The sequence below is a fragment of the Gadus macrocephalus genome, chromosome 6, assembly GCF_031168955.1.
Source record: "Gadus macrocephalus chromosome 6, ASM3116895v1".
NCBI lineage: Eukaryota > Metazoa > Chordata > Actinopteri > Gadiformes > Gadidae > Gadus > Gadus macrocephalus.
The window spans coordinates 4,124,810-4,701,525 of NC_082387.1; the positions used below are offsets into that span (position 1 = coordinate 4,124,810).

Here is a 576,716-nt window from a genome sequence, read left to right on the forward strand (position 1 = left end):
TAGAATCACTTTTTGACCAACAAGGTGTTTGTGACCAATGACCATACATTGTTTATTTTGCTCAAAACTATTGTATTCCACTTCCAAATAGTGGAGCATGGCCCTATAACCCTTTGGTGAGCTTAGTAACACGTTTGCATTGAAATTGACAGAGATATTGACATTTTTTGTTTGTACGCATGCAAAATGCTTTTCAGAGCGCGAGAATCACTTATTGACCAACAATGTGTTTTTGACCTTACATTGTTGATTTTGCTCAAAACTATTTTATTCTACTTCCAAATGGTGGAGTATGGCCCTATAACCCTTTGGTAAGCTTAGTAACACGTTTGCATTGAAATTGACAGATATATCAATTTTCTTTGTTTTTACGCATGCAAAATGCTTTTCAGAGCGCGAGAATCACTTTTTGACCAACAATGTTTTTTTGACCTTACATTGTTGATTTTACTCAAAACAAATGTATTCTACTTACAAATGGTGGAGTATGGCCCTATAACCCTTTGGTAAGCTTAGTAACACGTTTGCATTGAAATTGACAGAGATATCAATTTTCTTTGTTTTTACGCATGCAAAATGCTTTTCAGAGCGCTAGAATCACTTTTTGAGCAACAATGTGTTTTCGACTTGTTTTCTGAAATGAACAGAAAAATCAACATTTCTTGTTTTTATGCGTGCCAAATGCTTTTCAGAGCTCTAGAATCACTTCTTGACCAACAATGTGTTTTTGACCTTACATTGTTGATTTTGCTCGAAACTATTTTATTCTACTTCCAAATGGTGGAGTATGGCCCTATAACCCTTTGGTAAGCTTAGTAACACGTTTTCATTGAAATTGACAGATATATCAATTTTCTTTGTTTTTACGCATGCAAAATGCTTTTCAGAGCGCGAGAATCACTTATTGACCAACAATGTTTTTTTGACCTTAAATTGTTGATTTTACTCAAAACAAATGTATTCTACTTACAAATGGTGGAGTATGTCATAATAACCCTTTGGTAAGCTTAGTAACACGTTTGCATTGAAATTGACAGAGATATCGACATTTTTTGTTTTTACGCATGCAAAATGCTTTTCAGAGCGCTAGAATCACTTTTTGACTAACAATGTGTTTTCGACTTGTTTTCTGAAATGAACAGAAAAATCAACATTCCTTGATTTTATGGGTGCCAAATGCTTTCCAGAGCTCTAGAATCACTTTTTGACCAACAATGTGTTTGTGACCAATGACCATACATTGTTTATTTTGCTCAAAACTATTGTATTCCACTTCCAAATAGTGGAGCATGGCCCTATAACCCTTTGGTGAGCTTAGTAACACGTTTGCATTGAAATTGACAGAGATATTGACATTTTTTGTTTGTACGCATGCAAAATGCTTTTCAGAGCGCGAGAATCACTTATTGACCAACAATGTGTTTTTGACCTTACATTGTTGATTTTGCTCAAAACTATTTTATTCTACTTCCAAATGGTGGAGTATGGCCCTATAACCCTTTGGTAAGCTTAGTAACACGTTTGCATTGAAATTGACAGATATATCAATTTTCTTTGTTTTTACGCATGCAAAATGCTTTTCAGAGCGCGAGAATCACTTTTTGACCAACAATGTTTTTTTGACCTTACATTGTTGATTTTACTCAAAACAAATGTATTCTACTTACAAATGGTGGAGTATGTCATAATAACCCTTTGGTAAGCTTAGTAACACGTTTGCATGGAAATTGACAGAGATATCGAGATTTTTTGTTTTTACGCATGCAAAATGCTTTTCAGAGCGCTAGAATCACTTTTTGACCAACAATGTGTTTTTGACCTTACATTGTTGATTTTGCTCGAAACTATTTTATTCTACTTCCAAATGGTGGAGTATGGCCCTATAACCCTTTGGTAAGCTTAGTAACACGTTTGCATTGAAATTGACAGATATATCAATTTTCTTTGTTTTTACGCATGCAAAATGCTTTTCAGAGCGCGAGAATCACTTTTTGACCAACAATGTTTTTTTGACCTTACATTGTTGATTTTACTCAAAACAAATGTATTCTACTTACAAATGGTGGAGTATGGCATAATAACCCTTTCGTAAGCTTAGTAACACGTTTGCATTGAAATTGACAGAGATTTCGACATTTTTTGTTTTTACGCATGCAAAATGCTTTTCAGAGCGCTAGAATCACTTTCTGACTAACAATGTGTTTTCGACTTGTTTTCTGAAATGAACAGAAAAATCAACATTCCTTGATTTTATGGGTGCCAAATGCTTTTCAGAGCTCTAGAATCACTTTTTGACCAACAATGTGTTTGTGACCATACATTGTTTATTTTGCTCAAAACTATTGTATTAAACTTCCAAATAGTGGAGCATGGCCCTATAACCCTTTGGTGAGCTTAGTAACACGTTTGCATTGAAATTGACAGATATATCAATTTTCTTTGTTTTTACGCATGCAAAATGCTTTTCAGAGCGCGAGAATCACTTTTTGACCAACAATGTTTTTTTGACCTTACATTGTTGATTTTACTCAAAAAAAATGTATTCTACTTACAAATGGTGGAGTATGTCATAATAACCCTTTGGTAAGCTTAGCAACACGTTTGCATGGAAATTGACAGAGATATCGAGATTTTTTGTTTTTACGCATGCAAAATGCTTTTCAGAGCGCTAGAATCACTTTTTGACCAACAATGTGTTTTTGACCTTACATTGTTGATTTTGCTCGAAACTATTTTATTCTACTTCCAAATGGTGGAGTATGGCCCTATAACCCTTTGGTAAGCATAGTAACACGTTTGCATTGAAATTGACAGAGATTTTGACATTTTTTGTTTGCACGCATGCAAAATGCTTTTCAGAGCGCGAGAATCACTTATTGACCAACAATGTGTTTTTGACCTTACATTGTTGATTTTGCTCAAAACTATTTTATTCTACTTCCAAATGGTGGAGTATGGCCCTATAACCCTTTGGTAAGCTTAGTAACACGTTTGCATTGAAATTGACAGATATATCAATTTTCTTTGTTTTTACGCATGCAAAATGCTTTTCAGAGCGCGAGAATCACTTTTTGACCAACAATGTTTTTTTGACCTTACATTGTTGATTTTACTCAAAACAAATGTATTCTACTTACAAATGGTGGAGTATGTCATAATAACCCTTTGGTAAGCTTAGTAACACGTTTGCATTGAAATTGACAGAGATATCGACATTTTTTGTTTTTACGCTTGCAAAATGCTTTTCAGAGCGCTAGAATCACTTTTTGACCAACAATGTGTTTTTGACCTTACATTGTTGATTTTGCTCAAAACTATTTTATTCTACTTCCAAATGGTGGAGTATGGCCCTATAACCCTTTGGTAAGCTTAGTAACACGTTTGCATTGAAATTGACAGATATATCAATTTTCTTTGTTTTTACGCATGCAAAATGCTTTTCAGAGCGCGAGAATAACTTTTTGACCAACAATGTTTTTTTGACCTTACATTGTTGATTTTACTCAAAACAAATGTATTCTACTTACAAATGGTGGAGTATGTCATAATAACCCTTTGGTAAGCTTAGTAACACGTTTGCATTGAAATTGACAGAGATATCGAAATTTTTTGTTTTTACGCTTGCAAAATGCTTTTCAGAGCGCTAGAATCACTTTTTGACCAACAATGTGTTTTTGACCTTACATTGTTGATTTTGCTCAAAACTATTTTATTCTACTTCCAAATGGTGGAGTATGGCCCTATAACCCTTTGGTAAGCTTAGTAACACGTTTGCATTGAAATTGACAGATATATCAATTTTCTTTGTTTTTACGCATGCAAAATGCTTTTCAGAGCGCGAGAATCACTTTTTGACCAACAATGTTTTTTTGACCTTACATTGTTGATTTTACTCAAAACAAATGTATTCTACTTACAAATGGTGGAGTATGTCATAATAACCCTTTGGTAAGCTTAGTAACACGTTTGCATTGAAATTGACAGAGATATCGACATTTTTTGTTTTTACGCATGCAAAATGCTTTTCAGAGCGCTAGAATCACTTTTTGACCAACAATGTGTTTTTGACCTTACATTGTTGATTTTGCTCGAAACTATTTTATTCTACTTCCAAATGGTGGAGTATGGCCCTATAACCCTTTGGTAAGCATAGTAACACGTTTGCATTGAAATTGACAGAGATTTTGACATTTTTTGTTTGCACGCATGCAAAATGCTTTTCAGAGCGCGAGAATCACTTATTGACCAACAATGTGTTTTTGACCTTACATTGTTGATTTTGCTCAAAACTATTTTATTCTACTTCCAAATGGTGGAGTATGGCCCTATAACCCTTTGGTAAGCTTAGTAACACGTTTGCATTGAAATTGACAGATATATCAATTTTCTTTGTTTTTACGCATGCAAAATGCTTTTCAGAGCGCGAGAATCACTTTTTGACCAACAATGTTTTTTTGACCTTACATTGTTGATTTTACTCAAAACAAATGTATTCTACTTACAAATGGTGGAGTATGTCATAATAACCCTTTGGTAAGCTTAGTAACACGTTTGCATTGAAATTGACAGAGATATCGACATTTTTTGTTTTTACGCTTGCAAAATGCTTTTCAGAGCGCTAGAATCACTTTTTGACCAACAATGTGTTTTTGACCTTACATTGTTGATTTTGCTCAAAACTATTTTATTCTACTTCCAAATGGTGGAGTATGGCCCTATAACCCTTTGGTAAGCTTAGTAACACGTTTGCATTGAAATTGACAGATATATCAATTTTCTTTGTTTTTACGCATGCAAAATGCTTTTCAGAGCGCGAGAATAACTTTTTGACCAACAATGTTTTTTTGACCTTACATTGTTGATTTTACTCAAAACAAATGTATTCTACTTACAAATGGTGGAGTATGTCATAATAACCCTTTGGTAAGCTTAGTAACACGTTTGCATTGAAATTGACAGAGATATCGAAATTTTTTGTTTTTACGCTTGCAAAATGCTTTTCAGAGCGCTAGAATCACTTTTTGACCAACAATGTGTTTTTGACCTTACATTGTTGATTTTGCTCAAAACTATTTTATTCTACTTCCAAATGGTGGAGTATGGCCCTATAACCCTTTGGTAAGCTTAGTAACACGTTTGCATTGAAATTGACAGATATATCAATTTTCTTTGTTTTTACGCATGCAAAATGCTTTTCAGAGCGCGAGAATCACTTTTTGACCAACAATGTTTTTTTGACCTTACATTGTTGATTTTACTCAAAACAAATGTATTCTACTTACAAATGGTGGAGTATGTCATAATAACCCTTTGGTAAGCTTAGTAACACGTTTGCATTGAAATTGACAGAGATATCGACATTTTTTGTTTTTACGCATGCAAAATGCTTTTCAGAGCGCTAGAATCACTTTTTGACCAACAATGTGTTTTTGACCTTACATTGTTGATTTTGCTCAAAACTATTTTATTCTACTTCCAAATGGTGGAGTATGGCCCTATAACCCTTTGGTAAGCTTAGTAACACGTTTGCATTGAAATTGACAGATATATCAATTTTCTTTGTTTTTACGCATGCAAAATGCTTTTCAGAGCGCGAGAATCACTTTTTGACCAACAATGTTTTTTTGACCTTACATTGTTGATTTTACTCAAAACAAATGTATTCTACTTACAAATGGTGGAGTATGTCATAATAACCCTTTGGTAAGCTTAGTAACACGTTTGCATTGAAATTGACAGAGATATCGACATTTTTTTTTTTTACGCATGCAAAATGCATTTCAGAGCGCTAGAATCACTTTTTGACCAACAATGTGTTTTTGACCTTACATTGTTGATTTTGCTCAAAACTATTTTATTCTACTTCCAAATGGTGGAGTATGGCCCTATAACCCTTTGGTAAGCTTAGTAACACGTTTGCATTGAAATTGACAGAGATATCAATTTTCTTTGTTTTTACGCATGCAAAATGCTTTTCAGAGCGCTAGAATCACTTTTTGAGCAACAATGTGTTTTCGACTTGTTTTCTGAAATGAACAGAAAAATCAACATTTCTTGTTTTTATGCGTGCCAAATGCTTTTCAGAGCTCTAGAATCACTTCTTGACCAACAATGTGTTTTTGACCTTCCATTGTTTATTTTGCTCAAAACTATTGTATTCCACTTCCAAATAGTGGAGCATGGCCCTATAACCCTTTGGTGAGCTTAGTAACACGTTTGCATTGAAATTGACAGAGATATATATAAAAAAAATGTTTTTACGCATGCAAAATACTTTCAGAGCGCTAGAATCACTTATTGACCAACAATGTGTTTTTGACCTTACATTGTTGATTTTGCTCGAAGCTATTTTATTCTACTTCCAAATGGTGGAGTATGGCCCTATAACCCTTTGGTAAGCTTAGTAACACGTTTGCATTGAAATTGACAGATATTTCAATTTTCTTTGTTTTTACGCATGCAAAATGCTTTTCAGAGCGCGAGAATCACTTTTTGACCAACAATGTTTTTTAGACCTTACATTGTTGATTTTACTCAAAACAAATGTATTCTACTTACAAATGGTGGAGTATGGCATAATAACCCTTTGGTAAGCTTAGTAACACGTTTGCATTGAAATTGACAGAGATATCGAAATTTTTTGTTTTTACGCATGCAAAATGCTTTTCAGAGCGCTAGAATCACTTTTTGACCAACAATGTGTTTTTGACCTTACATTGTTGATTTTGCTCAAAACTATTTTATTCTACTTCCAAATGGTGGAGTATGGCCCTATAACCATTTGGTAAGCTTAGTAACACGTTTGCATTGAAATTGACAGAGATATCAATTTTCTTTGTTTTTACGCATGCAAAATGCTTTTCAGAGCGCTAGAATCACTTTTTGACTAACAATGTGTTTTCGACTTGTTTTCTGAAATGAACAGAAAAATCAACATTTCTTTTTTTTATGCGTGCCAAATGCTTTTCAGAGCTCTAGAATCACTTCTTGACCAACAATGTGTTTTTGACCTTACATTGTTTATTTTGCTCAAAACTATTGTATTCCACTTCCAAATAGCGGAGCATGGCCCTATAACCCTTTGGTGAGCTTAGTAACACGTTTGCATTGAAATTGACAGAGATATCGACATTTTTTGTTTTTACGCATGCAAAATGCTTTTCAGAGCGCTAGAATCACTTTTTGACCAACAATGTGTTTTTGACCTTACATTGTTGATTTTGCTCAAAAATATTTTATTCTACTTCCAAATGGTGGAGTATGGCCCTATAACCCTTTGGTAAGCTTAGTAACACGTTTGCATTGAAATTGACAGATATATCAATTTTCTTTGTTTTTACGCATGCAAAATGCTTTTCAGAGCGCGAGAATCACTTTTTGACCAACAATGTTTTTTTGACCTTACATTGTTGATTTTACTCAAAACAAATGTATTCTACTTACAAATGGTGGAGTATGTCATAATAACCCTTTGGTAAGCTTAGTAACACGTTTGCATGGAAATTGACAGAGATATCGAGATTTTTTGTTTTTACGCATGCAAAATGCTTTTCAGAGCGCCAGAATCACTTCTTGACCAACAATGTGTTTTTGACCTTACATTGTTGATTTTGCTCGAAACTATTTTATTCTACTTCCAAATGGTGGAGTATGGCCCTATAACCCTTTGGTAAGCTTAGTAACACGTTTTCATTGAAATTGACAGATATATCAATTTTCTTTGTTTTTACGCATGCAAAATGCTTTTCAGAGCGCGAGAATCACTTATTGACCAACAATGTTTTTTTGACCTTAAATTGTTGATTTTACTCAAAACAAATGTATTCTACTTACAAATGGTGGAGTATGTCATAATAACCCTTTGGTAAGCTTAGTAACACGTTTGCATTGAAATTGACAGAGATATCGACATTTTTTGTTTTTACGCATGCAAAATGCTTTTCAGAGCGCTAGAATCACTTTTTGACTAACAATGTGTTTTCGACTTGTTTTCTGAAATGAACAGAAAAATCAACATTCCTTGATTTTATGGATGCCAAATGCTTTTCAGAGCTCTAGAATCACTTTTTGACCAACAATGTGTTTGTGACCAATGACCATACATTGTTTATTTTGCTCAAAACTATTGTATTCCACTTCCAAATAGTGGAGCATGGCCCTATAACCCTTTGGTGAGCTTAGTAACACGTTTGCATTGAAATTGACAGAGATATTGACATTTTTTGTTTGTACGCATGCAAAATGCTTTTCAGAGCGCGAGAATCACTTATTGACCAACAATGTGTTTTTGACCTTACATTGTTGATTTTGCTCAAAACTATTTTATTCTACTTCCAAATGGTGGAGTATGGCCCTATAACCCTTTGGTAAGCTTAGTAACACGTTTGCATTGAAATTGACAGATATATCAATTTTCTTTGTTTTTACGCATGCAAAATGCTTTTCAGAGCGCGAGAATCACTTTTTGACCAACAATGTTTTTTTGACCTTACATTGTTGATTTTACTCAAAACAAATGTATTCTACTTACAAATGGTGGAGTATGGCCCTATAACCCTTTGGTAAGCTTAGTAACACGTTTGCATTGAAATTGACAGAGATATCAATTTTCTTTGTTTTTACGCATGCAAAATGCTTTTCAGAGCGCTAGAATCACTTTTTGAGCAACAATGTGTTTTCGACTTGTTTTCTGAAATGAACAGAAAAATCAACATTTCTTGTTTTTTTGCGTGCCAAATGCTTTTCAGAGCTCTAGAATCACTTCTTGACCAACAATGTGTTTTTGACCTTACATTGTTGATTTTGCTCGAAACTATTTTATTCTACTTCCAAATGGTGGAGTATGGCCCTATAACCCTTTGGTAAGCTTAGTAACACGTTTTCATTGAAATTGACAGATATATCAATTTTCTTTGTTTTTACGCATGCAAAATGCTTTTCAGAGCGCGAGAATCACTTATTGACCAACAATGTTTTTTTGACCTTAAATTGTTGATTTTACTCAAAACAAATGTATTCTACTTACAAATGGTGGAGTATGTCATAATAACCCTTTGGTAAGCTTAGTAACACGTTTGCATTGAAATTGACAGAGATATCGACATTTTTTGTTTTTACGCATGCAAAATGCTTTTCAGAGCGCTAGAATCACTTTTTGACTAACAATGTGTTTTCGACTTGTTTTCTGAAATGAACAGAAAAATCAACATTCCTTGATTTTATGGGTGCCAAATGCTTTCCAGAGCTCTAGAATCACTTTTTGACCAACAATGTGTTTGTGACCAATGACCATACATTGTTTATTTTGCTCAAAACTATTGTATTCCACTTCCAAATAGTGGAGCATGGCCCTATAACCCTTTGGTGAGCTTAGTAACACGTTTGCATTGAAATTGACAGAGATATTGACATTTTTTGTTTGTACGCATGCAAAATGCTTTTCAGAGCGCGAGAATCACTTATTGACCAACAATGTGTTTTTGACCTTACATTGTTGATTTTGCTCAAAACTATTTTATTCTACTTCCAAATGGTGGAGTATGGCCCTATAACCCTTTGGTAAGCTTAGTAACACGTTTGCATTGAAATTGACAGATATATCAATTTTCTTTGTTTTTACGCATGCAAAATGCTTTTCAGAGCGCGAGAATCACTTTTTGACCAACAATGTTTTTTTGACCTTACATTGTTGATTTTACTCAAAACAAATGTATTCTACTTACAAATGGTGGAGTATGTCATAATAACCCTTTGGTAAGCTTAGTAACACGTTTGCATGGAAATTGACAGAGATATCGAGATTTTTTGTTTTTACGCATGCAAAATGCTTTTCAGAGCGCTAGAATCACTTTTTGACCAACAATGTGTTTTTGACCTTACATTGTTGATTTTGCTCGAAACTATTTTATTCTACTTCCAAATGGTGGAGTATGGCCCTATAACCCTTTGGTAAGCTTAGTAACACGTTTGCATTGAAATTGACAGATATATCAATTTTCTTTGTTTTTACGCATGCAAAATGCTTTTCAGAGCGCGAGAATCACTTTTTGACCAACAATGTTTTTTTGACCTTACATTGTTGATTTTACTCAAAACAAATGTATTCTACTTACAAATGGTGGAGTATGGCATAATAACCCTTTCGTAAGCTTAGTAACACGTTTGCATTGAAATTCACAGAGATATCGACATTTTTTGTTTTTACGCATGCAAAATGCTTTTCAGAGCGCTAGAATCACTTTCTGACTAACAATGTGTTTTCGACTTGTTTTCTGAAATGAACAGAAAAATCAACATTCCTTGATTTTATGGGTGCCAAATGCTTTTCAGAGCTCTAGAATCACTTTTTGACCAACAATGTGTTTGTGACCATACATTGTTTATTTTGCTCAAAACTATTGTATCAAACTTCCAAATAGTGGAGCATGGCCCTATAACCCTTTGGTGAGCTTAGTAACACGTTTGCATTGAAATTGACAGAGATATTGACATTTTTTGTTTGTACGCATGCAAAATGCTTTTCAGAGCGCGAGAATCACTTATTGACCAACAATGTGTTTTTGACCTTACATTGTTGATTTTGCTCAAAACTATTTTATTCTACTTCCAAATGGTGGAGTATGGCCCTATAACCCTTTGGTAAGCTTAGTAACACGTTTGCATTGAAATTGACAGATATATCAATTTTCTTTGTTTTTACGCATGCAAAATGCTTTTCAGAGCGCGAGAATCACTTTTTGACCAACAATGTTTTTTTGACCTTACATTGTTGATTTTACTCAAAACAAATGTATTCTACTTACAAATGGTGGAGTATGTCATAATAACCCTTTGGTAAGCTTAGCAACACGTTTGCATGGAAATTGACAGAGATATCGACATTTTTTGTTTTTACGCATGCAAAATGCTTTTCAGAGCGCTAGAATCACTTTTTGACTAGCAATGTGTTTTCGACTTGTTTTCTGAAATGAACAGAAAAATCAACATTCCTTGATTTTATGGATGCAAAATGCTTTTCAGAGCGCTAGAATCACTTTTTGACCAACAATGTGTTTTTGACCTTACATTGTTGATTTTGCTCAAAAATATTTTATTCTACTTCCAAATGGTGGAGTATGGCCCTATAACCCTTTGGTAAGCTTAGTAACACGTTTGCATTGAAATTGACAGATATATCAATTTTCTTTGTTTTTACGCATGCAAAATGCTTTTCAGAGCGCGAGAATCACTTTTTGACCAACAATGTTTTTTTGACCTTACATTGTTGATTTTACTCAAAACAAATGTATTCTACTTACAAATGGTGGAGTATGTCATAATAACCCTTTGGTAAGCTTAGTAACACGTTTGCATGGAAATTGACAGAGATATCGAGATTTTTTGTTTTTACGCATGCAAAATGCTTTTCAGAGCGCCAGAATCACTTCTTGACCAACAATGTGTTTTTGACCTTACATTGTTGATTTTGCTCGAAACTATTTTATTCTACTTCCAAATGGTGGAGTATGGCCCTATAACCCTTTGGTAAGCTTAGTAACACGTTTTCATTGAAATTGACAGATATATCAATTTTCTTTGTTTTTACGCATGCAAAATGCTTTTCAGAGCGCGAGAATCACTTATTGACCAACAATGTTTTTTTGACCTTAAATTGTTGATTTTACTCAAAACAAATGTATTCTACTTACAAATGGTGGAGTATGTCATAATAACCCTTTGGTAAGCTTAGTAACACGTTTGCATTGAAATTGACAGAGATATCGACATTTTTTGTTTTTACGCATGCAAAATGCTTTTCAGAGCGCTAGAATCACTTTTTGACTAACAATGTGTTTTCGACTTGTTTTCTGAAATGAACAGAAAAATCAACATTCCTTGATTTTATGGATGCCAAATGCTTTTCAGAGCTCTAGAATCACTTTTTGACCAACAATGTGTTTGTGACCAATGACCATACATTGTTTATTTTGCTCAAAACTATTGTATTCCACTTCCAAATAGTGGAGCATGGCCCTATAACCCTTTGGTGAGCTTAGTAACACGTTTGCATTGAAATTGACAGAGATATTGACATTTTTTGTTTGTACGCATGCAAAATGCTTTTCAGAGCGCGAGAATCACTTATTGACCAACAATGTGTTTTTGACCTTACATTGTTGATTTTGCTCAAAACTATTTTATTCTACTTCCAAATGGTGGAGTATGGCCCTATAACCCTTTGGTAAGCTTAGTAACACGTTTGCATTGAAATTGACAGATATATCAATTTTCTTTGTTTTTACGCATGCAAAATGCTTTTCAGAGCGCGAGAATCACTTTTTGACCAACAATGTTTTTTTGACCTTACATTGTTGATTTTACTCAAAACAAATGTATTCTACTTACAAATGGTGGAGTATGGCCCTATAACCCTTTGGTAAGCTTAGTAACACGTTTGCATTGAAATTGACAGAGATATCAATTTTCTTTGTTTTTACGCATGCAAAATGCTTTTCAGAGCGCTAGAATCACTTTTTGAGCAACAATGTGTTTTCGACTTGTTTTCTGAAATGAACAGAAAAATCAACATTTCTTGTTTTTATGCGTGCCAAATGCTTTTCAGAGCTCTAGAATCACTTCTTGACCAACAATGTGTTTTTGACCTTACATTGTTGATTTTGCTCGAAACTATTTTATTCTACTTCCAAATGGTGGAGTATGGCCCTATAACCCTTTGGTAAGCTTAGTAACACGTTTTCATTGAAATTGACAGATATATCAATTTTCTTTGTTTTTACGCATGCAAAATGCTTTTCAGAGCGCGAGAATCACTTATTGACCAACAATGTTTTTTTGACCTTAAATTGTTGATTTTACTCAAAACAAATGTATTCTACTTACAAATGGTGGAGTATGTCATAATAACCCTTTGGTAAGCTTAGTAACACGTTTGCATTGAAATTGACAGAGATATCGACATTTTTTGTTTTTACGCATGCAAAATGCTTTTCAGAGCGCTAGAATCACTTTTTGACTAACAATGTGTTTTCGACTTGTTTTCTGAAATGAACAGAAAAATCAACATTCCTTGATTTTATGGGTGCCAAATGCTTTCCAGAGCTCTAGAATCACTTTTTGACCAACAATGTGTTTGTGACCAATGACCATACATTGTTTATTTTGCTCAAAACTATTGTATTCCACTTCCAAATAGTGGAGCATGGCCCTATAACCCTTTGGTGAGCTTAGTAACACGTTTGCATTGAAATTGACAGAGATATTGACATTTTTTGTTTGTACGCATGCAAAATGCTTTTCAGAGCGCGAGAATCACTTATTGACCAACAATGTGTTTTTGACCTTACATTGTTGATTTTGCTCAAAACTATTTTATTCTACTTCCAAATGGTGGAGTATGGCCCTATAACCCTTTGGTAAGCTTAGTAACACGTTTGCATTGAAATTGACAGATATATCAATTTTCTTTGTTTTTACGCATGCAAAATGCTTTTCAGAGCGCGAGAATCACTTTTTGACCAACAATGTTTTTTTGACCTTACATTGTTGATTTTACTCAAAACAAATGTATTCTACTTACAAATGGTGGAGTATGTCATAATAACCCTTTGGTAAGCTTAGTAACACGTTTGCATGGAAATTGACAGAGATATCGAGATTTTTTGTTTTTACGCATGCAAAATGCTTTTCAGAGCGCTAGAATCACTTTTTGACCAACAATGTGTTTTTGACCTTACATTGTTGATTTTGCTCGAAACTATTTTATTCTACTTCCAAATGGTGGAGTATGGCCCTATAACCCTTTGGTAAGCTTAGTAACACGTTTGCATTGAAATTGACAGATATATCAATTTTCTTTGTTTTTACGCATGCAAAATGCTTTTCAGAGCGCGAGAATCACTTTTTGACCAACAATGTTTTTTTGACCTTACATTGTTGATTTTACTCAAAACAAATGTATTCTACTTACAAATGGTGGAGTATGGCATAATAACCCTTTCGTAAGCTTAGTAACACGTTTGCATTGAAATTGACAGAGATTTCGACATTTTTTGTTTTTACGCATGCAAAATGCTTTTCAGAGCGCTAGAATCACTTTCTGACTAACAATGTGTTTTCGACTTGTTTTCTGAAATGAACAGAAAAATCAACATTCCTTGATTTTATGGGTGCCAAATGCTTTTCAGAGCTCTAGAATCACTTTTTGACCAACAATGTGTTTGTGACCATACATTGTTTATTTTGCTCAAAACTATTGTATTAAACTTCCAAATAGTGGAGCATGGCCCTATAACCCTTTGGTGAGCTTAGTAACACGTTTGCATTGAAATTGACAGATATATCAATTTTCTTTGTTTTTACGCATGCAAAATGCTTTTCAGAGCGCGAGAATCACTTTTTGACCAACAATGTTTTTTTGACCTTACATTGTTGATTTTACTCAAAAAAAATGTATTCTACTTACAAATGGTGGAGTATGTCATAATAACCCTTTGGTAAGCTTAGCAACACGTTTGCATGGAAATTGACAGAGATATCGAGATTTTTTGTTTTTACGCATGCAAAATGCTTTTCAGAGCGCTAGAATCACTTTTTGACCAACAATGTGTTTTTGACCTTACATTGTTGATTTTGCTCGAAACTATTTTATTCTACTTCCAAATGGTGGAGTATGGCCCTATAACCCTTTGGTAAGCATAGTAACACGTTTGCATTGAAATTGACAGAGATTTTGACATTTTTTGTTTGCACGCATGCAAAATGCTTTTCAGAGCGCGAGAATCACTTATTGACCAACAATGTGTTTTTGACCTTACATTGTTGATTTTGCTCAAAACTATTTTATTCTACTTCCAAATGGTGGAGTATGGCCCTATAACCCTTTGGTAAGCTTAGTAACACGTTTGCATTGAAATTGACAGATATATCAATTTTCTTTGTTTTTACGCATGCAAAATGCTTTTCAGAGCGCGAGAATCACTTTTTGACCAACAATGTTTTTTTGACCTTACATTGTTGATTTTACTCAAAACAAATGTATTCTACTTACAAATGGTGGAGTATGTCATAATAACCCTTTGGTAAGCTTAGTAACACGTTTGCATTGAAATTGACAGAGATATCGACATTTTTTGTTTTTACGCTTGCAAAATGCTTTTCAGAGCGCTAGAATCACTTTTTGACCAACAATGTGTTTTTGACCTTACATTGTTGATTTTGCTCAAAACTATTTTATTCTACTTCCAAATGGTGGAGTATGGCCCTATAACCCTTTGGTAAGCTTAGTAACACGTTTGCATTGAAATTGACAGATATATCAATTTTCTTTGTTTTTACGCATGCAAAATGCTTTTCAGAGCGCGAGAATAACTTTTTGACCAACAATGTTTTTTTGACCTTACATTGTTGATTTTACTCAAAACAAATGTATTCTACTTACAAATGGTGGAGTATGTCATAATAACCCTTTGGTAAGCTTAGTAACACGTTTGCATTGAAATTGACAGAGATATCGAAATTTTTTGTTTTTACGCTTGCAAAATGCTTTTCAGAGCGCTAGAATCACTTTTTGACCAACAATGTGTTTTTGACCTTACATTGTTGATTTTGCTCAAAACTATTTTATTCTACTTCCAAATGGTGGAGTATGGCCCTATAACCCTTTGGTAAGCTTAGTAACACGTTTGCATTGAAATTGACAGATATATCAATTTTCTTTGTTTTTACGCATGCAAAATGCTTTTCAGAGCGCGAGAATCACTTTTTGACCAACAATGTTTTTTTGACCTTACATTGTTGATTTTACTCAAAACAAATGTATTCTACTTACAAATGGTGGAGTATGTCATAATAACCCTTTGGTAAGCTTAGTAACACGTTTGCATTGAAATTGACAGAGATATCGACATTTTTTGTTTTTACGCATGCAAAATGCTTTTCAGAGCGCTAGAATCACTTTTTGACCAACAATGTGTTTTTGACCTTACATTGTTGATTTTGCTCAAAACTATTTTATTCTACTTCCAAATGGTGGAGTATGGCCCTATAACCCTTTGGTAAGCTTAGTAACACGTTTGCATTGAAATTGACAGATATATCAATTTTCTTTGTTTTTACGCATGCAAAATGCTTTTCAGAGCGCGAGAATCACTTTTTGACCAACAATGTTTTTTTGACCTTACATTGTTGATTTTACTCAAAACAAATGTATTCTACTTACAAATGGTGGAGTATGTCATAATAACCCTTTGGTAAGCTTAGTAACACGTTTGCATTGAAATTGACAGAGATATCGACATTTTTTTTTTTTACGCATGCAAAATGCATTTCAGAGCGCTAGAATCACTTTTTGACCAACAATGTGTTTTTGACCTTACATTGTTGATTTTGCTCAAAACTATTTTATTCTACTTCCAAATGGTGGAGTATGGCCCTATAACCCTTTGGTAAGCTTAGTAACACGTTTGCATTGAAATTGACAGAGATATCAATTTTCTTTGTTTTTACGCATGCAAAATGCTTTTCAGAGCGCTAGAATCACTTTTTGAGCAACAATGTGTTTTCGACTTGTTTTCTGAAATGAACAGAAAAATCAACATTTCTTGTTTTTATGCGTGCCAAATGCTTTTCAGAGCTCTAGAATCACTTCTTGACCAACAATGTGTTTTTGACCTTCCATTGTTTATTTTGCTCAAAACTATTGTATTCCACTTCCAAATAGTGGAGCATGGCCCTATAACCCTTTGGTGAGCTTAGTAACACGTTTGCATTGAAATTGACAGAGATATATATAAAAAAAATGTTTTTACGCATGCAAAATACTTTCAGAGCGCTAGAATCACTTATTGACCAACAATGTGTTTTTGACCTTACATTGTTGATTTTGCTCGAAGCTATTTTATTCTACTTCCAAATGGTGGAGTATGGCCCTATAACCCTTTGGTAAGCTTAGTAACACGTTTGCATTGAAATTGACAGATATTTCAATTTTCTTTGTTTTTACGCATGCAAAATGCTTTTCAGAGCGCGAGAATCACTTTTTGACCAACAATGTTTTTTAGACCTTACATTGTTGATTTTACTCAAAACAAATGTATTCTACTTACAAATGGTGGAGTATGGCATAATAACCCTTTGGTAAGCTTAGTAACACGTTTGCATTGAAATTGACAGAGATATCGAAATTTTTTGTTTTTACGCATGCAAAATGCTTTTCAGAGCGCTAGAATCACTTTTTGACCAACAATGTGTTTTTGACCTTACATTGTTGATTTTGCTCAAAACTATTTTATTCTACTTCCAAATGGTGGAGTATGGCCCTATAACCATTTGGTAAGCTTAGTAACACGTTTGCATTGAAATTGACAGAGATATCAATTTTCTTTGTTTTTACGCATGCAAAATGCTTTTCAGAGCGCTAGAATCACTTTTTGACTAACAATGTGTTTTCGACTTGTTTTCTGAAATGAACAGAAAAATCAACATTTCTTTTTTTTATGCGTGCCAAATGCTTTTCAGAGCTCTAGAATCACTTCTTGACCAACAATGTGTTTTTGACCTTACATTGTTTATTTTGCTCAAAACTATTGTATTCCACTTCCAAATAGCGGAGCATGGCCCTATAACCCTTTGGTGAGCTTAGTAACACGTTTGCATTGAAATTGACAGAGATATCGACATTTTTTGTTTTTACGCATGCAAAATGCTTTTCAGAGCGCTAGAATCACTTTTTGACCAACAATGTGTTTTTGACCTTACATTGTTGATTTTGCTCAAAAATATTTTATTCTACTTCCAAATGGTGGAGTATGGCCCTATAACCCTTTGGTAAGCTTAGTAACACGTTTGCATTGAAATTGACAGATATATCAATTTTCTTTGTTTTTACGCATGCAAAATGCTTTTCAGAGCGCGAGAATCACTTTTTGACCAACAATGTTTTTTTGACCTTACATTGTTGATTTTACTCAAAACAAATGTATTCTACTTACAAATGGTGGAGTATGTCATAATAACCCTTTGGTAAGCTTAGTAACACGTTTGCATGGAAATTGACAGAGATATCGAGATTTTTTGTTTTTACGCATGCAAAATGCTTTTCAGAGCGCCAGAATCACTTCTTGACCAACAATGTGTTTTTGACCTTACATTGTTGATTTTGCTCGAAACTATTTTATTCTACTTCCAAATGGTGGAGTATGGCCCTATAACCCTTTGGTAAGCTTAGTAACACGTTTTCATTGAAATTGACAGATATATCAATTTTCTTTGTTTTTACGCATGCAAAATGCTTTTCAGAGCGCGAGAATCACTTATTGACCAACAATGTTTTTTTGACCTTAAATTGTTGATTTTACTCAAAACAAATGTATTCTACTTACAAATGGTGGAGTATGTCATAATAACCCTTTGGTAAGCTTAGTAACACGTTTGCATTGAAATTGACAGAGATATCGACATTTTTTGTTTTTACGCATGCAAAATGCTTTTCAGAGCGCTAGAATCACTTTTTGACTAACAATGTGTTTTCGACTTGTTTTCTGAAATGAACAGAAAAATCAACATTCCTTGATTTTATGGATGCCAAATGCTTTTCAGAGCTCTAGAATCACTTTTTGACCAACAATGTGTTTGTGACCAATGACCATACATTGTTTATTTTGCTCAAAACTATTGTATTCCACTTCCAAATAGTGGAGCATGGCCTTATAACCCTTTGGTGAGCTTAGTAACACGTTTGCATTGAAATTGACAGAGATATTGACATTTTTTGTTTGTACGCATGCAAAATGCTTTTCAGAGCGCGAGAATCACTTATTGACCAACAATGTGTTTTTGACCTTACATTGTTGATTTTGCTCAAAACTATTTTATTCTACTTCCAAATGGTGGAGTATGGCCCTATAACCCTTTGGTAAGCTTAGTAACACGTTTGCATTGAAATTGACAGATATATCAATTTTCTTTGTTTTTACGCATGCAAAATGCTTTTCAGAGCGCGAGAATCACTTTTTGACCAACAATGTTTTTTTGACCTTACATTGTTGATTTTACTCAAAACAAATGTATTCTACTTACAAATGGTGGAGTATGGCCCTATAACCCTTTGGTAAGCTTAGTAACACGTTTGCATTGAAATTGACAGAGATATCAATTTTCTTTGTTTTTACGCATGCAAAATGCTTTTCAGAGCGCTAGAATCACTTTTTGAGCAACAATGTGTTTTCGACTTGTTTTCTGAAATGAACAGAAAAATCAACATTTCTTGTTTTTTTGCGTGCCAAATGCTTTTCAGAGCTCTAGAATCACTTCTTGACCAACAATGTGTTTTTGACCTTACATTGTTGATTTTGCTCGAAACTATTTTATTCTACTTCCAAATGGTGGAGTATGGCCCTATAACCCTTTGGTAAGCTTAGTAACACGTTTTCATTGAAATTGACAGATATATCAATTTTCTTTGTTTTTACGCATGCAAAATGCTTTTCAGAGCGCGAGAATCACTTATTGACCAACAATGTTTTTTTGACCTTAAATTGTTGATTTTACTCAAAACAAATGTATTCTACTTACAAATGGTGGAGTATGTCATAATAACCCTTTGGTAAGCTTAGTAACACGTTTGCATTGAAATTGACAGAGATATCGACATTTTTTGTTTTTACGCATGCAAAATGCTTTTCAGAGCGCTAGAATCACTTTTTGACTAACAATGTGTTTTCGACTTGTTTTCTGAAATGAACAGAAAAATCAACATTCCTTGATTTTATGGGTGCCAAATGCTTTCCAGAGCTCTAGAATCACTTTTTGACCAACAATGTGTTTGTGACCAATGACCATACATTGTTTATTTTGCTCAAAACTATTGTATTCCACTTCCAAATAGTGGAGCATGGCCCTATAACCCTTTGGTGAGCTTAGTAACACGTTTGCATTGAAATTGACAGAGATATTGACATTTTTTGTTTGTACGCATGCAAAATGCTTTTCAGAGCGCGAGAATCACTTATTGACCAACAATGTGTTTTTGACCTTACATTGTTGATTTTGCTCAAAACTATTTTATTCTACTTCCAAATGGTGGAGTATGGCCCTATAACCCTTTGGTAAGCTTAGTAACACGTTTGCATTGAAATTGACAGATATATCAATTTTCTTTGTTTTTACGCATGCAAAATGCTTTTCAGAGCGCGAGAATCACTTTTTGACCAACAATGTTTTTTTGACCTTACATTGTTGATTTTACTCAAAACAAATGTATTCTACTTACAAATGGTGGAGTATGTCATAATAACCCTTTGGTAAGCTTAGTAACACGTTTGCATGGAAATTGACAGAGATATCGAGATTTTTTGTTTTTACGCATGCAAAATGCTTTTCAGAGCGCTAGAATCACTTTTTGACCAACAATGTGTTTTTGACCTTACATTGTTGATTTTGCTCAAAACTATTTTATTCTACTTCCAAATGGTGGAGTATGGCCCTATAACCCTTTGGTAAGCTTAGTAACACGTTTGCATTGAAATTGACAGATATATCAATTTTCTTTGTTTTTACGCATGCAAAATGCTTTTCAGAGCGCGAGAATCACTTTTTGACCAACAATGTTTTTTTGACCTTACATTGTTGATTTTACTCAAAACAAATGTATTCTACTTACAAATGGTGGAGTATGGCATAATAACCCTTTCGTAAGCTTAGTAACACGTTTGCATTGAAATTCACAGAGATATCGACATTTTTTGTTTTTACGCATGCAAAATGCTTTTCAGAGCGCTAGAATCACTTTCTGACTAACAATGTGTTTTCGACTTGTTTTCTGAAATGAACAGAAAAATCAACATTCCTTGATTTTATGGGTGCCAAATGCTTTTCAGAGCTCTAGAATCACTTTTTGACCAACAATGTGTTTGTGACCATACATTGTTTATTTTGCTCAAAACTATTGTATCAAACTTCCAAATAGTGGAGCATGGCCCTATAACCCTTTGGTGAGCTTAGTAACACGTTTGCATTGAAATTGACAGAGATATTGACATTTTTTGTTTGTACGCATGCAAAATGCTTTTCAGAGCGCGAGAATCACTTATTGACCAACAATGTGTTTTTGACCTTACATTGTTGATTTTGCTCAAAACTATTTTATTCTACTTCCAAATGGTGGAGTATGGCCCTATAACCCTTTGGTAAGCTTAGTAACACGTTTGCATTGAAATTGACAGATATATCAATTTTCTTTGTTTTTACGCATGCAAAATGCTTTTCAGAGCGCGAGAATCACTTTTTGACCAACAATGTTTTTTTGACCTTACATTGTTGATTTTACTCAAAACAAATGTATTCTACTTACAAATGGTGGAGTATGTCATAATAACCCTTTGGTAAGCTTAGCAACACGTTTGCATGGAAATTGACAGAGATATCGACATTTTTTGTTTTTACGCATGCAAAATGCTTTTCAGAGCGCTAGAATCACTTTTTGACTAGCAATGTGTTTTCGACTTGTTTTCTGAAATGAACAGAAAAATCAACATTCCTTGATTTTATGGATGCAAAATGCTTTTCAGAGCGCTAGAATCACTTTTTGACCAACAATGTGTTTTTGACCTTACATTGTTGATTTTGCTCAAAAATATTTTATTCTACTTCCAAATGGTGGAGTATGGCCCTATAACCCTTTGGTAAGCTTAGTAACACGTTTGCATTGAAATTGACAGATATATCAATTTTCTTTGTTTTTACGCATGCAAAATGCTTTTCAGAGCGCGAGAATCACTTTTTGACCAACAATGTTTTTTTGACCTTACATTGTTGATTTTACTCAAAACAAATGTATTCTACTTACAAATGGTGGAGTATGTCATAATAACCCTTTGGTAAGCTTAGTAACACGTTTGCATGGAAATTGACAGAGATATCGAGATTTTTTGTTTTTACGCATGCAAAATGCTTTTCAGAGCGCCAGAATCACTTCTTGACCAACAATGTGTTTTTGACCTTACATTGTTGATTTTGCTCGAAACTATTTTATTCTACTTCCAAATGGTGGAGTATGGCCCTATAACCCTTTGGTAAGCTTAGTAACACGTTTTCATTGAAATTGACAGATATATCAATTTTCTTTGTTTTTACGCATGCAAAATGCTTTTCAGAGCGCGAGAATCACTTATTGACCAACAATGTTTTTTTGACCTTAAATTGTTGATTTTACTCAAAACAAATGTATTCTACTTACAAATGGTGGAGTATGTCATAATAACCCTTTGGTAAGCTTAGTAACACGTTTGCATTGAAATTGACAGAGATATCGACATTTTTTGTTTTTACGCATGCAAAATGCTTTTCAGAGCGCTAGAATCACTTTTTGACTAACAATGTGTTTTCGACTTGTTTTCTGAAATGAACAGAAAAATCAACATTCCTTGATTTTATGGATGCCAAATGCTTTTCAGAGCTCTAGAATCACTTTTTGACCAACAATGTGTTTGTGACCAATGACCATACATTGTTTATTTTGCTCAAAACTATTGTATTCCACTTCCAAATAGTGGAGCATGGCCCTATAACCCTTTGGTGAGCTTAGTAACACGTTTGCATTGAAATTGACAGAGATATTGACATTTTTTGTTTGTACGCATGCAAAATGCTTTTCAGAGCGCGAGAATCACTTATTGACCAACAATGTGTTTTTGACCTTACATTGTTGATTTTGCTCAAAACTATTTTATTCTACTTCCAAATGGTGGAGTATGGCCCTATAACCCTTTGGTAAGCTTAGTAACACGTTTGCATTGAAATTGACAGATATATCAATTTTCTTTGTTTTTACGCATGCAAAATGCTTTTCAGAGCGCGAGAATCACTTTTTGACCAACAATGTTTTTTTGACCTTACATTGTTGATTTTACTCAAAACAAATGTATTCTACTTACAAATGGTGGAGTATGGCCCTATAACCCTTTGGTAAGCTTAGTAACACGTTTGCATTGAAATTGACAGAGATATCAATTTTCTTTGTTTTTACGCATGCAAAATGCTTTTCAGAGCGCTAGAATCACTTTTTGAGCAACAATGTGTTTTCGACTTGTTTTCTGAAATGAACAGAAAAATCAACATTTCTTGTTTTTATGCGTGCCAAATGCTTTTCAGAGCTCTAGAATCACTTCTTGACCAACAATGTGTTTTTGACCTTACATTGTTGATTTTGCTCGAAACTATTTTATTCTACTTCCAAATGGTGGAGTATGGCCCTATAACCCTTTGGTAAGCTTAGTAACACGTTTTCATTGAAATTGACAGATATATCAATTTTCTTTGTTTTTACGCATGCAAAATGCTTTTCAGAGCGCGAGAATCACTTATTGACCAACAATGTTTTTTTGACCTTAAATTGTTGATTTTACTCAAAACAAATGTATTCTACTTACAAATGGTGGAGTATGTCATAATAACCCTTTGGTAAGCTTAGTAACACGTTTGCATTGAAATTGACAGAGATATCGACATTTTTTGTTTTTACGCATGCAAAATGCTTTTCAGAGCGCTAGAATCACTTTTTGACTAACAATGTGTTTTCGACTTGTTTTCTGAAATGAACAGAAAAATCAACATTCCTTGATTTTATGGGTGCCAAATGCTTTCCAGAGCTCTAGAATCACTTTTTGACCAACAATGTGTTTGTGACCAATGACCATACATTGTTTATTTTGCTCAAAACTATTGTATTCCACTTCCAAATAGTGGAGCATGGCCCTATAACCCTTTGGTGAGCTTAGTAACACGTTTGCATTGAAATTGACAGAGATATTGACATTTTTTGTTTGTACGCATGCAAAATGCTTTTCAGAGCGCGAGAATCACTTATTGACCAACAATGTGTTTTTGACCTTACATTGTTGATTTTGCTCAAAACTATTTTATTCTACTTCCAAATGGTGGAGTATGGCCCTATAACCCTTTGGTAAGCTTAGTAACACGTTTGCATTGAAATTGACAGATATATCAATTTTCTTTGTTTTTACGCATGCAAAATGCTTTTCAGAGCGCGAGAATCACTTTTTGACCAACAATGTTTTTTTGACCTTACATTGTTGATTTTACTCAAAACAAATGTATTCTACTTACAAATGGTGGAGTATGTCATAATAACCCTTTGGTAAGCTTAGTAACACGTTTGCATGGAAATTGACAGAGATATCGAGATTTTTTGTTTTTACGCATGCAAAATGCTTTTCAGAGCGCTAGAATCACTTTTTGACCAACAATGTTTTTTTGACCTTACATTGTTGATTTTGCTCGAAACTATTTTATTCTACTTCCAAATGGTGGAGTATGGCCCTATAACCCTTTGGTAAGCTTAGTAACACGTTTGCATTGAAATTGACAGATATATCAATTTTCTTTGTTTTTACGCATGCAAAATGCTTTTCAGAGCGCGAGAATCACTTTTTGACCAACAATGTTTTTTTGACCTTACATTGTTGATTTTACTCAAAACAAATGTATTCTACTTACAAATGGTGGAGTATGGCATAATAACCCTTTCGTAAGCTTAGTAACACGTTTGCATTGAAATTGACAGAGATATCGACATTTTTTGTTTTTACGCATGCAAAATGCTTTTCAGAGCGCTAGAATCACTTTCTGACTAACAATGTGTTTTCGACTTGTTTTCTGAAATGAACAGAAAAATCAACATTCCTTGATTTTATGGGTGCCAAATGCTTTTCAGAGCTCTAGAATCACTTTTTGACCAACAATGTGTTTGTGACCATACATTGTTTATTTTGCTCAAAACTATTGTATTAAACTTCCAAATAGTGGAGCATGGCCCTATAACCCTTTGGTGAGCTTAGTAACACGTTTGCATTGAAATTGACAGAGATATTGACATTTTTTGTTTGTACGCATGCAAAATGCTTTTCAGAGCGCGAGAATCACTTATTGACCAACAATGTGTTTTTGACCTTACATTGTTGATTTTGCTCAAAACTATTTTATTCTACTTCCAAATGGTGGAGTATGGCCCTATAACCCTTTGGTAAGCTTAGTAACACGTTTGCATTGAAATTGACAGATATATCAATTTTCTTTGTTTTTACGCATGCAAAATGCTTTTCAGAGCGCGAGAATCACTTTTTGACCAACAATGTTTTTTTGACCTTACATTGTTGATTTTACTCAAAACAAATGTATTCCACTTACAAATGGTGGAGTATGTCATAATAACCCTTTGGTAAGCTTAGCAACACGTTTGCATGGAAATTGACAGAGATATCGAGATTTTTTGTTTTTACGCATGCAAAATGCTTTTCAGAGCGCTAGAATCACTTTTTGACCAACAATGTGTTTTTGACCTTACATTGTTGATTTTGCTCGAAACTATTTTATTCTACTTCCAAATGGTGGAGTATGGCCCTATAACCCTTTGGTAAGCATAGTAACACGTTTGCATTGAAATTGACAGAGATTTTGACATTTTTTGTTTGCACGCATGCAAAATGCTTTTCAGAGCGCGAGAATCACTTATTGACCAACAATGTGTTTTTGACCTTACATTGTTGATTTTGCTCAAAACTATTTTATTCTACTTCCAAATGGTGGAGTATGGCCCTATAACCCTTTGGTAAGCTTAGTAACACGTTTGCATTGAAATTGACAGATATATCAATTTTCTTTGTTTTTACGCATGCAAAATGCTTTTCAGAGCGCGAGAATCACTTTTTGACCAACAATGTTTTTTTGACCTTACATTGTTGATTTTACTCAAAACAAATGTATTCTACTTACAAATGGTGGAGTATGTCATAATAACCCTTTGGTAAGCTTAGTAACACGTTTGCATGGAAATTGACAGAGATATCGAGATTTTTTGTTTTTACGCATGCAAAATGCTTTTCAGAGCGCTAGAATCACTTTTTGACCAACAATGTTTTTTTGACCTTACATTGTTGATTTTGCTCGAAACTATTTTATTCTACTTCCAAATGGTGGAGTATGGCCCTATAACCCTTTGGTAAGCTTAGTAACACGTTTGCATTGAAATTGACAGATATATCAATTTTCTTTGTTTTTACGCATGCAAAATGCTTTTCAGAGCGCGAGAATCACTTTTTGACCAACAATGTTTTTTTGACCTTACATTGTTGATTTTACTCAAAACAAATGTATTCTACTTACAAATGGTGGAGTATGGCATAATAACCCTTTCGTAAGCTTAGTAACACGTTTGCATTGAAATTGACAGAGATATCGACATTTTTTGTTTTTACGCATGCAAAATGCTTTTCAGAGCGCTAGAATCACTTTCTGACTAACAATGTGTTTTCGACTTGTTTTCTGAAATGAACAGAAAAATCAACATTCCTTGATTTTATGGGTGCCAAATGCTTTTCAGAGCTCTAGAATCACTTTTTGACCAACAATGTGTTTGTGACCATACATTGTTTATTTTGCTCAAAACTATTGTATTAAACTTCCAAATAGTGGAGCATGGCCCTATAACCCTTTGGTGAGCTTAGTAACACGTTTGCATTGAAATTGACAGAGATATTGACATTTTTTGTTTGTACGCATGCAAAATGCTTTTCAGAGCGCGAGAATCACTTATTGACCAACAATGTGTTTTTGACCTTACATTGTTGATTTTGCTCAAAACTATTTTATTCTACTTCCAAATGGTGGAGTATGGCCCTATAACCCTTTGGTAAGCTTAGTAACACGTTTGCATTGAAATTGACAGATATATCAATTTTCTTTGTTTTTACGCATGCAAAATGCTTTTCAGAGCGCGAGAATCACTTTTTGACCAACAATGTTTTTTTGACCTTACATTGTTGATTTTACTCAAAACAAATGTATTCCACTTACAAATGGTGGAGTATGTCATAATAACCCTTTGGTAAGCTTAGCAACACGTTTGCATGGAAATTGACAGAGATATCGAGATTTTTTGTTTTTACGCATGCAAAATGCTTTTCAGAGCGCTAGAATCACTTTTTGACCAACAATGTGTTTTTGACCTTACATTGTTGATTTTGCTCGAAACTATTTTATTCTACTTCCAAATGGTGGAGTATGGCCCTATAACCCTTTGGTAAGCATAGTAACACGTTTGCATTGAAATTGACAGAGATTTTGACATTTTTTGTTTGCACGCATGCAAAATGCTTTTCAGAGCGCGAGAATCACTTATTGACCAACAATGTGTTTTTGACCTTACATTGTTGATTTTGCTCAAAACTATTTTATTCTACTTCCAAATGGTGGAGTATGGCCCTATAACCCTTTGGTAAGCTTAGTAACACGTTTGCATTGAAATTGACAGATATATCAATTTTCTTTGTTTTTACGCATGCAAAATGCTTTTCAGAGCGCGAGAATCACTTTTTGACCAACAATGTTTTTTTGACCTTACATTGTTGATTTTACTCAAAACAAATGTATTCTACTTACAAATGGTGGAGTATGTCATAATAACCCTTTGGTAAGCTTAGTAACACGTTTGCATTGAAATTGACAGAGATATCGACATTTTTTGTTTTTACGCTTGCAAAATGCTTTTCAGAGCGCTAGAATCACTTTTTGACCAACAATGTGTTTTTGACCTTACATTGTTGATTTTGCTCAAAACTATTTTATTCTACTTCCAAATGGTGGAGTATGGCCCTATAACCCTTTGGTAAGCTTAGTAACACGTTTGCATTGAAATTGACAGATATATCAATTTTCTTTGTTTTTACGCATGCAAAATGCTTTTCAGAGCGCGAGAATAACTTTTTGACCAACAATGTTTTTTTGACCTTACATTGTTGATTTTACTCAAAACAAATGTATTCTACTTACAAATGGTGGAGTATGTCATAATAACCCTTTGGTAAGCTTAGTAACACGTTTGCATTGAAATTGACAGAGATATCGAAATTTTTTGTTTTTACGCTTGCAAAATGCTTTTCAGAGCGCTAGAATCACTTTTTGACCAACAATGTGTTTTTGACCTTACATTGTTGATTTTGCTCAAAACTATTTTATTCTACTTCCAAATGGTGGAGTATGGCCCTATAACCCTTTGGTAAGCTTAGTAACACGTTTGCATTGAAATTGACAGATATATCAATTTTCTTTGTTTTTACGCATGCAAAATGCTTTTCAGAGCGCGAGAATCACTTTTTGACCAACAATGTTTTTTTGACCTTACATTGTTGATTTTACTCAAAACAAATGTATTCTACTTACAAATGGTGGAGTATGTCATAATAACCCTTTGGTAAGCTTAGTAACACGTTTGCATGGAAAATGACAGAGATATCGAGATTTTTTGTTTTTACGCATGCAAAATGCTTTTCGGAGCGCTAGAATCACTTTTTGACCAACAATGTGTTTTTGACCTTACATTGTTGATTTTGCTCGAAACTATTTTATTCTACTTCCAAATGGTGGAGTATGGCCCTATAACCCTTTGGTAAGCTTAGTAACACGTTTTCATTGAAATTGACAGATATATCAATTTTCTTTGTTTTTACGCATGCAAAATGCTTTTCAGAGCGCGAGAATCACTTTTTGACCAACAATGTTTTTTTGACCTTACATTGTTGATTTTATTCAAAACAAATGTATTCTACTTACAAATGGTGGAGTATGGCATAATAACCCTTTCGTAAGCTTAGTAACACGTTTGCATTGAAATTGACAGAGATATCGACATTTTTTGTTTTTACGCATGCAAAATGCTTTTCAGAGCGCTAGAATCACTTTTTGAGCAACAATGTGTTTTCGACTTGTTTTCTGAAATGAACAGAAAAATCAACATTTCTTGTTTTTATGCGTGCCAAATGCTTTTCAGAGCTCTAGAATCACTTCTTGACCAACAATGTGTTTTTGACCTTCCATTGTTTATTTTGCTCAAAACTATTGTATTCCACTTCCAAATAGTGGAGCATGGCCCTATAACCCTTTGGTGAGCTTAGTAACACGTTTGCATTGAAATTGACAGAGATATATATAAAAAAAATGTTTTTACGCATGCAAAATACTTTCAGAGCGCTAGAATCACTTATTGACCAACAATGTGTTTTTGACCTTACATTGTTGATTTTGCTCGAAGCTATTTTATTCTACTTCCAAATGGTGGAGCATGGCCCTATAACCCTTTGGTAAGCTTAGTAACACGTTTGCATTGAAATTGACAGATATATAAATTTTCTTTGTTTTTACGCATGCAAAATGCTTTTCAGAGCGCGAGAATCACTTTTTGACCAACAATGTTTTTTTGACCTTACATTGTTGATTTTACTCAAAACAAATGTATTCTACTTACAAATGGTGGAGTATGGCATAATAACCCTTTGGTAAGCTTAGTAACACGTTTGCATTGAAATTGACAGAGATATCGAATTTTTTTGTTTTTACGCATGCAAAATGCTTTTCAGAGCGCTAGAATCACTTTTTGACCAACAATGTGTTTTTGACCTAACATTGTTGATTTTGCTCAAAACTATTTTATTCTACTTCCAAATGGTGGAGTATGGCCCTATAACCATTTGGTAAGCTTAGTAACACGTTTGCATTGAAATTGACAGAGATATCAATTTTCTTTGTTTTTACGCATGCAAAATGCTTTTCAGAGCGCTAGAATCACTTTTTGACTAACAATGTGTTTTCGACTTGTTTTCTGAAATGAACAGAAAAATCAACATTTCTTGTTTTTATGCGTGCCAAATGCTTTTCAGAGCTCTAAAATCACTTCTTGACCAACAATGTGTTTTTGACCTTACATTGTTTATTTTGCTCAAAACTATTGTATTCCACTTCCAAATAGTGGAGCATGGCCCTATAACCCTTTGGTGAGCTTAGTAACACGTTTGCATTGAAATTGACAGAGATATATAAAAAAAAAATGTTTTTACGCATGCAAAATACTTTCAGAGCGCTAGAATCACTTATTGACCAACAATGTGTTTTCTACTTGTTTTCTGAAATGAAAAGAAAAATCGACATTTCTTGTTTTTACGCATGCAAAATGCTTTTCAGAGCGCGAGAATCACTTTTTGACCAACAATGTTTTTTTGACCTTACATTGTTGATTTTACTCAAAACAAATGTATTCTACTTACAAATGGTGGAGTATGTCATAATAACCCTTTGGTAAGCTTAGTAACACGTTTGCATTGAAATTGACAGAGATATCGAAATTTTTGGTTTTAACGCATGCAAAATGCTTTTCAGAGCGCTAGAATCACTTTTTGACTAACAATGTGTTTTCGACTTGTTTTCTGAAATGAACAGAAAAATCAACATTCCTTGATTTTATGGGTGCCAAATGCTTTTCAGAGCTCTAGAATCACTTTTTGACCAACAATGTGTTTTTGACCTTACATTGTTGATTTTGCTCGAAGCTATTTTATTCTACTTCCAAATGGTGGAGTATGGCCCTATAACCCTTTTGTAAGCTTAGTAACACGTTTGCATTGAAATTGACAGATATATCAATTTTCTTTGTTTTTACGCATGCAAAATGCTTTTCAGAGCGCGAGAATCACTTTTTGACCAACAATGTTTTTTTGACCTTACATTGTTGATTTTACTCAAAACAAATGTATTCTACTTACAAATGGTGGAGTATGGCATAATAACCCTTTGGTAAGCTTAGTAACACGTTTGCATTGAAATTGACAGAGATATCGATTTTTTTTGTTTTTACGCATGCAAAATGCTTTTCAGAGCGCTAGAATCACTTTTTGATCAACAATGTGTTTTTGACCTTACATTGTTGATTTTGCTCAAAACTATTTTATTCTACTTCCAAATGGTGGAGTATGGCCCTATAACCATTTGGTAAGCTTAGTAACACGTTTGCATTGAAATTGACAGAGATATCAATTTTCTTTGTTTTTACGCATGCAAAATGCTTTTCAGAGCGCTAGAATCACTTTTTGACTAACAATGTTTTTTCGACTTGTTTTCTGAAATGAACAGAAAAATCAACATTTCTTGTTTTTATGCGTGCCAAATGCTTTTCAGAGCTCTAGAATCACTTCTTGACCAACAATGTGTTTTTGACCTTACATTGTTTATTTTGCTCAAAACTATTGTATTCCACTTCCAAATAGTGGAGCATGGCCCTATAACCCTTTGGTGAGCTGAGTAACACGTTTGCATTGAAATTGACAGAGATATCAAAAAAAATAGTTTTTACATATGCAAAATGCTTTTCAGAGTGCTAGAATCACTTATTGACCAACAATGTGTTTTCTACTTGTTTTCTGAAATGAAAAGAAAAATCGACATTTCTTGTTTTTACGCATGCAAAATGCTTTTCAGAGCGCGAGAATCACTTTTTGACCAACAATGTTTTTTTGACCTTACATTGTTGATTTTACTCAAAACAAATGTATTCTACTTACAAATGGTGGAGTATGTCATAATAACCCTTTGGTATGCTTAGTAACACGTTTGCATTGAAATTGACAGAGATATCGAAATTTTTGGTTTTTACGCATGCAAAATGCTTTTCAGAGCGCTAGAATCACTTTTTGACTAACAATGTGTTTTCGACTTGTTTTCTGAAATGAACAGAAAAATCAACATTCCTTGATTTTATGGGTGCCAAATGCTTTTCAGAGCTCTAGAATCAATTTTTGACCAACAATGTGTTTTTGACCTTACATTGTTGATTTTGCTCGAAGCTATTTTATTCTACTTCCAAATGGTGGAGTATGGCCCTATAACCCTTTTGTAAGCTTAGTAACACGTTTGCATTGAAATTGACAGATATATCAATTTTCTTTGTTTTTACGCATGCAAAATGCTTTTCAGAGCGCGAGAATCACTTTTTGACCAACAATGTTTTTTTGACCTTACATTGTTGATTTTACTCAAAACAAATGTATTCTACTTACAAATGGTGGAGTATGTCATAATAACCCTTTGGTAAGCTTAGTAACACGTTTGCATTGAAATTGACAGAGATATCGATTTTTTTTGTTTTTACGCATGCAAAATGCTTTTCAGAGCGCTAGAATCACTTTTTGATCAACAATGTGTTTTTGACCTTACATTGTTGATTTTGCTCAAAACTATTTTATTCTACTTCCAAATGGTGGAGTATGGCCCTATAACCATTTGGTAAGCTTAGTAACACGTTTGCATTGAAATTGACAGAGATATCAATTTTCTTTGTTTTTACGCATGCAAAATGCTTTTCAGAGCGCTAGAATCACTTTTTGACTAACAATGTGTTTTCGACTTGTTTTCTGAAATGAACAGAAAAATCAACATTTCTTGTTTTTATGCGTGCCAAATGCTTTTCAGAGCTCTAGAATCACTTCTTGACCAACAATGTGTTTTTGACCTTACATTGTTTATTTTGCTCAAAACTATTGTATTCCACTTCCAAATAGTGGAGCATGGCCCTATAACCCTTTGGTGAGCTGAGTAACACGTTTGCATTGAAATTGACAGAGATATCAAAAAAAATAGTTTTTACATATGCAAAATGCTTTTCAGAGCGCTAGAATCACTTTTTGACCAACAATGTGTTTTCTACTTGTTTTCTGAAATGAAAAGAAAAATCGACATTTCTTGTTTTTACTCATGCAAAATGCTTTTCAGAGCGCGAGAATCACTTTTTGACCAACAATGTGTTTTTGACCTTACATTGTTGATTTTGCTCAAAACTATTGTATTACACTTCCAAATAGTGGAGCATGGCCCTATAACCCTTTGGTAAGCTTAGTAACACGTTTGCATTGAAATTGACAGGCATCAACATTTCTTGTTTTTATGCGTGCAAAATGCTTTTCAGAGCGCTAGAATTACTTTTTGACCAACAATGTGTTTTTGACTTGTGTTCTGAAATGAACAGAAAAATCAACATTACTTGTTTTTATGCGTGCCAAATGCTTTTCAGAGCGCTAGAATCACTTTTTGACCAACAATGTGTTTTTGACCTTGCATTGTTTATTTTGCTCAAAACTAATGTAGTCCACTTCCAAATGGTGGAGAATGGCACAAATAACCCTTTGGTAAGCTTAGTAACACGTTTGCATGGAAATTGACAGCCATCAACATTTCTTGTTTTTATGCATGCAAAATGCTTTTCAGAGCGAGAGATTCACTTTTTGACAGACAATGTTTTTTTGACCTTACATTGTTGATTTTACTCAAAACAAATGTATTCTACTTACAAATGGTGGAGTATGGCATAATAACCCTTTGGTAAGCTTAGTAACACGTTTGCATTGAAATTGACAGAGATATCAATTTTCTTTGCTTTTACGAATGCAAAATGCTTTTCAGAGCGCGAGAATCACTTTTTGACTAACAATGTGTTTTTCGACTTGTTTTCTGAAATGAACAGAAAAATCAACATTTCTTGATTTTATGTGTGCCAAATGCTTTTCAGAGCTCTAGAATCACTTTTTGACCAACAATGTGTTTTTGACCTTACATCGTTTATTTTGCTCAAAACTATTGTATTCCACTTCCAAATAGTGGAGCATGGCCCTATAAACCATTGGTAAGCTTAGTATCACATTTGCATTGAAATTGACAGAGATATCAACATTTCTTGTTTTTACGCATGCAAAATGCTTTTCAGAGCGCTAGAATCACTCTTTGACCAACAATGTGTTTTTGACCTTACATTGTTGATTTTGCTCAAAACTATTGTATTCCACTTCCAAATAGTGGAGCATGGCCCTATAACCCTTTGGTAAGCTAAGTAACAAGTTTGCATTGAAATTGACAGAGATATTGACATTTTTTGTTTGTACGCAATCAAAATGCTTTTCAGAGCGAGAGAATCACTTATTGACCAACAATGTGTTTTTGACCTTACATTGTTGATTTTGCTCAAAACTATTTTATTCTACTTCCAAATGGTGGAGTATGGCCCTATAACCCTTTGGTAAGCTTAGTAACACGTTTGCATTGAAATTGACAGATATATCAATTTTCTTTGTTAATACGCATGCAAAATGCTTTTCAGAGCGCGAGAATCACTTTTTGACCAACAATGTTTTTTTGACCTTACATTGTTGATTTTACTCAAAACAAATGTATTCTACTTACAAATGGTGGAGTATGTCATAATAACCCTTTTGTATGCTTAGTAACACGTTTGCATTGAAATTGACAGAGATATCGACATTTTTAGTTTTTACGCATGCAAAATGCTTTTCAGAGCGCTAGAATCACTTTTTGACTAACAATGTGTTTTCGACTTGTTTTCTGAAATGAACAATAAAATCAACATTCCTGGATTTTATGGGTGCCAAATGCTTTTCAGAGCTCTAGAATCACTTTTTGACCAACAATGTGTTTGTGACCATACATTGTTTATTTTGCTCAAAACTATTGTATTCCACTTCCAAATAGTGGAGCATGGCCCTATAACCCTTTGGTGAGCTTAGTAACACGTTTGCATTGAAATTGACAGAGATATATATAAAAAAAATGTTTTTACGCATGCAAAATACTTTCAGAGCGCTAGAATCACTTATTGACCAACAATGTGTTTTTGACCTTACATTGTTGATTTTGCTCGAAGCTATTTTATTCTACTTCCAAATGGTGGAGTATGGCCCTATAACCCTTTGGTAAGCTTAGTAACACGTTTGCATTGAAATTGACAGATATATAAATTTTCTTTGTTAATACGCATGCAAAATGCTTTTCAGAGCGCGAGAATCACTTTTTGACCAACAATGTTTTTTTGACCTTACATTGTTGATTTTACTCAAAACAAATGTATTCTACTTACAAATGGTGGAGTATGTCATAATAACCCTTTTGTAAGCTTAGTAACACGTTTGCATTGAAATTGACAGAGATATCGACATTTTTAGTTTTTACGCATGCAAAATGCTTTTCAGAGCGCTAGAATCACTTTTTGACTAACAATGTGTTTTCGACTTGTTTTCTGAAATGAACAATAAAATCAACATTCCTTGATTTTATGGGTGCCAAATGCTTTTCAGAGCTCTAGAATCACTTTTTGACCAACAATGTGTTTGTGACCATACATTGTTTATTTTGCTCAAAACTATTGTATTCCATTTCCAAATAGTGGAGCATGGCCCTATAACCCTTTGGTGAGCTTAGTAACACGTTTGCATTGAAATTGACAGAGATATATATAAAAAAAATGTTTTTACGCATGCGAAATACTTTCAGAGCGCTAGAATCACTTATTGACCAACAATGTGTTTTTGACCTTACATTGTTGATTTTGCTCGAAGCTATTTTATTCTACTTCCAAATGGTGGAGTATGGCCCTATAACCCTTTGGTAAGCTTAGTAACACGTTTGCATTGAAATTGACAGATATATCAATTTTCTTTGTTTTTACGCATGCAAAATGCTTTTCAGAGCGCGAGAATCACTTTTTGACCAACAATGTTTTTTTGACCTTACATTGTTGATTTTACTCAAAACAAATGTATTCTACTTACAAATGGTGGAGTATGGCCCTATAACCATTTGGTAAGCTTAGTAACACGTTTGCATTGAAATTGACAGAGATATCAATTTTCTTTGTTTTTACGCATGCAAAATGCTTTTCAGAGCGCTAGAATCACTTTTTGACTAACAATGTGTTTTCGACTTGTTTTCTGAAATGAACAGAAAAATCAACATTTCTTGTTTTTATGCGTGCCAAATGCTTTTCAGAGCTCTAGAATCACTTCTTGACCAACAATGTGTTTTTGACCTTACATTGTTTATTTTGCTCAAAACTATTGTATTCCACTTCCAAATAGTGGAGCATGGCCCTATAACCCTTTGGTGAGCTTAGTAACACGTTTGCATTGAAATTGACAGAGATATCGAAATTTTTTGTTTGTACGCATGCAAAATGCTTTTCAGAGCGCGAGAATCACTTATTGACCAACAATGTGTTTTTGACCTTACATTGTTGATTTTGCTCAAAACTATTTTATTCTACTTCCAAATGGTGGAGTATGGCCCTATAACCCTTTGGTAAGCTTAGTAACACGTTTGCATTGAAATTGACAGATATATCAATTTTCTTTGTTTTTACGCATGCAAAATGCTTTTCAGAGCGCGAGAATAACTTTTTGACCAACAATGTTTTTTTGACCTTACATTGTTGATTTTACTCAAAACAAATGTATTCTACTTACAAATGGTGGAGTATGTCATAATAACCCTTTGGTAAGCTTAGTAACACGTTTGCATTGAAATTGACAGAGATATCGAAATTTTTTGTTTTTACGCATGCAAAATGCTTTTCAGAGCGCTAGAATCACTTTTTGACTAACAATGTGTTTTCGACTTGTTTTCTGAAATGAACAGAAAAATCAACATTCCTTGATTTTATGGGTGCCAAATGCTTTTCACTCTCTAGAATCACTTTTTGACCAACAATGCGTTTGTGACCATACATTGTTTATTTTGCTCAGAAATATTGTATTCCACTTCCAAATAGTGGAGCATGGCCCTATAACCCTTTGGTGAGCTTAGTAACACGTTTGCATTGAAATTGACTGAGATATTGACATTTTTTGTTTGTACACATGCAAAATGCTTTTCAGAGCGCGAGAATCACTTATTGACCAACAATGTGTTTTTGACCTTACATTGTTGATTTTGCTCAAAACTATTTTATTCTACTTCCAAATGGTGGAGTATGGCCCTATAACCCTTTGGTAAGCTTAGTAACACGTTTGCATTGAAATTGACAGATATATCAATTTTCTTTGTTTTTACGCATGCAAAATGCTTTTCAGAGCGCGAGAATAACTTTTTGACCAACAATGTTTTTTTGACCTTACATTGTTGATTTTACTCAAAACAAATGTATTCTACTTACAAATGGTGGAGTATGTCATAATAACCCTTTGGTAAGCTTAGTAACACGTTTGCATTGAAATTGACAGAGATATCGAAATTTTTGGTTTTTACGCATGCAAAATGCTTTTCAGAGCGCTAGAATCACTTTTTGACTAACAATGTGTTTTCGACTTGTTTTCTGAAATGAACAGAAAAATCAACATTCCTTGATTTTATGGGTGCCAAATGCTTTTCAGAGCTCTAGAATCACTTTTTGACCAACAATGTGTTTGTGACCATACATTGTTTATTTTGCTCAAAACTATTGTATTCCACTTCCAAATAGTGGAGCATGGCCCTATAACCCTTTGGTGAGCTTAGTAACACGTTTGCATTGAAATTGACAGAGATATTGACATTTTTTGTTTGTACGCATGCAAAATGCTTTTCAGAGCGCGAGAATCACTTATTGACCAACAATGTGTTTTTGACCTTACATTGTTGATTTTGCTCAAAACTATTTTATTCTACTTCCAAATGGTGGAGTATGGCCCTATAACCCTTTGGTAAGCTTAGTAACACGTTTGCATTGAAATTGACAGATATATCAATTTTCTTTGTTTTTACGCATGCAAAATGCTTTTCAGAGCGCGAGAATCACTTTTTGACCAACAATGTTTTTTTGACCTTACATTGTTGATTTTACTCAAAACAAATGTATTCTACTTACAAATGGTGGAGTATGTCATAATAACCCTTTGGTAAGCTTAGTAACACGTTTGCATTGAAATTGACAGAGATATCGACATTTTTTGTTTTTACGCTTGCAAAATGCTTTTCAGAGCGCTAGAATCACTTTTTGACCAACAATGTGTTTTTGACCTTACATTGTTGATTTTGCTCAAAACTATTTTATTCTACTTCCAAATGGTGGAGTATGGCCCTATAACCCTTTGGTAAGCTTAGTAACACGTTTGCATTGAAATTGACAGAGATATCAATTTTCTTTGTTTTTACGCATGCAAAATGCTTTTCAGTGCGCTAGAATCACTTTTTGACTAACAATGTGTTTTCGACTTGTTTTCTGAAATGAACAGAAAAATCAACATTTCTTGTTTTTATGCGTGCCAAATGCTTTTCAGAGCTCTAGAATCACTTCTTGACCAACAATGTGTTTTTGACCTTACATTGTTTATTTTGCTCAAAACTATTGTATTCCACTTCCAAATAGTGGAGCATGGCCCTATAACCCTTTGGTGAGCTGAGTAACACGTTTGCATTGAAATTGACAGAGATATAAAAAAAAGGTTTTTACGCATGCAAAATACTTTCAGAGCGCTAGAATCACTTATTGACCAACAATGTGTTTTTGACCTTACATTGTTGATTTTGCTCGAAGCTATTTTATTCTACTTCCAAATGGTGGAGTATGGCCCTATAACCCTTTGGTAAGCTTAGTAACACGTTTGCATTGAAATTGACAGATATATCAATTTTCTTTGTTAATACGCATGCAAAATGCTTTTCAGAGCGCGAGAATCACTTTTTGACCAACAATGTTTTTTTGACCTTACATTGTTGATTTTACTCAAAACAAATGTATTCTACTTACAAATGGTGGAGTATGTCATAATAACCCTTTTGTAAGCTTAGTAACACGTTTGCATTGAAATTGACAGAGATATCGACATTTTTAGTTTTTACGCATGCAAAATGCTTTTCAGAGCGCTAGAATCACTTTTTGACTAACAATGTGTTTTCGACTTGTTTTCTGAAATGAACAATAAAATCAACATTCCTTGATTTTATGGGTGCCAAATGCTTTTCAGAGCTCTAGAATCACTTTTTGACCAACAATGTGTTTGTGACCATACATTGTTTATTTTGCTCAAAACTATTGTATTCCATTTCCAAATAGTGGAGCATGGCCCTATAACCCTTTGGTGAGCTTAGTAACACGTTTGCATTGAAATTGACAGAGATATATATAAAAAAAATGTTTTTACGCATGCGAAATACTTTCAGAGCGCTAGAATCACTTATTGACCAACAATGTGTTTTTGACCTTACATTGTTGATTTTGCTCGAAGCTATTTTATTCTACTTCCAAATGGTGGAGTATGGCCCTATAACCCTTTGGTAAGCTTAGTAACACGTTTGCATTGAAATTGACAGATATATCAATTTTCTTTGTTTTTACGCATGCAAAATGCTTTTCAGAGCGCGAGAATCACTTTTTGACCAACAATGTTTTTTTGACCTTACATTGTTGATTTTACTCAAAACAAATGTATTCTACTTACAAATGGTGGAGTATGGCCCTATAACCATTTGGTAAGCTTAGTAACACGTTTGCATTGAAATTGACAGAGATATCAATTTTCTTTGTTTTTACGCATGCAAAATGCTTTTCAGAGCGCTAGAATCACTTTTTGACTAACAATGTGTTTTCGACTTGTTTTCTGAAATGAACAGAAAAATCAACATTTCTTGTTTTTATGCGTGCCAAATGCTTTTCAGAGCTCTAGAATCACTTCTTGACCAACAATGTGTTTTTGACCTTACATTGTTTATTTTGCTCAAAACTATTGTATTCCACTTCCAAATAGTGGAGCATGGCCCTATAACCCTTTGGTGAGCTTAGTAACACGTTTGCATTGAAATTGACAGAGATATCGAAATTTTTTGTTTGTACGCATGCAAAATGCTTTTCAGAGCGCGAGAATCACTTATTGACCAACAATGTGTTTTTGACCTTACATTGTTGATTTTGCTCAAAACTATTTTATTCTACTTCCAAATGGTGGAGTATGGCCCTATAACCCTTTGGTAAGCTTAGTAACACGTTTGCATTGAAATTGACAGATATATCAATTTTCTTTGTTTTTACGCATGCAAAATGCTTTTCAGAGCGCGAGAATAACTTTTTGACCAACAATGTTTTTTTGACCTTACATTGTTGATTTTACTCAAAACAAATGTATTCTACTTACAAATGGTGGAGTATGTCATAATAACCCTTTGGTAAGCTTAGTAACACGTTTGCATTGAAATTGACAGAGATATCGAAATTTTTTGTTTTTACGCATGCAAAATGCTTTTCAGAGCGCTAGAATCACTTTTTGACTAACAATGTGTTTTCGACTTGTTTTCTGAAATGAACAGAAAAATCAACATTCCTTGATTTTATGGGTGCCAAATGCTTTTCACTCTCTAGAATCACTTTTTGACCAACAATGCGTTTGTGACCATACATTGTTTATTTTGCTCAGAAATATTGTATTCCACTTCCAAATAGTGGAGCATGGCCCTATAACCCTTTGGTGAGCTTAGTAACACGTTTGCATTGAAATTGACTGAGATATTGACATTTTTTGTTTGTACACATGCAAAATGCTTTTCAGAGCGCGAGAATCACTTATTGACCAACAATGTGTTTTTGACCTTACATTGTTGATTTTGCTCAAAACTATTTTATTCTACTTCCAAATGGTGGAGTATGGCCCTATAACCCTTTGGTAAGCTTAGTAACACGTTTGCATTGAAATTGACAGATATATCAATTTTCTTTGTTTTTACGCATGCAAAATGCTTTTCAGAGCGCGAGAATAACTTTTTGACCAACAATGTTTTTTTGACCTTACATTGTTGATTTTACTCAAAACAAATGTATTCTACTTACAAATGGTGGAGTATGTCATAATAACCCTTTGGTAAGCTTAGTAACACGTTTGCATTGAAATTGACAGAGATATCGAAATTTTTGGTTTTTACGCATGCAAAATGCTTTTCAGAGCGCTAGAATCACTTTTTGACTAACAATGTGTTTTCGACTTGTTTTCTGAAATGAACAGAAAAATCAACATTCCTTGATTTTATGGGTGCCAAATGCTTTTCAGAGCTCTAGAATCACTTTTTGACCAACAATGTGTTTGTGACCATACATTGTTTATTTTGCTCAAAACTATTGTATTCCACTTCCAAATAGTGGAGCATGGCCCTATAACCCTTTGGTGAGCTTAGTAACACGTTTGCATTGAAATTGACAGAGATATTGACATTTTTTGTTTGTACGCATGCAAAATGCTTTTCAGAGCGCGAGAATCACTTATTGACCAACAATGTGTTTTTGACCTTACATTGTTGATTTTGCTCAAAACTATTTTATTCTACTTCCAAATGGTGGAGTATGGCCCTATAACCCTTTGGTAAGCTTAGTAACACGTTTGCATTGAAATTGACAGATATATCAATTTTCTTTGTTTTTACGCATGCAAAATGCTTTTCAGAGCGCGAGAATCACTTTTTGACCAACAATGTTTTTTTGACCTTACATTGTTGATTTTACTCAAAACAAATGTATTCTACTTACAAATGGTGGAGTATGTCATAATAACCCTTTGGTAAGCTTAGTAACACGTTTGCATTGAAATTGACAGAGATATCGACATTTTTTGTTTTTACGCTTGCAAAATGCTTTTCAGAGCGCTAGAATCACTTTTTGACCAACAATGTGTTTTTGACCTTACATTGTTGATTTTGCTCAAAACTATTTTATTCTACTTCCAAATGGTGGAGTATGGCCCTATAACCCTTTGGTAAGCTTAGTAACACGTTTGCATTGAAATTGACAGAGATATCAATTTTCTTTGTTTTTACGCATGCAAAATGCTTTTCAGTGCGCTAGAATCACTTTTTGACTAACAATGTGTTTTCGACTTGTTTTCTGAAATGAACAGAAAAATCAACATTTCTTGTTTTTATGCGTGCCAAATGCTTTTCAGAGCTCTAGAATCACTTCTTGACCAACAATGTGTTTTTGACCTTACATTGTTTATTTTGCTCAAAACTATTGTATTCCACTTCCAAATAGTGGAGCATGGCCCTATAACCCTTTGGTGAGCTGAGTAACACGTTTGCATTGAAATTGACAGAGATATAAAAAAAAGGTTTTTACATATGCAAAATGCTTTTCAGAGCGCGAGAATCACTTTTTGACCAACAATGTTTTTTTGACCTTACATTGTTGATTTTACTCAAAACAAATGTATTCTACTTACAAATGGTGGAGTATGGCATAATAACCCTTTGGTAAGCTTAGTAACACGTTTGCATTGAAATTGACAGAGATATCGACATTTTTTGTTTTTACGCATGCAAAATGCTTTTCAGAGCGCTAGAATCACTTTTTGACTAACAATGTGTTTTCGACTTGTTTTCTGAAATGAACAGAAAAATCAACATTCCTTGATTTTATGGGTGCCAAATGCTTTTCAGAGCTCTAGAATCACTTTTTGACCAACAATGTGTTTGTGACCATACATTGTTTATTTTGCTCAAAACTATTGTATTCCACTTCCAAATAGTGGAGCATGGCCCTATAACCCTTTGGTGAGCTTAGTAACACGTTTGCATTGAAATTGACAGAGATATTGACATTTTTTGTTTGTACGCATGCAAAATGCTTTTCAGAGCGCGAGAATCACTTATTGACCAACAATGTGTTTTTGACCTTACATTGTTGATTTTGCTCAAAACTATTTTATTCTACTTCCAAATGGTGGAGTATGGCCCTATAACCCTTTGGTAAGCTTAGTAACACGTTTGCATTGAAATTGACAGATATATCAATTTTCTTTGTTTTTACTCATGCAAAATGCTTTTCAGAGCGCGAGAATCACTTTTTGACTAACAATGTGTTTTCGACTTGTTTTCTGAAATGAACAGAAAAATCAACATTCCTTGTTTTTATGCGTGCCAAATGCTTTTCAGAGCTCTAGAATCACTTTTTGACCAACAATGTGTTTTTGACCTTGCATCGTTTATTTTGCTCAAAACTATTGTATTCCACTTCCAAATAGTGGAGCATGGCCCTATAATCCTTTGGTGAGGTTAGTAACACGTTTGCATTGAAATTGACAGAGATATCAACATTTTTTGTTTTTACGCATGCAAAATGCTTTTCAGAGCGCTAGAATCACTTTTTGACCAACAATGTTTTTTTGACCTTACATTGTTGATTTTACTCAAAACAAATGTATTCTACTTACAAATGGTGGAGTATGGCATAATAACCCTTTGGTAAGCTTAGTAACACGTTTGCATTGAAATTGACAGAGATATCAATTTTTTTTGTTTTTACGCATGCAAAATGCTTTTCAGAGCGCTAGAATCACTTTCTGACTAACAATGTGTTTTCGACTTGTTTTCTGAAATGAACAGAAAAATCAACATTCCTTGTTTTTATGCGTGCCAAATGCTTTTCAGAGCTCTAGAATAACTTTTTGACCAACAATGTTTTTTTGACCTTACATTGTTGATTTTACTCAAAACAAATGTATTCTACTTACAAATGGTGGAGTATGGCATAATAACCCTTTGGTAAGCTTAGTAACACGTTTGCATTGAAATTGACAGAGATATCGATTTTTTTTGTTTTTACGCATGCAAAATGCTTTTCAGAGCGCTAGAATCACTTTTTGACCAACAATTTGTTTTTGACCTTACATTGTTGATTTTGCTCAAAACTATTTTATTCTACTTCCAAATGGTGGAGTATGGCCCTATAACCCTTTGGTAAGCTTAGTAACACGTTTGCATTGAAATTGACAGATATATCAATTTTCTTTGTTTTTACGCATGCAAAATGCTTTTCAGAGCGCGAGAATCACTTTTTGACTAACAATGTGTTTTCGACTTGTTTTCTGGAATGAACAGAAAAATCAACATTCCTTGTTTTTATGCGTGCCAAATGCTTTTCAGAGCTCTAGAATCACTTTTTGACCAACAATGTGTTTTTGACCTTGCATCGTTTATTTTGCTCAAAACTATTGTATTCCACTTCCAAATAGTGGAGCATGGCCCTATAATCCTTTGGTGAGCTTAGTAACACGTTTGCATTGAAATTGACAGAGATATAATTTTTTTTTGTTTTTACGCATAAAAAATGCTTTTCAGAGCGCTAGAATCACTTTTTGACCAACAATGTTTTTTTGACCTTACATTGTTGATTTTACTCAAAACAAATGTATTCTACTTACAAATGGTGGAGTATGGCATAATAACCCTTTGGTAAGCTTAGTAACACGTTTGCATTGAAATTGACAGAGATATCATTTTTTTTTGTTTTTACGCATGCAAAATGCTTTTCAGAGCGCTAGAATCACTTTCTGACTAACAATGTGTTTTCGACTTGTTTTCTGAAATGAACAGAAAAATCAACATTCCTTGTTTTTATGCGTGCCAAATGCTTTTCAGAGCTCTAGAATAACTTTTTGACCAACAATGTGTTTTTGACCTTACATTGTTTATTTTGCTCAAAACTAATGTAGTCCACTTCCAAATGGTGGAGAATGGCACAAATAACCCATTGGTAAGCTTAGTAACACGTTTGCATGGAAATTGACAGACATCAACATTTCTTGTTTTTATGCGTGCAAAATGCTTTTCAGAGCGAGAGATTCACGTTTTGACCGACAATGTTTTTTTGACCTTACATTGTTGATTTTACTCAAAACAAATGTATTCTACTTACAAATGGTGGAGTATGGCATAATAACCCTCCGGTAAGCTTAGTAACACGTTTGCTTTGAAATTGACAGACATATTTGTTATATAGGTTACCATGGTCACTGCTCATGCGGTTGACCGGTCGGCACGTAGAGCAGCTTTTTTCCTTGTTTTTTGTCTTTTACCCTACTTTTTGTCTCTTACCCTACTTCACGCATTGTGTAAAGAAATACTGGACGATTTTTTTCCATTTGCCTGTACGGTGCGTACTTTGTATCACTGAAAACATCATTGTAAACATCATTGTAAACAGTGATACTTTGTATCACTGTTTGTTTGTTTTTAAATCGCTACCTGGCCGAGGATAAGCTCCCTGGAGGACTAACTGTTTTTCTAACTGTTTTTTCCGGCTTGGATATCCGCGCATTCATATGGACTATTCTTTTGAAGAACTTGACTATTCTTCAAATGTGACTATTCTTCAAGTGTGGATTATCTGTGAGTCTGTTTCTGCAAATCGGAACAATATTCCCGACGGCAAAATCACCTACACAAGAGACTTTTTGCTGCAGCTCAGACTCTCATCTCATCTCACCTGCACCACGGATACTTTTCCCGATGAAATAATCCGCACAAATTCATCCAGCGTACACAATCAAAAAAAGGTAACTAGAAGGGGCAAGAAAAAAGGAGGAATTAAAGCTAGGCTTAAACGGGAGAAATTTAAACAACGGCCACTTCCGTCTATCATCTTGGCCAATGTGCGCTCCCTCCGCAACAAAATGGATGAGTTACAAGCCAACGTTAACCACATGCATGAATACAGAAGTGCCTCTATTCTTGCTTTCACCGAAACGTGGTTAAATAAGAACGATGAAGAAAGCACGACGCATATTGATGGCTTCGCACCCCCTCTCAGACTCGACCGGGACAGTGAGCGCACCGGTAAACAACATGGTGGCGGTGTGTGTCTCTATGTTAACACCCGCTGGTGCTCCACAGTTGTAGTGAGAGAGAAACTGTGCACCCCTGACATCGAGCTCCTGGCTGTCTCCCTACGACCCTTTTACCTCCCCAGAGAGTTTCCTCAACTTTTTATCATCCTGGCTTACATACACCCCAGAGCAAACGCAGTTACTGCCACTGAGCACATCAAAAACTCATTAAATAGACTAGAACAAATCTCACCAGACTCCCCAAAATTCATCCTGGGTGATTTTAACCACTGCTCTCCTGATAAATCACTCAAAGGCTTTCAACAATATGTAACTTGCACCACTCGCCGTGGGAGGACACTGGATAAATGCTATGGCTCTGTACCAGATGCTTTCAGGTCCATAGCCCTCCCCCCTCTTGGCACTGCCGACCACGACACCATCCTGCTTGCTCCATCTTACATACCTGTCATAAGGAGGGCAAAGAAGGTTATTAAAAACATCAAGCAGTGGACTAGCGACAGCATCGAAGCGCTGCAAGGATGCTTTGAATCCACTGACTGGAATAACCTCCTAACCCCTTCAAACGACATGGAGGAGCAAGTGGACACCGTCTCATCTTACATCAACTTCTGTGTGGACAACATCATCCCCTCCAAAACGGTCACCATCTTCCCAAACAATAAGCCCTGGATTACAAAAGAACTGAAGGAAATTCTTAACAAGAAAAAAAGGTTTTTCTTCACTGGCTCAGAGTCTGAAAAGAAGGAGGTCAACAGGGAAGTTAAGCGCGCCATAAAAACTGCTAAGCTGAAGTACAAGAACAAGGTTGAGGAAAAATTCATCCAGGGGAACCTCCGCTCAGCCTGGCAGGGCCTCAAAACCATGGCTGCTGTTAACACCGTTGCTACCAACCACAAAACCATCCAGGTGGCGGGTAGTAGCTCTACATCTCTCCCTAACGACCTCAACTCCTTTTTCACCTGGTTTGAGACTGACAACTCCACCCAACTGGCAGATACATTAACAACACTGAAACCTGGTGACTCCACACTCACCTTTAAAACAGAGGAGGTGGTCAGAGCCCTCAGGAAGACCAGGGAGAACAGCTCTCCTGGCCCAGACAACATCAGTGGCCGCGTCCTGAGGTTCTGTGCTGAGCAGCTGGGGGGAGTGTTCCAAACCCTGTTTCAGAGATCCATTGACACTAGCACAGTCCCCCAGCTGTGGAAACACTCTATAGTCATCCCCATCCCGAAGAAAACCACCATCAACACTCTGAACGACCTCAGGCCTGTGGCCCTCACTTCCCTGGTGATGAAGGCCATGGAGAGGGTTGTTAAAAAACACATCCTCACTGTAACCGACACCCTGATGGACTCACTACAGTATGCTTACCGCGCAGGCAGAGGTGTGGACGACGCAAAAGCATTCATCATTGACACTGTACACAAACATCTGGAGCGGCCCAACACATCAGCCAGACTCTAGTTTATAGACTTCTCCTCTGCATTCAATACACTACAGCCCCACATCCTGGCGAACAAACTCACCTCCTACTTCCATCTAGACGACCAGCTCATCCGGTGGATAATGGACTTTCTAACCGACAGGTCACAGAGAGTCCGGGTCAACAACACCTTCTCCGACCTCCGACACACCTCGACGGGCTCCCCTCAGGGCTGTGTGCTCTCACCTCTGCTCTTCATCCTCTATACAGATGACTGCAGATCCACACAGCCTCAGTGTCACCTGGTGAAGTACGCAGACGACACAGTTCTCCTGTCCCTGCTCTCAGGTCCTTCACAGCAGCATGGATCAGCTCTCCAGGAGTTTGTGGAGTGGTGCGACAGCTCATGCCTTGAGATGAACGTGAGTAAAACCAAAGAGATGGTGGTGACCTTTTCTAAGAGGCAGAGAGAGCTGGCCGCAGCATCCATCATCTCAATCCACGGGAGGCCGGTGGAGCTGGTGGAGGAATATAAATACCTGGGCACCATCTTCGACAGCCAGTTGAAATTCTCCTCCAACACTGAAGAGATCCTTAGGAAGTGTCATCAGCGGAAGTATCTCTTAAGGAAACTAAATTCCTTTGGAGTCAGCAAAAACATACTGCTTACTTTCTATTACTCCTTCATTGAAAGCATCTGTACATTTTCTATAACTTGCTGGTTCCACTCCATCACCCTCCAGAACAGAAACCGCCTGGAGAGTACGGCCAGAGTTTGCTCTAAAATAATTGGACTTTCAATAAGAACTCTCTCCTCCTTCCACGACCAGCAAACACTCCGGTTAGCCAAAAGAATTATGCAGGACCCCTCACACGCTCTACACCCCGCCTTTGAGTGGCTCCCCTCAGGGCGCCGACTACGCTGCCTCGGCTGTAGGACACAGAGGAGAAAAGCAACCTTTGTTCCCAAGGCTGTTCACCTCCTCAACTCCTCCTAAACCCCCCACCCGGGCTTGTGCCCTCCCCACATGGACTGGTGAAGCTGTGTTTGTTTTTGTTTGTTTGTTTTTGTTTGTTTTTGTTTGGACATGGCCCTGTCCTTTGTAATGCTGCTGCTATGTGCCCTCAATTGCCCCCTGGGGACAAATAAAGTTTTTTTTAATTTGAATTTGAATATCAACTTTTCTTGTTTTTATGCGTGCCAAATGCTTTTCAGGGCGCTAGAATCACTTTTTGACCAACAATTTGTTCTTGACCTTACATTGTTAATTTTGCTCAAAACTATTGTATTCCACTTCCAAATAGTGGAGCATGGCCCTATAACCCTTTGGTAAGCTTAGTAACACGTTTGCATTGAAATTGACAGAGATATCAAATTTTTTTGTTTTTATGCGTGCAAAATGCTTTTCAGAGCGCTAGAATTACTTTTTGACCAACAATGTGTTTTTGACTTGTGTTCTGAAATGAACAGAAAAATCAACATTTCTTGATTTTATGCGTGCCAAATTATTTTCAGAGCTCTAGAATCACTTTTTGACCAACAATGTGTTTTTGACCTTACATTGTTGATTTTGCTCAAAACTATTGTATTACACTTCCAAATAGTGGAGCATGGCCCTATAACCCTTTGGTAAGCTTAGTAACACGTTTGCATTGAAATTGACAGGCATCAACATTTCTTGTTTTTATGCGTGCAAAATGCTTTTCAGAGCGCTAGAATTACTTTTTGACCAACAATGTGTTTTTGACTTGTGTTCTGAAATGAACAGAAAAATCAACATTACTTGTTTTTATGCGTGCCAAATGCTTTTCAGAGCGCTAGAATCACTTTTTGACCAACAATGTGTTTTTGACCTTGCATTGTTTATTTTGCTCAAAACTAATGTAGTCCACTTCCAAATGGTGGAGAATGGCACAAATAACCCTTTGGTAAGCTTAGTAACACGTTTGCATGGAAATTGACAGCCATCAACATTTCTTGTTTTTATGCATGCAAAATGCTTTTCAGAGCGAGAGATTCACTTTTTGACAGACAATGTTTTTTTGACCTTACATTGTTGATTTTACTCAAAACAAATGTATTCTACTTACAAATGGTGGAGTATGGCATAATAACCCTTTGGTAAGCTTAGTAACACGTTTGCATTGAAATTGACAGAGATATCAATTTTCTTTGTTTTTACGCGTGCAAAATGCTTTTCAGAGCGCTAGAATCACTTTTTGACCAACAATTAGTTTTTCGACATGTTTTCTGAAATGAACAGAAAAATCAACATTTCTTGATTTTATGCGTGCCAAATGCTTTTCAGAGCTCTAAAATCACTTTTTGACCAACAATGTGTTTTTGACCTTACATTGTTGATTTTGCTCAAAACTATTGTATTCCACTTCCAAATAGTGGAGCATGGCCCTATAACCCTTTGGTAAGCTTAGTAACACGTTTGCATTGAAATTGACAGGTATCAACATTTTTTGTTTTTATGCGTGCAAAATGCTTTTCAGAGCGCTAGAATCGCTTTTTGACTAACAATGTGTTTTCGACTTGTTTTCTGAAATGAACAGAAAAATCAACATTCCTTGTTTTTATGCGTGCCAAATGCTTTTCAGAGCTCTAGAATCAATTTTTGACCAACAATGTGTTTTTGACCTTACATTGTTTATTTTGCTCAAAACTATTGTATTCCACTTCCAAATAGTGGAGCATGGCCCTATAACCCTTTGGTGAGCTTAGTAACACGTTTGCATTGAAATTGACAGAGATATAAAAAAAAAATGTTTTTACATCTGCAAAATGCTTTTCAGAGCGCTAGAATCACTTTTTGACCAACAATGTGTTTTTGACCTTACATTGTTGATTTTGCTCAAAACTAATGTATTCCACTTCCAAATGGTGGATTATGGCCCTGTAACCCTTTGGTAAGCTTAGTAACACGTTTGCATTGAAATAGACGGATATCAACATTTCTTGTTTTTACGCATGCTTTTCAGAGCGCTAGAATCACTTTTTGACCAACAATGTGTTTTCTACTTGTTTTCTGAAATGAACAGAAAAATCAACATTTCTTGTTTTTATGCGTGCCAAATGCTTTTCAGAGCGCTAGAATCACTTTTCGACCAACAATGTGTTTTTGACCTGACATTGTTGATTTTGCTCAAAACTATTTTATTCTACTTCCAAATAGTGGAGTATGGCCCTATAACCCTTTGGTAAGCTTAGTAACACGTTTGCATTGAAATTGACAGAGATATCAATTTTCTTTGTTTTTACGCATGCAAAATGCTTTTCAGAGCGCTAGAATTACCCTTTTGACCAGCAATGTGTTTTTGACCTTACATTGTTGATTTTACTCAAATCAAATGTATTCTACTTACAAATGGTGGAGTATGGCATAATAACCCTCCGGTAAGCTTAGTAACACGTTTGCTTTGAAATTGACAGACATATCAACATTTCTTGTTTTTATGCGGGCCAAATGCTTTTCAGGGCAGTAGTAGTTGATATTACATGCTCTTTGGGGCCATTCCTATCAGAACTCACTTCCGGTTGGGGAGGGGGTGGGGGTGGAGGGGGGGATCCCTATTCACAGAGGCACTTCCTGTTTATGTTTTATGACAGGTCATAAAAGCATAGCCCTTTGTGTTGGGATGACCCTTGTAATGACAGTGGTGATCCTGTAGGGGTCGCTGGGATGCGGGATCTGTATAGACAGAGGTGTGTATGTAGATGAGGGTGTGTGTGTGCGTGTGTGCGTGTGTGTGTGTGTGTGTGTGTGTGTGTGTGTGTGTGTGTGTGTGTGTGTGTGTGTGTGTGTGTGTGTGTGTGTGTGTGGGTGTGTGGGTGTGTGGGTACTAGGGGGATGCAATGCAATAGTGTGTGTTCTGTAGGGGTGATTGTTGTGTGGGCACAGGGGCGGTGGGAGGACAGCCAGTCGTCTATGCGGATTGTGTCGTGAGGCCCTTGATGGAGGAAGGGGGGCATGTAGACACGGTCATAGAGCGTGTGAGATGGGACACTGTCGAAAGGTGGATCGACATGAGCTGTTTGATGTACCCTTGTCACTATAGGCAGATTGATCTTGAAGGGAGTGTGTGTGTGTGTGTGTGTGTGTGTGTATGTGTGTGTGTGTGTGTGTGTGTGTGTGTGTGTGTGTGTGTGTGTGTGTGTGTGTGTGTGTGCGTGAGTGTGTCAACAGATGTTTCAGGAAAACAAGTGCTGTTTGAAGTCTCTCCCGATACTGTATGCAGAGTGATTTGATTCTATTAGCATTATATGGACAGCAGCAGCAGCAGCATTATATGATACAATTCTTATAACAAATGTGTTTTGTAAGTAGTGACATGCAAGGCCTTTGAACACTGAGGGGATGTATAATTCGGTGCCTTAATGGCTGGAGGAGATGCGATGCGTCGATTGCCACACATATGCATGACGACCACACCACCCTCTATGTTGATTACGGGACAGAGTCGTTGGTACTGGAAAACAAGTGCTGTTTGATGTACCCTCGTCACTATAGTCAGATTGATTTGATGTGTGTGTGTGTGTGTGTGTGTGTGTGTGTGTGTGTGTGTGTGTGTGTGTGTGTGTGTGTGACGTAATAATGTGCTTTTATAATCTACCCCACTATTTTACGAAACCGGCAGATACATTTATATATAGTGATGGGGATGCCGATAACAGGGCCGTAATCATCTGTATAGGGATATAGATATATATGTATATATAAATATTTTAGATATATTTATAGTTGGGCTAAAAAGTAATGGGTTCCACCGATGGTAGAACTATCATAGTGAAGATACGGACGGTGGTTCACATTGACAATATATTAGGTGATATCATGATACTATTAAGATAGTTTAGTATTTCTCATCTAATATAGTGTATTTGGATTAACTTTATTTTATCAATATGAGATTCTGTATAAGGTCGGGCGAGTGGGCGTATGTCATAGGTAGCTACATGGTCGTGGGTCCAGTGCCTATTGGACAGGAGTCTATGACGGCGAGGGGGTAGGTGCGAATGGGGTGGGACCAGTGCCTATTGGCCAGGAGTCTATGACGTTGGGGGGCCTAGGTGCGAATGTTTGCAGATGGGCGTTTATCAGGCATAAATATGCGGAGGTAATGAATCAGCAGAGTACAACCTCTGACCCAAACGTTAGTAAACGCATCGTTGCAGCGGGAAGAAAAAAAAAACATCGAGCCGTCCTGCGTCACTATGCCGACTGACTGTAAGTATTCACATGAGTGTATTATGATTATATTATGACTGTCTATGTGAATCAGCTGTTTATATCTGACTGAATCAGTGATTACTCCACAGCGATTTGCGGCCCCGCAGCGATTTGCGGGCTCCGTCGGTGAGAGCGCGAAACATCAGCTGGGGCCACATGGAAGTATGTTTGTTTTTATTGTTTTTATAGTAGCGTATAATATTTAGTTACATACAATCGCTCTATCATTATTATTATTAGTTGTTATGGTATATTCATGTAGAACAACGATTAAATGTGTGTTTTCTCCATGTGTAACAGGTTCGAATGATATATGGCTCAACATTCAACGAACGATTCTAGCCGACCAGACAAATGTGTTGACAAGCGGTAGTTTTGGTAAGTTGTTAATACGCCCCCGCTAATAGTATATCTATAGGTGTATTACCAAAATAAATTATCTATTTATTTAACATCTAAAACAACCAAACCTAACCCATGATTACTTTTGTATTTTGTTTTTTTTTTATCCATGTTTAGCACCTATCGCGGCCACCGTGAATCAGCGATCCCCCGGACCGAGCCGACTATCCAAGAAAAGGCCGGCGGGGATAGATGCGGCTATAGCCGGCTCATCGCTGACCATAGAGCAGCCGCAAATTCCTTATAAAAAGACTCGCAAGGGCGCCGCACATAGTGCTATAGCTCCGGAGAATTTTAACCATGTTATACAGGCCGTCATAAACCCACAAATCGCGCAACATGGAGCTGTATGGTCCGATGCCAAACGCCAGGTGATCGGTGCCGTGGAGGTCCATGTGCCTGCATCCCCTACAGAGATCGTCACAGTGCAACCGGATGGGACTATACAATACGGTAGGAAATTAAATGAAAAATGTATATATATATATATATTCTATAGAGTGTAATGATTATGATGGGACTGATACCGATTTTTTTTCTTTTTTCTATTACAAACAGCCCATGGAGATCCCCAGTGTGCGCCACTACCAGTGCTGACCGCCGATGATTTGGAGGGTCTTGACGACCTCTCGTCCTGGACTTCATCGTTTCTGGAGCATAGCGACTTCACTCCAGCACAGTGGATCGACTCTCCTGCTACATCCTTAGGGGCTACCAGTGCAGAGTCTGTGCAACACCAGCAGCCTGCAGATCCTGCATCTGGATCCCTACACGCCCTTCAAGACCCTAGCGGCGACCCTCAGTGCATCGTGAGTCTCAGCACTCAAGAGGTAGCGGTGCCGCTGCTACTGTGGTAGAAATTAAGGAGTATATTCTGTGGTGAACCATGATTGTGATGAGATCTGTGTGTCTAATAGTGGAGAAACACACGGGGCCTGGGTGTCTGGGTTCAGAACAGATGGTGCCCCTAAAAAGGAGCAGGACGCTACGGGGATAAGGCATGCTGACCTCAGCCTTGTGTTTTGGGCTATCTTTGTTGACCATTTGTTGTCTATTTGCTGACCATTCAGGTTAAGATGGATTTATGACTGAGTGGAGGCAGACACCTCAAGGAGAAGCTGCTCTGTTTGTGTGTATAAAAAGACGCCGCAGTTTGTGAACGACAGTGACTTTGCAAACCCACTCAGGCTGTCGTCGTTGTTGTTTTTCTGCACGATAAAGTCTTTTGTCAATTCTTGCTCCGGACCCCTCGATTTCATTTCTCTCTCTCTCTCTTGAATTAGTCTAAGTGTTTTAAATCTCGATTAATCCACGACATAATTTGGCGTCACGAACAGGATGAAATAGGGACTCGTCAGCTGCCGGGCCAGAGGACGGGACGCGAACGGATCATACGACCAGAGCTCAAGGGTAAGTTGTCTTGCCATATATAGGATAGAGTCGTTTGATCTGTTCTTGCCCCGTCTGAACGCCGAGCAGCAGGTAAAGTGTCTCTTTGATCAAACGAACTAAAATTATAGATAAACGAGCGAGTGAGAGAGACGGGAGCTCCGGAAGAGATTGACGTGTGCGCGCACATATGCCCTAGGCGCTGTGGATCTAAATGACCAAGACGCATTATGGTTCCCTATTTTGAAACAAGTAAACGAGTTGTTGTTATTTGGTGTTTTGATATTTTGGTCAAATAGACCTATTATAAAGTCCTGTGGCTGTTTTCTAGAGGATCGAATTAGTGGGAAAGTTCCAATAGGACAGTAACAGGTCCGCAGGTCGATTGAAGTGCCTGTTGGATGTTTGAGAGAATCTCAGAGAGCTGAGTTGGAATTCATTGCCGTTGATGAATTCCTTTTTATTTTAGAGGTCTGTTTGGGATGTCAACTAGTTCCGGTGTTGGCATTTTTGAGAAAGCAGATTCTCGCACTTTTGAATAGATAAGTTTCTTGTCTATTGGAATTCATTGCCGTTGATGAATTCATTTTTATTTTAGAGGTCTGTTTGGGATGTCGACTCCGGTGTTGGCATTTTTGAGAAAGCAGATTCTCGCACTTTTGTCTTGTCTGTTTGAATTCATTGCCGTTGATGAATTCATTTTTATTTTAGAGGTCTGTTTGGGATGTCGACTCCGGTGTTGGCATTTTTGAGAAAGCAGATTCTCGCACTTTTGTCTTGTCTGTTGGAATTCATTGCCGTTGATGAATTCATTTTTATTTTAGAGGTCTGTTTGGGATGTCAACTAGTTCCGGTGTTGGCATTTTTGAGAAAGCAGATTCTCGCACTTTTGAATAGATAAGTTTCTTGTCTGTTGGAATTCATTACCGTTGATGAATTCATTTTTATTTTAGAGGTCTGCTTGGGATGTCGACTAGTTCCGGTGTTGGCATTTTTGAGAAAGCAGATTCTCGCACTTTTGAATAGATAAGGTTCTTGATTGGAGTACCGTTTGAGTTGGTATTTTGAAGAGTCTCTTGTTTGTTCGTAATCTGGTCGAGTGTGTATGTGATTAGCCATTATTTTGAAGGAATAGACTGGTTGTGCGAAACATCGATTGAGTGAGTTTCTTTTATTTTGGGCCAATTGAACAGTCTTCTGATCTTGGATCGATTTAGTGAACTCTCTCTCTTTTATTTTGGGCCGATTGAACAGTTTCCTGATCTTGGATCAACTGAGTGAATTTTCTCTTATTTTGGGCCGATTGAACAGCTTTCTGATCTCGGATCGATTGAGTGAATTTTAATTCTGATGTTGGCATTATGAGGGAAAAGGGATTTTATTTTAAGTTCAGGTTGAGTAGCTCAGATTTGGAGTACTTGACTGTTCATGTTTTAATCAAAAGGCCAGTTTCTACGCTCGGTCAACCTTGTATTTGTAATTGATTACAAACAATTCGGACATTTTTCAATATAAGATAAAGAAATTGTATGAACCGGCTTATTGTCTGTATTTAAGTCGTGTTAGGATTAAGTCCTCGGAGGTTTTTACGACCCGGTTCATTTTTTGTTGTTGTTGATTCTGTCATAAATAAATTAGGTGGACAGAGAATAGTTAATTTGTTTAAATTAGTTGATAATCATAAATAAATTAGACGGATAGAGAATAGTTAATTTGTTGAAGTACTGAATAAATGTGTAAATCCTCTTTGACATCACCGCGCTGACTAACTGCACGTGCACGAGCAAACACACAGGGGTCGAGCAGGAGCCTGCAAGGCAGAGTTGGTAATTGGTAGCAGTAAAGTGTTGGGGCCACATTCCAATCTTCAGGAGGGAGACGAGCGCTTGGGGGGAGTTCACGTTTGTAGCTTAGAGATAGTAAAGTATTTAAACTAACTAGTAGAACAAACTCAAATAAATTGTATTAATAAATAGTGTAATTCAGAAAAAATAAATAAGGTAATAAAGTAATAATTAAAAATGGCACCAACAGCGGTAGAAGTTTTGAGCAGAGATAATCCACTCCTCAGAAATGAGATCAAACGAATTTCTGAGAAGTGGGAGAAGCGGACAGTTAAATCAGGTACAATTTGGCCCGCGGGAGGGACTTTTGATCCAATAATGTATCGAGACATGGAGGTAGTAATAAGGAATTACATAGATAACAGAAGTGGAAAAACGGCCTTAGCGAAGAAAGACAGGGAAAGGTTAGTGCTAGCTTTGTTCTTAGAGGAAGGAGAGAGATGGCAAACATTACAGAGAGTGGCGGGAGAAATAATAGCTAATAACAACAAGGCTCAACCATTGCCTCTGAAGGTTGAGCCACCGCTGCACAAATTAGTATCATTGCACCCATTGCTAAAAGGCAACGTAGAATCGAAAGGGGAAGTCACACTAGATGAAGGAGATAATAAATGTAACACACAAGGGAGGGTCAGCTTGTAGCAATCACAAAACAAGCTGATGAGGAACCAGTACTGCAGGTTCTGATAAATTATAGAGGCACGCCAATGATGGCCCACACTGGAGCCACTTACACATGCGTAGGTCCAAATTATGCCTCTCACCTCACCCTGGCAGGTAAACTCACCAAAACTTTAGGATTCTCGGAACACACGCAGTTAATGCCTATGACAGCTCCAAGGATGAGAATCTGTGAATTCCTATTTTAAGTTGTATGAGTGAGTGAGTGAGTGAGTGAGTGAGTGAGTGAGTGAGTGAGTGAGTGAGTGAGTGAGAGTTAGCATTGAGTTAAGTTAGAGGGGACAGATGAAGTGATTTGTGAAGAGTGAGACAGAGAAGAGGAAGAGTGTGTAGATTGGCAACGAGAAGTGACGATGGGATTGGAGAAGGCTTTCCGGTTAAAATTTTCTTTGGGGAGATTCATATCTTTCGATGGCCTATTTAAGATTAATAAATCTAGTTTTGGAGAGTGTCCAAAAAACGAATAAACCAGAAAGGAAAGGAAAGGATTACTGAAAGTGAAAATGGTTATGGAGATTTGTGAAAGCAAAGGAAGTAGATAAAGAGAAGTAAAGAAAGTTAGAGAGAAGGAACGTAAGTAATGAAAAAACCCGCAGGTGGGGGCTGGACAGAGAGACAACAGAGAGAAAGAGATTGAATTTGCATTGTGCCTAATACATGATTTATGCGTTTGGATGTACTCTGTAATTGGTTCCTGTATGTAACCCATGTCCACTGTTTTAGAAAAAACCTAGAACCACCGCTGGGATTGGTGATTCTGTGGCTCTTGGAGACTCTCCATCGCGTCGGAATATCATGTGGTATATATCATTACATCTTGGTACACAGAGCACTGGTGAGACAACAGGTTGGATCAGAGGGAGAAGGTGTTTGGAGAAGGGAGTGGAATGTATAGAAAGCAAAAAGGGCGGATGAGGACCGACCCGGAGGTAATAAATCAGCGGAGAGGTGGCTGGGGTCGTTTAGCTCAGGAGGTAGAGCAGTTGGCTAGTAACCAAAGGGTTGCTGGTTCGATCCCCATCTCTCCTAGCTGAGTGTTGATGTGTCCCTGAGCAAGTCAAATGGTGATTACAGGATTTAGGAATAATTATTTAGACTCCAAAAACATGAGCAATTAGCGTTAAAAAATTGTCTGCACACCACACTCCACAGGAGTCAATGGGTTCAATGGCGCCAGGGTAAAATGACTCAACAAAAGAGGAGCAGACCCAACCCATGGACTCTGCGTGGATAGGTGGATGTTATTTTGGTGCTTGGACCTGACGAGGTCTAGGTGCCAAGATAACAACACAAATAAAATATTTCCCTCGAGATTATGATAAGTAATAGACAATATATTAAAAGTGATCTTATAATTTAGAAAAAACAATCGGCAATACTTAAAAATTAGACCGAATAAGTATGATAAAACGTTATCCAAATTTCTAATTTAGGTTATCCACAATGACATGTCATTCAAAATAAATAGGTAGAATAAAAGGTTTAATTAGGTCGTTCAATTTAAATAGATAGTGAAGGGCAATCGGGTAGGATTATGAAGAGAATTATGATTTTGAGTAATGGTTAAGACAAAAGTGAGTCGCGCAATATTGAAAATGCAAGTTTTAATATTGTGATTTTTGTTTTCTTTCACATCTCCCTAGTAAAGGACAGTAGGTGGGTTGACGCCACATCTGCTGGGAAGGAGTCATACGTGCTATGTTGTCAAATTGGATTCGGAAGTAGTGGGTTTACCTTCAAATGCCACTAATACTGCTGCAACACTTTAATAATTTTAACTCTGATAAATTATCTTTTGTTTTATAGTCGCCCTGATTTGTATTCATTACGCACACATATGGTTGCATAAGGCAGATGCGGCTGATGACTCTGTCTCCATCCCTCCACTTTGCGATCTATACCACCATATAGGTGGGGATTGATCGTATCCCAGGTACGGCATCCTGCAATAAGCCAGTATGGAAGGCTGGTTAGCCAACGACGGGTAAGATCCCACCTTGAAGCCCGGGACAACCTAATTCAGGCACAGTCACGATTACTTGGCAGAGTCACTGTGAGCACTGGCTCACTTGATCATGGAGTGACGGACTGCAACCATCATAGGAAAAGCCGGCTGATGAAAGGTGGAGGGGGAACAGGAGTCAGATATGTCAGCTCTGGCAGCAGAGGTCGTCTTGAAACGGGGCATGTCGCGTTTTATTTCATTTTATTTTATCTTTGTGGTATAGAAGGCCACTAATGCATGTACGTTTTTTCGGTTTAGTGCATGACTTTGGAACAGCGTGGTTTCAGGCGGCTGATGGTAAACCCACCCATATTGGGCTTTGGATTTGAACATACAGGTTTCGATTTCCCTTCCCAAAAGATTGGTTTCAGTTTGCTGATGCTTAAGGTTACACGTTTCGACGTTGGTTGCACCAACGGCGTTATTAGATTTGCTTATCATTTACTGCGCATGGCTTTGACCATTGCGCAAGGGGGGAGGTATTGAGGAGAATTAGAAAAAATTTGAAAACAAGGTTTTTCTTCACCATACTTGCAAACAATGATTAACATCCAGCTAAATGAGTGTGAAATATTTCAAAAAACAGTGTTCAACAGATGGGTAGAAGCAGTCCCATCAGAAGACCAAAGTGCGGTTACGGTAATCAAGTTTCTGACTAGAGAAGTCATGCCAAGGTTTGGAATTCCGTCACAAATTAGCTCAGGCAATAGGGCAGCGTTTATTCAGAAAACACTCAAATAAGTGATTTAACATCTGCATGTCAAACAAAGATTAGGCTGTGTCTACATTCCTCAAACCACAAGGTATGGTGGAGAGAGGAATCGGACGCTTAAGACAAAGATTAACAAAATTAAATTTGTGTACTAACTTAAAGGACTAATGCACTACGACTGACACTAATGAGTTATCGCATGAAAACTAACAGAACGACGCATCTAACCCCGCATGAAATGTTTACGGGTCGACCCATGCCTTCATCTGTCATTCGAGGGCCTCACAAAGGTCCTCCATTGGAACAATTGAAAACTGAATTAAGACGCTATTTGGGACAACTAACTGGCATACACAGGCTTATTTACTAACAGGAGAAAGACAGAGTTCCAGAGTTGGAGAAGGAGCCACCAAGGGGGGTGGAGCCAGGTGACCAAGTGTATCTCAGGATGTTCAGGAGAAAGTGGAACTAGCCCAGGAGAGAAGGACCATACAAAGTCACCAACGCAACACCAACAGCCATCCAAGTGGAAGGAAGTGCCACGTGGTATCATCTCAACCACTGCACAAAAACCGCTCAACCCAAGTCCAGGGATGAGTGTGAGGAGGAGGAGCCAGACGCAGACACACCTGGGGCTGACCAGCTGCCCCAGGACCAGATCCAGTCGAGCCAAGAGATACAGCAGCATGGTAATGCTGAAAACGGGGGGCCTGTTTCTGATTCTTTACGAGTTGTGCCAGATTCCGCTGGCACAAGCACAGACCCCGAGGAAGGATGAAACCATTGGGGCAACACAAACCTGGAAGGGCCAGGAATTAGGGGGTAGTAGGCCAACTGAAGAGAGCCAGAGAGGAACACAGGATAATCCGGCCCAAAATCATTCAGGACTGGTTGACAACAAAGGGAAAATAGTCTTGTATGCTCAGATACCACCGCAAAACCAAATCAATGACTTTGTGTATACTGTTATGTCGGATGATGAACACCTATGTGCATTAACCCTCCGCCAGAATTATGAACATGCACATAGGAAAGATCGGTGTAAATTACATATCCAATTTGATTCAATGAAATGGTGTCTAAAAGTAACGTCAGGAAGAACATGGGACTACAACGGAAATTATCAATTGAACGTGAGAGAATTCATATTTTTTAAAGCAGTGTCAGACAGAACGTTTAATTTCACATTAGAAGCAGAAGATCCTTGTGTAATCAAAAATAAACTATGGCGACAAGGATCTTTACATCAACATCCATGTCTCTTGAAGAGACTCTTGTAGAACGAACAACTGTTAAGCATTGGTCGCCGCTCTACAGCGTTTGAATTTTGCTTAGAAGAACGGACACAGCAGGAGTATGATATAGAGGTCAATTTAAATAGAACACGAACAGAAGGTATTCCATATCAGAAAAAGTATGTTATATGTTCAATGAAATGTTTTCTGCTGTTAGGATCGAGTCAACATAACAAATATCTTGAAGATAAATATGACGGAATGCCATGGAATGTAATCATGAAAAGATGCCGAGAATTTGATATAACTCTATCACAAGAAATAGGCGAAGTAACACGACCAACACAAACCAATTTTCAAATTGAAGAAGGATTAGAATGCTTTCAAAATGACGAAGGAAACGGAAATGCCAGCAATGTAGGTAGTATAACAGAGGAACAATGTAACATAATTTGGAATGTCACGCTATTCGATATAGACGGGAAACTAATGTTATGTCAGCCACCTGCGATTAAAAATGTTCAGCTTTTACTAGGCTCTCAGCAGAAGTCTAGAGAGAACTACATGTCAATACTGTGGAGTGATGGAGCATTCGTGAGCCAGGACAGAGTGGCTTGGCAGAACAGACAGGCGTTAGATTGGCTTCTAGCAGAAAAGGGGGGAGTTTGTGCTCTTATAGGTGAAATGGGTTGTACCTTCATTCCAAATAACACTGCCCCAGATGGATCATTCACACTTGCGATGAACAACCTAGAGGAGTCGGGTGACTGGGAGAGGATGCTCTATGGGGAGATAGATTGGAGTGAATCTAGAGAGGAGACCGAACTGTGAGAATCTGACATCAGAAGGAGGTCCTATTTTCTTAACTGGCGACCTCTCCATGTGAACCACAACCATTTCAGACAGTTTGAACAAATGGACATTGGACTAATGGGTTTCAGGGCTGGTGGCTGCAAACAGAAGCAACAACCACGATGCCCAAACCCCCCACGTTTATATAGTATACCGGTACATGACGATAATCAGAGCTATCCAAGTCTATGCAAGCTTGTTGACAATCTTAGTTTTTTAATTTCTATTATTTACTCATTTTTTGAAATGTTATTTTTCTGAGTTTCAAATTTTTTGTCATATATTCTGAAATGCTAATTTTCAATGCATGCTGAAAATACTATGTTATGTGTGAATTCTAGTTAAACATTTGATAGATCTTTTTGCCTTAAACAGGTTTAAAATCCTGAGAATTATACAGGTTGAGATTCCTGAACATGCTTAAAGGTTTTTAATGATGATCAAATGTAGTGCAAAATATGGCCTAAACGACTGTTATGTTTTTGTTGTGATCTTATCTTACAAAAAAGGGGGGATGTGTGGTAGAAATTAAGGAGTATATTCTGTGGTGAACCATGATTGTGATGAGATCTGTGTGTCTAATAGTGGAGAAACACACGGGGCCTGGGTGTCTGGGTTCAGAACAGATGGTGCCCCTAAAAAGGAGCAGGACGCTACGGGGATAAGGCATGCTGACCTCAGCCTTGTGTTTTGGGCTATCTTTGTTGACCATTTGTTGTCTATTTGCTGACCATTCAGGTTAAGATGGATTTATGACTGAGTGGAGGCAGACACCTCAAGGAGAAGCTGCTCTGTTTGTGTGTATAAAAAGACGCCGCAGTTTGTGAACGACAGTGACTTTGCAAACCCACTCAGGCTGTCGTCGTTGTTGTTTTTCTGCACGATAAAGTCTTTTGTCAATTCTTGCTCCGGACCCCTCGATTTCATTTCTCTCTCTCTCTCTTGAATTATGTCGTGGATTAATCGAGATTTAAAACACTTAGACTAATTCAAGAGAGAGAGAGAGAAATGAAATCGAGGGGTCCGGAGCAAGAATTGACAAAAGACTTTATCGTGCAGAAAAACAACAACGACGACAGCCTGAGTGGGTTTGCAAAGTCACTGTCGTTCACAAACTGCGGCGTCTTTTTATACACACAAACAGAGCAGCTTCTCCTTGAGGTGTCTGCCTCCACTCAGTCATAAATCCATCTTAACCTGAATGGTCAGCAAATAGACAACAAATGGTCAACAAAGATAGCCCAAAACACAAGGCTGAGGTCAGCATGCCTTATCCCCGTAGCGTCCTGCTCCTTTTTAGGGGCACCATCTGTTCTGAACCCAGACACCCAGGCCCCGTGTGTTTCTCCACTATTAGACACACAGATCTCATCACAATCATGGTTCACCACAGAATATACTCCTTAATTTCTACCACACTACCAGCTGGCCCCGTAATTGCTGTTGATGAACACCATGCAGGGGTGCGATGTGCTATCTGGCGTAAAGAATTTGCTGATAAATTAGCATTGTTAACTGCATCGGTGGATGTAAACTCCTTAACCATTGCTCGTCAGAGTAAACTGAGTGTGGCGGCTGCTAAACGTGTTGACAGTAGATATCAGGCTCTCGAAAAGCAGACTAAGCAGTCCTTCATTGCCATCAGGGCCGAGATTGCGAGTGATCGTATGACTGCTGAATCCCCAAACACTGAGACGCGTAATGGTCGCGCTATCGTTGCTCTTCAGCGTAAGCATTTGGAGGCCGAGGCAACTGTGCGTGTCAACAAACAGGGCATAGAGAGAATTAATGCGCGAGAGGTTAAGAGCTGCTAAAACCGCTAGAAAATTCTGGTTAATTCAATCTGCTAGCGAGGCTAACGTCAGTGCCTATCGGGCAATGAGTACCGAGATGTCTGTGATGAATGACACACTAGCAACGCTTACGATGAATACTATTTGATTTGTGTTTTTTTTTTTTTTTTTTTTTTTTTAAATGTTTTATTTTTTTCTTTTATTTCGTGGAGAGGGTATTTTTGTTTTAAACTGCATGTAATAAAACTTTTTTTCTTTTAATACCTGACTAATTAACGTTTTTTTATTATTATTATTATTATTTATATATATATATATATATATATATATATTTCTTTTTTCTATCTATTGCCATAAAAAAAAACTATAGCTGTACACTATGGATAACGCCATTAGCCCTAGAAAAAGGAAATTCAAATCTATAGACGGTAATCCCAAGAGACGGCGTAGATCTGATAGTGGGGGTAGCATTATGGATTTAGAACTTGAAGAGCTGGCAATGAGGTATGACGCAACCGACGATACGTCTCATTTGTCGGCCGTAGGACATGTGGGGGGCGGGCGCATGCATGCAGAAGGTTGTTTAGACATACGGGAAATATGTGTTGCCATAGATAGAACTAGGCGTGTGTTAATGGCAGCTGAGGCATGGGGCCATAGCATGGCTAATGCTCTATATCAGGCAGCACAGATAAATGTTTCGAACGAGCCAGGTCTAGATGACATGGAGGGGCTAGAGGAGCCAGGAGATTTAGACACAAGGGGTGTGTTGTATGCGGGGACAAACACCCGAGATGTACTTAACGCCGTCGGTGGGTGGTTGGATAGTGCACAAGAGAGTCTATACATATCAGCGCAGATCGATGTATTGCAGGTGTCGCAGCGTGATGAAGGGGTTGGCGGGGGTTTTCAGGACCCCCCGGCGGTGGTAGGGGTCCCTATAGAGTCGAATATACAGGTCGGTGGTGGTGGGGGCGTGGGGGGTGGTGGCGGTGGTGGTGGTGGTGATGGTGTGGGGGGTGGAGGTGTTGGCGGGGTGGGGGGTGGCGGTGATGGTGATGATGTCGAGGGTGATGGCCGTGGTGACGTTGACGATAGCGCTGTTGATGATGATGGCGGTGGTGACGGTGATGTTGACGGTGGCGCTGCTGGTGGTGGTACGCCTGTGCCTGCTGTAACGGGGGGAGATAATGACGAGTTGCATACTAGATTATTCCCCCGGTTTAACGGCTTTGAGGTTAGACAGTCCATTGATCTGAGAAGTATATCCCTTGCAAATTTACAGGAGGTCCCTGATTTGATCAGGGAGAGGCTGTCGGGTGTCATAACAAGCTGCTCGCAAAGTGCAGCCGATGGTAGTGTCTTAAACGTGGTGCTGAGAGGCCCTTCATTGGCCTCTGATGTACAGGCTGTGCTCGTAACGGGTGACGATTACAATGCGGATTTGTTTATGGAGCATATTAGCCAAGTCATACAGAGCAACGACACAGGTCTGACGGATGATGTGCTAGAGTTGGTGGTCACAGGGGTCCACAACAAACGGGGTGGGGCACGTTTGAAGTTAAAAAACATTCCCTATGATGAAATCATACACAAGAAGAAGCTAAGTCTCTACACACCGAGTAATACTCACGACAATTTGTGTTTCTCACTATGCATGACACATTTTCTGCATGAGGGGGTAACCGGGGGCGACACAGCGGCCAAAGAGACTAATTTGGAGGCGGCTCGTAAATTACACAGTGATCTGGGGTTTGGCCCAGATCACTCTGTGGGTTTCTCGGATGTTTCCAAATTTGAGAGACATCTAGATGTTAAAATCCTGATATTTCATCATAATGATGCATTCAGGAAGCTGGAGATGTTCCAGACACATACGACCCAGCATCCAAAAACAGTATGGCTGTACCTCCATGATAACCATTATCACTGCATAGAGAACAGAACGGCATTCTTTGGTACGGGATATGTGTGTGAATATTGTTACAAGGCCCATGAGGGAATTCTATTACACAAATGCCCGATCCATTGCAATGTGTGTCTGACAGTGTGCGATAGACTATCAGGTCGCACGATAAAGTGCAAGGACTGTAGTCGTATATGCCGCTCGCAGGTCTGCTACAACACACACAAGAAGCATTCTGCCAAACATGACATGATACCTTGTGAAAAGCTCAAATACTGCGATCGTTGTTGTAGACAGTATATCATATCGAAAAAGAAGAAGAAGAAGGGGGTGGGGGAGGAGGAGGAGGAGGAGGAGGAGGAGGAGGATAATGGTCACGTATGCAGCGTGGCAAAGTGTCATAACTGTGGTGAGCCGAGGCCCGATGATGGAATACATGATTGCTATATCCAGCCGTACAAAAAGAAAAAGAAAAAGAAACGCAGGGGTGGTCGCGGGGGTCCATCGGATGACTCTGATGATGACGACGCTCCGCCTGATAAATACATATACTATGATTTCGAAACGCGCATGCATGATGGTCGTCACGAAGCAAACTGTGTGGCTGCTATAACGTCTGAAGGCATAGAATGGTATGCTACCGGTCTAAATTGTGTAAGAGAGTTTGTGAAACGCTACAGAAGAGGGGAGTATTCGTTGTATACATTTGTAGCACACAACGCGTCGGGCTTTGATAACTATTTTGTCCTGGACTACATGACCAAGCAGGGTATTAAACCCACTATAGTCATGAAGGGTAGCAGAGTCATTCTGATGCGTGATGACGCCTACCATCAGAGATGGGTCGACTCATTTAGCTTCTTGCCCATGCGATTGGCTAATGCACCGGCGGCGTTGGATTTTGATGATATGGCAAAAGGTAATTTTCCGCATAAATTCAACACACGGGCCAACGAGTCTTATGTCGGTGCCTACCCTGAGATCTCATATTATGGGTATGATTCCATGACTAGCGATCAAAAGACAGATTTCGCTATTTGGTACAGATCTGTACGACACAAAAAATTTGACTTTCAGAAACAGCTGCGTCTCTACTGCGTCAATGATGTGATGATCCTATACACAGCGTGTAGGATCTACAGGGAAAATTTCATATAGACCCCTTGTCCTACGCCACTCTGGCTTCGGCGTGCATGGCCACCTTCAAAAAGTCATTCTTGAAGAAAAACGTCCTGGCATTGACCTACGAGGGGGTCTATCAGAAAAAACAAAAGTCGTTCTCATGTGCATCCATCCAGTGGCTTGAATATCTATCCCGCTCCAATAACATGGAGATTCGGCATGCTCTCAACCATGGAGAGGCTAAATATGGACCATTCTTCCTAGACGGACATGCACCGTCTATAAACACAGCCTATGAATTTGCAGGATGCTTTTATCATGGGTGTGAACAGTGCTACAATGCAGGACATCAGAACCCCGTCCTCAAGAAGACCTATGGCGAATTGTGGGTGCAGTTTCACCTCAAAGTCAAGGCTCTCAAAAAAGATCATGGTTTAAGAGTCGTGGTCATGTGGGAGTGTGAGTGGCACCGTCTGAAAAAGACAGATGCTGCAGTGCAGGCATTCTTGGCTACTCTGAAGATACAACCCAGGATTGATCCTCGAGACTCTCTCTATGGGGGTCGCACCAATGCCATCAAAATGTATCACAAGGCCGAGCCCGGTGAGAAAATACGCTACTATGACTTTACCTCTCTCTACCCCACAGTACAGGCTCGCTGTCCTTATCCTGTAGGGCACCCCCAGATCATTTTCAGGAATTTTGGTCCTTTGGATGGGTATTTCGGCATCATCAAATGCACCGTGTTGCCCCCCAGAGGTCTTTACCATCCTGTGCTCCCCTACAGGTGTCATGGGAAGCTGATGTTCCCCCTCTGTGGTACATGCGCCACTGAGCTCAATCAGACAGCCGCGTGTCATCACTGCAACGATGAACGGGCTCTGACAGGCACCTGGGTGACTTTTGAGCTACAAAAAGCAGTTGAAATGGGCTACGTGCTAATCCAAATGCATGAGGTGTGGCACTACCCCAAACTGTCAAAGACTCTGTTTAAAGGGTATGTCAAAACATTTCTCAAGCGTAAACAGGAGGCTTCAGGATACCCCAGCACAGTGGATACTGCAGCGAAACAGCGGGCGTATGTGCAAAACTACCTGGAAAAGGAAGGTATACAGTTGGATCACGACAACATGTGTGCGAACAAGGCCATGCGTAATTGCAACAAGTTGATTCTAAACAGTCTGTGGGGTCGCTTTTCACTACGACCAGACCTACCCACTTGTGAGCTCATTTCTGAGCCTGAAAGGTTCACTCAGCTCATGTTTAGCGATAGCTATCACATTAGTCACTTTTGCTTTATCTCTGATGAAGTTGCCCTTGTACAATGGAAACATGTAGATGCACGTCTCACCAGGGATGTCAACGTGATTGTGGGGGCTGTGACTACCGCCCATGCCAGGCTCATGCTCTACGATCTTCTAGACAAACTACAGGAACGTGTCCTCTATTGCGACACAGACAGCATCATTTTTGTTTCTAAGGAGGGTGATTGGGTACCCCCTTTAGGCCCTTATCTGGGCGACTTGACCGATGAGATAAATGATGGTGATCTGTATGGTACCGAACAGGAGGATTACATTAGCGAATATGTCTCAACAGGTCCTAAAAGCTATGCCTACCACACCCGTCACCACAAGTCTGTCGTCAAAAGCAAAGGGGTGACTTTAAATGCAGCAAATTCTAAAGTGGTCACCCAGCAGACACTGAAATGTCTATTGGATGATTTTGTCAACCATCGGCCTCAAACCCTCGACGTCACCACCACTGTAGATACCATCCAGCGGGATAAGACTAGGTTTCTGCTTAAAAACGCTACTGTAGTTAAACGGCTTAGGGTGGTTTACAACAAGCGCAGGGTCTTCCCCGACTACACCACGCTTCCTTACGGCTATTAACCATATTGTTTATTGTTTTTTCACTTTTTCACATGATCCATGTTTTTATTCTTTTTATATTTTTGAGGGGGTATGCATAGTGTGTTAAGAATTGTTTCATGTTCATGTTATTAACTATTTTGTTTATTATTGTTTTCAAATGATCCATGTTCTCTTCTTTCATCTTTTTTATTTTGATCATTTCTGTATTTTGGAGGGTATTCATATTGTGCTAAAATAAATTCAAATCACATGTTAAATGTATATGTATCATAATGTATCTGAATATACTTTTTATGCATCATGTATTAATGATGAATGACTGTGCTAATAGTCATGTCGGTGTTAATAAAGAATGTTAACCGTCAAATGTTTCATGTTCTATGGTCACAATACACCCGTCCATCAGAGGGGATGCACACAGACCGCTGAGATGGCTGTTGTACACTCTACGTTCGACCCTAGACTTCAACACCCGTTCAGCATGGTAGTATCGGGACCTTCAAACAGCGGCAAAACCTACTTTGTCAAAACAGTCATTGAAAATATGGATCGGTTATTCTCAGAAAAGATTGAAAATATAGTATATGTTTATTCATGCTGGCAGCCCATATATGATGATTTGCTTAAAATAAGGAACATTCACTTTGTAGAAGGGATCCCCAAATCTCTATGTGATGATGCAATCTTACCAGGCCATACTAGAAATCTGCTCATTATTGACGACTTGATGAACGATGCATGCAATAATATAGAGGTTCAATACGTTTTTACCAAATATGTACACCATCGTAATCTCAGTTGTATGTATCTGGTCCAGAATTTATTTATGCAGGGTAAAACCAGCCGTACGATTAGTCTAAATACCAATTACATGGTTTTGTTTAAGAACCCTTGTGACAAATATCAGATTATGTTGATAGCCAAACAGATGTTTCTATGCAAGACAAAATATTTTCTAGAAGCCTTTAACGATGCTACCGACATGCCTTACGGCTATCTGCTTGTAGACTTTAAAGCCATGACCCCAGACAACATGAGACTTAGAACAGCTATATTGTCAGACCGGCATGTTGTATACACTCAGAGAGCCAAAGTGATTAGCCCAAAAGACCATGTCCGCACGTATAAGTAGAAATCGTGAGCGTCTTAAGCAACTATATAGCGCCCCTCCGGCCCATCGTAAAGTTATCCTCAGGACAGCCAACGCCGACTTTATCAACTCGCTGTGTGAAATAGCCTTGAACATTTTACAAGGCAAAATACCTCTGACTCCACGCCAGCATACGAAATTGCGTAGACGAAAGAAGGACCTCAGAATACTCGCCAATAAAAATGTACTAATATCTAGAAAGAAAAGACTAATCAATCAGACCGGTGGATTTCTCCTACCCCTGCTGTCTGTGGCCATACCGTTGTTTACAAGCCTGTTCTCAAGAGGAGGGTGATTATAATGGATCATACGCACAAGATGTATCTAGTTCCTCAACATCAACTCGATGCCTTAAAACATACCCAACCCAGGGATTCTGTTAGACAGACTGCTGAAAATGAGCTGGATAAGGCAATTGCGATGGTGTTGAACACTCCCGATACAGACCTATATGAAAAAGCTGCTAGGTACGGAGCGGTCCTGCAGCGCTATCTATCCATGGTAAAGCAAGGGCAGCGCGAGCATGGAGAATTAACTCTGTCACTTGCTGAGGGGGACCCAGTTCATACGCCTATGGCGGCACCGCATGGTGTTGATGGCGATGATGGCACCGGCGATCATATTTATAAGGATATAATGAAACATATACCCGTCAGAAGCAAGAGCAATACCAGACATATCCTGGACTCTTTAAAGAAATCTAAAAATGTTTCATGGACGGACAAGGGGGAGATCATATTACATGGCGAAACTATTAAGGGGTCCCATATGTTTGATCTGTTAAAGAATGTTACCGCCCCTTATCATGTTGTCGAATCTGTCAGACCACAGGGATGGAATGTATTTCTGAAATCTTTAGCCAGTAATAATATACCACTATCGGCTATCCCTAATAAACAGCTCAGACAAACTGTAGACATGTATAAGCATAGCCCCGTCACTACGGACGACAATGCGACGGCATCTATGCCTGTCTCGTCTGTTAAAAGGAGGAAGCGCAAGCAGCCATTGTCATCTATTACTTCCCCTGGAATGCATATGGCCGAGTGGATACCATTTTAAATTATGTATCTAAATGTATGTGTTATCCGTAAAAATAAAAGAAAACAGTACGACTAAACTGTAATCAAATTATTGTATTTTTATTATCAATACAGAAAACAACCATAACAACAACAACAACACATGCTACATGTTACATCCGCATACACATGACTGCACACACATCATATCATGTTCATTACAGACATTAGGTTGTACACGGTTAACAAAGTCATAAACCTTTTCATCATTACGGGGTAAATTATCTCCATACATTTTCAAAAACTTTTGATAGGATACCCCTTTTTGCATATTAAACAAGAAAAAAACACAATGCTGCCCGCATGCGGTACTTGACGGATCCTGGACCTGTTGTGTAGAATGAACAACGTCTATACAGTGCTGATCGAGAAAACGCTGTATGGTCTCAGGAAACTCAGAGTATGAGGGAGGGTTGCCGTAGGAGTCGAAAAAGAAGCCCTGGCTCTCAGCCGTAATATATACAGCCAGCCAATGTGCCCCGGACATGTGTGAAGGTTCGGTGTTGACCACCACCATTGCAGGCCTCTGATGAATTTCCCGGGGTAGGTGATTACACGGTAACGCACCAAGAAAATATGCCTGGTGTGCCATTTTCTGACACACAGCTGTTAGCTCTATAGTATTCATATCGCACCACCTTTTTCAGTAATAGTCCAATAGCACCTGCCGTCTATTTGATATTTCTATAACAGAATCATAAACTGCATAGCATATCAAATTGACCGTTGTAGCCAATGCTGCTCTGAATCGTGCCTCTAGCCTCACATTCCCTGTTCTGACTAGCGATACATGTTGTCCACAGCCCTCATCTGCCTCAAGGTTGAAACAAAATAATGCATACCCGTCCCCGAATTCCTTATGATTAATGGCTATTTCTCTATCTTTGAGCTGTCGACCTGTAGCCTGAATGAGCTGGAAATATTCTCGTGTATAGAGGCCATTTCTAAAGTCAGGCTGAAAGGGTTTAGAGGGGTATGCTTGACCGTCGCAATATAGGGATAAGAACTCCATGCCGAAATGCTGGAAGCTGAAAGGATTCCTGGCATAGCTCCCTGTGAATGCTTCGTTATTCACAAAACCTATAATAACCATCTTGGGTATTTGTCCTAGAAATAGATTATCCTGTGTGCATATACGGCTGCCCGCAGCGATGGATACATTCTTTAGACATACCCTATCAACAGGGTATTTAACGTTGGCTTGGTTTAACGCACGGGCATGTGCCAGCTTGACGCCTGGTGCTACCGATACCTTTTTAATGAAAACATTTGCAGACACTATAGAGACACGGTATTCCACAGCACCATCGGACATGAGACAGAAATTATTTTTTGCTCTAATGAATCTCATGCGGAGATCAACTCCGTTAATCAACAGTTTCTCCTGAAAAAACATATCGACGTGTATAGGGGATATCAGCTCCACTATACGACTTTGCCCCGTATATACACTCCTTGTCGTTAAGCCTAGATTGAGGCCTCCGGGAAGAATCTCGTCCATATGTCCGTGTGTGTCTTTCTGGAATAGACCACAGCCAAATTGGGTGTCTAATGTTCCGTTTCCATAGTTTAGCAGACATTCTATTATGCCTCTGTACGGATAGGTGTTTGACGACTGGGTGATAAGCCTATCACCCAGTGTAATATCTACTTGGGAGAATAATGTGCATCCTGGATAGTTAATCAGTCCCACGGGTGCTGCCAGAGCCAAGTCTGTTCCATCAGCATTAGTAATCTTGATCCTCAGGTGTAAATACGTATTGTTTAGATCAATATAGTCTTCGCTACTGGCCGATACAAAGAACTCTATGGGTCCACCATCTGTTAGCGCCGATAGTGGGGGTATTTCAATATATGTACTTTTTTCTATCGAAGTCTGCGTCATCGGCAGGGAGAAGAGGTCCAGTTCACTCTTAATGCATTCGTCTGACATGTTATGTAGCAGCGCCATTGTTATACTAGATGAATATATCGTTAGCTGCCCCTCTAAAACGACGGGTTGCCGCCTTCCTGACCCTTTTAGGTTTGGGTCTCTTTTTGATAGATGCCAATCTTTTATTCTGTTTACGGCGTCGTGCCGGTGCACGGGTACGCCCACAACCTATAGGAGGATACTTTGTTGCTCTTCTGGCATATACCCTCATGCCTGACCCCTGCTGTTTGGGCGTAGATGCAGCATGGGCTATGTTGGTCATAACGTCGCCTATAATATGTTTAGCAGCAGTCTTCAGATGAGGCTTTGCTATGCTAACCCCACGCCTAAATAGCGGTATAGCCATTCTAAAGAGGCTACGGAACATCCCTCCGATACCGGCTCCATATTGTGTGCTGCTGCCCTCATAGCCAGGTAGCCCACTCCCTGCTTGATTTAAATAATACTGAACATATTTGTTCTCGTCGTAAGGCGGTCTATACCCCCTCATCCCTATAGATGGTGCTATGAATTCTACTGTTTTACAGGTCTAAAATGCAGCTTGAGTATCACTTTACCATATGTGAATTTTATATTTGTATTCTGGTCAGACTTTAGATCGATTTCAATATCTCCAAGAGGGTCTCGGGCTACGTGTACGTAATGCGGCTTGTCGAACATGTGAATGCAGTGTCTCCTGCGGGTGTCGGTTATATTAATACTCCTGAGCAGGGGGACATAACTATCTCCGACCAGCTGATGGTCGACAATGTCGCTATATATGAACATGTTGTAACACCCGCCGTGAATATCGGTGGGATGGGGGGCATATGCTGCATACGTTTTATGAGCTGCATGCTTGACCCCTGCATCGAAACCCAGCATAGCAGCCAGTTTTCCTCTAAAGACGATAGATATGTGGTCGTCTCCTTCTACATAAACGCGGTTTCTAATACCTTCATGATGTAGTATGGCTCTACAGTCAGGATCATGTTTGGCCCAAGTCTTGTTGATTTGTAGTAACAACGATCCGATACTCTCATAAAGCCCACCAACTAATAGACATGATGTCCTATGACCCGTTTTACTATCGTGAACGGTCATCGTAGCGTCCTCGGTAGGAAAACTATGCCAGCTGCATGGGTACTGAGCTTCAATTAGGCCTACTTCATAGGGCTGCTTGGTGTGTATAGCTTTTGCTAATTTAGTTCTAAAATTCCATATCTTATTTTGTGGGTAGATCCCTGCCGATGCATTACTCGCCAGAGTCACATAGAAACCCCCAGACACCTCCTTATCCATCGTACACTCTGGTTATAATGGATTGTATGTCTCTTTATGCATCGACTAGTGTCTTTTCAGCTATCCATGAATTGAATGCCTCCGGCCACCCCAGCCATTTGACATATATCAGATTCTTAGACCCCTCCCTTTTTCTATCTATAATCTTTTCTATTTTATACACCTTGTTTTTAGACACTATAACTTTTTGTAGCTCTTTCCCATAAAATGTTCCATGGACAGGGACACCTGCATAGTCTTGCAGCTTATAGACTGGAGGACACCTTGCTATGCGCTGCGATATTACAAAATATTCATCTGTAAATGTCTGCTCATACCCCTTTCGAAATGTAGCTCTGACTTTTGAAATTCTAACCGTGTCACCAACATCGTATCTAAACACCACCATCGGCTCGTGAGTGGTTTTGTATAGCGTGTTAAACACTGTTTTCTCATTATCTTTATCAACGCTGACCGGGGTCATTTTTATCGATCTATGGTATGAATGGTTATAAGCATGGACCATATCCTGTAGATTATCCACATATCGTTTGGAGTTGGCAGCTGTTAAATATCTCCACATGCGGGTTTTCAGAGTCCTGTTGAAGCGTTCCACTATACTGGCCTTGGTCTCATTATATGTAGAGAAATGTTTGACATTGTACCGCTCCATCAAACGCTGAAAGATCTTGTTATAAAATTCTTTGCCAGCGTCAGTCTGCAGTTTATCGGGGGTACGCCCTTCACCAAGAATATCATCAAAAGCTTTAGCGACGTCGATAGCCCTCTTGGATGGTAACGGACGAACCCATGCATGTTTTGAGAATACATCGATGCATGTCAACAGAAAATGCACACCATCATTTTCGGATGCATACTCTGACATATCCACTAAATCAGCCTGGAACTGTCTATCTATCCCACTAACCAATACTCTATTTCTGCGGAAATGTATCGGTGCAGGTACATGCAGGGTGTAGGGATCCTGCTTCAGCAGCCATTTCTTGATATATTTTAGTGGAGGCGCTGCACCCTCACTATGCTCGAGGGCCGTTCTTAGTTTATTGATGCCGCCGTAACCCCCTGGTCCGGAGGGATCATAATAAGTCTTATGCAGCTGTTTATCCATGTCGTATGCCTGTGACAAAAAACGAATACTGAAACAATGCTCAGAGTTATCCATCCTTTTATTTAAAATGTCTGTCCGCTCAAAACAAATCTCAAATAAAGCTTACAGACAGTTTTATTTTTCTGCACCATTTTACAAGCCATCATTCTAGCAGTTCTAATACCCTCGGCGTTTGAGACATTATTCAACTTCAAGACATCCGATACAAATGCACATATACACATGACATGTCCGACGTTAAAACAGTCACCATCGGGGAAATGGGTAAATATTTCAGCTAACATTTGATCAGTAGGTTTATCACACAAGAATTTCATGACCAGATCATTCCAACCCTTATACGTGCATTTGATATAAGCATTATGTTGGACATACGTATCATTTTCTATGGCAGCATGCATCAAAACAGCTAGTCTATCTGATACAGACTTGCTATCCGCATCATACGCATAAGAAAACAAAATCCCCATTATAAACGTCACCCGTCAGCAGGTTTTGGTTTGCCTAGTGACAATGTAGGACGCCACATTTGTATGGCCTCATATATCAGAAGCAGATGTTCATCGGACACACCTTCGGTGGTCATTAAATCCAGTTTTTCGGTATCATAGGTATTGCATATTAAATCACACAGAAAAGATTCGACCACACCATAGATTTTTCCTGGGGACACAGTCAACCCTGTAGTCTTCTTTAAAACAGTTTCTAAAAGTAACAGGAAGGGGCGTCTGTCCAGGATAACACAAATGTCATGGTAGTGGGATTCGTAGTGATGATGTGTCGCTCCCTGCATGCATGAATGGCGTCGTTGACTTGGGCAATCACATTGGCATCCCCAGCAGGCCGCTTGCTTCTGATGGCTGATGATGGCGACCACACAGAGCCCCGTGGTAAATCGCAGAACAGCCAACGATGCAGGGTTTAAACGGTTCTGTATTGATACAGGCCATCCGTCATCTCCCATAGAAGTGTCCACCTCCAGCTCACTGTCCTCTCCGATGTGTAGGAAGGTCAGATTCAATCCGGTCAGGTAGATGGCATACTCTTGAAGCCAGTGGGGTCCGGGTTGTACAGCCTTTAAATCAGCAGTCTCCATAGCCACACCCCCACTTTGCACATGTTCACCATTGACCTGTGCTGCATAGCGTATCAAAAATATACCATTAGAATATGAAAATAAAAAACACACACCACACACACATATTAATATAAGGTATAGCCTATCAAAAACACATTTAAAAAGGAAAATAAAACACACTTAATGCTACTAGCATGTACCCCCACCTTCTTATACATTGCTGACATTTTCTAATGCTAGCATAACCCTAAACATACTCAAACACACCATGTACCCCCTCATCAAACACAGACGACTCAAACAGGCACATTCGGCATTCATCATCAGTTGTGCTCCATGGTGCTTCATTCGTCTTAGCCAGAGAATCAATCTCTGCAAAAATTCCACGTAGTGTAGACAGATCAGCCCACTGCATGAAAAAGACATTATCAAAATAATCAGCAGCTTCTAAAACACTGGTGCGTAGAGAGCTACACTGGTGCGTAGAGAGCTACCGATGCAATGCATATCATAGCACTGTGGTAGCTCGTCTGTATCAACACAGCGTCTGAAAAAAATGAAATCCTGTGGTCTCTTCGTATGATAGTTTGCATCCATGCGATGAATCCTCGATTCATACTGAAAGGTCCATTGGAATACATGGGTTCCCGCATGCCATGTACCCCGGACACCGTCTAGCATGGGGCATAAATTCTCCAAGAAAAAATTCCATTCGTGAACGTTCAACCGCCACTCTGTAGCACAATCTTTAACATTCAAAATAACCCAGCCATCGATCCATGATATTACATACTCCAAGCCGTATTCGCCAACGTGGGTGAATGAATCCCCGGCACTCCGGTCTCTCAAGCCTAAAACAGGCCTCGTTCTTTTGAGTGGAGCATTAAGCAGTACCGCATCTCCACAACTATTGACATAGTTAGACACAGGCGTACTAAAGTCGGACATACCATCAGGCATCTGGTTTTCAATGTCCTCATTGCTTGACACAGAGTCGTCCATGGCGGGAGAAGCCAGTGGTGACTGGGTACGAGGGGCCCTATACAACCAAATAGCACTATCTGATCGGTGGGTTTCTTCTGATGAGCAGTCCATGTTGAATGAAAAGAACACTGCAGACAACGTGATGAATGCGGGGACCCTACAGCAACCGTCGCCCCCCTTTTTAAACTATGTTTATGACCCGTCATAAAACATAAACAGGAAGTGCCCCTGTGAATAGGGATCCCCCACTAAACCCCCTCCCCAACAGGAAGTGCCTCTGTGAATAGGGATCCCCCCCTCCACCCCCACCCCCTCCCCAACCGGAAGTGCCTCTGTGAATAGGGATCCCCCCTCCACCCCCACCCCCTCCCCAACCGGAAGTGAGTTCTGATAGGAATGGCCCCAAAGGGCACTTAATATCAACTACTCAGGGCGCTAGAATAACTTTTTGACCAACAATGTGTTTTTGACCTTACATTGTTGATTTTGCTCAAAATTATTTTATTCCACTTCCAAATAGTGGAGCATGGCCCTGTAACCCTTTGGTAAGCTTAGTAACACGTTTGCATTGAAATTGACAGATATATAAAAAAAAATTGTTTTTACGCATGCAAAATGCTTTTCAGAGCGCTAGAATCACTTTTTGACTAACAATGTGTTTTCGACTTGTTTTCTGAAATGAACAGAAAAATCAACATTCCTTGTTCTTATGCGTGCCAAATGCTTTTCAGAGCTCTAGAATCACTTTTTGACCAACAATGTGTTTTTGACCTTGCATTGTTGATTTTGCTCAAAACTATTGTATTCCACTTCCAAATAGTGGAGCATGGCCCTATAACCCTTTGGTAAGCTTAGTAACACGTTTGCATGGAAATTGACCGAGATATCAACATTACTTGTATTTATGTGTGCAAAATGCATTTCAGAGCACGAGAATCACTTTTTGACCAACAATGTGTTTTTGACCTTACATTCGTGATTTTGCTCAAAACTTATGTATTCCACTTCCAAATGGTGGAGTATGGCCCTATGACCCTTTGGTAAGCTTAGTAACACGTTTGCATTTAAATTGACAGAGATATCAACATTTCTGGTTTTTATGCGTGGAAAATGCTCTTCAGAGCGCTAGAATCACTCTTTGACCAACAATGTGTTTTTGACCTTACATTGTTGATTTTGCTCAAAACTATTGTATTCCACTTCCAAATAGTGGAGCATGGCCCTATAACCCTTTGGTCAGCTTAGTAACAAGTTTGCATTGAAATTGACAGAGATATCAAAATTTCTTGTTTTTTTGCGTGCAAAATGCTTTTCAGAGCGCGAGAATCACTTTTTGACCAACAATGTGTTTTTGACCTTGCATTGTTGATTTTGCTCAAAACTATTGTATTCCACTTCCAAATAGTGGAGTATTGCCCTATAACCCTTTGGTAAGCTTAGTAACACGTATGCATTGAAATTGACCGAGATATCAACATTACTTGTATTTATGTGTGCAAAATGCATTTCAGAGCACGAGAATCACTTTTTGACCAACAATGTGTTTTTGACCTTACATTCGTGATTTTGCTCAAAACTTATGTATTCCACTTCCAAATGGTGGAGTATGGCCCGATGACCCTTTGGTAAGCTTAGTAACACGTTTGCATTTAAATTGACAGAGATATCAACATTTCTGGTTTTTATGCGTGGAAAATGCTCTTCAGAGCGCTAGAATCACTCTTTGACCAACAATGTGTTTTTGACCTTACATTGTTGATTTTGCTCAAAACTATTGTATTCCACTTCCAAATAGTGGAGCATGGCCCTATAACCCTTTGGTCAGCTTAGTAACAAGTTTGCATTGAAATTGACAGAGATATCAAAATTTCTTGTTTTTTTGCGTGCAAAATGCTTTTCAGAGCGCGAGAATCACTTTTTGACCAACAATGTGTTTTTGACCTTGCATTGTTGATTTTGCTCAAAACTATTGTATTCCACTTCCAAATAGTGGAGTATTGCCCTATAACCCTTTGGTAAGCTTAGTAACACGTATGCATTGAAATTGACCGAGATATCAACATTACTTGTATTTATGTGGGCAAAATGCATTTCAGAGCACGAGAATCACTTTTTGACCAACAATGTGTTTTTGACCTTACATTCGTGATTTTGCTCAAAACGTATGTATTCCACTTCCAAATGGTGGAGCATGGCCCTATGACCCTTTGGTAAGCTTAGTAACACGTTTGCATTTAAATTGACAGAGATATCAACATTTCTGGTTTTTATGCGTGGAAAATGCTCTTCAGAGCGCTAGAATCACTCTTTGACCAACAATGTGTTTTTGACCTTACATTGTTGATTTTGCTCAAAATTATTGTATTCCACTTCCAAATAGTGGAGCATGGCCCTATAACCCTTTGGTCAGCTTAGTAACAAGTTTGCATTGAAATTGACAGAGATATCAAAATTTCTTGTTTTTTTGCGTGCAAAATGCTTTTCAGAGCGCGAGAATCACTTTTTGACCAACAATGTGTTTTTGACCTTGCATTGTTGATTTTGCTCAAAACTATTGTATTCCACTTCCAAATAGTGGAGTATTGCCCTATAACCCTTTGGTAAGCTTAGTAACACGTATGCATTGAAATTGACCGAGATATCAACATTACTTGTATTTATGTGTGCAAAATGCATTTCAGAGCACGAGAATCACTTTTTGACCAACAATGTGTTTTTGACCTTACATTCGTGATTTTGCTCAAAACTTATGTATTCCACTTCCAAATGGTGGAGTATGGCCCTATGACCCTTTGGTAAGCTTAGTAACACGTTTGCATTTAAATTGACAGAGATATCAACATTTCTGGTTTTTATGCGTGGAAAATGCTCTTCAGAGCGCTAGAATCACTCTTTGACCAACAATGTGTTTTTGACCTTAGATTGTTGATTTTGCTCAAAACTATTGTATTCCACTTCCAAATAGTGGAGCATGGCCCTATAACCCTTTGGTCAGCTTAGTAACAAGTTTGCATTGAAATTGACAGAGATATCAAAATTTCTTGTTTTTTTGCGTGCAAAATGCTTTTCAGAGCGCGAGAATCACTTTTTGACCAACAATGTGTTTTTGACCTTGCATTGTTGATTTTGCTCAAAACTATTGTATTCCACTTCCAAATAGTGGAGTATTGCCCTATAACCCTTTGGTAAGCTTAGTAACACGTATGCATTGAAATTGACCGAGATATCAACATTACTTGTATTTATGTGGGCAAAATGCATTTCAGAGCACGAGAATCACTTTTTGACCAACAATGTGTTTTTGACCTTACATTCGTGATTTTGCTCAAAACGTATGTATTCCACTTCCAAATGGTGGAGCATGGCCCTATGACCCTTTGGTAAGCTTAGTAACACGTTTGCATTTAAATTGACAGAGATATCAACATTTCTGGTTTTTATGCGTGGAAAATGCTCTTCAGAGCGCTAGAATCACTCTTTGACCAACAATGTGTTTTTGACCTTACATTGTTGATTTTGCTCAAAACTATTGTATTCCACTTCCAAATAGTGGAGCATGGCCCTATAACCCTTTGGTCAGCTTAGTAACAAGTTTGCATTGAAATTGACAGAGATATCAAAATTTCTTGTTTTTTTGCGTGCAAAATGCTTTTCAGAGCGCGAGAATCACTTTTTGACCAACAATGTGTTTTTGACCTTGCATTGTTGATTTTGCTCAAAACTATTGTATTCCACTTCCAAATAGTGGAGTATTGCCCTATAACCCTTTGGTAAGCTTAGTAACACGTATGCATTGAAATTGACCGAGATATCAACATTACTTGTATTTATGTGGGCAAAATGCATTTCAGAGCACGAGAATCACTTTTTGACCAACAATGTGTTTTTGACCTTACATTCGTGATTTTGCTCAAAACGTATGTATTCCACTTCCAAATGGTGGAGCATGGCCCTATGACCCTTTGGTAAGCTTAGTAACACGTTTGCATTTAAATTGACAGAGATATCAACATTTCTGGTTTTTATGCGTGGAAAATGCTCTTCAGAGCGCTAGAATCACTCTTTGACCAACAATGTGTTTTTGACCTTACATTGTTGATTTTGCTCAAAACTATTGTATTCCACTTCCAAATAGTGGAGCATGGCCCTATAACCCTTTGGTCAGCTTAGTAACAAGTTTGCATTGAAATTGACAGAGATATCAAAATTTCTTGTTTTTTTGCGTGCAAAATGCTTTTCAGAGCGCGAGAATCACTTTTTGATCAACAATGTGTTTTTGACCTTACATTGTTGATTTTGCTCAAAACTAATGTATTCCACTTCCAAATTGTGGAGTATGGCCCTATAACCCTTTGGTAAGCTTAGTAACACGTTTGCATTGAAATTGACAGAGATATCAACATTACTTGTATTTATGTGTGCAAAATGCATTTCAGAGCACGAGAATCACTTTTTGACCAACAATGTGTTTTTGACCTTACATTGGTGATTTTGCTCAAAACTAATGTATTCCACTACCAAATGGTGGAGTATGGCCCTATAACCCTTTGGTAAGCTTTGTAACACGTTTGCATTTAAATTGACAGAGATATCAACATTTCTGGTTTTTATGCGTGCAAAATGCTCTTCAGAGCGCTAGAATCACTTTTTGACCAACAATGTGTTTTTGACCTTATATTGTTGATTTTTGCTCAAAACTAATGTATTCCACTTCCAAATGATGGAGTATGGCCCTATAACCCTTTGGTAAGCTTAGTAACACATTTGCATTGAAATTGACAGAGATATCAACATTTCTTGTATTTATGTGTGCAAAAGCATTTCAGTGTGATAGAATCACTTTTTGACCAACAATTAGTTTTTGACTTGTTTTTCTGAAATGAACAGAAATATCAACATTTCTGGTTTTTATGCGTGCAAAATGCTTTTCAGAGCACTAGAATCACTTTTTGACCAACAATGTGTTTTTGACCTTACATTGTTGCTTAAAACTAATGGGTAACACTTTAGTTTGATAGTCCACTGTTGACACTCAACAAGCCAACAGTAGATACTCAGTTGCATGTCAACAGTTAATTGAGTTGACAATCAACTGAACTATATCAACAGATAAGTAACATGTATTCAACTAACTGTAAGTTAACTATAAGTTGCACTATTAGTAGATGGTTAGTTGATATTTGACAGAGCTTGTTCAACAGATAAGAAACATGGATTCAACTAACTGTCTGTTAACTATAAGTTGCACTATTAGTAGATGTTGTTTTGTACACGTAGCATGCATTCAAATAACTCTCAGTTAACTATTAGTTGCATTATTAGTAGATGGTTAGTTGATAATCAACAAAGCTTTCAACAGATAAGAAACAAGCATTCAACTAACTAACTAAAGTTAACTACACGTTGCACTATTAGCTGGTGTTTAGTTGATATTCAACAGTGAGTTAGTTGATACTCTACAGAGCTTGTCAACAAATATGTAACATGCATTCAACTAAGTGTTAGCTAACTATAGGATATTTTTATTTTGTTAATTTATTTTTACAAAAACAGTCTGCAACAGACATTGTGCTTTTTACTACATGTTCTTTACAAATATTCAACTATCAGTTGAGTGTCAACTTCTAGTAAGTTGACTATCAACTGCTGTTATTAACCAATTCTCAACTTACGTTTCATATGGATCAACTTTCCTCCACTCACAAGGAACACATCTAATGAATGAACATTCAACCCTCTGTTGATCATATATGTTCATTGTAAAATAAAGATGAGAATATTTTATCAATCAATAGGCACCCTGTGTAGGTGACAACCTGTTCATTGTCATATGACTGTCGACAAACTATCAGTCAATATTCAACTAAGCATTAGTAGAGAGGTCTTAGGACTGTCAAATTAAAGTGAAAACAGTTTAGTGTCTACACACTATTAACAGAGCAAAACAGAGAAAATAGTTGACTATCAGTTGATTCTCAACAAACTATCAGTCGATATTCAATTAAGCATTAGTAGACAGGTCTTAGGACTGTCAAATTAAAGTGAAAACTGTTTAGTGTGTGCAAACTATTAACAGAGCAAAACAGAGAAAATAGTTGATTCTCAACAAACTATCAGTCGATATTCAACCAAGTATTAGTAGAGAGGTCTTAGGACTGTCAAATTAAAGTGAAAACAGTTGAGAACAGTAGACAAACTACAAACTAGTAACTGTACAAAATAGAGACAAGTTTTGCTCAACTGATCAGTAACACTGGATGACCGCAAAGTGAAATAAACAACACATAAGCAGCGTATCAGAGAAGAAAGCAACTTTATTATTCCAAAAAAAACCTAAACTTTAACGGAACTCTTTTTACAAAGGAAGAGTTCGGAGAGTCAAAAGAACCAAGAATACTATAAACCGATTGAACAAATACAACAAAAACTTTTCTTGTAAAAATAAATTAAAACACTCTCCCCTTTCTCCTGTCCATTTCAGCCTATTTTTATCAATGCCAAGCTCTGCTTCCTATGTCTGATAGGAACGCCTTATGTCCTTGACAAGCCTGCCAAGGACACCTTCTGAATTTTCCCTCGCTAACCACTCAATAAAGCAGAGCTGCTCTTTCAAGGCCTTCTCCGACCGATTCCCCCGCATTCTTCAAATTTCCTTTTTATAGGTCTGCCACGCTCTCTCGAGGTTCTGAGTATGGAGTCCTGTCTGAGGGTGAACATAATGTTGGCTGTGGTTCACCCTGACATGCCTGTAGCCCTCTGTGGCGAGACCGGCATACGCTCTCCACTCATCACTTACGACGAGACTGTGACGCTTCACATGCTTTTTGATGATAGGAACAAGGGTCTCCTTATTTCGTCTCTGCACAAGGCGAAGAATAGGACGCCTGTCAGACTGTTTGATTTGGAGCATTCCAAAGACCCATGTCCTTTTTCTCCTCCAGCTGTTCCCGAAGCGCCCTCTTCCGTACTGCCAAAACACAATATAAATGTTATAAAATAAATAATACCCCACAGTCAAATATATACATAATCAAGAAAACCACTCAATGTTATATTACAGCCAGTGAGAAGTAGGATGATTATGCTAATTTCCAAATGATATAAATAATGGAGTAATATAAAAACTTTTGTTTTTTTAAGTTTGGAATGCATATTATTATTAGTATGTGTTGTTGCATGTCAACAGCGAATGAGTTGATAACTCTTTCATGCATTGAACTACCTGACAGTTACCTAGAAGTTGCATTATTACCTTGATATGATATAGCCTACGGTCTAATTTTATTTCTTATTTCAACTTGCTCTACCTGAAAAAACTATAATGTAGCCAATGTTTTCTTAAGGTATAGATTGGTTATAGCAAATCGTATCAAAACACTCCGAGGCGTCTTCCATACTTCTTGAAAGATGCATTCAGCACACAAGTCATGACCTTGTAACTTTTCATCGGCCCCTCCAATATGCCGATTTGCATGTGAATACAGTACATAGTGCTATTTATTTGATTGCATTAACATCATCAAGTACTTAAATTAATATTTTTTTTCAAGTGTGGTTAAAACCATTCCAGGGAAAATATTTTGAATGGTGAGGCTTTACTGTAAATACAAATTCAGAAAATTCAGATATTATGTTCATAGAGCCAAACTTCCACAATAATTAATCTAAAAGTAAAGCTTAAAGATTTCTCTTGAAGACAATTGATATTTCAACATTAAGTTTATAATAAAATCCAAAACAAGAACTGAGGAAAGTCTGTGATTCGAAATTGAATGACCCCATATTTAGTGAATTATATTACAAATATACCTTGCGCTTATGGCAGAACTTGCTCTCATCAATGTGGACGATAGCGTTGACTCCACCGATTTTCTGGCCTTTTTCTTTCCTGTGCCTTTTAAGGCTTTTTAGGCAAATTCTTCGCAGTTTTTTAGACATCATTGAGAGTGTAGCAGTGCTTTTAGTGATGCCATCCTGAAGCATGTCTACCTGCCGTAGCTGCAAACCCTGTGCAAATCTACAAAGATTTAATCAGAACTGTTTACAATGTAAATAACCCTTATTGATGATCATGTCATAAATTATAACTTGATCAAATAGATATCTTAAAACTTAAACTAGCTTGATACTACATATCAAGCTACATGCTTCCGGCTATTCACTGTGTACAAGCTTATTCATCATTTCAATCATGCATTACAAAGGGGTAGGATTAAGTGTATAGTTCTTCCTACTTGTTTCAGGCATATCAATTAAATATATCTAATTTTTTGTTTATTTTTATTTTTTGTGAATTGATTTGAACATTATTTTTGTCTATTGTATTTTCATGCTTTTCGTTTTGTTTTGTTTTTTTGATATGTCTGAAATAATAACATTGAATCAATCAAACCATTCATTAGCATTTGATTCATTAGTTACATATATTACATTCAAATGGGAATTGTTAATAAGGGCTACCATACAAATATTTCAATATTAGCATTTGTTTTTTTGGGGCGGTGTCACGTTAAAATTGTACCGGGGGCGAAAATTGTACCGGCCTACATCATCACAACAGATTACGTAAGGGGTTGTCCATTGCCAGGCAGGTTTGAATTGCGCTCATGTTGCCGAAGACGAAATAATATAATACAGATAACGGATCGTGCTAGATAACACTTGTTTTTACTTTATATTTGTATTGCATTTAATTGTTAAATCGAATTTAGCTAGTAAACTGAGTGTTTAATGTGTTCATAGTCTAGCTAGCTTGTGTTAATTTAATTTCCTTAATTAAATTTAGAGAATAGATTATAGGTAATAGATAGATAGATAGATAGATAGATAGATAGATAGATAGATAGATAGATAGATAGATAGATAGATAGATAGATAGATAGATAGATAGATAGATAGATAGATCTACGTTATCCCCATAACATTTAGCTATTACTGTGTAGGGAAATAGATAAATACAATGCAATACAATACAAATATAAAGTTAGGAACGCTAATAAATGTAATTTGTAAAATAAGTGTTATCTGTCTTGTCGCGCTCAATGAACGAGTTCGCGAATATTCAAGAACCTTCCACGTCATTCGACGTGATCGCCCGTTGCCAGGCAACGGGCGACGCGATCGTCTGTTGCCAGGCAGGTTTGGAATGAATTACTATGGATGACGTTGGCCGGTACAATTTTCGCCCCTGTTACAATTTTTAACGTGAAAGCACCAAATCCTATGGCCCCAAAATCCGTGTATCTTCCGTTCAATCCATATCCGTTTGGAAATCAAAACACGAAAAACGAAAAGTGACCTTTTTTTTAAAATAAAATCATCCTCGTTGGGATAGCTTGACCAGAAATTCATCACATGTATTTCTCTTTTAAAACATGTATACCGGTGTAATAGTCTCTGTATGAGCTTTTACCAATAATAAAGTCGAGAGAACAGTTTGGGAAAGCTGAGCGGTAGGGCAACCGCCTCCCCTCTGCCGCCTTCCCTCATTGAAATGAAGGGAGGCGACGAGCTGCTGCGCGGTGGAGGCGCAGAAACTCGCAACAATATCATATTCCAACCTAAATGGTTGTGCCGATTGCCAAACAAAACAACTGATGGGTCCATGAGTTAACAGTAATTAATAACATTAGCACACTTACCAGATGTGGAGGTCTGTGGACTGTGTATAGTAGACCATCTTCACTTTGTGTCTGCAGTTTTTGCATTTCACTTTTCTTTGCAGCAACCTTTTCTTTTGCAACCATGTTATCAACTTGAATGATGTTTTTTTTGTCTCCATGACATTCACTTTTCTCAAAAGTGTTCCTGCAAGCGAAGCCATAGCACCGGTGGGCAGAGGAAATAACTGATGTTACTGGCCAAAAAGTCCCTGATTTGAAAATCTGGCGCACTTTTCTGTTATTGGTTCAATATGTGGAGGTACGCTTGATTTTTACATCTAAACACCTCCCACCGCAAAGGTTGGGCTGATTCCCTGGATGATGCCTGACTCAATCATAATAATCAAGCGCTTCTACCGTCCGATTGGCTAAGCCGCACCGCCAACTCGGTGCCGTTGAAAGAAGCTATTAGTCCGCGCAAAATAAATTGGATCTTGTCGCTATGGTAAGTATCAACCCTCTCTCAACAGTTATTGTTTTATTTTGAAAGCAGGCGCCATTACTTGTATGTGTGAACCACTTATGTTAGGCCTATCTCTTGTTTCAGTACCAGCATATGATTTTTCATCAGTTAAGATCGGCCTCGCCTGGAAATATGAATAGGCCTATGGTGGAAAGGCCTGAGCGCTCTACCCGGGCAAAAGGACAGCTGGGGAATGAAGGAGAAAGCTCCGATATGCCTACTGCTGGTAAGTTGGGTTGACACATTTGTAAAGTTAGTGTAATACTCAGAACTGTTTCTGGCCGGGCTCAGCAAGAGCTAGTAACGTTAGTTTTGCTTAGCTAGGGTGTGACAACGTTAATAGTTGCTTGGCGACATCGTAGACTTTTCTTCCCGTCTCGATATTCACATACTTTGGCGCATGTAGCAGTGGTGCGGGTGGTCATTGTCAACTGAATAATAGAGGATCGTCTGGATATCAACCAAAGGCTCATAATTAGCTTTAGACCATGAACCATAAAATTGTGGGACTTTTTATTAACGCCACCACAAGCGTTTAATTGCGAGACGGTGGCGGGACTACTTTTCAAAGTAATAATTCAGCTGTAAATAAGCAACTGTATTTCACCAAAAACAGAAGCCCCTTACCAGTGATATTTATCTACATAATTTTTGCAGGTTTTTGTCTCGTGTGACCTGTGCGCCTATGAGCGCCTATCAAGGCGCATTTTAGTGTCATAAGATGGTATTACTCATGCATTTAGATGTTTAGTGGTGTGACTTAAGGTGTATTCACACATGGAAAGTCCGTTGGTTCACTTGCTTTGGTCCAGACCAAATAGAATTTAGATTTTTTTTGTTTGGTGTGGTCCACTTTCATATTGCCCCTTTTGCAAGTGAACCAGCATTACGAAGCAAAACCACACGTGATCTGAGATCATTCATTCATTGGACAGACATTCTGGGGTGGAGAGAAGCAGGAAGAACGAAATAAAAACTGCGAAATATATCATTGATATAATATGGGGTTAAAAATAATAAAAATGCCTACATCTAGCCTATAAATAAAGAAGAAAAACATCAAATTATTGTTCTTTCATTATAATATGTAGCCCTATGTCAATGCCACGTTATGTGGTTTGTAGCCTACGATGTGAAAGATAATGTATAGCCTACTGTATTTTTGCTGCTGGACGCGCGGCTCGCGAGAAGTATAGGCTCAAACTGAAACACAGTTGATTTAGCTGTGTATCAGCTGGCAGTTCGGCGCAGTTCAGCTCCAAACTGACACTGGGACAGTATTGACGGTCCCGTTGGGAAGAAAAATAAAAACACACACACTTCATGCAAAGCGCAGCGTGAACCTGTTGGCACTGTAGGCTACGGGAGACGCTCCTCTCCATCTGATCGCTGAACATATCAGCATGTATATTATGGCAAAAATCATAATCATAATCACGATTATTTTGATTGACAGTGTAATCACGATTATTAAAGACAATATCCACAGATATTCAGGTGCCTAAAACAGGCGTACTCTGGAACCACGCAACACATCCAGAGAGAGGAGGATTGTGCAGAAAAACACACCAACACATATTATGGTGGGGCAGAATTGATCCTTGTGTGGGATTATTTTTGTTGGACTCCGAGTTGCCTGACAGTGGCAGGTGCAGATTCATGTGCTTCATGAGGAGATTTGAATTTCTTTTATGCTTGTCAGCGTGTCCAGTCGAGACTTCAGTAGTATGTTTTATAGATCAAATATTATTATGCATATAAAAAAACATTGTACTTTTCCTACAAGGTTTGCCTCATATACTCTACTAACATGATTTTTTTATCTATCATGTCATATGTTGCAGTTGTTAATATGGAAAATATTCTATTTCAACCAGGCAAAGTCCAATGGAAGAAGAAGTCAGAAGAGCTGCAGACCCGGATAGAGTTGCTGGAGGAGGAGAACGCTTTACTGAAGCAGCAGCTTGAGCAAAGGCCTTCAGCAGAGCAAGGTTTGTAAAGCTAGAGTATAGTTTTACCTGAGGATTTCAATACAGTTTTTTATGATCGCTTAACCACAGTGGGCACAACTGGAGCGACACGTGCAAAACTCAGCATGCAGTTCCTGTGGACCAACCACTAGCTCATTTTTCATTGCTTAAACACAATTTGCAGAACTCTACACACTTATCTCATGGCTTACATCACAACCTGCACAACACTGTGGAATTTCAGCACTTTGTTCAAATGCTAACACACTGCTGTCACAACTGTAAACCACACATTCAAAACAGAATGGACTTCATCCTGGTGCATTTTAAACACTGTGGATTGCAATTTCAACTGAAACACAAGGTGTCTTGTTTTAGACTTGTGAGTGAACATATGTACAGTATATAGGGAAAGTACAAAAATACTTTCTTTTGGAAATGGACCAAGGAAGAAAGGTTGGTGGAGGGAGAAGAGTGGCAGTGAGAGTGTGGATGTGTGGAAGACCTAGGGCCTCTCCGAATAGTCTTTTTTGCATAGGAAATTTCCTTTCCTATCGAGATGACCAGGAAATACTCGGCGGATAGGTGATTCGAATTCTCAAAATACTTAGGAAAGGCATGGGAAAGGAACCTTGATTCATCCTTTAACCCTCCTTTAGCATAGGTTACTCCGGACCAACCTATGCGAAAGGAAAGGAGATAGTGGTATCCCATAATCCTTTACGGCGGCAAGACTTAAAGCAACAGGCCACCGCCGGAGTTTACCGACTCTACACAAATTCATACGAACAAGAGGTAAAACAGAAGAGAGGAGAGGAGAAGAGAGGAAGATTTAACTTGGCTAAAACAAAATACCCCCCACCCCCCCTCCCCCATAAAGATAATAAAGAACTCATAAAAGACCAACATCATAATAGTTATTTTCGTAGCACATAATTGACACCATAAGAAAATAAAATACCAACTTCACATTTAATGAAGTTACTGGGGCAGTTAATTTCAACATCAACATGTGTAGCCTCTTTTTATTCCACATGTGAATTGGGATATATCGGAGGGATTCTCACTCTGTTGGCGAAAACCGGATTAAAATCAATATGAAAAGAACGCATGGATCAAAATAGGCTAGTGTTGTAAAACTAGGAAAAGTGGAGTCTAATTCATTTGAAACATTGCTGTTGTCACGGTTGCTCTATGATTTGGTCCCCAGGCATTGGTTCTTAGAAAGGTGCGGGGCTTGGCCAGCGGAGCTGGGCACCGCAACGTAGCACACCTGGACATCTGGATCAACTAATTACACACCTTCTTCAGCCTGGCGGGGACTTCTCGTCGGCGCCAGATTATTCCGTCTCATTCGGTATTTTGGCTGACGTGTGTACATTGACCTTCGATTCCCTAACCTAATTCTGTGATTCCTAGTCTTCGTGTTATCCTTTCGCCAGTTCCCCGCCAGTGGATTACCCCCGGACTGCAACACTCTCCGGTGCCTCTGCCAGCTACGCCCACCCGCTCCTGTCTTCGCCTTGCCCGCTGGTTATCTTTTGAGTTCTCCTTTACTGACAATAAATCGTGGATTGTCCGTACTGTCTCTGTCTCTGCATCCTGGGTCTCTGTCTCTGTCTCTAACTAGGGTTGGGTATCGTTTGGGTTTTATCCGATACCGGTGCCTACTCTGTACTTTTCAAACGGTTCCGGTGCTAAAACGGTTCTCAAACCGGTACTTAAAAAAACGAAATGGCGCACACTTGCATTAAGCAGAAAGTCAGCGGACACTGAGTTGAATGGCAACGGTGTTTGCTAGCCTACTTGATATGCAAGACTTACGGTTGGCATTCAATTACTCGACTTACCCGAAGAGGCTGCTGTGAGTGCTGTGACTGATACATATCTTTTTAAAATTACAAATAATTTTAATTACTCACAGAAAGCATGCAGGCACGCATCATGGCGCAACATTACTGCCAAAGTCATATCAAGTAGGAGGAGACGCCAACATTGTTTTCAACCGCTCGGTACCGCGCTGTATTAATTCCCAAGTTTTGAAAAGAAAAAGTATTTGAAGCGAATAACGACTCTGTTTTTGATTTGTTTATTTGGTTTTTGAACAGCAAGTTTTGGATGCATGTATCGGCTCTGAGTTTGTTTGTTTGTTACTTTAAAATTACATTTGCTCGCAACAAACACACACACACACACACGCACACGTTCATTCACGTTCACCCACTACAACCTGCCGATCTCCAATCAAAACAACATCAAGTAAGCGATCCCACAGCGCGTTGACAAGTCCGTCCCGAGTCTCGAGGCGCCCATAGGCTTTATGGTTTATATGTTTGAAAGCCGTGACACACTCTTTTATCATTTGGCCTGAAATACCACGCCTCGCAGTCATGGACCTATAAAGAAAGTCGTAGTCGTACCATGCTTGTTTACCGCAACATTGAGAAGGGTCCCGTCTGAAACAGAGTCGCGCAGCGCTGCGTTCCGAACGTTGTGTAATCAAATACACCGGTATGGCGAGGCTACATAAAAAAATCATATCCTAACGAAAATACACACCGTTATTCAGTGAGAACCGGTATAGCGCCCAGCACCAACGCAAGTTGACGCCGCAACACCATGGGGGCGGGGCAGGGGGCGTTAAAAAACGTCAGGCACCGTTATGAGGAACCGAAATGTGCGTTCTTATTCGATCTCGTTACAACCGTTTAAGGCGGAACCGGTTCCCTACTGGAACCGAGTTTCGGTGCTCAACCCTAGTCCTAACCAATCTTTTCGCCACCATAATAGAATAATCTGGCCAACATGGACCCCGCGGAGTCAGACAAGGTTCGGCAGGCGCTATCCTCGCAGGGCACGAGGATCGGTCAACACGACGCCGAATTACAGGAGTTTTCCGAGGTTCTTCAAGGTTTTTCCATCGGCATGACGGAGCTGGGAGCCCGTATGGAGCAGATTGGTTCCCAGGTCTCCTCCTTAGCCGCTCCCGTCTCGATCCATGGACCGGCAGTCTCCTCCGCGTCGGACTTCCCTGCTGCGGCGTCCGTTTCCTCACCCAGCCAGCTCCGCAAACCGTTTATTCCTACTCCGGTCAGGTATGCGGGGGAGTTAGGCCGTTGTAGGCAATTTCTACACCAGTGCACCCTAGTTTTCGAACAGCAGCCGTTGTCTTACGCCAGCGACAGGACTAAGACTGCTTTTATGATGAGTCTGTTATCAGACCAGGCCGCCGACTGGGCGGTAGCGAACTCTATTAATAGACCCTCTCTCGCGCTTTCCTATGCCGATTTTGTTTACGAAATGCGGAGGGTATTTGACCACCCGGTTCGGGGTAAGGAAGCCAGCAGCCGACTTCTCTCCCTGCGTCAGGGCTCGGACTCTGTCGCTCAGTTTGCATTAAGTTTCCGTATTCTCGCGGCAGTGAGTGGGTGGGATGAGACGGCTTTACAGAGAGTTTTTTTGAGGGGACTAACCGACCGTATTAGAGACGAGCTCGCGGTTAGGGACGAGACCAACTCGTTAGACGAACTCATTGCATTAGCCTCCCGCTTGGACAATCGATTAAGAGAGAGACAGAGGGAGAGACGCAATCATCCCGACACTCCGCCCGCCGCTGTTGGTTCTGGATCTACCGGTTGGCCGGTCGCCCGGTCTAACCCCATGTCTCGTTCTGCTCCCAACGCTTCTTCCGCCGATGTAGGACTCGGGCCCGAGCCCATGCAGGTGGGGAGAATGCGGTTGCCCTCTGCAGAACGTCGCCGTCGTACTCTGAACAATCTCTGTCTTTACTGTGGGGAGGGGGGTCATTCTCTTGACTCATGCCCACAGACAGTAAAAGGGCAGGCTCACCAGCTACCAGGGGGCCGCTGGTGAGCCGAGTAGGTCCTCCGGGCTCCCCCACGCGGATCCTAGTTCCGGGTCAGTTACCTGGTCTTCAACATTTCAAGTCTTTTTTTGTTTTTATTGACTCGGGTTCTGATGAGAATTTTATTGACTTTGACTTTTGTTCTCAGGCCCAGCTGAGACTGGACTTACTCCCTGAGCCCAAGGAGGTCTTTGCCTTGGATGGCCGCCTCTTGGCTCGGGTCACTCACCGGACCACTCCTGTTTCACTCCTGCTCTCGGGCAACCATCAGGAATTAATTTGTTTTTTTGTTATTCCCTCCCCCACGTCCCCCGTTGTGCTCGGCCTTCCCTGGCTGATATTGCATAACCCCCACATTGACTGGTCCACCTCATCCTTAGTCAGCTGGAGCACTTTTTGTCATTCTCACTGCCTTCGGTCGGCCATGCCCCCTAGTAAGTGTGCCGTTCCTCCTCACTCACCTGACCCCATAGACCTCTCTGGAGTTCCCTCCTTTTACCATGACCTCAAGGAGGTATTTAGTAGAGATAGGGCCCAGTCCCTGCCCCCTCACCGTCCCTATGACTGCTCTATTGACTTGTTGCCCGGTGCCCCCCTGCCTTCCAGCAAACTGTTCAACTTGTCTAAGCCGGAGAGAGAGTCCATGGAGAACTATATATCCGAGTCACTGGTGAATGGCCTCATTCGTCCTTCTTCCTCTCCCGTGGGAGCAGGGTTCTTCTTTGTGGAGAAGGACAAATCCCTGCGCCCCTGTGTGGACTACAGGGGAATAAACAACATCACAGTCAAGAACAAGTACCCTCTTCCGCTTCTTGACTCTGCCTTTGCTCCTCTTCACCAGGCCACCATCTTCACTAAGCTGGATCTCCGGAACGCCTACCATCTTGTTCGCGTCCGGGAGGGGGACGAATGGAAGACAGCATTCAACACTCAACTTGGTCACTTCGAATATCTCGTTATGCCTTTCGGGCTCACTAATGCACCAGCCGTTTTCCAGGCTCTAATCAATGACGTTCTCCGGGATATGTTACACCGATTTGTGGTAGTCTATCTCGATGACATTTTGATTTTTTCTAGGGACCTCGCTGAACACAAGCAGCAGGTTCGGTTGGTGTTACGGCGGTTATGGGAGAACAAGCTGTTCGTCAAGGCGGAGAAGTGTTCCTTCCACACAGACTCGGTCAGTTTCCTGGGCTTCGTGGTTCAGAGGGGTCAACTGCAGGCGGATCCTGAGAAGGTGAGGGCGGTTTCAGAGTGGCCAGTTCCTACCACTCGGAAACAGCTACAGAGGTTCCTGGGATTTGCCAACTTTTATAGGAGGTTCATAAGGGATTATAGTCGGGTGGCTGCTCCCCTAACCCAATTAACCTCCACGAAGGTTCCTTTCGGTTGGTCGCAGACGGCTCAGTCCGCGTTTCTGCGGCTTAAGAAGTTGTTCTCCTCGGCTCCAGTACTGTGTCATCCCGATCCGGCTATCCAGTTCGTGGTGGAGGTGGATGCCTCCAACTCTGGGGTGGGAGCAGTGTTGTCCCAGCGCTCGGCGCTGGACAACAAATTACCCCCCTGTTCCTTTTTCTCCCGTCGTCTTAGCTCGGCTGAGACTAACTATGACGTTGGTAACAGGGAGCTGCTAGCAGTGGTGCTGGCATTGCAGGAGTGGAGGCACTGGTTGGAGGGAGCGGCGCATCCATTTATCGTGTGGACGGACCATCGGAACCTGGCCTACATCCAGACCGCCCGTAGGCTGAACTCCCGCCAGGCACGTTGGGCTCTCTTCCTGGGTCGGTTTCGTTTTACCCTCACCTACCGTCCTGGTTCCAAGAACGGCAAGGCCGACGCTCTCTCTCGCCAGTACGACTCCCCGGTGTTGCAGTCGGTGGAGGAAAGGATTCTCTCTCCCGCCTGTGTCATCGGGGCAGCCCGATGGGAGATTGAGCGGGTGGTGCTGGATGCCCAGCAAGGACTACCTACCCCCGAGGGTTGCCCTCCGGGTCGGATGTTTGTTCCCCCGGCGGCCCGCACGGCCGTTCTCCAGTGGGGGCACGAGTCCAGAGTTGCCTGCCATCCAGGGTTTCTCCGCTGTCTCTCTCTCCTCCGACAGCGGTTTTGGTGGTCCTCCATGGCTGCCGACACCAAGGGTTTCATGGCTGCCTGTTCCATCTGTGCCCGCGGCAAATCATCACACCGTGCTCCGGCTGGTCTTCTGCGCCCTCTACCTGTTCCACACCGGCCGTGGTCGCACATAGCTGTGGACTTCGTGACTGGTCTCCCGCCCTCAGACGGTAATACGGTCGTACTGACTATTGTCGATCGTTTTTCCAAGGCTGTGCATTTTGTTCCGCTTTCAAAACTCCCCTCAGCTCTGGAGACGGCGAACCTGCTGGTCCTGCACGTGTTCCGGCTCCACGGTATCCCCCAGGATATTGTGTCGGACCGGGGACCGCAGTTCTCCTCACGAGTTTGGAAGGCGTTTTGTCAGGCGTTAGGGGCGTCGGCCAGCCTCTCCTCCGGCTACCACCCACAGACTAACGGTCAGACAGAGCGAGCTAACCAGGACCTCGGGTCGGCATTACGTTGCGTCGCCGCCGAACACCCTGTCTCTTGCATTCACACACCCAGACTCATTCATTGCTTTGCTTGATTGACACATGCTACCGCTCACTCTCCTCGCTCGTCCATGCACTCACTGAAATCCCTCAAACAACAACACACTGCCATTCTCGCTCACTCACTTAGGCTACTCTGTCTCATAACACTACTATCAAGATTAGGGCCCGACCGATTCATCGGCCTGCCGATTTAATCGGCCGATTATAGCCTTTTTGAAAATAATCAACATCTGCCAAAAAGACGCCGATTACAACTGTTTTTTTTTTTTTTTTAATGTTATTGCGCTTAGTATCCTGCAGATTGCACTCCTACTCGCCTGGCTAACTAACAACTTTAGCTGGAGTAAAAAAGAGGAGATTGAATTTTACCGTACAACATGAAAGCACGCTCGCTCAAGCATCTGCGCGCTCACCTCACCAATGTACACAAGACGCGTTGTTTGAGCATGTTGTGCCTGTTTTTCTTTAGGTCCCAGGCCATGTTAATTTGTTATACTGTAGACTCTAACGGTGAGACCATACTGCTCAGCACGCACGTGTTAGTCACTGCTCACGAGCGCAGCACATTGGGAGTTAGTTATTTATTTTACATTTTACATTACACTCATTTTTGACTGTAAATGTATTCTAAAACACTCAAAGGTTCTGCATTCAATTCACATATTCGTCACAAGTGTTTAAAGTATATTTAAGGTATCAAAAACGACGTTTTATATGCTTTTTTTTGTTTTGTTTTTAATCGGCCGATTAAATCGTAATCGTAATTTTTCTATGAAAATAATCGGCATCGGCACTCAAAAATCAATATCGGTCGGGCCCTAATCAAGATACATCATCTACTTCAGAATTGCCCTCCAACAATTTAAAATTAGAAAAATCCTCCACCTCAAACAACACATCTGTGTGACATATGAGCTCACATCGTGTAGCGATAGTGCCCTTAGACTCTCTGTCACTCTGCTTTTCAAGGAAGTTATATCATTTAGATCTTCTTGAGTGACAGCTAGATTAACCCAGCGTCCTTTACAGCCACCTTCTTCCTAACTGAGCCTTCAGAACCTTGGTCAGAACGCATTTTTCAAAATTGTGCAGTGTGACAAGTTATGCTGAGACTGGGGGTAAAGTTACCCTTAAAAGTTGTTTTAAGTGCTTTTTTCTGCTTTTCGTCATTTCCCAGGTGACACAGTGGACAACACTGACACCGAACCAGAGTCAAACACTGACGCAAGTAGCAGCTCCAGCACAGACTCAGATTCCAGCAGCAGCAGCTCTTCCTCCTCTGATGGCCGAAAGAAAAAGAGAAAGCACAAGAAGAAAGCAAAAAAAAGGAGCAAAAAGTCAAAGAAGTCGAAGAAGTCAAAGGCCAAAGGATATCGTGGTAAAGTAAATTATATAATTGTGCTGTATTTCTTTAGGTTCAGACATTACATATACAGTGCTGCTTGAAAGTCTGTGAACCCCTTGACCATTTTGGAATTTTATTGTGTTTAACCATTATTAATTCATTTTTTATCAATACCAGTATTTTTTTTTTAGAAATAACAGAATTGTTTATCAATTCAACATTTTTCTTTTCCAGAAATCAATTGTTAAAACAGATCAAACAAATGATGTGCCAACTGTTGTATGTGCAAAAGTTTGTGAACCCTGAGCTGCATTGCCTAAAATCGAGCAGGTAAACACAATCAGGTGGGCCAAATTGAGTGATGAAATGGATTTTTTTTCCATTTTCAGTGACAACAATATCGGATGTGGTGAAGCGGTACTGCCAGGTCCTTCGAATAATTAAAAGGGGACACACGATGTCAAGGGCATTCCTAAAGGCAGGCGTCTCAAGAAATGCCGTGAAGGACACCGCCGCAATCGCAGAACTGTATATAGCTGACAGAAGTGTCCTGGAGGAGATAAAGGGCAAAAAGACGCTCCTCCATTTAGCAAAGGTCTGCGAATCAAAAATAGTTGGAGAGCTTACTTTGAAGATTGAAGAACTTAAAAAGAAAAAAAAACTGATACCATTCACCAAAAGAGGCTGAGGCTGAAATGGACAGAGGAGAAAGGGAAGAGTGTTTTCATTTATTTTTTAAAAAAAATGTTTTTGTTGTATTTGTTCAAACGGAAACGGTCTCTTTGAAATTTTCCTTTGTAAAAAAAGTTCTGTTCAAGTTTAGTTTTTTTTAAATAATAAAGTTGCTTTCTTCTCTGATATGCTGCTTAGGTGTTGTTTATTTCACTTTGCGGTCATCCAGTTTTACTGATCAGTTGAGCAAAACTTGTCTATTTTGTACTGTTACTAGTTTGTAGAGTGTCTACTGTACTCTGTTTTCACTTTAATTTGACAGTCCTAAGACCTCTCTACTAATGCTTAGTTGAACATCGACTGATAGTTTGTTGAGAATCAACTGATAGTCAACTATTTTCTCTGTTTTGCTCTGTGAATAGTTTGTAGACACTAAACTGTTTTCACTTTAATTTGACAGTCCTAAGACCTCTCTACTAATGCTTAGTTGAATATTGACTGATAGTTTGTCGACAGTCATATGACAATCAACAGGTTGTCACCTACACAGGGTGCCTATTGATTGATAAAATATTCTCATCTTTATTTTACAATGAACATATATGATCAACAGAGGGTTGAATGTTCATTCATTAGATGTGTTCCTTGTGAGTGGGGGAAAGTTGATCCATATGAAACGTAAGTTGAGAATTGGTTAATAACAGCTGTTGATAGTCAACTTACTAGAAGTTGACACTCAACTGATAGTTGAATATTTGTAAAGAACATGTAGTAAAAAGCACAATGGCTGTTGCAGACTGTTTTTGTAAACAAAATAAAAAATATCCTATAGTTAACTAACACTTAGTTGAATGCATGTTACATATTTTTTGACAAGCTCTGTAGAGTATCAACTAACTCACTGTTGAATATCAACTAAACATCAGCTAATAGTGCAACGTGTAGTTAACTTAGTTAGTTGAATGCTTGTTTCTTATCTGTTGAAAGCTTTGTTGAATATCAACTAACCATCTACTAATAATGAAACTAATAGTTAACTGACAGTTTTACTAAAGATTTCCGTGGAGAGGAGTAATATGAGTTTCATATTGTGTGCACGCTTGTGTGCATCTATGTGTATCTGTATGGTGTACAGATACGCAAGTGTTGATGCATAGATTTGTTATCATGAAAATGAGAAATGAGTCTGAAGGAAACAGGTAGTTTTGAGTTTGAGTTTTGATTTGGATTTCTGACCTGTTAATATTGTTTAAAGAAGTGGGGTGGGATTGAACAAGTTTTTACTTCTTCCCACCCCTTTTCAAATATGTTGTAGCATCTTTTTATATAGAGTGCTTGGCGGCATTATCAGTGCAGGAGTCACTAGGGCTGACTCCTGTTGATGCATTATTATTGTTGTTTTGTTGCATATTTGAAATAAATCATTCATTCATTATGGATCTAATCATTGTTTCTGTACAAGTCCCGTCTCTGGCCACGGCAGCGCTCTCACTCCTGACGTCCTCCTCCTGTATAAAAGCTAATATGGTACTGACTAAAATTGCTTACGGCCATACCACCCTGAGCACGCCCGATCTCGTCTGATCTCGGAAGCTAAGCAGGGTCCGGCCTGGTTAGTACTTGGATGGGTGACCGCCTGGGATTACCAGGTGCTGTAAGCATTATACTTTTTCAACTCGAGCTCATTGGCTGCAATGGCCTGCCGTGCGCTGATCTTTAGCGCCCACTGTTTTGGAGAATGTAAGTGTGGCGGGGCTCAGTGTAACAGTCAATATTAACGAGGGGAGGGGGAAATAACTAAAGAGGGACCGACAACGCCACCTGGGGAATTACACCCCAGGAAATATAGAACAAAGAAAGTTAAACTATGATATTACAGAAATAATAAGGACACAGGTTCAAGAACTAAAGAGGCAGAGACAATAACTATATTAACCGTTTCTTTTATTACAATAACTAAAAGAAAACAGGAGCAAAACCAAACCAAACCAAACTGCAAAACAGGGGTTAAGTAACCCAGCAAACCAAAGGTCAAACAATGAAACAGAAAAGGGAAAATAACAAAATAGCAAACGGAACCAAAACAAAACAAAACAGCTAACCAGAACAACTAAAACCATACAAAACAGCTAACCAGAACAACTAAAACCATACAAAACAGCAGCAGGGGATCCTAAAAACAAGAGACACTAATTAATAAAAGTTCAAATGGGAACTCACAACTATTAGAAAGCGGGGACCCTACTCACCACCCTAGGAGGCAACCAACAGAGGCTGAATTCAGCCATCTTGGCCCTTTTATCTGCACCTGGGTGCAGGGGGAGGAGCTTAGATGGGGTTGCATTCGCAACCCCTACTGAGGTTCACCACAATCTACCCCCTGGGTTTTTAATCGTCGGCCCGACGATTTACATTTACTGCCATGGCCTAAACACCACACAGCCACTAAGCACGGGCATCAGAGAGTTAGCAGCCCCAATAGCACTACTCCCAGCAACCTGAGGAAGATGGTGAAGGTTTGGGTGTCTGCCTGCGGTTGGACGGGTAGTTCTTCTCAGGGAGGCCTCACTGGTGCTTGGAATTTCAGTTGAATACGCTGGGCCTTCGCTTGGCTGAGATGTAGCAACAGCACGAGTTTGGTTTGGTGAGAGGGTGCTGATGACAGGCCGCGCTGGTAGGTGGTTTCTTGGGACAGCCATGGGTTCAGAGGTCACTACAACCCAGTCGCTATCGAACGATGACTCATCTGCTGAGATGGATCCCATCTGTTCAGGTGGTTCACTGGGGGGACAATCCACAGCACAATCCACTTTGCCTTTTATGAGAGAACGATGAACATGCTTTACCTGCTGGGGGTTATGCACCGGAGCCACAGTATACACAGACCCTCCCATGCCAGGGGCCTTCAGTACTTTATACACTGTTGAGCTCCAGATGTCTTGAATTTTGTGACGGCCCCTTACACTGGTGTCTTTGAGGAAGACCAGCTGACCTTCTTGCAGTGGGACATCACGAACATGCCTGTCATAGTGTTCCTTCCGCCAGGCAGCTGCAGCTTCCAGATGCCTGGTTGTACTCTCAAAAGCATGACGTAGCCGTGTCTGGTGTTCCACGATCCAATCATGGGGGTGGCCAGGTACAGGTTCAGGTACTCTGCCCAACAGAAAATCAACAGGTAATTGTGGGTCTTGGCCAAACATTAGGAAAAACGGAGACTCACCAGTCGACTGATGTGCTGTTGTATTGTATGCAAAGGTCACTTGGGGCAGGTAGCTGGACCAGTCTCTCTTTCTGGTGATGGGCAGAGTGCGGAGAAGGTTGTGTAAGGTGCGGTTGAACCTCTCACATTGACCATTTCCAGCTGGATGGTAGGGTGTGGTGCGGCTCTTCTCAATGCCGTACATCTGGCAGAGCTGCTGGATGAGGTTGCTTTCAAAGTTCCTGCCCTGGTCAGAGTGGAGGCGACCAGGCACACCGAACCTGCAGAACCACTCATTAACCAATACTCTGGCCACTGTGGATGCTCGCTGGTCATGGGTTGGGATGGCTTGTGTATACTTCGAAAAGACATCGGTCATGACCAGGATGTTCTCTGCCCCATTCTTCGAAGGCTCCAGGATGGTGAAATCGATGGCCAGGATCTGATTTGGACGTGAAGCTAGCAAGTGACCCATATAAGCACAGGCAGTAGGTTGAGTGTGTTTGGATACCTGGCAGCGTTCACATTCCCGACACCATTGCTTGATGTCGTGGTGCATCCCCGGCCAATAGCACCGCAGACGGACCAGCTCTGTTGTTCGCTCAACACCTTGGTGCCCATGTTCATTGTGCAACTGCTGAAGTACCTGTGTCTTGAGCGATGTAGGGAGTACTAACTGGAGCACTTCATCTCCTCTAGGGATGGTGACGCGGCGGTAGAGCACCCCTCCTTGCTCCACCAGCCGGTCCCACTGTTTGATCAGCACCAGGACTTCTTTGGAGGCCTGCCGTCGCTCAGCTGCATCCGGGGCCCTCTTTCTGGTCCAAAACGTCAGGAACTCTCGGATTACTGGATCAGCTTCCTGCAAGCCATGCAAGTCAGGGGGGGAGTAGCAAGGGAAAGCTGAAACAGAAGCCTGGGTCACTCGATTCTCCACAACAACCTGTTGTAGCAATTCTGGGACTGATGTGCCTGAAGCTACATACTCCGATGCTTGAATGCTTGGTGGATGTTGCCTGGAAAGTGCATCTGCATTCTTGTTGCTTTTACCGGGCCTGTATTTGATGGAAAAGTCAAAGGAAGCCAACTGTGCAGCCCAACGGTGCTCGGTAGCACCAAGCTTGGCTGTGGACAGGTGGCTGAGGGGATTATTGTCTGTATACACCACACACTTCTGTCCCAATAGATAGTCCCGGAATTTTTCAGTCATAGCCCATTTAAGGGCGAGAAATTCCAATTTCATGGAGCTGTAGTTTGTCATGTTGCGTTCTGTTGGCTTAAGACCACGGCTTGCGTAGGCAATAGGTCTGACCTTTCCCTGCTGTTCTTGGGACAGTACAGCACCCAGTCCGTTGTAGCTGGCATCAACCTCTAAGATGAAGGATGATGAAAAGTTAGCATAGGCCAGGACTGGAGTTGACACCAACCTTTTCTTCAGCCCCTCAAAGCTCTGCTCACACTCCTCTGTCCATGCAGCATGAAGGCTTCTACCTAATGGTTTCCGGGCTTTGGTGCCAGTGAGTTGAGCTACTAGGCGATGTAAAGGGGCTGCCAGCTTTGCAAACCCCTCCACAAAACGTCTGTAGTAGCTGGCAAATCCTAGAAAAGAGCGCAGCTCTGACACATGGTTAGGTCTTGGCCACCCTGCAACAGCCTCGATTTTGCCAGGATCAGTGGCTACACCTTCTCTAGAAATGATGTGACCCAGGTAGTTCACCTCTCGTCTGAAGAAGAAGCACTTCTCCAACTTGGCTTTCAGTCCTTCTTGCTGTAGGCGACCCAACACGGCATCCATGCGTTGAATATGTTCTGTCACAGTGGCAGAAAAAACAACAACATCATCCAAATACAACAACAATGACTGACCATGTTGGTCCCCAAAGATCCTCTCCATCAATCTTTGGAAAGTGCTTGGGGCGTTGCACAAACCAAAAGGCATCCGGTTCCACTCGAACAACCCAAAAGGGGTACAGAATGCCGTCTTTGCCTTGTCCCCCTCTGTGACAGGTACTTGATGGTACCCAGCAGCCAGGTCCAATGTGGAGAACCAGTGGGCCCCTGATAATGCATCAAGGGATTCTTCAATACGGGGCAAGGGGAACGCATCCTTGCGAGTCTTGCTGTTCAAAAGCCGGTAGTCCACACACAACCGAAGGCTGCCGTCTTTCTTTTTCACCAGCACAATGGGAGAGGCAAAGGGGCTGCTACTTTCTCTGATGACCTGTGCATCCAGAAGTTGGCGAATGTGGGCTTTTGCCGACTCATACTCTGAAGGTGGGATACGCCGATATCGCTGGCGCACTGGCACGTCATCTAGTAGTGGAACATCGTGAGAAATTAGGTTAGTACAACCTAAATCTCCCTCATAGGCTGAAAAGATACCACTGTATTTCTGCAGTAGCAGCCTAACTTGACACTGCTCGTCCTGAGTGAGTGCTGTTAAATCAACTGCAGCGACCTTATCCTGCACTGAACTGGTAGTCTGTGAAGAGACTGTAACTTCTACCCCCTCCTCCACAAGGTTATCAGGTTAATTGGCAAAGTGAGCTTCACTAACAGTACCTAGAATGGTATTGGGGTATAGTACAACACCCTGGGTCCCCACATTGACAATGGGAATATATACAGTACCTTTAACCATGTGAACCAGGGCAGGAGAAGCTAATAGCCCTGCAGGCAAGCCACTGCTGCTGGGCTCAAACAAAATCTGATCGGCCAAATGTTGGGGACCTGTGGCTGCCACCATTTTCATAGTACCCCCTGGGACTCTGCAAACCCTTCCCCTTTTTACCCTTACACAACCTGAACGTTCAGGAGGGGCTTTCGTTTGGACCCAATGACACTGCTGAAGAGCCTGCTGAATGGGTGTGGGGGCCTGTAACACAGAAGGCAAGTCAAAGAGGGCAGGCCCATGTTGCACAAACAACTCCCCGTAACATTCTTTGATGATGTTCATTCCCAGTACACCAGGGACTAAGGCTACACTATGTGGAGTGTTTCTGACAACCAACACCCCCCGTCTTTTAACAGTTTTTCCACAAAGCTGTACGTCTAATTCTAGATAACCCACATATGGAATTGCTAACCCATTTGCAGCACTTAAATCTGAGCCAATTACAAGACTGGAGTTTTTCTAGGCCCCAGGGCTCAAAATGCTGCAAAAAGAAACTCAGTTATCGTTGACACCATTGATCCGGTGTCCACTAAGCAAGGAACCTGCACCCCTCCCATAAGTACAGCAATATTTGGACATGCAGAAACCAATCTTTCATGACTAGCAGCAACATTGGAGCCAGATGAGCCCCCACCTGAACTTTGGCTCAATGGTTCAGGGGGTGGAAGTTTCCCTGATTTCTGGGGTGGGACATGGGTTGTGTGGCAGCAGGAGCTTGCTGGGGCTGTATAGCTGCATAATCCTCTCTACACTCCCTAGCAAAGTGACCTGGTTTTTGACATCTCATACAGATCACCGTTCTCTTACCATGCCCTGACTGAGTTCTAGGGCCTTCCTTAAGGGCTGTAAGACCCTTCGTGAGGTGGATCAGTTGCTCTTGCTGGTTACGGAGGATTTCCTTCAGTTCACTCAACTCAGAACTGAAGGACGAGTTACCTGCCCCCTGGTGCTTGGACTGATTACCTTGTACAGTTTGCTGGTAACCAAATGCACTGGGAAGAGAATAGCTTCTGCCCCTTGCACCCCCAGGCATCCCTTCTTGTTCCCATCTAATAGCTTCAGCACGGACCTCTATCAAGGTGGCGGTAGGGTGGCCCCGGACAAACTGCTTTAGTTCTCTGCGAAGGGAACAATCAAACACATGTTCAACAAATTGATCTCTCAACAACACCTCCATATTTAGTGAACCATGAGGGGATTTTTGTACCACCTTCTCCATCAAACACATTAATGCATGCGAGAACTCTTGTAACGTTTCATCATCTTGTTGCTTCTTGGAAAATAAGTCTTCCTGCAGGGACACATATGATTTTGTACACCCAAAGAGTTCTTTTAATATAAGCAGAACCTTATCTGGATCTGCCCTTTCTTCTGGGGACCGATATTTAATTTCTTCTCTTGCTTCTCCCTCCAGGTGATCATAGATGAAGAGCGCTTTGGTCCGCTGGAGACAGGTGACGAGCTCGTACGCAGGCGTGGACCTCTTCAATCCACTCCCCAATGATTAGTCCTGTCCTGCCCCGAAAGAGTGGGCATTTCCGGTCTCTGGGGAAATGAATCAGTCTCTCAGTTACTGTAGGAGCTGAAGAGAGTCCAGGAGCTGAGGGAATTGCTGAGGAGGTGTTGGGCCAAGGCAGGTGAGCCTCTCGCTCTTGACGCATGTGTTGATTCTCCGCTTGCAGCTGAGTGACCAAGTCCCTTAATTGGGCGACCTCCTCCGCCATGAGGAAACTGTCCGTGCCAGGAACTGCCCGGCACCTGCTGCTGTTTTGTAGAAATAATAAGGACACAGGTTCAAGAACTAAAGAGGCAGAGACAATAACTATATTAACCGTTCCTTTTATTACAATAACTAAATAAAGAAAACAGGAGCAAAACCAAACCAAACCAAACTTCAAAACAGGGGTTAAGTAACCCAGCAAACCAAAGGTCAAACAATGAAACAGAAAAGGGAAAATAACAAAATAGCAAACGGAACCAAAACAAAACAAAACAGCTAACCAGAACAACTAAAACCATACAAAACAGCTAACCAGAACAACTAAAACCATACAAAACAGCAGCAGGGGATCCTAAAAACAAGAGACACTAATTAATAAAAGTTCAAATGGGAACTCACAACTATTAGAAAGCGGGGACCCTACTCACCACCCTAGGAGGCAACCAACAGAGGCTGAATTCAGCCATCTTGGCCCTTTTATCTGCACCTGGGTGCAGGGGGAGGAGCTTAGATGGGGTTGCATTCGCAACCCCTACTGAGGTTCACCACATAAGCAACATAAAGACATTGACAACGTCTCTCCAAACTATTTGTGAAAAATGTGGACAGTGCAGTGACGCTGCCAGCAGGGAGCAGCAGAGAGCTGCAATGACGGCGGTCCACCTCAGTCCATCCCAGGTTTTGCAACGCTACGTTTCTTCAAAAGATCACGCAAACGATGACGCCCAAGCAGTGTAATGCATTGCGTTCAAATATGTAACTCTGAGTCTGGAATAACCTATTCATTCATTCATTATGGATCTAATCATTGTTTCTGTCCAAGTCCCGTCTCTGGCCACGGCAGCGCTCTCACTCCTTACGTCCTTCTCCTGTATAAAAGCTAATATGGTCCAAACAATAATTGCTTACGGCCATACCACCCTGAGCACGCCCGATCTCGTCTGATCTCGGAAGCTAAGCAGGGTCGGGCCTGGTTAGTACTTTGATGGGTGACTGCCTGGGAATACCTGGTGCTGTAAGCATTATACTTTTTCAACTCGAGCACCGGTGGTCAGGGAAGCCGTCCGATTGAAGAAGGAGGCCTTCCGGGATATGATATCCTGGAGGACTCCTGACTCGGTTGCAGGGTACCGACAGGCCCGAAGGGCTGCAGCTGCTGCCGCGTCGGAGGCTAAGCAGCGGGTGTGGGAGAAGTTCGGAGAGGCCATGGAGAAGGACTTTCGGTCGGCACCAAAGTGTTTCTGGAAGACTATCCGGCACCTCAGGAGGGGGAAACGGGGAACCATCCAAGCTGTGTACAGTAAGGATGGGACTCTGTTGACCTCAACTGAGGAGGTCGTCGGACGTTGGAAGGAACACTTTGAGGAACTCCTGAATCCGAATAACACGCCCTCTATGTTGGAGGCAGAGCTCGAGGTTGATGGTGTTTCGTCGTCAATTTCCCTGGTGGAGGTCACTGAGGTAGTCAAACATCTCCGCAGTGGCAAAGCCCCAGGGATTGATGAGATCCAGCCAGAAATGCTAAAGGCTCTGGGTGTTGAGGGGCTGTCATGGTTGACACGCCTATTCAACATCGCGTGGGAGTCGGGTACAGTGCCAAAGGAGTGGCAAACCGGGGTGGTGGTTCCCCTGTTCAAAAAGGGGGACCAGAGAGTGTGTGCCAATTACCGGGGTATCACACTTCTCAGCCTCCCTGGTAAAGTCTACTCCAAGGTGCTGGAAAGGAGGGTTCGGCCGATCGTCGAACCTCAGATTGAAGAGGAACAATGCGGTTTTCGCCCCGGACGTGGAACTACGGACCAGCTATTCACTCTCGCAAGGATCCTGGAGGGGGCCTGGGAGTATGCCCATCCGGTCTACATGTGTTTTGTGGATCTGGAGAAGGCGTATGACCGGGTCCCCCGGGAGAAACTGTGGGAGGTGCTGCGGGAGTATGGGGTAAGGGGGTCTATCCTCAGGGCCATCCAATCTCTGTACTCCCAAAGCGAGAGCTGTGTTCGCGTCCTCGGCAGCCAGTCAGTTTCGTTCTCAGTGGGTGCTGGTCTCCGCCAGGGCTGCGCCTTGTCACCAATCCTGTTTGTGATATACATGGACAGGATATCGAGGCGTAGTCGTGGTGGGGAGGGGTTGCAGTTCGGTGGTCTGAGGATCTCATCACTGCTTTTTGCAGATGATGTGGTCCTCATTGGATCATCGGCCTGTGACCTTCAGCACTCACTGAATCGGCTGGCGGCCGAGTGTGAAGCGGCTGGGATGAGGATCAGCACCGCTAAATCTGAGGCCATGACTCTTAGCAGGAAACCGATGGATTGCTTACTCCGGGTAGGAAATGAGTCCTTAGCCCAAGTGAAGGAGTTCAAGTACCTCGGGGTCTTGTTCGCGAGTGAGGGTACTATGGAGCGTGAGATTGGCCGGAGAATCGGAGCAGCGGGGGCGGTATTGCGTTCGCTTTACCGCACCGTTGTAACGAAAAGAGAGCTGAGCCGCAAGGCAAAGCTCTCGATCTACCGGTCGATCTTCGTTCCTATCCTCACCTATGGTCATGAGGGCTGGGTGATGACCGAAAGGACGAGATCGCGGGTACAAGCGGCCGAGATGAGTTTTCTCAGAAGGGTGGCTGGCGTCTCCCTTAGGGATAGGGTGAGAAGCTCAGCCATCCGTGAGGAACTCGGATTAGAGCCGCTGCTCCTTTACTTAGAAAGGAGTCAGCTGAGGTGGTTCGGGCATCTGGTAAGGATGCCCACTGGGCGCCATCCTTGGGAGGTGTTTCAGGCACGTCCAGTGGGGAGGAGACCTCGGGGAAGACCCAGGACTAGGTGGAGAGATTATATCTCAACACTGGCCTGGGAACGCCTCGGGATCCCCCCGTCAGAGCTGGTCAATGTGGCCCAGGAAAGGGAAGTCTGGGGCCCCCTGCTTGAGCTGCTCCCCCCGCGACCCGACCCCGGATAAGCGGACGAAAATGAGATGAGATGATGAGATGAACTCGAGCTCATTGGCTGCAATGGCCTGCCGTGCGCTGATCTTTAGCGCCCACTGTTTTGGTGAATGTAAGCAACATAAAGACATTGACAACGTCTCTCCAAACTCTATTTGTGAAAAATGTGGACAGTGCAGTGACGCTGCCAGCAGGGAGCAGCAGAGAGCTGCAATGACGGCGGTCCACCTTAGTCCATCCCAGGTTTTGCAACGCTACGTTTCTTCTAAAGATCACGCAAACGATGACGCCCAAGCAGTGTATATCACCACTTGGTTGTATTTATCCCGAGGGATAAAAAAAAAGTATGTATATATATGCAAAAGAGTATACCAGAGAGGGATAAAAAGGCTTAATAGAAGGTCCTGCAGTTATTGAGATTGTTGATGCAGTAGATGAATAATTGCAAAATATAAAATAAATAAGAAATGACAGTAAATAAAACGATAAAGTGCCCTACAAACTAAGTTGATCTGATGCTTGAAAACATACTTTCACTGCGCAGATTATACATCTTTCAAATTATTCAGCCAAAAATATGGAAAATAAATAAACTAGGCTACAATAGGCTACTCACCCATTGCGTTCCGTCTCTTTGCTGCGGTTGATTGATAGGTGACTTCCTGATTTTATACTGCAGCGCGGCCGTCGCGCCGCCTCCTGTTGGTGCTTGGGGCGTGCTTTTGACGCGCGTAAAATGCGCGCCGCGCCGCGTCAAAAACTCTGCCCCCATTAAGGCCTCCACACACCGGCGCCGCAGCGGCGCGCATTTTATGTGCGTCAAAAGCACGCCCCTAGCACCAACAGGAGGCGGCGCGACAGCCGCGCTGCAGTATAAAATCAGGAAGTCACCTGTCAATCAACCGCAGCATAGAGACGAAACGCAATGGGTGAGTAGCCTATTGTAGCCTAGTTTATTTATTTTCCATCTTTTTGGCTGAATAATTTGAAAAATGTATAATCTGCGAAGTGAAAGTATGTTTTCAAGCATCAGATCAACTTAGTTTGTAGGGCACTTTATCGTTTTATTTACTGTCATTTCTTATTTATTTTATATTTTGCCATTATTCATCTATTGCATCAACAATCTCAATAACTGCAGGACCTTCTATTAAGCCTTTTTGGTATATAGTGCAGTCACCTTTTAAAGGGACTCTCACCTTTGTTGCATTTTTACACTTTTTTTGGATAAGGTTAAATTGGTATTAATAAGGTAATAACACTCTAATATGCAAGACAGACCCACCAGGAGTAAAAACAAACAATTATTTTACACTCATAATATTTAGTGAAAACTTCAACCAATAAAATTCTTCGGACCGAATGACCTTATTGGCCGACAGACCTGTCTGTTTGCTGCATGGATATATAAGGTTTTCCGTCTGCTTCTTGTGGCGCATTCGGGCCCGCGTCATCAAGGCGCGTCCTCAACTAGAGGGTTTGTTTTGATTCCACGGCAGACAGTAGCGAGTAGCGACTGACGATGGCAGACCAAAGTGGTCCACGGCGGGACGGCGCCCGATTACGGGACCCATTTCGGACTCAGACGCGACGTTGTCCCGCTACTACCATGGTAGTTTCCATGGCTACCAGAGAGGACGCTGGCGTTGTTTTGTTCGCCGCTTCTCTGCCCACAATCTTTTTTTAAATTTTGTGACTGTTAAGTTAGTTTTTCCTGTGATTTTACACTTTTATTATTTATATTTTTTTAACAAGCTTTTTTTACGAGCCCTTCCCATTTTACGGGACATTGATCCTAAGACTCATCGGCGTTGTCAGCGGGGAAGCTAGGCACCTAGCTGCTTCCAACTGTCAATCTTTGCCCCACCGGGAAAGAGCCCTCTGGTTCCAACCATCTACATCGCCTTGCCGGACAACTTTCCTCCCTTCCAGTACCTGGAGTTATCGCTTGTCTGGGCAGCAGCATCCCTCCTTGCGTCTGCACCTGGTTGTGACTTTTCCAGACTGACACCGGCTGCCATTCTCCAATGAATTCGCCGTAACCTGGTCGAAGACTCTGGGTAACTACTGTCTACTTTCTCGGCTAATTTACCTGTCTACCTAGATCTTCCTCGAACAACCACGGTGGTGCTAGGCTACTGCTCCAGAGCCCCCCTCAGTGTTCTGTGCAGTGCGTTAGCTTGGACACCTACCGGCCAGTGTCGAAGGACTTCGTAATAATATCCACCTGTACCGGTGCGGATGCTTCGGCCCTCTGCCGTGGCCAAGACCGTTACCTTCCCATCAAACAAATCCTTCTCCCATCCAGTGGACATCTTCCATCGCAGCTCAGCTGAGGGTAGAGATCCGGGGCAGGTGTCCACCTGTCCTCAGCCTCAGCCATGGCACTTCGCTACTCATCCTTGCAGCTCCGCCAGCTCATTCCCCAAATTCCTCCTTCCACCGAACTCATCACCACTCTTAAAAATTCTCGACTTCTCCTCCGTCCCCGTTACATTCATCGAGGGTCCCGCCGCAAGTTGATGTACAGTTCCACTGCTAAAAACTTCATCCCAGCGCTGTGGTCTGACCGCAGCTCACCCACCGGCTCCCGCGCTTCCTCTCCGCGTCATCACAACAACACAGGTCATCGGAACGCAACCAGAGTGAACACCTTCAACCTCCGTCCAATTCATACTTCCGCCCCATCAATTTCAAAACAAAAGCACCTAAAAGTCGCCCTCCTCAACACAAGATCCCTCAACAATAAAAGTCTCATTCTCAATGAATTCATCATCGACCAACAACTTGACCTCCTGTGCCTTAATGAAACATGGCAAAAACCCCTGGATTATTTTTTACTAAACCAAACCACCTCTGCTGGATATTCCTACCTGGACAACCCACGCTCTGAGGGCAGAGGAGGGGGCATTGCTGCCATCTACCAACAAGACCTCCAACCTCGCCCTCTCACCATCCCTGCTGCTCCATCTTTTGAACACCTGGCTTTTAAATTACCCGGCCCAAAACCTCTCATCATTGCAATCATCTACCGCCCCCCCAAACCCAATCCATCATTTCTACCAGAACTCTCTGAATTCATCACCGCACTCTCCTCAATCTCACCATCTGTTTTACTTCTCGTGATTTCAACCTACACATTGACTCCCCGGACTGTAAAAATGCCATGGACTTTCTGGACCTTATCAACTGCCTCGGCTTCACACAACACATCAACTTTCCCACCCACAACCGTGGACACATCTTGGACCTGGTTTGCTCCATTGGCCTCCACATCCACAATATCTCCAGCACTGACCTCTCCATATCTGACCACCTGGCCATCACACTTGTCGTTGACATTCCCGCCCCCCAACTCAAACCGGTCCGCACAATAACTAACTTTTTTTTTCAACATTAAATCCATCTGCCCAGTCTCTCTCTCCACCTGCATATCAAACACTCTTTCAAGCCTCACCTTTCCTGCAAGTCCAACCCCCATGGACCTCGTCAACATCTACAACAGCACACTGTCTTCATCCCTCAACAAACTGGCCCCCCTAAAAACCAAAACTGTCACCTTTACTCACTCGGCTCCCTGGTTCACCCCGGAACTTCACAAATTAAAAACAACAACTGCGACAACTAGAACGACTCCACAAGAAAACCGGTCTCACAGTACACGCCGTCGCATACAAAGAGCACACAAACCTCTACAAATCAGCACTAAACAAAGCCCGTTCAGTATACTACTCTGGCATCATTCACTCTGGATCCTCCAACCCACGAACCCTGTTTTCCACCATAAATAAACTCCTCAAGCCCCCCGACAACATTTCATCCTCATTCACCCCGGAGAAATGCAACAATCTCATTTAATTTTTCAACTCCAAAATAGAAAACATCCACAACCAGCTTGCAACCTCCTCTGCCTCCACCCCGGTCCCCGAACCCACACCTCCTTCATCCTCAGACCACCGGCTCTCTACCTTCTCACCGATAACCACTGCTGACCTCTCCAAAATACTCTCCACCATGAAATCATCCACCTCCCCCCTGGACCCCATGCCCTCTCAACTCGTCAAAGCCTGTTTTACCTCTCTCGCCCCACTGATCACTGACATCATCAACTCCTCCCTTACTTCTGGCACTGTCCCCCCACCTCTTAAACTTGCTGCCATCACCCCTCTCCTTAAAAAACCTGGTCTTGACTCTGACGACCCCAACAATTTCAGACCCATCTCCAACCTCACATTCATCTCAAAATTACTGGAAAGAGCCATCGCAACTCAACTCAAGACTTACCTCCTCTCCAATAACCTATATGAAACATTCCAATCCGGCTTTAGAACCCACCACAGCACTGAAACAGCACTAATCAAAGTCACAAACGATCTCCTACTCTCCTCTGATTCCGGCTCCCTCACCATTCTCCTCCTCCTGGACCTCAGTGCTGCCTTCGACACCGTCAACCACTCCATCCTCCTCAGCCGCCTGAAATCCTTAGGCATCACCGACTCCGCCCTCTCCTGGTTCAACTCATACCTGTCAGAAAGATTTCACTATATCGCCATAAACAACCACAAATCCCACACCACCCCTGTCTCACACGGAGTCCCCCAAGGCTCAGTGCTTGGCCCCATCCTCTTCATCCTCTATATGCTCCCACTTGGCCACATCATCCGCCGCCATGGACTTCAGTTTCACTGCTATGCCGATGACACTCAACTCTTCATCACCACCAAAACCATCACTCCAGCTATTCTCTCCACCCTCACCAACTGCCTCACCGACATAAAAACCTGGATGAACCACAACTTCCTCAAACTCAACAGCAATAAAACTGAAATTATAATCTTTGGCCCAAAATCCACACTCCCCACCTCCCAGAACTACTCACTCTGCATTGATGGTCACTCTGTCACTCCCTCCGCCCTGGTCAGAAACCTTGGCATCTACATGGACCCTGCACTCTCCTTCAAGTCACACATAAACCACGTCACTAAAATATCCTTCTTCCACCTCCGGAACATAGCACGCCTTCGACCCACTCTCTCCTTCTCAGCTGCTGAAACACTAATTCATGCCTTCATCACCTCCAGACTCGACTACTGCAATAGCATCCTGTATGGTCTCCCCTCCACTGTTCTTCAAAAACTGCAATATGTTCAAAACTCCGCTGCTAGACTGCTCACCCACACTCCCTCCAGAGAACACATCACGCCCGTCCTACGTCAACTTCATTGGCTTCCAGTAAAACAACGCATACATTTCAAGATCCTCCTCACCACCTACAAAGCCCTAAACAACCTTGCCCCCTCATACCTGACGGATCTCCTCCAACGCCCCATTCACCCACACCGAACACGCTCCACTGTTGCCAACACCCTCATCCCCATCACCAGGACCAAATACCGCACCATAGGGGACAGAGCCTTTGCCATCGCCGCCCCTACCCTCTGGAACTCCATCCCCCTGGCCATCCGTAACTCTGATTCACTGCAGTCTTTCAAAAGTCAACTCAAAACACATCTCTTCAACATCACTTACAACACCTGACAAATTTTTTTCACTCTCTCTCTTTCTCATTGTCCTATCTTTCTCTGTATTGTTGTTTTGGGAGTATTTGTATGCATGCATGTATGTACTGTTCATTTGTATCCTTTTTGTTTTGTGTTTTTTGTAAAGCGTCTTTGGGTACCGAGAAAAGCGCTATATAAAACCAATGTATTATTATTATTATTACTCTGGAGCTCCAGGAAGACCTCCAGACCGTTGGCACCCAACCGCACCACTCAGTCCGATTACGGGACCCATTTCAGACTCAGACGCGCCGTTGCCCCGCTACTCTGGAGCTCCAGGAAGACCTCCAGACCGTTGGCACCCAACCGCACCACTCAGTCCGATTACGGGACCCATTTCGGACTAACACGCGACGTTGTCCCGCTACTCTGGAGCTCCAGGAAGACCTCCAGACCGTTGGCAACCAACCGCCACACTCAGTACGATTACGGGACCCATTTCGGACTCAGACGCGACGTTGTCCCGCTACTCTGGAGCTCCAGGAAGACCTCCAGACCGTTGGCAACCAACCGCCACACTCAGTCCGATTACGGGACCCATTTCGGGCTCAGACGCGACGTTGTCCCGCTAATCTGGAGCTCCAGGATGGTAGATATTATGACCTCTGGGAGTCTAAACATAACCCATGGGAGTCTAAACATAACCCATGGGAGTCTAGAACTTTTGTACTGTAGCGACCCTGGGACAGTTAAATACTTTGTGTGTTATGTGTTACATTATATTTCGTTGTCCGTTATGCCAGTTGTTCTATGTGCATGTATTGTAATGTTCTTCTTGTCAATCAGCGTGGGGGCGAATCATTAGGTCAGCTGGGGGAGGGCCTTGGAAGAACAGGAGGGTGGGGGCCTGCACGCGAGTGAGACCGTGTTGGGGGTTGCCGGGGTAACCGGGGTTTGTTTTGTGTCGGTTTTCTGCCGTTGGTTACAATGTTACGGGTTTCAGTGACCTGAGGTGCGTTCAAGTTCAGCGAACATAGGCGAACGTTCGCAACGAACACGTTGACATTAAACAATTAATTTTGAACGATTTCTGAACACCGTTCTAAACAAACTGTAAACGAAAAAAATGGATACGAAGGCCATGGTATTAGCGGCAGCCTCCATGTTAATGGAAGAGTTTACAGAAGAGGGTTTGCAAGTGGTCGACCTCGTTGAAAGCCTACTGCAGATAACCAGTACGGAAAATTCAAGAATAGAGGGCTACGTCACCGAAGTTGTACCCACTTACTGCGATATAACGTTCAAATCGCATTTTAGAATGCAAAAGACAACAGTTGAAGTAAGGGTGTAGATAGGCTATATGAAACGTTTTATCTATTGCCAGGGGCTCAGCACCCCTAAAACTTGGGAGTAAGAAATGTTGTTATTCTAAAAAAATGTGAAGAAAGATTGTCTTTGAAATTGTTAAATAATGTCCAAAACATACTCTGTAGTGTAGTTTGTGGTTTAAAAGGAATATGTTAAGGACGAAAATGAAAACATCCCCGCTTAGCAATTGGTATCATCCTCTTCTCACCCACTCCTTCTCTTCTGTACCTGCAACGCTCCGCAGCCCGACCGTCGTCCAGCGCCACTCACGCAGAGTGAGATCCGTTTAGTTGTAGTGTTGTGAATCAACTAAGTAAGTTGCTCCAAAGCTGTGTCTCACACTTCTTTCCTTTTACCTAGAGTTGTTCCGATTCTGATACCATATATCGGTGAGTGCTGGAGTCCAGGCACCGTTTACCAGTTAGCTCGGTAGCCCGGTTAGCACCAATAGCACGGCTACCGTCGAACTGGAGCGGTCCATTTATTAAGCAAAAACAGCAGCGCCACAAGTACCTGTGTAGTGCGTACGTGTGTCTCTGTTGTTAAAGTTTATCGTTACTTTGAGACTCATTTTAACAATCGGAAGTCATGTCAACATGACGTCAGGCGTGTCTTTTCTGGTGTGTGTGTGTGCGTCGTCATGGAAACATGAAGCCCTGCCGGTGGTGCGGCGTTTGGACCCGAGTGAAAACATACGTGTGTACAGCTGAAAAACGAAACGACATAGCACTGTATACCACCAGTATGTGTGAAAACACTCACTCTGGCTTTTTTAATAAATTGTTATTTATTCATAGATTTATATCAGTTATTTTTCAGTTGTGTCTGACTATCAAACTAGACAATAATTGAAGTTAAATGTTTTTCTTTTGCTGTATTCATTCATGTTTTACAGAGGATTTAACCTGAACCAGGCTTTGCAACAATAATAATCACATAACATTCATGCAGGCGTAGTAGTATATGCTAACTCCTAGCGTTACACTCTGTGTGTGTGTGTGTGTGTGTGTGTGTGTGTGTGTGTGTGTGTGTGTGTGTGTGTGTGTGTGTGTGTGTGTGTGTGTGTGTGTGTGTGTGTGTGTGTGTGTGTGTGTGTGTGTGTGTGTGTGTGTGGCCTGCCAGTGAGCAATGGACATACGACAATTCTTTAAAAGAAAAAAGACGGATTCAGGTGAGAGACTAGGGATCTTTTTCTTTTTTTTCTGAAAAGTGTTAAGCTAAAGTAACATAATATAAACCAGCTATCTCTATGTTTTATCAAATTACTTATGTAGGCAAGGGTCCCCTGCTTTCTTTCTTTTTTCAAACCCGCAATGGAGAACAGCTTCTCTTGTGAAAGGAATTTGTGATTAAAACATTATTGTGTTTCTAAGCCCAATAATAATAATAATAATAATAATAATAATAAAGATATTTAAAATGACACGCCTCTGTGTGCCTTTGATCATATTCTTAGAATCTGTAAATGGTCTCCATAAAAAAAATTTCACATGACAAACTGACCTCAACTCTCCTGCAATATATTTGTGTATTATTGTCAGTGTAAAGGGAAAGAGAGAAAGATGGAGAAGGAGAAAGCGCAAGAGTGAGGCAGGTACAGTTCAGGACATGCTAGCAGTGTACAAACTCCTAGATCCTGAAATGTTCCCTTCACTGAAAGCTGTTATGCAGGTTGCCTTGACAATACCAGTTAGCAGCTGTACATGTGAGCGGTCTTTTAGTGCCTTGCGTCGGCTCCATACATGGCTCAGGAGGACCACAGGCCAAAGCAGACTCCAGCACCTAGCTGTGATGTCCATTGAGTAGGAGTTGCTTGAAAGAATTGAACACCAAAGGGTCATTGACAGGTTTGCCACCCTCAAAGTTCGGCGACATAGATTAACTCTCCCAAAGTAGAGTGTATTACCTGCATACATGGAAGAGCCAGATGGGGATTCAGGGGAAGTACTATCAAAGATTTCCCTCTCTTTCTTTTTGTATGTATTCAATTTCTAAGTATTTTCAAGTCCTGGGTAAAGTATTTTTTACTTTTTGGGTTTACCTTCTTTTTCTTGCTCTAGATGTGAAGCTTGTTTTATGAAAGTTCAGACAGGTGTGCAACCAAGTAGATTAGAGATGGCCATTTGTAAATAATTTGCAGAAGATGACTTGCATTTTGTTGTCCAAGTACCTGTTACTTTGTTCAATGACAATAAAATTGAATCTTATCTAATCTAATCTAATCTAATGACTGTTGATACAAAAGGAGGCACATGGAGTTAACGGTCAGTAAAACCAGCTGAGTGAAGAGGGTTTTGTGTTTGTCACAGGGGGCTGTGTGAACTGTCACAATAAAGATGGTGCTCTGGAAAGGGCTCCAAAAAAAGAAAAAAAAACGTTTGAGTTAGTTGAACCAATGTTAAAATGATAAAGTTATTTTTCAATAGACATATTTTTTGTTTTTATGTGAAAAAAGGGTGGGTGGTGTGGCAGTGGCGCTCATTGAGTGCTCAGCTCCCCTAAAGCTCTGACCCTAGAATCGCCCCTGGTGTTTCCAATGTTCATCGGGCAACGGAAGAGGTTTGTTAATTAAATTAATTAGGCTAAATGATCAATTAAATGTAAAATTTTTGTTATCCAGCTTAAAACATTTCACATATATGCTATTGTTTGCATTGCGTTAAAGTTATTTTATTCCGAATAAGGTGAAGAAAAAATGGTCCGACATGAAGCTCAGCACCAAAAAACGTGTTGCGGCTGTGAAGCGGGCCAAGCAAGAAACGGGAGGAGGCCGGGTGGACCCAAGCCTTGAACTGACGGCATTTGAGGAGCGAGTGGCTGGTCTCATCGGGTCTCCCTCCATTTCGGGCATAAGTGGCGGAGGAGACACCGATGCACTCCAGACCAGTCATGGAAGTGGTAAAAAGGCCTTTGCAATTATTTAAAAAATATATATCTACAGCTTCCGTGTTACGAAGTAATGGCACAAATAATCTCATGATTGGCCTATACATCGCTCCACTGTGCGCGTGTGAGCGCTGTTGAAGTTGCGCTCCTGATCCGTGTTCAGATGAGCCAGAGGAGTTATTAGGTAGGTCGTTCAGGGCATAGCCTTTGTCACCTAGATGAATCACATCAAACTTTTAGTGCGATGTTTTAGACGTTTTTCAAGAGAAAAAAAAGTGTGACTGCAGCGTAACTCACCGAGGAGATGACTCTGACCATGTAGTGCGCCCTGATGTAGACGATGCACAACGTTGCTATTTTGGAAAATAAAATAATCGTGCGTGCCCCCAGGCCATCGGGCTACCATGTTCAGGATTGACATTCTGGCATCGCAAATAATCTGAACATTAACTGAATGGTAGCTTTTGCGGTTGATGTACGCGTAATCATTAATAGATGGTGGCTTCATACGCACATGGGTATACCAATCAACCACACCAATCACATTTGGAAACCTAGCAATAGCATAAAAATCCAGTTTGATTCCAGTTCTCTGATCGTTATTATATGGGAATTTAATATAACGTTCGGAGAGGGACATTATAGCTGCCAAAACTGCTGGCATGGTTCGGCTAATACTTGGCTGGGAAATACCAGACCTGTCCCCGATCTCCCGCTGAAAGGTCCCGGTGGCCAAAAACTCCAAGGTAGAACACCCCTGCACTGGCACAGGTATTGCGTTTGATCGCCTAGTTTCTCGCCTTAACTGTGGCTCCAAAAGCATTGCATAGCTCCATCGGGAGATGCCTTGGGAGACGAAAACGACTCAAGAGCCATTCATCGCTCTCCATAAAAAAATCTGCGCTGTCTCGAAAAACTCTCTCTCGTCTTAGACGTGCGTTGAGGTCCTCTAACAGAGCCAGATCTGCCATCGCTGAGACTCGACCACCTATTTGGCAAAGCTCCTGTTTATATAGACAGCTGAATAAACATTTCACCCGTCACATTCTAATTATTTTCATAGCAATACTGTTTTTAATTAGGCCTGACTTGATTGTAATTGTTTGAACGGCTGGGCTAATTCAAATTTATTTAGTAATTAATACAGATGTGCAACATGCAGCTACTACTACTACTGGGTGCCCGGTCATCCAGCTGTTCAGCACCCAGGCTCTGGAACTCCCTCCCCCCACACATAAAACAGTCAGACACCATTACAACCTTCAAGTCACAACTCAAAACTCACCTGTTCAAACTCGCACACAACGTCTAACTGATCACTGTTTTGATTGTTTTTTTTGTTTTGTTTTGTCTTGTTTTTGTTTTATTTATTTCTTATTGCTTATGTTTATTTATTTATTTATTTATTTATTTATTTATTTATCTGTTTCCACAATGTCTTGTTTTTGTTTTTTTAAAAAATTGTATGATGACTATATGCTCTGTAAGGTGACCTTGGGTGTTTTGAAAGGCGCCTCTAAATTAAATGTATTATTATTATTATTATTACTTGTGCTGCACTATTCATCAGTGAAATACCCGTATGTTGCGCCAAAAAAACTTGCGTACACGAGCTCAGACCTGACGTGAGATTTCATCGCAGCCTGCGCTCACGTTCAAATTGATAAATGCCAAGCACAACGTTGAAATGAGCGTACGTCCATTTTACGTTTTCTGTCGTAGGCCTACGCTCGTTTGATAAATGAGGGCCACTGCCACTACAACTGGCACCGCCTCGTTTCGAGTCTGAATTGTAGCGCCTTCAAAGCATAAAAACTTTAATGCACAACATTGCGTTTGGTTCGTAGTAGCCTATCTCATACTGTGACAGTCATTACGTTCGCATTGATTTATCATCATTGTGGAAGCATCTAGGAAGTGAGGTCGTTCTGACATGTGGAAACACTTTATTCTGTTCAGTGGTAGGCCTACATGACCGATCCACCGCTGGAAATATCCGAGGAGCCACTGGTGAACTAGATCAATCACAAAATGTGTACCCTCATCTCTTCATACTGGCACAACAATGTTTATGTACAACGGCCTCATCTGTTCCTTCTGAACAAGTGTTCTCGTGGATGTTGTGGAGAAATTGCAAGCAAAAAAAGAAACATGCTCGGTCCAAAAAGTGTTGAAAAAATAATGAGTATTCCCTGTCCCACATACCCCCTGGTTACACAAGCACACCCAACTTCTGCCATATTTTCCCAGCACATTCTTATTTTCCCCAAGCAAGCACTCTCCCCAATAGCACAATACATACATTCATTAATCTTAAACTGTAAAAAAATAATGATATCACAATCTTTGTATAAGTGTGGGTGTGCGTGTGTGTGTGTGTGTGTGTGTGTGTGTGTGTGTGTGTGTGTGTGTGTGTGTGTGTGTGTGTGTGTGTGTGTGTGTGTGTGTGTGTGTGTGTGTGTGTGTGTGTGTGTGTGTGATTTTGTGCGTGCGCACTCGATCTATGTCACTGTCTTAAAGCCTCCTGGCCACTATCTAGCCAGGCTAATTTAGTTGCAGCCTTGGCACTTCACCAGGAGAGGTCACTGTTACTGAAGCTTCAAGTAATGAAGGGGTAGGGTTAAGCGGCTGGCAGCATTGCCCAGCGGGGACATGGACCTATAAAGAAAGCGGGGCGCATCAGGGCGGATCCGCACCCACGCTTCCGTCTTCGCTGTGGGCGGGGACAGTGTGGCTCTTTCAGCGTGAGAACCTTTGTCTCAATGATCTGTTGCTGAAAGTCTAAGTTCAGTCGTGAGTGTCCTACGAAAGATCGCATCGACTGAAGAAGGAACACGTAAGTGTCTAAATAGGAATTGTATTTCAAGTAAAAATCGTTTTTTTGCGAATAGGCGTAGGCTACTTAAAATATAGACATTGACACAGCGACAATATATGAACAACATAAGCTGCATGGTTGTGGTAAAGTAGCAGAACAGTGTTTCGCAATTGTTTTGGATTCCGCTTCGTGATCATCATGTTTATTGTGAAACAGACCCAAGACAAATGTACATAGCCCCCCCCAGATAATGAGCACTCCTTCAACAGAGACATGAAGGTAAAATAAAGTCAAATAAACTGTTGTTTCAGGATTTCCTCACCTACCTCAAAGATGTTTGCCACCGCTACAAAAAACTTTGTAGAGGAGGTAGATAAGGATGGCGTCCTTATTCCAGTGTCCAGTTTAAATGACTCCATTAAAATATTGTCATTGGTTATCAAGCGGAGGCGATGCTGGTTCTGGCAGTAACCCAAATATCTTGCCACAGATTTTTGTTTCAATGACATCTTAAAGGGTGACCAGCCGATACTGCCAGGTAAACCTTATTCCACCATGTTCTCATTTGAAGTTTACATGTTTTATTGTTGTTTTGCATATAACATCATGTTTGGATGTATGCTGTGCAATTTCCACAGTTCTCACAGAGACAGACTTTATCAAGTATAATGGAAGATTCAGTGACAACATGCAGGGTAATATAGAGGCTAATCTACACCCTGAAGCGGTGAATCTGAGCGTGGAGGGGAAAGATTCCTCAAAGCTCCGGTCGGCCTTTGGCAGTTTAAAGAAAGAAGAGCTCGATTTGCAGAAACTACTTCGAGATTCCAAAGACAGGTTAGAAGATGTCTCATAACCAACTTTTATTCTTTACCTATAATTATTGACAGGGATGTTTATTATGGAAGACCTCATAACTTAATGCAAAACAAAAAAAGAATTGTCGAATCTATTCTGAATAAATCTTTATTTTCTCATCTTCTTCTGGTTAGGGTCCTGGACATGTCTCACAGTCTAATACAGCAGACTAAAGAGAAACGCAGGGAGGTGTTTGGGGTGGTGAAGGAGAGGATTGTGACGACCCAACCCTCCTCAGTCATTGAGGAGGTCCAACAGACTGGAGCTCTAGGAGGACTGCTGAGCCTCTGTGGGCCCAAGGCCCTTAAGGTACTTGGGAATATGTAAGAGGCAAATGCTATGGCCGTATTCATTTGCAAAAGTCAATATGGCACTTTTGCTATTTGGCATTTGGTTTTAATAATTGGATTGCAAAAATATCTCATAAACAAATAATTATTATATTCTTCAGTATTTACAGCCCTGATATCTTTCGGCATATTGAAAGACAAAAAAGTTAACTTTTCATTTGATATCTAGGTGTCCTTTAAAGAGAACGCCAACTTAGCTAAAGACAGCAATGTGACCATGGAGTTACCCCCACATACAACCATCGCTTATGGGCTCAGTGAACTGGAAGTGAAGCCCAATGGACACTATGGTGAGCGACTCTGTTCCTTATATTAATACAGTCAGAGCACACACCAAAGCCTATTGCTCCATATTTTTATGTTGTATTTTAAGAGACTGCTATGATATTTCTGCCCCCCCCCCCCCCTCCCCCCCAGAGCTGTGTCTCATGTCGGGCACTCATGGGGGATTTGAGGTGGATGGATCTTCAGAGGAACAATTGGTTGGTGCCATTGATGGACACAAGAATACAGCTAACAGTAACTGGCTCAAACAAGGTAGGGAGAACAGCTGGGCTGTCTTTCTAGCCCCATTCCTCTCCAGCTCAGTCCTTTCTGCTCCATTCACATACTATATATGTGTGTAGGCTATAGCGCTGGATGCTGCCTGCATTGACCTGTTGCAAAATATTTAAAATATGATGTTTACATGTAGTTAAGTCATAACCTTTGTCCTTGCTGCCTTATGATCACATGAATGTGTACTTTGATCTGTACTGTGTACAAGCTATCTGGGCTATTACATCCTACTTTATTGCTGATTCACGTGTTGCCACAATATAATTATTGGTGTTCATAAATGTGCATCCTCATTCGTTCAAAGCACAAAAATGTAGTAATTTAAAGTAGCTGTTTATAAGGCCTCAGAAAACAACTTGTTGAGAAGGAAAGTGGTAGCAAGACTAGGCCATGTAACTGATTTGAAATCAAGGTTTATAACATAAGCTTCAGGGTTTTTTTCCACTTTTTTTTTTAATTCAAGATGGAGTGAGTTCGACGCATTTTCTGTGTACATGATTCCTTTGAGGTTGTGCTTTCTATTAATGTTGATCGGCAGAACTGGACAAGTTGGGCAGTCACTTCCAACTGCTGTCAGGTCTCAAGGCCTCTACCAGATCCTCACTGTTCCAGTACTTCTGCTCAGTCCTGAAGGAGAGAGAGGCGGTCAGTCTACTGGAGAGTGTGGTAAGATCTCCGAAGTCCCCCCAACACTAATCATTTATATTTTTAATTTCAATAATTTCCTAATAATCTATTTTCGATGTCTGTATTTGTGCTCTCATTGTCTCTTAGCTCAACCAGATGCGACATTGTGAGCGGCCCCCTCTGGACAGTGGTCAGGCTGACTCTCAGACACAGACTGTCCAGGCCTTACTTGAGGTCTTGGTGCTATCTGGTGAGGAGAAGAGTGTGGAGACAGAGGACTTCAGCTGCACTCTGCTTGCTCTGCACCTCGTTATCAGCGCCTTAGATGGTAAATCAAGTTTATTTATGATGAATAAAGTTTAATCTAATCTAATGTCAGTGAAAACTGCTGCAGTATCTCTTAACTCACAGGACGAGAATGTTCCCGCTAACTCCCTCTGCTTTATGTGAGACTAACCGCCGGCTCCGCCACTTTAATGAAAGATGAGCGAGAGCCATTTTCTAATTAATTATGTCTCTAAACAGTGTATCCAAAGCGTAATGTGGCCAAACGACTGCAGACATTGTACTTTCATGTCAAAATAGTTCCCAAAGGACAAAAGCTTTCTTGAACCCTAGATTTGGATAACAGCGCTGGAGCGGGACCCCGGCCTGATCTCCTTAATGGAAACAGACTTCACAAAGAGTTGATGCGCCAAAACACGTTCTTGCATATGAAGCCTTTATTAATCTATGAAAAATTATAGATAATTAATCTATCTAAATGTATTCCTTGAATTAAATGTTGTATTGCTAATTGATGGACCCAAGTGGGAGTGTATACAAATGAAACGGCAGGGGACCAAGCCTTGACCCCTGAGGTAATATGTATGGAATGGAATAGGAACATTGAAAGATCTTCCATTGAGATAACGAGAACGCCAGTTAAAGCTGCAATACATTAAGCCCCTCCCACGCTGGGACTCTTAAGTGCTTCATCTTCACTATGTACCAGCTGAGGTTACTGTGTCCCTGTCAGTATTCTCACACTTGGTGGTGGGCCACTGTTGCAGAAATGAGCGATGACTGCCGTGCTGTCCTGGGGTCCTGCTGTACCCCCCAAGTGTTGAAGTCCCTGGACCTGCTGGTATGTATTCCATCAACATTGTATAATACAATATATCGTTCTGCCATTTTGTGGACATTCTTATCCAAAGCATTTCTAAAATACCATGAGCGCATACATTATTCACATGGTGGGCCATGGTGGCAACCCATACAGTGTTAATAAAGCTCTACCAGTTGAACCCCTGACCTGTACAGTGTTAATAAAGCTCTACCAGTTGAACCCCTGTTGATAAAGTACAGTGTTAATATAGCTCTACCAGTTGAACCCCGGACCCGTACAGTGTTAATAAAGCTCTACCAGTTGAGCCCCTGACCCGTACAGTGTTAATAAAGCTCTACAAGTTGAACCCCTGTTCATAACATACAGTGTTAATAAGGCTCTACCAGTTGAACCCCTGACCAGTACAGTGTTAATAAAGCTCTACCAGTTGAGCCCCTGTTAATAAAGTACAGTGTTAAAGGTGCCATGACATGCTATTTTATGGATGCTTTAATATAGGCATTAGTGGGCCACTAACACAGTATTCAAAGACGTTCCCGAAATTCAGCCGTGGTGCAGAATTACAGCCACTCCGAGCCAGTCGCACATTTAGCTTCCCCCAAATGCGCTGTTTTGGTGTCTGTAGCTATAATCCAAATGAGGAGGAGCGAGGCGGGTCAAGGAGGAGGGTGGGGGTGTGGCCCTGAGCAGCTTGCAGCCATGGTACCATGCGCTCTGTTTACAGTGGATGTGTCGCAATGGCGAGGCGCACACAGCCTTTAGCCGTGTTCTGTAAATATTCTAGAAAACACGGGAGTCCTGGAGCTCTATATCTAAATAATATCATATAGCCTACATAGATATCTATATCGTATAATATATATTATCACGGCCAAAAGCTGTGTGAGCCGATATTATGAATCTCAAACGACCGCGTTGGGTTCTCCGACGTTCCTGGTTCTTCCACTTCCACATCAATGTGAAGTAGACTGAACCGCGACAAGGAGGAGAAAGGGATCGTTGCCGGGCAGCGCTTAGGCCCCTCCGCCTCCTGCAGCGCCGAGGCGGTGGTCCCTCGGCAGCGGGAAGCGGGGCTCAAGAGGGAGACATTCGCCGCCAACAATCCCTTTCTCCTCCATGTCGTGGTTCATGTTCTTTAGGGAGTCAAAGCCAAAGTTCCTTTGCCCCAATTCATTCTCAACCATGGCTGAGATAACCCCCACTACGAGTCTCGTTGTAGAAATACCAGAGACGAGAGTCCGAGGTGTTATGCGCCATAACACCAAAAGCAGAACGGTTATCCAAATAACAAGGAAGTGTACAACACTTGCGTTACAGTCCTGGAGCTCTATATCTAAATAATATCATATAATACATAGATATCTATATCATATAATACATATTATCACAGCCAAAAGCTGTGTGCGCCTCCAGACGATATTATGAATCACAAACGACTTCGTCGGGTTCTGCGACGTCTCTGGTTCTTCTACTTTCACATCAATCTGAAGTAGACTGAACCGCACGCTGCCTGCTGCCGACTGCCGGGCGGTGGTGCTTCGCGGCGCTGGTGCCTCGCGGCATTCGCAGTTCATATACTTCAGGGAGTCAAAGCCAAAGTTCCTTTCCCCCAATTCCTTCTCAACCATGGCTGAGATAACCCCCACTACAGTCTTGTTGTGGAAATACAAGAGACGTCAAAGAACCGACAAGAAACACTTGCGTTACAGTGTGTGTATTCACTCACACACACACATGTGGCGCTCGCACGGTCGTGTCTCATTGGCGGGCCAAGTCTCTGGGCGGGCCAGGCAGAGTAAGGGGAGGAGCTTACTGCAGTGTGACGACATAGGAAACCACATTCCAAATCAGCGCGCTTGAGCCTCCGTTTTTTTCAAAGGCGAGCAGAACACCTAGTTCTCGTTTTACACCGAACGCAAGTTTTAGCCACTTGGGGACCATAGGCAAGCTAGGGGAACTCGTATTTATTTGTTAGAAAACCTCATAAAGTGAGATTTTCATGCCATGGCACCTTTAATAAAGCTCTACCAGTTGAGCCCCTGTTGATAAAGTACAGTGTTAATAAAGCTCTACCAGTTGAACCCCGGACCCGTACAGTGTTAATAAAGCTCTACCATTTGAACCATCTTACCCATACAGTGTTAATAAAGCTCTACCAGTTGAACCCCTGTTCATAAAGTACAGTGTTAATAAAGCTCTACCAGTTGAACCCCTGTTGATAAAGTACACTGTTAATAAGTCTCTACCAGTTGAACCCCTGACCCGTACAGTTTTAATAAAGCTCTACCAGTTGATAAAGTACAGTGTACCAATTAAACTAGACGGGACCATTGATTGCAGCAAAGCTTGTCTTAAACCATTTCAGAGTACATTTCAAATCTCAGACGATTCCTTTCCACTCACGCGTTTCAGGTGCAGTGTGTCACCGAGGCTGGTGAGATGTCTCTGAGCAGTGGGGACCTGGCTCCCCTCACTGGGGACACCTACCAGAGAACAGAGCTGCTGTTTGCCTCCTGCGGGGTGTCGCTGAAGAGGGATGGAGAGCTGCTGCGGACAGAGGTCAGCCGCCAGCAGACGGACCCTACTCTTATACTGTGTATTGTTGTGAAAGGCCTCGCTGCAATATCTCACAGTGTTCAATGCCACTTGTAATCATTTTAGTTACATGTATTTTGTTGATTTTTACAATGGTGGATGTCAATGTTTTCTATGCAAAACATGTTGCCCTGTTCAATCTCATTGAAATGTTTAATCATTGTACAGCCCTAACAGCCCTAAATCTGGGTAAGAACGATGTTGTTTGGTGTCACCTGGCCCACATTATGCAACATCAACTAATTTAAAAAAGCCAAGAATCAAGAGGGGAGATTTTTTAATAAAATTTGTTGCCGCCTCTAACTAGGCACAGACTTGAATTTTTTTTTTTTTTAATAATCTCCCGGTGCGCTAACTAGGTTGTTGATGCTTTGTTTTATGTGTTGGGACTCTAATCATGCTAGTGCAGAGATTTGGTGCTATTTTGAGCAATATTAGTGGTTAGAAAATGCAGATTTGGAAGCGTTCACTCTGCCCCTAGCCAATAACATGGAAGCAATTTGGGCAGTTACATTGCTCAGAACAACTTTGGGCAAGCTCTATACTCGATTATCAACAAAGTAATTTTATGGGTTAAATGGTGAAAAAGACCCTGGGTTAAATTTTCGCCAGAATTACACTTTTGAAGAAAAGTGAAACAGACTGCTCACCCTCACACTGGTCTGCCATTGGACTTTCACTAAACAAGTTGTGAAATTCGTTAACTAGTTAGGTCGAATTCACACCCCCAGTGGCTACCAGTCTTCAGCACCGTTAATCCTGCTGGCATCGACATTCTGCTCAATATTAATGCACCAATTTGTACCTATTCTGCATCAATTTACCAATTGGTTCAAGCTAATGTCGCAGCCAATTCCACCACCAATCATTTGTTCATACACAAAAGAAACTGCAGAGATTGGTTTCTTTGAGATTTTCTTGATTTAGAAACAAACTAAACACAAACCCTGAACCCCTAACAGGGGAACCACTGCAGTGAACCCCTAACAGGGGGCCCACTGCAGTGTTAAAGCAGGGAGACATCCTTGAGGCTCAGCTGCAGTCGACCACTCCTGTCGACCATCTCAGGATGTAGCTCATGGTATTACTGCGTCTGAGTCAGGACTCTCAGTTCCCCGCAAGGGCGATGAGCACGGTACAAACAGATAATAACTAAGGTCTTAGTTATTATCTGAGTGCACCCTAAGGGTGCACTCACACTAGGCCATGTGGCCGTTGGCCGTTTTCACACCTAACAGTGCTCAAATGGCCCCATTGTTCTCTGGCCTGCACTCACACTAGGCCATCTGGCCGTGGCCATTGGGCGTCGCAACTGTGGCCTGGCCACGGTAGGCTCTTGTACATACATCATCATGTCGTAAGTTACACGTCATCACCAAGTGTCCGCTGCATGGACCATAATAAAGTCTGCCGCCAGTCAGAGTTCTAACAACAATGTACAACAACACACAGAACACAGTTCGCACTTTGCTGAGTCTGTTGCTTATTTGGATATATGTTTACCGTTTAATGGGAAAGAAGGCTCGTCGCCTTTATTATGTCCGTGGTCGTCGCATGGACTATACGTCATCCAGCTCAGGTTGCGTAGCCGTGCGTGTGCGCGCGTCGGCTCATTAGCATCTGTACCGTAGCGGCCCGTAGCAGCACACCTCTCCCAAGTGGCCAAATTGGCCCGGCCTGGCCATACTGGCCACACTCACACTGGCAGATTTGAGCATGGTTAGGTGCTAAAACGGCCACGGCCAGATGGCCTAGTGTGAGTGCACCCTTAGTGTCTTGCAGAAAACATTTCTTATGGAAATTTCCATTACAAGGCCCTGCTATTTTGTAATTCAACTATTGTTTAAGGTAAGAAAGTATGCTTTAATTGTAAAAGGGATATTTTTTTATCATGGAATAAAACAAACTCATGGTAAGCTGTTTCTATGCTTCTTTATGTGTGGACAGTCTTCTGTGCTTGATGCCCATATATCTGTCTCAGCCTTGGTTGAGCAGCTATAGTTTTTTTGTTCCTGTTGCCATGGTAATGATGGCTTTTGACTTAGTAGTGGGGTCAACTCTATGAAGCATTGTAAATGTAGGATAAGCCCTGGTCTAGATAGCCCTGGGGCCGTATTCACAAAGCATTTTATCTTACCACTTGGAGTGCTCCTAACTCGCGCTAAAACATTTTACGTAGGAGTTTTTTCTTAAAAGTTATTCACAAAGCCGCTGAGACCTACTCTTACTAAGGATGAATCACTAAGAATGAACTAAGAGTGACGCGCCGTTGCTATGGATTACGTCAATTCTCGTGCACGAGTTTAGAAGCGGTCAGTTCGGTGATTGGTTGTTCAGACGAGCCCACTAAATCACCGAAAAACAAGGAAATAGCCTATGCTAGAAATGAATTCCTATTAAGTAGTTATAGTGCAGTTAGCAGAATACACGCATGATGACAATTTTGTGCAGACCACGATAATGACGTTGTAGCCAGCACGTTCAAGAGAGATACGTAAAATTGATAATAAAATAAACGTTATGAACTACACAAGTTTTGATTGATTTGTGCCAAGGTGTTTACCTAAAATGTATTTTCAAAGTGATCCCTAAATGCCAGTCCACTCGGTTCCACACGGCCAAATTCATTGTCATGTTGATCGCCATCATCATAATCATCATCGTCTGGCTGAGGAATGTTCCTCCGCTTGCAGAGGTTGTGTAGAATGGCACATACAGTGATTACTGTGCTTGGCCTCTCTGGGGTGAGGCGTATTTCGCCGTGGAGGACATGAAACCGACGTTTCATCTGCCCAATTCCTCTCTCCACAACATTTCGTGTATGTTTGTGTGCTCTAGCATATATGGAGGAAATCAGTAAACAAAAATAAATATGGATTCAACAAATAAAAGGCGTCAACTAAAGAGCCAATACGATATGTTTTACGCATAGGACTAAGCGTAATCTGCGTAATCACTTGCATGTTTTACTTTAACTGTGCTCCCGGTTGTGGATTGAGGTAGGGTGTCTAGAGCCACGTCTTGCATGGATAGTCACTGTCACCCAGCAAGTGACACCCAATTGGTACATCTCAAAAAGCTGCCTCAGACCGCTCACCATTAAAATGCGCGAATCATGGGTAGCTGAAGCTCCAGGCCACTTTGCATCAACATCCAGTAGGCTATGTTAAAATTTGCATCAAAAACAACCTGCGTGTTGATGGAATGCACTTTCTTCCTATTGACGAACACGTCCTCGTCTTTTGATGGCGCAATTATTTTTATGTGTGTCCCGTCAATAGCACCGACCACACCGGGCATACCTGCAATTGCCATGAAGTTGGCTTTGATCCTGTGTAATTGTTGAATGTCCAAAGGAAAGTTTATGGCACGGCTGACTGATGGTTGCGATATTTTTAAATCGTCGGCATTGCAAAGTTGCATTTCCCCTGTTGCTAAATAACGTAGTGTGGCCAAACATTTTATTTCGGGACTAATCTGATTATTCCTGTTAGTAGGGGATGTTAATGCATCGCGCACTAACTCCACAACAAGTTTAATACCCTAACATTTTGTCTCGCAGGCATTTTACGATTCTTTGTGAATAGGTCTTACTGAGTTAGGAGTCCTCTTGAGGACTTTTAAGCTCTCCTAGACTTAGGTGCTACTTTTAGGCCTAAAATACTCTGTGAATTGCTCTTAGTGAAAAAAGTTAGGAGTCCTACATTTAAGTGTGACACGCCCATTATTTTTAAGAGTTACTCCTAAATTCGCCAGTTAGGACCTACTTTTAGCCCTAAGATCCTTTGTGAATACGGCCCCTGGTAGCTGTATGGTTATCTGTGCAGAACTGGTTCCTAATTCAAACTATATATTTATGGGTTATTTATTATTTCACTCAGCAGCAGAGCGTGCCACCTATAGTCAAAATACTATAGGCCAGTAGAACTCTGACTGGCGGCAGACTTTATTATGGTCCATGCAGCGGACACTTGGTGATGACGTGTAACTTACTATAGGCCAGACCAAGGCTGATTTAAAGACAACTATTTGAAAAAACCCAGTGCCTCCTTGACCTGGGGCCTTGTTCAAACATGAATTTTAACAGCTTAAGGACAACAAGATACATGCCAAGTAGATGATCTTGATGGATGTTGGACTTCCTCTTCAATAGGATCCAGAGGCTGTTGGTGAAGGGAGCTTGAGGGGTGCTCTCTTCATCAACAGGCTAACCGCAGTGGGGTGTTCTCTCCACAAAAAGTCGCCACAGCGACCTGATAGCTTTTGTAGGCTGCTATCTTAGGCCTGTTTTGTTATTTTCTTTGGCATGACTCAAATTCCAAGACCTGGTTGCATGTCATGTGGTGTCGTAGTTTATAAACAGTTTTTTACGTTCACTTGTTCACTGATCCCTCAGTAAACCAATTTCCATCATCATCTGTTGTTTCGGGTCCATTATTATTCATCAACAACATGCTCATCTACTATCCATAACCCTATGGAAAGCCAAGAAGGCCACCAACTGGCCCTAGAATATGGAAAGCCAAGAAGGCCACTAACTGGCCCTAGAATGGCGAGGTAAAAGTGCAAAACCGCACGGATTCCGTGCGGAAAAACATGCGGAAAAACATACGTATGTGGAAACGAGTGCTTCCGTAAATTTACGGAAGGAGTCGCTAGTGTTTTACGTACGGACATGAATTTATTTATGGACAAAATATGGAGGAGCGTATGATAATGGCCGTTTTTAGGAGACCGGTACTTTGGAACATGAGGATCGACATATACAGAGATAAAAACAAAACCAACCAGGCTTGGAAAGAGATCGGCGAGGAGTTTGGCCTGCCAGGTAGGCCTACTTACATGTTTTGTGAAAAACATAAAAACTTTCATACGGTATCTCCGTAAAACAACGGCGAAAGTTACATTTTTTAACGTATATTACGGACATACCGGACAGAAATTTTACGGAGGGGAGGAGTCTCGGAGGAAAAACGGACATTACGGAGAATCACATAGGAATGAATGGACTTTCGGTCGGAGACGGTTGGATCGCATACGAGAATGTACGTATGTGGAAACGAGGCGTAATAGCCGCGGCTATTAGTTATTCACTCCGGCTATTAGGTATGCAGAATGAGCCCCTCCCTCTTCTTTGCTTGACCACTAAGTTTGAAGGCTCATCATCTCATCTCATCGTCATCCGCTTACCCGGGGTCGGGTCGCGGGGGGAGCAGCTCAAGCAGGGGGCCCCAGACTTCCCTTTCCCGGGCCACATTGACCATCTCTGACGGGGGGATCCCGAGGCGTTCCCAGGCCAGTGTTGAGGCCATCCGGAGGCGCACAGAGCTTTTGGACAAATCCCACCGCGTGCCAGCCATGGAGCTATAAAGATCGCAGCATACTCTTTGCGCGGGATACGTTTCTTTCTGGAGAAGTGAAGAGGGCGTCCTACTGAACGGAGGTGTGAATCCTACATTATGTTAAATGAAATGACTTAGATTAAGTGAATTCCCCCCAAAGTATTTCAATAACATGCCGCAAATGTATTTTAATGGTCGCCATAACATAAGTTCAGAAATGTTAATGCAATACTTTGGGGGGAATTCACTTGAACTAAGTAATTTCATTTAACATAATGTAGGATACCTGCAAGAGTATACTGCGATAGCTCCATGGCTGGCACGCGGTGGGTCCCAGTGTAATTTGAGAAATGCATCCCTGCCGGCGATTTTCATTGGATTAGGAAATTATGGGCAGAACTATTTTGTCCCGCCCACGGACGCTCTGGCATCTACGGATACGAATACGAATCCCACAGCTGAGACTTGCAGGAGCAGATAAAATGGATTTGGGCTCGCTCATTAAAATGCAAAATTAACATAGCGTTCTTTATCATTTTATTTGTAAGGAAATTTTTCACAGATGTGCAACTTCTGATGCATTAGTTCAAATTTGGGTTTACGAATGCACACCTTTTGGGCATGTTCTCAGATTATGAAACACGGGTGTGCAAATGTGTTTTGCATCAACTGCGCTGCAATAATTGTAGCAAAAGGATTTGTGCACCTGTAACACAGATTTGCGTACTCGTAGACCCTATTTTTTGTTTACAATGGTATAAAAAATATTTACGACTACAAATGTACTGTTAGACACTTGTGACTTTAGAGTACACATGCAAAATAAATATATACGATTTCAAATTTACTGTGACTTTAGTGTACGCATTCAAATTCTGCAGTTACAGGTGCTAAAGACTTTTGCTTTACTGTGACTTTAGTGTACGCATTCAAATTCTGCAGTTACAGGTGCTAAAGACTTTTATTTTTATGAATTATTATTACAGTTTTTCTCAGTTGCTTTGGTACATTTCTCAGATCAGAATTTAAATTTGCAAACCAGTAAGTGCATTTCTCAAAACAATGTGTTCAAATAGCAAAACACCATGGATTACCTGCAAAAGCCAGTCTCTTGCTCAAAATCCTTAGTTCATCTCTCAAAAGTAAATATCTGTTTCAATGAACATGTCAGTGCCATCAGAATGACAAGTCCTTGTGTCATTGTCTACGGATAAGACAGTCAAATTGCTTAGTCATGTTGTCAATATAACAGTGTACTCTGGAGGGATGTTCTGATGTAAACTATGGCTAAAGTTTTGAAGACAATTATTGTAAATTGTAAGTTACACCTTAGTGTATGTGGGAGATTGATTGCAAGAGACTGGACAAGATTCACATTTACGCTTTGACTGTTTGTACTGTAATTTGTTGACAGAACACGTCATTGCTAGAAATGTGAACATCTCCTTAGGGTAAAACTGTACATGCATTGCTGTAGGAATTACAGTGCAGTCATCCTACAACTCCTGACGTTCCTGTCTGTTGGGTCACAAATTCTCAGACAATGTAACATTGTGTTGTGCTCCAGCTATATATATACTTGCCAGTTCATGGTTCAGGAGATGCACCTTTGAGCTATTCCAGTACTGGTTGATCGTTGGTTGATCTAACACTTCACACATTTCCCTTCTTTAGAGAAAGTCAAAATTCACCTGGTAGCAATTGACCAATTCAGGACAGATTTAGAAAAAAAAACAAAAAAAAGAGTCTAACGCCAGTGTATAGAAATGTATAGAAATATGCTTGACATATTACGACAACTTGTTCAACCATTTTGCATGTAAAGACTTATGCAATGAACTAATACCTAAATGTTGTGGGGGTGAGACTATTCCATAGAGACCATTACAATACATTTTGATCAACATGACATAAGCAATTGATAATGTAGGAAAGAGCAGAGAATTGTACATAATCATGTGCATGGATGTACCAAAGCATTTGCAACGTGTTCAAATAAATGAGAAACTGTTTTTTTCATGTGCACAAGTGACACACTGATGTGAAGATTGAACAGGTAGTTTTGAGAATTTCAATTCTGATCTGAGAAATGAACCAAAGCGACTGAGAAAAACTGTAATAGGCATGATACATTTACACTTATTACACCAGATAGGCCTTCAGTACAATACAGGCTACAATATAGGAGTTCCTTAAAGTGGCCAACTAAAACTCTACAAAGAACAGATAATTTGTGTGTAAAAAAATAAATGAACGCACAGAGGATACCATTCAACGAAACATAAAAAGGTCAATGCTTAACTAAAATGGTTATTAATGACAAGTTCAATCAATGATTGATGTAGGTGAGGGCAGATTCCAGACGCACACAACATCGTTTTCAAAAAAGTTGTTGTTTACATCAAAACGCATAAATACGCCGTTGAGCGCCATTATAACTATGCCAAACCTATGGGCGGCAGTGTAGGGAGAAGGATAAAGCCATGCAAGCCAATCAGAATCCTCAGAATCAACAAAAACGAATAACACGAGCGTCTGCCTGTAACAAACAAACTGTAAACATAGGGGCGCTCATATGACGTTAAGCATTTCCTGGCGCATAATGTAACGCTTCAGAACCTAAAACCCTGTTTCTCCCCGTTGACACGACAACACATAACCGGCGTTTTCAGAAATCTCCACTTTGGCCGGAGTTTTTAGAAATTATCGTTTTCTGTGATAAAAACTGCGTTTTCGTGTAAATGAGAGGCCGAACCGTGTGGAAATATCTGCGTTTTTCCTTGGTGTAAACGGGGCCTTAGTGGCTGGTTTTGTCAACACATCGTCAATCATTTGCTCAGTAGGGCAGTATTCAAAAGTTATCCTTCCATTATTTACAGTTTCCCTGATGAAGTGGTACTTAATATCTATTTGCTTGCACCTTTGCCTGCTTACTGGGTTTCTGGCTAGTGCAATAGTACCCTGGTTGTCTTCGTACACCTTTGTTTGTGTACATTTGTATTTGTCCATGCCTTCTAGTAGCTGTTCTAAGTAGATACATTCCTGTAAGGCTGATGCTAAAGACATGTACTCGGCCTCGCATGTAGATAACGCTACTGTTGGTTGTTTTCTGCTTTTCCATGAGATGAGAGAGCTTCCCTCACTCAAACCGGCACAATATCCTGTCATACTATGCCTATCTGTTACGTCTGAGGCCCAGTCAGCATCACAGTATATTCTAAGACCTAGTCTCTTTGTGTCGCTTCCTTAGAAGCATAACTTCTGTTCTTTTGTACCTTTGAGGTATCTGAACACTTGTTTTACTGTGTTCCAATGTTCTTCAGTTGGTTCAGCAAAATGCTGAGATAATTTACTGACCACAAAGCTTAGATCTGGTCGAGTGCATGTGGACAAGTATATAAAACTTCCCACTGCCTCCCTGTACTTCTTTGGCTCATTCGATTTTGTCAGCATCCTCTCAGTACTCAAGCTTTGGCTCACATGGAGTCTCTCTTGGCCTGCAATCCTGCATTTCAAACCTCTCTTGTATCTTGGTTGCATATCTCTGCTGTGACATTGTAACCTGACCCTCTGTTTGTTTAAAGTCTATCCCCAGAAAATGGTTCAACCTCTCTAGATCCTTCATCTTGAACCTCTCTGCGAGCATTCTCTTCACACTGTTCAGTACATCCTCATCACTAGCGGCTACAATTAGATCATCAACCCATATGATCAAAATAACCTTTTTGTGCTGTTTTTCTCTTGTGTACACACAGTTGACTGCAGGATTCTGTTCAAAACCAATCACAGTAAGATATGTATGTAACATTACATTCCAATTTCGCCCTGACTGGTTTAGACCATATAAAGACTTCTGTAATTTTCACACCATTTTTCCACCAGTTTCAGACTCTTTCTCAAAACCTTGTGGTTGCTCCATATATATTTCACAGTCAATCGGTGCATGCAAATAGGCCGTCTTAACGTCCATCTGGTGCAAAATAAGATTCTCCTGTGCTGCCTTTTGCATGACCACCCTCACACTTGACATATCTGCTGTAGGAGAGAATGTCTCTTCATAGTCAATCCCTTGTTTTTGACTGTAGCCTTCGCTACAAACCTCGCCTTGTACTTGTCTGATCCGTTGATATCACTCTTGAGTGCATAGACCCACCCACCCCCCACTGCCTGTTTACCCGGTGGCAACTGAGTGAGGATGTAAGTCTTGTTCTCCCCCAGTGATCGCATCTCCTCATCCATTACGTTTTTTACACTGCTTTGACTTTGTTGATGCTATGGCGTCCTGGTAGGTTTGCGGAATGTCGCATACGGCTCTGTAACAGAAGTCAGTAGATGTTTGCAGTTTGTCAACCTTGTCCTCGGTCTCAAACTCCTGCAGGTGAGATGGTCTCCTCCTGTTTGTCTGTGGGTTCCTTCTGTTTACAATCTGTTCAGGTAAAACCTCAGAAGCACCACTTTGAACACCCTGACCTGGTACATTTTTCACACATTAATCAACATTTTCTTCCATATTGACCTTGGGATGTACCTCTCTATCACTACATTCTATGTGTGACTCAGGCGTTTGTGTTTCTCTCTCTGTGGCTGCCTTGGTTGGGAATTTTACCAACCTGTGTTTCTGAACCCTCTCTGTGTCATGATAGTATACCAGGTAAGCTGGGCTGTTTTTGTCATAGCCTACAAACACACCCTGCTCACACCTAGAGTCTGGCTTGCCCTCTTCTTGCTTGTAGGCAAAACACACTGATCCACATTTTTGCAGTTTAGATACATTTGGTACCCTGCCATTTAACAGCTCGTATGACGATTTCTTTGTGCGTCTGCTGTAACACCTGTTTCTCACGTAAGCTGCTGTCTGGATAGCATAGTTCCATAGCTTGGTAGTTTACTTTCTATCAGAAAACATCTGGCCATATCATACAGTGTTCGCCAACCTCTGCTGTGCCGTTTTGGTGGGGCGAATAGGGCGCAGACGTCTCGTGCCTGATTTTATTCTTCCTTAACAGTGTTTGGAAGTCTCCACATGCATCTCAGTGCCATTATCTGAACGGATACACTTGACTTCTCCATAAGTCTGCCAAGAACCGTTCTGTGGCCTGTACTGCATCACTTTTGGACCTTAGAAAATACACCAATATGGTACCTGAGTAGTCGTCTGTAAAAGACTGTGTATATTTGTGTCCATCTATGCTCGGTGTTCGCATGGGACCTGCTAAGTCAATGTGCACAAGTTCCAAAGGTTTCTTAGCCTTACTGTCTCGCTCCCTATTCCTTGTTTGGGTGAATTTTCCCTGTGTACACACTTCACAAAATGCTGGCCTTACTGCACCTCCCTCTATCTCCATGCCTTCCACTATACCCTGTAACTTCTGTCCATCTTCATAGTTACAATGACCCAAAATCTCATGCCAGGTTTGTACATCATGACACACACATTGTTTACATTGATCAACATTAATGCCAACAGTTGGCAAGCAAAACAAATTTCGACTTTCATGGATATCAAACCTGCTGCCATTGTTGGTAACCATGCGACTGTCCTCTTTCTGAAAGGTGATTGTCGCTCCTCCGTTTACTGCTCTTGCAACTGAAAAGATGTCGTGCGGGTATGAAGGTATGTACAGCGCGTCTCGAAGTGGCGTCCGGCGTTGTCTAGTATGTAGATCGCTGCACTTGGTTCCGTCGGCCAACTCCACTGAATGGGACTCGGGCCGGAATGAGTCATCGAAGCTCTTGATCTTTCCAATGTCATTGACAATGTGGGATGTCCACCATGATGTCCTTCATGCTCACATTGTCCGGTGGTTTCTTTCTTTTGGTGTGGTTGACCTTGAAGAGTTGATCCTGGTTGCTATTCGGTTCCTCTGCGACTCTTCTGGCTCCATCTTGAGTCCTCTTTTTCCTGCATATAGATTCTTGGTGTGTGTTGGTCTTGCAGTAACCGCACCACACTTTTATGGAGCATGCTCTTGACTTGTGTCCTTTTAGTCCACATCTGTAGCATGTTACGTCGGTGTCTTCACTTTTTCTGCTGCTGCTGGCGTGCGTTTTGGCGGGGCCTCAGCTTGGCCTCACACTTGTCTTCATCACGTTGTCTGCCGATTCTACTGTTTATTTTCTCTGACTCTTCATAAATCCGTAGCCTTCTCTTGAAGTCTGTGAATGTAACATTATCTTCATTCGGTATTACGTGGACAGCTCGTGTCTTGAAGGAGTCTTGTAGTCCGTTTAATACCATGGCTATGGTCAGTCCATCACTCATGGTCTCCCCTGCATCGCTCAAAGCAGTAATGACATTCTCCGCTCTTATCATATAGTCAGTAGCACTCTCATTCTCTGTCATGCTTAACTTGGTCAAAAACGTGTAATAGTTAATTATTCTAGGCTTGCTTTTTCCCGAATAATGTTCCCTCAATATTCCCAGGGCTTTCCTGCCGTCATCGGCTGCATCGTGCCTGATCAGCTATAGGCTCTTATCGTCTATCAGTCTTACCAGTTCAGCATAACAATCAGCATTCTTCGCGCCATCTTTGGCTAGCTGTCCTGCGTTGGCGCCGGCAGGCTCAATCAATATTGTCCCTTTTAGCTTATGAATGTGCAAGTGGCCTAGGAATCTTGTTTCCCACAGTTCATATTTGTCTTCTGATCCATCGAATATGAGCTTTGTTTTAATGATTCCTGCCGTTGTGCTTGCCATTTTTGCTTTCGCGCCAATTCGTGCGAGATGCTTGTTATACTTTCATTGTGTCCAAGCGCTTCCTGGGCCCATAACTCCTCTTCTCTGGTGTGGTGAAGAATAAGCAGATCGACATGTTTTCTTTAGCCTTTGGCGTATTTATTCTCTAGAATACATGACTGAATACTGTCCAGTCAGTTCCAACAACAACAAAAGAACAACGGGACAGTTGACCCGCGCGTTGCTTCACAAGAACGTAGTAACGTCATCACGTTGTCCCTTCAAAGTAAGGGCGTAATCATATATTAACACTTGACACATATATTAACACTTAACACAGTCAGTCGCCAGTGACGTTTATTGGAACCAGGAAAACTTGAGAAACGTCACTAGAACATTTGAGCCTGGGGGCATGCAGGACAGCTGTACAAATGATCTCTGTCGGGTCTCCCAACACAACCCTCGTGGTACCACCTTCCACAGGTGACACACTAGATCTGAAACACAACAATTCCCCTAAGGATTAATAAAGTAAAACTTATTCATGTTATCTTAAACCGAGGTCATATTAAATGGGACAAAAGTTCAGTGTAAATATCTATGTCAAATGTGTGTCTTCTCCTGTACCAGACAGGTTGGGATAAAGAGCAGAATAAAGACATTGTTGATTTATACCATGGTTTATTATTTTTTTGTTCATTTAATGCATTTATCTATTTAATATATACTAAGACTGTTTTAACATACACAGACATGCAAAGACACAGGCAAGGTATGTATATATGTCAATAAGACCTGGTTTAAGACATAGTTATATTGACATCCATGTTACATTAAGCTGCTGTTTAACATTCAGACCCTAATTCACATGAATTTAGGCAGATCTCGCTGGTACTTGTTTACATCATGCCTTCTGCCAACAACCTGAGCCAAGAACGATGGCTGATCTAAATCAGTAAAAAAATAGAAAACTGTGGTGTTATAACAATAACTTACCCAGTCAGTGGCGTCAGGTCTGTCTTGAGACCCTCCTCCTCGCGCTTCTTCTCCCTCTCCACAGCAGTGGCACAGCTCACTGAGATCATCTGGTTAAGATATGTTATTGATTGCACATAATATTTTCTTCTTATTTCCATGGGGAAATATACCATGAGTGATACATGATACATCATTTCAATTATGATATTTGAAAACCTCATGGGTTAATAGAAGTTTGAAAAGGGTTAACATACCAGCCTCATTGAGAAGTGTTACAGAATTTTCCCCATCTGTAGTTAACCACTGCCGCTTCAGAGTTTGGGAAAGTAGGAGACTCCTCTGCCAGGACTTTCTCAGCATACTAAGAACATGTTAGAATAAATGAATATTCAAAACATACTGGCCCAGTTTAACTTAATCAATATTCATCAACTGTATGTCTCTCTAGGAGTTTATGTTTCCATAAAGAAATATGCAATTCAATAACTTACTTTGATGGCAAATATTCCACATGAAGTGAAATCCTGCTGTAAGCTATGTGGCACAGTGTTTGCTTCCCACCTGGACACCATTCAGCTCCTTGCTCTCATGAATGCTCTGAGAAGTAGACAAAAAGCAGCAAATTATTATGCAATCCTGAATCATCCAGTCCAGCACAATGGAAAGCACCACAGATCCCAGTCACCAGAGCACGAGCTGCACTCATGCACCACCATGGACAGTACCACAGCTCTCACACACCTGCACAGCATCCTCCCATCAGTCAAGGTCATTCCCTTCACCTGTTTCACCCATACTCCAATGGTTAAATTAAATAACAGCATTCCGCCTGCCGGGGTCAGGCCATAGAACACAACTGTTACCTTGTGGTCTGTAGACATCTTTTTATCTTGGAGCCGTCGTTGCCGAGTGGATCCAGCACAAGGCTCCTCTGTTCTGAGGGGAAGATGACCTAGAGAAATTTGGATAAGCACATTGTGCATGTTTCACATTCACAAATCCTAATAAAATCATGGATGTGCCTTGGAAATTAAAATATGAATATATAGGGTAAGATATAGTTTAACTTACTGTGAGTATCCAATATTTTGGGTCATTCACTATCCCCAGAATGACTCCATACAATGATGGATTACATTTCTAAAATAAAACACAATTCACTGTTAAAGGAACAACCACAATATACAGTAAATCCTCAATCAGTAAAAAAAACACCTGAGCCTACCCTTAGAATTGCAGTCTTCCTGTTCCATATTTTTGTCATTGTGTATGTATCAATGGCAAGTGCCTTTTTGCCCCCTTGGCTATTATGCTTTGGGACCATTCTAAGGAGCGTGGCATTAATCACCTGGGGAAAGCAAATCCATTTGAAAATGAAGTCAGTTAACTTATGGTGTACTAGCCTTTGGAGATTTCCTTGTTGTATGAGTTAACTAAAGGAGACAAAAATACTGAAGCTTACCTCACTCTCGAATTCCTGACCCGGAGTTGTCCTACAGATGTCCAAATAAAACAGCTTGTAAGGACCAATTCTGGACAGCAAAACATGATTTTTTTTGCCGTCCCAAGCCTCTGCAACATCTTACATGAAAAAAAAGAAAATGTTATAATTATTCAATCGATTCAATATTTTCCCTCCAGCTGTTTTGTTTGTTACCTGAACTTTTACGGTTGAACATTTACATTAAAATGTACAATATCAGAGTGAGCTTCATAGCGTTACAAACATTTCTCTGAAGTGGAGGTGGCGGCAGGTGGAGCTGAGCCGGCAGGTGGAGTGGAGGTGGCAGGTGGAGTGGAGGTGGCAGCAATTCATCTTACTGAGCCGACCTGAAACCATCACATTTGACACTGTTTGCGACTTTTTTTTTAAGCTAACTAGCTCTATATCCTGCCGATTTTAACATGTATTTAAAAACTGGATTACTATTTTTAACTGACGGGACTTTCTACACCGTCCGGTTGAGTGATTACTACCGCTGCTTTGAAAGACAGTTGATGCACGAGGTGCCGACTCCGAGCCTGTCTGCACACCGTCTGCAGCAGCAGCTGACAGAGTTTTCGGTTGGACGGATACTGAGTTGAAGGAGTTTTTTTTAACCCAAAGACAGTGAAGGTACAACACTTTATAAAGGCCTACAGTCCAGTGTTAAGATATGACCAAAATACAAGCTGTGGTCGCTCACACTAATAGCCGCGGCTATTAGGTATGCAAAAAATGTACGGAATCCATGTGGATTCCGTATGGAATTCCTGCCAAACCGCACGGATTCCGTACGGTTTCCGTGCGGTTTAGCACTTTTCCTGCGCCATTCTATGGCCAGTTTGTGGCCTTCTTGGCTTTCCATACTTCCTATATGCCCCATTGTACCGATCATGGTTGTAGTTCCATTAGACATCCACTGGCGGTGATCGCGGGCGAGTCCAGATTGAAAGGAAGTCTATGGGGCTAGACGGCTAAATATATCTCTTCCTTGCTTGTCTTTGAAATATCGCAAATTGTATTGTAGATTCCGCAAGTTCAATATAGATTATAGCTCAAAAGCCAAATGAATGAGTACTTATGTCCTTTCGATTTGTTACAGTTTGGGCCGTTGTTGGCCGTACACGCTAGCATTCTGCTAATGAATGCTGATTGGTCAGGGACGGACTTGCGACTGATTACGACCAGCGACCCCTCTTGATGACATCTGAAGCTGAAGCACAATCGGAGGACTTTCCGTCGAAGTTAATTTTTGCGTACTGTATTTATATTTTCCTGCAGGCACTTTTATTTTTTATAGTTATGTATGGTAAAGTACATGGGTACAAATGGAATTTCTTCCATTTCTTGTGTTCAATGTTCAATGTGTTATATACATGAGGTATGACAACCTTAAATAATACAGTCAATGTCCCGCTCAATATCATTTCATTCGTCATTGTCTATTTTTTCGAAAATAAAGATAGTTTAAAAAGAAAAAAGCCTTGTAAATGTGCAATGATAAACTGCTCCATCAGTGGAAACGGATCGTCCTTTGTTTCGTTTCCCAAGGACAGAATAAGGTAACGTTGTTGCTTGCTCCTGTATGAATGGTCCTAGGCTACCTGAGGCTGCACCTGGTAAGGAAAGTTGCGCTGGAGCCCGGGTAAAATCTCACATGGCTTATTCAAGTTGCGCGCTAGACATTCTCTAAAGTGTCGAGGCTCAAGCACTTAACTTACCTTAACCGATTGTTCCATACAAATTGTTTGTTAACGATTTAACAACTTCAACATCTTCTATTACTGTAGTTTTTTTTTGTAGGACTTACTAGGTCATGGGCTAATGACCTTGCACAGAGGGAAAACCATCTGCACCACTTGTCATTGATTTCTATGCATTCACTGATCTTTACAGATGGGTTTATTTTAAGCCATTGAATTTAATTTCTCTGCCCTGCAACACATTATAAGCTACACATGTTGGTTTGTTAAATGAGCAGTATGGTCTAGGTCACATTGTGTTACGACCCACCCCGTTGGTGCCCAGGGGGAAGGGGGGGGGGCAACAATTAATATAAAACCGGGTGTTTAAAGAACAGAAGAGAGTAGCAGGATTTCAACCAATATACCATTTATTGCATAACTGAGTCCTATATTAACACAGAAAGAACCAATAACACTATCCCTCCACTGAGGGAGCAATGCCACGACGAAGAGCCCACGTAGCTCTGACTCGCGACCGACAGCGACCCCAACTCTGTTCGCCTATCTGGCCCACTGGCCATGTCGGCTTTCATCCCTGCAGCTTTATAGCAATCCACGTGATTGCTGAGGGGCTGCAGGTGTGTCTGATCAGTCGGATGGGGAGGGTGGTACCTGGAACAGCACACAAAACAGCAGAGGAAAAACACGCACGTAACACATTGAAACAATAATTATACAAACATTATACCAACATAGCAACAGGCAAGTTTATTCAAACATCACACTAACAAGAACAGTAACTAATAGTAAATAAACAAAAAAATTAGAAATTATTCAACAACACTGAACATACTGAACAGAGGCAGGGGAAAAGGACAGAGGAAGAAGACTTGTCCGTTGTCACAGCATCAAGGTCCAACTGTAGAGATCAAGAAAGGAAGAAGCATGAGGAGGAGAACAGAACACTGTGCTCTCTAGGAGATTGTTTACTGATGTAAACTAAGTTTATGCAGTCTTAAGTTACAATTATGATTCAAATCCAGGTTTCTATTTCAGGAGAAAGATAGATAATCAGCCGACAGCCAGCTGATAGCAGCTAGCACTAGATAGAAATCAATAGCGATGTCGTTACTAAAAAATAAGCTTTATCATCGGCACTAGTGAGGATTAAAAAAAAACACTCTGTAAGTAACATACATATGTAAAACATTCGCGCCTTTCTTTTTTTTTTTCATTAGCTCACTAAAACTCTGTAACGGGTGTATTACGCAAAAAAAGCCTTACCTCCAACAGCTTGTTATCATTGCGGATGCCACGAGAAAAGGGAATGATGCGGAAGTGCCGAAGTGATTCAGACACTGCCGTAAAGCAGTATCTCTGACAGTATGACAATGTGTGACGTCATCGCATTTTTTAAACACCTTTTTAGAACAGATACATGACCTTAAAAAATGCAATATTCAGCTGAGTTTATTATCTTAGCCTCACCTTTTGAACGCAACTTTTCAAATTACAAAATTACTAATTACATTGTGAGAAAAGGGGATTCTGAGGGTAAAACCCCATAGGCTCCCATTCATTCTGGACTCGCCTGCGAGCGCCCCGCGTGGACAGATATTATTACTGCAACCAGTCCAGAAAACCGGAACTAACCAGCGAGTGCTTATTCTCCTCATATTAGACACTCCCTGGTGGTACCTACACCGGTTCCGTCATTGTTGGTCTGTAGTGCCATAAAGCAATTCGGTGCTTCGCGAGACCCGAGACTCCTGCGAGAGTGGGCGGCGGGTCGCTGGGAGAAACTTGCATATTCCCTTTTTCCGCCAAGAAGCCCAAGGGGGAGTCGAAACAGGGACCAATCGACTCATAAAGTGTTCTAGAACCATCACAATGACTCTTAACCTGTTATATTAAGGTAAATTAAGCCAAAAAAGTTGCATAGTTCCCCTTTAAATCATTGAACAACCTCAACATTGCAACCACTAGCTTGTTTAATGCTTTAAATTGTATACATGTAAAACAAGTATGAAAGTCATGTAGAAGGTAAATTTACCTTCATGTCCTTGACAAAAAAAAACACAATAGATCCTTTAGAACAGTGGTTTTCAAACTGTGGGGGGCGCCAGAGTTCTTCAGGGGGGGCGCGACGTGAGAAAAAAATAAACCCGAAAAAAACACTGAAAGTCGATGATTAAAATCATCAGTCGTACTTCAACTGAAGTACGAAGTAACATAATAACTAAATCAATTTTCAACCGTTTATCTTTGTGCAAACCATTTAACAAATCTACACACTTGTATCTTCAGTAATATCTAAACAGAATTTCGATATCATTTAAAATTTCTTCAGAATCACAGTTTTTGTTTCATACCGCTTCGTTTACAGCTGTTTTCATTGAAGACGTCAGCCCATTCTGATACACCTACTTCTAGACATCGTAACTCATTCATTTTTCAACCGTTTACGATCGTTCAAACCATTAAACAAATCTACACACTTGTATCTTCAAAACTATCTAAACGTATCTATCTAAATCTACTTTTTTCAGAATCACAGTTTTAGTTTCAAACCGGCATTGTTTTCAGTTGCTTAGAATAATTTAGGTCACCATAGCAACGCCGGTAAACAAACCACGCCGAATAGTCGAATCTCTGGACTGAAAAGGCAGATCTGATTCGACTCAGAAAATTCAGAGTCGGGGACCCTGAATGAATCTGTGTAAACTGGCAGTTTACACAGATTAAGATGCTCAAATGTATTTAAAAAAGGTTAAGCTAAAACCTGCTTAGATAAAGTTGTTAAATTGTGTTAAGAAATGTGTTTAAAAACGCACAAAGATGTTGTAATGTTTCAAAAATATGTTTAAAAAATACGTTTCAAAGATATGTTTCAAATGTTTTAAAATTATGATCAGAGATGTTTAAAATAATTACGATAGCTTTCAAAACACAGGTATTTAGAACATTATTTTTTTTGGGTGGGGGGGGGGGGCTCAGCTGAAATTTTTTCTCTGAGGGGGGGCTCACTCTCGCACTTTGAAAACCCCTGCTTTAGAAAACACTTATTTAAACATCTGAAAATACATCTTCCTGAATTATTGTAAAATAGTAAGTAAATATGGCCTTTATTTTAGAAAATGGTTAAAATTTCAGCATTGTAAATCTCACATAAATCCGCTGAGTCGCAATACCCTGTTTCTAGGGGCCCTATTGTAGGTGCTCATTAACCTGTTTCTAGGGGCCCTATTGTAGGTGCTCATTACCCTGTTTCTAGGCGCCTTATTGTAGGTGTTCATTACCCTATTTCTAGGGGCCCTATTGAAAGTTATCATTACCCTGTTTCTAGGGGCCCTATTGAAGGTGTTCATGACCTTGTTTCTAGGGGCCCTATTGAAGGTGTTCATGACTCTGTTTCTAGGGGCCCTATTGAAAGTGTTCATCTAGTACCCTGTTTCTAGGAGCCCTATTGAAGGTCCATTTACCAGAGCAGCACCAGAATAGACCAATAGTCCTCGAAAATGTACCTTACAACGGAAACCAGCGTAATAAGGTCACCTTCAAACGCAATAAGCCATTTTTTAATCCACATTTAAATGAAAAAGACTGGCAACAAGCTCACAGAGGTAACTTATTATTACTGTAGCCTACCGTGTGACTTACAGCTTTGACCCACTTTGAGGTAAAAACAAAGCAGAAAACGTCTGGCGTTCTGCTAGAAGGGTAGGACCATGTCTCTCTTGACCTAAGAGGACACTGTACTACATGTATCACCGTAAACATTAACGCTGAGGTAACCTTTTCAATAAATACACACATATACCTCCTATATACTGGCCTGGTCTTACAGGAAGTACTACCATCAATGGCAGGAAGGTACAACACAATAAAAAAATAAGTACACTTGCTATTTGTTGTTAGAAGGGTTGCATAGTTCTGCGCACAATGAAACAGACACCCACATTTAGACGGAGCCACCACACTGTTTGTTTGTGTGTGTGTGTGTGTGTGTGTGTGTGTGTGTGTGTGTGTGTGTGTGTGTGTGTGTGTGTGTCCCATCTCCTATGGTGACCTCTCCTTCTCCGAGAGCCTAGCAGCAGAGGCAGTGGTGCCAGTCCAAAAAAGGGCGGTCCTCAGAAGACCCAGGAGACCGGGACCCACTGGGGCTGGAGACACAAGTGCTCCACCTCCTCCTGCAGCTGGTCGAAGGCCTTGTCCAGATGGTCGTTGACGATGGTCAGGTCAAAGTAGTGGCTGTACGCCCGGCGGATCCTAGCGCTCTCATCCACTGTCTTCTTCAGATCGTTCTCCTGTTGGATGAAGAGCGTTGCGTGAGGAAGCGCTCGCCACTACTATAGACCACTGAAGAGTATGTCCCGCCTCCGAGTTACCTGGTTCCATCAGTCAAATGTCTATGGGAAATAACATGGGTTTTTTGAATGATCGTACACAACAAACTCTGTAGATGGCGAAGAAGTTAAAGCTGCTCACGTTTTAACACACTTTTTCCATCTAGATTCCACTAGAGTTTTGGATTGTCGGTGTTGTTACTATTATTAATGCTAACCAGGAGCTAGTTCTGATCTGCGCAGACTTCATACGTCATACTTGTTAGGGAGGAGGGATATGCTCGTAACCACTCACCACCTAACGTGATGGTCATTTCACGCTTGATTTCAGTGGTCTATAAAACTTAATCGATGGCGACGTTCAGCCTCTTTTTTTTTAATTATAGAGGAATCAGAGACGAGTCAATGTCTCATGTGTTCTCTTTAGTTTTATTTTGCATGACCTTGATCAGAACTGGAACGTCTTCAGAATTTCTTAAAAACCTATCAAACATGACGATTTCACACATGAACGAGCAGCGTTGGTGCCACCTACGTAGGCGGGCTCTGGTGCTGTCATGCCAAATTTGTACCGGCTGCCAAATTTGTACCGGGCGCGTCATCAATACGTAATCCATTCCAAACCTGCCTGGCAACAGATGATCGCGTTGTCCGTTGCCTGGCAACGGACGATCGCGTCGAATGACGTGAAAGGTTCCCGAACATTCGCGAACCTTCAAGCTCGTTCATTCGCACTAGTCCGTTATCTGTATTTTGCTATTTCGTCATTGACCTGCTTTAAACACTCAGATTACTTGCTAAATTTGATTAAACAATTAAATACAATACAAATATAAAGTAAAAACAAGTGTTATCTAGCGATCCGTTTTCTGTATTATGTTATTTCGTCTTTGGCAACAGGAGCGCAAATGTTTTTTGAAACCCGCTTTAAACACTCAGTTTACTAGCTAAATTTGATTAAACAATTCAATACAATACAAATATAAAGTAAAAACAAGCGTTATTTAGCCATCCGTTATCTGTATTATGTTATTTCGTCTTTGGCAACATGAGCGCGAATGTTTTTTTGAAACCTGCCCGGCAACGGACAACCCTTACGTAATCCGTGCCCGGTACAAATTTGGCAGCCGGTACAAATTTGGCATGACAGTGCCACTGAATTCCATTTCAAACTATGAAGCATTACCGTTGCTATGCAACCTTGACTGGGAGAATCGTGACGTCCTAAGTCTGAGCAGATCCGCGTTAGCATAATGCTTCTTCATAATAGTTAACTACTTTAACGGCATCGACAATCCATAACCCAAGTGGAATCTAGATTAAAAAGGTGTGTAGTTCAAAACGTGAGCAGCTTTTACTGCTTCGCCACCTACAGAGTTTGTTATATACGATCATGCAAAAAAACACGTTATTTCCCGTAGACATTTGACCGATGGAACCAGGAGCCCCGGGGCGGGACTTATTCTTCGGAGGTCTATTTAGTATTTATTGACACTACTCCAAAGCAAATTTGTGTATTTCATAAATGTCATTTGAAGGGCAGGTAGGGGTTTGGAATGTTTCTCAGGGATGCCTTGTTCACAAAAAAAATAAAGTTAAGGTGCAACATATGGAAAGGATTCAACGTTGGGGTTCGAACCAACAACCTTTTGGCTGGGCATTGAACACCCTAACCAGCCTCTTGCTCAGCGACCCAGGCTAAAGATCCAGAGGGAATTTTGATCAAGTATCTGGTTTTCTCACCGTGAGCAGTTTGGTGGTGAGTCCAGCATCCACCACTGCTTTGTGCATAGCTCGTAACGTATCAAGCTCTGGGGCAGCGATGAACACCACAAAGGGCATGAACTCTGCAGTCTTCAACACCTTCAGGGCCTGCAGCCCCAAACACATAACCATGCACCAAAGTTTGAGCGATGCTGGAAGTTATATTGTGGCTGTATTGGTGCCGTTGGGGTGCTCTTATTGGAAACAAAAGGTAAGTAGGACATTTTGCAAAGGTTCATGAATTGCACTGGAGCACTAGCGGTGTTCAACAGCATGTGAAGAAAAGCACAAGCAATAAAAAAAATAAAGGAATCCATTACCAGATTCTGGCCTTCAGTTATCATAAATAGCAAAAACCTTTTGATATATTTTGTTTTTGTTTAAACCTTGTCATACGGTGGTCCTTATCTGAAGCAAAGGCATCCAGTATAGTCATACATTTTTTTTAATGTGGTGCAGTTTCCCTGCGGTCAGCAAATCCTAGTGTCATACTGTGATATATACCGTAACAGTGATCATTTTCATTTATACTGTGATATAATTCGATAAGCTATATTCCCCGGTTTTACTCAGTATTCCCAAAAATTGCGTAGTACAACTACATATCCTGATTAAATGTTATCCCATATTTCCCAATTGTTATATAAAACATAGTTCAAATCTATACATCTTATTCTTATCAAAATATATTTATGTAAATGACCTTCAGCGCCCCAGAAGGCGCCCCCCGTCCCCCCCTCCCTGAAATCCACCTGGGGGTTAACGTCCAGGATGCAGGTGCGTCTGGTGTCCACCACCTCATGGATGGAGTCCATCTTGGTGCCGTAGAGGTTGCCGTCGTACTCGCCGTGCTCAAGATAGCGGCTGTCCTTGATGTCCCGTTCCATGTCCGCCCGCGTCACGAAGCGGTATGCCTGGCCGTCCAGCTCCTCCTCCCGGGGGCGCCTGGAGGTGACTGAGGGGGAAAGACACAGGTCACCCTGCTGCTCGTTGGAGGCCCTTGTTGAACCTGCTCCTGCCTGTCACTCACAGGGGACGGTGGTCCCGTACTTCAGCGGGTTGATGACGATGAGCCGGTTCTTGAGGCTGCGTCGGCCCACCCCCTGGGCCCCGATCAGCACCAGGGTCTTCCTCTGGAACGGGGGCATGCGGGCCACCTCCTCATAGGTCTGCAGCTCATACCGGTCAAACTCTGACCGGTAGTGGGTAGGGGAACAGCGTTTTGGATCGTTAGTAGGACTTTCTGTACACTGCTTATTAGGGCTGTAACGATATGCGTATCAAAACCGAAATCGCTACACTCAAAGCCACAAACCTGTCTCGCGTGTGAGAAGGCCGAAGCGCGACCCTTTCTAACTCCCATTATCCTTCCAGTAACGTGATATGAGCCGTTAGTACCAGGGTTTCCGTTATCCGGGGTGTTTCCCAATGTCAAGGAAGCATGCTCAACGGCCTTTTAAGGACACTACGTCATAGAACGCCGACAAGCACTGTTCCAATGTTGAGGACACTCGAAAGCCGCGCCATTTTCGCGTCCTTTGTTTTTGAGAATTCCGAGATTTTTCAAGGATGCATCCATGGATGCATCGCTGCATCCTAGACGAGCCAAAACTACCCACAATCCTCTGCGTTCACACGCTGCACGGGATATTAAAAATGGGGGAAAGCAGTGCACGTTCAAATGTAAGTGAAGTTATACTAAAGTTTTCAGAAATATTTTGTGCCGTATCGGTTTTTATAGATTCATCATGTGTGTGCCAATGCCACCTGTGCCAATTTTCAAACGTTTTTGCAACTTAAAGGCACCCAGTGCAACTTTCGAGGCTTAAAAATAAACATTCAATTTCTAGTCTTTTTTACACGTAGTAAGTTTCAATAACTCCATACCATTACATACCGACATTTAAGCAGCAAAGATGAGACGTCGTTGTGTGGTGAGAACTGATACAAAATCGATAACAACAACAATGCCGACATTTTCTTTATTTTTTGTAACCTACAATAAATAAAGCAGGCTTCCAGTCAATGGAAAAATGGCTTCTCCCCACCGGCGATTGTTGTTGTTTACGATTTTCTATCAGTTCTCACCACACAACGACGTCTCATCTTTGCTCCTTGAATGTCGATATGTAATGGTATGGAGTTATTGAAACTTACCACGTGTAAAAAAGACTAGAAATTGAATGTTTATTTTTCATTGAATGATTACATAAAGTTGCACTGGGTGCCTTTAATGATACTCGTTGCTATATTTTGCATGGACGTAGCTGGTGTTAAACACCACTGTCACCAATGTCAATTTACTCACTCACAAGATTACATTATTTATGTGGTAATGGTAACCCTTCCTTTTACAGTCCCCTAATAACTAGGTATTTACCCGGTACATACATGGTAAATCATAGTGTATTACTGGGTACAATTACCACTGGTAATAAGAAGGTAAATACAGGTAGTTACCCGGCAAATACATGGTAAATCATATTGTATTACAGGGTAATTACCACTGGTAATAAGAAGGTAAATACAGAGGAATTATCCGGTAAATTATATTGTAAATTTCTGTGTAATTACCACTGGTAATAAGAAGGTAAATACAGAGGAATTACAGCTGAAGTACTAAGTAAAACCTCCACTATTACCCATCAACTGAACTAAGTAGCGTGTAGTTGTAACTGTTTTAGGTTGGTAATAACTCCGATATTGTGTACTTCCTAGGAAATTAGGCAACCAATTCTTAGAAACACCTATTATCCAAGGTTTATGTTGTTAACAGCCCAAGGTTAATGATGTACTATCTAGAAATTAGCATAGTACTTTCCAATAAAATACTTTTTCTTAGTTATTATTCGTAGCTACACCCATTTAGAAAGGGTTTATTCGATTTACCACTATGGAATTACTTACCCTCTGCAGGAACAGTTTTCCTCTAGTGTTATGGTACATCTTCTTAAATACTGGGTACAAAGCCGTTTGTTTCCATGGTATTACCAGGTTCTTACCATATAATTTATAATAGATACATTCCATTATCCATGTAGTCAACACAAACTTGTACCATGTACGTTCTGCGACGTTACCAAGTAAAACACACCAATTTACCCAGTAATTAAGCTGAAACTGTACTGTAAAAGGAAGCCTTGTTTATTTCCATGGTATTACCAGGTTCTTACCATATAATTTGTAATACATTATTCCCTTTTCCATGCAGTCAACACAAACTTGTACCATGTACGTTCTGCGACGTTACCAAGTAAAACATGACAATTTACCCAGTAATTAAGCTGAAACTGTACTGTAAAAGGAAGCCTAGTTTGTTTCCATGGTATTACCAGGTTCTTACCATATAATTCGTAATACATTATTCCCTTTTCCATGCAGTCAACACAAACTTGTACCATGTACGTTCTGCGACGTTACCAAGTAAAACACGACAATTTACCCACTAAGTAAGCTGAAACTGTACTGTAAAAGGAAGCCTTGTTTGTTTCCATGGTATTACCAGGCTCTTACCATATAAGTTGTAACTGGTTATTCCCTTTTCCATGCAATCAACACAAACCATATATGTTCTGCAACATCGTTCACCAGTAGTTAAGCACTTTAATTGTTGTTATAAAACCCCAAACCACTGTTGATGAAAGGCATATTAAAATTAAACAAAATCAAAGGCTTATCTTTCAAACAATGCATATCTCACAAACAGGCACTGAAGAAATCGGACAAAAAAAAGAGCCGTCCACATCAACTCAATTTAAATGTTACTGATGGTGTTTTCATAAAACACATGACAGTGTTATGGCAAGTGACCACAAGGAAGACTGCTTCAACCTCTTCAATTTGAATGAGTGGTGAATGCCATGCAGCAATCTGCCTATGGGAGCATCTTTGTGGTCATTCGCAAACCAATGAGTCCACTCGATGAATGATAGATGACTCTTTAGTGTCTTCTCTGTGAGGTATCCCTGCAGTCTCCACATCTGGGATTTGAAGGCTGACCAAGACCTGACCAGGTACCTCCAAATCTCCCCTTCCATACTGTAATTAAGAATCAGAAGACAAGAAAATAAACATTAGGACTGTCAATTAATGAACATTTCTAGAACATGTAGAACTCAAAGATTATTTTGTTTATCATTTAAGAAAGGATGCTGGTCCTCTGGCCATTGTGTTTGGTCATATTGAAAAGAGAAAAAGGCATAGCCATAAATCACCCAAGTGGGTGCTACATATTGGTGGTGGTTAGTGAGGTCCCCCCTTCACTTTAGGCGTCTTTGAGTGTTATTAATTATTATTATTATTCATGTTTAACCTGTTTTCCTTTTATTCCTAGTCTGTTTTACATAGTTTTGAATGATGACTATATGCTCTGTAAGGTGACCTTGGGTGTCTTGAAAGGCGCCTCTAAATTAAATGTATTATTATTTATTATTATAAATACAGTTAATAGGACGGGAGGGGACAGGCTGTTAGCTCCGGTTAGCCCTTTAGCATCGAGCTAGCGGAGCTTCTGTCATTCAAATAACTCGGACATGTTGTTTAAAACCTATAACACCCAATTTATTAAAATATCCGGATTTAATCGGGCTCTCTCCCATAAGTACAGTTAATAGGACGGGAAGAGACAGGCTCTGTTAGCCCCGGTTAGCGCGATGCTAAAGAGCAGCTCTACCGGAGCATGCCACCTCAACAGGTGCAAGTTAGCCTCCGGTTTGATATTCGCCGGATATTCGGTTTACCACCCAATCGGATTCATCAACATAAGTGCAATACATTACGGGCTTAGTATGTTGAGGACGGTTTAGGACACCGTATCGCGAAAAATCACAAACACATGTTGGCGCCATCAATGTCTGTGCAACAACGTCATTTACGTTGTTAGGTAGCAGGCTGCTAGCCTGCTACCTGTTTTAGGAACCGTCAACAAATTACACTCACCGACTGGTGGCAGAGACGTTACCATGGAATTGTTTCAGGAAATTAATCACACAAATATATTGCAATATAGTTAATCATAATGCAGTTAATAGTTTAATATTCGACAATAATCGACTAAACTATATTTGAAATTATTAATTGCATCCCATTTAACAATAATGCAATATATTAGCAAAGTTACCTGTCGTAAGTAGCAGCCCACCATTGGAAACTACTACTACAATCAGGTGACAACATTTATTTTTTTGTGATTTTTATGTTATTTTATATGATTTATTTCCAGAAACCATGGTAACGTCTCTGCCACCAGTCGGTGAGTGTAACTTGTTGACGGTCCCTAAAACAGGTAGCAGCCAGAACGTAAATGACGTTGTTGCACAGACAATCGATGGCGACAACATGTGTTTGTGATTTTCGCGATACGGTGTCCTAAACCGTCTTCAACATACTAAGCCCGTAATGTATTGCACTTATGTTGATGAATCCGATTGGGTGGTAAACCGAATATCCGGCGAATATCAAACCGGAGGCTAACTTGCACCTGTTGAGGAGGCATGCTCCGGTAGAGCTGCTCTTTAGCATCGCGCTAACCGGGGCTAACAGAGCCTGTCTCTTCCCGTCCTATTAACTGTACTTATGGGAGAGAGCCCGATTAAATCCGGATATTTTAATAAATGGGTGTTATAGGTTTTAAACAACATGTCCGAGTTATTTGAATGACAGAAGCTCCGCTAGCTCGATGCTAACCGGAGCTAACAGCCTGTCCCCTCCCGTCCTATTAACTGTATTTATGGCTATGCCTTTTTCTCTTTTCAATATGACCAAACACAATGGCCAGAGGACCAGCATCCTTTCTTAACTGATGAACAAAATAATCTTTGAGTTCTACATGTTCTAGAAATGTTCATTAATTGACAGTCCTAATGTTTATTTTCTTGTCTTCTGATTCTTTATTACAGTATGGAAGGGGAGATTTGGAGGTACCTGGTCAGGTCTTGGTCAGCCTTCAAATCCCAGATGTGGAGACTGCAGGGATACCTCACAGAGAAGACACTAAAGAGTCATCTATCATTCATCGAGTGGACTCATTGGTTTGCAAATGACCACAAAGATGCTCCCATAGGCAGATTGCTGCATGTCATTCACCACTCATTCAAATTGTAGAGGTTGAAGCAGTCTTCCTTGTGGTCACTTGCCATAACACTGTCATGTGTTTTATGAAAACACCATCAGTAACATTTAAATTGAGTTGATGTGGACGGCTCTTTTTTTTGTCCGATTTCTTCAGTGCCTGTTTGTGAGATATGCATTGTTTGAAAGATAAGCCTTTGATTTTGTTTAATTTTAATATGCCTTTCATCAACAGTGGTTTGGGGTTTTATAACAACAATTAAAGTGCTTAACTACTGGTGAACGATGTTGCAGAACATATATGGTTTGTGTTGATTGCATGGAAAAGGGAATAACCAGTTACAACTTATATGGTAAGAGCCTGGTAATACCATGGAAACAAACGAGGCTTCCTTTTACAGTACAGTTTCAGCTTAATTACTGGGTAAATAGTCGTGTTTTACTTGGTAACGTCGCAGAACGTACATGGTACAAGTTTGTGTTGACTACATGGATAATGGAATGTATCTATTATAAATTATATGGTAAGAACCTGGTAATACCATGGAAACAAACGGCTTTGTACCCAGTATTTAAGAAGATGTACCATAACACTAGAGGAAAACCGTTCCTGCAGAGGTTGTTACCAGGTAAGTAATTCCATAGTGGTAAATCGAATAAACCCTTTCTAAATGGGTGTAGCTACGAATAATAACTAAGAAAAAGTATTTTATTGGAAAGTACTATGCTCATTTCTAGATAGTACATCATTAACCTTGGGCTGTTAACAACATAAACCTTGGATAATAGGTGTTTCCAAGAATTGGTTGCCTAATTTCCTAGGAAGTACACAATATCGGAGTTATTACCAACCTAAAACAGTTACAACTACACGCTACTAAGTTGAGTTGATGGGTAATAGTGTACCCATCAACTCAAGTAATAGTACTTCAGCTGTAATTCCTCTGTATTTACCTTCTTATTACCAGTGGTAATTACACAGTAATACACTATAATTTACCGGATAATTCCTCTGTATTTACCTTCTTATTACCAGTGGTAATTACCAAGTAATACACTATGATTTACCATGTATGTACCGGGTAAATACCTAGTTATTAGGGGACTGTAAAAGGAAGGGTTACTATTTATGTATACCTATTTATGTTTGTGTTTAATCTTTTTTTTTTAGGGTCAGCCCAGCAAACGCGGCATAATAGTAATCAACCATACTGTAAATGTGATGCATGCATTAAGTTCTCAGACAATTTCACTTAGTTTTATAAAAATTGAATGGATTTTTTTTTTTTAATAGACATCCGATCAACCGCAACAAAGCTTTTGTGACTTCCTCAAAGAGGCTCAATGCGAAGGAGACATGACCGCATTCATAACAGACAAAAGTCAAATAAATGTCGATCAGCTTGATTGCTGCCATGTTTAATTCATAGGCGCACATGTGTTTACAAGCGGAAACGCAGTATTAAAAAGCGGAAGCGTATGGAGATAGAATCATACCAAAACCCTGCACGCACGCAAAACGTGTTTTGCTCACGCATAACGATTCACACGCACACAAAACGTGTTTTACTCACGCACAATGATTCACACACACGCTCAGTGTGGTTTGCAAATACCACACTGAAAAAACCTTTTCTAAGCTATAAAAATGGTTACTAACGTGTCGAAATATTTTTTTTATTTCTTTGTTATGTTAATTCAAGCTATAAATACGTTTATTTGTCTATAGAAAATAATCGGAGGTAACTTCCGTCCAGCCACAGTACTTCCGTCACACCTGGGTGTTCTGTCACGCCAGGGTGTTGTTCTCCGGGGCTGCAGCTGGACCCTACTCCGCTCGTCCACTCACTCGCTGACGACACACACACACACACACACACACACACACACACACACACACACACACACACACACACACACACACACACACACACACACACACACACACACACACACACACACACACACACACACACACACACACACACACACACACACACACACTACTCGTAACACTATGCCTCGTTATTGCGAATCAGACGTTCATGTTTTTCCCAATCTATTTGAAAGTTAAGCTATTAAACATGTTGCATTCTATACGGCCTGATTATGTCATTATTTAAGCTACATAGCCTTATAAGAAGCGATAATAGGATAATTTTACCGAAAACAAAACCTATGCAGGTCGTTTAGACCGGTGTTCTGCCAATTTCTGCTACCCATCAGTTTCTGCTACCTTTTAGGCTGATGGTGAGTATTTTCTTTAAAACATGTTTTTAACTGCGCAATTATCTTACTAATATGATTAACATGCGCCTTTTGACCTGTAAGCACCTAAATATGTCCACAATTCTGATGAATGTAGAAATAACTAAGGCTCTCAAGTCTCACGCATTCGGCGTGAGACACACGCAATTCAACCCATGTACACGCTCACACGCCACACTTCATATTTCTCACGCAGAAAAATTACCAGTATAGCGCCCACCAATTTGCGCCGCTATTTAACAGTGGAACAGGTAGGAATCAAATGGGTTCCCCGTACGTAGGGTAACCAGACGTCCTCTTTTGCCCGGACAAGCCCTCTTTTTGAGACATTTAAAAAAAAAAAGTGTCCGGGAGGAATTTCAAAATCGTACTGGATTTCATTACAAAGCCTCATGCATGTTCACATTGAATTTGCGTTGCGTTTCTCTGGGTCGTTCACAAACTAGTGAGGTTACACCCTCCCCTACTCAGTTCTGTTCACTTTGCATTGGTGGAAGTGAGTATGGGGAGTGGTTAAGTAGAGCCTTCAGATTGGACGGTTTGACTTTAGAGTTACCGTCATGTTTTGTATTTCTTTTTTTTTTTACCATTATTGTTTCATAGGGACAAACATTAACAAATTTCTCCTACAGGGGATTGATGAAGTTCTATCTATTGAACAGAAAGAAACACTTGTTTACTTCTTTACACACTTTACCACAGCATTGGCCTCCTGAATGCGACAGATATATTTTAAGCATTGGACTGAATGCCACATAAATATAAATGTCTGTTTTTGCACGTTTGCAATGTTTAAAATTCAGGGAAAATGATATGCCTCTACTGGTGTTGCTAAGACCAATAGCCTTTTGAGGCAGTGTTGTTTCTGAATATTAGTGTTAAGGGCCAATTATGCTTACTATCATACATTAGTCAGCTTGTATGCAGTCACATGTTAATACCCCCCCCCCCAGAGGGGGGGGGGGGGGGGTATTAACTCCCCGGTGGTGGAGGGGGAGGGGGACGACGACATCTTGTCTTACAGAGAAGACACTAAAGAGTCATCTATCATTCATCGAGTGGACTCATTGAGATTATCACAAGATATTTATCGTGTTACATAAATTCTAAATACTTGTGTTTCTAAAGCTATGGAGGAAAGATGGAAAGAATCGTTTGACCTCCTGTCTCTTGGAACATTCCCAGATGGCTTTGATTAGTCCAAGAAAATAAACCTTAGGAGGTACGCTTCAAAATTCAAGTTAAAGGGTGAGTATCTGAAATAATTGCTTGTTTATAACGTCTTTATTTAAGATAGCAGTGGTAAAGTAGCCTATGTAGATAGACCAATTGCCTCTATCAAATAATGCTCCAACTGCAGAATCACATTATTTTAAACCACTACTCACCCTATGTACACTGTAAGAATATGGGAAGCATATTTTGATGCCTGTTTATAACGTCTTTATTTAAGATAGCAGGGGTAAAGTATGTGGATAGACCAATTGCCTCCATCAAATAATGCTCCCACTGCATTATCACATTATTTTAAACCCCTACACACACCCTATGTAGACTAATATGGGGGGCATATTTTGATGCTTGTGGGTTCCCGCGGGGTCTTAAAAGCATTGAATTTATGAATTTGGAAATAATACCTTAAAAAGACTTGAAAAAGTCTTGAATTTTGATATCTGGGTCTTAAAAAATCGGCAGTATAACTTCTCCGTAGCGCATTCTCCTCAAAAGTCAAAACACCGGAACCAATAATGAATGCAACGCTTCCGCGGGTCCCATTTATATTTCCATGGTTCCCGCTTCCCACACGTCACTTTGCTACAGTACACCAACAACAAGCCAAGCAGAAGTGCGCACATTTTTTTTTGAACGTTGGTTTAGGTTATCTAGGGACCCATTTTATGCTGGGGTTATGGGGAAATGTAAGTTTAATGACGCGTGGCGAGATAAACAGGCATTTTGCCACTGGTTGAAACCGGTGGACAAAAATATTTTCGCGGCTTTTTGCACCGTATGCAAAAAGATTATTCAGCTTGGTACGATGGGCTTGAAGGCTTTAGAGTCCCATGCCAAGTCGTCCAAGCACATTTCTTCTATAAAAGGGAAATATCAAACTCCTTCCATCGCCGGAGTGTTTTCTGCTAGCGTTGGCCAGCCAGCTGTTGTGCCTGAATCAGAAGCAGAAGCAGATAACCAGCCAACTGCTAGCACTAGCAGTGATACAGCAGCCCCTCCAGTTACGACGACTAGAGTGGATCTGCGCACATCTTTTGGGTCCACACCCACTATGAAGGCAGAGGTGTTGTGGACTCTTAATACCATCTCCAAACACCAGTCTTACAATGGTAATGACAGTATTTCAGAGCTGTTCAAATGCATGTTCCCAGATTCCGACATCGCTACCACATTTACTTGTGGTCCTGACAAAACGGCGTACATAGCCAAGTTTGGTTTAGCTGTCTATATAAAAGAGGAACTGGTGTCCCAAGTCAACAAATCGCCGTTCGTTCTGATGTTCGACGAGAGTCTCAACGAGACTACGAAAAACAAACAGCTGGATGTGCATGTCCGCTTCTGGAACGAGGGACAGGTTCAGTCCAGATATCTGGGCTCCCAGTTTATGGGACATTCCACTGCACAAGACCTGCTGTCACATCTCAAAGTAAGCATAACCCTTTTTACTCTACTTTCCTTAACAATGTTTGTTTATGTGTTTATGTACTTGGCAGACGCTTTTGTCCAAAGCAAATACCGTATTTTCCGCACTGTAAGGCGCACCGGAGTATAAACCGCAGCAGCAAAATTGAATGATGTGTACATATATAAGACGCACTGGACTATTAAGCCGCAGGTGTTTGAATGTTTAATTACCATTAGGGCTGGCCCGAATGCCATTTTTCAGGCTTCGGATACTCGTTGGTTTTTCCGAGCGATTAATCGAATACTCGTTCCAGAAAAAAACACCACCAAAAACAACATTAATAATCCCTATATACTCCCTGGAACCGATTATGACAGTATCTGCATATTTTGTTGAAGATTTAATAGCTTTTTACCGTTAATTAGTAGGCCTAAGTAGGTTGAAGTTCCTTAGTTTTTCCCTGTGGAAGCGAACAGCTGTTGTTCCGTTCCGAATCAAGTGTGTGTGTGTGTGTGTGTGTGTGTGTGTGTGTGTGTGTGTGTGTGTGTGTGTGTGTGTGTGTGTGTGTGTGTGTGTGTGTGTGTGTGTGTGTGTGTGTGTGTGTGTCTAACAATATGTGATGCTCACCTAGTCCTCTTATTTTGAGTAATGAAATGCAGCCCTTTTTTCAGGAATGTATGGACAAACTGAACCTCAGGAACTTGGTGTCTATTTCAATGGATGGGCCCAATGTGAATTGGAAACTCTTCGACCTTTTCCAGAAAGATCAAGCTGAGCAGTACGGAGGTGAGGAGTTTATAATGCTATTACTGTGTGTGTGGGTGAGTGTGTTTCTGATCCATTAGTAATTATAAAAATGTATTTTATTTGTAGTGCACTTAACATTGAATAAACACTTTCAAAGTTCTAATTTGGTTTCTAATATCAAGTTTGCATTGAAACCTTTAGGTCTTCAGCTCGTTTGTGTGGGGAGCTGTGGCCTACACACGCTACACAACTCCTTCAAGTGTGGGTTCACTGTATGGCAGCTGGACAAATTGCTGAGAGCAATGCACACATTGTTTCACAATACGCCTGCCAGGAGAGAGGATTACATCACCGTAACCAAGTCCAGTGTGTTCCCTCTATCTTTCTGTGCCCATCGTTGGGTAGAAAACCTTCCGGTTGTGGAGAGAGCCCTGGCAGTCTGGCCATCACTTCTCCTGTACATGGAAGCTGTGAAAACAAAGAGACTCCCGAACCCTGGAACAGGTAGGCCCTTCTTAAATGATGTGAATAGGTCTGTGACTAACCCTGGTGGTGGTGTGGCCTTGTCATAGTTGAAATGTCTGACTGTCTGTATGTCTTTTTCTCAGCATCATATGACACACTTGCAGCAGCCATAAAGGATCCACTCGACTTGGCCAAATTGCAGTTCTACGCAGCAATTGCCAGGACCTTCAATCCCTTCCTGAAAAAATATCAGACGGATGAGCCTGTGCTCCCATTCCTCCCCAAGGACCTGACCGAGTTGATGATGGTAACAATTTACTTAACGTTATAACCCCTGATTGGGCTCAATTGATCCATTATGACAAAATGGGGTTTGTGGTTAGGATGTGTAAAAAATAGTGGCTACATTGTGCATCATCATAAGATAATTTGATGTTGGTGATTAATGTTCCGCACCAGACATTTTTGTGTTTGTCTGTTGACAGAGTCTACTCAGACGCTTCATAAAAAGAGAAGTACTACACAATATCACTGCCCTGCAGCTGACCAAACTGGATGTCACAGACAAGACCATCTGGCTCAGCCCACAAGACATCAGCATTGGTCTAGGTGCAGAGTCAGTCCTTAAGGTAGTGTGATGTTTTCAAAAGATAATTTTACAAATGGTTAGGGTGAACCAGGTCATTGAAGACATGTTCTATATTCATGGCTAATTTCTCTCTCTAGAGAATCAAAGGTGCAGAGCTCAGGGTGCTCGAGTTCAAGAGAGAGTGCATGCAGGGACTGAGTAACATGATCAAGAAAGTGCAGGACAAGAGCCCCCTCAAGTATCTGACTGTTAGGCAGATGGTGTGCCTGGATCCGTCAGTAATGTATAGAGAACCAGATAGATGCAGGAATCACATGAAAGGGCTGGTTCAAAGGTTTCTCCAAGACAAACAGCTTACTGATACTTCTTCGGGTAAGAATAAGGCAAATTATAGGCTACACATGAATTTATCCTCAATCTAATTAGATGGTAATGCCCAATGATTTATCAATGTTTTTCTCTATTTTCTCATTTGTTTTGTCGTAGGGGATGTCATACTGCAGCAGTTTGACAGTCTCCTGTCCTTGGAGAGCCGGAGTGAGGACTTCCTCTCCTTTCAACCCATGCAGAAGAGGCTGGACATCTTCCTGAGCAGCGCCATGGAGCCTTATCCCGAGCTGTGGGCCTTCTGCAAGAAGCTGCTCATCCTCTCCCACGGTCAAGCTACAGTTGAGCGTGGATTCTCAATCAATAAAGAGGTGGAGTCTGATAACTTGGAGGAGGATACTGTGGTCACACGGAGACTGGTGTGTGACTTCATCATACAACATGGAGGTGTTACCAAGGTAAGATGACTCCTGTCTGGACTAGTAATATGCTGTTGACTTAAAAGTTGATAGAATCAACATAGTTGGTCTCTTGAGTTTGTCACTGAATCTGGTTCTCTTTCCCCAACCCGATACCCAGGTTCCACTCAGTAAACCGCTACTGGAAAGTGTAGCAAGGGCAAGGACAAGGTATCGTACCCATCTGGAGACCAAAAGAAGGAACAGGGAGGCAAAAGAGCAGACTCTCAAGAGGAGGGAAGCAGAGGACTGTCTTGAGGAGCTGAAGGTTAAGAGGAGACGTGTACAGGAGGTATCTGAGGGTCTGGCTAGGGATGCGGACAGGATGGCTGAGGAGGCTGAAGCGAAGGCAGGGAGCAAGATGGCTGGCCTGATCACCAGGTCAAACATCCTGCGGAGAGGCCATAAGGAGAAGTTGGCAGAACTGGCTCTCCTTGATAAAGAGATCGCTGCTAAGAGTGCAGAGCTTAGGAGTTGACTGTGATCATAATTTTATTTATTGTTGAGTTGATTTTCATTGTTTATTGTTCAGGAGTCTGTGCTGTTGGCGTAAGTACTCACCACTATGCTGTAATGTTCCATCATTCCATAATGCTTTACAGTCCACATTTTCACATTTGTTGAAATAAATTAACAAATTTTGAACAAACGTTGTCGGTAGGTCTGTGAAATAGGCCGTGAAATAGGTATTAATTTTTTATATAAGTGGTCTTAAAAGGGACTTAAAAAGACTTGAATTTGACTTGAACAAACCTGTAGGAACCCTGGGTTAATAACGTCTTTATTTAAGATAGCAGGGGTAAAGTAGCCTATGTGGATAGACCAATTGCCTCCATCAAATAATGCTCCCACTGCAGAATCACATTATTCTAAACCACTACTCACCCTATGTACACTGTAAGAATATGGGGAGCATATTTTGATTCTTGTTTATAACATCTTCATTGAAAATTTCAGGGGTACAGTATGTAGATAGACCAATACATACAATAAAATGTGTGGATTGTGTCTTGGTAAGATAGCCTTTTAATGATGAAAGTCCTTTAATGAATGTTCACTGCAGAAGGAGAGCTCTACATTGGGAGCAGAAGAGCCATTAAATCCAAAGAGGAGGCAAGACAACTCTTTATAGAGTTTCACTCCTCTCCAATGGGGGGGACATACAGGCTTCCTGAAAACCTGCAGAGCAATATCCTCCAGATTTTACTGGCTTGGCATGTCAGTGGACATTAACAACTGGGTAGGCCATTTGTTTGAGTTATTGTTGTTTTGTGTTTTTGTGTTTTATTAACAGCTACTTTCTTAAAGGTCTTGGAATGTGATAAAGGCCCGATGGTTGGAAAACCTTTGATTGCTGCCCAGCCATTGCAGTGTATACAGGTACATGTGCAGTGGTATCTTATCCAACAGCTATTAATAAAGAAGTATTGAGTGTAAAAAATAATTATAATAGTATTATAATAGTGTCTGCTATCTGGGAGCTAATTGGTATTGACCTGACCGGACCGCTCCCAAAAACTGTGGATGGCTTCCAGTACATTTTAACAGCCACAGATTATTTCTCCAAACGTTTTTTTTTTTACTGTAACTGATTTTATTTCAGCTCAACACCAGCCTTTGCAGTATTTTGGCTATTCAAAGAAGTGTGACAGCTGCCTATCATCCCCAAACCAATGGTCTGGATGAGAGCACATTGTTAAACATAACTATTTATTACACTTTTATTTTAGACGTCATTTGTTCAGTGCTAGAGAAAACATAATGCTTTTAGTGTCTTTATAGCATAAACAATAGGGAGGTATTTGTGACACATGTATATATTTAAGTATACTATGTGTGGGAATTCTTTTTTGAAATGTTTTTTCTTTTTTATTCACAAATTATACATTTGTAGTGTACCATGATTTATTTACTCACAGAATGATTTGAGTTTTAAAAGCTTATGAAAAACATTGTTTCTAGGGAATGCAGAGTACTTCTGTGTGGTGTGCTCCTTTGCCGAAGAAAATGCAGATGAGAACATGATTGAAAAGGTAAAGTATAACGTAAAATATGTGCTTTGTATTATTAACTGACTCAAAAATGTGTGTACATAATACCATACAATGTATCTCATTGTAAATTGTAATTCTCTTTTAATTGTTTTATTTGGTAGGTGCAGTGTGGATTGTGCAGTCGGTGGGCAAATTTTGAGTGTGCCCAATGTGCCCATGAAAATAAGGCTGCATATATTTGCAAGAAATGCCTTAAAATAAAATAAAGATTTGAGATCTTTTGGCTGTTATTATTATTATTTTATGGATCTTTTGAATAATTATTATCTATTAAATATATCAACACACACAGAATCCCATTCACAAATATATACAAGTTTTAACAATACTTTGCTACACTTTTCTTGTTGGAAGTTATTTACTTAGTTTAATTGATTATTGATGTTTTTTTTTGTGTTTATTTTTTTTTACATTACGTACATTGCACATACTGTACCGCTGAAATCTTCAATATACGTTATAAAACAGCATCAACAGTGTACATAGGGTGAGTAGTGGTGTAAAATAACGTGATTCTGCAGTGGGAGCATTATTTGATAGAGGCGATTGGTCTATCCACATACGGTACTCCTGAAATCTTCGATAAAGACGTTATAAACAAGCATCAAAATATGCTCCCCATATTCATACTGTGTACATAGGGGGAGGAGTGGTTTAAAATAATGTGATTCTGCAGTGGGAGCAGTTTTTGATAGAGGCAATTGGTCTATCCACATAGGCTACTTTATCCCTGCTATCTTAAATAAAGACGTTATAAACAAGCATCAAAATATGCTCCCCATATTCTTACAGTGTACATAGGGTGAGTTGTGGTTTAAAATAATGTGATTATGCAGTGGGAGCATTATTTGATAGAGGCGATTGTTCGACAGATCACACATGCCTTACGTCGCGCTTGTGACGTAAGGTAGCCTTTTCTGATGGGTAGCATGATTTGATAGACTCCGCTATATGGTACTATAGCGCTACGGTAGCAAAATCTGACAAGGGAGCAGAAATTGGCAGAACACCGGCACCGTTTTTTCTAGCGGGAACGCTGGTTAGTGCTACCAAACTATTCAAATTACTATAATTTATTTGATATTAATATTTTCAAATACGTAAGCCTAATCCACAAAACTAGTTGAGGGTTTTTGCCTACCTGCAAGCATCCTCCAACTGCAATCTTTGGTTATTTCATTTATAGGCCTACTTTAACAGTATTCTTTCTGTTCAAATCTGTTCAGTGTTCCAAATTATTTGTTATTAAAAGTTACATTAAGTTGATGGTTATATAAGTGTTGTTTAAAGAAAATGCTTTTTAAATTTAAAAAAATCGTGGGATGAATCGAACCATGGGTCAAAAATCGTGATATAAACCGAATCGTGAGTTGGTATATCGTTACAGCCCTACTGCTTATCCATAAAAAGGTAACTCTAAAATATTGTGTTTCCAAATAGTAAAAAGCATTGATGGCACACCTGCATTCTTTGAGGTAAGATACATCATTTTTTTCTTCTTTTTCTTTCCCGTCATTGTTCCACAGAGCATGCCTAGCAGGAAAAAAAACTGAATCAACCAAGTGAATCAGGCTCCAGACACACCTTTTATCTGACCTGTTAATGGACCGGTCAGTCATATCACCCTTCTCTTTACCATTACCAATATCTGTGACACAGTCAACTATTGGTGTAGTAATCATTGGATAATGATGTTAATGTTCACTAGGTAATAGTGTTTATTTATACAATATTTAATAATCCTTACCCCCACCCTGACCCCAATACCTATGCTAATGCTATATAATAGTGCATATAAATGCATTAACTAATGTTAATTTATGGTTAGGTAATGTACCCTTATTGTAAGTGTTACCCCAATATCATATGACATTATCAATATCATATAGTACAGTCTAGTATACTTTGTACGTACGGAGACTGAGGAACAGTTAATCATATTGCAAGGACTCTTATCACCAAGACCAAAGTGCTATAGTTTACATTGTAGGCAGGATCACCCATGCCAATTGGCAGAATTACTAATTATATATTTGTAAAAGCAGTTCCCCTATTTAACACATAAGGCTTCTTTGATGCAGTGGGAAAGAGCTTTTAAATAATTTCGTGCAACTTTCCAACATCATCTGTGTAATTAGATTGAGTTTACAATAAGTATGACAATAACTACTGTTTTGCATTACTCTGCTACGTTGTCGGTTGGCAGAAGGGGAAAGTATTTTGGCTACATGTTGTTTCCAGAAAATGCCATTTCCTTTGGACAAGTCTCTAGACCTGAGCAGCCCAGGCCCTGAAGCAAACTAACAGCGAACTGAAAAGAGAGCCACCATGCTGTGGGAGCCCAGTGCTCCTTGTATGTATTGAGACTCACCTCACCAAGTTACCTGCTAGTTTGCTGTTGGTTGGGGCCATCTGCAAATGGTGCTGGTGTTTTTTCTAAATTATACGAACTACATAAATCACAGATTATATTGGAATGCTGCATATTATTAAAAAATTCTTTCCACCCCAACGGGTGACTTAATGTGTTAAATGGTTGAACTGCCCATTCAAGGCCCTGATATACATCCAACTAATTTTTAATTTACTTGGTTGCAAAGGCTGTGGAACATCTGCCGAACACTACAGTTTAAACAGGGAACAACAAAGTCATTGTGATATGTATGGATCTGCCTACCAGCATCACATCATGTACATTACACGATACCCATAATCTCAGAAAGTCTTGCTTGGAAAGGAACAGTGGGACGTAATAGTCCATATTCTAAAGATAACAATTATTTACACATAGCAAATATTGACATTTTTCACATGGTGTTGTTGACCAATTGCATGCTGAGGGTTTGTGTGAAAAATTATAAATATTTAGACAGAGCACTGTGCAGTGTTAGAAGCACAATACAGAACTTTGTTTTGGTCACACACCGGCTGTTTTGTCTGTGTGAAAACACCATTCTTGATTGAAGTATATCAGGACCTTTACACAATGAAGCATGAGCAGTCGATTTGGCATGTGTAAAAGACGGCAGGAAGGCTGGTATAAAGCAGCACCCACCGGAGCTGTCCCAGTCTCTCCTCACAAACGCCTTCCTCTTCTCCTCCAGGAACTGACTAGGGATCAGACCAGTATCTCCAACCACCAGGTTGGTTGCCTGTGAGGAGAGAGGTTATTATAGAGATGGAAGAGATTAGAGCTGGAAATATATCCTATGGTTGAACATTTCACACCCATCACCTAAATGTCAAGTATGGTTTAAGAATATTCATGGGATAATCTACCATGTCACATTCGTCTCAATGACAAAACTACTGCATTAAGCACAACGTTATGCAGGGGGTTTTGACATTAACAGAATTTGGTTGCTTACCAAGTTTGACACATCACACATCACAATAGCAGCTTATCCTGTTCATAGAAAGGCTTCCAAGCCAAGCTGACGGGCAGCAGCAACCTCTCTATAGAGCCATCGTTTGCTCAATATTACAACAAAATAGGCCTACGTCACGTTTGCAATTTTCCCCAGTGAATCTTCATCCTCATCCTTATCTTCTACAGCTTATCTTGGGTCGGGTCGCGGGGGCGGCAGCTCTAGCAGGGGACCCCAGACTTCCCTTTCCCAGGGCCACATTGACCAGCTCTGACGGGGGGATCCCGAGGTGTTCCCAGGCCTGTGTAGAGATATAATCTCTCCACCTATTCCTGGGTCTTCCGCGATGTCTCCACCCCACTGGTAGTGCCTGGAACACCTCCCTAGGGAGCCGCCCATTTGGCACCCTTACCAGATAAACCACCTCAACTGACTCCTTTCTATGCAGAGGAGCAGCGGTTCTAATCCAAGTTCCTCACGACTGGCTGAGCTTCTCACCCTATCCCTAAGGGAGACGCCAGACACCCTCCTGAGAAAACCCATTACGGCTGCTTGTTCCCGCAATCTTGTTTTTTCAATCCTCCCATCCTTCATGACCATAGGTGATGATAGGAACAAACATCGACCGTTAGATCGAGAGCTTTGCCTTCAAGCTCAGCTCCCTTTTCGTCACAATGATGCACTAAAGTGAGCAAAATACAGCCCCCGCTGCTACGATTCTCTGGCCAATCTCACGCACCATCGTCCCCTCACCCGCGAACAAGACCCTGAGGTACTTGAACTTGTAATTTGTGCATCCCTATTCTCAACCAGCAGCATGTCTGTAGGGTGATTACACTATGTTATAAAGACATTAGCTCCACACAGGCAGGCTTTTCAGATTTTTTTCTTAGACTGAGGAACCCTTAATTAAAACTTAAGATATTCAGAATCGATAATGGCTTTGGTAAAATGTTGACATTGCCCATTCCTATGTAACACATGACTGCTTCTCAAGAGTATAACACTTGCAGACCATGTGATCTTTAAGTTTCCATTTGCATTAGCTTTTGCTCGACTGTGAGAAGAGAAATCCACTACGAGAAGAGAAATACTAGTTCAAGCGAGCAGTAGTAAGTGGCAGCCAGTCGGTGAGTGTCATATTACAGGATCAGTTGCATATTCACTCTCTAACATACATGGATATGGTTAAAGAATGAACTGCTTAAACAGTTAAGGAGAGAAAGCTCATATCTTGCTTGGAAGGACAGTTTAAGACACAGTATAAATAAGATAGATAGAGCAACACATGGTCTTCTGCCTGCTCACCTGCCACCAGTTGGGGTCTTCCTTGTTGACCACGTGAAGAACGTCCCCCCTGGAGAATGCCAGCCCCACTTCCCTGCAGGGGATGAGGTTGTCCGTGGCCGGGTTATATTTGAAGTGTGGCTTCAGAAACACCTGAAGTGTGATGGCACAGTTAACATTGAAAAAGTTACAATGAATTCCTGAATGTAAAAACTTGGAATTTAATGTAGACCTTTTTAAACAGGACAGCGAGGGATGTGTGTGTGTGTGTGTGTGTGTGTGTGTGTGTGTGTGTGTGTGTGTATATATCTATATCTATCTATATCTATATCTATATCTATATCTATATCTATATATATACATATATACACACACACACACACACACACACACACACATATATACATACGAACAAACGCCCCTCTTCAATTTGTTGGCCAAACATATACACACACACACGTATGTATGGATGTATGTATATGTATGTAAACCACCCCCCTCCCCACACTGCTCCTGCCCCTGCTCCACCATGCCCCAGATGGCCTGTGAGGCGTTATTAATAGGCCCTCTGCTGGGCTCAGTTACAGTCACTGGACGTCTGAATAAGCACCACCACCACTCCACCACCCAGCACCCTGACAGGTAGGACCCCATTGGCACACGCAGGGGCTCACTCTTGATGCCGGCATGTTATGGCAGCGAGTCAACTCCCAAACAGAAGGCCATGTTTATAAACAGGAGCACATTGGGGAGAGGAAAGTCACAAGGTGTCCATTTAGAGTGAATCACTGCAGGGTGAAGAGCCCCTCTGACACATTAGAGTTCAACAGGGACCTGTGGGGGGGCAGGGGGCTCCCGGTAGCTGGGCAGCACTTTGAGGGTCACGGTGCCGCTGCAGTCCTTCAGCAGCTCCTGCAGCTCCTTGGGGTCTCCGCCCATCGCGTGGCCATCAACCTCCAGGATGACGTCGCCCACATGCAGAAGGCCCTGCCTGGCGATGGCACTGCCGTGCAGGATCCGCCTGATCACCGCCGCGCCCCCCTCCACGCGGAACGTCACACCCTAGGAGGGGGAGGGGTCATAATCGTTTAACTTCTGCACTTCATTAATCACCTCCAGTGGATGTCTGTTTCATGAGGTGGAAATGGGGCAAACCATTATTCACATTTTCCTCCTTAACAAGGCCCAGCCACACATAGAATGTGCATTTACAGGTTAATGGAAGTCTCTAATGCATGGTCCCACACATTACATAGCTGTGGTTTTGCTGGCAGACTGACCAGTGGTTCCCCAGCCCTCTTCTGGATACCGATCATCCTGACGGAGTCGGGGGGCACCAGCGAGCTGCTCAGGGAGACTCTGCTGCTGCCCGGGGTTGGAGACATCTCGTAGGACTTAGCAGCCACGTTGTCATGAGTCTCGATTAAACACTGGCACAGATTACTCAAAAGGGTTAGAGACCATGGAGAATGAGAATCAATAGCAATTAGGAACAAAAACATGACTGCTGCTCATCTCTCGAATTAACGCCATAAGGAAGACCACTGAAGAATGATTATATTTCTGACCCCTTCAATAAAATCACATTGTTCTAACCAACATAACATTTCAATGAAATAACAATAATAATTCCTGAACACAAATATATTTATGTATCATTAAATGCATAATTGCCTCCGCACAAATATACAATAAATCTTTGAGCATGTCTAACAATGATGTGTCATAAATATACAGAAGGATCGGTGTTCTTACCTCAGGAGCAGAGCACAGAATTAGTCTGACATTGCAAAATGCATCACACAATCTAAGCATTTACGGAAACACTAGATGACCTTCCCCTCCCCATCTTCACTAAATTTACCCACACGGTTCAGAGCCTGCTATTGGGTCAAAATGAAGCTCCTCCCACTTCCAGACCCACCCCCTCCTCCCACACACCAGCCTCTTATTGCTTGACAGGGCAAGTTGTAGAGGGAAAGACAAAGTGAGGACAGCTAAACGTCCCAATGGCCCAGTCCAGCCTGATCCGACCCACAGATCTGTTTATTAGTTAATCTAAAGCACTTCTTATGCTGCCCTTCAAGGCAGGACGGTGCGCCTTTATTTGTGCGTTCTGTGTAAATGCGGAATGGGGGGGATCATTTAAGATCCGCTGACAAGCCGGCAGAAAAGGAAGTCACAGAACCAAATCTGCATCTAATGTGGGGAAGCGGCCGGACGGATCAGGGACGGGACGCTTTGACGTGCTATGTGTCCCAAAAACGTGGGTAAAAGTAGAGACCCTCAGATACTGGGTTTAAAAAGGAGAGCCCCACGTATACTGGATTAAAAAAAAGGAGAGCCCCACAGATACTGCCTGGTTTGAAATGCAGAGCCCCACAAACACTGGGTTTAAAAAGGAGAGCCCCACAGATACTGGGTTTAAAAAGGAGAGCCCCACAGATACTGGGTTTAAAAAAGGAGAGTCCCACCGATACTGGGTTTAAAAAAGGAGAGCCCCACATATACTGGGTTTAAAATGGGGAGCCCCACAGATACTGGGTTAAAAAGAGGAGAGTCACACAGATACTGGGTTTTAAGGGGTTATGGCCAATACCGATATTAGTGAGTTAATAAATACCAATAGATATATCCGCCGGTCGTCCAAAAAAGATTGATATATTGGCCGTTATTCAATATATATGGTATCTTGGGGCTGGAACAGCTCCTGGTGATTTACTGCTCGCTCTGCAGCAATGCTTCGGGGCCACAGCAACATCACAGTAAAACCATGAACTAAAGGGACTAATGACCTGTAGTATGGGGAGCAGCACTAACCTTCCCACAGAACATAATTTAAAACTGTTAGTGTTGGGAGTGTTTATGTGGATGTGTGCACATAAAATCATTTATTTTAGAGGTTCAACCAGCATAATAGACAATTTTTAAAGAGGTTGTTGCAATTATAAATCGACACAATTTCTAAAGTTTTCATATTGGCAAATACAGTGTTGTGCCTGAACGCGTTCATTGAACGATAGTTCATGAACTCGTTCATATTTTCGGCAAACGTGAACTGAACGTACTGTATTACTGCCTGATGAACGTTACTGTGAACTCGTTCATTCTGGTGTCTGTGAACGGCACGCTCACTCGGTTTAACTTTGTTCAATAGGGGGATTATTTGTTTATCAACACGGCGGATGCGTGCGCAGAATGATCGCCAAAAGAAAATTTGTTTGACCGGTTGCCATGGTTATCTCTGTGTGGTTCATTTGCAGTTGCGGTGTTGTCAGCTTACTGTTACATTAAACTGTAATCAGAAAACGTGGTTATATGCTATAGACCCTATAGTATCTGTGGTATAAAGGCTGGGACGAATTTCAAATTATAAATATGTACACTTTATGTTGAAAGTAAAGACCGTCGCGATTCCCATTTAAACGAATGGCGCGGTGATTATTCTTCAAAACGAGAGCTTGTAAATTGTGAAAAATGAATTAAACTGTAATCAGACAGAGCGGTTATATGCTATAGACCCTAGAGTATATGTGGTATAAAGGCTGGGACGAATTTTAAATTATAAATATGTACAATCCATAACGTTAGCTCTCTGACTCGATCAGCGGACAAGAATACCTCCTAGAATCATTGCTTGTTGGCCGGAAACGGAAAGGGGGGCTGTTTACGTTTGGTTGTAGTCTTTTCCCCTGGTTCTCCGTCCCAACAGTAGGCCTAGAACCGAGCGAAAAGACTACAACCAAACGTGAACACCCCCCTCTTTCGTTTCCGGCCAACGAGCAATTAGTCTTCCGACAGAAATCAATGGGATTTACAAAATGTGCTAAATGTGCAATAAAACACGATAGAAACTGTATTTTGCTACGATACTTGATTCAACCACTCTATTTCATCCTAGACAAACCAGAAAGGGGGTTCAATGTTCAAAATACCGGAAATAAAATAATAGCTCACAGCAACATATTAAAAAAAAGAACTATGAACTAGTTCATTTATTAGTTCAAAATATTGAATTATGAACGTTTAACTGAACTAGTTCATTTAAAAATTTGTGAACTGAACTTTGAACTAGGGATCGACCGATACCGATTTCTTAGGGCCGATACGATACCGATATTTTTTCATCAGCCTTAGCCGATACGCCGATACCGATTTTCTTGAGCCGATGTTTTTTTTTTATTTTTTATTTTTATTTTTTTTAAAGGAACATTTATTGAACTTCAATATAAAAAAAAATATTTAACAAATAGTAAAAACAGGTGAAGTAGAACAAGTAAGAACAAGTAGATGAACAATATTTAACAAATATTAAAAACAGGTGAGGTAGAACAAGTAAAAAAAAAAAAAAAAAAAAAAGAAGAAAAAAAAAAATCGGCGAAAATCAGCCGCGTATCGGCCGATACCGATACACGTAAAAACTGCAAATATCGGCCGATAATATCGGCCGACCGATATATCGGTCGATCCCTACTTTGAACTAGTTCACGTTGAAAGTGAACTTTCCCAACACTGAACATAAGCCGATACGATGAGGGCCCATGAGAAAAGAAAAAGAAAATGAAGAATATAAATGAAGGTCCCAATAGGGTTTAGAGCTCAATGCATAACAGGGTTTGCTAAGCTGTTCTACCTGGAAGTGGGGCTCCTCCAGGATTCTGGTGAGCTCAGCGGCTGCCACGTCGCCCCCCTCTGCGCTGTGGAGGGACTCCAGGATGTCCGTCACCAACTCCATGTTGTTCTCCCCCACCGCAGTCAGCTGTATTACCTCAAGACGCTCATGGGCCTTAACACAGACACAAATTGTTCACACCTTGACCTGAAGAACTATTTTTTTGAAAACCAAGAAAGCAAAAGCCGACTAAAATTAAAAAAGATATACATTCATTACGATCCAGTGCAGTTTCATAATAAAAACAGTACTGTAGTGTGTAGGTCTCTTCTGACCTAGAACTGCCGGTGACAATTACAGCTATTTCCAAGGATCCTATTAGTTGTGAGTCAAATGATAATAATAATAATAATAATAATAATAATAATAATAAATGAAATTTATATAGCGCTTAGTATGGTACTCTAAGACGCCTTACATATTGCCCTATCAAAACTATGTAAGACAGACTAGGAATAAAAGAAAAACAGAGGTAAAACATGAAGAATAAGGTGGGAGTTAGGTGGGGAAGGCTAGTGCAAAAAGGTATGAATGAAATGTTGCGTATGGAGGTTAAATGGGAGAGCCAGTGTGGTACATATCAACCACCTTGGCCAGAGAGCGGACGATGGGGCTCTCCATGATCCCCGTGAGGAAGATGAGGTCCATATCCTGCGCTGCAGTGCCCGAGGGCAGCCCTTTGAGGTTCTCCATCACCTGCTGCATGGCAGGAGGAGAACACACAAACACATCTGGACATGAGACAACAACAACAACTATATTCTGTATCAGACAATGGCAGCTGAAACAGGGCATTTAATTCTGTGAAAGCAGAAAACTGCATCAGTGCAGGAATTTCTCATCATGCTACAAATAACTAGTCTGGCTATTGCCAGACCAAGTTCAATCGTAGATTGCACGTTGGTCTCGGCTAGCTCCCGTAATTTCCTACAGCACAAGAGGCGTGATCAACGGGCCTAGTTTATCTAAATCTGTACGCGATTGGCTGCTTGCCGCCGCTTCCCTGTGGTCATTGTGTTAAACCAGCCAATAGCGCGCCCAGGGGAAAAGCCAGCTTGGTGACAACTCAACCACCAAACCACAATGAATGGGTATGAACATTACATTTCATACCCATTTCATACCATTCAGGTTTTTGTTCCTTCCACCAATCATCTGGCTACAAGAATCTGCAAACATTTTCAGAAACTGTTTTGAGATATGTGATTATTTGAAGCGTGACACAAACAAGATGGGCTACAACGATCTTACCTGAGCCCTACACGCTATTTGCCAGCATCATAATGTCTACTACTTGGGTCAGAACAAACACCTCCACAACACAGTGAAATATCCAGTCTGCTACCAACTGACTGAATGCTAGTTTGCATAAATCTGCAGACCTAAGGTCAGCCGATGTCCCTTATAGACGGATTCTGACTAACGCCACCTGCTGGTATGGAGTTATTTTATCTCACAGGAAGCAGAACATGTTGCTGCCAGAGAATGTCTAAAAGGAAGAGAACCGGCAAACTCTGGTAACTTCCTGTTTCTGTACTGGTTGCGGTAACACATCCAAGCGAGGGCGCTCGAATGTGAGTGCAGCATAAATGGGAGTCGACGGGGTTCCACCCTCAAATTCCACTTTTCTGTTAATTTTTGGTCAAGTAATTTGATAATTGCATTCAAAAGGGGGGCTAATATTCAGCTGAAAATTGAATATTTTAAGTTCACTTATCTGTTCAATTCAATTCGATTTTATTTGTATAGCCCTTAATCACCATTACAGTCTCAAAGGGCTTAACAGGCCAAATATTCATGACACCCCCCTTTACCCAAGCCCCCACACGGGCAAGAATGTTAATGTTCTAAAAATCTGTTCAAAAAGATGATGACCTCACTGCCAAGGGTCCTGATTAGCACGTCCGCATATATAATATATTACATTATATATATAACAAATAACTTTGACGGAAAGTCCTGCTTAAAGGAGGAATCCGGCCCCAGTTTCCCGATAGCGATGGATCTCGTACGATCATTCTCACGATCGTTAATTTCTTTGGAGCTGTTACGTGTGTGTTTTTCCTCTGCTGTCTTGTTTGCTGTTCCAGGTACCACCCTCCCCATCGGACTGGTCAGACACACCTGCAGCCCCTCAGCAATCAGGTGGATTGCTATAAAGCTGCAGGGATGAAAGCAGACGGGGCCAGTGGGCCAGATAGGCGAACAGAGTTGGGGTCGCTGTCGGTCGCGAGTCAGAGCTACGTGGTGCTCTTCGTCGTGGCATTGCCTCTCAGTGGAGGGATAGTGTTATTGTTTGTTTCCGTCTGAACATAGGACTCATTTATGGTCAATAAATGGTATAATGGTTTAAAACCTGCTACTCTCTTCCGTTCTTTAAACACCCGGTTTAATATTAATTGTTGCCCCCCCCTCTTCCCCCTGGACACCACAGGAGGGGTCGTAACAGGAGCGTTTCCCGAAACTCCTCTTAACATGAACGCGCATTCGCTGCACTCACGACGTTCGTAGGATTGTATCTGTCCACTGACATGGTGCTGAAACGGGCTATGACGCAGGGGGAGACGCAGGAATGTCGCAGGAAAATGGGGTTAAAAAGGGTTAAAATATCTCCCCATCAAGGCCAACAGCAGTGTAGCCGACGAAAGAATAGATTGCAATAGTAAGAATGCTAAGATATTAAAACACAATTGATTAGGCCTAGGCCGACATACAGTATCAGTCCTAATTCTGAACGCACTGTGCATACATTTATTCACGGCAAGCCGCATTTCCCCCCCTGAAATAATCTACATTTATCTTAATGTGCTGATTTTTTAAACATAGGCTATAGGTTTGTGCAGCAAGAGAGACGAATTTATCTGATTCCGCATAAGGTTGCATTGATTGGCTCTCTAGTATAGAAGATTTGTAGACATTAAAAATGCAACGTTCCATTCATACATTATCATTCGAACGCGGCTATTGCTGACCCGATTAGGAGAGCTTGGCCTAGATCCAGCCCATATTGTTGGGCAGGATGAAGTAGGCTATAGGCAGGGTTCGAGTTATGATTCCATCTCTGTGGGGGTCTCTTAAAGTTGTTGACGGTGGTGGGAGACCGTACCGGCCTTGCGCTGAATTTTGACGGGGACGGGGACGGGGACGGGGGATACAGGACGTAAATATGGGCTATTATGACACGGCTCTCCTCAATGCCGTGGATTGCATGGGCCCTTCACAAAAACGCCAGCTTTTTCGGTTGCTAAGCGACGTCAACGTCTTTGGCTAACTATTTCTCTGCTGATCAACGCTACGTATGGTAAGTTGGTAAGAAATAAATTGTAAAAAAAAAAAAAACACCTTGTGAAGTTATTTTTTCGTTTGGCAAGTAGCCGCTCATTAGGTCGAAGCACCTCCGTTTCGCGTCGTCGTCCGGTTCGCCCTTTCTGGGCTTATTTTCCCGATAATGACCGGCGTTCTCTTATCCCACTTAACGTCAATATAACTCTGCATGTGGAAGGGAAAATAGCTTTATTTGTAATTACAATATTATGATGCTGTATATCAGAGACCCCCAGAGTTATTTGAGTTTGCTGCTTTCATGGGAGCCAGACCTCTCTCAATAGGAGCTCAGCTCCCACTGGCTCCCACTGGCTCCCACCGAACTCGAACCCTGGCTATAGGTCTTTCTACACTGCCGAGCCGGTTCGTTCGCAGCTTGGTACGCCCGGCGATTTCACCTTCTTATCACAAGTTTCCTGTGTAAAACCGAGGGGGTCAAATCCCCCGTTCGACCTCTTTAGAATAATTTGTATTATTGCATACTCCCGAATGTTTTCATTTTTTATGAATGAAGACACCCGCATGCAAAAATGAGTTCACTCTATAGTTGGGTAACGATGCTCTTAGCGTTCTATGAGTACCCTGGAGCACTCGTTAGCTACGATCGTTTTCACGACGTTCGTTACCAACGATGCGAAAACTGTACGATGCTCGTACGACGCACTTCACGATCCACTTAGGCTAACGATGCTTTCGGGAAACTGGGCCCAGGGATATGTTTGGTATGATAACGAGTTGGAATGTTCGTTTGGGAGCAAAAAAGCACATTCTTAAGTTGAGGCTAAATTCTACCAAAACGCTATAAACTTGGAACGATAGGGGCATGTCTCATGGTAAAAACTAAAACGCTATTTAAAATCACTTACAAGGCTAGAAGTAGCCCGACAATTCTTTGGTAGTATAATAAGGGTCTTAAAGGTTGTATCAGCGATTCTGATTGAAACATACAAGTATCACATTCATCTGCTTTTTCCTCACGATCCGCTAGCTGCCCGTCCCATTAGCAGCCTGTAAAAAACGCATCTCCCTAGGCAGCCTAGACAGCGCACGCATAAACAAATGGTACTACCAACACTGTCATGGTCTGTGTCGTGTTTTGGTGTGTTTCCCTGTGTTTCCCTCCTGTGTTGATTACTGCTCCCTCCCCTAATGTGTCTCAGCTGTTCCTCGTTGCGTGTCTTGTTTGTTACTTAAGCCCTTGTCTTTCCTTTGTTCCTCGTGCTGTCATTGTGGTTTGTTGGTCCTGCGTGTTCTCTGTAGTTACCTGTGTTCCCTTGCTCCTTGCCTTAGCCTTTTGGCGGAAATAAAGTGCAGTTTTCCCCTAACCGTCTGCATCTGGGTCTTCACCTGCCTGCCTGCACCCTCAACCCTGACAAACACCTCAAAATCAAAATAAACAGTGTTTCAACCAATAACAGACAAGGGGTGGGTGTTGTGGTGTTTCGCCCTCGTGCACGCGAAGTGGTTGCTACAAATTCCTGTTGCATTTTCATGCACGTTCATGAAAATGCACGTCCATGATCATTTTCGAAACACGGGAGGGAGGGGCTAGCTGGCTCTGTTTGTTTGGAATCTCCCAACGGAAGTCGTGGCAACCAGAATCGCTGATACAACCTTTAATGCAACGAGGCATTGATAACTTGTAAGTGTACAGATTGTTTATTAAAAATGACGTTTTGTGCATCAGTAGTACACCCGTCAACACCACCTTGGTCTTTAAGACTGACTCGATAGGTAGATTGGCGGACGGCGAACACAGAGTGAACAACACGCATGCGCTCGCCAATCTACTTGTCTTAAAAACAAGATGGCGTCGAATAAATGAATCCCCCCAGAATCCCTTGCGCATCTGAATGAGTGTTCACACCTGTGGTCGCCACACATCCCCCACCTTTAGCGGCAACTCCATCCCACTTCTGACACCAATGTGGCAAGCAGCACGGGAAGGATGAGACGGGAGCCCAGGTTCAACCAATTATGCAGTTCCGTGCCCCATACACCACACGACTACAGACTTTTGCCCAAAAATCATATTCGAAGTTCGTTTGTTTATTAATATTAATATTTGAATATATTCGAATATTTATTAATAATATTTTGACCAATAAATGCCTTCAGTAAGACCTGAGCTGAATCCGAATACTTAGTACATACTATTTCTGTTCAGTGTCTACTACTTGACCGTACTACACTTGACAGTGTGGTACGGTCTACAGCAGGGATGGGCAACTGGCGGCCCACATCCTCACTCAGTGCGGCCCGCATCCTCACTCAGTCAGGCCCGCACATAATAAAAAAAATAAAATAAAAAAAATAAATAAAAAAAGAATAATAATAATTGATCGAGTTACAGAAAACTCGGTCAAGAAAGATGAGAAGAATTCATAGAATTCGAAGGCAAACCCATGCGTCTAGTTTGCTTAGAAGCAATCTTTAATCAGTCATTAAAGATTTCCACTTAAGTCGCCACTACAACTACTACAACTGCTTGTTGGGTTTGAGTTCATTGAGTTGTTGCACTTAATGTTGGGCCACTGTTTTTCAGTTTTTTGACTTCATTGATTGATGATGTATGTGAGCCCTTTGCACTGATAAAAATACTGACCATTCATGTGGCTGTTTGAGCATGGAAAACATGAAATGAATGTATGATGGTTCAATTAACATACCGTACATAGGTTATGATTCTGGATGATTTTTTAGTGGTAGTGGCCATCCCCAAAATGCACCAGAATACAGGAAATCATATCTACCAAATTCAAAATTGTGTAGCTTCTCTCAGCTCACGTTTAGTTGAAGTGTGCAGTCATGTGGCCCTCCGATGGTTATGATGAAAAATGTGGCCCTCTTTATCATGAAAGTTGCCCATCCCTGGTCTACAGCTATGCGTAGAACGCCTCTGAACGCTTCCCAAAACCGCCGAAACTCCACCGGATGTTTGGAGATGACGTATCTCCCCTAAGAATAGATTAGATTAGATTCGATTTCTTTATCGTCCTTGTTCAACAGAGTTAATCAACGAAATTAAGTTTAGAGCATCACCACTGGCAAATGGCAGATGCCGGCAAAATTACCTTGATAAGTTACCTGTTTTCCGTCTTGTCATCATTGCTATTAAATTGAAAATGTCTCTTTTTACTTAATTACTTACTTTACCTTTTTACTCTTTTTAATGTCTCTTTTCAATGTCTCTTTTCTTCGCCGCTTCGCTTTCTACGACGTCTTTCTAAGCCGCTGTTGGTAGTGTCGGTCGGGTCTCTCTTCTTCGTTCGTTACCAGACTCCGGTTGCATTGTGTGGGATAGCGTAGTGACCTACCGTTGTATACTGTGGCGGTAGTATGCATTCGGAAACGTTTTCCGTACTACACAATGCGTACTGAGCATTCGGACGCGCTATATTTGTGGCGTACTACAAAATGCATACTATAAGTATGAGTATTCGGATTCAGCCCTGGATTGGGTTTTGCAAGGTTTGTTTACTGGCGTTGCTATGGTTACTGGTCTTGCGTGTTCCAACGGTTTATTAGGTTTCTAATAAATCGCTGTCTAATCAATACTTCATTCACTGCCTATTCCGTGGTCCTTACAATATTATGAGTAGACTGCGTCGGGTTCTCCGACGTCTCTTCCTCTTGGCCTGCCCATAACAGGTTCGGATATTAATGGCTGCCTAATATTCGGTCGAATTTTGATTTATTTTTTGATATTCGAATCACGAAGTTCGGAGTCAAAGCCCTACTACAGACTGCGTTTATTCACGACCCACATCAAACATGGAAAACAGCGCACCCAATAAACAAACACGTCACTGTCGGTGACGCTGGTGGCAACGAAACATGCCAACATTAAACAACACACATCTACACACAACCAATAAAGACCCCAAACCCTTTAACCCCACTTATCCAAACAACTACCAAAAGGACGACAAAGCCCCTTTGGTCAACAGGCAACCCGGATACCCAGAATCCCCTGCGCGACCCCATAGGAGTCGCCACAATATTATATTGTAATGTCCGGCAGTGTCTAGTCCTGGGTTTATTCAACCATCATTCAATTCCGAACGGTAGGAATAGTAACAATAAATCCAAACGGTAGGTAGGTACTGGTAGGCTATAGGGGGATTATTCGTTTATCAACGCGGCGGATGCGCGTGTGGAATGATGGCAAAAGGAAAATTTGTTTGACCGGTTACCATGGTTATCTCTGTGCGGTTAATTTGCAGTTGCGATTTTGTCAGCTTACTGTTACATTAAACTGTAATTAGAAAACGCAGTTATATGCTATAGACCCTATAGCAGGCCTATTCAACTAGCGGCCCGCGGGCCGAATACGGCCCATCTTACTTTTTATCTGGCCCGCAAGATGTTGCCTGTACATTTTTTTTTTTATAAAAAATAAATAAATATGAATCATATTACACCGTGTATTACACACGCGGGCCGTGACTTTTACCACGAGGCCCTAGTCCCCATTAGCGTCAACAGCGAGGGTATTCTCTCAGGATTTTGAAGAGAATCTTTTTTTTTTTTTTTTTCAGAGACAGCGCAGGGAAATTATCTGATTGGATAAGGGCTCTAATACATATATTGTTGTGCTGGAGGCAACGCAACTGAAGGAAAAACAAATAAATACGTATTTAGACTTATGTGAACACACTTATTAAAATAGATAGAATGAATGAAAAATATATATATATTAAAAGGTATAAATTATATATTTAATAGAAATAATGTATTGTTCTGAAAGAATTATATAAAGAATTATACGGCAACAGGATTACATCCGCTCTGTCTGCACCTGCCAACGGCTCAGTCAAGGTCACATTGCATTTTATGCTTGCAGACCACGGAGAAACTCACTGTAGCTAGGCTAAGGAAGGTTGATGGTGAAAATCGCCAATTCAAAAGCGAATTGACTGAAAAATATTTATTTACTTTGCCATCCGCCGCAAGTAGTAAACCGTTGTGTTTAGTGTGCAACGAAGCCATTTCCGTGATTAAGGAATACAATGTGAAGAGGCACTACCACTCAAATCACGGCTCGTTTGCTTCCAGTTATCCTGCGGGCTCGGAGGAACGGAGAAAGAAATTACAGGTGCTGCAAGCATCGTTTGAACGGAGTCAAATGGCTCTTGGTCAGTTTTGCACGGAACAACAGAGAGCCATGATAGCATCCCTGCGTGTAGCCTGGACTCTTACCAGACAGAAGAGGCCCTTTACCGACGCGGACACCGTTAAAGACTGCATGCTTGCTGTCATTGATGAAGTGGTTATTGACCAAAAAGTAAAAGAGAGCGTCACTTCAGCCATTAAAAGAGTGCCTCTTTCAGACACATCAATTCTCCGCAGAGTGGAATTACTGGCAAAAGATGTGTCGGGGAAGCTTTTTGAAAATGTTCGAAAAGCGGAATATATATCGATTGCTGTGGACGAATCAACGGATTGTACCGACATGGCGCAGCTTTGCATTTACGTGAGGTTTTTCGATGGAGTGAGATTTCGGGAAGAACTTCTTGGGCTTATTCCGCTGGAGGGACACACTACAGGTGAAGTGATTTTTCAAAAGATAGTGTCATTTTTTAATGAACATGAACTGGATTTACAAAAGGTGTGCCTGTTGGTTACTGATGGCGCTCCGGCTATGATCGGCAGAGTTCAGGGGCTGGTGGCGCGGCTATCAGCCATAGCCCCGCATATGCAGTATTTGCACTGCATTATTCATCAATCGGTGCTGTGTGCTAAACTCAGTGGTGATTTGAAAAACACCATGGACACCGTCATGAGCATTGTGAATTTCATCCGCTCAACCTCCAGCCTACAACATCGCCTGTTTCGTCAGCTGCTTGCGGACACGTTCGCCGATCACACTGACTTGCTCGTACATAACGACGTGAGATGGCTGAGCAAGGGAAAAGTTTTGGATCGTTTCTGTGAGCTCCGCCAGAAGATTGTGCATTTCCTTCGCACATGTAAACACAAACGAGCAGCAAACCTATTGGAGGGCATGTTGGATGAACGGTTTATGGCAGAAGTCTACTTTCTGTGTGACATTTTTGGACACATGAACACTTTGAATCTCGAACTGCAGGGGCGGGGAAAGTCGATCGCTGATCTGGTTGAGAGACTTTGTGCCTTCAAGACCAAGCTATCGATCTTCAAAACAGACCTGATCAAAAAAAACTGCTGCACTTCCCACAACTTCGTGCATTCATGAGCACATCGCCACGGGGAGAAATAACGCCTGTCATGACAGACTGCATGACAAAATTGACAGAGAACTTCACTGAGAGATTCCAAGGCTTCAGCATTCCCATTGAGGTATTGCAGTTTGCTCGTGACCCATTTTCCATCAAGCCTGATGCAGACTTCTGTATAAAAGTAAAGAGGTATTATCCTGTACAGGGCTCCAGACTAACTTTTTCCTTGGGTGCACTGGTGCGCCCACACCCACAAATGGTGACGCCATTATCGGAGGAGGGGCTAGGAAGCTGCGCACGCCGATATAAGTAGCCGATCTCCGGGTAGACTCGCTGAAAAGCTGCTCCCGACCAGGTTTGGTTGCGAGCGTAAGTCACCATGGTGATACAGCGACGCTTAAAGAGATCGACTTTCATGGTACAGCTAACCCAGGCTTTCAGCTCAACATACCTCGCTAACACTCTAATCGAGCTTCGTAGTACAGGCCCCTGGATTGGGCTTCGCGGGTTTGTATCCCGGCGTTTCTATTGTTACCGGTCTTGCGTGTTCCAACGGTTTATTAGGTGTCTAATAAATCGCTGTCTAATCAATACTTCATTCACTGCCTCTTCCGTGGTTATTACAATATTATGAATAGACTGCTCTGTAAAAAAATAAATAATAATCATACCAGATACATTTTCAGTCATACCGGTGCGCCCAAATAAAATATTTGGTCGCACTACCCCGAATTCTAGGCGCATGTGCGCCCAAATTAGGCGCACTCTGGAGCCCTGCTGTATTGATGAAGGCACATTTCAGATGGAACTGGTTGATGTGCAGTCTTGCTTTGCTTTAAAACAGCACTTGCAGTCTGAGGGTGTAGCTGACTTTTGGTGTAACCATGTTAGCCAGTATCAGTACCCCACAATCAGGAAAGTAGCATCACTTATTCTGACAATGTTTGGCTCAACCTATACTTGTGAGTCTAGCTTTTCACACATGAATGCCATCAAAACAAGGGCACGTTGCTCCATGAGCAATGAGTAGTTGCATGAGTGTCTCGGGATTGGTCTTGCAACGTATGAACCAAACTATGCTGAAATAGCAAAATCAAGGCAGTGCAATTTCTCTCACTGAATATAACAGGCTCAAAATGTGTCATATGTACAGTAGTTCTGTTTTGTGATAATTCCAACAACATTGTTGAATCATAAAAATGTGTCAAAAATATTGTTATTATATTGTTATTATAAATGTGTCAAAAAATATGTTTGAATCATAAAAATGTGTCCAAAATATTGTTATTGTTATTATATTGCTATTATAAATGTGTCAAAAAATATGTTTGAATAAAAATTGCTATTAAAAATATGTGTCCAAAATATGTAAGATCAAGAATTGTTATAAAGATGCAATTAAAAGTGAAAAAGAAAGGAATGCGTCTTACAAGTTTATTCCATTTAGCACTATATCTATTAAGTTAACACTGCTTTAAGTACGATTTATTTGTAGCGATTAATTGACATAAGTTTTGTATGTGTGGCCCATGAACCACCAGCGGTTTTCCTTTTTGGCCCACTTGTTAAGGAGGTTGAATAGCCCTGCCCTATAGTATCTGTGGTAGGGCCCGACCGATTCATCGGCCTGCCGATTTAATCGGCCGATTATAGCCTTTTTGAAAATAATCGACATCTGCCAAAAAGACGCCGATTACAACCGATTTTTTTTTATTTATTTTTTTAGAAATGTTATTGCGCTTAGTATCCTGCAGATTGCGCTCCTACTCGCCTTGCTAACTAACAACTTTAGCTGGAGTAAAAAAGAGGAGATTGAATTTTACCGTACAACATGAAAGCATGCTCGCTCAGGCAGCTGCGCGCTCACCTCACCAATGTACACAAGACGCGTTGTTTGAGCATGTTGTGCCTGTTTTTCTTTAGGTCCCAGGCCATGTTAATTTGTTATACTGTAGACTCTAACGGTGAGACCATACTGCTCAGCACGCACGTGTTAGTCACTGCTCACGAGCGCAGCACATTGGGAGTTTATTTATTTATTTTACATTTTACATTACTCATTTTTGACTGTAAATGTATTCTAAAACACTCAAAGGTTCTGCATTCAATTCACATATTCGTCAAAAGTGTTTAAAGTATATTTAAGGTATCAAAAACTACGTTTTATAGGCTTTTTTTTTTTTTTTTTTTTTTTCGGGCGATTAAATCGTAATCGTAATTTTTCTCTGAAAATAATCGGCATCGGTACTCAAAAATCAATATCGGTCGGGCCCTAATCTGTGGTATAAAGGTCGGACGAATTTCAAATTATAAATATGTACACTTTATGTTGAAAGCATAGCGTCGCGATTCCCATTGAAACGAATGGCGCGGTGATTATTCTTCAAAACGAGAGCTGGTCAATTGTGAAAAATTTATTAATCTGTAATCAGACGACGCGGTTATATGATAGACCCTAGAGCAGGGCTATTCGGACCCGGCCCGCGGAGGAATATTTACTGGCCCTTTTAGTGAAAAAAAATAAATAAAAAATTTAAACTGCAAAAAAAAAAAAGATACATATTTTTTTAAACTGCTGGCCTTATGTGAGCCGATATGAGCTGCCCTCTCTCATCTCCGCGCAGCACAGCGTAGACTTGCTCCGCAAGGCGTGCGGCCACAACAATCCTCCCCGCACGCTCCCACTCTTCTTCGTGAGCTTTTGCATTGCTCCTCTCAACTGCTTGGCGCGCTCCGCTTCGAAGTTCGCGCCTAATGTTGTTTTGATGATCGTTCTGCCTGGTTGAATCAACACAATGTCGCTTTCTACTCGGAAAAAGCGAAAAGTATACTCAGAAAACCGACAATTCAATAGCGAATGGACACAGAAGTATTTGTTTGGATTTGCCACTGGGAAGCCTGTGTGTTTACTCTGCAGCGAGTGTATATTGGTGTGTAAAGAACTGAGAAGGCATTTTAAGATAAATCATGCTAATTTCGACACCACTTTCCCACTGGGCTCTGATGCTCGCCGCCAGAAGATTTTGGGGCTAACTCCATGCTATGAATAGAGACGCAGAACCCTAACCCTTGTTCAGAACAAGAGAGAGCAACATCAGCATCACTACGAGTCGCCTGGACATTAGGCCAAAAGAAAAGGCCGTTTACAGATTCTGAGACCGTCAAATGCCGACCGTATGCATTTGAATGAGACCTTATGCTTGCATCGATCGAGGAGGTTACAGATGAGAAAACCTGAAACAGCGTGATTGATTCAATCAAGAAAATTCCCATCTCTGACACGTCAACATCAAGGCGAGTAGAGACCCTTGCATCGGATGTTTTTGAGACTCTTTTGGACAAACTCATAAAAGCGGAGGTGATGTCGCTAGATGTTGATGAATCAGCCGACAGCAGCGATGTAGCACAGCTGTGCCTCTATGTTCGATTTTTTGATGGCGAGTGCTTTTGTGAGGGTCTACTTGGATTAATTCCACTGGATGGACACATGACGGGTGAGATACTTTTCGAAAAAGTAATTTCATTCTTCAGAGAGAACCAGTTGGGGTTGGAGCGTATCAATATGCTGGTTACGGACGGTGCGCCGGCGATGTCGGGCAGGACACGGGGACTGTCCGCTAGGTTGGCAGATGTGGCGCCACAGCAGAGATCGCTGCTTTGTCTTATCCACCAAAGCCTCCTGTGTGCAAAACTAAATGGTGAGTTAAAAGAGACCATGGACTGTCATGGCAATTATTACCTTCATTCGTTCTACGTCTAGCTTACAGCACCGCCTTTCCGCCAGGGAATGCGTTGAAATGATTTTGCAAACTTAAGGAAGAGATCCTGATGTTTCCCCGTAATTCAAAGCAGAAAAAAAGCTCACACTTTTCTGTGTCTAATGGAAAATGCAGAGTTTCACGCAGCCGTTTGATTTTTGAGCGACGTCTTTCACCACCTGAACCTACTCAATACGGAGCTGCAGGGCAGAGATAAAACAGTCGCGCAACTTGTGGAGGGACTCCAGACTTTTCAAAAAAAGGTTGGCACTTTTTTCTGCTGATCTATGTTCTGGAAAAATGCTTATTTTCCCAGCATTGTGCACTGCAGGTCTACAAACCACTGAGGCAATGACAGGATTGATAAATGCATTGAAAACCAACTTTGCAACGAGGAGTGAAAATTTAAGTATCCCAAGCCCACTGAAGTGATGAGATTTGTGAACGACCCCTTCTGTGTGGACGTTGTGGGGGAGTTTGCAGTGAAAGCACAGGAGCTGGTTGTGTCATTAAACGAGACGGGTTTACAACTGGAACTCATTGACATTCAGTCACCAGCTGACCTGCGACAGTCATTACAGCTGGCAGGTTCAGAAAAGTTCTGGACTTGTGAAGTCAGCCACCAGAAATTCCCTAATTCAAGGCGTCTTGCACTTTTTGTCCTCACTATGTTTGGATCAACTTACAAGTACGAATCTGCATTCTCTAGTAATCGTGCATCCCTCACTGTCGAGCACCTGCACCACTGTATGCATATTGCCATGACGTCATATACTCCCGATTTCACTGCTCTTGCTAAATCAAACAAATGCCATTTCTCTCATTATCATCATGTTTTTGATAAGCTGTTGGTCTCTATTTTGATAAAATAAAGAAAATATATGCACTCCTATGTCGTTGTAGTGTTTTACAGTATCTGTAGCTATCGATGTGATGCTCATCAATTTTAGGCATTTTTTTCTGGCCCCTCATTCTGGATAATTTCCAGCAACCGGCCCCCATTCAAAACTAATTGAATAGCCCTGCCCTAGAGTATCTGTGGTATAAAGGCTGGGACGAATTTCGAATTATAAATATGTAAACTTTATGTTGAAAGTATGGACCGGCGCGACTCCCATTGAAACAATGGCGCAGTGATTATTTTTTTCATTTTTGTCGGTTTTCGCTTACAGATTTTTCCTAAACGGTTGTGATTTACTAACCGGTTACACGTGTACACTTGTTACCGTGCACACCCCTAGTGTGCGCCTACAGACGATATTATGAATCACAAACAACTTTGTCGGGTTCTCCGGCGTCTCTGGTTCTTCCACTTCCACATCATTCTGAAGTAGACTGAAATTCTCTGGCCGGGCAAGGCAGAGAAAAGGGGAGGAGCTTAGATCCTTTATGACGACATATGGGACCACGTTCCAACTCAGCGCGCTTGAGCGACCGTTTTTTCCAAAGGCGAGCACAACACTTAGTGTTCGTTTCACACCGAACGTTTTAGCCATTGGGGAACTAAAGGCAGGCTAGGGGAACTCATATTTATGTTAGAATACCTCATAAAGTGACATTTTCATGCCATGGGACCTTTAAAGTATTTGAATTGTTTTATTATGTTGGCAAGCAAGAAGTACAATAAATGGGATAATCAGTCTTATTAAAAGGGTTTGTGCAACCAACCGCACAACAAGACATGATTGCGGCTCTTGTTGCTCTTTCTGCAAACGACATGCGCATAGAGCGGGTAGTGACGTAGAGCGGGGAGTGACGTAGACTGATTATCCCTCTATAGTAATAACGGGAGCTCCACAGTAACTCCACCCTCCCCCCCCCCATCAGCAAGGCAGGTTAATGAGCACAGCGACGAGGGCAGGCTGGATATGAGAGTACAGCGACGCCACCTATGTAGAAAGATGAGTTGGAGCGCGGCATGTTATTGCGTCAACAATTATCGATATTTATCTTATATCGATATTCTGCTTGAAGATATCGAGATATGACTTTTGGTCAATATCGCCCAGCCCTAAATACAAGGTTATTGTATAGTCCTACCATCTAGGCTACAGGGTTACAGTATAGTCCTAACATCTACAGGCTACAGGGTTATCGTATAGTCCCAACATCTATAGGCTACAGGGTTATAGTATAGTCCTACCATCTACAGGGTTATAGTATAGTCCTAACATCTATAGGCTACAGGGTTGTAGTATAGTCCTACCATCTACGCTACAGGGTTAAAGTATAGTCCTAACATCTACCGGCTACAGGGTTATAGAATAGTCCTAACATCTACACTGTAGATGTTAGGACTATACTATAACCCTGTATATTCTACAGGTTTAAAGTATAGTCCTAACATCTACAGGGTTATAGTATAGTCCTAACATCTAGGGTACGCAGTAAAATTTGCAGTTATAAAATCACATTGTAAACCTAAACTTGCACTTATGTGTAGATTCCTCTACAGGTAGAGTAGATTCCTCTACAGATAAGTTAAATTTGCACTGAAGCCTATGTTAAAATCAAGAGCTAAAAACATGATGATTTTGTCTGGTCTGTAAATCAACTTAATGAACTGATATTCAGTATTCCTTAATGCAATATGACCAGTGTAGTAGTGAGTTTGTCTGTTTATTAACATTAATACTCAAATATATAGCTTTTAACAGCTTTTCACATGGCATAGAAACTAACTCATGGCATAGAAACTAACACTAACTCATAACTAATGCTGTTGCCTTAAGTCAATGACCTAAATGGTACATGCTTTGAAGAAAATGTGCTCATTATGTTTGTATTCCCCATAGCATTCCAGAAGTTTGGCATCTCCCTCAGCCAATTGCCTAATGCAAAGCTCTTTGATGACTCCAAAACTGAAGTTGACCAGGAGGTGTTTGGAGAAGTGATTGGTGCAAATACTGGTGTTTATGAGCTATCCATTGATGGTGTCTCTCAAGGTTTGTATTGTCTAATCAATGTCATGTTGTTTTTTGGGTTCTTTTCTAACCATTTTTTCAGGCTGATAGAGATGCTATTGAATTCTTTTTCCATGTTGATAATTGGCAGTGGGGACACAGCAGGATATACTCTGCATTAATAATGTTAATTATCTAAATAGGACATGGGTAGAACAGATGATGCGACCTGTATGTCCTAGGGTTCTCTTTCTCTTTGGGTTGTTTTTAGGAGACCTTGGAGGTGCTCGTTTACCTGTTTGGATGAAAATGGTTGTCAAACTTTACGTAAAATATTGCTATGCAGGTTTTGTTTCTGAGGCACCAGCTGTTGGCCAGTCGACACCAGCTGTAAGTCAAAAGGACTCTGATACTGACTCTACTGTCATTCTGAGCGATGAAAGTCCCCAGCGGAAACGGTCCAGACCAAATAGGTCTGATGCCCATGCTGTAAGTATCTTTTTTTGTGGCATATTGGCTCCAAATTATTCAACTGTGACCTGGCCCATTGAGCCATTTGTCTCAGAACACCAATATACCTAGAGAAAGTTCCCAAATGAAATATAATTCATGGCCTGTTGCCATGGAAATCCACAACTCTGCTTGCTCCCTGCAAATTTGCCAAACAAAGTAATCTGATGGCAACCGGCAGAAGCTCTTAATTAATGCGCAAAAGTCTCCTGGATCCATTCAGTTCAAGTTTACTGTCATGTGCTCACAAATAAGTATCTATCAACAAGTCCTCCATCCTGCTGTCTTTGGTTTTGCTGTAAAGGTGTTGAAGCTAAACAAATTCATGTGTATGTGGTAGTCATGTGCAATGACTGCTGCAGGCTAAAATAAGAGCTCTCCATCTTATTGTTGTTTTTCCTAGTTGGTTGACGAAATACTTCACAAGAAACCTGGTGGTGATAATGTCATTAGGGAGTATGACAGAACAAAAAATGTTGTCAGACAGCACACGGCTGAAAATGGTGAACATTCTAGTAGCTAAAATGATGGAGAAGCATGGGTGAGTGTCATGAGTATTGAACACAGAATCTCTTCTTAAAGGGACACTATGTAATATTTTGAGTAATTTATTACCTCAAATCAACATATTCATTCATAAATAAGTCCTCATTGGTGTAAAATGATCTCTGCCAAAAATCTCACTTATCCTCCTGAGCGAAGAATAATTAATATTAATATCAATATGGTTACATAGGACGGGTAAGCTCAGGCCCCCAGGACAGGCATATACTTCCGCAATCCACCCGTGCTCAGAGGCCAAGCCTGGTATTGCAGCTGTTTAGCTGGGAGTGGACGGGGGTCTGTCATTTCATGTGGCCCAGAAGTAGATATCGCCGTCCACTCCAATACAAGTGGGGAACAGGATTGTGTCTCCGCAAGAAATGTTTGGATATCAATCAAAGGCTCATAATTATATTTCTACCCTGTTCTAAAAAAAGGTAAGTTTTTTCTTTTCAAAACGCCTCCTCAAGCGTTTTATTAGCAGTTTACGTTGGGTACAGCAGCTGAAAGGAGCCGTACTGAAACAAACGGCTCCTTGCTATGATCCTATTTTGAAGTGCACGGCTCCATTAACTTCCGAATTAAATTAAATTCCGAATTAACTTCCATTAACTTCCAAAGTCTGAGATTTGTCCTTTACTTGACATGAATGGCGTTGAACACGGATATATAACACACATATCATTGAAATAGCTGGAACAGGCACGCACGTATTGATTACCTGAATGATTATGGGAGACCTACGTAATTTTCATAATATTGTAAATTGTCTGATATTAACATTTCAGTTGCGTTGGTAGGTATTTCATTTTCATTTGCTTGTTTAGCTATGTATGACAGGGTTATGGTTAGCTATGTATGACAGTTGACAATGTTGGTGTATTACAATTAAATATTTGGGTAGGCTACTCCAACTTCGTTGCTGGTCGTAAACTTTTACTTTTATATAAATTATTGATTGCATTCTTCGTAAAATAGTTAGTTGGAAGGAATCTGTTTCTTAAGCAATAATATTGCACTGAAATTTTTAGGCCTACATACGTTTACTATGTTACTATGGTATTATATGGAGCAATCTTACATATTTATGAAGTTTCCAGATCAATAAAGTTCTATCTCTTTTTATTTGAACTGCCTGTATGTCCTCTTGATTATAGTATTACAGTGTGTACCTTTGTTATCAGCTATCATAGAATGGTGTCCAAATGGCTGCATGTGTAAGAAATAGGATTTGAAGTGTTACAATAAAAAAAAACTTTTATTAAAAGACCCCCCACCCCAAATTTGAACAAAACACATTTTTTGGCTGTTTGGCTGGGGCAGAAGAGTGGAAGGGGAAACAAAGACAGGTAGCCTAAGAAGTAAGGAAAGGAATGAGAGGAAGAACAGTGAAATTAATGAACAGTGTGATAAACGCAAATGATTACCAAAAAGGTTATAATTACTGATTTATCAAATACGCAGAGAAGAGCATCATCGAATAAAGATTAAGGACCTGGATTATATTTTACAGTATTGAAAACTGTTGAAATTACAATTCAGAGTGGAGAAGGCTGAAGGCATTGGCCCTAAAAGTGTCAGTTTCACCCACTCTGGATTATCGCTTCAAGAGACTGTGAAATGCTTTTTAAAAAAATGTCATTTCCCCTATTGGTGAAATGAACCTTGTCTTTTAGGTATAAACCACAGCAGTTAAACCTTATTCCAGGATGCTCTACGCTGTTGCCTCCTAGCTCTACACTAACAAATGCGTTCATCACACTGTTCACCCATTTCCTAGCGTGATTTAGCTTCCCCGGATGGTCAGCCCTCCACCAGCGTCTCTCGTTGATGGTAGAGTAGACAATCTGCATTGCTGGGAACTGCCGGTGGAGGTACTGCAGGTCCTGCTTCATTGCGGCAACAACCTCAACTCCCTCCAGGCGTCCGAGGTCGTTGCCGCCACAGTGGATGAGCAGGACATCCGGGGCTGTTCTTCCTCTCAGGGACTGCAGGAAGAAAGGGATGAGGGTCTTCCATCTCAGCCCGCCCCAGCCAAACCAACTGACCCTGGCCTCTAGGCCAAGGTGGGGGCCACAGGTTTCCTTGGCTCTCTCCTCTCCACGGCGAACGTAGCTGTCCCTTGGCCTGCACCTTGACGTGGTGAGTGGGCTTTAAACTAAGCCAGGCCTTTTATATTTTTTCGTTTGTTATTCACAGTCTATCTTATTAATGATACAAAGCCTTAATTAAACCCCTTCTCTTCTGTTTTGCAGAAACTGGAAACTTCAGAGTATATTTTATCAAGTTAGATAATCTTTTTTTGTTTCCTCATCAGATCCCAGTCCATCATGCTCCTCTACTTGTCTGCCGTGCCACCATCATGCCTCATGCATCACCTCTCAGCGCCTACCCAGCTGCATCTTATTCCATTTCGAAAAAGCGAGCATCTCACCAAGCAAAGTTTTGCTAATGCCTGCTCAAGTTATTTAAATACTTCATTCTATGGATATCTGAAAATATTTACAGATGGTTCTAAAGATCCCAAAGGACAATGTGGTATTGGCATATATATTCCAGAATTTGAAAAAGGATATGGATATAGAGTGGGTGACTTTATCAGTATACTCAATCGAGATGGCCACAATAATAACCGCTCTTAGATGGGTTGTAGATACTAAGTTTTATAACAAATAATTCAATACGTGAAGATTTGGTGATAGAGGTAAAGCATCTTCTTTTAAATATTATAAGCCTTGGTTTAGTTATTCAGTTATGTTGGATTCCAGCCCACCATGGAATATATGGCAATGAAATTGCTGATAAATTAGATAAAAGATACTAACCTAATTAGAAGAATTTAACCTTAAGTATATATATTTTTTATTTTTATTTATTCATTTCTTTTGTTAGTTTGTTTTATTTAGTTTTGTTAGTTTGGTTTTTTCTTTGAATTTATTTGTATGATTTGCCAACGTCCTTGTCCTTGTCAACGTCCTTGTCACAAACTCCTGTGTAGTAGTCCAGTAGGTCGCGGTATATGGGGAAAAACTATGATCCGCCACTAAACTAGAAGACGAAGAAGATCTCTGCATCCGGGACGTCACGGACTAGGTCACGTGTCCTGGCCACATAACGCGGAAGCAAATCGCTCCTGTATGTTGCCATGCGCCACTGAGCAGTTTGCATAGGAATGAATGGGCGGCCATTTTCCAGTCCGTGGTCCATCCTTTATTATGTCCATGCCATGGGTAAGCTTCATGGAGGCTTCCATTTTCTACCGGTCTATGAGCTGCCGAGAGGGTCAAAAAGCACTACGTCGTACAGGAATTGCAAACGCGTTTTCACTCTGAGCCAGCGTGACGGTGGAACAGAGCTTAGTTTAGCGAGACGAATTTTACCGGCAAATTTGAACATGCACCGCATTTGTTTGAAAGACAATAGTTATGCCACGCCACAGGAGAATGAATCATCGACGCCAAAAAAACTACGATGTGTAAGCATGTATAACATGGTTTTCCATGGCAACGAGATGGGCGCTCCTATGTTTGAGCGACTTCTCATTGAAAGGCTACTTTATTACATATTTAATTTACTTTTTCATATTTTTGTCGAGTTTAAATCGTGACAATATTCTTATGACTTATGGATACTGTCAAATGCGTTGGAGGAATTCAAAAGCCATTCTTCATCAAGTTATGGAGGTTTATTCTCTGCTGGGGTCACCACGTATCCAAATCCACCAAGACGCACTTATGGCGCATTTCCACTGCAAGGTGCGGAACGGATCGGATCGCAAAGGTGCGGGTCGGATCGCGTTTCCACCGCCAAAAGTGGGCGTGACCCGGACTTTGCCGTACCCGTTCCGACCCCATTCTAGGGACTCCTCCGTTGCGGTACCCAAAACGAGACCAGACGCCTGAAAGGGTACCCTGGAATTCTAGCTACACCCCCCCTCCGTTGATTGGTCGACAGAATCGTCACTTCCGGGTGACGCGGGGATAAAAACAAACAAACAGTAGCCTCAAGGTATTATTCTTTACAATTAACATGTCGCGTAAAAAGCTTGCTTGGGCGAACAAGGAGGTGGAGACGTTCGTCTGCATTCTTGCGGAGGAAGACGTTGTTTACGATGTTTACGTAGCTGCCGCGGCGATTGACATCCGGGCTACCACCAAGGGTACTGTCGGCAGTGGAAACGCGACCTCGGAACTGAGCTGGGCTATACTGCCCCCTCCCTACCGCCCCTTTGCGATCCGATCCGTTCCGCACCCTGCAGTGGAAACGCGGCATTACGCTAGAGCGGACCTTCTGGAGCTTCAACTCGCTTGCCAGACAGTTGATTTATCACCCGAATAACTGGATTTCATACCAACAACTCTGATAAAGAAGACAATACGGAGGAAAAGAAGATCGAGAGGAGGAATTAGGAACAGGATAGGAGACGAGGAAATAAACTCGTTGCCGACTGGGGCGACTAACTGGCGGCGCGTACAGTCGCAGCGGCCCCTCTTGAGATCGGTGAGATTGAGATTGAATGTGTGAGACGTCCTACGAACGTAGTTTATGACAGGGAAACAATATTAAACATTAGGACATTGAGAGCGAGTAACATCACTGGCATTCGCTGGCATCTGGACATACTACGCAAACACACTAACGGACACTGTGACACCGTGCCCGCAACTGCCCGGAGGAGGAAGCAGCAGAGACGGGTTGGACGTAAACAAACTGAACAGCTTCTTTCAGCTCCTACCCTCCAAGAAACGCTATCGCAGCTTAAGATGCTCCACCACCAGGCTGCGGAACAGCTTCCTACCTCAAGCTGTCAGGATGCTCAATGCACCAGCGTCCCAGATCTTCTCACTGGACTTTATTTATTATTTATTTATTATTTATTTATTTATTCATCATTGGGACGTTTGTTTGTTTGTTTGTTTGTTTGAAATGTATGTTGATCTTGATCCGTGAGAAACGCCTTCTCGTTTTGTTGTTCAATCAACAAAATGACAATAAATTTGATTTGATTTGATTTGATTTGTCCAGTTGTCCACGAACCTCATCATCACTCGAATGACTCGATGAGGTAGCCTAGTAGGTGTCATGTCACAGCTTCTTGGCACATACAGGTCCTTCTCAAAAAATTAGCATATTGTGATAAAGTTCATTCTTTTCCATAATGTAATGATAAAAATTTAACTTTCATATATTTTAGATTCATTGCACACCAACTGAAATATTTCAGGTCTTTTATTGTTTTAATACTGATGATTTTGGCATACAGCTCATGAAAACCCAAAATTCCTATCTCAAAAAATTAGCATATCATGAAAAGGTTCTCTAAACGAGCTATTAACCTGATCATCTGAATCAACAAATTAACTCTAAACACCTGCAAAAGATTCCTGAGGCTTTTAAAAACTCCCAGCCTGGTTCATTACTCAAAACCGCAATCATGGGTAAGACTGCCGACCTGACTGCTGTCCAGAAGGCCATCATTGACACCCTCAAGCAAGAGGGTAAGACACAGAAAGACATTTCTGAACGAATAGGCTGTTCCCAGAGTGCCGTATCAAGGCACCTCAGTGGGAAGTCTGTGGGAAGGAAAAAGTGTGGCAGAAAACGCTGCACGACGAGAAGAGGTGACCGGACCCTGAGGAAGATTGTGGAGAAGGGCCGATTCCAGACCTTGGGGGACCTGCGGAAGCAGTGGTAGAAACATCCAGAGCCACCGTGCACAGGCGTGTGCAGGAAATGGGCTACAGGTGCCGCATTCCCCAGGTCAAGCCACTTTTGAACCAGAAACAGAGGCAGAAGCGCCTGACCTGGGCTACAGAGAAGCAGCACTGGACTGTTGTTCAGTGGTCCAAAGTACATTTTTCGGATGAAAGCAAATTTTGCATGTCATTCGGAAATCAAGGTGCCAGAGTCTGGAGGAAGACTGGGGAGAAGGAAATGCCAAAATGCCTGAAGTCCAGTGTCAAGTACCCACAGTCAGTGATGGTCTGGGGTGCCATGTCAGCTGCTGGTGTTGGTCCACTGTGTTTTATCAAGGGCAGGGTCAATGCAGCTAGCTACCAGGAGATTTTGGAGCACTTCATGCTTCCATCTGCTGAAAAGCTTTATGGAGATGAAGATTTCATTTTTCAGCACGACCTGGCACCTGCTCACAGTGCCAAAACCACTGGTAAATGGTTTACTGACCATGGTATTACTGTGCTCAATTGGCCTGCCAACTCTCCTGACCTGAACCCCATAGAGAATCTGTGGGATATTGTGAAGAGAAAGTTGAGAGACGCAAGACCCAACACTCTGGATGAGCTTAAGGCCGCTATCGAAGCATCCTGGGCCTCCATAAGACCTCAGCAGTGCCACAGGCTGATTGCCTCCATGCCACGCCGCATTGAAGCAGTAATTTCTGCAAAAGGATTCCCGACCAAGTATTGAGTGCATAGCTGAACATAATTATTTGAAGGTTGACTTTTTTTGTATTAAAAACACTTTTCTTTTATTGGTCGGATGAAATATGCCAATTTTTTGAGATAGGAATTTTGGGTTTTCATGAGCTGTATGCCAAAATCATCAGTATTAAAACAATAAAAGACCTGAAATATTTCAGTTGGTGTACAATGAATCTAAAATATATGAAAGTTTAATTTTTATCATTACATTATGGAAAAGAATGAACTTTATCACAATATGCTAATTTTTTGAGAAGGACCTGTACTGCCCACCGTAGTTTTTGGACAAGCGAGCACTATTAGTTTGAATGCAATATAAAATTGTACCACTAGATGGGAGTAATTTTTACACAGTGTCCCTTAAGCTATGCTAAGTATGTGATTAATAAGACGGAATGTTTCCTCAGAGAAAATGCCACCACGCCATATAAGAGAAATGTATGCACGGTAGGGATGGGCATTCGATTAAGTTGTCTTAGTCGATCGTCGGGAGAATTAACGATCAATTAGTCAACATGTATCACTCCGCTGTTTACGTTCTGCTAATTAGTGTGTGTGTTGCGTTGCAACAGTTCAGTCCCAGTCGCGGATCCATTTGTGTTGGCGGTGCCAAATAAATCATTAAAAAACAAACAAATGTTAATTAATGGTGCTTGTAGAACTGTTGTATAAAAGCAATATCACACTCGAGGTTGTGCTGTTGTAGTGAATATCAGCACGGCTGTGATTATCTTAGGCACAATCACAGCCGTGCTGATACAACGCACTCCCTCTTGTGTGATATTGCTTAAGTATTTATATGCTATATTCAAAATGAAATGAAAATACCAAAACAGCGTGTTTTCCTCATTGGGATCTTTATTATTAGATGAACAACTTATTATTAGATGAACAACAATTAGTTAAACCAGATCCGTTCAATAGTTATGCGCTACTCTGCTGTAAGCAACGGAGCCTGCAGCTCGAAGCCGGTAACAACACAACAGAACAAAAAATAAACACAACCCTAGTTTCTTCCCAAAATAATAACAATAATAATATAAAAAAAACAATCATGTTATAACTTAACCAAACATATATTATACTTAATTCGGACAGGTTTTGCCAAATGTAACACAAAATATAAAAAAAAAGGCAGAGAAAGAAGGCCGAGAACAATGAATTAGGCTTAGTACCAAAGCTTCTGAAAATAGACCCAGTAACTCACACAACTTCAGCACCAGTCTACGGATTTTTGTACAGACGCGACCGCAGCCTGGTGACCGTCAGTCCAGCCGCAGAAAACACCCGCTCTGAGGGGACCGACGTTGCCGTGATGCACAAATACCTCCGTGCTAACTTGGCAAGGCGGGGGAACAACTTTCCACCAGCCTTTAGGAGTGCAATCCAGGGGCCTCAGAAAGTTCTTTATTTCTGCTTCGATGCCAACCTCGCCTTGAGTGGTAGGCCTATAGTGCTCCCCAAGAAGTCATTTTTTAAATCATAATGGTCCCACACCAGACTTCGCCGTGGCCTCGTCCGCTTCATGATTACTTTTGAAATACATGTACACTTTTCGTACTCAACGGCAGCCATCTTAGCTACGTAGCGGAAGAGGGCGGAGCCAGGCAGAGCCAAAGTCGCCGCATTTTCCACATAGCCTGCATTAATAGTCATTTTGTAGTTTTTAATAGCTTTTTATAGCCGCTAGGCGTAAAGAGTTCACGTTCATAGCGGGATGTTTATTGCGGGGGAGAAGCCGCAAATTTAAATATTGCCTCCGTGTGGTAAAATGTTTAATTGCACACTGCATTAGTTTAATCAATGAAAAATTTACGGAATCGACACAATTCTTAACAATCAATTCATCGATCGTCGATTAATCATGCCCATCCCTCATGCACGGGGAATTATCGAGCTCTTTCCATACCTGAAGTATACCCTAATCAAACATGGCTACGTAAGTTGTTTGACATTTATGCACCCCCAACACACAAACTCGTCCATACATGATACTCATTTGTTGACCCTTCACCTTTTTGCAGCTATGAACAGCCTTTTAAACTTTTTATTTCACCGATAGGAACATTACTATGATTCCCAGAGCGGCCAGGGTTACCTCAGTTGGCGAATAAAGACAGTCCAGAGAAACAACTCGGACAGGAAATCACCAATCTCCATCAAGACATTTGATGGAGGTCCAACAGCACAAAGACAAGTTGCGAGCACTTCACAACACTCTGATGAAGACTGCGTCAATGCAATCTCCCTGATGAAGCATAGCGTTGATGAAGAAACAGTCAAGCAGAAAATGAGGAGTACTTTTCACTATCGAAGGAATATGGTTGAAGATCCTGAAAGATGTGGCAATGTCCTGGCAGAATACCCACGTTTTAAAGATGTGAAAGGCCTAGTAAGTAATGATTTTCAGGTGGATGCATGCATCTATGGTTCGAGTTGGGTAATGTCAAGAGACATTTCACAGTGGCCAAACTTTAAAATACAGTGGACATATTTTGAGAATCGAGTTAGCATTGATAGATTTATGGTCTCAAAAACAACTCTCTTTATCCATCCAAGATTGAACAGGACTTTGTGGAGCTGTTTGGAGAGGCCACAAGCAACAAATTTAAGGAGAGATGGCCCACTGCCTTCAAAGACAAAATCATCGCCCAGTAAGGGACTATACCGCACAGCTGAGCTCCAAGAACTCATTGATGTTGCTGAATCATCTGACCATGTCAATAGTAATCGTGAAGATATGGGTAAGGATTTATACATTTATTGTTCAATCTAAACTGCAACCGTTTATTCGTTGGTTTGACCAGTCTGCCTATTGGTCATATTATTTTGTCTGTTTGTGTTTTAGGATGGGACAGTGACAGGTCTGGAATCGTTAGTTACTAGGGATGGGCGTGAGGAATCGATTACTCGAGTACTCCTCGTTACAAATGAACTCGGTTGGTGGACAGGCAAACTCGAGTTTGCATATACACACACAAACAAAGTTTTCTGAAGCAAATGTATCAATTTTCTGTGCGGCGCCACTAACGCATGCCGTCACGTGGGCACAAAGCAAATGAAATGTATCAATTCAGAATTCAAAAAGTTAAGAGATGGCGGTTAAAGCAAAGCGCAGCGAAGAATTTAAATACTTTAAAGAAAAAGGAAATCATAAGGTGAAATGTAAAATATGCCAAGCGAAATCGAGCTACCAGAGTACTACAAGTTCTATGCGGCAACATCTGCTCCTGAAACACAACGGTGAGTTCGGGAAAGCAGACCCGCAGCAACCAAGTGTGTCGGCCGTGTCGAGAAGATCGCTGAGTATTTCCATAGTCCATTTGCTGCCGTTTTATTTGCAGCTTTAAAATATTTGCAATGGTTAGGCTACTTGCTGGCGGCCGAGTGTGAATCGGCTGGGATGAGGATCAGCACCGCTAAATCTGAGGCCATGACTCTTAGCAGGAAACCGGTGGATTGCTTACTCCGGGTAGGAAATGAGTCCTTAGCCCAAGTGAAGGAGTTCAAGTACCTCGGGGTCTTGTTCGCGAGTGAGGGTACTATGGAGCGTGAGATTGGCCGGAGAATCTGAGCAGCGGGGGCGGTATTGCGTTCGCTTTACCGCACCGTTGTAACGAAAAGAGAGCTGAGCCGCAAGGCAAAGCTCTCGATCTACCGGTCGATCTTCGTTCCTATCCTCACCTATGGTCATGAGGGCTGGGTGATGACCGAAAGGACGAGATCGCGGGTACAAGCGGCCGAGATGAGTTTTCTCAGAAGGGTGGCTGGCGTCTCCCTTAGGGATAGGGTGAGAAGCTCAGCCATCCGTGAGGAACTCGGATTAGAGCCGCTGCTCCTTTACTTAGAAAGGAGTCAGCTGAGGTGGTTCGGGCATCTGGTAAGGATGCCCACTGGGCGCCTTCCTTGGGAGGTGTTTCAGGCACGTCCAGTGGGGAGGAGACCTCGGGGAAGACCCAGGACTAGGTGGAGAGATTATATCTCAACACTGGCCTGGGAACGCCTCGGGATCCCCCCGTCAGAGCTGGTCAATGTGGCCCGGGAAAGGGAAGTCTGGGGCCCCCTGCTTGAGCTGCTCCCCCCACGACCCGACCCCGGATAAGCGGATGAGGATGAGGATGAGGCTACTTGTTTCCTTTTTGTTTTTTTTAAACCGTTACAGGCCTTGGCTCGACGTGATTTCAATTGTGAGACGCATATTTATTTTTGTAAGGAAAATGTGTTTTGAACGTTTGCAAAAATAAATAATGAATACTCTGATAACTCACTGTTTTGATGGAGAATAAGCATTACATGTTTGGTTGGTAATATTGCCGTTCATCATTAGGCCTATTCCTGCTGCAGATGCGTTGCATTCTAAAAATACATTTGATTAAACGAGTACTCGATTGATCCTCGAGGAATTCCTTCGATCACTCAAGTTTGGAATTTACTACTCGTGCCCATCCCTATTAGTTACGTATTGTAACTCTAGATTCTATGAGAATAGGCCTTTTAAGGCTATCGCTATTGGGTTTTCCCTAGGCGCGAGCCGTAGCACTGAAAAATTTGTAATCCCCGCCCACCAACAGCGTGGGCCTAATCACGTCCGCTGTCCGCCCATATAAGCGGGCGCCTGCGGACGTTCTGCGAATCTCAAACGACCGCGTTGGGTTCTCCGACGTTCCTTGTTCTTCCACGTCCACATCAATGTGAAGTAGACTGAACCGCGACAAGGAGGAGAAAGGGATTGTTGCCGGGCAGCGCTTAGGCACCTCCGCCTCCGGCGGTGGTCCCTCGGCAGCGGGAGGCGGGGCTCAAGCGGGAGACATTCGCCACCAACAATCCCTTTCTCCTCCATGTCGTGGTTCATGTTCTTGAGGGAGTCAAACCCAAAGTTCCTTCCCCCCAATTCATTCTCAACCTTGGCTGAGATAACCCCCACTACGAGTCTCGTTGTAGAAATACCAGAGACGAGAGTCCGACGTGTTATGCGCCATAGCACCAAAAGCAGAACGGTTATTCAAATAACAAGGAAGTGTACAACACTTGCGTTACAGTGCTGGAGCTCTATCTCTAAATAATATGGTATAATTATAATACATAGATATCTATATCATATAATACATATTATCATGGCCAAAAGCTGTGTGCGCCTCCAGAGGATATTATGAATCACAAACGACTTTCTGCGACGTCTCTGGTTCTTCCACTTTCACATCAATCTGAAGTAGACTGACGCTGCCTGCTGCCGGCTGCCTGCTGCCGGGCGGTGGTGCTTCGCGGCGATGGTGCCTCGAGGCAACCGGCGGCATGTCGCAGTTCATTTACTTCAGCAAGTCAAAGCCAAAGTTCCTTTCCCCCCAATTACTTCTCAACCATGGCTCAGATAACCCCCACTACAGTCTCGTTGTGGAAATACAAGAGACGTCAAAGAACCGACAAGAAACACTTGCGTTACAGGGTGTGTATTCACACACACACACGTGGCGTTCGCACGATCGTGTCCCATTGGCGGGCCAACGTCTCTGGGTGGGCCAGGCTGAGTAAGGGGAGGAGCTTAGATGCTTTGTGACGACATACCTAAAGACATTCCAAATCAGCCCGCCTGAGCCTCAGTTTTTTCCAAAGGCGAGCAGAACAGCTAGTGCTCGTTTTAAGCCAAACGCAAGTTTTTCCACCGCCAAAAGTGGGTGTGACCCGGACTTTGCCGTACCCGTTCCGGCCCCGTTCTCGGGACTCCTCCGTTGGGGTACCGCAAACGAGACGAGACGCCTGAAAGGGTCCCGTGAAATTCTAGCTACACCCCCCCTCCGTTGATTGGTCGACAGAATCGTCACTTCCGGGTGACGCGGGGATAAAAACAAACGAACAGTAGCCTCGAGGTATTATTCTTTACAATTAACTTGTCGCGTAAAACGCTTGCTTGGGCGAACAAGGAGGTGGAGACGTTCGTCTGCATTCTTGGGGAGGAAGACGTTTTTTACGATGTTTACGTAGCTGCCGCGGCGATCGACAACCGGCCTACCACAAAGGGTACTGTCGGCAGTGGAAACGCGACCTCGGAACTGAGCTGGGCTATACCGCCCCTTCCCTACCGCACCTTTGCGATCCGATCCGTTCCGCACCCTGCAGTGGAAACGCGGCATTACAATACATAACTAACGTTCTATGTCGAATAGGCATCGCCTTTTAAGGCTATCGCTATTGGGTTAAAGGGCGAAGCACGATGTAGTCTATGCCTCATTGGTCCCGATCAGTGCCAGAAACACAGCTACATACGTGCCAGTATCATGCGTTAGACATAGCGCATGGTTTCTCAACGGGGGGGCGTTTGCACAACCTAGGGAACGTGCTGGGAACGTCATTTTCTTTCTTTTTTGTGTTAGAAATGTTAAAAAATAAATACATTTTAAAATAGCCAACTTCTGTAATGATGACCCAATTGCACACTTGGTATTCAATTTCTAAAGTCACCTTAACTTAGACATTCAAAGCCAATAACTCTCAAAGCCATCCCACAAGGGTTCAGCACATCTCAGCTGATTTCATTCACTCATAATAATCTTCCAGAGCATTCCAGTTGATTATTTAATAAAGCTTGTTATAATGGAGTTCAATGCTGAAATAAGCAGGGGACCCCAACCTTTTGAACAGTAGTGTACATTGTACAGATTATGTAGGATAAGAGATATGTAAATGTATTGCATATTACAGACCGTTAGACTTTACTAAATCAATTAGATGTACTGAATCATGTAAAATAGTGTTACATTGGATTTTAATATTATTATATTTATTCTAGAGCTGTCAAGCGATTAAAATATTTAATCGTGATTAATCGCATTAATGTCATAGTTAACTCACGATTAATCGCAAATTATTTTTCTATGCTAAATATCCCTTGATTTTTTTGTCCCATAATTCTTCTCATTTTAATTCTCTTATCAACATGGTGAAGTGCATCGGCTTGCCTTGTGCAAATGATTTTTTATTGATAACAACATTGGCATATACTGATCAAAACAGGACGATACAAAAAAAGAGCCTATAGTGCAATTAAACGACTGCTTTGAACAAATGTCATTTGAACATAGCAGTCAGGCTACTGCTTCTTTGTTTTGAGCCAAAGAAAAAAAACAAATTTTTTATTTGTATTTTTTTTTAAAATAAAATAATTGCGTTAATCGCGCGATAATTTTTTTAACGCCGTTAAAATTGGTTTGCGTTGACGCCGTTAATAACGCGTTTAACTGACAGCTCTAATTTATTCACATATTGTGAGGCTCAGTGATGAGCATTGCTATGCTTTTCAGGCTGGCCTGCTCATCAATCAATTAAAATAACCAGATTGACTCGAAATTGAAATTATATTTTTTGTTCTGTTTTTGTGTCATCGACAGACAGGAACCGGCATACAACAGCACCTTGATTCCATCGAAGAGAAAAGACAGCCCTATCTTCTTGCCACTGGTACCGAGAAAAGTCACATCCATGGCTACTACATCATACTGGACAAGCAAGCCATAGCTTGTCAGGCTGTGAGTGCTGTTGGAGCATTTGATGAACTTTTCAAAGCTCACTTTGTATTTGGCACATCCTGCAACAATGCGCTGTACAAAATGTACACTTTCATTCAGACCACAATTTTAGAACCAGACATAGGAGAGGTTAGAGACTCCTCGGGTTGCTGAACTCGGAGCAAGATTGCTCCACTAAATTAGCTGTTGAGCTCTACTAATGTGTGTTTTCCTTGTAGTGAATGTTTTGGTTGGGTGAATCTTCTTGTTAGACTCTCGAAGAGTGTTCATGGTTTATTGCAGGCAACAAACGGAGAGGACGCTGGCGCTGTCTGTTCGCCGCTTCTCCAAGCAATCTTTGGGCCAATTTTGGCCAATTTTATTTTAAAAAGTGTTTTTTTTGTGGACATATAATCTCTACTTGGTTCCCTGCTAGCTACATCAGCGACATCAGCGACGAAAAGCAAGCTTATGGACTGTCTTTAGTTGTTCCAGTGTTATTGTGAAGAGCCGTGTAGCTCACTTGCTATTTTGGCGTCCCTAGCAACGGCTAAAAACAACGGCTAAAAACAAGTAGCCGATGTGACATTTTCCTTGTCACTGCTGGCGTTTTTTTTCGGTGACCTGGTGAGGAATATGCCCTGGTCAACCTGCTAAGCTGTCTCTACTGTCTCGTGGATTTTCTGCACTGCCTCCCAGCTCTTCCCCAGATGCTTCGGGTCCGTACCTAGCTGCTAACAGGCAAACATCACTCTGGCTGGTTCGATGTTGACGTACTTCGCCCCACAGCTGCTGAAGTACAACAATCGCTCCATCCCACCCTGTATTTCCACCATTAAGCAGCTAGGACTATTGCGTAGACCTCGATATATCCACAGAGGCTCAGGGAGAAACTTTATTTATGGTCAGCCTGCCGGCTTCATCACATCCATCAGGTCCGCTGAGGCGGCTGAGGGCAAAAGACGCAACATCGCGAGATCCCCGCACTCCCGGCTGGATAGATTACATGGAGTGGATTCCAACCTGCGCGGAGTGGATTTTAAGGCTCTGCGACCTGTACAGAGAATAACCCTCACTGGTCAAATTTGAACTTTTCAACACTCAATCCTTGAATAATAAATCCAGCTTGATTGAAGAGCATATCAGGGAAAAAGGACTTGACTTCATGTGTCTAACAGAAACCTGGCACCAGCCAGAGGTTTACTCTGCCCTAAACGAAGCCTGTCCCCCAGGCTACAGTTACTTGGAGGCAGCCCGCAGAACTGGACGCGGTAGTGGCCTAGCTGTCATCCACAAACAGGACCTGGAGTTGTCCCCCATGGTGCTGCCTACAACTTCCTCCTGTGAATGTCTTGCATTCACATGCAAGCCCCCCCCATCCCATGACTGTTCTACTCATATACAGGCCCCCAAAACCCAACTCTGCTTTCATCCCGGAAATGTCTGATCTCCTCACAACACTCTGTACTACCTCTGCCAATACCATCATTCTGGGTGATTTAAATATTCTTGACACCCCCTCATGCCAGCCCGCTGCTGATTTTCTTCAGCTGCTAGACTCCCTCAACCTACAACAACATGTTGATGCCCCCACACACTCCAGAGGACACACAATTTACCTGGTCATCTCAAACTCCGCCCCCATCAGCAACCTACAGGTCTATGATCTTGGCGTCTCGGAACACAGTGTTGTGTCAATGGAGCTCCCTTTTCCTTCCTCCCACACCAAACCAAAGCGGCAGATCCACTTCAGGAATTTGAAAAATATCAACATGGATGCCCTGGCCCTGGACCTTCAACATCTCTCCTCTGGCTCAACTGACTCCCTCTCTGTTGCTGACTCAGTGGACTTATACAACCAGTCCCTGAGCAGTCTCCTGGATCTCCACGCCCCCTTAACATCGAGGTCAGTCTCCTTCTCGCGCTCCGCACCCTGGTACACCAGTGAACTACGTACAATGAAGGCGGCTGGGCGTGTCCTTGAGCGGCGACTCAAGGCCTCTGGTCTGACCGTTTACAAACAGGCATACAGGGAACACAGGAGGGTATATGCTGAAGCCCTGAATAATGCAGGGTCCAGGTTCTATTCCACAATAATCAACAATAGCCCTGGTAACTCCAAACAGCTCTTTTCAACTATCAATCACCTTCTCAAACCCCCTTTACCATCCCAATCTGATGTCACCACGGAGAGGTGCAACATGCACATCAACTTTTTTAAACAAAAAGTGAATAACATCCGCTCACACCTCTCCACCACTACTGTCCTGCCCCTTCCAACTGCTGACCCACCGATTGACTCTGTCCAGACCCTCTGCTCCTTCTCCAGCATCACAAAGGAAGAGGTGGAGGACGTCATCAGGAAAATGAAGCCATCCGATCCACCTGTGCACTAGACCCCTTCCCTACAGCTCTGCTGAAGGCCAACATCTCTGCTGTCTCTCCACTCATCACCAATATCATTAACCACTCCCTCCTGGCCGGCCATATCCCATCTGCATTAAAAACTGCTGTCATCAGACCAACATTAAAAAAACCTACCCTTGATCCAGAAGTCCTCTACAGGCCCATCTCAAATCTCCCATTTCTGTCAAAAGTTCTGGAAAAAACAGTTGCAGCACAACTCCAGGATCACCTCATACAACATCACTTGTTTGAAAAATTCCAGTCTGGTTTCCACTATGGCCACAGTACAGAAACAGCCTTGGTCAGGGTCAGGAATGACCTCCTGATGGCAGCAGACACCGGCTCCCCATCTCTCCTCATCCTCCTGGACTTAACAGCTGCTTTTGATACGGTTGACCACAATATTCTCCTTCACCGCCTGCAATACACCATTGGACTATCAGGAAATGTAAAGAACTGGTTCACCTCGTACCTCACTGACAGAACTGAGCACGTTGCCCTGGGCAAAGCAAAATCACACACCAACAACGTCACCTGCGGTGTCCCCCAGGGCTCGGTGTTGGGCCCCACACTGTTCTCACTGTACATGCTCCCCCTGGGTAGTGTCATTAGCAGGCATGGCTTATCTTACCACTGCTATGCTGATGATACACAGCTCTACATCAGGACAACCCCCACTTCTTCTGCCCCTCTGCCAACATCCACACTGACCACCTGCCTGGAGGAGATAGAGGCGTGGATGAAGCTCAACTTCCTACAACTTAACAGCCATAAAACGGAAGCCATCCTTGTTGGCACGCCACATCAGCTCCGCTCCCCCACCATCACCAATATCACCTTCTCTGGCCAAAACATCCCCCTTTCCACATCCGTCACCAACCTCTGTGTTAAAATTGACCCACAACTTAATTTTGACACCCACATCAAACACCTCTGTAAGACAGCATTATACCACCTCAGGAACATCGCCAAACTCCGTCAATCACTCACCCTGGCTGATGCAGAGGAGCTCGTCCATGCCTTTGTCTCCTCCGGGTTGGACTACTGCAATGCACTCCTCATTGGGACCCCTGGCAAGAGCATCCAGAGGCTCCAATACATTCAAAACAGTGCTGCCAGGGTCCTGATGAGGGTGCGCAAGCATGACCACATCACCCCCATCCTGAAATCACTGCACTGGCTCCCTGTCCCACTCAGAATTGAGTACAAGGTCTCCCTCCTCACCCACCAGTGCCTTCACGGACTTGCCCCCCTCTACCTTCAGGAACTCCTCACCCCCCCCCCCGACAACCTCACGTACACTCCGTTCAGGATCCACTCACACCCTCCAAACCCGACATACGAAGCTGTGCACCATGGGTGATCGGGTGACCTTTTCTGCTGCTGCCCCTAGACCAGTGGTTCCCAAACTGTGGGCCGCGGCACACTGGTGTGCCGTGAGGCAAGTCCAAGTGTGCCGTGGGATTTTGTGACACCCATAGCCTACTGCAATATAGTATACAACTATACAAAAATAATTATTTTAATTTAATATATACTACTTTGAATGCATTCATTCCATAATACAGAGGCAAACTCTTTATCTAAAAACTATTTAAAAAATCCTCAAAGAGGATCCCACATTTCGCTGTTCGCGCAGTTGCGCAGGTGGGAATTTAATTTGAGTGAGCGCACTATATATGCCGAACACCTTCAGACCTTAAAAGAGAGGTTTGAGCTCTATTTTCCATGTGTGGCGGACATCGAGGACAATGACTGGATCCGAGACCCATTCAACCAGGAGTCCGAGTCCTCAAACGAGAAGCTCACTATGAAGGAGAGAGAGGAGAGCGCAGAGCTCCGTGCGGACCGCACGCTGAAACTGAAATTTAGTGAGCTCACACTCGATCAGTTTGGTTTGTGCATCAGAATATCCAACCATCTCCCACCACGCTATCGACCAACTTCTTCATTTCCCCACCACCTACCTGTGTGAGTTGGCGTTCTCCACTCTTGTTTACATGAAGAACAAGACCGGAGGCCTGTTTCAGGTAGCTGGTTTAACATACTCTGAGTTTAATCCTGCGCTCTGAGTTGGTTGACTCAGAGTTCAGGGTTGAAAAGAAACTCTGTGTTTTCGGTTTCAGAACAGGTGATCAGCGTTGGGTTAATCAACTCTGAGTATGTTCACTCTGGGTTGAGGGCGTGCCTGTTGACTCTAAAGAGCCATCATCAATGGATCTCTGATAACATGATCAAACATGGACCAAAAGCGTAGATCCACTTACTTTCTCCCACGGAATTGGAAATTCTAATGAACGCGTATGCCGAGCAGTTACCCAGAGAGAGCTTGGCCTGAAATAGCTGAACAAGTCAATGCGTGAGTAAAATAAATTAGTAAAATAAAAAAAAATAAGAGGAAAGTTTAATATCTTCCACTTATTCAATATGTAAATGGTGTGTATGTGTGTGTGTGTGTGTGTGTCAATTTACGCAACCCCGAGTTGCCCCAAGAGGACTTGGCAGCAAATGAAGATGAAGTACAAAAATATAGTTCAAACAGGTAAACTAATGTTGAATTGAAATCAAATCAATTGTGCGGTTTTGCCTGCTGTACCTAATTTAACAGCTATATTCAACATGTGATGGGCCTATATTTAAGCAGTAAATGTAAGTAGTACATTTCCCAGCCACCCCCAACACTGCCTATATATATATATATATATATATATATATATATATATATATATATATATATATTGTCTTCAAAATAGCGCTTACTGAATATTAGGGTAACATTTTCCTCCATGTTAGCAAATCGAAAAAAAAAGCAGAGGCCACCTCTGCAGGCCTCACAGAGGCTGAGGAGATGGCCCTCAGACAACAGAGTATGCGTCCTGTGGCTGAGGGCATCCCTGGGGAGAGCTCCTCTGATCCCCCCCCCCCCCCACCCCCCAGGATAGAAGTGCCTTTATAAGAGGTTGGTTATTCAAAATAATTAAATATGTACACGCAACCCAGCATGTTGCAAATTGGATGGGGCAATATTCTGCGCTCAAGTAATAATTTCACTGTCTAATCATCTTCTTCCATGGCGTCATCGCCCTACTTGAACCAGATGCCCTCACCAACCTCCATGCAATTGTAACAATTCAAAATATGCAAAAGGATGCTTTGGAGATCCAAATTTTGGAACATAAGTTAAAGGTGAGTGAGGTGCAAACTGGGATACTGTTCCCTGCTCTAAAAACATACCCGATATGAATGACTTTTTTTGTGCTTTCAGGAAATAAAGAAATCCTCATAAAAAGTAGATTGTATTTATTAGAACACGGGCTGTGGTGGGAAAAGTTATTTTGTTGAACAGTTTACTCAAAGGGTTTTACTTCAGTGAACAATGCAGACGATTATGTGGAGCATGTGCATGTAGAGAAGATCTGGTTAAAAGCAGTACCAGGGTCTTTTCTGCCTTGCATTCTTAAAATTAGTTTCTTGACTTGCAGCAGTTATAGGTCCGTGGTTAGTCAGCTACTCTGATCATGGGAAAGCCACAACGTTAAAGTGAATGTAGTACAGAGCGGGCGGGAAGCACGGGGCGGATCATTCTGCATATGTGTTAATTGCGTAAAAAAAAACAACTTAAACTTAAAGCATGCCCCCGGTGAGTTTGACAGTTAACATGGGGACTGAGAAGGTGGACTAAATAAATGATAGATTGCGCTAAAAAACGATAGCGCTCGTGAAGAAAATTATCAGGAAAAGAAAGTATATCCAACCGGGTTCTTAATAATCGTTCCTCACGGAGATTCCTTCTGAGGATCGCAGCCTCTACATCCACAGGCTCTCGTAGAAAAGGACATGCCATTTCTAACACTTCCTTCTGTCGGAGAGCTGCCTTCAGCCTTATAGACAACAAACTCAGAGTAGGTCTAACCACCTCCCGAGCAAGTTAGGTCCACGGCGTATGTTGCCGCAGCAACTAACTCTCGGTTGCGCTGAACCTGCTACCTGAAACGGAAAACCCAGAGTTTCCACTAACTCGGAGCGAACAAACTCTGGGTTGCCTCAAAACCAGCTACCTGAAACACGCCTCAGGTCACGGCTCTCTGTTGAGCAGGACTTGCGAGTGGCCCTGTCCTCCGTGCCACCAAGGATTAAAAAAATCGGTGCGCCCCGACAGGCACATGTGTCCCACTGATTTGTTAGTAGGCAGAATATTTACAAAAAAAGCCTGATTCAAAATGTTAGTTATAATTTGTGGGTCAGATTCAGGACCATGCAGCTTTCTCATGGACAGTTCTCTGATGAATTTCTGTTTCCTTTGCCTCACCTGTCTGGTTGAAATGGGTGTGTTTGATTAACCCCAATTTGATAAAGTTTAAATATTTTTGTGAAGTATTTTGTTAATAAATATTTCATGAGTAGTCTTGTCTTTGTCACATCTTATTTGGCATTAGTAAATAATTATAAACTTAACAGATAAACAAATGATATTAGTGATAACACGTGTTATAAGGCTATTTTGCACAATAGGTGTGCCTTGAAATTTTTATTTGTCCTTTGGTGTGCCTTGGGCACAAAAAGTTTGGGAACCACTGCCCTAGACTATGGAACGCCCTCCCTGACCACCTGAGGGCTCCACAGACTACAGCTCTTTTTAAACGGAACCTCAAAACCCATCTCTTTAAAAGAGCATTTAGCTAAACTTTCTTTAGCTAAATGCTCAAAAAGTTTAAAAAGTTAGCTAAAAAAGTTTTTTAAAACTATTAAAAAACTTTTAATAGTTATTTTTTTCTCTGAAGCACTTTGAGATTCTTGAATATAAAGTGCATTATAAATAAAATGTATTATTATTATTATTATTATTATTGCCTGGGAAAACTCTCTCCCTTAAATGTGGCCAGAATGGTTGTTCTCTTGAGTTTGGGTCGTTTTCAGGGTTTATAAAACATTTAAATCGCGTTCACAGTGGACAAAGTTCAGTTCAAAGTATCACCGAGGGCAATGTTTGCGCTAGAAGAAATTGGTGCCGGTCATGTGACCGGGAAGGTTTCCTTTTACCGGTCAAATTGGAAAAAAATCGGTCAGATATTGTCCGTGTTTATTGCACTTAAAAAAATGTATAGGGAGGCTATATAAAAAAGAAGAAGTGTGTGATCATATTTTGATTCGCCATGGTTGTTAAATACCGGTACTCCGCAAAGCTTGCCGCCGGCTTTCGCTAGCTTGCCGCCGTTTAGTTCATAAACCTACGGTAGTCTATAGTGATCAATTTGAGCGAGTGCACGAAATGTAACAACTTATTTATTTTATCACACAGGCTACGCTACAATCAAAACCCTAATTGTTTTACATGAATTGGCTAAACAAATGACTACTGTAGCATATTTAAACACAATTCAAATGAACACATTCAAAAGTATTCCTGCTCAATTTACAAGGTTGAATTTCCTCGTGACTGAATGTTTGTATACAGCGCGCATGCTGTATGCGCGCAGCGGCGCAGGGTTGATGCGCTCCACTTTTTTCTGTGGATAACCAGCGCCTTGAATATTCCGCATAAAACGAAACCGGATTGTTTTCGCCCGTTTCGGCTCCGTGTGAACGGGGCCTTATTTCCAATCAGTCATCCTGACCGGAGACATTTAGAATTTTCGGTCCTTTTTTTCCGGTCAACTACCGGTAATTACCGGACAACGGGAACTCTGACTGAGGGACAGACCTCAGAGGCCAGAAATGTGTCAATGTCTTGTGATGATGATAGTGATTTGTGTTTTGGCGATGTGGCTACCTCCTCAGTCAAAATTGCTGATCTTTCATTGACCAATAAAAACACCAAGGATGCTTCTGGAGCTATTGTAGCTCAACTGCTGTCAGCAGGAGTAAAGCCATTATTTATTGAGACTGTTGACTGACTGTTTGTTTGTGGTGTTAGTGGTTCGGGGGGCAGCCTTTATGCACATGCTCGCCTCTTCTTCTTATTTAATTTTCTTCTGGATTTCTGTAGCAGAAGCAGCTGAACCTCTTTCTTATCATTTCCTGTAGGGGAGGTTGCGACTTCAACAAAGTCCAGGATGAGTGGCAGGCACTGAAGGTCATTGTTGCCAACACCTTCAGTGACAAAAGTTACCTAGCCCTGTGGCAGACACTCCTTACCAAAGAGCCATATAATCATGACTTTGAAGTATGTCATTAATATATGTAGAACAGTGATGTTGCTAGGTACGCGCCCTGACGCATTACAATCTGAAAGGACGCACTAAACTCACTATCCATGCGTCCCGGGGACGCATCTAATTTTCCCCATGAAAAACGATACATTGTGAACATTAAACAACTCGTGTTTAATCACAGTAACTGGCCAAAGAAACCTTCTTGTGAGCAGACCGGACAAGCGCTGATTCAACCCTCTGCGCATCTACTCGGCGCAGACGTGATCCCCTGTACAAAGTATCGCGACATGCTAATTTAGCCGCTACCAAAACAAGTAGCTCGTCACCGCTGATTTCATTTCAACAATTAAAAATACGAACTTCATAGTAAATAAACCCACGTTTCCACTGCTCGATGCTGTGCTCATTCGTGTCGATTATGTTGTAACATTTAGGGGACGTGCTGTAATGAAATAAATGAAACATAATCCGGTGGTGGTGATGAAAACTACATTGAACGGCAGCCGCCATATTGTTATGCCCAAACGGCGCCTGCGCATACATCGCGCTTCCAACGAGATCCCGTTTTTCTCGAGAAACAGGCAGAGAAGAGAGAACGCAAAAATGCCACCAAAGAAAAAGATGAAACCTATTGCAGGTCAGCAAACTATTGCAGCTGCATTTTCTGTCCCCACTACCTCTGCACTCCTCCCTGACTCTGAGCAGCCTAGAGAGAGTACCTCAACATTGCCTGTACCTACTTCTGCCTCCATATACGTTCATTTATATACATTTAATTTAAGAAATAGAATAATAATAAAAAAGAAACACATTTTTTAAACTGGGGAGTCGGGACCCATTGAATTTCTCAGGGACCCACCCAACTCGCCACCTGTGGGTCCCGGGGACTCACTACATTGAAAACCTATCAACATCACTGTAGAATATCTTGAAAAATATATACATTTTTCAACCTTATTCAAAAATAGTTTGTTTTTCTAGAACATCCTGCACCTAGTGGAGATCATGCTGCTGCTGCCAATTTCTTCTGCTCAATGTGAGCGAGGATTCTCTGCACAGAACAGAATAAAAAATTCTGTTCGAAGCAGTCTCCACGTCTCCACGACAGAAGACCCGATAAGGATCAGCACAGAGGGAAGTTCATTGGAGAGTTTTGATCCTTCGACCTCCGCAATGCAGTGGCTCTCCTCTAAACGGTCCAGGAGGCCTAACTACAAGGAGTGGCCACAGTTTATTTCAGAGGTGTAAAATGTTGAAATACTAAACGATTATATTTTTGACTATAGTATGTGTGCTACCAACATTTTTTTTTTTTTTTTTTTTTGCTTGCTAGCACCAGTGCTACCACTTTAAAAAGTAAGCGTACATCCCTGCTACAGGGTTATAGTGTAGACCTAACATCTTCAGGCTACAGGGTAATAGTATAGTCCTAACATCTACAGGCTACAGGGTTATAGTAAGGTCCCAACTTCTACAGGCTGCAGGTTATAGTATAGTCCTAACATCTACAGGCTACAGGGTTATAGGAGAGTCATAACATCTACAGGCTACAGGGTTCATAGTCCTAACATCTACAGGGTGAAGGGGTTATAGTATAGTCCTAACATCTAGGCTACAGGGTTATAGTATAGTCCTAACATCTGCAGGGTTATAGTATAGCCCTAACGTCTACAGAGTTATAGAATAGTCCTAAAATCTACACTGTAGGTGTTGGGACTATACTATAACCCTGTATATTCTACAGGGTTATAGTATAGTCCTAACATCTACAGGGTTATCCGATGCTCGCCTTAACCAGCCGACCTAATACTAACCGTCTATTGACCACTGCCTGTCGACCTGTTTCTAGTGATATTGATGATCCGTATGGTGTATGTTTATGTGAAGGTAAGCTAGTGGTATAGTCGGACACATTGGCTGGTTGAATTAGCTTCTCATGTCAGGCGTCAACAATGTTTGCCAGTGGGATATACGCTTTGAGAATAAATAATCCAACAATGTAACGTTATTAATTCGGCTCCTAGTACTGACTTATAATATAAACCAAGCTATACGTAGATTGACCTTGTCTGATTAGTCGTATTAGAATGTGTTGACTGCAGTTAGCTGGCTAGCCATTCATTCATTGGACACGCTATTGGATCGGTAAGGCTAATGGTAGCATAGCTAACCGAGCTACAGCAACACACACCAACCATCCATACCTTGTGTTCAATTAATGTATCCTTTTGAGTTATATTTTACCTTAGTATAGTGCTGTCTCAATGTATTCCATTCACAGTGTCATGCCTGTTCTTCTACATGTTGCAGGCTCTCCACAACAAGCAGACGGGGCTCATCGCATGCGAAGTGGTAGGGACTCTCCAGTAGAGAACTACTATGGGTCTACTATGGATAAATTCCCCAGCTTATCGGACCCGGTGTTTCAGTTCAACTCAATACCGTGTTAACTTCTTCTTCTTCTTTTTGGTTATCGGCACTTGCGTCCATCATTTCTTTTTTGGTGCATACCTGTCACACTAAATTTGTACCGGCTGCCAAATTTGTACCGGGCGCGTCATCCATACGTAATCCATTCCAAACCTGCCTGTCAGCAGATGATCGCGTCGTCCGTTGCCGGGCAGGTTTCAAAAAACATTCGCGCTCATGTTGCCAAAGACGAAATAACATAATACAGTTAACGGATCGCTAGATAACACTTGTTTTTACTTTATATTTGTATTGTATTTAATTGTTTGATCAAATTTAGCTAGTAAACTGAGTGTTTAAAGCGGGTTTCAAAAAACATTCGCGCTCATGTTGCCAAAGACGAAATAACATAATACAGAAAACGGATCTAGATAACACTTGTTTTTACTTTATATTTGTATTGTATTTAATTGTTTAATCAAATTTAGCAAGTAAACTGAGTGTTTAAAGCAGGTCAAGGACGAAATAGCACAATACAGATAACGGATCGCTAGATAGAAGGTTCACGAATGTTCGTGAACCTTTCACGTCATTCGACGCAACGGACGAAGCGATCATCTGTTGCCAGGCAGATTTGGAGTGGATTACGTATGGATGACGTGCCCGGTACAAATTTGGCAGCCGGTACAAATTTAGTGTGACACCGCCACCAACTATACCGGAGTATACCACTATCTTATTTGTATTTTCTATAATCTTAAATAGATAGATAAATTAATAAGGGGGGGGGGGGGGTAGGCTATATTAAATTATTTTATATAATCCTGTCTCTTTTAAATATTCGCTTACTACCCAGTATGCCACCCAGACTCCACACTCTTCCTAATCTCTGTAATTTATCAGCCAGCCTCATTCTCTCCTCGGTGTATCTCTCACACTCCATCAATACATACAATTTCTGTTTTTCCACATTCACACTGATCCGTTCCACTTTTCTCTATTAGAAATAAAGTTATATTCAGGTGCACCGTTCTCAAATCCGCCAGTGTGAGTGTGGCCAGTCTGGCCAGGCCAGGCCAACTTGGCCACTTGGGAGAGGTGTGCTGCTACGGTACGGGCAGCCACGGTACAGATGCTAATGAGCCGACACGCGCACACGAACGGCTACGCAACCTGAGCTGGACGACGTATAGTCCATGCGACGACCATGGACATAATAAAGGCGACGAGCCTTCTTTCCCATTAAACGGTAAACATGGCGTCAAGCAGTTTAACTGTTGGTTCACGTTGGTCCCATAGAGAAGTCGAGTGTCTGTCCAAGTGCGAACGGTGTTCTCTGTGTTGTTGTCCATTGTTGTTAAAACTCTGACTGGCGGTGTCACGTTAAAATTGTACCGGGGGCGAAAATTGTACCGGCCTACGTCATCTGTTGTTTACATCTTGACAACCTGCCTGGTAACAGACGACGCGATCGTCTGTTGCCGGGCAGGTTGCAAAAAACATTCGGCTCATGTTTCCAAAAGAAGAAATAACATAATACAGATAACGGATCGCTAGATAACACTTGTTTTTACTTTATATTTGTATTGTATTTAATTGTTTAATCGAATAGCAAAAGACGACGCGATCGTCTGTTGCCGGGAAACGGGCGATCGCGTCAAATGACGTAGGAAGGTTCTTGAACATTCATAAATGCGATTAAACAATTAAATACAATACAAATATAAAGTTAGCAACGCCAATAAATGTTAATGGTAAAATAAGTGTTCTGCCTTGTCACGCTCAATGAAGGAGTGCAATGAACGAGCATGAAAGTTCGCGAATGTTCAGATGACGTAGGCCGGTACAATTTTCGCCCCCGGTACAATTTTTACGTGACAGCGGCAGACTGATGGTCCATGCAGAAGACGCTTGGCGATGACGTGTTACGACGTGATGACGTATGTACAAGAGCCTACCGTGGCCAGGCTCAGTTACGATGGCCAGATGGCCTAGTGTGATTGCAGGCCAGAGAACAATGGGGCCAGTTGAGCACGGTTAGGTGTGAAAACGGCCAACGGCCACGACCAGATGGCCTAGTGTGAGTGCACTCTTGGGTGCACTCACGCTAGGCCATCTGGCCGTGGTCGTGAGAATAGTCCTGCATGTCCTATTCTCATTCTTGTGATCACTGTTTCCTCCCTTCTATTTTTCCTTTTAACACCATGCGCACACACATTATCTTGTATAGTATAATCATTTCTGTGGTTTCTCTATCCCGTCTTTCCTGCCACTTTTTAATCACTTATTTTTTTAGAATTGCTTTAACTTCGGTTTTTCCATAAGGCATATCTATTATATTGTTCATTTTCGTTGCTATTTTGGCAATTTTGTCTGCTTCAGTATTATGTCTTTTCGGAAACAATGGCAGAAGGACTGAGAAAAGCAAAAAAGCGAAATTTCACGGAGGTTGAAGTGGAGACACTTGTGGGTGAGATGGAGGCCCGGAAAGTAGTTGTGTTCGGGGATCGACAACAACAAAAAGCAGATTGAGTGGCAACAACATGTTGCTGCAGCAGTGAACTCTGTCAGTAGCACGGAGCGCACAGTCCCAGAATTAAAAAATAAGTGGACTGACATAAAGGTACCTATTTTAATGTTGCCTACCAATAAATCGTTATGGTCCCTAAAGACCCTCTCTCTCCGAATCCTGCCATTTGCATGGTCCGCCAGAAGTGCTAGGCCTATATGGTGCAGCATTACCACGACGTTCACCTCTGTATTTATACCACCACACCATCTGTGTCGCCAATTCTTCTTTTCCTCCAAACCATGCGTACGCATGGGTCAGAGTTTGCCTCGGGCTGCGCACATTCTCCCGTCAAGGTGTTTTTTTATAGATCACAACCATGGACATAAGATCACAACCTTGGCGTGGAAAGTCACGAACGCCAATTTCAGCCCCGTTTTGTGCGTACACAACGGTTATAAATGAGACCCCTGTTGTTTTTGACATCTTTTGTATTTATCTGTATATAGGCTATCATAGTGTTAGATGAGTTCTATATGATTCCTAGTGTTATAAGAGTTCTATATGATTCAGTGTTATAAGAGTTATATATGCCGGAGGTGGCTGCTTCTACCATTTTCAATGCCAAACGGCATTATAATATAGGCTATTCACAAGGGAAGGGTACTATACAGTTGTATTAAAGTAAGCCATCATAATTGACGCCTCTTTAAGAAGCCTAGAATATTTAACAGAAATTGTATAAGATTGTATCATGACTCTTGCCTTACAGTGAATTGAATTGTGATTCACTTTTTATTCATGTTCTCCGGTAAACGAATTAACTTTAATTGTTCCAATTGGTCTACAGGTTTACTATTTTTTGCTCTTCGGTATTGCAGTCAACACTGATCAGTTCATAAAATTGTAGGTGCAAGATATGATATAAAAGATACATAATTTAAGACTATGGAGTAAATCTCCAATCAGTGCAAAGCTATGTCTCATATCATTATTCATTCTCAAACTAAACTGTATTTCATTGTAATTTCACAAGACATACACATAAGGTGAGCGAAGAATTACACAAAACCCTCCAACTCCAACCCTCAATCTTCAAGTACAGAATGCAACTGCAGCCCCTGGTCCTGTAATGTTAATTAAATGGTTCCGTAATGGCACATATTTGTTTAAAGAGCCAATATACCTCTGTTGGCAAGGTTTGACAGGAGGCTGGTGCCTAAAGTCTCCTCTACTATCGAACTGAGACTAGGTCAATGTCATCCAGAAAAGTTAGAGTTAGCATGCTGTATTATGTAATGTTCTTTGCTGAGAAGAGCTCCCAACTAAATGCCAAAGTATCATAGTTTCCAACCGTAAATCTTCATTGCAGTCAGTCATTGCAATGAAAAATGTGTGGAGGCTACTTTATTAAGATATTAATAAAAATGTGAGCCATTAAAAAATTCTAAAATGTTGCAGGGGTATTAAGGTAGTGATGATTATACACAATAGATAGCAATATCAATAATGTTTGCATTTGATGCAATATAATTTATATCAAATATACGAATGAATGTGTACATTTATTGTTGAACCAAACTTGAAATTATATATGTATTATAAATTGAGGTAAATGTAAGCAGAACAAAATTATTAGAATAAATTAATCAAGGGGCTCAATTATAACAAAACATTTGAGGTTTTAAAATTAAAAATGTTTATTGCTCCTCTATGCACAGGTATAAGATATTCAAAATATACACAACATAATAAAACCTTAAAACTTTGATTCACACTTTTACGAAGTTCAAACCATTTGAGGTATAGTCATGTGCCTTTGATTTCAGTCCATGGCCCTTACTTGGTCTCTTTTAAACCATAAATAAAGTCTTCTGGTAGGGTCTCAGCAGGCAGGCTCCTGAGCTGCTCATCAAAGGAGCGAAGGCTCCACAGCTTCTCCAGTTCATAAACCTCCCTGGTCTCCGGCAACATGAGGTGAAGAACCATTCGACCTGAGGACACCACAGGACATATTCATTAGAGCTGTTATCCTTTACTTATGACTTGCTATGCTTTGAAGGTCAAAACATGTACGATCCTTTACGTACCAAAGTCAATGCACTTCCAGTCTTCAGCCTCCTTTCCCTCCAGTTTAGCGTGGGGCTCACACTCACTCTTCATATATTTATGCTTTTAAAGAAAAATGTAATATGTTTTATGCATATATTGATCAAATGGTAGATTCAAACTGTATAGGTGTGAATACTGCAGTTCAGCAAAATGAATGTTACCACTTTAATAGCATAATGGGCCATTGCGCTCAGATGTCTCGGTGAAATACCACTAACGACTATAAAGTAGTCTGAATAATTGAGCTCTTCTGGTATTTTGATGACGCAGATGTCCACTGCGTTTTCCTGACGGAGTAGAGATACAATCACATCGATATTGAAATCTGTGAAAACAGTAAAGGCAAACGATTGGTTAACAAGAATCATGGTTGTTGCTGTTCAGGTTTGGATGGTATAATGTTTTGATTAGTTTAGCAGCGACAGTATTTTTCACTACTCTATTAAACAGGAATGGGTGAACTATACTGGTTTGATTAATCATACCTTGGAATGCCTGATATCCATCCATGCACCGTTTAAGATCAATCAGAACTGAATAAACTTACTACTGTGGCCTGCAGGACTATTGTCCTCCTCCTTCTTCTCTTGAAGCCCTCTCCTCTTTGGTTCAATCATCATCTCTGAGCAGTGTCTCTTTGGAACCATACGACCAGCAGCAGCAGCAGCATGCAGGTGACATTGTTTAATCGACCTTTTAACACAACTTCGGTGACTGAACCTAGTGCCATATCGCGCTCCGAGGGTCAAAGAGCTATACTTTGCTACTTTCAGGTATCCATCCGCAACATCTTTAGCAAGCACTGAAGTTAACAGTTGTCGGCAACTGTTAAGAGTAAACATGACTTAGGTTTACCTTCCGAGGTCCTCGTTCGTCGATGAGCAGGACCTTTACGTTTATTTTCGTGATCTCATTGCCTGTTTCTTCTTTGGTTAAATAGGTGAGCATAAACTACTCCGAGGAAAAAGCACGCCCCCTGTTGAGTTAGTGAGGATGTTGTGATAAACGCATCGTGTGTAGTGTAATCAGGCGAACGCATGCAAAGAACAAATTCAGAAAATTACATGTAGGCGTATTTTTTTTTATTAATTTCAATTCATATTACTGGAATTTACAAAATAATATAAAAATATCATGTTTTACGACACTCAAACAGCATAGTGTTGTAAAACATGAAACACTATGCTGTTTCATGTGTTTCATGTTTCTAACATCTACACCCTGTAGATGTTAGAAAACACACAAATAAGATATCCAGGCCACATCTCTTAAAAAAGGCTGGAATTATGACAATTTCAACATGCAGCACAAATTATACTTCTGCAATTACAAGTCAAAGGAATAGATCACCTTGCATAGACTAAAATGCTGGAAAAAAAATATGATTGAAATAAGCTCTCATAAAGGGTCAACTATTCTGCGTTGAATAATCGCTGGAGGTTTGCTGTGGGACTCTAGGTTACCCATGGAGCTTCCACTCTTACCATAGCTTACATGCACTCATCTAAAGAAGAAATGCAACCGCCACAAAGCTGTAATTCCCTCACACACACACACACACACACACACACACACACACACACACACACACACACACACACACACACACACACACACACACACACACACACACACACACACACACACACACACTTTGTTGTCGTTGATTGCGACAAACTCAAAATATACAACTGCATATGAGATAACTGTATATATTGCACACGTGACAATAACAAATCTCAAATTAGATTTTTTTTTCTTCATTGTATGGCTAAAACCTTTACATTTCAGACTACAAGGGGGAGTGATTTGTAAACAAAAAATTAATTCTGCATTTTCTAGGCACTTTCAGACCCATTTCTTTGGACTCGCTGAGAGGAAAATAACCACTGGGGAGCTGAAAACGACATATCTCAAGGGCTTTTTTCTGCTTGCATTCACACTGCCAATAGGAACACAGAAGAGAAGTAGGATAGTTTATCAAACTAATTTCTGCCTGCGGCACGACAAAACTTAAACAAACAGCTGAGGTCAGCCGGAATGGAGTGGGTCCTTGTGTGTCGTAGATGTAAAAAATCGAGTTGGAAAGTTGGAAACACTTCAACTGACCCTGAAGTAGGCGCCAGAAAAGTCCCTCAAAGGAAAATTCTTATAACTAAAATGGTTCCCAGTTCCTATTATGCAGACAAAAAAAATGATTAGCTAGTTTCTCCAGCGATTCTATGAAAAAGTTCATCCGGTCCAAAAGTGCCTTCTGTCACACATTGTAGTTCCTTGGATGTGGTCAGTCCTCAGCTGACCAGTCGGACACTCTCAGTCTCAGGCCAACTGGGATGTGGTCCGTCAAACCAGCCAGCTGGGTGATGTAAGTAAACTCTTCTATTTCCTGCATGGGACAAGACGATTGGAATTTCACTGATGTCTAATTCAAACGTTAAAACTAAACTTTAGAAGGAAGTTTAGTTATACAATAGAAACAAGGGGGAAATATTTTGGAACTATCCAGAAAGAGTAGCTGGAGTTGGATTCTGCATTGAATTGGATACCTTGGCTTGGACAATCTTTCCCAAATTTGAAAAGTATACCTTTCAACTGTAGCAACATAATGTATCAATGGAATCTCACTGTAGATTAAGCCAGAGAGCAGAGATTGGTTTGGAGACATACCGTTTTGTAATGTTTTGGAAGAGAGTTCTGGCGGTACAGGATGTAGTCGATCCGACGGCCCACCCAAGGCTCATCAGGCAGGGGGTAAACCAGAGGGACGCCAACCACTGGCACGGGTGGCGAGATGTACTGCCTCCTTAGCTCCTCCGTCTCCAAGGTTCTAGGAAAGGCAGGGAAATAATGAATGAAGCCTATCCAAACTATTTGGTAAAGATGTGAGTAGCATTGAATTAATGAATGAAGTCTATCCAAACTATTTGGTAAAGCAGGTTAGCAGCAGTGCTTCTAGAAAGTGTTAAGTGGGTGAACCTCTGTAGATTATCTGGGGTGATGACGTCCTCTTCATACATAGTTGGCTGTTCCATGAGAGTGCCTGGTCAAAGAAATTGGACATTTTTCTGAATGAGAGACAGCACAGAGCGCTGTTTTTGAAGGAAATTAAATGGTACTCACCGATCACCCAGGGCTTCTCTTTCCCCGGTCCGGCCCTGCAAGGGTCAATGTACTCCTCAAATATATTATGATTCTGCTCCCGAAGGTCATCTAGGTCAACAGAAAGGTGTTTTAATGATTACTACAACATGGAAGTGTAAAACCAAAAATGAAAAACTTGCCAATACACATACCAGGTGAGCAGTTATCAAAGTTGAAATCTCCGCAAAGCACATCAAAAACAACCACTTCGTCTGGCCTTCTGTGGGAGGTTTGAAACTCGTTAATCCACACTGTGACCATAGTCAGCTGCTCACAGCGAATCTCCCCTTCGCCTGTTTAAAGTGAGAAGACACAAAGCAACAATGATCAACTGTCACAAAAGACAGGCCCATGCACTGCTTCCCTTTCAACTGGATTGAGATAGTTCTGAGAATTGGTAAAACAAGAAAAAACATAAGAAATATTGTTTTCAGAGCACTTTGATTATTGATTGATAATATTTGTAATCAAAGCACAGGACACAAACGTTATAGTGTTACAAGTTTAGTGAAGAGGCATTGACAATAAGAACATTTTTCATAAAAAAAATAACCTACCTTCCATAATTAGACATAAAGAAATTACTAGGACATTTTTCTGTATGTAAACCCACACAATGGATCATTTAGAGAGCTATAATATTGTGAGCTTCACTTTGCTCAGTGAGAATAAATAGAATTTCAGAGGTAATCAATCATAAAAAATAAATTTAAATGAAGATAGAGTCCAACACCACATTAAATTAACTTCAACACCACATTAAAAAGATAACTTGCCCTCTGGTGCATGAAGATGTGTGCAGTTAAAATAGCCAACCACCTTCTCCTGTTTGTGATTCTGTCCGATTAGCACCTACACCAACAACAAATCACATTTACATTTACATAGAATACACAAACATGGTTTCATCACGGTTGTAGACATTTAAAATAACAAAAATACTAATAATTAACTATATGAAATTACTAGTAATAAAGAGGAAATGCTAATAAGATTTAATTCTGGTAAACCAAACCCACCTTGGCACAGAGCAGGCCCTTGGCAGCCAGGGCGTCCTCCCCACGGCTGTTGGGGAAGCAGTAGTACTGGGCCTCCAGGACAGGGAACCTGCTGGCCAGGAATAGGCCGCTGTTGAAGAACTTGAATGAGGAGCAGCAGGGCGTCTGCCAGGCGTACACCCCGACGTCGTACAGGATGTGACCCAGCACGGGTCCCAGGGCGTCTTTCAGCTTTCTTGCTGCCCGCTTGTCGAACACTTCCTCCAGACACAGGATGTCCACATTGGCAGGAAACAGCGACGAGACCTCCAACGGTACTCCGTCCCGTTCGCCAGGATCCTCAGAGCGCAAGACCCTGGGGGCGCTTCGCTCGCCAGCCTCACCCTGCTGGTTGGAGTTCTGGTTTGTGTTGATGGTGGTGGCAGTGGGTGGCGCCGTTTCCGTGTCCTGCTTTTCCGTATCGTCACAGGGTATGTGAACCAAACGGCTGTTAGGGTTGGCTTGTGGAACCTCTCCCTCTACAGCAGGCTTGCTCTGCTTGTCAATGGCACCATAGCTAGGAGAGTTTGAGGTGTGGAAGAGGCTGCTGGATGCGCTCAGATTGCCACAGCTGCTGGGGGAGTCAATAAATATGCGGATATGGGGTCGACTCACCCCCTGAGCAACACATCTGCCGATGGTGGTAGCCCGGCGCTGGGTGTGTCCCAGGTTGTTGAAGCGAGCAAGGCTGTCGGGCAGCAGGCACAGGTTGGCTGTGGCGAAGCCAAACGTGGCCTTGCCCTCCTCAAAGATGTGTCTGGCCTCCTGCTCCAATGGGATTTGTGTCTCTATGTGGTAGGAGAAAGGTCTGCGGTAGGCTTGGAGTGGCGCCCATAAAAGAAACCCAAGCAAGGCTACTGGAGACGTGACAAGAAAGAGGATAAAAAAGATAATTGAGCCAAAGAAGACTTGGAGGGGGTGGAGGTAGCATTCTCGCTCCTGTCTCTGGACTCTCTCCAGGGTAGTGGACTTGCACACAGCAATGAGGCGGTCCAGGAACCAGAAGCAGGGGAGTATTAAAGCCCAGCCGACTGCATGGAGGCCAGCTACACATCCATTAGGGAAAGGAGACAAGTGCAGCACCATGACTGCTGATTTGGTTTACAGCAGTAAACGAAGTAGAATGACGGGCCCCAGGATCTCTAGCACCAACGACATTCCAGAAAGAGAGAGGACCACTGCAAACAAGTTAGTAATTAGGTAGATAAATAAAAGTGTCAGAGTATAAAAACGTAATTAAATCACATAAAAGGACTCCTTTCAATCTCTGTTTTAGTTTAAATTGAGGTCAGATTACATTGATGCAGATCTATTTATTGTAGGGGCGGTGGCGGTTCTACACGTCCCTGCCCCCCCCCCCCCCCCCTCTGGCCCCCCTGTGCTGACCAAATAAAACAATTATGATTTTACCGAACTAATGCAACGCAACGTTCTACACAGGTAAATTAGACCCTCCTTGGCCCCTCCTTGGCCCCCCTTGTAAAATGTGTCTAGAACCGCCACTGTGTAGGGGAGATTATACACTTCTTCAACCGGCTCGCAATACAATTCATCTATTTGCCAATGGTGGAATACCAAAACATACAATAAGGGTACAGCGCTCATCCTGGGCCGAATTCAATAGTTCGAATCAAGGAAACCTCTGACAACCTTTGCTACACAAAACCTGCTTTAAACTCGCATGGCAAAAAGGAACCCATAGGAATCGCCATTCAACACGAAACACACAAACAGCCGGTCGGATCCAACACTAATGGCCACTATGTACACAAAAGTGTGTTTTAAATGCGCCGTAAAATGACCGAAGAACCCTTCGCTATGAACATGTTTCAACACTAGACTAACACCTGCGCACGCAGCACCACCGCCTCAGCAATGGAAACTGGGTAAGGCTCTGATCTCTAGCCTAACAGCTAGCCACCAACCAACGGCTTTATACAGACATTATGTATAGACTAAGAAATGTTCTACTAAATATTTAAATTGATCATTGATTGGTAGTAATACGCTTACCTTGTCGCTGCGTTAAAAGAAGTACTGCTTGAGGTTGTTTCTCTTTCAATAAGCCACTCCCTGAACGTGTCGTCACGGGGAAGGGGTGTGACTCGAGCCGTTGACGTAACGTCCTCCTCACCTGACAGCTCATCTAGGCAATAGCAGAGCCCGTCTACGAAGAGCCTGGGCACTCCCTATACGCCCCATTGTACCGATTTTGGTTGTAGTTCCATGAGACACCCACTAGGGGTGATCGCGGGCGAGTCCAGATTGAATGGGAGTCTATGGGGCTAAACGGCTAATTATGCCTCTTTCACCTGCTTGTCGTTGAAATATCGCAAATTTTATTGTAGATTCCGCAAGTTCAATATAGATTATGGTTCAAAAGTCAAATGAGTGAGTACTTATGTCCTTTCGATTTCTTACAGTTTGGGCCGTTGTTGGCCATACACGCTAGCATTCTGCTAATGAATGCTGATTGGTCAGGGACGGATTTGCGACTGATTACGACCAGAGAGAGACCCCTCTTACGGCATCTGAAGCTGAAGAGCAATCAGAAACGTGTTAACTCAATTTTTGAGTACTGTATTTATATTTTCCTGCAGGTCCTTTATTTTTTAGATAGTTTGGTGAAAGTAGGCTACATGGGCATAAATGGAATTTCTTCCATTTCTTTCGTTCAATGTTCAATGTGTTATATACATGGTAGGTACGGTATGACCACCTTAAATAATACAGTCAATATCCCGCTCAATATCATTTAATCTGTCATTGTCTATTTTTCGAAAATAAAGATAGTTTAAAAAATAAATGCCTCGTAAATGTGCAATGATAAACTGCACTTACATTGGAAACGGATTGTCCGTCTTTTCGTTTACCAAGGACAGAAAAAGGTAACGTTCTTGCTTGCTCCTGTATGAATGGTCCTAGGCTACCTGAGGCTTCACCTGGTAATGAAAGTTGCGCTGGAGCCCGGGTGATATCGCACATGGCTTATTCAAGTTGCGCGCTAGACATTCTCTAAAGTGTCGAGACTCAAGCACTTAACTTACCTTAACCGATTGTTCCATACAAATGGTTAGTTAACGATTTAACAACTTCAACATCTGCTATTACAGTCGTTATTTTTTTGTAGGACTTGGGCTAATGACCTTGCACAGAGGGAAAACACATCTACACCACTTGTCATTGATTTCTATGCATTCACTGATCTTTACAGATGGGTTTGTTTTAAGCCATTGAATATACCGTAATTGCTCTGCCATGCAACACATTATAAGCTACACATGTTTGTTAAATGAGAAATATGGTCTGGATCACATTGAAACAGTAACAGTTGTAGAACAGTAATTATACAAACATTATATCAACATTGCAACAGGCAAGTTTATTCAAACATCACACTAACAAGAACACAATAAGAACAGTAACTAATAAAAAAAAAAGATAAATGATTTAACAACACTGAACATACTGAACAGAGGTAGGGGAAAAGGACAGAGGAAGAAGACTTGTCCGTTGTCACAGCATCAAGGTCCGACTGTAGAGATCAAGAAAGGAAGAGGCATGAGGAGAACAACAGAACACTGCTCTCTAGCAGATTGTTTACTGATGTAAACTAAATTGATGCAGTCTTAAAATTATGATTCTAATCCAGGTTTCTATTTTAGGAGAAAGAAATGGCTCATAATCGTTACTAAAAAAAAAAGCTTTATCATCGGCACTAGTGAGGATTAGAAAAAACACTCTCTGTAAGTAACATACATATGTAAAACATTCGCGCATTTCTTTTTTTTACATTAGCTCACTAAAACTCTAACTAGGGCAAAAAAAAAAGCCTTACCTCCAACAGCTGGTGTTATCGTTGCGGGACAAGGGAAGTGCTTTAGAAACTGCCGTAAAGTAGTACCTCTGACAGTATTACAGTGTGTGACGTCATCGCATGTTTTTAACGCCTTTTTAGAACAGATACGTGACCTTAAAAAATGCAATATTCAGCTGAGTTTATTATCTTAGCCCCACCCTTTGATAGCAACTTTAAAATTACTTGACAAAAAATTACATCGTGAGAAAAGTGGATTCTGAGGATAAAACCCCGTTGGCTCCCATTCATTCTGGACTCGCCTACGAGCGCCCCGCGTGGTCAAAGATTATTACTGCAACCAGTCCAGAAACCCGGAACTAACCCGCGAGTGCCAGTTCTCCTTATATTAGACCATAGCTGTGTTCGAAATCGTTCCCTATCATGGATGTGGTGCACTAAATAGGGTGCACGCCATTTTGTAGGGTGTTCGAATTCTCAGTGGTCCACTATATAGTGGACTTAAAATAGGGTACATACGATGTACCCTACATGATACTCCCGTATACCACAATGCAATGCGGTCGTGTTTTCACGGAGGAAAAGAAGAAGCTGAATAACCTCGAAAACGAATAACATTTAATGACGGCTTTCGTTTACAAATGTCAACAATTTATTTGGGGTTTAACATTAAATATTTAACATTCAAAATTAATTAAACAAGGAAATGTAACATTCAACATCAATACAACCTCCAGCTTTCGTCGTGAGTGCCCGGTTTGTTTACATGATGTGGGCGCATCTGTCTGCGTCACACAAATACCCGGCGCATTTACTGACGCAAATGACGTTTAGAAATCTTAAGCGTAGTGTTCGAATTCTCGTTTGTTCGTTCCCTAAATAGTGCACTATATCATGAACACCATATAGGGAATAGTGAGTGAGTGGATAGGGAACGATTTCGAACACAGCTATTCTCTGGCAATAGCATCCAGGGGCCTCTAGAGTGGCGAAGTCACGCCCCTTCCGGTAGAGCTCATGGGATGAGATCGAAAAATATGAATGGGTGTCAATGGAGAGAAAATAATTATTTTATATGCCCTGGATTACACATATGTTGTTTGTGGATTTAAATGATAATTTTTCATGTCAAGAGTTTGACCGTTTATTGTGCAATTGTTCAGATAAAGGCTGTAGAGAAAACACAACGAGAAAGGTTGAATCCCATTACTTGGCTTGCTTCAAAATCTCAGCCCTAACCCTCGCTGTTGCGCGTTCACGCGCCGTGGAGCCATGTCCCAATGTAGCAGGTACATAAGATGTATGTATGCATTCCACCAAAATTCCCTCATGTTTTATTTATTACTTTTATTTCGTGATATTCTCTGTAAATAGATCGTTTGGGAGCTTTTGTTATTTTATTTTGAAGTTTCGATCGTGACGTCATTTTCTTCCGTTGCGCTCGCCATTCCTCACTTGTTGTTTTAATGCTGTGAGGAGGTGAGTGTTTTTCCTCTGCTCTGTGCAGCTTTCTGTTCTAAAATTGTTAATGAGAAAATAACCAGTGTAAACGGTGAGATAGAGTTATGGTGTGATTCTGTGCTTGTTGGTGTTGTTCATGTGTTCCTGTGTATTTGTTTTGCGGGAGTTTTGAGTGTTTTAGCGAACTACTTAGCTAGCGCAATGTTTAGCAGCACTTGAGGATACACACAGTGACGGCAGCCTGTTCATTGTTCGTTTCCCGCCATTGCAGACTGACGTGCTGCAGTGTCCTGTGTACTAATGCTGCTGCATTATTTGTGCATTTATTTCATGCAGGTATGTTGATGTTGCTCCCATGTTGTACTTTATTTTAATATAAAATATTAATTTGCCGGTGGTGTATAGTTTTCAGGTGGATTTGAATTTGTGTGTCTGTATTGTGAACTTTTGTGACTTCATATGTTTGAATATATGTATTGTAAGGCACTTCTGGCCAAGCTCACTTGTCGTTTTAATGCTGTGAGGAGACTGACGTGCTGCAGTGTCCTGTGTACTAATGCTGCTGCATTATTTGTTCATTTATTTCATGCAGAAATAAATACACCACTGTCGCTACAGTTCGGCTAAAGTGACACACCAAGTCCCTGTGTCCTACTCCATTTCACAACACACAACGCAGAGCCAGACCGGTTACACCAATACCAGTTTAAAGGTAGCTTAAGGGGTAGGGGGAGGGCTAACATCCCCTCAAAATTGAGATTTTCGATGGGCACCCTCAAAGCGCTTCAGTTCTGACTTGCTCCCACAATACCTTGCGAGAAAACGGAAAATCAAGAAATATCCTAGACAAGATGGAGGGCGAAAAGATGCGACAGGATTGGAAAAACACAAATGTAAGTGTTTTCTCTGTAATTAACTAGTAATTATTTTATTAATTATACTCTGCAGCCCGGCCGCGGACTCTCGGAAGATCGCGAAAGTCGGCGGCCGACATTCGCGGGCCGCCCGACCCCGGTTCTCGGCCGGGCTGCAGAGCCCGATCACGGGCTCTGCAGCCGTTTTCCCTCGGTTATCTTCTTTGTGTTGAAGGTCAGTGAGTGCCCAAACCAAAAGAGAAAAAAACAGTAAACCACTCACAAGTACACCATAGCAAATGAATGAATACTTTATTCCGGACTCGAAGTTCCATTTACAAGACAAGAATACAAATTACATGACAATACAAATACGAGGTCACAGATTAAAATACATATAAGCATCGATTCCAATGTTTCCACAACCCAGAGGAGTACCTTGTATCACTCTGTTTAGTGTCAGTGGCCCTCATTTATCAAACGAGCGTACGACAGAAAACGTGCGTAAAATGGACGTACGCTCATTTCAACGTTGAGCTTGGCATTTATCAATTTGAACGTGAGCGCAGGCTGCGATGAAATCTCACGTCAGGTCTGGGCTCGTGTACGCAAGTTTTTTTGGCGCAACATACGGGTATTTCAATGATGAATAGTGCAGCACAAGTAGCCCATGTTCAACGTCTGTATTAATTACTAAATAAATTGGAATTAGCCCAGCGTTCAAACAATTACAATCAAGTCAGGCCTAATTAAAAACAGTATTGCTATGAAAATAATTAGAATGTGACAGGTGAAATGTTTATTCAGCTGTCTATATTAACAGGAGCTTTGCCAAATAGGTGGTCGTGTGCTATTGCTAGGTTTCCAAATGTGATTGGTGCGGTTGATTGTACCCATGTGCGTATGAACCATCTATTAATGATTACGCGTACATCAACCGCAAAAGCTACCATTCAGTTAATGTTCCGATTATTTGCGATGCCAGAATGTCAATCCTGAACATGGTAGCCCGATGGCCTGGGGGCACGCACGATTCTTTTATTTTCCAAAATAGCAACGTTGGGCATCGTCTACATCAGGGCGCACTACATGGTCAGAGTCATCTCGGTGAGATACGCTGCAGTCGCACTGCACCGGCCTCCTCCCGTTTCTTGCTTGGCCGGCTTCACAGCCGCAACACGTTTTTTGGTGCTGAGCTTCATGTCGGACCATTTTTTCTTCACCTTATTCGGAATTAAATAACTTTAACGGAATGCAAACAATAGCATATATGTGAAATGTTTTTAGCTGGATAACAGAAGTTGTACATTTAATTTATTATTTAATTAATTTAATTAACAAACCTCTTCCGTAGCCCGACGAACATTGGAAACACTATTCACTGCAACAGTTATTTCCTTCCATATAGCATTCTTTTGCTGGCCTTTAATGCCAGCTATAGGCTACCAAATAAAACCAGACGGTTCGCATCCACCAGTGACCCGAGCGTCTCCATTTGGGTCTCGGAAAAATTCCTCTATTTTACCGTTGGACGTTTCTCCATGTCGTAAAAGTTAGGGGCGAGACTTCTGAAGACGTGCTTTTATATGGGCGTGTTACGTTAATTACGATCGATCTCAGCCGCCGTATTTATCAACACCAAGATCCTTCGTACGCTGGGATTGGTGTGATACGAAGGTTTCGTAAATCTCACGTGGGTCCTATCGTAAGATGAATCATGCGTTCAGATTTGCGCTCATTTCTACGTTCGTTTGATAAATGAGGGCCAGTGAGTGCAAATATTAGTTTTGTTTTTTGACTCTAGAAGTCGACACATAAATTTGTACATAAAATTCCTTAATACAGCATGAAAGGTGGGGACATTACTAGTCACAAACAAAGAGCTAGCACTTGTCCATCTTGGAAGCTTAAGGAGGATCCTAAACGCATCATTATACGCTACCTGTAGTTTCTTCAATTTTGCTGTTCTATATTTACACCAGAGCTGAGCGGTGTAAAATGGAGTACAGTAGGCTCTGAAAAGACTTACTTTAACATCTTCTGTGCACATATGGAATTTGCGTGCCAACATATTGACCTGTGCATAAAGCTTACAGCACTGGCGCTGGACATCATCATCATCACACAGATCATCAGTGATGATGTGACCTAAATACCTTACCTTCTTAACCACCTCTAGAGTACGATCAGACAGTAAGAATAAAGGAAACTTTTGATTCGGATCCTCCTTAGTTTTAGCAATCATAATAACGCTCTTCTTAGGATTGAACTTAATGTCATATTGCACTCCGTAGCTAGAGCACACTTTAAGCAGTTGCTGTAGCCCAGCACTATATAACTTTAAAATCCTTATCAGGTAAGGTGGAACCCCTCGCTCTTGGAGTTTGACAAACAATTTACCATGATTCATCCTATCAAATGCTTTTGATGCATCTAAGAAGCACATAAACATGGTAGAGTTCTGTCGTCTGTATTTACTTACGACTTCTTTAAGTGCATATATACAATGATCTGTTCCAAGTTTACTTTTAAAACCAAACTGGTTGTCAGTGGTTTCCACATACTCACTAAGCCTATCTAAAATAATTATTTCTAAAACTTTAGACAGTATGCTAGCCAGAGCAATTGGCCTGTAGTTTTCTATGCTAGAGATTTTCCCAGTTTTGACTTTGATCACAGGCACTAACAATACAGACAACATAGAGTCAGGAAGTATGCCATGCATTAACAAACCAGTAAAACACATAGCAAGCAAGACAGGTATTCTACCACAAGCATGTTTTAGATGTTCTGCTGTTATCTGGTCGAGACCACATGCTTTGTTCATAGTCAGCTTCTCAATGGCATAGCACACCTCATCAGGTCTAATAATCACCCTATCGTCAATAAGAACTTTTCCAGCATTAAATTCCCCACTCTTAACACAATTAAAAATGTCACTATAATGTTTTCTCCAAAGTTCTGCAATATTTTCAGATCCAGTGATCCCAGCAATACTAGACGGCAAGGGCACCTTACTGTTATTAATAACCTTAACTTCTTTCCAGAAATCATTGGCATTATTCTGCTGAAGCTTTTTGGCCATGGAGTTAGCCCTCATAGCCTGCTCATTTCTTTTAATAAAGCGTACAGCATACTTGAATCTTGCATTTGCCTGTTTCTTACGCTCACATTCAGGCCCATGTCTAGCTTTCCCTGATAACACCCAGGTTTTAAAAGCTTCTTTGGCCTCTGCATGGAGTTCAGACACATATTCATTCCATCCTGGTCTGACGTTATGTTGTTTACAGCTATTATTGCAAAAAAGCTTACCACTACGGATAAGACAGTTCACAATCTTCTCATATATTATACACAGATCTTTACTATGATTCTGGTTCTTACAGTTAATGTTATCACATTGGAAAGCATCAGATGGGATATCAACATAACTTAAACCCTTATCAGTCAATGACTTGTAATGCCAGAGGTCCTTTCCTGTCATTCTTGCCCAATTTAGTTTCCCTATTGGTTCATGGTTATCATAGCTGGACAATTCAGGTAAACTTTCAACATTTAACATCAATGAGACAGGTATGTGATCAGTTGTAGCCATCCCATACATTATCTCAATTTTCTCGAGACAGTCATGAGCATCATCTGTACATACACAGTGATCCAGCCAGGATGTTGTATGCCATGCTTCACTTATATATGTGTAGCTATCTACAGGCAAAAGTACTTTGCTGGAGAGAACCAGCTTGCTGTCTTCACAAAACCCATTTGTGCACAAAACTGCACAAAGTGTTGGCCAAACAGAGATTTCTTGTTGGAGATATCAGCATTCATGTCTCCTACAAGAAATATACATGTACATGCATTTTCTTTAATAAGCGAAGCCTGTTAATATATTCATCCTCATTTTTGTAGCACTCATATGGAGTATAAACGTTAAAAAATAACAAAAGCTTTGCCATTATGTACAACTTTGATGGCAATACCCCAGTCAACCTCAAGCCTAATCACACTGATCAGTGGGTCGTATTTCTTATGCCAAAGTATGGCCACTCCCCCAGGTATTCCAGTGCTTAGATCTGTGGTGGACTCCCCTGCCCCATGGAAATCACTATTAACAGTGTTCAGTTGATCTAGGTCTTGTTTCGCTAAAAATATTTCTTGCATGCACAAGATGTCTGTATTCTCCAAGAGCTTGTCAATTACAATTCGCTGCGCTTTGTCCCCTGCCCCATGTCCGAGGCGCAGGCCACGAGAGTTATATGACACAACTCTAATACCAGTCATAGGAGACACAGACATATCTACATTACAGTCTCGTTCACAGACACCATATTCCTTGCATGATTACCCATTGGACCTGCGGCAACCCTGGGTTTGCGCACCTCAAAGAAGCGCCTCACAAAAGTCCCTTCAGGCCACAGCTGGGGCTCGTACATTTCACCCACCTCTCTGCATACGGCGGTTATTTTGAATGAGCTGAACCGGGTCTGTACAGTGTCGATCTTTTCACAAGTGACGTCACGGCCTGCTAACACTCAATGGTAATAATTAATGTTTTTTTTCCATTTTGTTTTGCAGACGAGCAGACAGGGAGCCAGACAAAAATTTGAGGGTGTGTGGCTGCCATTTTCTGAATGGCAAAGAAAACAGCCCATGTCATTTCGAGTGGTCCAAGACAACCCCCAGCCATCCAACCCAACCAACTAAACAGTCCCTTGACCACACATACTGCACGGTGGGAGGACAAGATACTGCAGTGGATCCCAACGGAGGAGCCAGAGGACGTCGTGCACCAAGAGTCCTGTCCGGTCAACAGAAAGGATGAAGGAGCCATCTACTCTCCTGCAAGACTCAGTGATGAAGTCATCCGGATGGAGACTGGCCTACCCGATAAGGCCATGTTCAGTAGGGTGGTGGGGCTGGTGCAGCGCTTGGAGGGCTCCATCGTCTACGCAGCTGGCTGGAGGGTTGAAGGAATGACAATGGAGTCCCAGGTGTTCATGGCGCTCATGAAGGTTCGCCAGAACTGCACTCACCTGCACCTGACCCAGCTGTTCTCCTGCAGCACTGCAACAGTAGCAAATGTGGTGAACACTTTCATTCATTTGCTGCATAGGCAACTGTTCAACACTATGATGGCAGCTGTGCCCAGTCACCAAAAGAACAGGGAGAGCATGCCTGCATCCTTTCTGCCCTCTGCCAGCAACTGCAGGATTGTTATAGACTGCACAGACATTGAGGTTGCTGCTCCAAAGGAGATGACAAGGCCAAAATGGTCTATTCGGCCTACAGGGGGATGCACTCCTTTAAAGTGCTAATTGGTGTCGCTCCTAATGGGGTGATAACATACTGCAGCTCCTTGTTCCCAGGCTCTGTTTCTGACAAGGCCATTACAATGCAGTCAGGCCTACTTGAGCACCTGGAGGCTGGTGATATGGTCCTGGCAGACAAGGGGTTCTTGATATCTGACATTGTGCCAGATGGTGTCTCTGTAAATATCCCTCCCTTTCTGAATAATGGAAAATTCACAGAGAGTGAGGTGAGGGCAACCAGGGAAGTGGCACGTAATCGCATCCATGTTGAAAGGGCCAATGCTCGCATAAAGGATTTTAGAATCCTCCAAATGATCCCCTCCCACCTAAGGAGTTCCGCCAACGTGCTTGTACAGCTGTGCTGCGCGTTGGTCAACCTTCAAAATCCCTTAATTAAGGAAATCAGTAGCACCTTTTCTGTTAACTAATTGATTAGTAGCATGAAAGTCTCTCAGTGAGCTAGTTTATTTCCTTTGGAGCCAGGTGTGTCACCTGCCACTATTCTGAATGTAATTAGTGTACACGGACCAGGTGGGGTGTTGCACCTAGTGAATCAGAATGTTACGATAAAGAAGGACGTGTTTACACTAATTACATTCAGAATAGCAGCAGGTTCAAACATGCCTGGCTCCACAGGAAACAAACAAGCCCATCGAGAGTCTTTGGTGCAACTATTCAATTGGTAACATTCCCCTCCCCTTCCCCTGCAAATAAATGTTTTTTTATGACAAACAAATGTAGTCTGACTGAATTACTAACTCACACCTTGGTAACTTTATGTTACATTTAGTTGGTATAACCTAATGTAAATGTTAATAACTCTTTCAAAGTTTTTCACATATTCCAAAATATTTTAGTTTACAACACCTAGTTTTTACCTGGATCATTGGCATCCCTGATTACAGGTACTGACAGGAAACGCGACGTGAACGCTGATCCACTGTCTCCCAAAATGAACTGAACAAAATAACTGATTGAATATAAAAACAACTATTTACATATTATTTACAGATTCAGTCCTCTCTACTGATCAACACTGGGAGGATGTGCTGCCGGTAGAACTCCTCCAGAACGACGAGGTGTTGTCCCCACGCAGGGTCTTTGGGGATTGGGATGACCAATGCCTCCTTCGTGGTCCACACCACAAAGTAGGACAGGTCCCGATCAGTTAGGTGGAGCTGACCTTGGACCTGGTGCCAGTACGCATGGGTTTTCTTGAGGGCATAACCCTGCTCCTCCACAAACAGACAAAAAGATGGGACCTCGACAGCTTCAGCGATGGTGGAGTTGCGCTGGCTGTACGGGCACTTCACCTCAAGTAGGGCTGATGGTCCAACAAAACCGTCAGGTGACGCTCCCAGGATGCCTGATTTGCTCACAGAGAGTCCACAGTCAAGCACCTCCACCTGACAAGCCTGTTGAAAGGCTTTCACCCCCTCTTGCTCATTCATAACCCCCCAGTTCACAGAGAGCACACCATCCATATTCTGTCCCCCAAGCAGCCTCTTCATGAGGGATGTACAGGTAGAAGCAGACCGCCGTGAAAGAACAGCTCCAAAATTGCTCGCTGTTAATCGTCCCTGTCTGTGCCGCTGCCATTGAGGATTTGTCCGTTGCCCCACGGTGGCTGTCTGGATGGCCAGACGTTGCTCCTCAGTGAGCTCGAATGCAGCAAGGAGACTCTCTAGCCCCCCCTTTGAACTCCCTCACCATCCCGCACTGCGTACCCTGGAGCGCTGACCTGAGCCAGGCCACATCCTCCATGCTGATATCTCTGGCCAGAGGATTGTAGGTGTCCTCCACCTGGGGGTACAGCTCCGACACCGGCGGTGTGACTTTGGGGGTGGAAGTCTTCTTCCACTGACACTCAACGTCGGTCACGCTGAGCTCCCGCATTGCAAAAATAGCAATTGTGGCTGCATGGCTGCATTTAAAACCCCCCAATGGGCATTCACAAGAGGACCTCAAAATGCTGCCATCGTCACACAGGGAGATCTGTTAAAACAACACGATTGGCTATATTTACTCTTGGTGCATACAATCTTATCTAGCTTAATTTACACTACACTACAGCACTTGCAATTGGCTAGCTAGCAGGCTACTTAGCTAATGGAGTCCTAGCACCCTTGAGATTATTTTTATGAAAAGTGCTTTACAAATAAAATGTATTATTATTATTACTCACCGATGCCTTGTAACGCCGCTCCCTGCGACTGGCGTGGACAAGACCGACAATCTCCCCATTGGCATAACTAAAACTCTCCACATGCCCCGACTTATAGTGGTTTTCACCTCTTTCTATGCTTTTATCCTCGCCTTGAAAAAAAGTGGTGAAGTGGAACAGAGCGATCGCCATCTCTGTGCCGAGTTCCAAGTGCGGGTGTGGTGACGTATATCATATGCGTCGAGAGCAGCGAAGAGCTGTAGTTCACAAAGCGGCCTCACATAAAACCTAAAATTAGCAAACTTCTTCACGATTTTTTTTAGTTTTCTTTGCATGAAAAATGATCATTTAAATCCACAAACAACATATGTGTAATCCAGGGCATATAAAGACTGGGACCAGGAAATAATTATTTTCTCTCCATTGACACCCATTCATATTTTTCGATCTCATAGGTCCCATGAGCTCTACCGGAAGGGGCGTGACTTCGCCACTCTCTACGAATAGTCAAATCTCCTAACCTTTATGCCTCCTTTCCTTAACCTTTGAGGAAAACGTCATTGGGTCAAGGAGAGATGAAAAGGTGCTTCCTTTCGAACACAGGAAAAGACAGTATTGTTTAAAATTAATTCAACTCCACTCTTCCTAACCGACGTCATTGCGCGACGGCAGGTATTGCTGACCTCTAGCGTCTCTAGTGTGAAACTAAATTTTTTGGAAGATTTGACTAAAACAAGCGCTCTTTGATCCATGCTTTCTTGTCGTATAGTGGCGAAGTCACGCCCCTTCCGGTAGAGCCCATGAGACCTATGAGATCGTTAGTTACGTATTGTAACTCTAGATTCTATGAGTATAGGCGCAGCCTTTTAAGGCTATCGCTATTGGGTTATCCCTAGGCGTGAGCCATAGCACTGAAAAAATTGTAATCCCCGCCCACCAACAGCGTGGGCCTCAACGCCGTCCGCAGTCCGCAGATATAAGCGGGCGCCGGCGGACGTAAATCTGAAAAGTCTGAAAATCTGGTTGCCAGGACAATGTGACGTTTTCACTTTAGTACTCTATTTGAGTGGAACAACTTAGCAGGTTTGTGTGATGCCCCTCATCACACACTTGAGGAGTGTGATGAGGGGCTTGTGGTCTGTGCGTATTGTGAAGTCCAGGCCATACACATATCCACACAGCCGCTCACATGCCCATGTCACTGCGAGGGCCCCCTTCTCAATTTGAGCATACCTTGATTCGGCTTTACTCAGGTTATGTGGGATGATTACAACCGGCCTCCAAGAGCCATCCAGTTGCTTCTGTGTCAATACTCCCCCCAGTCCGTAGGAGGAAGCATCAGCTGACACCATTGTCTCCCGTGCCGGGCTATACTGACCCAACACAGTGTCCGAGCTGAGTTCTTTCTTTATGTCCATGAAAGCTTTTCTTTGAGGGGCCTCCCATGTCCAGCTGGCGTTGTTCTTCTCCAGATCACGGAGTGGTTTAGTCAGTTCAGGGAGAAAATTTCCCCACAAAGTTGACCATGCCCATAAAGCGGCGAATATCTGCCACATTCTTTGGTTCTGGCATGCCCCAAATCGCTTTGATTTTCTCAGGATCTGCTCTGACGCCTTGTGCATTGACAACATGTCCAAGGAACTTGATTTCTGTTGTGGCAAACTTGCACTTGTCATTCAGAGTCAGCCCCGCCTCTCTGAATTTTTTCAGCACCTTGTGCAGCCTGTCGTCATGTTCAGCACGGTCTTTTCCTGTCTCGAGTATGTCATCAGCGTGGCAGAGGACTCCATCAATGCCATCAAAGAGCTGAGAGATTCTCTTTTGAAAGTGTTCTGGGGCTGATGTTATCCCAAAAGGCAGCATTTTGAAGTAATACCTGCCTTCTGGAGTGATAAAAGTTGAGAGCATTTGTGAGTCTTTGTGTAGGGGCACCTGCCAAAAACCTGACGTAGCATCAAGTTTTGTGAAGACTGTAGCTCTTTCCAATCTTGCCAGCGTCTCGTCCACTGCCGGCAGGATGAGCCGTTCCCTTTCCACACTGTCATTGAGATGCGTCATATCCACACAAATGCACAGTTCTCCTGTTGGTTTAACAAGAGGAACCATACCTGCACACCAATCAGTAGGTTCCTCTACACGGGCTATGACCCCCATCTCCTCCATCCGATCGAGCTCCTGCTTGACTTTGCTCCTGAGAGGAAGAGTCACACGTCGAGGAACAGAGAGGGCAAAGGGCTGTGCTGATCCTTTCAGTTTTATTTTGTAGTCCCCTTTTAGTTGTCCTAACCCCAAAAACACTCTGCGTCTTCAATGATGTTCAGATGGGGAATCATGTTTAGTCTCAAAATTGCTGGGAGCATGACTGCCGAGCAGTGATGTGGCTAGGTCCCTAACAACAAAAACGGACTCTTACATTTTTCTGTCTCCCCTCTCTATAACCGCATCCACCTGTCCTATGGTGTCCAGTGGCACATTATTAGGGCCATACAAAGGCCTGCTGGGGGGTGAGAGTGGGTCATATCTGTCCTGTATGTATAAAGATGCAGGCACTGCAGTAACGTCTGCCCCTGTGTCTATCTTGAAACATACCATTTATTATCAGAATTTCTTTCCATCTAGTCCTTTTCGGTGGACCTTGTGCGGCCACTGTACCCAAATATACTGCATCTGCGGCATCTGACCCTGCCTCTACAGAATGGAGGGTCTGAGCTGACCTGCACACAACTGCAAAATGTCCCTTCTTGGGGCATTTTCTGCATTCGACATCCTGGGCACTCAGGGTTTGACTTGGTAGGGGTAGACTGATGTGAGGCTTGGGCATGACGTTGATATGTTTTCTGCTTGTAGTTATTTTTCTTGTATTTATTATGCATTACTGCATCCATATGGGCGGAAGAATCAGCTGATCGTAAAACAGTTTGCTTCTTTTTTACGTCTTCGTGCTGTCTCACTTGTGCTATTGCTCTGGCTAGATCCAATTTGGCATTTAATTGTAGTCTCTCTGACAAACCAGCATCGCGTATCCCCACAACAATATATCACGGATCATTTCCTCACGTAAGTCCCCATAGTTGCAGTCTTTTGCCATCTTATGGACATCCGTAAAAAAGTGCTCCACACTCTCCGACTTCGTGGCTTCTTTTGTTAAATTTTGCCCTCTCATATATGACATTATGTATTCCGACAAAGTGGTTATCAAAAGCCCTCTTAACCGCTGCATAGTCCTTTAGCTGCTCCGGGGTTAGAGGCAGGGAACTCAAGATATCATCAGCCTTATCTCCCATTATGTAGACCAAGGAATTTACCTGATAATCCCCCTCTTTACTTGCCAGGCCAGACGCTGTCCTGAAGCGTTCAAACCTTCTGATCCATGTGTGCCACAAGCTGGGTTAAAAATCAAAAGCTTCTGGCGGGGAAAAAGTCACTAGTTGCTCCATAGCGGCAGTGCAGAGTTGACGTGGGTTAGCTTAGCTCGTCGGCTAACACTGTCCGTCCGTGGATTAGCCTCTTGTTGTCTTTAGCCTTGTCGTGACGCACCTTCATTCACCAAACTTCTGCAAAGTGGTCGAACTGGTCCTCACAGGCATATTAGACTCAATCCGTCATGGGTGTAGCACTTCTGAGACCATGTATTGTTGATCTCTATTTGTACAACTCAAGAACAACAACGTTCTGTTATCTCCATAACTTTATTAACCTTCTTCAGCTCAACATTACTGAACACACACTGACCCCACAGATCTCCTTCTCCACGCACTTGGAAAACGTTCGTGGGGCTAGAGAATAGCCGAGCGGGAGACGGTTGTAATGGTAGTGTGACCCTTGGAATGAGAAACGCAGGAATTCCCTGTGTTTGGGGATCACTGTGACGTGGAAGTATTCTTCCTTCAAATCTATTGAGGTGAACCAGTCGCCTGGTTTTACACACTGTAACACTCGTCTGATTGTGAACATGGGAACCGGCCTCTCTGCGATGCATTTGTTGAATAGGGCTAGATCGAGAATCGGTCTCAGCCCTCCTGTTTTCTTGGGTACCAGGAAATAACGGCAATAGAATCACTGCATTTCCTCTTCCTTCGGGGCTGTGGGAATCACTTTTTTCGCTAGAAGCTGCTGGAGCTCCGCCAAAAGTGACAGCTGTTGATCCTTGGATGACAGCGTTGTTTCCACAATCCCGTTGAATCGTGGCGGAACGGAGATGAACTGCAGGGTGTGACCCTTGCTGATCAGCCTGTCCATCCATTTGGCCAGGGTGCACGCGTTCAGCCATTCTGAGTAATGCTCTGAAAGTGGCTGTGCAGCCTCTTGTTTTGATGTGGCTGTCATGGAAACGAGCCACGCTTGAGCCCCTGCGATGGAGGCGGGCGGGGCTTGTAAGCCGGGTGAGGCTGGTAAGCCGGGGGGCCAGGAGGAGGAGCTGCCGGTGGCGCCGTGACAGTGGCTGTCGGGGGCCTATCGCGGCGACGGGAACCCGGGGCGGAGCGCTGCTGCTGGGTTGGAGGCGGAGGGCGGGAGACGTGTCTCCGGAATTACTCTGCCTCCTCGGAAGCAGCCTGCATTTCGTCCACCATAGATGACAGACGGTGCCCGAACTGCCCGTCCGGGCTGATGGGGCACTCCAGCAACTGTCGCCTCATCGGTTCAGGGATGCCCGGGGTCTGCTGCAGCCACAGGTTCCTCTGAATGAGGTGCTGCCATGCCGCCGTCCGGGCCGCTGTTACCGCACCGTTGGAGCAGAGGCAGAGGCAGAGGATGACACCGTCAGTTTTCGACACGTCGACTGCCCGTTCGGCCAGACGATGAGGGAGGGCCGCCATGGTGGAGATGTCACGTGCCAGCAGGGCGATGTTGTTCATAACAGCCTCTTGTTGCATCATACACTGATGCGCCCTGTCCGTATGCTTGGATGTCAGCTGGTCTTTGGGAGTGGGGTGACGGCCGCCAAGCCCCGGCTTCACTCCAAAGACAGCGCACAGAGCGGGATCCAGCGGCGGTACCGCCCTGTAACCCCGGTCTGTCAGACCCTCCGTCTTCGTGACCTTGATGAATGTTTTCACCGGGGCTCCGAGCTTCCCGGGCTCCGCCGCAGCCCCACTAAAGTACGGTCTGATGGCAGGAAACATCGGCCAGATCAGGTCGAGACGGGCGGGGCGTGTCGCGGCCTCGAGCCCCCAGATTCCATGCAGCTGGTCCGGGCGTTTGGGGGCCTGAGGCATGGGCACCACAAGGCCAAGGTTTGCGACTGCCCTGGCGATAATGCCCGGAAGCTGCGGAGCAGCAGAGACGGGCAATGCTGCTGCCCCGGGCTCCGACCCCTCCAATCGGGGAGGGGAAGCCGGGAGAGAGGGCATCGTCGAGCGGGACGGTAAAGTCGTTGGCACCTTCAGCGATGATGGCGGCAGTGTCGGCTCTGTGCTGTCGGTATTCCACAGACAGCGCCTTAAAATGCTGACACAGGCAGAGCGGCGAGAGCGCCAAGAGGGCATGTTCATGCCCCAGGCAGCTCTCGCACACTTGGCCGTCATGAGGCAAGATGTAACCCGTGTTACACGACCTGCAGATGTGGATCGTCTTGGAGTCCATGGTATCCATCCAGTAATGCTAGGAACGTCCTGAAGAAAATGGGAGCAGGACGTCTGCCGGTGCCCGCTTGTATCTGCGAACTGTGGACGTGATTGAGGCCCCGCGGACGTGATTGAGCCCCACGCTGTTGGTGGGCGGGGATTACAAAATTTCAGTGCTACGGCTCGCGCCTAGGGAAAACCCAATAGCGATAGCCTTAAAAGGCGAAGCCTATATGACATAGAACACACGTAAGCGTGAGCGTCATCCATGGCGTCATCACTGGCAAGCCTTCTCGCTATCACCTCTACGAATAGTCAAATCTCCTAATCTTTATGCCTCCTTTACTTAACCTTTGTGGAAAACGTCATCGGGTCAAGGAGAGAAAAGGTGCTTCCTTTCGAACATTGGAAAAGACAGCGCTGAAATTAAATCGACTCCACTTTTCCTCTCCATTGCGCGACGGGAGTATGCTGACCTCTAGCGTCTCTACGGTGGAACTGAAGTTTTCCGAAGTTGGTCTACAACAAGCGCTCTTTTGATCCATGCGGTCTCGTCGTATTGATTTCAATCAGGTTGCCGCCATCAGTGAGAATCACTTAGGTTGGACTCGGCCAACGGAAATATTTTAGGCCTGTTGAATCCCAATTCACATGTGAAAAAAAGAGGCTCAACTTATGTTGATGTTGAAATTAATTGCCCCCATAGTCTTTCATAAATGTGACATTTTATTTTCTTAAGGTGTATATTGTGTGCTTCATAACCAGCAATAAATGATTTCATTTTGATTCAAATAATATCTTATTATTATACTCCTATTATTATCAATTGTATTTTCTTCTCTTCTATTCTTCTGCTTTACCTCTCATGCGTCTTCAAGTCGGTAAACTTCGTCGGTGGCATGTTGCTTTAAATATTGCCACCCTAAAGGATCATGGGATACCACTATCTCCATTCCTTTCGCAAAAGTTGCTCAGGAGTAACCTATGCTAAAGGAGGGTTAAAGGAAGCATCGATGCTCCTTTCCTAAGCAATTTTAGAAACCACCTTTCCTCCAAGCACTTCTGTGTCATCTCCATAGGAAAGGAAATTCCCTTTGCAAAAAAGAGAATTCGTAGAGGCCCCTGGAGAGTGAACGCGCCTTTAATAATGGCGCGTTTCCACTGCAGGGTGCGGAACGGATCGGATCGCAAAGGTGCGGATCGGGTCGCGTTTCCACCGCCAAAAGTGGCCGTGACCCGGACTTAGCCGTACCCGTTTTGGCCAGTTTTGGCCTCGTTTTCAGGACTCCTCCGTTGGGGTACTGAAAACGAGACGAGATGCCTGAAAGGGACCCGGGAAATTCTAGCTACACACCCCCTCCGTTGATTGGTCGACAGAATCATCACTTCCGGGTGACGCGGGGATAAAAACAAACAAACAGTAGCCTCGAGGTATTATTCTTTACAATTAACCTGTCGCGTAAAACGCTTGCTTGTGCGAACAAGGAGGTGGAGACGTTCGTCTGCATTCTTTGGGAGGAAGACGTTGTTTACGATGTTTACGTAGCTGCCGCGGCGATCGACATCCGGCCTACCACAAAGGGTACTGTCGGCAGTGGAAACGCGACCTCGGAACTGAGCAGGGCTATACCGCCCCCTCCCAACCGCACCTTTGCGATCCGATCCGTTCCGCACCCTGCAGTGGAAACGCGCCATAATAGGTCCATGGCAAGCCCCCAGGAACAGTGCATACTTCCGCAATCCACCAGTGCTCAGTGGCCAAGCCTGGTATTGCAGCTGTTTAAGCGGGCTGTGGACGGGTCCCTCGAGAGCCCAGAAGTAGATATCTCTGTTCACTCCAATACAAGTGGGGAACAGGAATGTGTCTCCGCAAAAAATGACTGGATATCAATCAAAGGCTCATAATTATCTTTATGCCATGTGCTAAAAAAAATTAAGCTGAAAGGAGTCGTAGTGAAACAAATGTTGTTTCGGCCCGGCATTCGAGAGGGCCTAGTGCATGGCTCCGTTAACTTCTCGTGTACGAGGTTTTTCCTTTTACTTAACATGAATGACGTTGATGGTTTTAAGGCACTGTGGTGACTTTTTATCACTGAAAGTGTTTTAGTGATAAAGGGATTTTTAGACTGGTTCAGCTGCTGCTCAATGACTCTCACGTTCCTCTGCTTGCGATCATTGCGATTCACCATTTATTGATCCATTTATTCAAAAGATCCAAAGACAAAGAACATTACGGTAGCATTACGGTATCATTCTTATAATATTGTTAATAGCCTAATAAACATTTCAGTTGCGTCAGTATTTAATTTTTCATTTGCTTGTTTAGTTGTGTATGGCAGTTAACAATGTTGGTGTATCACAATTATTTATGTGGGTAGGCTACTCCAACCTCATTGCTGATCGATATGTTACCATTTATTTGTAGGCCTATATAAATTATTGATTGCATTTTTAGTAAATAGTTGGAAGGAATCTGTTTCTTTAGCAATAACATCGAACTGTATTTTTTTCTAGGCCTAGATAGATGTACTATGTTTTCAAATGAGAAAACTCCCTGGAACCGATTTTGACAGTATCTGCATATTTTGTTGAAGATTTAATAGCTTTAGCGTTTATATAAAATGACCACATGGAAAGGCCTATTTCGTAGCCCCTCTTTTAGGTACGAGCTCACTTTGTCTTGGCTGGTCGTGGGAGTCCTTCTCCTATTCAGAATTGACACGTTCACTCTCCTCCATGTTTGTTTGTGTTGCCTTCATGTACCGTGTGGAAGAATGTAAAGCTTCGTCCAAATGACGTAATATTACCGTAAAGAGTGTGATTTGCGACAAGACGATATAAACTATACAGGATCATATGAAACGATAGACATTTTTATATCATCACACGATATACATCGTCATATCGCCCAGCCCTAAGTGGGCCACTAACACAGTATTCAAAGACGTTCCCGAAATTCAGCCGTGGTGCAGAGTTACAGACACTCCGAGCCAGTCGCACATTGAGCTTCCCCCAAATGCGCCGTTTTGGTGTCTGTAGCTAAAATGCAAATGAGGAGGAGCGAGGCGGGTCAAGGAGGAGGGTGGGGGTGTGGCCCTGTGCAGCTTACAGCCGCGTACCATGCGCTCTGTTTACAGTGGATGTATCGCAATGGCGAGGCGCACACAGCCTTTAGCTGTGTTCTGTAAATATTCAAGAAAACACGGGAGTCCTGGAGCTCTATATCTAAAAAATATCAGATTATACATAGATATCTATATCATATAATATATATTATCACGGCCAAAAGCTGTGAGGGCCGATATTATGAATCAGAAACGACCGCGTTGGGTTCTCCGACGTTCCTGGTTCTTCCACGTCCACATCAATGTGAAGTAGACTGAACCGCGACAAGGAGGAGATCCGGCAGCTGGAGAACTGGCAGGTGGCCCAGCAGCTGAGCGCCAGTGCCCGGACCACCACTCGGCCTAAAGAGACCCGCCGAGACCGAAGGGGACCCACAACCTCGCCACAGACACCCCCACCAGAACCGCCGATCGCGACCCAGGAGGGCCGCGAGAGGAGGCGGTGCTACACCTGCGGCCAGACCGGTCCCCTAGCACGACCCTGTCCCGGAGACCGGGATGTATCGATGCCGTCGGCCTATGCGGACGAGGGGATGCGCCGCCGCCGACCCTGCATGCTGGCCACCTGTTGGGCGCGGAGGATGTCCGGGACCCCGACAATACCGGAGCGGGTCATTACCCGGCACACGCAGGCTCTCCTGGACACTGGCAGCGTGGTAACCCTTCTCCGTCCCGACTTGGCGGGGGGAAAGGAGGGGGGACCGATGGAGGTGGTCTGTGTACACGGGGCACCCGTACCTACGGGACCTGCCATGTGGTCGTTCGGACCCCCTACGGGGTGTTCACTGCCCGGGCGGGGATAGTTCCCCACCTTCCGGTAGCGCTCCTGATTGGGAGGGATTGCCTGATATTTCATCGGCTGTGGAATCCGGAGCGGGGACCCCGGCCCCGGAGAGAGCCTCCCCGCCAAGTTGGGAGGATGGCTCGACTGGGCCACGCAGCGTCCGGCGACCCCGGGGGAGACGACGGCCGAGGACCAGGGCTCCGATGGGAACGGGCCCACACCACCGGGTTCCCCGATCCACACAGCAGGGGGGTCCGCCCGGTCCGGATCGCAGGGGCCTCCCCTAGGCACCACGGACACCTTAACGGCGCCCGAGCAGAACAACCCACCCGATAGTTCTCCCCTCACCGAGTTCTCGGACTTCCTACCGGCAGGGGGAGAAGGTACTACTCGGCCGGGCCAGTTCGCCAGCGCTGAACTGCAGGACGACGCCCTAAAGCATGCCTGTAGCCACGTCCTCGCCCACGACGGACAAACCCGGGACTCGATGAGTTGCTTACCGCACCCACATTTTAGCACCAGGGCTGCTCTACAGTGTAGTGGAAAAAGAGGGGGAGGTGACGGAACAATAAGTGGTCCCGCGACCATACGTCAGTAAGGTGCTCTTTATGACACACACACACCTCCGAGCACACCTGGGCATGGGCAAAACCCGGGACCGGGTCTTAGCAAGGTTCTACTAGCCAGGTGAAGAGGGATGTAGAACGGCATTGCCAGGCATGTCCCGAGTGTCAGCGGGTAGCCCCTAGGGCCACGGTCAGAAACGCCCTCATTCCCATGCCCTTCATAGAGACCCCGTTCGACCGGATAGCCCTTGACATTGTGGGGCCCCTCCCCAAGACCAGCCGGGGACACGGTACATCCTGGTGCTGGTGGACTACGCTACCAGGTACCCAGAAGCCTTACCCCTACGCGCGGCCTCAGCTAAGGCGGTAGCCAAGGAGCTCATGCTTCTGTTTAGCCGGGTGGGGATAGCCAGGGAGGTACTGACTGATCAGGGCTCATGTTTCATGTCCCGAGTTATGAAAGAACTGCTTAGCCTTCTCCAGGTCAAGCAGCTCCGGACGTCGGTGTATCACCCCCAGACGGACGGCCTTGTGGAACGTTTCAATAAGACCTTGAAACAAATGATGAAAAAGGCCATGAGTACCAACGGGAAGAACTGGGACCAGCTTCCACCCCACGTCCTGTTCGCTGTACGGGAGGTGCCCCAGGCCTCCACCGGGTGTTCCCCGTTCGAGCTGCTTTACGGGAGAAGACCCCGGGGAATCTTGAACCTCGCCAAGGAGGCTTGGGAGAGCCAGCCGTCCCCCCACCGCACCACGCTGGACCACGTGGAGCAGGTGAGGGACCGTGTGGCCCATCGTACGGGACCACCTACGGCGAGCACAGCAGGCCCAGGCGAGGGTCTTCAACAGGGGAGCCCAGCTGCGCACTTTCCGTCCAGGGGACCTGGTACTGTTGCTGGTTCCCACGGCGGAATATAAATTCTTAGCCCAGTGGCAGGGTCCGTACGAGGTGGTCGAACGAGTGGGAGAGGTGAACTACCAGGTACAACAGCCCGGGAGACGTAAACCCATCCAGCTGTATCACGTCAACATCCTGAAGCAGTGGAAGGGGGGAGTGGACCCTCCAGACGTGGCACCCCTGGTGTTGGCGGCCCGACGCGAAATCCCAGTGGCCCCGGTGGGGGAGGACCTCAGCCCTGCCCAGAAGCAGGATCTTGATGAGATCGTGATGCAACACCAGGACGTATTTTCGGAGTTCCCCGGGAGAACATCGGCCGCCCACCATGACATTCGGACAGCGCCAGGGGTAACGGTGAGAGTCCCCCCGTACAGAGTCCCGGAAGCTCGGTGGAACGCCATCCAGGAGGAGGCAGGCCGAATGCTCCGACTCCGGGTCATCGAGGAATCACGCAGCGCCTGGTCCAGCCATCCTCGTGCCCAAACCTGACAGGACGTTCAGGTTTTGTAACGACTTCCGGAGGCTGAACGAGGTGTCCGAGTTCGACGCCTACCCCATGCCCAGGGTGGATGAGTTGATCGAGCGACTCGGTCCAGCCAGGTACCTCACCTGACCAAGGGGTATTGGCAGGTGCCATTGACCCGGACCGCCCGGGAGAAGACAGCGTTTGCGACACCGGGGGGCCTGTACCAGTACACCGTCCTTCCCTTCGGCGTCCATGGAGCCCCGGCCACGTTCCAGAGGATGATGGACCAGCTCCTACGGCCTCACCAGGCCTACGCCGCTGCCTATATCAATGACATCATCATCCACAGTGACAGCGGGGATGTCCACATCCGGCAGCTGCGGGCCGTACTGGGGGAGCTACGGAAGGTGGGCCACACTGCCAACCCGGCCAAATGCCTCCTCGGTCTGGAGGAGACGGCCTACCTAGGTACCAGGTAGGACGGGGGAACATCCGACCGCAGGAGAGCAAGGTGGCCGCCATCTGAGACTGGCCCCGCCCCACCTCCAAGAAACAGGTGAAATCGTTCTTAGGACTGGTAGGGTGCTATCAGCGGTTTATACCCAGCTTTGCCACGCTGGCCAGCCCTCTTAATGACTTGACCCGGAAGGCCCTGCCTGATCGGATCAGGTGGTCCGAGGCAGCCGAGAAGGCCTTCGGGACGCTCCGGGGAGCCTTATGCTCGGAACCGCTGCTCATAACCCCTGACTTTGCTTCTCCTCTGATAGTCCACACAGACGCCTCGGAAGTGGGGCTGGGAGGGGTTCTTTCCCAGATCCGGGCTGGAGAGGAGCACCCAATCACCTACATCCGCCAAAAACTCCTGTCCAACGAGCGGAACTACTCCACAGTGGAGAAGGAGGCCCTGGCCATCAAGTGGACATTTGACAAACTCTGTTATTACCTCATAGGTCGGGAGTTTACCCTGGTCACCGACCTTGCTCCACTGAAGTGGATGGCTGGCGCCAAGGACACCAATGCCCGGGTGACGAGGTGGTTCCTGGCCCTCCAGGACTTCCACTTCAAGGTGGACCAACGACCGGGCAAGGAGCAAGCCAACGCCGATGCCCTGTCACGCCGGGATGCATGCCTGGGTTGGAACCCAGGCGACCAGAGGCTTCATCAAGCGGTGGCAGAGAGCACCACATTCCTCAACCTCATCAGCCAGATGGGGAACACCTGGCCGGTGGGAGGAAACGGGCTGGCGGACATCTTATAAGGCAGCCGAGGACTTCATTCCAGGGGAGAGGCAGTTAGGCTTACCAGGAGGAGGCCATTGACACGTCCCAGGCTACGAGGCTCACGGAGACCCTAGCACAGTGTTATATACCTTGTTATTTTGCCTATTCTGTGAATAAACGCAGACTGCGGCTTAAACCAGCATCCAGTGCGTGGTACTTGCCGTGACAAATAGACTCTCTTACCGAACCGCTAAGAGAGTAACCCCAGCAAGCAAGTGTAGCACTTACTACGAGCTGCAGTTAAGTTAGAGTGAATTAGGACCAGTCTCCAGGTTACGTAGGGAGCAGTAGAAGTTAACACAGTAATTACAGCAAAATAACACCACAGACCATCAGATAAGTTTTAAATGTCGGCTTGTTTATATAAGTTTGTAGAAAAGTAAACAAATAGAAAAGTGGTACCTTAAGAAAGTTACAAGTTACATACACATACATTGATTAACAACAATTGCAGTTAAATGCAATTGGAAAACTTAAACAATTAAATTCAAGGAAATTCTTCAAGTGAGGGATCCTTTAAAGTTGCATTTAAAGTTATATTTAGTTTCTAGTTTCAGAGTTAACTCAATTTAATTCAATGGTTATCTTATTTTTAAATAAGAGTTCCTTTAAATCAGGGGTGCCCAAATTCTTCCCTGCGGAGGGCCAAAATTTAATCGGGGGGAGGCTCGTCGCCAAAATTTTAAATTTTCAGTATATGAAGTTAATATGGGTATAAATAGCATGTGTTTGCAAAATCAACACTATCACAAGGTCATTTTGAAAAATGAATGACACTGTTTATTTTGCTTCACATTAATGTTCAAAAAATAATAAATAAATCATAAATCTACCTTCTTTAAATTAGAAAAATAATTGAAGCACTACGAAATATTTGAAGACAGACATGGAACATTACTAGGCCTTAGGCCTGTATCTTCATATACAAAGAATTTTTTTTAGTGCAATAAAAGTAACACAGAACAGTAACACAGGACAGTAACAAAGTAACACAGGACAGAGCAGAACATACTCTGACAGATTGGAGGTCCAGGCCTACAATTTTTGATTGAAGTAGGCCTATCAGTGGGAGACATGAAGCCTGTCCCTGGTTTTTACAAGTCTCTTAATATCAGGCTCCAGCTGGCTAACTGACAGAGTGAGAATGTTATGAAGGTGAGAGTCAGATAAAGCATTTCTCAGTTTGGACTTATTAAGATTCATCAGGCTGAATGCCTGCTCACAGACATAGGTACTTCCAAAGAGGGATAACATCACCTGTGCATGTTTGCGGATCTTGCCATATCTGTGTGCAGGAACCGATTTGTAAAAGTCCTGTAAAGAAAGCTCTCTAAACCGGCAACGGAGATCTGAATCAGACTGAAGTTCAAAAAGTTCCATTTGAAGCTCCTCACTGACTGCATCCACATTTACAGAAAAGGGTTGCACAAACAGCTCAAATTCTGTTTCGTTTCCACAAAAATCTTCTGAGAATGATCGCTGAGAAGATCGCTGAGAATGTTGCAGTATTTTGGTGTGTCTTCCTCCATCTACCCAACTTTTCTGAGGCTGGGAAAATGTGCCAAATTTCCTAAATGTACAGACACAAAGACAAAAGTAGCAATGTAAGATGCAAGGTTGTTCATTTGATTTTCAATTAAATACCAAACATCAATCAAATGAGAAAAAAACTTATTTTTTTGTGTTTATGGCTGCAGTATAAAAAAAAATGCTGCTAGATTTAAATAGAACATTTATTCTCCACAAACAATGTATGTAACAAAAAATTATAACACGGTAGTGATCAATAACAAGCCTACTACATTGTTTTGTGTTCAATAACATATTCAAGTTAGATCTCACCTGTTAAGAGATGTCTGCTAAGCAACTGGAGCTTTTGCTTGAAGGCTCTGACATGGTCGTACAGCTGAGTGATTATCTGGTCTCTCCCTTGAAGCTGATGATTGAGGATATTCATCAGCTCTGTGATGTCCACAAGAAAGGCCAGATCTGCAAGCCAGTGATTGTCCGAGGGCACTTGGATGCTGTTCTCCTTTGTGGCTTGAAACACCCTGATTTCCTCACGCAGCTCAAAGAAACGTCGTAAAACTTTCCCGCGGCTCAGCCACCGCACCTCCTGGTGGTACAATACATCACCATACTGGGCATCAATCTCATCAACAACAGCTTTGAACTGACGGTGTGAGAGCGCCTTTGAGCGAATATTATTGACAATGCCAACGACATCCTGCATCACGTTCTTTAGGCCGATATTCGTAGCGCACAATTGCTCCTGATGCAAAATGCTATTTAAAAATCAAGCCACCACACTCACGGACTTTGTCCGACACAAGTGCAGTTAGGCCTGCTCTCTTACCGACCATGGCCAGGGCTCAATCAGTCGTGATGCCAGATAGGTTTTCCCACTCCAAACCGTTCTTGTCCATAACTTGCTGCACTGCCATAAAAATATCGTTACCTCTTGTCGTCCCTTTCAGTGTTTCAAGGCCCGCTAATTCTTGGCACACTTCAAAGTCCTCATTGTCGCCTCGCAAAAACACCAGCAACTGTGCTGAGTCAGATATGTCGGTGCTTTCATCGCATGCAATGGAGAAGGCAGAAAACCGACCTGCTCTTTGGGCTATCTGGCCCCGAACGTCTTCGGGCATGTCCTCAACGCGGCGGGTCACCGTGTTCCGTGACAGGCTTATTTGAGAAAAAGGCCGCTTCTGAGTTGGACACACAGCTTCAGCAGCAACTGTCAGACACTCTTTGACAAAATCACCTGCAGTGAAAGCGTGTCCACTTCTGACAATGATGTTGCTAATGAGATTTGCAAGGGTGGCATTTTCTTGCACAGTGGACGGCTGAAGTAAAGTTTGCTGCTGTGTGTCTAGCTTCATTAGCAAGTTTGCTACCTTTACCTTTCGGTCCTCGCCTGTATTCGGTCCTGTATTTTGCGAACTGGTGAGAATGCTTAGTTTCATAGTGACGACGAATGTTGTACTCCTTTAAAACAGCGACCTTCTGCTTACATACCAGACATATTGCGTTGAAATCGACCTCGGTAAATAAATGATCATGTTCCCAGCATTTTTTGAATTTGTGTTTGTTTGTGTGCCACTGCCGCTCCATCCTTGCATCCTCTCACTTACTCGCTGTCACTTCGGATTGGAGCGCAAGAGGATAGGAGCTCAACAGCGCCAACCTACCATCGATGTAACACAATGTTATTCTATGGTCAGGAATGGAAGTGCACCAATCAATAATATTCAATGAGAGCGAGCGCTGATGGTGGAAAACAATAATATATAAAGTGGGTAAGGTGCGGGTCAAATAAATCAGGCCAAACTTGGCCCGCGGGCCCCGAATGGGGCTGCCCTGCTTTAAATCAACAAGATTTTCTTTAAATCCTCTATGTAATTAGCATTAAATGTATTTTTAATTCATATGTCAATGTCATTATGCTCTAATTTGTAATTAATTAGTTTCAATAATTTCAATAGGTCAAGTTTCAATAGCTGCAATAGCTGCAATAGCTGCAATAGGCCTATTTAGAATCAAGTATGGGATATTTGGTTTTCTAGTTGCTAGTTATATGCTAATGGCACCAGTGACCTTCGGTTTAGTTATATCATATAATTAGCTGCAATCACATTACCAGTAAACATAACAATGAAACAAAAATAACAAAGATAACGTTCACGGATAATGTTCACAGTTCAACAATTCAATCTAACATTCAACCATAGTAAGCATTGACATTGCACTGCCATCCGTGCAATCAATGGATGCTAACAAAACTGACCATGTTGTGTAGTCCGTGTGTGGGGTGAATGAGTCCACCCTTACCGCGTGCGCGTTGGGTTAATGTCGCAACAATATAATCCACTCGTGGTTGAAATAACGATGGCACCAAACAGTCCTACCGCAACTCTGATTTACAGTGTGTCCTCCTCCGGAAGGCAGATGAATCTGGGAGATGCCAACCGATAATAGTTCAGCTCCTATTGGGAAAGGCATGCCATCTTCTCTCGTCGATCGTGACGTGGCTTCAGAACTCTCAGGTCACTCGACGATTTCTCAGTCCAAAAACAATATCAAAGTTAAAATAAAACACAGTCTATCTCTATAGACGGAACGGTAACATAAAACACTTTAAAAAATGGAAAATAAAGGTTAACAACAAGGTTTTGGTTCTTAACTTTATGTCGCTCACTGGTTCTAGTTTAATAGCGTCTTGCTTCTCTGGAAAGTTTGTGTCGATTTATTTTGAATTCACGAATGCACAACATTACAGCCATTCTGATTGCCTGAATCCACTGCACTTTGTTAAAGTGACAGGATATCTATTTTAACCTATTTTTACAGAGGTTACATCCTCCCCTCTTAAATCTATGCAAGTCCCTTTGCATATTTCAATGGGTTCCTTAACCTATTTTTGGGTTTGGATTCTGATGTAAAACTAGGCTCTAGAAGGGATTTAGTGACAGCTGTACTCAAACTCTGAAATAGTGTTTGTACAATGGTCACTAAGGGATTCCCTAGGTCATTATATGTCAGTCGTCTAGAAGGTTCTCTTTGTCTTGTGGATCATCTTACTGAAGTATGAATCTCACCTCCATCTTCCTCGTTCCTGTCTTCATCAATCACAGTTTCATCTTGATGTGTGGCTTCACCATTTTCTGCAGGTTCAGACTCACTACATCTCTATATCTGTTCCATTGGAAGTCTCAGGTAAGTATTCAGCATCAATTGTTTCCGTTTCATGTTCTGTTCTTTCCACAGGTGGGTCTATTGATTGTTCAGGTAAGTTGTCTTTTTCAGATTGGTCACTTACGGTGACGGGTTCCATTTCAGGTAAGTGTCCAGGTAAGTGCCCATGTTCCATTTCGGGTAAGTGTCCAGGTTCCATTTCAGTATTAGGTAGGGATGAACTTCCTGATGAGGCTTCAGCGGATTCCTCTGGAGCGCTGCTGGAGACTACTGCAGTGCCCGTACAGTTAGGCTCAACAGAAGAACTGGGCTGCTCTCGGGAAGGCACTTTCCTATTGTACTCCCGGGTGAATGTTATCGGTTCGGAGACTGGATCGTAATAGGGATACGAAACAAAGCCATCTTCAACAGAGTGAAACTCTGTCTCTGTAACGGGGGCGTTTAGCAGGACCCAGGTGCACAGACTGACGACGAGCGTGGAACAGTGTCAATAGTTTATTCGGATACAGGATCGGCAGGCAGGATAGTCAGACGGGCAGGGATCAAGAACCGGCAGAATAGTCAGACAGGCGGGGATCAGGAACCGGCAGAAGAGTCAGACAGGCAGGGATCAGGAACCGGCAGAAGAGTCAGACAGGCAGGGATCAGGAACCGGGAGAATAGTCAGACAGGCGGGGATCAGGAACCGGCAGAAGAGTCAGACAGGCAGGGATCAGGAACCGGCAGAAGAGTCAGACAGGCAGGGATCAGAGAACAGGCAGGATCGGTGGTAGGTCAGGATCTGAATCGCAGGAAAGCACTGTGAAACACACGAGACAATCTGGCAGGGAATGTTTGGGAGGAAAGGACTGCTATAGGGGAAACACAGGTGAAGGTGGTTGGGTTAATTGGGAGTGATCAGGAAGGCAGGCAGGTGAATGAGAAAACCAGAGGCGGATCATGACAGTACCCCCCCCTGGCAAGGGACGGCTCCAGACGTCCTAAATCGAACAGGGAGGGTGGAGGGGGCCCGGAGGAGGGTTAGAATTCCTCCGACGCCTCAGAGATTGCGTCCTCCGAAGAGGAGGAGGATGCGACATCGGAGTCCCTTCTCCCCGGCAGGTCAGAGGAACCACTTGCCGGTGGAACCGTAGCGGGCGGGCGGGAGGACGGGGCAGGTTGGTCAGGCTGGGATCGGTGGAAGTCAGAGATAAGGCGGGGGTCCATGATGAAGCGAGCTGGGATCCAGGAGCGCTCCTCCGGACCGTACCCATCCCAGTCCACCAGATACTGGACACCACGTCCACGGCGGCGGGAGCGGAGGAGACGCCGGACGGTGAACACCGGACCCCCGTCGACGAGCTGAGGGGGAGGAGGGGGCGGAACGGGAGGAGCCAGAGGGCTCTCCTGGACAGGTTTGACCCTGGAGACATGGAAGGTGGGATGGATCCTCATGGAACGAGGAAGCTGAAGGCGTACCGCCACAGGGTTAATGATGCGGATTATGGGAAATGGTCCAATGAACTTGGGGGCCAGCTTGCGACTCTCCACCTTGAGAGGTAGGTCACGGGTGGAGAGCCAGACTTTCTGGCCAAGTCGGTACTCAGGAGCCGGCGTGCGGTGCTTGTTGGCAGCAGAAGCGTGGCGATCTGCAGCCTTGGAGAGAGCAGTGCGCGCCCGAGTCCAGGTGCGTCGACAACGACGGATCAGGGCTTGGGCCGAGGGGCAGGAAGACTCCTTCTCCAGGTCGGGGAAAAGGGGTGGCAGGTACCCGTAGGCGCACGGAAAAGGAGAGAGACCGGTGGTGAGGGTGAGGGTGTTATGCGCATATTCTACCCATACCAGTTGGTCAGACCAGGAGGCCGGGTTGCGGTTCACCAGGCATCGAAGGGTGGTCTCCAGGTCCTGATTAACCCTCTCGGTCTGTCCATTTGACTGGGGATGGAAGCCGGAAGACAGACTGACTCTAGCCCCGACTAGGCTGCAGAACTCCCTCCAGAAGGCCGAGGTGAACTGGGGCCCCCGGTCAGAGACGACATCGGTGGGTAATCCATGGAGGCGGAAGACGTGGTGGAGGAGCAGGTCCGCAGTCTCTCTGGCAGAGGGGAGTTTAGTAAGGGGGATGAAATGGGCCAACTTACTAAACCGATCCACAAGGGTGAGGACGACAGTGTGGCCCTTGGATGCGGGAAGACCGGTCACGAAGTCCAGAGAGATGTGCGACCAGGGACGGTGGGGAATGGGCAAGGGGTGCAGGAAGCCGGCAGGGGGGGCGGCGAGAGGTCTTACTCTGGTTACACACGGGGCATGCGTTGACGAAGCCCCGGACATCCTCCTCCAGTGACGGCCACCAGAAGCGCCGTTGCAGGAAGTCCTGGGTCCGCTGGATGCCGGGATGGCAGGTGAGTCGGGAACCCCACTGGAGCCCGTCGGAGCGGAGGGAGGCTGGAACGAACAGGCGGTCCGGGGGGCAGGAACTGGGGGCTGGCAGATTAAGGGAGGCGGCCCTTACCTTCTCCTCAATCTCCCAGGTGACAGCAGCGACAAGGCAGGAGGCCGGAACAATGGTGGAGGGTTCAGCCGTCTCATCAGGGGACTCGGGGAACTGTCGAGAAAGGGCATCTGGGTTTGTGTTCCGAGAGCCAGGGCGATAGGACAGGGTGAAGTTAAACCGGTCGAAAAACAAAGACCAGCGGGCCTGTCTGGAGTTTAGTCTCTTGGCGGTTCGGATATACTCCAGGTTTCGGTGATCAGTCCAAACCAGGAACGGAACCCTGGTTCAGTGCCGCCAATCCGTTCAATCCCCCCTACTCCCACACCAGATGCGTCCACCTCCACAATGAACTGACGGTCGGGTTCGGGGATCTGGAGGATGGGGGAGGTGGTGAAGCGGGCCTTGAGGGCTTCGAAGGACTCTTGAGCAGCGTCAGACCAACGGAAAGGAACCTTGGGTGAGGTGAGGGCCGAGAGGGGGGAGGCGATGGAGCTGAACCCTCGGATGAAACGCCGATAGAAGTTGGCGAACCCCAGGAAACACTGCAGCTGCTTGCGTGTCTCCGGGGTAGCCCAGGATGTCACAGGGAGAATAGTCAGACAGGCGGGGATCAGGAACTGGCAGAAAAGTCAGACAGGCAGGGATCAGGAACCGGCAGAAGAGTCAGACAGGCAGGGATCAGAGAACAGGCAGGATCGGTGGTAGGTCAGGATCTGAATCGCGGGAAAGCACTGTGAAACACAAGAGACAATCTGGCAGGGAATGTTTGGGAGGAAAGGACTGATATAGGGGAAACACAGGTGAAGGTGGTTGGGTTAATTGGGAGTGATCAGGAAGGCAGGCAGGTGAATGAGAAAACCAGAGGCGGATCATGACAGTCTCTTGCTCATCAGGATCAGATGATGGATGTTGACGTGTTCTTGGTCTTGAGGGTTTGTCTGACACAGCTGTAGGTTCTTCTCCAGAAGCTGGTAAGAAACCACATGGTAACAAGAGGTCTCTGTGCAGCGTCCTGAGGGGACCGTCTTTGTTCTCTGGCTTGACGGTGTAAACTGGAAGGTCCGCTTTCCGGCTAACTGTCCGTCCACACCAGAAGCGAATTGAGCGACCAAATCGCCGGAAGTCATTCACTTTCTATGGGCAAGAGCGACCAGAGCGACCAAAGCGACCAACGCTACCAGCGGCCAAAGTTGAGCGACCAGAGCGTCAAAAAGAAGTTGAAAACTTTTTAACTTTATGCAAATGACTATTATTCGCTTCAGCGACCAAACACTGACAGCCAATCGGAATGTAGACGCTCTTCGCTTGCGTGGATCCCAGGGAACATCGGCAGGCACTTTGGTTCCTACCTACCTTTATTCACTCACTGAACAAAATGTCGGCTGAAGTATTAATCGCGGCTGTAACTGGGCACCCGGTGTTGTACGAACCCACCCTTTTTCAGTTCAGAGATCGAAACGCCATAGTGGTTTGGATATCAAGTGATGATAAGCGGGAGTATTTATAGGCTACATCTAGAACGTTCGTATTTAAGCGGGAATCATTATAATTTGCTCTACATGCCACCAATCTAACCAACCAATCGCGTGTAGCATGCTTTAAACAAAACCAAAAAAGTATTTGAAATCGTCACATAAACAAACTAATCGACAAGACGAGGGATAAATGACAAGGGATATATCTCTTGTCTTTTATCCCTCTATTCCCCACTATTCACGGAGCCTGAGGTGAATATTTTAATTAAATTAATTAAATAGTCTAGATAGATAGATAGTCAAGTCTTTATTAATACCAAACGACACAAATCGTCGGGAATCCATTTAGGTGGTTCGTCCCACACAGGACAGTAGCCTACAATACCACACAGAACAAGTCTGACTGGATAATACACAATACATCACATGAAAACTAGACACGCGTTGATAGATAGATAGACAGAAAGGCCTAGATAGATAGATAGATATGTTCCATTATTTGCCTTGCGGAGCCAACCAGACCTGCGCACGTATGCAAATTAGCCATGTGTCCCAGTGTCTATTTGTTTTGAATGCGACGAATGAGTGCAGATCATGATTTGCAGATCCAGATCAGTGAAACATATTTTAACTACTACAGCACGCAGGGTTTTTTGTTCTCGGTTGTAATTAGCCTACATTTTAGGATTTTTTTTATATTGGGGGGAATCACTGTCCTACTTGTTGTCGAAGCACTTTATCGAACAAGCAAAACCGTCTCGGCAATATGGCCAAGGTGTATGGGAGAGTTCACTATTTGATATGGCTGTCTGTAGGGCCTACTAAACGCATGGCTCCTTTAAATGCGTCTGCATAATTGAATTGTACGTCATGAGCGACTTGAGCGACCAAAGCGAACAGAAAAATTCGCAGCGAAACTTTGTGAGCGACCAGAGCGTCTTTGACGCTTTGGTCGCTCCTGGTGTGGACGTACAGTAACAACGACATGTACCGTTTCTTCCCACTTGTCAGCCAGCTTGTGTTTTCCTCTCAGACGAACGCTCCTGACTAGTACACGATCACCCACATCCAAGGAAGATTCAGTGACACAGTCTGATTTTGTTCCGGGCTGCAGTCTTGGCAGCATTCTTACTAGCAAGCTGGTCACTCTCTTGAAGATGGGTTTTCAAAGCTCTTACATACTCAGAGTGAGACTTCTGATTGCTGCTGTTCAATTGGACATTGAAGGCAAGATCAACAGGCAACCGAGGCTGTCGCCCAAACTTGAGTTAATATGGCGTGAACCCGGTCGTCTCGTGTTTGGTGCAATTATATGCATGCACTTTATGCAAATGACTATTATTCGCTTCAGCGACCAAACACTGACAGCCAATCGGAATGTAGACGCTCTTCGCTTGCGTGGATCCCAGGGAACATCGGCAGGCACTTTGGTTCCTACCTACCTTTATTCACTCACTGAACAAAATGTCGGCTGAAGTATTAATCGCGGCTGTAACTGGGCACCCGGTGTTGTACGAACCCACCCTTTTTCAGTTCAGAGATCGAAACGCCATAGTGGTTTGGATATCAAGTGATGATAAGCGGGAGTATTTATAGGCTACATCTAGAACGTTCGTATTTAAGCGGGAATCATTATAATTTGCTCTACATGCCACCAATCTAACCAACCAATCGCGTGTAGCATGCTTTAAACAAAACCAAAAAAGTATTTGAAATCGTCACATAAACAAACTAATCGACAAGACGAGGGATAAATGACAAGGGATATATCTCTTGTCTTTTATCCCTCTATTCCCCACTATTCACGGAGCCTGAGGTGAATATTTTAATTAAATTAATTAAATAGTCTAGATAGATAGATAGTCAAGTCTTTATTAATACCAAACGACACAAATCGTCGGGAATCCATTTAGGTGGTTCGTCCCACACAGGACAGTAGCCTACAATACCACACAGAACAAGTCTGACTGGATAATACACAATACATCACATGAAAACTAGACACGCGTTGATAGATAGATAGACAGAAAGGCCTAGATAGATAGATAGATATGTTCCATTATTTGCCTTGCGGAGCCAACCAGACCTGCGCACGTATGCAAATTAGCCATGTGTCCCAGTGTCTATTTGTTTTGAATGCGACGAATGAGTGCAGATCATGATTTGCAGATCCAGATCAGTGAAACATATTTTAACTACTACAGCACGCAGGGTTTTTTGTTCTCGGTTGTAATTAGCCTACATTTTAGGATTTTTTTTATATTGGGGGGAATCACTGTCCTACTTGTTGTCGAAGCACTTTATCGAACAAGCAAAACCGTCTCGGCAATATGGCCAAGGTGTATGGGAGAGTTCACTATTTGATATGGCTGTCTGTAGGGCCTACTAAACGCATGGCTCCTTTAAATGCGTCTGCATAATTGAATTGTACGTCATGAGCGACTTGAGCGACCAAAGCGAACAGAAAAATTCGCAGCGAAACTTTGTGAGCGACCAGAGCGTCTTTGACGCTTTGGTCGCTCCTGGTGTGGACGTACAGTAACAACGACATGTACCGTTTCTTCCCACTTGTCAGCCAGCTTGTGTTTTCCTCTCAGACGAACGCTCCTGACTAGTACACGATCACCCACATCCAAGGAAGATTCAGTGACACAGTCTGATTTTGTTCCGGGCTGCAGTCTTGGCAGCATTCTTACTAGCAAGCTGGTCACTCTCTTGAAGATGGGTTTTCAAAGCTCTTACATACTCAGAGTGAGACTTCTGATTGCTGCTGTTCAATTGGACATTGAAGGCAAGATCAACAGGCAACCGAGGCTGTCGCCCAAACTTGAGTTAATATGGCGTGAACCCGGTCGTCTCGTGTTTGGTGCAATTATATGCATGCACTTTATGCAAATGACTATTATTCGCTTCAGCGACCAAACACTGACAGCCAATCGGAATGTAGACGCTCTTCGCTTGCGTGGATCCCAGGGAACATCGGCAGGCACTTTGGTTCCTACCTACCTTTATTCACTCACTGAACAAAATGTCGGCTGAAGTATTAATCGCGGCTGTAACTGGGCACCCGGTGTTGTACGAACCCACCCTTTTTCAGTTCAGAGATCGAAACGCCATAGTGGTTTGGATATCAAGTGATGATAAGCGGGAGTATTTATAGGCTACATCTAGAACGTTCGTATTTAAGCGGGAATCATTATAATTTGCTCTACATGCCACCAATCTAACCAACCAATCGCGTGTAGCATGCTTTAAACAAAACCAAAAAAGTATTTGAAATCGTCACATAAACAAACTAATCGACAAGACGAGGGATAAATGACAAGGGATATATCTCTTGTCTTTTATCCCTCTATTCCCCACTATTCACGGAGCCTGAGGTGAATATTTTAATTAAATTAATTAAATAGTCTAGATAGATAGATAGTCAAGTCTTTATTAATACCAAACGACACAAATCGTCGGGAATCCATTTAGGTGGTTCGTCCCACACAGGACAGTAGCCTACAATACCACACAGAACAAGTCTGACTGGATAATACACAATACATCACATGAAAACTAGACACGCGTTGATAGATAGATAGACAGAAAGGCCTAGATAGATAGATAGATATGTTCCATTATTTGCCTTGCGGAGCCAACCAGACCTGCGCACGTATGCAAATTAGCCATGTGTCCCAGTGTCTATTTGTTTTGAATGCGACGAATGAGTGCAGATCATGATTTGCAGATCCAGATCAGTGAAACATATTTTAACTACTACAGCACGCAGGGTTTTTTGTTCTCGGTTGTAATTAGCCTACATTTTAGGATTTTTTTTATATTGGGGGGAATCACTGTCCTACTTGTTGTCGAAGCACTTTATCGAACAAGCAAAACCGTCTCGGCAATATGGCCAAGGTGTATGGGAGAGTTCACTATTTGATATGGCTGTCTGTAGGGCCTACTAAACGCATGGCTCCTTTAAATGCGTCTGCATAATTGAATTGTACGTCATGAGCGACTTGAGCGACCAAAGCGAACAGAAAAATTCGCAGCGAAACTTTGTGAGCGACCAGAGCGTCTTTGACGCTTTGGTCGCTCCTGGTGTGGACGTACAGTAACAACGACATGTACCGTTTCTTCCCACTTGTCAGCCAGCTTGTGTTTTCCTCTCAGACGAACGCTCCTGACTAGTACACGATCACCCACATCCAAGGAAGATTCAGTGACACAGTCTGATTTTGTTCCGGGCTGCAGTCTTGGCAGCATTCTTACTAGCAAGCTGGTCACTCTCTTGAAGATGGGTTTTCAAAGCTCTTACATACTCAGAGTGAGACTTCTGATTGCTGCTGTTCAATTGGACATTGAAGGCAAGATCAACAGGCAACCGAGGCTGTCGCCCAAACTTGAGTTAATATGGCGTGAACCCGGTCGTCTCGTGTTTGGTGCAATTATATGCATGCACTAGTGGTTTTACGAAGTCTTTCCAGTGAGTTTTGTCTTGGGCTTTGAGAGATCCCAGCATGTTTAGTAAAGTTCTGTTAAATCGTTCAACAGGGTTTCCCCTGGGATGGTACGGTGTTGTTCTAGCTTTCCTAATGCCTGCTAGATCACAGAGTTCTTTGATTTTCTTAGACTCAAAGTCTGGCCCTTGATCGCTGTGTAGTTTTTCAGGAATGCCATAATGAATTATGAAGTTCTCCCACAGACATTTTGCTACTGTTCGAGCTTTCTGATTAGGAGTTGGAATTGCCAGTGCGTACTTAGTAAAGAAGTCAGTGATCACAAGCACATCCTTTGTATTGCTTCTGTCTGGTTCTATTGATAGATAATCCATACAGACTAACTCCAGAGGTCTTGTGACTTGGATGTTTACCAGGTGGTGGTGTTTTATGACGTACACAGCGGCTGCAAGTCTTTATCTTCCTTTCAACATCAGTAGCCATTCTGGGCCAAAATAATCGGGATCGTGTGAGGTCAAGGGTTCGGTCGAAACCCATGTGACCCATGTCATTATGAAGGCTTCTCAGTACCATGTCTCTAAACTTCACAAGCAAAACGATCGGGTATTGAGTCTCTTCTCCGACTTGCCTTTTCCTGTAGAGAATCTCATCCTTCAACTCAGGCTTGTTCATCTCTCGCAAGAAGATGGGAAGCTCTGGCAGCTCTTTCTTAACAGCTGGAGGAGGGGTTTCCCCAGTTTCCATCAGACGGAGGATTACACAGATGGCAGGATCGGCTCTCTGTTGTTGTTTCAAATCATCCTCTGATATACTGGAAATTACAGGCAATCCATCACAGTGTTCAAAGCTGTCTGGAACTGCTTTAGCCATCATGGCAAGAGATGCTAACAGTGGATTGATTGGACCGTTCTTATGACTGTTTACAGGAGGGTAGACGAGATGTCTTTCACAGACTGCATTGACAGTGGTGGAGGAGATACGAGTGACTTCGTCAGACTCAGGTAAGTGGTGGTGTATGAACAAATTCGCTCCTCTTCCTTCTGAGAGGCTTGATCATTCACAGGCTCGGCCTGGGGATGTCGCGAGAGACCATCTGCGTCAATATTGCGTTTCCCTGCTGGTACTGCAGCTGGAAGCTGAAGGTGGAGAGGGCAGACAACCACCGATAGCTTGTTGCGTCCAACTTGGCTGTGGTGAGCAGGTAAGTTAACGGGTTGCTGTCTGTGAGCACTGTGAATGGGATTCCATACAGGTAATCAGCGAACTTTTCAGTTACAGCCCACTTGAGGGCTAGGAACTCAAGTTTGTGAGCTGGGTAACGAGATTAGCTCTTCGACAATCCACGGCTTGCATAAGGTATAACACGCATGGCTCCCTCCTGCTCCTGATATAGGGCTGCTCCTAATCCAGTTGTGCTTGCATCAGTGTGTAACACATATGGCAGCTTTGGGTTGGCAAATCCTAACACCGGAGCAGTGGTGAGTTTGTCAATGATGGATTCGAACAGGGGCGGACTGGGGGAAAAAAGTGGCCCGGGAGTTTCTGTCAGACCGGCCCACTCAATACACGGCGCGCGGCCCACTCAATACACGCCGCGTTGCCCACTCAATGGATCGCACGTATCGAACAGTCAGTGGCCTTCTGGGAAAAATACCCATACACTTAACATTATTTTGGATGATTACAAAGAAATTACATCATATATGTATGTTTGTTTTTTAATAACATTTGGATCCACCAATTTGCCTGGATGGACACATGGAATAAAATGATTATTGGCTATTGTAACACTCCAAGGTAGGTATAGTTTGCTAGATGAATATGCTTAACTCTTGGCTAGTATCAGATGGTTATACAAGTATAACTACAAAGCCTTAAGGAATGAATGTCAGCAGAGAAAGACCACACAATAAAGAAACTGGAATCAGAGGGTAGAATTAGCATGAACAATATATTAGAAATGAACAGAACAGAACATACGATGGGGTGTGAACATCAGTGGTATCAGTAGTGTTGCATGCTGGGTGTGTGATTGTTTGTGTGTGTAGGGGTGCTGAAGGTGCATAACAAAACAGTAAGTTACATAACGACGTTCCCGAAATTCAGCCGTGGTGCAGAGTTATAGCCACTACGAGCCAGTCGCACATTGAGCTTCCCCCAAATGCGCTGTTTTGGTGGCTGTAGCTATAATGCAAATGAGGAGGAGCGAGGCGGGTCAAGGAGGAGGGTGGGGGTGTGGCCCTGAGCAGCTTGCAGCCACGGTACCATTCGCTCTGTTTACAGTGGATGTATCGCAATGGCGAGGCTCACACAGCCTTTAGCCGTGTTCTGTAAATATTCTAGAACACACGGGAGTCCTGGAGCTCTATATCAAAATATTATCATATAGCCTACATAGATATCTATATCATATAATATTATAACGGCCAAAAGATGTGTGAGCCGATATTATGAATCTCAAACGACCGCGTTGGGTTCTCCGACGTTCCTGGTTCTTCAACGTCCTCATCAATGTGAAGTAGACTGAACCACGACAAGGAGGAGAAAGGGATCGTTGCCGGGCAGCGCTTAGGCACCTCCGCCTCCGGCGGTGGTCCCTCAGCGGGTCTCAAGCTGGAGACATTCGCCGCAAACAATCCCTGTCTCCTCATGGGTTGAGCGCATGCGTAGAACTGGGTGCCGCGTTGCGTGTATGTATGCAAATCCAAATTCTCTACCTCAATCCGCACAGCTGAGAACACTTCGGCTGTGTAAGAACCAATTTAGAGGTGTTTATTAATAAGGTGGAGATCTTTTCTTACTTTGGACTTCCGAAGTCTGTAAAACACATATTAGAAGACACTTAAAAAAAAATTGAAAAATAGTCACCATGAGTGTGAAGACCGATTGCGAGTAGTCAGTCAGTGCGATTGTGATTAGATAGGTATAGCTCTTGGAGAAAATTACGCTTGTGCCACTGTGATAACCATTGTAGGGCTGATGCGATGATGGGCGTGGGCCGGTACATAGTAGTATTTTGGGCCATCGGCCCACCGGGGATGTCCCCGGTATTCCCGATGGCCAGTCCGCCCCTGGATTCGAATGCATGTTGACAGCTGTTAGTCCATCGTTTTCTTTTGCATTGCGTTTTGTACTGGTCTGTGTTCTCTTTTGGTTTGTCGCTCTTTCTAAGGGGTGGGTATCCAGCAGTGAGGTCATTTAACGACTTTACTATCTTAGAATAGTTATGGATAAATCGCCTATAAGATCCAGCAAAACCTAAAAATGAGCGCAACTGTTTGAGGTTCTTTGGAATAGGCCAGGTCTTCAGGGCCTCATCTTTTGGGGATCTGTTTTAACACCATGTTCAGACACAATATGTCCTAAGTACTTCACGGATGTCTGGAAGAACTTGCATTTTTCCATGGACAGTTTTAGGCCATACTCTTTCAGGCGGTTCATGACATTGAGCAGACAGGTCTCATGCTCTTCGAGAGTTTCTGAAAAGATTATGAGATCATCTAGGAAGACGAGGACTTCTTTGAGGTTGATATCCCCCATACACTTCTCCATTAACCTTTGGAATGTGCTGGGAGCATTAGTTATTCCCTGGGGCATTCTATTAAACTCCCAGAATCCCAATAGACACACAAAGGCTGTTTTGGGTTTGTCGGTTTCCTCGACTTCGATCTGATAATAGCCCGACTTGAGGTCTAGGACAGAGAACCATTTTGAGCCTGGGAGTGCAGAGAAGGTCTCCTCTAGGTTAGGCAAGGCATAAGCATCCTTTATTGTCTGCAGATTTAATTTGCGGTAATCGATGCAGAGTCTCACATCTCCATTATTTTTTTTGACCACCACAATAGGTGAGGAGAACGGTGACTCACGAATTACTCCTGCCTCACTCAGCTCTTGCAGGTGTCTCCGTACTGCATCGATGTCTTGTGGACGAATGGGTCATGGTCTGTGTTTGAATGGAGTCTCATTGCTCAATTTGATCTGGTGCTTCACTTTATCTGTTCGACCAAAGTCTGAGTCCTGTAGAGCGAACACTTCTGGCATAGCACGTAGCTTTCCTTCTATTCTTTCCCTCCATTCAGCTGGAAGTGGTGTGCCATCGAAGTTTAAGTTCAGCTTTACATCCCCGGCGGACTTTTGGGAACTACCTTGTTGTGCAGTATTGGATGTTCTGTGTTTATTCTGCACGACTTCCTGCAGCGCATGTACTACAGCTATGACACTCTGCTGGAAGGATTATGTTGTGTTTGCTCTCATTACGCATTACCACAGGCAGCTTCTTGGATGGATTGTCAGGCAGACTAAGTAAACAACTAGTGACTAACATGCCTCCAGGTAAGGAGGGCTTAAACTACAACCCATCGGTCTGAAGCTTGGCTATTAACATGAGCTATGGCTTCTATTATACAGCTTTCACCAGCAGGGATAACTGTGGGGTATTTTCCTGATAGCCGCAGTAGCCCTAAGCTGCTGTTTTCTTTTTGCTCGTTTCTCTGTTGCATTACTTTGAGAACAACTCTGCAACCGTAGGAGAGAGCTTGGAGGTCTGTGTTTGCTCTGGAGCAATTCTCGTACACTAAATCTAGCATGTTAGTGCCAATCAGGAGTGTTGACTGAGCACTAGAGCCTGTATCCGGGACAACTAATGTTAGCATTGGCACAGTAGTCCTCTGGAGTTAGTCTGTATGGATTATCTATCAATAGAACCAGACAGAAGCAATACAAAGGATGTGCTTGTGATCACTGACTTCTTTACAGTAGCCGAAACAGTTCTTGGGAAAGATGATGTCTACCTCTATGAATCCTGAATATGGCACAGTTTGACCATTTGCAGCCTCAACTTCCAACGGCTCGTTCAAAGGATGGATCTCCAAGTTGGGAAGGTTGACTTCATAGAACAATTGTGAGACTGTGGTCACTTGGGACCCTGTGTGGAGAAGGCAGTTACAAGTTTGTTCTTCGATGATCACACAAGCTGTGTATTTAGCTCCGACAAGTCCCTTTGGTAGGTTCACATTGCTGGGTCTTGTACTTGGAAACTTCTCCTTTCCTTTGCGTTTGGAGTTGGGACGGGTTTCACTGTCTTCAGCGCTCATTTGTCCCACAATGAGGGCTAACTTCAGTTTAAACGCTGGGGAGAGGATGAACCATTCTGATCGTCCCACAAGGACTGTTTCTCTCTAAGCTGGATCTTCTTTTCAGCTACTAGCGCCAGATCTGGCTCATTGTCACAGGTGGGGGCAATATGGCAATTTTCACCACAACGAAAACAGTACCATGGCTTTGGTCTGTTAGTAGGCACTGGTTTTGATGTTGCATGACAAACAGATGCTTGGGTCTTTGTTTGACGCTTTGCACTGTGCTGGGTCACATTGGCCTTAGTCTTTGTGAAGTTCTGTGGTTTTCCGCTTGTTACCCAGAACAAAATTCACCCAAGGGTACTCAAAATTTGAAGAGCAACACGGCCAAGTCGGCATCCGATTTGCAGTCTTCTTTTTCTTTCAGTTCGCACGATTCCTGAGAAGCTCGCCCAACATTTACTCATGTCTGGCCTCTCTGTCGTTCAGTCTCCCTTTTTCTTCTTCTGTTACTCCAACATTGGGTTTCTCTGTCTCCTTTTAGTCGGCTGATCCATGATGGATGTAACAATCCCTTCGCTACTTGTGTTTATATCTAGCCGGTTCCGTGTTTGGGGGTCTGTAGTGCAATTTGTTACTTTGCAAGACCCAAGACTCCTGCGAGAGTTGGTGGCGGGTCGGTGGCATTTTCCCTTTCCCCTCCCAGATGGGCTAGGGGGAGTCGAAACAGTAGTGATGTGTCGGTCGCGAACGATCCGGCTCAAAGAGCCGGCTCTTTGACGTGAACGATTGGAACCGGCTCTACGATGGGAGCCGTTTTAAGATCCTATTTGGGAGCCGGTTTTTTTTTTTCGTTTTTCGCTCTCTCCGCCTCCCTGTCGCTGTGCTTGTGCTCTGCTTTTCGTTTTTTTTCTCCTGCGGTGCCTCGCTGTCTCTCCCCCTGCCCTCCCCCTCCCCCTCTCACTCTCACTCTCCCCCCCCCCTCCCCCTCTCACTCTCTCTCCTTGCGCGTTCTGCCTGTGGTAAAGCAGAGGTTTTTTTTTTCCTCCGTCGGTGCCTTAATGTCTCCACTGCCCTCGTGTCAAGCGTGTGCTCCACACATCTGACCAATCACACGCAGCTTTCAATTAATAATGTGCCGGGAAAACACTGAAAAAGTTTCTCTCCACTTTTTTTTTGGAAACCGCAGGCAATTGGCCAAGCTGTATAGCGTTCGTGGGCAGGTGTCAATGCACAGTCACGCACGCAGCAGTCAAGAAGCACACAAGGCATAAAGAAGGGGAGTCAGTGTGACAATTGAATAGGCCTGTGTGATAATGAGTGGTGACAGAAAACGGAGCAAAATCTGGACTCATTTTAATGCTACGTCAGACTCCACCAGGGCAGAGTGTAGACTCTGCAAAACCAGAATATCCTATCGTGCAGGCTCCACTAACAACCTGCACAGACACATGCGGACATCGCATGCAGTGGTTTTTTGGAAGTGGTGCTATTTTGTAATAAAGGTTTTATTCATAAAGCATTGTTATGCTGCATTTTTACTCATAAGTGCTTAACAATGTCAATAATGAAACAAAATGTTATAAAATTAGGTTTAAGCTATTAATTAATTAATAATGTAAAACATGTGTATGGGGAGCCGTTTGGGAGCCGAAAGAGCCGGCTCTCCACAGTAAGAAGAGCCATTAGAGCCGCATCTCGCAAAGGAGCCGAAAATTAAGGTAAATTAAGATAAAAATGTTGCATAGTTCCCCTTTAAAGACTGCGTTGGGTTCTCCGACTCTCTGGTACTTCCACAACAAGTAAAGATTTGTAGTGGGGGTTATCTCGCCGATGGTGGAGAAGGAAGTGGGGGAAAGGAACTTTGGCTTTGACTCTCCGATTGAACCGTGACATGGAGGAGAAAGGGATTGTCGCCGTATGTGCCACCGAGGGGCTGCTCTGCGGCCGGAGGAGCTGCTTCGCCGCTGGAGGGGCTGCTCCGAAGGGATTCCACATACGGCAACAATCCCTTTCTCCTCCGTGATGCGGTTTAATCTGGACTTCAGAGAGTCGGGGAAATGACATGGACCCGAGGTAAACCGACAGCTGTCTACTGAAAACATCTTTCTCGAATGCCGCCTGAGCTTGTTTTTGCTAGTGACGTATTACCACTAGTTGAAATGGGTACAGCGCCACCTATCGTACCGGTTAATGATATGCTTCGGCCAATGAATAGATTTTCTCACCACATGTATAATCTGACAATTGCAGTTGTCCAATTGAGGAGCATAGTCGAACTATGGCTTTAATCAGATTAAGCTGTGCATGTCAACGTACTGACTGATTCATCTGTTCTCTGCGAAGACAGCAAAGAAGTGCAAAGAGGCCGCTGCGGGCATCCATACTTGTAGTTGTTATGAAGTCTAGTCAGAGCCCGTCTACGGAGAGCCTTGGCACTCCCTTTTGAGCCCCATTGTATCAAACTTCCATTGTAATCCACTGGCAGTGATCGCGGGTGAGTTCAGATTGAATGGGGGTCTCTGGAGCTATACGCTAAATGTATCTCTTTCACCTGCTTGTCGTTGAAATATATCAGATTTTATTGTAAATTCTGCAAGTTCAATATAGATTATAGTTCAAAAGTCGAATGAACAAGTACTTATGTCTTCTCGATTTCTTACAGGTTGGGCCATTGTTGGCCGTACACGCTAGCATTCTGCTTATGAATGCTGATTGGTCAGGGACAGACTTGCGACTGATTACGACCCCGCTTGATGGCATCTGATGCTAAAGTAGAATAAGAAACATTATCTTAAGGAGGACTTTCCGTTTAAGTTAATTGTTATACATTATATGTTTACATATTATACATATATATATATAGATATTATATGTGCGGAAGTGCCAAAGTGACTCAGAACTTGCCCTAAAGCAGGAGCTCTGGCAGTATGCAAATATTTGACGTCATCCTCTTGTTGAACAGATTTTTAGAACAGATAAGTGACCTTAAAAAAATGAAATATTCAGCTGAGTGTATTATCTTAGCAAAAGGTGTTTTACCTTTTGAACGCAACTTCACAAACGATGACATCCTGAAGTGATATATGAGGGTGATCCCCATAGACTCCCAATCATTCTGCACTCGCCAATCAGGTCAGAAACCGGAGGTTAACAGAGAGTGCAAATTCTCTTCCTATTAGACATTTTCTGGTCTAGTCTCACAAACAATCAGTTTTTCCGGTTTTATGTCATAGCCTACGAACTTCTGACTGTCGTTTCCTGAGCACTCTTAAGGCACGTTCATGGTACTAATAATGACGAGATGCCTCGTCAGGGATGATTCTCACACTTACACATGTTTCTGACATCGACCGTTCATGTGCGCTTCGTTCGGAATCTAAAAGTTCTTCACAGCAGGGATTTTTTATCAGATAAAAAACTGTCAGAACCAAACAGAACTTACGATCAGTTTCAAGTTTGCACGACTTTATTTCCTTGTAGCCTATCACCTCCTATCCTTTTGCTTTTATTTATGAGAAGCACATAGTATTGCCACTGTATGGAAGGCTACACTTTTCCTTATCTAGAGCTGGTTTACTAGTACAACGTTTAAAACTGAGCAAAGTCGATTCAAACAGACAACGTCAATCAATAGTAAAGTATGTGATATGATGGTTGATTCTTTTATAGTGAGTAAAACCTTCATGTTCCGCCATGTTCATGCGCGTCACTAGTAAACAATACGTCACCAACTGGGCAACTCTTGGTGAGTTCCAGATGCCTCGGACACCAGCCTTCCGAGATGCACTTGTGACGTCATTTCCTGTCTCGTAGCACTTATAGCATTCCCGTTCATCTTTGTGATTGTGTCATGTAATTTGCTTGTCGTTGTTATTGTTATCTACATTAGCCTCTTTAGCAAACCAGCTTGAAAACAACTTTGCATTGTATTGCAGACACAGCAAGACCGTGCAATGCATAAATTGGGGAGCGGAATAAAGTATCAATGTAATCAAGCGTGTAAGAGCATTTAAAATCGACTTAAAATTACCAATTTTGTTACAAATACAAAGAAAAAAATCTCTTTACAGGCGTGGCCATTTTTGTTTTTGTTTGCCTCACTGAACTTGGTATACTCTCAGAATCTCGAGAGGGACCGAACTAAAGGGGGTGTGCCTCCGTGAAGTGCCGCAAGGGAGATTGCCACACTTGCAACCCGGAAGGCTGGTGTCCGAGGCATCTGGAACACACCATATGTTATCAAAATCTGGCCCCAGATGCCGAACAGAAGTAAAATCATTGGAGCGTCATGAGGTGTCGTTCACGAGAACTTTCTGTCGTCGCAAAAATGTTTTCCCCATTATTCCCAGCGATCTGAACGCTCCATTATTTAAGAGCGTAAGAGCTTCCGAACCTCGGAGCGTTTTGAAGGCGGCATCACATATCCCCTCAACTGATTACGCCTCGACATTGAGGTTGATTGAATGTGCAATCATGAAAAAATTTATGGATTTATTTATTGGAAAGTGTATTCGTGTATTATGCAAGTTTAATTATTAACGATTAAGATTATTTTAATTTTACAAAGTTTATTTTCCATAATAACAATTTAGTCTCTTGCTGCTAGAGCGGTAGCTACTCTAGTTACTCTAGCTTTAGAAAAAACATGTGAAGTATGATGAGCTATCAAACTTTTTTGAAAAGAAGGAGAAAGCTAAAAAACATTATGAGTTCAAGCTGTTTTTTGAACAGCTTCACCTCAGTGAAAACCAAGAGGTCATCCATAAGAAAACTGCCAGCAATGTTTAAGGCCATTGCGTCAGATACATACCTAAGACTATACAGTTGGATTTGCCACTACATCTCCCTACTCTGTACTCAAGCGCCAGTCTTGAAATGGATTTTCCCTCACTGCTAGGATCTTTGATAAGCTGCATCACACCCCGGAGCAGGCAAGATATTGAAAATACTTCTTTAACAGTGGTTCTCAAACTTCGTCTTCTAATTCCTCACCTTGGAGCTTAGGAAATTGTCAAGCTCCACTTTAACTCCAGGAAACTGTTTTCCTTGTTCTCTTCCCTCCTCAACCCTCCCTCCCCTCCACCTCCTTCCTGCCTCACTGCTGATGACTTCGTTACCTCCTTTACCCTGGGTCAACAGAATAATAACATCTAACCACGCCACCACCTGCCCCCTTGACACTATCCCTTCCTCTCTACTACAGGCTGTCTCAAGCGACATCCTGCCATTTCTCATCACACTTTTTAACTCCTCCCTCACTTCCCTCACTCCCTCACATCTCAGGCATTGTTCCAGCATCTTTCAAGACTGTCAGAATAAAGCCTCTCCTCAAAAAACAGACCCTTGATACCACCTACATCTAGAACTACAGACCGGTATCTCTTCTTTCATTCCTCTCTTAAACTCTGGAACGTGCCATGCCATCGCTAATCCAACTGTCCTCCTATCTCTCATCTAACAATCTGCTTGACCCTCACCAGTCAGGCTTCAAGAAGGCACACTCCACTGAGACGGCTCTCCTTCTCATTCTCCTTGACCTGTCCGCAGCATTTGACACGGTGAACCACCAGATCCTCCTTGCCACTCGAGCTGAACTCGGCATTGCTGAATCTGCCCTTTCCTGGTTCACATCCTACCTGACGAATCGCACTTATTCGACAATCAGTTATGCTGCACCGCAAAATCCCTGCGGTGGCCGGATCCTGCAGATTTGCACTTTACAACATCCGCAGGATCCGGCTATTCCTCAAAAGGGAAGCAGCTCAGCTTCTAGTCCAATCACTGGTGAACTCCCGCCTTGACTACTGCAACTCGCTGCTGGCTGGCCTCCCTGCCTCTGCGATTAAACCTTTGCAGCGCATCCAGAATCCGGCAGTGAGCCTCGTGTACAACCTACCGAAGTTCTCCCATCTTCTCCCAGTGGAGGTCCCCTCTTCCGGGACCTCCACTGGCTCCCTGTAGTAGCTCGCATCAGATTCAAGAAGATGGTACTGGCATACAAGGTAGTCGATGGAACTGCCCCTGCCTACCTCCAAGCATTGGTAAAGTTACACACCCCAGCTCAATCCCTCTGCTCAACTACCTCAGCTGGACGTCTTGTACCAAGCAAAGGTCGATCAACAAAGTCACAACTATTCTCTGTTTTGGGACCTCAGTGGTGGAACGAGCTCCCTGCCGATGTCAGGATCGCAGAGTCGCTCACCAGCCTCCGCAAAAGACTCAAAACTCACCTGTTCAGAGTTCACCTCGACTCTGCATAGCTACCCAGCCCCTTCCGGCCACCATTATATGTTGTATGTCCTGGCACTTAATGTACACACTTATTGTACACACTTAATCTACATTGCACTTATTCATAGTACTTAATTGTGTAAACATCTGCAGTAGCTGCTAGCATTGCTGTACACGGAGAATGGGTTAGCCTAGCCATTGTTAGTACTTGGCTCTGTGAACATCTTTACTGAACTGACAGCGATATATTGTTTCACTTCTTATGACAAAAGTACTTATTGTAAGTCGCTTTGGATAAAAGCGTCTGCTAAATGCCCTAAATGTAAATGTTACCTCACTACACTAACATAATGATTATAATAATTACCATTAAAACCCTTTTCAGGATTCGATTATTTTGTGTTTGTTGAGTGTTTGTTAGTTGAGGAGAAGACAAGAGAACAGAGAAAATCCAGGGTGTGGTTTGATCAGAGAGCAGGACAAGCTACTGCATCAGTATTTCTAGAGGCAGACAGGACAAAGAACTCTTCATCTCTGACAAAGAGAATTTGCTATCCCCAGTCTTCACACTTTTCAACAAAAGCGATCAGGTATACATTTTAGAAAGCAAGAGACTGATCATGCCTTTTTCTCGGAATTCCATCATGAATATACTCCAGGAATGATGTTTTATATAACAGTGTCATAGTATGTTGCGGACAATGTAGACCAGTTGGTTTATCATAAAGCTCAAAATATCAGATGGGGTCTGCAAAATGAGGACACTGCCAGGGAGTCATACCTGAAGACCATGCGAGATCTCCATGTGTACTTCAGCATTACAGCATCAGGGCTCATTATCAACCCAGACCTACCATGGGTAGGATCAATCGCCAGATGGTGTAGTGACCTGTGATTGTCATGGGACTGGTGTGCTTGAAATAAAATGCCCTTTTAATGCAAATGGCTGCGATCTCAGGGATTGTGTCAGCGACCCACATTTCTGCCTTACCGTGACTGCATAAGGTATGGCCCTCAATCAAGGTAATGGCTACATGTACCAACTGCAGGCCCAAATGTGTGTAGCTGAGAGATTTTAGTTGTGTAGGCACAAAAAAAATATATATATTCAGTGGGTCCAATTTGATCAATGCTTTTTTGATGAGGCCTACTTGAGGGTGGAAGAATTCATTAGAACAGGGGTAATGCCTGAGGTGTTGAGTAAATGGTTTACTGTGCCACGCCTGTCCTCAAGGGGTAATTTTGAGACAGCACCTGAGGGATGTTATTGTGGAAACCCTAGTGGTAACAAAGACATATTTTCTTGCACATCTGAGCAATGCAAACGAAAGCACTTCCACAAGTCAGGTCTGAAGCTGAGCAGGGGGCCAAACAGTTGGAAATGTGTAGAATGTAATAAACAAACAAAACTAAATGAGGTTGTGGTCCAGAAACGCTTTTTATAAATGAATTTATATTTATACAAATTAATTCAAAATATATATTTTTTACCATAGTATATATTGTATGCATGTGTTTGTACTCATGTCAAAAATAAATGTGACCCATACATACATATGTTTTATAACTATGTATAGTAATTGGTCTATGTAGTTCAGAGTCAGAGAAAACAATTGTACCACGTCTCTTCTCTGTAGGGACAACTGATGGGCAAATATTACCATATTATAATATTACATATCACAATATTAACGCGGCATGACTGTCGTTTGTATTTGATTGTGGTCGTAGTTGTGGTTGATTGCTGACCCAGTTTACCACTGAGTTCAATGGGTCAGTGGGATTGGTCATCAAAGCCGGTGCTCAAGATGGCGGCGCAAAGCAACGGTGACGTCACGTGAACCAAACAAATAGGAATTGTTTAGACATTTCTGAAAGGCAAATTATGTTATGCGGGCTTAACTAATGCAGGCAAATAGGGTCCGATTTTTTGGGGGCTGAGCTCAATGCAACCTTCAGAAATTCCTCCTGTGTTGAAAAAGTGTTGAAAGAGGAAAGAGCAAACCAAGAGTTCATCTCAAAAAGGGACCTGTAGACTTCAATTAATGCATACTGTCAATGCAGACAGAAATTTAATTACAAGTGGTGTTAAGATAAGGAGGGTGGCCATGCTGACCCCAGCTCTCTACCACAGGAGGAGGGGCTTCCTGTCCGTCCTGGCCATGTCCGACAGGCAGCTGAGCAGGAGGAGCAGGTCCGGGACCAGTTTCCCTGGAGCAGTGCTGAAAATGACCTCCCTCATAACATAGACGTTGTTGTAGTCCATCTTCTGAGCCGTGTAAGAATCAGGCCTTTGCTTCAGTATCCCATAGGTGTTGACGATGAACTCAGTGAAGGGAGGGTGCAGGGTCAGATTGTACCCGAGCTGGGCCAACCTCCCCATCAGGTCCGTGTACCTCTGGGAGACATGGAGGCCGTACCCCTCATCCACCCGCCCGATCAACGGGTGTGAGCTCACCTGCAGGAGCATCAGACAACATAGGAGTGTGTGGCTTTTTAATATTGTACCTTATCGTTGGGTTTGTCAGATATTTCATTTTTAACTGTTAGAAAACAATCAGGAAGGGTTCCTCTTGCATCACAACAGTTGTGATGTTCAATCGGTATCATGGAAGAAAGCTCTCTATAGCTTATATGTTTTAAGTGCTCTGACAAATTAACCTTGTTCTTATAGTCACCATGCTAAGAAAACTCAAACTAACAAGTGTCATTGCATGCCCACACCATTCACTTTTCAATGTCCCCATTCATTTTTCAACGTCACCTTCCACAACAGGGCATACACTGTTGAGCCCCATCGTGGTGAAAGTATCAGCAGGCAACAGCTACTCACACAATAGCAAATGCAATTCAATTCTGAATGTTCCAATTCTATAATATCTTGGAGAGTATCTTGTGTTAATTGTGAAACACCATAATGCTTACCTGGATGATTTTTTCTGGTATGTTGAGCACAGTAAAGCCATAGAGTCTAGCCTGGCTCTGGAACACATGCGAAAGAATCCTCCTGTCCAGCTGAAAGGCGATCTCTCCAATCAGCCGCTCCGGGTCTGAATTGAAAGAGGAAGTCTAATTGTAGCCGATACATTCATTCGTTGAGCCCTTCCTATGGTGTCCATCCCAAGATTTCATTGTCGTATTTAGTGATACATGTTTCCATAACTGACCTTTAACCTTTCGAGGCATAGAAGACTGACTGTAGGTTTCAACTGCTGGCTTCACTCTTGTTTGAGTGTGCATGGAACTTTTTATGAAAGACTCAAAGCTGATCGGAGAGGAGGTTTTGTGCACAGGTTTCAGGCCCCTTTGGTGCAAGTTTCTTCTGAACTGGCTCTTCCCCAGGGTGTCTTGGATATGAGTGGTTGGTTTGCTTCCTGCAGGAGCACATACACAAACGGAAGATACCATTTTACCAGGTAAGGAGTTATGAGTAAAGGAACCGAAGAGTCACTTCGTATTGCATGAGATATTTAACAATTATACGCCAAAGGCGAAGGGAATAGTGGGGAATAGCCGATCGTGGGCTATTCCCCACTATCAATGGATCCTGAGGTGAATAATTGTTTTAGTATATACAACACGTGAACACTCCAAAAATAAACAACATAACACTTTTATGCCGGGATTTATTTGTTTTTATTAGCGGTTTAATTGTTTTTATTAGCGTGACGAGACGACCGTCACACAATATCCCGAGTTTGAGATCTCCATCATGGGTTATTGCCCGATATCCCGAGATAGCGAACCAATCAAATAGCCCCATCTTAGGAGGTTCACGTGTAGCATATACTAATAGCGTATACTAATAGCATAAATAACTAAAATGGCAATCTGAATGATAGATTTGATTTGCACCAACTTAATATATCCTATATGACTCAATCTCTTACTTTGATAACTTCAATTACTTTGGGCCATTTTTTAATGAATATTTCCAGAATAAATATTCAAATTTTTCAAGATACTTTGTTACTCCACTTAGATAATGTCTTAGACTAGGTTACCCCGCCCATTTTGCCGGTGATTTGAGTTTGCCCTGCAGAAAGGTCTGGAGAAGAGCAATACATTTCTTTCTAGTTTCGATTAGTTTTTGTGGGAGCCAATCACCATGCTGGCTTTTCCCCCTGGCGCGCTATTGGCTGGTTTAAAACAATGACGACAGGGAAGCGACGGCAAGCAGCCAATTGCGTACAGAGTCATTTTAATTACACCCATTGATCACGCCTCTTGTGCTGAAGAAAATGACAGCAACTTCCCCAGACCACCGTGCAATCTACGATGGAGCTTTGTCTGGCAATAACCAGGCTAATACTGTCTTAGTTAACAAAGATCTTCTAATATTAGTATAGGTATGTTCAACCAAAAATTGCAAAAAGCGAACTCATCAATATTACCCTGTTATATGTACCCTATTACCCTTTTATATGTTTTTTCTATTATTAAATTGCAGCTTTCATTACAGAGCTGTACAACGTCTTACCTTCTGGGTCCATGAGAACACCCCAGCTGGACACATTGTTCTTGGTAGTCAGCTCCAGGCTTTCTTTGACCAGGTTTAACACCATGTTCAAGTGGTTGTTACTATGCTTAAGGTTTTCATTCTCAGAAAGCAATGTAACGTTAGCCTGCTCAAAATCAATTGATGCCATTTGTGATGGGAGGCCTCACTGCTCAAAGATCAAACACGTGTCCAGGGAGGTCTTTGATCTGAGGATTAATGGATCTGACGAACATAGATCTGACGTGAATAGCATCACTTTCCCTTTGTGATGTCACAAAGGGTCCAGAGATTCCGGTTTCTCTTGTGAATACTTCTTGGGACAGACTGTATGTTTGGAAAACATTACTTAAGGTTCTGATCATTATGTAAATTAAGTCGAAGAAAATATGGAAATATCTTATCGACCAATCAACAATCACATTATTAAGCTAATATGTAATGTTACTTCATTATATAAGTATTTGACATGTCAATGGCAAGATAATAGAGTGATAAATAAAACACTGTGTTCACGTCAGCTCAGCTCCTTCTGTTCACTTCTTGCTTTCCCAACCATCTCCAGAAGGTATTAGAATATGTTGATGATCTGTTTACAGGTTGAGGGCAGCAGATTCATACTCTTCCAGGCTCAAAGCAGGTTTCTTGTTGCCAACAGCCAAGCAATAAACTTTATGAAATATTATATGGAGATATCAATTAGGGAGACCTCGGGGAAGACCCAGGACTAGGTGGAGAGATTATATCTCAACACTGGCCTGGGAACGCCTCAGGATCCCCCCGTCAGAGCTGGTCAATGTGGCCCGGGAAAGGGAAGTCTGGAGCCCCCTGCTTGAGCTGCTCCCCCCGCGACCCAACCCCGGATAAGCGGATGCAGATGAGATGAGATCGATTAGGGCATTTAGCTGACGCTTTTATCCAAAGCGTCTTACATTGGTTAATACACACGTTGACACACCGACGGCAGAGTCAAACATGCAAGGCCAGCTCGTCAGGAGCAATTAGGGTTAAGTGTCTTGCTCTTGGAAACATCAACACTCAGCTAGGAGGAGCTTGGGATCAAACAAGCAACCTTTCAGTTACAAGGCAACTGCTCTACCTCCTGAGCTAAGCCGACCACCAAGATATATTTCATTGTCTTTTACCATTCACGAGGGTGAAATGGCCCCCATTTGATAGTAAGCAACTTGCTTTGTTCAAATAGATATGATATATATGATATGTCAGTTTCGGTCAATGGAATGTCGTGTGCTGTTGCGATCATTAGTTAAAATGGCATAGGGATCCGTCAGCTATTAGTGACTGAAATGTGCTTTGTGGATATCTGTTCCAGGTTTGCTGCACCTTCTTCCGTAAAAGCCCATTTAGGTCCTACACAGCGGGCTCTCTTCTGGAACTGGTTTGGGTTCATCTCAGGGGCATGAGATGCTTCTCATTGGTGGAGAACACAGCGATGGAGGAGCAGAGGGAGAGAACACAGCGATGGAGGAGCAGAGGGAGAGAACACAGCGATGGAGGAGCAGAGGGAGAGAACACAGCGATGGAGGAGCAGAGGGAGAGAACACAGCGATGGAGGACCAGAGGGGGAGAACACAGCGATGGAGGAGCAGAGGGAGAGAACACAGCGATGGAGGACCAGAGGGGGAGAACACAGTGATGGAGGAGCAGAGGGGGAGAACACAGCGATGGAGGACCAGAAGGGGAGAACCCAGTGATGGAGGAGCAGAGGGGGAGAACACAGCGATGGAGGAGCAGAGGGGGAGAACACAGTGATGGAGGAGCAGAGGGGGAGAACACAGCGATGGAGGACCAGAAGGGGAGAACCCAGTGATGGAGGAGCAGAGGGGGAGAACACAGCGATGGAGGAGCAGAGGGGGAGAACACAGTGATGGAGGGAGCAGGTTTCAAAATGGTTTCAAAATCGATCTCTCTACCTCTTTTTTTTGCTATCTCTCTCTACAACTCTGGAATTAGACCTCAATCAGCCTTAAATAGTGCATGGTCGCCTTGACTGAAAGAGGCCGATGGAGAATAGGGGCTGGTAGTCCCATATCTAGGCATAGGGAGGCCGATGGAGCATGGTGTAGGGGGAACAGGAGAGCCTCACCTGCACCAGGGTGACCCCCAAACAGGGCCAGTGCTGAAGCAAGGCTTCCCAACATCAGGGAGCTTCCAGAAGATAGGGATTGATAGGAACGCCCAGGGTGGTTGCAAGGTTGTCCTTGGATATTGTCAAAGCTTCAAGAACAGCAATGTTTGTTAACTGCAACGATAGACTGTAAAAAATACTTTACATATTTAGCATCTATCATTCACAAAAGTCACATGTCATAGTGATAGTTATTTAGGATTGCATATCCTTTGCATGGTGGACAAGCAAGGGGATGGAGGGACCTTGAAGACAGCACCACTGGAGCCCACATGCACACTTTGATTCTTAATATTATGACTTTCTATCTCATCATTTTGTATTTTTTATACTTTTTTTGTTGCTTGCAATAATGTGCTTTCATTCGTTCTGAAGAAGGATAAGTGTTTCCTGGTTTTAAACATGAGTGGAGTAGCCAACCGTGGCTGTTTATCCCCTGAAGTCCGTCGCTCCGGCTCTCCAGCGCCCCCTTGAGGACACAATAGTTGTCTGGTGGTTTCACAGTGCCAAAAACCTTAAAGGTGAACTATGCAACTTTTTTTTTTAGCTTAATTTACCTTAATTAAGCAGGTTAGTCATTGTGATGGTTCTATAACACTTTATGGGTCGATTGGTGGCTGTTTCCCCCTTGCAATCTGGGCGGAGAAAGGGAAAATGCACGTTTCTGCCATCGACCTGCTGCCAACTCTCGCGGGAGCCGATCCTGCATAGTGGGCCTTGAATTGCACTAACCACATAGGAGATTTTTAACCAAATTTATACCAGGACTTGAATGTCATTGATATTCAATTTAAGAGGCAATATGATAATTTAAATCAAATTCAAGGGATGTTGGGATAAAGTATCATTTAATTCCCCTTTATTTTATTTAAACGGACATCACATCAACGTCTGCATCAGAGAGGATGCACATTTAGAGGACATAGGCCAACCTAGCAGATCAGATTAATTAACCCTACACTTGAGCATCTTGTGACAATGAAAAACATAGCTCATTACTAAACAATGTGGATGCATTAAATAATTGATTTATTTTGATTGCTTTATTGGCAAGAGTTCTCCGGACAATAATACAGGCCTAAATTCCTGAGGTCATATGCAATATCTTGATTTGTATATCCTTCTTTAATTTCATGTAACACACGTTTGTGTTGAATTAATAAATATTAAGTAATGTTTGATAGTCATTTTCTAAAATAACTCAACGAATGAAGACCTCAGCAGTTGTCATGGAGTTTGGAGGAGTTATATGTTTTCAGCACTTCTTCTGGCAGCTGCTTCGTGTGGCTTTGATCAGTTTATAGGCGCATATAAGAGAGGATTTGTGCAGGAGCCATTGCCGTTTTAAATAGGATTGACAATAGTTCCAACACCGCTGACCCTTTGTTCAATACTATCCTTCAACAGACTAGATTAAGATTGAGAAGGCCTTTAACAGAAGCCAAACGAAAAAATAGAAAATACTTTAAATATTTTTTTATTGAATGAAACAATTCATGTGTTAGTTCAAATGCAAGTTAAAATAAAGGATACTCTTGCATTGAAACAATATTAATGCGTCTTAAAATTCGTTTTGTTTCTTAAATAGGTAAAGGCATACAATTTCTTGCCATATGCAATCTCTTATGAAACAAATATACAAAAAAGGCCAACATGGTCACAAAGAAGATTTTAAAGTTAGAACAAAAAATTTACTAGGGGAATAAGGAATTTGGGATTTATTGCTACCGTCATCCCCTAATGAACATTAGGGGAGATTGACCCTGACCTGTCAACAAACATAAGAGCTGGAGTATCACTTGTAGACATTTTACAGTTTTTTCTTAAATGTAGAGCTTCATAATAAATACATAAATAACAAATTTTGAAGGCACAATTAGAGTCACTGATGTCAAAGATTCACGTTTCAAACCCCCTTATGCCCTGTTCAGTAGTAACCGGGGGTGAGTGATTCAAACGTCAGCTCAGCTTTGTCACCTTACTGATGCACAGTGAAGCCACCTGATGAGAAGTCATTATAAACTGAAGCATCACAATCTGTCTTGCTGCGAACAACACATTTGTAAAAATAACACGTACAATATGAACACTGACCATAGATCATTATAATTGCATAGCCTAGCCAAATAAAATAGTGGTTTAAAACTATAGAATACTGAAAGCTGTATTGGGATACATTCATAGAGTGGGTTTTTCTTTTTTACGGATGGTTTTCAAAAGCCTGTAGGAGGGTACAAAAAAAAATCCCTTAACATAAGACTCGAATGCACCTCTGAATGCATTCAGAGGTGTAAAGTATTCCTTACACATTTTAATGCCACATTAAATCTTAATTCAGCAATGACTGTTCTGTTCTCTAAAGGTTATTAACATTTCTTAAATATTTCCCCAAATCAATCAAATAATAAATATTCACACATCATCATCCAAATACTCCTAGGTCTGTTCGTATTTGAATATTTGAATAACATGAAAGAGTAGCTCCTGGTGTCTGTTGTTTCCTCTGGCTCTTTGGTTAACAGCTAGCTCTTTGGTGGCTGGCGGCCATTACTACCCCCTGCCTTTCCCCCTGCTCTCTCCTCCGATTGCACTGTCCTGAGATGGGGGGGGGCACTCGATCCTTACTGCATGCGGTCTGTCTGTGGCTGGTACTGGCCGAATGCTGCGGCGGCGGCGGCGGCCCCAGGGGTGGCTGCGGTTGCCAGGGGCTGCTGCATGGCGTAGCCGTAGCCCGCCATGTAGCTGGTGGGCGCCGGCGAGGCAGCGTAGGGGTACTGGTCGTAAGCGGCGGCAGCAGCGGCGGCGGTGGCGGCGGCGGAGTATTGAGCGTACGCCGCGCCGGTGTAGTCCAGGTATTGGGAGCTGGCTGCCGCGGCGGCTGTTGCCGTGGCAGCAGTCTGCTGAACGTGAGGGATCACCATGCTGGGCTGCATGAAGGCCTGCGGGTAAACGTAGTGGGCGGGGATCCTGTTGACACAAATGGAACGGGGCAGAGCGTCACAAGGCGCTATTGCGTAGAGCGGAGAAAACTGCAAGTGCCACAAATATTGCAACCAACTCTGTAAAGTCCAATGACACAGCAAATCCATTCAAAACCTACAGTCAATTAAAAAAAAGCTGTAAAGCCACAAGGTAAAACAAGTGCAGCTTTAAGGTTTTGGTCAAAAAGCATTTGAGTCGGCCCAGTGCTCCACCCAGTAACACCTGAGAGGCGCTTCTCACAATGCGAGCTTATCGCACCACAACACATCAACAGAGGATGTAAACTGATCTTATTCCAGTCCACATTCTATCACACCAACACCACACTTACAGGCATGCCAACGCGTGTTAATGGGTCCAAGAAAAGTGTTCATAAAAACCAATAACCAACACCAAGGGTTGGTGTAATGGAGCAGGCCGATCAATGCAAGTCATGTACTTGGTGCTTTAGGTTCTGCACAGGCAACAATTTATCTAGTGGGAGAATTGAAAACATGTCAGAAATGCAATGCATCACTGTTACATAAGAGGCACGTGAATAATATAACTGTCAGAGGAGAAAACTAATATGAAAAAATTGCTTAAAACAAGCTTGAGTAGATGTAGGTAGAGTTCGACATCTGCAAACGGTCACCTCCAGTAAATATGTCGAGCAACAGGTGTTAAATCTGTCCAAAGATGTTTGCCTGTGTTTCTCTCTCCTACTCCGCTTCTACTTCCAAACCCTCTCTCTCCTCTCCTCCCCCCCACACACCATATAAACATACACACGCCAACTTGACTGACAAGGAAGGCTGGGGGGCAGGTTATTTTCTGCTCCCCTTGTCATCTCCAAAGGGACAAGCTGATCTTGTCTCCTTCAGCAACACATGGCACGGCACTCTGCAACTGAAATGGCCGCCTGTTGCACCACAGTCATGAGTGTACTTCGTCATGGTTCATTAACCATTGTTAGCAATGATGTGCCCATTACTTCTAGCAAGTACATACAATAATATGCAAAGAATATACCTACACGTTTCAATTTTTTATGTGAAAGACGTATTGTCGTGAATTTACATTGTCACGCGTCTCTCTCAACCAAGAAATAATTTGAATGTTAACAGTTCCCTAAATACGTGGGTTGACCTTAACACCTCTATGGGGAGGACAGGGGGGCGGACGTTTGCATTGCAGAGCTATATAAAGGTTCTTTGTAAATGGCTGGAGCACATGGATCATTCCCATCTCATAGCTAGAGGCTCAGGGGACATGGCTGGACACACCTGTTGTCCACAGAGTGCTGAAAGCCTGGTCTGGTCCATGCATTATTAACAGCCCGCTAGGTGACTCCCAGTTTCCATCTGAATTTCAGAGGCAGAGGATATCATTTTAAACAACAGCTGCTGCTGCCCAACAGTATTCTGTGTCCAAATTACCTCAACAGTTGCCACAGTGAATAAAGTCTGGAAGCTTTGTTGGACACTAGGCTGTTTTCGTCACCTTAACTTTCCATAGAGAGTTAAGGTGAGGCATAAGGACTGGTTGAATAAAATGGAAGCAATACATTAAAGTACACAGTCTCCACTTTAGAGTAAATGTAGATAATGTATAATAGAAAGCAATGTTAAGGAGAAAACAAACTAAAAGAACAAGGCAGAAATAGAAGACAGCTGGGGACATTTTGTTTTTAAAAGATCTCAAGCATGCAAGCCAATGGGTCTGTTTTGTTGCAGGGGAAAATGTGAAGTTAAAAAACATTCTAAGCAACCACTCCCCTTTTTACAACAAAACTAACATTTTTTTCTTAAAATTGTTAATTTAAAATGAAAACAAAACCAAAAATAACTGCAGGCTAAAGCAACACCAGTCATTAAGAATACTCAACACCCCAGTACAGAGTTACAACTCCCTAACAAAAACTCACAAATTCCACACAAACTGCACCCCCACGTCAAAGTCGGAAAAAGCACACAGTTAAGCTGAAACTACATCAGACTGGTAACAAGGCACACACACTGACAAAAAACCACAACAGAACACTGGGGGAAAGTAGAGGCTTCCATGCATCTAATCACCATGTTGGGTTTGTTTGTGTATGTCAGAGTAAACAGGTAACACTTTAGCGCTCAAGGCAGAATCAGCTATTCCTCAAATCATCATCAAGTGCCTTCCTCAGATATTTAACCCATATCGGCCCTGGCGGATCAGAGAGAGACAGACAACACACAGTCAATCCTGCAGTAGTGGGGACACACTTTGTCAAGGTTCTCAATACCAAGGAGTACACCGACAATCACATCCTCTTTTGGTATTAAAGATGGTGCAAAAGGTACTGAGATCAACAACAATACATTGATGTTTCTATTGCTAGTTTGTTTACTATTTCACAAAGATACAACGTTCATCACAGTGGGATGTACACAACTAATATACAATACAAGACACACATTTCCTGAAGTATACGTTTCTCAAGTTATGTTAAAGGACATACCCATAGGGTCTTTGGATGAATGCTGGATGGATCTGGGGAACGCCAAATGTGAAGCCTGTAACGACAAGATTATCTTTAGCAAATCAGAAACTTACAACTAGGTAAGAGAAACACAAAGACAACAAGGATCTGATGATATCCTTTGTACTGGATGAACACAAATGCAGTCAAGAGGTCGTGTCACTATATAGAAGTGGTGGCAAACTTTATTATTAGAATACCATGGAACTCCAATTCAGTGCAGGATTAGACAAATCATGTTTAAAGAGGATAACAATAACAGGCTAGACATGTTACAGTACTGTGAGTCCCCATGTGTTAGTAAAGGCATTAATGCTGTCTTTGTACACCACCTTGATGGTCCAAGCTGTGTTATAAACCAGTGGCACTGCCATCCAGCCACCCGTCCAGGGCCTCACCTGGCTGCATGACTCTGGGCTTAGCCCCCAGGTAGGCGAGGTTCACATTGGCTTTCCTGCCATCAATAATGGGGTTGGGATCCTTACAGGCCCGGTCAGCTGAGGTCCGATCTGCCATGGTCACCTAGAGTCAACAGTAACGAGAGATTCAACTCATAGTGGTGCCTGAATCATCACTCAGTCACCCAAACAACGTTCATGTGAAACACGTCTGATTCATCTGATAGGCCTGGTGCCTATCAAACTGTTAACGCTAGTTAACAGTTTCAAACCACTGTTAGCGTCCCTTTATATGCTGCTTTATTTCAGTCCCAAATACTTTAGTGTAAATCAACTTCATCAAATACGTGTTAATCAACTTCACTAGGCTGCAGGTGTGCTGCTGACACCACAATGCAGGCCAACGCATACATATGGTACTAAAACAATACTTACGAATCCATAGCCCCTGGACTTTCCAGTCTGCCGGTCGGTGATGACCACCGCCTCCTCGATGTCTCCGTACACCTCGAAGTACTTCCTGAGGCTGGAGTCCGTGGTGTGGTAGGGCAGACCCCCCACGAAGATCTTGGTGTACGTGGTGTCCTTCTGCGCCGAGTGCATCATCTGGATAGTCTAAAGGGTCGGAAACGACGTTCCCTCGATTCTACTTGAAAGCAAACGTTATGTTCGAGTCGAGAAGCCCGGAGAAGTGCCGGATCTGAAGGAGACACCTGTTGGGTCGGAGGGCTGAGCAGTTGTCAGTTTCGACCTCGCGCGATCAGCTCCACAGATAGGCTTCGAGCTTTGACTCCTCCCCTTTCCCCAACTGTCAGCGGGGTCCTGTCACTCTGTCACAAAGGGGCCTATCCCTCTGTCGCACAGGCCCCCCTAGAGCCTCACTCACTCTGTCACACAGGGCTCCCCTAGAGCCTCATTCACTGTCACACAGGGCTCCCTAGAGCCTCATTCACTCTGTCACACAGGACTCCCCTAGAGCCTCACTCACTCTTTCACACAGGACCACCTAGAGACTCACTCACTTTACTCATGCAGTGGCATTAAGGCCATAACCCTTCCACCATGATATAAGTAGAATGCCATGTATTGGCTATCGAGTTTATGTTGTAACCGTTCGCCTCCGGTCGGTCTATACTATTCCACAAGCCAAATAATTGAAATATTGTTTTATTGGTAACAGGTCTGCTGTCTCCCTGGTCACCTTAGCATGGTCCACTTGTTGCTCGCTTGCTTGCCTGACCTATACATTTTCTGAGCAGAAGACCTATCTGATGTCTTTGTTATTGCCTGTTATGTAGACTCTGAGATGCTTTACAAATAAAAAGGCTTTTAAAAATCCAATTGTTCTTTGTCCTTTAAACCATTATTATGAATTAGACCGACAGACATATTAGACAGCAACGAATACAGATCAACCAATGTACAGACAGAGAGACATACAGACAGATCAATAGACAGACATACAGCGAAGTGACAGACAGCTGTTAGTTTTCCAGCAGGACAAAGAGGTCAACACAGCATTTGGATTTAAACATTCTATTCTAGAACATTTCTTTCCAATTAAACAGTTTTTGAGATACATTATAAATACATTCTGAACATTATACTATTGTAAATACTATGTTCAAATACATTGCTATTTACATAACTTGTTGTGTGGAGAGCAGCATTGAAATCTTAGGTTTGGGACTTGAATTACATCAAAACTATAAATCTATACTTCATCCACAGTTCAGCCTCCTTTAATACAATTGTACAAAACGTTTGACCATCTTTAACAAGTTGTACACCATCGTCTGTTGTAAAAAAAAGAGTATTGCATGTAACACATTTCTGCCGATCAAGATGGAGAAGGCGATGTGCAGTCTGATTGGTCAGAGGTCGAGTGGCCTCTTGAATGTCTTTGGGCATCAGGTTATCGATGTGCTTGGGGTCCAAAAACTTGTAGTTTCTCTAGGTCTACAACACATCCATGGTTGGGAGGGTAGTCCATGATATATGTGCCTGCTGTCCAACAAATAGCACATTAGGGCATTTGGATTGGCCTGGCCTTAGACAAAAACAAATGTGGACACATTTCCACTGTCTACCTAAACTGCACCCAACTAAGGCCCCCAGATATGTTTATTAGTTGTCTTTTTAAATAATTTCCTAGAGCTTTGCTGCCCTTTCTACTGGACACCCATATTCCCTACCTGGGATGAATAGATGGACTCTTTAAAACGTACTGTGACTTGTACGGCACTGAAGACGCCTCCAGGGGGTGTTGGTTTGATGGATATCCGTTTCCGTGACATGTTTCAGTTATTGATTTGTCAAAGAACTCTATAATTATTAGCCTTGTCTTTGTGGTTGTCCTTGTTGTCATGTTCTTATCCTCCTGCTCCTGGGACTGGTACTGACTAGTACTGCTAGGGTACACATCTCATGAGCAGCAGGAGAATGCAATGGACCCTCTTAACAGGACGAAACTAGGAGGCTACAGTAACTCCCTGTTCCTGTCAACATTAGCTCAGTTCTATTCATGTCCGTCGTAGTCCCAGCGTGGTCAATTTACTTGAATAGTTGTGTCTATCCTGGTGCATTACCATATCTAAATCCCCCCTATCATTAAGGTTTTGAGCTACACTCGTGTTTTTCCCACCGTGAAAAGGGCCCAAAGATAGTGCTACAATTTAAGACCCTTTCAGCTTACTCGATACCTGGTCAAGAAGACACATTGATGAAACTAGCATGGGACCCACACTATGGTATGCTTTAGATCTACACAGCGGAAAAGCAGCGCAAGACATGAGCATTGAGTCCAGTGGGGTATGGGTCGACAATGGAAAGAAACATCATTGGTGAACAAAAGTGGTGACTCGATCTTGAGGCTCTGTCACTAAGAAGCACATAGAAAAAGTTCCATCCCATAATGGACCATGATAAATGAGCGACCATTGAAAAAATTATACTCACCAGAGCAAGCATTTCAGGCAGCATGACAACAGTCACCCTCAATGTGGATAACATCCTCCACAGGTTTACAGTACTCCAATAACATCACGTTATATGTAGTGGGCAACATTAAAACCACAGTCAAACACTAAAATAGGTCCAGTTTTGTGAGTTGCCTCCTAAAGGTCAAGGCATGTGGTATTTATCATAGAAATATGGGACTAAGCTTTACATGGACACACAGGTATATCGAACAAGCGAAAAAAAAATAAAAAACAGCAGATATAGAACCCTAGTTCTTTGGTTACCCCTGATATAGTGTAATGAACTCAATATAAATGTTAATAACAGTAGTAAACTCTTATGCATAACTTCTGAGATTATTCTAATTTGAACCTCAAGGAGGCTATGTTGTCTTAGAAAAATATCACTTCATGTTCAGCCACAAAAAGTCAGAACAATGCCTTCCTATGGGGCGCCAGTTAAAAGTTTATTTTCTCTTTCAAAAAATAGCAATGGCAAAACTGCATAGAGGGTTTTGTGAATCTTTAGCAAAAAGAAAATATATCGGCATGATATGCACAGGTCCGATATGATATAGGATGGGGGATTTGAGCAAGTGGAAGGGAAATCAAATGTTTCTCTAGGCACTGGGCATAGGGATGGCCTGATGTCCTTTTGGGTTCATGATGGCTCTTCCCTGGGCACTATCCGATCACTGTCTGGGGGTCCATGGCCAAAGAGGGCGGGCCCTTGGTGAGACGGGATGGTTTGACAAACACGCCACGACCCGGTGGACAGCGGAAATACACCCTTCCCTGGACCGTTCCGTTGTGCTTGCCTATAGGGAGAGAAATCCTAATTAACTCTGAACATAATTACTGGGATTTTCGTTTCTTATATTTATAAAAAAATAAGACATTATTTTGTATAACATAACTTTATAAAAATGACTCACCCAGTGCCATGTCCAGCTGCAAACCGACCCATATCCCCTTGGCAAACTCCACCCCTCCAACATAGTGGACGGTCCCCTTCCTCTTCCCCACCCACACCTGCTCCCCAGGGGCCATCCAGTCAGGCAGCTGGGTGGCGGGGGAGCTCTCGTCCCCGCTGGAGTCCCCTGAAGGCTCCGCACTGCTGGGGTTGGGGCTGGGGCAGGGACTCCTGTGGGGCAGGTCTCCCTGGGCGGGTTCGTGGAGAGGAGGTTCCCCTCCTCCTCCCCCTGCTCCTTGTGGAACCGGGGCACGGGTGGAGGTCGACAGAGAGGGCAACGTTAAGGCTGGAGCTGAGGCTGGTACCTCAGCATGGACAGTTGTACGTACCACAGTCTCGGTGCCAACAGCCATGTGGCAAGGCACGGTTAAACCAACACATCCCTCAGCGCTGTGACAGCTGCAGGAAGAGGCCGGAGTGCTTTCAGTACTGGATCTGTCCACCAAAAACATTTCTAAATACTGTTCTTCATCACATTCCCCGGTGGGTAAGTCCTGACCCTTCTGCTGCCAACCTTCACCCTCAATTACACCATCCTCCGCCCCTTTGAAATCACTAAACTCCTGGCAGGCATTGAGAATGCCGCTTCTCGATAAAGGAAGGCTCTCTCCCAGGTCAGCGCCACCAGGTACCCCAGCAGCGGGAGAGGAGGGGACCAACAAACCCTGGAGCCCATCAGTGGAGGTGGTGATTAATTCATCCTCTCCTGCGGTAATGCTTCTGTTCCGAGCACAGCCTCTCCCTGCGAGGCCATGGATCACGTCCAGGGCGTCCAGCCTCTCTAGTGGTTCTCTGGCGCTGAGGTGGTCGAAGCTGTCGCTGGTGCTGAAGGGCACGTCGGACAGTGTGGCATTGGAGTCGCTGTGGGAGACGTAGCCGCTGGTGCAGCTGCTGGCCGTGGGGCTGCGGCTCACCGCCCGCTCCCCGGCCCTGCCGCAGCGCCCCATCCCGGGCTTCAGGTCCCAGCGGGAGGCAAGCCCGTCCTGGGGCTCCAGCGTCGTGTTGTACACCTCAAAATTAGCAAAGTCCTCAGGAATGTAAGGCTGAAAGGCGCCTCTGTCCAGAGGTCCTCCGTCCAGAGGTCTGCCGTCCAGAGGTCCGCCCTCCAGAGGTCTGCCCTCCAGAGGTCTGCCCTCCAGAGGTCCGCCCTCCAGAGGTTCGCCCCCAAGGGGTCCGCAGTCCAGGCTGGAGGGCCCGTTCCCACCGGCCTCCTCGTCCTCAGAGTCCTGGTGAGCGAGGACCAGCAGGACACACAAACAACCCATCAGAGAACACACACCCGGTCAGCCAGAGCACTATGCATATATAGTTATACAGTATGCAGAGCTGATGGACACAAGACGACCAGAAGTGGACTGAATATGATATGGAAGGAAGGAGGAAGCCTATGAAATGTGAACAAAATGAACTTACTAAACCAACATAATGAATAGTGCAGCATGCCATATCTCTTGTTTATGTCTCTTTAGGCCTTTTTAAACTGCCAAGCCGGTTCGGCTTAGCACGCCTGGCAATTTCAGTCCCTTGCCTGTGTAAAACCGAGGGGTTAAAATCCCCGGTCGTCACAGAGCGGTCGGTCTTGGTTCACTGGAGAAGGCGGGGCTGCGCATGGAGAGTAGAACTCTTTTGAATAATTTGCATACATTATTTTTTTATGATTCAAGAGACTCGCATGCAAGAATGAGTGTACATCTGAGTGTAGGCTAAAAACGGGATTAACTATGTCCAAGTGCAAATACGCCAACATATTCTTTATTTTGTTGACCACTTTATTTTGCTGACTATATTGATTCTTAAAATGTTAAAAGGTCCAATGTCTAGAATTGACCAGCTAGTAGTGAGGTTGCATATTTCAACCAACGTTGTAGTAGGACATGGCAGGTTACAGCCTATTGACGTATCTCAACAGTGTTCTTACTGCAGCCATTGTGAATTACAAACATAGACCTATTCCTATTGGAATCTGTTATAGGTACCATTCATTTAGATAGCGGTAGGTGCTACAAGCCAGTGTTTACGTGTACTGACTAGAATATAGGGTGCCCTTGACAACAGGATGGTTTGCAGCAGTATTGCGAGTTTTGTTTTGGATACAAATTTTCTCAAAAGACTGATAGCCTTCCAATTGCAAAATACCTTTCTAAAATGTTATAATAATAATAATAATAATAAATTAAATTTATATATCTCTTAGTGCTCGATGCCACTCAATTGTACACACATGAGCTGTTGTTGTAGAAGCAGTGTGGTGTCAGCCCAAAGTATCAGCACTGAGATTTGTGAACTGCCCTTGGCTCAATTAACCTGTGTTTGACTGACAGCATTGGCAGTGAGGGCCACTTACAGCGGGGCGTGGCAGTGAGAGACTGAGCTGTCTTATTGTGGTGGAGGTGGATGTGGGGGTGGAGGACGGGGCTGCAGGCGAGCAGTGGCCCTCACTGCCGGCCCGGGGCCGCTGCCAGGGACAGGGAGGGGCGTGCAGTGCAGGGTTGGTCACACATGAGTTCATGCTCTGCAGATGAGAACAGCACACACATTTCCCACACACAGCCATACACACACAGCATGCATGGAGCAGGGTGGGTCATTGTGTTATAATTAGTGGCAGGCATGTAAATGAATAACCAAAAAAGGTTTGTCCTGGAAAAGCCATAAACATTGATCCCCTGACTGATGATGAAATTATCTTTGATTTAAGTTATTCGATTTAGTAATCAAAGCATGGTTATGTTTTTGTTACATAGCTAAAGTGATCATGGTTGTCTAACTAGTTGTTATTGCTATTCCTGATCGAGTCATGCAGCTGTGATTTATGCTGATCCAGCCTAGTGTAGCATCAACATTGTTGACCCCTTCACACAGTCCAGAGTAATTATTGCTCATACAGCAGTGAAGCAGTTATTATTCAAATTCAAAAGGCATGTTTAAAGGTTGGGTATGCGATTTGTGAAACGCCAGCAGATTTTGAAAATACACTACTCAAATACCCCCTCTCCTTCAACGCTGACTCTGACTCCACCCATTTCAAGTACCTGGACGCGCAATCATGCACGAGCGCGAACAGAGATGCGCGAGAGCGAGCCAGGCTAGCGTAGGTTTTCGTTTAACAACATGGCACTACATTCAGCTGTAAGTTGCACCCAGTACCGCGGGAAGTAGGGGTGCTGGGGGTGCTGCAACACCCCCTGTCCGAGGCCCTGTCTTATCACAGAAAACGATCATTTCTAAAAACTCCGGCCATAGTGGAGATTTCTGAAAACGCCGGTTATGTGTTGTCGTGTCAACGGGGAGAAACGGGATTTTAGGTTCTGAAGCGTCACATTATGCACCAGGAAATGCTTAACGTCATGTGAGCGCCCGCTGTACCGTATTGGTCCGAATATAAACACAAACCCCATTGTAAGACGACCTATATTTGGAAAAAAGATTTGAAGACCAGATCTTGTTTTTATGAATAAATAAATTGTATTAATTGAAATAATATACGAAAATAAAAAGGCATAGAATAAAACACTGCATTGCCACTAAACAGTAGAGCAAATAGGCCGTACTGATGTGTACACCAAAGACTATTCCTGACACTCCTCTGCCCCGCTGTGTTCGCTCTGGCTGTGGTCGCTCCGAACTGTTTCGGCCCGTGGCAAAGCGAGTCATCCTCGCTGCTGTCCAAGGCATTTTGAGACGCAGCATTTATTTAATGCTCATATGACCTAGTGCTGAAAAAAGGTTATATGAAAAAGTGTGAGGGTAGCGGTGGTGCGCTAAAGTTGTTCTGTGAGCAGCTGGATGTGAACCATGGTGTGAAGAAAGTGAACACAACGATCGATTTTCAACTGTGCGCGCATGCACTGGTGTAATTGAGCTGCGCTGCTATATATCATTTTTATCAATGTAACGAGTTGCGAGTCTAGTGCAGGCTGAGTTTTTTTTCCAGCACCCCCTGCTGAGAATACGTTCTCGCGGCTATGGTTGCACCAGATGTTATAAACATTAAACGGTCACATAAATCATTACTATTGTAGCAGGATAGAGGTGCTATCCATGTTAGTCACGGTTAAGTACCACTAGTGGCCGTCATGATGTGGGCGGTATAAAAGCAGCCATCCTCCACCTGCCTCTTTCTTTTTTGCGCTCCTGTCACTTGCGCGTCACTTCCGGGCCAAAAGGTAGTCTGGTCCGATAGGGCGACTATTTGTTGCTGCTTCAGGGTTTTCGTGCGAGCTATGGTGTAAACGCTGATGACGGCCGGAGTCCTCTCTCACTCCCTCCTCCTGTGTGAACGCGAGTGTGTGTGTGTGTGTGTGTATGCCAGTGTTTGGTCGTAAACAGGACCAACTGCAATCAGCTCATTGGGGTCGCTGCTGCTTTGCCAGGCTGATCTTGCCTTCCCACGCTACTCTGCTTCGCTGCTGCTTTGCCAGGCTGATCTTGCCTTCCCACGCTACTCTGCTTCGTTGCTGCTTTGCCAGGCTGATCTTGCCTTCCCACGCTACTCTGCTTCGCTGCTGCTTTGCCAGGCTGATCTTGCCTTCCCACGCTACTCTGCATTGCTGGCTGATATTGCCTTTCCACGCTACTCCGCTTCACTGCTGCTTCCGTCGCGTTGTTTACTTCACGTGCTTTGTTCCGGCTGGCACCTCGTGCCTACTGCCGCCTGTCGCTGCGGCGCACCCCCCCCCCCCCCCCGAGTAGTTCTACCAAGGGTGCTCATCCAGTGTGCCTTTTAACCGGGGTTTCCCCCCATCCGTGTGTGCATGAGTGTTGATGTGTGTTCTAATTATTTGAATGATTTGTTTTCTTTTGGTTTGATTACTTATCTAGTTCTGCGTTTATCAACTATTTTGTGTGTATTGTTTTTCTTTTGGTTTGATTACTGATTTAGTTCTGCGTTTATCTCAACTATTTTGTGTGTATTGTTTGTTTTCTTTTGATTTGATTACTTATTTAGTTCTGCGTTTATCAACTATTTTGTGTGTATTGTTTGTTTTCTTTTGATTTGATTACTTATTTAGTTTTGCGTTTATCTCAACTATTTTGTGTGCATTGTTTGTTTTCGTTTGGTTGCATGGTGAAGATTTTGCATTGAAAAGGAAAGAAGTTATTTAATAAATTGTATTTTTCTACAACATTTGAACTACGTCTCATGCCTTCTAAACGAGTGGACTTACCTGTGTGCTTTGCACTTTACATAAATTCCCTGAGGTGAAATTCCCAGGGTGGCGTTGTCGGTTCCTTTTTCTTATTTCTGAGTTAGACCTTTTAGTTTATTTTCCTTTCGCCCACCACCTTGCCACACTTGGCGTTGTCGGCAGGGACAGGCTGGCTCAAGTGCTCTACCGTCTACCTCTTCAGCAGTACCTGCTGCCTCTCCTACTTCTGTTCCCTCTGTAGCAGAGAGACTAATTTTTGTGCCTAGAGATAGGAAGTGTACCATCTTTAGGGGAAGGACAGGCGTAGGATTGAGTGAGTGGGTGGAGGAGGTGCAGGCGAGTGTGAGGGCTCGACATCTGTCCCGGTCTGACCAGGCGTTTTTTTTGTTCGACCACCTAGAGGGAGAGGCCAAGGAGGAGATAAAGTATCGCTCTGCCTCTGAGAGAGAGGACCCCGCTAGAATACTTGCCATTTTAGACGAGCTGTATGGGTGCTCAGAGTCGTATGTTGCAGTGCAGCAAGCTTTCTTTTCCAGAGGTCAACAAGAAGGAGAAACGCTTCAGGAGTTCTCCCTCGCGTTGATGAGCCTCATGGGGAAAGTGAAGCGGTGCGCCCCCGCTGACATGCCACACGCCGGGGCCCTTCTGAGAGATCAGTTTGTTGAGCACATCTTGAATAGTTCCTTGCGACGCGAGTTGAAGCAGTTGGTGCGTCGCCAACCTGATAGCACCTTGCTTGAGGTGAGGGCCGAGGCGATTCGATGGGAGCGTGAGGGTTTGCCTGGTGGTGTGAGAGGTCGCAGCCACTCGGTCCCCTTAGTGTATGGTGTCCAGTATGGTGTTCATGGTGCCCCCCAGGCTATTGCCCCACCTACCGCGGTGTCTGAGATGAGCGAGATGAGGGAGATGTTGAAGCGTCAACAAGAGCAGCTTGATCAGCTTGTGGGAAGCATTGCTCAGCTACAAAACTCCAACCAGTACCGTCGTCCACCACGGCCTGGGCCTCTAATATGCAGGCGTTGTAACCAGCCGGGACACTATGCAAATGAGTGTGATGGCGAGCGCGTTCCCTCTCGTTCACAGTTTCCCTCACGACCCCCCTTGAATGCTGATCGACAATCTCGCCCTCATTCCATGTCGGAAAACTAGTGCCCATCGAACTGCAGAGCCACAGTTCGGGTGGGGCCGCCACTGGCTCTCAAGCTGTTTCACATAACATGGATGCGTCTGGATTGATTTCGTCTTGCCCCCATTTGGATGTCGATATGGGCGGCATGAAGGTCCCTTGTCTGGTGGACACCGGCTCCATGGTGTCTACCATTTCTGAGAGCTTCTTTCGCCAACATCTTGAACCTTGGGGCCAGGAGCGCCTCCGTTCTTGTCATTGGTTGGAGCTCAGAGCTGCCAACGGTCTGACTATTCCTTACCTCGGATATTTGGAACTTGACGTGAAACTTTGTGGCAAATTGATGCCGCAATGCGGTGTTTTGGTGGTTAGGGACCCGCCTGGTGGCATGCCTTCTCGAGTGCCTGGTATCCTGGGGATGAACGTGATTCGTAAGTGCTACCAGGACCTTTTTGGCCAACATGGTGTAGCGTTGTTCTCCCAGGTCTGCATCTCTGAAGCCCCCAAGCCAGTTGTGCAGGCACTGCAACAGTGTCATCATGCAAGTGGCCTATCTCCCTCAGACACTCCAGGGGCGGTGAAGGTCAGGGGTAAGAGGAGCTGGCAGATTCCGGGTGGTGTTATGAGAATGGTGGCCGCCACATGTTCTGAGCAGTACTCAGGTTCTACGGTACTTTTTGAGCCTTTGGATGCTGGTTTGCCTGCGGGGTTGCTGGCTTCCCCTTCTTTAGTTTGCGTTATAAGGGGTACAGTCTATATACCTGTTATTAATGTTGGCTGCAACGATGTTATGTTGTACCCCCGCACTGTTGTTGGCACACTGGACTTCGTGAACGTGGTCAGCCTTCCTGCAGGAGTCACCGAGGTGCCATCAAATGTGGCCACTGTGTCTTCCCAGACAGCTTCACCCAGTGTGCAGCAACAGGTGGACGATGTGGATGTGTCGCCATTGTCGGTTGGTGAACAGGGTCAGGTGAGGTCACTACTTGGACATTACGCTTCAGTTTTCTCCACCAGTGACACCGATCTGGGTTGTACTAACCTCATCTCCCACGACATTCCTTTGATTGATGATACTCCAGTGGCGCAGCGTTATAGGCGCATTCCACCCTCAGAGTATGAGGTGGTGAAGGAACACATCAATCAACTGCTCTCATCTCAAGTAATTCGGGAGAGTAGCAGCCCCTACGCGTCCCCGATTGTGTTGGTACGGAAAAAGGGTGGCAAACTACGCATGTGCGTTGATTACCGGCAGCTTAATCGTAAGACCCGCAGAGACGCCTTCCCTCTACCACGCATAGAAGAGTCTTTGGACGCATTGTCCGGTGCTTGCTGGTTTTCAACCCTGGACTTGACCAGTGGCTATCACCAGGTGCCAGTCACTGAGACAGACCGGCCAAAGACCGCGTTTTGTACACCTTTCGGTTTATTTGAGTGGAACAGAATGCCTTTTGGGCTCTGTAATGCGCCCAGCACTTTCCAAAGGTTGATGCAACGCATCTTTGGTGACCAGCAGTGTCAGTCTTTATTGTTATATCTTGATGATATTGTTGTGTTCTCCTCCACTATTGAACAGCATCTGGAGCGACTCAAAGTGGTGCTGGAGCGGCTTCAATGCGAGGGGCTTAAAGCCAAGCTCAGCAAGTGCTCGTTCTTTCGTAAAGAGGTGCACTATTTGGGCCATGTGATATCGGCTGATGGTGTCTCCACAGATCCGGCCAAGATTGAAGTGGTTGCTAATTGGCCGTTTCCCGCTACTGCCTCGGAGCTTCGTTCTTTCCTTGGTTTCGCCAGTTATTACCGGCGGTTTGTGGAGGGATTCGCTAAACTGGCAGCTCCTCTGCATAGGGCTGTGGCTGAGTGTGGTGGCACCAAGAAGCCTGACCAGCGGTTTTCCAGGTGTTGGACTGAAGAGTGTAACAAGAACTTTGAAACACTGAAAGCGAAGCTCACCACTGCGCCCGTGTTGGCTTATGCAGACTTCACCCTTCCATTCATTCTGGAGGTCGATGCAAGCTATGGTGGCTTGGGCGCAGTCCTCTCTCAGACTCAGGCGGGCAAGGTGAGGCCGATAGCCTATGCTAGCAGGGGCCTGCGACCTACAGAGAGGAACATGGCGAACTATAGCTCTATGAAACTCGAGTTCTTGGCCCTTAAGTGGGCCATGACAGAGAAGTTCAGAGAGTACTTGTTGGGAAATAGATGTGTTGTGTATACTGATAACAACCCCCTCAGTCATTTGTCTTCTGCTAAACTGGCTGCTACTGAGCAGAGGTGGGCAGCCCAGCTAGCCTCTTTCGATTTCGAGATCAAGTATCGATCAGGGAAGAGCAACACCAATGCCGATGCTCTCTCCCGTCAGCACCCATCTGGTCCCCAGGATGTAGAGGCGATGCTTCCAGGGACAGCCATACCGAAGGCTTTGCAGCAAGCGTTGGGTTTGGGAAAGGCAGAGGCCACCCAAGCTACCATCACAGCCATGCCACAGCTTACTCCGCCTGAACTTCGTCTCGCTCAACAGACTGACCCTGTGATACAGGAACTGTTGGTGTTTTGGAGGAGGAAGCAGTAGTGAGGAGCGGGCACAGCTCTCCCAAGCTACGCTAGTGTTGCTGCGGCAATGGGATCGCCTGCTTGAGAGGGATGATGTCCTGTACCGAAAAGTGTTCCGACCTGATGGTGCTGAAGCCATGTACCAGCTGTTGTTACCCAATGTACTGAGAGACGAGGTCCTGACCCAAGTGCACCAAGAGCATGGTCACCAGGGGGTGGAGCGAACACTGGCGCTTCTCCGGTCTCGATGCTACTGGCCTGCTATGTCCTCCGATGTAGCCCGTTGGTGTCAGCAATGTGAGAGGTGTCAAGTGGCCAAGGATGTTCACCCAAGGGTGCACGGAGTCATGGGACATCTCTTGGCTTCCCGCCCCAACGAAATCCTTGCCATCGACTACACTACTCTAGAGCCGGCCCAGAATGGTCTAGAGAGCGTTTTGGTCCTTACTGATGTTTTTAGTAAGTACACCATGGCTATCCCTACTCGGGACCAGCGCGCAACCACTGTAGCAAGGGTTTTGGTGTCAGAGTGGTTTTATAAGTTTGGTGTCCCCGCTCGTTTGCATTCTGACCAGGGCCGTAACTTCGAAAGCTCGCTCATTCAACAATTGTGTAACTTGTATGGTATCGTAAAATCACGTACTACCCCGTACCACCCCGAAGGAAATGGTCAATGCGAGCGGTTTAACCGGACACTCCACAACCTGCTGCGTACTCTGCCAGTGTCTCGTAAAAGGGATTGGCATACGTGTCTTCCTCACGTCCTTTATTGTTACAACACGACTCCCCACCAATCAACGGGAGAATCTCCCTTTGCCTTGATGTTCGGGCAGGAACCAAGGCTACCACTCGATTTCTTGTTGGGTAGGGTCGAGAGCCCGGTCGGGGGGTCCATCCATGAGTGGGTGCAAGAGCATCAAGCCCGCTTGGAGGTGGCCTTTGAAGGCGCAAGGGAGCGCTTGAAACATGCTGCCGCTCGGCGAAGACGAGTCCATGATCAGCATGTAATAGATTTGCCTTTGCAGGAAGGGCAGTTGGTGTACTTGCGCGACTTCAGGGCCAGGGGGCCCCAGAAGACCCGAGATCGGTGGAGCTCGATGAAGTATCGAGTGTTGAGGATGCCTAGAGAGGGTGGCTCAGTGTATACTATTGCGCCAGTAGACGATGAGACAAAGGGCAGACAGGTCCACCGCACTATGCTGAAGGCGGTCGTAGGGGTGGACTCACCTCGTCCTGCCTCTTCCCACAACTCGTCACCCAGGGACGAACCATCTCCAGAAGAGGAGCCTCCATTTGAGTATGATTTGTTAGTCCTTGACCAACGACCTTTTGTGGCAAATTCTGCCATACCATCCGCCGGACCAATTATGTCCCAAGGGCCTTCATCAATTCCAAACCCGGGGGCATCCTCATGTTCTCCTTTGGTCACTTGCCCTGATTCCAGCAACATGGGTCCACGCCGGACCCCACGTCAAACGGCTGGTCAGCACCCGAATGTGCATCGTCTTCCGCGGCCTGCTGGAGAGGTGCAAGTGGCCAACCCTTCTGCTTCTGTGTCCAACTCAGTGTCTGCCTTGTTTAGACCCTGGAGTTAGCTTGTTGTGTTAATCGTCGGGACGACGATCCAAGAAGGTGGGGTAGAATGTAGCAGGATAGAGGTGCTATCCATGTTAGTCACGGTTAAGTACCACTAGTGGCCGTCATGATGTGGGCGGTATAAAAGCAGCCATCCTCCACCTGCCTCTTTCTTTTTTGCGCTCCTGTCACTTGCGCGTCACTTCCGGGCCAAAAGGTAGTCTGGTCCGATAGGGCGACTATTTGTTGCTGCTTCAGGGTTTTCGTGCGAGCTATGGTGTAAACGCTGATGACGGCCGGAGTCCTCTCTCACTCCCTCCTCCTGTGTGAACGCGAGTGTGTGTGTGTGTGTGTGTATGCCAGTGTTTGGTCGTAAACAGGACCAACTGCAATCAGCTCATTGGGGTCGCTGCTGCTTTGCCAGGCTGATCTTGCCTTCCCACGCTACTCTGCTTCGCTGCTGCTTTGCCAGGCTGATCTTGCCTTCCCACGCTACTCTGCTTCGCTGCTGCTTTGCCAGGCTGATCTTGCCTTCCCACGCTACTCTGCTTCGTTGCTGCTTTGCCAGGCTGATCTTGCCTTCCCACGCTACTCTGCTTCGCTGCTGCTTTGCCAGGCTGATCTTGCCTTCCCACGCTACTCTGCATTGCTGGCTGATATTGCCTTTCCACGCTACTCCGCTTCACTGCTGCTTCCGTCGCGTTGTTTACTTCACGTGCTTTGTTCCGGCTGGCACCTCGTGCCTACTGCCGCCTGTCGCTGTGGCGCACCCCCCCCCCCCCGAGTAGTTCTACCAAGGGTGTTCATCCAGTGTGCCTTTTAACCGGGGTTTCCCCCCATCCGTGTGTGCATGAGTGTTGATGTGTGTTCTAATTATTTGAATGATTTGTTTTCTTTTGGTTTGATTACTTATCTAGTTCTGCGTTTATCAACTATTTTGTGTGTATTGTTTTTCTTTTGGTTTGATTACTGATTTAGTTCTGCGTTTATCTCAACTATTTTGTGTGTATTGTTTGTTTTCTTTTGATTTGATTACTTATTTAGTTCTGCGTTTATCAACTATTTTGTGTGTATTGTTTGTTTTCTTTTGATTTGATTACTTATTTAGTTTTGCGTTTATCTCAACTATTTTGTGTGTATTGTTTGTTTTCGTTTGGTTGCATGGTGAAGATTTTGCATTGAAAAGGAAAGAAGTTATTTAATAAATTGTATTTTTCTATAACATTTGAACTACGTCTCATGCCTTCTAAACGAGTGGACTTACCTGTGTGCTTTGCACTTTACATAAATTCCCTGAGGTGAAATTCCCAGGGTGGCGTTGTCGGTTCCTTTTTCTTATTTCTTAGTTAGACCTTTTAGTTTATTTTCCTTTCGCCCACCACCTTGCCACACTATTTTTAGAAAATGTATGTTTGTTTCATATAATTGTATTGGAAGTCCTGGTTTTCACTTGGGTTGCTGCGGTGTGGACATTTTCACAACGAGTAATACACTCGTCTCAACACCGGTATTACCGAGTATAAACGGTATAAACTTTGAAACTATGTCAACCGCCACACAAGCATCGGTTTTTAGACCCTTCTCGTCCTTCAGTTGCCGCCAACGTTCGAAAGCAGCGCCTAGGATTATTCTTGATTTCAGTTTTTCTCTTTCAGCGTTTTTATTATCAATTACTCTCTGAAAAAGAGTTTTCCTTCTCTTTGCTGGTGGTGGTGGTGGTGGTGGGGATGGTGGCGTCTTGTCTGCCATGGAAATTGTCTTCTACTGCTAGGTCCAAATGTGGATTAACTAGTTCCAGTAGCTACCGCAGGATAACAACAAACAGGAGCTTGCTCTGGGTCACGAGCACTGCACGAAGGGGTCGCGCGCGGGGCGCGGGGGAGGGGGAGTGCAGTACGACCGTTTGATTGACGTACTTACTGTCCAATGCAACGAGGTGGCAATCCAATATGATTGGCTGGAGTTTTTCGAGCCCTGCCCGTTCCACATATGATTGACTTGTTTAATTTTCATGTCAGTACTTCTAACTCAGTGGCTGTAAGCGGGGTATGATAAGGATTTCAAGTAATTTTGCAAAAATGGCCAAAAAAGCAAATTCCGTACCCAACCTTTAAGGTTGACACCAGATTTTTTCAAAGTAAATTGAAATAAAAATTCTGAAAATAAATAGAGCAATACAGTTTGACACAGAAAATGTGATAACATTTAAAAACATGAATGGATATAGAGAGCAATGAAGGAAGATGAGGATGAGGCAGAAACTGAAGGAAAGCCATGGATCAACAGTGTGAGGATGAACTCCTCCCTGTGGAGTAAGGGCTGATGTCCCTGATACCTCTTGTCCCAGCAGCGGCCGTGCCTCCAGAACCTTCTTAGCTTTGTTCTCCTCTCTGACCGTCAGCAAGGCCTTGAGGAACTTTGGGGGCTGTGGAGAGAGTGCCTTGAACGGGCTGGAACTGAACAGCGCTGGGCTCTCTGGAACCAGGTTGAGAATGTGGGGCGTTAGTCTCATCATAACACACCAATGCCAGTGTAGTATTATACATGTGAACTGTTAACTAATGCAGGTCACCGTGGGTCTCCTTGTTCTTGATGGGGGTGATACAAAGGGATACGTCCTGGAGGTTACAGCTGGAGTCGTCAAAGGTAGAACAGTGGTCCTGGAGCAGTATACAACATACAACATATATACAAAATATTAGGTTGTATAGCGTAGCCTCAAAGAGAGCAGAACACATTAGGTTGTATACCGTAGCTTCAGAGAGAGCAGAACATATTAGGTTGTATAGAGTAGTCTGAGAGAGAGCAGAACTTATTAGGGTGCATACAGAGGTCTCAGAGAGAGCAGTACATAGTAGGTTGTATACAGTAGTCTCACAGAGAGCAGAACATTTTAGGTTGTGTACAGTAGTCTCAGAAGGAGCAGAGCATATTATGTCTCAGAGCAAGGTTAAATAGATCACCAGTAACAAAGGTCACCACATCATATGAGACCAGAACTAAGCTGATTCAGAGATTGTAAATACACTATTGGAATTGTCATTTCATTTAACAAAAGCCCACAATGGTCTGAGTGGGACCTACCTTACAGTCATCATCCTCACAGCCAGGGAGGTGTGTTCTACTACAGGAAGACTAGAGAGACAAAAATCAGCACTGCTAATACACTTATATAGCAAATACATATATGTTTACTATTTTCATGTATTTAATTCTTCGTAGTCTTCTTAGTTTCCCACTATGTCAACTGTAAAGTGCAGTTTATTGTCATTAATTATGATCATTATTATTATTAGTCCTACTACAGCCACCTATGGAAAACATTGGGTAATGCGTACATAGAGAAGTTGCAGCTTGCTGTTGCTTACATGCTGTACATTTGGGGAGCTGAGGCTCCTCTTGAGGACTCTCCCCTTGGCCTTCGCAGACAGTGCCTCCTTCACTGTAACAGCCTGCACACACAGCACAATATCAGGCATCCTTCACTGTAAAAGCCTGCACACACAGCACAAGATCAGGCCTCCTTAACATGAACCACCTGCACACAGAGCACATGATCAGGCTTCTGTTGTGAGACCATCAGACCATGCTTAGGTTTATCTCATGCTTTAGCATTAAAGTGACGGACCGTCATTTCCTTATAATTATTAATTCTAAAAGCTAATTATGTTCTTAATAATAATAATAAAAATACATTTAATTTAGAGGCGCCTTTCAAGACACCCAAGGTCACCTTACAGAGCATATAGTCATCATTCAAAACTATGTAAAACAGACTAGGAATAAAAGGAAAACAGAGGTTAAACATGAAGAATAATAATAATTAATAACACTCAAAGACGCCTAAAGTGAAGGGGGGACCTCACTAACCACCACCAATATGTAGCACCCACTTGGGTGATGCACGGCAGCCAATCGGTGCCAGAACGCTCACTACACACCAGCTTGAGGTGGAGAGTTAGGGATGAGGTGGAGAGTGAGGGAAAAGAACATTTAAACACTATCGACCATATTTAAACACTATCGATCACATTTAAACAATATCGACCACATGTAAACACTATCGACCACATTTAAACACTATCGACCATATTTAAACACTATGGACCACATGTAAACCCTATCGACCACATGTAAACACTATCGCCCACATTTAAACACTATCACCCACATTTAAACACTATGGACCACACGTAAACCCTATCGACCACATTTAAACACACGCCCACATTTAAACACTATCGCCCACATTTAAACACTATGGACCACATTTAAACACTATGGACCACATGTAAACCCTATCGACCACATGTAAACCCTATCGACCATATATAAACACTATCGACCACATTTAAACATGTAAACCCTATCGACCACATTTAAACACTATCGACCACATTTAAACACTATCGACCACAAGTAAACACTAGCGACCATATTTAAACACTATCGACCACATTTAGACATGTAAACCCTATCAACCACATTTATAAGTACAACTTAAGGGTTGTCAAGGTATACAATAAGCATCAGAATTGTTGTTATATGAATCCATTGCAAACTTATTTCATTCTATGGATTTCCCTCTTTTCCTTCAAACCGATTGAATGGAAGAAGCCAATCTTCCCTCATGAAGTCAAGCAGAGATCCACTGCAGTCCACTTGCAGGGCAGCAAGTGACCGGTGATCAGAGACTCACATTAAGGCGACGGTGCATCTCGAATGAGCTACAGCATTTAACTACACAAAAATAACTTAGCGGGGATTCTGACCTAGAATCCTGAGTTTCTTAGCTGTCTTTGAAATGCATATGAAGTTACCTTTTTAAATGACCAAAGATATTTAGTACGTGAGTAGTTGATACATTCACTTTATCCGGTCGGTGTGTTACTGTCTCTCTCAAGTCCCGCTGGAATGTCCAGTGAGAGCTGGAGAGATTAGAATCAATTGTGTTAGACTAGAGAAAGTGTATCTAGCTTAGTCCAGAAGATTTGGGTGAAATGAGAGATGAAATTGCAATGACAGTAGCGAGACTTGGTTAGACACAATAACCAACAGACTGGATCAATCAAAATGTGATGAAAAAAGTTGTATTTCTCTGTAGGGATCCTCTCCATAATGTTAGAATATAATCTGAGCCTGTCAGTGGTGAACCGCTCCTTAGAGAGGAAAGGGGTGTATCTCCCCAAAGGACTACATTGAAGATCTGCTCTAAAGCAGCAGTGGCATCACTCTGGAGCACTGGACCAATTTCAAAAAGACGAACCGCATGAGTCCATGAGAGCCATAATAATAACAGGGTCAAACATCCCCAAGTTCTCCTTCAACAGAAGCTGTGATGTTCTGTAACTGCGGCATTGGGTCCATACCTGCCGCAGCCTCTCCAGGCCCAGAATGGACTCCACCTCCAGCACCCCCCGTGTGTATTTCTCCATGTAGGTCTCCCCGCCCTGCAGCTCTTCCGTCTCGCCGCGGGCCGCCATGAGAGCCAGCGTCTCCCGCTCCTCGTGCTCCTCCGAGGCCTGGAAAACACAGGAAGTCCTCCAATAAACCCCCGTACTGGGATACAGGTCATGAGATCTTTCATGAAGAACTGTAGAAGAACCTTTGGGACGTTGGAGACGATCTCGTAGGTGAGTCCGCAGGAGTAGAGCGTGCTCTTCAAGGACATCCTCCTCTTCAGGCTCTGAGTGAAGCTCTGTGGAACAAACAGATATGTATATACACTGGCGCCATCTCTGGGGGGGCACAAGTTTCCTTGTAACCCCAAAGATAAAGTTGGGGGTGCAAAAAACCCTCAATATTGAAACAAAGTGAACCGGCATGTTTTCGTTGTCTGTCCCGTTAAATAAAGCAAGCTCGATAGAACACTGCGCTGAGCGATAGAACGCTGCGCTGCGATAGCACCCTGCCACCTCCCTCCCCATCTGTCTCACCCGCCTATCATTCTAAAGCAGACCTGGGCATTGTACGGCCCCCGGGCCACATCCGGCCCTTTGGCCGTTTCTAACCGGCCCGCTTGAAGTCTCTGGGGAGCTCACAATCAAATGTAAATAATTGTATAACAAAAAATAAAATGGAATTGGAATGGAACTGCACTGCTTTTATTATGAAGGCGACTTTTGTTGACTTTTTTTTGTGCGCGCGTATGCAGCTTCTTCTTCTTCTCTGGTTGCAAGTATAAGTAGAAGAAGAACCCTGTCCATGAGCCACGAACTGGCCACGAACAGCTCACAGGAGACTTAAGCGCTGACGTGAATGGCTGTTATTCCTGAAAAATGTCAGCTCATGCGAAAAACGAAAGAACGATAGAGTGCCAAGTTTTTAACCAAATATGGACTTCTAAGTATTTTTTCACAGAAGTCAAAGGCAAAGCTGTGTGCTTAGTTTGTGGAGAACAGGTCGCTGTGTTAAAGGATTATAATTTGAATCGCCACTGCAATACTAAACACGCTTGGAAACCCGGCAACTTGACTGATGCAGATCGGGCACAGACATCTGAAGCTTTGCTAGCTAAACTGCAAAAGCAAAAAGGCGGTTTTACCAAGCGTTGCACATCCAGGGATGCAGCAGCCAAGACCAGCTTTGTGATATCCCACAAAATCGCCAAGAAAAGTAAGCCATTTTCTGAAGGGGAAAGAGTGTTTGGTGGACTCTGCTGTGCTAGAGTCCAGAGAAAGGTAGGTCGATCCAAAAAGGATCGACCTACCTTTCTCTGGTGAAATGTGAACAAACATTTTCAGTGATGAAGATGATCACCTGTCAGCTGTCCTGCGCATATCCACCTCAATTATTTAACCTGACTTCAGTGCACTTGTTCAAGCCAAGCATAGACTAGATTTCTTTCACTGAACAAAAAAAAGAACTGGAAAAAACAGCTAATGGAGTAGTAAAACTAAGAACAAAAACATAATAACACTTTGTATGAAGTTAATTTATTGCTGTTCTGAAAAACAAATGGACATTGCACATTTTGTTAAAATTGCTTTGAGTATATATATATTCATTTTGTACTATGTCTGCTTCAGTTTTTCATCTGAAGAAAACATGTGGAAAAAAAGCTAACTCTGTAATTACGCTGCAAATGAAATAGTAATAGCACTTTATGAAGTTCAATCAATGCTGTTCTTTGAAAAATGGTAAAAACATGCTAATTTTTTCACAATTGCTTTTGTGGATGTTAGTTAAATACTAACATAACTGCATTTTGTACCTTGTCTGCTTTATTTTTTTCATATTTTTATAATAACATTTACTCTTACCAGTCACAGCTTATCAAATAGCCTACATTTTACTGCTTTTTATAAAGAGATCAAATTTATATTGAGCTGAATTGAATTTAGCCTATTGGTCCAGCCCTCCACAACAGTCCCTGTTTCTTATGTGGCTCTTTGAGAAAATTAATTGCCCACCCCTGTTTTAAAGCAAAAGCTGGCAACATTCCCGACATACCAATGGTTGGCAGAGTGCCAAATGATAGACAGGTCAAATATGTCAGGGAGCAGGTGGGGCTTACAAGCGAGTTTCAAGAACATACAAGAAGAGGCAATGGACGTGCATTGTAATGCCCACAACATCAATACAATCAGAGAGTCACCAAAAAGACTTGCGAACTACGAGAGCCTGGCGAGTTACTTCCATGATTTCTACATTTCTAAATTGGTGACTGAAATCTAATTAAGCTAAACCTACTCCCATTTATTCTGGCATGTTTATGGAAAATAAGTGTACGCCCCGCCATTCGTAACGCACTTGTCAATTGATGGAACGGTTACATCATACATCATCACAACCATAATTGGGAATAAACCCAAAAAAATGACATAAATAATACGTAAATAAATCATGAACTACTATTCTGACTGGAGAAATGTTTTTCGTTGGAATACATTTGTACGGAATATTTATGACCCCCCAGTAGGACCAAATGGTACAGATGATAAAACTAAATGCAGAACCATAGTGCACCCCCTCTGAGCACCCACCTGCTTGTTGTAGATGTTGACAGCGATCCTCTTGCGGACCACCAGCTCCATGGAGGCGGGGTGGCTGAGCTGCAGCGTTACCTTGGCGATCAGGTAGATGCGCTCGTTGGGCGACGTGATGCGGTTGAGGTGCACTGAGTCGTGGATGGAGGAGTCCCATGAGCATGCCACAGACACCTGAGTAGGGACAAGATACAGGTTCAGCTCTGATCAACGCAGGGTCTGATGCAATAATAATACATGAGCCTGTGTGTTCAAAGAAAGGTACTTCATTATTAACTCATGGTTAGGGACTGTCCTTTGCCCAAGTGAAGGGGTTCAAGTACTTCGGGGTCTTGTTCGCGAGTGAGGGGACGATGGAGTGTGAGATTGGCCGGAGAACCGGAGCAGCGGGGGCGGTATTGTACTCACTTTACCACATCATTGTGACAAAAAGAGAGCTGAGCCGGAAGGCAAAGCTCCGATCTAACGGTCGATGTTCGTTCCTAAAAAATGAAGTCATGAAGAATGGGTGATGACCGAAGTACGAGTTTGCGGGTACAAGCGGCCGTAATGGGTTTTCTCAGGAGGGTGGCTGGCGTCTCCCTTAGGGATAGGGTGAGAAGCTCAGCCAGTCGTGAGGAACTCGGATTATAACCGCTGCTCCTCTGCTTGGGAAGGATTTAATTGAGACCCCAGGGAAGACCAAGGAATAGCCGGAGAGATTATATCTCAACACTGGCCTGGGAACGCTTTGGGATCCCCCCCGTCAAAGCTGGTCAATGTGGCCTGGGAAAGGGAAGTATGGGGCAAGAGCTGCTACCCCCGCGACCTGACCCCGGATAAGCGGATTGAAGATGAGATGAGGTTAGGTTAGGTTGCAGCTAGTTTTTTAAAGGATGACACTGAAAAAGTCCCATCCCTCCCTAAAGGCTTCCCTCCCGCCGCTCCCCTAAAACAAATGACCAGCTGGCTAGCTCTGGCAATAGCTGCCCTTGCTGGTGGAAGACTCTGGTCATACAGAATGAGTGCAATGAGTGAAGGTAGCCAGGTAGGTAGGTAGGTAGGTAGGTAGGTAGGTAGGTAGGTAGGTAGGTAGGTAGGTAGGTAGGTAGGTAGGTAGGTAGGTAGGTAGGTAGGTAGGTAGGTAGGTAGGTAGATAGACAGGTAGGTAGATAGACAGGTAGGTAGGTAGATAGACAGATAGGTAGGTAGATAGACATGTAGCTAAGTAGATAAACTGTATCTCATATTATGTATCTAATATTCAATTTTTTTTCATTATTGTCATTTCATTTCATATGAGTTGTAGTACGACTGGATAATAATTCAATACCTAGCTACAATATATTATTAGATTTTATTTACTCAATGATCTAATCGTTTGTTTATAAATTATAAGTTTATAAAAAAACCTAACACTGTTTATAAATAATTGTTTATTATTCACCATAATTAACCAGGTTTTCTTTATGTTTCTGTCCTAAGCAGAATACTCTTAAAACGGTAAATTGAGCATTATTATTATTGTTATTATTAAATACATATTGTGATAATTATTGACATTGATCAATATAAAAAACCATCTCATCCAGCAGGAAAAAATAATATTTAGATGGTGTTCCCGGTATGTCCACAATGGGGCATCCCTCACCTCCTCATCGCTGTGCCTGATGATCGGCAGATAGAAGAACTGGCTTCCATGCTCCTTGGGTAGGATAGAGTTCACACCTGCAGCGTGTGGCCCTGTTAACTGTTCATTCAGTGTCAGATTATCTGCTGGGGAGAAAAAAAAGATGTTTGTTTTACTAACAACGTAACATCAATAACTAATATCATACTATGTTTGACCATTTAGTGCACCCTCACCATTCAAGTCCAGGAAGAGGACTGGGATGTGAGCTTCCATCACAGCTGGTGGCGTCCTGAAGTTAACACAAACGCATGGAAACTGGTAAGTGTGTGTGTGTTACCAGGTAGGTAGACTGGTAGGTAGGTAGGTGGTAGATAGACAGGTAGGTAGGTAGATAGACAGGTAGCTACTAGGTAGATAGACAGGTAGCTATGTAGATAGACTGGCTGTCCAATCATTTCATTCATTCATTGCTGATTGGAGGGGCTTATTACAGGCCTTTGACAGCCACTAATGTATCTAATACCATGTATTTAGCAGTGTACTGTGTATGTAGCATGAGTGTATGTGTGTTACCAGTGTGCTGTCAGTGTTTGTGTGTAGTGATGGGCAAATGAAGCTTCGGTGAAGCACTGAACCATGCCGCTTTTCCACTGCATGGTACCAGCTCGACTCGACTCGACTCGACTCGACTCAGCTCGCATTTTTGGCGTTTCCACCGCGAAAACATGGTATCTGGTACCTGAAGTGGCTGCTTTTTTTAGTACCGCCTCGCTCTAGGTTCCAAGCGAGCTGAGCCGATGCTAAAAGGTGACGTCGGCAGACGGCCGGCCACTGATTGGCCAGAGAGTGTGACGAAGTCACTAGAGCGACATGGCATTCGCGTCCAGCCTTCTCTGACTCTGTTCTCTTTTGTGTCTGACAAAAAGCACCAGACCGAGCAGCACGAATACCATCGCATCAATGTCCTCCATTGTTGTTATGTGGGTTCTGTCCATGTGTGGGTTGCTTAGGTGTTGTTTGCGTCGCGTACAAAAATACGTCACGGCCCTTTCGCGCAGCCGACCCCGCCCACGTCCAGGAGGTACTATTTGCGGTGGAAAACGACCCGTGCTGCTACCGTGTCGAGTCGTGTCGAGTCGTGTCGAGTCGAGTCGAGTCGAGCTACATGTGCGGTGGAAAAGCGTAGGCACATTGTTTCGAAAATGGGCTCATTACTTGAAGCTTCAGTAACAGTGACCTCTCCTGGTGAAGTGCCAAGGCTGCAACTAAATTAGCCTGGCTAGATAGTGGCCCGGAGGCTTTAAGACAGTGACATAAATCGAGTGCGCACGCACAAAATCACACACACACACACACACACACACACACACACACACACACACACACACACACACACACACACACACACACACACACACACACACACACACACACACACACACACACACACACACACACACTTATACAAAGATTGTGATATCATTATTTTTTTACAAATTAAGATTAATGAATTGATGTATTGTGCTATTGGGGAGAGTGCTTGGGGAAAATAAGAATGTGCTGGGAAAATATGGCAGAAGTTGGGTGTGCTTGTGTAACCAGGGGGTATGTGGGACAGGGAATACTCAAAGCCATTATTTTTTCAACACTTTTTGGACTGAGCATGTTTCTTTTTTTGCTTGCAATTTCTCCACAACATCCACGAGAACACTTGTTCAGAAGGAACAGATGAGGCCGTTGTACATAAACATTGTTGTGCCAGTATGAAGAGATGAGGGTACACATTTTGTGATTGATCTAGTTCACCAGTGGCTCCTCGGATATTTCCAGCGGTGGATCGGTCATGTACCGCTGAACAGAATAAAGTGTTTCCACATGTCAGAACGACCTCACCTCCTAGATGCTTCCACAATGATGATAAATAAATGCGAACGTAATGACTGTCACAGTATGAGATAGGCTACTACGAACCAAACAATGTTGTGCATTAAAGTTTTTATGCTTTGAAGGCGCTACAATTCAGACTCGAAACGAGGCGGTGCCAGTTGTAGTGGCAGTGGCCCTCATTTATCAAACGAGCGTACGACAGAAAACGTAAGATGGACGTACGCTCATTTCAACGTTGAGCTTGGCATTTATCAATTTGAACGTGAGCGCAGGCTGCGATGAAATCTCACGTCAGGTCTGAGCTCGTGTACTCAAGTTTTTTTGGCGCAACATACGGGAATTTCACTGATGAATAGTGCAGCACAAGTAGCTGCATGTTGCACATCTGTATTAATTACTAAATAAATTGGAATTAGCCCAGCCGTTCAAACAATTACAATCAAGTCAGGCCTAATTAAAAACAGTATTGCTATGAAAATAATTAGAATGTGACAGGTGAAATGTTTATTCAGCTGTCTATATAAACAGGAGCTTTGCCAAATAGGTGGTCGAGTCTCAGCGATGGCAGATCTGGCTCTGTTAGAGGACCTCAACGCACGTCTAAGACAAGAGTTTTTCGAGACCGCGCCGATTTTTTTATGGAGAGCGATGAATGGCTCTTGAGTCGTTTTCGTCTCCCAAGGCATCTCCCGATGGAGCTATGCAATGCTTTTGGAGCCACAGTTAAGGCGAGAAACTAGGCGATCAAACGCAATACCTGTGCCAGTGCAGGTGTGTTCTACCTTGGGGTTTTTGGCCACCGGGACCTTTCAGCGGGAGATCGGGGACAGGTCTGGTATTTCCCAGCCAAGTATTAGCCGAACCATGCCAGCAGTTTTGGCAGCTATAATGTCCCTCTCCGAACGTTATATTAAATTCCCATATAATAACGATCAGCAAACTGTAATCAAACGGGATTTTTATGCTATTGCTAGGTTTCCAAATGTGATTGGTGCGGTTGATTGGTATACCCATGTGCGTATGAAGCCACCATCTATTAATGATTACGCGTACATCAACCGCAAAAGCTACCATTCAGTTAATGTTCAGATTATTTGCGATGCCAGAATGTCAATCCTGAACATGGTAGCCCGATGACCTGGGGGCACGCGCGATTCTTTTATTTTCCAAAATAGCAACGTTGTGCATCGTCTACATCAGGGCGCACTACATGGTCAGAGTCATCTCCTCGGTGAGTTACGCTGCAGTCACACTTTTTTTTCTCTTGAAAAACGTCTAAGACATCGCACTAAAAGTTTGATGTGATTCATCTAGGTGACAAAGGCTATGCCCTGAACGACCTACCTAATAACTCCTCTGGCTCATCCGAACACGGATCAGGAGCGCAACTTCAACAGCGCTCACACGCGCACAAGGGCATCAGTGGAGCGATGTATAGGCCAATCATGAGATTATTTGTGCCATTACTTTGTAACACGGAAGCTGTAGATATATATATTTTAAATAATTGCAAAGGCCTTTTTACCACTTCCATGACTGGTCTGGAGTGCATCGGTGTCTCCTCCGCCACTTATGTCCGAAATGGAGGGAGACCCGATGAGACCAGCCACTCGCTCCTCAAATGCCGTCAGTTCAAGGCTAGGGTCCACCCGGCCTCCTCCCGTTTCTTGCTTGGCCCGCTTCACAGCCGCAACACGTTTTTTGGTGCTGAGCTTCATGTCGGACCATTCTTTCTTCACCTTATTCGGAATAAAATGACTTTAACGCAATGCAAACAATGGCATATATGTGAAATGTTTTAAGCTGGATAACAGAAATTTTACATTTAATTGATTATTTAGCCTAATTAATTTAATTAACAAACCTCTTCCGTAGCCCGATGAACATTGGAAACACTATTCACTGCAACATTTATTTCCTTCCATATAGCATTCTGTTGCTTGCCTTTAATGCCAGCTTTTAGGCTACCAAACAAAACCAGACGGTTCGCATCCACCAGTGACACGAGCGTCTCCATTTCGGTCTCGGAAAAATTCCTCTCTTTTTTTTACCGTTGGACGTTTCTCCATGTCGTAAAAGTTAGGGGGGAGACTTCTGAAGACGTGCTTTTATATGGGCGTGTTACGTTAATTACGATCGATCTCAGCCGCCGTATTTATCAACACCAAGATCCTTCGTACGCTGGGATTGGTGTGATACGAAAGTTTCGTGAATCTCACGTTGGTCCTATCGTAAGATGAATCATGCGTTCAGATTTGCGCTAATTTCTACGTTCGTTTGATAAATGAGGGCCAGTGTGTGGCGCTGTCATGCCAAGTTTGTACCGGCTGCCAAATTTGTACCGGGCACGTCAACAGTTGTCCGTTGCCAGGCAACGGACAACTGATTACGTAAGGGCTGTCCGTTGCCGGGCAGGTTTCAAAAAACATTTGCGCCTATGTTGCCAAAGACGAAATAACATAATACAGATAACGGATCGCTAGATAACACTTGTTTTTACTTTATATTTGTATTGTATTTAATTGTTTAATCAAATTTAGCTAGTAAACTGAGTGTTTAAAGCGGGTTTCAAAAAACATTCGCGCTCATGTTGCCAAAGACGAAATAACATAATACAGAAAACGGATCGCTAGATAACACTTTATATTTGTATTGTATTTAATTGTTTAATCAAATTTAGCAAGTAAACTGAGTGTTTAAAGCAGGTCAAGGATGAAATAGCACAATACAGATAACGGACAAGTGCGAATGAACGAGCTTGAAGGTTCGCGAATATTCGTGAACCTTTCACGTCATTCGACGCGATCGTCCGTTGCCAGGCAACAGACGACGCGATCATCTGTTGCCAGGCAGGTTTGGAATGGATTACGTATGGATGACGCGCCCGGTACAAATTTGGCAGCCGGTACAAATTTGGCATGACAGCGCCGCAAACCACACAGGCGATTCATTCAGAGAAAGAAGCAGTTGCTGTTTCTGACGTCATATGTCACGTGATTTTTCCGTACCAAAGCAACCTTCGAAGCAGTGGTTTTATGGTTAGTGTAGTTAATGGTATGAAGCACGTATCGAAGCTTCAGTGTTGGAGTGCCATCACTATTTGTGTGTGTTACCAGTGTGCTGTGAGTGTGAGTGTGTGTTTTTCCAGTGTGCTGTGAGTGAGTGTGTGTGTGTTTCCAGTGTAATGTGAGTATGTGTGGGTGGGACCAGTGTGCTGTGAGTGTGTTTGTAACCAGTGTGCTGTGAGTGCTTGACCAGTGCGCCGTGTGTGTGTGTGTTACCAGTGTGCTGTGAGTTTGTGTGTTTGTGTATGCTGCGAGTGTGTGTGTTACCAGTGTGCTGTGAGCGTGCATGTGCTACCAGTGTGCTATGAGCGTGTGTGTGTTACAAGTGTGCTGTGAGTGTGTAGGTGTTACCAGTGTGCTGGCGCCCCAGGAATGCCCCCCCCCGGGGCAGGGACCAGCACAGCGTTCCTCTCCTCCGTCAGCCCCACCCACTGCTCTACTAGCCGCGCCTCGCGCTCCATGTCCTCCTCACACTTCTCTGCAGGCACATGGTGGCAGGCTCAGGGACGGTGATGTAAGTTAAGGTAAGGTATGGTATAGTAAAAGTATGGTAATGCAAGGTGAGTTCAGGTGAGGTATGGTAAGTTAAGGTATGGTAAGATAAAGCAAGGTCAGGTGAGGTATGGTGAGTTAGGGTATGGTAAGTTAAGGTCAGTTGGGGTATAGTGAGTTAAGGTATGGTATGATAAAGTAAAGTCAGGGGAGGTATGGTGAGTTAGGGTATGGTAAGTTAAGGTCAGTTGGGGTATAGTGAGTTAAGGTATGGTTTGATAAAGTAAAGTCAGGGGAGGCATGGTGAGTTAGGGTATGGTAAGCTAAGGTCAGGTGAGGAATGGTAAGTTAAGGTATGGTAATATAATATAAGATCAGGTGAGGTATGGTGAGTGAGGGTATGGTAAGCTAAGGTCAGGTTAGGTATGGTAAGGTCACATGAGGCGAGGTCAAATCATTGATCATCATTAAACGAGAGATGAAAAGACAGTTGAGAAGATTCTAAGTATTTCTCCTCAAGCTGCAGAACTCACCGGGCTTGTTGATTATTCTCTTGATCTGTTCGTCGAGATACTCCCTTCGTTTGATCAGGGCTTCGGACCAACGCTCCCGAACGCAGTTTAGGTCTTCCTCCTGGTATAAGACAGGCAGTGGTGTGAGGCGGGAGGAGGACACTGCCAACAGCTTATAAGAGACACAAGCCCAGGAAATACACAGTGGCTATTCCTGAAGTCCCAGTGATGGTCTTGATAACGTGTTGAGGTAGAGACAGAGGTCTTTAGGAAACACACAGCTTTACAATAAGGGTGCAATAATAAACCATTCATTAGCATCATCTGAAGGTCCAGTGTGTAACTTTGAGGAGACCACTAGTGCTGAGGTTGCAGATTGCACTCACTCCTTTAAAAAAAAAAAAAAAGATCAATAAAATAATTACAAACTGAATGGCAGTGCACACATCACATTTCAGAGGAGCCAATCCCACACTGTACCTTTAATGCAGGGAGACGCATTAACTAACAGCTAACTAACAGTTCATTAATCTAGGTCTAGTAATCATGTACTAATGGTGTTAATGCTAACTAAGGTAGTGGTGTTGTCAAAATGTTTAGGATTTAGTGTTAATTAATGTGTAATTGTTGTACCCTTATTTAAAAGTGTAACCTGCATTTTTTTGATATTGAAGGATTTATAATCTTTCTGAAAAATATTGTAGAAGGATTATAATAAACTAAAAGACACACACACACACGCACACACACACGCGCGCGCGCGCACACACGCACACGCACACGCACACTAGGGCTGGGCGATATGGCCTAAAATAAAAATCCCCGATTTTTTCATAAAAAATACGATTTCCGATTTAAATCGATTTACATAAAAAAGCATTATGGCAGGCCCTGCCATTGTAAACAGTGTAACCTAACATAAAATGTAAAATATATAAAATATAAAATAAAATATTTCTGTAAACATAAAATATTTCTAATGATAAGAGGACTTCTGATAAAGTGCCAACATAACATTCAAACTTTCAACACTGGTCATAAATATACAGTGTTTTGCAAACGGTAATAATTACCTTAAGAAAGGGAATAGTAACGGGAGAAGAATGAGGAAAAACACACACGCACGCAGCTCTTTCCTTCACTCGTCTGTATTGAATGAGAAAGAGGAGTGCGATCCCCCTACTGGAGCCCCGAGGCATTACCAAAAGATCGACGAATTACCAACAGATCGACGAATTATTAAACCACACAGATATATTTCAAATGAATTATGTTTACCTCAAAATAGATTATACATATATGAATAAATTGTGGTATACAACTTGTCAAACTCGCTGCCATGTTTGTGTATCACTTTGGTAAATGCCAGAGCTATATAGAGAGAGAGAGTTGCGACACTTCCATTGGACTCCGTTGTAGCGCCTACTTCCGGGGTATGGAGCCTCGAATAGTTCCAAACAACCATTTTACGGCGGAGGAGACCGTTCATTTCCATTGCTGGCCGCTGAGTAACTTCTGAGGTAAATTGATTAAATAGCTACCTCTTTTGAATTGTCAACTGTCTATATTGTATCAGAGGCCCTTTATGATGCATATATTGGTATTTATTTGTATATGCACAGCGTAATTATATATATTTTTATCTTGGTAGACGACCGATTGCCTGCTAGTTTGTTAGCTCGACTTCACCACCTGTGAAGGTATCTCCGGGGGTACATTGATTAAATAGCTACCTCTTTTGAATTGTCAACTGTCTATATTGTATCAGGACCTTTTATGATGCATATATTGATATTTATTTGTATATGGACAGCGTAATTATATATATTTTTATCTTGGTAGACGACCGATTGCCTGCTAGTTTGTTAGCTCGACTGCACAATGTGATGGTATCTACACCAACAATTACAAAGTTCAGTACTAGTGAATCTAACTTTTATTTAGTTAGTTATTTATGTTGGATTACTAGGATAATTTAGGTTGATTTAAGGACGGGTTTTATGATGCGATAGCTAGTAGAAATAACAGTGTTTGTTTAATTATATCCTGGAAAGGGTGATGTTCAGCACATGAAGCCCTACAGATGCCGCCGATTCAACAATGCTGATTATGATGGGCGGTCAATTTAACCTGTGTGGCTTTTTCGTTTTAACTTCTTGTTGTCTGAATTGTTTCTCTTTCTTAGTGCCAAATTGATTATCTTTCTTAGTGCCAAATTGATTCTTTTTTGTTTTGCAATAGCCCTCTCTGCTCTCCTTCTCATTAATTTTTCCTTTTCTAGTTGCCTTATTAGGTCCTCCACAGTCGCCCCATCAGTCCCTGGCAGTCTGGTCCCTGGAGCAGCTGGCCCTGGCAAAAGTTATTCCTTCACTGTTGACCCCTGACTGACTGGCCCTCGGCACACAAATCCCTGGATCACCTGCCCCTGGCAATGTAACCTCTTGATTGCTCTCTCCGTCTCCTGTGATGTCCTTTTCAACGCTCTTGAAATCCACCTCAATTTCTCCCTCAATCTCTGTAATAATTACAAGGTAATGTTGCTGTTATATGTATTTTGCCTTTGCATTTGCAACTACTGTCATCTCCAATGTAATAAAATGAATTAAAGCAAAACATTTCTGTAATGTGAATTAAATCATCTGCCACAATCAGAAACCAATACAATTTATAAATGGATCTACCGGCAATTGTTAATTGGGTAGAAATGTGTCGATTATCTACATTGTGTGCAAATCCTCAGAGAATCCCTGCCTTCTGGTTGTTTTTTAAACTGAATGTACAAATATGAATTATGTAATCTCATTAGGAGTGTAGTCTATCCTTGAATTACATGAAATGGGGAATATTGTTAGCTGCATGGATCATACCGAAGTTTAATTTGGTGCAATATGTGTGGTCCGTTGCACTTGGTTCCGGAGGCACCCTCACAGAAGGGGGTTTCCTCCTTCGGTTTAGGGCGATGGATGAAAACTGTTGGGCCTGCATCGGGCCTCAACTTCAACATCCTATCTACTTTTGTGGCTTTGAATCGGTCATTTTCAAAGTGTACCTGTAGGTAGGCTTGTAAGATCAGTTTCCATTGCACTTCAAATATCATTGGAAAGTCATAATTCTCTACACTTAGAATTATTATGCCCTTTGAAATGCTAGCAAGTGATCTGAACATTACGTTACATCGTTTTTGACTGTTGCTGACTGTCAATAAGTTTTGACGGCTGACCATTGCCATCCATTTCTCCCTGCGCTCTTGGTCCTTGGGGAAGCCGTACATGTGATAACCCTTCTCGGACCGATTGGGGCATCCAAATGCTGCACAGCCAACCATGGTATGACCATTTATCTATAAAATGTTAGTTGTAACCAATGAACCATGACACCATTGAAGATCACAGAGCGGGTAACAACTGTTCCTCAACCACTTATGCCCTGACTTTTGAGAATAGGTTAGAGGTCAGAGTTCATGACCAAACGAGGATCCTCCCTCCTAAACCCATTTTGAATTTGCTCAGGGCTATTCTAAGTATTGTAACGGCATAAAGTATAGTATATTTGCAACGTTATATGTTAATGGTTTGCCCTAAGTATATAGTGTTCCCTGCTGTGTCCATTGTTGAATCTGTTCAGACAATCGCAATCACTTGTTCTTGTCACACTAATTGTTGAATAAAAAAAATTACAATTTCATTCATCCAAGCGTAATGAGTTGTTATTCTTTAATATATTTGATACTTTGTGTGGCTTATATCTTTAAATGATCATGGTAGAACATCTTGAATACTTTGATTTCAACACAGATGTAAGGTAAAAGTTAAGGTTAGGCCAGTATGCTAACACGAACGTGAAGCTTTCCCTCCAAAACTTAAAAACGTATCTAAGTAATAGTACTTATAGATAGCTTTCAGTTGCCCCCCTACCGCTCTAAATGTAAAACTGACATTTACAAATATGCAATAATGCAATAACAGTCAGACAAATACTTGTATGTGATTTTTTCATACATATTTACCATTTAATATTGAAATCTCTGCTGTCGTCCCATAGAATAACATTGAAATCGCAGCGTGTTTGGAACTATTGAGGCTTACATGAACCACGTGACAACCACGTGACCACCCTGTCGGCGAGATCATAGCGTGTCGCAACTCTCTCTCTCTATAGCTCTGGTAAATGCGCGCTCTGTGCGGGGGGAGGGCTGAGCCCATTCCAAACTACGGGAGCTGAGAGGGAAGCGTTTGCGGATGTTGAAGAGAAAACCGATTTTCATTTGAACAAGTCGACGTGAGCTACACACTCGAATTAATCGATAAAATCGGTTTATCGCCCAGCCCTAACGCACACACACACAAACATGCTGATAGAGACGCAGAAATGTTCTCAAAGCGATCAAAGCCACCCACAATCCTACCTGAATGGTACAATGACCTCTATGAGGGCCTCAAAACACTCCACAGACATACAGCTCAAAACCATCTCAGGCACTGGTACCCACTGGGCATCCACCATGCTAAACAACGTCATGCAGGAGCCATGCATCGGCAATGGGATCGAGGGCGGACATATTGCACTTGGAGCCCATCAATGGCCACAAGCAGGCAGGACTGTTGGTAAGTGAGTGCAGCCCGGCAGACTGGGGGGCACATTGGGATTACCGAATTAATGTTTTGAGTGGGGGCATGTGTGGTTGATAAAAACGCGAGAGACCATCCAGGCATGTCACCCCCCACACACCAAGTCATGCCATTGTCTGGGGTCACGTGAGTACAGCAGGCCGCCCATCATGCCTAAATTTGATCCAACATTGCAGCACGAGGTGTTAGTAGACTGAGTTGATACCTGATAACTATCCATTTCGTCCTCCACCTCTCTCTGGCAAGAGAGAACACACTCAGTCACGTAAAGGAGAACCGGGGAAATAGCTTTGTGAACATCTCCTCTGTCCTGAATACGTAGGTCCATGCTGAGAGCACACACACACTGCAGAGTAACTGATGAGTGAGTATTGACCCTTCCTTCAGCGCTATCAGTAAAACCATCTATGGGGCGCTCATGAGACCCCGGTTGATCACACTGAGCTAGTCCTGTGGCCAAATGTTTTCCCACACTGACAGAACAATGCAGATTTCAGTGGGTTCTTCATTTGTTCCCACTTTGTGCCACTACTTCATACTGACCTGGTAGCTGTCCAGGGGTCTCTGGAGCTTTATGGAGCGGACAGACACGCAGCCAATAGCGACGGACAGCACAGCCTCCACCAGCAGAGGCAAGGTACCCGAGTGTTGAACCGGCTTCACACACACCTGGAGCCTCCGAGAGTGACCCTGAGCACCATAACACACAGCATTTTCTTTTATCTAAACACATGCATACATGAAGACGAACACAGCCTGCAGACACACTCATAAAGCGTTTTTACACTGCCAAATATACCTGTCTTATTTTAAACTTTTTCCAGGCATAGTCCATGAGTTTACACTGACCACACACACTGGTACAATGTTCCCCCTCGAACCCTACACATATTGGGGGTTCCATTTTCATGTAAATGCGATTAGACAGCATCGCGGTACCAGGGGCAGGACTAGGAAAAAGAGCAACACTTTCAACGTTATTTCCCAGACCTGCCGCAGCTGAAAGACTCCCCCGGTGCTGACATCCTTCCCCGGCACCAACTCCACGTGCGAGTACTCCCCCTGCTCGTTGAGCTCCTGGATGGAGGCCCACAGCTCAATCCGGCGGGACACCTCACTCCACCTAGCAGTACAGCACCCAGGTCACCGCTCTGATGGCTGAGGCGCATCAGCAGGCCGTGCTTGTGTGCGTTCACCGTACCTGTCCCGGAGCGTGCGACTCTTGGCCTGGAGCGCATCCAGCTGCCACGGCGATGGCCCCGTCCCGGCGCAGCGATGACCCCACACCTCGATGGCCAGCGCCCCTTCTGAGATGAACTCCAGGAAGTCATCTGTCACGTGAACCACGTGGTCCTGCACAGAGAGGAGATAGAGAGGTTCCATTTGGATATTGAGCCGTAATATCACTAAACACTGGCAAACTGTGTACAAGTAACCATTTAAAACAAGCAACAGCAACGCTTCTGGTGTGACACTGGATACTACAACTGTTCAGGGGTCTCGGTTTAGTATCTGTACTAAAGTCAGTTTGCTGATGTCCTCGTGGCTTTATTTTGGGCGTTACCATACTCAGTAATGCTTTTAAATGTAAAAAGGGCTCCCTTCTCCTTGTGTCTCCTATGGGGACGGTCCTCTGGCTCACCTTGCTGTGGTCGAAGCGGACAGTGAACTGGGCCTCGGGGGAGTGTGTGGGGGCGTCCGGGCTGACCATGGGAGGAGCCACCGTGGGCTCGGCCTGGTCCCAGAACGTGTACTGGCAGAAGACGAAGTTGGACAGGTTGAGGGGCAGCCCCGAGGCCTCCTTGATGTGGACCTGCAGAGTGGAGGGGGGGCAGGGAGAGGGCAGCAGGGTTCTGGATGTTAACACGTGACGAGGTCTTCACAAAGAGGTTAACTGGCATGGGAGAGTCAGCGCCTGTTTCTAAGCAAGAGTTCTGATGTCGAGTAAACCGTGGAAATGTAATGTCACCGTTCCGTGACAGACAGCTCAACACTCAATTGACCTCAACATTGAAATCATAAGCCCATATTTAATTTAGCATTCACCCAGTATTCAATGTAGCAGTTTATTGCATTGCATATTAAATCCATGGCATTAAGCGGAAGGTAGGGGTTAGGGCATGTTGCTCCAGGCCTAATGGTGACCGTAGACATAGAGGGATGTCCCAGGACCCTGGGCTGTAACCCACTAGACTAGAACATCCAAAGCTGCTCTTTACCCTGCAGGTGAGCCTCCTGGCCATCAGGACAACCTCCCCGTGGCCGTCCATCACCTCGTAACAGCCGCTCTCGCTGGAATTTTCTGAGGAGTCATCGCCCCACGCAAGCCGCTCGGGCAGCGGGCCGCACACGCGCATCAGCTCCACATGCAGTCTGCCCGCCACCTGCAGGTGGGGTCGGGGAAGAGCTCACTGCAACACACCGTTGACTGTGGAGATAGGTCTGTATTAAATAGCCTACTGATTCATTTACAGAGAAGGTGTTTAATAAGTATGTTTAGAATATTTATGTTTCCTCCTATATTTATCAAATATATCTGCTGTCTTGCAGTCTTTTTTCTTAATCATTGGTTCACGCAGTAGAGCTTCCAAACTGCAGTAGCATTTAAGTTCCTGGCAAAGGTGGAGTCAACAGATTATGAAACTGCAGAGGAATTTACTGTGCAGGAGCCGCTGTGGAGCATTTAAATCTTTGTTAGGTTATTGAATGCTCATACCTCCCCCTGCTGGCTGATGATGGGTACTGCATACGGTTAGGTTAGTGAATGCTCATACATCCGCCTGCTGCCTGATGATGGGTACTGCATACTGTTAGGTTAGTGAATGCGCATACCTCCCCCTGCTGGCTGATGATGGGTACTGCATACTGCAGCTTGACATCGTGGTAAAGGCACTCCAGGAATATGTTGGCTACTCCGATCAGGTTGTGGTTCTCCTGCGCCTCATAGAATGGGTCCAAGTGCTTGCTGTTCGCCTTGTAACACTGACCGAAACAATAAAGTTACATGAGACAATATGCTGTCTGGATTAGAAGCCCAAGGGCCCCTAGGTACTAGCAAACAACATATGGCCCAGTTCACTGTCCGCTTCGACCACAGCAAGGTGAGCCAGAGGACCGTCCCCATAGGAGACACAAGGAGAAGGGAGCCCTTTTTAGTAATGTAGGAATCCTCTAAATAGCATAGGCATAGTTATGGACCAGGAGCTATCATTAAATAGTAAACCTCTGAAAGTGATATTTATAGCAGCATAGTGCTGTTGTGGTGGTGTAAAAATGAAATCCTACATCTCAATAGCAGCTTATGCAGTTGAACATTTTTGTTAGAAAAATGTGGATATTCAACATACATTCACGACCGGGTCTGAATTAGCGATGGGATTTGGGGAACTAGTAGGAGCGGTACGAGTCCCGTGTGTCTAGTGGAGTAAACCTGCCCAGGAGACAGCAGCACTCATTGGTTGGTCAATGTTTCTACACAGAAGGTGAATTACAATGTAGCCTACTCTGCCCCTAATAAAACGCAGTGCAGGTTATAATCAACAGGAACTGCTCTAATTTCCTTTAGGTTAATATCCCGGGACACTTCCCACCACCTACTCCACCTGTCCCCACTCACCTTCTCCAGACTGGTGCTCCTGCCCTCCCTCCACTCCTCGCCCAGCTCATCAATACCTCATTGACGACTGCTTGTTTCCCATACTATTAAATAGAGAAAGTGAACCTTCTTTCAAAGAAGTACACACAACCTGTCTCTCTTCTACCATTTATTTTCAAAACACTTGAATACCCTTTCTCAAGCAAACTCTACCTACACCAGAACAACCTTCTCGACCCTAACCAGTCCAGATTCAACCACTCAAATGAGACTGCCTGTCCTTACTTGCTCACAGAGTAACTTCCAATGGCTAGAATAGTAGTACATCTCCTCCTCTGTAATTCTGCTGGACCTTTCAGCAGCCTCGACACAATGAATCAACAGATCCAGATGGGTGTGATACTGGATGACTATCTTCTTTTGCTGCCGACATCCTTGGGAAAACCCGCTCTTACAGAAATATACTCCACAACATCAGGATGATGTGTTCCATCCTCACCAAGAAACCGTGCAGGTTTTGGTCTAGACTGCAACCTCCTTGTGGCTGGTCTGCCTGCATGTGCTATTCGACCTCTGCAACTCATCCAGACTGCAGTAGCCCGGCTGGTCTTCAACCAACAGAGCTAATCCCAGCAGCCAGACCAATGGCAACCCTGCCTTAGCTGAATCTCTGAAGCTAAGCAGGTGTGGGCTTGGTTAGTACTGGATGGGAGACCAACTGGGAACACTGAGTTGCTGCTGGAAGTGGTGTCGGGTGTTGGCCAGTAGGTAGCACTCTTCCCTCTGGCCAAAAACATCAATCCCGATGCCCCAGTGCAGTGACGGGGACACTGTGCTGTGGAAGGTGCCGTCCAAGGACGTAAAACCGAGGTCCTGACTCACTGAGGTCATAAAAGATCCCAGGGCACTTATCGCAACGAGTAGGGGTTTCCCCGGTGTCCTGGCTAAAACTGCCCAACTAGGCTCTTTCAATCTGGCCCCCTAATCATCCCCCTGTATAATTGGCTTATTCATTAATTCCCTCACTCTCCACCTCAAGCTGGTGTGTGGTGAGCGTTCTGGGGCTGATTGGCTACCGTGCATCACCCAAGTGGGTGCTACACACTGGTGGTGGTTAGTGAGGTTCCCCCCCCTTCACTGTTAGCGCTTTGAGTTTCCAGAAAAAAAGCGCTACATAAATTCAATGAATTATTATTACTATTATTATTATCCCACACTATACCAATCCTCCACACCCTGGACTGGCTAACAGTGGCTGCTCAAATCAGATTCAAGACACTGGCTCCTGCCAATCCTAAATCCAGGTCATGGTCCACCATTCACCTCAGCCCGTCCACTACGCTTTCTTACACAGCATTGCTCTGTTTCATGTCCCCTCCAGATAAAGTGTCATTCCTGTGAAGAAACCCTCCTCCTCTGCCTGGCTCACCATCTCCTCCTCTGTGCCTTCCTTCCAGTCTCTGTAGTGGTCCCTCATGTCCACCAGCTTGTTCTCCAACCTCTCGATGGCCCACACCTGTGTTCCTTTTCCTTTCCTCCGCACCTGAATGGCTGGTTCGCTCACGATGGCTCCACGCTGCAGAGGGTCAGGGGTCAACAGTCAGTGGTGGCCCATGCCCAAGGGCCATCCACTCGTGATGCAACTCACTGTCCCGACTTGGCCAATGCTAAGAGTATACAATTATAAAATATTATGCATGAAATCAAAACCCTCCAGTGTTCTTTATTTGGACACGGCACAAAATGCCACAGTATGGTGATGAAAGATGGGAATAACATCACTCCGTGATTAGTCTGGGTGAATAAGTTGGAAAAAATCTCCACATTGGCCCAGTGGCCAAAAAAGGCAGCATTGAAACTTGAATGGTGATGCTGTTGCACATGGTTAACATGTTGTGTACATGTTGTTTTTGAGAACACTTTAGTTATAATTATTCAGATCAAATAATACCATAGAAGTTTCAATACAAACTCTTAGAAAACATTGGTTTCATTCAGTATCATATAGTTAATAAACCAAAGACCATCTAACTATCCTTCATTTTTACAATTTACCATTCATTAAAAGCTGTTGCAACTGATGTATTTATTTAACAACTCCTGGTGAACAATGGCAGTTATTCTGATTCAAAGGGTTAATATAGGTGAACCCTCAGTTCACCTATATTGCTGATATATTTGTTTAGGGTCTAACCACTCATACACACTTGTCATCAATAATCAACGGGTATTCAAAGTATTCCCCTCTGACTGTTTTCTACATAAAATGTCTGTCTGTGTGTCTGCGTGTCTGTGTGTGTGTGTGTGTGTCTGGAGGCCTGACCTTGCGGTTAGCACTGAGGTTGGCTGCGGGGATCTGGAGGGTGACCTGGTAGTCTGTCAGTTTGTTCATCTCCTCTGCCAGAAAGTTGGCTTCTCGCACCAAAGTGTTTGCTTTCACTACCTGCTCCCTTAGCCGGGAGAGGCTCTGTCGGAACAACTCATCCCTGACAGAGATACATATGAACACAAGCACAAGCACAAGCACACACACACACACACACACACACACACACACACACACACACACACACACACACACACACACACACACACACACACACACACACACACACACACAGCCAAAAACAAAGAGACAGTTATCCATGATAATTAAAAACAAGTAAGGAAAATTGCAAGATTAAAAATGGTGTGATGATATATATTTGTGTACACGGTGTACTGTCTTTGATGTTCGAAAGTTTAACTTCATGTTTCCATGTGTTTGGTTTGGGGGTGTCAGTGTGTCCCACCTGTCGTCGGTCCACAGCCGTGGCTTGCTGTGGGGGCTGTGCGTGGTGAAGGCCAGGTGCTCGCTGTTGCTGCGCTGGTGGTGCTGCTTTGTCTTCTCGGGCGAGAGCTGTTGCCGTAGCGACTCCAGCTCCCTCTCGTACATTCTCCTCTGCTCCTCCAGGGCAGTCCGCCTCTCCTCCAGATACTGCTTCTCCAGCACCTGCACCACATTCTGCATGGGGTCTGCAGAGCATCATCTTCCTCATCATCATCTTCACAGCAATCATCTTCCTCATCATCATCTTCACAGCAATCATCTTCATCATCATCATCATTACCATCATGATCATCATAATAATCACCCTAATCTTGATTACATTATCAAATAACATAATAAGCCAACACATCCTGGTTATAAATACAGCTGTAAACATGTGTTTTCTGTCAATGGTTGCATTCTGCTCCAATTGAAATCCAGTTGTGATCAACATAGTACACATCTAAAAAAGTGTGGCTGAACAGATGAGGTCCTGCGTAAGTGGCTGACCGAAGCCATCCCTGGAAATACATTGGCACAGCAGCAGTACGAGCAGAATCGGGGATGTAGGCCTAAAGACCATCTAGGTTGGAATAAACCCACAGGATGCTGCACTAATTAGGGGTCCTACGAAATCCGTAGGAACCCTGTTGTAATCGTTAGTATTATTATTATTATTAGGGGTCCTACGAAATCCTACGGAATCCGAAGTAAAATTGTGGGTGCAGTAAAATTGTAATCATTAGTATTATTAGTATTATTATTATTGTTTCTGTAATGTTTTTTTCCCCCCAAATTCTGTAAAAGTCATACTGCAGCCTATACCGTAAGTCGAAAACTCTTAAAATGTTCAGGTATGATTACCAATATACCCCACTACCCATAAACCCAAATTTGTGGTACTGCACCCAAAGGTGGCGCTATTGTAAAAAATCATGAATTAGGCTTATTTCTCCTCACCAGATTGACCTGGACTCAAAATTATTTTACAATATTAATCTCTAGAATCAGATGCATCTTTTTCACCCTGGTCGTCTGCTCTAAAAAAAAAATTCATAGAAAAGCCAAACGACCACAGTCTCAAACCATTTTGCCTATATGACAATTTTGTTATTGTATAACTACCTTACGACTATCATTAGGTGGATACCTTTAACAGTGCAAATGTTCAGATCTTTACTCTTTTAAGAAAGCCCTTTCTAGTGAAATGTGTGGTTGGAGTTTTCTTGATGTGTGCTTATCAATAGACATTTTCACGATGTGAATGAGGCTTCCTACAGTTCAGAAAAATGTCAGTGGCTCAATGGGGTAATGCCTTGTATTGGTGATCCTTAGGTTGAGAGTTCGAATCCTGATTAGAGCATTATGAAAAAGCTGAACATTACTATAGTCACGTTTCCATCTAAAAGGTGGTGTGAATCATTAGAAAGTTCGCAAAAAAGAAATTTGAATTAGGTGCGTTTCCATCAAGTGGTTGGAGTGAAAAACTACACACATTCCAGGGCTTGTCGTATCCGTTTGATATAAAAGCTCTCTTAGGTCCTGATATATAGTGGAATTGTGTTGTTTTCCATCTAAAATAGCTGTAATGTTTTTTTCTTCTTCGATGAGAGCAAGGAAAAGTTTTACCTTTTCAGCGGTCCACAAGTATCAAATATTCACATTAGCCATCTGTTCCATGGACGTATTTAAAGGATACATTGTACATATTTATGATTCGAAATTCGTCGCAGCCTTTTGTATCACTGATACTCCAGGGTATAACATATAACTGCGTTTTCTGATTACAGTTTAATGCAATTTCCACAATGTACCTGCTCTCGTTTTGAAGGCTGAACTGACAATTTGACTGGAATTACTTAGTAGGTGTCCATATATCAGGGATTAATGGACACGGTATAATTAAAGGATATGCAAACATAGACATCCTATATATGATATAGGATGTCTATGTATACAAACGCTTAAAAAATATATAGATATATTGACGCTACAAGTTGATGTCGGCAGGGTTGCTATGGCCGGTCGCTATTTCTTCCGTTAGTGTTCTTGCCTACAAATGTTTAATTTCCCCAGAATTTGAAAGATTCTTCAGGTATATGCTTTTAAGAGAGCGCTAAATTCACTTGAGAAATGTGTGCTTGGAGTTTTCTGGCTGTTGTGTGCTTATCAATAGACATTTTGACCATGTGAATGAAAATGCAGTTCAGGTTTATAAGTGGCTCAATGGGATAATGCCTTGTACAGGTGATCCTTAGGTTGAGAGTTCGAATCCCGATTAGAGTATTATGAACAAGCTGAACATGACATTCGGCCATTGCTCTGCAGCTCACCTGAAAGCCGAGGCACAGTACTGCATTAAGTGGAACATCTTTCCTTCATAATTATATGTCATATTTATATATCTTCCATTAGTGTGTCCTTGACTTGTAATTTTGCTCGGACCCCGTTAATCACCGCTTGACTTTTATGCTCCAAAAGTTATTAGTAATTCGTAATGGAATCAGAAGATGGGCAAGAATAACACATAGGTGGCGCTAAAACAAGGCCTTGAAGTTCAGGAATTCAACAGACTGCCATTACCACTAGGAAGGTGCAATATGCATGAAACTTGTTATAATTGCACCATTCGTCATGATGACCAACTTTCAAATCGCAACTCATACAGTCAGACCCTTTGAATATAGTGCAGTGACCACAACTTGACCAAACACCCACACATTAACTGCTTTGTTGCCGAAAATGGTAAAAGCTGCAAACTCTGCTAGGTGTACTAGGTGACTGCGGGACCATGTATTAAATTCAAAGCAATAAGGCGAAAGACGGCAGAGATATACATACACAAAACAACAAAAAAACATTAGCTTGAAGTTCTCCCTTCTGAACCATAGCCTTTATACTATAGAGCTTGTAAGTCCGCCCCTTCCGGTAGACCCCCATGGGACCTATGAGATCGTAAAATATGAATGGCTTTCAATGGAGATAAGTCATTATTTTCTGTCTTTATATGCCCTGGATTACACATATGTTGTTTGTGGATTGAAATGATAATTTTTCATTTGTCCGTTTATTGTGCAATTGTTTAGTTAAAGGCTGTAGAGAAAACACAATGAGACGACACGTCTCGTATGTGACGTCACGCTCCCTGCAACTGGCGTGGACAAGACCGACAATCTCAGCATAAATGAAAATCTACACATACCCCGACTCATAATGTTTTTCACCTCTGTTATCCTCCCCTTGGAAAAAAGCGGTGAATTGGAGCAGAGATCGCCATGTCTGTACCAGAGTGGTGGCGACGTATATCATTCGCGTCGAGAGCAGCGAAGAGCTGTAGTTCACACAAAACCTAACATTATCAGAGCCCGTCTACGAAGAGCCTGTGCACTTCCTATACGCCCCATTGTACCGATCTTGGTTGTAGTTCCATTAGACATCCACTGGGTGTGATCGCGGGCGAGTCCAGAATGAATGGGAGTCTATGGGGCTAGACGGCTAAATATGTCCCTTTCACCTGCTTGTCGTTGAAATATCGCAAATTTTATTGTAGATTCCGCAAGTTCAATATAGATTATAGTTCAAAAGTCGAATGATTGAGTACCTATGTCCTTTCGATTTCTTACAGTTTGGGCCGTTGTTGGCCGTACACACTAGCATTCTGCTAATGAATGCTGATTGGTCAGGGATGGACTTGCGACTGATTACGACCAGAGACCCCTCTTGACGGCATCTGAAGCTGAAGCACGATCAGAAACATTCCGTCGAAGTTAATTTTTTGCGTACTGTATTTATATTTTCCTGCAGGCCCTTTATTTTTTATATAGTTATGTATGGTGAAAGTACATGGGCATAATGGAATTTCTTCCATTTCTTGTGTTCAATGTTCAATGTGTTATATAGGCTACATGGTAGGTACGGTATGACCACCTTAAAAAATACAGTCAATGTCCCGCTCAATATCATTTAATCTGTCATTGTCTATTTTTCGAAAATAAATATAGTTTAAAAAAGAAATGCCTCGTAAATGTGCAATGATAAACTGCCCTAACAGTGGAAACAGATTGTCTGTCTTTTCGTTTCCCAAGGACAGAAAAGGGTAAAGTTCTTGCTTGCTCCTGTATGAATGGTCCTAGGCTACCTGAGGCTGCACCTAGAGAAAGTTGCGCTGGAGCCTGGGTAAAATCGCGAGTGTCGAGACTCAAGCACTTAACCTACCTTAACCGATTGTTCCATACAAATTGTTTGTTAACGATTTAACAACTTCAACATCTGCTATTACTGTAGTTCTTTTTTTGTAAGACTTAATTGGGCTAATGACCTTGCACAGAGCTAAAACCATCTACACCACTGGTCATTGATTGCTATGCATTCACTGATCTTTACAGATGGGTTTGTTTTAGGCCATTGAATATAATTGCTCTGCCCTGCAACACATTATAAGCTACGCATGTTTGTTAAATGAGAAATATGGTCTGGGTCACATTGAAACAGTAACAGTTGTATAACAGTAATTATACAAACATTATACCAACATTGCAACAGGCAAGTTTATTCAAACATCACAATAACAAGAACACAATAAGAACAGTAACTAATAGTAAATAATAAAAAAAAAGATAAATGATTTAACAACACTGAACATACAGAACAGAGGCAGGGAAAAAGGACAGAGGAAGAAGACTTTTCCGTTGTCACAGCATCAATGTCCAACTGTAGAGATCAAGAAAGGAAGAGGCATGAGGAGGAGTACAACAGAACACTGCTCTCTAGGAAATTGTTTACTGATGTAAACTTAGTTGATGCAGTCTTAAAATTATGATTCTAATCCAGGGGCCGTATTCACAAAGGATCTTAGGGCTAAAAGTAGGTCCTAACGGGCGAATTTAGGAGTAACTCCTAAAAATAATGGGCATGTCACTCTTAAATTTAGGACTCCTAACTTTTTTCACTAAGAGCAATTCACAAAGCATTTTAGGCCTAAAAGTAGCACCTAAGTCTAGGAGAGCTTAAAAGTCCTCAAGAGGACTCCTATCTCAGTAAGACCTATTCACAAAGAATCGTAAAATGCCTGCGAGACGAAATGTTAGGGTATTCAACTTGTTGTGGAGTTAATGCGCGATGCAATAACATCCCCGACTAACAGGAATAATCCGATTAGTCCCGAAATAAAATGTTTGGCCACACTACGTTATTTAGCAACAGGGGAAATGCAACTTTGCAATGCCGACGATTTAAAATTATCGCAACCATCAGTCAGCCGTGCCATAAACTTTCCTTTGGACATTCAACAATTACACAGGATCAAAGCCAACTTCATGGCAATTGCAGGTATGCCCGGTGTGGTCGGTGCTATTGACGGGACGCACATAAAAATAATTGCGCCATCAAAAGACGAGGACGTGTTCGTCAATAGGAAGAAAGTGCATTCCTTCGACACGCAGGTTGTTTTTGATGCAAATTTTAACATAGCCTACTGGATGTTGTTGCAAAGTGGCCTGGATCTTCAGCTACCCATGATTCGCGTATTTTAATGGTGAGCGGTCTGACTCTGAGGCAGCTTTTTGAGATGTACCAGTTGGGTGTCACTTGCTGGGTGACAGTGACTATCAACCCACAACCGGGAGCACAGTTAGAGTATAACATGTGATTACGCAGATTACGCTTAGTCCTATGCGTAAAACACACCGCATTGGCTCTTTGACGCCTTTTATTTGTTGAATCCATATTTATTATTGTTTACTGATTTCTTTCATATACACGAAATGTTGTGGAGAGAAGAATTGGGCAGATGAAACGTCGGTTTCATGTCCTCCACGGCGAAATACGCCTCACCCCAGAGAGGGCAAGCACAGTAATCACTGTATGTGCCATTCTACACAACCTCTGCAAGCGGAGGAACATTCCACAGCCAGACGATGATGATGATGATGATGATGATGATGATGATGATGGCGAGCAACATGACAAGGAATTTGGCCGTGTGGAACCGAGTGGACAGGCATTTAGGGATCACTTTTGCCGCGTTTCCACTGCAGGGTGCGGAACGGATCGGATCGCAAAGGGGCGGTAGGGAGGGGGCAGTATAGCCCAGCTCAGTTCCGAGGTCGCGTTTCCACTGCCGACAGTATCCTTGGTGGTAGGCCGGATGTCAATCGCCGCGGCAGCTACGTAAACATCGTAAACAACGTCTTCCTCCGCAAGAATGCAGACGAACGTCTCCACCTCCTTGTTCGCCCAAGCAAGCTTTTTACGCGACATGTTAATTGTAAAGAATAATACCTTGAGGCTACTGTTTGTTTGTTTTTATCCCCGCGTCACCCGGAAGTGACGATTCTGTCGACCAATCAACGGAGGGGGGGTGTAGCTAGAATTCAAGGGTACCATTTCAGGCGTCTGGTCTCGTTTTGGGTACCGCAACGGAGGAGTCCCTAGAATGGGGTCGGAACGGGTACGGCAAAGTCCGGGTCACGCCCACTTTTGGCGGTGGAAACGCGATCCGACCCGCACCTTTGCGATCCGATCCGTTCCGCACCCTGCAGTGGAAATGCGCCATTAGAAAACACATTTTAGGTAAACACCTTGGCACAAATCAGTCAACACTTGGGTAGTTCATAACATTTATTTTCTTTTAAATTTTACGTATTTTTATTGTTTGCTTTCTCTCTCTCTTGAACAGGCTACAACGTCATTATCGTGGTCTGCACAAAATTGTCATCATGCGTGTATTCTGCTAACTGCACTATAACTACTTAATAGGAATTCATTTCTAGCCTAGGCTATTTCCTTGTTTTTCGGTGATTCAGTGGGCTCGTCTGAACAACCAATCACCGAACTGACCTCTTCTAAACTCGTGCACGAGAATTGACGTAATCCATAGCAACGGCGCGTCACTCTTAGTTCACTCTTTGTGATTTATCCTTAGTAAGAGTAGGTCTCAGCGGCTTTGTGAATAACTTTTAAGAAAAAACTCCTACGTAAAATGTTTTAGCGCGAGTTAGGAGCACTCCTAGCGGTAAGATAAAATGCTTTGTGAATACGGCCCCAGGTTTCTATTTCAGGAGAAAGAAATGGCTCATAATCGTTACAAAAAAAAAAGCTTTATCATCGGCACTAGTGAGGATTAAAAAAAAAACACTCTGTAAGTTACATACATAATGTAAAACATTCGCGCATTAGCTCACTAAAACTCTGTAACTAGTAAGCAAGAAAAAGCCTTACCTCCAACAGCTGGTATTATCGTTGCGGGAAATGCGGAAGTGCTTCAGAAACTGCCGTAAAGCAGTACCTCTGACAGTATGACAATGTGTGACGTCATCGTATTTTTCTAACACCTTTTCAGAACAGATACGTGACCTTAACACACACACACTCACACACACACCCTCACACCCCCACACACACACACACACTCAAATACACACACACGATTGTACACATTTAATATCAGTGCTTTATAAAAAATATGATATCTTTGTATATGATCTATAAATACGTTTATGCATGTTTTTCTTGAACCTTTCTATTCGAAAAAACATCAAAATTATTGATTTATGCTTCAGCATATTTTTGCCATTTTCAAAAGAATGTATACCCAAACATTCCGTCCCCGTGACGACGTCACCGCGGCAGCCCTCTGACATCACGGGGCCACGCTCCTCAATATAAGATAATAATAACAACTAGAAAATGCATTTCCTGCAGAAAATGAGTGCTTTAGTGCAAAGTGAGGTTGAAAATATTATGAAAAGCGCTGTGCTGTATCTGAAACGTGCCGGATGGCCATAGCGCGGCGAACTCTGTAGGGATTGTGCTTTGCGGGGTTTGTTTAACGGCGTTGCTATGGTTACCTAAATTATTATAAGCAACTGAAAACGATGCCGGTTTGAAACTAAAACTGTGACTCTGAAGAAAGTATAAATGCTATCAAAATTCCGTTGTGATAGTATTGAAGATACAAGTGTGTAGATTTGTTTAATGGTTTGAACGATGATAAACGGTTGAAAAAGGATTGAGTTACGATGTTATAAGAAGTAGGTGTATCAGAATGGGCATTGACGTCTTCAATGAAAACAGCTGAAAACGAAGCGGTATGAAACTAAAACTGTGATTCTGAACAAAGTTTAAATGATATCGAAATTCCGTTTAGATATTATGGAAGATACAAGTGTGTAGATTTGTTAAATGGTTTGAACGAAGATAAACGGTTGAAAATTGATTTAGTTACGTAACGTTACTAAGTTATCACCACCTCAGTTACCACCTCATCCCTAACTCTCCACCTCAAGCTGGTGTGTAGTGAGCGTTCTGGCGCCGATTGGCTGCCGTGCATCACCCAAGTGGGTGCTACATATTGGTGGTGGTTAGTGAGGTCCCCCCTTCACTTTAGGCGTCTTTGGTGTTATTAATTATTATTATTCTTCATGTTTAACCTCTGTTTTCCTTTTATTCCTAGTCTGTTTTACAGTTTTGAATGATGACTATATGCTCTGTAAGGTGACCTTGGGTGTCTTGAAAGGCGCCTCTAAATGAAATGTATTATTATTATTTTATTATTATTAAAAAATGCAATATTTAGCTGAGTTTATTATTTTAGCCACACCTTTTGAACGCAACTTTGAAATTACTTGACAAAAAATTACATTGTGAGAAAAGTGGATTCTGAGGATAAAACCCCATAGGCTCCCATTCATTCTGGACTCGCCTACGAGCGCCCCGCGTGGACAGAGATTATTACTGCAACCATTCCAGAAAACCGGAACTAACCAGCGAGTGCCCATTCTCCTCATATTAGACATTCTCTGACATTATCAACCTTGTTCGCGAATTCTTTTTGTTTTCTTTGCATGAAAAATTATAATTTAAATCGACAAACAACATATGTGTAATCCAGGGCATATAAAGACTGGGACCAGGAAAATAATTACTTTGTCTCCATTGAAACCCATTCTAATTTTCCTAGCTCAGAGGTCCCATGGGGATCTCCCGGAAGGGGCAGACTTACGAGCTCTATGCAGGCTTGGCTTGGTACACACGTAATTTCGCTAACATCCGTTTGACAGTTGATTTTGACACAAAGAGGTACACACGTAATTTCGCTAACATCCGTTTGACAGTGGATTTTGACACAGTATGCTTTAGAAACATGGTTGGTGATTGTTTTTTAAGCATACCAATGCCATATTACCATACGACCAAGCTCAACATACCTCCACGTACGGAAGACTTCTATTTCTCAAGTCCTTGTGTCATTGTGTACGGATAAGACAGTCAAATTGCTTAGTCATGTTGTCAATATAACAGTGTACTCTGGAGGGATGCTCCGATGTAAACTATGGCAAAAGTTTTAAAGACAATTATTTTAAATTGTAAGTTACTTCTTAGTGTATGTAGATAGATAGATCCTTTAATAATCCTTTACAGGAAATTACAGTGTCACAACAGCGTATGGCCAGACATAACAAACACACATTCCCTCATATAGCTAAAATACTTAAATACTTAAACAACAAATACAATAATAAATACTACAAAGTGCAAAGTTATTTTTGTGCATTATAAAACCGTATGGCAGCTGGTATACAGGACTTCCTGTACCGCTCCGTTTTGCACATTGGTGCAATTAGTCTCTGACTGAAGGTGCTGTTCTTGATCACCTTCAGGGCGTGGAGTGGGTGAGTGGGGTTAGTCATTATTGAGGCCAGTTTGTTGAGGATTCTGGCCACTGCCACCTGCTGGACCTTTAGCTGCTCAGCCCCAACCACTGAGCTGGCCTTCCTGATCAGCTTGTCCAGTCTGTTTTTGTCCGCTGTGCAGGCGCCTTCTCCCCAACATGCCACAGCGAAAAACAGAGCACTGGCCACCACTGAGTGGTAGACAGTGCACAGTAGGGGTTGGCAGATGTTAAATTACCTTAGTCTCCTCAAGAAAAAGAGTCAACTTTGTCCCTACTTGTACACCGCTTCCATATGACTTTTCCAGTCCAGCTCACTGTCGAGCTGCACACCAAGGTACCTGTGGTTGGCGACCATCTCCACCACAGTGCCCCCGATGCTGGTGTTGGTTGAGTCCTCCTCCTCCCCCTCCTGTAATCCACAACTATCTCCTTTGTTTTTGTGGTGTTGAGATGGAGATTATTGTGTGTACTCCACTCCACAAAGTTGTCTATGGTGTCTCTGTACTAACAGCTGCAAGAAACAGCTGTTAGAGTTGTGTTTGTAATCCGCTGTGTAGATGGTGAACAGGAATGGAGCCAGAACTGTTCCTTGTGGAGCCCCTGTGCTGCTGAGGATGGTGCATGAAATATTGTTCTGTAGGCGCACATACTGTGGTCTGAGATAAAGGTAGTCCAAACAACACAGTACCAGCAATGGATCCACCATCCATTCATCATCTCCATCTTCTCCCCTAGCAGACGTGGCTGGATTATATCAAAGGCAGATGAGAAGTCAAAGAATGTTATCCTTACAGATGCATCAGGGGTGTCCAGATGTGTGTATGCCCTCTGCAGCATGTAAATGAGGGCATCATCAACACTGATGTTAGGCTGATATGCAAACTGTAAAGGGTCCATTTGAGTAGATACACTAGTCCTGATGTAGGAGAGGACAAGTCTCTCAAATGTCTTCATGATATGTGAAGTGAGCACTACTGGTCTGTAGTCATTGTGGTGCGTGGGATGGGTTTTCTTTGGGACAGGTACCAGGCAAGATATTTTCCACAGCCTTGGGACCTTCTGTAGGCGCAAGCTCAGGTTGAACAGGTGTGCAAGAATACCACACAACTCTGAAGAGCAAGTCTTCAGTAGCCTTGGGCTGATGTCATCGGGCCCCACTGCTTACCCTGGCTTCAGCCTGTACAGCCTCATCTTAACCTGGGCAGTATGGAGTACTGGTGGAGTAGGAGGTGAGAAGAGGGGACTCTGTGCAGGTGACATCTCAGGAGTGTTGGAGAGAGGGAGGGGAGGTGGTGAGGAAGCAGCAATGGTCAGCAGACCAGGTAGGGGCGGTTGGGGTGGTGTGGGGCAGTCAAATCTCTTCAGATCATCGGCCAGACTCAGTTCACCATCAGGCAGTGTACTGCCCTTTTGCTTCATGCCTGTGATCTTTCGCATTCCAGCCCATACCTGCTTCACTCCATCCTGCTGCAACTGTTGTTCCAGTTTGAGCCGATATGCTTCTTTCCCCTCCTTAATCCTCACCTTCAGTTTCTTTTGAAGTTCTTTGATTTTATTCCTGTCGCCCTCCCTGAAAGCCTTTTTCTTCTCATTCACTAAGGCCTTTCAGGCTGCTGGTTATCCATGGTTTGTTGTTAGGGAAGCAACGAATTACCCTGGATGGCATGATGTCATCATACCAGAAATTGATGTAATGGGTAATGCATTCTGTTAGGCCGTCGATGTCTTCCCCATAGTCCTCACAGAACACATCCCAATCTGTTGTCTCAAAACAGCACCTCAGGGCTTCATCAGCCTCAGGTTCCCCGATGTCTCCTCTGTAAGAGTTCCTTCGGTATGTCATGTCGAATCCCGAATATTGAGCCATGTACCAGGCTTATCAGTTCCTGATGGGTGTATACCACGGCAGTTTGCTCCGTCCGTCTGGCCATTATTAGGCAAATATTTCCACTCCCGTTCCAGATAGTATGGTTAAGTCTTGGTTAAGAACTTAACAACACGCAAAAGTTGTAGCTAACACACTTATAGGAAGTCTAGAAAAATACTAAATCAACATTGAACATACACACTACACAAAGCTGCATGCAAAAGGCTGCCGTCTCATCTGCGCCATAGCAACAAGATGTTGCTATGGTGGTATGGTGGTGCTATGTTGCAATGTGGGAGATTGATTGCAAGAGACTGGACAAGATTCGCATTTACCCTTTGACTGTTTGTACTGTAATTTGTTGACAGACCATGTCATTGCTAGAAATGTGAACATAGGACAATCTCCTTAGGGTAAACTGTACATGCATTGCTGTAGGAATTACAGTGCAGTCTTCCTACACCTCCTGACATTCCTGTCTGTTGGGCCACAAATTCTCATTCTCACGCAGCCTCACTCCTCTTCCCCTTCTTCTCTCTGGCTGTTGACCCCGTACAATTCCTTGTAGGGCTGGCCCGAATGCCATTTTTCAGGCTTCGAATACTCGTTGGTTTTTCCGAGCGAATATTCGAATACTCGTTCCAGAAAAACACACCATCAAAAACAACATTAATAATCCCTATATACTCCCTGGAACCGATTTTGACAGTATCTGCATATTTTGTAGCTTTTGAACGTTAATTAGTAGGCCTAGGTAAGTTGGAGTTCCTTAGTTTTTCCCCGTGAAAGCGAACAGCTGTTGTTCCGTTCCAAATCAGCTGTCCTCTGCCATCTCAGCCCTTACGGGAGCTTTTCAATTCATCCTGGACCGTGCATATTTTCAGGGAATTTGTACAATAAATCCATAACAAATACCGAATATTGATTGTCTTATGTGTCCATATTATATCCATTATATTGACCGGGTATTCCCAAGACGCTCATGCTCTGCAGCAAGCCAGTAACAGTTGATTGGCGCGGCGCTGTACAGCGAACGTAAACAAACAACTAAGCTAAGGTTAGCATTTCGCTAAGCATTACTTTTCCTCCCGAGATCCCGCTAATGTTGTGTTATAAAGTAAAGGGAAACAAGATATTCTTCCTCCACCTCTCTCGCTTCTCTGCTTGGTGTCGCTTATAGTTTGCCTCCCGTGCTCTGGTAACGTCACGTGCGTGAAAAAAAAATTCCTTGTCCTTCCTTCCATTGTCAGACAATGCAACATTGTGTTGTGCTATATATATACTTGCCAGTTGATGGTTCATGAGATGCACCTTTGAGCTATGTCAGTAAACTGGTTGATCATTAGTTGATCTAACACTTCACACATTTCCCTTCTTTAGAGAAAGGCAAGATTACCTGGTAGCAATTTACCAATTCAGGACAGATTTAGAAAAAAAGCCTAATGGAATTGTATAGAAATATGCTTGACATATTATGACAACATGTTCAACCATTTTGCATGTAAAGACTTATGCAATGAACTAATGCCTAAATGTTGTGGGGGTGAGACTATTCAATAGAGACCCATTACAATACATTTTGATCAACATAACATAAGCAATTGATAATGAAGGAAAGAGCAGATAATGGTACATATCATTTGCATGAATGTACCAAAGCATTTGCAACTTGTTCAAAGAAATGAGAAACTGCTTTTTTGATGTGCACAATTGACACAATGTTTTGACGATAGAACAGGTAGTTTTGAGAATTTCAATTCTAATCTGAGAAATGTACAAATGCGACTTAGAGAAACTTTAAGAGAAGATTTCATAGTATACCCATGGGAAATTTGAAGACTATATCTGAAAAAACAACAAAAAAACATTTGCTCCTACAATGCAGGCTGGGCCTAAAAGCGGTACACACGTAATTTCTCAGACCCACAGTGGATTTTGGAAACATGGTTGGTGATTGTTTTGATATGCTTACTTCTGGTAAACCAGTTTCTCAAAATATAGTCTAATATATAAATGTATATATATATTTTTGGTCTTTTATTTTTGCATATATGTTTACAAATATTTTTATAATATGTTTTGATCTATAAATATATATATATGTATTTAGCCTATACATAAATATATATTGCATATATCAGTACAATTTTTGAATTGTTAAATAATTTTAGCCAACCCAATATACCATGGAGGCTTCAACATTAAATAAGTGACTTGCAAGTTTAAAACTAAAGTTACTATTAATTAGTATTGCGTAATCTGCATCATGGCAAATGGGAGTAGGAACAAAACACAGCCCCTCCTCTCAGAAAATAGTTCCTTTGTGCCTTGCCAGACTGCAGGTGTGCTCTATGGAGTTAGAATCATACCAAAACCCTGCACACACGCAAAACGTGTTTTGCTCACGCATAACGATTCACACGCACACAAAACGTGTTTTACTCACGCTCAGTGTGGTTTGCAAATACAAAACATCATTCACAAACTAATGCATTTTGCTTCAGAAACAAATACAGTATGTTTTACACAAATTACAAAAAAAAATCCTTCAAGTACACAAAACAATTCTACAAGTACGGAACACTGAAAGCTGCGCGTGGATTCTAGGGCCAGTTAGTGGCCTTCTTGGCTTTCCATAGAATCCACACACGGTTGGCCGGCATCAAATAAAGATTTTGGGGAGAAAAAAAAATCGTCCACGCGCAGCTTTCAGTGTTCCGTACTTGTAGATTGGTTTTGTGGACTTGAAGGATTTTCTTTTGTACTTTGTGTAAAACATACTGTATTTGTTTCTGAAGCAAAATGCATTAGTTTTTGAATGATGTTTTGTATTTGCAAACCACACTGAGCGTGTGTGTGAATCATTGTGCGTGAGTAAAACATGTTTTGTGTGCGTGTGAATCGTTATGCGTGAGCAAAACACGTTTTGCGTGTGTGCAGGGTTTTAGCATGATTCTAACTCCATAGTGCTCTGCCAACATCGTTAACGTGCATCTTGCAAGATTCGTCTAAGTACTGTTGGACATTTTGAGACAACTTCTACTCCTGTTGGAAGCTGTATTGACGTCTTGGAAGAGAAGTGTAAGTATTAACGACATGTGAGTATACAAAGATATAATAATAATAAAGGTATGCTAACAGGGATATTGGCCACATGGCTATCGTGATGTGTACTTATGGCTTCAAGTATCTGTCGTGAGTTGTGCTTATGGCTAGGCTACATGTATATATCGTGAGGTGTGCTTATGGTAACATTTGTGTGTATAATATATATAGTGAGGTGTGCTTATGGCAACGTGTATCTGTTGTGAGGTGTGGTTATGTTAAGGTGTGCTTATGGTAACATGTTTATATCGTGAGTTGTGTTTATGGCTAGGCTACATGTATATATCGTGAGGTGTGCTTATGGCTACATGCATCTGTCGTGAGGTGTGCTTATTGCCTCATGTAGGCTATATATCGTGAGGCAGTGGCGGACTCAGACTGTTTGAAGGGCAGGGGCGAAAAAATAAAAAGGGCACATTCTGGACAACATGGGGCCCCACCAGCGGACACAGTGGCTTTTCTAACTTGATGGTGTTTTGTTCCCCCAACGGAGCCTTAAAGGCAGCGCTGCCTGGAAGGTCCTATCCCCTAACCTTAGCAAGCGCTGCCTTGAAGGTCCCATTCGGGGCACATGTTACATCTCCATGTAGCACTTAAAAGAATAGTTGGGTTTTTAATTTAAAGGGGGGGTCTTGGGGTCCTCCCCCAGAATTTTTTTTGCTTCAAAGACACTGTTTCCCCTTATTCTAGCAACTTTATAAACACCAAAATGAGTTGTTCACATCATTGTGCACTTTCACATTTTAGCCAAATAAAGGAGGATGCCTTACTGCTTTCATCTTTGCTAACATTTAAGTAAAAATTAGACTGGAGAAAATTCAATGTGCCGCTACCATACAGTCTTTGACCGCTGAAAGCCAGCTACGGAAACATTTAAGGAAGTTTACCTTCATGTTGAGGTGATAGCTGACCATTATCGTCTCTCTTGCATGAAATGCAAGAGATATATATACATTTTAAACGGATTATGCAAACTGAAAATATTAAGTTTTTCTAACTTGGCATCTAATTGCGCTTTTCCACTCTGGGTACTGGCATACTCTTAATCCGCTTTTTGCTTCGTTATCCAGTGGTGATTTAAGTACCACTCGATGTAGCTGTTTGTCATGGCGACGCCACATGAAAGCAACGCCTCGCATTCCCCGTTCGTCAGCTACCAAAGAGAGGAACGTCTGCACCTCAATAGCTAACCACAACATGTTTTTTTTTCGGTTTGCCATATTCTTGCTCCAGAGGGCACATCATCATCATCAGGGGCAACCTTGGGCACTCATTAATTTTTGTTCACGTGTAAAGGGCAGCCAATAAGGCACTTTCTCTCATTTTCACCACCATAGAGGGCACTTTAGCACACTTTTTCAACCATGGGGGCACCAGACGGGCAGAAGGGCACTAGAAGGGCACCAGACGGGCAGAAGAGCACTAGAGGGCACTATAAGGACCAGACGAGCAGAAGGGCACTAGAAGGGCACTGGAAGGGCACTAGAAGGGCACTGGAAGGGCACTGGAAGGGCACTAGAAGGAACAGACGGGCAGAAGGGCACTAGAAGGGCACTAGAAGGGCACTAGAAGGACCAGACGGGCAGAAGGGCACTATCAGGGTACTAGAAGGGCACTAGAAGGGCACTGGAAGGGCACTAGAAGGACCTGACGGGCAGAAGGGCACTATCAGGGTACTAGAAGGGCACCAGATGGGCAGAAGGGCACTTGAAGGACCAGACGGGCAGAAGGGGACTATCAGGGCACCAGAAGGGCACCAGATGGGCAGAAGGGCACTGTCAGGGTACTAAAGGGGGCACTAATAGGGCACCAGACGAGCAGAAGGGGACTATAAGGGCACTCATTAAGGCACGTCATTGAATTTTCTTGTTCTAGAGGGCACATCATCATAATTTATTGTATGACGGAGCACCATAGAGGGCACCTAATCATGTTTTGCACGTGAAAAGGGCAGCCAATAAGGCATTTCCTCTCATTTTCGACACTCTTGAAGGGCACTTTAGCGCGCTTTTTCAACCATTGAGCCACGAGGGGGGGCGGTCGCCCCCCCTGCCCCCCCCCTGAGTCCGCCACTGTCGTGAGGTATGCTTATGGTAACATGTATATCTAAAGGTGTGCTTATGGTAACTATATATCGTGAGGTGTGGTACTCAAGCTTTTGGTTACCTCTGAAATAATTATTAGTGTCCAAGGTGACTGACAAAAATCCCTGAATGTCTTCATGTGTACAGTCTCATTCAGCGCTATTATTTATTTTATTGTATTGTCGTAGACCAGGGGTCGGCACGTGGCAGCTTAATCATCGGCACACTTGGGAAAAAAATAAAAAACTTAATTTGTACAATCTGTACAAACGATATTGATATGGCTGTTTCAAACATTCTCATATAGTGTCTGTTTTTTACATTTCTCACAGTGCAAATATGTTTTTGAATGAGTTTCTGAAAGTAGTGTTTTAAGATGGGGAAATATGGAATTCAAATTTGTAAACCAATGTTGCAAATATAACATCGAAAATTGTCGATTGCCTTTACAATTACATACCTGGTTGTAGGGCTGGGCGATAAAACGATAACGATATGTATCGCGATAGATACGTAATCAATATCAATAGAAAATGTGTTCGATAGAACGTTTCGATATAATTTTTTATTATTTTTATTCCTCGTTGTAAGAAACCGGAGCAAAAAGTCTACTTCTAGCTCCGCTTTGAACGAGAGGTTGTGAAGCAACGTTGGTTGAACTATTCAAGATGGCTGCGCCCAGTGTGACTTGAAGCATGAACTGTTTTCATAGTGCTTGGACCGCTTTGGTGGTTTATATGGCCATTTCAATCACTCGTATTACTGCAATACCTTACTGCGTCCGTATCTCTGCCTATGGCCTATAGCCTACCTATTTTGGAGCGCCTGGTACTCTGCCAATGCTACCGCGACAACAGCTTCGACCGAGCGAAATAATAAGCTTGAAGTGTGGGCATGGCGTCAGTTCGGTTCGCAACGCACCAGCAACGTATCTGACATGCTAATAGCCAATCATGTAACAGTATCAAGTTTGGTTGCGCCATCTCATTGTCTCGTGTTCACAGAAACAGCGTGCTGTGGGATGTGAAAGATGAGTACCGCAACGAGCGAGGAAATAGTCGATAAAAATGGAAATGTCAGCTCGCCAGTATGGCAGTTCTTTTGGATTTTACAAGTCAGACCGTAGTCAGACTAATGTTGTCTGTAAATTATGCAAGACCATAGTCCCCGGCAAGACTGGGAGTACAACAAACGTATTTTACCACCGTAGCCGCTCTCACCCTTTGCAGCCGTATCAAAAAAACGGCCAACAACATCTGCAAATGCAACGCCGCAAAAGCAGCAGCAGACCACCATGGAGAGGTACTCGGCATCAGTGCCTTATGACAAAACATCCAAACGCTACAAAGACATAACCCAGGCAGTGGCATATCACATAGATATGGATAAGGATATGCTTCCGCTCTACCGGTGAGAAGCCCGGTGTAAGTACCATATTGGCTCGGCTACCAGATCGGCTCGGGGTCCGTCGTCTGCTGATTACGTCACACAATACGCTATCTACAGCAATAAGGTATTTTATGGCTTAAATTAAAGAGCCTGTAATGATCTTTCATTTTGAACATAGACCATTCCCAACCTATCTGTATGGATAGTTTTCTTCTAAAAACAAAACATCCCTCGGAATCATCTTGGCTGTTAAGATAAGCCGTCCGTGTTGCCAGATTGGGCACATTTCCAGCCTGATTTGGCTACTTTGAATCACGTTAGGCTGGAAAAACGGGATATATGCCCAATCTGGCAACACAAACCGAAACTAGACATAGACCTACTCGCGCTCACACATGTGCTCGCTGTTGCCTCGTAGTTGCTATGACTACAGCCAGAGCTACAGCACAAAACCGCCAATCACAACTGTCCGACGTACAGCCAATCACAATGTACGCCCATTCAAGCGTACAGCCAATGATATTGTGTAATGTAATCAGCAGACGACGGACCCCGAGCCGATCTGGTAGCCGAGCCAATATGGTACTTACACCGGTGTTTCAGTTCAACTCGTTACAGTGTTAACTGGTGACCAGCCGAATGCGTCGCATGTTGTCGTGGCTACGCCAGCTGTTGGAAATCGGGACCAGACACGTAGCTGTCCTTGCGAATGCCTCTTTGATTTGTTTTTCAATGAAATGAATAGTTTAGATACTACAGATGTAAAGGTTAAGTCTACCTCAGTTTTACTTGAATTTCTTCTATGTTTACTAAACACTGCATATATTTAAAAAAAGAAATGTTATTCACCAGAGGGTGAACTTTTTTGCCCTGAACTTGCAGTAAAAAATATATAGTAGATAGTTCTTCTCGGGTCTCAGGTTTCTATATGTTTACATTTTACACTTTGCACATGTTTTTGTAACACTTAATTTTTGTTAAGCACTTTATTATTGATAATTGTTAAGTTTTCATCGGGATGGTATTTATTTGAGTGTTTTCCATGGCTGTGTTGTTGACATTCATTTCCATTGTCTGCCTACAACCAAAAAACGATGTAGATTTTCGGGAAACTCTTCCTCTCATCTGGGCGCTTTCAGCATTCTCTGTCAACGCTCGGTTTCGTCCTTCTCCGCCCCCTCGCCCCCCTCCTGCCAACCCAACTCCGTTGTGATTGGTTACCTTCCTTGAAGCGCGCGCGCAGGCAGATTTGGCATATGGGGGCGCGGCAGGAGTGCCTCTACGTAGATGATTTCCCGGAAATGTGAACAAGTGAATCGCAAACGTTGTCCCGAATGTTTAGCGCTCTGCACAGCCACCCCAGACTGTCAGCAGGGAATACGTCGAAATGCATGTACGTCATTATTTGAAACTTTGGTATGGTTAAACATGACTATCAATAATTATAACAACGTTTATAGGTCATAAAAGTCGAAAAAGCATAATAGTTAAGATAAAATAAAATAAAAATAAAGTACATTTTTCTCCTGGTCCTTTTTTTAAATCGGTCATACAAATTATCGATAATTATCTATATCGACCGATATGAAACACTTATATCGTGATACAGTTTTCAGCCATATCGCCCAGCCCTACCTGGTTGTCATATTAGTTATTAGGGGTCCTACGAAATCCGTAGGAACCCTATTGTAATCGTTAGTATTATTATTTTTTTCTTTACAAAATCGGCCATATCTCAAAAACTACATTGTCAAAAGTTGTAGAACTATAACAAGCCTTTGAAGTGCAACATACTCAACAGGCTTCCATTTCCACTAGGAAAGTGCAATATGGATGAAACTTGTTAAACATGCACCATTTGTTATGATGAACCACTTTCACACTGCAACCCATATGGTCAGACCATTTGGATATAGTGTAGTGTACTAGTGACCAGAACTTGACCAAACACCCACATATTAACTCCTCTGATGCCGAAAATGGTAAAAGCTGCAAACTCGGCACACATGTACCAGCTGGTTGTGGGACTATATGGTGTTAAATTCATAGCAATAAGGCCAAAGTGAAAAACATGCATATCTCCGATGATTATAAATATCGATTATTATTAGTTGCCTAGTAACGGGGACGCTGGCGAATCTAACGCCGCTCTGTATGGCTTGTTTTTATTCAGTAATTTTAATATTTCTCACGAATGCATTGAACATTTTGTTGTTTTTTTTGGTCTTTAGTAGTTTAGCTAAGTTTACTAGTTATATATAATCACTTTTACGCCAGTTTTCTTTATTTTTACGTGTTTTATATGTGGAGTCGTACAGTTGCTTGACAGTTGGTGGACGCTGTTGCCTTTTGAACGCTGATGCTCACCGGTTGCCGCTTCTCGCTCTGAATGTCATTCTGAACATTATCTTTTCGCGATTTTCTTTTTCTTTATCTTACTAGTCTTTTAATTTTTTATTAGTTTTCTTCTGCTTACTTTCAATCCCTTCTGTCTGAAACCCTTCTGAACCTCGGATCGGACTACAATTCTCCCCTTCTACCCCTGGAAACTGGTCCCTAGCTAGCCAGCTGGTGACCAGCTGGATGCTACCTGTCCGTGCCACTGCTGTCAGCTGTCCGGGACCTGCCTGCAGCGCTGGGCCATTGATTAGCTGGCTGCCGGCTGTTTGACAGTTGGTGGATGACACACCAACTGTGACACACCGGTCCGCTGCCACCCTGCCAGCTCTCCTGGACGCTTACCTGCGTCCGCGGATTGCTGTCAATCGCGGAGGACGCCACCTACCTCCTTCACCGCTACCCGACAGTGTTCACCTGCTGGCCGGCTAGACTGCTGCTAACCCCCGGCGCCGTCCAACTGGCTTCCCCGTCTCCAGCGTAGCTACAACTGGCAAGCTCCACTCCTTTGCCTCCGCTGTGCTGGCTCTGTGGCTTCACCATAATCGCCTGGATCTACCGCTGGCTTACGTCGCTGCCGACTTCACAACCTGTGGATTTTTAACCTGTTCCTCTGGATGTTTGACTCTCACGTCACGAGCGCATTTGTGACGTAACATCTGTTACCGTTACTCGGTAACAGATGTTACGTCTCCGGATCTTCTCAAGGACCCACCCACCTCAGCTAGCATCCCACCATGACATTCTCAAACGACCAAAATACATCCACCGTGGCTCTGGACGGAATTTTCAGTACACTCACAACAGCAACAAAAACATCCGCTCCTTCTGGTCCACTGGGCCCCGCCCCCCTCCTTGCACAGCCCGTAAGGTCAGTCCTGTCAATCACAGTGTACCAAGAATACACTCCCTCCCGCGCCCTCCGCTCAACCTCAGCTGGACTACTATGTATCCCCACATCACGACTCATTACAATGGGTGCCCGGTCATTCAGCTGTTCAGCACCCAGGCTCTGGAACTCCCTCCCCCCACACATAAAACAGTCAGACACCATTACAACCTTCAAGTTCAAGTCACAACTCAAAACTCACCTGTTCAAACTCGCACACAACGTCTAACTGATCACCGTCTTGATTGTTTGTTTGTTTTGTCTTGTTTTTGTTTTATTTATTTATTATTATTTTTTATAATTTTATTTTTTCCTCAATGTCTTGTTTTTAAACGATTTATGATAACTTTATGCTCTGTAAGGGCGTGTTCACACAGGCAGTTTTTTTATATTAAAAAACACCTGACCCGGGCGGTTTTTTACCAACTAAAAAACTGACAGGGTGGTTTTGTCAAGTTCATTCTAGAGCAGAATGTTCTAGAGCCAACGTTGCCAATCGGTTACCGTATCAAAGTGGTTTGACTACGCTACAGTAGCCGCGTTTACATGGCAGATCTATGCCGATTTATTTCTATGCGGCATAGATCTGTTCCTAAAATGTGTTCCGAATTAACTGTATACATGGCAGTAACAAAAGTGTCCGTTATGTCTCTCGCGCACACCTGACACGTCTCTGGACCGGCGGCGACATAATGGATGTCTTATCACTATCGGGGATTTTAAATTTGATTTTAATGAAAGCACAGCAGGAGAGAGCTTTTCTCTGCCTGCTCCTTCAATTAAGAAGGAGGAGGACAGCGCAGCAACGTCAATTACTCGTCAGATCTTTATATTTACCCTAAGCGCCGCCGCAAACAAGAGGAAGTTGGATGCGAGTCCGCAGCCAAGACTGGTGGGAGAGAGTGGTCTTACGGGAATTTAGTGTGTCAGTTACAATGTCGAGGATGAGAAAATTAGCCCTTGTTTTGGCGTTAGATGACAACGACGAGGATAACGATGAACCCTCCCGTTTGTGGGTGCATGACATAAACCGGGGACGGCAGCAGTACGGGGCGTTTCATTTGTATTCAGGAGCTACGGTTTGATAATGTCCCAAAATCCCACCGATCGTCCTCCAGATACTCTCCTTGTGATATATGTTGTGGTATAACTTGTTGGTCATGTCATATAACTCAACATGTTCACTAACAAGAACAACAAGTTGCTCCGTCGGGAAAGACGTCTTGGTTTGGGTCGCCATTCTTGAATTTCCAACGTTTTTCCTAGTGACGTAGGTTCTCGTTCATTGGTCAGCTGTCAAAAAACTGCCTGACGTCGGGTGCTTTTTCTTGGCGAGTTGAATTTATCCCAACTTGAAAACCACCCAGAGCAGTGAAAAAACCCCGCTGGCAGCTGTGTTTTTAAAAGCACCCAGGATGTTTTTACAAAAACACCCTGTATCATAGGAATATAATGTAAAACATCCACCCGCACCTGAAAAAATAACTGCCTGTGTGAACACCCCCTTAGGTGACCTTGGGTGCCTTGAAAGGCGCCTCTAAATGAAATGTATTATTATTATTATTATGATTAGACAGCTCTAACATTGCGTCAAAAACAGGCTCGGCTGTCGAATATGGCTACAAAGGGTAGATTCCATACCCATGCCAAATTTCAAGTCGATATCTGAAAATAAAAATTGGATGCATTTGTTTGAAGTTGCCTTTCTGAACCGCGGCCTCTCTACAATGCAGGCTTGGCCTTATAGCGGTAAACACGTAATTTCGCTAACATCCGTTTGACTGTGGATTTTGACACAGTATGCTTTAGAAACATGGTTGGTGATTGTTTTGATATGTTAACTTCTGGTAAACCAGTTTTCAAGCCATACCAATGCCATGTTACCATACCGACCAAGCTCACCATACCACCACGTACGGAAGACTTATATTTCTCAAAATATACGCTAATCTGCCCTTGGCAGTCTACGGTCATACTGTCGGTCATACGGTCATACTGTCATACTGTCGGTCATAAGGTCAGACAGTAGGACCCCGTCATGGTTGCTTGCAACTATATTTAGGATTGTATCTCTCAATGCTCTGAATGCAGGATCCTGGTTGCATGCATAATCTATTTCTCTAGTGAGAAACGTTTCCATTGGTTAAGAAGGCCAGAACATGATGCTTTCCATAAAGGACGGCAGTCACTGCAGAGTAGATATTAGGACCACTGCAGTAACGCTAACAATCACACTAAGATTATATTTTCAGAATAAGAAATCAGTTAAAATAATTTGTAAAAAAAAAATGAAAAACATAGGTAGCTTTTAATTCTGGCAACACATTGTGCCAGGTGTACTCTGCCCCTTCCAGCTGGCCCTTCCTGAGCGGGAGTCCAGTGTCCTAACAACACCAATGTAATGTGCGTTGTCACTGATCTAGCTTCTACGGCCCGAGAGCCGGTTGACCCCGGCCGTACCGTTGTTCCCTAGGGTCTTCATGATGACCTCCATCTGGGCGAACTCGTAGCTGTAGTCCTGCTCCGACGAGGCCTCGCTGGCCGTCTCCAGGTCCGCCTCCACGTAGCTCTCCCTGGGCGATGCCCGCTCCAGCTCCTTCAGCCGCTCCCGCCGCTTCCTGCTGGGCAGGTTGATCCTGCAGCCAAGACACACACCTGTGGTTCAACCCCCCTGTGATAGCCTCTCACCCACGCTATGGTGGTTAGGGGGCCCGAGGTTGAATACATACCTAAAGAAGTGGTTGTTCCCCCACAGGATGCGGTCACCGTGCCACAGGTGGACCAGAGAGTCCACCACGGTTCCGTTCACACAGGTTCTGTATAAAAACAGGATGTGTCTACTTGCTTTTTAAAGCTACTTTGATATTAATGAAGTCCATGACACCAGGGAAGATACAATTACTAAGCAAGGAGCTGCATGACATAAATACCTGTGCCGTGTTATTCTGTGTGTGTGAGTGCTTGCTATACTTTGTGTTTATGAGTGTTTTACCTGGCATTTTCTATGGGCGTGAGGGTGACATCACCGTCTGGGCAGAGGTCCAGTGCACAGTGCTCTGGCTGGATGCCAATCCCAAAGAGCTGGATGTCCTGGGAGGTGTCTGCCCCGACAAGCGTGTGTTCCTACGCACAGGGAGCAAAGTTACTACCACAGCCTGAGAAACAGTTAGGACATGAGGATTGATGTAGTTCCCCATAGGGCTGGGCGATATATCGAATACATGCGATGTATCGCGAGATGTTCTCCAGGGGATGTATAAAATGCCCCTGTCGCCAACATTGAATACAAATTGGCACGTAATCTGTTTCTTTTTGCCGCCGCCGGCATACTCGTTGTGCGTTCACACCAAACGCGACGGGGCGACAAAATCCAATATAAAGTGAACGTAGACGCGTATCGGGCGAATTCTTCGCGAGAGAAAACCGGCAACAAGTTTTGATTTGTCACTTGCTGGGATTTTCCTTTTCTTATGTGCAAGTTCTAAATTGTTCCAATAGAAAGCACTAATGAGTTTAAACAGTATGTTTCATGTTATCTACATGCAGACTTATATTTCAGGAATACTAGAATTATTACTGACGTAACATTATGCCAGACATGGTTGAATCGAGCATTTATGATGTGCTCTAGATGAGATTCAAAATATATCGAGATATATATCGTGTATCGAGATATAGTAAAAAAAATTCGAGATATTCATTTTGGCCCATATCGCCCAGCCCTAGTTCCCCATATTACTAATCATAACAATGTTAGTGTTAAAGAAATGAGCCGTTAACTGCAACATAATGAAGAAGGAATGACTCTCAACTCTGTTTCTGTGTTGAATAGACTTTAGTGAGGAATGACTCTAACTCTGTTTCTGTGATTCATTACTGAGTAGGCGTTTTTTAAACAAACATCCCAGCAGGCAGAGGATGCCGATCCATGCAGCAAGAGCAGCAGTTTCACATCGCCATGGTCATTCCAAACAGATATGCCAGGCGCTCTAGCAGAGCCCAGACAAAGAGCTGTTGTTCTGTTTTGAGGCTGCTGTCTGGCGGACCTAGCCTCTCTCTCTCTCTCTTCTGCTGCGGGGCTATCTCTCAGACTGGTCGGCCCACTGCCCCACTAAGCCCAGTTCCAGGCCAGGTTTGGCCAGACCTTGTGCTGTGTTCTCCAGGTAACCCTGGATTGATTCAAGGTGCGCACAAAGTTCAAGTTTTTCATGGTGAATGTTGAGCCGGATGTATATTATACTTGTTTCTGCATATGTCCTATGTATGGAATCATAAGAATATAGCTCCATTCACTCCAGTCTGAGACATAAACATCTATGTAAACATCTATCCCTATGTAGGGATGGGCGATTCATCGTATTTCTATTTCAATTAGATTACAGCTTCCAACTATTATGAAAACAAGATAATGGAGATAAAACGATGATTGTGCCGCCTTCAGTTTTGCATTAATGCTGTCATTGGTGTTTGAAAGCTTCCTTTCCGGCGTTCAGCTGTCCTCCGGCCCTCCCTAGAGACCTCACTCTGGGCCAGGCTGTGTGTGTTTAGTTTAGCCCCAGCTATCAAGGATGACGGAGAGAGAGCCAAAAAGAAAGTTGAACCGAATGAGGCTGTTTGGAAACATTTTGGCTTCAAGGAGTCGAGGAACCACAACAAACAAGGCAATATCACCAATCTGTTTAATCATCTTAAACAGCCAGTGTTACCAGAACCACATGCTCATTTGTTTTAAATGATCACATCAACATAATATCTATAACATTTTATCAGTGTTACTGAAATGAGTCCCCAATTTAGAGAAAAAGGGGTAAAATCCTATGTGGCATAAGGTGGCGTTATTTTAGTGACGTCCGACTACCTTGGAAAAGGATGTCTGACGTCACGACCAAGGTGCACCGTCGGCGCGATGTGTGTGGACGTGTGGAGCTGTGTCTGTATGAAGGTATTATTGTAGCAAAAGTCTTTAGCATACTTACACTAAAATCACATAAATGTGTAACAGTAAATTTGAAGTCTTAAATATTTATTTTGCATGTGCACACTAAAGTCACAAATGTGTAACAGTAAATTTGAAGTCGTATTTTTCCTACCATTATAAACACAAAATAGGGGCTATGAGTTCACAAGTCCTTTGTTACAGGTGAACAAATCCTATCCTGTGCATCATAACTTCAAAGAGTCATGCACTTGACACTTTTGCTACAATCATTGCAGTGCAGTTGGTGCAAAACACATCCGCACACCCGTGTTTCATAATCTGAGAACATGCACAACATTTGTGCATTCGTTAACCCAAATGTGAACTAATGCATCCGAAGTTGCACATCTGTGAAATTTCAGCTCACAAATAAAATCATATAGAGCGCTATGTTCATTGAGCATTTTAATTAGAGAGCACAAGTCCATCGATACAACTGCTCGAATCTGCTGCTAGGAGTCTCAGCAGTTTTTCTTGCAGATACTTTTGCAACACGTCTACGTGGTACAAGTGTAGCAAAAGTGATGCGTATCAGAGCGCACGTGGGCGGGGCAAAAAAAAGCATTAACCAATGAAAGTCGCCGGCAGGGGGTGCATTTTTCAAACTACAATGGGACCCATCCAAGCATACACTCTTCCTTTCTGGAGTCCTTGACAAAAGAGAAGGAGGTGGGTACCTTACATTATGTTTTAAAAAATTACTTACTTCAACTGAATTCCCCCCCAAATTATTGAATTACAGTTTTCCTCAATCGTTTAAACACGTTTTCGGAAACTATAGATCAATTTCTCAAAACTCAAAACACAAACCGCGGAAGAGTTAACCATTTCTCAAAACTCCATAAATTCTTCTCAAAATAGATTTTTTACACCAAACAATAAACACAGCTATCAAATGAATATCTCTTAGAGAGCATCAATTAAACACTGGTTTTATCAATTCAAATCACTTCTATCAAAATACTATTTACATATGTTTTGACTTCATGAGGCCATGTTACATATTCCAAAGTATAACATTCTTTAGAAATACCTTTCTTTTTTAAAGTTGCAATTAGGTGGTACATATAGTATAAAGACTGCTGCCATATTGTAATACAATACTGTGAATATATCATATAAGTACAAAGTACAAAAAGGTAACAAAGCAAATATTTACAGTATTTGTTACTGTAACAGTATAATGTTCAGCTGAACTTGATGCATAAAAAGCTTTACGTTGGCCAACAAAAAATAAAAATAAGAATATAAATGAGGTGAAACAGATCTACATGTAAATCAGTCTTTATCCCAGCTCCGATCCTGATCAGGCCAGAGGACCATATCTACAACGCAGTAGAGCTCACCTGAGGCCTCTTTTATGCTCTGACACATATTTGAAGTGTTTTGCCAGTTGAGTTTGAACAGGTGAGAAGTGAGTTAGACTTATTGGTAATTAGTTGTTGCATTTTGAAGGTAAGTGTTTCCAGGTGAACCAAGTGTGCTAAATGATGAGATTTGTGCTTAGAGTTTTGGAAAAATGTGATTTAGAATTTCTATATGTGTGAAAACAGTGGAAATGTGCTTAGAGTTTAGCAGTCTGGAGGCTTGTAGTTGATACATGAGCTTCAAGTTTTCAGAATTGGGTGCATAGTTACATTTTTTGTGTGTATACAATCGAGAAATGCTAACATGCGGTAAGTGTCCTTCAATGTATTTTAATGGTCGCCAATATATATAATATAAATAATATATAAGTTCAGAAATGTCTCGAATACTGCGTCGCCTGTGTAAAGTTGCCCCCCCCCCCAGACCCCTACATTTTTTTGAAAAATAGTTTGGATCCCATATTCAACATTCGTTCATTCATTCAACTCGTTGATGACCAACATTTAATAATAATAATAATAATACATTTAATTTAGAGGCGCCTTTCAAGACACCCAAGGTCACCTTACAGAGCATATAGTCATCATAAATCGTTTAAAAAAACAAGACATTGTGGAAAAAATAAATAAATAAATAAACATAAAAAATAAAAAATAAATAAAACAAAAACAAGACAAAACAAAACAAACAAACAATCAAAACAGTGATCAGTTAGACGTTGTGTGCGAGTTTGAACAGGTGAGTTTTGAGTTGTGACTTGAAGGTTGTAATGGTGTCTGACTGTTTTATGTGTGGGGGGGAGGGAGTTCCAGAGCCTGGGTGCTGAACAGCTGAATGACCGGGCACCCATTGTAGTGAGTCGTGATGTGGGGATACATAGTAGTCCAGCAGAGGTTGAGCGGAGGGAGCGGGAGGGAGTGTATTCTTGGAGGAGGTCGCAGAGGTAACTGGGGGCTAGGTTGTGGAGAGCTTTGTAGGTGAGGAGTAGGGTTTTGTATTGGATGCGGTAGTGTACTGGGAGCCAGTGAAGTTGGATGAGGACAGGGGTGATGTGGTCAGATGATTTGGTGCGGGTGATGATCCGGGCGGCTGAGTTCTGAATGATCTGCAGTCTGTTGATGAGTTTGGTTGGGAGTCCGGTGAGGAGGGCGTTGCAGTAGTCTATGCGTGATGTGACAAATGAGTGAACTAGGATTTCAGTGCTGGATTGGGTCAGTGATGGGCGGAGTCTGGCGATGTTGCGGAGGTGGAAGAATGCAGTCCGGGTGATGTTGTGAATATAGGGTGTTGTCCAGGATGACGCCGAGGCTCTTGACTTTGGAGGAGAAGGGTACTGGGAATCCATCGATGATTATGAGTGGAGCTGGGGTGTGTTGTGATTTAGTGAGGGTGGATTTGGATCCGATGAGCAGGGCCTCGGTCTTGTTTCCATTGAGTTTCAGGAAGTTCCTGCTCAACCAGCTCCGGATCTCTTCCAGGCACGTTATGAGGGAGGTGGGGGGGATGGCAGCGGTGGGTTTGGTGGAGATGTAGACCTGTGTGTCGTCAGCGTAGCAGTGAAAATGGACCCCATGGTGACGGAGGAGTGTGCCCAGCGGGAGGAGGTAAGTGGTGAACAGGAGTGGACCCAAGACTGACCCCAGGGGGACACCCAGTGAGACACCTGAACACCCAGACTTGTGGTTGCTTAGTTGAACAAATTGTTGACGGCCGGTGAGGTTAGAAAAACATGTCGTTTTTATTCAGCCTTGTGTGAACGGGATGTAATCACGAGTTGAACAAATGAACTACTGTTGAATATTGGATCCAAACTATTTTCGAATAATTTGGTCAGACTCCAGAAAGGAAGAGTAGTATGCTTGGATTGGTCCCAGTGTAGTTTGAATAATGCAACCCCTGCCCCTTTTGTCCTGCCCACGGACGTTCTGTGTCTACGGATACAAATCACTTTTGCTACAGTTGTACCACCTAGACGTGTTGCAAAAGTATCTGCAAGAAAAACAACAGCTGAGACTCGTAGCAGCAGATTGAAGCAGTTGTATCGATGGACTTGTGCTTGCTCATTAAAATGCTCAATGAACATATCAATCTATTTAATTTTAAATGTGAGGTAATATTTCACAGATGTGCAACTTCAGATGCATTAGTTCACATTTGGGTTTATGAATGCACAAATGTTGTGCATGTTCTGAGATTATGAGGTTTTGCACCAACTGCGCTGCAATGATTGTAGCAGAAGTGTCAAGTGCATGACTCTTTGAAGTTATGATGCACAGGATAGGATTTGTGCACCTGTAACAACGGACATGTGAACTCGTAGCTTCTATTTTGTGTTTACAATGGTAGAACAATTATTTACGACTTCAAATTTACTGTTACATATTTGTATCTTTAGTGAACGCATGCTTGCGACTACAATAATACCTTCATAGCTGGGCGTTGTGTTTGGACGTGTGGAGCTCTGTCTGGGCAGCGGTCTGTGTGACCATGTGGAGCTCTCTCTGGGCAGTGGTCTGTCTGGACGTGTGGAGCTCTGCCTGGACAGCCAGGACAAAGCTCTGTCTGGGCAGCGTTTGACTGCAGCGTCCGAGAGAAAGTCGGGCTATTCAGACCATTATTAAATAGTACTACGGTGTGTGTGTGGATGGTGAAGCTCCGATGTGTTTAATATCCGCATGAGAGTTAGGCTTCCCAGACACCTATAGTCTAACGCTACGGTGTGTATGGCGGATTTCATATGCAACATCGCTTATTTTAACACTCATAACAGTCAAACAACAACGGTACTAAAAAGGTATCATCGAGTTGGCGCGAGTCGTAACCATAGGAATAACATGCCCCCCTCGATCCTAAAACACATCTTTTTTTTTATCACTTAGTATTGAAATCCATCTGAAACAGGGAAGAGCTCGATGGCTTTTTAAGTTCAGTCACAAGTGGGTCTATGACCAAAAAATCTGAGAAAAGTAAAGTCCTCTCGACCTCTTCCACCGTGACAAACTCATCAATTACGGACACTCTTAATAATGCCACCGTAGACCCATCCAGCTCTCACTTGAAGAAATATGCCGTCACATGCTTCCTGGCAAAAGACCAAACTGTAAACACGTTGGACAAGCTGTGGCAACCCGGCACGTGGAGCGAACCACCTCCTCCCAAACAGGAAACAACATAGCTGGCAAAAAGCCAAAAAGGCATGTTTAATCCTAAATTAAACAAAGTCTCATATGGAAAACAATGCAACAATACAACCCACGGGCCTCGTGGGTAGAATCCCGTCACCCACGAGGACCGGTCTCTCCGTACAGAAGCCCCATGGCTGGGAGAGCCCCGAATGAGTGGAGAAGCAGGCTATTCAAGCCCTGTTACTCAGGGGCTCTGCATGTCCTCAATTGGCCCAGGCCGGGTTGCCACAAAGTGTCAACATTTCACCAGAGTTGCACTGCCTGCCCTGTATAATAAATGCTTGTACAGCCGAATACTACTACCACCCCAACAGACATATTGTCAAGCTGGGTTTTCAGTAAGTTGTGGAAGTGCACTACAACATTGGTGATCTTAATTCAGGTCTTATAATATTTTTATATAATTTCTTTAAATGAATATGATATATTCCTTATTATTTATTTATCTAAATGTATCTTTTATTTTTATTTTAGAGTTATTCTTTTTTCAGTTGAATAATATATAAAGTGGAAACTCACTGATAAAAAGACAAAAGTTCAAAGTCACTGAGTTATTGTGCTAAATAATCATGACGTAAATATTGACCGAGAATAATCTGGATTATGATTTTTCCTATGCCAGTCCTAGCCTAACCGGACCATCTGAAACTAAAGGTTAAGTCTTTCTATTCTTTCTCCCAACAAGCACAGAATGTTTGCAAATTCATCCACTTCAGATTTCCAAACTTGCAACATGTAACTTGAACAATGAGAGGCCACCAGAAGGTACGAGGCCCCAGTTTGTCTGAGGCCCCTGAAGGTACGAGGCCCCAGAAGGTACGAGGCCCCTGGAGACACAAGGCCCCAGAAGGTACGAGGCCCGTGCAGGTACGAGGCCCCAGAAGGTACGAGGCTCCTGAAGGTACGAAGTCCCTGAAGCCCCTGAAGGTATGAGGCCCCAGAAGGGACGCGGCCCCTGACCCACCTTTAGGTAGTAGACCAGCAGCTGGTTGACCACCCACCTTCAGGTAGTAGACCAGCAGCTGGTTGACCACCCACCTTCAGGTAGTAGACCAGCAGCTCGTGACCAGCCACCTACAGGTAGTAGACCAGCAGCCCGGGTAACCACCCACCTTCAGGTAGTAGACCAGCAGCTGGTTGACCACCCACCTTCAGGTAGTAGACCAGCAGCTCGTTGAGGGCTGGGTCGGCGTTCAGGTTGACCAGGAAGCACTTGTCTTCGCCTACTTTGATCCCAGATGTTTCCAGAGAGATGCCCATGCTCTCCAGCTGCTTCTGCCTCTCCTGGTCACACACACAACATATTCATTCATCATTGAGTTCATGAAAGAAAAAATATGTAAGGGATAATGTAAAGAACGCCGGTCATTATCGGGAAAATAAGCCCCGGCAGGGCGAACAGGGCACCGACGCGCAGTGGAGGTGTCTTGCTTCGCCCTGAAGGGGCTTATTTTCGATAATGACCGGTGACGTTCTATACATTGTCCCACTTATTACACAGCTACTTGCCAAAACGAAATACTAACTTCACACTGTCTTTTTACAACTTATTTGTTACCAGCATTCGTAGCGTTGATCAGCAGAGAAATAGTCCGCTAAAGACGTTGCTTAGCAACCGAAGACGCTGGGGGTGACAAGTTACAGGACTACTTGCGGAGTGATACGAAAGACGGCAAAAAAGCCACTTTAATTGACGGCGGTCAATTACATTTGGCAACGTTGAATTATCAAATACAATTCACTGTCGAAAGTTGTGAAGGGCCCATGCAAGTGAATGGAGCGTTCCACGGTATTGAGAAGAGCCCTGTATTAAGTATAGATAGTTGGTTGATGTGCCGTCATCGTTCTAGATTCTAGAACAATCCTCTAACAATAGCTCACCATTGTTTTTATTTGAAAATCATATTAATGTATAATGTTTCTTACTGTACTGTCTTTTATGCTGTCGTTTGTATACATATGTATTGTGGCAACCCGGCCCAGGCCAATTAAGGACATGCAGAGCACCTGAGGAACAGGTGGAGAAGCAGGGCTTAAATAGCCTGCTTCTCCACTCATTCGGGGCTCTCCCAGCCCTGGAGCTCCTGTACGGAGAGACCGGTCCTCGTGGGTGACGGGATTCCACCCACGGGGTATAGGACCGTCGATTCCTCCCAGGTTTTTTCGTATTTTCAGTATGAGACTTTGTTTGATTTTGGATTAAACATGCCTTTTTGGCTGCCCAACAAAGTTGTGTCCTGTTTCGGGAGGTGGTGGTTCGCTCACCGTGCCGGGTTACCACATATGGTGGAGAATGCGGGCAACTCGACCAAGCTACGGAGATTTTTGAGTGAACGCCAACCAGCAGCCGCGACACAAGGCAACGCGATCCCTTGGCGAACACCAAACCAGACCAGGACGCAGCCGGAGACGACGCCGCGAGAGACGCCGCCGCGAGAGACGACGCCGCCGGAGACGAGGCCGCGGGAGACGAGGCTGCGGGAGACGAGGCCGCGGGAGACGAGGCCACGACAGACAACGCCGCGAACGTGCCACGCCGGCAGCAGAAGCAGCCATGCTACGGGCCGGACCGCTGCTCGTCCGAAAGGCCACCCGAGGCTTCAACAAAGGGTGGAGGAGTGTGGCAACTCGGCCCGGGCCAATTAAGGACATGCAGAGCACCTGAGGAACAGGTGGAGAAGCAGGGCTTAAATAGCCTGCTTCTCATTCGGGGCTCTCCCAGCCCTGGAGCTCCTGTACGGAGACCGGTCCTCGTGGGTGACGGGATAAGACCGTCGATTCCCCCCACGGGGGATAAGACCGTCGATTCCTCCCAGGGTTTTTTCGTTGTTGTATTATTTTCAGTATGAGACTTTGTTTGATTTTGGAATAAACATGCCTTTTTGGCTTTTGCCCAGCAAAGTTGTGTTCTGTTTCGGGAGGTGGTGGTGGTTCGCTCACCGTGCCGGGTTATCACAGTATTTATATGAATAAATAATATAACTTGTAAATGTCTACATATATATATATATGCATATATATATGTATGTCCATACATTTAATCATTTTACAACAATTATTTGATGTTTTTTTTTCCGTTGATCTCTGTAGCTCTACCCTGTATAGATCTACCCTGTATAGATCCATAATGATGAATGTTGGATGTACTTTTCTGTTCAACGCAGAGTCCAAAATGTAAATCCTAAGAAGCTCACCGCTGCGATCTCCTCCGTTTTGCGTAGTTTCTGCTCCCAGGTGACGGTCATCTCCTCGATGAGTTTCTCAGACTCCTGCAGCTTCTCCTTCAGCTCCGGGGCTTTCAGGGACTAACCATGACATCAGCAGAGGAACACAGGGTCAGTGGTAAAATACTAATGTGAGCCTCTGTTTTCCCCGTGAACCAAGAGCATAGAAGTACCTACCGAACTCTATCCAATCTCGTGTTACATTCAGTGCAGTTGTTTTTCTAAAGAATTAAGGCTACAGGGGATGTGGAAACAGAGGAACACATCTTGCAGGATACTTCAACATTCACTGTTTTTATGTGGCTGGATGAACTGTCTAACCTCACCCCTGCTCAAACTTTGAACTACTGTTATTGGCGTTGTGTTCCTCAGACTTTGAAGCCACTCCTTTGAAGAAGTTGAAAGGCTCTTCCATTAGAATGATGCTTAGAATTTATCCTCTTGAATTTGTAATTCTTCAGTTTCATTTTTCTTCTGAACATGTCTTCATAGTTTTAAAAACATAGCAGGGCATACATACAAAAAATTGGAATGTGCAGCACATTTATTGTTAAAGTGCACAGGGCCCGGTATCCCGATAACGTTCTCTCTTAGCGCGCTACGAAGAATCTTACGTTGGTTCCCGAACGGTCTCTTAAGCCCAGTTCAGACCAAAGATTCACCTTGCAACGGCTTGCAACGAGACGGTTTTAGAACGTCGCAGGGGCGGTGTGAACGGGTCGTTGCAAGCCGTTGCAAGCCGTTGCAAGGAGTTGCAAGGCGTCGCAAGGCGTTGCAAGGAGTCGCCAGAGATTGAACATGTCAAATCGCAAGGTCCAGTTTTAGAACGCGGCGATTTAACTATTCCTCTTCAGCCAATCACAGCACAGAACAACTTGTACGTCACGGCCTTACTCCGTCCCGGTACCGTACTGTCCACTCCAGCTTAAAAAGATCCGAAGTCGAGCCGACATCAGATGTGAGTTGTCCAGATTGGCGTAGGCACCCTGTTTCTGCCGCTGAAGTACCCAACTGCGGCTCCATATTCTTGGCTTTATAACTCGCCGTCTTCTCCTTTTCATGATTAAAGCCACAGCAAAAACTGCGACCATTTCACTCTCACTAACATAATTAGGCCTGTTTATAATTAAGTTATCCATCTCCAAGTAGTTGAGCCGATGGTGAACTAAGACAGATCAATCTGAAATTCAACTAACGGAAAATGCAATGTATCCAACAACGGGTAATCTAAACGAACTGTAAGCTCCAGCTATTTACTCCAATGCAGATGTAGTGGAGAATGACAAAACTTAGTAACTCTAGCCAACTCTCAAGTAAAATAAAAAGAAAACTAATTGCAAACCTAACTAATCGCAAACCTAACTAATCCCTAACCTACGCAAATGATGATGTTGCGGCTCTCAGCTGTGCCAGAGCGTTCACAGTTGCTATGGAAACCACCTAGCGTCACAGCCCGTTGCAGCGCGTTGCAGCCGGTGTGAACTGCCCAGTTTTAGAACGTCGCAGCCCGTCTCGTTGCAAGGCGTTGCAAGGTGTTGCAAGGAGTTGCGAGTTGCAAGCCGTTGCAAGGTGAATCTTTGGTCTGAACTGGGCTTTAGGAGTCTTCTTAGGAAATACTCCTTACGTCGTTCGTAAACGGCGCTGTCCAGAAAGAACGTGCTGAAATCTATTTTCGAGTTTCCATTCCATGCGCATGACAGCATTCTAAAAAATATTGCAGTCTTTGCGAATAAAACATTGCTCGAAATCCTTCAAGTAGGCCTAAACATTTATTTAACAATCGGCGAAAATAGCATAGCCTACACTGATTAAAAAGAATATATAGAAAAATAGACATTTTGAAATGAACTATATTTTTAATAGTTTATTTAGCTTATTATATAATACTGTTTATGCTGAGACTGCTTTGCTTTTTGTTACCTGTAGGGGTCTGTGTGCGGGCTTTGCTCACCACCCGGCCAGTGCGTGTTTGTCAGGTGAAAACTAAATGTTGCGGTGGTTGAAAAAAGTATTTCGACCACTTATGACGTTCGCTCGTTTCTTATAATGGTTTATTCGTTCCCTGGTATAATTTCCTTAATTTAGAAGACAGTATTCATTTTTGATTTGTAAAATAAATACAATATTTTTTTGAAGTTTCGATTTTTTTAAATTATTGGAAGCGAGTCGAACCGACCTCGCCTTGCTGTACCCACGGCCCAAACAAAGAACAGCAGAGACAAGTCCTTAATTCAAACATGCCGTTTCACTTGGCCTCAATTGGCTACGGATGCGAACTGTTTCCCGAAACCTTCTTAAAGCCTCCTTAACTACGTCATTCTTAACGTCTTCTTTAAGTTCTTTGCGTGTTTCGCGAAACGTTCTTCGCTATGAATCTTTCGTCGGTAAGGTTGGTCTGAATTGTCGTAGAACCTTCTTAGCTCTACCATAGTGATGGTTCAGCTACTGACGCTAGTCGCCGCCATTGTACCTTTTAGAAATCCCTGTTGTGCATGGAATTGCCACATTGACAGTAGCCGCTTTACATAGACACTTCTGATCCGTTTAGATTTCTAATCAGAATAAATCTATTCCTATCATGCAATCCGAATGTAGGCCTTCTGTATATAGCCTATGGCATTTACAAAAGTGGTAAGCGTACGTCCGTATGTGTCACGCACAACCGTTGAGATGGTCTGGATTTATATGTAAGGGATAATGTTGTAGGACGCCGGTCATTTCGGGAAAGTAAGCCCCGACAGGGCGAACCGGACTCCGACGCGAAGCAGAGGTGTCTTGCTGCGCCCTGAAGGGTATTATTTTCGATAATGACCGGCGATGTTCTATACATTATCCCGCTTAAGGAGTAATACACACGGCTCCTTGCCAAAACGAAACAAAATATATTTACAGTCTTTTTACAATTACCATTCGTAGTGTTGATCTGTAGAAAAATAGTCCGCCATAGACGTTGACGTCACTTAGCAACCGGACATGCTGGGGTTCATAAGTTACCAGACTACTTATGGAGTGTTAAGAAAGACATGATTCAGGCAAAAAATCCACTTTCCTTGACAGCGGTCTAGTTCGGTGTGCATAAAAGTACAGGCGGACCAATTGCGAACTACTGCAACTGCTGATGCCATCTCTCTAAGCTAAAAAGCTTAGAGAACCAATCGGAATAAGTGTACAGGCCTACATGTCGATTATAGCGGACTACACCACCTCCTCTATTCCGAGAATTGTATTCCGATTGAGGCGTAGCCTATATATGATTTATTCCGATTGAGCTGTTCTTCCACTTCTAATCGGATCAGAAGAAGGCCTATCCATGTAAACGCGGCTAGTGTCAAGGCATGCACAATTCTGCAAGCAATTTGTGAAATTTGCAAATTGACAAATAATTAGGCTCTGAGTAGCTAAGAAGTAGGCCTAGCTGCCGGCCTGTCCTTGGAGATCCTTCAAGCCGGGGATGTCCTCGCAGCTGGGGATGGGGTGTGCCTGGCCTGAGAAGTAGGCCCATCTGGCAGGGGATGGGGATTGCCTGGCCTGAGAGTGTCCAGCATCACCTCTTCTAAGGTCGTTGCCTCCCGAGATCCCATCACAGGAGGTCTCACCTATAATCGCGAGTGCCTTCTCCTCCATCTATGGTTAGGCTAATTCTGCCAATGTGCTGGGCAAAGCACCAGTTAGAAGCCGGTCTCTTCAAAAAAATATTGTATTTATTATACAAATCAAAAATGAACAAAATTGTCTTCTAAATTAAGGAAATTATACTGGGAAACGAATAAACCATTACAAGAAACGAGTGAAGGTTATAAATGGTCGAAAGACTTTTTTCAACCACCGCCCTTTCCTTCTTTTTGACATTTAGTTTTCACCTGACAAACACACACTGGGCGGGTGGTGCGCTAAGCCTGCACACAGACCCCTACAGGTAACAAAAATCAAAGCAGTCTCAGCAGTATTATATAATGAGCTAAATAAACTTTTAAAAATGTAGCTTTCATTTCAAAATGTCTATTTTCCTAAATAATCAACAAGTCAGACGCCTTTGTAAACAGAAAAGCAATAGCCTAATTTGAACGGCCTCAATCTCCTCCGCTGTTTTTTTTAAATTAGTGTAGGCTATGCTATGTTCGCCAATGGTTAAATAAATATTTAGGCCTACTAGAAGGATTTCGAGCAATGTTTTATTCGCATTGACTGCAATATTTTTTTGAACGATGTCATGTGCATGAAATGGAAACTCGATCTCTGAGCAATCGATTTCAGCACGTTCTTTCTGGACAGCGCCATTTACGAATGACGTAAGGAGTGTTTCCTAAGAAGACTCCTAAGAGACCGTTTGGGAACCACGCCTATAGAGGTAAACAACTTTGATAAGTCTAAACGTAGGTAACCTGGTCTAATGCCCCATTTCCACTGCAGGGTGCGGAACGGATCGGATCGCAAAGGTGCGGGTTGGGTCGCGTTTCCACCGCCAAAAGTGGGCGTGACCCGGACTTTGCCGTACCCGTTCCGGCCCCATTCTCGGGACTCCTCTGTTGCGGTACCCAAAACGAGACCAGACGCCTGAAAGGGTCCCGTGAAATTCTAGCTACACCCCCCCTCCGTTGATTGGTCGACAGAATCGTCACTTCCGGGTGACGCGGGGATAAAAACAAACAAACAGTAGCCTCGAGGTATTATTCTTTACAATTAACATGTCGCGTAAACAAGGAGGTGGACGAACAAGGAGGTGGAGACGCTCGTCTGCATTCTTGGGGAGGAAGACGTTGTTTACGATGTTTACGTAGCTGCCGCGGCGATCGACATCCGGGCTACCACCAAGGGTACTGTCGGCAGTGGAAACGCGACCTCGGAACTGAGCTGGGCTATACCGCCCCCTCCCTACCGCACCTTTGCGATCCAATCCGTTCCGCACCCTGCAGTGGAAATGGGGCATAACAGGAAACAGGTATTTCCGTGATGCGGCCACGGATTTTGCGGCAATGCAAGTTAATGATGCTGCTGATCCGTGAATATATATATATTTATCTTTTTATTATATACGGAGACCACCAGACTATGCGGTCAGAACGGACTCATTAATAATGAATGCACAGAGAAAGATTCCCAAATGTATTTTGTGATTTATATATAAATTACTCTCTTCTCACAAATACATTTCAATGCACACACAAATGGATATCGGTATCTATAAATGTAAAATAAATCCATAAGCAAAAATAAGTTTCACAAACACATTTCTGATACAAACAAATGTGTCTTGTTTTAAATATATGTAATATAAATCCATCAATATATGATTTTTTTTTTGTTGCAATTTTCATAAAAATGTACCGTAATTTTCGGACTATAAGACGCGCCTTTTTTCCCATTTTTCGATTCTGCGGCTTATATAACGGTGCGGCTAATCTATGGATTTTTACATCTAACGGCCACTCGGAAAATTAGTATTCAAAGCTTAAATCAGTATTCGGAGCTTCGTTGTTTTTTTTCCACGTACGTGACGTTATCAGAGCGAGGGAGGCAAACTATAAGCGTCAGCGACACCAAGCAGAGAAGCGAGAGAGGTGGAGGAAGAATATATATCTTGTTTCCCTTTACTTTATAACACAACATTAGCGGGATCTCGGGAGGAAAAGTAATACTTTCCCAAATGGGGGTCATCCCTTTGTTCCCCGGGTCCTATGTTCCCCGTTTTTCCCAAAAAGGGTCATATGTTCCCCGCAATCTATCAATCTTTAAAAGTATTTAAACTTTGACGCGACATTCGCGTGATGACAGCCAATCGGCGTTCAACAGCGTGGCCACTGAGTGACATGTGTAACGTAACAGCCAATCAGCGTTCAACCGGCCAACTCAGTGCAGTGCAGGTCGGGGTGAACTGCAGCATGGAGGAGAAACTGATTGTTGCCGTTTGCGACTCCCGGAGCTCTTTATATAATAGTAGGCCTATAAAATATAATATGATTGCATAATAATATCACGGCCAAAAGCTCTGTGCGCCTCCGGATGGCCGTAAAAAATGCATTTGTGAATCCAGCCACGTCAGGAGAGTCTCAAAAATCCACATATATACAGACAGGCTTCGTACGGGTGCTTGAAATCCTTGAAAATGCTTGGATTTTAATGTTGTGTTTTCAAGGTTTGAAAAATGCTTGAATTTTATGTAAAGTGCTTGTAAATGCTTGGAAGTGTTAGGCCGACCATAATTCTCGACAGTCTTTCTCAGACCAATTATTAAATGAAGCAAAATAAAATAAAAGTTTGCTTCATCACGGCTACACGCTTACTCTGATGGCTTCGCATGAGCCTTTGTGTTCTGACCGGATCTGGTTGTGAACGTTGGTTGTGAACGTTTTAGTGAACGTTGGCTGGAACATGAAAAATACAAACTGTGGATAAAACGTGGACCAAATCCAACCGTAGCCTGCTGCAAAGTATGCAAAAAAGAAATCCAGCTTTTCGCAATGGGAGAATCAGCTCTCTCGAGTCATATGAAAGGTAAGCCAAGGACCAGTTAACTATGTGTTTGCTAACCGCCAGCAAACAGTGCTAACGTAGAAGCACTGTGAGATGTGTATTAGTGCTGGGATTACATGTCAATTATGGACAGTTATTATGGGCTATGTAAAGAACAAAGCTATTATTCTCAATGGTAATGATTCCCGTAATGCCCGTAACTGAAAATTTAAGCTCAGCTGACGTTGGCGCGTAAGTACAATCGCGAACTGTGCGTTCACACCAAACGCGGGCGAATTTTTCGCGAGAGAAAACCGGCGACAAGTTTTGATTTGTAGCGCCACACTTTCGCCGTGCACAGGCGAGCGTGTTCAAGAGGATTTGTGGCGCGACAAATTCGCTCGAGTTGAAATATTTCAACTTTGACGCGAATTTCGCGTGATGACAGCCAATCAGCGTTCAACAGATTGGCCACTGAGTGACATGTGTACGTAACAGCCAATCAGCGTTCAACCGTCAAACTTTATGCATACAATATAATTGTATACATAATATCACGGCCAAAAGCTCTGTGCGCCTCCGGATGGCCATAGCGCGGGGAGCTCTCATAGGGATTGGGCTTCTCTGGGTTTGTTTACCGGCGTTGCTATGGTTTCCGGTGTAACACCGAATTCTGCGACCCACCGAAAAGTGTGACCCAGGGGGCGCTGTTGCACAGTTTCTGCAACATGCACGTGTGCATTATAACAAAAACATAAATAAAACATTAGATCTCCCCCCACCGGTGGGTCTTTCTTTTCTTTATACTAACATTAATTCTAAACAGCATTTTACACAGTAGCCTATAATAGGAAATGCTCAAAGGTAAATCTGCGGAATTTAACCATGACTGTAGCTTTTTACGGGTAAAGAAGCAACGGTGAAGGACCCTACTAAACGCCCTATCTATTGTATGGGTCTGTAAAATGCTAATCAAGTCAATCAAATGTATTTATTAAGCACCTTTAATAAAAAGGTAATTGGTTGGGGGGAGATCTTATGTTTTATGTATGTTTTTGTCATGCCTGTCTACGCTTGAAACTCGTGCATATTGCAGTAAATATGCAACAGCGCCCCCTGGGGTCACACTTTTCGGTGGGTCGCAGAATTCGGTGTAACACCGGCATCGCTATAGCAACCAGCAACGCCAACTCTAACGGCTACTCAGTTCAGGTCCTGTTAGCACCGTATACTGTATTTTTTTAGGCTAGATGAAGTTAAAACATGTAAACAAAAAAATGGAAAGTCATTTTATATTGAGGTGGTGGTGAAAAATGTACTACCAAGTCAAATTGCGTTTGTTACCTTTTACTACCTTTAAAGGGCCTTAATTTTTTATTTTATTTTTTACTAACTTTTACTACCGCGCGGACACCCTGATTTATTACCCAGACCTGCAAACATCTCAGAGTAAAAAAGGTGACAGTGTCGGGGGGGGGGGGGGGAGTGTTTCGAAGTATACGGCTACTCGAATTCTGAGCTACCCTTGACGGTATTTAGCGTGAAAATTCATTACGGAGGTTGTAGAACACAATACAATTGAACGATTTCTAATGACAGACTTCGATGCAAAATGTAGCCCTTTATTATACAGAAATTTGCTGTTGGTGAATTAGCCTAGGACAACACCCTTACCAGATTATTTATCTAAATTGCCCTATGTTGTTAAAATTTACTAACTTTATGCAAGGTCTACGTTCGTGGAGTACTCGGCGTTGACTCGGTCCTAAAAATACAATATTATTGTAAATTATATCACATCAAAAAAGCGGTAGCTAACGTTAGTTGAATCAAGCAAACAAATAGCTGTTGTTCTTGCTCCAAAAATATTGACATACCTCAAATTTAACACAAGATAGTTCCTTCAAATTAGGGCTGTACGGTATGGACTAAAATGTATATCACGGTATGATTTGAGGAATAGACGGTAACGGTATTATACCACGGTATGTTAATTTTATCTTCTAATTTCGATATAAATGCCTCTGAAGGGGTAAAATACTGGAAAGGCAGCAAAACCGCATAAAAAAATATATAATCTTTTCTCAAGTTACTTCCATCTCTGAAAAACACTAATGTTTAATAGTATAGATTTGTTTTTGCAGACCTTGCCGTATAGTTTTGGCATCTCAATTTGGCTGAAGTGTGTGCGGGCATGTAACGCGTACCTGGGATCGAGTGTTTTGACCATCTCTTTAAAGCCCTTTCTATCGACATTTTGAAAGGGAACCATGTCCTTAGACAGGTAAACAGTGACAACGTTTGTCATCTCGTTCCACCACGGCATTTTGTTGTAACGACTGGCTTTCAAAATGCCTGCGGAAGCAATGTCTGATTGCAGAGACAGCTTCACGCTACCAGCGTCTGTCTCGTACGTTGTGGAATGAGAGGTCGTGAAGGGACTATTGCGCAAGCACGCAGGAGTGCTTGCTGCGCGCCTGCGTGCTTGCGCGATAGCATACTGCCTGAGAAGGCAGTATCGCTGTCAATCTGTCCCTGGGAAAAGTACCGTGGTGCCGAATTGAAAAAGGAACTATGTTTCGTTATCATATTTTCAGTAGTCGCGTGTAACTTTACTTTTTACATGAAAAAGTAGTTAGGTAACTGTATTAACGCATTACTTACTTTGTTACGCATTACACACAACATTGTCTACCGGTCACACTGGTCTCACGGTAACGTCAAAATCCATACCGTAGCGCAAATTCACACTGGTGTATTTTCCGAACCATGTTTCCTGATAGTGACATTGCCAAGCAGTTTTCTTGTGGAGAGAGAAAAGTGGCATACCTCACCACATTTGGGATTGCTCCTCATTTCTCTTCTTTAATGAAGATTACAGCAAAGAAAGAGTCTGGTTATGTCATAATGTTTGATGAGAGTCTAAATAAAGAAATGAAGAAATGCCAGCTTGACGTGCATTTAAGATTTTGGAACAATGACCAAGTGTACTCAAGATACCTGACATCATTTTTCATGGGTCATCACAATGCAGAGCAAATTAATGAGAAGATTGAAAAAGTGTGTTCAGAGATAGGCTTTCAGAACCTGATTCAGCTGTCTATGGATGGACCGAATTTAAATTGAAAGACCTCCTCTTTAGCCCAGCAGAACATTGAACAGCAAACAGGGAGGAAAATGCTAAATGTTGGAAGTTGTGGTTTGCACATCTTACATAATGCTTTCAGAACAGGATGTGCATCCACTGACTGGGACCTAGGAAATGCCTTGTCAAGCCTGAAATGGCTTTTCAAAGATGTTCCAGCACTTCGGGAGGACTTTACAGAAATCACAGGTTCAACGTTGTTTCCTCTTGACTTCTGCAGTCACAGATGGCTAGAAAACGTGGAGGTGGCTGAGCGTGCCCTTGAGATGTTGCCCTCATTGAAAACCTACATCAGTTCTACCAAAACAAAAAAAATTACAGAGCCATGCACCAAGTCCTTTAAGAAAGCTGAGGTCATTGTACATGACGACCTCTTCCCAGCCAAACTGAACTTCTTTTTCATATCTGAAGCTATACCAAGATAACGGTGAAGCTATAAACAAACCCATGCTGCCATTTATGTGCAGTGATCTCACAAAGATCTCTCCAAAGAGTCTTTTGGAGAAGTTTGTCAAGCCCAGTGTGATGAGTGAAACCAACACTCTAAAGCAGGGGTGCCCAAATTCTTCCCTCTGGAGGGCCAAAATTTAATCGGGGGGAGGCTCGTGGGCCAAAATTGTAATTTTTCAGTATATTAGGTTAAATATGGGTATAAATAGCATGCGTGTGCAAAATCAACACTATCACAAGGTCATTTTGAAAAATGAATGACAATGTTTATTGTGCTTCACATTAATGTTCAAAAAATAATAAATAAATCATAAAATCTATCTTCTTTAAATTAGAAAAATAATTGAAGCACTATGAAATATTTGAAGACAGACATGGAACATTACTAGGCCTTGGGCCTGTATCTTCAAATACAAAGATTTTTTTTAGTGCAATAAAAGTAACACTAACAATAACACAGGACAGTAACAAAGTAACACAGGACAGAGCAGAACATACTCCGACACATTGGAGGTCCAGGCTTATACATTATGATTTGAAGTAGGCCTATCAGTGGGAGACCTTGGTTTTTACAAGTCTCTTAATATCAGGCTCCAGCTGACTAACTGACAGAGTGAGAATGTCATGAAGGTGAGAGTCAGATAAAGCATTTCTCAGTTTGGACTTATTAAGATTCATCAGGCTGAATGCCTGCTCACAGACATAGGTACTTCCAAAGAGGGAGAACATCACCTGTGCATGTTTGCGGATCTTGCCATATCTGTGTGCAGGAACAGATTTGTAAAAGTCCTGTAAAGAAAGCTCTCTAAACCGGCAACGGAGGTCTGAATCAGACTGAAGCTCCAAAAGTTCCATTTGAAGCTCCTCACTGACTGCATCCACATTTACAGCAAAGGGTTGGGCAAACAGCTCAAGTGCTGCTTCGTTTCCACGAAAATCCTCAAAGCGATGGTCAAACTCCACCACAAGATCGCTGAGAATGTTGCAGTATTTTGGTGTGTCTTCCTCCATCAACCCAACTTCTCTGAGGCTGGGAAAATGTGCCAAATTTCCTAAATATACAGAAACAAAGACAAAAGTAGTAATGTAAGATGCAAGGTTGTTCATTTGATTTTCAATTAAATACCAAACATCAATCAAATGAGAAAAAAACTAGTTTTTTTGTGTTTATGGCTGCAGTACAAAAAACAAATGTATTATTGGATTTAATGCCTATATTTAAATAGAAAATGTATTCTCCACACACAATGTATGTAACAAATATAATAACATGCTGGTTATAGTGATCAATAACCAGCCTACTACATTGTTTTGTGTTCAATAACATATTCAAGTTAGATCTCACCTGTTAAGAGATGTCTGCTAAGCAACTGGAGCTTTTGCTTGAAGGCTCTGACATGGTCGTACAGCTGAGTGATTATCTGGTCTCTCCCTTGAAGCTGAAGATTGAGGATATTCAGCAGCTCTGTGATGTCCACAAGAAAGGCCAGATCTGCAATCCAGTGCTTGTCCGAGGGCACTTGGATGTTGTTCTCCTTTGTGGCTTGAAACACCCTGATTTCCTCACGCAGCTCAAAGAAACGTCGCAAAACTTTCCCGCGGCTCAGCCACCGCACCTCCTGGTGGTACAATACATCCCCATACTGGGCATCCATCTCATCAACAACAGCTTTGAACTGACGGTGTGAGAGCGCCTTTGAGCGAATATTATTGACAATGCCAACGACATCCTGCATCACGTTCTTTAGGCCGATATACTTAGCGCACAGTTGCTCCTGATGCAAAATGCAATGATATTTAAAAATCGAGCCACCACGCTCGCGGACTTTGTCGGACACAAGTGCAGTTAGACCTGCTCTCTTACCGACCATGGCCGGGGCTCCATCAGTCGTGATGCCAGATAGGTTTTCCCACTTCAAACCATTCTTGTCCATAACTTGCTCCACTGCCTTAAAAATATCGATCCCTCTTGTCGTCCCTTTCAGTGTTTCAAGGCCCGCTAGTTCTTGGCACACTTCAAAGTCCTCATTGACGCCTCGCAAAAACACCAGCAACTGTGCTGAGTCCGATATGTCGGTGCTTTCATCGCATGCGATGGAGAAGGCAGAAAACCGACCTGCTCTTTGGGCTATCTGGCCCCGAACATCTTCGGCCATGTCCTCAACGCGGCGGGTCACCGTGTTCCGTGACAGGCTTATTTGAGAAAAAGCCCGCTTCTGAGTTGGACACACAGCTTCAGCAGCAACTGTCAGACACTCTTTTACAAAATCACCCGCAGCAAAAGCGTGTCCACTTCTGACAATGATGTTGCTAATGCGATAACTTGCAAGGGTGGCATTTTCTTGTGCAGTGGATGGCTGAAGTAAAGTTTGCTGCTGTGTTTCTAGCTTCATTAGCAAGTTTGCCGCCTTTACCTTTCGGTCCTCGCCTGTGTATTTTGCGAACTGGTGAGAATGCATAGTTTCATAGTGACGACGAATGTTGTACTCCTTTAAAACAGCGACCTTCTGCTTACATACCAGGCATATTGCGTTGGAATCGACCTCGGTAAATAAATAATCATGTTCCCAAAATTTTTTGAATTTGCGTTTGTCTGTGTGCCACTGCCGCTCCATCCTTGCGTCTCACTTACTCGCTGTCACGTGACTTCGGATTGGAGCGCAAGAGGATAGGAGCTCAACAGCGCCACCCTACCATCAATGTATTACAATGTTATTCTATGGTCAGGAATGGAAGTGCACCAATCAATAATATTCAATGAGTGCGAGCGCTGATGGTGGAAAACAATAATATATAGTGGGTAAGGCGCGGGCCAAATAAAATCAGTCGCGGGCCAAATTTGGCCCGCGGGCCCCAAATGGGGCTGCCCTGCTCTAAAGCTTCTCAAAGTTGATGACGAAGCACAAGATAACCACGTTGATGTCAACAAAGTGAAAGTTGGCTTTGCTACAGAGCGAGCCTTGGTGGAGCATGTGAAGAACTCAGGAGCTGAGAGGCTGAGGCGTGAGTTTAGGCAAAACTGTAAGCTTTTTCTGGTGAAGATGGTGTCTAAGCTTTTTGAAAAGGCACCAGTGAAATAGACACTGGTAAGAAGCCTATCTGTCCTGGATCCAAGGGTGTTCCTCAAGAACAAAAAACTCACTTCTGTTCCCCGACTCCTTGTGGAAACTGCCCGGCTTGAAGAAAAATGGGAATAGGGAATTTGGTCAGTTTTTTGACACAAGCCTGATGTTGGCATCAGATTCATTCCATAAATTCACTCCACAGAGTGACAGATTGGATGAGTTCTATCATGAACTCTTGGCCAATAAAGCAGAGTTTCGCCATCTATGGGAGGATGTACGACTTGCCCTGATCCTCTCGCATGGCCAGGCTTCCGTTGAGAGGGGGTTTTCAGTTAATAAGGAGGTGATGGTGGAAAACCTTAAAGAACATTCTTTGGTTGCACAGCGGGTCATCCATGACCATGTGCGCATTATCGGAGGGCTGCACAACGTAGGGTACTTGAAGGAATTGTTCCTTTCAGCATCTGCTGCCAGACAAAAGTACCACATGTACCTTGATGAAGAAAGACGTAAAAAACAAGATCAACAAAAAGCACTGAAAATAAAAACACTGATGGAGGAGATATCGGAGATGAAGGTCAAAAAGAAGAGGATGGAAAAGGATGTGAGGCAACTCATGAAATCTGCTGACAGCAATGCAGAAAAAGCCGAAGCTAAAGGCAATCTCTACCTCATTTTAAAGTCAAACGGACTTAGAAGAGCAGCAAAAGAAAGAGAGATCTTGAGACTTTTGAGCAAAAGTTGACAGAGAAAATGAAGGAACTGAATGATGCACTACAGTGCATCATTCAGTTCCTTCATTTTCTCAGGGTCCTAAATAATTTGGCCTTTGGTCTTACCATGAAGGGTATTTTTTTTTCCAAACATAAAAGACCACAAATGTTTGCTGAAGTTCATATTAATTTGCACTTGTTGGACTTGTTTGCACTGTGAAGGGCATGTGTAATTTGGAACCTTTTGCACAACATAGACCTGAGGCCTGTTTCAGGTAGCTGGTTTAACATACTCTGAGTTTAATCCTGCGCTCTGAGTTGGTTGACTCAGAGTTCAGGGTTGAAAAGCAACTCTGGGTTTTCGGTTTCAAAACAGGTGATCAGCGTTGGGTTAATCAACTCTGAGTATGTTCACTCTGGGTTGAGGGCGTGCCTGTTGACTATGAAGAGCCATCATCAATGGATCCCTGATAACATGATCAAACATGGACCAAAAGCGTAGATCCACTTACTTTTCCCCCACGGAATTGGAAATTCTAATGAACGCGTAGGCCGAGCAGTTACCCATTTTGGGTAACTGCTCTTTTGGGTAAATAAAATAAAAATAAGAGGAAAGTTTAATATCTTCCACTTATTCAATATGTAATTTGTGTGTGTGTGTGTGTGTGTGTGTGTGTGTGTGTGTGTGTGTGTGTGTGTGTGTGTGTGTGTGTGTGTGTGTGTGTGTGTGTGTGTGTGTGTGTGTGTGTGTGTGTGTGTGTCAATTTACGCAGGAACAACCCGAATTGCCCCAAGAGGACTTGGCAGCAAATGAAGATGTACAAAAATATGGTTCAAACAGGTAAACTAATGTTTAATTGAAATCAAATCAATTGTGCTGTTTTGCCTGCTCTACCTAATTTAACAGCTATATATATGTATATATATTCAACATGTGATGGGCCTATATTTAAGCAGGAAATGTAAGTAGTACATTTCTCAGCCACCCCAACACTGCCAATATTTAATTGGATTTAGATATATTAGAAGGCTACTCCTAGGCAAAATGCATTATATATATATATATATATATATATATATATATATATGTCTTCAAAATAGCGCTTACTGAATATTAGGGTAACATTTTCCTCCATGTTAGCAAATCGAAAAAAAGCAGAGCCCCGGCAGACTGGAGGGGGTCCACCTCTGCAGCCCTCACAGAGGCTGAGGAGATGGCCCTCAGTCAACAGAGTATGGGTCCTGTGGCTGAGGGCATCCCTGGGGGGAGCTCCTCACCAACCTCCATGCAATTGTAACAATTCTTCACCTTCCACAGATTATTAATAATGTCTTGGTAATTGCTGAACACAACCGTTAATGTCATTACAGGAAGATGATGGAGAAACATTGTCTGCGGCATTCGAAAGGGAAGAGGAAAGGCCTATTGAGGTTAACACCTTTTAAAAATAACCTCTAAAAGTTGATGATAGCGTTGTACAATTTAAAACTGACATCTTCTTTCTCTCAAACAGGATGAAATCGAATCCAATGAGAGGCCATCCACTTCTAAATCACAGCTTACCTCTGTAAGATTCTCCCTGGAATTATAATGAAACGCTCTACTTGGCACTGTGAAATCCAATCTCATCTTTTGCATTCCTATAGCTTCCAGTCAAAGACTTATATAAAATCTATCTAGAAAAGCAAATACACAAAGCAGACTTGGAAATGGACCACCTTAGGCAAAAGATGCAAAAGGATGCTTTGGAGATCCACATTTTGGAACATAAGTTAAAGGTGGGTGAGGTGCAAACTGGGATACTGTTCCCTGCTCTAAAAACATACCCAATATGAATGACTTTTTTGTGCTTTCAGGAAATAAAGAAATCCTCATAAAAAGTAGATTGTCTTTATTAGAACACGGGCTGTGGTTGGACAAGTTATTTTGTTGAACAGTTTACTCAAAGGGTTTTACTCCAGTGAACAATGCAGACGATTATGCTGAGCATGTGCATGTAGAGAAGAAGCATCTGGTTAAAAGCAGTACCAGGGTATTTTCTGCCCTGCATTCTTAATATGCGTTTCTTGACTTGCAGCAGTTATAGGTCCGTGGTTAGTCAGCTACTCTGATCATTGGAAAGCCACAACGTTAAAGTGACTGTAGCTTAGTACAGCGCAGGTGGGATGCACGGGGCGGATCATTCTGCAAATGCGTTAATTGCGTTAAAAAAAAAAAATTAAACTTAAAGCATGCCCCCGCTGCGTTTGAGAGTTAACATGGGGGCTGAGAAGGTGGTCTAAATAAATGATAGATTGCGCTGAAAAACGATAGCGCTCGTGAAGAATATTATCAGGAAAATAAAGTATATCCAGCCGGCGTCTTAATAATCGTTCCTCACGGAGATTCCCTCTGAGGATCGCAGCCTCTACGTCCGCAGGCTCTCGTAGAAAAGGACATGCCATTTCTAACACTTCCTTCTGTCGGAGAGCTGCCTTCAGCCTTATAGACAACAAACTCAGAGTAGGTCTAACCACCTCCCGAGCAGGTTAGACCCACGGCGTATGTTGCCGCAGCAACTAACTCTCGGTTGCGCTGAACCTGCTACCTGAAACGGAAAACCCAGAGTTTCCATTAACTCAGAGCGAACAAACTCGGGGTTGCCTCAAAACCAGCTACCTGAAACAGGCCTCTGAGCTAATGTGAATGATTTTGAGTTTTTATAGTATGTTTGCATGTATTTTTTGCTGTATTATTTTGATTGTCTACTTAACCTGCCTTGCTACCTCAGTTAAAGCAAAAAAGTTACCTATTTTGTCTATTTGGTTAATTGTGTTAAAATGGCAACATAGGTATTATCATAGCCATAGTTATGAGGCAAGATTTGCTTAATGAAAGGTGACTGAACTATTGTGAAACAAACAAAGGTATTTTCCTTAATTTATTATCCGTCTGTTAATATGGAGCAGTTTTGTTAATAAATAAGTGAAATTAATATTTTGAGGTTGCATGTATTTATATCACATTATACAATTTACAAGGAGAAATACGGTGTGAATCAATCCATGCGGTTCGATGTCGAGTGCTGTCAGTAAGAAAAATGTATGCAACATAGACCAAATAGAGAAACGGTAGCAAACACAAATGAAATGGGGCACAGAAACTCTGTTTAATTTTCTTTTTCTGTGCCCCATTCAGTTAATGATAGCTGCTGGTTCGATATTCAGCTTAGGTTGTATCAAATTGTCTTGTTCTTTTTCGTACAGACAGCATTTGCTCCTTTCATGGTACCGGAAAAACTGGAAAATTGAAAGTCCTTAAAAAGTGCTTGAATTTGGCCATGAAAAAGGTGTACGAACCCTGTACAGACCAGTTCACACACAAATGCAAACAAGTTCACAAATGAAAAGTGTCTTGTTAATTCAAGTTTAACAGTTTGTATATAAATGTAACAACATCCAAAAAACATTTTTGATGAAAGTTTCTACTTTTGTTTATGGATTTATTTCACATTTATACATACCGATATCCACTTGTGTGTGTGCGCATTGAAATGTATTTGTGAGAAGAGAGTAATTTATATATAAATCACAAAATACATTTGTGAATCCTTCTCTGTGCATTCATTATTAATGAGACTGTTCTGACCCCAAACCAGACCTCCTCGAAGCCACAAAATAAATAGCCTAAATAAATATATATGAATATGATCTGCTGCAAAACTTGGAGTATCCATAATACAAAGCATTGACCCTTTTTTGCATTTGTGGTCCCATTTCCATATTGTATAGCCTATATATATATTAGGGCTGTCAAGCGATTAAAAAAAATAATCACAGGCTCTGTGATTAATTCATCTAAATGAATCGCATAATTAAATTTTTCCGAGAAAGTATTTAAAAATAATTAAATTCCAAGTCAATTATGGCAGATGAGTGATTCAATGAATAATATACATAATAGACTTTAAAGTTCAATGCCTCTTTTATTTAAAACATATCTTTCATCAACATACGGTGCATTTTAATGCTACGGCCACACCTAACGCGTTACTCGCGTTGGATAATGCGTGTAACGTGCCTAACTTGACGCTTGATCATTGTGTGTCACAAAAATTGTTCAATGCGCCTAACGCGCCTGTGGCTGCGCTGGATTTAGGAGTCCGAGGTAGGAAACCCAAACGCCGCCGCGTTTGGGTGCATGATAGAGTTTAGATCGGGTTAGATTAAATAATCTCGGATATAAATAACAATAATCGGGTTAAATAACTTCACATGGTGTGTCTGGTTTGTTTCCAGCATTCGTAGTGTTGATCAGCCGAGATATAGTCCGCCAAGACGTTGAGGTTGCTTAGCAACCAGAGGCGCTGTCCATGCAAGTGAATGGAGCTTTCCCTCTTCGTCATAACTATCAAACCAATCGTTAATACTTGGGAATAACATGGGAATGAATGAAACGCGCATGCACATTTAAAAGACAGCGTTTACAGGAAGTGCGTCATTATTGCGCATCTAGGACCCCAAGTCGATCTGGCAGCCGAGTCAATCCGGCACCCACACCGGCGACTAGCGTCAGAAGCTGAACCATCACTATGGTAGAGCTAAGAAGGTTCTACGAGCGCTTCAGACCAATCTTACCAACGAACGACGTACGTGAGAGATTCATAGCAAAGAACGTTTCGGGAGACATGCGAGATGTTAAGGTAGAACTTAAAGTAGAGATTACAAATGACGTAGCGTTAAGAAGGCTTGAAGAAGGTTTCGGGAAACCGGGCCCAGTTCGGTAAGCACTGCAAAAGTCAGTAACTTCAATGTGTGACCATGCTAGTAATGGAGATTTATCCTATTCGTGAGAAAATGCGGTGAATGCAGAAGTGCAAACTGAGGTTGGAAAATATGTTTTAACAAAGCCAGAATTATTTTGAGCGACCTGATTGGCAAATTCTGTCATATTTTTTCGAGAGATCTAATTGGCAAAAATCGTAATATTTGTTTCGAGCTGTCTGATTTGTCGATATTTTCATTTATTATTATTATTTATTTGAGATATACCAGTGTACCAATAATATACTATTATTTCGAGCGATCTCAAAAATTATTTAGCTTGGAAAAATATTATTTTGATCGATGTGATTGGTCTAAAAAATATTTTTACGAAAAATATAGAAATTTATTAAGGCAATTTCTTCGAAAATTATCGAAATATCAGATCACTTTTAAAATATATTGTACTACAATTACACAACACAACACATTCCTCTCTCCTCCATGTCAGTGGTACACACACCTCTCTCCTCCATGTCAGTGGTACACAATCCTCTCACCTCGGCTGCGGTGAGCTGCTCCCTGAGCTTCTCCACCTCTTCCCTCAGCTCCCTGATGATGCGGGCGTTGGGGTCCTCGTTCACTACCGCGTGGTTGACAATCCGCTTGGCGCGGTCGGCGTAGCGCAGTGTGGACAGTGTCTCCTCGTAGTTGTCGGCCGCTGGGCTCACCGTGGCGATCATGGCCGTCTTACTGTTGCCACCAAGGTTGTCCTAAGTCAGAATGAGTCTCAGCTGGTTTGACTTTCATCAGAGCTCTCAGGTGGTTATTTAAGAGACAGTATCAGCATTCTAAACAAGTAGCAAACAAACATTCAGACTTTGACTTTCAAATGCATTTATTTTAATCAAAACACACAAAACAATGGCCCTGTGGGGGTTAATGGGCTGACCTTTAGGAGCCAGGTAAGAACAGAGTCTCTGTATGGGACAAACTTGGCCTTCCCTTTCCCAGCAGACTGGTCAGCCAGCGCAGAGATAACACAGCCCAGGGTGGTTAAAGACCTAAACAGAACAACAACCTTTGATGAGCTCGTAACGAACAGAGGGTCAATGAGAAGCTCAACTGGTAACCCCGCCTGGGTTTACGGCTCCATTCAACCTTGGACCAGCCATGTTGCTCTCACGAGGCTGTACTATGTTTTCTATAGAAAGCATAGGTACAGCCTTATTGCATATATTTTATTTTATAAGGTTTTTAGTTGTTTAAATCTTTTACATTTGTATCACATTTGCATCATGTAACGCATGTCCGCATCTTTGCCAACAAGAGGCTTTGAGTTATCACTCATGGACTGAGCGCACATTGTGAAAATCGTCCTTGTATTTCACCCAAGTGACCCAAGTGATGCCAAGGTTTATATCTTTACCAGGTTATCTTTTACTCTCAAACCTCATCTCTCTTTACATCGTGACGGCATTAGGAACGTTTTATCACTCAAGCCCATAAATCACTGAGAATTGCAACACCTCGTAAAATCGGGATACAAGCAGAGGTTACAATATTTACGAAAAAATACGGCACACACTACAGACTACAAACAACAAACAAAAATAATAATTTAACATAAGATAATAGAAAATTAAATTACGTGATCTGAAGCGATCTTTTTGAAGAGGTGTCATTAATAACCCAGTGTGACTAGTATTAGTTTATGAATGTACTGTAACACAAATTTATTTGCAAGTCTCCCTCATCTATATGATATGTTATGTTTATATTAGGGCTGGGCAAAGATTAAAAGCTTTAATCGCGATTAAACACTTAGTTTTCTCGAGTTAACTCGCGATTAATCGCATGTTTGAAATTATATTTTAAATCCACTCCAATCTAAATTAAATGAGATTATCAAATGTAATTACACATTATCAATCATACCAAATGTAATTAATAAGCAAAAATTTGAGTGATCTTGAGGGAGTTTATAGACTCACTCATTCATTTAATGTAAAGTAAGTGGAACGAAACACAAAAATTATTTCTGGTATGAATGTTGACATTCTGTGGGCAAAACCAATTCAAAATCAAAGTAAAAAGTAAGATTGCATTAACGCGTAATTAACGCGTTAATTTGCCCAGCCCTAGTTTTTATATGTTGTATTAATGTATTTTTACAGCGTACCTGTTGATGTTGCTGCCTTCCTTGAGTCTCTCACCGGCCGCTCCAGTCTTGGAGACTCGCTCACTTCCTGCCAAGTCCACCAGGCTGATTTTGCTCACTTTCTCCCCAGAGTTCTGACATCACAACACAAACCACTGTCTCAGTGCATTGCACAAGAAACACATACATGTGCTGGCTCTGTAGCGCTGGTAAACTTCATGTAAATATATGTGCAAAGGTGCGTTCACAGCACAAGGGAACCACAAGGGAATTCACTTTTCTCAAGCGAGTTATTTAGCATGAAGAGCCAAAGTTCAAATATTTCCACTTGAGCACACATGTGAATGAGGCGAATTTGCACGGGTACAATTGTCACATAATTCCAATCATCCGCGAAGCCGGCTTGGCCGTTGAAAAATGTGCATCTATTCGCATCTTTGCATTGACTTTGTATGTATCTGTGCCACACTTTTGTTGTGAACGCAGAGTAAGGAGTTTTTTATTGAAACTAGGCCAGGCAGCAACAGTTTGGTTATTTTGTAGTTACTCTTATTGTTATTGCATGCTAAGATTGCCGTCGGCCTCACTGAGTTAGTCACTTTTTGAAAGTGTCTGCTAAAATACTAAATGTGAATTTAAGTAAACTCTGTGGCTCCATGCCTCAAACAGACTGATCATACGTGAGGAGGTCGAGGAGGTGGAGGTGAGTACTGACCCCGGAGCCCAGGTCGTACAGCGTCTGTGTGACGACAATGCTGAAGACGGCGTGCGAGCGACTACTTTCCTCGTTCATGTTGGTGGCAGCAACAGTCCGCGACTTGTTGCCCTCCGACATCAACACCTCAATGTCCTGTAGGAGACAGAAGCAGACCTTAAGACAGACCTACGGACCTACAGACAGACAGACAGCCATTTAGTCATAAGGAATGGCATATAAACATAGACCGACATCGGCACACATATAGACAGCCATATAGACGTACACTTTCGTTCAAATGTTTGGGGTCACTTAGAAAGTCTAAACATTGTTAATGTTGTGAATGACTACTCTAGCTGGAAACGGCAGATTGTTAATGGAATATCTACACTAAGGTGTACACAGGCCCATTTCCAGCATCCATCACTCCTGTGTTCTAATGGTACATGGTTTAGCCACTAATGGTTCCTGTGAAAAGCTAATTGATGATCAGAAAACCCTTGTGCAATTATGTTAGCACAGCTGAAAACTGTTGAATAAAAGTGTGTTTTCATGGAAAACATGAAATTGTGACCCCAAAATTTGAACAGTAGTGTACCTATAGACAAACATACATAAAGACATACATGTAGACATACATAATATAGACATACATATATATAGACCGACATATAGACACGACAGACAGACTGAGATATAGACATACAGACAGACATATTGACAAACATATAGACATATAAAGACATACAGGCAGACATATATGCATACAGACATATTGACAAACATATAGACAGACATATGAACAGAAATATGGACAGACATATAGAGATACAGGCAGAAATTTAAAGAGGCATATATACGTATATACATGCATATAGACATACAGACAGACATATTGACAAACATATAGACATATATAGACATACAGGCAGACACAAATAAAAGCTGCGTTTCCATCCCCCTGCTTTTATGCGTATTTTGAAGTATCGAATCAGTAAACGGCAATGGAATGGAAACACCAAGATTTGCATTAAAATTCCTCTTAATTCACAAAAAAGTTTTTCCACTCGCTTGAGGTGGTTTTTGACTTATGCGAAAGAGTGTAAATGCGCAAAATGGGAGATGGAAACACACCTTTCGAAACAGCTGTGACGTAGCGAACATTGCACACACAGGACTGAAAACGTAATTTTCGATTTCGGCATTACGACCGGCCATAGCAACCCTGCCGACATCAACTTGTAGCGTCAATATATATATATTTTAAGCGTTTGTATACATAGACATCCTACATCATATATATATATATACGATATAGGATGTCTATGTTTGTATATCCTTTGATTATACCGTGTCCATTAATCCCTGATATATGGACACCTACTAAGTAGTTCCAGTCAAATTGTCTGTTCAGCCTTCAAAACGAGAGCTGGTTAATTGTGAAAAATGCAGTTATATGCTACAGACCCTATAGTATCTGTGGTATAAAGGCTGGGGCGAATTCTAAATTATAAATATGTACAATTTATGTTGAAAGTATAGGCCGTCGCGATTCCAATTGAAACGAATGGCGCGGTGAATAGTCTTCAAAATGAGAGCTGGTAAATTGGGTAGAATGGATAAAACTGTTATCAGACAACGCGGTTATATGCTATATAGACCCTAGAGAGTATCTGTGGTATAAAGGCTGGGACGAATTTCGAATTTAAATATGTAGCTACAATGTATCCTTTAAATACGACCATGGAACAGATGGCCAATGTGAATAATAGATACGTGTGTGGACCGCTGAAGAGGTAAAACTTTTCCTTGCGCTTATCGAAGAAAAAAACATTACAGCTATTTTAGATGGAAAACAACAACGCAATTCCACTATATATCAGGACCTAAGAGAGAGCATGTTATCAAAAGGATACGACAAGCCCTGGAATGTGTGCAGGTTTCCGCTCCAACCACTTGATGGAAACGCACCTAATTCGAATTTCTTTTTTGCGAACTTTCTAAAGATTTGCTTCACCTTTAGATGGAAACGTGACTATACACATTAAGACATACAGACAGACCTATAGACAGACATATAGACATACAGACAGACATATAGACATTCAGAAAGACAGACATATATATATACACATATAGACACAGATAGGCTGACATAATGTCAGACATACATAGAGACATCAAGACAAACAACAAAAGAAATAAAGGCAAATAGAGTGGGTGTGAGAAGAGATGACAAATCAAAGTGATAAGTTTGTAGTCAGCAAAGGCATTGGCATTACAACCTTGCTCTTTGATATATACAATGGTTTATACTGTCAAATGGACAGACAGACACAGGATGTTCTGCACACCATCATAATCTCAATGTGCAGATTTCTGTTAGTGTATGCCAGTGGAGGCTTCTCAAGTGAGGAAAGGGAGGAAGATCCTCCTTAAAGGTCCCATGGCATGCTATTAGTAGGCCCCAAACACAGTATTTGAAGACGTTCCCCGAAATTCAGCCGTGGTGCAAAATTACAGCCACTACGAGCCAGTCACACATTGAGCTTTCCCCAAATGCGCCGTTTTGGTGTCTGTAGCTTTAATGCAAATGACGAGGAGAGAAGCGGGTCAAGGAGGAGGGGGGGGGGTGTGGCCCTGAGCAGCTTGTAGCCACGGTACCATGCGCTCTGTTTACAGTGGATGTATCGCAATGGCGAGGCACACACAGCCTTCAGCCGTGTTCTGTAAATATTCTAGAACACACAGGAGTCCTGGAGCTCTATATCTAAATAATATCATATCATATATAGAAATCTATATCATATAATATATATTATCACAGCCAAAAGCTGTGTGAGCCTCCAGACGATATTATGAATCTCAAACGACCGCGTCAGGTTCTCCGACGTCTCTGGTTCTTCCACGTCCACATCAAACTGAAGTAGACTGAACCATGACATGGAGGAGAAAGGGATTGTTGCCCGCGATTGTTGCCCGCGATTGTTGACCGTGGTTGTCTCCCAACGGAGTCTTGCTGTCGAGGGACAACCGCCTCGGCATTGGTCAGCGCTTAGGCACCACCGCCTCCTGCAGCACCGAGGCGGTGGTCCCTCGGCAGCGGGAAGCGGGGCTCAAGCGGGGCTCAAGCGGGGCTCAAGCGGGAGACATTTGCGTCCAACAACCCCTTTCTCCTCCATGTCGTGGTTCATGTACTTCAGGGAGTCAAAGCCAAAGTTCCTTTCCCCCAATTCATTCTCAACCATGGCTGAGATAACCCCCACTACGAGTCTCGTTGTGGAAATAGCAGAGACGAGAGTCCGACGTGTTATGTGCCATAACACCAACAGCAGAACGGTTATCCAATAACAAGGAAGTGTACAACACTTGCGTTACAGTCCTGGAGCTTTAAAATAATATCATATAATACATAGATATCTATATCATATAATACATATTATCACGGCCAAAAGCTGTGTGCGCCTCCAGACGATATTATGAATCACAAACGACCGCGTCAGGTTCTCCGACGTCTCTGGTTCTTCCACGTCCACATCAAACTGAAGTAGACTGAACCATGACATGGAGGAGAAAGGGATTGTTGCCCGCGATTGTTGCCCGCGATTGTTGACCGTGGTTGTCTCCCAACGGAGTCTTGCTGTCGAGGGACAACCGCCTCGGCATTGGTCAGCGCTTAGGCACCACCGCCTCCTGCAGCACCGAGGCGGTGGTCCCTCGGCAGCGGGAAGCGGGGCTCAAGCGGGGCTCAAGCGGGGCTCAAGCGGGGCTCAAGCGGGGCTCAAGCGGGAGACATTTGCGTCCAACAACCCCTTTCTCCTCCATGTCGTGGTTCATGTACTTCAGGGAGTCAAAGCCAAAGTTCCTTTCCCCCAATTCATTCTCAACCATGGCTGAGATAACCCCCACTACGAGTCTCGTTGTGGAAATAGCAGAGACGAGAGTCCGACGTGTTATGTGCCATAACACCAACAGCAGAACGGTTATCCAATAACAAGGAAGTGTACAACACTTGCGTTACAGTCCTGGAGCTTTAAAATAATATCATATAATACATAGATATCTATATCATATAATACATATTATCACGGCCAAAAGCTGTGTGCGCCTCCAGACGATATTATGAATCACAAACGACTTCGTCGGGTTCTCCGACGTCTCTGGTTCTTCCACTTCCACATCAATTTGAAGTAGGCTGAACCGCGCGCTGCCTGCTGCCGGCTGCCCGCGCTTGGGCAGTGGTGCTTCGCGGCGGTGGTGCCTGGCGGCAACCGGCAGCAGGCAGCATGTCGCAGTTCATGTAGACCTACTTCAGGAAGTCAAAGCCAAAGTTCCTTTCCCCAATTCCTTCTCGACCATTGCTGAGATAACCCCCACTACAGTCTCGGTGTGGAAATACAAGAGACGTCAAAGAACCAACGTGTTATGCGCCATAACACCAACAGCTAACACTTGCGTTACAGTGTGTGTAATCACACACACACAGACACACATGTGGCGCTTGCACGGCCGTGTCACATTGGCCAAGGCAGAGAAAGGGGAGGAGCTTAGATCCTTTATGACGACATATGGGACCACATTCCAAATCAGCGCGCTTGAGCCTTTTTCAAAAGCGAGCAGAACACCTAGTGCTCGTTTTAGAACACCAAAACGCAAGTTTTAGCCACTTGGAGACCATAGGCAGGCTAGGGGAACTCATATTTATGTTAGAAAACCTCATAAAGTGAGAGTTTCATGCCATGGAACCTTTAACATTGTTGAGAATAAAAAATTTAGATTGCCCAGACTACTGTCATAAATGAATGCCCTTAAATATGACTACTTTAATGCCTTTGTATATGTTATGTTCGTTTCCCTGGGTAAAGGGACATTAGCACCCCCTATCGCCTATTGACAATTACTTCAGGGAGGACGTTACTCTCTCAGCCTCCATTTATTCCCATTAATTTCCCTGAAACTGTTGGCGGCCGGTGAATAACATGGGGTTCAATGGGAGAGAGGAGGAAAGTCCTCCTCTAAGTGGGTGTGACTAGCTAAGGAATCTGCTGCACTATGAACCAATAAGAAGGAGTCCTGGCTCAATATGAACCAATAAGCAGGAGCCCTGGCTGTGGAGCAGCCCGGAGGGAGGGGTTATCCCCTCAAGTCTAGGCTACGAGATCCAACAAACCCATTCAGTCGTACAGTCGGTGCGCTACTGTTCGTTGATGTACAGTGCGGCTCTGTTCGCTTATATTGGCGTTTCCGCCGAGCAGTGTGGTTCGGTGCTAGCCTGGCACCTCCCCTACTTCCACCTACCTACTTCCGCTCAATTTTCATTTCACTTCAGTACTAGGTCTGGGTCTGCTTCATATGCATGGTTTCCTTGGAAGCCTGATTTTTGGCGGTCCAATCAGCGAACATAGGGAGTGGCTGAGAATGATGACGTTAAGGTCAGCTCTCATTGACAGACATCTCCACGCACGGTGTTTGGTTTGTTTACAGCCTGCGCGCAACGTGATTCCCGGCCAAACGTTAGCGATTGGTTATGGCAGATCCAGAGTGGCACTGGGCAGATCCAATAGTTTTCAACTTCAACAGACACCCGCCTTCAAGTGAGTTGACGTTTGTCAATTGAGTAGGTCCAGACTCTCTGTACAAATGAAATGAAGTACGAGAGTCTGGTTGGACCACGCTTTGGTATGACCAATTGATATTTTTGCAACACAAACAGCAAGGAGGATTCACTTGATCTACAAACAAAGTCCCTCAATCTTAATTGGCTTAACACCATGACCAACATTCAGAGACATCCATTAACATCAACATTTGCCTCAAACAATGTTAGGCTTAAAGTCCATTTAAATAGTTGTGAAATAATGTTCTTGTTCTTTTAATTGTTTGTAACTCTGACCGTTTTGTTTGATATTGTGGAAAGGATGTTAGTGAATGATTCAGAGCATTTTAAATGGCATCCCTTTTGGTCTTGTTTCTACTTTTTTCTTAAAACAATTGTAGCTAAAAATAAACATAGGGCAAAGATAGGCCCCATGATAGGCCCAGATTTTTTTATTTAGTTTTACAAATCAAGAGTAGAACTGATTTGACTAATGGGCTTTGAATCCTTACCTTATGCAGACCTGCAAACCTCTCAGTTTAAAAAAGGTTACAGTGGCGGGAGGGATCATCGGTCCAAGGACTGATCGGTGTTTCGAGATATACGGCTACTCGAATTCTGAGCTACCCGGAGGATGGAGCACACAATACAATGGAAAGATTTCAAATGACAGATTTGGATGCAAAATGTAGCCCTTTATTATACAGAAATTTGCTGTTGGTGTATTAGCCTAGGACAACAAGCTTGCCAGTATAGCCCTCTGTTGTTAGAATTTACTAATTTTATGCAAGGTCTACGTTCGTGCAGTACTCGACGTTGACTCAGTCCTAAAAATACAATATTATTGTAAATTATATCACATCATAAAGCGTTAGCTAACGTTAGTTGAATCAAGCAAACAAATAGCTGTCGTTTTTTGCTCCAAAAAGCTTGAATTACCTCAAATTTAACATAAGATAGTTCCTTCAAATTAGGGCTGCACGGTATGGACTAAAATGTATATCATGGTATGATTTGAGGCATAGATGGTAACGGTATTATATCACAGTATGTTCATTTGATCTTCTAATTTCAATATAAATGCTTCTGAAGGGGTAAAATACTGGTAAGGCAGCAAAACTGCATAATCTTTTTTTTTTTCAGAGATACTTCTATCTCTGAAAATCACTAATGTTTAATAGTAAGGATTTGTTTCTCCACTTGCTTGCAGACCTTGCCGCATAGTTTTGGCATCTCAATTTGGCTGAAGTGTGTGTGGGCAGGAAACGCGTACCTGGGATCGAGTGTTTTGACCATCTCTTTAACGCACTTTCAATCAACGTTTTGAAAGGGAACCATGTCCTTACACAGGTAAACGGTGACGGCTTTTGTTATCTCGTTCCACCGCTGGCACTTTGTCGTAAGGGCTGGTTTTTAAAATGCCTGCGGAAGCAATGTCTGATATGCAGAGACAGCTTCACTCAACCAGCGTCTCTCGCGTACGGTGTGGATTAGAATGAGAGCTTGTGAAAGGACTATTGCACAAGCACGCATGAGCGCTTGCTGCACGCCTGCGTGCTTGTGCAATAGCATACTGCCTGAGAACTTGCGCAATAGCATACTGCCTGAGAAGGCAGTATCGCTGTCAAATCTGTCCCTGGGAAAAGTAACGTGGCGCCGAATTGAAAAAGGAACTATGGTTTGTTACCATATTTTCAGTAGTTGCGCGTAACTTTACTTTTTACATGAAAAAGTAGTTAGGTTACTGTATTAACGCGTTACTTACTTTGTTGCGCGTTACACAAAACACTGTCTACCGGTCACACCGGTCTCACGGTAATGACAAAATCCATACCGTAGCGCAAATTCAAACTGGTGTACTTTCTATACCGTTTATACCGTAGACCTACACCCCTACTTCAAATTGACGTTAAGAGATTCCATCAGTCTCGCGCGGTAGCCAGGGGTCTCATCCAAAGGCGAGCTCAGTTGGCGCTGTGTGCTTCAAGATTCTGAAGCAAGTGCTGAGATTCCGATTGGCCCAGAGAAATGTCAATTATAAGAATCATCCAATAATGCTTCATATGAAGGACAGCCTTCCCCCCCGCCCCCTAAAAAAACCTCTCCGGTTCGACGCGATTCACGTGAATGACCCAATTGACCAAGAAAACGGTGATTGTCGCCGAAAAGCGTCAAGTTTGCAAGTGTGTTTATGCCCTTGTAGTCCAAGACATGCTGCCCACCAGCTTTCAAAGTACAATGCTGCCACTGGTGTATTTGTCTCAATTTTATTCACGTAATTATCCCTCCCTGTTATTTTTTTGGTCACTGAAACACCCTGAAACAACTTGAGTCTCACATTCTTATGCCACCATACGCCACTAACAGTGCAAGCAGGCCAATGGCAACCAAGCGCGCAGTCCTTTCTCTCTCACTTTAATAACCACCAGCCACCACTGGTGTAGGCTGACCCGAACTTGAAAATGATTCATCCATACTAAATCAATGTAGCCAGCAGTATTTCCACTTGGCTGCGGAACATGTGTGACGGAGCTTGTTCACAGTGGGAAGTGCGCTTGAGGTTCTGTGTGAAATGCACTGGCCCGCTCTGACATAGAGTGCAGTAAAACGCTATAGGGCTGAGAAGATCAAACTTAATTAAATAAGCACTTGCCAAAAGTAAGGATGTCTTAACAAAACCCATGACGACAATGCATTAGGACTGGAACGCCAGGTCTCTGGACTATGACTTTTCGTAATGCAATGATCTATGTGCGTGTGCGTGCAGTTGGGTGTGTGTGTGTGTGGGGGGGGTGTGTGTGTGTGTGTGTCTGTGTGTGTGTGTGTCTGTGAGGGTGTGCGTGTGTGCGTATGTGTGTGTGTGTGCGTGCGTGTTTAAAAGTGGAGGGCCTCTGTTGAATGTGACTAGGGGGCCTGTGATCATGGTGTGACGAGAGAGGAGAGGGAGACACACCTCAAAGCTGGTCACAGCCAGCTGAGAGAGGCCATCCACGTACGGACCCAGCACTTTGTGCTCTCGCACCTTCAGGGAGAGCCGGCTCCTGAGGAGACACGTGGAGGGAATCAGGAAGAAGAATAGATCATTAAAATCAATGCCGGAGGCAATCACAGCAGCGCTAATATAGAACGACAACATTGCAACCTCGAGTGTGATATTGCTTTTATACAGTTATACTAGTAAAATGTACTGTTAACAATAATAATTGACAATAGATTGTGATTTGTTCAGAACCACTGTTGTATAATTACCATTTTAGGATTATTATATTTATCAAAAAAACCGAAAGGACGAGATTGCGGGTAAAAGCGGCCGAGATGGGTATTCTATGGAGGGTGGGTGGCATCTCCCTTAGGGATAGGGTGAGAAGCTGCTCAGCTATCCGTGAGGAACACGGATAAGAGCCGCTAAACCTCTGCTTAGGAAGGAGTCAGTTGATGTGGTTCGGGAATCTGGTAAGGATCCCGACTAGGCGCCCCACTAGGGCGTAGGGATGGGCGATATGGCCTAAAATTCATATTGCGATATACATGCAACCTATTGCGATAACGATATATATCACGATATATAAATCATAATAGAACCATTTCAGAACAGGTTACATAGACTCTAAGGAAAGTCAAACTGCTAAATGTATGTCGTTTTGAGAACATTTATTGTGCAAAACTAATCATACAACATAATGTTGTAGCTGCAGAGACTTTAAAAAAGAAAAAAATCTTCTGTGTAATGACGTATACTTCCCTTAATGAAATAAAAATTGGTGGTGTCTTGTTAATAAAGAAACGGATACTGTGAATTAGGGAAATACGTCCAGTATTAGGCATGGCTATTTTAAATAAAGAAAAATCTTCCAAGTGTGTGCACAGATACTTGCTATTAAAACATAAAACAATAAGTGGAAAATGAACGCATATAATTTTGAAATGAACATGAAATGAGGGCAATCACCAGCTCCTCCGTTTCGCTTTCAGCCATATTTACTTAGATGACGATGATGCGTTGAAGCCGGTTGGAGCTCATGGCTCTTTAAATTCCGCGGGTCGCGGACGATGCGTTGCAGCCGGTTGCAGCTCGTGGCTCTTTAAATTCCGCGGGTCGCGGACGATGCGTTGCAGCCGGTTGCAGCTCGTGGCTCTTTAAATTTCGCGTGTCGCGGATGATGCGATGCAGCTGGTTGCAGCTCGTGGCTCTTGTTAAAATTCGCGGGTCGCGGACGATGCGTTGCAGACGGTTGCAGCTCGTGGCTCTTTATATTTCGCGAGTCATGGATAGATCGCGTCAAACATACATTATCGCGATAGAGCAATATAACTAAAATCTCTATCGTAGGTCATTTTTTATCGTTTATATCGTATATCGTTTATATCGCGCATTCCTTAGGGCGGTATTCCAGGCACGTCCATTGGGGAGGAGACCTCGGGGTAGACCAAGGCCTAGGTGGATAGATTATATCGCAACACTTGCCTTGGATCGCCTTGGGATCCCCCCGTCAGAGCTGGTCAATTTGGAGTCTGGGTCCCCCTCCTTGAGATGCTGCCCCCGGATAAGCGTTTTGACGATGAGGATAAGGTTATATATAAAAAGTTCTCAAATCATCCTTCTTGAGTACTGGATGGGGATAATAGTTTAGTAAATTACTGTTCCTCCTCCTGTCGGTTAAAGATTTAGTAAAACCCCGTTCCACTTCCTGCCTCTAAAAGCAGAGGTCTTCAACAGGGGGTCCGCGAAAGTTTTGGTTGATTAGACATTTTTTTTATATTCCCCCCGCAATTTTTTCCCCAAAAAAAATACACATTAAAATTAATCTAACACACTAGCCGCGTTTACATGGGCACTTTTGAACCGATTTCTAATCGGAATAGATCTATTCCTATCATGTGATCCGAATGTACCTACATATTTGGCATTTACAAAAGTGGTAAGCGTACGTTTGTACGTATGTACGGTCTCTCGCGCACACCTGACTCATCCGGACTGGCTGCGACATTTTTATGTATTTTATTTTAATGAAAGCCCAGCAGGAGAGAGCTTTTCTCTGCCTGCTCCTTCAATTAAGAAGGACAGCACAGGGACGTCCGTTTCTCGTCCGGTCTTTATATCTACCCCCACTTCCGCCGTAAACAATACGTATTTGGATGAGAGTGTGCAGCGAAGACTGTTGGGAGAGAGAGAGAGTGCTGTTATGCAAGGGATAATTTACAGAACGCCGGTCACTATCGGGAAAATAAGCGATCAGCAGAGAAATAGTCCGCCAAAGACTTTGACCTCGCTTAGCAACCGGACACGCTGGGGTTGATAAGTTACCGGACTACTCGCGGAGTGAAAGACACTAGCAAACATCACCAATTTTTGTTTCCACATTTATGTTTTTAAAATGTCCATTTGAATTGCTTTTGTGCATGATTACATGCAATTGACAGACATTGTTGATCTAGGCAGGCATCAGTTTATTATGTTATGTTCCGTTTATGTTTATTTACCTTGCACATGTTTAGAATGAAAACATGAATATATGAACGTGTATTATTTAAATATCTTAGTATTGAATGCAAATTAACAAGGTACATTTATACATGGCACTATTGGACCTGTTTAATATAAAACACAATTTTATACAATATATAAGTAGGGGGTCCCCACTCCATCTCTCCATCAGTTTGGGGGTCCTTGGCCTGGAAAACGTTGAAGACCCCTGTGTTAAAGGTTTAGTAAAACACTGTTCCTCCTCCTGTCTGTTGGGATTCCTGCTGCAATTGCTCATCACTACACACAAACACAAAGCTGTATTTTAAAATGTTTTTTTTCATAAGAATACCCTGTGTTTAAAGAACTTCCCTTGATTGAGTTGGTGGGTAGAAGTGGATACTAAATTGATAGTTGTCAGTCAAACCACCGACACTGGAGATCAATAGAAACCCCCATGGCTCCTCCAACGGCAGTTAGCAGAAGTCTCATTGAGATGTTAAACTCCCTGTTCTCGATCTACAATACAACCCAACACTGAACCACCAGCATAAATCATGAGCAGTGAGTGACTAGCCTTTTGTTTGGATTAAGTATCCATCGTGAATAGATTTGCTTGTACTATTGCAATAGCATATAGCCTTTAATCAAGCAGAAAGCTTGGATTAAAGAGTCATCTTAAAGACACACAATGTCTGGGTGACAGGCCGAAAGGAAGTGGCAGTCCAAATGGGTCTGCCTTATCAGCATCTGCAGCAGCAGCAGCAGCACAGAGCCCTCCACTGTCTCTCTCTGTGTCCCGCTCTGGGGCTCCTCTCTCTAACTCTCTCCACCCCTGGATGCTGTGCTTCACTAACAGATGTCCCTAAAACAAACTCTTTCACAGCCCTCTTCTGCAGGCTTGTCTGCCAACCACAGGGCAAAGAATGCAACAGTGTCCATGAGAAGGAGGATACCAGGAAGCCACTGGGTCCAGCTTCCTCCTCACATCCTCACTGTCTCTCTGCCAATTCAGGCACCCAGACACAACACCACTCTAAACAACCATGAGAACGGCCCCCGGCCCCAGAGGGAGAGAGAGAGAAATACAGCTTGGCACTGGAGCTAGCATGGCGTTGCCAGGAGGCGTGCATTACACATTATAACTTGTAATCCTTGAACTGGCATTGAACCTGGATTCATCAAAAATAGCGCGGGACAATAGCTGGTTCAGAATAGAGATAATGATACATGTTTGCTCCGGATTTTGCAGCTCCATGGTTTCACAACACAGCACCCCACACTAAATGTGAGGGCAGACAGGAGACTCACCCTTTGGGGTCTAGGAGGTCCCTGACCTTCTCGTTGTAGATCTCCATGAAGGAGACCTCCAGCTTGAAGGAGTGTGCCTCACATTCGTCTCTGTGGACCCTTTCGAACAAGGCACCGCACAGCCTTGGAATCAGACCCGGCTGATCCCCATTCCCCATCATGGAAAAGGACTTCCCTGAACCTATGGACACATAGGGAATGCAGTTAGCAAGGAACAACAATGGAGCATTCACTAATTTTCTAATAATACGACTAATCCTTCTAATAACATAGTAATAATAGTACTAATAATAGTCATTATTATCATTTTGATTCATATGAATGACTTCACGTGCATGTTTTCCTTTCACCTACAGCAAAGTGGTGAGCTGGAATAGCTGCTATATCCATGCTGGTAGAGGATATGCCTTAAGTAAGTCACCTCGCAAATGACACTTCCTATGAATTTTATACAGAGCTGTGCTTCTAATATAATATCAGGACTACTGGACAGATCTGCTTGTTGACTTAATTATTATGTAAGATTTTCAGTTCAGAAATATAAATGAAGAGAAGGTATATCAGATGACATACGTAAAGAAGAAGAAAAAAATATTTTTTTATCCTTAGTTACCTGTTTGTCCATAGGCAAATATGCAGGCATTGTATCCTTGGAACGCGTTGTCCAGTATACCCTCTCCAAGGCACTTGAACACCACCTCTTGACCTTTAGAGCATCCATCAAGATGACAATAAACACACTGAGGAGCCACCCTATTGCTAGGGCTGGGCGATATGACCAAAATATCATATCCCGATATAGGTCATTCATATCCCGATAACGATATTTATCACGATATAGCACATTTTCTGTAAATTCAATGAATAAATACCGTATTTTCCACACTATAAGGCGCACCGGAGTGCCGCAGCAGCTAAATTGAATGATGTGTACATATATAAGCCGCACTGGACTATAAACCGCCGGTGTTTTAATGTTTAATTACCATTAGGGCTTGCCCAAATGCCATTTTTCAGGCTTCAAACACTCGTTGGTTTTTCCGAGCGAATATTCGAATACTCGTTACAGAAAAAAACACCATCAAAAACATTAATAATCCCTGTATACTCCCTGGAACCGATTTTGACAGTATCTGCATATTTTGTTGAAGATTTAATAGCTTTTGAAGGTTAATTAGTAGGCCTAAGTAGGTTGAAGTTCCTTAGTTTTTTCCCGTGAAAGCGAACAGCTGTTGTTCCGTTCCAAATCAGCTGTCCTCTGCCGCAACGTTATATAAGCCGCAGAATCGAAAAAAAGGCGCGTTTTATAGTCTGAAAATTACGGTAGTTTATATAAAGTGACCACATGGAAAGGCCTATTTCGTAGCCCCTCTTTTAGGTACGAGCTCACTTTGTCTTGGCTGGTCGTGGGAGTCCTTCTCCTATTCAGAATTGTCACGTACACTCTCCTCCATGTTTGTTTGTGTTGCGTTCATGTGCCGTCCAAATGACGTAAAATATTACCATAAAGAGTGTGATTTGCGACAAGACGATATAAACGATAGAGGATAATATGAAACGATAGACATTTTTATATCATCACACAACATATATCGTCATATCGCCCAGCCCTACCTATTGCTATGACCTACATTGAGCTTTATAGTTACATAGTCATTATTAGGGTCCGACGTGGAGAAAATAAAATAAACACCAGAACGCGCCTAGGGGGAAAAGGTGGCAGGATCATTTCCTGGTAGTGAGGGTATATAGAACAATGCATTGAGAAAAGTTTGACACTGTGTGCTGCTCTCCTGTGTGTCTGCGCTCAAGGCTGGCAGCTGTGTAATGCGCTAAATAAAGCCCAGGCCCTCCGCGCAGGCCGGCTCATGAACATACCATACAAGTATTTTATTCACATTGCAAATCCACTGTGACGCGATAAAGACGCTATATCCACAATGACGATGTAAATCGGGCCATTCTGGGTGGTAGTAACCCGCCATTCGACACAGAGGCGACCTTTGCTATTGAGGCATCAGTAGAAGAGGTGGCTGCCTGGAAAAAAGCAATATCATCCCACTGCAGACACAAATGGGCGTTATCGTCTGGTGGGGGTTCCCGTTTACGCAGACTGGAACGCCCCCTTCTTATTCTTCGTCGCCTTTCTCGCTGAACTGTATTAAAATGTCAAAGTGCACTACTCCAAAACCATATAAATAGTGTTGTAAATAAACTTCCAAAGCTTTTCAAATCTTATTTGGAAGATAACTTCACATGGTGTGTCTTTTTACAATTTATTCGTTACCAGCATTCGTAGTGTTGATCAGCAGTGAAATAGTGCGCCAAAGACGTTGACGTCGCTTAGCAACCGAAGACGCTGGGGTTGACAAGGTACCGGACTACTACCCATGCAAGTAAACAGAGCTTTCCATGGCATTGAGAAGGCCCGTGTAATAAGGGCCGATGATATTTCTGTTTATGGCATAGATTTCTCCTCAGATTAGGCAAATAAAGCAATGATAACAAAAACAAAAAAAACACAAACGCTCGATCAAAGGGCCGGCCCGACCCGGCTCAAGGATAGTGGTGGGAAATATCGGCGGGCCAGGTCGGGTCAATCAAAACCCTCATTGTTTAACATGAATTGGCTAAACAAATGACCACTGTAGCATTTTTAAACACAATTCAAATTGTGCAGAGAATTATTTCCATTGGTCATTCTGACCATTAAAAATTTTCGGTCCTCCTCATTTTTTTCCGGTCGATGACCGGTAATAACTGCACAACGGAAACTCTGCGTATAAACCGGCCTAACTTTCACCATCAACACCGAACCTCTTCTTCTTCGCACGGCTGTCAACATCCGGAACATTTGCTAGTTCGATTTTCTCAAACAGAAGTTTCAAAGTAAGATCTAGTAGTAAGTACGGGTAACATAGAACTAACGTTAGCCAAGTGGGGGATCCATGATTGCTGAAACTAATGAGAGGTAAAATTGCCATTAAGGAAGGAAAGCTTAGTATGCCTTGCGACTGTGCTTCGCAGTATGCCTTTGCGAAACCCAGTATGCCTTTCGAAACACCTCGTGATTGGTCGATGAAACGCTACCAGGAACGCCTAAAGGGCGTTCTTGTGTCATGACGGAAACGCCCAAGCCTGCAGATGGACCCTTCTCGAAAAAAGGGCCACATAGTTGCACTTCACGCCACATTATACATACAAGATAATTAACCGCTGTGGAATTGCATTGAATTGATTTGAGTTATATTAAGTCAGATAATGTACAGTTGAATATAACTATTTATTCTTAAGACCACGCAAGATCTATCTATTTGTTTATCTGCTCCATTCCCTTCAAATGCAAATGAACTTTACCAGCACTTTGGAATTCACACACATCTCACCAGACTTATGGAGCTACTTTCAACACACAATGGTAAAATGCTACATTAACATTACCACATTAAAATATCTAAAAAGACGAGAACAATTTTTTAGAGTTGTAAAATTACATTATCCAAATTGTATCCAAATTTTATTTTAGTTTTATTCATAACGGTAGTTACCTTTATCCCATAACTTCCAGTGATACCTGCGAAAACAGCACTTCATTTATTGATACATCGCAATAGCTTGCTAATTATGACCAGTGGCTCATGCCAGCCACCAAGCTTTACTTTGTCTTTTTTATTTTCATCCATTTGCCATCGACCATCGATGACAAAATCGTGACAAAAGAAGCCATGAACAGGACTTGGGCCATATCTTGCCTGATAGAAAATCTTGGTTTGAAACTTAATCAATATCAAGTGCCACTATGCACATCACAAAATAAGTTATGCCATAAGTTTATACAGAAATTCTTAAGTTGAATTTACTATCTTTTGATACCTTTTTTAATAACGTCACCATATTTTTCAATACCAGCACAACTTCAAGCTGCTGACTTCAAGCTGCTGCTCTCTCTCTCTCTCTCTCTCTCTCTCTCTCTCTCTAAGAGAGAGAGAGAGAGAGAGAGAGAGAGAGAGAGAGAGACCATAGGAGACCATCCATCGTTTTTAATCAATATGTCACAAGGAAAAACAGACAGAGAGTGCCAGAGAGAGAGAATTTTTGTGTCCAGTGTTGAAGTTAAGTTATAATTACCTCACTAAATATTGTTATTACAGTGTAGAGGTTTTACATGAAAAAGTACCGCGTAGTAACGCGTTACACACAACGCTAGCCGCGTTTACATGGACACTTCTGATACGATTCGATTTCTAATTGGAATAGATCTATTCCTATCATGCGATCCGAATACACTGTATATAGGCCTATGGCATTTACAAAAGTGGTAAGCTTACGTTCGTATATCTCTCGCGCACAACCGTTATGTTGCTCTGGACTTATATGATATATGTAAGGGATAATGTTGTAGTACAGAACGCCGGTCATTATCGGGAAAATATGCCCCGACAGGGCGAACCGGACCGCGATGCGAAGCGGAGGTGTTATTTTCGATAATGACCGGCGACGTTCAATACATTATTACACGGCTCCTTGCCAAAAACGAAACAATATCTTCACACGTCATGTCATTTTACAATTCCCATTCGTAGATCAGCAGAGAAATAAAGACGCCAAAGACGTTGACGTCGCTTAGAAACCGGAAACGCTGGGGTTGATAAGTTAACAGACTACTTACGGAGTGTAAAGAAAGACGTGAATCAGGCAAAAAATTCACTTTCCTTGACAGCGGTCACGTTCGGTATGCATAAAAGTACCGACTGACCAATTGCGAAATACTGCAGCTGCTGATACCATCTCTCTAAGTTAAAAAGTAGCCACCCCCACCCCAAACCAAACGGAATAAGTGTATACATGTCAATTATAGTGGACTACAACACCTCTTCTATTCTGCATGGAATACTATTCTGATCAGAGAATTGTATTCCGATTGAGCCGTATACATGATCATTTTTTATTCCGATTGAGCTGTTCTTCCACTTCTAATCGGATCAGAAGTGTCCATGTAAACACAGCTGTCTACCAGTCACACCAGTCTCACGGTAAAGTCAAAATCCATACCGTAGCGCAAATTCACACCAGTGTACTTTCTATACGATTAAATTGAATCGATTCCTCCAGCCAGAGGTCCGAAAATTTGCATTTCCCAATTATTGTCTTTCAAATTACTTTGAACTAACAGAGGCGAACTCACGAAGTGGTTTGGCAGCAAGCCATCCGGGTAGATCCAGTTTGTTTCAGCGCTCGCACCAAGTGACAACATTGATATCACTCAGGTCCTACTCCTACAACATAAAAATAAATCCACGCAAGTTTTAGTACTTTTAGGAGATAAATTACACAAATTGAAAAACTCATAGACCTTGTTGGACGATGTTTATTACAATTTAGTTACAATTCTAATTGTTTATTACTTTTTAATACTTTTTAACGGCCTTAATTCTGACTAATTTCATTTACTACCTTTTAATATCTTTAACAACCCCGCGGAAAACCTGCACAGCGCAAACAATGACTTGTCAACATAAACAGGAGACAGCAGCAGGTGCGGCTCTTTTTATTCACGATATTACCTGCGGTGGAGAACACACTTTCGGAGCGCAGGTGTGCACGTCAATGCGGAGAGAAGCGGGTATTTGTTGCAGCCAGTGTCTTTCCACCAATGCAGCGGGGATGACTTGGGGTCGCAATTTTCCGCTCAGGCTGGCTGCTCTGTGCGTTATCCATTTTCGTAACAGGATCTACTATTATTTGATTGATTAGAGCACCCGCTACTGCGAGATGAGATGAGCGAACAATAAAATAAAAACCAAAGTCTAATCATAGACTGTAAAAAAAGCGCTACACAACATGGCACTTTAAAAATCAATTTGTTTATATATATTAGAATACGTATATTTCACGCCATGTTCGAATGCAGAAAGTACAGAGATTTGATGGCCCTGAGGAGTGAACCCCCCATACTCCCACAGCACCTCCCAGAGTTTTCCCAGGGGACCCTGTTATACGCCTTCTCCAGATCCACAAAACACAAAACACATGTGGACCGGATGGGCATACTCCCAGGCCCCCTCCAGGATACTTGCGAGAGTGAAGAGCTGGTCCGTAGTTCAACTTCCAGGACGGAAACCGCATTGTTCCTCTTCAATCTGAGGTTCGACGATCAGGCCGAACCCTCCTTCCCAGCACCTTAGAGTATACTTAACATGGAAGGCTGAGTAGTGTGATACCCCTGTAATTGGCACACACTCTCTGGTCCCCCTTTTTGAACAGGGGAACCACCATCCCGATTTGCCTCTCCTTTGGCAATGTACAAGACTCGCACGCAATGTTTAATAGGCGTGTCAACCAAGAAAGACCCTCAACACCCAGAGCTTTCAGCATTTCTGGCTGGATCTCATCCATCCCTGTTTGACTACCTCAGTGACTTCCACCAGGGAAATTGACGACGAACCCCCATCAGCCTCAAGCTCAGCCTCGATCATAGAGGGCGGGTTGTCTCTGCCTGAAAAAATCCTCAAAGTGCCCCTTCCAGCGTTCGACTACCTCCTCAGTTGAAGTCAACAGAGTCCCATCCTTACTGGACACAGCTTGGATGATTCCCCGTATCCCCCTCGTGAGGTGCCGGATGGTCTTCCAGAAACACTGGTGCCGACCTGAAAGTCCTTCTCCATGGCCTGTTTGAAATTCTCCAGCACCCGTTGCTTAGCCTCCGACAGGGCAGCCTGGCGGTACCCTGCCAATGCCTCAGGAGTCCTCTGGGATAACATATCCCGGAAGCCCTTCTTCTTCATCCGGACGCCTTCCCTAACCACCAGTGTCCACCACGGTGTCCAAGGGTTTTCTTGAGGAACCTAAGACCTTGAGGCCACAGCTCACACCGGCAGCTTCAGCAATGAAGGTTCTGAACACTCCACTCCGGCTCAATGGCCCCAACCTCCAAAGGGATGCCAGTAAAGCTCTGCCGAGGTGTGAGTTGAAGATCTGTAGGACGGGGGTCTCCTCGAGACGTTCCCAATTCATCCGTACTACCCATTTGGGCTTACCAGGTCCGTCCAGAGTCTTCCCCCATTCCCAGGTGTCTCCATCGTTGCCCACATGGGCGCTGAAGTCTCCCAGCAGAACTACGGAGTCTCCTACTGGAGGTCACCCACCATATGCGCTGTCATCAGCACAAATGATCTGTCCCCATGGGGCGTAGCGGCCACATGGGGGCGAGTTGGCCACCCCGCTGGCCCCCCCGAGTCTGATAAAAAAAAAATATATATCTATAATTAAATTTCAATTTTTTTAAATTAAAAAATCCCGAACGGAAACGGTCTAAAGAAAGCTGAAATATATGCACTATTAGTTTGATCTTACTTTGACTTATTGTTATATTTTGACATTATGAATAAGTCATCCCCCCCCCCCCCCCCCCCCCGTTGACAATGGATTCTCCCCACCACAGTAATAATGTCTTGGCTACGCCCCTGTCTGTCCCTAAAAGTTAAAATCCACCATCCCCCCTGGCTTTTGTTTACAACTCCACCACTGCATATAAGATAGATCGGGCGGTGAATTGCATTGCGTATCCGACATCCCGACGGAGAGCTGCTGAGGGGATTACAGAGTCGGAGTAGTATACTTTGGCTAAACGGTCCGGGTGGAATTCCGACTTCCAAGTCTAAAATTCTGCATCGCAAAGCAAGCCATATTAACGCTGTGTACACCACATTTACGAAACGCGGTACACCTCTGTAACCGCACCGAAGTGCCTGTACCATGACGGTTCAGTACAAATAATTGAACCGTTACACCACTTATATATATATATTAGTGCTGTCAAGCGATTTAAATATTTCATCGCGATTAGTCACATTAATGTCATGGTTAACTCACTTTTTTTCTATGCTAAATATCCCTTGATTTCTTTGTCCCATTAATTTTTTTCATTTGAATGCTCTTATCAACATGGAGAAGTGCATCGGCTTGCCTTGTGCAAATGATTTTTTATTGATAACAACATATACTGATCAAAACAGGACGATACAAAAAAAAAGCCTATAGTGCAATTAAACGATGAACATACAAACATACTGCCTTGAAAATAGCAGTCAGGCTACTGCTTCTTTGTTTTGAGCCAAATAAAAAAAAAATAATAATACATACATACATACAGCTGTTTTGGTAGTCGACCCGATCCCAAATTTCAGTAGAATGAAATGACTATGTGACCAAATGTAACGTGAGTAAAATATGAGTACATTAACTCGTCAGTGAACGTTATTTCTGTCTGATCGATTTCAACGGCAATGGCGCTGAAGACAACATCTCCCATGATCCCAAGTTACCTCAGGACATCATCAAGCATCACCTTTTGTAATTTTTTGATTGACCCCTAGAGGCAGAAATGGCCGTCATACCTTTAAGTCAAAGTGCTCACCAGGCATGAACAAGATAGTTCATGAAGATAGTTCAACATTCAACGTTCATGTGGACTCCTCTGTCTGCAAACCCGCAATCGAACTTCTGGAAATCTTTTCATTCTTCAACATCACCCAACACATCGATTTTCCAACTCATAACAAAGGCCACTCCCTGGATCTGGTCTGTTCCACTGGCATCACAATCAGTCACCTGGCCAGTAACAACCTCCACATCTCCGACCATCTGGCCATTACTTTTCAAACTCACACTCCCTTCCCCCGATGAGAAGCAAAAACGCACCATCACTTTCCGCAACCTCAAATCCATTAACCCATCCTCTCTTTCCACATGTCTTTCTGAATCCATCGCTAAACTCACCATCACCCACAACAACTCCCCCGACTACCTGGTTAACTGCTATAACTCATCCCTCTCATCCTGCCTTGACCAGCTTGCACCTGTTCAGTCTAAATTGGTCTCATTCTCCCACTCTGCCCCATGGTACACTGACGAACTCCGCCATCTCAAATCCAAACGACGCCAACTGGAACGGCTTTCCCACAAAACTGCTTTTTTCCACCAGGAAATGTACAAACAACACCTCGAGCTATACAACGACACCCTGAACTCAGCCCGCTCCTCCTACTACTCAGGAATCATCCAGTCTGGCAGCAGCAATCCAAGGACCCTCTTCAAAACCATTAAAGGGGTAGTTCGGAATTTTGGACATAGGGCCTGATTCCCAAGTGAGCATTGGTATTCTATATCACTGGAGACAGTTTTCAACACATTTCATTCAGTCCTTCTAGTTGCAGAGTTCGCTCGTGCTAGGCTAGCGCACGTCAACGGGCAATGCTAGCCTGGTATTAAAAACAGTGTTACCCACTCCACAGTACACCCGAGGTAAATCAATAAATTTAAATGTCTGTTTATAGAATAATGTTAGAAATAAAACCAACCTTGCATTGCATTGCATTTTGAGGGAATTGCTGGGTCTCAGCAGCAGTGTTATATTCCTGTTAGTAGGCTACGGCAGCGGCGGACTGATACCTAGGTTACCGGCTCTAGTTTTTTTACCTGCCGCTGTCATTGCTACAAACGCGGAGTACAGTGAATGAAGGAATTCTATTAGCGTATTCAATTAACAAGATATGGACACGTTTGGAGGAGTTAGCGATGCATCTTCTTTTGAAGACGATTATGAGGAATTTGTTGTATCCAACGAACCGTACATGTACGAGCCGGTGTTTTGATGTCCAAGCCAGCAGCAACAAGCCACAGTTGAGTCCTTTCTGGATCTCGCACTGGAAATTGGTGGAAACTGTGTGTGGTGCCCATCTGTAGCGTTTATTTCTACAATTTCTAAAAGCACACTGAACCACCATGTTGCCTAGTCGTTCAATTGCGCTTCTGTCCCACGCTTCTCTGTTTACGTTCTTCTGTCGTGATTCGGTTACAAACCTAACCAGCGCAGAGTAAAATTCCGCTTCTGCTGAGAAAGTAGACCCTCGATGATTCATGCGATGCAAGGTTAGTTTTATTTCTAACATTATTCTATCAACACAGACATTTAAATCTATAGTCTGGCGTTATAATCGATTTACCTCGGGTGTACTGTGGAGTGGGTAAGACTGTTTTGAATAGCAGGCTAGCATTGCCCGTTGCCGTGCGCTAGCCTAGCACGAGCGAACTCTGCAACTAGAAGGAATGAATGAAATGTGTTGAAAACTGTCTCCAGTGATATAGAATACCAATGCTCACTTGGGAATCAGGCCCTATGTCCAAAATTCCGAACTACCCCTTTAACACACTCCTCAAGCCATTGGACACCATCTCTCACTCCTTCTCAGTTGAAAAATGCAATAACTTCCTATCCTTCTTCAATGATAAAAATCAGCACAATCCACAGCCAGTTGACCATCGACCCCGCCCTACGTCCCAAACCGGATCCCCCCCTAACCACCGGTCAATCCTTCTCCACATTTGCTACCATCACCTCCTCTGATATTTCCTCCATAGTCTCAACCATGAAATCAACAACCTGCAACCTGGACCCGCTCCCCACCACACTTCTAAAGGCCTGTCTCCCCATTCTCTCCACCCTCATCACTAACACTGTAAACTCCTCTCTATCCTCCGGCCATGTCCCCTCCTCCCTAAAGCTTGCATCAGTCTCCCCCGTACTAAAGAAACCTGGCCTGGATCCTGATTCCCCTAACAACTACCGCCCCATCTCCAATCTACCTTTTCTGTCTAAAATCCTGGAACGTGTTGTTGCCAAACAACTCACCACCTACCTTGACACCAACGACCTCTTTGAACTCTTCCAATCCGGTTTCCGCTCCAAACACAGTACAGAAACTGCCCTCCTCAAAGTGACCAATGACCTTCTGCTATCCTCTGACACTGGCTCCCTAAATATCCTCATCCTCCTTGACCTCAGTGCTGCCTTTGACACGATCAATCACTCCATTCTCCTCTCCCGTCTCCAATCCACCCTTGGCATCACTGGCACCGCCCTCTCCTGGCTCGGATTCTATCTCTCCGACAGACATCAATTCATCAACATCAACAACTGTCAATCAGCCACTACTCCTCTCATCCACGGTGTCCCCCAGGGTTCTGTGCTTGGTCCACTCCTCTTCATTCTGTACATGCTTCCTCTTGGTCAGATCCTTCGTCACCATGGACTCCGGTTCCATTGATACGCCGATGACACACAGCTTTACCTCCCCTCCAAAACCATCAGTCCTTCCACCCTCTCAACCCTCTCCAACTGTTTGACTGACATCAAGACCTGGATGCAAAACAGCTTTCTCAAACTCAACTCCAACAAATCCGAAATCCTCATCATTGGTCCTGACACCCTCACTCACTCCACTCTGAACTTCACCCTTAACATTGACGGCTCCACCATCACCCCCTCCACCAAAATCCGTAACCTTGGAGTTATCCTGGACCCCACTCTCTCCTTCCTACCCCATGTTAACCATATTACCAAAACTTTTTCCACCTCCGAAACATCGCCCGCCTCCGCCCCAACCTGTCAACTACCGCTGCTGCGACACTCATCCACGCTTTCATTTCATCCAGGCTTGACTACTGCAATGGTCTTCTCTACGGCACCACCAACAAAGTCCTCAAAAAACTTCAATATGTCCAGAACTCAGCTGCACGCCTCCTCACTGGTACCCGCTCCAGAGAACACATCACACCTGTCCTCCGTGAACTACATTGGCTTCCAATTAAACACAGAATCAACTACAAAATCGTACTCATCACCTACAAGGCCCTCAACAGCCTAGCCCCCCCCTACCTTGCCGACCTCCTCCATCACCACGCCCCCTCCCGATTCCTCAGGTCCAATTCTGCCAACCTGCTACAAGTTCCACGGACTGAGCGACGGACTTGGGGTGATCGGGCCTTCTCAGTTGCTGCCCCCACCCTTTGGAATTCACTCCCCTCCCACATCAAAGTCTCTCCAACCCTCTCTTCTTTCAAATCTGCCCTCAAAACATACCTTTTCACACTAGCCTCCCCACCTAACTCCCACCTTATTCTTCATGTTTAACCTCTGTTTTTCTTTTATTCCTAGTCTGTCTTACATAGTTTTGATTGGGCAATATGTAAAGCGTCTTAGAGTACCATATTAAGCGCTATATAAATTTCATTTATTATTATTATTATTATTATTATGAAACAAAAATGTTTCATGAACTATTTTAAAATGAATGAGGGAGGACTAGGTATTTTGTTTTACAACACTTGCTCACTCACCGGCATATTTGGGAGTGTTGGACTCGTCCATGGTCCAGAAACAGTGGTCGAAGGCAAACACCTGGAAGGAGACAGGGACAGGAAATAGGAATACGTAAACACAGACACCTGTCCGTACATGCAGGGTCTTGGACGAAACCTGAGATTGCATGGGAATTATCCCAGTAAGCTCTGTTGGAACAAAGCAACATGATCTTATGTGCTGTATTACGCACAGATAATGATAGGATCATGGCCAAACTCCACCATGTTGTGGTTATGAGGAACTAAACCGTAGAGTGAATCATAGGATGTACAAATCCTTTATCTGTCATCTCTGCATATTTCCGTCAAATAAATTAATAACAAGAATCTGTGTGAGTGGGGCTGCCCCAGTCAAAGTACTCCTCACACCATGCACTGCCAGGAATGCGCTGGTTTCCAAGGTGATGGGTTGAAGTTGACCATTGTTGTACAGCTTGGCCCTGAGTGCTTAGGCCTGGGAGTCAAAACACAGCCCAGCACAGGTACTCTATTTCAGATAGGTTCCAAAATGTCCTCCGGGCTACTGGGGGTTACCTGTCCGGGAAAGTACACTAGCCTGTTTTAAAGAGACCCAATATGGGCATACTTTTTACCACTAAAAGAGCACTTTTCAGTCTTTATTTCCATTCGCCTCTTTCATAAACACATCAGTGTCAGGCGAATGATATCTAATCACATGATTATTTATCTGCTTATGAAGTAAACTGCTTTTATAGTGTCAAGATGTAGCAGAAGGACAGGGCTCTTGTGTTGGACTTATGCTGGATATCCAAGCCTTTCTGAATGGGCTTGGATTTATGGCCAATGGGCTTAAATGTCTCAACATTTATCAGGCAGTGAACCATTGATTTCATAGTCAGTATGGAATGGAAATAAATCCCTGAAATACTTTTGTAAGAAAATCTTTGTTCTGTGACAATTTATTAATTAGTGCCAAGAAACGGAACAGAAACGGATAAGATGTCCTTCTTCCAGCATTGTTGAATCTGTGGAGAATCATTGAGCTGTGATTGTGTCTCCAGGGTCTATCAGAGTTTGTGGCAGAATACTGGAGTTTCCCAGCCAATCAATCAATTGCAGAGTGGCCCCACGAACCAAACACAAAGCCCCCCCACTCTGCTAGTGTGTGAGGCATGAACATATCTGCACTAGTCACCAGTGAGTTGTCAGGGGGGTGTGATCCAACAATAGCACTTCGAATGCACGCACACAAACACACACACACACACACACACACACACTGGTCCCAGTGTCTCTTCTCATCCCTCTCACAATGTGTAGTATTTGTGGGTGTTCAACAGATCTCTGAGCGCTGACACATTCACACGGACATCTATCCCACGCCTGCTGACCAACCAACCCGCTACAGCCCCTCTCTATCATGTCCCTAGAAACCACAAAACAGCCAAGTGGAGAAGGGGCTTTGTGCTCCACAATAGATGGCTGAGTGGTGGTTTTGGTGGTGGAGTGAGGGGTGTGATATACAGTTGCTGCACCCTGCCCCATGAATCATTGCAGTAGCCGTGGCAATGCAAGGGGAAAGTTTCAATATTCTGAACTAGGGACTGAAAATAACTCTGGCGGCTCTGGAGGGGTTGTTCCTGCTGACACTGCAAAATGTCCTGTACACTGCAGGATGTTTCTGACGGAGATGAAACAAAATGCTTACCTTTGGTTGTTTCCTTGTTTGGGGATGACAGGAATGTACGTGGTGATGCAGAAAGGAACCAGAGAGAGAGAGAGAGAGAGAGAGAGAGAGAGAGAGAGAGAGAGAGAGAGAGAGAGAGAGAGAGAGAGAGAGAGAGAGAGAGAGCAAGGAAGAATGGGTAGGTATACTCAGTTAGTATTACGATTTCAAAGCCTGTCAATATTTAGTCTCAAAGTCTCAAAAATCAAAACTTTTTAATTGTTCAGATTTAAGTGCATACAATTCTTATTTGATCTATAATTGTTGTTGTCCTAGATGCAAATATAACAATAGCATCGTCATTACAGTGTGGATACTGTTACCATGTTATTCAATTATTTATTTTCTGATTACAAAATTCTCCCTTATTACTGAAGCTGAGGATGCAGCTTCAGACAGCAAACTGAGCTCTGTCTATGGAGACCTTGTCTTGGATGGAGAGGGGCCTTCATATTTAATATATTAGCTTATCGATTTAACTCTGCAATGCGAATTATTTGTGTGGCAAACAAGATATATCGCTATGCTCGTCAAGATATATATTTTCCTTCCAAAATAAAATCTCTATATCAGCAGAAAACATGAAACATATCTAGTGTCTCTTTTCCCATTTGAGACACGGCTTCTGTGATCGCTGCCCTGACCATTTTGAACCGAGCAGGGCGCCATCCACTCTAGTGCCTCCACAGCTGCCTTTGTCCTTGAACTAAACCCAACCGTGTGCTTCCGTTTGCTCGGCAGCATTCAGTTTATTTTGAGTAAATTATAACGAGACCGAACTAAGTGACAAACTAAGAAAGGACTTAGCTATCTTTTAAACAGACTACAAACAAACTAGCTTACTATATGATTGGTGAGCACAATTAATGTTTGCTTCCCTTCAGGGTTACTACAATAAACATGTTGTAAGATTGCGTGAGTTATTTTACAGATGAGCTGGTCCTCAAGTGTCATGTTTACTGCTCTGAAGGCCATGCATATATCCCACTGGTAGTATATGGGACTAGGGTCCTAAAGGTATGCAGTCAAACAATACAGAGATGGAGAACTAGATAACTATGGCCTCAGTACAGCCTCACAATGCTCAAATGTCGCAGGAAGTCATGCTTCAGACTTCATGCTTCAATAGGTGAACATGTCTGCAAACATCTGCAGGTTAATTGGCCATGCCCTCAGAATAACAGTTTCACGGCACAAAATAAGAAATAACATGCAGCAGAGTTGCTGTTGTTAATACACTTCATTCCTGGTTTAGATTGTCTATTGCTAAGGTTAATACTGTGATTAATAGAAGATGTGTTACCTCAGCTGATCCCATTCTGCCAAACTCATAACTAAGCTTGAATTCTGCTGTAACTGTAACACCTCATTCCATGCACATTTTTTTCATATGATGGAAAAAAAGACCAAAACATTATTGGATCCAGCCAGTGAATCCTGTGATTCATTTTAAACAATGCAAGAGACATACATGGAGAGTGAAAGCTTCAGGGGGTTCACGGATCGGATGTGGTCTTGACACACAAGTGCCACATACAATCAGAGGGGCCTATTTTAACGGTCTGAAACGCAAGTGAGAAGCGCGAAACGCAAGTAGCTTTGTAATCATTTGTAATCATTTATAATTATGAATAGGTTTAAAAAGACATAAGAATCATAACATAGTCCAACAAAGCCTAGACTACTAAAAGTGCTTATTTAAAGTGCAGGGCCTAAAGTGCAGGGTGCAATGAACAGTTTGAATTTAAAGGAGGAGTACGTTGAGTGTTCTGATTTAAAAGCCTAGTGGTTTGTGGATAAAAACTCCTCTTAAGTCTCTCAGTTCGAGCCATGATGCTCCTGTAGCGTTTGCCTGATGTCAGTGGCTGGAATAGGCTGTTGCAAGGTTGGGAAGAGTCCTTGATGATCCTAGCCGCCCTACTCCAACATCTTTTACTGTAGAGGTCAGGCAGTGATGGGAGTGCTGATCTGCAGCATCTTTCAGCTGCTCGGATTACTCTCTGAAGGGCTTTCCGGTCTTGTTCATGGCTGTTCCCATACCACGACGCCATACAGCCATACACACACACACACACACACACACACACACACACACACACACACACACACACACACACACACACACACACACACACACACACACACACACACACACGTTCATACCCTCATAGGTTGTTACATTTATATTTGTTTAGCCAATTTTTGACAGAAATAGACATTTACCATGGTCAGATAGTGGTTCATTGCGTTCAGCTCTCTGGTTGGTTTAAACCTCTCCCTATACTTAACAACTGACTTCCACTTTCCACCTCCATTCCAAACCACATCTCTGATTCAACACATTGCAGACAATGAGAATCCAATAGGTTCCAGAGCTAACCATAACATTGACAGCCTCCTCAATGGGACTAAGAAGCATAGCAATAATGGGTCTTAGCCAGGGGCGGAGCGGGGCACTAATAGCCACTGGGAATATTCTCCCTGGCCCCCCCCCCCCCCCCCCCCATGTTCGTGTTCCAAATCTGTTAACATATTCTCCATCCATTAAAAGAGAAAGATCAGTTAAGTCATTAATTCGTCTGAAATATACAAGGCAGCCCATACACATTTGACAAGCAGCTTGTGCTAGCTCCCGCCTAGCAATAACTTCAATGATGAGCTCTGGCTAACTGTTTTTCTGTCAATTCACCTGCACGACTCGTTGATGCCTGACTTCTGAATAAATCTGTTATTTTTGAGCACTTAGATGCATCCCCCTCCAGCATCTGCTTCTTCTTTATTCTGGCCTTTTCAGACCCTCCTTTCTCCTTTCTCTCCTTGCCTTCCATGAGTGCCACAACAAGCAAGCAACCACGAACTTGCTCGCTTTCTCTGTCTGACGTGTAAACTAGGGATGAGTCGGTCGCGACCGATTCGTTCACAACGAACGAATCCCGAACGTGAACGACAAGAACTGGTTCCCCAAAACAAGAAGAACTGGTTCTTTGATTCTCTTTTTTTAACATAAAACAAAAATATGGTCACGTAAATAAAATATACAAACAAACAGAGCTTCGTCTCCCCGCGACCTTATATCGATTGAGTCTACAACGTTCTCAAAGATTCAGCCAATGAGAGGTAGCAATGGTGTTGCCATGGCACCTGGGTAAACAAATGAAAAGGTGGTACCGTTGAATTTGCGCGCTTTCTCTGTCTGACGTATCTTGGGTCATACCATTCGACGTGGGGCCACTCATATATCCCCCTACATTTCCGAAAATAGACTTGACCTCCATCTGTTTATTGGATAAACGCATTTCCCAATCCCAGGAGTCTTTGCTCCATTCTACGTCAATTCAAGAACAAACAAAGAAATTAAACTGCAGTTCGTATTTTTTATTTATGACCATGAAAGTTCTGTAATGCCTGAATAGTGAAGAATTTAATGTAAAGTAAAATAAAATTATAAATATAAAACCATCAATGAAATACAGAGAGTAAGCAAGTGGTATAAATATTGGTGGGACGTTTGTTGTATTATATAGTATATCTTGTCGATTTTCACGGGGGGTAGAGCCTAGAAGTCGCTTAAATTATGCTCAGGGACATCTCGCGGGGGGGGGTGCAGACACCTGTGACATTCCCTGAAAAATGACGTAATCTGACGTAACGAACGAATCAAAGCGAACGAATCAAACGAACGAATCGTTATAGTGAACTGAATTGAAAGAACTAGTTCCCGGAAAATAATCATTTTGCCCATCCCTAGTGTAAACTGTAGTTTGTATTTTTTATTTTTGACCATGAAAGTTCTGTAACGCCTGAACAATGAATAATTAAATGTAGTAAAAGAAACAAGTAAAGTCAAAAAAAAAAAAAAAAAAAAAAAAGAAATTGAATGAGACATAGGCTGTTTCCCAAAGTGAAGGCTGCAGCCTTGCTAGGACGCGTCCTTGCTAGTCGCGTCCTATGGAGATGAGACTAGAGTGCTAGCACGAGTGCTTCCTAGCGTTTGTAACGTCGGACTTTGGGAACGACTTGATAGTGTGGAAGCGCTTCCGCTTTTTAATACTGCGTGTCCGCTTGTAAACACGCGCTTATGAATAAAACATGGCAGCAATCAAGCTGATCGATATTTATTTGACTTTTGTCTGTTATGAATGCGGTCATGTCTCCTTCGCATGGAGCCTCTTTGGGGAAGTCACAAAAGCTTTGTTGTGGTTGATCGAATTGTCTTTATTAAAAGGAAAATCCATTCAATTTTTATAAAACTAAGTGAAATTGTCTGAGAACTTAATTCATGCATCACATTTACAGTACGGTTGATTACTATTATGCAGGGGGAAAAAGACAAAGAAAGAGATGATAAACGTGTATTTATTTGGATATATTATTTAACTGATCTGATTCATTCATTCATATATGCCTACAATCTACCAGTGCTTTGAACACATAAGTATATCATATAAAATACAATTAAATACGTTCATTAAAAATTACAAACATTGCAAATGATCGGTTGTGCATTAATTTTACAACATTGGATAGTGGCACTATCCCTTCCACCGGTAAACAAATGTTTGTGCGCCCACCCTAAGGCGCACAAAAGCCTCCGTTTGCTGGGCTGACCCTAAAAAAAACGATTCAACACAAACATAAATAGGTATACATAAATAATGTAATCTTGTGAGAGAGTAAATTGACATTGGTGACAGTGGTGTTTAACACCAGCTACGTCCATGCAAAATATAGCAACGTATCATTAAGTTGCAAAAACGTTTGAAAAGTGGCACAGGTCTTTAGGCTTGATTATTTGCATTAACATGATGAATCTATAAAAAGCAATACGGCACAAAATATTTCTGAAAACTAATATAACTTCACTTCGTTTGAACGTGTACTGCTCTGCCATTTTCAAGAACCCGCCCAGTGAATGCAGAGGATTGTGGGTAGTTTTGGCTCGTCTAGGATGCAGCGATGCATCCTTGAAAAATCTCGGAATTCTCAAAAACAAAGGACGCAAAAATGGCGCGGCTTTCGAGTGTCCTCAACATTGGAACAGTGCTTGTCGGCGTTCTATGACGTAGCGTCCTTAAAAGGGCGGCCGTTGAGCATGCTTCCTTGACATTGGGAAACAGCCATAGAGAGTAAGCATGTGGTATAAATATTGGTTGGATGTTCTCTTGACTTATATTGTATATTTCGGGGATTTCCACAGAGGCTTGAAGGGGATTAAATTATGCTCAGGGCTGGCTTGCAGTCGTCTCGCGGCCGCTCATAATAATTGTGGGCCGGTCCAACTGACTTCGCAGGCCACTCACAACAATTGTGGGCCGGTCCACCTGACCTCGCTGGCCGGCCGGCCGGGAAATCTTCCGATCGTCCCGACAGCCACTCCGCCTCTGGTCTTAGCTCCCTCACTCCATTGGTACATTTTTAGCTTTCAGTGTGTTTAGAATAGAACATGCAAGTCCCCACCCATTCAAAGCAGAGGTCACTCGGTATAATGGTGCACGGACCACTGAGTGGGAACATGCCAAACAGAATGAGATTGGGGGTGTTTTCTGGTCAAAGTTATGAAGCTCAGGTTTGATCAAAAAGCCACAAGGTGGACAGCAAAATGAACTATAATATCAATATACATTGTATGCATAGTGATAGTTTTATTTCCAAGAGAACCGTATGGTAATGGTCATGACGGAGGCAGACCTCCATCATGTCAATATATGTATCATAACTACATTGACTCACAGCAGCTTTTGCAGCTTTCCATGTCCAGGGCTTATTTCAAATTAATCACCTTATAAGTTCAAGTGTAAGTCAGGGATCAATAGATTTTCCTTAATGTGTTTTGCAATCCTATAATAGCCTATTATCTTGAAAGGTAAACACTCTTTCAAATATTAATGCTTCCTATATCAAATTAACCCCTTAACATCTTCATCCAGAAATATTTACATATAATAATACATGAGAAAGCAATCATCTGGCAGACCGATAACAAGATCAGATTCTAAACTTGTCGTCTATCACAACCTTTGTTAGTTAAATTAAAGACCATTCTTACCCCAAACAAAATTAGAAGCATGCAACAACAAGAGTTATGTATTTCATAACTTTATTTATATTAGGGGTGTACGGTATAAACGGTATAGAAAATACACCGGTGTGAATTTACGCTACGGTATGGACTTTGACGTTACCGTGAAACCGGTGTGACCGGTAGACTGTATTTATATAGCGCTTTTTCTAACCATTGGCCACCCAAAGCGCTTTACAATATTGCCTCACATTCACCATTCACACACACATTCACACACCGACGGCGAAGTCAACCATTGCTCAAGGACAGCTCGACACTCAGCTAGGAGGAGCCGGGGATCGAACCAACAACCTTCAGGTTACCAGCCAACCCGCTCTACCTCCTGAGCTACTGCCACCCTGTAAGGCACTTACTTTGTAACACGTTACAAAGTAAGTAACACGTTAATACAGTAAAATAACTACTTTTTCATGTAAAAAGTAAAGTTACACGCAACTACTGAAAATATGGTAACGAAACGTAGTTCCTTTTTCAATTCGGCGCAACGTTACTTTTCCCAGGGACAGATTTGACAGTGATACTGCCTTCTCAAGCAGTATGCTATAGCGCAAGCAGGCAGGCAAGCTTTCCTACCTGCTTGCGCAATAGTCCCTTCACAAGCTCTCATTCCACAACATACAAGACAGACGCTGGTAGCGTGAAGCTGTCTCTGCAGCTCAGACATCGCTTCCGCAGGCATTTTCCAAAGCCAACCCTGACGACAAAAAAAGCCATCGGTGGAACGATATAACAAACGCCGTCACTGTTTACCTGTGTAAGAACATGGTACCCTTTCAAAATTTTGATAGAAAGGGCTTTAAAGAGATGGTTGAAACACTCTATCCCAGGTACGCGTTACCTGCCTGGACACACTTCAGCTAAATTGAAATGTCAAAACTATACAGCAAGGTCCGCAAGCAAGTGGAGAAAGAAATCCATAATACTAAATATTTGTGATTTCCAGAGATGGAAGTAACTTGAGAAGATTTTGCATTTTTCTTATGCAGTTTTATGGTCAGTATTTTACCCATTCAGTAGAATTTACATCTAAATTAGAAGATAAAATTAACATACCGTGATATATTACCGTTACCATCTAGCCTCAAATCATACCGTGATATAGAGATGGGAAAAATGACTGATTCTTCGATGCATCGCGATTCTCTCTACAACGATTCCGTCTCGATGCAGATAAGTTAATAATCGGAATTAACAAAAATATATATATATTTTATTTATCTTCAGTGTGTATTGGCCAATCTAATTTGTCTTGACACGATTGCGATTCAGCCTACGCATAGCATGCACACAAACTCACAGACAGACACAAGAACTCCTTCTAACTCAAGAGCAGCTCTTTCTTTAATGACATAAAAAATAAAGATTAGAAAGAAAAGAAAACTGAAACCTATTTTTTACATACCGTAATTTTCGGATTATAAACCGCGCCTTTTTTCCCATTTTTCGATTCTGCGGTTTATATAACGGTGCGGCTAATCTATGGATTTTTACAGCTAACGGCCACTCGGAAAATTAGCATTCAAAGGTTAAATCAGTATTCGGAGCTTCGTTCTTTTTTTTCCACGTACGTGACGTTACCAGAGCGAGGGAGGCAAACTATAAGCGTCAGACACCAAGCAGAGAAGCGAGAGAGGTGGAGGAAGAATAGATGTCTTGATTCCCTTTACTTTATAACACAACATTAGCGGGATCTCGGGAGGAAAAGTAATACTTAGCGAAATGCTAACCTTAGCTTAGTTGTTTGTTTACGTTCGCTGTACAGCGCCGCGCCAATCATCTGTGACTGGCTTGCTGCAGAGCGTGAGCGTCTTGGGAATACCCGGACAATATAATGGATATAATATGGACACATAAGACAATCAATATTCTGTATTTGTAATGGATTTATTGTACAAATACCCTGAAAAGATGCACGTTCCAGGATGAATTGAAAAGTTCCCGTAGTGGCTGAGATGGCAGAGGACAGCTGATTTCACAGGGAAAACAGCTGTTCGCTTTCACAGGGAAAAACTAAGGAACTTCAACCTACATAGGCCTACTAATTAACATTCAAAAGCTATTAAATCTTCAACAAATATATAGTTTAGTATATCGGTATTATTAATGTTGTTTTTGATGGTGTTTTTTTCTGGAACGAGTATTCGAATATTCGCTCGGAAAAGTATTCGAAGCCTGAAAAATGGCATTCGGGCCAGCCCTAAAGGTAATTAAACATTAAAACACCTGCGGTTTATAGTCCAGTGCGACTTATATATGTACACATCATTCAATTTAGCTGCTGCGGCTTATACTCCGGTGCGCCTTATAGTGCGGAAAATACGGTACTTGCATATTGTGTTGTAATGCAAGCTGCATTGATTATTGCATTGTTCATAGAAAGTCATATTTGTGACAAAAGCTTTTTCTCTAATAAAATATTAGATAAGTTAATTCATCTGATGATGTCTTTAATGATCATCACAAAAGTAGGAAGTGATTAGCAAACTCTGAGTAGCAAACTCAGAAGTATATATATTTTTTTAAATCACTCATGGACTTTTCACTCATGAAATTATGCAAAATTGTTGCATCGAGATGCATCGATAATCATTTTAGAATCGAATCGTTGACCTCATAATCGGAATCGATTCGTGAGGTGCCAAGAGATTCCCACCCCTACCTTGATATACATTTTAGTCCATACCGTACAGCCCTAATTTCTATTACATTTCACATAATTTGATCTACACAAACTATATATCATATGAAAGCTGATACTCCACTGATTCCAACAATCGAAACCGACTCATCAAACATCGCCGAATTAGTGGCAAAAAAACTATTAAAAATAAAATACACTTTTTCTATTTTCAAGAAATGTTATGTCTCGTTTTTGTCATCAATGTTGTGTTTGAATGCATAAAACACCATAAAAGGGAAATCTAGTGTCTGGACACCATCTTATACTAAACGCAGATGTTTGCAATCAATGTTTATTAGCAAAGAGATGGTTTCAGAGGAAATAGGTAAATTGCCTTTGATCAGAACAAATGTTCTTCATCGCTATCTGGTGGCCGTACTTTCCTCTTGTGAGATGGCAGAACCGCATACCGTGATTTATAAAGGTTCTAGACTCCACAGATTTGTTTTGCCTTAATGAGCAAGTGAACCTCCTCTTGTGACTGGGATTGTAAGTGTCATATCCCACATGTAAAAACGAAATGGGTTTGTGTGGAGGGCTCTGGGAATGAGGGGGCATGTTACAACCCACTGCAACTTTGTGATACTTCTCTAGTTACGTTGTTGTGTATCAGCTATAATTAACAATTTGGCATATTAAATTAACCACACACTGACCGTGGCGTTATACTGAGAGTCTTAAGCCCTGCTCAGACGGAGCTCCACGCATCAACAACACACTGTGTGTTGTAATTGTCCGGGAAGCATAGGCGTCGATTACGTGGGGGATGGGGGGGACATGTCCGCACCACTTTTTAAAATACGAATTTTGTCCCCACCACTTTTAAAAATTTGCAAACCAATTGCGGCCGGAAAAATCCCCACATCCGAAATCGTTGAGTCTAAATCATGCGATAGGCGCGCACGAAGACATCCTCACAGCATGCATACCTGCCATGTAGTGGTAAATGCCGGGATTGCAAACATTTGAAAAACGCAATTTGGTATCTAGTCGTTTGATTTGTCGACTGTCAGCCACTGCAGGAACTTGGCGTTGTAAAATGACAGCGGAGTCGGTGCATTCCCATGGTGGCGCATTCAGATCGAACATTGCGACCTGAGAGGACGTGAACTTGGAAGGCTAGCTTTCCTAGCCTAGCTTTTATGACTTCTAGTACTAGCGAAGGCTAACGCAATATCATGGAATTAACTTGAGATGTATATGGAACACTAGAAACCATCGCTACTGTACAAAAGGTATTCCACTCAACCAATAAAAGTGGAAGACAGAAATTTGTAGTAGCCAAAGCATAGACTGTAGCTAAAGCCGGTATGTAGCTTACTGCAGAGTTACTGCTAGCTAAGCGTTAACGTTATCAATAGATGAGAACTAGCAGTTAACTGAGTTAATATCAAACATCGTAAAACAAGGCGATTTGAAGGTTTCTCTGCACTTACAGCGCATTTTTGCCTGCTGAAAAAGGATCTTATATCGGTTCCAGCTTTTCTCTCAGACATTATGGATCCAGTTAAATAGCCTTGCAACTTAAGCCTTTTTTGTTGTTTGTATAATTTGTTAAATTATATTTAATGTCATCGCAAGGGGGAGGGGGGTGAACGTGTGCTGTCTGTACACAGTGTTATAATGGAGAAGTTTCAAGACAGACAGCCAAAATTGAAATTTTTATTCAGATAATAGCCGGTCCATTTGCTTCCTGTAAAAAGCATGTTTGTGACACTGGATAACGATATGGATACATAATCTAGCCTGCATGTGGAGGGCCACATAAGGTAAGAAATTGGTTTAAGTAAACTTTGCTGCTGGTTTTGTTTGCTTGTGATGACCTGGCCAAAGGTTACCCACGGTCCTAAGCGATTGAGATCTGATTCTGGTTGGTGCTCCAGCTAGAATGCATATAGATTGCAGCTAGTAGCAGCTACACACTGTGCGATTGCTATGCCAATGTGGTTATAGTTGTTTTGTCTGATGAGATATGTGACGTTAGACTTGGAGCCTGGTAGGCCTATCCTGACATAAATATGTTCTCGCATAACCCGTGTGATTATCCTAAACTGTAGGGGATTTTATTTGCGGGCTATTTGCTTATGATATTGTAACGAGTGAAGTCTACATTGGTCCTTCGCGAGTGTTTACTGGTGGTCAGGATTTGGCAGATGCAATTCTCCTCTGGGCGCTTGTTTTTTTTTCTTTTTTTAATGCAGCATATATGCTACCAGCAGCCCTTGCTCGTCTTCAAAAGGCTGATGCTCAGTACCTCGTTTCACTTCGTACCCCCTTTACAGTCTGGCATTGTTTGTCTGGTAAACTTTTTTGATGTCAAGATAAGTGTTAAACTGCCAACACTGTTCTTTGTCCTGTGTGTAACATATCCCGAGCCAATACCCTGGTGTTTCCAACGCCGTTTTGCAAAACAAGCCAAAACACAAACTCTGGTTTTCAACTTTTATTGGTCAAATAGGATTTTCAACACCTGACAATACACTGTAGAGCATATTGTAGTGCAGCGTTGAATGGATGAATAGCTTGCATAAGGGTACCCAGCACTTTTCAAAACACACTCAAGATTATGATTATTGTCCCCACCACTTCTAAAAACAAACTGACGCCCTTGCCGGGAAGCCTATAACTCTCTTGCTGAAGCGATCATCAAAATCAAGCATTAAACCGCTGCCCAGACGATGGAAAGCTAGTTACATTTTGGACACTACACATTGTCTGTGCGCTGTCTACATGACTGTGTTGACAATCATATTAAGACGTTTATGGGGAACACAACCAACTTAATCGGTAACCCTTCCTTTTACAGTCCCCTAATTACTAGGTATTTACCCGGTACATACATGGTAAATCATAGTGTATTACTGGGTAATTACCACTGGTAATAAGAAGGTAAATACAGAGGTAGTTACCCGGTAAATCATAGTGTATTACTGGGTAATTACCACTGGTAATAAGAAGGTAAATACAGAGGAATTACAGCTGAAGTACTAAGTAAAACCTCCACTATTACCCATCAACTCAACTAAGTAGCGTGTAGTTGTAACTGATTTAGGTTTGTAATAACTCCGATATTGTGTACTTCCTAGGAAATTAGGCAACCAATTCTTATAAACACCTATTATCCAAGGTTTATGTTGGTAACAGCCCAAATTTAATGATGTACTATCTAGAAATTAGCATAGTGCTTTCCAATAAAATACTATTTCTTAGTTATTATTCATAGCTACACCCATTTAGAAAGGGTTTATTTGATTTACCACCATGGAATTACTTACCTGGTAACAACCCTCTGCAGGAACAGTTTTCCTCGAGTGTCATGGTACATCTTCTTAAATACTGGGTACAAAGCCGTTTGTTTCCATGGTATTACCAGGTTCTTACCATATCATTTATAATAGATTCCATTATCCATGCAGTCAACACAAACATGTACCATGTACGTTCTGCGACGTTACCAAGTAAAACACGACAACTTACCCAGTAATTATGCTGAAACTGTACTGTAAAAGGAAGCTTCGTTTGTTTCCATGGTATTACCAGGTTCTTACCATATAATTTGTAATACATTATTCCCTTTTCCATGCAGTCAACACAAACTTGTACCATGTACGTTACCAAGTAAAACACGACAATTTACCCAGTAATTAAGCTGAAACTGTACTGTAAAAGGAAGCCTCGTTTGTTTCCATGGTATTACCAGGTTCTTACCATATAATTTGTAATACATTATTCCCTTTTCCATGCAGTCAACACAAACTTGTACCATGTACGTTCTGCGACGTTACCAAGTAAAACACGACAATTTACCCAGTAATTAAGCTGAAACTGTACTGTAAAAGGAAGCCTTGTTTATTTCCATGGTATTACCAGGTTCTTACCATATAATTTGTAATACATTATTCCCTTTTCCATGCAGTCAACACAAACTTGTACCATGTACATTCTGCGACGTTACCAAGTAAAACACGACAATTTACCCAGTAAGTAAGCTGAAACTGTACTGTAAAAGGAAGCCTAGTTTGTTTCCATGGTATTACCAGGCTCTTACCATATAAGTTGTAACTGGTTATTCCCTTTTCCATGCAATCAACACAAACCATATATGTTCTGCAACATCGTTCACCAGTAGTTAAGCACTTTAATTGTTGTTATAAAACCCCAAACCACTGTTGATGAAAGGCATATTAGAATTAAACAAAATCAAAGGCTTATCTTTCAAACAATGCATATCTCACAAACAGGCACTGAACACTGAAGAAATCGGACAAAAAAAAGAGCCGTCCACATCAACTCAATTTAAATGTTACTGAGGGTGTTTTCATAAAACACATGACATTGTTATGGCAAGTGACCACATGGAAGACTGCTTCAACCTCTTCAATTTGAATAAGCGGTGAATGCCATGCAGCAATCTGCCTATGGGAGCATCTTTGTGGTCATTCGCAAACCAATGAGTCCACTCGATGAATGAGAGATGACTCTTTAGTGTCTTCTCTGTGAGGTATCCCTGCAGTCTCCACATCTGGGATTTGAAGGCTGAACAAGACCTGACCAGGTACCTCCAAATCTCCCCTTCCATACTGTAATAAAGAATCAGAAGACAAGAAAATAAACATTAGGACTGTCAATTAATGAACATTTCTAGAACATGTAGAACTCAAAGATTATTTTTGTTTATTAGTTAAAAAAGGATGCTGATCCTCTGGCCATTGTGTTTGGTCATATTGAAAAGAGAAAAAGGCATAGCCATAAATACAGTTAATAGGACGGGAGGGGACAGGCTGTTAGCTCCGATTAGCACTTTAGCATCGAGCTAGCGGAGCTTCTGTCATTCAAATAACTCGGACATGTTGTTTAAAACCTATAACACCCAATTTATTAAAATATCCGGATTTAATCGGGCTCCCTCCCATAAGTACAGTTAATAGGACGGGAAGAGACAGGCTCTGTTAGCCCCGGTTAGCGCGATGCTAAAGAGCAGCTCTACCGGAGCATGCCACCTCAACAGGTGCAAGTTAGCCTCCGGTTTGATATTCGCCGGATATTCGGTTTACCACCCAATCGGATTCATCAACATAAGTGCAATACATTACGGGCTTAGTATGTTGAGGACGGTTTAGGACGGCGTATCGCGAAAATCACAAACACATGTTGTCGCCATCGATGTCTGTGCAACAACGTCATTTACGTTCTGGCTGCTACCTGTTTTAGGGACCGTCAACAAGTTACACTCACCGACTGGTGGCAGAGACGTTACCATGGAATTGTTTCAGACAGGAAATTAATCACACAAATATATTGAAACATAGTTAATCATAATGCAGTTAATAGTTTAATATTCGACAAAAATCGACTAAACTATATTTGAAATTATTAATTGTATCCCGTTTAACAATAATGCAATATATTAGCAAAGTTACCTGCAGTAAGTAGCAGCCCACCATTGGCAACTACTACTACAATCAGGTGACAAAATGTATTTTTTTTGTGATTTTTATGTTATTTTATATGATTTATTTCCAGAAACAATTCCATGGTAACGTCTCTGCCACCAGTCGGTTTGTGTAACTTGTTGACGGTCCCTAAAACAGGTAGCAGCCAGAACGTAAATGACGTTGTTGCACAGACATCGATGGCGACAACATGTGTTTGTGATTTTCGCGATACGCCGTCCTAAACCGTCCTCAACATACTAAGCCCGTAATGTATTGCACTTATGTTGATGAATCAGATTGGGTGGTAAACCGAATATCCGGCGAATATCAAACCGGAGGCTAACTTGCACCTGTTGAGGTGGCATGCTCCGGTAGAGCTGCTCTTTAGCATCGCGCTAACCGGGGCTAACAGAGCCTGTCTCTTCCCGTCCTATTAACTGTACTTATGGGAGAGAGCCCGATTAAATCCGGATATTTTAATAAATTGGGTGTTATAGGTTTTAAACAACATGTCCGAGTTATTTGAATGACAAGCTCCGCTAGCTCGATGCTAAAGTGCTAATCGGAGCTAACAGCCTGTCCCCTCCCGTCCTATTAACTGTATTTATGGCTATGCCTTTTTCTCTTTTCAATATGACCAAACACAATGGCCAGAGGATCAGCATCCTTTTTTAACTAATAAACAAAAATAATCTTTGAGTTCTACATGTTCTAGAAATGTTCATTAATTGACAGTCCTAATGTTTATTTTCTTGTCTTCTGATTCTTTATTACAGTATGGAAGGGCAGATTTGGAGGTACCTGGTCAGGTCTTGGTCAGCCTTCAAATCCCAGATGTGGAGACTGCAGGGATACCTCACAGAGAAGACACTAAAGAGTCATCTCTCATTCATCGAGTGGACTCATTGGTTTGCGAATGACCACAAAGATGCTCCCATAGGCAGATTGCTGCATGGCATTCACCGCTTATTCAAATTGAAGAGGTTGAAGCAGTCTTCCATGTGGTCACTTGCCATAACAATGTCATGTGTTTTATGAAAACACCCTCAGTAACATTTAAATTGAGTTGATGTGGACGGCTCTTTTTTTTGTCCGATTTCTTCAGTGTTCAGTGCCTGTTTGTGAGATATGCATTGTTTGAAAGATAAGCCTTTGATTTTGTTTAATTCTAATATGCCTTTCATCAACAGTGGTTTGGGGTTTTATAACAACAATTAAAGTGCTTAACTACTGGTGAACGATGTTGCAGAACATATATGGTTTGTGTTGATTGCATGGAAAAGGGAATAACCAGTTACAACTTATATGGTAAGAGCCTGGTAATACCATGGAAACAAACTAGGCTTCCTTTTACAGTACAGTTTCAGCTTACTTACTGGGTAAATTGTCGTGTTTTACTTGGTAACGTCGCAGAATGTACATGGTACAAGTTTGTGTTGACTGCATGGAAAAGGGAATAATGTATTACAAATTATATGGTAAGAACCTGGTAATACCATGGAAATAAACAAGGCTTCCTTTTACAGTACAGTTTCAGCTTAATTACTGGGTAAATTGTCGTGTTTTACTTGGTAACGTCGCAGAACGTACATGGTACAAGTTTGTGTTGACTGCATGGAAAAGGGAATAATGTATTACAAATTATATGGTAAGAACCTGGTAATACCATGGAAACAAACGAGGCTTCCTTTTACAGTACAGTTTCAGCTTAATTACTGGGTAAATTGTCGTGTTTTACTTGGTAACGTCACAGAACGTACATGGTACAAGTTTGTGTTGACTGCATGGAAAAGGGAATAATGTATTACAAATTATATGGTAAGAACCTGGTAATACCATGGAAACAAACGAGGCTTCCTTTTACAGTACAGTTTCAGCTTAATTACTGGGTAAATTGTCGTGTTTTACTTGGTAACGTCACAGAACGTACATGGTACAAGTTTGTGTTGACTGCATGGAAAAGGGAATAATGTATTACAAATTATATGGTAAGAACCTGGTAATACCATGGAAACAAACTAGGCTTCCTTTTACAGTACAGTTTCAGCTTAATTACTGGGTAAATTGTCGTGTTTTACTTGGTAACGTCACAGAACGTACATGGTACAAGTTTGTGTTGACTGCATGGAAAAGGGAATAATGTATTACAAATTATATGGTAAGAACCTGGTAATACCATGGAAACAAACGAGGCTTCCTTTTACAGTACAGTTTCAGCTTAATTACTGGGTAAGTTGTTGTGTTTTACTTGGTAACGTCGCAGAACGTACATGGTACATGTTTGTGTTGACTGCATCGATAATGGAATCTATTATAAATTATATGGTAAGAACCTGGTAATACCATGGAAACAAACGGCTTTGTACCCAGTATTTAAGAAGATGTACCATGACACTAGAGGAAAACTTCCTGCAGAGGGTTGTTACCAGGTAAGTAATTCCATAGTGGTAAATCGAATAAACCCTTTCTAAATGGGTGTAGCTATGAATAATAACTAAGAAATAGTATTTTATTGGAAAGCACTATGCTAATTTCTAGATAGTACATCATTAAATTTGGGCTGTTACCAACATAAACCTTGGATAATAGGTCTTTATAAGAATTGGTTGCCTAATTTCCTAGGAAGTACACAATATCGGAGTTATTACCAACCTAAATCAGTTACAACTACACGCTACTTAGTTGAGTTGATGGGTAATAGTGGAGGTTTTACTTAGTACTTCAGCTGTAATTCCTCTGTATTTACCTTCTTATTACCAGTGGTAATTACACAGTAATACACTATAATTTACCGGATAATTCCTCTGTATTTACCTTCTTATTACCAGTGGTAATTACCCAGTAATACACTATGATTTACCATGTATTTACCGGGTAACTACCTCTGTATTTACCTTCTTATTACCAGTGGCAATTACCCAGTAATACACTATGATTTACCATGTATGTACCGGGTAAATACCTAGTAATTAGGGGACTGTAAAAGGAAGGGTTACCACTTAATCATATAAGACACATTACCACGTTTATGGGAAACACAACCAACTTATTCCAGCACCAGCCACAGAGACATGCTATGGAATGGCAGGTGTTTGCAGCACAAACAGAAGAAGAGGCCAGTTCAAGACACAAAGCGCCTGCACAGAAACAGGTAACCTTGGCATTCCTCATGACCAGAAAGGCCCACAGTGCCAGCGATCAAAGAAGCGTTGACATCTTACATCGCAAAAGATATGCCCCTATTTATATATTAGGAAAAAGGCCTTCTTTAAAGGTTGGGTATGGAATTCTTTTTTGGCCATTTTTGCAAAATTACTTGAAATCCTTATCACAACCCACTTACAGCCACTGAGTTAGAAGTACTGACATGAAAATTAAACAAGTCAATCATCTGTGGAACGGGCAGGGCTCGAAACACTCCAGCCAATGATTTCCAGAACCACCGAGTGGTATTGGATAGTAAGTACGGCAATCAAACGGTCGTACTGCACTCCCCCTCCCCCGCTTCCCGCGCGTGACTGAAACTGTATTATTCATACAGAAACATGAGTAATACAGTATTACTCATGTTTCTCACCAAAAACTCAATTTACCGTTTCTCTATGTTACATTGGATGTATCATATTAAACTAACGTCACTGAGCCAACCTCAACACATCATCATGCAGCACATCTGAAACTTTATTTACTTTTTAAGATAACTAGCTTGTATGCTGCCGATTACAACACCGATTTCACAATTGGATTACTATTATTAACTGACGGGACTAGCGGTAATCATGTGTGCGATTACCGCTCGTACTTTGAGTGGATGATTAAGATGGGCCCGTCTGTGGTGCGATAGGAGAAGGAGGAGACAGAGGGCCCTATTTTAACGGTCTGAAACGCAAGTGGGAAGCGCAAAGCGCAAGTAGCTTTGTGGGCGGTTCTACGGCGCTATCGCTATTTTAAAGGCGGATAAATGACACTTGCGTCGCGGCGCAAGTGTCAAAAGGGTTGGTCTGAAGCAGCCTAGTTACCCGTAGGTGTGGTTTGGGCGTAACGTCCAACAAACCAATGAGAGTGCCAGCTCCCATCCCCTTTAAGAGCCATGAGCGCATTTGAATCGGACGAGTTGATATTTTGACAGCGCGTCTGCAGTCTCCGATGAGACAGATGCACATGAATTTCAAACTGCAAATGGCTCAGTTTATTGCCAAATAATATGGCCTAATTCACACATGGAATAAGGGGTTTTCTTCCACAACTTCAGAAATACTGAGTCCTCAAATAAATTTCGGCAAAGAAAACGTATATGATATAACATGATATGCGGTAACTGTGGTTCTATTTAATGATATACGCAATACATTTTAAACATTGTTTCTTATCAGTATTGTATGCTATCCTAATATGCATGTGTCCCCGCGGTAATAGACATTGCCATTGATTGTATTATGCGTTACGTGTTTAGTTTGCGTGTGTTTAAACAGAGCACACACGCGCGCCCGCATTCATTCATTCTTTTTAACACTCACTCGCGGTAAAACAATGTTTTTCACGATCAAATACTCATCAATCCTAAAAGTTATGGCCATGTAGGCCTACACGATGTCTCTGTCAAGAAAATATGTGTTTGCTGTACGGTGTTTGCAGATGCATTGATTTAAAAGTACAACTTATTACCGCTGCATCAGCTGTTCTTTCCCAAATAATTTACCAAGAATGTGCGGCTAGGTAGATGGGAGAAGCAAAGTGTATGCGCGAGGTGCACAAGCAATCCGTATGCATTGCATGCGCATGTATGCATGCGCCCTTAAAATAGCATCTGAACAACGCGCCACTGACTTTAAACCAGGTATTTCCTGGTCAGTAGCGCAATGGTATTCAGAAACGGCAAAATACCGTTTGCGCCAGAACCGCCCCTTGGGGCGCATGATCAATCCCTAATTTACCGGCGAGTGGCGGTGGTGGGAAAAGAACGCTCTGCGCCAGTTGTAAACTAGCGACGACACATGCGCCAGTGACTAAGTCACTTGCGCCGGATGCAAGATAGGGCCCAGAGTCTTTTCAACTCAGAGTCAGTCGAAGGTACTGCATTTGGCCTTTATTTGATGCACAATGCTAATGTGCTTGGCCATTGAGGTTGTGTTCCCCCCTTTACAATAAATGGTTTTCGCCCATACTCACGAGCAAAGTTAACTGCCAGACTTCACTTGTTTTACTTGTAATACCGGTTTGCTTACAATTCCATTCAAAAACATTGGTGGACACGCTGCAGTGATTGGATTGATTTGATTTGAATGCCGTGATGTGACTCGAGGTACACAACGTTACGTTACAAGGACCTATGGGACAATTTTTTTTATAAATGAACGACGGAACTTGATAGTGGTATCAATAAGCCAAAACGTTAACGATTTTCGGGTTTTGAAAAAAGTGAAACCGGGTTTGAGTCAGGAGAATATTACATACTGAGAAGCATCAATCCTGACCTATTCTGTATCTTGGCTACCTCTATCATCAGGAAACTACAGAGCCAAGACAATGTACCAGCCTAATGAGTCAAAGTCCCAAGGCAAAAGCCAAGTTTTAGATCCCAAAACCGCCTTAAAGGACAATTCCGGTGTTTTGAACATTGAGCCCCGTTTCTGGTTTGTCTAGGATGAAGTAGAGTGGTTGACACCGAAATTTTGACTATTGGTCCTATCTCGGGTATTTGGCTCATTTAGAATCGCCCCTGCCTGCTTCAGAATGGCTGGCTATGGGCATTCAAAAACCTGTCCTTAAAACAACCGTAAACTTTCTATTTCGGAAATGTGCAACTCACCAAGTGGTGAGTGGTATTCTTTGACGTTCCAAGTAAAGTAGCATAGCAAAATACAGTTTCTGTCGTGTTTTATTCTGCATTTTGTAAATCCATACAGTTGGAAGACTTATTGCTCGTTGATCCGAAACGGAAAGGGGGACTAGTTGTAGTCTTTTCGCTCGGTGTAGCCCTAATGTTGATACGGAGAGCCAAGCGAAAAGACTACAATCAAACGTAAACAGCCCAATTTCCGTTTCCGGTTCCGGTTTCAGTTTCAATGGGATTTACAAAATGCCAAATAAAACACGACACAAACTGTATTTCGCTACGATACTTGATTTTCGCTACGATACTTGTCACAAAAACAATACACTCTGGATTTTCAAGCAGGGTATATTACAAGCCGATTAATAGCCATGTAATAATTATTTCATCAGGCAGTTCTAGAGCTGAAATCTCACTTCATAGACACACTTGGACCTTATCATTTATAATTATTATATTGGTGAAAAATTGTGAATCATTTTTGACCAGATTGACAATGTGGGACTTGCTTCTGAAACGTGTGTGTTTCAGAGAGTCTCAAAGCACCAACTGTAAACTGTAAAACAAAAATATATACATTTAGGAATATGAAAATACAGTGCTAAGGGTCTCCAAAGTAAAGAGGATACCTTCCATTGCTGTTGTTGTTCCCAATGTAGAAGCTGAGAGGCTTGAAATGCTGGCTGAAACAAAGTGAATCAACTCAGTGTTTCCCACACATTGACGAGACTATGGCGCCCCGCCATAGTCTAATTTCGGCCGCCATAGGCTCTGCGTGCACATGAATTTTTTATTTTTTGCTCAGACGAAGTTCGTATCGCTCTCATTGGGATTGCATGAGAGCACGAAGTTCGGCTGTCTGCCTGCGACTGACAGCCGACTGACAGCCCCCCCCCGGACATGCACGCCCCCCCCCCCCCCCATAGTCTCCAAAATTTCTGTGGGAAACACTGCAACTTATTCATTGGAAGGGTTCATATTTTAAACAAAAGTAATGGAAATAAGAGAACTCCTAGCCCTTATATAATAGTTATGTAAAACGCTGCACGTCATGGTTTATCACATACTACCCATTAGCTGAATCCAACAGTGCAATTTGCTTCCTTATCTAGTATCAGCCCACATATAGGGTTTGGGGGTTCTCTTCTTTTCATTACTTTTGTTTAAATTGTATTTCCCTTTATAATAAACAGAGTAAACATTTGTTTTCATTAAACCCACATTTTTGAGCAATGGAAAATAAAACAAGATTATCTTCCTGCAAGACCCATTTTCACCCACTTAGTGGACTTTTAATCAAACTGTCAGACGTTGATGGAGCCGCCAGGCCATTCTAGATGTAATACATATCCATTGTGTGAGTTGAAGGGGCATTCCCCTGCAAGTGTGCTTTAACACTGATCCCATCCTACTCCGCTCACCACAGCCCAATGTATTTCCCCAGCTTTCCATACCCACCTTGCATTGTATCGCCACCTCTGGGGATACCAGATTGGGGCGTGAAAACGAAATGCTTTTCCAGATTCACATTTCAAATTAGCCAAGCATGGCTAAGCAGGTGAGATGAACCGAAAAATGTAATTTATATAGCTTGGAACTTATGTGGGCCTGACAAGGAAACTTAACAAGCATCATTATCATCATCATTATGATGAAAACTTTTCGCAAAGGGAAAACAATGGACAAGAGAGCTGTCACGAGTGTGTGCACCATGGGACATGGCAGAAATAACAAGCCTAATATTGCTAAGCCATCAAAGGGAAGCCCATACAGCCCATATAACATTCTTCAAATAGCTTCCATGTCCACATGGTGCAATTCAATCCCTGCCAAATCTCAGTAACATGAGGCTATATTCTTTAACTCAAAGCCTCCCTCGAATTAATGATACAGTGGATCTGTCTTAATATGGGCTTTTCTCATTTCCCATTAGCAAGGCCCAGGATCACCCGTGTAAGATGGTAATTACATGGCATGAACCAAGGGTTGATTTCTAAATTGGTGTCATAGAACACGTACCTAATCTATACAATCCTAAACCTGTTCCCAGAAGAGAACCAAGGTCCCAAGGATGTTCAATGTTCCTAAAGGAAATACTCAGACGTTGACATATTTCAAACTCAGGTGAACAGGTGTCCTGAAGACCATGCAAAGCTTAGGGATTAGACCCCCCGGCGGCTCCACAGAAGGGTGTACAGTAGGGATGGGCAAAACGATTATTTTCCGGGAATCAGTTCTTTCAGTACCGTTCACTATCACGATTTGTTTTTTTGATTCGTTCATTAGATTCGTTCATTAAGTCAGATGGTCTGTTACGTCATTTGCCAGGGAAGCGGAGATTATGGAATAGTTGTTAATCAACATGCATGTAGCCTACTACTTTCTAATGATCTGGCGAAATTACCCAGGTTAAGTGTATATATTAAGCATTTATGTAAAGCACATACGTGCCTTTTTTTCATAAATATCCAATGGGGTGCAGTAAGAATTAAATGGCGTCTTCCATGCAGCGCTAATAAGCAGTGAAGCATGTTAGCAACTAGACCAAATGAGACTCGTAATGGTAGGTAAAAACAATACTTTATTAAAGCAATTGTGATGTAGTAAAAAAACAAAACAACATAAAGTGCTTGCATGATATTGAAGCCTACAGCGGTCGTAAGTTAACTTGTGTGGTGGTGCCTCATCATTTGTTTACCCATGGGCCATGGCAACGTGATTGCTACCTGCCCTCATTGGCTGAATCGATGAGAACGTTTTAGACTCAATCTATATAAGGTCGCAGGTAGACAAAGCTCTGTTTGTTTGTGTATTTTATTGACCATATTTTTGTTATATGTTTAAAAAAAAAATAATAATAATAATTTATTTTGTTTTGGGAATCAGTTCTCGTCGTTCACCTTCGGGATTCGTTCGTTCTGACCGAATCGTTCGCGACCAACCCATCACTAGTATACAGGGAAATGACATGGCTTTTACCACAAAGAGCGGTTAACATGCAAGACTATATTCAGCAATAACAAGCTATATTAATTTATAGTTAATACTACATGAAGTCAAAGCTGGGAAAAGCATTTTATTTAAGAAGCATAATTGCAGAGAAAATTGTCTTTATATTCCAACAGCAATCAATAAGTCCAATTCTCTGATAATTTTTTTTAATAATAGGTATGTATTGTTTTTTTTGGATGTGGCGGTCGCATGTAATCAAATGAAATGATGGGCTACCTGTCTGTCTTACTACCTACCCAGCTACATGTCTGTCTACCTACCGATCCAGCTTCCTAGTCACACTCTGCCAGTGCACTCATTGCTCAAGACCGGAGCAAAGACAATGCTAAACATTTAGCTTAAACTAGCGAGCTAGTCAGGTGTTTTGGGTCGGTGGCTTTCGAGTGAGGTCTGAACGTTTTTTAGTTTTGTTTTCAGTTGGATACTTTCAAAATCTAGCTTACTCGTTCCTTCAAATTGTCTACCCTGGCTTTAGGGAGAGAAACACAACCAATAAAGAAAGCTCTATTTTTTATGATGCATGCAACACTTTGGAAAACATACATGTGTGGGTTTTGCAGTTCACTAAAGTACATCAGTAAAGTGCGTGAGGTTAAAGTGTCCTTGACCACGTCTAGCTTTATAAAACGAGACCTTGGCAAAGAAAACATTAACATAACCTATCCTGCTGGATAAGTGAAGGCATTTTACATTAATATTTTCTACAAACATCCCATTTGATATTCATTCAGATGTAAACTTGTGACATGAGAATTTAGTATCTGTACAGGAATTGCCTCATATCTTGCAGCAATTCCTAGAAATCGAATAATTAATGGGGGATTATTATTAGAAGAAGAAGAAGAAGAAGAAGAAGAAGAAGAAGAAGAAGAAGAAGAAGAAGAAGAAGAAGAAGAAGAAATAGAAGAATAGTCATGGAAAGCCACTCTAAGATGTAAAAAGCCACTCACTTGAACAGCTATTACAATTTAACAAGCTCATTACCACTGAATTCTGCTTGGAACTCGAGATCCCGTTCTAGATTAATGCCATTGTCATTCTTCCAGAAGAAAAATAAAAACCCCTATCTCAGGGGCCATCCGTCTGGTCGAAATGTGCAAACTTTTATGCTTACTGTGGCTCAAATGGCCTCGCATGCTGTTTATATAAACTCATGTGAAACATTTATATGAATGAGAGAACAAGCACAAAGAACTATCGTGAGGAATTTTTAAATCGTCAAACAATTCTATTTGCACCCATAGGTAATCAGGTCAGCTGTCTAATCACGGGTGACAAAGCACACCAGCTTAGCAGCAAATATCAATGAAATGAAAAGAATGCAGCCTGCAAATCTGCCCGCTAAACATTTGTGAATAGGTGAAATTCTAAGCCAATTTATGGAAAACCATCACACAAGGATTGGCTTGTGAATATCAATGGTATTTATTTTTTAACCCATGATGAAAATGTTAGCTCCTCCCTACAAGATCGTAATCTTTCCGGATTTATGTGCCTTTTTTCTACAATAGGCTAGTACTAGGTTCAAAGAGGGCAGCAGGCCTAGTTTCATCAACACCTTTTAAACTTCAAATGGCTCAGTTTATGGCCAAATAATATGGCCTAATTCACATATGGAATAGCGTTTTCTTCCACAGCTTCAGAAATACTGAGTCCTCAAATACATTTTTGCAAAGAAAACTTAACACACGTATGATATGCGTTAACTGTGGTTCTGTTGGATGATATAAATAATACATTAACAAACATAGTTTCTTACCAGCATTGTATGCATTATCGTTATCGACTTGTGTTCCTAATATGCATGTGTCCCCCCGTTAATATACATTCCCATGGACTGTATTATGCGTTAGGTGTTTATTGTGCGTGAAAACAATGTTTTTTCAAGATCAAATACTCATCAATCCTAAAAGTTATGGGCTTGTAAACGATGTCTGTGTTAAGAAAATGTTGTGTTTGCTGTACAGTGTTTGCAGATGCATTGATTTAAAAGTACAACTTATTACCGCTGAATTAGCTGTTCTTTCCCAAATAATTTACCAAGAATGTGTGGCTAGGTAGATGAGAGAAGCAAAGTGTATGCGCTAGGTGCACAAGCAACATTATGCATGCGCCCTTAATATAGCATCTGAACAACGCGCCACTGCCTTTAAACCAGGTATTTCCTGGTTTGTGGCGGAATTGTTTTCTGAAACTGCAAAATAGCACCAAGGAACGTTTGCGCCAGAACACGCCTCCTCCTTTCGCCGAACCGCCCCTTGGGTCGCAAGATCATTCCCTAATTTACCGACGCGTGGCGGTGGAGGGATAAGAACGCTCTGCCCCAGTTGCAAACTAGCAACGATACATGCGTCAGTGTAGAAAGTAAATTGCGCTAGATGCAAGATAGGGCCGAGTACATTGCAATGGAATTTAATTATCTCTGAGTCCAGGTTACCTCAGCTTTCTCTGCATTTCCCGCCCAGACAATGAGCTACGACCGTGCGAACGCCACATAAGGTATTTGCGTGAATACACACAATTTAACGCCAGTGTTGTACACTTCTTTGTTATTTGGATAACCGCTCTGCTGTTGATGTTATGGCGCATAACACGCAACATAATAACGCAACATTGTGTAAAGCTCCCATTTGGTGAAAGACTAGACTGCGTTGGGTTCTCCGACGACTCCATGTCTGCGACATGGAGGTCTCTTGTCTCTTAGCATACATTTACTATTACGTTAAAGCAAAACTCGAATATGAGATGGACAAAGTTATGGAGAACAGCGGGACGAGTCTATTTATCAATCTGTACACGTTCCTGAACCCCAACCTCCGTTAACCAACAATAATGATACTGCTACTACTACTACAGGGATTTACTAATGATACTACTACTACTACTACTCCGAGTTCCACCCGGACCGTTTAGCCAAAGTATACTACTCCGACTCTGTAATCCGACTCCGTAACTACCAGTAATGAAGTACAAGTAATTCGTTACTGTACTTAAGTAACTTTTTAGCGCATTTGTACATTACTTGAGTATTATTATTTTGTGAGACTTAATACTTTTACTCAACTACATTTCGTAGTGGAAAATCATACTTTTTACTCCACTACATTCCAAAAACCGTTCCTTTCACCACTCCTTTCAACGTTCCTTTCCACGACATGCAAGCTCTGTGTGTTTATGTGCGCGCGTGAATGTGAGTGTGCGCACGTGTGTGTCTCTCTGCGCTTGGCCCCTCCAAACCAACTAAAGGCTAATATACCTGTTGTTTGAAGTAAACTGGATATACTGTCTGGGCTTATTTTTCCCGATAATGACCTGCTGTGTTCTGTACAACATTATCCCTTACATATATCAAATAAGTCCAGACCAACATAACGGTTGTGCGCGAGAGACATACGGATGTACGCTTACCACTTTTGTAAATTCCATATATACAGTACAGGATGCATGATAGGGCCTAAAAAAAAAAAAAAGTTTGGTTCCTGTTGGTTGTCAGTTGAGGTCATGGGTAGGTAGGGAATTTATTTAATTTTTTCCAGCGGCAGCGAATGATAGGTAGGTTGTTTTCATTTAAAAGCGAGAAAATTCGCTCATCCTTGTATAGAATGAAGAGGTGCTGTACCAAAACGTAATTATTAGGGCTGTAACGATACGCATATCAAACCGAAAATCGCGATACTCAAAGCCACGAACCTGTCTCGCGGTGTGAGAAGGCAGAAGCGCGATATGCCCTTTCTAACTCTTCGGTCAAATTGTCCGATTGAAATTTGCTAATAATTTGTATAAATAATAGTCTGCTGACAGCGCCCCCTCCTATCGATGCCGTAAATATGTGACGAGATGCCCTCTCTGTGATCACAGCTCTCCGTGGCTACGGAGGATTGCATTTCTCCACAGCCGTCGAAGTCCTCATATGCGATATGAACGACATTTATCCAGAGTGGGCCAAGCGCGAAAAAAATTGCCTGTGTGATCCTGTCTCTATTGTTTTGTGTGATTTGACTGGCAGTTTGTCTGCTTATAGGTCGGAATGAAGCGGCCACCGATTATTGACAGGATGGGTACTTTATTCTACCGGACTCCTTCGCTTCTTCACTAGACACACGCGCTACCGCTCGCTCTCCTCGCTCGTCCACTCACTCGCTGACGTCACTCACACACGCATACGCACACTGCCATTCTCCCGCACACACACATATGCTACTCGTAACACTATGCCTCGTTATTGCGACGTTCATGTTTTTCCTCATCTATTGAAAGTTAGGCTATTAAACATGTTGCATTCTATACGGCCTGATTATGTCATTATTTAAGCTACATAGCCTAATAAGATGCGCTAATAAGGATATTTGAATAAACCAACCAAACAGTTAAAGGGGCCCTATTATGCCTACCAGCAAAAAGCATCCTCCAACTGCAATCTTTGGTTATTTCTTTATTAATTTAGCTATACTTTAATAGTATTCTTTTGGTTCAAATCTGTTCAGTGTTCCAAATTATTTGTTATTAAATGTTACATTAAGATAATTGGTATTTAAGTGTTGTTTAAATAAAATGCTTTTTAAATTTAAAAGAATCGTGGGATGTATCGAACCGTGGGTCAAAAATCGTGATACAAACCGAATGGTGAATTTGTGTATCGTTACAGCCCTAGTAATTATAGTTTGCATCAAAAAAAAAATAATAATTTGGGTCGCACATAAATTGACAGGGTCGGTCGGAAACCGGAACCAAATCAAAAAAAAAATTAGGCCTAGGAATAGATCTATTCCGATTAGAAATCTGATCGGATCAGAAGTGTCCATGCAAACGCAGCTATTTAGGCTTATATTTGACTAGGCTAACAATTAACATTAAAGGTATGATTGGTAGCTACTTGAAGTAGCCTGTCTGCTATTGATAGGCTAGCTAGTTATTCAGCCTTCTCGGCAGCCTACTTGGTACATGCAAAAACACATGAAAAACATTTATGAAATAATTGATATATTGCTGTGAAGATATGATGTTGATGATGTGTTTTTTTCTTCTTTCTTTCCAGAGAAAGCATTCAAGTCACTTGGCAAGATACAATGCCCTTACAGTCCCTCGAAAAATAAAAGCTGAAAACACAGTTCCCTCTACTTCGAGACAACTGAAATTGGGAGAAACTAAGATTGTGAATCAAAGAAATGTAGACAACGTAGTCATAGTCTTCAACCATTTTGTGTGGTAGAACAGCCTGCGTTTCAGGCTTTAGTGCAAGATCTACAGCCTAATTCACATGTGATGTCCAGAACTACATTGCGGCGCAAAATAGAAGAGAGTGCCCAAGAAATGAGGAGAACCATAAAACAAGCAATGTCCTCCATTGAATTCATTGCCACGACGACTGACTGTTGGAGTGCAAGAAGGAGAGGATTTCTCGGGGTCACTGCCCACTGGGTTGATCCAGATTCATTGAACAGCAGGGTATATGCAGGAATCATAGAGATGAATTTACTACCTTTTACTACCTTTTTTACTACCTCCACAATATTTTTTACTACCAACACGACATCAAGCAGCGGGGCGGGGGGTATGCAAAGCACCACTTACTACTTACTATAAGGTATAAATGTGACACTGCCGCGATCCCTGTAGCCCTAGTGCTGCTGCTGCTAGCACCGCAAAAAACAACGACATAGAGAGTAGAGGTCTTCACTCCCGCGGGACTCAACGCAAAATAGTGCAGCGCGGGACAAAAAATTAAAGGTCATTGCGGGGGCGGGCGGGATGATAGAGGTGCATTTGCGGGTGCGGGATGACACACTGCACTCCCGCGAATCAAATATGAGGGTAAAGTAAAATATACCAAAATATACCAATTATCATGAAGCCCTCATCAATAAGCAAAACCTACTTTTCCAACAACTTTTCCTTCATGGTCGAGGCAGCAGCTGATTCTTTTACCTTTCATTTTTCATTTAGACGTGCTGGTACTGACCTGCAGAGTTTTTATTTTTTTAATATGTGACTGTTTCGTGTTTCAGTTACTGAGGCCTATTTAATGTTTTGTATGGTTGAAAACATGCAGGCTTACCAATAAATATGTTACCAATACTGGTAGCCTAATGAATTATGTGCACAATTTTGGCTTTTTCCAAGCCAATGGACAGGCCTTTCCTGAGACAGAAAGTAAACATCCATCCTTGCGGGCATTTGCGGGCGGGAGCGGGATATAATATCATAGATGCGGGCGGGAGCGGGACCAAAAATTACAGCTCTTTGCAGGAGCAGGTGGGAGCAGCACTGTACAAGGCGGGAGCGGGAGTGAATATTGTGACACGCGCAGTCCTCTAATAGAGAGCTGCTCCCCCTTCGCACGAAGCCGCTGCTGGTGAATGCTCGAAGCGTTTATGATTTAATCGCTTTAATGCCGTTCCATGTCACATTGATCGTTTTTTTGCACAACGAGCAAAAAGCTTCTCGGCCATTTCCCATCACGGGTTTCAGCCAGGTTTCTTTAAATGTCGGGTCGTCAACCCATGTTTGCGAAAACTTGCATTTACCCATGCTCTCATAGAGCTAGAAACTCAGCACAGAACTCTGAGGGGAAAAGGCGGAAAATGTTGCTGGTGTTACACCGAATTCTGCGATCCACCAAAAAGTGTGGCCCCAGGGGGCGCAGTTGCACATTTTCTGCAACATGCACATGTGCATTATAACAAAAAACATAAATACAACATATGATCTCCGGTGGGTCTTTCTTTTCTTGATACTAACATTAATTCTAAACAGCATTTTACACAGTACCCAATAATAGGAAATGCTCTAAGGTAAATCAGCGGAATTTAACCATGACTGTAGCTTTTTATGGGTAAAGAAGCAACGGTGAAGGACCCTACTAAACGCCCAATCCATTGTATGGGTCTGTAAAATGCTAATCAAATCAATCAAATGTATTTATTAAAGGCCCACTATGCAACTTTTTTAGCCAAAATTACATTAAGTATGCAGGTTGAGAGTTATGCTGATGGTTCTGCATCCATTTCTGGGTCGATTGGTGGGTGTGTCATTTACCCATGTCGCCTCTCCAGTGAAAAAGCGCATATGCAACTTGATCTGCTCGGACCGGGACAATCCGGATGTGACGCAACGGAAGTATCCTCGAAAATGTAGTCAGATTGTAGTTTCGAAAATGCTTTACGGCACAGACACACACCCAAACATGGCACCGGCTAGATATAAACAGCCAGTTGCGAGGCAATTGTTGCATTCATCATGGATCAATCGACTAATGGTACGGCCACACCAACCGCGTTACTCGCGTTGGATAACGCGAGTAACGCGCCTAACCTGACGCTTGATCATTGTGTGTCACAAAAATGGTTCAACGCGCCAAACGCGCCTGTGGCTGCGCTAGAGTCCGAGGTAGGAAACCCAAACGCCGCCGTGTTTGGGTGCATGATAGAGTTTAGATCGGGTTAGATTAAATAATCTCGGATATAAATAACGATCTCATCTCATCGTCATCCGTTTATCCGGGGTCGGGTTGCGGGGGGAGCAGCTCAAGAAGGGGGCTCCAGACTTCCCTTTCCCGGGCCACATTGACCAGCTCTGACGGGGGGATCCCGAGGCATTCCCAGGCCAGTGTTGAGATATAATCTCTCCACCTAGTCCTGGGTCTTCCCCGAGGTCTCCTCCCCACTGGACGTGCCTGAAACACCTCCCAATGGAGGCGCCCAGTGGGCATCCTTGCCAGATGCCCGAACCACCTCAGCTGACTCCTTTCTAAGTAAAGGAGCAGCGGCTCTAATCCGAGTTCCTCACGGATGACTGAGCTTCTCACCCTATCCCGAGACGCCAGCCACCCTTCTGAGAAAACTCATCTCGGCCGCTTGTACCCGCGATCTCGTCCTTTCGGCCATCACCCAACCCTCATGACCATAGGTGAGGATAGGAACGAAGATCGACCGGTAGATCGAGAGCTTTGCCTTGCGGCTCAGCTCTCTTTTCGTAACAACGGTGCGGTAAAGCGAACGCAATACCGCCCCCGCTGCTCCGATTCTCCGGCCAATCTCACGCTCCATAGTCTCCTCACTCTCGAACAAGACCCCGAGGTACTTGAACTCCTTCACTTGGGCTAAGGACTCATAAATAACGATAATCGGGTTAAATAACTTCACATGGTGTGTCTGGTGTGTTTCCAGCATTCGTAGTGTTGATCAGCAGAGAAATAGTCCGCCAAGACGTTGAGGTTGCTTAGCAACCAGAGACTCTGTCCATGCAAGTGAACGGAGCGTTCACTCTTCGTCATAACTATCAAACCAAACATCCTTCACATTCACCGAGCGAACATTGTGAAAGTAAAATGCACATTTCTCGCTAAAAATGTTTCCATAAACGCATTTAATGGCGTAACTATGTTACTATTTCCACCCAGAATAAAGAAAGATGTCGGCCGTATGCTTCTGTGCAAGGGTCACTACTCTCTGCCAGTGACGTCGGGTCAAGCTCCACGCTGATTGGCTATCGTGGCTAAGCGTCACGCGTTGGAGCGTTGAAAGTTCAATTTTCTGAACTCCGGGCGTTGGTGCTTTACGGCACAGACCCCCAAACACGGAACCGGCTCGATATAAACACAAGTAACTAAGGGATTGTTATATTCATCATAGATCAGCCGACTAAAAAGAGACAGAGAAACCCAATGTCGGAGGAACAGAAGAAGAGAAAAGGATACTCGACCGTTTGTTTTCTCGACCGTTTTGTTGTGAGCCCTGTATGTTTCTAGCTTGCTTGGTTGCAACCATATAAACACCTTTGTTTCCATGGGTGTTTTGCTGTTCGTCCGTCTCGTCCCCCAGATACAGACTGAATCCCCGAATCCAGGTTCTTGTTTATTTAGATTCTTATGTTGGCCAAACCTCTTACACTGATTGTTCTGTTCAACCTAAGATATAACAATTATAATCTAGGATATAAATTCTCCCCGTCAACTATAAAAAAGGATGGATTTATGATATTGCAATACAAATACACCATTTAAAAAATGTATAACCTTGCCTACACTTTATGAACATCTACTTCGGACATGGCTCCACGCATTCGCTGGCTTCTTTGAAAACAAATGCACATGGCTCGCGTAGAAGTGCATGGGGAAGGGTCGTCAACGAGTTGTTACGACAGTGTTGTGAAATATCTACTACGAAGCTGTAGGGGGCGCTGTGTAGAGAAATGTGCGTGCCAAAACCAAGAAAACAGCGAAGAAATGCCCGAAGTTGCATAGTGGGCCTTTAAGCACCTTTAATAAAAAGGTAATTGGTTGGGGGGAGATCTTATGTTTTATGTATGTTTTTGTCATGCCTGTCTACGCTTCAAACTCGTGCATGTTGCAGTAAATATGCAACAGCGCCCCCTGGGGTCACACTTTTCGGTGGGTCGCAGAATTCGGTGTAACACTGGCGTCGCTATAGCAATCAGCGACACCAACTCTAACGGCTACTCAGTTCAGGTCCTGTTAGCACCGTATACTGTATTTTTTAGGCTAGATGAAGTTAAAACATGTAAACAAAAAAATGGAAACTCATTTTATATTGAGGTGGTGGTGAAAAATGTACTACCAACCCTAACCCTTAATTTTTTTTACTACCTTTTACTACCGCGCGGACACCCTGAACAGGTGCTCTGTGGCGCCTGCTTGCCGGCGGATGTGTTGGGCAGTGCATTGAATGATATCCATTCCGAATTTGGCATAGAGAAAAAAAAAATTAGAACGAACACAGATAATGGGTCCAATTTCATAAAAGCATTCCGAGAATATGGAGAACAACAACAAGATAAGAACAATAACTGTGCCTCCGGTGAGACTGAAGAAGATGCTTGCAGTGATGATGATGAACATGAAGAGGAAGGTGTTGATGTTGACTTTGTTGAGGTAACACCGATCTTAATGGAAGATGATGGCTTACAATTCCAGCTTCCAAAGCATCATCGCTTTGCATGTCATCTATTAAACCTTGTCGCCACAGTTGATGCAGCCAAGGCCAATTCCAATGACTCCTATAAAAGACTGTCACGATCAGCTTTTGAAAAATGCAGTGGCTTATGGAACAAGACATCTCGATCCTCCACTGCTTCAGACATGATAGAGGAAACATGCAAAATACAACTGATCCGTCCTAACGACACCCGATGGAACTCATTGTTTCTCTCTGTTGAAAGAATCGTGAGAATAATCAAAGATGAAGGAGAAGGGGCCTTGAGAACTGTATGCACTGCACTGAAGTTGCCAATGTAAGTGTATTTTTTTATTTTTTATATATGTAAAAATAATAATATTGTAAAATATTGCTTAACTATTCAGTTACCTTAAGTAAGGGGAAATGGAGGACAATTATAGTCCGAGCAATGACACCACTCATTTTGCAAAAACCATGGGTCCTCGCGCCAAAGCCCTCAACATTCTCCAAGCTGAGACGGAGGTTCAGATGGGATGGCTTCTGCCTACTCTGACGCTCCTCATCAATAAACTTGAACGAATCCACATCAATTCAAGGTAGGGATGCTTTCCCCCCATAATATTAAGATGTATTCCCTGTCATAGACAATTCAACTCCCTTAAAATTTCATATAGCAAACAGTCTTACCCACTCCACAGTACACCCGAGGTAAATCAATTATAACCCCAGACTATAGATATAAATGTCTGTGTTGATGGAATAATGTTAGAAATAAAACTAACCTTGCATCGCATGAATCATCGACGGACTACTTTCTCAGCAGCAGCGGAATTTTACTTTGTGCCTGTTAGTTTTGTAACGAATCACGACAGAAGAACGTAAACAGAGAAGCGTGGGACAGAAGCGCAATTGAACGACTAGGCAACATGGTGGTTCAGTGTGCTTTTAGAAATTTTTGAAATAAACGCTTCAGATGGGCACCACAAAGTTTCCACCAATTTCCAGTGCGAGATCCAGAAAGGACACTTTAATAAATCAATTAAATTATTATATATGGTATGTTCATGCATGGCAACACACAATTACATTTTGTTTGGATTGCAAACTTACAACATTGACAACTGGCCGTTGGGTCCAGCAGGTCTGGGTCTTCTTTTCCAATTTATTTTATCAAAGGAGAAGAATGTTTCCAGCACTCCTCGATTTAGAAGGGGTAGAAAGTCCTGGTACTCCGTAATGCAGATTGCCCTTTCTCGGGGGGCGCTATGCCCAGACACATCGAGATCCTGAATACTAGTGTCCAGTAGGGGGTAAACGATTATTTATTAAACGATTAATCGGGCGATTATTTCATCGATTAGTCGACTAATCTAATGACTAATTGGATGGTTATCTATTTCTGTTGCTCGATTAATAAAAACCATAATGTATCTCAAATAAATACCAAAAAATTCTTAATAATATACTTTATTTAACAACAGTTTTGCACAGCAAAAAACCTTCTGCTTTACACAAAATAAAATAGTTTCACTGTTATACAAAATGAAAGGCCAGCCGTGCTCAAATCTGCCAGTGTGAGTGTGGCCAGTCTGGCCAGGCCGGGCCAATTTGGCCACTTGGGAGAGGTGTGCTGCTACGGTACGGGCCGCTACGGTACAGATGCTAATGAGCCGACGCGCGCAGTCGCGCACACGCACGGCTACGCAACCTGAGCTGGATGACGTATAGTCCATGCGACGACCACGGACATAATAAAGGCGACGAGCCTTCTTTCCCATTAAACGGTAAACATATATCCAAATAAGCAACAGACTCAGCAAAGTGCGAACTGTGTTCTCTGTGTTGTTGTCCATTGTCCTCGAAAATCGTCGACGGAGAAATTTGACGTCGACGAATTTATCGACGCGTTGCTACAGCTCTAGTGTCCAGCTCTCTCAGTTCTTCATCCGTGTATTCCGGCTCGTACATGTACGGTTCATTGGATACAACAAATTCCTCATAATCGTCTTCAAAAGCAGAGTCCTCCAAACGTGGCCATATCTTGTTAATTGAATACGCTAATAGAATTCCTTCGTTCACTGTACTCTGCGTTTGTAGCAATGACAGCGGCAGGTAAAAAAACTAGAGCCGGTAACCTAGGTATCAGTCCGCCACTGCCGTAGCCTACTACCAGGAATATAACACTGCTGCTGAGACCCAGCAATTCCCTCAAAATGCAATGCAATGCAAGGTTGGTTTTATTTCTAACATTATTCTATAAACAGACATTTAAATTTATAGTCTGTCGTTATAATTGATTTACCTCGGGTGTACTGTGGGGTGGGTAACACTGTTTTTAATAGCAGGCTAGCATTGCCCGTTGACGTGCGCTAGCCTAGCACGAGCGAACTCTGCAACTAGAAGGACTGAATGAAATGTGTTGAAAACTGTCTCCAGTGATAAAGAATACCAATGCTCACTTGGGAATCAGGCCCTATGTCCAAAATTCCGAACTACCCCTTTAATGTGTGCCGTTTGTAAAAGTATGAGGCCTGTATGAACACATATTGACCAAGAACAAAATAGATGTAAGACCATCAGATCATATTTAAAAATGATGTACTGGGATGCTTGTTGTTATTGTCATTGTCTCAGTATAAATGCACACTGTAAATGTTGTGATATTTTACTGCATCCGTTTCTCTCCCCAACCTCTAATTACAGGTACTGCAAACCTTTGGTTGTTGCAGCCCTAGAGGGACTGCAAGAGCGCTTTAAAAACAGTCTCATTAATAATGAATGCACAGAGAAGGATTCACAAATGTATTTTGTGATTTATATATAAATTACTCTCTTCTCACAAATACATTTCAATGCACACACAAACGGATATCGGCATGTATAAATGTAAAATTTATCCATAAACAAAAATAAGTTTCACAAACACATTTCTGATCCACACACAAATGTACCTTGTTTTAAATAAATGTAATCTAAATCCATAAATATATGAATTAAAAAAATATTTGCAATTTTCATCTAAATGGATTTGGATGTTGTTACATTTATATACAAACTGTTAAACTTGAATTTACAAGACGCTTTTCATTTGTGAACTTGTTTGCATTTGTGTGTGAACTGGTCTGTATTTATACGTGGATTTTTGAGACTCTCCTGACGTGGCTGGATTCACAAATGCATTTTTTTCAACAAGGAACTCTCTGTAGCCAATCAGATGCCTCCCTCGTTTTCAGCCAATCACATGACTGCAGTGAATGGGTTTTTACAATGTCGGTGCCGTTCACTACTTTAACGGCACAGAAAATCCCAAAACTGTTACGTATTTTAAGCACATAAGCCATAGCCACTAGGAAGCAGGATCGAACACACAAGCTGCATTACCCTCACATAGCCACTAGGAAGCAGGATCGAACACATAAGCTGCAATAACTACTCCAGCCACAGTTGGCAGCACCTTTAGACAGGTGAGGAGTGCGGAGCCTTACGTCACACCGGCCACGCCCACTTCACATAGGCCACGCCCACTTGATAGAAACCAGCGGAGAGTTCAGATTTAGGGCAGAATTAATTGGTAGCCCTGCCGAGAGGACTGGACCTAAGCCCGGGACTCAAAGTACTGCACGATATCATTCTCATATGCGTTAGATCCAATTCCCTCCCTTTTGCTTCAGTTACCATACCGAAATAGGCCTACTCTAACAAATAAAGAGAGTTAAAAGCAACCAAGGATTGGACGACTTTCTTCAAAAAAACGCAACAAAACCCAGTCGAAACTAGATGGAAAAAGTGTGTAGCTCAAAACATGACGCAGCTTTTACTTCTTCGCCACCTAGAGATTGTTATGTTAGATCATTCAAAAAACCCATGTTACTTATTTCCCATAGACATTTGAGCGAGGGAACCGGAAGGCTCGGAAGCTGGACTCAGAGGTCGGAATTGGCTGAAAACGAGGGAGGCATCTGATTGGCTACAGAGAGTTCCTTGTTGAAAAAAATGCATTTGTGAATCCAGCGACGTCAGGAGAGTCTCAAAAATTTCACAAATGAAAAAAATCTTGTCAATTCAAGTTTAAAATTTTGTATATAAATGTAACAACATCCAAATACATTTTTGATGAAAATTGCAAATATGTTTTTAATTAATATATTTATGGATTTATATTACATTTATTTAAAACAAGGCACATTTGTGTGTGGATCAGAAATGTGTTTGTGAAACTTATTTTTGTTTATGGATTTATTTTACATTTAAACATACCGATATGCATTTGTGTGTGCATTGAAATGTATTTGTGAGAAGAGAGTAATTTATATATAAATCACAAAAAACATTTGTGAATCCTTCTCTGTGCATTCATTATTAATGAGACTGTTCTGACCCCATAGAACCAGAGTTTATTGCTGCTTCCATCCTGCTCCCGAAATTTAAAACAGCGTGGATATCTGATGAGAACCTATTAAAACTAGGTATGTATCTATGTATGTACGTAAGTACGTTAGTATGTTTTGTTGCATTTTGATTTCAGATGTCATCCGCCTAGTCTACAAAACCAAAAGTAAACTAAAAAACTAAACAAGCACATTTATATACGTTTATTTATTTAAAAGGGTGGGGGGTTTGTACTAGAGCCCGACCGATATAGGATTTTTAAGGCCGATACCGATACGAATATTTTGTGATTAAAAAATCCGATATGCCGATATATCGGCCGATATATATAAAAAAAAAAAATCCAGAAACGCGCAACAAAACAAACAGATTTCCCTAACATTGGTTATTTGTAGTTATCCTTTAAATCCTTTTCACTCTCAACTAACACATAACAACAGCAAAACTGGACATGGTAGTCATGAATTAAGTCATGCTTATCGACTTTAGAGAATTGATGGGGATGTTCTTTTAATTGTTATTCAAGCAATGTATGTCTTGTGACAGTTGCCAACTTACCATGAACACACTTGCACACATGAGCTGTGTTGGAAATCATTCCCTATTCACTCCCTCACTATTCCCTATATAGTGTTTATGATATAGTGCACTATATAGGGAACGAACAAACGAGAATTCGGACACTACGCTGAACATTTCTAAGCGTCATTTGCGTCAGTAAATGCGCCGGGTATTTGTGTGACGCAGACAGATGCTCCCACATCATGTAAACAAACCGGTCAATCCCGAGGAAAGCTGGAGCTTGTATTGATGTTGAATGCAACATTTCCTTGATCAAGTTTTTTTTATTAATTTTGAATATTACATTTTCTATGTTAACTCCCAATTAAATTGTTGACATCTCTAAACGAAAGCCGGAGACTCCATCATTAAATGTATTAGTTTTCGCGGTTATTCAGCTTCTTCTTCTCCTCCGGAAGAACACTACCGCATTGCATTGTGGTATACGGAGTAACAAGTAGGGAACATCGTATGTACACTCAAATTTTAGTGCATGAAATTAACCACTGAGAATTCGAACACCACTGCAAAATGGCGAGCCCCCTATATAGTGCACTATATCCGTGATAGGGAATGATTTCGAACACAGCTATGAACACCGATGATCTCCGTCGATCTCCGTCATTCACTCTGCCTGAATCAGCGGGTTTGGGGCGTTAGAGCGCCCTCTGGTGGACAATTTTTATTTTTTTTTAATATTCATTTATCGGCCATTATAATGCCGATACCGAATAGTTTGAAAAATAATATCGGCCGATAATATCGGCCTGCCGATATATCGGTCGGGCTCTAGTTTGTACCTGGATTAATATATAGGCCTAAAATACATGTTTCATATCGATGAACCCCATAGCCTTATTGTTCAAGGACACATGCTGTTCATATTGTTCAGGAAAAAGAACAAGGAAATTTGGCACAACCTAGACTGAGTTGTGGCCAGGGAAGTAAAGCTTATCTAATGGGGCATAGAACCTGATGGCTCTTTGCCCTCATAGGTCAGCTTTAGCTGCCTATCCATAACTCTGTGCATGTTGCTTCAAATAAGCTCATTAATTTCCTCTGTACTGTACACCGGAATTTCCCTATGATTTATATAACATGATTTCTGTTATCTGTCCCAATATATGTTGTATATTAGGACTTGACTACATCAAGGACCCGTCTGGAGGAAGAATGTTCACATCAGTCACCAGTCAATGGATCAAGTGCTTCAGATGAAGATGAATTATTTTCTAGCATGAAGACAACTCATGGCCAGGAAACTGTTAAACAGCTAGAAGGGTACCTTGCCTCTAAAGTAGACGACAAAGAGATACTGAAATCGTTTCTTAAAATCAAATTGTCTCTTAAAATCAACACTGCCTTACCAGCCTCTGCTGCGTGTGAACGCCTCTTTAGCACTGCTAGACTAATTTTCAACCCAAGAAGGGCAAGATTGGATGCCAGAAATGTTGAAAATCAGCTCCTTCTCAAACTAAACAAACAATATTTTAGCTTTAGGTAGGTTATACAGTCATGTAAGGAGTCTGTTTTTGCAAGTTGCACAGTTAACCATAAATTGTTAAATAAATACGTGTCTAATGTGTATTTCCCCCATCCTGTTGATTCCTAACCATTTGGTTTCCGTTTAGTATATTGTGCTTATGATCATTTCAAATGATATCAGTACCTGATATCACAAATAGAACACATTGTATTTAGAGTGGTGTTTGTGTTTGATTTTTTTAACCTTAAATGATTGGACTGAGTGTATAAAGGACACAGCAAGACATTGGAACTACATTACACCAAATTACTTTTACTTTTGATAGTACATTTGAAGCCAAGTACTTTTATACTTTTACTCAAGTTGACGTTTAAAGGGAGTACTTCTACTTTGACTGGAGTAATATTTTACACTAGGTATCACAACTTTTACTCAAGTACGTGGTCTGAGTACTTCGTCCACAACTGGTAACTACGGAGACCCCTCAGCAGCTCTCCGTCGGGATGTCGAATACGCAATACATATCACCGCCCGATCTATCTTATATGTTGACTACAAACAAACCATGTAAACAGTGTTGTAAATAAACTTCCAAAGCTTTTCAAATCTTTTTGGTGTTTTATTGGTCCTTAAAGGGGACCTATTATGCTTTTTCGACTTTTATGACCTATAAACGTTGTTATAATGATTGATAGTCATGTTTAACCATACACAAAAAACGATGTCGATTTTTGGGAAACTCTTCCTCTCATCTGGGCGCTTTCAGCATTCTCTGTCAACGCTCGGTTTCGTCCTTCTCCGCCCCCTCGCCTCCCTCCTGCCAACCCAACTCCATTGTGATTGGTTACCTTCCTTGAAGCGCGCGTGGGGGCAGATTTGACCAGGCATATGGGGGCGCGGCAGGAGTGCCTCTACGTAGATGATTTCCCGGAAATGTGAACAAGTGAATTGCAAACGTTGTCCCGAGTGTTTAGCGCTCTGCACAGCCACCCCAGACTGCAGGGAATACGTCGAAATGCATGTACGTCATTATTTGACACTTTAGTATGGTTAAACATGACTATCAATCATTATAACAACGTTTTTAGGTCATAAAAGTCGAAAAAGCATAATAGGTCCCCTTTAAGGTGCAAAGGAAACAATGTACAAAGTAATTAAGGTGCAAAGTCAAACCGGAGAAGTGATTCCGGAAACGAATTTGTTAGAGGACCAATCACAGCCCTTGCCGTCTCCGTTTCGTCGACCAATAGGTCCATGGCCTCGACGGATAGTTCAAAAATATTGGATGCGCACGTAAGCTACGGAGAGGGTCTCCGACAGGCTCTCCATGTCTACGAACAGCACTTTAACATGCACATGCTAGGGATGGGCAACGATCGTCGAATATTCGAATAGTCAGAGACTATCGTTATTTATTACACGGCTCTTCTCAATGCTGTTGAACGCTCCGTTCACTTGCATGGCCCTTTAACATGCACATGCTAGGGATGGGCGACGATCGTCGAATATTCGAATAGTCGGAGACTATCGTTATTTATTACACGGCTCTTCTCAATGCTGTTGAACGCTCCGTTCACTTGCATGGCCCTTCACAACTTCCGGTGGTGAATAATTGTTTGATAATTCACCGTTGCTAAGCATATAATGACCGCTTTCAAGGAAAGTGGATTTTTTTCTGTCATATCACACATGTAGTCGATAACTTATCAACCCCAGCGTCGACGTCAATGACGGACTATTTATCTGCTGATCAACACTACGAATGCTGGTAACAAATAAATTCTAAAAAGACGTGTCTAGTTCAACGTCATGCAGGCTGTGTTCAGTAAAATAAATAAATAGGGATCTGTTTTCGGCGCATGTAGTTCTATCTGCCTGCCCACGTTGAAATAATTTTGATGTTTAATGTTGATGGCGCAGTTGTTGAAATAAACATTGATTTTAGGGCCCGACCGATATTGATTTTTGAGTGCCGATGCCGATTATTTTCAGAGAAAAATTACGATTACGATTTAATCGGCCGATTAAAAAAATAAATAATAATAAAATAAAAAACATATAAAACGTAGTTTTTGATAACTTAAATATACTTTAAACACTTTTGACGAATATGTGAATTGAATGCAGAATCTTTGAGTGTTTTAGAATACATTTACAGTAAAAAATTAGTGTAATGTAAAATGTAAAATAAATAACTAACTCCCAATGTGCTGCGCTCGTGAGCAGTGACTAACACGTGCGTGCTGAGCAGTATGGTCTCACCGTTAAGAGTCTACAGTATAACAAATTAACATGGCCTGGGACCTAAAGAAAAACAGGCACAACATGCTCAAACAACGCGTCTTGTGTACATTGGTGAGGTGAGCGCGCAGCTGCCTGAGCGAGCGTGCTTTCATGTTGTACGGTAAAATTCAATCTCCTCTTTTTTACTCCAGCTAAAGTTGTTAGTTAGCAAGGCGAGTAGGAGCGCAATCTGCAGGATACTAATCGCAATAACATTTATTAAAAAAATAATAATAATAATAATAATAATAATAATCGGTTGTAATCAGCGTCTTTTTGGCCGATGCCGATTATTTTCAAAAAGGCTATAATCGGCCGATTAAATCGGCAGGCCGATAAATCGGTCGGGCCCTAATTTATTTCATACAATTCATAAAAGCCTCTCCCTGTGTCATTGTGTGTGCGTGTATCCGAGGCGCGTGCGTGCGTTTTACGAATATTGCGAATACTTCTCAGCGAATATCGAATAGTATTTTTGCCAGAAATGCACATCCCTAGCAAACGCATTTGAAAAGGCACCAGGGGGTGTGACTATCTCCGTTGCTGTGGAAAAAAAAACGAGCCGTGCAAACCCAGCTCACAACACTATTTCAACAACCCCTGTCTGGGAATTCAGAAATGCAAATGCCATAACCAAGTTTATTGGTGTTTTCATTGTTGCTGATCTACGGCCATTCTCCGTTGTTGAGAAAGAAGCAGTTTTATTTAATTTTCCCCTTAACTATTCCGTACCGAGACACAAAAACCGAGATACGTACCGAACCGTGACTTTTGTGTACCGTTACACCCCTAACTACTAGTACTATAGGGACTTACTAATGATACTACTACTACTACTACTACTCCAGGGACTTGCCAATGATACTGCAGTGTTTCCCAAGGGAAATGTCTTAGGGTGCACTCACACTAGGCCATCTGGCCGTGGCCGTTTTCACACATCAAATCTGTGTAATCTGGCAGTGTGAGTGTGGCCAGTCTGGCCAGGCCAAGCCAACTTGGCCACTTGGGAGAGGTGTGCTGCTACGGTACGGGCCGCCACGGTACAGATGCTAATGAGCTGACACGCGCACACGCACGGCTACGCAACCTGAGCTGGATGACGTATAGTCCATGCGACGACTATGGACATGATAAAGGCGACAAGCCTTTATTATGTTCATGGACATAATAGAAGAAAAATCTTCTTCCGCGTGCAGCACGATTAACCTCAAATCTCTGCCTTGCGTACTCGAAAAAACCAGCAGTGAGAGTGGGCTCTATCTGAGAACGGCTCCAAATAAGCAACAGACTCAGCAATTTGCAAACTGTGTTCTCTGTGTTGTTGTCCATTGTTGTTAAAACTCTGACTGGCGGCAGACTTTATTATGGTCCATGCAGCAGAAGCTTGGTGATGACGTGTTACGACTAGGGATGGGTATCGTTTGGGTTTTATGCGATACCGGTGCCTACTCTGTACTTTTCAAACGGTTCCGGTGCTAAAACGGTTCTCAAACCGGTACTTAAAAAAACGAAACGGCACACACTTGCATTAAGCAGAAAGTCAGCGGACACTGAGTTGAATGGCAACGGTGTTTGCTAGCCTACTTGATATGCAAGATTTACGGTTGGCATCAATTACTCGACTTACCCGAAGAGGCTGCTGTGAGTGCTGTGACTGATACATATCTTTTTAAAATTACAAATAATTGTAATTACTCACTGAAAGCAGGCAGGCACGCATCATGGCGCAACATTACTGCCAAAGTCATATTAAGTAATATAACGTGTGCGCAAGGCAGCCACAGGAGACGGCAACATTGTTTTCAACCGCTCGGTACCGCGCTGCATTAATTCCCAAGTTTTGAAAAGAAAAAGTATTTGAAGCGAATAACGACTCTGTTTTTGATTTGTTTATTTGGTTTTTGAACAGCAAGTTTTGGATGCATGCATCGGCTTTGAGTTTGTTTGTTTGTTACTTTAAAATTACATTTGCTCGCAACACACACACACACACACACACACACACACACACACACACACACACACACACACACACACACACACACACACACACACACACAGACGCACACGTTCATTCACGTTCACCCACTACAACCTGCCGATCTTCAATCAAAACAACATCAAGTAAGCGATGCCACAGCGCGTTGACAAGTCCGTCCCGAGTCTCGAGGCGCCCATAGGCTTTATGGTTTATATGTTTGAAAGCCGTGACACACTCTTTTACCAGTTGGCCTGAAATACCACGCCTCGCAGTCATGGACCTATAAAGAAAGTCGTAGTCGTGCCATGCTTGTTTACCGCAACATTGAGAAGGGTCCCGTCTGAAACAGAGTCGCGCAGCGCTGCGTTCCGAACGTTGTGTACTCAAATACACCGGTATGGCGGTAGGCTATATAAAAAAAAATCATATCCTAACGAAAATACACACCGTTATTCAGTGAGAACCGGTATAGCGCCCAGCACTAACACAAGTTCACGCCGCAACACCATGGGGGCGGGGCAGGGGGCGTTAAAAAACGTCAGGCACCGTTATGAGGAACCGAAATGTGTGTTCTTATTCGATCTCGTTACAACCGTTTACGTCGGAACCGGTTCCCTACTGGAACCGAGTTTCGGTGCTCAACCCTAGTTACGACGTGATGACGTATGTACAAGAGCCTACCGTGGCCAGGCCATAGTTGCGACGGCCAACGGCCACGGCCAGATGGCCTAGTGTGAATGCAGGCCAGAGAACAATGGGGCCAGTTGAGCACGGTTAGGTGTGAAAACGGGCAACGGCCACAGCCAGATGGCCTAGTGTGAGTGCACCCTAAGTCAAGGTGGCCGCTGCCGTGCAATTGCATTAAAAAAGCTTTATGACACGGATACTGTTGTGAACAGTGTTACCAATATATTATTTATCTTTATCTTTGTACCTGATGGAAGTATGTTTCCTTCCCCTACGAAAGTTTTGTACTTTGTTAATGCATAATAATTAAGTTTATTTTGTTTTTTTCTGTACATTGGTAATCAATGTATATATGGTTAAGGCGGGGCCTTAACCATACAGTGCCGGGGAAACACTTGTACTACTACAGGGACTTATTAATGATACTACTACTACTACAGGGACTTACTAATGATACTGCTAATGATACTACGGTATTAATGATACTACTAATGATACTACTACTACAGGGACTTATTAATGATACTACTACTACTACTACTACAGGGACTTACTAATGATACTGCTAATGATACTATTAATGATACTTCTACTACAGGGACTCACTAATTATACTACTAAAGATACTACTAAAGTTACTACTACTACTACAGGGACTTACTAATGATACTACTACTACTACAGGGACTTACTAATGATACTACTAAATGATACTACTACTACAGAGACTTACTAATGATACTACTAATGATACTACTACTACAGGGACTTACTAATGAAACTGCTAATAATACTACAACTTCAAGGACCTGGGTTGAGTTGGTTATTGCATATTGTCATAATGCCGCTATGACTTCCAAATAGCATAGGAAATATTGCATGCTGTTGTCTGATTGTTTACCTGCTGTCTCCTTTGGAGTTGGACGGTGGCGGGTGGAGGACGGTCTGGTTGTCCTCCATATCCACAACACATTTTGTGTTCAATTCCAACTCTGCAGAGACAAGTTTGTTTCAAAAGTAAGGCCACTTGAAGGATAGTAACACTGAGCAGTAGTCCTCTCTATGAGGGACAGTAGTGAGCAGTAGTCCTCTCTTTTGGGGACACTGAGCAGTAGTCCTCTCTTTGAGGGACAGTAAAACTACTGAGCAGTAGTCTCTTTGATGGACAGTAACACTGAGCAGTGGTCCTCTCTTTGAGGGACAGTAACACTGAGCAGTAGTCCTCTCTTTGAGGACAGTAACACTGAGCAGTAGTCCTCTTTGAGGGACAGTAACACTGAGCAGCAGTCCTCTCTTTGAGGACAGTAACACTGAGCAGTAGTCCTCTCTTTGAGGGCCAGTAACACTGAGCAGTGGTCCTCTCTTTGAGGACAGTGTTCACTGAGCAGTAGTCCTCTCTATGAGGGACAGCAACAGTGGGCAGTAGTCCTCTCTTTGAGGACAGTAGCATTGAGCAGTAGTCCTCTCTTTGAGGACAGTGTTCAATGAGCAGTAGTCCTCTGGTTGAGGGACAGTAACACCGAGAAGTGTTCCTCTTTTTGAGAGACTAACACTGAGCAGTAGTCCTCTCTTGGAGGGACAGTAACACTGAGCAGTAGTCCTCTCTTTGAAGGACAAACACTGAGTAGTAGTCCTCTCTTTGAGGGACAGTAACACCGAGAAATAGTCCTCTCTGTCGGGGTGGAGGTGGATCAGGGTGGAGGTCTTCACCACCACGTCCGTTCAATCGGCTTTGCCAAAACTTTCTCACAGTCAAATGTCGAATAAATGTAACTTAATCCAAATAAAATTGCAACAGTAAAGAATATAAACACTTACCTCTGCGGTTCATGGGCCGAACTCGTACTGCAACTTTTACCTTTGAATCCGACATTTTGGTCCACTTTTCTCCCACCCAGTCTATCGATGTAGTTTGGGAATCACACAGACTTACGCCGGATCAAACGCAGTTAAAGCGAATTAAACAAGCCCAAACAAGTCCAGACCACGGGAAGTGGAAATCAAATATAAATTCAGTGTTTACATCCATCCAAGTCTGGGTGTGGAGCAGATCCTGCCCCATATTCCAGACAGCATCCCGACCGCCATCTTCCTCTGGTCGCCCGCCTGTCCTCTGGCCTCAGAGAGGTCTGTGTGGAGGAGGATTCCTCCTGAAACACACCGAGGAGGGGGGTGGCATGCACATGTCGATCTAGCAACTTGATTTATGAACTACGACCATTTAACAGTTTAATACGCCTTTATAAACGAATGTACAAGATGATTGTTATGAGTGACTTACACCTTCCAATTATTATCGTCCACGGCCTGTGTGTGCCAATCGATCACGCAGAAACAGGTTATGAACCATATGATCATGCAATGATGAATTCGTTATTATTAGTTATTCTTTTGAGATATGTCAAATTTTAATGAATAACCAAAATACATGGTACACCGGATTATAATTTTAAACAAACATCACTTTCCTCATCGATTTAATGTAGGTTAAAACACATTTTATTCATGTTTTCCCTAAATACTACCAAACATTATTTTTGATATTAATGCATTTCATATTATATAGAAGAATAAATCTTCACAGCATGGTCTCCACTGTCCAAAACGGTTAGTGTGCTATCCTTGGCTGTACAAATAAGCCCAACTGGCCGCACAAGGTTTTCGCTAATAAGGGGAGTTAGCTTATTGCCCTTATGCAGCTTCCAAATCATTGCCTGCTTGGAGTCAATAATAATCACATTTCCATCTCCTTCGAAAGCCACTGCGGACATGCACAGCCAGGCCGTGGACCCGAGGCTGAGGCTGAAGCTGTCTATCTGATAGAGGAGGCTGAAGTATTGGTCATACACTCTGAGTCTGGCAGGCCGGTGGTTCCAAGTGGGGTGTGACTCATCAAAAAGCAGATGCTCTACCACTGCGGTGGCCCCCGTCACCTGACAACAGGCCACCGCTCTGGGATGCTCCAGATCAGTGATGGGCGTCTGATGATCCAGGATGACACCAAGAACACAGTCCAGAGTGACCCGGGAGAGGATGCCAGTCTGGGAATCTGAGACCAGAATGTTCCCACGCATGTCTACATCCACGCCCCAGGGCAGCTGGAACACGTCTGTGAGTGTCAACACGTGACACCCCCTGGAGGTGAACACTTTCAGAGACTTGTCTCCTGCGTCCGTCACCACCACGTGACCATTGGGAGTCACGGCCACGTCCAGTGGGTAACATATGTCCCCCCTCCGCCCAAAGCCATGTAGCCTCCTCCCTTGGGGGCCAAACACCACCAACCGCGTGTCTCCATCATGCACCACCACCATGGTCCCAGAGGTCCCAAGCACAGCAATCCCAGTGGGGTTAAACAGTGTTCCCCAGCCACCAAAGGCAGAGCAGAGCTGCAGAGATCCAAAGACATGAAGGGCTTTCCCTCCGTAGCTTGGAGCACCAACTTTACTGTTCAACAGCAGCTCCTGCAGGTCGCCGAGGGCGTGGCAGTGGGAGGTGCTGTCAACATCGCATAGCTGTCGACAAAATGGGCACTCCAGCTTCTTCAGCACGGGGTGGGAAAGAGCACCGATGCAGTCCAGGCAGAGCACATGGCCGCAGGGAAGGTTCTGGGGTCTGCGCTCACTCTGCCCTGCTGGATTGAATATCTCAAAGCACACCTTGCACTCCAGCAAGTTGCTCTGGATCTCTCGCAGGATCCGCTCAGGGCTCCGAGTGGCCTGACTTCTTAGGGAATGAGGATTTACAGCCATGACTGTAATAAACTTGATGTGTGTTATACACCGTCTTGTCTTCAACCAACAAAAGAATACTTAAATAAATGAAAACGGCAGAAAAGAAACCTGAGAATTAAAAGTAGCCTAACCCTAACCCTAAAAATTAGACAACAACCTTGGCTCCAGTAAGCCCAGCTATGTCATGTGATATAGGAGTCTGCGCGGTTGGCACAGCACACGCAGGCAAACACACACACACACACACACACAGGCTCTTTGTTGCCCTCATTTGGAAATGAATCACCATTAGATTATAACAGACAGAAAGGAAAAAAAACTGTCCTTTGTGCTTAAATATGAGATGTGATGGTATACGATTTTTAAAAAACCCTGTCTGATTAATCAGATAGAACAAAATCGGCATCAGGTCACTTGAAAGTTATTTGGTAGGAAAATAATCAATATATTATAAGTGCATAACCGTCATCTTGAAAGTAATGATTGGTGTTTCTTGAAATACATGGCCATTATATACCCCTCCATGGCATCTATTTCAGTCTGTTAGTGTGCTGACGTGCAGACAGAGTGAAATGGGATCCTTCAGGAACAGAGGAGCAGCACTTGACAGCCAATCCTGAGCTCCATTACACGGCAGTGAACTGCCAAGGCCAAGCAAGGTGATTTAGTCTTCCATAACATGTGCAACTTCTGGGACTTCATACACATAAGAAATCATGTTAACATTATTATATTCAGTTCATAAGTGATGCATTTCAACACCTACACATCCTCTTCAAGTGTAACCAATATGCACTTAGAATACCTTAAGGTAGAAAATAATAAAACCCTTTGGTGAAATAACAGTCTAAAGAGGTTGAAGAGGAAATGTAAAACTTTAATATTTTCTTAAATCACAGTGAAAACAACCAACATCAAGTCATCAAAATAGGAGTGTTTTGGCAAATTACGCCTAATCCAGAGAAATGTACTATTCCATAGTGTAGCCTTATGACTGGTCCACTTCACAAAGATTAGATCTGGATTGTGTGGGGTTCTTTTAAAAGGACAGTGTTTGTGCCGAGATGATACTGAATTGGAAAGACAAAACACCCCTCCCGGATACGAGAATGATGAAATGTTTAGATAAAAGCGGGCATGCACACAGCACACAGGAATTAAGAATGTTCCAATGACAGTGGACGGACATAAACAGAAATAACCAGTGCCCCCTGTTGACAGTGAGAAACAGACATCTACGGAGGGCTAACATCCAATTCCTAAATCACTTGGATCAATTTGATACTTAGCCATTCAAATGCAATGAACTGAAGGCAATAGGATGAATGTGGATATAGTAATAGAAGCCACATTGAAGACATGCAGAAATATAAATGATTACTCTCAGTTACCAGTACAGTGAAAAAAGATAGCAGCCATAAGTGTACAGGGAGAGTCAAAACCCTCAAACAAAAAAATCGCGACAAATATGCACAAATAGGCAAACTGTAAAGCATCTCAGATAAAATAGATCTGCTTGTGGAGTTTCAGGGAAGTTGCTTAAAAAGTGCTTTGCTTGGTTCAGGCAAAACATAGGCAAACCTCTTCACCCTTCATAATAAGATTGTTTTTATCAGACGCTTGTCCCAATCCGAGTGTCAAGTCCAAAGCAAAAGAAAAAGTCATTTTTCTTCACAAACAAAAATCTAAGGCTATTAGATGATTAAGACAGCCCACTTATTATTTAACTACCCTCCCTCCTTTTATAGTTTAAGACAACTACAAACTATAGTTGAGCTCATAAACTATGAATGATAATTTGTACCATAAGGATAAATGTGATAACAATGACCATGCTCTCAAATCTAGAATAAACAATACTGCATTGTCATCTGCATTACAGACATATTCTCACTGTTTCAAATCACAAACTGCAGGCACGCGGACAATCACATGCACGCGCATGTGATTGCGCGTGCATGTGATTGCACGCACGCACGCACGCACGCACGCACGCACGCACGCAGACGTGCGGGCGCACTCAGTGGTATAGATCCCGTTTCTGTGACTTCACTGCTCAAATAGGAGTCTACTCCCATGGGTCACAAGCCTGAGAAGAACAGCTTAAAACAACACTGCATGGATCCGTCTAGCCAACACCTCTTCCGTCTCCACTGCAACTCTTATATAGGCCAGCCCATTCTCCCCGGTAACAGAAATGCACCCAGAAGTGATCCAACTCTTTCTGCTTACAACCTCCTCCCTTCCCTCCAAGCTCCTTTGGTTGGGAGTAGAGGATAGGCCTACCAGCCTCTGGCTCCAGTCTCTACTGGCTCTCCAGACCGTTGATGGACTTGTTCTTTACACTGCCTTTTCCACGATTTCTTATTGCAGGGCTGTCTTCGTCAACGTCAAGATCTCCTAAAAGTGGATGGTGAAGATTGTAAAGCACTGATTATATAAATGCTTAAAAGGCACTAGAAAAACAAACTTCCAGTAGAAACTTCTTTCTACTGTCGCTGATTTAGGAAAGAAAGAAAGGCAAGTGTACCTTTAAATCCTTCAGTCATGTGGTCTGGAGAGTCTGCATCATTACCGTCGTCCCAGTCTGAGTAGCCCTGGAAACAGAAATAGACATACGGCATACTTACAATTAATCAACACAAAACAGGTGGCTCTCTGTAGGGTACAAGTTCACCTTGGTCCGAAGCACACCAGGGACCGCTTTTGATTAGGAACAATAACTGAAGTGAATACAACATGAATCTGGGCGAAAATAAGGCATATCCAAAGGGAATTCAAATCAAGGACAATAGAAATTCTCTCCAACATCAATATTTCCACAACAACAAAGGTGGTGACCATGCATGCTATGATGTTCTATTATCGGGAAGATTGCGATGGATGGAAAGCCATCTTTCAAATCAGTACCATTATTAATGACAGAATGGACTCTTCACCTCACAGACTCTCTTACAACGGCTATTATTACAACGACATGCGTATGTGGGCACTTGGGAGGGACCATGGACTCATTTCTAATTAGTTACTGACTATTATGCATCTGTCCTAATTCCAGCTGTTTTGACTATTGTAGAGGTTGATAAGGTCTTTTAGACATGTTATGTAGCACCAGATGCAGCTTGAATGTGTCCTTTACAAAACCCCAAAGACAGATGCAATACCAACTACAGCTGTAATTAAGTAAACATACCTTTTCTTTTAGATCATATTTTTCAGCATACCACACCATTCCATAGAGGCACAGGAATGTAATGAAGGCCTAAAAAGAGATAGAGATGCAGTAAGCAAAATAAGTGGCTCATATTGGCACCCGTTAACAAAAACATAACCTCAATATTAAATGGTACTGGAGTCATAATTAAAATGCCTAAAAAGTCCTTTCAATCCTACGGGCCTGATACAGCTTAGAGTTAATAACAGGTTGATCTTACCACACACAGGAGCCAGAGGATCACATAGAGGACCTGGGTCTTAGAGAACAGGTCCTGGCCAAACTTTATGCAGGCCAAAGCCTCCAGGAAGGCGATTGCACTGGAAAAAACAACAACATTGAAACCTAAATTTCCCAAATCACAAAGCTTGCGAATAAGAAAAAAATCCTTTGTTTGAAATCTTAAATTTAATAAAAACTCAAGCCCTTGGGACCAACTTACATGGTGACTATTCAGTACCACATGAAATGAAAATGGACATTAAACCTATTAGGAGCTAAATTCACATAATTCGTATCTGTTCATCAATGTAGACGGGATGAAATAAAATGTCTGCATTGTGTTTTAATTTGTATTTTTGTTTAGCAATCATACCCTGAGGGTAAAGTGCATTCTAAAAGTAATTTGACCGCATTTTTATGTTGAAAGACAGATTTTCTTTTAAATTGTACTCAAAAACACACTTTTAAACACGGTGGACCCACTGTCTACTGTGGGTGAGGTTCAATGACCAGTGTAGCAGCAGTGCAGAGAGAAACTCCATTCAGTTTCAAAGTGAGGTTTAAATTTAAAGAGAAAAAAGCCTAATCCCCTCGAACATTCGCAAAACTCCCAAAAGGTTGGTCCTTCATTAATTCATGAACTAATTTTACAATATGTCTTACCCAAAAACCCAGCATTGCGTTCCAACTCTTTTGCATTGTGTATCTGTAAGGTAGGCATAATATTGCCTAACAAAGAAGGAAGAAAATACAAATGTTAGATCAAAGGTTATCCATACGAAAACTGCCAGAATCCAAGTAAAGCCATGAGCAGCAAACACAATACCATTCTCACCTGACTGTTGGAGCTGTAATTATTCCGACAAACAAGATCCGACACCAGCTAAGCGCATGGCATGCTGGGAAGACAAATATGTGCTTCAGGAAGAACGTGTTCAGCTCTGTTAGCTTGAGGAGAGAAGAGAGACTGAGTTAATTCTTGGGTTTAACGATATAATACCTTTACTATTGTTGGATTTCCATAATCTCAATTTAAGATTAATTCAATTTGGGAGTAATCCAAACAGTTAGTTGTGCTCCCTCCCCGAACTAGTGCATTGGCCTCATGGATTCCCATGTATTATCAATTACCCTTAAGGCTTCAAACTAGTGATGGGTCAGTCGCAAACAAGCCGGTTCAAAGAGCCGGCTCTTTTAAGTGAACGATGGGAGTAAGCTCCTGACCACGAGCCGTTTCTCTTTTTTATATAAAGTTTGCCTAGGCAGAATGATATGAAGATCTCTGCGCTAGGTGTGCTCCGTGCATGCTATGCGTGTGTGCAGTGACTCACTGTCAGGTGCATTCATGCAACGAATCACGTGTGGATAGACAAGGATCGTACCATTAAGCAAGAAGCAAGGGGTGAGGATGCGCTCATATGCAGTGAAAACAATCGGCTGCAGAAATGTATTGATATTAGAAAATTTTAATTTTACTTTTGAATACCAATAAGATGCATTGAATAATTTAAGTGATGTACAGGCCATAGTTTCCGTTGTCCGGTAATTAGCGGTCATTGAGCTGAAAAAAAATGAGTAGGACCGAAAATTCTAAAAATCTCCGGTCAGAATGAACAATGGAAGTAATTCTCTCTGCGCAATTTGAATTGTGTTTAAATATGCTACAGTGGTCATTTGTTTAGCCAATTCATGTAAAACAATGCGGGCCGGGCCGGGCCTTTGATCGAGCGTTTATCATAGCTTTATTGGCCTAATCTGAGGAGAAATCTATGCCATAACAATCCGGTATCACGCAATTTCGTGCTCATGCCCACAAACGTTAATCGTGTCCCAGATCACGATTGTCCTACTTTTTTAGTGCTGCACAGAACGAAATGTAAACCAATGCATTCTGAATGGGAGCGTTCTCCGACAATTAACGTCGTTTTTGAGGAGGTCTGCTTACAAATCAGAAATGTTGACATATATATATATATATATATATATATATATATATATATAACTAGATAATAATATATACAGATATATAACTAGAGGGTGCACTGTACTATCTGCGCTCGCCCCTTCTGAAGCTTCTCTCTCTCTCACTCTCCCTCTCTCTCTGTCCCTCCCTTTCTCTCTCTCGTTTCGTTTTGTGGAGTACGTCAATTGTCGGAGAACGTTCCCATTCAGAATGCATTGGTTTACATTTCTTTCTCTGTAGCACTAAAAAAGTCGGACAATCGTAATCTGGGACACGATTCAATAGACTAATAACGTTTGTGCGCATGAGCACGAAATCGTGTGATACCGGGTTGGCCATAAACAGAAATATTATAGGCCTTTATTACACGGGTCTTCTCAATGCCGTGGAACGCTCCGTTCACTTGCATGGGTAGTAGTCCGGTAACTTGTGAACCCCAGCGCCTTCGGTTGCTAAGCGACGTCAACGTCTTTGGTGGATTATTTCACTGCAGATCAAAACTACGAATGCTGGTAACGATTAAATTGTAAAAAGGCACAACATATGAAGTTATTTTTTCGTTTTGGCAAGTAACCGTGTAATAAGCGGGATAATGTATAGAACGTCGCCAGTCATTATCGAAAATAAGCCCTTTCAGGGCGAAGCAAGACACCTATCCTCTGCGCGTCGGTGTCCTGTTCAGCCAGTCGGGGCTTATTTTCCCGATAATGACCGGCATTGTATGCATTATCCCTTACATATATATTTAGCAGAGTAGGCCTAAGTAACAAATGTGTACAAAGTTACACATGTATTAAAAAAAATGTCGAGTTGAAATCGGGGCCGGGCCGGGCCGGGCTCGGACAGAACGTGCACAGGCTCAGGCCGGGTCGGGCTTGATTTTCTGGGCCCGATCTAAGCTCTAATAAAGACTGCTCAGCGAAGCCGCCTTGGGGAAGGAAGAGTCACGAGGCTTATGCGCATTGCAAGCAGCAGAGACACTCTCGATACATTTGACTTTTAAGTCAGCAGAGGCACGCTTCACAGATGCCAAATATCGAAAGAAGTAAAAAATAAAAAAAACGTTAAAAGGAAACCTTTCATGTCACATGATGACCGGCACCAATTTATTCTAGCGGAAACACTGGTACAGGCCTACTAGCCTGGCTATTACCAGCCCAAGATCAATCGTAGATTGCACGTTGGTCTGGGGAGGCTGCTGTCCTATTCTTCAGCACAAGAGGCGTGATCCACGGGCCTAGTTCAACTGACTCTGTATGCAATTGGCTGCTTGCCGTCGCTTCCCTGTCATCCCTGTGTTAAACCAGCCAATAGCGCGCCAGGGGGGAAGCCAGCTTGGTGATTGGCTCCTGCAAAAATGTATTGGAAGCAGAAAGAAATGTATTGCTCTTCTCTAGACCCTTCTGCAGGGCGAATTCAAATTGCCGGCAGAACGGGCTGGGGGTACCCAGTCTACAGGCCTACACATATGAATCATAAGTCAAAACGGGCTACATTTGGCTGAATTATAAAAGGTAGAAGTGGTTATATGAAGAGCCGTTTGGGAGCCGAAAGAGCCAGCTATTGATGGTGAGCTGATCCAAATGATTCAGCTTCTTAAGAAGAGCCGAAATTCCCATCACTACTTCAAACTCCTCTGCTCTCATCAGGAGTTTCAGTTAAGGCGAGGACAGCAGGGGACTTGTCTTGACTTGTGCAGTCAGGACAAGTGCAGTCAAGATAAGTGGACTGACTCTTACAAGGGCTGGTTTCCATGTTTTAAAACCAAGATAGTCGATCACATTAGCGAGTTTAGCGATGCCTAGCAGATCCCAGATCCCCCTGCAAACACATCTAATCACCATGGCAGACCACAGGAAGGCTGAATTACCTGCCAGATGATCATGAATAGATAGACACCGGTCACTCTCTGTAGAGAAGACTTGGGGTCGAACCAGCGCACATACGTCCAGCTGGCAGGCGTGAACTGGAGGGCGGCCCTCTTGATCTTCCCTGTGGTAGTGTGGATGTCTCTATAGGGAGAGTGAGAGATGGAGAGAGACAGAAGAGTGATCTAAATAATAGCCTTACACTAATCACTTCAAGTCCAATTAAATGCTTAGTGTGTAATCCAGCCGTCTGAAAATAAACACCTTACATCGGATGGTATGCCTTATTGCTGTATACTGATTAGATTAGATAGATTCAAGTGTTTAAACCCCAAGCCTAGTTAATGTGATGATTGGGAAGTTGTTTAACTTGATTTCAATTGCAAACACTGAGCTCTGTATAATAAATAAAAACAAAGCAACCAAATTATTACAAAGACAAGATAGAGCGGTTGGCAACCAACACACTACAACTATGCGAAACATTAAAACGTTCAATCAATTTGACATCTGTATCTTGAGTTTGTTAGTCTACTAGCAGATTAATGTACCCTTCTTTTAAGCAATGAACAAGGAAACATGTTCAAATTAATGAATTCAGTAAGGCTATTTTTAAATAGGTTTTAGTATTATAGGCTATATTAGATTATTTACAGGTATATAAACACATCTCCTTCTTCTTAGAAGAGGACCTACTTAATACTGGCCCAGTGGTAGGTCCTCATCTCCAGGAAGCGGCAGACGGTCATGCCAAGCCAGATGCCTCCTCCGTTACACAGCAGTATGTCCAGGATCACCTGGTCCCACCAGCACTCCGCAAAGTTGGGCAGCAGATGCATGAAGAATAACTAAAAGAGGAGACAGAACAAATGCTATTGAGAAATAAACTGAAGCCTTTAGGAAGAGAATACAGTTGCTACATTCTTACATATTTACAATTAATGAAGAAGACATTATAACCCATGCTGGAGACACCCAATGACAGGGTGAGTGGCATAAATTGGCTTATGAAAAGGTGTGTCACAGGCCTACTATATTTAACATATTCTGGTAGATTTGCATTGCTTAATATTACTTTAATTGTTATTCCTTACACAATTCCGTACTTTGTGCACACCCTCATCCCTATCTGGGATCAGTGCCTCTGATCTTCTCAGTGTGTCTATAGTTTACCTCTGTGAGCTCCCAGGTGATGCTGATGGTCCAGCAAAGGCCATAGCTGCGAATAAGAAGGGCCTTCATACCCCAGCCCCAAAAGTGGCTGAATGCAAAAATGTCAAAGTGGCTTAGGATCCTCTCCCAGGTGATCACATGACAGTTCACAGCATACTCCTGTAACAAACAAGAGACCAGAAGTTGAACCACCTGTCCTGGATCATTTTAATCCACATTGATTTTTTATCAATAATGTTTAAACCATTGCTGCACATTTTGGGACCGGTTGTATTTGGCCCGCGCCTTGCCCACTCTATAATTATTATTATTATTATTATTTATTTTTTTTGCTTAATATGATTCTAACCTACCGTACATGACACTCACTTTGTCAGTAAGTCAGCTGGAGCCTGACATTGAGATACTTTTAAAAAACAGTCTTCCTGTCTCCCACTGATATAGACCTCCAATGTGTCACCTTGGAGTATGTTCTGCTCTGTATGATTAATGGGGGCATGTTTTGTCCCATATTACTGTGTTTATTGCACTAGTAAATACAGTACTGATTTCTACAAACCTTCTCATGCTGTTGTCCAATTCTGCTACTATTACTGATTTAAAAATGATTGTTCAAACCAGTGAAGAATGTATGTCTAAGGCCTAGTAATGTTCCATGTCTGTCTCCAAATATTTTTCAAATTTAAAGAAACCAGGGGCCGTATTCACAAAGGATCTTAGGGCTAAAAGTAGGTCCTAACTGGCGAATTTAGGAGTAACTCCTAAAAATAATGGGCGTGTCACTCTTAAATTTAGGACTCCTAACTTTTTTCACTAAGAGCAATTCACAAAGTATTTTAAGACTAAAAGTAGCACCTAAGTCAAGGAGAGCTTAAAAGTCCTCAAGAGGACTCCTAACTCAGTAAGACCTATTCACAAAGAATCTTAAAATGCCTGCGAGACGAAATGTTAGGGTATTCAATTTATTGTGGAGTTAATGCGCGATGCAATAACATCCCCGACTAACAGGAATAATCCGATTAGTCCCGAAATAAAATGTTATAAAAATTATAAATTATAAAAAAAAATATATAACTTATAAAAAATATAAATAATTGCGCCATCAAAAGATGAGGACGTGTTCGTCAATAGGAAGAAAGTGCATTCCATCAACACGCAGGTTGTTTTTGATGCAAATTGAGGCAAAATTTTAACATAGCCTACTGGATGTTGTTGCAAAGTGGCCTGGATCTTCAGCTACCCATGATTCGCGCATTTTAATGGTGAGCGGTCTGAGGCAGCTTTTTGAGATGTACCAGTTGGGTGTCACTTGCTGGGTGACAGTGACTATCCATGCAAGACGTGGCTCTAGACACCCGTCCCTACCTCAATCCACAACCGGGAGCACAGTTAAAGTGTAACATGTAAGTGATTACGCAGATTACGCTTAGTCCTATGCGTAAAACACATCGTATTGGCTCTTTGCGAGCACACAAACATACACGAAATGTTGTGGAGAGAGGAATTGGGCAGATGAAACGTCGGTTTCATGTCCTCCACGGCGAAATACGCCTCACCCCAGAGAGGGCAAGCACAGTAATCACTGTATGTGCCATTCTACACAACCTCTGCAAGCGGAGGAACATTCCACAGCCAGACGATGATGATGATGATGATGATGATGATGATGATGATGATGATGGCGATCAACATTACAAGGAATTTGGCCGTGTGGAACCGAGTGGACAGGGATCACTTTGAAAACACATTTTAGGTAAACACCTTGGCACAAATCAGTCAACACTTGGGTAGTTCGTAACATTTATTTTCTTTTAGATTTTACGTATTTTTATTGTTTGCTTTCTCTCTCTCTTGAACGTGCAGGCTACAACGTCATTATCGTGGTCTGCACAAAATTGTCATCATGCGTGTATTCTGCTAACTGCACTATAACTACTTAATAGGAATTCATTTCTAGCCTAGGCTATTTCCTTGTTTTTCGGTGATTCAGTGGGCTCGTCTGAACAACCAATCACCGAACTGACCGCTTCTAAACTCGTGCACGAGAATTGACGTAATCCATAGCAACGGCGCGTCACTCTTAGTTCACTCTTTGTGATTTATCCTTAGTAAGAGTAGGTCTCAGCGGCTTTGTGAATAACTTTTAAGAAAAAACTCCTACGTAAAATGTTTTAGCGCGAGTTAGGAGCACTCCTAGCGGTAAGATAAAATGCTTTGTGAATACGGCCCCAGATTTTTTGTCGATTGTTTTGTCGCAAATTTTTGGAACATAAATGTGAAGCACAATAAACAGTGTCAGTAATTTTCAAAATTACTTTTTGATAGTGTTCATTTTGCACATGCATGCTATATATACCCACATTTAACTTAATGTACTGCAAAATTAACATCTTGGCCCACAACCCTCCCCAAAGATTTAATTTTGGCCCTCCACTGGGAAGAATATGGGCACCCCTTGTGTAAACAATTCATAATGGGTTTACGTGTGGTCCATAGTGTTTAAATGTGGGTGATAGTGTTTAAATGTGGGCGATAGTGTTTACATGTGGTCGATAGGGTTTACATGTGGTCCATAGTGTTTAAATGTGATCGACAGTGTTTAAATATGGTCGATAGTGTTTAAATATGTTCTTTTCCCTCACTCTCCACCTCATCCCTAACTCTCCACCTCAAGCTGGTATGTAGTGAGCGTTCTGGCACCGATTGGCTGCCGTGCATCACCCAAGTGGGTGCTACATATTGGTGGTGGTTAGTGAGGTCCCCCCTTCACTTTAGGCGTCTTTGAGTGTTATTAATTATTATTATTCTTCATGTTTAACCTCTGTTTTCCTTTTATTCCTAGTCTGTTTTACATAGTTTTGAATGATGACTATATGCTCTGTAAGGTGACCTTGGGTGTCTTGAAAGGCGCCTCTAAATTAAATGTATTATTATTATTATTATTATAATATAACTCACCATAACATCGGCCTCTCGTTTAGCATAGCGTAGGTTTGGGTCTAACCAATACATGAGCTGCTTAACCTGGTCCCAGTTGAAGAATATGATGAACACCAGGAAGAGAAAGTAGAGGACACTCAAGCCTTCAAAGTGTGGGAAGAAAGAAAATTAAAGTCATTAAAAATCCACAGAGTTAAAAAAACATAGAGTTGAGACTATTAAAATTAAAAAATAAAAGATACTTACCAAAAACCATGCGCCATATTGCAGGATGCGGCCTGGTGAACGGCCCTGAAAGAATTTAAAGGCAACATGATTGAATTGTGCCAACAAGCCTGTGTACTTCATGAACGAATGCCAACAGATGGTAAAAAGAAAGAGAGCTCCGGTTGTTATTTAAAGTTAGAAAGATTTTGGATATTCCACAAATATTCAAACTCTGAATTAAAGTGAAATCACGGGTATGAGTATGTGTGTATAGGGTGCCCAAAAGAAGGTGGAGCAGCAGCATTGCTCTCTGCAGGGCCAGCGTTTGGTTTATAAAACAGGCAAATTACAAAGTACCCTTCCCTCAAACATAGCCTAACTAAAATGCAATTAGACCTGAGAGGTTTCACGTTTCAAAATTTTCCCAATTGATACAGTAAATAGCAGGTTAAGATGGGGGGTGGATGTTACTACATAGACCAGGGGTTTTCAAACTTTGAGTTCGTGAGGACCATTTTTTTTAGAATTTTCACGGACCAGGCACCTTATAATACACATAATAAAATATGTCTACACACACAGTCATGCCTGACTTACCCGCAACTCTTAATGGGCATATATTAGCACTAAAAGTAGCATCTGAGCACTGAATTTCAAAGTTCCCTCCTAGCCACTAGACCAAATATTCTGGAGCGTTCTAATCTTTGCACTAGCCTATTTTAGTAATCACACAATAGGTTCAATTTAATTTAAATTGTGTATCATACATACATATTTAAAAATGTCTATGAATAATATTATTTTAGATTTTAGTTTGCAGTACCGTCCGCGGACCACAGTTTGAAAATCACTGACATAGACTGTATAGATCCGGTTTTAAATAGTAAAACCATTGTCAATGTAAAGGAAACACTATCAATTGTCGATAATGTCATTATCTATGACGGATAAAAAAATACTAATAAAAAGTGACGTGACCAACCAAGTGAAGTCTATGTGGGAGACATTGAATTAGTTTGATGGCTGACATGACATGAGCCACTTTTCAAAGCAGCGCATCCTAAACTAGATCGATATTTAAATAACCGAATTACTTTTTCCGGTGTTCGCCGCGGATGTGTAAAGGGCATCTGACGCCTGGGAGATGCGACATGTAACGGGCCGTTAAACGTGAATATTTCTTTGGCTTTGGTTGGAAACGTTTGGGATAATGATGATAATTGCTATTACACAACAAACAACACTGTAGACGTTTTTAGATATTTGAATGCTGAAATGTTACATATACCTTTAATGCCTCGTTTGTGCTTACCGTTCGGAAAGGCCAGGACACTGATGACTAGGAAGAAGGATATGACCAGGATAACCCCCACCCAGATATTACTGTCTGGGTTTCCATCGTCTCTGCATGTGCAAATGTCCAAATATGAAACAAACAAACAGCACGATGTCAGCACCAAGCATTTCTTAAAGAGAGGCTACTCTAACACGTTATGTGTACGGGTGCCCGTCTCTACTGAACACTGCCGATCAAGGGTAGGATACATAGACAGAGCCAATGTTTGAATGATAAACCCTACTTGTTAGATATCTAGTGAACACAGGACGTGCTGGCTAACGGGATCTTGTTGCAGGATGTCAGAAAGTCCCTTGATGTGCGCGAACGTTACATAACGAGCAGTTGACCTTCTAAACAGTCAAACATCAACCAGCATATTAATACATGTGTCACTTATTGGTAATTTTTGGCCACTATTTTCCACCAACTACCACCTATCGAAGAAAACGGACAGAGAAGAAGACAGGGGAGGACATGGTCCATCGTTCCTGTGTTAGCCGAGCTAAGCTACCTAGCCGAGGTGCGCTTACCTTGCAAAGGCGAAGTACATGAGGCTGAGCACGGTGCATGTTAGCAGAGTGATGGTGTGCGGCTTGTAGAAGAAGTCGATGGTGATGTCCTCCACCTGCTGCTCGTTGATCATTCGGAAATGCATCCTGTAATTCACATCATCTTTGCTCAGGGTGTGGGAGCCGCCGCTATACATGGACGCCATCAGCCTGGGGAGCCAGGCACTTCCTCCTGTAGACAGGCACCTCCTCCGCCTGGAGACAGGCACCTCCTCCTGGAGACAGTCACCTCCTCCTCCTGGAGAAGGCATCTTCTGCTGACGCACCTCATCCTCCCGGAGCCATCACGCACCACCTCCTGACGCACCTCCCGGAGCCACGGGCTGTTTCCCAAAGTGAAGGCTGCAGCCTTGCTAGGACGCGTCCTTGCTAGTCGCGTCCTATGGAGATGAGACTAGAGTACTAGCTCGAGTGCTTCCAGAGCCCGTCTACGAAGAGCCTGGGCACTCCCTATACGCCCCATTGTATCGCGGGCGATTGTATCTGGACTCGCCCGCGAATCTGGACTCGCGGGCGAGTCCAGATTGAATGGGAGTCTATGGGGCTAGACGGCTAATTATGCCTCTTTCACCTGCTTGTCGTTGAAATATCGCACATTTTATTGTAGATTCCGCAAGTGCAATATAGATTATGGTTCAAAAGTCAAATGAGTGAGTACTTAAGTCCTTTCGATTTCTTACAGTTTGGGCCGTTGTTGGCCATACACGCTAGCATTCTGCTAATGAATGCTGATTGGTCAGGGACGGACTTGCGACTGATTACGACCAGAGACCCCTCTTGACGCCATCTGAAGCTGAAGAGCAATCAGAAACGTGTTAACTTCGACTTTCCGTCGAACTCAATTATTGCGTACTGTATTTATATTTTCCTGCAGGCCCTTTTATTTTTTAGATAGTGGTGAAAGTACATGGGCATAAATGGAATTTCTTCCATTTCTTGTGTTCAATGTTCAATGTGTTATATACATGGTAGGTACGGTATGACCACCTTAAATAATACAGTCAATGTCCCGCTCAATATCATTTCATCTGTCATTGTCTATTTTTCGAAAATAAAGATAGTTTAAAAAAGAAATGCCTCGTAAATGTGCAATGATAAACTGCACTAACAGTGGAAACGGATTGTCCGTCTTTTAGTTTCCCAAGGACAGAAAAAGGTAACGTTCTTGCTTGCTCCTGTATGAATGGTCCTAGGCTACCTGAGGCTTCACCTGGTAAGGAAAGTTGCGCTGGAGCCCGGGTAATATCGCTCGCACATGGCTTATTCAAGTTGCGCGCTAGACATTCTCTAAAGTGTCGAGACTCAAGCACTTAACTTACCTTAACCGATTGTTCCATACAAATGGTTAGTCAACGATTTAACAACTTCAACATCTGCGATTACAGTCGTTATTTTTTTGTAGGACATGGGCTAATGACCTTGCACAGAGGGAAAACCATCTACACCACTTGTCATTGATTTCTATGCATTCACTGATCTTTACAGATGGGTTTGTTTTAAGCCATTGAATATAATTGCTCTGCCCTGCAACACATTATAAGCTACACATGTTTGTTAAATGAGAAATATGGTCTGGGTCACATTGAAACAGTAACAGTTATATAACAGTAATTATACAAACATTATACCAACGCAACAGGCAAGTTTATTCAAACATCACACTAACAAGAACACAATAAGAACAGTAACTAATAAAAAAAAAAGAAATGATTTAACAACACTGAACATACTGAACAGAGGCAGGGGAAAAGGACAGAGGAAGAAGACTTGTCCGTTGTCACAGCATCAAGGTCCAACTGTAGAGATCAAGAAAGGAAGAGGCATGAGGAGTACAACAGAACACTGCTCTCTAGCAGATTGTTTACCGATGTAAACAAAATTGATGCAGTCTTAAAATTATGATTCTAATCCAGGTTTCTATTTTAGGAGAAAGAAATGGCTCATAATCGTTACAAAAAAAAAAAGCTTTATCATCGGCACTAGTGAGGATTAGAAAAAACACTCTCTGTAAGTAACATAAATATGTAAAACATTCGCGCATTTCTTTTTTTTACATTAGCTCACTAAAACTCTGTAACTAGGGTATTAAGCATAAAAAAGCCTTACCTCCAACAGCTGGTGTTATCGTTGCGGGGAAAGGGAAGTGCTTTAGAAACTGCCGTATAGCAGTACCTCTGACAGTATGACAATAGCTGTGTTCGAAATCGTTCCCTATACACTCGTTCCCTATTCCCTATATAGTGTACATGATTTAGTGCACTATATAGGGAATAGGGAACGAGAATTCGGACACTACGCTGAACATTTCTAAACGTCATTTGCGTCAGTAAATGCGCCGGGTATTTGTGTGACGCAGACAGATGCGCCCACATCATGGAAACATACCAGGCACTCACTCTCGAGGAAAGCTGGAGGTTGTATTGATGTTGAATGTTACATTTCCTTGTTCAAGTATTTTTTTTATTAATTTTGAATGTTAAATATTCTATGTTAAATCCCAAATAAATTGTTGACATTTCTAAACGAAAGCCGGAGACTCCATCATTAAATGTATTAGTTTTCGCGGTTATTCAGCTTCTTCTTCTCCTCCGGAAAAACACGACCGCATTGCATTGTGGTATACGGGAGTAACATGTAGGGAACATCGTATGTACCCTATTTTAAGTCCACTATATAGTGGACCACTGAGAATTCGAACACCCTACAAAATGGCGTGCACCCTATTTAGTGCACTACATCCATGATAGGGAACGATTTCGAACACAGCTAATGTGTGACGTCATCGCATGTTTTTAACGCCTTTTTAGAACAGATACGTGACCTTAAAAAATGCAATATTCAGCTGAGTTTATTATCTTAGCCCCACCTTTTGATAGCAACTTTCAAATTACTTGACAAAAAATTACATCGTGAGAAAAGTGGATTCTGAGGATAAAACCCTGTTGGCTCCCATTCATTCTGGACTCGCCTACGAGCGCCCCGCGTGGTCAGAGATTATTACTGCAACCAGTCCAGAAAACCGGTGTAAGTGCCATATTGGCTCGGCTACCAGATCGGCTCGGGGTCCGTCGTCTGCTGATTACGTTACACAATATCATTGGCTGTACGCTTGAATGGGCGTAGGCTACATTGTGATTGGCTGCTAAGGGACAGTTGTGATTGGCTGTTTTGTGCTGTAGCTCTGGCTGTCGTCATAGCAACCACAGCGAGCACATGTGTGAGCGCGAGTAGGTCTGTCTAGTTTCGGTTTGTGTTGCCAAATTGGGCATATTCCCGTTTTTTCAGCCTAACGTGATTCAAAGTAGCCAAATCAGGCTGAAAATGTGCCCAATCTGGCAACACGGACGGCTTATCTTAACAGCCAAGATGATTCCGAGGGTTGTTTTGTTTTTAGAAGAAAAATATCCATACAGATAGGTTGGGAATGGTCTATGTTCAAAATGAAAGATCATTACAGGCTCTTTAATTTAAGCCATAAAAGACCTTATTGCTGTAGATAGCGTATTGTGTGACGTAATCAGCAGACGACGGACCCCGAGCCGATCTGGTAGCCGAGCCAATATGGTACTTACACCGGAACTAACCCGCGAGTGCCCATTCTCCTCATATTAGACATTAGGCGGCTGCATATATGAAAAAAAAACCTAACCTCAAAAAAATTCTAACAAAAGGTTTCTCAGCTATTTCTTGTAGTATTAGGTGTCCTTAGTAACATACTAAAAGTTTACCAAAGTTTGGCCACTAGAAAGTTGTACATTTCAAGATGGCGTCCAAGATGGGCAGGAAGTCCTTGAAATATCCTAACTGCTTCATTTTTTTACCTAGCAAAGTAATCTTGGTGTCTAATCCCATGTTTTTTGGGTCTAGGAATTCATTGGACTTGTTTAAATTGCCCTGGCATAATTATATACCTATGGAATACATGATTTTATGAGATTACTAGGGCTGTAACGGTACACCAATCTCACAATTTGGTTTGTATCACAATGTTTGACCCACAGTTCGATACATAGGCCTACCTTAATGTTTTATTTTTTTGGGGGGGGGCATGTGCAAGACTTTTAAGTCTGGGAAAACATTGATATTGAGATGATCAGTCAACTTGAACGCAAGAGTTTTAAACAAATGCTAATGATGCTAACCGGATTTAATAGCAATTTAGCTAGCCGTCTTCTATAGCTATGTCCAGTGGCGGTTTTAGGCACGGGCGAACCAGGCAGCCGCCCGGGGCGCCATCTTTGTGGGGGGCGCCAAATCACATGGGGTGCGCCACGAGCAGTTAAAAAAAAATAAGCGCTGCGTAGCGGCGCTTATTAGTCAGTGCAAAGAGCTTTTCGTGGACATTTGCTGGTGGACAGATGTCTCAATCACATGGTTGTGTCAGAGCTGCAGGAGGATGACTCACAGTTTGAGTCCTTGGTGAACCAAGCTGAAGAGATGTATTCATCCATGGTAGCGAAAGAAACAACTTTGGAGAGTGCTGCAGCATCAGATATGCTGAACAAAATCAAGGAAAAGGTGGACACGAAGAGGTCAGACCTTAGCACAAGGTCAAAAACCAGTCGGCTGTGGGGGAACTATCAGAAGATGCTGCAGACAGCCCGAGCTCTGATTAAAGCAGATCGTACAGGATCTTGGAAGATGCACTTGCGCACAATGTTGGACTGTCTGCCAATATTTGCCGCCGCTGGGCACTACAACTACCTGAAATCAGCATATTTCTACCTCCAAGAAATGTGCCAACTCGACACCAGACACCCTGATGTACTTGACAAGTTTTCCAGGGGTTTCCATGTGATCCGCCGCAGCAACCAGTTCTGGGCAGGCCTTAGCTCTGACCTTGTCATCGAGCAGACACTGATGAGATCCTTGAAAAGCAGTGGAGGCTTGACCCATGGAAGTGGAATGACTGACGAAATGCAAGCATTGTGGACCATGTCTACACCCATCACATCGGAATACAACCACGCCATGCAGGAATTTAATGACCTCACATACACGACCAGCGAGCAGCACTGCAAATCCTCTGAAGGAAGGATAAAAAGAGATCATTCTGATCTAGAAAAGATCAAGGAAAAGCTTAGCTCTTGCACACCATTCTCTCCAGACCCATCCCTGAGAAACATAGTAACTGGTGTGGTTGCCAAAGAGGAGGTGAATGTGCATGAGTTGGAGACTGTTGGCAATGATGATTGGAAAACCTGTTTTTGGAATATCCTTCAAACGGAAAGACTGGGCAAAAACCCTTGCAGATGACTCCAGTGTCAAAGTTGCCCAAGACCGAACCATTGATCCTGCTTTGCTGTTCCAACGGTTCCTGATCATGTCGAAAACTGGGCAGTTTTCACTGGAAGATGTAATGAGCTATGAGCTCTGCTCATTTCCTGCAGCCCTGTTTGAAGGCAGGGAAATCTTCCGTAAAGCCAACAAGCCCCAACTAGCGCAGGCTATCATTGAGTTCTCAAGCAAGAAATCAAACAAAACGGTCCTGGATTCCATCCCAGCAACTGAGCATTATGTCCTTGATGGTGGTTCCCTGGTTCACCGCTTGGCATGGAAAAAGGGTGACAGTTACGGTGCCATTGCACAGTCATATGCAGACTTTACCATACGCCTTTACGGTAAAGCAACAGTCGTTTTTAATGGTTATAGAGAAGGTCCATCCATCAAAGACAATACGCATCAGAGACGTGGTGAAAACACTCACCCCATTGTTAACTTCAATGCAGAGACTGAGTTTGTGGGAAGAAAGGATGATTTCCTTTCCAGATCTTGCAACAAACAAGGACTTATCCATCTTATGACCGAGGAGCTGGAGAAGAAGGGCTGCTCTGTTATCAATGCTCCAGGTGACGCAGACGTGGACATTGTCAACGCTGCAGTCAAGGCCTCAGAACATCAGCCCACAACCTTGATAGGGGAGGATACAGATTTACTAATTCTTCTCCTCTTCTATGCTGGGACGAAAAATAGAGGCCTCTATTTTCGTTCAGAAAAGTCCAAAGCTACTAAGGTGTACAACATCAGTGAGATGAAACAAGTCCTGGATAGTGACTTGTGTTCCCAGTTGCTGTTTGTCCACGCCTTCACAGGATGTGATACAACTTCACGCATTTTTAGTGTTGGCAAACAGACAGCATTCCAGAAACTCGTGAATGGCGAGTCAACCATCCAGTCCTGTGCAAATGTGTTTCTGCTCAAACATCAAGCAAGGAATGTCATAGAGGACCATGGGACCAAGGCAATGGCAGTGTTGTTTGGCGGAAAGAGTAGCGATTCACTTGCCTCTTTGCGTTACAATCTTTTTAGCAAGAAAATCGCCACTGCCAAATCATTTGTTGGCCCAGAACGTCTGCCTCCAACTGAGTCCGCAACCAAATACCACTGCCAAAGGGTTTACTTACAGATCATGGTGTGGATTGGAAAGGAAGGTGACCTGAACCCAGTGGATTGGGGATGGAAACTGGTGGACAACCGATTCATGCCAGTTATGACTAGTAAGACTGCTGCCCCAGAAAGCCTCCTGCAGATGATACACTGCAATTGCACAACTGCCTGCAAAACACAACGGTGCAGTTGCAGGGCATATGGACTACCATGCATGCCTGCTTGTGGACCATGTCAAATTGGGAATTGTGAGAATCACTATAATCAACCTCAATGGGAGGAAGAGTGTGACGACTAATGGTGAATTAAGGTCACACTGTAAGGTGTAAAAGTATTTAAAAAATATATAAAAAACAAAAGACAAAAAATGAAAAGGGGTTAGCGGTACTGAGCCTTCACGTGGCAGCCCTGTTTTGACTAATTTTACAGTACCACACAGTTCTTATTAGTTTAGTGTTTATTGGAATAAAAAAAATGGTTATGTACCACAGAAACCACCAACACAAGGCAAAACAATATGAAAAAAGAGAAATATGTTAACTTAAGGGGAATTTGACTTATTTTTCGCATATATATGCTTGTAACCAATTACTTTAATATATAAATGTACTTGTTTTCACTTATCTATCATGCAAATATGCTAATTAGAATATTAAATGGCCAAAACATGTATCAGGCACCAGTATTCCTGGTCTAGGAGGTTAACAAAGGAGTTATGGTCATTTTAAAGGACCTGACGGCGGCCATTTTGAAAATGGGGCCTTTCTTGGAGCCAAACTTTGGTAAACTTTTAGTATGTTTTTAAGTACATCTGATACTACTGTAAACCACTGAGAAACCTTTTGTTAGAATTTTTTTGAGGTCAAGTCATATTTGCAGCTGACTACATTGGCCGTTTCTCAATTCGCGTACTTCGCATCAAGCGAGTACTGTCGTAAAACCCGGAAGTGTTCTTGATGCGTGCTCAATCCATGGACATATTAAAGGATGGACCACAGACTGGAAAATGGCCGCCCATTCATTCCTATGCAAACTGCTCACTGGCGCAGGGTAACATCAGGCTCGATCTCGCCGTTTCACCGAGCATGCATCGGAGGTGGCTCGTGTGTACTTGCAACCGCTATAAATCCCAGGATGCATTTCGCACTCGCAGCAGTACGATGGCGGACAATATGGAGAAGACGCACAACTGTAGCTTAAAGGTTGGGTATGCGATTTGCGAAACGCCAGCAGATTTTGAAAATACACAACTCAAATGGTCCTACCCCCTCTCCTTCAACGCTGACTCTGACTCCACCCATTCCAAGTACCTGGACGCGCAATCATGCACGAGCGCGAACAGAGATGCGCGAGAGCGAGCCAGGCTAGCGTAGGTTTTCGTTTAACAACATGGCACTACATTCAGCTGTAAAAGTTGCACCCAGTACCGCGGGAAGTAGGGGTGCTGGGGGTGCTGCAACACCCCCTGTCCGAGGCCCTGTCTTATCACAGAAAACGATCATTTCTAAAAACTCCGGCCAAAGTGGAGATTTCTGAAAACGCCGGTTATGTGTTGTCGTGTCAACGGGGAGAAACGGGATTTTAGGTTCTGAAGCGTCACATTATGCACCAGGAAATGCTTAACGTCATGTGAGCGCCCGCTGTACCGTATTGGTCCGAATATAAACACAAACCCCATTGTAAGACGACCTATATTTGGAAAAAAAGATTTGAAGACCAGATCTTGTTTTTATGAATAAATAAATTGTATTCATTGAAATAATATACGAAAATAAAAAGGCATAGAATAAAACACTGCATTGCCACTAAACAGTAGTGCAAATAGGCCGTACTGATGTGTACACCAAAGACTATTCCTGACACTCCTCTGCCCCGCTGTGTTCGCTCTGGCTGTGGTCGCTCCGAACTGTTTCGGCCCGTGGCAAAGCGAGTCATCCTCGCTGCTGTCCAAGGCATTTTGAGACGCAGCATTTATTTAATGCTCAAATGACCTAGTGCTGAAAAAAGGTTATTTTACATTAAACGGTCACATAAATCATTACTATTTTTAGAAAATGTATGTTTGTTTCATATAATTGTATTGGAATTCCTGGTTTTCACTAGGGTTGCCGCGGTGTGGACATTTTACACTGAGTAATACACTCGTCTCAACACCGGTATTACCGAGTATAAACGGTATAAACTTTGAAACTAGGTCAACCGCCACACAAGCATCGGTTTTTAGACCCTTCTCGTCCTTCAGTTGCCGCCAACGTTCGAAAGCAGCGCCTAGGATTATTCTTGATTTCAGTTTTTCTCTTTCAGCGTTTTTATTATCAATTACTCTCTGAAAAAGAGTTTTCCTTCTCTTTGCTGGTGGTGGTGGTGGTGGTGGGGATGGTGGCGTCTTGTCTGCCATGGAAATTGTCTTCTACTGCTAGGTCCAAATGTGGATTAACTAGTTCCAGTAGCTACCGCAGGATAACAACAAACAGGAGCTTGCTCTGGGTCACGAGCTCTGGGTCACGAGTACTGCACGAAGGGGTCGCGCGCAGGGCGCGGGGGAGGGGGAGTGCAGTACGACCGTTTGATTGACGTACTTACTGTCCAATGCAACTCGGTGGCAATGCAAATTATTGGCTGGAGTTTTTCGAGCCCTGCCCGTTCCACAGATTATTGACAAGTTTAATTTTCATGTCAGTACTTCTAACTCAGTGGCTGTAAGCGGGTTATGATAAGGATTTCAAGTAATTTTGCAAAAATGGCCAAAAAAGCGAATTCCATACCCAACCTTTAAGTTACTCTTAACTTATATATATGTCAACCCAGTCGCCAAGAAAAAACGTCGACGGTGTACGTTTCCATGAACACTGGAGACGTACTATTACAACGTAAAAACAGCGTGTTATACCTACAGTATCCACGCGTGCCGCTGTGGAGGCGGGTTTCGGGGTATGTGTTTCACGGCTTTCGCGGCAAATTGTGGACACGATTGTTTAGGGGGGGGAGGGGGGGGGTAGACTGTTGTTGACCGGGGAGAGGGGGGGGGGGGGGGGAGACACGTTTGTTGAGGGGGGGGGGGGGGGGGACACGATTGTAGGGGGGGGGGGGGGGGGGAACACGTTAGTTGAAGGGGGACGACGACGACGACACGTTTGTTGAGGGGGGGGGAGACACGTTTGTAGGGGGGGGGCACGCTCGACAACAAGAGTTGATTTTTATTGAACGCTCGACAACGAGAGTTGGATTTTATTGAACGAGACTTCAACACGGAACAGCTGCACGAAACGATGGTCACGTCACTCTCGGTGACGGTGTCGACAACAATGAACACACGAACAATGTTAATAGAACAACACACAACCACATAACATCCCGAACCCATCAACCCCACTTAATCCTAACAACAAAACAAGTTAACAAAAGCCCCATTTGTCAACTGACAACCCCAATTCCCAGAATCCCCCGCGGCTCCGGAACACGGTGTAGCTTATATTAATCTTTATTATCCGAATGGGAAATGCAATATTTTAGGACAGATACACCATTAAACGCGTTTCTAATGACATTTCTAGCGAGAAATGTACATTTTCCTTACATAATCTTCAGTCAGTGAATGTGTATGATCTTTATTAATCTTTATTATCTGAATGGGAAATGCAATATTTTAGGACCGATTCACCGTTAAACGCGTTTCTAATAACATTTCTAGCGAGAAATATACTTTTTACTTGCATAATCTTCAGTCAGTGATTGTGTCTGATCTTTAGTTTTATAGTTATTAGGATTTGATCGGATCGCTCGCATGTTTCAACGTCAGGTTGTTAGGCTGCTTTCGCTAAACTAGCAGCTCACGTGCTTCCTGCGTTTGTCTTATTAAACTGTTACTTTATGTAACTTTTAATGATATCATCTTGTTAGAAACACGTATATCTGAGAGGCAACCCAGTCGCCAAAAGCATTCGTTGACAGTGTACGTTTCGTGAACACTGGATTACGTCGCATTTCAACATAAAATAGCGTGTTATACACACACACACGCACGCACGCACACACACACACACACACACACACACACACACACACACACACACACACACACACACACACACACACACACGCACGCACGCACGCACAGACACACACAGACACACACACACACACACACACACACACACACACACACACACACACACACACAGACACACACACGCACACGGTGCATTTCGCTGCTAAAACAACAACAACAAAATATTCCCTCAAATATTATTACTAAAGAACCGTTTTCCAAAGAACGAAATGTAAACCAATGCATTCTGAATGGGAGTGTTTCTCCGATTTTTCCATGCTACACAGAACGAAATGTAAACCCATGCAAATAAAGACTTCATGGTCATAATTATAATTATGTGTGTGTCTACACACATTAAGCCACAAATGTACACCTCCATCCCGCAAAGAATGGGGCCTAGAAACTAACCTCTGTCTTATGTACATTGACTGTACTGTTGGAGGTCACGCCCCTTTTCCGGCCTTTTCGAGATAGCTAGGGATGCTAAAATGTTTACACACATTTCCCGGGGCCCCGAGAACGACATATCCAAGATTCGTAGTTCTAGCCCATAGAGAAAAAAAGTTTTCCCAAATGGACTGTCATTTGGACAAAGCCCCTTCAGAAGTGTTGCCTGCGAGACCTAATGGTTCAGAATGTGGTGGAAAAACTGTTTTTGAGATAGGAAGGTCCTACCGCCCTGAAATTTGAATACCATATTCTAGGGCCTAACTGGGACCCCCGCACCGAAACTTGGCCCGGTCGGACCCCGAGTGCAGGAAGGGGGGGCCTGGACTTTCATAATCTTCGCTCGGTGAATGTAAAGGATGTTTGGTCGTATGTTATGACGAAGAATCATAAGGTGAATGGGAATATTCTATTAATGTCTTGATATCATCTTTCGTCTCAACACTTCTGCTGCAACCGCTTAAAGTCTCACTCCGAGAACCTTAAAATATGAATCAATCCATTAGAAGTATGAAAATATGTTCCCGGTCGTGCAACAGGGCAAACAAGGTGTCCTTTGACATCTACGTTTCGAGACGATTGCAACAGTGCCACACATGATCCTATTTGAATATGTTTCGGGGTAGTAATTAGCTGTCGATTTTGGAGGCCTTTATCAATAATGACCAGCTATAGATTTGCTTCCCGATGGAGATTTTTGACAAATTACATGTTAATTAGTATCTACACGTTAAGCTGAGTCCAATGAGATCAAGCTCGCCCTCTTGCTACACCGAGATCATGTCCTAGACCTAGGTGTACCATGTAAAATACATGTTACCATTAGCTAGAGTGTCATGCTTGGTGTCATTGGACTCAGCTCAACGTGTAGATGCTAAATAACATGTCATTTGTCAAAATTTTTTATCGGGAAGCAAATCAATAGCTGCTCATTATTGATTAAGGCCTCCAATTTCGACAGCTAATTACTACCATTAAACATGTTCGCATATGCTCATCTGTGGCACCGTTGCAATCGCCTGGAAGTGTAGATGTTGAAGGACACCTTGTTCGTTCTCCTACGCCACCAGGAAGATATTTACATGCTTCTGATTGACTAATGAATTGATTCAGCTATTCCCCCAGAAGTCTGGGGTCAAAAGGTCAAAAGGAGACGGCACCAGCCCCGTTGAAAAAAATAGAATACCACCCAACACACGGAGATTAATGATATTTAAATAATTATGACCATGAAGTCTTTATTTGCATGGGTTTACATTTGTTCTGTGTAGCATGGAAAAATCGGAGAAACACTCCCATTCAGAATGCATTGGTTTACATTTCGTTCTTTGGAAAACGGTTCTTTAGTAATAATATTTGAGGGAATATTTTGTTGTTGTTGTTTTAGCAGCGAAATGCACCGTGTGCGTGTGTGTGTGTGTGTGTGTGTGTGTGTGTGTGTGTGTGTCTGTGTCTGTGTGTCTGTGTGTGTCTGTGCGTGCGTGTGCATGTGTGTGCGTGCGTGTGTGCGTGTATAACACGCTATTTTATGTTGAAATGCGACGTAATCCAGTGTTCACGAAACGTACACTGTCAACGAATGCTTTTGGCGACTGGGTTGCCTCTCAGATATACGTGTTTCTAACAAGATGATATCATTAAAAGTTACATAAAGTAACAGTTTAATAACACAAACGCAGGAAGGAAGCACGTGAGCTGCTAGTTTAGCGAAAGCAGCCTGACAACCTGACGTTGAAACATGCGAGCGATCCGATCAAATCCTAATAACTATAAAACTAAAGATCAGACACAGTCACTGACTGAAGATTATGCAAGTAAAAAGTATATTTCTCGCTAGAAATGTTATTAGAAACACGTTTAACGGTGAATCGGTCCTAAAATATTGCATTTCCCATTCAGATAATAAAGATTAATAAAGATCATACACATTCACTGACTGAAGATTATGTAAGGAAAATGTACATTTCTCGCTAGAAATGTCATTAGAAACGCGTTTAATGGTGTATCTGTCCTAAAATATTGCATTTCCCATTCGGATAATAAAGATTAATATAAACTACGCCGTGTTCCGGAGCCGCGGGGGATTCTGGGAATTGGGGTTGTCAGTTGACAAATGGGGCTTTTGTTAACTTGTTTTGTTGTTAGGATTAAGTGGGGTTGATGGGTTCGGGATGTTATGTGGTTGTGTGTTGTTCTATTAACATTGTTCGTGTGTTCATTGTTGTCGACACCGTCACCGAGAGTGACGTGACCATCGTTTCGTGCAGCTGTTCCGTGTTGAAGTCTCGTTCATTAAAAACCAACTCTCGTTGTCGAGCGTTCAATAAAAACCAACTCTCGTTGTCGAGCGTGCCCCCCCCCCCCTACAAACGTGTCTCCCCCCCCTCAACAAACGTGTCGTCGTCGTCGTCCCCCTTCAACTAACGTGTTCCCCCCCCCCCCCCCTACAATCGTGCCCCCCCCCCCCCTCAACAAACGTGTCTCCCCCCCCCTCCCCGGTCAACAACAGTCTACCTCCCCCCCCCCCCCTAAACAATCGTGTCCACAATTTGCCGCGAAAGCCGTGAAACCCAAACCCCGAAACCCGCCTCCACAGCGGCACGCGTGGATACTGTAGGTATAACACGCTGTTTTTACGTTGTAATAGTACGTCTCCAGTGTTCATGGAAACGTACACCGTCGACGTTTTTTCTTGGCGACTGGGTTGTATATGTTTATCTAATATATAATATAATAATAATAATATAAGATAATATATAAATATATATATATATAAAGTCGTGTGTGTATAGCTTATACACATGACAGGACACGCATATCTTTTCAATTTTTATTCATTCAGAATATTTACATACTATTTGAAAATGAAAGAGGCTGGGATTTTGTTTATATCATTTGTTTATATTGTTCAGTAGTATGCCTAAATGAGGCCGTAGCACAGTTAACGGACAAGCAGAGGTGGTGACGTCATCGAGTCCGCTGCTGTTCCAATTGCAGGTACGTACTCGCGTGCTCGCAAGTCTGTGCTTGAAGTACGGACTTGCCAAGTCCGTACTTGCAAGTCATCGAGTCCGTAGTACGCGTGCTAGGAATTGAGAAACGGCCCTTGAAAAATCTCGGAATTCTCAAAAACAAAGGACGCAAAAATGGCGCGGCTTTCGAGTGTCCTCAACATTGGAACAGTGCTTGTCGGCGTTCTATGACGTAGCGTCCTTAAAAGGGCGGCCGTTGAGCATGCTTCCTTGACATTGGGAAACAGCCACGCACCTCCTCCTGATGCAGCTCCGCCTCCCGGAGCCATGCACCTCCTCCTGACGAGGCGTAACTTGTAGTAGGAGGCGTAACTTGTAGTCGGAGGAGGCGTAACTTGTAGTCGGAGGAGGCGTAACTTGTAGTAGGAGGCGTAACTTGTAGTCGGAGGCGTGTCTAGTACTTTTCTAAATCGCGGAAGTGATCTGTATGTAGCAGTGGTGCGCGGGTACATAAATGACCGCAACTCGGACCTCAAATATTAGGCCTTATATAAAAATAATGCAACCGACCCACTCATTTAAAAATATGCTCTTGATTAGCTTAATCATAGCCTTACTTGAAACTGACATCCCTGACCAGTGACGGCTGGTGGTGATTTTGGGTGGTCGTGGGTGGGCTAACGAATGCAGTACATTTATCAATACTTCACAGGGCTCCAGACGCCATGAGGTCACCTTTATATCTCTGTTCATAACTTTCATATAATGTGAATGATTTTTAAACAAGAATAAGGTGTGTAGAGAAAGGCGTGCCTTTATTTGAGTCGTATACATTTAAGAAAAGAAGCCTATTACAATTTTACAATGACATGTAATGCATATAGCAGTTTAACGTGGGGAACCTGCTTAAATTTAGCCTACTTAATCCCTTTATACCTTTAACAAAAAGACTGCAGATTAATAATTCAAAGAATTAAAAACAGCAGATTAATAATTCAAATAATTTTATTGAATGCATATTGTTATTGATCGCATGCTGCATGTTTTCAAGGTCCTGCATGAGATAGAAAACAATGAATTAAAATAAATATTACTGATAGAAACAAGACAAGAACAATGTCACTAACATGAGGATAGTTATAGAAAGCCTTCATATCATAGCGTTTATATATATTTGCCGGTCTTCAATACATGGATTTCTCAGGTACGTCATCAGTGTTGCACTGTACAAACTCGGGGCAGAAAGAAGAAAGCAACATCTACTAGCCTGTACAATATAGAGTATTTTGTGACTGTTCAGTGTGCATCTCAAACGTGTGCATCGAACTAACTTCACCGAGGTGGCGAAAGCTGGGGTTTCTTCCAACGTTAAAACAGTAGGCCAGCGTTCGAACATTTCGCATATGTTAAACAGTATCACAACCACAAGTAGTCTGCCCTAGTTCTAGAGTTCATTGAGCTTGTAAAAACAAAAAAAAATCATTCTTGTTAATCCACTTCTTTTTACTTACCAACATGAATATCTGAAGATCCGACTTCGAGGAAGATCTCGTGTTAACCGTGATTTAGAAGTTTTTTTTTTTACCGCGAAAAGAGAAGATCTCGCGTGGACCGCGATTTAGAAAAGTACAAGTTACGCCTCCTAGTACAAGTTACGCCTCCTACTACAAGTTACGCCCACTACAAGTTACGCCTCCGTCTTGCAGGACGCAGACAGACCCTACTCCCTCCCGGAGCCACGGTGCCGGAGACCGCTAGGAAATGGCTTCAATATTTAACACTTTACAATATATAGGCTAATACACTAGATCCTAGCTAGCTATATCTATATAGATAGTACAAGGGGTCCATGGCTGGTTTGTGTCCATGGCCCGTAATCATGTCCGTCCTTGTTCGCGACCGAATCAGTTCGAATGAACGAATCTTTAACAAGAACGAACTGAACAGATTCTTCGCTCTTGGTCGTCTCGTTCGTTCTCAGACTCGACTCCACCCAGACCCACTAGTCGCTGACTCACTGTTCAAGCTATATATATATAGCTATAGCTATGGATCTAGACATAGCTCTATATGTGTTAATAAATACAAATGGGTAATAAAACGGGTGAGTTTTTATTATTTTAGGGAGAGTGCCTCCAATTCGAACCGTTCATATATTAATGTTATAATTAATAATATTTGGGAAACAATAAGGTCTGTTTAGGTTGTCTTTGTTACCCTATAGATATGGGTTTGTCCCCGCTTATATAATCAATTACTGTGTTATAGCCCACATGTACACTGGTCAAATCGTTTTACTTGTAGGCCTATATTTATTTAATGAAAATAAACCACATGTAGCCAAAATCCATCACAGTAGTGATGGATTTCATTTTCCTTGATTCAGTTCGTGTCGGTCAGTTCGCCAAGAAGAGTCGTTCAGAATCGTTCATTCGTTCATTCAGTCAAGTTTCCGGTAGCGGTGAATTGAATCATGGAATGCACGGTTCTCTGCTGAGTCAGTCAGACTCAGCTCCTCCCTCGTTCTCATTCTTAAACGATCGTGGAAGTCGTCGTCAATCAACACAAGATTACAACTTTAACCAAAACCAAATGGGGGGGATGTAGTTGGTTATTGGATGTTTAACATATCAGCAAGCAAGATAATAGACTTGATTAGCAATGATGGTTGGGGTCCCGGGTGAAGAACGAACCATGAAAGAACGAGAGATTGACATCCAAATATTTGATCAATCTGGCATGACATAGAAAGTATAAAGACAGCATGCATTTACCATTTCACTGATATTGAATCGTATTATCGTATGCTCGCTCACTAAGCCTCTTCCCTCTTCACCACTCACAGTCAGTGAACGACCAGTGAGTCAACAACTAGTGGGTCTGGGAGGAGTCGGACTGATTCGGTCGCGAACGAGGACGGATTAACATGATTACGGGCCCTGGACACAAACCAGCCATGGACCCCTACCAACACGCAAATACACGCACTAGCCCGAATTTGGTTGCATATTATAACTCATGCAATCCACAATCACACACATTATAATGCAGCGCGCAACCAGGAGAGAGAGTTTATCTAAACCCACGGCTGCGGGCATGCATAGTGCCAGCCCCTAGTCTGAACGGCAGAACATTGAATCTGTCAGGTTAATATCATGACTTTAATAGCACCTAATGACTTCCTTTAAAGAATTTCGTTAGTTTAAAATATAAAGGATTCCGCATCGTCACCTTGTTCTCGTTTTTGTTAAAGAGCCCATGCCATTAAAATCACATTTTTCCTATTGTTTGTTAAATAACATAGGTCTGAATAAGTTTGTGAGCTGTGGTAAGTTTGAAATCTATGCAGTTTGTCTGCTGAATGCAATAGGCAATGAAAGGAAAAAGGCAGAAGAAATGAGCCGATCTGGATAAGGTGACACTGTGACGTAGCGTTGTCAAATTATTATTCATGGCCCTGCCCACTTGGTTGGTTCGTAACCACCCACAAGAATTCTAAAGGAGTCGTGATTGTTCTGAAGGAGTCGTGATTGAGCTAGTGCTTAATGCTAATACGTGTATGGTAGTTGCTTAGTTCGTAGTAACAGGCTAGTTACAGAATTTTGAATGCAATGGCAGAACGACATCGAAGTACATGAACTGCGACATGCTGCCTGCCGCCGGTTGCCGCGAGGCACCACCGCCGCGAAGCACCACCGCCCGGCAAGTGGGCAGCCGGGCGGTGGTGCCTCGCGCCGGCAGCAGGCAGCAGGCAGCGCGCGGTTCTGTCTACTACAGATTGATGTGGAAGTGGAAGAACCAGAGACGTCGGAGAACCCGACGAAGTCCTTTGTGATTCATTATATCGTCTGGACGTGCACACAGCTTTTGGCCGTGATAATATGTATTATTTGATATAGATATCTATGTATTATATGATATTATTTAGATATAGAGCTCCAGGACTGTAACGCAAGTGTTGAACACTTCCTTGTTATTTGGATAACCGTTCTGCTGTTGGTGTGATGGCGCATAACACGTCGGACTCTCGTCTCTGGTATTTCTACAACGAGACTCGTAATGGGGGTTATCTCAGCCATGGTTGAGAATGAATTGGGGGAAAGGAACTTTGGCTTTGACTCCCTGAAGTACATGAACCACGACATGGAGGAGAAGGGGATTGTTGGCCGCGAATGTATCCCGCTTGAGCCCTGCTTCCCGCCGCCTCGGCAGCGGTCAGCGCTAATCACCGCCCTCCTGAAGCCGAGGCGGTGGTCCATCGGCAGCGAGGCTCCGGCGGGAGACGACCGCGGTCAACAATCCCTTTCTCCTCCATGTCGTGGTTCATGCCTACTTCAGGGAGTCAAAGCCAAAGTTCCTTTCCCCCAATTCATTCTCAACCATGGCTGAGATAACCCCCATTACGAGTCTCGTTGTAGAAATACCAGAGACGAGAGTCCGACGTGTTATGCGCCATCACACCAACAGCACAACGGTTATCCAAATAACAAGGAAGTGTACAACACTTGCGTTACAGTCCTGGGGCTCTACATCTAAATAATATCATATAATACATAGATATCTATATCAAATAATACATATTATCACGGCCAAAAGCTGTGTGCACCTCCAGACGATATAATGAATCACAAAGGACTTCGTCGGGTTCTCCGACGTCTCTTGTTCTTCCACTTCCACATCAATCTGAAGAAGACGCGGTCGTTTGAGATTCATCATAGCCTATCGTCTGGAGGCTCACACAGCTTTTGGCCGTGATAATATATATTATATATTATATGATATAGATATCTATGTATAATATGGGTTTCTAAGAGCCATTGCGATACATCCACCGTAAACAGAGCGCATGGTACCGTGGCTACAAGCTGCTCAGGGCCAGGTGATAATATATATTATATGATATAGATATCTGTATAATATGGGTTTCTAAGAGCCATTGTGATACATCCACCGTAAACAGAGCGCATGGTACCGTGGCTACAAGCTGCTCAGGGCCAGGTGATAAGATATATTATATATTATATTATATAGATATCTATGTATAATATGGGTTTCTACGAGCCATTGCGATACATCCACCGTAAACAGAGCGCATGGTACTGTGGCTACAAGCTGCTCAGGGCCACACCCCCACCCCCCTCCTTGACCTGCCTTGACACGCCCACCGTAACCAGAGCGCATGGTACTGTGGCTACAAGCTGCTCAGGGCCACACCCCCACCCTTGACCTGCCTTGACACGCCCACCGAAACAGCGCGTTTGGGGGAAGCTCAATGTGCGACTGGTTCGGAGTGGCTGTAATTCTGCACCACGGCTGAATTTCGGGGACGTCTTTGAATACTGTGTTTGTGGCCCACTAATACCTATATTAAAGCATCCATAAAATAGCATGGCATGGGATCTTTAAAAAAAAATTAGATAGACGGTATTTGTTGTGCCAGGGCAGTATCTTTAGTCTTTTTCTTTCTTTCGTTTATGCTTTGCCGACTCGATTAGCACACGTTTACCCATTTTCACTGTGAAATTGATGTCACGTCATGTTAATTTTTTTTAATTTTAATTTTTTAAATGTGATGTATTGATATTTCAAATCAAAAACATTCAAATCCTTTTATGACCAAAGTCTTGTCCATTTGAATAATATATATATATATACATATATATCAAGGACCCCCCCATTGGCCAGGGCCCTGGACATGTGCCCACTTTGCCCATGCGGTAATCCGTCATTGGTCGCATACTATGAAGGTATTATTGTAGCAAAAGTCTTTAGCACCTGTAACTGCAGAATTTAAATGCGTACACTAAAGTCACAAATTTGAAGTCATAAATATTTATTTTGCAGGTGTACTCTAAAGTCACAAATGTGTAACAGTACATTTTAAGTCGTAAATATTTTTTTTACCATTGTAAACACAAAATAGGGTCTACGAGTACGCAAATCTGTGTTACAGGTGCACACGGGGGAATCCGTGGCATACTGGTGAAGGAGTTGGACTGGTAACTGGAGGGTGGCCAGTTCGAATCCTGAAAAAATCCACGGATGAGGTGCCCTTGAGCAAGGCATCTGAAACCCCCACCTGCTCCCCGGGCGCTGCACAGCGGCAGCCCACTGCTCCGGTAGTGCCGGTGTGCCCCCATGTGTGTGGTCCTCTGTGTGTGTATGTGTTTCACCAACACAGTCTCACTCCGAGAACGTCAAATACCGACTGTTGGCAAAGGCTCTTTAGCGTCGGTGACTGACGGGAAAGATACCCTTTTTATTCGGTCGGTGACGGTAAAGGTACCCTTCGGCGTCTTCTGCATACGGAATGGGGGGTGCCTCACTACGTCTCTAATAGACGATGTGAGCATCTTTCCTATTGGATAGTTTTTTAGGATATTCTTCTGTGAAAATGGCGGACATACTTTTTATCCTGGGTGGAAAATATGATATTTTAGAATAGTTACACCATTAAAAGTGTTTATGTAAACATTTTTTGCGAGAAATGTGCATTTTACTTTCATAATCGTCGTTCGGCGAATGTGAAGGATGTTTGGTTTGATAGATATGACGAAGAATATTTCATCGGGCGATAATGGCCGGCGTACAGGCATCCCGGGCTCACGAAAATAGGTGACTGTCACGTTATTTAATCTATTGAAACGTGATCAGGTACACGTATTTTCTTAATGTTCGTGTCAAAAAGCACAATTTTCAAACTCATGCATATCAATTGGAAGTATTTGTCGTGATTTGTCACTAAGCACGACTTCCATCTAAGGTTCTGTCCGGGTGCTTACTCCCTATTGTCCCTTAAGGAGCTCCGTACAGAACATTTATTGTTAAAAATTGTCTGTGATAACTAAGAATATGACAGCTTTTCCAGTCTCACCAATATGCGCACAGATCGCACGGTTTGACACTTTCAAGATGCGTGCAGTAGCCTACATACGCCAAATGACCATTTCATGTGCATACGATACGCAAAACCCAGCATTAACTACTGTGGAGGGCGGATACGTCCATTTCGCGTGCATGTGCATATGATACGAAAAACCCAGCATTAACTGAATGGGAGATGCAATATTTTAGGACAGATTCACCATTTAACGTGTTTCTAATGACATTTCTAGCGAGAAATGTACTTTTCCCTTGAATAATCCTCAGTCAGTGAATGTGTATGATCTTTATTAATCTTTATTATCTGAATGGGAAATGCAGCTCACGTGTTTCCTGCTTTTGTGTTATTAAACCGTTACTTTATGTAACTTTTAATGATATCATCTTGTTAGAAACACGCACGTTTTCGTGAACACTGGATTACGTCGCATTTCAACATAAAATAGCGTGTTATACGCACACACACACACACACACACACACACACACACACACACACACACACACACACACACACACACACACACACTGCATTTCGCTGCCAAATAAATAAATACTAAGGCAGAATAAAGAATAAATTAATTCATTATCATTCAACTTCAACATGCGTTATTACAGTAGCCTATAGTGGTGGAGGGATGACGTGTGTTGGCCAACCCGGAAGTGAGCGTCGCCCTGGGTTCCCTTGACAAAAAGCCAACGGGTTTTTCCATTTGATTTTGGATTATTGCAGAAAAATTAGCATCTTTGAAGCACCTCCTCAAAAACTGAAAATAAATAAAAATAACTGTGCTCCAAAGAAAGAAATGTAAACCAATGCATTCCGAATGGGAGTGTTTCTCCGATTTTTCCATGCTACACAGAACGAAATGTAAACCCATGCAAATAAAGACTTCATGGTCATAATCATTTAAATATCATTAATCTCCTGAGGGTGGTATTCTATTTTTTTCAACGGGGCTGAATCCAGTCACTTGACCGTCATGGTTGCTATGGTGGTTGCCAGAGCTATAGAGAGAGAGAGTTGCGACACGCTATGATCTCGCCGACAGGGTGGTCACGTGGTTGTCACGTGGTTCATGTAAGCCTCAATAGTTCCAAACACGCCGCGCTTTCAATGTAATTCTATGGGACAACAGCAGAGATTTCAATATTGAATGGTAAATATGAATTAAAAAAACACATACAAGTATTTGTCTGACTTTTTTTTTTTTTTTTCTGCATTATTGCATTATAGCATATTTGTAAATGTCCGTTTTAGAGTGGTAGGGGGACAACTGAAAGCTATTAGATACGTTTTTAAGTTTTGGGGGGAAAGCTTCACGTTCGTGTTAGCATACTGGCCTAACCTTAACTTTTACCTTACATCTGTTTTTAAATCAAAGTATTCAAGATGTTCTACCATGATCATTTAAAGATATAAGCCACACAAAGTATCAAATATATTAAAGAATAACAACTCATTACGCTCGGATTAATGAAATTGTATTTTTCTTATTAAACAATTAGTGTGAGTGATCTTCAATGGTGTCATGATTCATTGGTTACAACTAACATTTTATAGATAAATGGTCATACCATGGTTGGCTGTGCAGCATTTGGATGCTCCAATCGGTCCGAGAAGGGTTACCACATGTACGGCTTCCCCAAGGACCAAGAGCGCAGGAAAAAATGGATGGCAATGGTCAGCCGTCAAAACTTACTGACAGTCAGCAACAGTCACAAACTATGTAACGTAAGTAATGTTCAGATCACTTGCTAGCATTTCAAAGGGCATAATAATAAGTGTAGAGAATTATGACTTTCCTAATTTCCAATGATATTTGAAGCGCAATGGAAACTGATCTTACAAGCCTACCTACAGGTACACTTTGAAAATGACCAATTCAAAGCCACAAAAGTAGTTGGGATGTTGAAGTTGAGGCCCGATGCAGTCCCAACAATTTTCATCCATCGCCCTAAACCGAAGAGGAGGAAACCCCCTGCTGTGAGGGTGCCTCCGGATATAAGTGCAACGGACCACACATATTGCACCAAATTAAACTTTGGTATGATCCATGCAGCTAACAATATTCCCCATTACATGTAATTCAAGGATAGACTACACTCCGAATGAGATTACCTAATTCAGTTTAAAAAACAACCAGAAGGCAGGGATTCTCTGAGGATTTGCACACAATGTAGATAAGACACTATTTGCCGGTAGATCCATTAATACATTTTATTGGTTTCTGATTGTGGCAGATGATTTAATTCACATTGCAGAAATGTTTCGCTTCAATTCATTTTCTTACATTGGAGATGACAGTAGTTGCAAATGCAAAGGCAAAATACATATAACAGCAACATTACCTTGTAATTTTTACAGAGATTGAGGGAGAAATTGAGGTGGATTTCAAGAGCATTGAAAGGGACATGCCAGGAGACAGAGAGAGAAATCAAGAGGCCACATTGCCAGTGGCAGGTGATTCAGTGGCAGGTGATCCAGGGGCAGGTGATCCAGGGGCAGGTGATCCAGGGGCAGGTGATCCAGGGATGTCTGTGCCGAGGGCCAGTCAGTCAGGGGTCAACAGTGAAGTTATAACTTTGCCAGGGCCATCTGCTCCAGGGCCAGCTGCTCCAGGGACCAGACCGCCAGGGACTGATGGGGCGACTGTGGAGGACCTAATAAGGCAACTAGAAAAGGAAAAATTATTGAGAAGGAGAGCAGAGAGGGCTCTTGTAAAACAAAAAATAATCAATTTGGCACTAAGAAAGAGAAACAATTCAATCAACAAGAATTTAAAACGAGTGTTTAATTCCGACCAAATTAGAGCCCTTGGACAGAAAAATAGACAAATACGGTGGGGAAAGGAGACAATTAAAAAAGCCATACAGGTTAAATTTACTGCTGGCACCACTGGTTACAAAACCCTCCAGCGAATGCATATTCCGCTGCCCAACATCCGGACGCTGCAAAGGAGGATGCAGCATGTAAAACTGGAGCCAGGAGTTTTGGGCGAAGTGTTTGAGATGCTGAGGCTGAAGGCAGGTGGTATGACGGAAATGGAGAGAGAGTGTGTGCTCACCTTAGATGAGATGTCCATTACTCCAGGCGTGGAGCTCCATTTGGGAACGGGGAGGCTGTTTGGCAATGTCACACTGCCTGAGCACAAAGGAGAAGCGACACATGCACTGGTGTTTATGCTGGCTGGAGCTACAACACGGTGGAAACAAGTTGTGGCTTACCACTATAGTGGCAATTCCACCAATGGAGCAGTTTACCGGCCCATCATAATCAACATTGTTGAAGCAGCGGCATCTGTAGGGCTTCATGTACTGAACATCACCACAGACATGGGGAGCCCCAATAGAGCAATGTGGAAGTCCTTTGGGGTGACCTACGACAAGCCATGGATCCAGCATCCTGTTGAGCCAAGCCAGCGCCTCCATTTCATGCCCGACGTTCCTCATCTCGTCAAGAACTTGAAGAGTGCCATTGTCCGTGGTCACATCATCACCATACCACAGGATGTGGTGGAAAAGGAGCAGCTGGCATCGAGTGAAGTCTCTGTTGCCCCCTTAAAGGATCTGGTGTCCTTCCAGGAGGGCATGGCACTTAAGCTGGCACCCAATCTGTCCAGAGGTGTCCTGGAGCCTAGCCATTTCGAAAAGATGAAGGTGAGTTCAGCAATGCACGTATTCAGCAAGTCAACAAGTGCAGCCCTGAGGTACATGGTGGAGGAGGAGCGCAGACCAGAGTCCTACCTTACAACATCATGGTTTTTGGAGAAGATGGACCACTGGTTTGACCTCATGTCATCCCGAAATGTTGTTTGTGCCCTCAGTCATTTCAAGATGGAAGAGTATGAAAAGGCCATCAGCTTCCTCCGCGACTCGATACATCTTTTTCGGGGCCTGAAGATCGGTCCCCAGGGCAGCTGGAAACCAGTCCAGACTGGACTGGTGATGGCCACAACAACAATTCTGGAGGTCCAGCAAGATCTGTTGAGACAAGGGCACAAATTTGTTCTCACAAGCCGGTTCACACAGGACTGCCTAGAAAATACGTTTTCTTGCATACGTCAGAGGAACTCTGTCCCGACACCTGTGGAGTTCCACTATGCACTACGGGCTGTCACTGTAGGGCAGTTCCTCTCCACAACACATACTGGCAGTTACCTGGATGATGCATCAGACCACTTGGCGGACTTCCTGGACACCCAGAACAGCAGCTGCAGTGCTTCCGAGGTTGTGAGAGTGGAGCAGCTGGTAGACCCATCACCACCTGACATGACAAAGACCGAGTCCTGTGTCCTCTACCACCTGGCAGGATACATAGTGAAGAGGGTTATCGGCTTCTCACTCTGTGAGGAATGCAAGTGTGCACTGGTGGAAAAAGTCACCAACACCGCAAGTGAGAGAGCTGTATTACTTGAATTAAAAGAATTTAAAAGGGGAGCATTATACCGTCCATCCGATGAGGTGTTCACGCTCCTGCAGAACGTGGAGCAGCTGTTCCGTTCTCAGACGAGTGATTCCCTCATGCAGTCCTCCAATGTAGTGGCACAGCTGGAAAGAGAGGCCATGGGTCTGGACAGCAACCTTCCCTCATGCCATGAGCTGAAAAAAAAAATCTTGTCAACATATATCAGGCTGAGGTTAAGGATTCAGTCAAACTGCATCAGGGCTGAGAGGAAGGTAAACAAGCATAATAAGGGGTACCTTGGAAGCAAGAGTCAGACTAAGAAGGCAATTTCAACAAAGCAGACTTCCTCACCTGAGGTCATAACATCTAGGCCACTGCCAACCGGCTTACTGATTGCCATGGATGTATTTGGCCTCTCCATTCCTGGCCCACCGTCCGCAGCCCCCAGCCTCCTCTTATTCCAGCAGTCACAACAAGCAGCATCTACCAGCAGCCACCACCAGCAGCCAACGCCAGCACCAGCCACCACCATCAGCAAACGTCGTCAGCCGCCACCACCAGCAGCCACCAACAACATCCACCAACAGCATCAGCAGTGACACTAATTTCTGTGTATAAAACATGTAAAATCACACAATGACTTGATTTTCTTTGGTGGAATAATGAGTTTTTCACCTAATAAGGCAACTAAAAAGGAAAAATAATGGAGAGCAGAGGGCTCTTACAAAACAAAAAATAATCAATTTGGCACTAAGAAAGAGAATCAATTTGGCACTAAGAAAGAGAAACAATTCAGTCAACAAGAAGTTAAAACGAAAAAGCCATACAGGTTAAATTGACTGCCCATCATAATCAGCATTGTTGAAGCGGCGGCATCTGTATGTGCTGAACATCACCCTTTCCAGGATATAATTAAACAAACACACTGTTATTTCTACTAGCTATCGCATCATAAAACCCGTCCTTAAATCAACCTAAATTATCCTAGCAATCCAACATAAATAACTAACTAACTAAAAGTTAGATTCACTACTGAACTTTGTAATTGTTGGTGTAGGTACCATCACACGGCGAAGTCGAGCTAACAAACTAGCAGGCAATCGGTCGCCCACCAAGATAAAAATATATATAATTACGCTGTGCATATACAAATAAATATCAGTATATGCATAAAAAAGGTCCTAATACAATATAGACAGTTGATAATTCAAAAGAGGTAGCTATTTAATGCATTTACCCCTGGAGATACCTTCACAGATGGTGAAATCAAGCTAACAAACTAGCCGGCAATCGGTCGACTACCAAGACAAATATATATATAATTACGCTGTGCATATACAAATAAATGTCAGTATATGCATCATAAAGGGCCTCTGATACAATATAGACAGTTGATAATTCAAAAGAGGTAGCTATTTAATCAATTTACCTCAGAAGTTACTCGGCGGCCAGCAATGGAAATGAACGGTCTCCTCCGCCGTAAAATGGTTGTTTGGAACTATTCGAGGCTCCATACCCCGGAAGTAGGCGCTACAACGGAGTCCAATGGAAGTGTCGCAACTCTCTCTCTCTATAGCTCTGGTGGTTGCTATCCACCAGCCCCTCTAATCCTTACATGGCTCTAAAAACCACGCGGCAAATGAGCTGCCGTAATTTGTGTTGTTTTGGTCGTAAACTAGTGTCCGATGGTTAAAAAATAGACGGATATTCCAAGGTATCCTTAAAAGGCAGCTTGGATGTTTTTATTTTCTGCAGTTTAGACTTCTTCTATAACCTATTTTTGAAAGCAAAACACCAAGCTCATTGATTTAACGAGGCAGGGTTATTTGTTTTATTTATTAAATAAATATTTATGAGAGGTCATTCCTTCTCCTGAGTTTTCTTCCTATTTATGTCTAGTGTACAACCCTACTGTCCACAAGCATCACCCCCCCCTCCCCATATGGATTTGGAGAATTGTTGCCACGTCCCAGTGGTGGAGGTATCATATATATGAAAGAGGGCATTCAATTATACTACAATGATCAATTAGGAGGCCGAAGCCCTAAAGGAAGTGATGCAATAGGTGACTGGGTCGACGACATTTAAGTAAGCTTTACTTTGAGGTCTCTTATATATCAAAGGGGGTCTCAAAGGACGCATACGCTTCAACCTGTGGCTCCGGTCCTACAGGAAATGACTCAGCAAGTGCTCCATCTCGTTGCACCTGCACCCAGCGGCTCGCTTGCAAGATTTTGGCCTGAAGTTATTCCCAGACCTACACCGTAGCCATCCAACCTGCATATCTGAGAATCAGGCCTCTCTTTAATAATGACAAAATGTATGAGAGAAATACACATTAACTTTTGACTCATAAGCGGCGTGGTGCCGGCTCCTTTTGACCTTTTGACCCCAGACTTCTGGGGGAATAGCTGAATCAATTCATTAGTCAATCAAAAGCATTTAAATATCTTCCCGGTGGCGTAAGAGGGAGAACAAGGTGTCCTTCAACATCTACGCTTCCAGGCGATTGCAACGGTGCCACATGAGCATATTCGAACATGTTTAATGGTAGTAATTAGCTGTCGAAATTGGAGGCCTTAATCAATAATGAGCAGCTATTGATTTGCTTCCCGATAGAAATTTGTGACAAATGACATGTTATTTAGCCTCTACACGTTGAGTTGAGTCCAATGACACCAAGCATGACACTCTAGAAAATGGTAACATGTATTTTACATGGTACACCTAGGTCTAGGACATGATCTCGGTGTAGCAAGAGGGCGAGCTTGATCTCATTGGACTCAGCTTAACGTGTAGATGCTAAATAACATGTAATTTGTCAAAAATCTCCATCGGGAAGCAAATCTATAGCTGGTCATTATTGATAAAGGCCTCCAAAATCGACAGCTAATTACTACCCCGAAACATATTCAAATATGATCATGTGTGGCACTGTTGCAATCGCCTCGAAACGTAGATGTCAAAGGACACCTTGTTTGCCCCGTTACGTAACCGGGAAGATATTTTCATACTTCTAATGAATTGATTCATATTTTAAGGTTCTTGGAGTGAGACTTTAAGCGGCTGCAGCAGAAGTGTTGAGACGAAAGATGATATCAGAGTGTGTCAGAGTAGGTCTAACCACCTCGCGAGCAGGTTCAAGGGCGTCAGTTAGTTTTTAGAAGTGGTGGGGACAATAACCATAAGCTTGAGTGTGGTCTGAAAAGTGCTGGGTACCCTTATGTAAGCTATTCATCCAGTCAACGCTGCATTACAATATGCTCTACAGTGTATTGTCAGGTGTTGAAATTATTCGAATATTGGAATACCGGTTCGGAAAATTAGTATTTGAAGCTTAAATCAGTATTTCGGAGCTTCGTTATTTTTATTTTTTTCACGCCTACGTGACTTTACCAGAGCGAGGGAGGCAAACTATAAGCGTCAGCGACACCAAGCAGAGAAGCGAGAGAGGTGGAGGAAGAATATATATCTTGTTTCCCTTTACTTTATAACACAACATTAGCGGGATCTCTGGAGGAAAAGTAATACTTAAAACCTTAGCTTAGTTGTTTGTTTACGTTCGCTGTACAGCGCCGCGCCAATCAACTGTGACTGGCTTGCTGCAGAGCGTGAGCGTCTTGGGAATACCCGGTCAATATAATGGATATAATATGGACACATAAGACAATCAATATTCGGTATTTGTTATGGATTTATTGTACAAATTCCCTGAAAAGATGCACGTTCTAGGATTAATTGAAAAGCTCCCGTAAGGGCTGCGATGGCAGAGAACAGCTGATTTGGAACGGAGCAACAGCTGTTCGCTTTCACGGGGAAAAACGAAGGAACTTCAACCTTTTAGGCCTACTAATTAACGGTCAAAAGATATTAAATCGTCAACAAAATATGCAGATACTGTCAAAATCGGTTCGAGGGAGTATATAAGGATTATTAATGTTGTTTTTGATGGTGTTTTTTTCTGGAACGAGTATTCGAATATTCGCTCCGAATAACCGAAGTATTCGAAGCCTGAAAAATGGCATTCGGGCCAGCCCTATGAAGATCCTATTCGAACAATTTAAGTTGAAAACCACAGTTTGTGTTTTGGCTTGTTTTGCAAAACGGCGTTGGAAACACCAGGGTATTGGCTCGGGATATGTAGGCCTAATACTAGTGCACACAGGACAAAGAACAGTGTTGGCAATTTGACACTTATCTTGACATCAACAAAGTTTACCAGACAAACAATGCCAGACTGTAAAGGGGGTACGAAATGAAACGAGGTACTGAGCATCAGCCTTTTGAAGACGAGCAAGGGCTGCTGGTAGCATGTTATGCTGCATTAAAAAAAGAAGAAAAATACAAGCACCCAGAGGAGAATTGCATCTGCCAAATCCTGACCACCAGTAAACACTTGCGAAGGACCAATGTAGACTTCACTCGTTACAACATCATAAGAAAATTGTCCGCAAATAAAATCCCCTTCAGTTTAGGATAATCACACAGGTTATGCGAGAACATATTTATGTCAGGATAGGCCTACCAGGCTCCAAGTCGTCACATATCTCAATCAGACAAAACCAACTATAACCACATTGGCATAGCAATCGCACCGTGTGTAGCTGCTACTAGCTGCAATCTATATATACAATGCATACTAACTGGAGAACCAACCAGAATCAGATCACAATCGCTTGGGACCGTGGGAAACCTTTGGCCAGGTCATCACGATTCACGAGCAAACAGAACCAGCAGCAAAGTTTACTAAACCAATTTCTTACCTTATGTGGCCCTCCACATGCAGGCTAGATAACGTATCCATATCGATATCCAGTGTCACAAACATGCTTTTTATAGGAAGCAAAAGGACCAGCTATTTTCTGAATAAAAATGTCAATTTTGGCTGTCTGTCTTGAAACTTCTCCAGTGCGTTCACACGCAACGGGACGACAAGATCCCATACAAAGTGAACGTATGGACGCGTATCGGGCAAATTTTTGTTTTGTCTTTTTGATTAGTCGCGCCACACTTTCGCCGTGCACAGGCGAGCGCGTTCACGAGGATTTGTGGCCCGACAAATTTCAGCGTGGCCACTGAGTGACATGTGTAACGTAACAGCCAATCAGTGTTCAACCGTCAAACTCAGCGCAGTGCAGTCCGGGGTGTACTGCAGCATGGAGGAGAAAGTGATTGTTGCCGTTTGCGACTCTCGGAGCTCTATATATAATAGTATATAATATAATATAATTGTATATATAATATCACGGCCAAAAGCTCTGTGTGCCTCCGGATGGCCGTAGCGCGGGGAGCTCATAGGGATTGGGCTTCTCCGGAGTCGGGTTTGTTTACCGGCGTTGCTATGGGTTCCGGTCTTGTGTGTTCCAACGGTTTATTAGGTAGGCCTATCTAATAAATGATGTCTTCGAGCGCGCCTATCGCATGATTTTAGACTCGACGATTTCGGTTGAGTGTGGGGATTTTTTCAGTCGCAATTGGTTTGCACATTTTTAAAACTGGTGGGGACAAAATTCATATTTCAAATAGTGGGGGGGACATGTCCCCCCCGTCCCCCCCGTAATCGACGCCTATGAGCAGGTTAGACCCACGGCGTATGTTGCCGCAGCAACTAACTCTCGGTTGCGCTGAACCTGCTACCTGAAACGGAAAACCCAGAGTTTCCATTAACTCAGAGCGAACAAACTCGGGGTTGCCTCAAAACCAGCTACCTGAAACAGGGCTCAGACCTCTCGCTTAAAGATGCTACAATGCTAACAATGCTAAAAAAAAACAAGAATATTTCTGCATCCAGTACGTCATGAAGTAAGGCGTGGCTATGGACCCATGATTCTGAAGCATATCAGAGCCCGTCTACGAAGAGCCTGGGCACTTCCTATACGCCCCATTGTACTGATCTTGGTTGTAGTTCCATTAGACATCCACTGGGTGTGATCGCGGGCGAGTCCAGAATGAATGGGAGTCTATGGGGCTAGACGGCTAAATATGTCTCTTTCACCTGCTTGTCGTTGAAATATCGCAAATTTTATTGTAGATTCCGCAAGTTCAATATAGATTATAGTTCAAAAGTCGAATGAATGAGTACTTATGTCCTTTCGATTTCTTACAGTTTGGGCCGTTGTTGGCCGTACACGCTAGCATTCTGCTAATGAATGCTGATTGGTCAGGGATGGACTTGCGACTGATTACGACCAGAGACCCCTCTTGACGGAATCTGAAGCTGAAGCACGATCAGAAACATTCCGTCAAAGTTAATTTTTTGGGTACTGTATTTATATTTTCCTGCAGGCCCTTTTATTTTTTATATAGTTATGTATGGCCAGAGTACATGGGCATAATGGAATTTCTTCCATTTCTTTTGTTCAATGTTCAATGTGTTGTATACATGGTAGGTACGGTATGACCACCTTAAATAATACAGTCAATGTCCCGCTCAATATCATTTCATCTGTCATTGTCTATTTTTCGAAAATAAAGATAGTTTAAAAAAGAAATGCCTCGTAAATGTGCAATGATAAACTGCTCTAACAGTGGAAACGGATTGTCCGTCTTTTCGTTTCCCAAGGACAGAAAAGGGTAACGTTCTTGCTTGCTCCTGTATGAATGGTCCTAGGCTACCTGAGGCTGGACCTGGTAGGGAAAGTTGCGCTGGAGCCCGGGTAAAATCGCGAGTGTCGAGACTCAAGCACTTAACTTACCTTAACCGATTGTTCCATACAAATTGTTTGTTAACGATTTAACAACTTCAACATCTGCTATTACTGTAGTTCTTTTTTTGTAGGACTTACTTGGGCTAATGACCTTGCACAGAGGTCATTAACATTAAAAAAAATTAAATCGGTTGTAATCGGCGTCTTTTTGGCAGATGTTGATTATTTTCAAAAAGGCTATAATCGGCCGATTAAATCGGCAGGCCGATGAATCGGTCGGGCCCTAGATGGAGGTGTACATTTGTGGCTTAAGGTGTGTCGACACAGCTGGCCTGTGGCCACGTTTTTGAAGTCTGGGGTCAAAAGGTCAAAAGGAGCTGGCACCATGCCGCTTGTGAGATAACAAAAAGTTCATGTGTATTTCTCTCGTAACTTTTTGTCATTATTAAAGAGAGGCCTGATTCTCAGATATGCATGTTGGATGGCTAGGGTGTAGGTCTGGGAAGAACTTCAGGCCATAATCTTGCAAGCGAGCCGCTGGGTGCAGGTGCAACGAGATGGAGCACTTGCTGAGTCATTTCCTGTAGGGCTGGAGCCACAGGTTGAAGCGTATGCGTCCTTTGAGACCCCCTTTGATATATAAGAGACCTCAAGGTACAGCTTACTTAAATGTTGTCGACTCAGTCACCTATTGCATCACTTCCTTTAGGGCTTCGGCCTCCTAATTGATCATTATAGTATAATTGAATGCCCTCTTTCATATATAGGCTATGATACCTCCACCCCTGGGACGTGGCAACAATTCTCCAAATCCATATGGGGAGGGGGGGGGATGCTTGTGGACAGTAGGGGTGTATACTCGACATAAATAGGAAGCAAACTCAGGAGAAGCAATGACATCTCACAAATATTTATTTAATAAATTGTTTCAAATAACCCTGCCTCGTTAAATCAAAGAGCTTGGTGTTTTGCTTTCAAAAATAGGTTATAGTAGAAGTCTAAACTGCAGAAAATAAAAACATCCAAGCTGCCTTTTAAGGATACCTTGGAATATCTGTCTATTTTCTAACCATCGGAACCTAGTTTATGACAAAAACAACACAATTGACGGCTGCTCCTTTGCCGCGTGGTTTTTAGAGCCATGTAAGGATTAGAGGGGGCGGTCGATAGCAACCACCATAGCAACCATAACGGTCAAGTGACTGGATGCAGCCCCGTTGAAAAAAATAGAATACCACCCTACACACTCAGGAGATTAATGATATTTAAATTATTATGACCATGAAGTCTTTATTTGCATGGGTTTACATTTCGTTCTGTGTAGCATGGAAAAATCGGAGAAACACTCCCATTCAGAATGCATTGGTTTACATTTCGTTCTTTGGAGCACAGTTATTTTTATTTATTTATTTATTTTCAGTTTTTGAGGAGGTGCTTCAAAGATGCTAATGGTTCTGCAATAATCCAAAATCCAATGGCAAAACCCGTTGGCTTTTTGTCGAGGGAATCCAGGGCGACGCTCACTTCCGGGTTGGCCAACATACGTCATCCCTCCACCACTCTACTGTAAAAACACAGGTTCAAGTTGAATGAGAATAATAATAATAATAATAATAATTCTGCCATAGTATTTATTTAAGGGGGTGGGGGGGGATACAAGTCTTTTGGCCATTCGTAGTGTTGATCAGCAGAGAAATAATTTGTCCGCAAAGACGGTGACGTCGCTTAGCAACGGAAGACGCTGGGGTAGACAAGTCACCGGACTACTACCCATGCAAGTGAACGGAGCGTTCCACGGCATTGAGAAGACCCGTGTAATAAAGGCCTATAATAGTTCTGTTTATAATAATAATAATAATAATACATTTAATTTAGAGGCGCCTTTCAAGACACCCAAGGTCACAAAAGGTTTATGGCATAGATTTCTCCTCAGATTAGGCCAATAAACCAATGGTAAAATAAAAACGCTCGATCAAAGGCCCGGCCCGAGTATAGTGGTGGGAAATATCGGCCCGACCCGGCCCGCGTCGGGCTCGGGCAGAGAATCTAAACACTGACTGGAACTACTTAGCAGGTGTCTGTAGGGCTATATCAGGAGTTAATGCACGCACTGCAGCCAATCAGAATACGAGTATTCCCCCAGACCGTGGTCTAAACAATATTATTCACGAGTTATAATCAACCCCTACACATCAATATTAATGATAACCCTGTGGAAATTGCAATAAGTGAGAGATACAATTTCGCACGTTGAGCACACAGTTGTGTGACTCGTTTATTTAGTAAGAGAGAAACACGAAATCAAAACGTGCTGAAAGTAAACAAATCCCGCATGGGCTCTGACGTCATGAGACGCTCGTAATCCTTAAAGGGACAGCGATCCCTGAACCACCAAGACAGTAAACGACATGCCTAACACAATTGAAAGAACAACACATAACAAAATACTGTAGGTGAATTATGTTACACTCACTACAACCCATTAAATACGGTATGATTTCTAGATGTCATGGCAACGTCCGCTCGCGACACTGGACTTGCGACCGAGGCATCGACGCGGACGTTCATTCACATAGCCAAAAACAAGAGAATAGATGGCTAGATAAAATAAACATCAAGACATACAATTCTAAAAAGAACAGATGAAGCAGCTACCCTTTTTTCCTTCGCGGTTTGCCTACAGAGCAGCGCACCTGCATTTAATATATCCGTGTATGGTCACAATTTCTCAGTATCAAAGGTGAAAGTAGAAACGGGTGGCCAAAAGCTGTCATATTGTTAGTTATCACAGACAATTTTAAGTAGAAACGGGTGGCCAAAAGCTGTCATTTGTTAGTTATCACGGACAATTTTCAACAATGAATGATCTGTACGGAGCTCCATAAGGGACCAGTGTTGGGTATCGTTACTTTTGAAAGTAATCCGTTAGGTTACTTTGTTACTATCAATTAAAAGTAATCCGTTACGTTACTACGTTACCTATAAATAAAAGAAACGCGTTAGAGTACTCGTGCGTTACCAACAATTAAAATGCGTTTGGGGTGCGTGCGTGTCCGCCTAGTGCAACAACAACACACATCCTCCTTTAGATGCACCAACAGTGCTGACTGTTTATGAATCAATCATGAACCTATAGCATAATGACAGGAAAGACAGTCATCATATTGCACGTTTTATTTAACAGGCATTCATCCTTTGATCATTTGAACAGCTTCCATGAATAACATTACTCCGGTAACAGGCAGTTATTTTAACAGAATGTAGCTTACCGTATTGGCTGCGCACAAAATAACAGTGCGTCACACATAGCTTATCCACTTTACAAGTGCAGGCGCCTAACAAAGTGCTTAACAGGTAGGCACGCAACCTTTTAGAATTGGAAATTTAACTCAATTTAACCGTATGCGTTGCACAAAAGAACAGTGCATGGCACTAAAAAAACATTGAAGAACTGAAAATGTTCGTGTGACCCTATAGCCCTACATTCATAACAATCACGTAGGCTACCTTTAGCCTATTTATCACCAAAGTAATGGTTGAAACGTAGGAGAAGAAGGTGCTCAAAGCGACCACTATGTTCTTCTTGTCCTTTTCGCTCTGTAACTCAAAATAATGAGCGTACCTCCAGGAATCTAAGGCTATCTTCTCGTCCATCTTGCCGCGGTAACACACGTAGCTTACACACACAGGTGCGCGCGCACACACACACAGAGAGCGAGAGAGAGAGAGATGCAAGGAGCAGGGCAGCAGCATCTGACTAAAAGCAGAAAACCCGGGACTTTACTTTCCTTATCGAGGGAAAATCTTAAAGTAACGGAGTAACGAGTGGTTATTTTGGAAATTAACGAGTTACTGATTACTGAATTCGCAAAACTAACGCGTTAGGTTACTCGTTACTGAAAAAAACGAATAAGAGTACTCTAACGCGTTAGTTCTAACGCGTTACCCCCAACACTGTAAGGGACATTAGACAGAACCTTAGTTTGGAAGTCATGCTTAGTGACACGACAAATAGCCTACTTCCAATTGAAATACAACATTTTGAAAATAGGCCTACGTGTCCCTGATCACGTTTCAATAGATTAAATAACGTGACAGTGTCACGTATTTTCGTGAGACCAGGTTCGAGCGTGTGCATGGGTTGAATTGCGTGTGTCTCACGCCGAATGCATGAGACATGAGAGCCCTGTACTTACGTGACACAAACCAGCACCGCAAACGTTCTCTCCCGCTTGAGATGACATCTTTCTTTATCGGTTCATGGGTCTGATTCGCCGATTTCCCATGCTGATATCCCCGGAGATTCTCGGGCATCTTCGACAATTTGGCTATAGATTGTCTCATTACACGCTAAATAATATAATTATAGCCTAATTATATATATAGCCTATACATATATATAGGCAATAAATATAATTAGGCAATATATACATATACATATAGCATTTGTGGTTTTGGCATAAACATAACTAGGGTGCACTGTACTATCTGCGCACACCCTTTCTGAAGCCTCTCTCTCGCTCTCTCTCTGTCCCTCCCTCTCTCTCTTTCTCCCTCTCTCGTACCGTTTTGTGGAGCACGTTAATTGTCTTAGAACACTCCCATTCAGAATGCATTGGTTTACATTTCGTTCTGTGTAGCACGCAAAAAGTCGGACTATCGTGCTCTGGAACACGCTTCAATAGATTAACGTTCGTGCGCAGGAGCACGCAATCGCGTGATACCGGGTTGGTGTGTGTGTGTGTGTGTGCGTGTGTGTGTGTGTGTGTGTGTGTGTGTGTGTGTGTGTCTGGCGTGCGTGCGTGCGTGTGTGTGTCAGACAGATGGGAGCTACGGATGTAGTGAGCACATGTATCTCCATTCTGTATTTTACCGGTGCCTTTCAAACGATGGAAGGACGCATATTGTTGGTTTTCTGTAATTAAACCGAATTGTTTGTTTTCCCTGGTTATATAGGCTATATTTTTGGCATTTCTATATTCTTGCCATTTGAAATTGTATTCTTAATGCCTCAGACTATATACAGAGGGCTTTATATCAGTTGATACGACATCATGTGGTTCAGTACATTCTGATGCTTAAGGGTTTTTTATTTGTTTTTTAACTACGCATTGCAGATAGCTTATGCCAATTATCCAACCCCTATTACTTGAACATCGTCGTGCAACTTTTTTCTTAATAGTTTAAAACCGGATTTATTTGATGAAGAAATTAAATATGCCTAGACAATTCCCTGTCCCAGCGTCCACATGGTCTGAAAAATGAGTAGTGCAGTCTCTAACCGTCCAACCCCTCTGTGGAAGCAAAGGTTCCTAAAGCCCTAGTTAACCCATATCATTACACAATGTCAACAATAAAAAATGTCCAGGTCATATCTGACAAATTGTTATTTTATTCTGCAGTATTTTATGCATTTATTACATTTACATTAATAGTTAGGTACACTATCTCTATGGGAATAATAATAAAATAAAGAGCTATTGTTCAAAGTCAAAGCACAAGAAACATTTGCCCAAATAACCAGATATAAGCTTGAGATATGATATTTGATTTGAGATTTGTTGGGATGTTTCACAGATAGAGCTACATGGCGAGTACACCTTACGTTTTACCATCAATGTACATAGGCCTACATACATTTTACAAAAATACACACCGTTCATTGCAAGTAGCACAACTCAAACAACAAAAACAAACTTCAACGTACAGCTGGTTTTAGATCATTCCCAAATAGAAAGCGGTGTAGATTGACAGGTTTTGCCCAGTCTTCCACAAAGCTAAACCTGAAGCCGCACAACAGGCTGTGGAAAAAAGATTGTTAGAAATAATAACAACATCAGATATGAATGAAAAGTAATGTACCAGTAGAAATGTAGAAACATACCAGAGTGTTAAAATGTTGTCTACATACGCATTGACTGAACCAGTAGATTAAGAATAAGGTTATCCCCATTTCAACCCCCAGGAAGGCAACTGTAAGTCCATGCGTCACCTAAAGGAGGGAAATTAAATGTGATGAGCATTACTAATAATTTGAAATTGTAGATTTTATAATCACAGATTTGATTAAAAAGCTATGGAACAGGTATTGAATTAGCTTGTTAATATTGGCTGAATATAAACCTTTACAATAAAAAATAACAACCCTTTGACACATTTAGATTCAGATTATATATTAATTAATTATTCCTGTTACAATTTAGCCCTGCCCAAGATAAAGAAAATATAAAAGATGATGATAAGAAAACAAAACACAAATGAACTGAAAGGCAATACAAAATCAGCATTCAGTACATATTTAGGCTCCAAAAAGAATTATGATTGTGTGTTAATATATGCGAGTAAGCCATGGGTAAATTTAAGGGATTTATACCTGGTAGTTCCCTTGTAACACTATTATATGGAGCATGATTGCCGCAAGAGACCAGAGGAAGCTGATGATGTTACAAATAAATGATAGTTTTGCCTGTAGAAAGAAAACAAGAGCTGAATTGTAGTGCTTATCAATAGTATTAGAATTATACTTTTAAACTCAAGGGCCCTTACCACATGCATGTTTGGAGAACAGCCTGCAGCAAAGGTCAGCATTCCAGAGACCATGAACTATAGATGTGAAGAGAATTATCCAAATCAATGTGCATTTTAATGTCTCGGTCTTTTCATTAAAAAAGGTTTTTATTTGTTATAATTTATTTTCCTTACCAGAATATTAAAGTACGGCAAGATATCAGGCACGAAAAGGGAAACTCTATAGACTAGAGCAAGGCTCAGCACAAATAAACCAACAATAGCTTGGGCTACCTTAGAAGAAAATGAATTACAATTATTTACAAAAATATGAATCTCAAACCAGCACATTCATCTAACTTTTATAAACCTCACATAAACCTTATATTTATTTGAGCAAAAACCATAAATACACACCCCGACTCTCTTTGGTTTTCCCTTAGTAATGAACACCTTGTAGACATCTCTAAACACACAGTGGAATTGGTCTGGCATCAGCTCCCCCTCCTGGCCGTCCTTCAGAGCCCCCAATGGGATCGTTATGAGCATGCCCTCATCACATTTAAATGTATGCTTCATCTTTACCTGTGGGAAAAAATCCTATCTTTCAAAATTTACTTTACCAAATGATATGGCTTGGTGTGTGTCGGTGTGTTTTAATTGATACTCACCTCGTTTATTTTGATTAAGTTTAAAGGCTCCTGTCTGTTAGTTGTTTAATGACCACGCTGCGTTCTATATGCTCTCTATCTTCAAAGTTCCTCTATTAGATCAGATTGGGCTCTCTTTCTCTCTATCTCTTTCTCTCTCTCGGTCTTGCCCACAGACAGACACTCTATTTACGGGTAGCCTACTTCCCCCCTTTTCTTACTTCCCTTTGAGGTATACGTTTCTCAGTAGAGCACTTATTTTCTTATCTACCCAGTATCATTGCATACATTCACATCTCACATTCACTCACATTCACGTACACACAAAATGGGGATGCAAAACAAATGTATTAAAAAATATAATAAATATGCTCAATACGTGTCATTCAAAACAATACATTCAACTCTGTTGTTGTTTTATTGGCTTCTATGGGTTCAGGGAGGGGGGGGCAGCTATCAGCCCATCATACCCCCCCCCCCCCCCCCCCTTCAGCAGGAAGAAGACTTAGTGGTCAGAGAGAGCTAAGATAGTTTGAGTCAGATGCAAACAGCACAGAATTAATATTGAACTAAGAAGGCACGGTAAGGATTAGTGTGGCTTTCTGTTAAATTAAATGTGTAGTATTACTAGTTTTGCTGTTCGTCATGTTTTGCTTGAGAATCTGTATACATTGATTTACATACACCATTTTCTCAACAGCACTTTTCAATAATGTCCATATGTATGAGTAAATTCAGACTAGAATATATTGCAAACAGCTGTTTTCAGTCAATTACTATTATAGCACTCTGTTACAATGAAACAATAATAGGTATATGAAATTCAAAGACTGCAACAATGATAAAGAAATGATACAAATGCCATTATTGAATGGCTCAGCGAAAATACTTTCCTTAGTTAGACCGAATAAGTTTTGTTTTGAACTTGATTTCTGGATGTCACAGGGACTCCATGGCCTGTGCAGATAGTCCCATGGGGATCTGGAGAGTCCAGGAGACGGACACTGAGGACCAGGCTGGCCCTCTCATCAAATACTACCAACCCCTCAAGCCTCTGCGGGCTGAGAGAAGACCCCTACATGCTCTGCTGGGGACAGCTCCTGCTGTGCTGGGGGTAACGTGAAGTCAAAAGAGCCTGTTCAATTATTCAGACAAAGCTGCCATTTCAACAACATCCTGCCAGTTAAAGACTGATTCTAACATTATTTAATTGCTTTAAAGTATTACACAAATACTCACATGTTTGTGTTTTGATAACAATATATCATAAATCTGCAGTATTTACCTCAAACATCATTAAGCAGGTTCTATAAAGTAAGGCTGAGAACCATCAAAGAATACAATCTAGGTTGGAGAAGTAGAAAAAGTGCTGCTTAACAAAGTTTCAAACCAACTGGACAGTGCACTGCTGGCTTTTATCTTTGGTGTTGTTCATTCATTATCATGACATTAATACAAATGTAATCAGATTGGGGATTTGAATTGTTTACAAACATTGTTATAGATACCAGTTTTAATTTTAAGAATGAATGAATTATAATTTATGAAATGGTGACATTAAAAAGTTGCATTACGGTGTTCAGAGACAGAATACAGACTGATACAGCATCTCTTAAATATTATCTTCAGAAATCTGAATTATTAAAAGAAATTGCTCCAATTTCCACTGTAAAACATTATTTTTCAATACACATAAAATGGTATAAGGAAATTTAAATGAAATCATCAAACATTGTATTTGTTATTTTTTATCTGTTCCAGTCTATACTGATGGTGGATGGCCTCTTCAGTGTTGCCGTGGAAATGGCTTTGGCTATAACTTTAGAGATGACTAAATCTCTTTATGTACTCCTCCGAATCTCATTCCTGACTGGACCATTTGTGAGTTATAGCATTTGCATAAATTGAAAGTAAGAGATAAAACATACTTTACGACAGGAAATGTAAATAGTGTATGTTCTTCTGTCTTTTTCTAAGCACATTATTTTCTCTCTATCAACAAGGTTCATAAATATTGCTACATTCATCCCGAATGGAGTTATAGTACATACGGTATTGGTTCGGACTCATGAATCAGGCTCATAATATAAATTGCTAATAGATTGATATCCATGTTGCTATTTAAAAATGTTTTAATTATGTGATTTTATTCTTGCTGTTAAGTAACTATTTTGAAAAGCTGTATGCAAAATAAATGTATTATTATATTTTATGATATTATATATGATTCTTTTCAGTTTTTTGGTGCCGGACTACTAACAAACCTTTTGTGCAAAAATCCAAGACTACTACCTGTAAGTACAACACAATAGATTAGAATATCATTCTGTTAATGACGCACATGAAACGTGTGCGTCTGTATTATCATATTTACAATTATTTCAGGTATGCTATTTCCTTAACCTGGCCGGTGTAGTCATGGCAACACTCGAAGTGGTTATTATAAGTGTTGACTTTACCAGGGGGAGCGAGCTTAACCAACACTTGAAGGTAAGAATCCTTATGAGAGTTGTTTAATGCACACATGCACAGATGGCAAGACCCCTCTGAAATGTGCTTTTTATTGGACTAATTTAAAAATGTTTTTATGTGTCTTTATTCCTTTCTCCTTCAGCTGGAGCTCATGGAGATGTGTGTGATGGGGCTCAATTTGTTTCTCTCTCTGGTTCTCTGTGTCTGCATTCGGAGTGAGAGAAACAGACACAAACAATTCTTAAGCAACATATAATATACTTCATTGCGTAAATGTCAACTTTTCAATCGGTCCAAAAAGGAATCACAGGTGTACTGGAGATACATCATATCAGGCAATAAAAAATAAGTCTTCATCATCGTGCGCTGCTGTAAAATGTATTATAAAGATAGATGGTCAATTGAGGACAGCTCTACAACTCTAGTCTAGTCGGTGGTTTTCAGTTGCGCCTCAACTGTCACCAGTTTTAGAATTCAACGCGCTCGTAGCTTGGCTGTGGTTATCATATACCCGGGCCGTGTGGTAAATTAAGGTTACGCTTTCTTCCAACAATGAGAAGGATAAACTATTTCCACGCAGTAGCGATGCTTAACATTGAACGTGCTTTCATGCAGACAATAAATTGTGCTCTTTGTATGTATATACAAATATATATAATATTGTATTAGGTATTATTCAGGCTCATCTTTGTTGTCTCAGCAATATTTAATAAACATTCAAAACGGTGTTGACATGAAATATTTATTTTATCTTAAAACATTTTGAATACTGTACAGACTTACAAAATGAACTGAGAATGACACATGAAAATGCTTTTTATAAACAGAATCTTAAAGTTTGAATGCAGAACTTACTGTGCTTCCTCCGTTTTGCAAAATACTAAATAAAGGCTCATCTACAATATAAACATTGCCACATAATTACAGCAGTAAATTCAAACAAATATGCAAAACATGACGTACCATTTCCATCAACTTTAATACTCTTAAGTATTAATTTACACCTTACGGCATGAACAATAAATGCCATTATCAAGTCTTAAGGTATGTGAGATCAGCTATGAGTCTCAGTGCTCAGCAGACATTGTCTTTCCAGCCTGTCCTCACTTGCTTCCCATCTTCCAATTTGCTGTTGAACGTTTTCACTGTGGCGCTTTGAACGAGTGTCTCCATCCTAGAGCTGAAATGGAGGAGAAAAAGGATGGTTCATTTCTTAAAGTGATATTAAAATGATAAAAAATAAAGTTAGATTTTTTTCAAGTGATTTGAAAGCTAAATGTTAGTTTATAAAAACAATTAAAACAATGACTAATGGACTAGGAGAGGACGTGATATAATTCAGTGTCCGATTATTTAGGATTATATTTGCGATTCCTGTAGTTTTATGGTTGATTTGGCTCTAGTTGGCCTACTATCTGGTGATAATGGTACAACCACGATAATAAAGATCTCAACAATTATTATAGTCAATACTTCATCTACAATCTACGTTAAATATCTAACTAAATATATAGTTTACTGCAGGTATTTCTATCTGTTAAAGTGTGATATTAGACACTTTTCATACTTAAATGTAACTATGGACTGACCTAGATAAAAATGTACGTTATTTTCTATCTTTTAAGAGTATATAGTGCTGAAAGCCGAATTTGAGCATGAAACTACTTGAAGCTGTATAATTGTAATTAAAGTAAGTACATAATTTAAAATAACAATAATGGACAATAGAGAAGGTGCATTATGCAGACTTTAAAGATACCAAGAACATTAAAGGAAGAAGGAATCATAGAGCACAGCACCCAGAGGCTTCACAAACAGAACAAACACCGGCCACCTATCAGAGAACAGAGCCCTAACAGCCAAGCTAACCCCAGCTGCGGCCGTGCTCGCATGGTACACACACCTTTTTTTTATTTTCACACATCTAAATCAGGAAATCCATAGTTTCCAAGCGCTGTTAAACGTGTGAACAGAGCGAGAAGAGACAGAGAGTCTGCGACTGGGTAGACCACTTACTGAACTAAACCACCAACCTGTTAGATTCACTAGTGAAATAAAATTTGAACTTGTAATGCCTTTACATACAAAATTTATGTGGAACCTAAGATAGTTATTATAGTTATATAATTGTTACAAGACATAATAGATACAAGATTCTCAGGATTGAATAAGAAGGAAAGAAGCGAGACCCGGACTCACTGCGGTGATGTACTTGGTCACAGGGCGTTGGAGGTCAGCGTCCCTCTGGAACAGGGGAGTAGCGGGTGTGAGGGAGTGTGTGGGAGAGCACAGAAACCCGGAGGAGGAGATAGCCTCGGCCTCGTCTTTGTTGTGGTTGTTGTAGGATTCAGCGCCGAATGGGAGGGCAGGGGCGGGGGACCCCATGACGCCGTGGTCCCCGGGGGGGCCCATGACGCCGTGGTCCCCGGGGGGGCCCATGACGCCGTGGTCCCCGGGGGGGCAAATGACGCCGTGGTCCCCGGGGGGGCAAATGACGCCGTGGTCCCCGGGGGGCCCCATGACGCCGTGGTCCCGGGGGGGGCCAATGACGCCGTGGTCCCCGGGGGGCCCCATGATGCCGTGGTCCCCGGGGGGCCCCATGACACCGTTGTCCCCGGGGCGGCCAATGACGCCGTGGTCCCCGGGGGGCCCCATGTCACCGCGGTCCCCGGGGGGGCGCGTGATGCCGTGGTCCCCGGGAGGCCCCTGGAGGCATGCCTCAGGGCCCTCAGTCACTAAGACAGAGAGAGACACATCAGCACCATGAGGGGAACATCAGACATATGGAGAACTTTCAACAGCAAAGACGCTATTCAGTGGAAGACTAGGAGGCTGAAAGTAATACAAATGAAAATGATAAACATATGCATATACATAAGTATATATATATCAGTGGAGGCTTCTCCAGTGAGGAGACGGAGGAAGATCCTAAATGCCCTTATATATGACTACTTTAATGCCTTTGTATATGTAATGTTCGTTTCCCTGGGTAAAGGGACATTAGCACCCCCTACCGCCTATTGACAATTACTGCTGGAGGACGTTCCTCCCTCAGCCTCCATTGACTCCCATTCATTTCCCCGGCAGTGTTGGCGGCCGGTGAATAACATGGAGTTCAATGGGAGAGAGGAGGAAATTCCTCCTCTGAGTGGGTGTGACTAGCTAAGTGATCTGAATCGCGCCAATGTCTATTCACGAATAGGCTGGAGCCCTGGCTGTGCTGTGCTATGAACCAATAAACAGGAGCCCTGGCTGTGGAGCAGCCCGGAGGGAGGGGTTATCCCCTTGATTCTAGGCTACGAGAACCAATGAACCCGCTCAGTCGTATGCCTCATTTCCACTGAGCGGTGCGCTACTGTTCGTTGCGGTACATTTCGGCTCTGTTCGCTTATATTGGCATTTCCACCGAGAGGTGCGGTTCGGTGCGGCTCGGTTCACATATATTGGCGTTTCCACCGCCAAAAGTTGGGCAAGGTCCCGAAATAAACCCGCTGAGCCTACCTATTTTTTGACACTCTGCTTGGTAACTCTGTTGGGCTACCAAGCCGTCTGAAAGGGTGACAAAAACGTGGAGCTACACACGCCGTTATTCTGAAATCACTTAAAAAATATATCCCGTTTGGTATGGCCAGGTCACTGATATCTTTGCAACACAAACAGCGAGGAGGATTTACTTGATCTATGAATGAAGTCCCTCAATCTTAATTGGCTTAACACATGGCCAACATTCTGAAACAGCCATTAACGTCCACATTTGCCAATGAGACAATGAGCTTCGACTGTTGTACACTACGTTGTTATTTGGATAACCGTTATGCTGTTATGGTGTTATGGTGCATAACACGTTGGGTTCTCTGACGTATCTGGTATTTCGACAACAAGACTCGTAGTGCGGGTTAACTCAGCCATGGTGGAGAAGGAATTGGGGGAAAGGAACTGTGGCTTTTGATTCCCTGAAGTACATGAACCATTGAGGAGAAAGGGATTGTTGCCCGCGATTGTCTCCCGCAGGAGCCCCGCTGCCGCGAGGCACAACCACCTCGGCGCTGCCCGTCTCGGCGCTGCCCGCTTCTGAGACGGTGGTGCCTCGGCAGCGGGGCTCTGGCAGGAGACAATCACGGGCAACAATCCCTTTCTCCTCCATGTCGTGGTTCAATCTAATTCAGATTGATGTGGAAGTGGAAGTGGAAGAACCAGAGACATCGGAGAACCCAATGCAGTCGTTTGAGATTCATAATATCCTCTGGAGGAGCCCAAAGCTTTTGGCCGTGATAATATGTATTATATCATATAGATATCTATGTTTAATATTATATTATTTATATATAAATCTCCAGGACTGTAACACAAGTGTTATTTGGATATCTGGAGTCTCTGATATTTCCACAACGAGACTCGTAGTGGGGGTTATCTCAGGCATGGTTGAGAAGGAATTGGGGGGAAAGGAACTTTGGCTTTGACTCCCTGAAGGACATGAACCGCGACATGGAGGAGAAGGGGATTGTTGCCCGCGATTGTCTCCTGCCGGAAACCCGCTGCCCGGCGCCGTAAGGCACCACCGCCGCGAGGCACCACCGCCGTGAGGCACCACCGCCACGAGGCGACGCGACCGCAACGCACCACCGCCGCGAGGCACGCTGCCGTTTCCGAGGCGGTGGTGCCTTGTCAGCGGGCAGCGGGGATCCGGGCCATGACTGTGTTGACAATCATATGAGACACATTGCTACATTTATGGGGAACACAAACAATTTATTCCAGCACCTGCCACAGAGACATGCTGTGGAATGGCAGGTGTGTGCAGCACAAACAGATGCAGATGCCAGCTCAAGACTCAAAGCGCCTTCCACAGAAGCAGGTAACCTTGGCAGTCATTTCTCATGACCAGAAAGTGCCGCAGTGGCAGCGATCAAAGATGATATCATCCATCCCAAAAGGTGGTCCCTATTTATATAGCAGGACAATGGGTTGATTGGTGTTCAGCTTTGAGCCTGGGATGACAACCCAGTGTTTCCCATACATAGCCCAATGTGTGGCGCAGCGCCACAGAATCAATAGCGAGCGCCACAAATTGATTCTGCTTCTTTTTTTCTTTCTTGTGATTTTTAAATATAAATATCGTTCCGTTCATTCATCTCCTCATAGCACTCTTTCTCCCTGACATTCTCGTTCACACACGTATACGCACACACAGAGACAAGCGCGCATTAATGCCAGTGGTGCGCGGGTACACTTATAAACAGCAGATTCGCCCGCTCCTCCTCTCAACGGGCCTATCAAAGGAAACCCCGAAGCAGTGGTAGTTTTGGCACAGGAAAGACGGTTGGCGCCCGTTTTACCAAAGTTTAGTATGATATACTGTTCGTAACAACTGGCCAAAGTCCCCGTCAGGATTATTTGTCTCTCTCGGAATAGGGAGCTTGACCATGTCTGGAGCCAGGGTTTCGTATCTTGGAAAACAGAAGTGAGGTTGAGCAGTGCCATTTTGTAGCCAACGTGATGTGGGTCGCCCGGTTTTTCCCAGACCCTCTTCAGGATCTGTATTGCAGTTTCTGGAGTGATTTGTTCAGAAGGCCAGGAGAGCAATGCAGCGTTCCAACCTTGAGGAGGTGGATGCTCTAATGAGCACGGTGCAGCCTCAGCCCGGTGGTGAAGGCCGAGGCTGGGGACATTCCGGAGATGGCAGACGGGGGTTCTTGATGTGGTTCTCGATGGTCAGAGAGGTATCAAACTGTATACCCAGGTTTGATAACATGAAAATGGCGATAGGGAAGGCAGCGGTTTTGGTGTTACCATGGTAACATGATGATGTTGATAGGGACAGCAGTGGTTGTGGGTGAAGGGCGTGGTGTACCAAGGTACATGATGATGGTGATAGGATGGCAGTGGTTGTGAGCGAAGAGCGTGGTGTTACCATGGTAACATGATGATGGAGATAGGGATGGCAGTGGTTGTGAGTGAAGGGTGTGGTGTTACTATGGTAACATGATGATGGAGATAGGGATGGCAGTGGTTGTGAGCGAAGGCTTTGGTGTTATCATGGGTTGTTTAGGAGTGCCGACCAGGAGGATTTCTCTTTTGCTGCTGTCCAATAGGAGAGAGTTGTCTGTCATCCAAGCTTTGGTCTCCTGAGGCATTGAGGTGGGTGGAGGCAGCGGGTAGGTTGGGGGTGGCTTCTGGGTATCATCTGAGTAGGTGTGGGGCGATGATATGGCCCACCGACTGGAGGAAGAGAATGGGACCAAGGACTGAGATTTCAGGGAGAGCACCCGTGAGCTGGTGGGCTCAAGACCCACAGTCACCTATAGTGACAACGACAACTCGCACAGTTAGGTAGGACTGGAGGCATGTAAGAGCGGTGCTTGTGGGGCCAACGGAGCCCTGAAGGCGATGGAGGAGAGTGAGGTCGACCGTGCTGAAGGCAGCTCTTAAACCCAGGAGGATCTGGAGGAACCAGTGTGGGCAGCCATCAGGAGGCCGTTGTCACCATGAATAGTCGCAGTGCTGTGTCCTGGCCTGAGACCTGATGGAAAAGCCTTTCCATCAGGTCTTTCATTGAACATTGCAGATGTTTGCACCTATTGGCTGTCCATCGTGTTATCTCATGTCCAAAGAACGAAATAGAGAACCTGAATATAGTAGCTGAAGAATCTAATAATAATCAAGTCGAAGAGGCTCCGTTATCAGCACAGTGTCACTGTGGGAGTGTATGTGGATGATGGCTGGTGTAAGCAACCCGAGCAGGGCTGGTGAGGCTGCACATCTGTTGGGAATGGACTGATCCATGAGCACAGGCTTAACCAGCCACCACCACACACACTCTGGAAGAGGACTCCTGCATGGCAACATGGAGCATCAGGCCATTTATCATTATCAGCAAACCTAACAATAAACCGGCTTCAACACCACCACCATGCCGCCTGTGTCTGGAGGAGCCCAGTAAAGCCAACTAGATGAGTGTGGAAGCTAACGAGTTACAAAAATCAGCTTTGCTACAATCAATTTGTAGATGTCATTTTTAACCTAAACCCTGTGTAGCCCCCCTGTCCTCCGAGGGGCGTTACATGTGGATCCCGAAGCGGGTCACTCACTCATAGAGGAATGCAGGCCTGCGTCCTGCTCCTGCTCGTCCTCCTCGATGCAGTCGTAGGGCCACCAGCCGAACAAGGGCACGCTGCCCTGGGGGTAGGGGTAGGGCTGGGGGGGGTGGGCGGGCGAGGAGTACAGGTGGAGGTTTAGGGAGCCCAGCAGGGAGGAGGAGGACTGGCTGCTGGAGGAGGAGGTGCTGCTGTTGGAGATGGTGGAGTGGGGCCTCTTGAAGGAGAAGGAGTGGTCGAAGGATGACACCGCGATGGACGCCCGCGTTCTACATTCTGTGGTTGAAGAGAGGGAGAGGGAGAGAGAGAGAGAGAGAGAGAGAGAGAGAGAGGGAGAGGGAGAGAGAGGGAGAGAGAGGGAGAGAGAGGGAGAGAGAGGGAGAGAGAGTAGTTGTTTTCTTTAGTATTTTCTATTTATTCACTACTATATTAATAATGTACTAGTTTTATAGAACACATAATACAAAGAAATGTGAGTGAGAGAGTGAAACAGAGGAAAAAAGTAGATTAATATACAGTACAAAACCAAGTGTACCTGATCCCTTCATGATATAGTCAATCGCTCTGTCGCTGATGGCCGCATCGCTGGGCTTGATGTCCATAAAAGGCTTGCTGCCAATGCCCATAGACACCATCTCCTTCATGCGTAGCTCTGCAATTTGAATCAATCCTTCTTTAGATGCACATGGCTCGACAAAGGATGTCATATTAGTCATTACACCGATTTATATTACTATGATAGCTGGCGATACATTGTTAATCATCTGCGTTATGGAGTTAGAACAGCAGTGGTGAAGGACATTGATTGGACTTTAGTTCTAACCCCGGTTTCTGAGCGCCTGCCTCCATAGGATCTTGCCGATGATGGCGGTCCACACGGCCTTGACCTCCAGCGAGCTGGCCTGGAGGACGTACGTGTCCTGGGACTTCCTCCTGCGGAACCAGATCTCGAAGCGCAGGCCGCGGTCGCCCACGCTCTCCGTCAGGCCGATCTCCGCTGTCTGAGCACCACCAAACAAACATCAAACGGACCTTAACACACTTGAACAGGTCGGAGGTAGATCCAGAAAAACATAGAACCTTTGTTCCTGTTTAATACGCTTTGAAAACAGGCAGAATGTGACCTTGAAGGACTGTTTGTAGATGTAGAGGTCGTATCCGCCCTCGATCTTCCTGGTCTTGCTGAAAAGGATAAGGTCCTCAAACAAGAAGACGTGGCGGAGGTATTTCCTGCGTCCGCACCAGACAATGAACTCATCCTGGCACCGGAGCTGGCCCTGCTCCTTCAGGTTCACCTGCACAGGAAGCCGGGTCACCCACATGCGTCATACTAAACAATGGCTGTATGCTGCTGGGATCCTGACCTGTACTGAAGGGTTTGATTGACAGGAGAAAAGTCTACAACTCTGCATTATTAAGTACCCAACCGAAAACACGTTTACAGGCATTAACGCCAAACAAATGTAAATGTTCAACATAATGTTACATTAAATAAGATCATATCAGATAAGCTTGATTTATGTTCATTTATCATATTAGAATCTGTATTTTTTGTGTAAATTATCTTTTGCTTTTTTTGATATATTAATAAAAAGGAAATGCATTGAGGCCTACGTCGCAGCCCTGGATGGCGTCCATAGCCAAGAGGTCGTTGCCATGGCGGAGCTGGAACTTGACCATCTCCTCGGCGGTGCGCAGATCGCTGAGCTCCTGCTCCTCAGACGGGCTGCACTCCTTGATCAGGTCCTTGAGCAGCAGGGCGTACTTGCTCATCCTCTGGATGGGCTTCAGCAGGTAGGAGGCCAGGTCCATCTTGTCCCCAAGTTCCAGCTGCTTGTTCTGGGAGAGGTCAGTAGGATGTTATCGTTGAAGGAGGGGATCAGGGTATTGACAGGTTTACCAACTTTACCATACAATCAAAGGAGGCCATTGTAATTGGAAATGAATTGCAAAAATTTTATGATGAGCACAAGATATTAAATGCAAAATGTATGACATTATTGTGATGAAAGAGGTCTCAGAGGTCCAACATTGACTTTTGGATATTCCCCTGGTCCAGTACTCACTTTAAAGAAGTAGTTTCCATGGCTGAACAGTAGGGTGTCCGACTGGGGCTTATTCTTGCTGTATAGGGCATACATTCCAAACTGATCCTCCTGCACAGAAGAAGTAAGAGTGGGGTCAGAAATAGGTACACATAAACACACAAACACACACACATTTGAGAATGCTGTACCACTTACACTGAGATAAATGCGTTAAAGTCACCTGTTCTATGCTGGTGACATGCTGTCATCAATTTGAGACATTTGGACAATTTACAATGTGGCATGGCATGTAAGTTCAGTGGTAATTAACACGGCTGGATCTGGAGCGAGGGCTAGTGAAGCCATGCTTTACACTGAAATGATCTGGAGCAGGACTAGTGAAGCGATGAAGATCTTAGAACTAGTGAAGCCATCCTTGAGATGATCTGAGGGGTAGAGAAGCCAAGCTTTACACTGAGATGATCTGAGGGCTAGAGAAGCCAAGCTTTACACTGAGATGATCTGAGGACTAGTGAAGCCATGCTTTACACTGAGATGATCTGAGGACTAGTGAAGCCATGCTTTACACTGAGATGATCTGAGGACTAGTGAAGCCATGCTTTACACTGAGATGGTCTGGATGGAGCAGGACTAGTGAAGCCATGAGGATCTGAGGACTAGTGAAGCCATGCTTTACACTGAGATTATATGGGCCCGGTTTCCCGAAACCTTCTAAAAGCCTTCTTAACGCTACGTCATTCGTAACCTCTACTTTAAGTTCAACCTTAACATCTCGCGTGTTTCCCGAAACGTTCTTTGCTACGAATCTCTTACGTACGTCGTTCGTTGGTAAGATTGGTCTGAAGCGCTCGTAGAACCTTCTTAGCTCTACCATAGTGATGGTTCAGCTTCTGACGCTAGTCGCCGCCACTGTACCTTAAGAAATCCCTGTTGCGCATGGAACTGCCACATTGGCAGTGTTGTGTTTCAACAATGGTTTTAAGTCATTCATGAAGAAAATAATTGCTGGAAACACACAAGCAAAAAATAAAAACATAGACATGCAGGATAGCAGTGTTACGAGAGTAGCGTATGTGTGTGTGCGAGAATGGCAGTGCGTGTGTGAGTGACGTCAGCAGCAAGAAAGGTGTAACAGCAGGATAGACCCGCCCGGTTTCCCGATAACGTCCAACCTGGTCTAGGAATCTGTGAATAATATAGGCTATACACACAATATGGGAATGGGAGCGTTTCTCAAACTTTTTTCTGCTCTACAGAACGAAACGAGAGAGCGAGAGAGAGCGAGAGAGAGAGAGAGAGAGAGAGAGAGAGAGAGAGAGAGAGAGAGAGAGAGAGAGAGAGAGAGAGAGAGAACTTCAGCAGGGGTGTGTGCAGATAGTACGCTACAGTGCACCCTATTTATGTATATGTCAAAACCACAAATGCAAAAAAGGGTCAATGCTTTGTATTATGGATACTCCAAGTTTTGCAGCAGATCATATTTAGATATATATATTTATTTATTTATTTCGTATCTTCGAGGAGGTCTGGTGGTCTCCATATATAATAAATAAATAAATAAATATATATTCACGGATCAGCAGTGTCATTAACTTGCATTGGCGCAAAATCCGTGCGCCAATCATGGAAATTCCTGTTTCCTGTGAGATCAGGTTGCCTACGTTTAGACTTATCAAAGTTATTTACCTCTATAGGCGTGGTTCTCGAACGGTCTCTTAGGAGTCTTCTTAGGAGTCTTCTTAGGAAACACTCCTTACGTCGTTCGTTAATGGCGCTGTCCAGAAAGAACGTGCTGAAATCGATTGCTCAGAGATCGAGTTTCCATTTCATGCACATGACATCGTTCTAAAAAGTATTGCAGTCTTTGCGAATTAAACAGTGACCGATTACCTTCTAGTAGGCCTAAAAAATTTTTTGAACCATGGGCGAACATAGCATAGCCTACACTGATTAAAAAATATATATAGAAAATATAGAAAACAGCGGTGGAGATTGAGGCCGTTCAAATTAGGCTATTGATTTTCTGTTTACAAAGGTGTCTGACTTGTTGATTATTTAGGAAAATAGACATTTTGAAATGAAAGCTACATTTTTTAAAGTTTATTTAGCTTATTATATAATACTGTTTATGCTGAGACTGCTTTAATTTTTGTTACCTGTAGGGGTCTGTGTGCGGGCTTTGCACACCACCCGGCCACTGTGTGTTTGTCAGGTGAAAACTAAATGTCAATAAGAAGGAAAGGGAGGTGGTTGAAAAAAGTCTTTCGATCACTAATTACATTCACTTGTTTTTTGGTTATGGTTGATTAGTTTCCCAGTATAATTTCCTTAATTTAGAAGACAGTTTTGTTCATTTTTGATTTGTATAATAAATACAATATTTTTTTTAAGAGACCGGCTTCGAAACTAATTGTAAAAAGACACACCGTGTGAAGATATTGCTTCGTTTTAATGTAATAAGTAATAAGCGGGATAATGTATAGAACTTCGCCGGTCATTAGCGAAAATAATACCCTTCAGCGCGAAGCAAGACACCTCTGCTTCGCATCCGGGTCCGGTTCGCCCTGTCGGGGCTTATTTTCCCGATAATGACCGGCGTCCTACAACATTATCCCTTAAATATATCATATAAGTCCATACCAACACAACGGTTGTGCGTGAGAGACATAGAGACGTACGCTTACCACTTTTGTAAATGCCATATATACAGTACATTCGGATTGCACGATAGGAATAGATCTATTCCGAAATCTAATCAGATCAGAAGTGCCCATGTAAACGCAGCTACTGTCAATGTGGCAGTTCCATGCGCAACAGGGATTTCTAAAAGGTACAGTGGCGTCGACTAGCGTCAGGAGCTGAACCATCACTATGGTAAAGCTAAGAAGGTTCTACGAGCGCTTCAGACCAACCTTACCAACGAACGACGTACGAAAGAGATTCGTAGCAAAGAACGTTTTGGGAAACACGCAAAGAACTTAAAGAAGAGGTTACGAATGACGTAGTTAAGAAGGCTTTAAGAAGGTTTCGGGAAACAGTTCACATCCATAGCCAATTGAGGCCAAAGGAAAAGGCATGTTCGAATTAAGGATGTTGCCTCGGCTGTTCTTTGTTTGGACCTTGGGTTCAGCAAGGCGAGGTCAGCTCGACTAGTTTCCAATCATTTTAAAAACTTGCAACTTCAAGAGAAAATATTGTATTTATTTTACAAATCAAAAATAATAACAATACTGTGTTCTAAATTAAGGAAATTATTTTAGGAAACAAATAAACCATTATAAGAAACGAGTGAACGTAATAAGTGGTCGAAAGACTTTTTTCAACCACCACCTATTTCCCTTGACATTTAGTTTTCACCTGACAAACACACGCTGGCCGGGCGGTGCGCAAAGCCTGCACACAGACCCCTACAGGTAACAAAAAGCAAAGAAGTCTCAGCATAAACAGTATTATATAATAAGCTAAATAAGCTATAAAAAAAATAGTTTTCATTTCAAAATGTCAATTTTTCTATCTATTCTTTTAATCAGTGTAGGTTATGCTATGTTCGCCCATGGTAAAATATATTTTTAGGCCTATTAGAAGGATTTCGAGCAATGTTTTATTCGCAAAGACTGCAATATTTTGCGCATAAAATGGAAACTCGATCTCTGAGCAATCGATTTCAGCATGTTCTTTCTGGACAGCGCCGTTTACGAACAATGTAAGGAGTGTTCCCTAAGAAGACTCCTAAGAGACCATTCGGGAACCACGCCTGTAGAGGTAAACAACTTTGATAAGTCTAGACGTAGGATTCTTCGTAGCGCGCTAAGAGAGAACGTTATCGGGAAACCGGGCCCTGAGGACTATTGAAGCCACGATGATCTTAGGACTAGTGAAGCCATGCTTTACACTGAGATGATCTGAGGACTAGTGAAGCCATGCTTTACACTGAGATGACCTGAGGACTATTGAGGCCATGCTTTACACTGAGATGATCTGAGGACTAGTAAAGCCATGCTTTACACTGAGATGATCCGAGGACTAGTGAAGCCATGCTTTACACTGAGATGATCTGGGGACTAGTGAAGCCATTATGATCTGAGATGATCTGAGGACTAGTGAGGCAATGCCTTACACTGAGATGATCTGAGGACTAGTGAAGCCATGCTCAGAGATCACAACTTTCGTTTAGCATTTTCGGAGAGAAAGTAAACGGCCGTAGATTCACCCCTTGTGAATCACTCAGGCGTCTGTAGAGCAGTATGTAATTCCTCTGGCTTTAGAAGAGGAGGGGGTCGATGTTTAGGCTGTCAGCGTGTTGCCCATGGATGCAGACTGCTCCGGCTACAAGTGTGTGCCTGCAGGAGGTCAGGAGGACTCACGTGTCGGAGGAAGCAGCTGCTGACGGAAAGGGGCGCATGGCTGCAGGACTCCAGCTCCTTCAGGAAGTACCGGCTGTGGAAGTCGCTCAGCTTCTCCACGTTGCCGAACACCGTGCCGCGCTTTCCCCGCAGGTCCTGGGGCAGGTCGGGCCGCTCCATCTCCGGGAAGTAGTGCTCGATTACGTAGTGGAGCGAGCGCACGTAGTCCTGCTCGGTGGCCATCATCTCGTCCATGATGTGCTGGGCCTTGCTGCAGAGGCCATGTGGAGGGAGGGAGGAGAAGATCAGATGCTTTAATGACCGTTAAGGGATGCTTTGTTACTCATGACTATACTTTTTATCCCAAGGATAACAAGGCTGGGCAGGGATACAGTCTTATTCCTTCTGGTCACTTATCGTCATCATCCTGAAATGTAGATAGTAACAACCAGTTAAGTCGTATAAAGCTATGCCGTGACGGGATCTTTATTGAGGGGGGTATTGAAGGAATCGGGATAGAGTTTACTTTTGAAAACGTGTCTAATACGACCATACCATTATAGTTACCACATAATAAACATTAATTTGTTTCGAATATTATTTTGAATAAAAATATTAAAGGTGACATTATGAAAACAACACTTTTCCTGGAATTTGGGGTGTTGTTTTGAGTCTCTGGTGCCACACGCATACAAACTTTGAAATAAGTCTGTACATGCTTTTTTGAATGAGATATGGATTGCTGAAAGTACCCCGCCTACAGTTTCCAGATGCGCGAGTCAGTTTCGGCGCGGACTCTTAAGTAGGGAGAAGGCACATTTGAATATTACCACGCACTTCCCCATCCCCCTCCAATCAGAGCATAAATACGATTTTATGGACCAGCAGACGAGCGCTGGATGGAGATTTTTCGCGCATTTCAGAAGCAGCGAGATTCCGTATTTTTTATTTCTTTAATTTGTCCGTTTGCCATGTGTCTGTCTGGCGGACTCCCTGCTCCCTGCTCCCTGCTCCCTGCGCCCTGCTACGGCAGCAGAGCAGGGAGTCCCCCGCCGGAGCTCCGGGAGTACAATCCCTTTCTCCTCCATGTTGCGGTTCAATCTGGACTTCAGAGAGTAAAAGTCTAAGTTCCTTTCCTCCAATTCTTCTCAACCATGGCCGATCTAACCCCAACTACGACTCTTTACTAGTTGTGGAAGTCCCAGAGACGCCTATGATTCAGAATATCATCCGGAGGCGCACATAGCTTTTGGCCCTGAAATTAGATATTATATTATATCAATACCTATATATTATATAATATTATATATAATATTATTATTAGATATTATATTATATTAGATAATATAATATCTATGCTGCGGTTCACTCTGACAGCTCATTTGTATGCAATGGGTGGCAGCTCATTTGCATTTAAAGCTACAGACACCAGAAACAGCGCATTCTGAAGGGACTGAAACAGTGGGGAATAGCGGTAGGCGAGATTTTTTTTCCTAAAAGCTATCATCAGCAAACAGCTTCAAAATCATGTTTTCTGGAACTCATATACTATGTTTACTTGTTGGGAAAACATAATAATACGTCAGCTTTAATAAAAAACAGATGGATAGTATATCAATACTGTGTGTAGAATAGATGATGATCACACAGAGAAACATTGAATGTCAATGCTCTTATGAAGAGCGGAGGGGATTTTTCCTCACCTGCTCTGCTTCTTCCCGTCCCCTAGTGTCTCGTGTCTGCTGTTTGGCCGTGAGGCCGACGAGGCGGATGAGAGGCCTCGGCCCGGCACCGGGCTGGTCAAGTCCGGCCGCTGCAGCTTCTTCTCGGCAGACACGCTGTTGGTGACCTCCAGGCCGCGGATGTACACGCCTGTGTAGCCGTGCAGGTGGCTGGTGTCGCCGTGGCAGTGGCCGCCCTCCCTGGAGGGGGTCAGCTCATAGCTCAGGGTCTTCTTCATGATCTTCTTCAGCGGCTGCTGCTTGCGGTGTTTGGCCGCCGCTGCCGCCGCCGGGTAAGCCGGCTCCGAGCAGCAGGAGACGGACGAGGAGTCCATGGTGCAGTCACTGTCCGTGTCGTCGAACGGCGACGGGCTGTGGCGCAGCGGGCCCTCCCCCTCGCCGGGGAAGAAGGGGAAGTGGGAGGAGGAGGACAGAGAGCTGCTTGGGCTCTTGGGGAGGGGCCCCGCCGATTGGGGTTCCGGCGAATGGGGCTGCTTGGCGTCCCGGTCACCCCCCAGAGCCGGCCTGGCCCCGGGGTCCGAGCTAGAGTTGGAGAAGGGGGGTCCTTTGGGGAGAGGCAGGCTTCCCTTCCGCCCGTGCAGACCTGCGGTAGGTTCCTGCTGTGTGTTTCCTGTGGCTTCCAAACCCGAGACATGGACGGCTGCCGGGGGGGACTGGAGAGGTGGAGAGGTGGTGGAGGTCGTGGTGGAGGCCGTGGCGGCGGCGTCGGCGCTCACGGCGTTGGCCAGCGTCTCCTCCAGCTGCTGCTTGGTCTGCTGGCACTGGTGCCACAATGCGTTCCAGCGCTGCAGCTGCCCCGGGCTGTCCAGGGAGAGCACCATCTGGTTGAGGGGGCCAAAGTTTTGTGGAGAGAACTTGCTGGCCTCTGCGTGGTAGTCGCGGAGGATCTGGAGCACGGCGGGCGGCAGGCTCACCCCATGGCTCTCCATGCTGAGCTGGTGTGAGTAATCCTGGCAGTGCTCCATCCACCTGTTAGCCTGTAGGGAGAGGCAGACAGAGAGTTGAACTGTGCTGCTCTACTGGACAGCATTGGAACTGCGTGTTGAATAAAGATAGATGTCAGAGCGTTCTGTATTGTATCCTGCCGTTTGTTGGACTTCTACTGGTCCTTATGGTCAAAAGATGTCTTTATTTTCATTTAGCATTTTGTGCAAACGATTTACACTGGACTGGGGACATTCAGATCCGCTCGACTGGGAACACCCCTGACCACGGGGATATGTCTCCTGCGTGCTGGTATGGTAGGCTTACCGAGTCGTAGAACTCGTACAGGGTGGTGAGCGTGTCCAGCTTGGTCTTCCTCCCCTCCACCCGGGTCAGGACCGAGCCCAGGTGCTCCTTAAAGAGGAGGAGAGCCGCCCCGGGGAGACGCCCGGGAGACGCCCTCACCACTGCCAGCCCCAGCCTCTGCTGGTGCTGAGCAACACAGGAGACACAGAGCACCACAGGGACATGAGGACCCACTGGTGTCAGAGCAACACAGGAGACACAGAGACATGAGGACAGACTGGTGTCAGAGCCACACAGGAGACACAGAGACATGAGGACAGACTGGTGTCAGAGCAACACAGGAGACACAGAGACATGAGACAGACTGGTGTCAGAGCCACACAGGAGACACAGAGCAACACAGGAGACACAGAGACATGAGACAGACTGGGGACATGAGCCCAGCCTAGACTACATCTTCTTTATTAACCCATGTAAGGTTCGGTTCGGTAATATTTACAATTTTCCTACCTTTATAAACCAAGGCTGGGCTCAACAAGGCCACACATGTGCCTTGTCCGTACTCCAACATGAATGTCTGCCCTAACATATGTGTGAGCTAGTTGTCCCATTCAGACGCTACAGCTTCAATTTGGAGAAAACGATAAATCGGTTTTGTTTTACCTTCAATCTGTGTCCAGCTCATACTAGTTTATAACAGTGTCCTTGGTACTATATTCATAGGCTACATTTGTATCTCTTTACTTTGAAACTTTATTCCTGTGAAACTTTATTCCTATTCCTTTACTTTAGTTGAACTATGGATTGTAATCCTGAATCTTCAACTGCAGGGTCTGGCTGTGACCTCTAAAAACACGCCAAGCCTTTAGACATCTCCTGTATTGGGCGCCTTTGGTTGAAAGGTTTTGGCTGAAGGCTGTAAGGAGAGTAGGTTGTTAATTGTTGCTTAGTTTGAGCTAAAGAGTGAGAGATGCTACATCTGGGTGTCGTCGCCTTAAACGTCGTGACATGACGATCTCCCGCTGGCATAATGAATACGTTGAAGCAGCTTTATTGGCTTTGCATTCGTCCACAAGGAATCCTATTGTTCCCAGACTTGAGTTACGCTTTGGAACTGATCACTCTCCCCCCAATTCTCTCCCCCATTGTCTTCCTTATTCACTGTGGCTGGCTGGCTGTGTGTAGTAGTATAATACAGTCTCGCTACTATAAAGTATCACTGCTTATAATATATATGTATATATATAAATATTTATATGTAAATATATATAACCCTAGCATATAATCCACTTTTACCAGAGACTCTGCGAGAAAGTTGTCCAAACTCTGCCTCATCTCCTTGACGGAGGTGAGAGAGAGCGTCTGTGAGTCCAGCGGTGCGAGCTGCTTCTCTCCTTCCACGCTGAACCACAGTTTGACCTGCCGAGCAGAAAGGGGAGAATGGGATTCTAGTTCCAATATGGGAATCAATTTGAATCATGTACAACTCATGTGGAAGGCCCGAGTGATGGGAGCTATCTAACACTACAGCTATGTGTCACACTGGTATTCTAAACATGTGAAGCCCACCTGTTGTGTCTGCTCCTCAAACTTGCAGACCTCCAGAAGGTTTTCCAAATGTTTCTGGGAGTCGTTGGAGAGGATCACCAGCTCATGCACCTCCTCGTCTACCTGGTTGTACAGCGCATTCACCATGTCTATAGCGTCCCTGGAAACACAGAGGAAGGAAGATTGGAAAAAAGAAACCGATGGAAGAAGATGCAGAAAATATGAGCAAAAATCTGGAGCCAGCATTAAGATAAAATAAATCCATATTTGTAGTCATTGTTTTGTCCTTTGGAATCTGAACCTGGTTTACCACCATCACGTTGGTTCTGTTCATCATTATTGGTATCAATTGGAACTCATAATAGTGACAGAACCTGTAGTTGTTGTTCTGGCAGGCCTCCTCCTTCCTGATGCGGGCCAGGACCGTACCCCCTTCAAGGCGTAGGCTGTTGAGCCGCGCGTCGGCCAGGACGCTCTTCATCAGGTGTCTCTGCTGCTCCATTCTTTCAGACACACCCTGGGGCAGCACACACACATTAACACGTATTCCTTCATCTAATGTAACAGTTCATTTAGGAACTAGTCATCAGTAGGAGTTGGTGTCCACAGATAAGAGTGCACACAGTGGGGTTTGAACCGTTTGGCTTGGAGTCATAAACTCTAACCACTAGACTATTGTGCCTCTTCAAAGTAAACAGAGAGAAAGAGAAATCAATAAAACTACGCATCACTCATATCAGCTATTTTGTAAGTTGTAAGTGTGTGTTTAGGAAGTTTAGGAACACATCTCCGCCAGACCCCTGGTCCCTGCAGCCAGAGGACCCAGCCTTGGCCCTTGCACTGACCAGCCAGGGAGCATGCACCGACCAGAGGGTCAGGCGGAGGAACCAGCCAGGGAGCATGCACCGATTGGAGGGTCAGGCGGGGAAACCAGCCAGGGAGCATGCACCGATCAGAGGGTCAGGTGGAGGAACCAGCCAGGGAGCATGCACCGATTGGAGGGTCAGGCGGGGAAACCAGCCAGGGAGCATGCACCGACAAGAGGGTCAGGCGGAGGAACCAGCCAGGGAGCATGCACCGATTGGAGGGTCAGGCGGGGAAACCAGCCAGGGAGCATGCACCGACAAGAGGGTCAGGTGGAGGAACCAGCCAGGGAGCATGCACCGACCAGAGGGTCAGGCGGAGGAACCAGCCAGGGAGCATGCACCGATTGGAGGGTCAGGCGGGGAAACCAGCCAGGGAGCATGCACCGATCAGAGGGTCAGGTGGAGGAACCAGCCAGGGAGCATGCACCGATTGGAGGGTCAGGCGGGGAAACCAGCCAGGGAGCATGCACCGACAAGAGGGTCAGGCGGAGGAACCAGCCAGGGAGCATGCACCGATTGGAGGGTCAGGCGGGGAAACCAGCCAGGGAGCATGCACCGACAAGAGGGTCAGGTGGAGGAACCAGCCAGGGAGCATGCACCGACCAGAGGGTCAGGCGGAGGAACCAGCCAGGGAGCATGCACCGATCAGGGGGTCAGGCGGGGGGGCTGACCTGGGAGGTCTCGGGGCTGATCCAGGTCTTCAGCCTGTCGATGGACTCCTGCAGAGACCGGATGGCCGCGCTGCAGCTCCGGGCGAAGGGCTCGATTTTCTGAGAGAATTCATATTTTGAATATTGATCAATCATTAATGTACCGTAATGTTCAAAATTTGTTTTCCCAGCATGAAGTGTTTATGTTCCATATACAGTGCATGGTGTCTAGACGCCCACTGAATTGATATTATGAGATAAAAAGGGAGAGAGGAAATAAAGAGAGTGTGACAAGAAGAGAGAGAGTAAAGAGAGAGAGAGAAAGAGAGAGAGGGGGAATAAGGAGTGAGACAGGAAAAGAGAGAGGGAGACAGAATAAAGACAAAGTGAGATAGAGAGAAGAGACACTTAAGGTAGACCAAGATGCCTGACTGTAACCTCTACATGTATATGATGTAAAAGTATATATCACGTTCTTTACTGATGTTCTTTCATCAGCACTCAGACCCTGAGGCCGCCCACCTGTCTGAAGGTGAGCCAGTGCTTGTGGTCGTAGTGGAAGCTGCCTTCCAGGTCTGCTGTGAGCTGGGTGTTGTCTATGTGCTTCAGCAGGGACTTGAGAGACGTCACCAGCTCGTTCTGTGGCCAAACAAACACAAGCACACCTTAAAACCATACAATGACATGATGTACGGGTCACTTCCTGCTAAGGTGTGTGGTGTGAAGTCACAATGTTTTTGTCACGCAGATACGAGCACACAAGATGTCTCTTGAGAGCTTGGCGCCTCTTAACATCAAATTTGACAGTACGGGAGCGTATTCAAATATTGGCTTGTACAAGGTGAAAATAAATCAGTTTACTTTTGTCTTATTAAGAGTTGAAAGTAATTATTCTCTTACAACAAGTAGGATATATCAATGGTTTGTTAAAATATTCTGCCTTACATTTTCATCATTTCATTTACTCAGATTGTACTTGGCCTGAAAAACAGATGTTCTGAAAGCAGATGATTGAATGCAAGGTTCTACCACAGCACGCTGGCTATAAAAGCATTGGCAGATTTATGGCATGTTGGATACCTGAGCCCTCAAAATAAAGCATTTAAAGTTTTTCAAATAGTAAAGGTAGAAGATGCTTTTTAAGGATTTGTCAAGTTTCCGTTTTATGCAATGTTATAATTCAGAATGTGCAGAGCAACATTTCAACATGACATATATCCATTGAATTTCTTGGCTGACTCTTTGAAGAAAGTTGGTTGCTTCTCTCACGTTGCATTCTCAATCCTTCCCTCTCTAATCGTCTGATTTCAATTTCCTCTGCAGAGTACTGAGGTTCATAATTTGTACAAGTCTGATGGAATGGGTCCACCAAAACTGGTCAGTGTTGGGACCGGGTCAGACATTCAGAACTGAGGGAGTTGCTGAATTCCTAATACGGCGATCCGTCGGCAGCCTACAGCCCCTTTCTTTGCTCAGAATTCTAACTGACAGTCTCTAAGTCCGGGAGCATGCAGTGGCGTGTACACCGAGACCTTTTTGTTCGTTTGTGTGCACTGTTGGAGAAAAAACTGTTGGCAATCCTTAGGCGCTAAGTTACGTTGAAGAAAACAAAGACACAGCTATGGATACACACTCGCTCAAGGATGTCTAAAGGCAGGCTGCAGACATTGGGCTGGGATCGTTACCTGTATGTGAAGGTCCCTCTCAGACCGAGCCGCTGCCTCCTTGTCCACCAGGAACAGAACAGAGTCAAGTGCATTTGGTAACAACGCCTGTCAAAGAGAAAAGAGTCTTACCCAAAGGGACTGCAAGCATGAACAAGGTCAACTGTTTATAATGTGGGATTTCAGTTGGGTAAAATGTGGTTGTGCTTCACACCAGTCTAATTCTTAGATCACTCGTATCTAGTATCTCATCATCCTAGCATGATGACACTCGTCTCTCGTAAGATAGCTGCAGCCAAACAGATGGTGTGGTTACAGACCCGTGAGCACTGGTCCCTCATACCGGTCCCTGAGGCCGGTATTCTGTCCCCAACCCCTGGGTCCTTACCTGGAGCTCAGACAGCGAGAACAGCAGAGCAGGGGAGGGCGGCTGCCTCCTGCTGTCTACCAGCACCGTCAGGCCCTGCTCACGTCGCTCCCTCCTAAAACCAGAAAGGCTCACAGTTAACCATGTGTGACCATGACAGACAGCGCTCTAGCAGAACAATAACAAGAGATTTTAAATATACCAACCACCACATAGCCACCACAACATAGGGAATGGACAAAGACTTAAACTGATGTAAGAACATTTTAATAGCAATAGGTGGATGGTAGGTTATGTCTTTAAAGGGAAACTTCACCCATTTCCACTAAGCTTTGTATCGTTAGAAACCCACTCATATTTTTGAATGGTCGTGCATCATTCCCTTATTTTCTGGAGAGACTGGAGAGATCCGTATCGATCTCCAACGCTTCCTGTTTAAGATGACGCAATATGGCGATTTTTTCGTAGAAGTAAATAGGAAGTGTTAGAGGGGAGGATTCTCGTAAGACTACAAGCACTAGTCCCACCCCTCTATAGGGGATGGGACCCACTGACGCTACAGACCGGTTAGAGCAGTGCCAGTGGGTGGGACTTCACCAGCAGAAACTAACATCCACAGCGTCTGAAGCTAAGCTAACAGAGGCTGTTGATAAAACTGAAGTACAATGGCGGAAGGTACTGGATCTGACATAGAAGATGGCACCATGCAAAAGTTCACCATTTCGAAAGAAATACAAACAAGGCCTAATTCACTGAGTTCACCAACTAATACTTTTCACTAGAAATGTTGTGTGAAATGATTTTCAAGCAGTCTTGCGGTATCAGCTTGGTAGATGGAACAGCGAGGTGTCCGATAGGCGGAGATCTAGATCAGCGGGAGTGGCCAGCGAAGCTGTGCATCGTGGTGCATGGTGGGAGTTGTTGTCTTCAATCCACAAGCGCCAAAAAGTCACTTTCTGCCTTTTCTCGGTCAAGACGGCACCAAATTAGAATTTTATTTTATTATTCGACTACATATAGGACCCAATTTCAATACATATTCATGCCTCCACCGGTGAAATGCTCCTTTAAAAGTATAATAGTTCAACAGGTCTCCCCTATTTACCTAGATGACATACTCTAAGTTTCCACTCGTTTGAGTGTCACTGCTGACAAGGTGTTACTCACCGCAGTGTGGAATAGTAGTAGCATAGCAGACAGGTGAGGTCTTTAGCCGTGGCGCTGTCACCTGCCCACACACGGCCTCTGGTGCACACCTGCAACACCATCCGCCCACTGCGGTCTCTACTTCCTGTTCGTTCAAGAGATGAACAAGAGAGGGAGGTCAACACACTTCTGGTGACTCAGAACTACCTTCAACCACAAACGTATACAGCAATAAAGCAATACAACTAAATGACGTGTTTCATAGGAATTGTTTCTAAATGTGTTTTGATTTGGTTGGTCAGCCATGTTCATTTAGAATTGAAATTACAAATAGAAAATATTTGAAAAGTTTCAAATTAAAACAAAGGGTTGTCTATCAAGTGGAATACGGCCGATCAAAGGGTACATAACCATCAGGCCAGGGTGTTCAAACCTGCCCGTACAGGACAACAGCTAATGACAGGTATGTTAGGGTGTGTGTGTGAAGCACCCTACACTTACCAGGTAAAATGAGGGCCCCAGACTCCAGGAGCTCCTGGTTGACCTCTGACAGGAGGCTTGGTAGGGGGGTGGAGCTGTCTGACAGGGTGCCCCCCGGGCCCCGCCCCGCAGACGACCCGGGACTCGCAGCTCTGTCTTCCACTTGGCTGTGCAGCGCAATGCATTCGCTGCCGGCCCCATCATCACGCGTTCCTGTGGAAGTAGCAATTACAGAGAGTGAAGTTGTCTCAAACCCACCGGGGCAGGTGTCTGTCGAGCCCCGCACGGCAGCAGCCTTTAAATACATTACGCCCGGCAGACTGTGGACATGAGCATTCACCTTAGTGTGCCCGTCTCTTACCTCATAGAAACACGCCTGGCCCAACCAGCGCTCATTAGCAGTAAGCTAGGCGTGTTACAGCAGTGAGCTGCTGTGAGTCACCACAGAGACCAGGTGTTGTCCGTCTGACACGACTCAAGGAGGTGTCTGCAACCCCACCACTGTCATATCCCTCAGCTCCCCTCTCCTTAAATAACTGCAACCCAAGGCAATTTCAATAAAAGTCCCTGATGGTGGCAAATGGGGTTGGTATTACCTCAACAAACTGAAAGAAACCTTCCCACTGTTTGCTGTGATAGGGTGCCATGTACAGCAAACAAAGTAAACAGTGACGTACAGTGAAGGTCTATGGCTGTGTTGAATGCAGAGGCCACATTCATCCATAGATAATATGAGCCCGCCAATAAACAGGCGGATAAAATGTGCTCACCTTGGTGAGGATTAAACAAGTGTTTGTTGTGTGTGTTATGAGTGTTTAGGTTCATTTAGGACAGACTAAGGCAGGCTTTAGTGAAGTGTTGTTTTGAAGTGCCCCCCTGTAGCTGGCTGTGGACTTTCCTCAGACGATGATATCCCCGCTCTGCCCTTTTGTTTTTCAACAGTCGTTTCCTGTGCGACTGCGTGGTCTTGCTCGCGTTCTCCACATGCTTCTGTATTCTTTGTTTTCAGAGGAAGTGACGAATGGAGAGCAAAGCCTTTTCTGCATCGTGTTTTGAGAAAAAAGCCCTCTTTAGTGTCCCGGGTTTGACACATTTCTGAATGACCAATAGGTTTGTGATTGATGTGAGCGGGATTTATTGATGAAAAGTAAACAAGGTAATCCTTATTCCCCAGGGGAGGTGTTTTGATAGAAGGCTGTGGATGGGCTTCTATCGTCAGTTATGTAATCCTTCTTAACAGCTGACTGCTGTTTTTCCCAGGCTGTGAGTCAGTGCAGGTTAGGCCTGTCTCTGAGGTAGACCCTGCATTGAAAGAGATAAAACTCTGTCCCTGACTCCCTAATGGCTGACAAGGCTCACAAAGGAACCTTTTGTAAATGTAGGCTGTCCGTTTGAGACCTGCAAACCCCCCATCACCCCCCGAGCCAATCAGTGAATGGCCATCTCTCCATGTGACGCCCCCCTCAGTCGGTCACAGGCTCTTTTGGGAACACTCTCTAAATGACTCTCTTTTCAGGGTGGGAATCCTGCCGGGCCACTACTGTAACCCCATCCCTGCTGAGGTAATTGCACAGAGCAAATCAACACGGTGTGACCCAATACTGTACTGCTTTCAACTGGTCGTCTAGAAGCACTCTCTTTATTGTATTCTTAAGGGGAATTCTCATTCTGACATGTTGATAACTGTTTGTAATTGTATGATTAGTATGTTACTCTCTGTATACTGCTGGCTGGCCTAGTCTCTGAGGAAATGTGGGAGGGATGTTAACTCAAGTCTTTTCAACATCACATTTCAATAGCAGGAAAAGGTTGTGCCTCACAAAATTATGATTTCCTGGCTAAGACTTTGCTGCTGCTGCTGCTGCAGAAAAGAAAGCTGTAAACCACACCTGGCCTTGATTCTAGGTACGGTTTTCAGGGTTGGGCAATACCTGTAACCAGAACATGCCAAGAACAAGAACACACTACCTTTCAAAAAGCAATCTGTCAATAGTGACAGATTGGAGTGATCAGTGGTAGAGAATAACTTACATTTTGAGTATACTTCAGTCCATACTTTCCTGGCTGCTGGCTATATCTTACAACTGAAGGATGATACAAATTAAATGTTCAGACAAGACCTGGAGTCTGGGCCTGGAGGTTTAGATTTAGATAAAAAGACTCTGGCTGTTATAAATCATTCATTCTGTGGCTATATTTCATATTGCAAGCACAAATACATACCAGTCTCGTCTCTGCTGCTCCTCCTCTCGGAGCCAGGGAAAGCCGCCTCCAGGTCCAGCTTCCCAAAGCGCAGGGCGTAACCATTCATCAGCTTTTTGGAGGAAATGCTGGCTGAGCCACCAGAGGAAGAGCGCTCCCGGTGACCTTTAACCTGGGCAGCTTTGTTAGTCCTCTCCAGCGACTTGGACCGCCGGTCGGCGCGTCTCTCTGCACTCCGCAGCCCCCTCTGCAGGTAGAGGAGGGGGGTGCTGGGCCTGGAGTCCTCCCCGCTCAGCCAGCTCCGGGAGCCCAGCCGCCGGGTCAGGTGCTCCCGTAGTGTGGCGCGGGCGTCGGGGCTGCTGCCCGGGGTCCCGGCCCTGCTGCCGGGGCCCACGCCATGCTCCAGGCCCTCCTCGAGGATGGACTCCGAGCTTGAGCCGATACTCATGGGGTTCTGCAGGGCCTCCATGTAAGACTTCCTGAACAGCCGTCGGCTCTCAAACGTGACCGAGTCCCTTGGCAGACGGCTGCGAGGGCCAGGGTTGCTCAGGTCCGTGCTGAAGGAGAGAGTCCTGGACCCGGGTCCTCTCTCTCTGCTGCCCTCCTTGTGGTGTCCCCTGCCGTTCTCCAGAACCAGACCCTCTGTCTCGCTGCTGTGCGTGGAGGTTTGTGCCGCACTGAGGCGAAGGCTCTCCACCTGAGGTGGGTGGTCTCTGCCGGGCTCCATACGTGTCCTGTTGGGGGTGGTGGGCTCGGATGTGAAAATGGAGTCGGCTCCCTGAGAGTGCAGGGACTCCCTGGAGCTGCGGTGGCTGTCCAGGGTGCCCGTGGAGCCGCTGGTGCTGCACGTGCTGAGCTGACCCCGGAGGCCCCCTCTGCCGCAGCGGGCCTGTGAGACGGCGTCGGCCGTGCTGCTGACGAACAGAGGGCTGACTACGTTGTTCCAGGCCGTCCGGTAGACGCTGGTGCCGGTGGTGAGCAGACAGTTCTGTAGGGGCTGCAGGCTCCGGCCCTGTGTTACATTCTGCAGGAACTCAGCAGAAAAGACATTGCCATACATGCTCTCTGCGATGGGGATCTCTGCAATGGCCTGTCCGCTGCCAGACAGGCATTTTATCACCAGCTTGGCGGTCTTGCGGCCTAAGGGGACGACCTGTAGGTAGAAGTCTCCTTGCTTTAAGCGCACCTTGTGCAGCGGGGCGAGCTGTAGGACCACCTTCTCATGGATACAAAGTGGCCAGCCCTCGTGGTAGAGCAGCAGGCCTCGAAACCGGAGCTTCAAAGCAAAACACAAACAGAGACTGCAGTCACAAAACACAACAATGTCAAGACACTAGCCAGTGTTAGCTTTAAGCTTGTTGAGCGCCTTATGTAATTTCACTACGCGACTACACGTTCAAACACATGTTTAACACATTAGGGAATCCTTACCTCTATTCTGGAGTTTTTTTGGAGGGAGTACTGGGTTTCAGGTTGGCTGAGCAAGCTCATTTAAACCTCTCTGAGAGGCTATGGCGGCTTTCAAATGAACAGGACAATAGAGAAGTCGTTCTTGTTCCAAAACAGGAAACAATATTAGACCTCATTCTTAAGGTTCTTTGGTATAGTTTTCTGTATTTATTCACGCAGTCATGAGCTATCATGATGTTATTCCATAAAAGGATCTATGTAGGTAAAGATCCAACTTCACCTCTTACTCATTTTATTTCCAATGGCGACCATATTGTCAGCATTTAATAGCATCCAATCCCGTGTGCTCCCATCGGAGCCAGGGCTGAACCCGTGAGGTCATGGCCCCAACAAGCGCTGCCTACTTTTCCGTCGGATCATGAGAGCGTCCATTTGCAAGATAAATACTTTGTTATTTTTTCCTCTTTTATTTGCCTATTTATTTGTATGGCAATTCTTTCCCGTTCTGAGAATTCAAGCAGTCCCCCCCCACCCCACAGTATTCTTGGTAAAGAGATTAACCTGTGCCACATAACCCACTGAGCCAGGCATACTGATGTGCCATTTGGGCCGACAGTCCCGACACTTTTTGTATATATTGGTCTGACCGGCCCATAAAATCAGTTGATCAGCGGCCCGATTGACACTGGGCTGGCCCAATCACAATCAGCGCAAGGGTTTCATTGGGCATCGGCCCTGACACACTCTAGTCTAGTCTCAAAGCAGATAGGCGCTTGTGTAACCGAGCGTTGGCACTTAGATATTTATATGACAAGAATGACACAAGCGTGGAAGGGAAAATAGTCTCGTTTACTTAGTACATATCAGAAGTCACCCAGTCACAGCGTGAGAGCTGGAATACCTATATCCAAGTACGGAAACCCAGAGGGGATAAAATACATTCGCTCTTCACAATACTAGTCTGTTACACTTGTACCGCGGGAGTGTTTTTTCACATTCTAATATTATGAGGGACATCGCGAACAGACAGAGGCTCATTCACAAAGCAGATAGAGGCGCTTGTACCGCGGGAGTGTTTTTTCACATTCGAATATTAATTTTCACGTTCGAATTCGCGTTTTTGGATACATTTCGAACGAATATTCGAACTTCGAATATTCGTTGACAGCCCTAGTATACTATTTGATAATAGTTGGAGTCAAAATTTAGAAAAAGAAAATCTGTGAGATGAAATCCCTAGAAAAATCTTGAAAAGTAATACATTTGTGACATTTTTTGTTAATCTATGTTCTTGCTTTTTGTATTTAATCAAATAAATTAATGATATGGTACCCAAATGCATGATGGGTACCATATCTGCTCCTTGAACGTCATCTGACGTCAATCGTAGCCAACAGACTGCTCGTTCACTCTCAATTGATAATATGGCCAATTGTTGGCCATGTTGTCAATTGAGAGTGACCGAGCACACCACACATTGTCAATGACTCAGCTGAACGCAAGGCGCATCGAATGCCTTTTCAATAAAATCACGATGAATAGTTAATGATAGGCCTGTATACATGTTAGGTTGCAAAATTACATTTTGACTTTTCCTCAAACTCATACTACCAACATTTTGAACACAAAATATATAGGCTAGAGCAGGGGTTTTCAAAGTGTGAGAGAGTGAGCCCCCCCTCAGAGAAAAAAATTCAGCTGAGCCCCCCCCCCCAATTTTTTTTTCTAAATACCTGTGTTTTGAAAGCTATTTTAATTATTGTACACATTTCAAACATCTCCGATCATAATTTTCAAACATTTGGAACATATTTTTGAAACATTTGAAACAAATTTAACATATTTTTTAAACATATTTCTGAAACATTGCAACATCTTTTTGCGTTTTTAAACAACACAATTTAACAACTTTATCTAAGCATGTTTTAGCTTAACCTTTTTTAAATACATTTGATCATCTTAATCTGTGTAAACTGCCAGTTTACAGATTCATTCAGGGTCCCCGACTCTGAATTTTCTGAGTCGAATCAGATCTGCCTTTTCAGTCCAGAGATTCGACTATTCGGCGGGGTTTGTTTACCGGCGTTGCTATGGTGACCTAAATTATTATAAGCAACTGAAAACGACGCCGGTTTGAAACTAAAACTGTGATTCTGAAAAAAGTATAAATGCTATTAAAATTCCGTTTCGATAGTATTGAAGATACAAGTGTGTAGATTTGTTTAAAGGTCCCATGACATGAAAATCTCAATTTATGAGGTTTTCTAACATAAATATGAGTTCCCCTAGCCTGCCTATGGTCCCCCAGTGGCTAAAACTTGCGTTTGGTGTAAAACGAGCACTAGCTGTTCTGCTCGCCTTTGAAAAAACGGAGGCTCAAGCGCGCTGATTTGGAAATCTGTGCTCATGACGTCATGAGGAATCTCAGCTCCTCCCCTTACTCTGCCTGGCCCGCCCAGAGACGTTGGCCCGCCAATGAGACTCGACCGTGCGAGCGCCACATGTGTGTGTGTGTGTGTGAATACACACACTGTAACGCATGTGTTTCTTGTCGGTTCTTTGACGTGTCTTGTATTTCCACAACGAGACTGTCGTGGGGGTTATCTAAGCCATGGTTGAGAAGGAATTGGGGGAAAGGAACTTTGGTTTGACTCGCTGAAGTACATGAGCTGCGACATGCCGCCGGTTGCCGCGAGGCACCATCGCCCGGCAGCGGGCAGCCGGCCGCAGGCAGCGCGCGGTTCAGTCGACTTCAGGTTGATGTGGAAGAACCAGAGACGTCGCAGAACCCGACAAAGTCGTTTGTGATTCATAATATCGTCTGGAGGCGCACACAATATGTTATATGATATAGATATCTATGTATTATATGATATTATTTAGATATAGAGCTCCAGGACTGTAACGCAAGTGTTGTACACTTCCTTGTTATTTGGATAACCGTTCTGCTGTTGGTGTGATGGCGCATAACACGTCTGGTATTTCTACAACGAGACTCGTATTGGGGGTTATCTCAGCCAAGGTTGAGAATGAATTGGGGGGAAGGAACTTTGGCTTTGACTCCCTCAAGAACATGAACCACGACATGGAGGAGAAAGGGATTGTTGGCGGCGAATGTCTCCCGCTTGAGCCGGAGGTGCATAAGCGCTGCCCGGCAAAGATCCCTTTCTCCTCCTTGTCGTGGTTCATGTTCTTGAGGGAGTCAAAGCCAAAGTTCCTTCCCCCAATTCATTCTCAACCTTGGCTGAGATAACCCCCAATACGAGTCTCGTTGTAGAAATACCAGATACGAGAGTCCGACGTCACACCAACAGCAGAACGGTTATCCAAATAACAAGGAAGTGTACAACACTTGCGTTACAGTCCTGGAGCTCTATATCTGAATAATATATACATAGATATCTATATCATATAACATATTGTGTGCGCCTCCAGACGATATTATGAATCACAAACGACTTTGTCGGGTTCTGCGACGTCTCTGGTTCTTCCACTTTCACATCAACCTGAAGTCGACTGAACCGCACGCTGCCTGCTGCCGGCTGCCCGCTGCCGGGCGATGGTGCCTCGCGGCAACCGCCGGCATGTCGCAGTTCATGTACTTCAGCGAGTCAAATCAAAGTTCCTTTCCCCCAATTCCTTCTCAACCATGGCTCAGATAACCCCCACGACAGTCTCGTTGTGGAAATACAAGACACGTCAAAGAACCGACAAGAAACACTTGCGTTACAGTGTGTGTATTCACATTGATGTGGACGTTGAAGAACCAGGAACGTCGGAGAACCCAATGCGGTCGTTTGAGATTCATAATATCGGCTCACACAGCTTTTGGCCGTGATAATATATATTATATGATATAGATATCTGTGTAGGCTATATGATAATATTTAGATATAGAGCTCCAGGACTCCCGTGTGTTCTAGAATATTTACAGAACACGGCTAAAGGCTGTGTGCGGCTCGCCATTGCGATACATCCACTGTAAACAGAGCGCATGGTGGCTGCAAGCTGCTCAGGGCCACACCCCCACCCTCCTCCTTGACACGCCCACCGAAACAGCGCATTTGGGGGAAGCTCAATGTGCGACTGGCTCGGAGTGGCTGTAACTCTGCACCACGGCTGAATTTAGGGAACGTCTTTGAATACTGTGTTAGTTGCCCACTAATACCTATATTAAAGAATACATAAAATAGCATGTCATGGGACCTTTAATGGTTTGAACGATGGTAAACGGTTGAAAAAGGAATGAGTTACGATGTCTAGAAGTAGGTGTATCAGAATGGGCTGACGTCTTCAATGAAAACAGCTGAAAACGAGCGGTATGAAACTAAAACTGTGATTCTGAAGACATTTTAAATGATATCGAAATTCTGTTTAGATATTATTGAAGATACAAGTGTGTAGATTTGTTAAATGGTTTGCACGAAGATAAACGGTTGAAAATTGATTTAGTTATGTTACTTCTACAGTTGAAGTACGACTGATGATTTGAATCATCGTCTTTCAGGGTTTTTTTCGGATTTATTTTTTTCTCACGTCGCGTCCCCCTGAAGAACTCTGGCGCCCCCCAGGGGGGACGCGCCCCACAGTTTGAAAACCACTGGGCTAGAGAATAGATAATAAAAAGAAAAATATATAAATAAAATAAAAAGGGTTTTTCTGCTAGGCCTATTAAGGGTTATTATATTATGCCCCAGCCAGGCCATCTAATATGTAAGGGATAATGCCCGACGAGGTGTCCGTTATCAGGAATTAATGGACGACGTGGAGGCGTGAACCGTCCGACGCGAAGCGGAGGTCCTCCGCGAAGTCCATTAATTCCTGATAATGGACACCTCGAAGGGCATTATCCCGCTTATACCACGGTCACTTACCAACGGTGACCAAATTAAGACCATTAATTTATATTTTCATGCGTTTTACAATCTGAATATAAAGTTTTCCACAAAACATACATTTGTTTCCCTGGTTACGCCTGAGGGTCCGACTAATACCCGGAACCACCATTACACGCCCGTTGGGTTCTCATGCAACGGAAACGTTGTTCACTCCTCCAGTAATTAGGACGGACCATAGCTACGACTTTAGAACGGGAGGTAGCGGGAGGTATTATAGTCCGCTGAGCTTTGTTTTGTTTCCCGTTGCTATGGTTACTACTATTTTAGAGACGATACGCCAGCTAGCGCATTAATTGAGAACGGTAAACAGACAATTTGACGGAACTACTTGTCCAGGTGTCCGTATATCAGGAGTTAATGCACACCCTGCATCCAATCAGAATCGAGTACTCCCGCAGACCGTGGTATAAGTTTGTTTATAACACATCCATATCCATACGTTCTTAGAACTTCAGATCTCTTAAAACTAATTTGTTAAATATTTTTGTTAGACTAGCCTACTCTAGGCCTATATTTCAGATGTGGTTCCGTAGTGTGTATTTGGCTTTATTTAGTTGAAATATTTGTAACATATGTTTATGGTTTAGCCTAACCCAGCCACTTAAAGGGGCAAGCCAGCTCAACTAGGTGCCGGTCCCAAGCCTGGAGGATTGGCATCAGGAAGTAAACTCTAGTAATGAATTTAATGTAGGCCTACAGTGTTGCACTCCACTCTTCTCACTGGCATAGGCCGCAGACGCGCAGTTTGTGTGTATGTGCGTGTGCGTGTGCGTGTGTGTGTGTGTATGATGGGCGGGGGGGGGGGGGCCTTGACCCATTTCTCCCCCAGGGCCCTTCGCCACTGATGTTTAAATACTGACACATTGAATACTGTTTTTAGTATTTAATGTGTCCACTCTTACTGATTCCCGTTAACATATTGCATGGCTTAAAGTATGTGGTTTTAAAGAGTTGCACAGTAGGTATACACATTCAAGAGACCGAAAAGACCGAAAAGGTGTGCGTTATCGAATGTGTTGGGCCGGTCTGGTCCAAAATCCTCGGGCCGATTTTTTGTCCCAGTCTGCCCCTGCCATGAGGGTTATGTCATAATACCCACTGTACACTGAGTAGGACAGCAGTAACCAAGGTAATCAGTGAGGCCAGAAGCAGTCAGACACCGTTTTGAAAAGCCACAAGGGAGTTTTTCCAGACAGGCTGTAATATCGCCCCCCGTCGAGGGTGTTGCCCAGAGACAGGCTGTGATATAGCCCCCCGTTGCACTGCCCGCCGTTCAGACACTTACACACGTGTCTTGCTGGATGGTTTGCAGGATCCTCTTGGCAGGGAGCAGGAAGTCGAGGAGGCAGCGCAGGCCGTCTCCGCGGTACTGCCGCTCCACCACGCTGAAGAGCTGCCACAGCACAGTGGGCGCGCTGGCGCTGAAGGGGGGGTAGAGCGCAGACAGGGTGCTCTGGATGCAGCTGTCCAGCGAATCAGAGTCCTACAGGGAGAAACAGAACACAACATAAGGATGGGGGGAGATGGGGGGACATGGGGGGCATGATTCGCACTAGACACTAGTAAAGGTTCAAATAAGCTCTACTTATTATACTACTGTCAGGTTCAAGGTGCAAATACAATACATTAAGGTTTACAGATGCACAATGGTAACCATTCTGTCAACATCGTCACCACCACATGGTGTTGGGATGTGGTGTCACACTAAGGTCTGGGACCATCGCCGACAACAAGGATGACGAATACAGCATGAGAATGACAAGTGAAGGCAGACTAGCCTGCACAATAACAAAGTTCTCCCCAACTGACGGTGTTGAATGCGACAGGAAATGTTGGCCATGAAAGCCTTTCCATTGGAACGGAGGGAAACACCTGGTCGGTCAGACACACCAAGGGGAGAGTCCAGAGTGGGCCCACTGATGGGAGGTTGGCGCCCAACCCTCTATAAAACACACTGTATTCACCACCGACCCTATCATGACCGCGGGAGACCACAGCACTGTCCCAGACAGAAAGATGAGCTGCCCTGTGTGTGTGAGGGACTCAAACAGGATGCTACGGGGGGAAAGTGACCCTGTGTTAGGAACAACCGGCTGGACATCTATATACAATGCAGGCTGTAATTTTCCTATATGCTAAGCTATTTACTAGGGGTGGGGAAAATAATCGAGTCTTCGATGCATCGCGATTCTATCTAGAATGATTCCGTCTCGATTCAGATAAGTAAATGATATGAAAGAAAATGATTTTTTAAATAAAATTTGTTCGCCTGCTAGAATATTCTGTTCGCCAGAGAGGGATAATTTGAGTCATTTTACATTTTTATTTCAATTATCTGCAATGTATTGGCCGATCTGATTTGGCTTTACGTGATTGCGATTCAGCCTGCACATAGCATGCATGCAAACTCACAGCCAAACACAAACAAGTAATTTTTCTTAGAATTGACTAAGACCAGCTTTTTCTTTAATGACATGGAAAATAAAAATTAGAGAGAATTATTGCATTGTTCATAGAAAGTCATATTTGTGACAAAAGCTTTTTCTCTTATAAAATATTAGATAAGGTAATTCATCTGTTGATGTCTTTAATGATCGTCACAAAAGTAGGAAGTAATTAGCAAACTCTGAGTAGCAAATTCTGATAATCCCGAATGGAAATGTACATTAATCGAGATGCATCAATAATCATTTTAGAATCGAATCATTGACCTCTGAATCGGGATGGAATCTGATCATGAGGTGCGAAGAGATTCCCTTCCCTAGTATTTACACTGCTAAGCGTCTGTGGAACATAACAAAACTGGAATAGAGGCATCTGCCCCCAGTGATAAGCATACAAACGGATAGGCCTACCAGGGACATTCCCACACTGAGACAACATCGTGCCAACTTGTGGAGGGAGGCTGCTGACAGACAACCCTTTGTCTTTCACTTTTGCGGACTTCCAATATTTTGCCTTCATTTCAATTATTTAGCAATTCTAAAATACTTTTCCCTATCAAAAGAAGAGAAAGGAAAACAGGACAAAGAACTAGCTGTTGATCCTTCTTGGTTAATCTGTTATCGGGAAGCCGATGAGAACTACGTTTTGGTTTGATTCTGGGTTTAACCAGAGAAGGTTAATAGTCAAACTACTGATATTTGACAGTTTTATCTAAAACAAGGCCCAAGACAAAACCGTACAGAGTGCTCCGTACAATGTGAACCTAAAGAAGGAATGACTGACAACAAGGATTTCCTCCAGCTGGGGGCTGCTTCTGTAATTGATTGTGAAGAATGTTTGGGACACTGACATTTTTTTTTTCAACAACATTCAGCACCGTCAATTAGAGAGACGGACTGGAGTGTCCTGGACTACTACAGCCTCTACTATAAGGCAGCCTTTGTGCCCCCACCTCTCTAAATGCTATGTACTGTACACTTTTGGAGCCTTGAAACAAAGCGCCCACCATTAGCAGTCAGCCTCTTAGCGAGGCAAGAATGTCCCCGGGCGTTAGTCACTGTTGCACCGGGGAGGCAAAGAATAACAGGGGATTTTATTGGAGGAAAGCTAACAATAGGAGGAAAGCCATCAGTTTGTGGTTTTAGGAAGGCCCGGAGAGTCATTTCTCAGGTTTCCAGAGTCAGAGTGGTCGTCACAACAGCTCGCTTTGAAAGAGAAACTCTCAATAAGTACAAGAAGACTTGAAAACTAGCCCTCATTTAACACATGCTGGTGGACTGGCTGGATCCTGTAGGTCAGCAGCAGCAGCTTTAGAGTCGTACCTTTAGGGGGGCGGAGCCTAAATTAGATTTACATTTTGCAATGTCTGCAGTGGTTTATTATGAAGGATAGGGAAAAGGGGGGCATCCAGGTTGCGATGATTTGATACATTTTATACAACCATTGGTTCTATTTTATAGGATTAATTCCAGGGAGGCAGAGATTATAATATACAGTCCCTGCTGTATGTTCATGTGCCACAGGTCAGACTCAGACATTTAAGACTACATGTGCGCTCCAGGACAACAGCACACAGAACGTCCCACCTGATGGCAGGTGGGACTGTGTAAAACCCGCAGGCTGTGTGAGGTGAGGTTTGAGGACTAGGCACTAAATAATGGCTTTGAGATCAGGGGGGAAGTCTGTTCTGCTCCCAGAGGAAACAGCTGTTGCACCATCTTATGAGCTTTGGGGTCTAGGAACGTGCTTCAAGAAGCCAGGAGAATTGTGTGACACAGTTTGTGTCATACTTCATTTGATTTAAATTACAATTATTTAAAATTATGTGAAGAATTGCTTTGCTCATGGTCTGATTGTTTGATGGCTTATTTAGTACGTATGGCTTAATGTCTGACATGCCATTCCTCACAGCTACAAAGAGACATTGTTGTTTGGACGCTGAGAGAAGAGGAAAGCCTGAATTGAAAAAAAATGAAAATACTGAATTTTTATCCTGCACTTGATCCTGCACACAAATGCTTTAGAATCGCTCCCTTCCAATTGTTTCAGTGATTCAGCTATGTTGGTAATATTGATACATCCAAATAGATTTATGCAAAATGTTGCACAATTATGCTTGAAATTCTGCCAATAATTGTGCCTCATTAATATATGTGTCAGAGGGCATTGTGGGAGAAAGAAAGCGGGTGGGGGGGGGGGCACTGAGGAGCAAAAAAAGAGATGGAGGGACAAAGAGGTAAAGAGAGACAGATAGATAGAAGGAGAAGAGAGAGAGAGAGAGAGAGAGAGAGAGAGAGAGAGAGAGAGAGAGAGAGAGAGAGAGAGAGAGAGAGAGAGAGAGAGAGAGAGAGAGATGGTCAGAGAGACATTTAGTGGGTCAGGGACACAAAAGGAGCTGGCTGCCTGGCTTCCAGTGGAGCATGAAGCCACCAGGGGAGTGTAACAGGAGAGCTGGAGCCCCCTTACAGGCAGCTCACTAACCAGCCCGCTGCCCAGCGCCCTCCAACACAACATGGCCACAGGTTGACAAAGGACAGGGCAGGTTGTCCTGTGGCCAGGCGCCCCAGGTGGAGCCCAGCGAGACCTCCAATCAGAGGCTGCTGTGAAGGCCTCGCTGTTCTGGGATGGTGGTGGCTGAATATAAAGCAGTACAACTGGATCTCAGCGGAGCAGGACAGGAGTTGAAAGAAAAGAGCTGTGAGTGGAGTGAGACAGCCTGAGAGAGGCAGCTGTGGTAAAGAAATGTGTTTGGTCTTTATAATGATGGCACCTAAATGGTAAAGTTGAAAAACTGAAAAGCAAAACTTTGTTGCAGTCAGTGAGTACAAAATAAATCAGTTGCAGTTAGTAATTTACAATACCAATAAAACAAATCCCTATCTAACCTCTGAACGGCTAGCAGCATGACGCGGGTCTTTCAAATACACTTTAATCACTGTTACCTCAACAGGCACACAGATTTAAGACATTTCAATGAAGCGAGATTGTCAGCAATAATAAACATGATGAACGTGAAGAAAACCCATCCCAAACGTAGAGGGACAGTTTACACTTTGTTCAATATAAATGTCTTCTGTTGTCAAATGGTTATCATCATACAGGAATTATCAAGATAATTAGACCACCAACGATTGAACTAAATAGCAAAAATATAAGATATTCATTGACCATGGAGTCAAGAAATATGAACTACATAGAGGTAAATTTCCCATGTGAGCTATAAGAATCATTGAACTCCTTCCATCTCTAGAAAATGTAGTTTATTATACAGGATGTAAACACTGTCTGATAAGATAATGTTTTTGAGTGACCAGTGAGAGAACTTCAAACCCTGTGATGTAGTGTGTGTGTTACATGAACACACAATGACCCAATCCTATTGTATGTACAAATGTGTAAAGATTGTACAGAGTATAGTTCACCTGATCAGTGGGAGAGACAAAACAATGCCAGCAGTAAAGAAGGAGGGTGTCAATGGAAAAGTCTGCAGGGTAAATATACGGTCGGCCTGCATCATTACACCAGAGGAGATGAGAGAGGAATATGTGTGCTTTTTGGGCGTGAGCTTATTGTAAATCTTTGTCTCTTTGATCAATTGCAAGAGCAGGTATTCATTTGCAATGTAACCCATTCTCCATTGCCTTCAAAACTAACACAGAAATACACAGAACACGGCAAATATCAAGGATCTGACAAAACCAGGTGGGAACTAAACCAGAAAGAATATCTACACACAAGTTATAATAACAAACAAATAAGACAATCAATCATTGATCTGATTATTCACAGCATTGCGAATACACTTTATGCTCCTAGCTACAATGAAACTCTTATGTTAGCTTCAGAAGATCTGCTTTAGGCTTCAGAGCCAACATAATATCAGGGAGAGTATCTGGAAAGTTGTGGACTGCGAATACTGTGACATCACACTGTAGAAACAACAACAAAAAAGAAGACAGCTCCTTAGATGCCTCAAGAAACACACACACACAAACAAACTCCACAGAATAAGTAGGCTATTTTTTTAAATGGCCTGAACCATTTGGTGGTTTACAAATCCATTCCCGAGTTGCTTTGTACTGATGAACTTACCTTAATGCTCAGGTAGTTGTCGACACTCCTGGACTTGGCTCTGGAGTGCATTCTGTCCAGCTAGAGCATCAAGTTCCAAAAGAAAGGTACTAAACTTGAATAAGTACGAGGACGGCGGCATCCCCCCGAGACATGAGGTCCACACTGTATGTGCTGCGAGTCATTACTGTGCTGCCGGCCCAAGCTATTCCTCTCTTTCTCTCTTTTTCCTACTCTCTGTCCTGCCTGACCCGACTAAACGTCTGCTGGAAGCGTGAGAGGCAGTGCACTCGGTTCCTGGTCACTCCCCTCCCCTCCACACACACTCAAACACACACACACACACTCTCACACTCTTCCACCAAACAACGCAACCTTCCCCCGCTCGGATGCTCCTGACGCCTCTCCCAGCTGGAGAACGCATACTGATGCAACTTCCCTCACCATTCAGAAAAAACACACTACCTGACCTGCCAACCCACAATAACCACCACCCCCCCCCCCCGCCAATGGACCCAGCAAGGGTTAAAGGGCGCTGACCAAACACCACACCCCAAACAACCCACCCCTACCCCTGTGACCCCAGCATCCCCCTCCCCCACTGCAGCCTCCACCCCCGCTGGCCCGCTCCTCATCCCTCAGCGGTCTCTCTTTGTCCTCACAACACAAATGGACTAGGGTTTTAGCTTATTCTGATGCTTTGGAAAAGGCAAAAGAAGACATCAGCATAGGGTTGGTGCTTCAGGTTACTTAACTACAATGTGTGTTCTGTGAGAGTGTCAGGGGAACAGCCAATCCCTGGGCAGACCCTCACACGGCATTAACATATGCAGGACATCTTGTTGTTCCAGAAGACGGTGATACAAGTGGGGATAAAAGTTCCATATATTGATTGCTTGTCTGTATTTTTAAGTAAGACATCATTGACTTCATCCAGTGGTTCAACCAGGTCCTATCTGGGTTTGTCAATATATATAATATACACAATAAATAATATATAAACATAATTCAGCAGGATTGCCTACATTCCTTGACAACCACATCAATGGATTTCAGAGGTTTATTGTGCATTCTTTATCAGCATCATCCACACATCCACACACGTACGCACGCACACGCACACACACACACACACACACACACACACACACACACACACACACACACACACACACACACACACACACACACACACACACACTCTCACACAAATAAAAAAGTGAGAGCTGGCATATTTTAGGCTTGGGGTGTAGACGAAGAAAGCAGTGCGACTAGGTAATTAGGTGTGGTATATTTAGAGAGAGGCACTGGATTCTTCTCATAGGCCAGGGGTCTCAGAGAGCCCACTGACGTTACACTAGTGGCCACTACACATAGGAGGGCTCCTCCGGGGTGATACCCTCATGCTAGGTCTTAAAGAGCTCTAATTCTTGCCCGGAATCGAACTGTAGCATGTCCATAGAATCCTTGTTTAACTGATGAAAGCTTGCCCAGTCAGACCAAAGATTTGCCTCGTAACGACTTGCAACGAGACTGTTTTGGAACTTCGCAGGGGAAAAGTTGCAGCATTGTGAACTGGTCAGTGCAGTTCGGCTGATGCCGTTGCAAGGAGTCGCAAGGAGTCGCCAGAGATTGAACATTTCAAATCGCTAGGTCCAGTTTTAGAAAACAACGACGTAGCTATTTCTCTTCAGCCAATCAGGAAACAGCACAGAACAACTTGTACGTCACAGCCTTACTCCGTCCAGGTCCCGTACTGTCCATAGTACCCTACACGTTAGCTATAATCGTTGTTATGGTTACATGCGGCAATTCCAACATGCCCCCATTTTTTAGTAGGCCTACCACCATTCCACCAATCAGTGACGCCAACTTCAGGTCAACATTGGGGATCATAAATATTTCCTTCAAATGTGTTCAACCAAAAAGTAGCCATTTCAGTATTATTTATCTATAATTTGCTTGATTAATTTCCAAACTTTGGATGTGATGATGTATGAAATAACCCATTCCATCCATTGACAAATGCATTTTACGAGTGCGTTACGAGTGGCGGGGCATGCACTCATTTAACATGCCCTGGGAATGTATAAATATTCTATGAAACTTAAAACTTGACCATTTACTCATTAGAGTTGGATTTAAACTCAGAGCAGGACCACAATTGGAGTGGATTGGACGAACATTGGAACGAAATTTATTGTTTGGAGTGTTGCGGCAGAACGAATCAAGGAATGGGTGCAGTAGACTATATCGGCCCAAAAGCAGTAGGCATATAATGCGCTTTACAAAAGAGAAAGGCGAGAATATAGCCTACACACCCACCCTTTTACACAAATTCTTGAAGGGGATCAATAAAAATAAACAGTTTTTGCCCATAGAAATCTCTCTACAAAGATTGGCGTAGGCACCCTGTTTCTGCCGCTGAAGTAGGCATACCCAACTGCGGCTCCATATTCTCGGCTTTCTAACTCGCCGTCTTCTTCTTTTCATTAGGCCTTTTAGCATTGCCAAGCCGTTTCGGTCGCGGCTTGGCACGCCCGGCGATTTCACCGTCTTACCTCAAGTTTCCTGTGTAAAACCGAGGGGCTAAAATCCCCCGTTTGTCACCGTGCAGGCTATCTTGGTTCACTGGAGAAGGCGGGTTGCGCACAGAGTCTAGACCTCTTTAGAATAATTTGAATGCTCACAAATGTTTTAATATTTTTATGAATGAAGACAGCCTTATGCAAGAATAAGTTCACGTCTGGGTGTAGGCTACATACGCGATTAACTATTTGCAAGTGCAAAAACGCAAACGTACTTTATTTTGCTGACCACTTGCTTTTTTATCCCGACAAAAGCCTCCGGACAGTTCCTCTGCGTCTCTCTCATAGATCGCACCATCTTTCAACATCTTTGTTTAATGCGACTGCATCATCTTCTCTCACATGATTAGCAGCTCACGGTTTCACTTTCTCTCCAGTTAGAACTGCTCATGATGATATCGCTGCGTTGTCTCTGTGGAGACAGCGCAGGAACACCTCTACTCAAGCCCTAGCTAGCTCAAGCAACCTAATTGCAAACCCAAGTTAGGCTACTTTTTAGCGGGATGCTGATGCTGTTGCGGCTCTCAGCTGTGCCAGAGTGTTCCCAGTTGCTAGGGAAACCACCTGACTTCGCCGCCCGGTGCAGCAGTGTGAACTGCCCAGTTTTTAGAACGTCGCAGCCCGTCTCGTCGCAAGGAGTCGCAAGTTGCGAGTTGCAAGTCGTTGCGAGGCGAATCTTTGGTCTGAATTGGGCTGAGGTGAGTGCTGCATGTAGCGCTCAACTATTGTTCTTCATAAGTTTTCTTCTTTCTTTCTTTCCTCTTTATTATTATCTACAAACTTTGGGACCTATCTCCTTCCTCAGTTTTTCACCTAGAGACACCATTCAAATTTGTAAATGTTCAGAATAGCTTGGAATCGCGCGCTTCTTTTCAGATATTTTTTTAAGTCTTTTTTTAAAAAGACTTTTAAAATACTATATTTTTTCAACCGTTAACCTTCGTTCAAACCATTTAACAAATCTACACACTTGTATATTCAATAATATCCAAACAGAATTTCGATATCATTTAAAGTTTATTCAGAATCACAGTAGTTTCATGCCGGCTTCGTTTTCAGTTGGTCTCATTGATTTGCGTTGACGCTGGAGCTGAGGACGTTCAGCAATGTTGCCAGATTGGGCAGTTTTCCCTGCCAGAATTGGATACTTTTGGAGGAGGTTCAGGCAGTGTTGCCAGATTGGGCGTTTTTTCCCGCTCTATTGGGCTACTTTAATTGTGCGTACACATCGTTGGAAATTATGGGAAAAACATTTTCGCGACGTTGGAAAGTTTGCGTGAACGCCACCTCATGACGCTGTTGTGATTCTACTTCCGTTCGGCAACTCGGGCCAAATGTTGTTAACAGAGTTTCCCAGTTGGTGACGCGTGGTTTACTAGTAACGTGCATGAACATGGAGGAACATGATCGTCTTACTCAATATAAAAGAATCAACCATCATATCTTTTCACATCATTTTTTTAAAGAACTGTGACCTCGATGACATCATGCTGGAGTTTTCCAACCTTGCGCTACTGCACAACAAACTTCCTGAAGTATGGTCTCTCTCCAACATCATCCCAGTGCCTAAATCAGGAGACCTCTCAAAGCCAGACAACTACCGGGGCATCAGCCTGACATGTATCACGGCAAAGATATACAACCGCATGATACTAAACAGGATCAGGAGCGCCATCGACCCTCACCTGAGGGAGAACCAAAATGGCTTTCGCGAGGGGAGAACCACCACAGCCCAGATCCTGGCACTGAGGAGAATGATCGAGGAGGTGAAGGATAACCTGACAGCTGTACTGTGCTTTATTGACTCCAAAAAGGCATTTGATTCGATCCACAGAGGCACGATGGTTAAGATCCTTAAGGCCTACGGTGTTCCTCCCAACCTACTCCGGGCTATTGAGACCATGTACGCAGGAACAAGGTCCAAGGTGGTTACCCCAGATGGCAACACTGAGAAGTTTGATATCCTGGCTGGAGTAATGCAAGGGGACACACTAGCCCCCTTCCTCTTCATCATAGTCCTGGATTACGCGCTCAGAAAAGCCATTAGTGGGCGGGAGCAGGGCCTCGGCTTCACCCTAACCTCAAGGAGCGACACCCTGCAGTTGTCCTGACAGACCTGGACTACGCGGATGACATCAGCCTGCTCTCCAACAATGTGGAGCAAGCACAAGAACTCCTGAACAGAGTGGAGCTGGAGTGCGCCAAGGTTGGCCTTAGGCTAAACGCCAAGAAAACAGAGGTCATCACCTACAACATCTCACCGGAGCATCAACCACTGACAACAACTGGTGGCACTGTGCTGAAGGAAGTCGAGGACTTCAAGTATCTGGGCTCATGGGTCAACTCAACCGAGCAAGACCTAAAGGTGAGGAAGGCACTCGCATGGAGGGCCCTGAACGGCATGACCTGTGTATGGAATTCCAACCTCCCCCGTCAAATCAAACTCAGCTTCTTCTATGCTACGGTAGAGTCTGTTCTCCTCTACGGCAGCGAATGCTGGTCCCTGAAGCCAACCTTGCACACTGTAAAAAATAAAAAGTTGAGAAAACTCAAAATTGCAAGGCAACTTACTGCAATCAATTTTTGAGTTTTGAGCCCAACAAAATGTCATTTTTCTTCTTTAGACAAACTTGAAAGTTAGAGTTATACCATACTAAAAACTCAAAAAGTAAGTCAGGGTTGTTAACTTAATATTTCAAATTAAGCTTAATATTATAAAAAAAACAAAAAACATTTCAAAGAATGCAAAACTAGTTTTAAGTTCACTTTATTAAAATTAATAATTGGAAACTTCCATTTTACATTTCTGAATGCCAGACAGCAATAGAACAAGCAACATGTATCTAGTTCAGCAGCAGAGAATCGCTGTCTAAATGCAGCAAACCAAAGTGCAGAACAAGTTCGACATTATGGTCAAACTTGTTCTGCACGATACGGGAGCCCAGGTTAAACGGTGACGCAACTCTCGTGCCTCATACACCGCACGATCCCGAGAGCTGCCTTTATTTAACACACACCCACAACACACAGCGCACCGCACACCCAACCAACGGACATGCAAGTCTCGGTAACGCTGGCGGCAACACTACACACAATAAACAACACACAAACAATAAAGACCCCAAACCCGTTAACCCCACTTAACCTAACAGAAACAAATTGACAATAGGCAATAAACCCCTTTTTCCCAACCGGCATCACGAATACCCAGACTCCCCGGGGGGTAGGAGTCGCCACAATATTTACCATCTGAAAATTCCGTTAGGAAACCCCGTGTTTTCCAAAGTGTTGAAATGCGCATGTGCACCGTAGTTGGCCCAGCCTCAGACAGAGTCTGACTTAAACCCGTGTGTCTTGCTAACAAAGATACTACACTGAGCCCAACTCTTGACCCAAAACTCAACATTGTTGGTTGGACTAAATTGCATTGCACAGTTGACATGAATACTTAATGTTTTATATTCATTTTACTCAGAAATCATAATGAGACCAACAATTTTAAGTTTTCGTTTTTACAGTGCAGAAGTCTTTAGACGGGTGCTACACCAGAATGCTGCGTGCAGTACTTAACATCAGCAAGAGTACAGATTTCACCAACAGGATCCTGTATGAAGGAATACCAAGGGTGAGTGAGAAAGTAGCTGCCAGGAGAATGAGACTGGTGGGACACTGCCAGAGACACCAAGAGCTGCCAGCCAGCAAATTGGTACTATGGGAACCAACCCATGGGCATCGGACTCGAGGATGTCCTATACTAACATACGTGGATGTACTCAAGAAGGATGCAGGAGCGCAAAGTACCAAGTAGGGCCCGACCGATATTGATTTTTGAGTGCCGATGCCGATTATTTTCAGAGAAAAATTACGATTACGATTTAATCGGCCGATTAAAAACAAAACAAAAAACACATATAAAACATAGTTTTTGATACCTTAAATATACTTTAAACACTTTTGACGAATATGTGAATTGAATGCAGAACCTAGTGTTTTAGAATACATTTACAGTAAAAAATTTGTGTAATGTAAAATAAATAACTAACTCCCAATGTGCTGCGCTCGTGAGCAGTGACTAGCACGTGCGTGCTGAGCAGTATGGTCTCACCGTTAGAGTCTACAGTATAACAAATGAACATGGCCTGGGACCTAAAGAAAAACAGGCACAACATGCTCAAACAACACGTCTTGTGTACATTGGTGAGGTGAGCGCGCAGCTGCCTGAACAAGCGTGCTTTCATGTTGTACGGTAAAATTCAATCTCCTCTTTTTTACTCCAGCTAAAGTTGTTAGTTAGCAAGGCGAGTAGGAGAGTAGGAGCGCAATCTGCAGGATACTAAGCGCAATAACATTAAAAAACAAACAAAAAAAAAAACAGTTGTAATCGGCGTCTTTTTGGCAGATGTTGATTATTTTCAAAAAGGCTATAATCGGCCGATTAAATCGGCAGGTCGATGAATCGGTCGGGCCCTAGTACCAATGAACTGGCCAGATCTATGGAGAATCGGAATGACTGGAAGCAACGATGGAGGGCTCGTCTAAGGACGACCTAGAGAGATCATATCACATACTATTGTGATACGTCAACACTATTGATTGACGTTGTAACGTCTGTTGGCATGACTTTGCTCAGTTTTAAACGTTGTGTACTGGTAAACCAGCTCTAGATAAGGGGAAGTGTTGCCTTCCATACAGTGGCTATACTGTATGTGCTTCTCATAAATAAAAGCAAAAGGATAGTAGGGGATAAGCATCAAGGAAATAAAGGCATGCAAACTTGAAACTGATCCTACTTAGTTCTGTTTAGTTCTGACTGGTTTTTATCGGATAAAAAAAACCCTGCTGTGAAGAACTTTTAAATTCCCAACCGGCTGTTTCCCAAGTGCACATGAACGGACGCTGTCGGGAACACGCGTAAGGGTGAGCGTCATCACTGGCGAGCCAGTTTTGTTATCACCAGGAGAGTGAACGCGCCTTTAATCACGCACCGGCTTGCTATTCTCTTAAAGACACACACACACACACACACACACACACACACACACACACACACACACACACACACACACACACACACACACACACACACACACACACACACACACACACACACACACACACACACACACACAATACACCGCACCACAATACAAATGTATTACACTGCAATACATTTGACCTTTCAGATTCTTCAGTTCAATTCAATTTACATTTCTGCATTTTAGCAATGCTTTGCGCTTTTCATTCAGCTGTCACTTTATTTGTCTCCAAGCATTTGCAATTTTTTTAAATGGTGTGCATGTTTACATTGTTTACTCCATTTAGACTTTTGAACTTTTGTTCTAATCCCTTCACTTAATTTAAGCAATGTAACGTTTCTTCATGTCTTAATCTTTGTGGCTTTATTAAAACATATTTTTAACCTCACTTTGTAGGCCTACTACAGCACTCACCGCATTTTCTGCAGGAAATGCATTTTCTAGTTTATTTTTCTTCCTTTCAATTCCTTTGGGCGATTGAGTAGGGTGGGATGTAGTTGTGACAACCTTCCTCCTGTCATCCTGTTTTGAGGCTGTGGCAAGAGCCTTGCCATTATTTGTGAAGGATAAAGTACAAACAAAGTAAAAATAACTGCATTATTTCCTCTCAGCATTCTCATGCCTTTAACGATACATTTAGGAGGAATGACTTAAGGCTGATGGCTTGAGTCTTTCTACCTCTATGACCAAAGATCAGCTCAGACTGCCATAGTTCTGAGCACTGATCCAAAACACAGGAATAAAGCCTTGTATCTTCAACAATGACAGAGAATCTCAAAGGATGTCAATTTGTATGACAAAATTTCACAATTTAAACAGTTCATAATTGTCAGTTCATGTTTTGAATGAATAAATGGCAATGCAACTGTCTACACACTGTACTTTTGTACACATATTAAACCTTTCCTGTTGATTTTCCATGAGTGGGCCATGGTTTTAAATAGCCCCCTATTTACGCAGGCTTCTGGTAAACAATATTTATGTGATGTGAGAGGGCAGATAGGCAGGGGCGTAGCCAGGACATATTACTGTGGTGGCCAGCTCGGGCCAGTCTTATACTTGGGGTGGCACTTGATTGTCAACAGGGGGGGGGGTATTTTAAGTGCAATAGTTATTCATGATGTCAAAATATAACACTTTGAATAAAAATAATAAGTCAAAGTTAGATCAAACTAATAATGCATATATTTTAGCTTTCTTTAGACTTTCTTTTTTCTCAGGATTTTTTCATTTATTTTTTTCAGACTCGGGGGGGCCAGCAGGGTTTTCAACCTCTGACCAGGCCCCCATGTGGCTACGCCCCTGCAGATAGGCGGTCCCAGGGGCAGCCTGCCCTCTGATAACATTACCCAGGGCATAAACAACCCCGATGGCATGAGCTCCGCAGTTCATCATTTTATCATAACAACCATCAATTACACTTACTGACCACATGGAAACATCCCACAGATCTAGATCTGCAGGCACTCCATCATGGACATGCATATACAGAACCCATTCACACACACACACACACACACACACACACACTTATTATTATATCTTGGACAACCAAATTAAACAGTGTGGTGCTGATAAGTGTAAAAAGTGTGCATTTCAATGGAGCAGAAGTTGTCTTATCAGCATTATGAGCCTGTCCAAATAGGCCGCAGTACAGTCCACAGTGCAGGGTGGTCAGTCCTGAACCAACAGATACACAGACAACAGGCTGCTCACCAAACTGTGGAATGTGACACCTTGGTCTCACCTCAGCCAGTGCCACCCTCCAAGTGCCCTGTGGCCAGCTGACCTGCTCCTCAGACCTCCTACAGACCACCGGCCGGCTGATTCTACCCAGCAACCATCTTCAGACATGACCCTAAAATTCATACTGTGTGGTACAAATCTGAAAGATTTCTCAAAGCTACAAGTTTGAACTACTTCTCAAACTACAGAAATTTTGACAGTACAATTAATATAACATATAGTATAAGTATATTGAGTAATATGTAGAAAATAACTGGGCTAAGATGTCTCTTATCTGGTTATATCAATACGATAACTATATGTTAATTGTTAGGGAGACCTCATATTCTGATAGTGCCATATCATTACCATTTCACCTTTTGGTAGTAGTTAAATTAACCACGTCTTTCAGTACATTGAATAGATCAGCTCAAAAATAACTGACTAACTTCTCAGGCTTGAGGCTGTTTGACGCACACCAGAAGGTATACAATGAATGTTTCTTGTGTAGAACAGTAAAACATAACAACCAAGAGGTTTGGGTATAAATAAAACTAATAGAAATTATGGTAAAATTAATAACATGAGTTGTACTCACGAAGCCGGTGCTGTGTGTTAAATCCACATGATAGAGAAGCCAAACTGCAACACAACAACACAATGAGAGAGTGAGTAATCACGGCGCTCCCACTGGTCAGGAGAACACACCTCGCACACACCCAGCACTGACGCACAACGGCCCTGTAGTAATCCTGTAGTGACTGAGCTCCTCTGGTCATCCCGCCAACCCCACCCCCACTCCACCCAGTGGATCACACTGCCGTCTGGGCTCCTCTGGTCACCCCGCCGTCCCCCCACTCCACCCAGTGGATCACACTGCTGTCTGGACTCCACTGGTCACTCCGCCGCCCCCCAGAGCCACCCAGTTGATCACAGTGCCGGCCCCGTCCCTCTGGGCCCTGGAGTACGCTTAGAGAACACTGATGACGAGGACCCAGCTATACAAACACAACACATACACTCACACACACCAACTCACCACGCAAGTACACAAACGCACAACATGAGCACACACACACACACATAACACACATGCGTGTGCGCACACACACACACATGCACAAACACACACACACACACAGAAATACAAACATACCCCTGCACATTTTTTTTGAAATGTTTCGGAAGTTTGACAATTTATTAAGCCAATTTTGAGCCAACAATTATAAAACACATATCTTCTTCCACCTTCTCCATGGTCATGAAAGGCAACAGAAGGCTCCACTCCACACCAGGCAACATGGCTTCCCTCTGAGGGCAGGAGACAGCTGCTGCAAGGACAGCCATGTCACAGCCACGCACTCAGCAAAAGGGGGAAGAGTGTGCCACCTGTCAGACCCCCCCGCCATGTACCTAGGTCCCCCTGCTGTGTGGACATCTTGGTCCCACACAAAGCCACTGTCTTCCCAAACAACGTGCAAGCACAGGTGGCTGGAGGAGGCAAGGTCAGGTTACACACCCGGCTCCCACAGCTTGGTCCAACACCCCCACACACACGCAGCCCCTAACACAAACACACAACACGGGATAGCCATGCAAAGGACCCTCACCCGCCCACTAAGGCTTGATAGGTATAATGTACACAAATGATCCAACACCAGCAGGGTGCATGCAGGACCGCTGTTCCAGCTCTGTGGTGTCAGCGGTGTGGTTGTTTTAATGAGGGGTGCTGGCACACACTGCTGCCCCGCTATTATGACTCCTACAGCCACATTTAACCCTGACCTCAACGCATCTGGTCCAATAACACCTCCGCTGTGATGCAGGGCAGCATGCTGCTTTATATTAAACCCACCTCTGTGTCATTGGACAGGTCTGTACAGACTTGTCTGGTTTTACAGCCTGACGGAATACGTCTCAACAAGCGGTAAAAACGTTTCTCCACGACATGATATAGATCCTGGAATTGGACGATGCACACAGTTTTACTCTGTCATTAAACATTACTAACTTTACTCAATTAAACATTACTAACCCCTCTCTACTACTGAATCAACATGCCTCAGAAATATGATATGAAGAATTATATGCAGCGGCCAATCAGAACGACTCCAATACTCCAAGTTAACGAAATAAGGCTCAAACTGTTCAAACTGTTCAAACAAAGCAAAACCAATCACCGCTTACCCTCTTGTGCTCAGAAGCCTTGGTGTTCCCGCCTTAAAACAACGCACTGCGGGGAGCCGCTTGCTCTCCGGCCCCCCTGACAGCATCTGTCTAACCAGAGAGGACCAGAGAGAGGCCTGACATGTTTCATCAGACTCACGGCTCTGTTGACTGAGGAGAAACCAACGTTGTTCCGCAGCAGCCAGGCTACAGGGTTGCTGGCCCCTGCAGGCATCCCAATTCCTCGGCGGGGCGTAGCCTAGCTCTCTTATCTAGCACCCATCTTCTGTGCTGTGTACACTGTCAGGCTGTGCTGTGGCCCTGCTGGGCAAGCATGTGTGCGTGCACACACACACACACACACACGTACACACACATGCACACACAAGCACACACACAAACATGCGCATACACACCCACACATATAAGCACACGCACACATAACCTTTTCCCTGCTCCGGACATTCAAAATGTAAGTGAAATTTCTTTCAGATTTCCAAATGTATTGCGGTTGGATTGTAACCACAGAAGTGCCAGGGCTAAAATACCAACAGGAGTGTTAGTCGAACATCGGCATAAAGACTTCAGTAACATCAGAGGAAATAAAGCACAGCACTGTGAGACCTGAAGGGGAGACAATGCTGAGCCTATCAAAATGCAAAGCGCCCCGGGTCCTGGTGATAGGCTCAGATGTTGGCCTCATTGTTATGTGGATTACTTGAGCCACTTGGCAAACACCTCCAGGTGCGCATTCCACAAGGGGAAGGGGCAAGGTGAGCCCATCCTCTGAATCAATAAAACGCTGACTTTAGTCTTGGTCTCCTGCCTTCCAATCTTGCATTCCTTAACAAAGAGAGGAGGCTCAGAAGGGCGCCAGTGCTTTTTGACCTGTATGATGAGACCCGCACCCTCTGTAGAGAGAAGGTACCCACTCTGAACGGGCTTCACATGTAGAGCCATGGGTAAGGAAGTCATTTACAGGATCTGAGATGAAGGGGCTAAGGCTGACAGCCTGACCTTTGGTCTGAGCTGTACAACTGGTCACACCTGGCTCTTTAATCTGCCCAGGAGGAAGGAGCAGAAATACCAGCTCCTTCCTGTAGGTTCCTCCTGGTCGGTGACTCAGAGGCAGGTGAAGGCTAACTTACAACCAACGGCTGTTATACAAAGCTATTGCAGGTAACAAAATATGTAGGCATCTAGATGGAAATTGTTCAGTCACAATAATTCCATTCACACTCAGCTAGTGACCATATAAACAGGCAATTGCAGATAGATTCATTAGGGCATAATTAGGGACCTTTCTAATTTCCAGTAAACCACATGACCCAGGAGAGGCCCCCAGAGCAGCCTGGGGCCCATTAAGGACATGCTCCCATGCACTTGACCCTGTTGCATTGCACACTACAAATGATTGCACAGCTGGAGATAGATCAAAGCGAGGGGGAGGGAGAGAGAGATAAAGGGCTAAAGCGTACGGTCGAGGTTGAGGCAGAGAGAGAGAGCTGGAGGTAAAGTGGGGGGAGGTCAGTATTTAGGAAGGCAGATAGGAAAGGCGAGGTACTTCCTGTTTTCATGGCTCTGATTAAACCCCTTTCCCTGAGGATCGAGCGTATCGCCAAAGTGTTCTGGAGGCCTTCAAAGATCACCTTCTTAACCACAAAACCATATTCATATATTCAATTCCAGTTAGGCCTACTAACTTATAATAGCCTCATGTGTGAGGCTATTAAAAGTTACACTCCACACACACGTTCACAGAAAGTCATATTAACAACTAGGTATATCTGCCTCTGGGGAAGTGTATTCCTCTACAATTAATCTCAGTACCTAATCAAGACATGAGAAGGGGAGGGCCTTTATTTGCCAGTAGGGAAACATTAGGATTGGACAGTTAAAATGACTCCAGTCATTTCGACACAGGAAGTGAATAGCTACATTTAGGCTCTCTAAACAATCTCTCTCTCTCTCTCTCTCTTTAACAGACAGACACTCCTTCTGACTCCGATATCACCATTTGTAGTACGGAAACGTTCTTATGCAACGGAAACGTTGTTCACTCCTCCAGTAAATAGGACGGACCTTAGCTACGACTTGGCAACGGGAGGTATTCTAGTCCGCTGAGCTATGAGCCAGAGAGCTAACATTATGGAATGTACAGATTTATGTTCGAAATTCGTCGCAGCCTTTATACCACAGATACTCTAGGGTCTATAGCATTTCAGTGCATTGTCTCATTACAGTTTAATTCATTTTTCACAATTGACCAGCTCTCGTTTTGAAGAATAATCATTGCGCCATTCGTTTCAATGGAAATTGCGACGGTCTATACAACTTAGTGTACATATTTATAATTTGAAATTCGTCCCATCCTTTATACCACAGATACTATAGGGTTTATAGTATTGGTTCTCAAAGTGCGGCCCGCGGGCCAATGGCGGCCCGCAGAAACATTCCTGGCGGCCCGCAATGACATACAGATGGAAGTTATGATAAAAAGTTTTTGTATTTTTTAAATTATTATATCAATATTCATTTAAACAAAAATAAATAAATATAAAGAGAAAAGTCGACTCTCTAGATTTTGATTAAATCCTTTTACATTTGTGAGTTTTAATCCGACTGTACATTACTTTGAAAGGATGAACCTCAGTTTCGTGATTTATACCTCACTTAACCTCACTCCCAGAGGTCCACGGTGCCAATGTTTTTTTCCCCACTGGGATGCTGACCATAGACATCTTATAGATAGACGGAGCATTGGCTGCTGGGACGCGATAAATACGGCCGCCATCTTGGAGTGGTCAACCGGGAGCAGCAACAGCAGCAGAAACAGGATGCCGGGCTGTTGTTCAGCGTATTCCTGCTCAAATCGGCGGACAATCCATAATAGGAATCGGGGGATTACTTTTCACAAGCAAGATTTAACATTACCGTACTATTGGTATAATTAGTATTGAATAATCAAACACGCCAAACCATGTGGCCTTTATCATAGCTACACGTATGACAAAAAAACGCATGAAAATCAGTGGTATTCAGTGAGGTATGATTAATTAAATGCGCTGACAGTTCATTGCTCCAGCCAAACGGATTACACTGAGTTGAGCGGATGACCACTCGAAGATGGCGGCCCCGCGTCTCTTCAGCGCCAGTAGGCGGTAGCATTCGATGCTCCGTCTATCATATAAGATGTCTATGAATCTACGTTTTCTGATAACAGTGGAATGTATCAGTGAGCTGACATCATTGTAATTAACAACGCTACTGCAAATTAACCACACGGAGATAACCATGGCAATTTTCTTTTTGCATCTTTCTGCGCGCGCATCCGCCGTCGACGGATGTTTAAAAAATATTGGATGCGCACGTAAGCTACAGAGAGGGTCTCCGACAGGCTCTCCGGCTACGGAGAGGGCTCTCCGTGTCTACGTACAGCACTTTAACATGCATACTGTGGCAACCCGGCCGTTGCCAATTAAGGAGATGAAGAGCACCTGAGGAACCGGTGGAGAAGCAGCTTAAATAGCCTGCTTCTCCACTCATTCGGGGCTCTCTCAGCCATGTGGCTCGTGCCGGGAGGGAGCCGAGTGAGGACAGCCAAATTGGGGAGACGCGGTAGGGGGAGATCGCACAAACCCATACTAACGCTAATACGCTTCCCCCCAGGACTGAGTGGGAGAAGACGGGAGCGATAGAGACGCCGACCTCGCAGCCGGACTAGAGTCGGAGACGGCCCTTTTTACCCCATAAGAGGAAGAACTTATGTTGTCTTTTGTTTTACCTTTTTACACGTGAGGTGAACGAAATAAAACCGTTGATCCGTAACCCTGTTTTGAGCGTCTCCTTTGGAAATCCCAGCCGCCGACGATCGGGTTTGCCACAATACGCATTTGAAAAGGCACCATCCAGGTATTACTATCACCGTTGCTGTGAAATAAAAACGAACTGTGCAAACCCAGCTCAGGACACTATTTCAACAACCCCTGTCTGGGAATTCAGTAATGCAAATGCCAAAACCAAGTTTATTGAGGTTTTCATTAATGCTGATCTGCGGCCATTCTCCGTTGTTGACAATCAAGCAGTTTTTTTTAAATTTCTCCTTAACTATGAACCGTACCGTCCTGTACCGTACCGTGACTTCAAAACCGAGGTACGTACCGAACTGTGACTTTTGTGTACCGTTACAACCCTACATGATACGTATGGAACTTATATATATATACTAGAGTCAGAGATACGGCTGAATGATTAGAAAAACATACCTTACAAACCAAATTTTGTAACAAGACTGTCAATTATCAATTTTTTTGTTCAAGTAGTCTCTGTTCCTGTAGCTCAAGGGTGAGTTTGTGTGTGTGAGTGAATGTGACACAACCCTCTCTTGCCAAATCATCATATCATCAATGACCCGACCCCCCCGTCTGCCCTTAGGCCCAGCCAGTTCCCAGGGTAACACACCTGTACTAAATATCTGACACAATGTGCCATGCACAAGCCACAAACTTTGGATAACACAAAAGCTGCAAATGAGAACAAAACAGCCGTGGGCAAAATTTGCACCATAGCTCAAAGATGTAATATTAACTGTGGCCCACCACCTCCCATTTATAAAGATGGCCTTGTATAAAAGCTACTTAGAGAGTGGGCTCTTAATGTATAATAGTAACAATAAATATTCAAAGTCGACCCGTTACAGTACAAACTATTAGTTACAAATATTCATAGGCTGGAGCATTTATATATCATATCATATTCAGAGCTGAATGATCGAAATCTAATCTTACCAGCATCAAATCATATTGAGTCAGCTTTCAACCAGTGTATCGGATTACCAATGTATCTGTATAGTTTTGTATCGTATCATAGACCATTCATCCAGATACCTATCGGATCACCTGAGAGGAATAGATACATATATATTATCTTATATTAAGGTTCACTTAATCCATGACACAACTCATTTCAATGTCAGCACTGCTTGCAACAAAACATCTATGAAGCTCTATAAAGTTACTTTAACAAAATGGTTTTAGAGACAAAGTTATGTTCACTTCCTGTTGTTCGAGATAAGATATAGTTTCTAAAAGCCTTTGAAAGACTATGAGCAAATCTCGCTTTTTATAGGCCTATTTCTAGCATCAGAACGGGTAGTCAGGAGTACGCCCTCTGGTGGTGAACTAGAGATCTGGAGGCGATCGGTTTGACGAACTGTGAACCAATTGTGAACTTGGAAAAACAACACTATAATAAAACCAACCACACCAAAAAAAGCTTCAAAAGATAAATAACAACACATGTACCCGGTCCAAAACAGCCTGCATCCTTTTGCCACTAGAGCCTGAACCATAAAACATCAATAATCAGTTTGAACACTTGGTTCAAACTGTTTACAATCAGCCTTTAGGTATTTTTATTATGCAGAGAAGTAAGAAGCAATGTGAGGTGGGGGGTTGGAGGGGGAAGGCATCAGCCAGCTATAGTCCTCATCAACCCCATCGCCTAGCAACCACATGATGAGCCCCAGAATGTGTACAGTGGCCTACAGTGGCTTTGTTCCTTGGGTCTGCATCCTTCTTTTAACCACACTTGTGTCACTTACTTACAATAATAATGGATTGAATTTATATAACGCTTTTCTAAAAAGTCAAAGACGCTTTACAGTGAAGGGGGGGCCTCACTATCCACCACCAGTGTGTAGCAACCACTTGGGTGATGCACGGCAGCCAATCTGCGCCAGTTTGCTCACCACACACCAGCTTGTGGTGGAGAGTGAGGGAATTAATGAGTCAGCCAATTATACAGGAGGATGATTAGGGGGCCAGATTGAATGAGCCTGGTTGGGCCAGGATACCGGGGAAACCCCTATTCTTTGCGATAAGTGCCCTGGGATCTTTTATGAACTCAGTGAATCAGGACCTTGGTTTTACGTCTCCTCCGAAGGACGGAAGGACCCTCATACAAGTATGAGGGTAAACATAATGTAAACCATTGGTAAATATTTCGTTACAGGGATCGTTACAGAAAACAAGCTTTGTATGTTTCCAAATGGCAGTCTGTAGGCTTAGTGCTGCGTTGCTAACCTCATAAACCACATTGAAAGGAATTTCAGCGGCCTACTGACAAATAAAGTAGTATCGTATCGTATTTGGGATATTCACATGAAGGCTACAACAACTGTGTCAGGTTCTTGACCAATAGGGATAGATAGGCCCCTACCAGGTATCAGTACTTCCTTGTTGACCTATGTTTCCAAAGGCTGTTAACGCTGTTCAGATGGACTCAGCTTCTTAATATTACCCTATAGGTCTTTAATATTTCACACACTAAATTTGGAAGGAAATTATAAGAAAATAGAAATTATGTAGTTTTGTTTGGTTCAAGACATTCTCTATTCTAAAAAAATATATATTTTCATGAAGAAAAAACCTTGACTTTGTTGGGTAACTATACTATACTATGCCAGAATAGTTTATTGTGTGCTTTAGAATTAGTGAACCATTTTCTCTAAAGATTCCGGTCCAAAGCTTTAATCAGGTGGAAATTAGAAAAAGGGGTGAGGGGATGGCAGTGGTCAGGGTGGAAGCTTTGGGCCAATTGTTAGAGGCAAACTAGAGGCCTTACAGGGTGCTTTGATGTATCTCGGAGTTAGTTATATGCCACATATTTGAAAGGAGGCTATCATTGAAAACCTAGAGATCATGCTTGTAAGAAAATATGCCAATGAATAATAACTAAATTGGATGCATTAGTCTGCAGTAAATTTGACCAGTCTATCTGTGTGGTTGTACTTCTTCTTTTCAAGCTAGCATATGAAATGTCCGTGGGCCCAATTGAGTGCAATCCAAATATGGTCAATATATTTTCTAATTGCCTGCCATTCAATCTTATGAACACTCCAAAACTCCCTATTACATTATCAGCATTCAAGAGGGTTTCTCCCATGCTCCACACAAGCCCCACTGACCCATTGTGTTGCAGACATTCTCATGCATGTTTTGCAGCCAAGCCAGCGTGTCAATGGCTCGGAGGATAATCATTTTCCTTGAGGACAGCAGAGGCCAGCAGCCAAACTAAATAAAGCTGCACGAAAAGGGGACTCAAAATCTATATATGGGCAGGATGTCAAAAAGGTGGTTGGAGAATCGAAGATTAAGTATTTAATCACAAAACAAACACACCCAGTCGACTTGTCGAAAGTTATGATGATTAAGAACTGTAAAAAGGCGACTGCGAGTGGTTCAGATAAACTGCACAGCTTGCAAATAAAGTGCAACCAACTTTCCCCGTGCACCCCGGGTCTCCTCACCTCTTTGTCCTGCAGCAGGTGCCGCTGCTCGGGAGGATGAGGCTCCTGACTCCGGGGACACTTACTGTCACAGGAACGATCCGAAAAAAGTGGTCCAACTTTAGGACATCCATCCATAGAATTTACTATCTGAAACAAGACGCATAAAGGTAAAACGTGTGATGCTATTTAATACAGCAAAATTCCAAGACACAAACGCAGGTTGTAACTTGCAGATGATCAGTGTTTGAGGACGCTGGAGCAGGTTGGAGCAGGCTACAAGAGCAGGCTACCAGAGGGGTATTTGCATTAAGCCTCCCCTCCCCTCGCCTTTCAGAGCTGCCATTGTTGCTCTCTCAGTTGGAGCTCTGATTTAGCCCTTGCGTAAATCCTTTACTGCGGACCAGGGAATGTCCCCAATGTGCCACACCGCTCACATTGAGCACAACACCCGCACTGCAGGCCAATATTATTGTCAACCTACTAATGCATTATAAATACCTAATAATAACCAAAAGGTTTCGTTTAGTCGACAAGTAGGCTAGTTCGTTGAATTCATTGCCATGAATATAGCTAGCTTCCCAGTATCAAAATAAACAGATTTCCCGCATTTTTCAGTTATGTTACATTAGTTCTTTTTTTCAATTAAAACCGTCTCGACTTGTTGTTGAGGGTGGTATTTTCCACCTAAGGCCACACGATGGCAGTATAACCCCACTCAGCGGATTTGCTCAGTATAGGGGGATTTTTTGTTTATCAACACGGCGGATGCGCGCGCAGAAAGATGGTAAAGAGAAAATTTGTTTGACCGGTTAACATGGTTATCTCCGTGTGGTTAATTTGCAGTTGCGGTGATATAGCAATTTGTCAGCGAACTGTTACATTAAACTGTAATCAGGAAACGCGTTTATATGCTATAGTTCCTATAGGATCTATAGTATAAAGGCTTGGAGGAATTTTTAATTATAAATATGTACACTTTATGTGAAAGTATAGACCGTCGCGATTCCCATTGAAACGAATGGCGCTGTGATTATTCTTCAAAACGAGAGCTGGTAAATTGTGAAAATGAATTAAACTGTAATCAGACAACGCGGTTGTATGCTATAGATCCTAGAGTATCTGTGGTATAAAGCATTTCGAGTACCTAATACCAACATAGTCACCTGTGACTCTACCCGGTGTCACACGTGACACCGGGAAGGCTATATCTTCCGGTGTCATCAGAGGATCTGTTCCTTTACATCTTCTCGCTGCGCAGGTACCGTATTGAACCTTTGTTTGAGAAAGGAAGGAAATTCGTTACAGCTGGCTACGTGCAGCCTCCTGACCAAGGTCGGAGCTGCGGGTAACCCGTCCTCCAGAGGCTGTGGCTAGCTTATACAGATATTTAAGAAATAACTAGAAAAGGAGATAAGAAGAGTAGCCGGCGTGTGTTGGTGAGGGCAGTGTGCTCGCTCCCGCTCCCAGCACTCGTTCGCCTCTTTGCTCTGTTATTGTTTGTTGTGTTAGCCGTTAGCTTTTCTCTGTTCTAACCATCAATTTATTTTCCTGACAACTTACCGGTGAAGGCGGTGCTCTCGCTCCCGCTCCCAGTAACGTTTTAGTTTGGCTTCCCCTTTTGTTGGCAGCAGCGCTTACGCTCAAGCTAATTAATATCGGTTGATTTAATTTTCTGGTGAAGGCAGTGTTCTCGCTCCCACTCCCGATAACGCCGCATTTGGCCCTTGTTTGGTTGACAATTAGTAGCAACGATCACGCTCTGGCTAATTAGTTTCTGTTTTTCAATTGACTGGCGGGGGAAGTGCTCTCGCTCCCGCTCCCAGTTACGCTGCCGGTGGCTGCCTCCATAATGGCCCACCTATGTGTCGCCTGTGCGGCTCCTCTTGAGCTTGAGGATGGCCACGACAGTTGCCCTCCTCGAGCATTTGAGGGAGAGCCTCACGGACAGCGCCTGCATGAACTGCAGCCTCCTGCCTTGGGTGCTCAGAGTGGCTAGGCTGGCAGAGCTGGAGAATCGGGCAACAGCCAACGACCGCTCTGCCTTAATGAGCCTCCCTCCCAATCAGCCCGGTCGTTCGGGGCGGCAGCGGCATGATGGAGCTGCGGCTACGGGTGCCCCCCCCAAAAAGAAGGCAAGGGGCGGGCTGGCTGCCAAGGTGGACGGATTGGCGGCCGACATGGAGCAAATGCGGTCCCTCCTCCTGGCCCTTCAGCCTGGGACTGGTCAGGGGCTGGCGGGGCTACAGCCTGGCCCTCCCTCGTCCCAATTCGATGATGCCCTCTCTCTGGCCGCTTCGGCAAACCTCTTAGTGAGGTTATGACTGAGGGCGATGCCTCCCACACACTGGACGAGGCCTCCTGCTCTTCTGCACAAGGCTCCCTGCAAGGGGCAACAGACACCTCCATGGCGGCCGTCCTGCGGACCGCTCTGGCTCGCCTACAGCTCGATGCGGTGCAGACGGAGTCAGCCCAGACCAGCGCCTTCTTCATGCGCAACCCTGTCCCGGCCACATTCTCCGTCCCTCCTTCAGAGGAGTACTTGAAGGAGCTCCATGCTTGCTGGAGGGACACTAGGGCCCTATCCCACTCAACGTCGGATGCCCGGACCTTGGCTGCCATGCAGAATGCGGCACAGGGTGGGCTGGGCCGCATGCCATCGGTCGAGCCTGCCATCGCCTCCCTAATTCTGGCCCCTGATGAGGCTCTGAGACCAAATGCCAGGTGTCCTCGGCCACAGTGCAGGGTCACAGACGACCTCCTGTCAAAAGCCTACGACGCAGCGGCGCGCATGCATCGTATTGGGAACTCCCTTTCCCACCTGTTGCTGGGTCTTTCCTCCTCTCTGCAGCAGGCCCAGGTCGAGCCGTCGCTGCAGAGTCTGAGTGACGCCTCATTGCAGGCTTTTGCCCTCATGTCGAGGGAGTTAGGGTCCACCCTCGTACAGACTCGCCGCCAGGTGTGGCTTGCGCAGTCGCCCCTGACAGACGTGTAGGAGGGTCCTCCGTGCGGTGCCGGTGGAACCAGGGGAGCTCTTTGGGTCAGCTGTCCGGTCTGAATAGGAGTGTGTCCGCTCCTAGCAGGCCTGGGGGCCCCTCGGCAGTCCCCCAGCGGCGCTTTCAGACACCTGATTACTCCGGTGGCCTACGGAGGTCTCAGCGGCCTGCGCAACAGCCTACGGATGGCTTTCGGACCCCGAACGTCTACCTTCCTGGCAGCCTCGTGCCCCACAACGCAACCGACGCCCCCCCAGAGCCTCAGGAGGCGGGGGGCAGGCGCTAGGCCCTCGGGCCGGTCGTCGGGTGTTTTTTCCCATCAGCAGCTCAGTTACTGGGCTGCCTGTACTTCAGACCCTTGGGTGGTTTCCACCTTGACCCAAGGGTACGAATTGCAGTTCCGACGGCGGCCCCTAGCCTTCAGCCGGGTCAAAATGACTGTCGTCAACGACCCGGCAAAGGCCTTAGCTCTGGACCAGGAGTTGTCCACCCTCCTGGCCAAGGGGGCAATCGAGCCAGTGGATCCTCTGCTGCACCCCAGAGGATTCTACTCAAGGTACTGTCTCGTAAAAAAGAAAGATGACAGATTTCGCCCAATTCTCGACCTGAGGGGACTCAACAGGTTCCCTGAAGGTCCTACCATTCCACATGCTCACCGCATCCGACACGCTGCGGGTAGTCGCAAGGGGAGAATGGTTCACCACGGTGGACCTAAGGGACGCATACTTCCACGTCCCAATTGCACCACGCCATCAGCACTTCCTCCGGTTCGCCTTTCGCGGCCGGCATTTTCAATTCAGGGTACTTCCCTTTGGTCTCTCCCTCTCCCCGATGGTATTCACCTGGGTGGTGGCGGCAGCTCTCGTACCCCTGCAGAAGCAGGGCACGAAGGTCCTGCCGTATTTGGACGACTGGCTGATCTGTGCACCGTCCCAGTCTCAGGCGGCCCGGGTCACGGCTCGGCTACTCTTGCACGTGGCCCGGCTTGGCCTGACGGTAAACTTTGTGAAGAGTCGCCTGGACCCATCCCAATGGGTCACATACCTGGGGATGGTCCTGGACTCGGACGCTATGAGGGCCTATCCGTCACCTCAGCGTGTGACCGACATCCTCCTCTGCCTCACCCTCTTCGGGTATGGCAGGATGGTGCCATTCATTCTTTTCCTGCAGCTCTTGGGCAAGCTGACCGCTGCCTCAGCTGTGGTGCCTCTCGGCTTGCTGTCTCTGCGCCCTATGCAGATGTGGCTGAACAGCCTCCACTTGGACCCCAAGTGGCACAGGCACCGAAAGGTCAGAGTGTCTCGGCAGTGCCTCTTCTCTCTGTCCCCATGGAGAAAGAGGTCGTACATGTCTGTGCAGGCCTCGACATTAACGGTTGCCCGCTTGCCCGGGGCAACCAAAAGTCATATTTGGGCAAGTTGAGATTGATTTCTGGTTGCCCGAACGGGCAAGTGGATTTTGGGTGGATGTTAATATAAAGGCTATTTATTCAAATGTTTTTAGAAACTGCAGAACAACCTCTTTTGCCGCAAAATAACACAAAATATAAGGATTTGCAATTGATCAGCGCGCCGTCTTCTCTTCTCTCGGAAAGCGAGTTAACAGACCCGCATCGCTTCAGTGCAAATATAGCCCCGCCTTCTGTCACTCGCAGTGCGTTCTCTGGCCGTGATTCGAAGGTGTTGGCTAAAGGTTAGCCAACAAAGCTAGCATCGCAAGTGCAGCAGCGCCTCCGCGAACGGTTTAGGTAGAAGGAAAATGGAGTAGTGATGGAGGAGTGCAGTTTGGAAGTACTTTGGATTGAGGCAAATTACCAAGGAAAGTCATATGCAAGAACACGGTTTTGGGTTTCATAACTGTGCACATGCACAGCAATAGCGATCTTTTTCACGAAATTGGACCCTCACAAACTATATATTACATGAAAGCTGAGCCTCCACTTATTCCAACAGTCCAAACCATATCATTCTGTGACTAAAACTCGCAAATAACAACTTAAGAAGAAGCGTCCCCTTTTCTTTTAACAACCAAAAATGAAGTATTACCTTTGTGATTTTTGTCCACAAAGTTGATTCTGGTCGAATAAAACCACCATAAACAGATAACCCAGTGTCTGGGCCAAATTGCAACTAAACATGGTATTTTCAATCAATGAATAAGGGAAGGTTTCTTAGGAAATAGGTAAATTGCCTTCAATCAGAAAACATATTCTTCAGCGCAATCTAGTGGCCATATGTTTATTTGCGAGTGTTTGGCTTGGTGCATTCGAATATATTTGCCCTGAAATTTAAATAGAGGTGTCAAGTGTCAAAATTGTAAGATATCTACCTTTATTTGTGTCTCAGAGTAAGACATCGCTCCCAAATAACGACCAACTGATAATTATTTCAGGTGGATATGTTATCTTCCACTTATGCTGTTTTCCATGGCTTTATTCACTTTAACCAAGTATCATCCCCATTGAATATTTCACTTGCACAACAATCTTTCTTTTGGAACAAAGATGACATTATCGCCCTTGCAGTTGTGGAGATATACTCTATTTACTTTGGGTATGTTCTTTCCTGAAAAAAAACTTTTCCCTGATATCGAAAATGGTGAACAGTGGTTCTCAAACTTTTTACCATGAGTACCACCTTAGAAATGATTTGGCTCTCCAAGTACCACCGGAATTAAAATAAAGTGCGTAGGCCTATAACTAGTCTACATAGAGTTTACACAGAAGGCATTAATATTAATAATACGATTTTTATTTATTATTCACATAACTTTACTTGACTGAAGCAACCAACTGTCTATAACTCATGTATTGTATATAAACACTTGCAACGGGATAATACTAACAATTGAACAACTGCTTCAATAGGGCTACCCAGCAAATGGGGATATCATCTGGCATATAACATACCAGTCAATCTAGTGAGGTTATTAACAAGTATACTGCATTAAAGCATTCACAGCACTGAATATTAATTTTAACAACTGCAGTCAACCAATCATGTGAGGTCAATTGTACTGCATCAAAACATTCAAAGAATTGAACATGATTATTTCAATACTGGAGTCAAACAATCCTGTTATAAGCAGTCATGCACAGCAAAGAGAGAAATTGTGTGTACTGCGAAAACACTGTAATCAAACTACCAAGTAAGAACAATTGTATCATAGAAAAACAAAGTATTCAGTATTAAAAAATACTGCAGTAAGTGCCATAAGTTCAGAATATAAACTATGTTTTGGTTTGATGGAGAATGTACTCAGGCACACATTGAAAATTAGGCCTATCATGCTTAGTGAGAGGGGTACATGTCTGGGTCGATTGAGGTTAGCTTTAGCCTCAGACTTGGTTCAGTATCCAACCTGCTTCCAGCACACGAGATGAGGGGGGATGGCATCCCCTTTGGAATTAAAATGATCAAAATCATCCCCCTTCTGAAACAGCCA

General features: G+C 43.0%; 12 protein-coding genes, 10 long non-coding RNA genes and 2 other non-coding genes across 36 annotated transcripts; 11 read left to right on the plus strand and 13 right to left on the minus strand.

The window, feature by feature from the left end:
• The first annotated feature begins 98,479 nt into the window (after positions 1-98,479).
• LOC132460231 (5S ribosomal RNA) lies at positions 98,480-98,598 on the plus strand. The gene has a single exon (XR_009526382.1). It is a non-coding gene; the product is annotated as a 5S ribosomal RNA (ribosomal RNA).
• A 6,835-nt stretch (positions 98,599-105,433) lies between these two features.
• On the plus strand, positions 105,434-105,552 carry LOC132460224 (5S ribosomal RNA). Its single transcript, XR_009526376.1, has one exon. It is a non-coding gene; the product is annotated as a 5S ribosomal RNA (ribosomal RNA).
• A 14,353-nt stretch (positions 105,553-119,905) lies between these two features.
• Positions 119,906-126,440, plus strand: LOC132459241 (gasdermin-E-like). Its single transcript, XM_060053637.1, has 10 exons — positions 119,906-120,059; positions 120,353-120,579; positions 120,680-120,878; positions 121,034-121,208; positions 121,419-121,539; positions 121,667-121,786; positions 122,346-122,473; positions 122,582-122,762; positions 123,487-123,560; positions 125,955-126,440. The coding sequence occupies exons 3-10, from the start codon at positions 120,730-120,732 to the stop codon at positions 126,192-126,194; spliced, it is 1,188 nt and encodes a 395-aa protein (XP_059909620.1). The 5' UTR covers positions 119,906-120,059; positions 120,353-120,579; positions 120,680-120,729; the 3' UTR covers positions 126,195-126,440.
• An 11,874-nt stretch (positions 126,441-138,314) lies between these two features.
• On the minus strand, positions 138,315-144,406 carry LOC132458766 (uncharacterized). Its single transcript, XR_009525942.1, has 8 exons — positions 140,861-144,406; positions 140,359-140,714; positions 140,205-140,273; positions 139,997-140,085; positions 139,625-139,730; positions 139,388-139,494; positions 139,152-139,240; positions 138,315-138,652 (listed from the first exon to the last, which is right to left on the minus strand). It is a non-coding gene; the product is annotated as an uncharacterized LOC132458766 (long non-coding RNA).
• A 1,004-nt stretch (positions 144,407-145,410) lies between these two features.
• Positions 145,411-215,485, minus strand: LOC132458726 (protein PALS2-like). Of its 5 annotated transcripts, none has more exons than XM_060052996.1 (12): positions 215,333-215,485; positions 173,942-174,052; positions 173,315-173,467; positions 169,962-170,111; positions 169,516-169,743; positions 168,703-168,834; positions 167,082-167,178; positions 165,488-165,559; positions 149,442-149,603; positions 149,164-149,366; positions 148,391-148,519; positions 145,411-146,608 (listed from the first exon to the last, which is right to left on the minus strand). In XM_060052996.1, the coding sequence occupies exons 2-12, from the start codon at positions 174,044-174,046 to the stop codon at positions 146,432-146,434; spliced, it is 1,608 nt and encodes a 535-aa protein (XP_059908979.1). In that variant the 5' UTR covers positions 174,047-174,052; positions 215,333-215,485; the 3' UTR covers positions 145,411-146,431. The 5 variants fall into 5 exon arrangements, 4 of the variants coding, with proteins under 4 accessions (XP_059908979.1, XP_059908980.1, XP_059908978.1 ...); XM_060052997.1 differs by having other exon boundaries at positions 173,942-174,049; positions 215,333-215,467; XR_009525930.1 differs by having other exon boundaries at positions 146,588-146,608; positions 148,391-148,605; positions 215,333-215,474.
• On the minus strand, positions 151,995-153,323 carry LOC132458765 (uncharacterized). The gene is made up of 2 exons (XR_009525941.1): positions 153,190-153,323; positions 151,995-152,449 (listed from the first exon to the last, which is right to left on the minus strand). It is a non-coding gene; the product is annotated as an uncharacterized LOC132458765 (long non-coding RNA).
• Positions 153,820-154,593, plus strand: LOC132458770 (uncharacterized). The gene is made up of 2 exons (XR_009525946.1): positions 153,820-154,486; positions 154,523-154,593. It is a non-coding gene; the product is annotated as an uncharacterized LOC132458770 (long non-coding RNA).
• Positions 157,747-164,306, plus strand: LOC132458774 (uncharacterized). The gene is made up of 3 exons (XR_009525950.1): positions 157,747-157,996; positions 163,036-164,005; positions 164,128-164,306. It is a non-coding gene; the product is annotated as an uncharacterized LOC132458774 (long non-coding RNA).
• On the plus strand, positions 158,761-162,740 carry LOC132458742 (uncharacterized). 2 transcript variants are annotated; one of them, XM_060053025.1, is made up of 6 exons: positions 158,761-160,207; positions 160,335-160,637; positions 160,742-161,227; positions 161,325-161,559; positions 161,674-161,972; positions 162,094-162,740. In XM_060053025.1, the coding sequence occupies exons 4-6, from the start codon at positions 161,373-161,375 to the stop codon at positions 162,448-162,450; spliced, it is 843 nt and encodes a 280-aa protein (XP_059909008.1). In that variant the 5' UTR covers positions 158,761-160,207; positions 160,335-160,637; positions 160,742-161,227; positions 161,325-161,372; the 3' UTR covers positions 162,451-162,740. The 2 variants fall into 2 exon arrangements, with proteins under 2 accessions (XP_059909008.1, XP_059909007.1); XM_060053024.1 differs by having other exon boundaries at positions 158,761-160,172.
• LOC132458772 (uncharacterized) lies at positions 171,675-386,036 on the plus strand. Its single transcript, XR_009525948.1, has 2 exons — positions 171,675-172,079; positions 385,554-386,036. It is a non-coding gene; the product is annotated as an uncharacterized LOC132458772 (long non-coding RNA).
• Positions 216,380-219,679, plus strand: LOC132458779 (uncharacterized). The gene is made up of 2 exons (XR_009525955.1): positions 216,380-216,874; positions 217,379-219,679. It is a non-coding gene; the product is annotated as an uncharacterized LOC132458779 (long non-coding RNA).
• malsu1 (mitochondrial assembly of ribosomal large subunit 1) lies at positions 219,401-221,081 on the minus strand. Of its 3 annotated transcripts, XM_060053034.1 has the most exons (5): positions 220,974-221,081; positions 220,666-220,753; positions 220,280-220,443; positions 220,097-220,178; positions 219,401-220,000 (listed from the first exon to the last, which is right to left on the minus strand). In XM_060053034.1, exons 1-5 carry the CDS (start codon positions 221,064-221,066, stop codon positions 219,846-219,848), a joined length of 582 nt encoding a protein of 193 aa, XP_059909017.1. In that variant the 5' UTR covers positions 221,067-221,081; the 3' UTR covers positions 219,401-219,845. The 3 variants fall into 3 exon arrangements, with proteins under 3 accessions (XP_059909017.1, XP_059909016.1, XP_059909018.1); XM_060053033.1 differs by having other exon boundaries at positions 220,666-221,025; XM_060053035.1 differs by lacking the exon at positions 220,666-220,753 and having other exon boundaries at positions 220,974-221,022.
• Positions 221,184-226,431, minus strand: smpd5 (sphingomyelin phosphodiesterase 5). 2 transcript variants are annotated; one of them, XM_060052988.1, is made up of 8 exons: positions 226,310-226,431; positions 224,279-225,474; positions 224,036-224,111; positions 223,412-223,552; positions 223,239-223,328; positions 223,095-223,158; positions 222,786-222,945; positions 221,184-222,504 (listed from the first exon to the last, which is right to left on the minus strand). In XM_060052988.1, exons 2-8 carry the CDS (start codon positions 225,380-225,382, stop codon positions 222,403-222,405), a joined length of 1,737 nt encoding a protein of 578 aa, XP_059908971.1. In that variant the 5' UTR covers positions 225,383-225,474; positions 226,310-226,431; the 3' UTR covers positions 221,184-222,402. The 2 variants fall into 2 exon arrangements, with proteins under 2 accessions (XP_059908971.1, XP_059908972.1); XM_060052989.1 differs by lacking the exons at positions 221,184-222,504; positions 223,095-223,158 and having other exon boundaries at positions 222,785-222,945.
• On the plus strand, positions 274,648-274,985 carry LOC132459025 (uncharacterized). The gene is made up of 2 exons (XR_009526082.1): positions 274,648-274,797; positions 274,912-274,985. It is a non-coding gene; the product is annotated as an uncharacterized LOC132459025 (long non-coding RNA).
• On the minus strand, positions 277,057-279,552 carry LOC132459043 (speriolin-like protein). Its single transcript, XM_060053428.1, has 4 exons — positions 279,468-279,552; positions 278,279-278,361; positions 277,913-278,056; positions 277,057-277,445 (listed from the first exon to the last, which is right to left on the minus strand). The coding sequence occupies exons 1-4, from the start codon at positions 279,550-279,552 to the stop codon at positions 277,113-277,115; spliced, it is 645 nt and encodes a 214-aa protein (XP_059909411.1). The 3' UTR covers positions 277,057-277,112.
• On the minus strand, positions 283,338-288,315 carry rbm24b (RNA binding motif protein 24b). Its single transcript, XM_060053036.1, has 4 exons — positions 287,944-288,315; positions 287,509-287,632; positions 287,090-287,144; positions 283,338-284,601 (listed from the first exon to the last, which is right to left on the minus strand). The coding sequence occupies exons 1-4, from the start codon at positions 288,112-288,114 to the stop codon at positions 284,256-284,258; spliced, it is 696 nt and encodes a 231-aa protein (XP_059909019.1). The 5' UTR covers positions 288,115-288,315; the 3' UTR covers positions 283,338-284,255.
• kif13a (kinesin family member 13A) lies at positions 290,958-456,739 on the minus strand. Of its 4 annotated transcripts, none has more exons than XM_060052967.1 (40): positions 456,437-456,739; positions 455,520-455,610; positions 410,258-410,270; positions 408,565-408,625; positions 397,001-397,093; positions 396,388-396,568; positions 392,566-392,653; positions 384,035-384,169; positions 383,341-383,453; positions 382,111-382,222; positions 381,719-381,931; positions 362,563-362,673; positions 360,518-360,652; positions 352,830-352,960; positions 352,567-352,653; positions 352,298-352,473; positions 328,417-328,639; positions 327,948-328,110; positions 327,054-327,200; positions 324,862-325,011; positions 324,249-324,413; positions 323,672-323,842; positions 323,231-323,382; positions 323,020-323,152; positions 322,573-322,719; positions 322,235-322,267; positions 317,423-317,522; positions 316,749-316,875; positions 311,679-311,734; positions 311,464-311,585; positions 309,831-310,007; positions 307,451-307,543; positions 307,215-307,367; positions 305,214-305,297; positions 304,930-304,980; positions 304,418-304,505; positions 304,181-304,320; positions 293,786-293,953; positions 291,404-292,667; positions 290,958-291,286 (listed from the first exon to the last, which is right to left on the minus strand). In XM_060052967.1, the coding sequence occupies exons 1-40, from the start codon at positions 456,489-456,491 to the stop codon at positions 291,153-291,155; spliced, it is 6,036 nt and encodes a 2,011-aa protein (XP_059908950.1). In that variant the 5' UTR covers positions 456,492-456,739; the 3' UTR covers positions 290,958-291,152. The 4 variants fall into 4 exon arrangements, with proteins under 4 accessions (XP_059908950.1, XP_059908949.1, XP_059908952.1 ...); XM_060052966.1 differs by having other exon boundaries at positions 311,464-311,588; XM_060052969.1 differs by lacking the exon at positions 322,235-322,267 and having other exon boundaries at positions 311,464-311,588.
• On the plus strand, positions 318,782-320,145 carry LOC132458760 (uncharacterized). Its single transcript, XR_009525933.1, has 2 exons — positions 318,782-319,533; positions 319,683-320,145. It is a non-coding gene; the product is annotated as an uncharacterized LOC132458760 (long non-coding RNA).
• On the plus strand, positions 377,418-378,195 carry LOC132458763 (uncharacterized). The gene is made up of 2 exons (XR_009525936.1): positions 377,418-377,846; positions 377,930-378,195. It is a non-coding gene; the product is annotated as an uncharacterized LOC132458763 (long non-coding RNA).
• LOC132458773 (uncharacterized) lies at positions 453,764-454,368 on the minus strand. The gene is made up of 2 exons (XR_009525949.1): positions 453,990-454,368; positions 453,764-453,921 (listed from the first exon to the last, which is right to left on the minus strand). It is a non-coding gene; the product is annotated as an uncharacterized LOC132458773 (long non-coding RNA).
• Positions 456,740-457,034: 295 nt separating the features above from the next.
• Positions 457,035-459,077, minus strand: LOC132458736 (E3 ubiquitin-protein ligase NHLRC1-like). Its single transcript, XM_060053015.1, has one exon. It carries the CDS (start codon positions 458,368-458,370, stop codon positions 457,177-457,179), a length of 1,194 nt encoding a protein of 397 aa, XP_059908998.1. The 5' UTR covers positions 458,371-459,077; the 3' UTR covers positions 457,035-457,176.
• Positions 459,078-459,208: 131 nt separating this feature from the next.
• Positions 459,209-472,163, minus strand: ptdss1a (phosphatidylserine synthase 1a). Its single transcript, XM_060053005.1, has 13 exons — positions 471,809-472,163; positions 471,252-471,343; positions 469,979-470,023; positions 469,751-469,875; positions 466,793-466,951; positions 466,316-466,467; positions 465,622-465,763; positions 462,624-462,736; positions 462,452-462,517; positions 461,787-461,886; positions 461,546-461,614; positions 460,883-460,949; positions 459,209-460,752 (listed from the first exon to the last, which is right to left on the minus strand). The coding sequence occupies exons 1-13, from the start codon at positions 472,096-472,098 to the stop codon at positions 460,658-460,660; spliced, it is 1,515 nt and encodes a 504-aa protein (XP_059908988.1). The 5' UTR covers positions 472,099-472,163; the 3' UTR covers positions 459,209-460,657.
• A 36,851-nt stretch (positions 472,164-509,014) lies between these two features.
• On the minus strand, positions 509,015-511,218 carry LOC132458751 (uncharacterized). Its single transcript, XM_060053041.1, has 7 exons — positions 510,819-511,218; positions 510,565-510,732; positions 510,343-510,441; positions 510,187-510,243; positions 510,014-510,106; positions 509,525-509,632; positions 509,015-509,441 (listed from the first exon to the last, which is right to left on the minus strand). Exons 2-7 carry the CDS (start codon positions 510,724-510,726, stop codon positions 509,418-509,420), a joined length of 543 nt encoding a protein of 180 aa, XP_059909024.1. The 5' UTR covers positions 510,727-510,732; positions 510,819-511,218; the 3' UTR covers positions 509,015-509,417.
• Positions 511,219-513,997: 2,779 nt separating this feature from the next.
• On the minus strand, positions 513,998-570,945 carry zgc:158766 (uncharacterized protein LOC100009641 homolog). Of its 2 annotated transcripts, none has more exons than XM_060052971.1 (23): positions 570,298-570,945; positions 546,243-546,440; positions 538,671-539,925; positions 536,469-536,660; positions 535,989-536,112; positions 534,843-534,936; positions 534,476-534,562; positions 533,313-533,429; positions 532,812-532,910; positions 531,649-531,791; positions 531,296-531,434; positions 531,023-531,145; positions 529,748-529,912; positions 528,458-529,473; positions 526,776-527,025; positions 522,430-522,519; positions 521,978-522,202; positions 521,488-521,658; positions 521,187-521,364; positions 520,899-521,015; positions 520,358-520,639; positions 515,469-516,004; positions 513,998-514,449 (listed from the first exon to the last, which is right to left on the minus strand). In XM_060052971.1, the coding sequence occupies exons 1-23, from the start codon at positions 570,412-570,414 to the stop codon at positions 514,444-514,446; spliced, it is 5,724 nt and encodes a 1,907-aa protein (XP_059908954.1). In that variant the 5' UTR covers positions 570,415-570,945; the 3' UTR covers positions 513,998-514,443. The 2 variants fall into 2 exon arrangements, with proteins under 2 accessions (XP_059908954.1, XP_059908955.1); XM_060052972.1 differs by lacking the exon at positions 570,298-570,945 and adding an exon at positions 551,495-551,922.
• Positions 570,946-576,716: the final 5,771 nt, after the last annotated feature.

Excerpts from the sequence above, each read along its gene's own strand:
- LOC132459241 (XM_060053637.1), top strand. The coding sequence starts at position 120,730 with ATGCAGGGTAATATAGAGGCTAATCTACACCCTGAAGCGGTGAATCTG. Across the intron at positions 120,879-121,033 it reads CTTCGAGATTCCAAAGACAG|GGTCCTGGACATGTCTCACA; the intron begins GTTAGAAGATGT and ends TCTTCTGGTTAG. Across the intron at positions 121,540-121,666 it reads GAAGCCCAATGGACACTATG|AGCTGTGTCTCATGTCGGGC; the intron begins GTGAGCGACTCT and ends CCTCCCCCCCAG.
- LOC132458742 (XM_060053025.1), top strand. The coding sequence starts at position 161,373 with ATGCAGGGACTGAGTAACATGATCAAGAAAGTGCAGGACAAGAGCCCC. Across the intron at positions 161,560-161,673 it reads GCTTACTGATACTTCTTCGG|GGGATGTCATACTGCAGCAG; the intron begins GTAAGAATAAGG and ends GTTTTGTCGTAG. Across the intron at positions 161,973-162,093 it reads AACATGGAGGTGTTACCAAG|GTTCCACTCAGTAAACCGCT; the intron begins GTAAGATGACTC and ends CCCGATACCCAG.
- LOC132458726 (XM_060052995.1), bottom strand. The coding sequence starts at position 174,058 with ATGCAGCAGGTGATGGAGAACCTCAAAGGGCTGCCCTCGGGCACTGCA. Across the intron at positions 169,744-169,961 it reads AGAGGGCTGGGGAACCACTG|GGTGTGACGTTCCGCGTGGA; the intron begins GTCAGTCTGCCA and ends TCCCCCTCCTAG. Across the intron at positions 165,560-167,081 it reads GAGAGACTGGGACAGCTCCG|GCATGCTCTGTGGAACAATG; the intron begins GTGGGTGCTGCT and ends TTTTCCTGCTAG.
- malsu1 (XM_060053033.1), bottom strand. The coding sequence starts at position 220,960 with ATGTTTACTCTTAACAGTTGCCGACAACTGTTAACTTCAGTGCTTGCT. Across the intron at positions 220,444-220,665 it reads TAGTCCTGCAGGCCACAGTA|ATTTCAATATCGATGTGATT; the intron begins GTAAGTTTATTC and ends CTGTTTTCACAG. Across the intron at positions 220,179-220,279 it reads CCCATTATGCTATTAAAGTG|CATAAATATATGAAGAGTGA; the intron begins GTAACATTCATT and ends TTTCTTTAAAAG.
- smpd5 (XM_060052988.1), bottom strand. The coding sequence starts at position 225,382 with ATGGTGCTGCACTTGTCTCCTTTCCCTAATGGATGTGTAGCTGGCCTC. Across the intron at positions 224,112-224,278 it reads AGGGCCTGCTCTGTGCCAAG|GTGCTAATCGGACAGAATCA; the intron begins GTGGGTTTGGTT and ends TTGTTGGTGTAG. Across the intron at positions 223,329-223,411 it reads CTTTGATAACTGCTCACCTG|ATGACCTTCGGGAGCAGAAT; the intron begins GTATGTGTATTG and ends CTGTTGACCTAG.
- LOC132459043 (XM_060053428.1), bottom strand. The coding sequence starts at position 279,552 with ATGGTGTTAAACCTGGTCAAAGAAAGCCTGGAGCTGACTACCAAGAAC. Across the intron at positions 278,057-278,278 it reads ACCAAAGGGGCCTGAAACCT|ACTTCCTCTTTCAATTCAGA; the intron begins GTGCACAAAACC and ends GGCTACAATTAG. Across the intron at positions 277,446-277,912 it reads TACCAGAAAAAATCATCCAG|GTGAGCTCACACCCGTTGAT; the intron begins GTAAGCATTATG and ends ATGCTCCTGCAG.
- rbm24b (XM_060053036.1), bottom strand. The coding sequence starts at position 288,114 with ATGATGCACTCGGCGCAGAAGGACACCACGTACACCAAGATCTTCGTG. Across the intron at positions 287,145-287,508 it reads GCCCAGAGTCATGCAGCCAG|GCTTCACATTTGGCGTTCCC; the intron begins GTGAGGCCCTGG and ends TTGTCGTTACAG. Across the intron at positions 284,602-287,089 it reads TTCATCCAAAGACCCTATGG|GATCCCCGCCCACTACGTTT; the intron begins GTATGTCCTTTA and ends TTGTGTCAACAG.
- kif13a (XM_060052966.1), bottom strand. The coding sequence starts at position 456,491 with ATGTCGGATTCAAAGGTAAAAGTTGCAGTACGAGTTCGGCCCATGAAC. Across the intron at positions 382,223-383,340 it reads GAAGGCAGCAACATCAACAG|GTCTTTAACCACCCTGGGCT; the intron begins GTACGCTGTAAA and ends TGTTCTGTTTAG. Across the intron at positions 352,961-360,517 it reads TGCTGGTCTACTACCTGAAG|GAACACACGCTTGTCGGGGC; the intron begins GTGGGTGGTCAA and ends CCCTGTGCGTAG.
- LOC132458736 (XM_060053015.1), bottom strand. The coding sequence starts at position 458,370 with ATGGCTGTAAATCCTCATTCCCTAAGAAGTCAGGCCACTCGGAGCCCT.
- ptdss1a (XM_060053005.1), bottom strand. The coding sequence starts at position 472,098 with ATGCCTTCTCCAGGAGGAGGAGGTGACTGTCTCCAGGAGGAGGTGCCT. Across the intron at positions 466,952-469,750 it reads AACGAGAGGCCGATGTTATG|GAGTATGCTGTGAACTGTCA; the intron begins GTGAGTTATATT and ends TGTTTGTTACAG. Across the intron at positions 462,518-462,623 it reads ATTACAGCTCCAACAGTCAG|GCAATATTATGCCTACCTTA; the intron begins GTGAGAATGGTA and ends CTTCTTTGTTAG.
- LOC132458751 (XM_060053041.1), bottom strand. The coding sequence starts at position 510,726 with ATGAAGCATACATTTAAATGTGATGAGGGCATGCTCATAACGATCCCA. Across the intron at positions 510,442-510,564 it reads GAAAACCAAAGAGAGTCGGG|GTAGCCCAAGCTATTGTTGG; the intron begins GTGTGTATTTAT and ends TTTTCTTCTAAG. Across the intron at positions 509,442-509,524 it reads GACAACATTTTAACACTCTG|CCTGTTGTGCGGCTTCAGGT; the intron begins GTATGTTTCTAC and ends TTTTTTCCACAG.
- zgc:158766 (XM_060052971.1), bottom strand. The coding sequence starts at position 570,414 with ATGGATGGATGTCCTAAAGTTGGACCACTTTTTTCGGATCGTTCCTGT. Across the intron at positions 534,937-535,988 it reads TACTACTATTCCACACTGCG|GAGGGAGCGACGTGAGCAGG; the intron begins GTGAGTAACACC and ends TTCTGGTTTTAG. Across the intron at positions 534,563-534,842 it reads TCTCGCTGTCTGAGCTCCAG|GCGTTGTTACCAAATGCACT; the intron begins GTAAGGACCCAG and ends TCTCTTTGACAG.